Source organism: Rana temporaria, chromosome 2 (genome assembly GCF_905171775.1).
Source record: "Rana temporaria chromosome 2, aRanTem1.1, whole genome shotgun sequence".
In the NCBI taxonomy this organism is placed as follows: domain Eukaryota; kingdom Metazoa; phylum Chordata; class Amphibia; order Anura; family Ranidae; genus Rana; species Rana temporaria.
The window spans coordinates 114,936,254-115,512,969 of record NC_053490.1 but is presented as its reverse complement, the minus strand read 5'-3'; the positions used below and the strand labels follow the sequence as shown (position 1 = coordinate 115,512,969).

Genomic DNA, 576,716 nt, shown 5'->3' with positions numbered 1-576,716 from the left:
AGCTACAACTAATCAGACGTTATCTGATCCATGTGACTAGACTTATGGAGGACGATTTTGGCAAATTGTGCCATAGGCTACAGCGATATTAAAAGGACCCATTCACACTATTTTGCCAAGTTAACAGATACTTTTTTTTCCCCTCAATATTTTTATTGAGGTTTTATGTCTATAAAGAAATATCACAAAACGATATTTATACATCATCATAAATACAGTGAATGAGCAATTCACGTTGATGAGTAATAATTCAAACAATGATATTTTAGATAAGGATTTAAGGTAACAATACATAGATCAATACGTAAATCAATACAAAATATGCCATTATGGAGGATGATAATATCGAGTGCGAGTCAAGGTGCCATCTCTTCAATAGTCGTGATGCTGAGAGTAGATCATAGATCGAACTCTACTTGGACACCCCTCAGGGATCACACTTTGTCCAAGAGAGAGTCCGGTCCTACCATTGCGAATTGGAGAATGGGCTCACATACTCAAGGTAACGTAAACTTTTCTACATTTGAGTGACATCCATGGTGACCAGTGGTCAAGTGATTTCTGGAGACGTCCCAATGAGGACGCCAACATACATTCATACGTGCAATGTAGGTTAGTTAGGTCAATCACTTCAGCGATTGTAGGCGGGGTAGTGTCTTTCCATTTTCTGGTTATTACAAGCCCGATTGCCAGAAGGAGATTAGTGGTTGAACGTTGCAGGTTAGCTGGAAATTGGTCTATCCCCAAGGATAGAAGCGCCAGTGCTGGGTTCGGTAGTACTTGTGATTGGGATATGTCTGTTAAAATGTTAAACACCTTTGATCAGTATAAACAGAAGTTTAGGACAGCTCCATAGCGTATGGAGGTAATCTCCCCGAGATCCACATAGTCTCCAACAAGCGCCAGAGATTTGGGGGTTGAATCTTGATATTGATGCGGGAGTGTAGTACCACCGCAGGGTTATTTTAACCGATAGTTCCCACAAAGTGGAGCAATTGGATGCTTTCTGAGTAATTTTACATGCCCTATGCCACTGGAGTGGTGTATAGGTCTGTCGTAGGTCTTTTTCCCAGTGTATGTGAGAGGGAGATTTAACAAAGGTTTGTTTTTGTTGGAATAAGTTGTAAAATAATGTGATTCTCTTTTTTTGTGGATTGTGCGCTGTCAGGAATGACCATGCTGGCACATGGATAGTATGCAAGCATGCATGAGAATTATGTAGACAATGTTTGATTTGTAGATATTGGTAGAAGCTTGCAGATACTTCATTCTGAGTGGCACTCCAATGCATGTTTGTAGCAGCACAACACATGACAATGCAACAGTCTAAATGGGCCATCAAAGTTTAATTTACAGGAAAGATAAAAATGCTCAGTTGCAGTGAAGCAACCCTGGCACTGCAAGATGAAATCTACTATTAGTGCACAACAAGTTTTCCCTAACTATACGGGCTCATGTCCCATCATGAGCATGTGTTGCCGTTGCTGAGGCTCTGAAGACGTAGAAAATTGCGTGAGAGGACCCGAGTTCGTCGCTACTGGACTATTCCATTTATTCCAACAACATGTGTGAAATTTGTATATGTTAAAAAAAATATCAGAAATCTTTTCCACTTTAACACGCAAACGTGCAGTTTATCGCAGTTACACAAGCATTTGGCGTTTAAAATGCCAGAAAAACCACAGTCCTGAATGCGATTTTTCTGCTTTAAAAAAAAAAAGGCCTTTAACCACAACTGCCTCTAAACTTCCAAAAACCACTTAATGTACAGAAAAGATAACAGAGGAGAGTTCAGGGGCTGCTGATAAAACGCCCAACTGCTCCTAAACTTCAGTTTAGCAGCTGTAATGTACATGAGGCCTAAGAACTCGCCATAAATATCAGTGCGAGAACGTGCTCACGCTCCAGCATGTCAGGAGCTTTGTAACATCACGTACCCAACCTTGCTACGAACTGACTTTCCCATGTGTAGTTCAGGATTGAATTCCTTTAGATTTCAGGCAGTGTCAATGTGCGAGTAAATGCCACAAGCAAATCTGTCACTGGGCGATCCACTGGAAATCTCTAGAGACATTGCTGCTGCCTGAGATAAAAGGATATGAGTGACATTTATCCAAATTTCCAGGTATATGCTATGACAATAAACACAGATTTCACAAAGGATGCTTATTTAGTAAAATAAAAAAACTGCACGAGGCCTAAGGCTAAGTTCATACTACAGTAAAACCTTGGTTTGAGTGTAACTTGGTTTGAGAGCGTTTTGCAAGACAAGCAAAATGTTTTAATACATTTTGCCTTGATATACAAGCGATGTCTTGATATAAGAGTAGCGTCACGTCACAACTGAGTAAAAAAAAAAAAAAAGAAGAGGAGCCTCTAAGCCCTCATTCACACCTAGGCGACAAAACGCCTGAAGCGCGACGCCCGTGCCGCTGGAGGGGAGAATTTCCATTGATGTCTATGAGATGGTTCACATCTCAGACGCCGTACGCCTGCCGCCTGAAAACAAGTCCCGGACCCTTTTTTTTTAGGCGGCATTGCCGTTCGGCCATAGACATCAATGTAAATTCTTTGTGAAAAAAAAAAAAAGTTAACTAATCGAGGCAAAATACGCCGCGTACGCGGCGTTACAATGTGAATGGAGCCTAAGTGTAGCAATATGGTTACATTTAATGAAGGTACAACATTTAGAAACTTATTGCTAAACTTACAGTTGCCTCTCTTCTCTTTTATACCCTGTAAAAAAAATGCTTTGATATAAGTGCTTTGGATTACAAGCATGTTTCTGGAACGAATTATGCTCGCAATCCAAGGTTTTACTGTATACACACAAAAATTCTAAAATGTTTTTGTTTTTTTACAATCTCTATAAAAATGTGGTTGTTAAAAGTAAAAACTGGGTGGGATTTGATCGTTTTTCCCACACTGAATAAACTCCAGTCATGGAGTGGGAACAAACGCACAAATTGTCTTTTATGTGCCCCATTCACACCATAACATGCTGCAGCCGCCGATAAGTGTTATCCGATAGCGGAGAGAGAATAAATGTTTTTTCTTTATTTGCTTAAAGCGGTTGTATATACTGTTTTTTTTTTTTTTTTACACCTGTAATGGAAAAGCCATAATAAGCAAGTATGCACTGCATAATACTTACCTTAAAACAAGGTGAAGAGAACTTACCTGGTCCACGCCGATGTCATCTTGCTCCAGCGTGTCTTTCGGGTATAGCCGCTCCAGCGCTGTGATTGGCTGGAGCGGCGATGACGTCACTCCCGCGCATGCGCGCGGGACACTTCAAACCGGCAAGGGCTGGCGGCTGCCGGCCCTTTAACCGAGGATCCCCACTGCGCATCTCCAGCGGCGCATTGCGGGGGGAATATCTCCTAAACCGTACAGGTTTAGGAGATATTCTTTATACCTACAGGTAAGCCTTATTATAGGCTTATCTGTAGGTAAAAAAGTGGGGTATACAACCACTTTAACTATTTTGCTGTAACAAATATCCACCATTTTAGTGACTATTGATAAGCAATCTGATGTACTAAACATACATTTTTTGCCTAAATATATATACAGTACATGCACACTTGCTGTTGGCAGTAATATATCATGATTTCCAGTATACCTTAATTCCAAGACTCTTCGAAGATCTATATGGAATATTCAGGCAAAACTGAACATTTTGCTACATCAATCCAATACATGGCCACACTGTTTCACTATTGCATTCAAAACATTATGATGCTAAACTCCATGTATAAGGCCGCGTACACACGATCGGTCAAAAACGATGAAAACGGACTGAAGGTCAGTTTCATCGGTCCAAACCGATCGTGTGTGGGCCCCATCGGTCAGTTAACCTTCGGTCAAAAAAAAGAGAACTTGCTTTAAAATTGAACCGATGGACGCCTGACCGATGGGTCAAAACCGATCGTTAGTATGCAAAGGCATCGGTCAAAAGGCCACGCATGCTCAGAATCAAGTCGACGCATGCTTGGAAGCATTGAACCTCATTTTTTTCAGCACGTCGTGTGTTTTACGTCACCGTGTTCTGACACGATAGTTTTTTTAACCGATGGTGTGTAGGCACATCAGACCATCAGTCGGCTTCGTCGGTTAACCGTTCGGACCGTTCTCGTCGGATGGACTGATCGTGTGTACGCGGCCTCAGGCTGCTTGTAAAAGGTCAAAAGGAATGGAAGACAAGAGTCTAGCAGCCCATCGTCACCAAGGTTACTGCATTGATGAACCTGCTGTGTCATATTAACCCTAGTCTGGAAACAGTAAGCATTGACGTGCTGTACAAGGATTGCCTCTCTATGGAGAAAAAAAAACTATTCCTAACCAGCCACAGGGTTTTCCAAAATGCTGAGTCTGCAACTTCCAGCCCTCACACAGGCTTGCTTTCTCTGACAAATTGGCTGCCAGATTATCACAAGTGATGCTGGAATAAGTCATATACGGTAATTTCCAAAATCTTGAAGCCGTACAGTAGACCAGATAGTGGGCCATGCGTGAAGGGAAATGGAACACGAACTGCAGGGCTCATTTTATGGGCCAATAAATATTAAATCCACTTTACCATCCCTGTTTAGAGGTCACCACGCCTTGCAAGCATTTCTCCAATGTCAGTCTTATGAGACAGAATCAAGTGGTGTCTGCCGACGCTCAGCATCCCATGCGGATGAAAGGCAGGTCGGTCAAATATATCAACTTCAAACAGCAACTTAACCTCAGAGAACATATGTGCACATATTATAAAATACTCATAAAGTCATGGACCAAGAACCAGTCCCAGATGAGCCAGACCCCACTGTGTGCATGTATTAGCACTTACGCAAGCCAACAAAGCATCACATTCCATACTAGACAGTCATCGGAAGGCTGGTTCAGAACTTGTCAGTCTCAAGGGGTTGTCTTAATGACATCATAGGATTCCACCAGATACTGTATGCTCATCATAAATGACATGCAACATTCAGCCTGGAAGTGGTCTCTAGAGACTAAACAAAATACTCATCACCCCCCCCCCCCTCCCTCCCTCCAGCTTCTCCGAGGAAAATGCCCATCATTCACTACTTGGCCTGAGGAATAATGGGAATTATAATTCCACCACAACTGAGAGGTTTAGGTTGTACATTAAAAGGGCAAAATCCTATATGGAAATGCACAATGTTATATTCACCACCTACCTTCACAACAGTAAGGATAGATAGATAGATAGATAGATAGATAGATAGATAGATAGATAGATAGATAGATAGATAGATAGATAGATAGATAGATAGATAGATACACACACACACACACACACACGTAAACATTCCTTTTGGATCAGAATTTAAAGCAATTGTAAAGGTTCTTTTTTTTATTTTTTTAAATAACATAACGTCATACTTACTTTCTCTGTGTAAGGGTTTTGCACAGAGCAGCCCCGATCCTCCTTTTCTGGGGTGCCCTGGTGAATCTCCTGGCTCCTCCTGCTCATCAGATGCCCCCACGATGAGCCACTTTCCTTGGGGGCACCCGTGCTGGCATTCTCACGAGTCCCGCTGCTGTGTCCTTTGACACAGACGTCAAGACTCGGCCCCACCCAGGCTCCCATGTCACTGGATTTGATTGACAAGAGCCATCGATCTATCCAATGAGGACACGAGACAGTGGTTGGAGCCGCTGGGATTGTGGACATCGCTGGAACAATCGAGCTCAGGTAACAAAACAAAAAATGGGAATGCATTAAGGTGAAAAATCAGGAGACTTTACAATCCCATTAAGCTTATTTTGCCGATTCAGATCAGCTCAACTATTACATGCTGTGGAGTGACCACAAACAAGTACTTCATTTGGATGTACCAACTATGCTGTGACCCATAAGCAAAGCCTATGCACACCTTTGTTTGTGTGTGCTACTGAAAGTATTTTCATGCATTGGCAGCTTATTCATTTTCAATGGGTTGTCCTGCACTATTTTGTTAAATGCAGCTCTATGCTTTATGATAAAAAATAAAATAAAAATTGTGTGTAGCAGCCGGTCACCAGAAACCCCTAATAAATACTTACCTGAGCCCCATCTCTATCCAGCAATGTACACAATTCCCTCAGCCATCCGGGACTCTCCTCCTGAATGGCTGGGGCAAAACCGATACGCTATTGGCTCCAGTGGCTGTCAATCAACGTTAGTTAGCCAATCAGGGGAGAGAGGGAGTGTGGTCAGGGCGGGATCCGTGTCAGAATGGATACACGGAGCTCTGACTTGGCTCGGGTGCCCCCATAGCAAGCTGCTGGTCTTTCAGGGCACTCATCAGGAGGGAGGGGCCAGGAGCAGCAAAGAGGGACCCGAGAAGAGGAGGATCCTGGCTTCTTTGTGCAAAACCACTGCAACAGAGGAGGCGAGTATAACATGATTGTTCTTTTTTTTTTTATTTTTTTTTTTAAGTGAGCCTTTACAATTACTTTAATATATTCTCCCATCACAGCTTTGTCATTTTCCATGCGCTGTTGAAGTGTGGCACAGGTGTTTAGATATCCCATAGATGTATCAGTAGGCAGTCGTGACACCTAGAGAAATAATTACAGGTTTACACAAAGGGAGAGTCAGCCTTCAGGATAAAGCAGGGGGACACTGACAACATCAGGGCCTGGTTATATGGGAAAAGAAAATCTTTTTCAGCTAAGCATTGTTTTTTATTGTTTTTTACTGTTTGAAGTATTTTTTTATCTGGACTTTCAACAAGACTAGAAAGAAGCAACTCTGTCTGGATGTTTTCAATTGATAAACGATTTTGGCATTTCTTAGAAACACACTTAAAGGGGTTTTCCAGCCATTTTTTAAGTTTATTAAAAGTCAGCAGCTACAAAAAGTGTAGCTGCTGGCTTTTAATAAACAGACACTTACCTGCTCCACAGCTCCAGCGACGCGCCGGCCAGGGCTCCGCTCCTCGCCCCCCCTCGCCGGCCGGCGTCTTCATTCCTAGTGTGGGCACCAGGCAGTGACAGCTTTCGGCTTCACGGCCAGGCACCCACTGCGTATGCGCGATGGGCGCGGCGCCGTCCGATTGGACAGGCGCTCGCCTACAGGGAGGGGCTGTGAAAAGGCGATTAAGCTAATCGCCTTTCCCGCCCCTCGGCGGAAGGAGGAAGTGGGACAGGAAGTCCCCTTCTCCTGAAGCCCCCACTCCCCCCCCAAAAAAATGACATGCCAAATGTGGCATGTAAGGGGGCGAGGAGTGGGTTAAGCGGAAGTTCCATTTTTAGGTGGAACTCCCGCTTTAAGGCTGGATTCACACCTATGCATTTTTGGTGCTTTTTGCATTTTGCCGATTTGCACTACAGAACGTGCTCCATAGGAAACCATGTTCAATTGACTGTAGTGCAAATCTGCAAAATGCACGAAAAATGCATAGGTGTGAATCAGGCCTAATACATAACACTGATATCATAATTCATAAAAAAAACAAATAATCCAAAAGAGGAAAATATAGAATTTCCATCTGCTGTGCTGTCCAGGGTTTTACGATGAATAACAAAGAACACCTTACAAAGCAGCAAATCTTCCAATAACAAGATTAGGGCAGATGAAAGCCTGTGCAGGTCTCTGCTAATAAACCAGATCCAAGGACCAGTTCCAACATGCCTATGCCTTGGGAGAAATGGAGAATGATCTGTCTGTCAGGTTGGATGACTCCCTTCCTCCCTCTCTGCCTTTCACTTCACATTGCCGGTTGTTTTACCTGACAGGACCGTTGGCCAAAATTATTATTCATGAGACCCGAGTGGTTAGCCGACGCTCGTGGGAGGACTTTCAGTGTTTTGCCAGCAACAGAAAACATACCGACAACACATTCCCCTCTGGTTGATCCATGTACATTTCAAGGATATTATCAAACTTTGTTGCAGATTCCTACCATTTGTTATTCTGAAGAAATAGCCGTTTGTGCGCACATGGAAAATTGAGAGTGATTTTAACAAGATCAGTCAGATGCTGCACCTGCAGGGTTCTAATGAGGAAAGTGGTAGAGTCAGCATCCCTTTAGGTATGATTTCCCTTTAAAAGTATCACACCAAAAATTTAATTTTTGTTGCAAAGGATGCCCAAAATCTTATTGCAAACTTCTGGGAAAATCAGTAAGTCAATCACTCAAGCAGGAATTTATGCTTCGGGGGGGGGGGGGGCATTCTGTGTACAGAACACCTCCATGTAAATATATTGCATTTTACAGAAAATGACAGAGCTGCAGATTGAAAAGGAAGGGTCCAAATATAATACAACTTGTGGTGCAATTGTATATGCTATATTTTTTTATTCAATATTTAAATCCCATGAAAGTGGAGTTATTCTTTAAAGTATAACTAAAAAGGAAAAACTTTTTTTTTTTTTTTACGTTTTGGATGCAGTGGAGAGAGATTAGAATACCTGTCAGTTTTTATTTCCGTCTGTGCCTCAGTTAAGGAGATTCAACCTATTTGTCCCGTTTACCATTATCATTGAATGATAAAGAAAATGCCACATTTTGGGTTGTCCCCAGAAAAGAAAGAGGGGAAAACACTAGTTCTGGGGGTCTCCATGTTATTCCCTTAATTTGCAGGGATTTCCTCACTTGCTGTTTGGCTATGGTAAATCTCTGCAAAAGGACACGGATTAATTGCTCATTTATAGCTTGGTAAAAAAAGAAGAGGAAATATACTTATCCGACTCTACACTCCTCCCCACAGCTATACTAATGCCTGCATCGTCTGCACCCTCACGCTATTAACCACTTAAGGAACGCCCGCTATCGTTATACGGTTGGTAATTTGATGCTAAATACCTAGCTAGCTGCCATAACCCCGGTATTTTTTTCAAACGGCCAGCGGTCCTCTTTCAGATAAAAGTGGTCTCAGCGACAGATTTGCCGCGGGATCACTTTTATAGGTGGCGGGAGAAGGGCCTCCCCTTATTCCCGTTACGCTCTGGTCGTCTCGGCCGATTACCGGAGCCATCAGTAGCAGCAGAGACGATCAGGATGGCTCACCTCACTGCCTGGATGCCGAGCGAGGGAAAGATGGCCCCCACCCGACTCAGTAGCATTGAAGGGCAGAAGCGACGTCAAACGTCACTTCCACCCAATGCTATTAAAGGGGACCAATACATTTAGATTGCTGATCCTATCAGGGGACTGTGCATTTAAATCTATATTTTCCACTATATAGGTATTTTATTGTTGATTTTCATTTAAGATTGGACCGATATATATTTTTTGCACTTAACCATTTATTTCATTTTAGCACTTTTTTGGACTTTATTTCAATGTGCTGTCCATTTATAACATTATAAATTCACATTTCATTGCTGGTCATTTACTTTTGGTATATTACTTATCTGTCAGTTGCCACCCCACCACAGTCCAGGAGATGCACCTTTTTTATATATTGTATATGTCCGGCTCTCTGGGGCATTCATTGTACCCAAAGCCCAGCTGTCATCACACAGAAGAAATGGCCGGAGCTGTGAGAGTGTGTGTGTGTAATAGCTTGGAGAAATCCAATCATCACATGTGTGGAATCAAAAGATCAGATTCTGCCTGTGCGCTTTGCTGATCAACGGATAATGCCTCAGACAATCTGCTCATGCGCAGTGTTAAGGTCACGCCAGCTGGTCGGGAGATCAGGTGGAGTGACGGCACGACAGCACATGCGCAGATTGTCAGAGGGCGGGACCGAGACATACACTCTTTGTCTATGGACGCAGAGTGTATGAGACGAGAGCGTGCCCACAAGGTAACCCCCTGAGGAGAGAGCTTCCAGATGGGGTTAGCTATTGCAGGGAGGAGCCAAGAGAGCCGCTGTGGGACCCCAGAAGAGGACGATCGGGGCCACTCTGTGCAAAACGAACTGCACAGTGGAGGTAAGTATGACATGTTTGTTTTAATGATATATATATATATATATATCATGTCTTCTGAGTGAGAGCTAATCACAACAGACACATGATGGAGAAGCAGCACTACATCCTGGCATTAAAGCCCACATACAGGGCCACCAGGAGACAAGAGTGAAGGGGTTAAGCACAGTGGATCATAAACAAAAATAAAATGCTAGATGTTGGATGGAGAGGTTTAGGCAAAGTGTACTGTATATGCTACTGCTGTCGTGTCATACTGTTTCTTTTCTATGTATGTTTTATGAGCAATAAAAACTTCTTTGATTTAAAAAACAAAAATAAAATGCTGTTTTCCCCATTTTCCATCCACTAATGCCCCATGCACACGAGACGCTGCTAAACTCGAGTTCAGAGGCATTTGGGCATTTTTTTCAACTGCCCCTGAACACATTTAATGTTATCCTATGTGTCCATGCACACAATCACGTTTTTTGGCGTTTTAAAGCAGTTGGGTTTATGTCCGTTTTTTCAGACGCAAAATTTTGGGTTCAGAAGCGTTTTTTTTGCGTTTTAAACTTTGGGAGGGTCTACAATGTCTTTGAAATAAGCGCTGACAGCCGCAAACGCGGTAAAATGCCGCTAATCGCGGCAAAAACGGGCGTTTTAAACGCTGTTTTTTGCCTTTGAAAACGTGAGTTTAGAGGTGTTTGTAATTGCTTCTTGTGTGCATGGGGCCTAACTGTTTTTATGCATGCACTCCAACAACAGCTGCATGGCAATTCTCAGGAAAGGTTTGCTGATGGTGACAACGGTGGACCATGCCTGTGCAATTTATGTTGAAATGGCCATTTGTAGTCATGATAGTTTCTCATACCGTGCATGCATTCGCACCCTAAAAAAAAAAAAAAAAAGTGTGAATTCAGCCTTTAGAGTTCTTCCCTACACTAGTACATCAACACCAGCCAATATAATAGCAATCTTTCACTTGGGTATTATATCCTAATAGCCCTTTTAAAAAGTGGCTATAAAATGGGTAGTAAACAGCCTAAATGTAAAAACAAGTAATTGGAAAAAAGTAATTATAATTTTTTTTTTCCCTGTCCATCAACACAACTCATTTGTGGCGAGGAATGGCAGTGTGCGCCCCAGGTGTGATTATTTAAGAGGTATGGAAACATTTCATCATGCAATGCTAATAGCAGGCAAACAACAGGAGCGCATGGGAAAACACCCAGAGATTAGAGTCCTGATTCACACACACAGGAAAGTCCATGTCTCCTAACCCGGAATTACACAAACACCATATGCTAACATAGGACCTGTCCCGACACCCAACAGTGTTAATAAAACACCACTGATAGCATTTGCTTTCAATCCTCCTGATCTTCCTAGACACATCACACGTCACATCAGCATTCCAGCCATCCGGCTTATTACAATATAATGCACACCCAAGGGACCGGCCTGATAATATGCCTCTGTAAATCATGCTGTCAGCACACACAATGAGCTCACACTTCTCATTTGTTACAGCCAATGCAACACATCTAGAAAAACTGCAACTGAACGAATGAAAGCATACTGCATATAGAACTTCAATAAGCAACGTTTGTAGGCAACTAGCCACACAATCTGGCCTTATGCTGGTAGATTTTTGAACAAACCTTCGTATGAAAAATCTTGTCAGTACATTCGATAATGTCTCCAGACTTGAGAAATGTCATTAGAAAGCACCTCAAAATTTCCTGTTTTCCTAAAGTGTTACTAACCCCGGACCCTGCATTCGCTATATCTGGTCTCCCACAGAACATGGAAATGCAATTCCATTAGTAATTATAAACTGATAAAAACCTTTTCTCATCAGCAGTATATAGCAGTCTTGTTGCTTCTATCAGTGTCTGGTTAAAGCTTGCAGGAGGAGTTTTCCCAAGATTGTCCAATGAGAAAGCAGGACCCCTGACCCTCTTTTTGGACAGTGATTGGCCCTGTGCTGATCACATGCACTGTCCCAAGTAAAAAAACTCTCTAGCAATACACATCAAACTGAGCATGTGCAGCTTGTCCCCAGGCTCTGTAAATATCAGGTCATTTTTTGGAGAAGGTGGAAGAAAAAGATGATCAGAGAAGCATCTTTCATGCTGCTTTCTTGCAGCTCCTAGTCCCTGGGGTTCTTTTCTCCAGGGGACTCCGCTAAGCGCCTCGTTACCCTTCTAGGTAAGACCGTGCTATATCAAGATACCTCTCAACTCAACTCAAGACAGGATCGAACAGCCTTTTTACCTAATGCAGGGGATTAACCCTTTAGGTTCCACAGTGAGTACAAGCATGCTTTACTGCATATAAAGACCGTTTTTACTGTTGTGGGTTTAGTAACACGTTAATATTCAATTTTGGAATGAACAGAATTTCCCAAATAAAAACCACATTCACTGTTCAACAAAATTTTACACGTGGTCCTTAAATTTTCTCATCACTATGGTCAAACACGAGCGCTAATTTGACCCCACTAACCATTACAAAAATCAAACGATTGTTGTAATAGAACATTTTCAACCAAAATTCTACTAGGTGTGGCCAGCTTTAACAATTTAATAGATAACCACAGTCCAATCCTTGAGGAAAGAAATAGCCCAGGTAGGCCTCAGTTACCCAGGTCCCTTATGCCATTTAAAAAAGAATGAAAAGACAAAAACTCTGATGCAGGCAACGACCATTCCTTGCCATGGAGAGGCAAGAATCTTACAGTGTCTAGGGTCTTTGTGCTGTTGGATACAGTGAAACCTTGAATTGCGAGTAACGCGATTAATGAGCATTTTGCAATATGAGCACTTTTTTTTCTGACTCGGTTTGCCAGTGTTGTCTCGCAAAACGAGCAGGATTAAAGCCACAGCGGTGTGCAGCACCGCACCTGGCCTGAGGTGCGGGGGCGCTAGAGCCGATCACAGCAGTTCGGAAACACCCCATTACCGAGCCCTTCCGAGGTCCTCCGAGTCCAGCCGAGGCTCTCCAGCACCCCCCCACCGCCGGCCACATGCGACACTGCATGCCACAGAAGTCAATGCGGAAAAAATGTTGGTTTCCATTGACCTCCATGGGGAAACACGTTTTGATATGCGAGTGCTTTGGATTACGAGCATTCTCCTGGAACGGATTATGCTTGCAATCCAAGGTTCCACTGTATTTGCAAAAAATTGCCAAGCATTGAATGGCCTCATTCACACAGGCGTAATCGACCCATTCTTTTAAGTGATGAGCCATCTTCAGCTGCCCAGAATACATAGGTGTTTCTATTCAAATCGATGACAAGTGCCTAGCTGCACAGACCTGAATGATCTCCGGGCCGGTTCACGCCACAAAAACGCACTCTAGATCTGTTCCGGATGTGTTTCTGCATGTGTGTTTTTTTTAACACTATTATTAAACATTTCCAGATGATTTGTTTCTTATTTTTTGTTTCTTTTTTTTTTTACCATACTGAGGTCCAGTTAGTTTTTGATGCATTTCAGTGCATTTTTGATGTGCTTTACTGCATTCGAGTACAGTTCTGAGCAAGAAAAATGCAGCATGTTCTACTTTTTTTCTCTTGAACTGGAACGCACTGGAACTGCAAGCACTGGTGTGAAAACCATGTAACCTACTTTCTTTGCATTTTGAATGCAGAAAAAAAAAAAAGCACTGGAACAGATGTGGTGTGAGCAAGCCCTCCATGAACATCTTGGGGTGCATACCCTGGTGTGTACGATGTCTTACATTGTTACACGCCAGGCACTGTTTACCTTTCGCTTTCATTTAATTCATTCCTATGAACCACAGCTGTACAAAGACATCAGCTGTGCTCTGGTGCAGTGCAGAAAAATGCGACATGTCTGCATTTTTACACAACACACTACAACTCACCTCAAGGCAGAATTGTAGCAAGAATCGGGCACATAGAAAACAATTGGTTTCTGTTTGCCCTTGAAAGGACATGCGTTGATCAGGTGCAGAAAAACGCAGCTCACCGCACAGGCTTTTTTTAACCATTTAAAATTACTTACTGGTTCACTTGAAAAAAAAAAAACAAATACATACACACTATATATATATATATATATATATATATATATATATATATATATATATATACATATACATACACACACACACACACACATATACACACACACACACAAACACTATAATATATATATATATATATCCTGCTTTTTCTAATACAGCTCTTGCTGCTGTTCTATTTCTTTGGCTTTTTTCTGCACTGCATCTCGAATTGATAAAGTGTTATACATTTAACACAGGAAATGCATTTAGAATGCGATGTGGGAAAACTCAGAGCCAACACTGGGACTTCTTTATATTTGCTTGATCATGGAGCAGACTTGTCATTCACTGTAAAAGTGACATCCCTAAAATAAAAGGTGATCATTAGAACAGCTGAATTTTGGAGAAGAATTGCTCCACATACAACAAAGTAACGTACTTGTCACAATACATAAATGCTCCTTTTCATCCTCTCCTGGAAATATGCTTTGCCATCATAAAGCGGAGTTCCTGACGAAAAATAAATAAAAACATTTTATAGTCAGCAGCTACAAAAAGTGTAGCTGCTGACTTTTAATAATCGGACACTCACCTGTCCCACAGTCCAGTGGTGCGTGTGTACGAAGCCCCAGCCTCTCTCCCGCTCCGGCATTCTAACTGTGGGCAGCCGGGCACGCACAGCACATGCGCGAGCCGCACTGTGAATGGCCGGGCAATCTTCTGGAACCTGCGATGTGTCCTAGAAGATTGCAGGGAGGGGGAGAGGTGAACTTCTTTCCAGCGCAGCAGTGCCCCGGCAGGAAGTGGGAGCTGGATGCCTATAAAAAGAGGGCAGCCGCTCCCCCCCTCAAAAAAATTACATGACAAATGTGGCATGTCAGGGGGTCACCTGCACTTAAAGCAGAAGTTACATTTTTGGGTGGAACTCCGCTTTAAATGTAGACATCTGTGGCCAGCTTCTTCGGAATTTTCTGTGATGGTCCAGCAATAACATTGGCACCAGATTTGGTGCATGTGCTATAAGAGATCTGGTGCGGTTTGTTATTGTTTACACATTGTCATGGCAACTCGACACTTAGGCCTCATGCCCACTGGACGTTAAAACAGCAGTAGCTTTGCAGTGAGTTTTTTCAACACTGTTGCAATAGCATTTTCTAGCGTTAGCGTTTTTTTGCCGTTTGATGTTAGGGCAATTTTACAGCTGGAAAAACTCTCAGAACCCACTAGCTTTGGGGGATTTTTTAAAGCAAAAAAACTGCCTATATGTGCATGTACTCATAGGATAACATGCTGGAGAGCTTATCGACTGTAGAAAAAAAATGTCTGAAGCCAAAAACAGCTGCTGTAAAAACACAAAAGAACAGCAGGGGGGGGGGTCGCTGAACTAACATCAGATTGTTAGTACAGAGGCTCCAACCAGAGCTGTAAGCTGTTTAATTCAACTAGTAGTATGTACAAGGTTTTACACTACGCAAATGGCAATATATAAACACATGTAATCTCCAGGAAAAAAAGCCCTTTCAACCCAGAGGTCTCGGTTTACACATTGGATATTTCTGGAAAACACTGGTGACGAAGCCTTCCCAGAAGGCAGCTGAAAGGCACTGGCTACCTCACCAGTGTCCAAAAAATAACAAAACAGGAAGAAAATTTAAAGTGGAGTTCCACCTGTTTTTTTTCACTAAAAGCCTTAAAATAATTTTTTTTTTTTTTTAAATCACCTGAAAGGGCGGTTGCTATGCGGAAGTGGCTCTTCTGCCTCTTCTTCCACCGCGGTGGATCTTCTGGCTCGCCCTACGTTGCTGTGTCTTCTTGTGAATGAGCCGCGCTGCCTTCTGGGAACTGTGTGTATCCCAGGAGTCAACCGCCCATTCAAAGCGCCGTGCGAGTCGCGCATGCGCAGTAGGAAACGGGCAATGAAGGCTTCACTACCTGTTTCCCTTAGTAAGGATGGGATCGCCAGTGATCGCTGTCGGGGGACCGACAAATTCGGGGGCAACTAGGACAGGTAAGTGTCCCTGTTAAAAGTCAGCAGCTACACTGTTAGTAGCTGCAGAATTAAAATAAAAAAATTGCGGGTGGAATCCCACTTTAAATGAAAAAAAGTTTCATTAAAATATGTTTTTATTTGGATTTGAATGGAATGTTTTTTATAGTGTATGCAGGTCCAACAAAGTACCCAACATTACATTTTACACTTTGCCCTTAAACATAGGCTTGTGGCACAGCACAATTGTATTTTTCTTGGTATATGCATGCTAGAAAGGAAGTAGATGAAAATATCTGTATGACCGTGTTTAACAACATGTCTATACTATTTTTATAAAAAAAATTTCCAGCACATGAGCCTCCTCCTTGGTTTCAGCCAACAATACTAATAAGACCGGTCGGTCTATTAACTTACATAGATGAGATTCCACAAGATAACACAGCTTAGAATGTGGCCCGGAGGGTATCGAAGTACAACTTCTGCTACAATTTTGTAACAAGACTGCTCAGGCCCAATACTGAGACCAATTTCCTATAGACCAACAGTTCACAAAACAATAGCAGCATAAGGTTCAAAGTCAAATAGAGACTAAAAAAAACTCAAGCAAACAGCTAAATAAAGAGTTAGAATACATATATGGAACTGTTCCAACTGCTATAGAATTTGTAATTCTGCTCAGACTTTGTCTGATAAGCTTGCCAAATAGTGGTGAATCTGACAAAAATTTGGCGAGCCATGGGGCTCGCCTTGTTGGCACCCTTAGCGCATCAAAATAAGAGGATTGTGCCAGGTGGAAAATGATCAGCCGAACAGTGGCTGCATCCTCTTATGCTCCGTACACACGATCGGAAGTTCCGACAGCAAAAGTCAGATGTGAGCTTTTGAATGGAAACTCCGACCGTGTGTATGCTCCATTCGACTTTTGCTGTCGGAATTTCCATCAAAAGATTGAGAGCTGGTTCTCAAATTTTCAGACGGAAAAAATTCCTATCGGAAAATGCGATCGTCTGTAACAATGCGACGCATGCTGGGAGGCATTGAACTTCATTTTCTCGGCTCATCGTAGTGTTGTAAATCACTGCGTTCTTGACGGTCGAAAGTTCAAAGAACTTTTGTGTGACCGTGTGTATGTAAGCCAAGCTTGAGTGGAATTACGTCGGAAAAACCATTCAAGGTTTTTCCGATCACGTTTACGCAGCATTAGACCGAGACCTATTTCGGTTCCTTGTGGGCTGAACAAATTTTGAGCAGTCTATGCCTAGTTTACATCCCAGCTACTCATGGGAAGACAGGGCACACCTTTTTTTTTTTTTTACTGGTACCAAATTTTTCATTTTCCGTATCAATTAAACACACAGCTCACATTTCAACGTTAGGCAGTGCAGCGTATTGTGTTTCCCTACAAAACAAGAAAAATATTTATAATACAAAAAAAAGGGATGTTGCGCTGAATTGTGCGGCGCACTGCCCCCTAGCCAACCGGCAACGTACAGGGGCCAGAGTGTTGAATCTCTCCAGCTGCTCTGCGAACGTGTGAATTCTCCCTTAAGGAGAAATTTATCCTCTTGTATGCAATCAAACCGTACAGTAAGTTTAAGGGGGCAACTAAACACACATTGCTGAGCTGACTTACTGGCAAAAATCTATATTTTTGCTAATCCAAAACTGGTTAAGGCTGCTTTCACACATGGGCATTTTGAATTGTGGGCAAAATTGCCACAATTCTGCCTACGATTTCAAAATGTTCAGGTTTTAATGATGAATCGAAACCTTTCAAATACCATTCATTTAAATGCCACCTAAAAACGCAGTGTGGTTCTGCTGCGATGGTCCTGAGATAAATCGCGACAAACAACATCACGTAAAGCTTGTCACCCAAAAAAAGTTAGAGGGTTCTTCTGGGCAACATGCTTGATGCGATGCGTTAATTGCACAACGCACATTTCAGATGCCATTCATTTGAATGGCATCTAAAATCGTGTGGCGGTTCTGCCGCGATTGTAGCATTGCAATCGTGGCAGAACCGTCATGGGTTTTTAGGTGCTATTCAAATGAATGTCATCTGAAATGTGCAATGTGCGATTTTGTCATTCACGCCCGGACGTTTTGAAATCGCAGGCAGAATCGCAGCAATTCTGCTCGCGATTCAGAATGCCCATTTGTGAATGAAGCTTTAGGAGGCACTCACGGGTATTGCAGAGGAGGAATTGTAGAAAGAAATGTTTGGACAGCCGCACTCTGGAAAAACCTTCTCGGTTGCGTTTTATTGGTAAAAGTATTCAAACACCACACATCACAGCAAAGACAGGGGCATACAGCTGACGTTTCGCACTCATAGCTCCGAGTAAGCACTGATTGTAGTGGGAAACGTCAGCTGTATGCCCGTCTTTGCTGTGATGTGTGGTGTTTGAATACTTTTACCAATAAAAGGCAACCGAGATGTTTTTTCCAGAGTACGGCTGTCCAAACATTTCTTTCTACAATTGCTTTGTGCATTGCCGGCACCTGGGTTTCTCTGAGAGGATACGGATTCATCCACATACCTAATTGGAGCGGTGACTATCATCTCTCTATTGCAGAGGAGGAAGATAAGAAACAGCAGAGATTTTCTTGTCAATGTTTCAATGAAGCTCAGTCCTTCTTTATCAAGACACTTGCGTCTGCTGTTTTTGATCTCCCCCCCTCTGCGAGACCAGCGAGGTGCATCTAAACCAGTTCTGGTTTTATATGGATTTCTTTGTGGGTGCGCACCTGGGTATTTAGGGACCATGTATCTGTAGTTAGTTTTGTAATCCAGGCATTTGCTTTATTCCATTGAAAAGCTACACAGTTGGTCTGTCATTGGACAGAGAAGGAATAGCAAATCACTGATGAGCTCATCTCTGTCCTCTCTCCTCCAGTCAGCATAGTCCATTTGTACTGTGCAATGCAGTAAAACCAGATTGGCTTACAGTGCTGCCAACTTCTCACTCAGCCCTAAAACTGCTGGCAGGTCATTGCTACAGGCTAGTACAAATGCATATTAAAGTGATATTAAATTATTACATAAAGTGCTCTGTAAAGAATGTGTGGCAGTATTAATTGGAGGCAAGTACCTAGATTTATATTCAACAGGATATCCACTGCTGTTCTCATATACAGTACATCTCACCAACCTTCCTCTCTCATCTGCACTCATGCTAAACACCAGATGCCCCAACCCTCACCAACCTCAATCAATGGGCCCCCATTTGCCATGGCATATCAGCCTGCAAGGAAAGGGGTATCCATGTGTACCTATAGAAAAAGAGTACAGCAAAGTCTGTAGAGTACATAAGTGAAGACGACAGTACTTGGAAGAGGTTGTAGCTGAGGGTATGAAAACCATAGAGGAGGAGGAGGTGCAGGGAGTTAGAAGTTATGCCATTAGAAGTTATTTTAACTTCACAAAACTGAAGCCCATAGGACCCATTCACAGTTATGCCTAGCAGTGTCATGCTGGCATTGCATACAACAGCAAAAACAAAAACTAGAAGAAAGCTGTGTCTGGGGCTATAACTGAATCCTATTTAATGATACTGGCTGCCGCTCAGGGCCAACATTTTATTATCAATCTGTAGCCAACGATGCCACCTCTGCCAATCACACACTATTGAGGTTTACACCTCGGCTCTGAGTGAGTCATGCATGTGGTTGTGATACATTTGCAGAGTTACCTCGCCCTTCAATCGTTCACATTAAGCCAAGATCGTTCTGTGCATGTGCCGCCACTGCATTCATGAATCGTTCACGTCCAATGTGTAAACATCAACAGTGTGTAATCAGCAGCAGCGGCACTACTGGTTACATGTTGCTCGCGGGCAGCAATGGTGGCCCAGAGGGTCCGTTTATGCTGCATGTAAACATAAGCACGATCTTACATATGTACACAGGATACAGATGCGTTTCTACACAGGTTTTTGCTGCCAGCAATCAATACTGGGGTGTAAATGCAGTCTTCTAGAATATAAGTTTTTTGTCCCAGTACATATAGGCCTAAAACAAAAAACTAAGACAACCGCCACTCCTCCCTCCCGTGTCACGATAGATCTCGATTATGAACGATACCATGAGAATGGAGGAGATGCTTCGATACATACAAGGTAATGGGGTCCATTTGGCTCCACTTCTCCGCCTCTGATACTGTCACCAACATGCTGTCAACCCCGGCACGATCACCCCAACATACAAACCTGAAAGTGTGATGGGCAGGGCATGTACCTACGGGTGTCCCCCCCTCGCTGTCCTTTGGTAACTCCTTTCTACGAAAGTCTCCACAGCAGCTCTTAAGCTCTCCTTTGACTATCTTTCTTTCATTCCTCTTCCTTTCCCCCCCCCCTTTCTTTTCAACTCATGCCCATGTTTGGGTCGCTCCCGACTTCTTTCTTCCCTTTTTATTTTTAATTTCTCAAATTTTTTGTATACGATTTTATTATGAACAACGGGGCTCTCCTAGCCGGAATCGCTTTTTACTCCAAGTGACAGACGTCAATGTTAATTATATACTGTATGCTGATAGGAGTTAAGCTATGGGCGATAGCCATTGGGAGAACACGTGTTTTGCTTGCGATTGTCACTAGTTTGTAACTGGACTAAGGATGAGCTACCGGTGTGTTCGCACAGTTAACGTGCAGAGCCCGCCAGGAAGTCGGCACCGTGCTGCGCTAATCACAGGCTCCGCTGCACAGATCGGGAAATGTCTCCCTGCCTGCGATTTGTACAGCGTGGTGCCGACTTCCTGGCGGGCTTTGCACGTGGACTGCGAACGCGCCGGAGCTCATCCTTACTCTGGACATTGTTCCTTGTATTGTCTGTTAAACTACCAATAAATATATTTTCAACCCCAAAACAAAAAAAACGAATCCCAACAGATAACCTATGAACATAAACCCTAACAAAGCATGACCCCGGTAGTATTTGCACCATAGTGTACGAGGTGTGTCTAAAAGGTTAGGTAAATGGTCCAATATATCAATGGCAACATGGGTATCCAAAGACGCATAGATAAGTGTCACCTAGCGTGGCGTACACATGACCATCGGGGTAAGCCCACTGCGGGCAGTAGAACATAGTCAGTGCGAGAGGTAGGGTCGCAGTGCAATGGAGCAACAAGAGAACATCAAGTTCTGCTACGAATTGGGAAAAATGGCAGACGGAAGCCCCAAGCAGAAAATGTGTACTAACAACTGGTTCAAACAATTTTGTGTCAGGAAGGAAACGACTGAGGATGAGCCACGTTTAGGTCGGCCTTCGACAAGCAGAAACCCAGACACGATTGAGTGGCAAATGCTGGCACAAGATTGGTGACTGACTCGGATGGCAGAGAAATAGGGCATTAGAAAGGACTCGGGGCACACCATCGTCCGCAAAAAATTGGGTAAGCAGAAGATCTGTTCCTGGTTTGTGCTGCACAAGCTGACAGACAAACAGAAAGCAAAATGGATGGAAACCTCTGGAGACTTCATTACCATGTGTGACCGCGATCCGTGCGCGTCAATTCTTGGCTCAGTGCGGCGTACCTGTTCTTGATCATCCAGCGTACTCCCCTGATCTGGTGCCTGAGGAAATTCTTTTTGTTTCCCTGCCTGAAGAGCCTCATGAAAGGCGCACATTTTGCGGATGTGGTGGCAATCCAAGAACGTGCGCCATCGGTTCTACGATCGATTCCTAAAGAGGCCTTTGCTGACAGTTTCCAGAAGCTTTATGAGCTTTGCCAAAAGTGTGTTGTGAAGGATGCTGATTATTTTGAAGGCCAATAAAGGTAATTTCTATCTTCTGTTTTCTGATACCATTCACTGAACTTTTAAGACACACCTCGTATTCCTCGGTCACAGGTCAGCCCTCAGAACCCATGGTCTACCAGCCTGACCTGCACTAGGTGTATACAGCAGGTGGAAGCTGAATGGTTGCCAAGGATGACAAATACTTTTCTTCTGAACGAAGGCGGCGCACCGTCCATTGCTCCAGGTACTACAACCAGCAAATTTTATATGTCTACATGACTTCATTGTATTATTTTCATACTGGCTCCATGACGCTAGACACTCCTCCAATGATTTACCTGATCACACCAAGGCCTCTTACACACGGGATGCCTAAAAATTGCATTTTAGGCATTTTTCTTTACCGATCTGAATGCAGCCCATCGTTTTTATTGGGTCTACTCTATACACACAGGAATATAAACTTGCACTGTGTATTGGCAGACAGTATTTTACCTGTGTATGACACATCCCAAGGAAAGCCAGTGTTATTTTGACAAATGTCTCCACAAAAACATGCATTTACTATAAAGCCCATCCTCGCGTTTTTATGCTGGAAGGTATTGTCTGGAATCTGCCATTCATGTATGCTCATGGTATACCAGGAACCCAAAGTCCTGAATCCGGCCTACTGCAATTTATGAATTCTGGATAACTTCTCACTACTCAAGTCACTTACCCCATGACCGGAAAATCAAAGGACGGTAAACTGACAGACCATAAAACTGCAAAGAATATTATGACACCCACAGATCTGGTTACAATCAGAAGCAATCTACCGTGCGTCACCCAACCGCTGAAGAACTACAGGTGCCAGCGTGCCCTGTGAAGGCACCATGCGGCCTCCTATGTGGAAGTACACTGGTTGCTCAACCTGATCTGGCTACGGTACCGGTGCACAGATCTGGTCACAGCTTTAAAAAGGAACAATCTACTGTGTCTCTCCCATCCACTGAAGAACTACAGGTGCAAGTGTGCCCTGTGAAGGCACCCTGCGGCCTCCTATGTGGAAGGACACTGGTTGCTCAACCTGATCTGGTTACGGTACCGGTGCACAGATCTGGTTACAGCTTTAAAAAGAAACAATCTACTATGTCTCTCCCATCCACTGAAGAACTACAGGTGCCAGCGTGCCCTGTGAAGGCACCATGCAGCCTCCCCTGTGGAAGGATCCCACCAGTCGCTCAACCTGATCTGGTTACGGCTTTAATCAGAAACAATCTACTGTGCGTCTCCCATCCGCTGAAGAACTACAGGTGCCAGCGTGCCCTGTGAAGGCACCATGCAGTCTCCTATGTGTAAGGATCCCATCGGGCGCTCTACATGAGACATGCCTGCAATCTGCAGAGCCACATTCTCATGGACCCTCTTTGTTCCCCGGCAGATGGAAGAAGGCTCAGCCACCCTCTATTAATTAGCACTTATTGATAAGATGCCAGCACATTCCTCCACCCAGGAAGAGGCAGCAGACAATGGCAGACATCACAGGGGGCTCATCATACATGTTATCACTCAGCATGGACAATGGTGCCAATCATAGATGGGCTGGGAATGACAGCTGATCACCTAGGGTGACATATTAGGACAGGGTGGCAATGTCATTGCTGGGGGCTCTCCTGATCCATGGGGGTCCCCTGTGATAGGTCTGGATGTGATAAGCAGTAGCACCTCATCCTCCCCCCTCTCCTCTCCTCCAGTGTCAGGGCAGGCAGGCACACATACACCACACTCACCTTCTGACAGCTCGAGCTCCAGCTCGGCCAGCTGTTCTCTCACCTCCTTCGGGAGGGCTGACAGCTCGAAGCCTCCTCTCTCCGCCATATAGCCGGCCGGGTAGCCTCGTATGAAGCCTAGAGGTTTGAATTACCGGGAGCTCAGTGCATAACCCTCACTACGGCCGCCATGCCAGGCCCAGCCTCGCGTCACATGACCACACAGCCGCACATAGACATCCTACGGCTGACAGCGTGCACACTGACACCGCACGGGCTGTGCCGGTACTGCAGGACAAGAGCTCACTGAGGAACTTCACAGCTCACATGCGCTGTGGAACTGGGACGTGACTGCCACCTAGTGTACAATCCTGAAACGTCACCTTCCAATAATAACCCCCTTCATGACGAGGGTAAAACAAACTTTAAAGGGGTGTTCCAGGCTTTTTTTATGTTTATTAAAAGTCAGCAGCTACAAAAAGTGTAGCTGCTGGCTTTTATTAAACATACACTTACCCATACCTCCCAACTGTCCCTGATTTCGAGGGACTGTCCCTGATTTGGAGCAATTTTCCTCTGTCCCTCATTCTCCTCATTTGTCCCTCATTTTGGTCTGATTGCTATAGATGTATATAAAATGCACTTTCTATCTATCAAAAAGTGTTTCCCAGCACTAAACTTTCATCCAATTTCTAAATTGCTGCATTTGTAAATTACAAAAGCCAATATAAAGAAACAGTAGTGGTAAAAAAAAGCACTTGTGGGTTTAACCAATCTTATTTTTTTGTACAATTCTCCTTTAAGGGGGCGTGGCAAGGGGTGTGTCCTATGCCTGCATACTTTTGCTGATAGGTGTCCCTCATTCCCATCTCAGAAAGTTGGGAGGTATGACTTACCTGTTCCCCGGTCCAGCGACGTGCCGCTGGGAGCTTCGTTCCGGTCCCCCTCCACTGCAATTGTGGGCACCCGCTTGTGACAGCTTTCGGCTTCACGGCCGGGCACCCACTGCGCATGCGTGAGCGGCACTGCGCCATTTGATTGGACAGGCGATCGCCTGGGACCTGTCACGTGTCCCAGGCGATCGCCTACAGGGAGGGGCTGCCAAAAGGCGATTAGAGTATTCGCCTTTGCAGCCCCTCGGCGGAAGGAGGAAGTGGGACAGGAAGACCCACTCCTCCTGAAGCCCCCACTCCCCCCCAAAAAAAATTACATGCCAAATGTGGCATGTAAGGGGGCGAGGAGTGGATTAAGCGGAAGTTCCACTTTTGGGTGGAACTCCGCTTTAAGGCCGGATTCACACTTGTGCGGTGCGAATTTCAGCTCTGTTATCTCTGCAGAGAGATAAGAGAACTGTTCAGATCAGCTCCGTTTTAGATGCAAATTTGGAGACCTGGGAGAGGGGAGGGGGAGGGGGGAAGTGTATTGAGCTGAAATCCTGAAGAGAAATGAACACATGTGCGAATCAGATGCGTGCCCATAGAAGATAATGGTCCTGAATTCGCACCTGAGCCACACCGCAATGCCTAGAAAACGCACACGTTTTTTCGCCAATGCGCAGTGCGAATGCATCGCACATATGTGAACCAGCCTCATTGAAATCAATGTATTTTATAATGTTATGCGAATCGGATGAGGTTTAAGCCGAAACCAATTCGCATAGGTGTTTTCATCCCGGCCTTAAACGGAGGTCCACCCTAAAATAAAAAAATATTCACTAGCCGCGAGCTGAGAACGGGGGGGGGGGGGGGGTGGGCTGCTGCCGAGTCATCTATCTCACCTCTTCTCTCTCTAGCCGAGTGCCGCCGAGTTGGGGGGGGGGTGCTGCAGAGTCATCTATCTTGCCTCTCCTCTCTCTCTCAAACGGGGGGCATCCGAGACCCTGGACAGGGCTGGTGCAAGGATTTTTGCCACCCTAGGCGAAAACTCATTTTGCTGCACCCCCCCCTTTGGCTCCACCCTCTTTGCCCTGCCCATGTATACCCCACCTTTTTAATGAAGCGCCCATCAAATGCAGCCCACCAGCACCCATCAAATGCAGCCTCACTAGTGTCCATAAATGCAGCCTCACCAGTGCCCATTAATGCAGCCTCACCAGCGCCCATCAATGCAGCCTACTAGTGCCCATCAATGAATGTTTTCTTTCTTCCATTTATTCGGGAGTTGGGACACAGACACAGTCCTCCACCTCTGACACTATGTATGAATGGAGCAGCGGCTGCCTACTGATGCTGAGACTTAGTTGCTTGTTGCAGCGAGAACAGAGTAAGAGCACCAGTGGCCAGGCGCCCCTAGGCAGCAGGGAGCCCTAGGCGGCTACCTAGTTTGCCTAGTGGTAGCACTGGCCCTGCCCTTGGGGACATTCGGGCCCCTTACAGGTGTAATGCCTGTACCCCCCTGATGGGGCATGCTGTCTTCTGGGACCTGTGTGTTTGTAGCTGCTGACTTAAAAAGAAAATTGTCTGGAACACCACTTTAACCACCTCAATACAGGGCACTTACACCCCCTTCCTGCCCAAGCCATCTTTTAGTGCTGTCGCACTTTGAATGACAATTGTGCGGTCATGCTACACTGTAATTTATAAACAAGTGATCTTGAGCACAGTAATAACTTATCACAAAGAATATAAATGTGAAAGGAATTGTGTATTAAATAAAGTGCCAGGAAACATCTAATCTATGTGGTTCTTCATGTTAGCGCTGTCTCTAATATATTTTAATTTTATGCCTTCACACAACTGCTATGTGCTCACAGAACTCTCACCGCATTAGGGACCCGACGTGAAGCCATAATGCTACACTGCCAGGTTCCCTTACCCGCAATGGCGGCGGCAGCACCCAGGAAGCATCAGCTGTGGTGCAGACATCGCTGGACTCCAGGACAGGTAAGTGTCCATTATTAAAGCAGAGCTCCGCTGAAAAAAAAATATTAAAAGCCAGCAGCTACAAATACTGCAGCTGCTGACTTTTAATATTAGGACACTTACCTGTCCTGGAGTCCAGCCCCGTCCGCAGCAGAGGACGAGCGATCGCTCGTCACTCTGCTGCCCCCCCCCGCCATCCTCGGTGAGGGAACCAGGAAGTTAAGCGCTCCGGCTTCACTGCCTGGTTCCCTACGGCGCATGCGCGAGTCGCGCTGCGCCTGCTGACTAGCTCCCGCTGTGCTCTGGGAGCCGAGTGTTCCCAGAACACAACCTGGGGGGGGGGGGGGCGTTAGGTGACTGTGGCCAGAAGTGGGTGCAAATACCTAGACAGGTATCTGCACCCCCCTCCCCCCTGAAAGGTGTCAAATGTGACACCGGAGGGGGGGAGGGTTCCGATCAGCGGGAGTTCCACTTTAGGGTGGAGCTCCGCTTTAAGTCAGCGGCTGCAGTATGTGTAGCTGCTGGATTTGAATTTTTGCAGGGGTGGCCAGACCTCCGCTTTAACATAATTTTTAGTAAAGTAATTGTGCTGCAGGCAAAACCTGGAAGTATTGAGGATAAAGTTGGCCTGTCTGGAGTTGAGTAGGGGATCACCTGCTAAAAAATGTTGTACTGCCAGGATGCCCACATTGTGTTGTATAGACGTTGTAGCAGAGCGTCCCAGAGAGAGCCTGGAAAAGTCCTGTTCGGGGTTTACACCTCTCCCAGGCTCCTCTCTTATACATTCAGGGATCTCTGAGCTCGGATCCAGTACGGGTGTTGGCCCTCTCCCCCAGGCCAATTTAAAGTGGAGGTTCACCCTATAAAAAATTTCTAACAGTACATCCAGCACCGTGCTGCATATAAAATGTCACTGACCTTTATTTATTTTTTCCCGTAGATACCGTTTAGCCGCAGGCGCCGAATAGAGCCAAGCTCCCTTCGGGAAGTCGTGACGCGCTGTGTGCGCCGTCGTTTAGCATGCCAATTGATTGGCATGTCAATAGGAACACCCACTCCCGCGGGATTCCCTACCCGGAAGCCGCGGTGAATTCCGCGGCTAAAGGATATCTACGGGAAAAAAAAATAAAGGTCAGTGACATTTTATATGCAGCACGGTGCTGGATGTACTGTTAGAAATTTTTTATAGGGTGAACCTCCACTTTAACCACTTAAGCCCCGGACCATTTTGTTGCTAAATGCCCAGGCCAGGTTTTGCGATTCGGCACTGCGTCGCTTTAACAGACAATTGCGCGGTCGTGCAACGTGGCTCCCAAACAAAATTGGCGACCTTTTTTCCCCACAAATAGAGCTTTCTTTTGGTGGTATTTGATCACCTCTGCGGTTTTTATTTTTTGCGCTATAAACATAAATAGAGCGACAATTTTGAAAAAAATGCAATATTTTTTACTTTTTGTTATAATAAATATCCACCAAAAACATATATAAAAAAAAAATTTCCTCAGTTTAGGCCGATACGTATTCTTCTACCTATTTTTGGTAAAAAAAAATCGCAATAAGTGTTTATCGATTGGTTTGCGCAAAATTTATAGCGTTTACAAAATACTATTACTATTACTATTGGCGGCGATCAGCGATTTTTTTCGTGACTGCGACATTATGGCGGACACTTCGGACAATTTTGACACATTTTTGGGACCATTGTCATTTTCACAGCAAAAAATGCATTTAAATTGCATTGTTTATTGTGAAAATGACAGTTGCAGTTTGGGAGTTAACCACAGGGGGCGCTGTAGAAGTTAGGGTTCACCTAGTGTGTGTTTACAACTGTAGGGGGGTGTGGCTGTAGGACTGACGTCATCGATCGAGTCTCCCTATAAAAGGGATCACACGATCGATGCAGCCGCCACAGTGAAGCACGGGGAAGCCGTGTTTACATACGGCTCTCCCCGTTCTTCAGCTCCGGGGAGCGATGGCGACGGGGCGGCTATAAACGAATAGCTGCGCCGTCGTCCCGGATCGCTCCCCGCGGGAATCCGCCCGCTGCACGCAACGGAGGGGGTCCCGATTGGACCCCCGACCCGCTAGAAATCAGGGACGTATATATACGCCCATCTGCCTGTACGTGCCATTCTGTGGACGTAAATAGGCGTGCGGCGGGCGTTAAGTGGTTAAGCTCACCTTTGCAGACAGTCTTTGCTCTGCCCTGGGAAACACAGACAGTGTTGGTCTGTGAGAGCAAAGAGGTTGGTAAACAAAACTGTTAAGCAATCTATGTGGAAGCTGACAAGCTGTAGGTTTGTTCAGCCTGGTAGTGAGGGCGTGCATATTGTATAGTTAGAGCCGGGACATGGCTAGGCTTTTTGTTTAATTACTTTTGTTTTGCTTTTCTGCCCACTGTACAGCACCTGTAAAAAGACTTTGTATATAGCACCAATAAACACCCCACTGTTTGTCACTTATATTATGGACTTGGTATCTGTGCCTGCTCATCCCAGGGAGCTTTTGTACCTGCTACCTATCCCCCAGACTACATATGGTGGAGGCTACGACCAGCAGTAGTAAGTTACTATTTAAAAGGCCAGTACCTAAAGTGACAACATGGAGGAAATTCTCAAACAAATGGTGTTATCCAATGCTGCACAACAGCAAACTAACGCTGCACTGCAGCAAGCCAACGCTGCACAACAGCAAGCCAATGCTATTGCACAGGAGCAAACCAAGGCACTGTACCAACAGATTGATGCTGCACAAGAGCAATCGCAGCAGCAGATTGGTGCTGTACAGGAGCAATCGCAGAGGCTGTTTGAAAAGCTTGCCACTGCTGCAGAAGCGGATAGGAAAACCCTGACTAAGGTTGCAGAAACGCTAGCACAGTGGGCACCTGCGGAAATCAAGGATATTGGAAGCAAGCCTTCAGCCATCCATGTGGCTCGCTTTCTGTCCAAGATGACTACGGATGATGATCCAGAGGCCTTCCTGTTAATATTTGAATGGACCGCTGAGAGGGAAGGTTGGCCTAAAACCAAGTGGGCAAGACTGATTGCCCCCTTACTGTCTGGTGAATCGCAGAAGGCCTACTATGATCTGGAGTCGGCAGAAGTGGGAGACTATGAGAAGGTCAAGCGGGAAATTCTGGCGCGACTCGGTGTCACCTTGGCTGTTCGAGCACAACGGGTCCACAGCTGGTTCTTCCAAGTTGAGAGGCCTCCAAGATCGCAGATGTTCGATCTAATCCACCTGGTGCGAAAATGGCTACAGCCGGAGTCCCTGTCTGCGCCACAAATAGTGGAGCGTGTGGTCATGCACCAATTCCTGAGGTCACTGCCAATCCCCCTGCAGAAGTGGGTTAGTCAAGGAGACCCCAAGTCGGCAGATAACCTGGTGGAACTCTTTGAGAGGTACTTTGCTGCTGAGAACCTGGTCACCACCCCAACAGCCGCACGGACTTTCCACCCAAAGCCACGGTCTCCCCAGGCAACCGGTAAGACTGTTCCAGGGGAAGTTGGTGGTAAGCATGGCAAGGAAGTAGGAGGGAGGATTTTTGGTGCCAGGACTGAAGTTTGGCGTCCCAAACAAGGGAAACCACTGCCTGTCAGCAAACCGAACTGGGGAAACATCAGGTGTTTTCGTTGCCAAGAACTGGGACATGTTGCAGCAAACTGTCCATTGACTGATGAACCAATTCAGTGTGATCTGTCTATTAGAAGGCAGTCTATGTTTGCTGCTGTTTCATGCGCTGCAGCGCCAAATGTGGGGAAACACATGTGTCAAATGACTGTTAATAATAAGCCTATTACGGCCTTGCTGGACTCTGGAAGTCTGGTTACTTTGGTTACAGCTGAGATGGTTGAAACTATGAATTTTCATGCTAAAAAAGTTGCTGTGATCTGTGTACATGGGGATACCCGGGAGTATCCTTTAGCCACAGTTCAGTTTAAAACTGGCTTAGGTACGGTGTCCCATGCGGTCGGACTTGTGCCCCACTTGGTGCACGAGGCCATCATTGGTAGGGACTTCCCTAAGTTTTGGGAACTGTGGGATCGTGCTGACCCGGTCGCAGTACCTGGCTCAGTCGCAGAGCCAGTGCTCCTGGCTACTTCTGATATTGTGGGTTCAGGGGACTCATCTCAGGGCTCTCCGAGCTTTCCTTTCTCAGTTATGGCAGGAGAGCTGGAGGAGCCAGAGGAAGTCCCCACAACCAGTAGAGCCGGACAGCCGTCTTCTGACTCTGAGCCTACAATGGAGTTTGCTGACCTTAATGTGCACAAGGAAAATTTTGGTACTGATCAGAGAAAAGACCCTACCCTTGCCAGGGCCTGGGAAAATGTAATGGTGATTAATGATGTACCTGTGGAACCAGGGGATAGGACCTGTTTTCCTTATTTCTGCAGCAATGAGGATTTACTGTATCGTGTATGTAAAATGAATGATGAAGTGGTTGAGCAGTTGGTGGTCCCTAAGCCATACAGGCGGGTGGTGTTGGAACTTGCTCATGGGCACTTGCTAGGAGGCCATTTAGGGGTTGAGAAAACCACTGAAAGAGTGTTGCGCAGGTTTTACTGGCCTGGGATACAGAAAAATATTGAGAATTATTGTCAGTCCTGTCCTGTGTGTCAGATGTCAGCCCCACAGCCTCACTTCCGAAGTCCTTTAGTGCCCTTGCCCATTATTGAAGTGCCCTTTGAAAGGATTGCCATGGACCTTGTGGGTCCGCTCCCCAAATCTGCCCGTGGTCATCAGCATATCCTCGTGATCATGGATTACGCTGCCCGTTACTCTGAGGCCGTTCCCTTACTCGCCGCATCTGCTAAAAACATTGCCAAAGAGCTGTTTATGGTGTTCAGTCGGGTTGGCATCCCTAAAGAAATCCTTACAGACCAGGGTACCCCATTTATATCACGGATAACTAGGGAGCTGTGCAAGTTATTTAAGGTGACGCAGTTGCGAACCTCGGTGTATCATCCTCAAACGGATGGCTTGGTGGAACGCTTCAATAAGACATTAAAGAGTATGTTAAAGAAGGTTGTGGACAAGGATGGGAGAAACTGGGACTTCCTGATACCGTACTTGATGTTCGCCATCAGGGAGGTTCAGAGGGCTATGGACAGGACCCTAAGGCCTCACCGACAGTATGCAGCAGCCTATCTAGATGACATAGTGGTACATAGCACTGACTGGGAGTCTCACTTGCCCTGTGTCCAGGCTGTCCTTGACTCCCTCTTCAAAGAAGGATTTACGGCAAATCCCAAAAAAATGTGGCATCGGTCTAGAGGAAGCCAAGTATTTGGGCTACACTATTGGCCGTGGTGTCATAAAGCCCCAGGTGAATAAAATAGAAGCCATCCAGGAGTGGCAAATAAAAAGCAGGTCAGGGCTTTTCTTGGCATTGCGGGGTATTATAGAAGGTTTATCCCAAATTTTGCAACTATAGCTGCCCCACTGACAGACCTTACGAAAGGGAAAGACTCCGTAATGGTGAAATGGTCCCCAGTAGCGGAAGAATCTTTCCAAGTCCTGAAAAAAGCTCTTTGTGCACAGCCAGTGCTATACTCCCCCGATTTCGCCAAAGACTTTTTGGTTCAAACGGATGCCTCTGATGTGGGTATAGGGGCAGTACTATCACAGGTACACAATGGGGGAAGAACACCCTGTGGTGTACCTAAGCAGAAAGATTAATGACCATGAGAAAAAATATGCAGTCATTGAAAAGGAGTGTTTAGCCATAAAGTGGGCCGTGGATGCACTCAGGTACTACTTGTTGGGGCGCCAGTTTGAGTTGATAACTGACCATGCTCCCCTGAAATGGATGGCCCAAAAGAAGGAGACGAATAGACGGGTGAACCGGTGGTTTTTGGCCCTACAGGATTACTCCTTCATGGGAAAACACAGGCCAGGTGTTGCAATGGGGAATGTAGATGCCCTGTCCTGTGTTCACTCCTGTTGGGCTACAGGTGTTCCAACCCTGGGGTTGAAATAAGGGGGGAGGATGTGTAGCAGAGCGTCCCAGAGAGAGCCTGGAAAAGTCCTGTTCGGGGTTTACACCTCTCCCTGGCTCCTCTCTTATACATTCAGGGATCTCTGAGCTCGGATCCAGTACGGGTGTTGGCCCTCTCCCCCAGGCCAATTAAAGCTCACCTGAGCAGACAGTCTTTGCTCTGCCCTGGGAAACACAGACAGTGTTGGTCTGTGAGAGCAAAGAGGTTGGTAAACAAAACTGTTAAGCAATCTATGTGGAAGCTGACAAGCTGTAGGTTTGTTCAGCCTGGTAGTGAGGGCGTGCATATTGTATAGTTAGAGCCGGGACACGGCTAGGCTTTTTGTTTAATTACTTTTGTTTTGCTTTTCTGCCCACTGTACAGCACCTGTAAAAAGACTTTCTATATAACACCAATAAACACCCCACTGTTTGTCACTTATATTATGGACTTGGTATCTGTGCCTGCTCATCCCAGGGAGCTTTTGTACCTGCTACCTATCCCCCAGACTACAACGTATATAATTAATTAATGTCCAGGAAGACCCACAAACTTTACTAAATGTTTTTTTTAAATAGGTAGGCCATACATGTACACATTTTTGATAGCGACAGTGTCATGAATATGCAACAAGTCTGTCTGCTTACCTGATCTCCATGTGTTCATTAGAGGCTGACCCTGCTCTGGTTCCCCTTTTTATCACTTCCTCTTCCTATATGGCTCCACCCTAGTCCATCCCAGGAAGCCTATATTAACCGTTGCTCTACAGGTCTGCAGTGCTGTTCAACAGTGTTCCTATGCTTAGTTCCTGTCTGCAGTATAGTTGCTAGTTCCTGTTTGCAGAGTGCTTCGTTCATCTTCCGTGTACCGTTTTGGCTTGTTCCCGACTTCCTTGTCTGCCTGTGCCCCTGACTATTTGCATGTCCCACGGTTATCCTTGTCTGCCTGTTGCCCTGACCTCGGCTTGCCCATCACCACTGTTTGTCCTGCTGACTGCTTCCCCTTTCACCCTGCGGAGTGTGACTTGAGGAATCTCGGGGATGCGACCTGGACCCAGTTGCGGCCAAGACCATCCTTACCATCAAAGGCTCTGGTGAATACAAAACTGGGTCTTAGACTCCGCGCCCTGGGTGATCTTAGGTTCACGCTTCGTCTCTGCTAGCAGTAGTCGGCCATAGGATTCACCACCCTGTGGTGCATCCCTGACCCCAACGGGGTGCACTTGTCACCTGGCTACGGGTGACCTGACAGTTTGAACAGCCATGAATCCGGCCGACATGCCACTCCCCGCAGATGATCCATTACAGTGCATTGTTCGCAGACTCGAGACGCATGAAGCTAATCAGGATCAGGTGATGCGTTTCCTTCAGGATCTGGCTTCCCGCTTTGATCAGCTTCAGACCTCGCTGGGAACCCCGAATCCGCAACCCCAAGTACAACCAGCAGCTGCACCTGTTGCACCAGTCGCAGAGTCGCATTCACTGAAGTTATCGCCTCCGATCCGTTTTTCTGGAGACTCCAAAGCCTGCAGGGGATTCCTTAGCCAATGCACTATTCATTTTGAGCTCCTGCCCCAGTACTTCTTGTCTGATCGGGCCAAGATAGCCTATATCATTTCTCTCCTCTCCGGGGAAGCCTTAGCCTGGGCTGCCCCTCTGTGGAAATTGAATGATCCAGTGGTTTCTAGCCTGCCTGTTTTCCTGAAACTTTTTCGGAATATCTTTGAAGAACCGGCTCGTGTCTCTTCAGCAGCCAGCGCCCTTTTACGCCTCCGCCAAGAATCCCGTTCAGTGGGACAATATGCTCTTCAGTTCCGTATCCACTCAGCTGAACTGAGCTGGAACAATGAGGCCTTAGTCGCAACCTTTTTGCATGGCCTATCTGATAGAGTGAAGGATGAACTAGCAGGAAGAACCATCCCCACTGATCTGGATGGAGTGATCTCCTTGTGTAATCAGATCGATATTCGCTTTCAGGAAAGGACCCTAGAAAAGCGACGCCAACATCCCTTGGCCCTTAGTCAGCCTGAGCTCCCCTCTCTTCGACCCGTGGAGCATCCCTTGCCAACTGAGGAACCCATGCAGCTGGGTCGGACCAGGCTATCCCCTGAGGAACGTGCCAGGCGCAGAACTCTAGGCCTGTGTCTATACTGTGGGGGCAAAAGTCATTTTCGTGACACTTGCCCTCTTCGCCCCGAGAAACGCTCGGGTTCAATACATCTGGAAGGTGGAGTATTGGATCCAGAAATATCTCCTTCACCTTCTCGTCTTTTTCTTCCTGTGTCCCTTCATTTTGGTGCTTCTTCTCATTCGGTCTCGGCATATCTGGATTCCGGAGCCGCTGGCAATTTCATGGACTGGGAAATCGCATCGTCCATGAGACTTACCCTTTTGCCCCTCACCACACCATTGGTGGTCTCGGCGATTGATGGCACGGTTCTCCCGGGGGGTCCTATTTGCTTCCAGACAGTCCCTGTTAAGATGTTGATAGGCACACTTCACCAGGAGTGGATATCCTTCCTTGTTCTACCTAAGGCCTCAGCTCCTATCGTTTTGGGTCTTCCTTGGTTAAGACTCCATTCTCCTCACATTGACTGGACTGCCGGACAGATCCTGGCTTGGGGTCCCTCCTGTTCCATGTCTTGCCTACCCAAGGTTGCCACCATTCCAGTATCTTTTGCTCGTCCTAACACATGTAGTGGTGTCCGGAATGTGTCCTGCAATAGTCAGGCCGATGCACTTTCTAGCCAATGTAGCACTCTGGATGAGGAGCCTGTCTGTGAACCTGAGCCGATCATTCACTCCAGTTTACCGTTGTCTGTCCCTAAAACGCACAGCCAGGCTAACTTGTCTGCGAGTTCTGCAGTCACTACGCCTTGTGATGCGATTCGGGTAATCACTACACCTGACTATGCTATTTCGGCCTCTGCATCAGCTATGCCAGGTCAGCCCATGCCCAGTGAGCCTCCTACCTTTTCTTGTTCAGGCCCTCCTGCAACCTGTCTAAGGGGCTCAATCCATCCTTTGGATAGATTGCCTCATTCGGCCAAATTGGGTTTTCTACCTTGTTTTCAGGGCTCTCTGCATTCTGCTGGTTTCCCTGCTATCCAGCTTGACTCCTGTGCCCTGTCACCTTCTAACCAACCTGACTTCAGGGTTCCTCTGACCTCTGCCCAGTCTGATGGTCCTGTGCTTAATTCCCAGTTCATCTTTAAGGGTCTGCTTGATCCTCCTCAGATTCCTGTTGACCCTCTCATGCCCTTACTTATTCCTAAAAGGCCTTTGGTCCTCAATAAATCCTCTCCTCCTGTCCCTACTTCGGTTCTGGTCAATGAGGATACTCAATTCTGGATTCTCGTCTCTGCAGAGGCATTCTTCACTACCTTGTGCTTTGGAGAGGATTTGGTCCTGAGGAGGCGTCTTGGATCTCTGCATCTGAGATCTTTGCGCCCCATTTGTTGAGGAGGTTTCTTCTGGGATTCCCCTTTAGCCCTGGCTCCAGGCTGGGGAGGGGGAGGGGCCTTAAGAGGGAGGGTACTGTCATGAATATGCAACAAGTCTGTCTGCTTACCTGATCTCCATGTGTTCATTAGAGGCTGACCCTGCTCTGGTTCCCCTTTTTATCACTTCCTCTTCCTATATGGCTCCACCCTAGTCCATCCCAGGAAGCCTATATTAACCGTTGCTCTACAGGTCTGCAGTGCTGTTCAACAGTGTTCCTATGCTTAGTTCCTGTCTGCAGTATAGTTGCTAGTTCCTGTTTGCAGAGTGCTTCGTTCATCTTCCGTGTACCGTTTTGGCTTGTTCCCGACTTCCTTGTCTGCCTGTGCCCCTGACTATTTGCATGTCCCACGGTTATCCTTGTCTGCCTGTTGCCCTGACCTCGGCTTGCCCATCACCACTGTTTGTCCTGCTGACTGCTTCCCCTTTCACCCTGCGGAGTGTGACTTGAGGAATCTCGGGGATGCGACCTGGACCCAGTTGCGGCCAAGACCATCCTTACCATCAAAGGCTCTGATGAATACAAAACTGGGTCTTAGACTCCGCGCCCTGGGTGATCTTAGGTTCACGCTTCGTCTCTGCTAGCAGTAGTTGGCCATAGGATTCACCACCCTGTGGTGCATCCCTGACCCCAACGGGGTGCACTTGTCACCTGGCTACGGGTGACCTGACAGACAGTACATAAAAATATTGAAACCTATCAGTGATATACAAGTCATTCTGAGCTTTCCAACAAAATTCCCTGGTTTGTCCCACCACCAATTCGATGCACTAATCGGAGCGTATGGCTTCACAAATTATAGGCAGAAAACTGGGCTCAATGACACCATCCAAAACCGAGAGTGTGACCCTGGAGATGGTCCCTTTAAGAAGATGATCCTGTGGAGATGGCAATGGCCCTTGTCAGTAACTGGTGTGATCAGAAATGTGTGGACTGCCACAGACAATACCAAGTAGAGTGTAAAATAATGTAATTTATTTAAAAGATAACCTTTAAAATACCAAACTGTGTAAAAAAAAAAAAAAAAAAAACAAGAGAACCAAACAAACAAACACTAACACACAATGAACAACTGCCTAAATCAAATATATACAAGTGTGGAATGCAAAGCATAATTATACCGAGCCAGGGTCATCCACGGGAGATCAAGCAGAGGGAGCTGGGAGCAAGACAGAACAGGGAGAGGGTAAAATGAGACAGAGAGAGCATGTGAGAAGGAATCAAAACAAAACACATTTTTTCTTCATGCACGTGTCTTCTGGTGACAGCTGGACTATTTTACCATTGAAAACACCATGCTGCAGTAATGACGTCAGCACTCTTTCTCCTTCCAACGTTCCCTAAAGATGCATTAGAGTGTGAAATGCGTTGGGCGAGAGTGCTAGTATCATCACTGCCACATGGATTGCATGCGGCTGCCATATTTGTAAGTCCAGGATACTGTTTGTTTTTAAGCCTTACCTGTTTACTCACACTTTCAATAAAAAAAAACACTGTATATTTTTAATTTGGCTCCGTCTTTGGCGAGCACTAGTTCCATACAGTCCTGCCAATCTACCTGGGTGTTGCCACATGATACATACCTGGTTGATGCTAGATTGAGAGGACCATTTCCTTAAAGGCACCATCTATAAAGTGTGACTTGCTGGAACCTGGTGATTTCTACTGTGCCTATTTGCTGTTCACATTTTGTGCAGCCATCTGATCTGGTGAGTGCATTGGCATGGTGGTGGTGCACATTGTGAAGACTCTACACTACATTTACACCAGGGCTCGACAAAATCTGGCGCCCGGGGAAGCTTAGGCCTGCAGAAGGCCGCAAAGCCGCAGCCTCAATTTCCGGCCGGCGCGGGGCCGCCGCGATCGCATGGTGGGGGAGGTGGGGGGCGCACGGAGACACCCCACCTCCCCCGCAAACGCAATCGCGGCGGGCCCGCACCCACCGGTAATTGAGGCTACGGCTTTGCGGCCTTCACAGAAGGAAGCTTAGGCCTGCAGAAGGCCGCAAAGCCGCTGCCTCAATTACCGGCTGGTGCGGGCCCGCCGCGATCGCGTGGCGGGGTAGGTGGTGGCACATGGAGACACAGCACCAGGTGAGAATTGCGCTACAATTTTTTTTACCTTCATGCAGAAAATTGATTAATATTTAGTGTAAAAAGTCTCCATTTCATCACAAGTCAGTCCCCCACCATCAGGAGAGAGACAACCTGACCAATACAATCATTGCTAAATAAGGGGGGGGGTAGTGGGGTGTATGCTATATAGGGGGGTATATTGGGGTGTATGGTATATAGAGGGGGAGATAGTGGGGTGTATGGTATATACGGGGGGAGATAGTGAGGTGTATAATAAATAGGGGGGAGATAGTGAGGTGTATAATATATAGTGGGAGGAGATAGTGGGGTGTATGGTACAGCAGGGCTCGACAAAATCCGGGCGCCCGGTCGCAATTGCGTCAAGAAATTGTGACCTGGCGCCCGGGGAAGCTTAGGCCTGCAGAAGGCTGCAAAGCTGCGGCCTCAATTACTGGCCGGTTCGGCGGGGAGGTGGGGGCGCACAGAGACACAGGATCCTGTGTCTCCTAGCGCCCCCACCTCCCCTGCTGCGCCCGCCAGTAATTGAGGCTGAGGTTTTGCGGCCTTCACAGAAGGAAGCTTAGGCCTTGCAAAGGCCGCAAAACCGCGGCCTCAATTACCGGCCGGCGCGGGCCTGCTGCGATCGCGCATCGGGGGAGGTGGGGGCGCACGAAGACACAGGATCCTGTGTCTCCGTGCGCCCCCACCTCCCCCGCCGCACTATTGCGGGGGCCTGCGCCGGCCGGTAATTGAGGCCGCAGCCTTCTGCAGGACTAAGCTTCCTTCTGTGATCTGGCACCATCTTGTGGTGGCCGTTGGCATTACAAGTAAAACAGCAGTTCTAATGTGTTTTTCACGGTTTTCACTGCCATCTCCTTCCCTCCAATTAGAACCCCCAAACATTATATATATTTTTTATTCTAACACCCTAGAGAATAAAATGGCGGTTGTTGCAATACTTTATGTCACACCGTATTTGCGCAGCGGTCTTACAAGCGCACTTTTTTTTGGGAAAAAATACACTTTTTTTAATTAAAAAATAAGACAACAGTAAAGTTAGCCCAATTTTTTTTATATTGTAAAAGATAATGTTACGCGGAGTAAATTGATACCCAACATGTCACGCTTCAAAATTGCGTCCGCTCGTGGAATGGCAACAAACTTTTACCCTTTAAAATCCTCCATAGGCGACGTTTAAAAAATTCTACAGGTTGCATGTTTTGAGTTACAGAGGAGGTCTAGGGCTAGAATTATTGCTCTCGCTCTACCAATCGCGGCGATACCTCACATGTGTGGTTTGAATACCGTTTACATATGAGGGCGCTACTCACGTATGTGTTCGCTTCTGCGCGCGAGCTTGGCGGGACAGGGCGCGTTTTCTGGCTCCTAACTTTTTTAGCTGGCTCCTAGATTCCAAGCAAATTTGATTTACACTATATTTTTTTAATAAGATCACAATTATTTTTATTTGTTCTCTTTATTCTTTAAGTACACTAAATACTCTTTTTGACTCTATTTTCTGGAGCATCTGTTCCACAGTTCGCCCGGCCATCCATCTGTTGTTTTCAGTGGTGAAATAGTCTGGCAATTACCATCTCCAGAGGGTCATCTTCTTAACCACTTCAGTCCTGGAAGGTTTTACCCCCTTAATGACCATGCCATTCTTTGCGATAGGGCACTATGTTATTTTAACTGACATTTACATGGTCGTGCAATGCTGTACCCAAACAAAATTGACGTCTTTTTTTCCCACAAACCACTTTTTTTCATTGAAGCTCGCTTCATAACTAGCTTCTGGGCATGCGCGGGTGTAAAAACGTAGTTTTTTGCTACACACGGTCAATTTCTGTGAAGTAAAAAACGATGTTTTGAAAAACGACACATAAAATTGAAGCATGCTTCAATTTTTTTTTGTCGTTTTTCACAAGACATAAAACAACGTTTTCCCCCACACACGGTCATTTAAAGTGACGTTTTTAAAAACGTCGTTTTTTTTCATCACATAAAGTGATGGTGTGTACGCGGCATTACATATGAGCTAACATTGGAAACATCAGCAGCAACACAGGGGGACGAGAAACTGCCAGAGTTCCGCACAGGGGCAGACACAGTGAATGTTTTACACCCCAAGAGGGGGTGAAGGATCTGGTGAGTGCGGGCCACATAAGAGCAGAGCTGGAGGGATCACTGTGTGGAATACGCTAACAGAGCTGCACAAAGCACTTTCTAAATATTCAACATTCAGCATTTTAATATTGAGTCTCTTGGCACGTTAACAAGAGATCACAGTCACACATGGATTTTTATATATAGCACCTTTCACATGCACATTGGAATTGTATTTAACCACTTAAGGACCGGACCAATATGCTGCTAAATGACCCAAGGGGTTTTTACAATTCGGCACTGCATCGCTTTAACAGACAATTGCGCGGTCGTGCGACGTGGCTCCCAAACAAAATTTGCGTCCTTTTCTTCACACAAATAGAGCTTTCTTTTGATGGTATTTTATCGCCTCTGCGATTTTTATTTTTTGCGCTATATACGAAAATAGAGCAACATTTTTTAAAAAAAAGAAATAATATTTTTTACTTTTTGTTATAAGAAAAATCAAATAAACTAAATTTTAGTCAAACATTTAGGCCAAAATGTATTCAGCCACATGTCTTTAGTAAAAAAAAATCGCAATAAAAAAAAAATAGCTACCTAGCGGGAACAGCGACACTAATACAGCGATCAGAAAAATGATCGCTTAGTGACACTGGCAATAGGGAGTGAAAGGGTTAACTAGGGCGGTGATCAAGGGGTTACAACTTTATTAGGGGGGGTACGCTGGCTACCCTGAACCTAACACTAAGGCTGCATTCACACCTAAGCGACAGCCGCGTTCGCGTGTAGCGGCAGATTTGCCGCGAGTACAAATGTTTCAATTTTTTTTTTTTTTTTCTAAAAAGTATTCCCATTGCTGTCTATGGGAAAAGGCGCCTGTCGCGTGAAAAAAAGGGTCCGGGACTTTTTTTCAGGCGACAGGCGTTGCGCGTCTATGAGATGTGAACCATCTCCATAGACGGCAATGGGAATTCTCCCCTCTAGCGGCAGAAGCGTCCCGCGTCGGGCGTTTTGTCGCTTAGGTGTGAATGCAGTCTTACTGCCTGTCACACTGACACTAAATGCAGTGATCAGTACATATATGATCACTGCATTCAGTGACACTGTGACAGGGGGGTTGGGGTGGTCGCAAGGGGTTAATGTGCCTGCGTGTACTGGTGTCAGTGTAGTGTTGTGCAGACTCACTGTGTGATGTGATCTCTCCTCAGCGGCAGTTGAAAAAAACGCCGAGAGGAGAGATCACATCACTTCCCTCTTCCTGTGTTTACACAGGCAGAGGAAGTGACACACGGGGGAGCGCGCGGATTGGCTGAGAGCGATCCGGAGGGGGCGGACAAAAACAAACAGCCGCCCCCTCATCCCGGATCGCTCGGACAGCCACGGGAACTGCCGCATGTACCGGGGGGAGGTCCCGATCGGACCCCCGACCCACGTCTAGGCAGGGACGTACAGGTACACCAATGTGCCTGTACGTGCCATTCTGCTGACGTAAATGTACATGCGGCGGTCCGGAAGTGGTTAATCTTTACTATCTATTTGCTATTATTTATTTTCATATTATCAATGATCATTTTAGAACACGCATTTGATTAGTTATTTACATTGTGGAAAAATGGGAAAGCAGCCGCGCTAATATATTAAGTGATAAAAAGTAACTACTACTGGGTGACAATCAAATGTGATAAAGTGAAGCTGCACCTTACTGGATATATACAAACAGTGAAAACATATGGAAAAAAACAAGATGCGCTACACATAATAAAATGTAAACATGTGTCCAAAAACAAATGAAATAAATCATCCGTGAATAATATGTGGAATATAAATGAACAGCAAATACTCGGAAAAAAATCCTTAATGGAAACAAAAAAAATAAAAAAAAAAAAGTCCTTTCACCAGTGATTATGAAAAGAAAAGTCCATATTGGTAAGTGACAATCCAAAAAGAAGAGACCTCCACCAAACGAGTATTGAATCTGCTTACCAGATTACCGGTGGTCTCTTAATTAAAAGAAGACCCCAGGTAGCATGAAGATTTTAAACTCTGCAGAGTCAAAGCTTGAAGGACAATCAGGACAACGATCTCGGTTGCACTCCAGTGTTAGGGGATACGGTGACCATACCACATAGAAAACATAGGAGGCCACAATAGTGTAAATCCGTAAAGAATTACTTTATTTAAAAGTTAGTAACAAAAACACACTTACAATTTAGCAGTGTTTGACAGGCTTATCAAGTTAAAGCTCCGGCCGGAAGCAGACCAAACAGCCCATCAAATGGTGTGGAAAATATGCAGACAACGGGGGGTGATACCGATGTGAAAGCACGTGCTTTATTTCATTTGTTTTTGGACACATGTTTACATTTTATTATGTGTAGCGCATCTTGTTTTTTTCCATATGTTTTCACAGTTATTTACATTTACATTCACCATTTTATATATTTTTTAAAACACTTAAGAATTTGTGGGGGGGTGGATGGAGCCAGGATGGGATCGGGGGGGTTAATGGAGAGGGATGTGATCGGGGGGGTGCTTTGGGAGGGGTGAGAAACCCAAAACAAAGCACCCCCTGGACCTATCCTCTAACCCCCCGCCCAAAATCACTTCTGGCAGCATAATTATTACCTGCCAATGTCCCCCCAATCACCATGCCCTCCCCTCCTCTGCAGTACTCCTTTTACATACCTCAGGGCAGGTGGCTTGGATGGTGTCCCTCCTCCTAGGCTCTTCCTCCCAGCCTGTTTACACGTCAGAGCCGAGGAGAAAGCAGCAGTGAGTGCATCCGGCAGAAACAGAGATGTGATTGCGGCCGTGGCGTATGTGAAAGGGTCAGACCCCGGGCATCTCTTTCTCTGCCTCACTCCCTCCTCCACTCTGCTTGCAAATCATGTGGAGCTGAGATTTCTGAAGAGACCTGCTGTGCACGTCTCAATGCGGCGCCGGTTTGAGCCTTGTGTCACCTTCTGGAAGGTGTCACCCGGATGCAGAACGCACCCCCATAGCAACGCCGCTGCGCTCAGAATGCAGGGTTTAGTAGTGTGTTATGCTCAGAATGCAGGGATCGGGAGTACAATGCACTCAAAATGCAAGGTTTAGCGGTGCATTGCGTTCAGAATGCAGGGTTTAGAAGTGTGTTGTGCTCAGAATGCAGGGTTCAGGAGGGCATTGCGCTCAGAATGCAGGGTTCAGGAGGGTGTTGCACTCAGAATGCAGGGATCAGGAGTGCATTGCGCTAATGCAGGGTTTAGGGGTGCGTTGCATTCAGAATGCAGGGTTTAGGGGTGCGTTGCACTCAGAATGCAGGGATCAGGAGTGCGTTGCACTCAGAATGCAGGGATCAGGAGTGCATTGCGCTAAGAATGCAGGGATCAGGAGTGCATTGCACTCAGAATGCAGGGTTTAAGGGTGCGTTGCACTCAGAATGCAGGGATCAGGAGTGCGTTGCAATCAGAATGCAGGGATCAGGAGTGCATTGCGCTAAGAATGCAGGGATCAGGAGTGCATTGTGTTAAGAATGAAGGGGATCAGTAGTGCAGATCCTGCGCGCCAGCAGATCCTGCACAGCCCTAAACAGGGCATCCAGACGAGTCGGAGGAAGCTGAAGGTTGGAGGGAAAAAATCTGTTCGGAGGGCAAGAGAAACTCTTGTACCCTGAGGAAACTACTTTGCAAACCCACCGGACGGAGAGCAGTGAAATCCACCGTGCCGCAAATTTGCGAAGACGGCCCCCCCACCCAAGTGTCGGGCGGAGGCAGACCTTCATACAGTCGCAAATTTGTTCGCAGGCTTGTCCGGCTTGCGAAACCAAGGACGCTTTTGTCCCTCAGCAAGCACCTGATCGGCCTGGGAGCGCTTACCTGCAGCTCCGGGTAGACGAAAAAGCCAATGAGCGGAGAAGGAGGCCCCAACCTTCTTGAATTGCAGTACTCTTACCTCCCATGGCATCCTTGATAATGTCATCTAGCGAGGCACCAAAAAGCCTCTCACCCTTAAAAGGTAAATCCAGCAAGGCCTTCTTAGAAGTTTGGTCCGCGGACCAACATTTTAGCCAGATCAGGCGGCGTAGCACCACCGCAGAGACTGAGGCCCTGGACAGCAAGGGAATCGTGTCCAAAGCCGACTCGCAGACAAAACTTAAGGCCCTGCACCAACTAGTCATCCAGTTCCACACAGGCCGGGGAAGCCTGATGCTCTTTCAGCTCATGGTGCAACATTTTTGCTTGTTCAGTAAGTCTGCGACACCAAAGCCCTGGCCACAGTAGGATGGACTAGTGACCACACCACTGTGAACAGGGAGCAGGCCACTGCCCTCCTGTCTGCAGGGTCCTTGAAAGCAGGAGCCCCCTCCACCGGAAGCGTGGACACCTTGTTTAACCTGGACATAGGCGGGTCCACTGTCGGGGCAGAAGTCCATTTTTTCAGGAAATTCCTCTCAAAAGGGTATCGAATCGCTATATATTTGGGGACCGAAAAGACCCTCTGCGGTCGTTCCCATTCCTTGTATAAAAGTTTATCAAGATAAGGTACACAAAGAAACACCTTCAGTGCGGGTCGGCTTACGGAACCCGAAGGGGACCAACATCTCTGTAGATGTGTCCGCCTTATCCTCCAATTTAAGACTATCCCGCACAGCCGTAGTAAGTGCTCCAACAAGCGCCCTATCATGCGCTGACCCGGACACAGAGTCATCCTCACTGACGGAACAGTCATAGTCCGCATCCTCGGACACATCAGGAACCGGGAGCCGCAGCTGGGCCCGAATCAGAGTCAGAGTTGTCCCCGGAAGTTGGTGGGGGAGGGTGCGTTTTTCCCCTCCTTTTGCCCACACACCGCCTCCACCCTGGCAACAAAAGCCTCCAGTACTGCCAACATGGCATCCACCGATAAAGCAGGTACAGGGGCACCAGTTGCTAACAGGTATGAGGCCAAAACCCCACAAGAAAATGGCCGCCCTGTAAAGAGTGCGCGGGCTACAAGAAAATGGGCGCCGAGTGAGCTTCCGACACTGCCAATATGGCGACCGGACACGAGAGAAAAAACATGAGGCTAACAAAATACAGGCAGCGAACACCTGGGGCCCCCCTCCACACGGCAGCCGGATATCACCCCAAGGAGAGCGGACCCACAGCGCAGCCCCCCCAGAGAATAGAGGGCCCCCCCAGGCAGACCCCCGGTCATACACAGCCAGCCCAACTCAGAGCATAGGGAGGAGAGAAGGAAGGGAGAGAAGAAAGGAATGGTGTAAACCCCCTAGTCAACCTCCCCGGGAATGTCTAGCCATTCCATCCTGCCAAAGCAGGGGGAACTGCTACTTACCCGTCCTGCACGGACTGCTGGAAGCATTCCTAACAGACCATCCCGAGCGGTACGGCATGGCTGTCGGCCCTGGCACACTGACACGGACAGTAATAGCCCGGTCATGTTTGTGCCCCGGGGCAAGTAGCTCACAGGCCACCCCTGGAGCGACGGGGCATGTCGTGGCCAACTCAGCACATAGCTAAAGGTCTGCACACGCTCGATGGCCGAGCTGGGGAGACTACAAGGCTCTAGGACATCCAGCCTGTCACCCAGTTGGCAGTTGATAGAAGATCACAGGATCAAAGTAGAGAGCGAAAAAAAAAATGGAAAAAAACAGAAAAACTCCAGGACCAATGGGCCCACAGGGAGCCAGGTCCTTCTATGCTAGGCAGAAAAAAAAACTGGGCTGCCAGATGCAGGAAGAGGGGTTGTACCCAGATGGACTGCCCCCTGGGCGGTACTGTACAGTTTAATGTTTTGAATGAATGAAAAACTTGTAAAGAGCTGCACATGCGAACTGAATCTCCTCAATGCGCTTGGTATACATTTCTTTCTAATTTGGCCTTCAGAATAGGTGGGTCTTGAGTTTTTTCCTGAAGGCCTGGTGATTCATTTCCGTTCGGATATTGGTTGGTAATGCGTTCCACAGTCGGGGTCCTTGGACTGCAAATCTCTTCGTTCTCCTTTTGTCTTGTAACGGGCCTTGGGGATTTGAAGTAGATTTTAGTTAGTTGAACTGAGAACGCGATTGGGATTGTGGCATTTTATTTTCTCACAAATATTGGGGAGCGATTCCGTGTACACATTTGTGCGTCAGGCAGAGGGCCTTAAAGGAGTTGTAAAGGAAAAGTTTTTTTTTTGCTGAAATGACTGTTTACAGGGTATAGAGACATAGGTTAACTGATTCCTTTTAAAAATGATTAAAAATAGATAAAAAGCAATCATATAATGTACCTACAGTTTCATTTTTGCATGCAGTTTCCTGCTTCTGTGATGTACAGAGACACAGAGCCAATACAGGGCAGTGATGGTTTGTAAAACGAACCGATTGGTGTTGAGGGGTTTTAGACACACAGTGATCACACCTCCTTGATTAGTGACCAGAGAGAGAAAGCTCCCATTACTTTTCATCAGGAAACAGACAACCAGGAAGTGTTCAGAGCAGAGGATTACAGCAGAGCAAAAATGAACAATGAGGACATGAAACCAGGACTGCAGTAAGGTAAAGGAAGCCATTTAGCAAAAAAAAAGTCGTGCCGCTGTATTCTAGACGACTTGTAGACGTGCAACCTGGTATTTTGGAAGACCAAGGTATAGGGCATTTGCATAGTCGAGCCTGGAATTGATTATTGTTCCCACAACTACTGCTGTGTCTTCTTTTGGGATGAAGTGAACGAGTCTACGTAGCAGGCGCAGCAAATGGTGGGATCCGCTGACTACTGAGCCTATTTGTGCATCCATTGTCATGTCGGAGTCAAATGTGACTGAGGATTTGGACTTTGGTGCTGATTTGTCCCAAAATGGGCGGGTGCGTCCATGTCGTCGTTGCTAGTCTTTCGATTTGCGTGGAGCAGAAGAAGTTTTGTTTTTGATCCATTCAGTTTAAGGTAACTCTCCGTCATCCAGTTCTCGATCAAAGCGAGGCATTTTTCTAGCCTGAGAGAATGATCTTTTACTGCTGATGGGAAAATAAATCTGGGTGTCGTCGGCGTAGAAGTGGTAGAGTAACTCCTGGTTACTGATAATTTTAAGGAGAGGGCGGAGATAAATATTGAATAATACGGGCGACAAGAGTGACCCTTGGGGGACTCCGCATGACACGGTACGTTGTTCTGAAGTGAAAGGATCTAGTTTCACGGTCTGGGATCGATTTTCCAGGAAGGAGGAGAACCAAGGAAGATCCGAGTCTGCAACTCTAGCTACTTCTGCTAGGTGCGACAGCAATATTTTGTGATCTACTGTATCAAAGGCAGCACTCAGGCTTAGCAGTATCAGAAAACGTGATTCTCCTTCGTCTGCTGCTTCGAGAGCATCATCCCATATTTTGAGCAGTGCCGTTTCCGTCCCGTGACCAGGACGAAAACCTGATTGTAGTGGGTCCAATAGTTTGTGGGTGTCTAAATGGTGTTGTAGCTATTGCACTACTACTTTCTCCATTATCTTGGAGAAGACGTTTAGGCCTGTTATGGGTGGACGATGGTTTGAGTCTTTGGGGTCGAGGTTGTTTTTTTTAGAATGTTTGATTATGCCATGTTTTAGGGAGGTCGTTACAGTACCTTCCTTAAACGATAAATTTATAAGGTACGTAATCGCCGGTGCCAAAATATCGGCACATTTCAGCAGTTTTGTGGGAGTGATGTCATTAGGCGATGTACTGTCTTGCAGAGTTCTGATGATATTTTTTGTGGTGTTGATGGAAATTGACTTTAGTGTGAACTTTGTTGATTGAGGCGTACTTGCATTGAAATTAACTTTTTGATTTAAAGGGGTGGGGCTGGTAGTTTTTTTTTGCTGAAAGGTTTTATGGATTTTTTTCAATTTTGTTAATGAAGTAATCTGATAATTCATTGCAAAAATCTTGTGTTTCATAATTCAGAGCCTCTAGGCAGGCTGGATTCATAGTGAAGGATATTTGAAAAACGATTTTTTGTTTTAAAGATTTTTGTGATATTTTTTAGTGATTAGTTTGTAGATTGTGTGGTTTTCCTTTGTCGAGTTTTTTCTCCAGGCGGCGTCTGCTCTTCTGCGTTCTTGCTTCAATAATGTGAGCGCATCATTGAACCAGCCAGAGTTGGTTTTCTGGATGAGCGTTATGCGTTTCGAAGCGATTATGTCTGCGGTCTGTAGTAGTGCTTTGTTGATGGAGTTAAATGTTTCTACTGCTGTTTGATTTTGTTCTATTGATTGTATTTTGTTTAATAGTGTAGTTCTGAAGAGTTCCAAATGGAGCTTCTTCTGGGATCTTTTCCAGTGTGTTAACAGTTTTTTTTTTAAGACGATGTTAGTAGTTATTTTGAATTTGATTGCGTGATGATCTGTCCAAGGTAAGGGCCTATTCTCCCTTATGTTGATATCCTGTTTGAAGATGAGATCGAGGGTGTAACCTGAAGCATGCATGGGCGTGCATATCAGTTGCTGCAGACCTAGTCCTTCCAATTGGTCAATGCAGGCGTCGGCAACGGAATCCTGTGTACAGTTGGCCCATAGGTTGAAATCCCCAAGTAACAGGAGGTGTTGGGCATTTAAGGTGTAGGTCGAGAAATTCTGTCAGCGATGTACAGAGATGCATCTTTGGGCCTGGCAGTCTATAACTACTTAAAGACCCGCGTATTGTAAATGTACGTCCTTGTTCTCAGGGGGGGAAACGTGTTTAGTCTCCCATTTTGATCATCCAGGGGTCTCTTATATTTTTTTATTTTTTAATTTCTATGTTATATATATTATCCGTTGGCATGCATTCATAGGTCTTATTTAAAGGGGTGTGTTTGTTTTTCCGCTGGGGCCCTCCGGCAGCCGGGGCGGGACCCCCCGCTTTCCTTTTGAGGGTGGCGGGTACCCGAATTGGCTGTTGGGGGCTTTTCACTTTCTTACAGGTGATGATTTGCTGGTTGCGCACCGTTCATTTAATTTTAAGTTCTACATTAACTTTATGGGCGCCTGGTCTAGGCCTGGTACCAATGCGCCTCCTTCCAACCTTCGGACGCCTAAATGGTCTCCGGGGGATGGACAGCTTCCCCCTTTTTAGGGGAGGTTGAATACGGTTTCATTTACGTGAGCGTCTGGGGTTCCTCCCTCCGGGCGCTCCTTTTTCCTTTTCTAGGAGAGCTTTCTGGTTCTATTCTTTCCTGTCTACCCTTCCCCAAACCACTGTCCCCTATGCATCTATGTGCTAGCCTAACGTTTGATATGCCTTTAGGTTCCTCGTTCAATCGACTCATCTCGAGGGGGCCATCCCTCCTGGAGGGGGCTGCACTCGGACCCAGATCCTTCCGTGACCCAGAACTACAATGGGTGAGTGGGGGTTGTTTATGCGGCAGTGCGGACTCTGAATTCAATGGCTAGCTCAGTGGATCTCAATCTCCGCATTGCCTCTCATAATGTCCAAGGCTTAAACTCCCCGATCAAACGAAGAAAGGTGATGGACCACTATAGATCCCTTCATTTTGATATCATTATGCTACAGGAGACTCACTTTCCTGTCCGGTACAGCCCCACATTTCTCCACCAGTATTTTCCGCAATTCTATCTAGCCAGTGCCGAAAACAAAACAAAGGGGGTGGCTATTCTGTTTTTCAAAAAATGCGCATTTGTAAAAACTTCTGACATTGCTGACCCGGAGGGGATGTTTTTACTAGTGAAAGGCAAGATAGGGGATCAATTATTCTCTCTTGTATCTTATTACACCCCTAACAGGGGGCAAGCCAAATTTTTCAAAGCAATGTTGGAAACCCTTTCTCCTAACTTAGAGGGCACTGTAGTCTTCGGGGGAGACTCCAATATGGCCCTAGATCAAGGATTGGACAAAACAAAACCACCTGGGTCCAGACTGATACGTCCATCGAGAGAAAGCCTCAAAATCGCCAAGCTTCTGCATGGCTTTGGCCTTGCTGATGCGTGGAGAGAACTCAATCCCTCTAAAAGAGACTATACTCACTTCTCTCACCCACACCTTACATATGCTCGCATTGACCACATCCTGACGCCTGCTACAACTCTACCGGCAGTTTTGTCTGCTTCCATTAGGGACTCAGCAATGTCAGATCACTCCATAGTTTTCATCTCACTCAAATTGGGTGTCAGAGAGGGCTCGCGCACGTTCTGGAGACTGAATGAGTCATTACTCTCTGAACCATCCAGAGTCCAGGAGATAGGCTTGGCACTAATGGATTACTTTAAACTTAATGACACTGGGGACGTTTCTGATGAAACACTCTGGGCTGCTCACAAAGCCTTCATCAGAGGAAAGCTCATCCAGATCTCCTCGCGTCTTAAAAAAGAAAGGATAGCTGACATAGACAAATTGGATAAAGAATACATCTCCCTTAAGGAAATGCACAAAAAAAACCCATCAGGAGTCCCCACTACCATGCTTGACAATGCCAGGTTGGCCCTGAACCTGGCTCTTACAACCAGAGCAGAAAAGTCAATCAGATGGAGTAAACACAAATTTTTTACTCAAGCTGATAGAATTGGTCCTCTGCTTGCAACCAAACTATCCCCCAAATCCAAACTGCTTTCCATGCCCACAACTAAAATAGGGGGGGACCCTCCCACGACCAATCCTGCCAAGACTCTAGAAGCTTTCCATAGCTTCTATTCACGCCTTTACGACTCTCACACATTGCCTACCACTGACCTTCCTTCGCACTTTTATGAAGGTCTCCCTATCCCTTCCCTTTCAACGGCTCACAAGGACATAATGGAAGCCCCAATCACAGAAGAAGAGGTGAGGGAAGTAATCAGAGGTCTACGCACGGGGTCAGCCCCAGGACCTGATGGCCTTTCCATCCCTTACTACAAATCCTTTATGGATATACTCACACCTCATATGGTCAGATTCTTTAACTCCAAAGCCAAGGACGAACAATTTGATTCCCAAATTAATACGGCATTTATCAATGTTATCCCCAAACCTGACAAAAATCCTGAAGATGTCCAAAATTATCGTCCGATTTCCCTTATTAACAATGACCTCAAGGTCCTCACTAAAATTCTAGCCAACAGATTAGCTGGGTTTATTGGACAATATATCCATGGGAACCAAGTGGGTTTTATACCGGGCAGACAAGGCCCAGACCAAATTAGGCGAGCAATAGATTTAGTTTCAATCCTACAAACCAATTGGACGGGCGGGATCCCCCAGAAAGGGTTCTTACTGTCTCTGGACCTTCAGAAGGCCTTTGACTCCGTCTCTTGGGCATATATTTTCAATATCCTCGAACGTTGGGGATTTGGGTCCAGGTTTCCAGGCCTTATTGGAGCCCTGTATGCAAACCCTAGAGCACTGGTTAGGATCAACGGTCACTACTCCAAACCCATAGAAATCAGAAGAGGCACACGACAAGGATGCCCCTTGTCTCCTCTTTTGTTTGCTATCGCAATTGAGACCCTGGCTATTGCCATAAGACAGAATCCCAATATATTAGGGGTACGATGTGGGGAACAAACCCACAAATGTGCCCTATTTGCGGACGACATCCTGTTATTCTTGACCTCTCCCATCACCTCCCTCCCCAACTTATGTCGTACCCTGGATGATTTCTCTAAAATATCGGGCCTCTCTGTCAACTATTCCAAGTCTCAAGCACTCAACATATCCCTTACCCCCCAAATGGTTTTAGATCTTAAACAATCCTTTGAATTCTGTTGGAGTGAGTCCTCTATACGATATCTAGGCATAGCCTTGACCGCCAAGACAGAGGCTCTCTACAACCTTAACTACCCCCCTATCTACAAAAAACTGGAAGCAGATCTTCTTGCTTGGTCTAAATTTAATCTCTCTTGGATAGGTAGGATTAACTCAATCAAAATGACCCTGTTCCCTAGACTTCTATACTTCTTTCGCTCCCTTCCTATCCCTATTAGGAGGAACCATCTACAATCCTTTCAGAGTAAACTGCTTAAATTTATATGGGGCAAGTCAGGATATCGTGTACCACAGGACACACTTTTTCGACACAGAAGAAAGGGGGGACTTGGATTCCCAGACCTTCACAAATATTTCCTATCCGCCAGATTGGCTCAATTCTCCTCCTTATACGCCAGACACAATATACCAGACTGGGTCTGCATAGAGGAGCAGGCTGTTCCCACTGCTCCTTTAGACTACCTTCTTTGGTCCCCTATCAAATCTCGTCCATCTATTTTATCCCCAGTGCTGTCACAATCGTTTGCCCTATGGGATCGACTCAGACACAACACCTGTCTAACTTCATATACCCGTCCTTTAGCCCATATTTTTAACAACCCTGATTTCCCTCCCGGATTACAATCTTCGGAGTTTAAGTGGTGGATGGACAAGGGGCTGTACCGGATAGGACAGTACTTCACTTCTAGTGGACCGATCTCCCTAGCTTACTGCACTCATACCCTGAAACTCCCTGAATCGGAGAGGGCCCACTTCCAACAGATTACACAATTCCTCCATACCGTCTGGAAGTCTAAGCCCTTACCCCCTGACTTTACCCCATATGAGATCTGGTGCAATCAGGCCGTGGAGCGGAGAGGAGGTATCTCGGCGATCTATTCGGCCCTCACTCACCCAACAACCAAAACGTCTTATATGGAGGCCTGGGAAGCAGACCTCCAGATAAGCATTAGCCAGGAATCTTGGCATAAAGCATTCTTTAGTTCATTTCGGGGGATTCAGGGAACATCCTTGATAGAGGCTAGTGTAAAAGTCATCACCAGATGGTATCTCACACCCTCCAGATTGGCTGCCATGTATCCCGGTGGGGACCCCCAGTGCTTTAGGGGATGTCAGCTACGGGGCACTATGGCTCATATATGGTGGGAATGTCCTAGGATCCGCTCCTTCTGGAGAATTATTTTTAATATGCTACACAAGGTGACAGGTAGCCGGATTCCTAGGACCCCCGAAGTGGCCCTCCTGAATGCCCAACCCCCACGCCTAGCCAAATCAACACAAAAACTGGTACACTTTATTCTACTGGGTACAAAAATTACCATTGCCAAATCCTGGAAACAACCTAGACCACTAGTCTCGGCTGTCAAGCAGAAAATTTCCTGGATCATGACCCAAGAAAAACTATCTAGCATACTGGCTAATACTTCAGAGATGTTTCTTGAAACATGGACTCCATGGGCGGAATATATTGGTGTCCCTCTGGTCCCCGCAGGTAACTGAGTCTAGCTGCTTTTTTGATTAAACTAAGGCTTCACACTCATCCTTCCTTCCCTGCCCTCTCCTTCTCCTCTTTCTTTTCTTTCCTACCTAATTACCTTTATATCGCTATCCCTTTGGTTCGGAATACTCTTGTCTTATTACCTGAGCGATCATTATGGGGTTATGGTTTACAGTAATATTATACTTAAAGTATGTTTTGTTGCTTGTTTTTTTTTTTTTTATGTGCAATTTTACTTTAGTATTATAAAGGGGGGATATTCTTTTGGCCTCTCCCAGCTCTTAGTGAGCCTCTTTCCCTCATTAGTGAGAGGGTGGGGGGGGGAGGTGGGATGTAGGAGTTGGGAGCCTTCCCCTTGACACAGCGGGTTCCCTTTTGGGGTGTCGAGGGTTTGAGCTCCGGATTGCCTTCGAATCTGAGTGCCTATACACATGGCTATGTCTCCACAGGCCTCGATAATTTTTCATGTGCCTGCATTGTATGGCCTACCGAGCAGAACTACTAATCTCTGACTTACCCCCCCCCCCCCGGATTTAACTTTTACTGTTTTAACTGTAATGACATGTTCCATTTGCAAATTGTTGTGATCGTCCCCTAGGGGCTTTATGTACCAAGGAAATGCTTATAACTTGACTGTAATCCTATTTCAAATGTCAATAAAAATTTATTGAAAGTAAATGTACGTCCTCTTTTTAAACATGGATATCTCAGTAACGGCAGCAGCTGCTGCCACAACTGAGATATCCATGTTTTCAGCGGGCGGCCGTGTAAATGATAACGGCGGTCTCCGCGGCGGATTTGCCGCGAGATCGCCGTTATCGGTGGCGGGAGAGGGGCCCCCCCCCTCCCGCCGCTTTTCCGCGCCTTCCGCCGCTTACCGGAGCCGTCGGTAGCGGCGGAGGAGATCTGATGCTGCCGCCTGGAGAGCGAGGACTTGAGTGAGGGCAAGATGGCCCCCACCTGTCCTCATAGCTCTGCTGGGCGGAAGTGACGTCAAAACGTCAGTCCCGCCCAGCCTCTTAAAGAGACAATTTTTTTTTTGTCATTTTTTTAAATCACAAATTTTCCTTTTTTTTTTTTTTTTTTTTTTTTTGCATTTAAGCCTAAATATGAGATCTGAGGTCTTTTTGACCCCAGATCTCATATTTAAGAGGACCTGTCATGCTTTTTTCTATTACAAGGGATGTTTACATTCCTTGTAATAGGAATAAAAGTGATCATTTTTTTTTTTTTTTTTATATTTTAGTGTAAAAAATAATAAAAAATCAATAAAATTTAATAAGAAAACAAAACAATTTTTTTTTTAAAGCGCCCCGTCCTGACGAGCTCGCGCGCAGAAGCGAGCGCATACGCGAGTAGCGCCCGCATATGAAAACGGTGTTCAAATCACACAAGTGAGGTATCGCCGCGATCGTTAGAGCGAGAGCAATAATTATAGCCCTAGAGCTACTCTGTAGCTCAAAAAATGCAACTTATAGAATTTTTTAAACGTCGCCTATCTAGATTTTTAAGGGTAAAAGTTTGACGCCATGCCACGAGCGGGCGCAATTTTAAAGCGTGACATGTTGGGTATCATTTTACTCGGCGTAACATTATCTTTCACAATATATAAAAAAATTGGGCCAAATTTATTGTTGTCTTATTTTTTAATTCAAAAAAGTGAATTTTTTCCAAAAAAAGTGCGCTTGTAAGACTGCTGCGCAAATACGGTGTGACAAAAAGTATGACCGCCATTTTATTCTCTAGGGTGTTAGAAAAAAAAAATATATAATGTTTGGGGGTTTTAAGTAATTTTCTAGCAGAAAAAACTGTTTTAGTCTTGCAAACACCAAATCTGAAAAACACCTAAGGTCTTTAAGTGGATAACATAGTAGTGTGTGGATGGTGTCCTATGGGTGTTTGGAGTTGCAGAGTGAGCGTTTCCATGAATGGCAACACTAACATGTTTCTGCCTAGTCCTCTCCTAATAGAAAGCGAATACCCTACTGTCAAGAACATGCTGCTGTGTCCGTCCGTGAACACAAGAGAAAAGTGGTTATAAAAACATCCAATAAAATAAAAAAAATTCAAAATGACGGCCAAGCATATTCCACTACGTCTTTGGTAAAAAAAATTCCACTATGTTAATTGTGTTAAAATTAGTGTTTATCTCTATCCATATTAAAAAAAAAAAAGCACGATTAATCTTGATGTACTGATGGCAGATAATTTCTTATGTACCTTAACATGCCAGGACCCCCAAAACGGACTTCTTTTTGGAAAGTAGACCAAGGTATTTAGTAAGAGGCATGGCGAGTTTTTTTAATTTGCAATTTGTCACAATGTTCTGAAAAATACTGTAGACGCAAGTGCTTAAACGCCTTTGTGCATGGACAAATAGGCCAACGTGCATTTAGAAGGGGTGGCAGGGAATACACCAAATGTTCCTAGAAGCAGCAGGAGGAAAAAAAAAATTGTGTGCATAAGGCCTTATTGTAAAACTAGTGCACATGGGGGGCGTGGCCTGGCTGGCATGGTGTGAGGAGTGTTTCGTGGGAACTCCGCTCGTCCAGCATCCGAAACGAACTATCCTGGGGCTTATACTGCCTGCTAAACTGCTTGATTTAGGGTACATTACACCCTTCATTTGTGAGGAACATGTCGCCACCGAAAAAATCCTCACATGCGATTGCTAAGCTCGCTAAATTCCGACTGCCGGACAAGGAGGCCGTGGAGGAAGATGGCGCCGGCCCCTCTGCTCACGCAGACTCGGCGGCTGACAACACAGCATGAGTCCTGGAGGCTCTCTGACTGTAAGAGCTCCCTGACTTGTAGAATCGAGGACGTAAAGGTGGATGTCTCTCTCATGAGACAAGACCTACAGAAACTCTTTTTGGATAGAGCTCCGCACCGAGTCCCCCCATTCCTCTTACAATTGGAGGCTTAATCCCTTTTGGTAGTCGGTCGTCCCTGATTTAGAGGAGGCCGGCGCCGAATTGGATCTTTTTTTTCAGGCCAACAGAGGCACTGCACCCTTTGAAGTTGTCAGGCAGAGAGGTCCTTGGCCGAGGCGGAGAGGATGTTTATTTCCGCTCCCTCCCCGGCTGATGTGTTAAAATTACAATCCCGGGTGGTGAGTGGCCTTCTTTTTGAGAAGGCGGAAAGGAAGATATTCTATAGCAAACAGAGGGCTTACAAGTGTGGAGAACGTGCGGGACGACTCTTGGCCTATTTGGCCCATCTGGATCACAGACCCCCTACGGTGTTTTCCCTCCGCAGTGCTGATGGAGTGCTACTCACTGATCTGGATGAGGTGGTTGGGGAGTTCCGCTCCTTCTTTGCATCGTTGTACTCGTCTGGCACTGCAGTTACTGGGGGGGGAGTCAGCTGCGCTGTTGGCTAACATAGAGCTGCCCGTGCTTTCGAGCTCCCATGTAGAGACCCTGGAGGCCCCCATTACACGGACGAAATAGCGCGGGAGATCTCCCTGCTTAGTTCCTCCAAGGCGCCGGGCTTGGACGGTCTCCCCCTTGAATTCTTTGCGACGTATAGTGAATCTCTAGTGCCTAGGCTCCACGAACTGTTCTCGCATATCTTTACATCAGGCTCCCTACCCGCCTCTATGACTGAGGCTTATATAGTACTAATTCCCAAACCCGGCAAAAATCTAGAACTCCCTGAATCCTACCATCCCATATGCCTTCTCCAGCTGGACATCAAAATCCTGGCACTACGTCCAAATGAAGTGATCCTTACGCTAATTCACCCTGACCAGGTTGGTTTTATGCCTGCTAAAAACACGGCGTACAACCTGCGTAGACTCCATATGAATTTGCAAGCTGAACATGACCAAACGGGTTCTAGAGTTGTGGTGACGCATCTTCCCCTCTGAAGAGTTTGTTCCCTGCAATATCTTGGGATCCAGATCTCCTGAGGACTTTGTTCGCCTGAACATAGAGCCCCTGATGGCGATCCTAAAGCCCAAGACACAAGTATGGGCCAGGTTGCCCCTGGGTGTGATTGGCCGAGTGAACTTAATCAAGATGGTTCTCCTCCCCAAATTCCTGTACGTGCTGTGGCATTCCCCTGTCTATCTCCCTCTTAAGATTTTTAAGGCCATTGACTCAATCCTTAATTCGTTCGTGTGGGGCCCCTCTAGACATAAGCTTTCCTGGCAGGTGTTGAAAAACCCCACTGAACTAACTGGGTGGAGCTGCGTTGCCCGACTTTAATTTTTATTATTTGGCGGCACAGCTATCCCATTTCTTTTATTTCGACAAGCACGATCGGGATCGCTACCTCGCACTGCTGTGCTCCCGGGCTCACTCACCCTTTCCAGGTCCTCTTCAGGCACCTGGGGGGTGCTTGGACGCTGGGTAGCCGCAAGAGCCTGCTTTACCTTCACAAAGATCTGGGAGGTGGTGGGTCGAAAATTTAAGGCACCGGCCACTCACTCTTATACCCCCTTATGGGACAACCCGGGTTTGAGCGAATTGCTTTCCATTCCAGACCGGGCTCTCTGGCTTGACCGGGGAGTGAGGTACCTATCCGACGTATATCACGGCTCTATTTTAAAATCATTCCAACAGCTTAAAGATGACTTTAGTTTACCCAATTCCATGCATTTCCGCTACCTCCAGCTCCGGCATGCCCAGTTTAGGGACACACCCCCCAGGTGTTGAACAACTTGAAGTGCTTCGCACCATATTAGGACGGGACTCGCGCAAACTAATCTCGATCCTTTCCAACTCCCTTCTTCGGCCCTACGCCGTTGTTTTGGCCTATAAACTTAAAGACCACTGGTCCGGAGATGTAGGCGAGCTGGAGGATGCTTTGGATGCCACTAAGAAGGTCTCACCTAAATTGTCGGATCATCTTACCCACCTTTATATTTTACATAGGTCGTACTTAACCCCTGCCCGCCTGGCCAAATACAAGCCGGGATACAACCCATTGTGCCCCAGATGTGACAGCACCTCTTTTCACCTTATGTGGTCTTGCCCGGTCATACAGGGCTACTGTCACAGATTGTGAAATTTAATCATGACGAGATAGGGTGTCCCTTGACGCTGTGCCCCAAGCAATGTTTACTGGGGGTGTTCCCAGACTCGGACAAATACCACAAAATATTCCTCCAGGCGTCGTTATTTACAGCATGATTATTGATAGCTCGAAAATGGCTTTGAGCCTCACCCCCGTCTATCCAGGAGTGGATAGTTGCGGTTAATTTTGTGTTACCTAATAAGAAGGAGATCTATGCTCAGAAGGTACCCGGCCAAATTTAACAAGGTGTGGGATGACTGGGTGGAGAATGCTGCTACCTGCAATGCCCTGCCCGATTGAGCTTGCTGACCCTCCCCCCTGGCCCAAATGTGAACCATGACTGTGTATCTGACTGGTTCCCTTGCTCTCCTCTGTCTGTGTTCTCATGACTGCCTGGCGATTTTGGGATGTTAACTGCACTGTACTTACAATGTACACTGTATGCATTGACTCCTGTATTTTCCTTATCTCACCTGCACAAGATGTACTTTTATGCATTCTGTATGTCATTTATTCATTCAAATAAAACACCAAGTTGTTTGTATAAAAAAAAAAAACCTGGTGCACATAAACTGGAGTAGTAGAAATGTATGAATTAAAGCACGTTCATATTACATTTTTAGTCTCTGCAGACCAGTTTTAATGAACCCTTTGTATAATGCTTGATAGATCTCAAAATATTTTTCTTCTGCACCCTAGCTCCTTTTAGCTTAAGCCCTACTATGTTCTGGTAAAAGATAACCAAAACAAAATTTTAACCGGACTTGACATTAAAACCATGAGCTGATCGAATAAACATCCTTCTGCATGGTGGTCATGTATATAGTCAATCTCTGTACATCTGACTATACAAAATCTTTAATGTCCACATAAGGGATCGAGAACATTAATGAATAAAGTAACCCTCCCATGTACTTTCTAGAAATCGATTATGGTAGACCAAACACTATAGGAGACCATCAACTAGACAGAATAAAAGGCACTACATTGAATGTACGGCCTATAAGAGCACATGCCTGTAAAAAAAAATTCACAAGAGAATGCCTGTAAATTTCTGAAATAGACAGTGTGCATGAATCTAATGGCCAACATGGAGGGGAGTTTCCAGTCAGAAAAATAGGATTTTTGTACTCACCGTAAAATCCATTTCTCTGAGTTCATAGACGGGCACAGCCTTCTTTGACATTATGGTAATGCTTCTTCCTACCAGGAGAGTTTAGGCAGAATTTAACAGCACTTAAAGTGTTAAAACCTTTCCTTCATGCCACTCCCCCAGGCATAACCCACACCCTGCTCTAGGAGCCTCAGTCCATAACAAGCAGTACAAACCAAGGAGGGGTGGGTGCTATGTCCATCTATGAACTCAGAAATGGATTTTACGGCGAGTACAAAAAATCCTATTTTCTCTTCCATTCATAGACGGACACAGCCTTCTTTGACATTAGGGACATCCCCAAGCAGTGTCAAAAAAAATTTGAGGGGTGGAAAAACACAGCAAACCAGGTTACACCCCCCCAAAGAAAAACCGGAATTGCTCAACGGAGAAACTCCAATCAAACTGCCGCCCGCAATACCTGCGGCTGAAGGAGGCATCAAAAGATTCACACATCCACCTCGTAAAACTTTGAAAAAGCGTGGATTGACGACCAGGATGCATCCTAACACCGCTGTAACACAGAGACATGATGCCGGAAAGCCCAAGAGGCCCTGGTCGAATACGCGCCATAACCCAAAAGGGGGGCGCACGCCCCTTTAGGGCATAGGCCTGAAGCACCATCCGTCGGAACCACCTAGGAACGGTGGCCGACAAGACTGCCAGGCCCTTTTGTAGGGCCAGCCACCGACACGAACAGTGAGTCCGACTTCCGGAACAGAACCGTAACATACAAGTACACTCGTAGGGCCCAAACCACATCCAGAGGATGCAAAGTGGCCTCCTCCTTGCATTTCGGCCGAGGACATAAGGATGGAAGAACAATGTCCCCATCAATGCGAAAAGCCGAAACGACCTTAGGGAGAAAAACGGCTGCAGCACCACCTCATCCTTACGGATGATTAAGTAGGGAGCCTTGCAAGACAAGGCCGCCAGATCAGACAGACACCCGTCTGATCGAGGTAATCGCTACCAGAAATAAAATCACCATTTGTGACAATAAACAAAAAGCCTCCCAAATGTCCTCAAAGGGAGCATCCCGAAGCACCGAAAGGACTAGAATCAAGTCCCATGGGGGTAATGGAGGGCGCACCGGAGGGGCCACCTGCCCGACCCAACGTACACACCCAGGAGTGCTACGCCAAGGGTCGCTGCAAGTAAAAACAGCCAGAGCAGAAATCTGGCTCCTAACCGTACTTAAGGCGAGAGCCCGAACCACTCCCTGCTGTAAAGACAGCAGAATCCTGCACACTACGTATGTACGAGGGTGCCATTTCATCTCCTCACACGCAGAGATGTAGGCCTTCCATGTATGATGGTAAATCCAACGTGAGGTAGACTTCCGTGCAGGCAGCATGGTAGAGACCACCGAGCCCAATAGGCCTCGGTCCTTCAGCCCCTGGCTCTCAACAGCCACACCGCTAAAGCCGTTGGCTGTGAAACAGGGTGGAAGATTGGACCCTGTAACAGAAGATCAACTCCCAGGGGAAGACGCTAGGGGGCGTCTGCCACCAGACGCACCAGGTCCGCTTACCAGGAGCGACGCGGCCAATCAGGATTGATAGAATCCCTACAGCTTCCACTCTGCGCAGCAGGCGAGGGAAGGTATAAAGTAGACGATAGTGAACCCAAGGAGCCGCCTGACGCGTCCGCCCACGGGTCCTTAAACCTGGCCACGAACCGTGGCACCTACCTATAGAGACGGGACGCTAGAAGGTCCACGTCCAGAGTGCCCCACTTTTTGGCACAGACCCCGAAACACCTGCGTGTGGAGAGACCACTCTCCTTGGCCCAGTGTAGTGCGACGGAGGTCGGATAGCCAATTCCGTACTCCCGGAATGTACCCGGCCGATAGAGCCGGAACGGACCCTTCGGCCCACCAAAAGGATGTGCGCGAACCCCGTCGCTGCAACAGAAGCACCGGAAAACACCAGCCACCACACCAGGGGAGACATGAGCAGATGACTCAATTAAATCTGGTAATCCAGAGACGACTGAAGCTTGTCCCAACGTGACAGCACTTCCCACCGTAGTACCCTGGTGTGGAATTGGACATACGGAACCGCCTTGAAAGAGGCCACCAACGGACCCAGAACCTTCCTGCAGAATTGCAGAGATGACCGCTTCTGGGTCAGCAACTGCTGCACAGTAGATAGCAGAGTCTGAAGTTTTTCCGTTAGGCGAAAAACACACCCGCCCCGGCGGAATCCAGGACTAGTCCCAGGTATTCCAGTCCCTGAGACGGAATCAACCCTGATTTCAGGACAATCCACAAACCAGCCGAACACTTGGAGAGCCTGACACGTGATCGACACGGCTCCACCAATGCAGAGCTCGAAGAAGCTCGTAGGAGAATGTCATCCAGACATCCCATAACAAACCCCCGCTGTCACAGCCGGGCCAGTATCGGGACGAGCACCTTGGCGAAAACCCGCAGAATGGGAAGGACACCAATTGAAAATGGTCCCCCCCGACCGCAAAGCACAGAATCTCCGGTGCTTTGAGGATATGCGAACATGCAGGTACGCGTTCATGACATCCAAGGATGCCAGAAAATCCCCCTGATGGAGTGCCGCTATTACCAAGCGAATCGACACCACCTAAAAGTTTGCACCTTGACAAAACAAACGAGGGACTTGAGGCCCAGGATTGACCAGGCCCCATCCTCCATGGGGACACAAACAGAATGAAGTAAAAACCCCGAGACCGTTCCAACGAGGGAACTGGCACAATCACTCCTCTGACCAGAAGATCATGGACAGCCCCTGACAGAGCCAACCGGCGAACCGGAGGAGGCCAGAGGCCGGAGGGAAAAAAACCTGTTTGGCAGACGAGAGAAACTCAATCTTATACCCCAAGGAAAACACTTCGCAATGCGAAGCCAGTCTCCCACCCGGGAACGGGCGGGGGCAGACCTTCAGGCGGAAGCAGGTATGTCCGCAGACTTGTTAGGCATGCGGTATCAGGTGCGCCTGCTACCCCGCAGCGGGGATTCAAGCACCGTGTAGCCCCACCCCCACCGCACAGGGCGGGCGAAAAAACGCTCGGAGGTAGGCAAGGAGGGTCCTTGCACAGGGCGAGGTCCCTAGCCCTTCCCAGACTGTGGGAACAGCATGCGCTTACCACCGTGGCATCCTCAATGATGCCATTCAGGGAAGTCCCAAAAGGACCGTTCACCATTAAAGGCCATCACCAAGGCCTCCTTAGAGGACTAGTCCGCAGACCAGCTCTTCAGCCACACAAGGCGGCGCAGAACCACTGCATAGACGGAAGCCCCGGATCGTATCCATGGCCGCCTTGCAGAGAAAATTCTGACCCTGAACCAATTGTTCAGCCAGGTCCCTAGAGGATTCGGAAGCGTCCCCTTCTTCCAGCTCCTGCAGCAGGAGCTTCGCCCTTTTAGTCGGGGCCTGACCAGGGCCCCGGCCAGAGCCGGCCTCACCGCCGAACCCACCACCATGAATAGGGAGCAGGCCACAGCCTCCACTCTCATATCAGCGGGATCCTGAAATGCAGGAGCCCCTTCCACAGGCAACCTGGTGGCCTTGCGCAGTCTGGACACAGGGGGGTCCACTGGCGGAGGAGAGACCTACTTTTTTTTTTTTAAAAGCCCCCCTCAAGGGGGTAACGGGTTGCAAAGCTTTTTGCCAAACTTTTTCCGGTGCATCCCATTCCTTGTATAACATATTGTCCAAATAAGGAACACAAGGAAACACTTCAGCTGTGGGTGGCGGTCTGCGGAACCCCAAAAAGGTACTGACACAGAGGTGTCTCTGCCACATCCTCAATTTTTAGAGTCACGCACCGCAGAAACAAGAGCTCCAACAAATTCTTGCCAGCAACTGACTGCAGCAGAGTCATCCTCACTATCCATAAGGGTTAAGCCCGCAGCCTCTGACATAACAGAACCAGATAAAACAGCTTTTTACCCCCCATCCGGGCACTAGCTGCTTCAAACCTGGCAAGAAACCCAGGACAGCCAACATAACAGATGTGGAAGGGGCGTTAAGGGTTAACTCAGGCATAGCTGGAGAGGGAGACCTGGCTCAGGTTCCATAGTGTCAGCGCTGAGTCACCCACCCTGCAAGGCAGGACAAAAAAACCCCACTGGTCACCTCCTTGCTGCTATTGCAGAGTATGGGGGCCCCTGGTACTCACCACCCCACCCAGCTGCAGAGAGCTGAAAACCTGAGGTGTGCTCTGATGTGCTGGCTGTGCCGGTCACCTCAGGGAAGAATTTCCAAGATGGCCGCCGTCTGAGGTAAAAATCACCTCCTAGAACACAGCAGCACACAACACAGCAGCACCCCCCAGAGTAACAGTCCCCCCAACAACACACGGGGCCCGGTGGTAAAGAAAACCCAGGAGGCCCCCCTTCACAGCCACTACCCAGTCAGGGGAAGGAGGGAGAGGGGAAAGCAGGGCGGACCCTCAGTCGACCTCCCCAGGGAAAACACCAGCCAGACCACTCACCTGAGTAAGGGGCCACTACTTAGCCGTCCTGCGACTACCCGGCTGGAGGTATCCCAGACAGAACCAACGTCCGTAAACGGCATGGCTGTTGGCCAGACACACTGACAAAGCCAGAGAGACCGGTCATATGTGTGCCCTAGAACCGAAGTTCCCCGGCCGCCCCTGGAGCAACGGGGCCTGTGGTGGACGTCCCAAAGCTGAGCTAAGGGCCGGCACACGCTCGATGGCTGAACATGGGGGGACTACAAGGGTCGAGGACCCAGCCTGTCACCCAGTCGGCTGTTGATAGAAGAATCACCGGATTCAAAAAATGCAGGAACAAAATAATAAAAGCGAGAAAAATCGCCAGAGAAAGTACAAAAAAACTTGAAAGTACAGGGACTCCAGAAGTGCCCGACTCCTCTCCTGTCGTTAGGCAGAAAAAGACTGAGGCTCCTAGAGCAGGGTGTGGGTTATGCCTAGGGGAGCCACGCCCCCTGGGAGGAGCGGCACAAAGGAAAGGTTTTAACACTTTAAGTGCTGTTAAATTCTGCCTAAACTCTCCTGGTAGGAAGAAGCATAACCCTAATGTCAAAGAAGGCTGTGTCTGTCTATGAACGCAGAGAAATGGATTTTACGGTGAAGAGAAAAAGGAAAGCTCAAAAGCCTGTAGGAGAAGCTTCGAGATGCAGTGTGCATGAGCCCCTAAACCCAGTTTGTTTTTAAAAGACAATTGTGCTTTGACAGTAAAAACTTAGGAGGAAAAAAAAAAAAAAAAAAAAAAAAAACAATATTCTACACAGAAAAAAAAAAAAAAAAAAAACACAACAGACTTTTGTACCCTTTAAATCAGCTTTATTCTTCTAAATCTGTTATTAAATATTTCATAGCACCTTGGCAATGTCCAGAATAGAATACAAATACATGTATACATTTAAAGCATGAACCCTACTTCACAATTTTAAATTAAAATAAGCTGAAAAAAAAAAGAAAAAAAAAAAAAAAAAAAAAATGCATGTTCATTTTGACTAAAAAGCCCCATATATAACTGACAAGATGCCAAGGCAAGTTAGAATTACCGGGTAAAAAGTTGTTACAATTTTTCAGTTCGGCCAAAGTTTTGCAAAGATGAATTTTGAGTATAGTTCAGATTTAAACATGAGCAGCTCTTTAAGTGCCAAAAAGTCCATTTTTATTTTTAAGTGTTTCTCAGGTAAACGAAGTTCAAAATCATGTTCCAGATTGAGGATACAAATATTGTCATGAATTCCTTGATTATCCACATTTAAATTATACAAGTCGACAATTGAATGGTACCATAGTATAGAAAGCCCTGACACAATATACAAAACAAAGCCAGATTAATGAAATCACACACGGTTACCAGAATAAAACTAAAAAGGGATAATTAGGGCAAGGTGAAGAAAAAAAAAAAAAAAAAAAGAAGCATTGCAAATAAAATACATAAAAACAAAAGCAATCACCTAGTGCATATGCAACAAATGATGCACTATACAACATTACTGGGGGTAAAACTAACCTTCTTAAAATGCTGAAGTGTGTGATTTGTGTTTTAGCAGATCATAATCCAACAATAAATTTGAGCAAACAGGAATGTTACACCACACCATTTTAGATGCATAATATACTTGTATGCCTAGAACTTTGCAATGCAAAATTTATTAGTGGTAGTAGTACAAAGAATAAAGTTAATGAAAAAAGCGAACACAAAAAACCCTGGAGAAAAAAGAAAATCAGCTCCTGAAACATGCAAGTCAAAAAATCTATCAAATAGATTATGATTGCTATGAACAAAGCTGTAGGGTTAGGCAAGTATTGCAAGGTTTGGTTAAAAGGAGATGCTTTAAGTTACAAGATTGCCTACAACAGAACTGACAACAGTATAGTCTGATATCTGAAATTTGCCTGAGAATATACATATTATGTGGAGAATATGACAGAATGCAGCCAGCCAAATGAAGGCTGTGTGCTTGTCATGCAACATACTGCATTTGTAGTTCATATACAAATCTAAATATTTCACAGCCTTAGTTATACTTTTATAGCCCCAGTCCACACACGAGGAGAGAAAAGAAAATACCTACAAGGGCACCAAAACATCTTGCACAGGAAATTTAAATACTTTTTTTTTTTTATGGAAAAGTCCTAACGTAGCGTTTATACTGAAAAAGCAAAAACGCTTCCACACATTTTAATTATTTCTGTACATGAACTATAAGTCTGAAAAACAAAAAAAATGCTATACACACAAAGCATCCTCTCAAATTCACATATCAACTTACATTATAGGATTTCTGCAAGTCACAATCAATGATAATTTATTTTACATCTAAAAAAAAAAAAAAAATTAAACATACAATACATACTCAAGTCCCATTTCAAAATCATATGGTCAAAAGCACTGCATCAATATGTTCGGATTTCCACTAGAACAAGATACAGAGACCAAGATATGTTAAATGATAACTGTACCAAGATCAGAGTAGGCCCAGCATGTCTTCATGTAAAGATGAATGACAACTAGTACACTTAGACATGCATTTGCTATGACAAATGCAAATGGTCAGCAAAGTTAAAATGAGTAATCTAGATGGATTAGGGCAGGGATGGCGAACCTTGGAACCTTTGATGTTTTGGACTACATTGCCCATGATTCTCATGCACTCTGCAGTGTAGTTGAGCATAATGGGAAATGTAGTTCCAAAACATCTGGGGTGCCAAGGATCACCCTCATTGAATTAGGGAATAGAAGATACTCATACCAGCTACACTATACAGCTAAATTGTTAGGATACCGCTTTAAACGTGAAGGTGGATATTCTACACACCATTAACTGCATCAGTATTGTTACTGTATACAGCCACTAATCGCTTTGCTAAACTGGTGTTTTTCCAGTTTCAATACTGCACACCCCAACAGCCATCACTACTAACCTACAAATCATAGGATTTCAAGTGATATTTAGGCCTACTTACAAGGTTTTACAAACACAGCAGCATATGGTCATATGCCATTAACAGTCACAATTGTTACAAAACATACAGTCTCCGATGTTATCCAGGTGTGCAAGATCGTCAAGAAGCTGCCCGCATAGCAAAATCTTTAAACACTCACATACTGCACATGGTATATACTATGAAGCACGTGTTCACTCCAAGCTGCGTAGCTGACTTTTTCATTACTAAAACCACCCGTGGTTAATAGAGTTGGTGAAAAACCTAATGGAGAAAATGTCAAATGCCACCCAATAGTACACAACTGATCAAATGATTAAACACTTGTGTGCACTTTATCGCAGTTTCTTGCTACGGGAGAGAGCCATTTCTCCCCATCAGCAATCTTTAGTGACGGGTCACAAGCAATTTTAGCAACACAGCTGCTAAACCCGTGCAGCCCAGGCCCCAGTTGTCAGTAAATAAGCAGCATTATACGTTCAGGCATTAATTTAGTGTATACATAATGTAGAACACAAAACAAGATCCAGGTCAGAAAGACCGCTACAGTCTTTGTGGCAAATTTGCTGCATTAGAACTGTAAGGTTGTGGTGTATACATGTGCAGATCCTAAAATTGTGGCAAATTCTAGCTTCTTTTATAATACAGCTGAAAAATTCCTGCAATAGCAGAGTTAATATATTAAAGGAGAAGTATGGTTCTGTACTCTTGTGACCTGTTTTCAGAGGATAGCGGACTAAAGTCTGTTGTCATTACTCATTACTTTGCAATCCGCTGAGAGCCTGAGCCAGCCCAGTGCTCCAGTGAGCCGGTGACTGAAATTCACAGCTCTCTGCTCAGAGCCAAGGGGGAGAACTGAGCGATCAGCATAGTTTGATCGCCGAATTCTCACAGGAGAGCCAGAGGGGGGGCAGATGCAGCAATGGATCAATGCTGCACCCACCTAGGCGAGTATAAATATATTTAATATATTTTGAAACTTGATACTTTTAACCTCTCTAGTAGTTTGTTTCCTACCTACCCTCCATCAGGCTCTTTTGCCATTGAACACTGTTGGATGTGTCAGATGCCTGTGCCCATCATTGCAGACTGTGGTGCTGTCCTCCAAGGTCAACAGTTATACCATTACTGAGTCCTGAAAGTCACATAGGTATCAGGCAGATGGATCCAAAGAGGAAGACACATACCAGTTTTATAGAGGCTGCAATGCTAAAATACAAAAGGTATGAAGCACAGCCTGCTACAGAGAAGAGTACATCATCTCTTTCTACGGCAAGGAAACATCAGCTGGGTGTTTTTTTTTTAAAGCGACTGCCACTTTCAATGCTACACTGAAAACCTTGAATCTTTTAAACCTATAAAGTTTTTAGTTTTCCAGGCTTTTCTAAAAGTAATTGACTTTAGGCAAATGGACCCTTGAAAATCACCTGCTCCAAAATTAGTTAACAGCAAATTAAGTAAAATTGACATTACAAAAGGAAGTTCATCAAAATGAAAAAAAAAAAAAAACACTTATGAACTCCTAGCATTAAATTTGCTGAGAAGATGAAAACATGTAGGGCAAGCTTTAAAATGTAACTATTTCAGTGTAATTATGTCTACCAAAAAGCGTAAGCTTTTACAGCGCTAAACTCATTTAGGTAAACAAATCAGACTACTACTTTATAATCTTGTACTAGGGTAGGAAAAAAAAAAAAAAGTACATTTATCAATGATAAACAATTATATCAGTCACGCCAATGAGAACCATATGAATTCATAGGTCAGTTATGCATAGCCCTTTCTGAAACAAGACATACACATAGTTTGGATTGATAGATTTACAGTTGTGGCTGAATCATGCACAAGATGGGAAAAAAATTAAATTAAGAAAAAAAAAAAAAATTACTGATGCACATGCCTTTGCTTTAACTAAGCATTTTTGCCATCTTTCAAAGCTTTTTTCCCCCTAAAGATAGTGAAAATGCTTAGAGAAATTTTAGTAAGGTCAAAAGACAAACTAATATTTCAAGCTAACTGACATTACATATAATCTGTACATTCAGGTTTATAATTTGTGACGAAAACAGTATCTGGCCACAGTTACACACTGACCAGACTCCGCATCCATGATTTTAACTTCAAGGCCAAAATGGCATACACATACTACCAGCAAAGCCTTAAATAGATTAAAAAAGTAATTTTAAATTTCTATATTTTTTATATTTTTTTTTTTAACATCTATTTTTCAAAAATATTTTCTTTAACCCTCTTTAGAAGGGTCTTCTAGGTTTATGTCACAACCCTGAAACTGACATATGGCAGGTAATTTCTGCAACGTAAAATATTAAAGATGAAAAAAAAAAAAAAAAAACAGAAAAAAAAAAAAAAGACATACTGATATATGCTTTTTTTTTCAAATCGCATCTGGAACTCACTATCACCTCAAATCCATTATGTCCGAGATGAATTTTGGATTCCATTATGTCCATATTGTGTTACACATTTAATGACCATTTCCAATTTCAGTCTTTGCTGTCATCAGTCCAGTTAGAAATTTTAAATTAAAGACAAGAAGTTTTTACTTTGGTGATCTGGGTGGCACATATTGCTCCTTGCCATTACGCCGTGTTGCTCCCTGAGGTGAAGACCTGCGCACAAACGGTCGTCTCTGTTCCCTGATTTTCCCTGCACCTCCTCTCTGGGTTCCATTGTTGCGATATCCAGGGGAATCTTTGACTTTTCCTTCAAGCTTCTCATGGGGCTTTTCAGTGTTTTTCTCTGGAGTAGTGCTTTCTTCATTTTTGGCAGGTGGTGCTATGTTGGAGCGAAGCTCACGAAGTGGCTGAACTGGAGCAAGCTCCTTAGGAGGTCTCTGACAAACTTCAGCATAACTTAATTTACGTGGTTCCTTAAAAAAAAAAAGGGGGGGGGGGGCAGTGGTTAATAAATTCTGTAATTCAACATTGAGACTATTATCCAATACGATTCTTTAAGACTGTGGGCTCAAGTCATTTAAAAATATCACATGAGATAAGTGAATAACTTGACAATTTTCCCCAATTATCATGCGATGCTGAAAATGTCAACCATCACCTTCTTAAATCTCAAAAAGCTTGGTAAATAACTCCTAAAACTATTCGTCAGTTCTCATAAAAAAAAAAAAAAAAAAAATTCCAGCCCAGGCAAATGCTGCCATTTCTGACCTACATGTAAAAATGTTTTGCTAGCGACACTAGAGAATAAAATTGCAATCATTGCAATTTGTTCTGTCCCAGTATTTGCGCAGCAATTTTTCAAATGCAATTTTTCGGGGAAAATACACAAATGCAAAAAATTATTTAACCAATTTTTTTGGGTAGAACAAAGAGGTTACGACAAGTAGATAAACATGTCAGGTTTTAAAGTTGCACACTCATAGAATGGCGCCAAACTTTGGTACTTAAACTCCATAGGCTACGCTTTTACCTTTTGTACAGGTTACCAGTTTAGAGTCAGAGGTGGTCTAGTGCTAGCATTATTGCCCTCTAATGTTCGCAGTGATACCTCATACGTGGTGCTCATTTCATTTAAATATGCAGGGGCAACCTACGTATGCGTTAGTTTCTGCGTGCAAGTACAAGGACACTTTAAAAAATTGTTTTAATTTTTACACTTTCACTTTTATTCCCATTACAAGAAACATAGCCAGAAGTGAAGCAAGGGTCATAAAAATAGCTGGGGAAAATTAGGACCTGTGCCGCCCGCTAGCAGTGTATGTACTGTTAGTGGGTGGCAAATGGTTAAACTGAGAATAAGGAACACGCCTAAAAGCATTACACCCATGCCAGATACAAGAGTAGTCTGAGCTACAGGGGTGACCCGAGAGGCCAAAAGACCCATCTGGATGTGTAAACAGCCCCTCCACTTGTAGAAATAGGAGAGCACCTTTAACAGCAGATGTAAAAGTAGAGGATGGGGCAGGGTGGGACTCCTACAAACACCTCATACCTCCTTTGAAGCAGTGCACTCCAGCCACCCGAGACATTGTTAATCACATGGTCAAGAGCAGATCTGAAAAGGATTATCCTCAAGGAGTTACTGGATCAAAATGATACTGCTGTCTCATCAGCATCTTAAAGTGGAGGTTCCATCAAAAAAACAATTTTGCTTTAAACTGTAGCTTACGACTAAAAAAGAAAAAAAAATATATAAATATTTTTTTTTTTACTCATCTGGAAATGCCTGTTGCTATGCGGTCCCACAAAATCTGCCTTTGAAACCACCTAGGATTCTGACATCTTCCTCTAATGCTCCTGGGAAATGTGTGTCATTTCCCAGGATGCAGTGCGCTGTCCAATTATCACTCCCCATCCAAGACTTCGAGGAAGTAAATGCCTGTAGGCTTCACAATGCCCACAAGCAAAAGGACAACGGTGTAGATAGTTTTATAAACTATCTTTTTTGAATATCTATGCGGATCGGCGGCGGATTGTAAAATAGTAAGTGACCAGATTTATATTATAAAAACGCAGGATGAAAGGACATACATTTAAAAAATGCTAATTGTGGTTGGAACTCCGCTTTAATTACAGAGTCGGCGTACCCTGTGAATTTTTAGGGGCATCAGACCAAGACAAGTTTATATGCTTATAACAAGCCATCACAACTAGAGTGCAAGGATCCAGGCACCTGCACCGATTCGGAAAATGAGGCTCTACCATTGTGCTGGAAAAGTTTAAAGGAATCTCAACCATTCCAATGTGGTTTGGCAGAATCATTTCACAAACACAGGATAGAAAGCCATACCAGTTCATTCAAATCTCAGTCCGTGAAAGCCCTAAAAGGTGAGCATGCCAACTGCCCACTTGTCTGCCTGCTCAGGTTGATCACTGATGCATCTATGGTGGCAGAAGACCACCAATTCCATAAACTATCAAAAAGCGCCGACACTCGGGTCTGGGCCAGGACCATGTGTTAGGAAGGTCTGCAGGAGCTCTAAACAAACACAAGGTTTCAGACCGCAAGCTTATGCTCCAGGTTCAGGAGAGTCTCCAGTACATCTGCAAGGTTTGAAACAACACTGTGTAAATCTGAGTCGGTTGTAGGCAACTGGTTACTGGAGATAGACTGCTGAAACTCAATCTTATTTTGCACTAAGCCAGTCCAGCTTAGTGCGTTCAGACAGAATTTGCACAAAGGAGGTCCATGGCTGTGGGCCTTAACTGAGCTAAGAGATTGACGAGAAAGATCCTATAACAGAGATCCCAGATTGTGGGCATCTGCTCCTCCTGGCGATGCCCAGAAAAATTACAGAACCATTATGGGTTGAGGTCTGTCCTCTGAAAACATGTCTTGACTGCAGTCATAATGCAAGACCAATGCAGGACAAGGTCTAAATTACCAAAACTCAGGCAGTTGGTAGCCAATAACTGTAGGCAGGTAGTGGCAACAGAGTGAAGATCAGATCTTTATGCTTCTTCAAGGAACACTAGTGGCAGAGGGATTATTTGTTCGTAAGACTGAATGAAAAGTGTGAAACACCAATGGATGACCTTGCTCAATCCATCAGCCCTAACCCTCAGCGTGGTGAACCAGCGGTAGTGAAAAATGGGAAAAGGCACCCAATGGTTCAATAGTGAGGCAGCTCCTGATGCTTCAGACTGGAGTTACACACCAAGTGATTCTTCAGAGGCAGGGTCTCGTCAGAGGCTGTGCTACAGTTCCAGACTCGAAACACTCCATGACCAATTCTGTACACAAAGGTCTGGAAAGCCCCTTCGTACAGAACCCAAAGACCACAAGTTACATGCCAGCCTAGCCATTAGGGGGTGTTGAAAATAAGCGGTGCATCGCTATGTAGCCTTAAACGATTCTGCAACTATGCAGAGAACGGATGCATCATGACAACATCATCCAGGGACATATTGGGTCCCTTGGCTCATCCTCTGATCCAGGGACACTAGGCTGTCAGGGCCCCTTACCTCTTGGGGCACGGACCGGCCATCCTCATGCTGAATGCACACCCTGCCAGGAGCAGATGCAATCTCAAAATAGCACAGCCAACTGACTGGGCCCCTGAGTGCTCTCATTCCCCCGGGGATGGCCTGGCCCTGCCAGGGGAGCAGCAGGAGAATGGCAGAGAGGAGGAAGGCCAGAATGACACCAGTTCATCAGGCCTGACCTCCATGACCTCAAGAGCCTGCAGAACAGCCCCCCCCCCCCACACAGGACCATGGCCCGCCACCCCATATGGACTGCTTAAGGAGGCCCTGGCCCCTGCAACATGCATATCATATGCTACAAGTCTGAGCTAGCTCCAAACTCCTGACATCATGAGGCTCATCACCCGGAGTCAGGACCTGTCCGAGCCTTACTTCATCCACAACTGGCTGCAGCTCTGCTTCCTGGTTAGTCAGGGCACAACGGGTCCCAGCATCCCCCCCGCTGTAATCGGGGGGGGGGGGGACGACGACGACAACTACAAGGCCCAGCATTCTTTGTCCTTACCAGGGCCTACTACACTTCAACTGGGGGAGTACAGGGTCCAGTATTTCCTCTGTGCCAACCATGGCTTGCTACACTGCAACTGGAGCTACTACTAGGACCCACAGGTCTCCCAGTAATCCTCCACTAATCGTGGCCTAGTACACCGCAACTGGGGGGGTTACAAGGCTCAGCCTTTCCATCTGTGTCCTGACCAGGGCCTGCTAATGCTATACTACAACTGGGGAGACCACAAGGCCCAGCATTTCTCCTCTTCTGGCCAAGGCCTAACACACGGCAACTGTGGGGACAAGGTCCTGCATTCTTTGTCCTAACCAGGGCCTGCTACACCACAGCTGAGGAATTTTATGAAAACCATGTTCAGTAATCGTGATATCGAATTGTTGACAGGATAGTTGTAATCGAATCGCGAGACCAGTGAAGATGCGCATCTCTCTACTAGACATGAACATTCTGTCCAGCAGGGTCTAGAAACAGCCTTTAAGGCTAGTGCTGAGAAGCTGCTGATCCAGGAAGCCATGTAAATAAACAGCTCAAGCAGTGATGTATCAAGGAAACTTCAAGTCATTGAGGAAAACACCCGCAACCTAGCAAAAATCTTGATTAAAGTCACCAAAAGGAAAAAATACTATAGAGCTAGAAGGCTAGCAAAAATCAAGACGCCAGTAGCACTGAAGAAAACATCCAACCTGCCAGGACTGTAGCAAAAAACTAACCCATGCTGGGGAAGAGGGGATCAACAGAGGTTGGTTCAGACTATTGGCCAGTGTCCCAAACTTCTGTAATCGGCATAACAAATGTTTCTGAATTCTTGTGTCCCTCTTTGGACGATTGAGAGATTGGAACTCTAAGGCCTTGTACACACGATAGGATAGCCAGAGAACAACAGTCTGAAGGACTGTTTTCATTAGTCCAAACCGATCGCGAGTAGGCCCCATAGGTTAGTTAACCTTGGGTTAAAAAAATGAGAACTTGCTTTAAAATGTAACTAATGGACAGGTCAAAACCGATCGTTGGTATGCAAAAGCATCGGTTAAAAACCCACGCATGCTCAGAATCAAATCGACACATGCTTGGAAGCATTGAACTTCGTTTTTTTCAGCACGTCGTGTTTTACGTCACCGCGTTCTGACAGGATTGTTTTTTAACTGATGGTGTGTACTAGGGGTGTCAAATTTAATCGCTGCATCGGTGTCCCCGATGTGGCAACAATCCATGCGACCGTAATAATCAATGTTTAGCCCCAGCCCCTCCCGGGAGAGTGCTCCGTTCAGATGGTACCATTTTTCACAGCGCTCATGTGACTGCCCGGCCCGCCTCTCTCCTCATACGACTCACGTCTCTCCTGGCGTCAGCCCCGCCCACTAACTATCAGATCAGTAGAAAGGTGGGAGGGGCCGACGCCAGGAGAGACGCAAGAGCAGAGTGGACAATTCAGCTGCGAAGAGTTTGAAGAAAACCAGCAGTGAGCTCAGAGTCACCTTAGTAGAAGCGTACTCCGGAAACTCTGCCCCTATGAAACAGAGCTTGGCCAATCACATGGGAGGAAAATTAGCAAGTCACATGTTCCTCCATAGCTAGAAGCTACAGATTCTTCAGTGTCAGTGGCTGATCTGAATTATAGGGGTGTGAATCAAATGCAAGTATGTGCTGCTGGAGAGAAGGGCAAAAATGACAACCTTTTGAGTCACTCTACATGGGCAAAGCACAGGTAAGCTTGAAGATGCACACACAAAACAGTTGCAAACATTACCATTTGTTTTTTTGTGCTTTTAAAATGTGACATTACTGCCCAAGCAGCTGAAGCTTTCTGTACTGTTGCTAGTGGCCTTGTTTTTAAAGGATTTTGCACAGAAAATAACACTTTGCTGAATGGCATAATTGTTGCCATAGTGGATTTGTAATTTACCACGATCTGCATGCAAAAGCAAACATGACCTCTCCCAAAGTGCTTTGTATCTTGTCCTGAAAACAGAATATTTTTGGTGGCATTATAGCCAGCCTGAAACGCCATTGACAGCAGATGCCTTCAGCACTTAGTGTTTGTCTGTGCACAAACCACTCAGCCTGTTAGTTAAATAAATCATAGCTTCACGCATTGAGTGCTGAAGTTCCCACCAGCCTTGTCTTGTGGCTGACACAGCAAGAGTATGGGAGGTCCTTCAGACCGTTGTCCTCTGGCTATCCTATCGTGTGTACAACGCCTTAGTTTTTATTGCTGCATGTGTCCATGTGTTAACGGTTATCGAAACTAAAAGAACCAAATTTTGGGTTGACACAAGAATAGGAATAGAAGGTAACATTTCCAATGAGGACACTGGTTCTGGTGACACCAAGATTCCCATCACTGGAAGGATTCCCTCACTTCCTGTTTGGTCTATGGAACAGGAAGTGAGGAACTATCCCTAAAGAGACAGGAGGCAAAAAACCTGACAAAGGTTAAATCCCTCTCTTGCTCATCTAAAATTAAAGGCTTGTCTTTTGTAAAACTTTTAAATAGTGCTTTTATGAATGGATAGCTTTGTTCTGCACATATTTTCAGTTATGAGGGACTTAAAATAAATACATTATGAGGGACTAAATACATAAGCTTTATGTCTTCCACAGCCCATTACTGCATTAACCACTTGACCGCCCACTGTATATGTAAGTCGTTTTTTTAAAGATGGATATCTCGGTAACGGCAGCAGCTGCTACAAAACCGAGATATCCATCTCTTCAGTGAGTGGTCCTGTAAACGATAACGGCAGATTTGCCATTATCGGTGGCGGGAGAGGCCCCCCCCCCCGCCGGTAGCGGCAGAGGCGATCGGGTCCTGCTGCCTGCTGTGTGGGGATGCGAGCGAGGGCAAGATGGCCCCCACCCATAGCATTGCTGGGCGGAAGTGACGTCAAAACGTCAGTCCCGCCAATGCGTTTGAGACATTTTTTTTGTTGTAATTTAAAAAAAGACAAAATTTCAATTTTTTTTTTTTTTGCATTAATATGAGATCTGAGGTCTTTTTGACACCAGATCTCATATTTAAGAGGACCTGTCATGCTTTTTTCCATTACAAGGGATGTTTACATTGCTTGTAATAGGAATAAAAGTGAAACATTTTTTATTTTAGTGTAATAAATTATAATATAAAAATAAATGAGAACAAAAAATTTTTTTTTTTAAAGCGCCCTGTCAGATGAGCTCGCGCGCAGAAGCGAATGCATACGCGAGTAGCGCCCGTATATGAAAACGGTGTTCAAACCACACAAGTGAGGTATCGCCACGATCGTTCGAGCGAGAGCAATAATTCTAGCCCTAGACCTCCTTTGTAGCTCAAAAAATGCAACCTATAGAATTTATTAAATGTCGCCTATCGAGATTTTTACGGGTAAAAGTTTGACGCCATGCCACGAGCGGGCGCAATTTTTAAGCATGACATGTTGGATATCATTTTACTCGGCGTAACATCTTTCACAATATGTAAAAAAATCGGGCCAAATTTATTGTTGTCTTTTTTTAATTCAAAAAGGTTTTTTTCCCCAAAAAAGTGCGCTTGCAAGACCGCTGCGCAAATACGGTGTGACAAAAAGTATTGCAATGACCGCCATTTTATTCTCTAGGGTGTTAGGAAAATAAAATCTATATTGTTTGGGGGTTTTAAGTAATTTTCTAGCCAAAAAAACGGTTTTAGTCTTGTAAACACCAAATCTAAAAAGCATCTTGCGTCCTTAAGTGGTTAATAAAGGCTGCCAGAAAAATAAAAAGGATTCCCAGAGTAATGGATGTCGAGAAATTACAAAAGAAAAATCAGTATGGTAAGTGACAAATTAAAACAGAGGCCCTTACCTGCATGCACTGAACAGGAGACACACTTGCTATAGGTGCAGTTGTGGTAAGTTTGGGTGGTTTTGCAGAAGTAGCATTGCACACTGGTAATACTGCCGATGTCTGGCTGGCAACATCTTTGTGACAAGAAATTTCTGTAGCCTTCTTCTCATTGGGATTACTAAATAAAAAAAACAGTAAAGAAAAACAAAATTAAATTGCATGTCTATAGCCATCTCCGAAAAGTAACCATCCCAAAACTCTTGCTACCATGCAATGATAAAGGAAACTTCAATAAAAAGGAGTATAAAGCCCTCAGATCTCATAATCTTGCAATCATTGGAGGGAACACTAGTCATATTCTGAGCAAAGCAAGAAAAAGGGGGGAGGGGGAGGGGAGTGATTAAGATGGGGCAAGAGAAAGAGGAGAATGGGGATAAGATAAGACAAACTCAGATTGTGACTGCATGTCCCTTTTTCCTCTAAGCGCGATACTTAATCATCACAGGGCTAAACATCCACACCCAAACTTAATTCCTGCAAAATTTTATGTGGCCTCAATTAACTAATTCACACCGTGCCAGTCAAAAGAAAAACATTTCAAGAAATCGAACCCCCAGTGCTCAAGGCAGGTCTACGTCAGAGAACTGGTTACCCAAAGTCGACTTGGACATTGAGACTTTCCGGAGTCTATGGTCAATGCAGGAAAATATAGCACAGAGTCAGCAGGAAGAATCAATGTGAGCTGTTGGGAGAGCACAGATTGATGCTTATGGAAATGTAGATTTCACACATGACTCCAGGGGATCAGTTCTCTGCAATGGAGCAGAGCAGGCAGTGCAGATATTCATCAGTTTAGGTTTCCCAGCAGACAAGTTCTCTGCAATGGAACAGTGTTGAGTGGCATAGGCAGCAGAAGCTAAGTATTCAGTCTCTTCTTCACAGGTATGTGTTTTGCGGAAAGGAATTTATAATGTGAAGGTGCAGGACATAATGGTTGACGGTTTTACCATTTCCAACCCTACCCCCCTTGGGTCAGGAAATTATGCGCCTAGAACGCCTAAAGGTGCTACTTGGATATTGGGTGATCAGTATGTGGTCAGACTGTAAAAGTCTTACATGTGATATCACCAAACTCAAGAGTCGCAGAATGCATGTTTGGGTGTAATTTTTGTTATGTACATGCCATGTGTTAGAAATATCCAATAAAAATGGACAACATTGTGTAAAAAATTAATTCCACGTTTTTCAAAAACTTGTGAAAAAAAAAAAGGATTTTTGTACTCACCGTAAAATCCATTTCTCTGAGTTCATAGACGGACACAGTCTTCATTGACCTTAGGGTTATGCTTCTTCCTACCAGGAGATTTAGGCAGAATTCTACAGCACTTAAGGTGTTAAAAACCTTTCCTTCATGCCGCTCCTCCCAGGGGGCGTGGCTCCCCCAGGCATAACCCACACCCTGCTCTAGCAGCCTCAGTTCGTAACAAGCAGTACAAACAAAGGAGGGGTGGGTACTGTGTCAGTCTATGAACTCAGAGAAATGGATTTTACGGTGAGTACAAAAATCCTTTCTCTTTCGTTCATAGACGGACACAGTCTTCATTGACCTTAGGGACGTCCCCAAGCAGTGTCAAAAAATTCGAGGGGTGGGAAAAATAACACAGCTAAAACAGGTTACACCCCAAACAAAAACCGGAGTTACTCAACGGAGGAACTCCAACCTTAAACTGCCGCCTGTAACACCCTGCGGCCGAAGGAGGCATCAGAAGATGCACTCACATCCACCTTATAAAACTTTGAAAAAGTGTGGACCGACGACCAGGTCGCAGCCTTACACACCTGTAACACAGAGGCTTGGTGTCGGAAAGCCCAAGAGGCAACGATCGCCCTGGTCGAATGCGCCGTGACCCGAAAGGGGGGCGCCCGCCCCTTCAGGGCATAGGCCTGAAGCACAATCCATCGGAACCACCTAGGAACGGTGGCCGACAAGACTGCCAGGCCCTCTTGTAGGGCCAGCCACCGACACGAACAGTGAGCCCGACTTCCGGAACGGAACCGTAACATCTAAGTACACTCGTAGGGCCCGAACCACATCCAGAGGATGCAAAGTGGCCTCCTCTTGGCATTTCGGCCGAGGACATAAGGATGGAAGAACAATGTCGACATCCAAGTGAAAAGCCGAAACGACCTTAGGGAGAAAAAACGGCTGCGGCCGCAGCACCACCCCATCCTTACGGATGACCAAGTAGGGAGCCTTGCAAGACCAGGCCGCCAGAACAGACAGACACCCGTCTGATTGAGGTAATTGCTACCAGAAATAAAATCTCCTTTTGTGACAACAAACAAAAAACCTCCCGAATGTCCTCAAAGGGAGCATCCCGAAGCACTGAAAGGACTAAATTCAAGTCCCATGGGGGTAATGGAGGGCGCACCGGAGGGGCCACCTGCCAGACCCCCTGACCCAACGTACGCACCCAGGAGTGCGATGCCAAGGGTCGCTGCAAGTAAAAACAGCCAGAGCAGAAATCTGGCTCCTAACCGTACGCAAGGCGAGAGCCTGAACCACTCCCTGCAGCAGAATCCTGTACACAAGTGCCAGTTCATCTCCCCACACACAGAGAAGAAGGCCTTCCATGTATGAGGAAAAAACCTACGTGAGGTAGACTTCCGTGCAGGCAGCACGGTAGAGACCACCGAGCCCAATAGGCCTCGGTCCTTAAGCCCCTGGTTCTCAACAGCCACGCCGCTAAGGCCAGTGGCTGTGAAACAGGGTGGAAGATCGGAACCTGGAACAGAAAATCAATTCCCAGGGGAAGACGCTAGGGGGCGTCTGCGACCAGACGCACCTGGTCCGCGTACCAGAAGCGACGCAGCCAATCTGGGGCAATCAGGACCGATAGAATCCCTACAGCTTCCACTCTGCGCAGCAGGCGAGGAAGAAGCTTCCGAGGAGGGAAGGTGTAAAGTAGGCGACAGTGACCCCAAGGAGCCACCAACGAGCCTGACGCGTCCACCCACGGGTCCTTAAACTTGGCCACGAACCGTGGCACCTACCGATAAAGACGGGACGCTAGAAGGTCCACGCCCGGAGTGCCCCACTTTCGGCACAGACCCCAAAACACCTGTGGGTGGAGAGACCACTCTCCTTGGCCCAGTGCAGTGCGAGTAGTCGGCTAGCCAATTCCGTATTCCCGGAATGTACCAGGCCGATAGAGCCGGAACGGACCCTTCGGCTCACCGAAAGGATGTGCGCGACCCCCGTTGCTGCAACAGAACGGAGCATTGCTCAGAGCTCCAGAACGTTGATCAGTAGGCAGGACTCCACCTGAGTCCAGTGCCCCTGGGCTGACTGGGTGCCCCAAGCGCCCCTCCCCAACCGGAGAGGCTGGCATCCGTCGTGACCACTGTCCAGTGGCCTGCAGAAAAAGGACTTTCCGGCCCGAAGCACCGGAAACGCCAGCCACCACACCAGGGGAGACATGATCAGATGACTCAATTGAATCTGGTAATCCAGAGATGACGGAAGCTAGTCCCATCGTGACAGCAGTTCCCTCCGTAGTACCCTGGCGTGGAATTGGGCATACGGAACCGCCTCGAAAGAGGCTACCAACTGACCCAGAACCTTCCTGCAGAATCGCAGAGATGACCGCTTCTGGGTCGGCAACTGCTGCACAGCAGATAGCAGAGTCTGACGTTTTTCCGTTCGGAGAAAAACACTCCCGGCCCGGAGGAATCCAGGACTAGTCCCAGGTATTGCAGTCCCTGAGACGGAATCAACCCTGATTACAGGACAATCCAGAAACCAGCCGAACACTCGGAGAGCCTGACACGTGATAGACACGTCTCCACCAATGCAGAGCTCGAAGAAGCTCGTAGGAGAATGTCGGCCAGAAATCCCATAACAAACCCCCGCTGTCACAGCCAGGCCAGTATCGGGACGAGCACCTTGGCGAAAACCCGCCGAATAGGAAGGACACCAATTGAAAATGGTCCCCCCCCCCGACCGCAAAGCACAGATTGTCCGGTGGTTTGAGGATATGCAGGTACACGTTCATGACATCCAAGGATGCCAGAAAATCCCCCTGATGGAGTGCTACTATTACCAAGCAAATCAACACCACCTAAAAAGTTTGCACCTTGACAAAACAAACAAGGGACTTGAGGCCCAGGATTGACCGGGCCCCATCCTCCGTGGGGACACAAACAGAATGGAGTAAAAACCCAGAGACCGTTCCAATGAGGGAACTGGCACAATCACTCCCCTGACCAGAAGATCCTGGACAGCCCCTGTCAGAGTCAACCGGCGAACCGGAGGAGGCCAGAAGCCGGAGGGAAAAAACCTGTTTGGCAGACGAGAGAAACTCAATCTTGTACCCCAAGGAAAACACTTCGCAACGCGAAGCCAGTCTCCCACCCGAGACATGGGCGGGAGCAGACCTTCAGGCGGAAGCAGGTATGTTCGAAGACTTGTTAGGCATGCGGTATCAGGTGCAATGCTGCCCCGCAGCAGGGATTCAAGCACCATGTAGACCTACCCCCACCGCACAGGGTGAGCGAAAAAACGCTCGGAGGTAGGCAAGGAGGGTCCTTGCACAGGGCGAGGTCCCTAGCCCTTCACAGACTGTGGGAACAGCATGCGCTTACCACCCGTGGCATCCTCAATGATGCCATTCAGGGAAGTCCCAAAAGGACCGTTCACCCTTAACGGCCATCACCATGGCCACCTTAGAGGTCCTTCTTCCAGCTCCTGCAGCAGGAGCTTCGCCCTTTTAGTCGGGGCCTGACCAGGGCCCCGGCCAGAGCCAGCCTCACCGCCGAACCCACCGTGAATAGGGAGCGGGCCACGGCCTACACTCTCCTATCAGTGGGATCCTGAAATGCAGGATCTCCTTCCACAGGCAACGTGGTGGCCTTGCGCAGTCTGGACACAGGGGGGTCCACTGGCGGAGGAGAGACCTACTTTTTTTTTTTTAAAGCCCCCCCCAAGGGGGTAACGGGTTGCAAAGTTTGACAAACTTTTTGCGGTGCATCCCATTACTTGTATAACATATTGTCCAAATAAGGAACACAAGGAAACACTTCAGCGGTGCATGGTAGTCTGCTGGTACTGACACGGAAGTGTCTCCGCCACGTCATCAATTTTTAGAGTCTCACGCACCGCAGAAACAAGAGCTCCAACAAATTCTTGCCAGCAACTGACTGCAGCAGAGTCATCCTCACTAACCATAAGGGTTAAACCCGCAGCCTCTGACATAACAGAACCAGAAAAAAACAGCGATTCTGTCATCCCCAGAAGCAGGCTCAGGGAGGGGGCGCTTTGTTACCCCCCATCCGGGCACTAGCTGCTTCAAACCTGGCAAGAAACCCAGGACAGCCAACATAACAGATGTGGCAGGGGAAGGGGCGTTAAGGGTTAACTCAGGCATAGCTTGAGAGGGAGACCTGGCTCAGGTTCCATAATGTCAGCGCTGAGTCACCCACCCTGCAAGGCAGGACAAAAGAAAAAACCCACTGGTCACCTCCTTGCTGCTATTGCAGAGCATGGGGGCCCCTGGTATTCACCACCCCACCCAGCTGCAGAGGGAGCTGAAAAAACCTGAGGTGTGCTCTGATGTGCTGGCTGTGATGTGTGTCACCTCAAGGAAGATTCACAGCGTTTCACAGCACTAAAACTGTTACAGCACTAAAACTGGTAGAAGAGACCAGAGGCCTAAAAAACTGTTACAGCACTAAAACTGTACAAGATACCAGAGGCTGTGCTGTGTCCGTCAGCGTTACCAAGGAGATTTCCAAGATGGCCGCTGTCTGGGGTAAAAATTACCTCATAGAACACAGCAGCACTGGCTGTGCTTTGTCAACTCAGGGAAGAATCACAGCGTTACCAAGGAGATTTCCAAGATGGCCGCCGTCTGAGGTAAAAATCAACTCATAGAACACAGCAGCACCCCCCATAGTAACAACACAGTCCAACAACACACAGGCCCCAGTGGTAATAAAGAAAACCCAGGAGGCCCCCCTTCACAGCCACTACCCAGTCAGGGGAAGGAGGGAGAGGAAGGGGAGAGAGGAAAGCAGGGCAGACCCTCAGTCAACCTCCCCAGGGAAAACACCAGCCAGACCACTTACCTGAGTAAGGGGCCACTACTTACCCGTCCTGCGACTACCCGGCTGGAGGTATCCCAGACAGAACCAACGTCCGTAAACGGCATGGCTGTCGGCCAGACACACTGTGACAAAGCCATAGAGACCGGTCATATGTGTGCCCTAGAACCGAAGTTCCCCGGCCGCCCCTGGAGCAACGGGGCCTGTCGTGGACGTCCCAAAGCTGAGCTGAGGGCCGGCACACGCTCGAAGGCCGAACATGGGGGGACTACAAGGGTCGAGGACCAAGCCTGTCACCCAGTCGGCTGTTGATGGAAGAATCGCAGGATTCAAAAATGCAGGAACAAAATAAAAAAGCGAGAAAAATCGCAAGAAAAAAACTCCAGAGTCCAGGAACTCCAGAGAGAGCCTGACCTCCTGTCGTTAGGCAGAAAACAAACTGAGGCTGCTAGAGCAGGGTGTGGGTTATGCCTGGGTGAGCCACGCCCCCTGGGAGGAGCGGCATGAAGGAAAGGTTAACACCTTAAGTGCTGTAGAATTCTGCCTAAATCTCCTGGTAGGAAGAAGCATAACCCTAAGGTCAATGAAGACTGTGTCCGTCTATGAACGAAAGAGAAAAAACTGTTAAACATGTGACTCAATGCTTAAGAATATACGTTGGGCGTTTACTTTCCAAAATGGGGTAATTTTATGGGAGTTTCCATTGTCCTGGTGCCCCTGGGCCTTTAAAAGTGTGACAAGTAGTCAGGAATTAGATGTGTAATTTATGCTCCTAGAATGCCTGGAGGTGCTACTTGGATGTTGAGCCTCTGTGTGGCTAGGCTGTGTAAAAATCTCACATGTGGCATCGCCATACTTAGGACGAGTAGCAATTTGTGTTTTTGGGTGCAATTGCATGTATGCCCATGCTGTGTGTGAGAAACCATGACAATTTTATATAAAATTAAAATATTTTCTTAATTTTCCCCCAATAAATTGTGGGAAAGAATTTACGACTTCAAAAAACTCACGATGTGTCGTACTAAATACCTTTGTCTAGTTTCTAAGGGGTCGTTTGGGGAGTATTTGTACTGTCCTGACATTTCAGGGCCTCAAGAAAATGATAGGCAGTCAGTACATCCGGTGTGATCACTTTTCAATGATTTGGTACCAGGGCTTGTAGACCAACTTTCACTCAAATATCCACTAATTTAGGAACAAAGATGTGAAGCAGTATAAATGTGTTAAAATTTGTGAAGAAAAGTTTTCAAAATGTTATACCAAAAAAGGTTTCTTTAAAATGTTTGCTTCAATAGCAAAAAACCCAGTGGTGATTAAATACCACCAGAAGAAAGCTATGTGAAAAAAGGACACAGATTTAATATGGGCACAATGCTACATGCCTGTGCGATTGTCATTCACAGTGAGCACTGAAAGCTTAAAAATTGGTCTGGGCAGGAAGGGGGTGATGGTGCCCTGTATTGAAGTGGTTAACACTTGATCTAAACTAAAAAAAATGTATTCAAAGAATACACAGAGGCAGTGGTTTTTAAAAGCATGGACAAGGCCAAAACCTGTCCTTTCAGAGTGCTTAAAGCGGGAGTTCACCCAATTCCTTTTTTTTTTTTTTCCCCTTAGATTCCTGCTCGTTTTGTCTAGGGGAATCGGCTATTTGTTTTAAAATATGATCCGTATTTACCCGTTTTCGAGATGCATCTTCTTCCGTCGCTTCCGGGTATGGGTCTTCGGGAGCGGGCGTTCCTTCTTGATTGACAGTCTTCCGAGAGGACAGTCTTCCGAGAGGCTTCCGACGGTCGCATCCATCGCGTCACTCGTAGCCGAACGTCGGTGCGGCTCTATACTGCGCCTGCGCACAGACGTTCGGCTCCTTTCGGAAAATCGTGACGCGATGGATGCGACCGTCGGAAGCCTCTCGGAAGACTGTCAATCAAGGAGGAACGCCCAGTCCCGCAGCCCATACCCGGAAGCGGCGGAGAAGATGCATCTCGTAAACGGGTAAGTACGGATCATATTTTAAAACAAATAGCCGATTCCCCTAGACAAAATGAGCATGAAGCGAAGGGGAAAATGTGTAAGGTATGGGTGAACCTCCGCTTTAAGGCCAAGTTCTGGTGAAGTTTTGAGTGCAGAAGTCCAGAATGAAAGGCACAGAATAATGTCTAGGATTAAAGCCCCTGTGTTCACACCATAGGATTTCCCACTAAGTTTGTTCTGAAGGTTGACCTGTCCCCACGTACAGACGTATTGGACGCAGGTTGTCTGTTTCCTCCATGACAATATGGGTTCCCCTGTGGTGCTGGACCCTAAGCTATGTATTTTGGGGCTACTGCCAGATGTGGAGGTGGACAAATACAAACACAATATTTATCTTTGAAACATTATTCTTGGCACGTAAGGTGATGGCTCGGGGATGAATGCAGAACCCCCCCACACCCACACTTCGGCACTGGAAAAAAGGCAGTTAATGACACCTTGCCCTTTAAGAAGCTGATCTACACACACACAGGGGGTGCACCCAAAAATATTCCAAGATCTGGGACAGATGAATGGAGGATAGGGAAACATGTGTTTAAGTGTTCTGTGCCTGGTGCATGATTCCTATGTATCTGGGGCATACCTTGTTAATATAATATACTTGTGTATGTATTTTGGTTGTCCAACCATACGGAAAACAGACTAAATGTAACTGAATGACTTGTAAACTGTGCTTTACATCAATAAAATAGTCCCCCCCCCCCCCCCCCCAGTAAAAAAAAGATTGTTCTGGAGTGGGCTTTCAGCAAGGTAGGGGAAAAAAAGTAGAGGCCACTCTGGTAGCTTGTTGAATCTGTAGGCCAGGACATCCACATCCAGGGTGCCCCACCTAGCATATCAAGTGCTGAAGGTGTCATTCCCTTTGGTCCGGGCAGTGACAGATAGCTTTCGAACCATGAACAGGTTTGTATAGAATCCTTTGAACCTGTCCTGTAGGGGTACTGGCACAAAAAATGATTCAGGGCATTCTGCAAATCAATATCATTGGGCAGATTTTGGTTGATTTGAAAAAAGGGATGAGGTGGTAGCATTTGTGAACCAATTTTGTACCCCACTGAAATGGACATCCCACTGGGATGTCTGACCCAGAGGGAAGAAAACAGACATACCTCGCTCTTAGAATTGAGGGGGCCCCTTTGAGAGGAGGGCTTTGGGGAACACTTGGTGGGCTTTGTAGGTTTTGTCGAAAATTTGACAGCATTGATGAGTTTTAAGTTTTGAAAAAAGGTAGGGGTGTTTGGAATTTTCAGCTGTGAAAGAAAAACACTTGCATCTGAGACATCTTTATGACTTTTTCAAGTGTCTTACCAAAGATGTCCTTCAAAAAGGCATGTGTGTGGTGTTTTACAGTCAGCCTTTGACCCACAAGATTTTGAACGTTTAAATGGAGATTAGGGCAGAAGTCACCTGCACAGTCATAGCACCTTGAAAACAAGGTGTCGACTGATAATTGCCCTAGCCATTAAATGCAATTTGACAGAAATTGCAGTAATAGTTGGATGCAGAGCTGGGCCTGTTAATGTAGAGAGTCTTTAAGAGAGTGTCTTAAACTTAATTCAAAAGATTCTGCAGTTAGGAACATCTTTAATTAGTACAGTAAGATGTTTAAGACTAAGGAGGCGGGACATACTACCGGAAAATACTTTTTAAAAACTTTCCACTGAATAGTGTTAGGCAATGTTTTTCCGGAGGGTTGAAAATCTGTTACTATTTGTCATAGGTGGTGTTTTTATTTGTTCAAGAAAAGGGAAATGTCAGGTGTATAGGTGTCTCGGAGTTAGAAATCTTCTTGCAGCCTCCTCCAATGCTTCCTCTGGGTCGTCTTCACTGCCTTTTAGGTCTGCTTTGTCTAGGCTGGGAATATCAGGATCTCTGGTAGACAGGGTGGAGTTGGAGGAGTCTTTGCAGCACTGAATAGCAAGAGCTGTATTAAAGAGATTTGTTGTCCAAGGAATTGACCTTGGGCAGGAAGCTTATTACATGGTGTTAAAAAATCAGGTCCTGCTCTGTTGCACAGTCAACTCCAAATTTGAGTGTTGTGTGGGACTTCAGCAGAGCAATGCAAGACCAAGGAGTACAGCCCATCTTGTTGTGAAGTACTCGTGATGAAAGAGCTGAAGGAAGCACCTTGTTGAAATGTGCAACCTGCGGTAAGATGCAACTCTTACGGTTAAGAGCAATTGCTCCATAAGGAGGGTCTATGAATAATCACCCGTGCCCCGTACTACACAATTGTAAAACACTATTGTATGCAAAAGCTGGGCCAGAAGTCAAAAGAAATTGACTATACTGGAGTGCTAGCACCGGTGCCTGTTAAATCAGCCCATTGTTGACAAGAAAGTTGGGATTTCACAAGTCTCAATATAACAATTACCCATAGATTCATCCAACTACCCTCCAAGCAGTGACACACTTGACTTACCTTGGAGGAGCTGGAAGTGGGGTAACATCCTCTGCAGTACTGTGCACAGAGCATGTAACTGGCTGCTGAAGAGTGATTTTTGAAGGTTCATCCTGAGTATGAGAAGACCTATTTGGAGGCAATTCTTTATTCTCCTATAAGAACATAAATAAAGCAATTACTGGATAGCATAAAATTCATACTAGTCACCACAACCTTTAAAAAATTGTCAGTCACCTATAATTTATTTTAGTAACAGACAAACAAGGCTGAACAAACTGTATGTCTGTCTTTATCCATGGTCTTGAGGTGCATCTTAAAGTGCCACAGCAATTATGAGGATTCTCCCCACTTTTTTAAACGTTTCAGTCCCCATCCACACATGCCTTGGCAGATGTATGCCATCGAATAATACCATTATTTTCTGAGAAAGCCCTTTTACCCCTGTGCATTCTCTGAAAACAAAAAGGTGCAGACAAAAACAAAAAAAAACAAAAAAAACACAAACTTGTTCTTCACTACTCAAAAAGATAAAAATACATTTTGACACAATTATTTATACCCAAGTCATAATGAGCAACTATAGGTAACAGTCTGCAAAGCAGTGGAGAGGTATTCAGGCAAACAGAACATCCCGTAAGACCATACTAACTTTTTCTTTGCAAATTCCTTTCACAACATCAGACATCCTGCTTTCAAGTACCAGCTCTCCAGGTGTGCTTGCTATACTTCCAGGCAGGGGAGGAAAATTGGATGCTAGCAAGTCAAACTTTGGTGTCGGTGCTATCTCTTCCATTGTAGTCAAAGGGTGCTGAAATTAATAATAAATGTTTATCAGACCAAAATTATTCAGTACAAATTACACAGTAAAGAATTACAGCCCTCAGATCTCATAATCTTGCGATCATTGAGAAGACTGAACAAGCATGATCTGAGTGAAAGGTAAGTGATGAGAAAGTAAAAGATAGAAGAAATGAGTGAAGGAAAAGGATAAGCTCAGACTTCTGAATGTTCAGCCCTATTCCCTCTAAGCGCGATACTTGATCATCACTGGGCCATAAAATAAAAAGAATGTACCTACTTCTGTAGTACAGCAAAAGCCATTCAATGCTATATGAACATTTGTATAGAGGGTATAAGATCTTATATCAAGGAAGGGGGAAAAAAAAAATTGCACATTAAAAAAAAAAAGGGGGAATCCTGTTTTGGTAACCAGCCCCAAGAGAATATGGATTTTTACACCATCTCTTTAGGCCAGGGGTCTTCAAACTACGGCCCTCCAGTTCAGGAACTACAATTCCCACCATGCCTAGTTATGTCTGAATGTCAGTTTTACAATGCCTCGCGGTGTGTGTAGTTCCACAACAGCTGGAGGGCCGTAAATTGGGGATCCCTGCTTTAAGCGCTGCAGTACCCGCTTCAGTACACTGTGCAGACCAATTTTCAGATTTGAGCGCCGTCACATTTTGAATGCCAATTAATGTTTTATCCTTTTGAGACAGCTTTCATTTGGTGGTATATCAACTGTGAAACTTCCGCTCATAAGATTACCCCCCCCCCCCTCCAGTCTCACAACTGGCACCCTTTCGGTGGGGAGACCGGTATCCTTTCCCACTTCCAGGTGTCCGGGCCGTGGCTCCCTCCCCCGGGGCCACTAGGAGAAACACTGCTTTAAAGAGAAAAAAAAAAGGTTGAAGAAAAAAAACGTGCTGGGTGGAGGGTTATTCTGGAGCTGGGCTACACATTTTTGTTAGCCAGTGTGCAAGGCTAATGTAGATAGAAGTACAAGACAAAAGTGTCTGAATCACTGTCCCCTTAATGGATGCCAAAGAAATGCATTTGTTTTAGCAGTGCAAGTCATTCTGGACACAGTGGGTCACTATATTCCCCACTAAAACCAATGATGGGGCATAGTTTATGCCCACTGACACCAAGGCATTTTTTAATCCCAATGGCTACAGTCTGGCCCCCCAAAGCCTGAAGGACAATAAACTATTTTTCATGAGAAAGTTTGGAGACCCCTGTTGTAAACCGTGTATTCAATGTTGAAACCTATCATACATTCTTCACTTAAAATGGGCAAAGGTATGAATCAAAGTCAGACACCAACAAAAAAACATGTTAAACTATAACTTACGGTGGTGCGGTCATCATCTCTTCGTCTTCTGCCTCTGAAGGCACTTCTTCTGTAAAACGAAAATAAAACATGTTCCAAAAATATGAGATTCTTTGTAAAATTTACACAAACAAAATACTAAGACTTGCAAATCTCAAACCAATATTTTATTCACAATAGAAGAGAGAAACTATATCAAATATTTAAACTGAGAAAATGTACCATCTTAAGAATAGAATAAGCTAATCGACTGACAGCAGTACCAACTCGGTACTGGGCAACAAAAAGCTGGTAACAAAGTGGCACTAACAAGGAAGAGCAGAAGAACATTTTGCAACCAATTTAAGAAGTCCAGCCAAAGCTTGTTTTGCTCACAGGAGTGCAATTTGTTTTTCACCCGTAACCAGTTTTCAGAAAGCAGGCTGAGAGCCTGAGACGGCTGCTCCCCGCCCCTCCACAGCCCAGTGCTCCAGTGAGCGAGGAGGGGGCTGCTGGCTGAAAGGCAGCAGCTCGCTTCTCAGGGAGCTGTGGGAACCAAAACTATCGGCGATGTCAGATCGCTCGGTTCTCAGTACATCCACCTAGGTAAGGATTGGGGGAGCCAAAAAAAACATACTTTTAAGGTCACTGGCAACAGGTCAGTAACATTACTGGGTATAAAAAGGCCAAAGCGTCTCAGAAGTAAACTGGGCAGAGGTTCACCAATCTGAAAATCTTCATCTAAACTGTTGCACAATTTCAGAATCACATTCCTAAACGCAAAATTGCAAAGACTTTAAACATATCTACAGTACATATCAAAAGATTGAGAGCCATATATACAAACATTATCATGTATAAGAACGTCAAACAACCTATACGGTACTGTCCAATGTAAGGCAGTTTTAGACGAATCAATATGAGCCAATGGTCCAAATTGACATTTAACAGAGCAAGACATGCTTCTACACCTAGAATTATTCAGACAGATGAAATAAAGATGAAATCGGCCTAAAAGAAAAAAAGAGATTTTTAATACAGCTTACCTGTAAAATCTTTTTCTTGGAGTACATCACGGGACACAGAGCGGCATTCATTACTATATGGGTTATATGGAGTACCTTCAGGTGTAGACACTGGCAATCTCAAACAGGAAATGCCCCTCCCTATATAACCCCCTCCCATAGGAGGAGTACCTCAGTTTTGTAGCAAGCAGTATGCCTCCCAAAATGGTCCTCAAAAAAGAGGGGTGGGAGCTCTGTGTCCCGTGATGTACTCCAAGAAAAAGATTTTACAGGTAAGCTGTATTAAAAATCTCTTTTTCTTTATCGTACATCACGGGACACAGAGCGGCATTCATTACTATATGGGATGTCCCAAAGCAATGCTTACAATGAGGGGAGGGAGAACATCTCCAAGACAAAAGGATTTAATTTAGAGATATACTCAAATCATAATAAATCCAACTTAGTTGAGAAAAATAATTTTAAATTTTAAATTTAACTCAAAAAAGAGGAGCCCCCGGAATCCGAGGGTCTCAAACTGCAGCCTGCAGCACTGCCTGCCCGAAGGCAGTATCAGTATTCCTTCTTACGTCCAACTTGTAGAATTTTGTAAACGTGTGGACAGAAGACCAGGTTGCCGCCTTGCAAACTTGAGCCATAGAGATCTGGTGGTGTGCTGCCCAGGAGGCGCCCATGGCTCTAGTAGAATGAGCCTTTAATGATACTGGAGGAGGCAACCCTTTCAAGCCGTAGGCCTGAGTGATTAATTGCTTAATCCACCTAGAAATGGTAGACTTTGCAGCTGCCTGCCCCTTCTTGGGCCCATCCGGTAGAATGAACAGCACATCTGTTTTCCGGATCTTCTTTGTAGCTTTAAGATAGGCCTTCATGGCCCTGACAATATCCAAGGTATGCAGCAACCCTTCCTTTCTGGAAGTAGGTTTAGGGAAGAAGGATGGTAATACCAAATCCTGGTTCAAATGAAAACTGGATATGACCTTCGGTAGGAAGGAAGGATGAGGGCGGAGAACGACCCTGTCCTTATGAAAAACAAGATATGGTTCCTTACAGGATAAGGCCGCTAGCTCCGAAACTCTTCTTGCGGAAACTATGGCAACCAAAAATACTAACTTCCTTGTCAGTAGAACCAAAGGAATTTCAGCCAACGGCTCAAACGGTTGTTTCTGTAAACTTGACAGAACAAGATTTAAATCCCACGGACAAAGCGGGGATTTAACTGGAGGTCTAATACGTAAGACCCCTTGAAGGAAGGTCTTAACCAGCGAGTGGGTGGCCAGCGGCCGCTGAAACCACACTGACAGAGCAGAAATCTGTCCTTTGATTGTGCTTAATGCCAATCCTTTATCCACTCCTAGCTGGAGAAAACTTAATACTCTATCGATGGTAAATTTGCGAGAAAGCCATCGCTTGGACTCACACCAGCCTACATAGGCCTTCCAGACCCTGTAATAAATCACCCTAGAGACCGGTTTCCTGGCTCTGATTAGGGTAGAGACTACTTTCTGAGACAGACCTCTACCCCTGAGAATCAGGGATTCAGCTTCCAGGCCGTCAAATTTAGATGCCGTAAGGCAGGGTGGAGGATCGGACCTTGCGATAGCAGGTCTGGCCGTAGAGGAAGAGTCCAAGGGTCTCCCACTACCATCTTTAGGATGAGTGAGTACCATGCCCTTCTGGGCCATGCTGGAGCTACCAGGATGACTGGTATGTGTTCCACCCGGATCCTGCGCAGCAGGCGGGGTAGTAACTGGAGCGGGGGAAACGCATAAAGAAGTTTGAACTGATGCCAAGGGCAAACCAACGCATCGGTTCCGCAGGCCATCGGATCCCTTGAGCGGGATATGAACCTGTCTAGTTTCTTGTTGAGTCTCGATGCCATGATATCCACGTCCGGCACTCCCCATCTTTGGCAGAGTGCTTGAAAGACTTGTGGATGCAGAGACCCTTCCCCCGGCCATATAGTCTGGCGGCTTAATTAGTCCGCCTGAAAGTTGTCCACTCCTGGAATGAATATTGCCGATATGCAGGGCACATGCGCCTCTGCCCATAGGAGAATCAAGCTCACCTCTCTCTGAGCGGCTTGACTCCTGGTTCCCCCTTGGTGATTTATGTATGCCACGGCCGTGGCATTGTCTGATTGAATTCTCACCGGGAACCCCTGCAATTTTGACGTCCAAGCCCTGAGGGCTAGTCGAGCAGCTCTGAGCTCCAAGATGTTGATGGGCAACTGCTTCTCTGGCTTTGCCCAAGTACCTTGGCGAGTGCAACCATCCAAAATTGCTCCCCAGCCCGTCAGGCTGGCGTCTGTGGTCACTATCTTCCAAGCCACTGGGCTGAAAGACTTCCCCTTCAGTAGATTCTGAGGGTCTAACCACCAACACAGACTTTGTCGGACTCTTGATAAGAGCGGCAACGGGATATCCAAGGCCTGTGGCCTTCTGCTCCATGCTGACAGGATGGCTGCCTGTAGGATGCGAGTGTGGCTCTGGGCGTATGGTACCGCCTCGAACGTGGCCACCATCTTGCCTAGTAACCTCATACATAGGCGAATAGTCGGTTCTTTCTTGCTTAGAACCAGTAGGATTAATTCCTTGATGGCTTTTACCTTCCTCAGAGGTAGGAACACTCCTTGTTGTTCTGTGTCTAATCTCATGCCGAGATATTCCAACTGCCTTGTGGGCTGGAAAGCTGACTTTTCTCGATTTAGGACCCAGCCGAACCTCTCGAGGTATTGGACCGTGAGGGCCACTGCTCGCTCCAAGCCGGGAGACGAGTGGTCTATGACTAGGAGGTCGTCCAGGTATGCTAGGATCGTGACCCCTTGGATCCTTAGCTTGGCTAGGATCGGAGCTAGGACCTTCGTGAACACCCGGGGGGCCGTAGCCAACCCGAAGGGAAGCGCCACGAATTGGAAGTGACGCGAAGCCACCATGAAGCGTAGATATCTTTGATGTGGCTGATAAATTGGAACATGAAGGTAGGCATCCTTTATGTCTATGGACGCCATGAAGTCGTCCTTCTGGAGTGTGGCAGCTGCTGACCGCACGGATTCCATCCGAAATGAGCGGATCTTTAGATATGCATTTACCATCTTTAGGTCCAAAATTGGCCTGACATCTCCATTGGATTTTGGATGATGAATAGGTTGGAGTAGAAACCCAGCCCCTGTTCCAGGACTGGCCGGAATCCGAGGCGGATCGTTTGGAATCCTCGACTCCTGGAAATGAGGAGGAGGAAACCTTAGGAAATCTAATTTGTAGCCTGTGGCCACGGAAGACCGTACCCACTCGTCGGGAATGCTGGCTTCCCAAATCTCTGAAAAGAGTCGCAGCCTTCCCCCCACCTTCGTGGGTGGGGGCGCCCCTTCATAAGGTTGGCTTGGGGGCTGGTTTTGCTGGTTTGCGAAACCACTGCCTTTTGCCTCTAACAGCCTGTCCTTGTGATCTGCTGTTGAAGCCGAAGTTTGCTTTTGCAGGAGGCCGTCGATACTGCTTGGCATTAGAGGGCCCCTGCCCAGGGGAATACTGTCGTTTAAACGCAGGCCCCTGAACCTTCTTCTTAGTTGGCAAGAGAGTACTCTTGCCGTTTGAAATGGTCTGAATGTATTTATCTAGGTCTTCTCCGAAGAGTCGTCCTCCATGGAAGGGGAACCCTACCAGGAGCTTCTTGCATGGGGGCTCAGCCTCCCAGCTTTTTAACCATAAGAGTCTTCTCATATGGATAAGGGATAACGATAAACGTGACGCTTGCTGGATAGAATCCTTGATTGCGTCTACCGTAAAACATATGGCCTTAGGGACATCCGAAAATTCTTCTGCCTGCTGGGCAGGAATAAGTTTAAGCATCTGCTTAAATTGATCCGATAATGCTTGAGCGACCCCAATCGCAGCCACAGCTGGCTGTACTACTGCCCCTGCAGTAGTGAAGGAGTTCTTAAGTAGTGCTTCCAAGCGCTTATCAACTGGATCCTTGAACACCTGTATGTTTTCTACAGGGCATGTTAACGATTTGTTAACACATGAGATGGCTGCGTCCACTGCAGGAGTAGCCCATCTTTTGGAAAAATTTTCTTCCATAGGATATAGGACAGAGAACTTCTTAGGTGGTAAGAAGATCTTATCTGGCTTGTTCCAATCTTGGAACAAAACTCCCTCTAATAGAGGATGGATCGGAAACACAGCATTGCTTTGAGGCGCCCTCAGTGAGCCCAAAGCTGAAACCGTCGATACCTGGAGATCTGGTACTGGCAAGTTGAATGCCCTATGGACCAAGTCCGACAATCCTTGAATCCACCAGCTCTCCCTCAGGGAGACTGCCCCAGACTCCTCTGTATCCGGATCTTCGATCCCTGAACCTACTTGGTCCTTGTCCAAGAGGTCGTCCAATTCCCCTGAGGAAAGGACCTCCTCTTCTGAGGGTCCGCGCTCGGGCGACGGAGATCTATTCCGCTTACTGCCCCGCATAGCTGCGGCTATCATTTTACCCATGCTTTTCTGCATCTCTTTTAAAGAGGTGAGTAATACCTCCTCCGTGACCATCTTAGGGTTGGACTGACCCGCGTCAGCTCCAGCCCCAGATCCCGATGGCCCCAAGGCTCCCTGTGGGGAAAGCAGCGGCATAGCTTTGTCCGAGACCTCAGACTCTCTGGGGGAATCCCCACCTCTTGTACCCTTGTTTTTTGATGCCATGGTACAATACCGAGGTACACCTGCTACTTATTGGTACCTGGGACTTATAAATAGTTAAATGCCCAAACACCTGTTTGGGGGATAAAAAATGCTTCCTCTCCCCTAGATGACACTTTCTTTATTTTTTTTTTTCAAATCTAGGAAAGAAAAAACATTCTGTCCCCCTGAGTAGTATTGCAAGAAAAACTATGAGATGGAAAAGAAACAGCCTATTCCTAGGCTTGAAAACAGTCTTCTGAAGACTGCAATATTCTTTCTGGCCACTGTGTGTCCTCGGCGCCCCGTGCTTGCCGTTCTGGTCTTTCCTCCTCAGTTCCAAAGTATTGAATGAGCTATATGGAACAAACAAGGAAGGGCCGCCCCTTCCTTAAGCCACTGACCCGCCCTTCCCCCCCAGCAATCTCAAACAGGAAATGCCCCTCCCGACAGGGGGGGGGTGGGGTTGGGAGGAAGGGACCTCTCTGCTCCAGCAAACTGCAGCCTGCAGCCTGGAACCATGAGGAGGTCAGCGTTTTGCCTGCTTTGCAGGCCGTGAGGAGGAAGACTGAATGGAGCATCGCCTGGAGGCTTGCAGGTAAGCACAGCTCTCTGACACACACATATAATTTTATATCACACAGGCCCCACTCAATGCTTTTCCAACACTACAAGGGAGGTCACATCTTATGGGGAATAATACATATAGAGCCATCCTATCTTTATGATATGTGACTAGTTTGCCAGATGCAGTGCATAACTTTAGGCATGTCCCCTGTGACCCCCCAGAAAAAACCTGCTAAGAACCAAGTTCCGCAAGTTTTCCCCTCACTTACCTGCTCCATGCCGCAGGACTTTGCCAAGCAAGAGGCCCAATCTTCCCCCATCTCGGTGGGGATGTCTAGACCTTCAGGCCCTGGGTTCCTATGAAGGATCCACTGTCCTGGGCCCATATAGCACTCTGGCAACAGAAACATTAGGCACCCAAAGGTTTCTAAGTTCTGGGCCCAGGGTCCAGCTCTCTAAAAAGAAAAGCATTATGGGCTATACCCCAAGGGTTTGGGGTCCGGTTACTGACCACTTTAGCGCTGAGGCTTTTTTGGACAGAACCGGTTAGCTCACCTAATCCCAAGGATGCGGAGGCAAGCTAAACCATGACTAACACCTAAGACACTGGCGGAAAAACTGAGGTACTCCTCCTATGGGAGGGGGTTATATAGGGAGGGGCATTTCCTGTTTGAGATTGCCAGTGTCTACACCTGAAGGTACTCCATATAACCCATATAGTAATGAATGCCGCTCTGTGTCCCGTGATGTACGATAAAGAAAAGCAGTGCTTTTTAAAGCAGGCCATACATTATGCAATTTTCTACTCTTCACCCACGGGTAGAAGAAAATGGTTCGATTCTCCCATCAACACAGTCAGTGCTAATGGGGGAATCCCAGGAATTAACAGTTTTCACAATGCAATGATTTAGGCAACAAGAATTAAACGGAAAAAAAAAAAAAATTCAACATGCCAATTGTACTGAAGTTGACCGTTGGATCAACTTGAGTACAACCAGCCTGTCCCATAGATGGATCAAAATTTGTCCGATTCCTACTGAACTGCCCTGAATTTACATCTGTCTACGGCAAGCTTAAAGTGGTTGTAAAGGCACAGGGTTTTTTATCTTCATGCATTCAATGTATGAAGATAAAAAAACTGGTGCAGCCCTCCTATACCTACCTTTGACCCCTTCTCAATCCAGCGATGTCCATGAGAGCCTTGTCTCTAGGGGCACACTCCTGATTGGCTTTTTGAGTCATTAGCTCCCGCTGCTGTCAATCTGAGCCAATCAGAACGCAGTAGCGGCGCCAAGCTGCGGCTCGGGAGAACATCCGATTGGGTGCCTCCACCACAAGCTGCTTGCAGTGGGGGACACCTGGCAGGTGGGAGGAGCCAGGAGCACATGCATGGGACCCAAGTAGAGATGAATCCGGGCTGCTCTGTGCAAAACAATTGTACAGAGCAGGCATACAAGTATGTTTGTTATTTAAAAAAAGAGAAAAGAAATGGTGGGGGTTGCATATTTTTAGGTCACACAAAATTTGCACAGCGGTTTTATAAAGGCAAATATTTTTGGAAATCACAAAATGGAATATATAATAGTGGAGTTTCACTAGTTTTTCTGTTAAATGTCAGCAGCTACACTTTTTGTAGCTGCTGACTTAACAGAAAAACTAGTGAAACTCCATTATATATTCAATTTTGTGATTTCCAAAAACATTTGCCTTTATAAAACCGCTGTGCAAATATTAACACTCACCTGTCCCACGCCCGAAGCCTCGCTTCTCTCCCTCTACTCTGCGGCGCTGGCATTGCAAGGGTTTTGGCACCGGGCTTTGACAAGCTTGCGGCCTTGGGTGCGCACTGCGCGTCCTGAATGGCTCAGCAAGCTTCTGGGACATGTGACGTTTCCAAGAAAATTGCAGGGAGGAAGGGGGGTTGCCGCCTAGGTGACGCTAGCTGGGAACCCCCTCCCAAATTACATGACAAATGGGGCACGTCGGGGGGGGGGGGGGGGGGGGGGGGGGGGGGGGGGTGAACTCTGCTTCAATTTTAATGGACAAAAACACAATAAACAATTTTTTTTGGAAGAGAAACACTTATACCAAGTAAATGGATAAAAACATGTCACTCTTTAAAATTGCGTACACCCATGGAAAGACACTTGGTTAATGGAATATTAATTAGGTCTTGAACACTAGACCCAGAAGATGCCACAACTGGCATCTTAGGACTGAAGATCTGATACACCAAAAGCACATTTAATCTCCAATTCGAGATGATCTGGTAAGAGGCCCTTTTTATTTGAGAAGAACTTTTCTAAAATTGTTTACGAGCACTTTATTCACACATGAATTGTGGACTATTGAACTACAAATCCGTATAGTGATTATTGTGGTTAATTGTATCTGCATTTTGATGTTGCGTCACAAAAGTTAATGTTTGATTAAGGAATTATATAAGATTTTAACAGCGCACTTTTGCACAACACACAAATGACAATTATAATATTTTTAAAGATGTCACATGTAACAAATAGATTGTACAACGTTGTGTATATTGCCTTGATAAAAAGTTAATTGTAAATCATGAAGACTTCAATAGCGATAGGCACACATTTCCTACTTGTACTATAAATACAGCTTTATTACCATCAAGGATATGGTTAATATATATATATATATATATATATATATATATATATATATATATATATATATATAGTAAAAAATTAAAATTGTTTTTGTGCACGCAAATGCAGCAAGGCATACCTTCCTCGGAACCCTCCATCTGTACCATTCTGTTCTGGATGTAGAGATAGCGTGTCTTTTGAATAAATATCCTGGTGCCCGGTTAAAGAAGAGTTGTGCCTTTCTGAGGCAAAGGAGCGTGCTCTATTTACATTTATGTCTAATGATACAGGAACTGTAGTGCCACTGTCAGTCCTTTCTGAAGAGTTTGTGGATGATCGAAATTGAGTCTTCACACTAAAAAATAAAAAAATACCATCTTCAATAAATTATGCATGGACATTAATCACAACTACTCAAAACTCCAATTCCAAGCTAGAACTCAAGATTGAGAGATTTTCCTGCAACTCAGTATCACTTAGTGGGAACGCAGGGATATAAAAAATATGATTAAGTGTTTCTGTGTGTTGCGCGCATAGGGCCTATTGACTATTTAGAAGTGACAGCGCTCCTATACGGCTGCTGCACTGAACCCCGGAAGCAGCTGGGGTGCTAATGCTGGCCACATATTGATTCTCCGCAACCTCCCACAGCATCGCTCGTCGCCTGTCACACTTCAGACGGGGAGGAGAAGCTTTTTCTAGGCAGTTCCTCCTCTACCAACGTTTATGACAAGTCAGGAGGAGCATCTGACTCGCTACATTGAGCCGCGCTGTATTTGAGGTCTGGGTTCAGAGGGGAGATTTTAAAATGTGCCAATTGTACTGGAAGAGGGATGGGTGTGGAACTCTGCACTCTGTAGCACCCTCCTGGTATTTAATAACTTTGAAGGACAAACCCAAGTTGCTTTGGCACGCTTAACCACCCACCCCCCTACTTCGGGGGGAAAGGTGTGAGGCTCAATTGCGTTCCTGCATTTTTTTTCTCCGAGAAAAATGCCCTGGGTGACACTATCAAGTAGCACTGTGGCAGGCTGGGGTATCTGCTCTTAGACAAATTTAACTTTGTTTCAAATGCCTGGCAGTTGTCACATTAACCTCTCCACTGAGCGTACACATATGTGGCCCCACAGAACTGGGTCTTCATCCATGGAGAAAGCGCAGGAACACGCAAAAGGCTCAGCTGGAATTATCTGCACTACCCATGCAAGCAGAAATAAACAGACAATGGAAATTAGCTCAAAGTGTCCCCTACATGCCCTGGTTCTTACATTTTAACTCTGCCTGTGACCTTACAGGACTCAAACTTACCCAGTCATTAATGAGAAGCTAGCTGATCCATTCCAGAAAGCTTTCAGACAATTTTAAACACAATACAATGACTTGCTAAAACTATTCTTTTGTTTGCAGAGCTAAATGTCAATCCTCTTTGCGGATGTTTACCATGCCTTTTCCAGCAAAGCAGAGTAAACGGGAATGAGCACTTACTGCATATAACAGCATTACATTTTAACCAAGGACCAGGCCTATTTTTTAAACTTGACGTTAACATGTAGTTAAATTCGTTTTTTTTTTTTACTAGAAAATTACTTTGAACCCACAATTTTTTCCCTTAGACACCCTAGAGAATAAAATGGCAGTCGTTGCAATACTTTGTCACACTGTATTTGCGCAGCGGTCTGAAAACGCATATTTGGAAAAATAAGTTAGCCCAATTTTATTTTTTTTAAATGTGAAAGATAACGTTATGCCGAGTAAAATAGACAGCCAACATGTCATGCTTCAAAATTGTGCCCATTCGTAGAATAGCGACAAACTTTGATCCTTAAAAATATTCATAGGCAACGTTTAAAAAGTGTCTGCAGGTTAACAGTTTTGAGTTAGAGGTCTTTTGCTAGATTACTTACACTTTAACGATCACAACGATACCTAACATGTGGTGTGAACACCGTTGACATATGCGGGCGCAACTTACATATGTGGTCACGTCTGCGCACAAGGATGGAGGGACAGGGGGTTTAATTTTTTTTTTATCTTTACACTTTGGATCACTTATTTTTACTACATGGAATGTAAATATCCTTTGTAATAGAAAAACATTTACACTTAAATGCGATAAAAAGGCCATTGAGCGGAAGAGACGTTGACGTCGCTTATGTCATTGAGTCGAGTGGGTACCATCATTCACTCAGAAGGGGAAATGATCTGACCGTCCCCGCCACTACGAACAGCTCTGGTAAGCAGACGAGTAGACCGGAACATGGCGGGGAGGGGGTTGGGCATTTCTCCATCTGCCGATAAGTGATCTTGCGGCGAAACTCCAGCAGAGACCACTTTTATCTCAAAGCGGACCGACCGCCGTTTAATACTGGGGTTAGGGCAGCCATAACAACGGTATTCAACGTGAAAGAACCTACATGTAGTGACAGTAGGTGGTCCAAGGGTGGCTAAATGGAGTTGAAAAAGGCCACCACACACTGCGTTAATAGTAAATAGTGTTGATATAATGGTTAACAGTTATTACATTACATTGTATAACTAGACATATTTACACACACATACCGACTTCTATGGAAAGGTCTTCCTATACTTATTGAGGCAGCACTTGATTTATAAGAGCCTGAAGAATTAAAACCATTCACAAATCCACCATTAGGAAATGGAGCCTGTGGACAAAAAAACATATTAGATGCTGAATTCTTACAGTAGATTTATTCATGTATTTAGCAGTCAATTTCTGTCTCCTGGTTACCATTTCAAACACTGTTACCTTCAGGTACAGCATCACACCAAAATCAACCCTGTGTGACACTCTTAAGAGTAACAGACCTAAATACGATTCCTTCCAATGCTGTGACGTAAATATTTGACTGCTGTCACCTGAGCAAAACAGAATTTTGTGAAGCCTATTGTGGCAAAGTCTTTAAAGTGGTTGTAAACCCTTTACAACCACTTTTACCTACAGGTAAGCCTAAATTAAGGCTCATCTGTAGGTGCTTGAAATAACTCCTAAACCTCGGTTTAGGAGATATTTACAAGTGTCGTGACTGGAATCCCCACCTGCATGCGCGGGAGTGACGGCATTGCGGCTCCGGCCAATCACAGCGCCGGAGCCGTGATACCCTGGAAGTAACCCTGGGAGAGATATCGGCCGCCCAAGCAGTGTACGAGGATAGCTGCGGGGGCTTTGATCTGAGGAGTTACATAATGAGCTAGTATGCAATGCTATATTAATTTTGTTTAAAAAATGGCGGTTTACATTTTTATTAACATAACAAGGAATGATCATCCCTTGTGATAGCATTGGTCAGAATAGGTCCTCCTATGGAGCGATCTGGGGGTCTTATTAGGGGGTGGAACCCCCTTTCACCACCTGTAAAAGTAAGTTGGGCGGCTGTAGAGCTGCCCTTCGGCGACTCTACAAATGACCAGGATGGCAGCAGCCATTAACCCAATATCACTGCTCCCTTCTGAGGACATAGGCACTACGGTGGATGGGAAGTGGTTAAGCAGCATCACCACAACTTAAAATTGTATTTAAACTTTAAGGGATCAAGCACTTGGCAATGTGATCATGTGGTTGTTGGCTTGAAAGCACATAGAATAATTCAATGGCACAAACAGCCCTCAGATCTCATAATCTTGCAATCACAGGGAAGGTTCAACATTCATAGACTGAGCAAAAGGGTGCCGTCAGGGGCCAGTAATGATTGTCATCCAGGCCTCTGAGAGCTGTACACATTTTTTAATTTAATTTAAGAGGCATCTTGTGTATGAATGTTAACCTTTCTTCCCTCCAGGCGCAAGTTGTCATCACTGGGCCACAGGCTACCAGAGAAAAAAAATGGCACTGTATTCTGTTCCAACAGAGCAGTGTTTTATTCCAAGCTGAAGTAACACATCTTTATATTGTGAGCAGCTGCTTACCAGCGGTGTTTCAAAGTAAGGTGCTGGGCTTGGAGACCATGTTTGAGGCACAAGGTTATAAAGTGAATACTGTTGAGGACTATATACAGGCTGCATAAATAAAGGAGAGGCAAACTGTGCTTGAGTCTGGACAGGCTGAGTGTACACACTGGAGTCCACTGCTCGATATCCATTCTTTGCAAAGAATGTGTTGATGGCTTTTATCCTAGCCTGTTGGAAAACAAACAGAACCGTTAAAGTGCATAGATACAAATAAGCCAAGTTTCAACCCTTTGAGAACACAACCTATTTAAGTGTTTGTGTATAGATATCTGATCGTAACAAGAATAGAAAGCTTTAAAGTGGAGCTCCACCCTCAAATCAAACTATACATCATAAGCTGTAAAAAAATGTCATTAACCAAGTAAAAAAAAAAAAAAATGTTTTACATGCCTTAAAGCGGTGTTGCTAGGCAGAATTCCTAATCTGCCTTTATCCTGCACTGCGGTCCTTCTTTCTAGCCTACGCCGCACAGACTCCTGGGAATGTAGCATCATAATTTCCCAGGAGTCTGTGCGCTTTTTTGTGCCGAAAAAGCACAGGATTTCAGTACAGGCAATGACCCACCTTAACCAAGCGCTGCAAAGAGTGCTTGGAAGGCGAGTCATTAGTTTAAACAACGGGGTGGGACGTTCCAAACAGCATCGCTTTAATGCACATGTGCAATTTCGAGAGGTGCTTTAGAGTTAAAAAAAAAATTACTGAGCTTCAGATGCCCACACTTAGAAAGGAAACAGCCAGATTGTTCACAGCTGCAAACCAGGCAAGTTGAAATTTAATTTAACGATCGATTGGTGGTATTTAAGTCTGAGTAATGTGATGTTTAATACTATGTTATTTAAATGACCCCAAAAAAAAAAAAATTTTGTGACCGGAGCTCTGCTTTAAGTGTAAGTAGGCCTTTTATTTTACATTGGCTAGAAACCTCTTGTTACAACTTGTATTACTCCCGGGTTAAAAGGCAACAAGGATTGTAAAATTTGACAGTTTCTGGGCGCTTGGTTCCTATCAAAGCAAGCTTACCACCAAGAACCCCCTTACCTACATAAAGTGTATGAACAAGCTCATGGGAATCTAGGCATCGCCACTTTGCCAAGGTAAAAAAAAAAAAATGTTAGCACGCTGGATTTTTGTTTAATTACAGGGTGTTTTTCAAGAATTGCACAATTGTACACCAAAGTGCATTCCCACTGTCAGTGAAATTTGAAAAACCCCACTATACAATTGTGGGAGGCATTTATTTAAGGAGGAGCACTTCACATAATCCAGGGGACATAACACTTGATGGTAATTAACCACTTGTCGACCTGCTCGCGCAGATCTAGTGCGGCAGGTTGGCTCACCTGCACAAACGGGCGTGCCTGTACGTCAGTCCGCAAAAGTAGAATAGCGGTTTCGGGAGCGTGCCTATGGCAGGAGAGGCAGAACGGCTACCTCTTTAAATGGGACCGGTGATCTTTCATATTTCAGTAAGCCTGCCCCAACAGTGAGAACACACTGCGGAAGCAAATTTAACCCCTTGATCCCCCGGTGTTAACCCCTTCCCTGCCAGTGTAATTTTTACATTGAACAGCGCATTTTTATAGCACTGCTCAATGCAAGAATGTCACTGGTCCCCAAAAAGTAATTTAGGGTCAGATTTGTCCACCACAATGTCGCAGTCACACTAAAAATAGCAGCGCGCAGCTATTACCAGTAAAAAAAAACTAGATCTTTCCCATAGTTTGTAGAGGAGATAACTTCTGCGCAAACCAATCAATAGATGCCTATTAAGATTTTTGTTTTACCAAAAATAGGTGGAATATATATCTGTTTAAAATGATGAATTTGTTTATATATTGGTTTTGGATATGCATTATAGCAAAAAGTTAAAAAAATTATCTTCAGAATTGTCAGTGTTTATAGCACAAAAAATTAAAAACCGCAAAGGTGGTCAAATACCACCAAAAGAAAGCTCTATTTTTGTGTGTGCGTGTGTGTGTGTGGGGGGGGCACAATTTTGTTTGGGTACAGCATTGCACGACCATGCAATTGTCAGTTAAAGCGACGCTTACAGTGTTCGGCTTTTATGTAAAACCTTTGTCACAAAAAAGGAAAAAAAAAGTTGCTCTACTTGCTTGTAAAGCGTTTGCTAGAGCTTGGCTTCAATTTTAATTTAAATCTGCTAGCACATCCAACACCCCCCACACAATGCTGCTACTGCGCATAAGTGTGGTGTGGGCCCTTTAATACGGGTGATAAGATAATGGCCAGACCAAATCTAAATGATAGGTAAGCTGCATTACATTTTTATTTTGGGTTTAAAAATTGCTTTAGGGTCTTTAACCCCAATTCCCTAGACATATACAAGTTTACACTGGGCACACAAAATTCTATATCTTGAACAAATGAAAGTACCAAGAAAAACTGCCTGAGAAAAAAAAGTCAATTTTAAAAGCAGAAATCCTGAAGTCATCTGCCTAAAAAAAAAATCACAATTTTGTACTGAACAAAAACCCTCTCAGAATCCATTGAGGGACACGGCTTAAAGGGGTTGTAAAGGCAGAAGGGTTCATCTTAATGCATGAAGATAAAAAGCATTGTGTGCAGCAGCCCCCCTCACCTCCTCTAATACTTATTAGAGCCCCATTCTCTGTCCACTAGTCCTTCGGCCACCCAGGACTGGATGGTATAACCCTAATGACAACATGCATAGGATTCATTAAGGTGAAAAAACACGCCTTTACATCCTTTTTATGCAACAGCATATTACTCAACAGACCATAGAGAAAAATAATGTATGCCTATCAATTGGTATTACATTGTAGCATGTCAGATGGCTTAACAGAATCTGCATAATTAGCTTTCATCTGATCTGAATTTTAGTCCCTATAATGTAAACATTTAAATGTTAACTTTACAAGCGAATGTATACAATAGCAGTTACTAGTAGACCTAACTTAAGGTTATTTAAAAGTGGAAGTTAAGTCAAATAAAAATCATCTCACTTGAAGGTCAAGTCATAATGTGCATATGCGTGGCATACAAACACATAATGAAAGACAACTTAAAACAAAGCCCTCCAACGGCATGCTGTTACGGCAGACTGGGCTTCAATCTTCACCCCGTCTTTCTTCCAGGTTCATGGGCTCTAGCCACTTGATTGGCTGAGTTAGGATGACTTCACTCTTACACATGCACGAGAGCATCTCGGCAGCGGTACAAAGCGGCCTTCAGAGCGCATGCACTGGTGATGTCACTGGCTGCAGGCACACTGAATATCACCTTAACGATGCAGTTAGGAGATATTCCATATTATTACAGATAAGCTTTAGGTACCTGTAGGTACAAGTGTTCAATACTATGTTAAAGAAGAGTAACTCCACTTTTGTTGGAGGGGGACGACGACATTGCCCTCTGGGTGATCTGTGTGCATTACAAAGATTTTAACAAACTGTTGCAGACTGCTATCGTTTGTTATTCTGAGGAAATCAGTGTTTGTCTGGGTCCATATGGGAAAGGGAATCTAATGGGAGTGGTTTCATAATTAGCTGCTGCACCAGCAGGACACTGAGGAAAGCTGCTGGGCCTGCATGCCTATAGCCGTGATTTCCAATTGGGAGTAACTTACCAAAAATGAAATTTTTGCTGCAGGGAATGCAGACTTCTGGGGAAGTCAGTGAGCCAATCACACAACAGGAAATTATGTTTCTGGAGGGCGTACTGTGCACAGAACACCTGCAGGTAGCGATATTGCATTTTACAGAAAATTACAGCGCTGCAGATTAAAAAGGTCATTTTTTTTAATAACATCCGATAAGAAACATATTTTGGCAACCTCTCAGGCCAATAACAGATGAACTCTGCCGATATTCTGTATATTAAAAAAACTAAATTTTTTATTGCCGTTATTGCTGTCAAAAGGAACGTAAACATCCCTTGTGACAATAATAGGCAGTGACAGGTACTCTTTATGGAGGGATCGCAAATCTATAAAAGACACCCAAACCCCTCCTCTGCACTTGAAAGGATTCAAAAAGTCAAGATTAATGTTTTTGAATACTTTATATTTTAAAATTGGTGCCTTTAAGATGTCAGTAATCCAGGAAGTGATATCATGACATCACTTCGGGGTTACTAGATCCGAGTCCCGAATGAAGCATCAGCTTTGTTCGGGTTTTCAGCCAGCTTGTGTATGTCCTGGCTGGTTGCTCGACTGGGGCAGGCAGTGTAAAGGTCCATGTTCTGACTGAATGCACATATGGACACTGTTCTAGGATTTTAAGTCATTACATGACCAGCATGATTGTAGAATACATTTTTGTTTAAAGTAACTTACCATTATTGGCTTGTCCTGAAATGTTTTAACTTCTTCCCTTAGATATTTAAATGCCTAGACAAAAGAAAAAAGGTTAAATATTAAGTTGAAAGTGAAAACTGAGGGGACAATTTAATTTCTGCAAAATTGTGGGACCTTCATCTAGCTACTTCATCTATGACTAAATTCAAAGTAATCCAGTACAATCAGCATAAATACAAATGTAAACCCGGCAGCCTTTTAGGCAGCAAAGTCCATGCAGCAATTTTTCAATTTGTATGTGAGACTCGCGACTAATCTTGGGTAGTAAGTAGGCAGACTTTTACAGGTCTGACAGATTTTTACTTAATTCAGGTCCATGGTTAAAGTGGTTTTAAGGCCTTAAGATTTACCTTAACGCATTTTTTAACCTTATAAACGGCAGGAATTTTCCATGTTAAAATGGCGTCAGTCCAACTAGTTTTATTAATGACCAAGTTTATTATCCCTTTATGCCGTCAGTAACAAAGGTCCACTGCATACTTAAGATTGTAAATGTTGGTTAAATCTGTCAAACAGAGCACACAATTGGCACTAAACATTTTAGATGCCGCTAAAGTGTAGTAAAGGCACTGCACATAAATCTCTTGCTTCAAAACCAGCACTCATAAGTTTAAGGCCACAGCATTCAGAGGAGATGGGTTTCCTTTTAGCTTTGTGAAGTTCATTTCTCAAATACAGTAAAACCTTGGTTTGGGAGTGTTTTGCAAGACAAACAAAAAGTTTAAAAACATTTTGACTTGATATACAAGCAATGTCTTGATACAAGAGTGTCATGTCACAACTGAGTATGAAAGAGAAGAGAGGGGACCCGGGCCAATGTGGGAGCTACCGCCCGATCTCGTTTCTAAACACCGACCTAAAATTATACACCAAAATTATCGCCACCAGAATACATTACTTGCCAGACCTGATCCATTTAGACCAGGTGGGGTTTGTGCCGAGGAGAGGCCAGGGACACCACCACCAAGGTCCTCAACCTACTGCACGTGGTCAATACTACTAAGACGCCATGTGTCTCAGTGGGAACAGATGCCAAGAAGACGTTTGACCGGGTGAGCTGGCGATTTATGTTCTCTACTTTGACACATATAGGCTTGGGCGAAAAGATGATTAACTGGATCTCGGCGGTATACTCGAACCCTACGGCGAGAGTCAGGGCTCTCGGAGTGCTCTCGGACCCATTTACTATTACCAACAGGACTAGGCAGGGCTGCCCCCCATCGCCCCTACTGTTTGCACTTTCACTTGAACCCTTACTAAATCATGTCCGACTGAATCCGAACATCTCTGGCGTAGAACTTCATGGAGCACAATATAAGGTGACGCCCTACGCCGATAATCTGTTTTCGTTGACAAAACAGACGGTGTCCCTACCCGCACTAATGACAGAATTTGACAGTTACAGGAAACTATCAAACTTAAAAATCAACTTTAGCAAGTCAGTAGCGATGGACATAGGGCTACCACCGCAACAAATCTCCCACTTGTCGTCTAGCTTCCATCTGAAGTGGACTGACACGGCACTGACATATTTGGGGACGCGCATCCCACCAAAACTTTCCCAACTGTACAAACTTATTTTCCACCCCTCCTCAGGTCCAAGACGCTGACGAGTTGGTCGACAGGCCTGCATTCGTGGTTTGGGCGCTGCAACATACTAAATATGACGATCTTGCCCAAATTCCGGTATTTACTACAGGCCCTACCAATACACATTCCAGCGGAATACTTTAGGCAGGTTGGTTCGGCGTTTAGAGCATTCCTATGGGCAGGGAAGCGCCCTAGGACACACAGGACGGTAATCTCTCTACCTAAACGATACGGGCATTGCGATGCCGGACATCAGCGTCTACTACCAGGCGACACATCTGGGCCGACTGATTGACTGGTGTCGCCAGAGAGGCACCAAGCTATGGCCGGGATTGGAACAGGCTCAGAGTGATACTCCCCTTCAGCGAGCCCCCCTGGTGTCACGCAGTTATACAGCAGGATGTCAAAAGTCATCTGCTAATAGGGAACACCATTAAAATATGCGCGGGGTTGCTGACATGGGCGGCTTTGAGCTCCCGCACTTCGCCGATACGCCCCATCCTGGGCAACCCACTATTTGAACCAGGTATGCGTGATGGGAGGTGCTGTGCTTTGAGAATCAGGCCTCTTCCAGGCATCCCATTTCGGCAGGGAGGTGGAAGACGCATGCGGAACTTACGGCCCCCGGAAGGCAGCTACTGCCTAGATTTGAGAGCTGAGCAGCCATTTCCTTGTCACCATGCCATGCCGCCCCCTCCGGTGGCAACTCAACCTTTGACGGATCTGGAACAGGCGTATTGCCACACGCATTGTCCCTCGCACATGACCTACTAATAGCCCCAAGTGAAGATTATCAGCCCCCCAGTATTTCTAGATGGGAACGGGTACTGAACTGCACATTTACCACCCGGAAAAAGCAACAGATTCTAACACTCACAAATCATCCATATGTACCAAAATACAGGAAACCAATTATAAAATCCTCACTGGGTGGTACAGAACCCCAGCTCTACTTCATAAGCTCTTCCTGGCGACGTCGGACCAATGTTGGCGTTGCCAAAAAGAGAGGCACACTGCTACACATTTTTTGGACATGCCCTCGCATCCAGAATTTCTGGGGCGAGATCAGGCAGATTATGCAGAAGTTTACAGATAGAGAGATCTCTGATGAACCGGCGTACTTCCTCCTCCATGTCACTGACACCCCCCTGCGCATTTACAGACGATCGGTCATTTGTCACTTGTTGGATGCAGCGAAGGCCTGCATTCCACTTCGCTGGAAATCGCTACACCCGCCGACCATTGCCATGTGGTTGCAGAAAGTAGACGAAAACAAAATGGAAGACCTCATCCCAACAAACCAAAATAGGCAGGAGGCGTTTGCCAAAACCTGGCGACTTTGGAATATGTTTTCCTACTCCGATGAGGGTCTAGCAGCTCTTAGAGGCAGTGACGCCCCAATCTGAACCAATAGATTTTCTCTGCCAAAAACTTCCAGACCGGGCAATGGCGGCGGGTTGGTGCGATGAGTGGCCCCCTTGTCCGAGCAGTGGACGTGGAACCCATGTTCGGTCCACCCCCACCCTTCTTTTGTTCCTTTCCTAGGCTATCCCCCTCTTTCCCCCTCTGCTTTTCTCCTCTGTATCTGCCTATACTTTTTCTAGACTCTAGAGCCTTAGAGTCGGTTCACACTAGGGCGACACAACTTCCAGAGGCGACTCCGACACGACTTGAGCATGAACCACAGGGCGATCTGGGGCGATTTACAACACTACTTGAAGTCGTCTCCAGGACAGGAGACTTTCCAGTGGCCAATTAAACAACAATCAGCTCTAGGGGAGGGAGGGGAGAGAGGTTTGCCTGAGAAATGTATGTTATCTTCCTGGAAAGTCGCTTCAGTTAAGACAGGGATCAGACTTGGAGGTGACTTCCATTGAAATCAATGGGTACAAATCGCCTACAATTCAGATTGAAGTAGTACAGGAACTTCTTTTGAAGTCGGAGCGACTCGAGTAGTGTGTATTAACACCGCTCCCATTCACTTGCATTGATTTTCTCGACAGCGCGACTTGGGACGACTTGAGGCGAATTCAAGTCAGATCCCAAGTCGCCCCAGTGTGAACCGGCTCTAACTGTTCTATAACTCTAGCTACCTTCTTTGCTGCTGTTTAGTACGTTAGTTAAAAAAAATTCAGAGGACTGGTCCCGCAGAGCCATAGCGGCCAGACCTGAATCAAGTGTACTGTGTGGGATACACGTATGGGAAAGGGAGAATAGTCACAGATGTATTGACAATTTGATGTTCACAGTTGTGTCCCAGTTGAGGATGACCCAACGTGCCGTGCCCATTGGTGCACGTGCACATAGACACGCAGGCAGGGCTGTGGAGTCGGAGGAAATTTTGGGTACCTGGAGTCGGAGTCGGCAAACAATGCACCGACTCCTACTAAATTTAGATTGGAATAAAAAAATAAAAAAAAGCAAGTTTAAATGTCCCAATTCACAAAAAGTTATAATTCATGACTTCTCTACTGTAAGAATAAAGACCAATGCATGAATAAAATAAAGTCTGACTTAAGAGCCTCTATGAAAGAGGATCTGGCAGAGGCAATTCTCTTCCTTAGAACTCTACATTGAATTGATTTGCATTTGCTAAGCCTATAACTACATTTCAAGATTAAAGTGGAGTTCCACCCATAAATATAACATTACATCAGTAGTTTAAAAAATATATCATTAGTCCTTTAAGAATTTTTTTTTTTTTTAGATGCCTTCAAAGTGTTGTTGCTAGGCAGAATAGTTAATCTTCCCACTTCCTGCACCTAGGTGCTTAAGCTTCCTAGCCTACACCGCACAGACTCCTGGGAATGTAGTGGGTGTAACTTTCCAGGAGTCTGTGCACTCCCCAGTCTCAAAGAATCATGTGACTTGGACAGCACAGGTGCTGAAACCTGATCTGCAAGGCTGAAATCCAGGAAGTCATACAGTCTGGCTTCATGATGCCCAGTCAATTTCTATTTTATAAAGTGTCTAAATGCTGTAACAACCTAACAAAACGGACCTTAGTTTACAGACTAACTTTACTAGAATACATTAAGCTTGTGTATTACAGGGGTATTTATATATAAAAAGTGAAATTGTGGCCGGAACTTTGCTTTAATATAAACCATTTCTAGGTTTTACAGATTTTGTTTTTGGTTCATTATAGATAAGCTTTGTTTTTGTTCTAAAACAACCAAATAATGTGGTTTGTATTTTTGAACTGGTAAAGATCCTGTTCCTGATGTTTATGCCTGCTGCTACTATCCAGCCACTTGATTGTTTTCATTGTGTTTGTCTTTTGCTTAAACTGTGCAATACAGTAGACTGTTGGCTTCCCAGCCAGTAGTCCTGTGGTAGGTTGCGTTTCTTTCCCTCAAGGAATGTATAAAATACATTCGCATATTAATACAGAGGAGTCGGAGTCGGGGAGTCGGAGGTACATAAAACTGAGGAGTCGGAACATTTATCTACCGACTCCACAGCCCTGCACGCAAGGCAATGTTTTTTTTTATCTTTATGAGTTGGACTGTATGCTAGTTGCTTTGAATCCCTTTTATGTATATCACAATGTTTTCATGACTATGACTGTATTGTCGCGTTGGTCCGTGTGGACTAATTTCCCTGTTTATAAATAAAGAAATTAAAAAAAAAAAATGAAATGAGAAAGAGCCTCTGAGTGTAGCAATATGGTTACATTTAATGAAGGTACAACATTTAGAACTCACATGGTTGATTATTAACCACTTCATTACTGGGCACTTAAACCCCCTTCGCGCCCAGACCAATTTTCAGCTTTCAGTGCTGAGGCATTTTGAATGACAATTGAGCGGTTATACAACACTGTACCCAAATTATATTTTTATAATTTTTTTCCCACAAATAGAGCTTTCTTTTGGTGGTATTTGATCACCTCTGCGATTTTTATTTTTTGCGCTATAAACATAAAAGAGAACATTTTGAAATAAAACACAATAAGCGAATATTGATTGGTTTGCGCAAAAGCTATAGCGCCTACAAAATAGGGGATAGATTTATGATTTATTTATTTATTTTTACTAGTAATGGCTGCGTTTTTTTTGTCAGGCCTGCGATATTGCAGCGGACGTATCGGACACTTGACACAATTTTGGGACCATTCACATTTATACAGCGATCAGTGCTATAAAAATGCACTAACTACTGTACAAATGTGACTGGCAGTGAAGAGGTTAACACTAGGGGGTGAGGAAGGGGTTAAATGTATTCCCTCGTGTTCTTACTGTGTGGGGGGAGGGGACTGACTGGGGGAGGTGACCGATGCTGTGTCCTTATGTAAAGGGACACAGATAGGTCTCCTCTCTCCCCGACAGCAAGTGGAGCTCTGTGTTTACACACAGAGCTCCACGTCCCTGCTGTCACAGACGATTTCGGGTGTCTGGCGGACATCACGGCCGCCAGGCACTCGCATCAGCTCCCGAGCGATGCGCCGGGCACGTTGTTTCCCCGCTGCATGCCCCTAGCGGCGCACACAGGGAATGACAATAGGACTTCTAAAGAGGTCCACTCGGCACTTGAGAGCCGCGTTGTGGACGTCTTTCGTCCATAGCGCGGATCCCAAGCGGTTAAAAGGCACATCCAGGTATGCAGGCATCTGGGGTAAAGCTGCATAGACCATCCTCTTTACCACCATTGATGTTGTCCCTTCCACAAGTGGTTCAAAGCCTTGCTTTCACATTGCTCTACTACTGCAGGGTAGTCTTCCTGGTCACAATTGCAGACTGAAAGCGGTGAGGACAGTCTATGTGGATCGCTTTACCCCGGATGCCTGCATACTTAAATGTGCCTCTTAACCACTTCCATACAGGGCACTTATAAATTTTCCCGCCCAGACCAATTTTTAGCTTTCAGCGCTGTTGCACTTTAAATGACAATTGCACGGTCGTGCTGCACTGTACCCAAACTAAATTTTGGTCATGTTGTACCCACAAATAGAGCTTTCTTTTGGTGGTATTTGATTACCTCTGGGATTTTTATTTTCTGCAAAAAAAATGACCGAAAATTTAGAAAAAAAAAAAAAGTTTTGTTTCTGTTATAAAACATTGTAAATAAGTACATTTTCTCCTTCGCTGATGGGCACTGATAAGGCGGCACGGACAGGCGGCACCAACGTATGTGTTGTACTAATGGATGCCAATCAGTGCCAAACAATGCCCGCCAATTAGTGATGTCCATTGTGGGCACTGATTGGCATCTATTTGTGTATCCCTGGTGGTCCAGTGGGCATCCTCGGGGGGGGGGGGGGGGGGGGGGGGATGTGCTAATGATCAGCACAAACCCCCCCTGTCAGAGGAGCAGCCGATCGACTCGACTCTACTCGCGTCTGACAGACTCGAGTGAGGAAAAGGCGTTTACCGGCTTTTCCTGTTTACATCGTGATCAGCCGTTGATTGACACTGCTGATCACGTGGTAAAGAGTCTCCATGAGAGACTCTTTACCTAGATCGATGTTGCGGGTTGTCAGATTGACACCCTGCAACAACGAGGGGCGCGCAGCGGCTCAATGTCCTGAGGACGTCATATGATGTCCACTCAGGATATTGAAACCACTTTGCCGACGTCAATCTGTCATTGGCGGGCGGCAAGTGGTTAATCAACCATGTGAGCTGCTATGAATAAATGGTTGCTGAACGAATAATCCAAGTTTCCATCATTTCCTATGGGAAAATTGGCTTTGATATACAAGTGCTTTGGATTACAAGCATGCTTCTGGAACAAATTATGCTCACAATCCAAGGTTTTACTGTATGACAATTTGACACCAACTTTACCACTATCACAAGGGGGAACCCCAACAAGCCCTTTATGAAGTCTAGGGACATCAAGGGTCAACAAGACAAATGACTCTGCTGTAACTTTGTATCTGATAAAGTGAAGACTGTGCTTGATTTGCTGTGCACCCAGCTTTTTAGACTTGTTTTAGACAGCTCTGAACCGAGCACTTAGTGTGAACCTAGATCAGGGAATGGCACACAAGTCTTATAAAAGTCAGTGGGCGGCTCTACATCCTCCGACCACTTACAATAACGCAAGGAGGCAGCCATGAGCTTATTTATTGTAACCTTTCCAGACTTGACATACTAGACACCTACAAAGTGTTGGAGGTTATGAACATTTACACATTAAAATCCTAGGGTGAATTTACCCTTCATGCAAACCTATTCTTAGAAACACAGGGGTTGCCATTCCAGACCACTCCTGAAAATGCTAGCTGACTGGCAATGCCAATTTAATGGTTTTAATACTCCTGAAGCATAGACCAGAAAAAATAAAAAAATAGAAAGAGCTCTGACTTCACCGATTTTCTGACTTGTATGCTTGCTCCCATGAGACAAATTATTTAGCCAAAGATGGCTAAAGCAGCTTTGGGGGGGAAAAAAACGGCAGGCCGTATATTCCTCTTACAGGTATCTAAATAGAAAGATTCTTAGAAAAAGTTAAGGACTATAAAGATGGAGCATAACAGTATATTCACTTGTGGCCATAAATATGCTAAAATTCACACTGAAAAACAACATTTTTAGCATGGTCTTGACCCCTTTAAAACCTTAAGTAATCCCAAAAAAAAGGGGGGGACTTACCTGCTGTGCATCAGTATCAGACTGGAATGTAACATACCAGTTGTTATTGTGAGCAAACTCACAACTTATTAATTTGGGGCAATTTTCATTATCAAATAATGCTTTCACTTCCTGCAAGACAAGGAGAAAAATTTAAGCTACAATTCTCAAAAGGATAGTCTTTAGGCAACTCCTAAACTGCTTCTTTTATAGGTGAACTGAAACATTCCTGGCTTCCCCATATTGACCAATTCCCAGACCAAAGACCTAGTATATAGCAATTAAGAGATTCATGAACTATACTAACTGCAGAAAACAAAAGTGCTGGAGCTCACAATGTTTTTTTATAAAAATCAGGCACAGATTTCAACATGCGTCAGCCATCATACCTCTACAGGAGTGGTTTCTGGGATTTCACGTAGAATGATAATACATCGCTTGTGATTTGGTCTCACTTTTTCTCCTTTCTCATCAACTTGCACCACAGGAGTAGCTGAAAGCAGGAGGTTTAGGATGAGTTTATTTTTTACAGTATAAAGCCTCAATCTTTTCTACACATTCACAAGTACAATAAGTTAATAGACACTGCAATATATGTGCAAGGTCCACTTTAAACTGAAAAAATAAATAAAACCGTATTTCAAGTCATCACACACTTTTACAGATGCATTAGCTCATTTTGTGACCCGGTTCTTGTAAACAATCGATGCACATTAAATCAATGGCTTAACATTTTACTTACAACGGAGAACGTCAACAATGAGGTCCATATCAGCAGTCAACTTCTTAATTCCTTCCATGTTTGCAATAGTCCATATTGGTACAAACTGGTCACTGTCCATTTGTGACATTAGATATAAATCTTTCGAGAGATTCTCTCTGAGAAAGAAAACACACAAATTCACTATAACACCACAAACATTTTGTAAATGACAATTAAAAGGAACTGTATCAAAAGAAATTTGATAACCACCATTGCCAACAACTCCTTGTGAAAATGCTAGCTGCCTTGGCGTTTTAGGCTTGCATTGGAAGCTTTTTGGCTTACATTTGCCTTTTGTTTTATGTGTCTGACTCAAGTTTTGACAATAGAAACGATCAGTCGCAAAAAAAAAAAAAAAAAAAAAGGCATCCTCATGCAGGTGTAAGTTCAAAATCCTGAACGAACATCAGCAGAGGCTGACTTTCTAGCTTTTATTTGCTATATGCTTATTATGGAACAGACACTAAAACACTGAAGCCATATCCAGGACTAACATTTTTAACAGTGGTGGGCACTAGCCACACCCATTTTTTGATGTCTATATTAAAAGGAGCAACTCCAGGCAACAAATAAAACCTGTCGGGTACCCAGAAGACTACTGTGCCAATAACATTTCTTAATCAGAAACCCTTTCTCGGAAGCAAAAAATAATAATTTTTTGGATAATGACTGAAGAAAAGTTAGCTAGCATTTTGAATGATACTGTTTTGATATTTGAAACGATCTGGGAACCTTGGGCCAGATATATAGGTATTTCTCTTACTCAGGATGCCTATTCGATTTCCGCAAACACTGTAAATTAGGTATATAGCTTGTCTTATCCCCTTTCCTCCCCCTCTTCTTTGTCCCTTTTTTTTTTTCTCCGACTTTTTCCTGCTTTCTTTTTATTTTTCTCCCCTTCTTTAGGGGAGCCTAGTGATGTTTTGTAAGGGAATTTATTTAGCAACCTAGGCTTTGGTTCAGAGTGTAATTCAGTATGTCGAAAGGATTTCGCTCCAGGTGCAGTTTGAACCCGATAGGGGCACCAGGAGATTATAAGTATCCTTATTTATATTGAGTTAGCTTACATAAGGAGTCCTCTCTTTCTTACATCAATATATAATTTTTTTTTAATTGTTTAACTTTTAATACTCACATTTTATTACAATGTATAATCTTTCATTTTTAATTTTATTTGTTTTCTCTCCTTCTCAAATCTGAAGGGGGGAGGTTTTCTGAAGGGGGAGCTTTTCTATCTCCCTCTCTGTAAGTCTTTAGTTCATGCTGACATTTACTAGGTTATGTCCATATTGATAAGCATTGTGATTTATTGTAATTTATTTTATTTCTGAAAAAAAATATATAAAAAAATTCTTGATCAGTATAATCCCCTGCATCTAGCCACTAGGTAATATCTTACAGGTTGAGTGTAATTTCTGACACTCTCCCCGTTTTCTGTAGCATGCATGAAGGTAAAAAAATAAAAAAATAGGACTTTAACATTAACAATATTCGTATTAAGAGTTGAGAGGATGGTACAAAAAACAAACAAAGGCCTACCTTGAAAAGCAGAATTCAAGTTGTTTTTTTAAACATTCTCTAAGGTCCTCAGCAGAAACAGCTTGTGGAACGGTTGAAGTGCCATCACCTTTATAGAGAAAGTAAAAGGAAACTAAATATATTTTATATGGTTAGATTTTATATTTGCATAAACATTGACACTGGCAGGCTCCTGACCATGCTTTCTCCTGTAACCCTTTTACTGCCACAAGTGTTAACTTACAGCAGGGCAGCAAAAACAGACAATATAAAAAATTAAAGTCTCATGCTAGTGGCTGCTGAGTCAACATATTTCATGCTCTGCCTCTCAAAACTCCTGCAGTGCCAATAGTCTGGTGGTTAACATGAGTCACTGGACCTTTTGCAGGCATTTTTTAAATTGCCAAACAGGTCCATCCAATCCACCCCCCCCCCCCCCCCCATTGAACGTTCAACTACAGCTTTCAATGAAAAGCATTCTATAAATAGAATACAACATTTCATTCATTTACCCATGCTCCATTCATTTTAAAGCATATGTTCACCTTTGTGTAAAAATGCATATAGTTTTGCAGATAAAAATGCATATAAGTTTAACAGGCGAATCCTTGAAAACATTGATCTTTGATCAGTACCAGATGCAAGATCCGGCAGACACGTACGTCACCTTTCAGCTCATACCTTAGTATGGGCTGTTTATAAGCCAGACGACATATCAAAGTTCTGCGGTGCAGAAATTGCTCAACTCCAGGACAGGTAAATGTCCTAAAGATAAAAAAAGTCAGCAGTTACAGCATGTGTAGCTGTGTACTTAATTTTTAAAGGGGCGGGTGGAACTCCAAACTATTGAATGCTCACAAGGATATTTAGATATCCAAGATACTTAAAAGGGGTTGTAAAGGTAGTAGTTTTATCTTAATGCATTCTATGCATCAAGATAAAACATTGTGTGCAGCAGACCCCCCCAATCTTTAGCCGAGCCCCATCTTGATCAAGCGATGTCCAGGAGTCCGCGGCCACCCAGGACTCTTCCACCTGATTTGAGACAATGGCGCCATTGGCTGACATCAGCGGGAGCCCATCAGGGGAGACAAGGGGTGGGGACGAATCACAGTTGTGTCTGAATGGGGACACGGAGCTGCCACTCGACTTGGATGCCCTCATAGCAAGCGACTTGCTGTGGGGGCACTGGACAGGAGGGAGGGGCCATGAGCAGCGAAGAGGTACCCGAGAATCTAGGCCGCCCTGTGCAAAACCACTGCACAGAGCAGGCAAGTATAACAGGTTTGATATTTTAATTACTTCAACACAGGGCACTTTCACAACCTTCTTGCCCAGGACAATTTTCAGCTTTCAGGGCTGTCGCATTTTGAATGACAATTGCATGGTCATGCAACACTGTATCCAAACAAAATATATTTTTCCATACAAATAGCCTTTGGTATTTGATCACTTTTTTGCTAAAAAAAAAAGTTGTTAAAATATTTTGTAAATACGTTTCCTCCTTCAATGATAGGCACCGATAGATGGCACGTGTTGGAATCCTAGGTAGGCTTGCACGAATAATCAATGCGCTGATCATATGGTTAAGAGCCTGTGTCAAAGGCTCTATTTAGATTGGAGATGAGGTGTCAGTGACACACTGCACTACTGAAGGAGAGAAGAGACAAGGGTCAATTCTGCGAGTGGGACCCAGAACTGCAGGACTCTGAAAAGGCAACAGTAGAGAATGATGCAGTCCCAAAGCTGGCGTGAAGGACATCACAGCAGGAATAAAAGTCTTTAAGACATTTAACCCACTAATGTGGATCCCTCCATCAGCAGAGCAAGGATATGCAGTGTTTCATAAACAAAAAAAAGAACATTAGCAACAGACACCGATCATGGGGACCCATGAGTGTTTAAATTGCATTATATATATTTTTTTAAAAATTTAGGTGTGGATTTAAAATCAAAAAATAATTTTATCTGGATATTTGTGTGTAATTCCTCGGTACATCAAAAGAACACATAACGTTCCTATGATAATTTGGATGTGGCACCTAAATTTCCACTTCTCGCCTACCACTACCAACAATGTTATCATATCAGCAACGGTCACTAAAGTTCGTGCCAACTGAAGTAGAGTGTCAAAATCCTTGAAGGTGAGAACATCATCCAGTTTGGTGGTAAGCTTGTAAAAGTATGATTACAATGTTGACAATGGGCATAAACCACTTAAAATTCTTTAAAAAGGAAAAAAGCAGATTCACATTGTAAGGAGGGACCCATTACTTTTAAAGGCTGTCTTTAGGCCTCAGAGCAATGTTTTATTACCAAGTGTATTATAGGAAGGTCTTTGATACTGTAAAAAAATTAAACCTAAGCATAGAACGGCAGGGTTATCCTCCAAAAGCATTGTAGAAAGTAAAGCAATGCATTAGTCAGGTTAGAAACACCTTGTAAACCCAAGTTCAATGGAATTAAGTGTAGATTAACCCTTTCATGTTTAAGCCCATTTCTGACATTTGGTGTTAAAATCCGTATTTTTTGTTAGAAAATTACTTAAAACCCCCAAACATACATATACACACACACATATATATATATATATATATATATATATATATATATATATATATATATATATATATATATATATATATATATATATATATATATATATATATATATATATATATATATATATATTAGCAGAGAATCTAGAGAATAAAATGGCGATTGTTGCAATATTTTATGTCACACGGTATTTGTGCGACAGTGTTTTTAAAAAAATGAAAAAGTAAAGTTAGCCCAATTTTTTGCATAATGTGAAAGATGTTACGCCGAGTAAATAGATACCAAGCATGCAATTTTATAATTGCATGCACTCGTGGAATGGCGACAAACTACGGTACCTAAAAATCTCCATAGGCGACGCTGTAAACTTTTTACGGTTACCAGGTTAGAGTTACAGAGGTCTAGTGCTAGAATTATTGCTCTCGCTCGGACGATTGCGGCGATACCTCACATGTGTGATTTGAACACCGTTTTTATATGTGGGCACGACTTCCGTATGCGTTTTCTTTGTTGCGCAAGCACGCGGGGAGGGGGGCACTTTAAAAAAAAATGCTTATTTTATTTATTTTTAGAATATTTAATTGTGTTTATTTTTACATTTTGATTACTTTTATTGCTGTCACAAGGAATGTAAACATCCCTTGTGACAGCAATAGGTGAGACAGGTACTCTTTATGGAGGGATCGGGGGTCTAAAAGTCCCCCGATCCCTCCTTTGCACTTCAAAGTATTTAGATCGCCGAACGGCGATTTTGAATACTGTGTACTTTTTTAAATCCGGTGCCATTGGCGCTGAGAAAGCCAAAAGTGACGTCTTGACGTCGCTTCCGTGTTTACATTGCGGAGACTGAATCAAAGCCGTTTAGGGCTTTGTTTCAGTCTGCGCCTGGACACTGGAGGCGCAGGATCGAGGATCGGGTCTCCCGGAGGGACAGGAGTCCCGGTCAGAGCGGCGAGAGGCGGGGGGATGTCCCCTCCCACTACTCTAGCATAACAACCGAGCGGCTTTTAGCCGCATCTGTTTTGTCTGGATAGCCAATCGCCGGCTCTAAACAACGGTACGGGGATAATGCCTGCAGCTGCAGGCATCATCCCGGTATAACCCCCGAAAGTCGAGGACGGCTCGTACGCTCGGCGCGAAAGGGTTAAGCGTATACAGTGAGGTCTTTTCACTTTTCTGTTTCCCTTGCGGGCGAAGAGATCTATCTCCGGCCTGCCGAACTGCTGACACACCAGGTTTAACACCTCTGGGTTCAACTCCCATTCTCCTTGGAGAATTGGTTGGAGACTCAAGTAGTCTGCTTCTAAATTGTGAATTCCCCTTATGTGGACTGTCATGAAAGGAGATCCGCAGTTCTGCCCAGCTCAGGATCTCTAGAGACAAGGTCAGAAGGGCGCAAGATCTGGTGCCTCCCTGATGATTCCGGAAAACTACCGTGGTCGAGTTGTGGGACAGAATTTGGACCTCCTGGCCCCGAATTCTCTCCTTGAACGCCCTTAGGGCTTCTCCGACCACCAATAATTCTCGGAAGTTTGAAGAAGCGCCCCTCTGAAGCTGGTTCCAGGAACCCTGGGCTTGAAGCTTGTCTAAGTGAGCCTCCCACCCCCAGGCACTTGCGTCTGTAGTTATCCTGATGGGGTCAGTTTGACTCCACAAAAGACCCTCCTGTAACTTCTGAGGAAGAAGCCACCACCTCAGAGAGTCCCTTACTACATCTGGGATGGAGACCCTGTCTAGTGTCTCTCCATTTCCGTTCCAAGAGGCAAGGAGGAAATGTTGGAGGTGCCTGGAGTGGAGCCCACGGTACCGCTGGTATACAAGAGGTCATTAGACCCAGTAGCCTCATGATGTCCCTGAAAGAGGATTCCTCTTTCTCCAACGCAGATCTGACAGCTGTCATGAGACCCTGGACCTTGTCCAGGGGTAAAATAATTTCCCTCTCTAAGGAATCCACCAGGAATCCTAAGTCAACCTTCCTTTGTTCCGGCATTAGCGAGGACTTTTCCCCGTCGATAATCCACCCCAGGGATTCCAAGGTACTTATGACCTTGGCAAGGTCTGCGAGAAGAAGATCTCGACTCCAGTTGTAAAGCAGCAGATCGTCGAGATACAGGACTAATGCTATCCCCTGTAGGTGCAGGAAAGCGACCACCTCCGCCAGGATCTTTGTGAAAACCCTTGGACTGGAAGCCAGTCCAAAGGGGAGGGCAGTAAACTGCCAATGTTGAATTCCTTGGGCAGAGGCGATCACAAACCTGAGAAATTTCTGGTGCCCTGGGAAGATCGGGACGTGTAGATAGGCGTCCCTTAAGTCGATCGTTATCATAAACACTTCCCTCAGAAGGAGCTTCCTGAGGGTGTATACCATCTTCATACGAAACTTCTTGTGGTGGAGAAAAGTATTCAGGGACTTCAGGTTGATTATAAGCCGGAATTTCCCTGACGGCTTTGGAACCACAAAGATATGGGAGAAAACTCCCAGACCCTGTTGCTCCGCAGGCACTGGAACTATGACACCCTGCTGTGCAAGCTCTGACATTCCGTAGAAGACCTGTCGCTTTGAGGGGTTCTCTGGGCAAATGTGTCAGAAGGAACTTTGGGGGAGGAAAATTTAGGAACTCCAGCTTGTAGCCCTCCCTTGTAATCCAGAGGATATGGGGGGCTTGGAGTTATACTTTCCCACCTGGAGAGAAAATGGGAAAGTCTTCCCCTAACTCTGTCACTTAAGAGTCTTTATCGTTGGATTTTTGGTTGGAGAAGAGGATATTCCCTTTCTTGTTGGTCTTTCCCAACTCCTATTACCGGCCGGCTTTTTCTCTGAAAAGTGGTTTCTACCCTGGGCGCCTCGAAAAAATGTTTTATCCCGTTTAGGTTTGGTGGGATTTTTTTTTACCCTTTTCAGTAGATCTAGTCAGGGCCTGATCGAGGCCCGTGCCAAAAAAGGAGGGAGCCCTCGAGTTCACGAGAGCTCCTGTCTTTGCGGTGGTTTGCATGGTATCTACCGCAGCGTCTGCTAGATAAGCCACTGTGCTACCTATGACCTGTAGCGAGTCTAGTATCTCCTTGGACTTAGAAACACGGTCCATCAACCTGGAAATCCAAGCATCCGCATTTCTAGCTATGCATGCTGAAGCCAACGCAGGGCTCATTGCTGCTGCATTGGCCTCCCAAGCCCTACGCAAGGTAGTCTCGGCACGCCGATCCATCAAATCCTTTAGGTTACCGTATCCTCAAGAGAGGTCAGACAGTTTGGACACCTGTGCCTAGGAGGCAACCAATCTAGGTATCGTAAAGAATTTATTCTCGTCCTCCTCTATAAAGGGGCACCGACTCTTCCAAGTTTTATACCTTAGAAGCTTCCTCTCGGGTTCCCTCCATTCCCAAAGGATGATATCCTTGAGTGACTGGTGTACTGGAATGGCTCTGGATTGGGGCCTCACCAAGCCTTGGTACATTCTATCCTGTGCAGACACCTGTTCCGCCAGCTGCCAAATCTCAGAGGCGCAAACCGCGCCGAGGAGGGCCTCCATGTCGTCGGCTGAAAAGATGTGCTTTCCTCTTTCTTTCAGAGGGCAATTTTCCATTACAAGAGGAAAGACTGGCCCCTGGAGTTCTAGGGTAACCTAACCTAGGGTCCTCCAATGCTCAGGGGGGTTTCTTTGGACGTCCCCCCTGGGTGTGCATATGGACAACCCTCAGGAAGAACCACCTTGTCCTGCTGAGCCCAGAGGCTTCCTCAGCTTACGACTCTGCTCCCAGGGGGAGACCTCCAGCCCCAGGCCTTCAGGTCTAAAGTAAAAAAATAAAAATAAAAAAGATTTCGCTGTGGGGAAACAATCAAAAAACTGAGGAGCACGGGGAGGGGCTGGGTTTTTAACCTCTCGTTGGATTGTGTTTCCTGTCAGGTGGAGAGAGTCATCTCATTGTGCCGTCCTGGAAGACTACTTGAGAAAGGAAGCTATTTAGGGAAAAAAATACAACCTTAATTAAATGGAGTCCAACTTATTCCTGGGCTTTTCATCCCTCTGCCTTTGTACAGGTTTGCAAGGCAGCTACTTGATTGCCAGTTCATAAACATGATATAGGTGCGTTTGACGACCCCAAACACCTCCACGACAACCATTGCCTTGCTAAAGAAGCTGAGGGTAAAGATGGACTGGCCACACATGTCTCCAGACCTAAACCCTATTGAGCATTTGTGGAGCACCCTGAAACGGTAGGTGGAGGAGCACAAGGTCTTTAACATCCACCAGCTCCTTGATATCATGGAGTAGAAGAGGACTCCAGTGGCAACCTGTGAAGCTCTGGTGAACTTCATGTTTAAGAGTATTAAGGCAGTGCTGGAAAATAATGGTGGCCACGCAAAACTGATACTTTGGGCCCCATTTGGACATATTCACTTTGGGGTGTACTCACTTTTGTTGCCAGTGGCTTAGACATTAATGGCTGTTGAGTTATTTTGAGGGGGCAGCAATTTTACACCGTTATTCAAGCTGTACACTCACTACTTTACATTGTAGCAAAGTGTCATTTCGTCAGTGTTGCAAAAAAATATATAATAAAATATTTACAAAAAATGTGAGGGTGTACTCACTTTTGGGAGATAGTGTAGATGCTGCTTTCTGGGGAAGTTAAAATTCTCAGGTTCGACATTAGCCTTAGAAAAAAAGCCACCAACTCACCCGATACATCAAACATTTGGTATCCAAGTTCGTCCTGTACTAACAAGTCCATTCCATTTGTAGCCGTTTCCTCTAAATGAAGACCATTTCTGTTCACTTCACAAGAGGCAGAATACATTACTTCAAATGGCTTACAAGCCTCGTTCCGAATTTCTAAATTGCCTACATAGAAAATTGAGAAAAAACAAAATTTAATTTTTTATACTTTAATTCTCCTTTTCTATAACTTTCAAACTGCAACGGTTAGGTTTCATGTACACCGACATGTAGAGGCTTAAAAATATGCCTAGCATAAAATTGTCTTATCTGTGCCCAGGGAGCCGCAGGGACTTACACATGTACTCCAAAATACAATGATGTTTTTGTGCATCGGCTTAAATATATGCATGAATAATGCATTACCTGAATGCAGAAGTCCTCTATTCAGGCAATACATCCCGCACATGCAAGTGTTTACACTGTTGCCTGAAAGCATTGGTACATATGGCCTCACGCACATGGGCATTTAGACTCTTAAATACACCCAGTTTAAAATTCCAGCCTTGTTACACAACTGGGAGAATAGCTGTACACACATGTACTCATACAAAAATGCTTTCGTGCATTGGCTTAAACATTCACGAGCGTATGATCTATTCCTAAAACGCAGAAGTTATGAACTCAGAACACGTCATACAAGTGTTAATGCTGATGCACAAAAGCATTGGTGTGCATGTCTCATAATTAAGGCCCATATAGGGCAGAAAAGCACGGGATTATATTGTAATTTATCCTGGATTAAAATAAAATATAGCATTCGCTCCGGAAGTGGGTGCCGGCTATACTCATACTCCATGTGCATGCTTTCATGTAGCAGAACGTTTAGGCTTTTAATTAGCTGAATACATCTTATGCGCATACATAAAAGCATTGGCTCTAAAGCAGACAGAGGCTCTTATGTCCAGCATAAGAGAATGGGTAGCAATTACAACTGGCCACAGAAGTATAAGGTTTTATGTGCTTGGAAATGGGGTACCTTTTTCTTGCATATTATGGGATGTTGGCCTACTCTTTCGCTGACATAACCAATATTCACTTGATATGTGCTTGGAAATGCAAAGTTTTCCTGCATTGGTTCAAACATGTGCATATGACATTGGACTTTGAAGTAGGGTGTCCTTGTGAGGTCCAGAGAACAGTACAAAAAAGGAAAAAATAGTACTAAAGCGCTACTTAAATAGTTAAAATATAGGACACCACAAAAATAACTAATTTGCTGCATATAATAAAGGTGAATCAAACCTAAAAAGTGAATATATATATGAATAATCTGCGCTAAAAATTAACTTTAGTGAAACCGTGTACAGCAAGGAGTGCAATACTAGTCCACATAGGACATTACACATATATGTGAAGCACAAACAAAAACCATCCAATTAAATTGTCCCAGTGAATGCTGTGGCTTTAAGGTGCAGCACACCCTGTATGGAGAGGAAAAAACAATTGCTGGTAAAGACTTGAGGTTGCTCTGTGGAATTAACCTTCTGTGATTCAGGTAACTTTCACATGCACAGATGTCAGATCCTCTATGCAGCACAGCTCATAATAGACAGAGAAAACAAACAAAGACTCATGGTGCAATACTGCTGGACCAGGAATACAACAGACTACAGCTGGTAACAATTGCAAACTCACGAATCCCCAGGAAAAAAAGGACACCAATATCACTCCTAAAAGCCGCTCAGGTTGATGGTCTCATACGGACATAGGATCCATCAATCGGCTTCACCCCCACGCGCAACGTCACTAGACACGTGACTTAGTCCTGGGGATTCGTGAGTTTGCAATTGTTACAAGCTGTAGTCTGTTGTATTCTTGGTCCAGCAGTATTGCACCATGAGTCATTTTTTCTCTGTCTATTATGAGCTGTGCTGCAAAGAGGATCTGACATCTGTGCATGTGAAAGTTACCAGAAACACAGAAGGGTAATTCCACAGAGCAACCTCAAGTCTACCAGCAATTGTTTTTTCCTCTCCATAGAGGGTGTGCTGCACGTTATAGCCACAGCATTCACTGGGACAATTGAATGGTTTTTGTTTGTGCTTCACATATATGTGTAATGTCCTATCTGGACTAGTATCACACTCCTTGGTGTACACGGTTTCACTACTTAAGTTAATTTTTAGCACAGTACAAAAAGGAAATCGGTTTGATTCAGTAGCCTGGACGTATAAGCTAATGGTTCAGACAACATCTATACAATGCAGAGAGATTTCTTCAGGTGCCAGGGACACGAAGAACTGGCCCGGGTCAAGAGAGAGCTGGGTAAGACATTTTTTTAAGGCAAAAGTTCTGGTTAAGACCTGAATGCGAGGGACAGAGTAATCTGAGACTTAAGTCCTTGTGTATACCAGGCAAAATATTATATCTTTCAGCAAGGCAACAGACTCAAATTCCTTTTTAACACCTCGGTTTCAACAGGCATGCTGTTAAAGCCAGAGATTGAGAAGCAGGATGGAATGGAGGTCCATGTATAGAAGCCAGGGGTAAATTGATAGAGTATAGTCTGTGTACCAGGTTTTTCTGGGCCAGATTCCTGCATTTAGAATCAACATTTTCCTCCCTTGCTCTATTTTCTTGAGCAGATGAAGGGTTTGCTCTCAAGGAAAGGTGTAAATTAGCTTGAACTGAGACCAAGGGATTATCAATGCATCCAAGTTAAAAGCTAGAGGGTCCATGGTTCTGAAAACACAGCATGCTGAATCTGGAGGCTAGGATCAGAACATCATAAATTACCCATTTCTGGGTGTATCAGATTTAAGACATCTGGAAGGTCCCATTTCCCCTTTATCCAGGCAATGGCAGCTCAGAGAAACCAATAGTAGTTGTGCAGGCCTTTTAACAGAGCACATATTCCAGCTTTGAGAAAGATTACTTTGTAAAGTGAACATATTCCAAACATAGCCTCATTTTACACAGTAGCAGTCAGATACCCTGACTTACTTGTCTACAAAGCTGCACCGTCTACAAAGCTGCACCGTCTACAAAGCTGCACCGTCTACAAAGCTGCACCGTCTACAAAGCTGCACCGTCTACAAAGCTGCACCGTCTACAAAGCTGCACCGTCTACAAAGCTGCACCGTCTACAAAGCTGCACCGTCTACAAAGCTGCACCGTCTACAAAGCTGCACCGTCTACAAAGCTGCACCGTCTACAAAGCTGCACCGTCTACAAAGCTGCACCGTCTACAAAGCTGCACCGTCTACAAAGCTGCACCGTCTACAAAGCAAGTCCAGACTGTCTGCCAGTGGGAATAGCCATGAAAATCTTTGGACTAAAACCCCTGACTGGTAAAAGATCCTGTGGCCAACTTAATGTGTTACACCAGGTGCCAAGGTGAGTGCCCTAAAACAGTGTTTCCCAACTCCAGTCCTCAAGGCACACCAGCAGCTCATGTTTTCAGGATTTCCCTCAGATGAAACGGCTGTGGTAATTACTAAGGCAGTGAAACTGATCAAATCACCTGTGCAAAATAATGGAAAGCCTGAAAACATAACCTGTTGGTGTGCCTTGAGGACTGGAGTTGGGAAACACTGCCCTAGAAGATCCAGTGCCAGAAGCAAAATTACAAGCAGCCCTTAAAGTGTGGGGTCCAGGTAGGGCTACCAAGATTTGCCCAGATCCAGATTTATGACCGATGCAGGACAGGGTTGATTAAAGAATCCGAAGAAAGAAAATGATAAAACTTGGGAAGGAGAAGTCCATCTTTAGACTCTAGAAGGAACGGAGGATTCAGGGTATAGGAGGGTAGGGCTACATGTCCTTAAGTTTGCCAGTAAGCAATCACATGAAGGTATAAGCCTGCAACCCACAGCGTATGAATTGCCTGTTGTGTACAGAATTAGGATGGTTACCTTTTAGTATGCTAAATATTTAAACTGCAGGGCCAGCAGCTACAAATGCCATGGCCTGCTGGGCTGCATACAAACAATAGGCTTTCCTGCAGACTCATTTTGTTGTACTGCCAAGTAGAACAGTACAGCCAAAGCAAAGGCCCTTTAGCTTAAATGGAGACAAGTCATGTCTACACCTAAACCTCACATAGTAATTTCACAATGTCTACTGGCCTAGAGGTCTGCCTGAAAGCTAAGAAAATTATGAAGCCTTTCAGTGACAATGTATACGTATGTTATCTAAGTGGATAAAGGATGTAGAAGGTCACTGACTTGGGAAATGGGATTGACTGAAGCATTAGGAAAAGAACTGACATTTAAGAAAAGATAGCCCAAATCTCCTGCATTACTATAAATCCTTTTAAAGGCCTTAAGATGTATTTAAAGGGAACCTGCCACAGAAATATAGTAACTGCTCTTTCAAAGGTTTCTTTCAAGGGCAGGCATCTTGGTTCTCCTTCATGTGCTCCACTACTTGGCAAATAATCTACCCAGAAAAAGTATGCAAGTTAATAGCCTTATCTTCAATGGCTTAACAATTGTTTCAAGTCAGTGATGTGGCATTTGGAAAAACTTAAATTTCATGTTCAATATAAAATGATCAGCCACCCAATATTGAGCAAGCCCACTTTTGATGCCAAATTAGCCCTGAACTGTTGACAAACGCCACAAAAACTGAAGGTATGCTGTGGCATGCTGGACAAGCAGTCAGTAGGAGTCTTAACCAGTACCCGCCCAATAGCAGATTGAGGGCAAGGTGCTTGCCCATCCTGACTTGACGTCCTGGCTGATCACATGGCCAAAGAGTGATCTGTCACTGGCTATGTCCACGGGACACAGCCGATAACCGATCAGAGTACCGGCTAGCTGCCAGGACCATGTGACCACCGTGACGATTCACAGGTCACATGACAGTTGTACACAATGAATAGCTTCCTTTCAAGCCATTTAAGGTGTACAAATGTGTTGCTAGCTGTGATTGGTCATTTTGATCACAGGGTACAGACAGTGCCAATAACAGCCCATCTGTATCATGTGACTAGATTTCACCAAACGCATAAAATAAATGCTTGCTTATAGCAATGTTGTACAGTGCTACAAGCAATGTGTAAAAAAATTATGCAAAAAAAAAAAATGTTTCCACGTTTATTAATTTGGAATAAAATTTAGTTTGGGTACAGTGTTGCATTATCATGCAATTGTCATTCAAAGTGCTAAAAAGGTGAAAGGCGGGGGGGGGGGGGGGTTATAAGTGCCCTGTATTTGAAGTCCTGTAAGTTATGAGGTGGGGCCTCCATGGATTAGCTGACTATTTTCTATTTAGCGCCTGATTTTTCAATGGAATGTCAGGCCAAAAGTAGGCAACCACTTAAAAGTGGTGTGACCCCCCCCCCTCCTCCAATAATATAAAGTCAGCAGATACACATACTGTAGCTGCTGACTTACAAGGACACTTTCCTGTCCTGGAATCCAGCGATGTTGGCACCCCAGGCAATGTTTATCGGCTGTCAGGTGCTGCCACTAAGCTGGGTCCCTACTGCGCATGTGCACTGCGCTCTTACAGGCCCAGAAGCAGGGGAAAGGAGGAAGCAAAACTACAGAATTGCCGGTACGACGCAAGTGGGGACAGGGTACCCGCTCCCCCAAAAAGGTGCCAAATTGTAGCACTGGGGGGGAGGGGGTCTGAATCAGATAAGCAGAAGTTAAACTTTTGGGTGGTACTCTGCTTTAAAGCAGGAGTTCACCCCCAAATCAACTTTCTGACATTAGTTCCAGCATACTGCCAACCTCTGCAGTATGCTGGGGGGGGGGGTTTTCCCGCTACTTATCGTTTTATGAGCCCTTGTTATCCAGCTCCGAGCGGGGAATCCTGCGGGGTGTAGGCGTTCCTAAGCGAAGAGGAGTTGACGGGCTGCTAAAGCGCATCACGGCTTCCGAAAATACCCGAAATGACACTCGGGTGTTTACGGCGCCTGCCGTGTAGAGCTGACTGCGCAGGCGCCGTAAACACCCGAGTGTCACTCTCGGGTATTTTCGGAAGCCGTGACGCGCTTTCGCCGACCGTCAATCAACTCCTCTTTGCTTAGGAACGCCTATACCCGGAAGTGATCCCCGCTCGGAGCCGGATAACAAGGGCTCATAAAATAAGTAGCAAAAAAAAAGGGCATACTGCAGATGTTAGCAGTATGCTGGAACCAATGTCAGAAAGTTGATTTGGGGGTGAACTCCCGCTTTAATGAATTTCTGCCGGTTACTCTGGAACCTGTCAAACCTTCCCATGTATCACCTGTTTTATCCCGATACCTTTGTAAAATAAGTTTACATTTTACATTGTTAAACAGTTAACACCTGCCAGAATGTGCACTTTTAATCAAAAACGTCATGCAGCTATAGCTTTTTTTTACAAAACGTGTGCTATGGCCATGAACTATATGCATTAAATAGCCCATACATCCGAGAATGAAAAAATAAATTTCAAGCATGTTGAAAGTGAATTTATACTATTGATTTTAATTGAAATTTGTCATTCTTTAAAAAAAAAAAAAGTGTGATATTAAATGGACAGCTTGCGATGAAGACAAAAGTGAAATTACTAGAGCAAAGTGAAACAGACATGCCAAAACACAAATCAAGCACTGACTGAGCAAGACTACTCTAAAACAGACCTTCTGTTTGCGATTCTGTTGCGGCTCCTGCCTCATCCCAAGAATCTTCAGTGCCATTGACAGTTTGTGGAACTTCAGTGCTTCCTTGGGGAATTTCCTGCCATACCTTTGCATTTGGATTCAATGCAGCACCTTTTGACGCCACCTAAAAATAAAACAACAAAATGAAAGGGTCAGCACAAGTACACATTTTAGGGAAATTTATTATTTTCAGTAAGGTATTACAAGTACATCCCAGAAGTGTTTAAGAGTACAATTTGCTTTGAAAAGCTTTCTTGCATTATTCTATACTTTACAAAGTCTAATGGAGTTAGATGCAAGAAGCCAACTTTGTGACCTCAACTTTGCCAATACAGGCAAATATAGCAAGCTGCTGGGAGCTAGCGAAATGCAGCCAATCAATTAACAGTAAGGCCTTTATGTGCACCTTACAGCCCATGTGCATGAGATCCCAGCGTTTTTGTGGGTGAAAGCAAACCGAGGGACAAATGTCCAGAATACCTTTCATGGTCCAGCCACAGCAGCTTTCAGCTTCACAGTCCTTCTGCAGCAGGGCACCTGTGCCTTCCACAAAATCACTGGAACTGAAGTACAGGGCCTAAACTCCCACTGTACACAAGGCCTTACATTTATAAGCCTCAACACGATGAGAATGCGTTATAGTTGGGGCAAAGAAGAAAGGCGTTTGCCATCAGCTGTGGCAGCTCGCACTGAACGAAGAGACTGAAAAGTGTCATGGTTCACATGTACACAGACACCAAAAGACTTGCAAGCAATGACGGGCAGATTTAGCCTGTGCACTGCTGAACAAAAAGTGAAGACCAGGTGGGCTGCATACATTAAAGGACAACTTCTACCAAAGACACAACTGTTATTTAATATTTGCCAAGTCTAATTATGGAACAGCAGAATAAATGAAAGGGGGGTAACGGAGTCAATTTGATGCAACAATTTTTACTATATTCTATTGTTCACATATGCAGATTTGGAGATGCCATCAGCAGCCTTCATCTGTAGTCTGGCAACCTGCATGAGGTCACAGCCTCAGCTGAAACAGCTTAGAAGCTGGGTAAGGAAGATAGTAAATTAATAACGCAATGCCCCTATCTTCCACTGTTAGAGAACCACCCTTGTTTGGGACTGCTTTGATGTAGCAATTTACCAAACTAAAACTATACTTATCCCATTATAAGGGGCCATTTACAACTATTTAAAGTAAAGACAATTACAGAAATCAGCCTCTGCAAAGTAGTAATACAGAAGACTAAAGATTTTTAATCAGTGTCTACCAACGTAGGTTTATAAATTGTGCCATATACAAGGGGTTAAGGAGGGGCTCGACAAACCCCAGGCAACCATGTCAACAAGGAGCTTCGTCCTGGCGCCTGGGCTGCTGCCTAAATGCTCCCTACACCCTATGTATCCCAGGCTTCGCTTGCAAACCCGCAGGTCCGGGACCAGCGTAGCGGATGCTGTCGGGAGAGGGGAAAGCATAACACAAGTTCACTTTCTTCCCCTTCTCGTTGTTGAACCGGAAGGGACGTCACTTCCGGGTCCCTGTTGACAGTTTCCCTGGCCAACAAGGCTGGCAAAGGACCCTAACTGATAAATGAGGGCATCTGAACACAGAGGCACAACATAATGTGGCCTGTGCTCTAGTATGCATCAGTAAATACAAGATTGCCACCTTTATCTGTATAGTGAAAGAAGGTGTTTGTGCGCACACTAAGCTAGCTTTGCAAACTAATTTTGCAAAACAGCACAGGTGCAACCCTAGGTTTAGTTTCATGAATCATAATGAAAGCCTTATATTATGAAGCAGAGTTAAAAAGCTAAGCCATGTCAATTTTATAACAAGCTTTATATACTGTCCCACAATTAAACTAAGTTACATTAAAAAGGATGTAAACCCTGATGGGTTTTACTTCCTCTTTTGCTGTCTGCAAAGCATGGAAATGAAAAGCATAATGGGCTAATATGCATCGCATACTAGCCCATTATGTGACACTTGCCTGCAAAACAATCCAGCGATCCCTGTGTAGGCAGCGTCCCATCTTCTGGCCCCTCTTCCTTCCGGGCTCTGATTCGCTGGAGCCGCGGAACGTCACTCCCGTGCATGCGTACTGGAGCCGCCATTAACGGCACAGGCTAGGGAAGAAACAGCACTTAGTTTTGTTTCTTCCCCGCGCATGTGGTGTTTGCATTTTTGGCGGACAAGTGAAATATCTCCTGAATTGCACATGTTTAGGAGATATTTCCACTACCTATAGGTAAGCCTTAATCTAGGCTTACCTATAGTCCATACAAAGGGTTTACAACCACTTTAAAGAGGAAGTAAACCCTAATGGGTTTTACTTGTTCTTTATTCACCAGCAAAGTAAAAGCATAATGAGCTAGAATTAGAGCTGCACGACTCTGGCTAAAATGAGAAAATTATATATACATACATATACACATATACACATATACACATATACACATACACACCCAGGTAGTTTTCTAGCAAAAAATATTGATTTCAACTTTGTAAGAAACAAGTGACTTTAACCACTTAAGACCCGGACCAAAATGCAGGTAAAGGACCTGGCCAGTTTTTGCGATTCGGCACTGCGTCGCTTTGACAATTGCACGGTCGTGCGACGTGGCTCCCAAACAAAATTGGCGTCTTTTTCCCCACAAAGAGCTTTCTTTTGTTGTTTGATCACCTCTGCGGTTTTTATTTTTTACGCTAACAAAGCTAGAGCAATATTTTTTCCCTTTTGCCATAATAAATATCCCCCAAAAATATATAAAAAAAACTTTTGTTTTCCTCAGTTTAGGACTATACGTGTTATACCTATTTTTGGTATAAAATAATCAATCGTTTAGCGATTGGTTTGTGCAAAATTTATAGTGTTCACAAAATAAGGGATAGTTTTATTGCATTTTTATTAAAAAAAATGTTTTACTTTTAATAGCGGTGATCGGTGATTTTTTTTCGTGACCGCGACATTATGGCGGACACAATCAGACAATTGACACATTTTTGGGACAATTGTCATTTTCACAGCAAAAAAATGCTATAAAAATGCATTGTTTACTGTGAAAATAGAATTGCAGTTTGGTTGTTAACCACTAGAGGGCACTGAGGGGGTTAAGTGTGAACTCATATGTGTTTCTAACTGTAGGGGGGCGGGGCTGGACGTGTGGCATCATTGATCGTGTTTCCCTACATCAGGGAACACACGATCAATGACAGCGCCACAGCGAAGAACGGGAAGCTGTGTTTACACACAGCTCTCCTCGTTCTTCAGCTCCGGGGACTGATCGCGGGACTCCAGCGGCGATCGGGTCCGTGGGTCCTACGGTCACGGAGCTTCGGACCAGGTCACGGGCCCGCAATCGGGCACTTAAAGGACGTTCAGGTACGTGCTTGTGCCCAGCCGTGCCATTCTGCCAACGTATATGTGCAGGAGGCGGTCCTTAAGTGGTTAATGTTTAACTTCCAGATTCCTCTGATCCAAGAACCAATAGTTACAATGTTTCTAGTTAATTACTAGCACTGACAATGTTGTGAAAAACTTGGCAGCTGCCAGGTTTTTTTCTTTTGATATTTGAGTGAGCAGAGGACTCTACACTTTTTACATGAATGAATCAGGAAATTTTGCATAGAGATCGTGAGGGGGGAAAGGGGTTGAGCAGAGATCAATTTTTTTTAACGATCGTGCAGCTCTGGCTAGTATGCATTGCATACTAGCCCATTATGTGGCTGGGACCTGCAAACAAAGCCGCAATGTCCCTGCTGGTGGAAGCATCCATCTTCGCCCCTCTTCATTCCGGGGCCGCAGACTTAAGGACTCCCGACAGGCCGGCACCACGTGACTTTACTCCTGCGCATGTGTGGGAGCCACCAGTCAAGCCTTATTATAGGCTTACCTATAAGCCAGCAACTACAAATACTGCAGCTGCTGACTTAAAAATGGACACTTATCTATCACGCGATGTCGGCAGACAAGGCTGAGCAATCGCTCGGTCCTCAGATGCTGCCACCGCCATGCTCTGAGGGAATCAGGAAGTGAATCAGCTTGACTGCCCGGTTCCCTACTGCGCATGTGCGAGTAGCGCGGCGCACTATCACTGGTCCCCTCTCTCCTGGGAACAGTATTTCCCAGGAGACAGCGGGGGGGGGGGGGGACAGGAAGTGGCGTAGACTCCCACAGGAGTCTATGCCCAGAAGTGGGTGCAAATACCTGTCTGACAGGTTTTCGCATCCTCTCCCCCTGAAAGGTGCCAAATGCGTCACTGGAGGGGGGAGAATTCCAAAAAGTGGAAGTTCCACTTTTGGGTGGAACTCCACTTTAAGCATGAAAAGCCTTACTCATCTATGACCTACCAAAAACTGGGTAATATATTGCATTTGCATGGCCTAAAGCAGGGGTGTCACAATTTCATTGTGGGCCACAGCATTATGATTGCCCTCAAAAGGGCCGGTTGAATCTAAGATTAGACGCCAGCGCATCCTCTCCTTTACATTAGCTGTCAAGAGCCACTCCACCATCAGAAATTGTTCCCCACTCTCCCTTACATCACAGTGCACCCCCCTTTCCTTATGCTGCTGCTGGGAAGAAGCTGGATGCATTGCTTGAAAGCAGAAAGTAAGGGTCTGAAGTGGGACCAGAGGAGGGCCGGAGCTCTCCTGCAACTGCAGGAGAGGTGCGAGGGCCACATGAAATGGCCTGGGGGGCCGGATTCGGCCCATGGGCCTTGTGTTTGACACCAGTGGCCTTAACGAACTAAAGTGGTTGTAAAGGCAGAATGCATTCTAGATAAAGCCTTGTGTGCAGCAGTACCCCCTCAGCCCATCTCAGTCCGGCGATGTTGTAAAAGACTTGGCTGTCCGGGACTCTCCCTCTTTATTGGCTGAGACAGCAGTGAAGCACCTTTGGCTCCCATGGCCGTTAATCAAAATCAGTGAGCCAACGAGAAAAGGGCCATGGCTCTGTCTGAATAAACATACAGAGCTTCTTGCTGTCGGGACGCTCAACAGGGAAGGCCCAAGAGCACCAAAGTGGGACCTGAGAAGAGGATCAGGGATGCTCTGTACAAAACCACTGCACGGGGCAGGCAAGTATAACTTTTTGGCATAAAAATAACGAACACAAGACTTTGGTATAACCAAGTATCATTTGCTGAAAACTTGCACATAAGTTACATCAAGTACCCTGGAAATGTTATTCTTCAGGGTCTTTCAGAAAATATTTGCACATTTTAACTAATCTTAAAGGAACACTAAAGGTTCGTTTTTTATGAGATCAATTGATTGCTGTAAGCTAGAGCATTTAGATATCACTTACCTCGTTTTTCCTTTTGACCTCCAAAATACAGTAATCCAGGTTTGAAAATGCCATTTCCTGTCTCTCCTCTTCTTGCTTTCCACCAGCATCTGAGCCGTTTTGCATGGTGGAAAGCAGAATGTGCTCACCCCCTCCCTATGACTACAGCCCTGCGTGAAGATGCTCTCTTATTCCTCACAGGCATGGAGGCTAAGCCTAATGGGAACTGTAGTTCCCATTAGGCCGTGATGTAGCAAGTATGAATGTGCACCGCAAACCAGGAAGTCAGTGAGAATAATGATTCAGGAGTGCTGGAGGTGCATAAAACCAGGGCTGTGGAGTCGGAGTCGGGGGAAATTTTGGGTACCTGGAGTCGGCAAACAATGCACCGACTCCTACTAAATTTAGATTGGAATTAAAAAAAAAAAGCAAGTTTAAATGTCCCAATTCACAAAAAGTTATAATTAATGACTTCTCTACTGTAAGAATAAAGACCAATGCATGCAGTGCCTCACGTAACCGCAAAACGAACACGTTAAGTGACCGTGAAGAAGCATGCTTTTCATGTGCTTCACTATATGGCACGCAACGCACAATTAGGAGCTACAATACTTATACTTTCCATAGTGTTGTGTTCTGCTTTTACAGGGAACGCATGTTAGAGAACAAGTAAGTGTCCAAATAAAAAAATTCCAACAGGAGTTTTATAAAGCACTAAAAGAAGTTGAAAAGTATGATCGCTCATCAAAACTTACTGTTGAAGAAGCCATCCTTGTTTATCCAGAGATCGTTAGTGATGTGGCCAGAATAGTTACTGCAATGCCACCCACCCAAGTCAGTGTCGAAAGATTATTTTCAGCCCTAAAAATAATAAAGTCTGACTTAAGAGCCTCTATGAAAGAGGATCTGGCAGAGGAAATTCTCTTCCTTAGAACTCTACATTGAATTGATTTGCATTTGCTAAGCCTAGAACTACATTTCAAGATTAATATAAACCATTTCTAGGTTTTACAGATTTTGTTTTTGGTTCATTATAGATAAGCTTTGTTTTTGTTCTAAAACAACCAAATAATGTGGTTTGTATTTTTGAACTGGTAAAGATCCTGTTCCTGATGTTTATGCCTGCTGCTACTATCCAGCCACTTGATTGTTTTCATTGTGTTTGTCTTTTGCTTAAACTGTGCAATACAGTAGACTGTTGGCTTCCCAGCCAGTAGTCCTGTGGTAGGTTGCGTTTCTTTCCCTCAAGGAATGTATAAAATACATTCGCATATTAATACAGAGGAGTCGGAGTCGGGGAGTCGGAAGTACATAAAACTGAGGAGTCGGAACATTTATCTACCGACTCCACAGCCCTGCATAAAACAGCTCGATTTCAACAGGTATCAAACTAGTTATAATGCAAAACATTACTTTTTACTTTATCAGCTACTGTCAGACAATAATTTAAGAGGAAAATATTTTTGTCTTTACAACCCCTTTAAGGCCAGGATTTTTTTAAATGTCTGTAAAATGGCAAAACTGGATCTGGCAGTGAAAGGGTTAGAATCTCACTAAACATGAAAGAAAAAACGGCTCAGGAATTTTTGCCAATTGCCATTGGCCCAGCTTTGCAGGATGCAATCTTTGTGCTATATCTGAAGAGTTGCTGGGGATACTGAAAACCACTGTAGTAGACTGCACTACATAGCGATAGCCATGATCTGCTGAAGCAGCTTCTCCTCTGCATACTGAACACAGGTCGCATACAGGTCACACACGCAACACTGCCGTACAGAGAACGTTCTAAAGTGTCAGTAAAGTCTTAAAGGAGAAGTACAGCCAAAGCATGGCAGAGCAGACAAAGACTGATAGTCGACAGCTCAAGTATCTGAGGAAAGAGCAATCGCAGGCTTAGATCGCTCGGCTCAGTCTTGGAGCCGACAGGGCACAGATGCAGTATCTGACCGATGCTGCACCCACTTAGTCAAAGTATTTTTTTTAAATTACAAGAAAATCATGCTTCTTTCAAAGGATAAGCTCACATTTAGCAATATGTTACACCTTAAATATGAGTAAAATTTAGTAAGGCACCTGCCCGACCAAAATCCCTTCAGGTTTTAAAAAGTTGTTTAATACCACTTTAAGCCTAGGTTCACACTGGGCTGCGGGAATGAAGCCGCGCGATTTCACTCCCACTTGTCAGTCCCGATCTCAGAGACATCAGTGCAGTCAATGTAAATCATGTCCGAAAAAGCAAAAATTAGTACAGAAACTTTTTGAAATCAGTGCAGCGCCGCACCGATTAGGACAGTGCCAATGCCGGCAAATGCCGCCGATTTGACATGTCAAAACGCACCAGTGTGAACCAGGGATCAGGGGTATTTGTCAGATTCTGTCTGCTCCAGTTTTCTATATTCGGCTTGTTCACTTAATCTTTGAAAATTCAAAGCTGATTGATTGCCATGCACAGCTGCTCCAGTTTTGAGATTCCCTTCCTTGTACTCTTTCAAGGAATACAAGGCGTTCTCTCATTGGACGAGGAAAAATTTGCAGTCATATGCTCCTCTCCAATCTGATTAAAGAACGCTTTAAATTAATTGAAAAAAATAAGTAAGTTTTCAGCTTTTGGAAAACACTAAAAAAAAATTGGACAAGACAAAAACTGAATATTTGTTAGAGGTAAAAGAAAAAATCAGCAGGAAAATATCTAAGCAGCAAAGTTAGTTTTTAGGGTATACCAATGGTTTATAAAAGGGTTAAATAAGACCACCATTTTTTTTACATCCTTTGGCCAACATTGTATGCAGATCAAAGCTCATACCTTTGACAAGCAGATGAATGGAATAGTAAATACAAAATTGTTACATTGTAGCAATCTCTCACCTGAACAATGTACGCAAGAAAGTCCGAGCAGCAGCTACAGTATCTGCTGTATTTACAACTTGGCTGTCATGTAAAGTGGTTATCAATCCTTAGTCTGCTTCCACACTGAAAATGCCACTCGTTTTAGCACCAACGGGGTGCTTAAAACTCTCCCATTTTGTGTTTCTTTCAAAGTGCTGCCCATTCATTCCAATGGGCAGGGCGTTTTGGGAGCGCTAAATACAGTGCTCACAACCCACCCCAAAGATGTTGCTTGCAGGACTTTTCAGAACGTCCCACAAACGCTCTGCCCGTGTGTGAAAAGTCACACTGGAATTAACGGTTTTCAGGCGCTTAGAGGCCATTTTCAGCGCTACAGCACCTGAAAAAAAAAATTTGTCCCAGTGTGAAAGGGGTCTAGGTCCAACGTATACCTGGTAAAGTGACTGGCTTAAGGTTTTTCACAGGTGACACAAATCAGCACACAAGTTGTACCCATCTGCAGTCTTCTCTACCGCTGTTCAAAGTCCTTAATTTATAAAGCTTGTTCAGAGAAGGCAAAAAAAAAAAGGCAAGAGTGGAAGTCGCACTCAGAGCTCAGTGAAGAGAGTTCTGAGAGCCAATTGGAGGGAAGAGACACCAACATAGTGGGGGCTGGCAACCAGCTGGAGGTCCCTCTCCTGTCACCTTTTTCTCTTGGTGTCAGGAACACTTGTCATAAGTGACTCATGCTTGAGGAATGAAGCAGACAGAAATTACACTCATTGCTCTGGATTAAGACAAGTACACACTGAATGTTTTGTTCATATTTCATGTCTGAGGTTAAATCCACTTTAACAGCTGGGAATTGCCAGTATGCAGTGGGAGAAGTGGCCGTGTGGCAGAAGGCCAGGGGGTACTATACACACGCCATGTACTTATCGGCCTGTGTAGCATGCTCAATATCCACAAATGATTTAATGAATGGCCCAGTGTTATTTGCTAAAATGCTCAGTGGTTCCCCTCAATGACCCCAGGTCACTATTGTGTCATTTAGTAATGGAGGATCCAATGCACGCTGGAGGAGACCAGACATATAATACTCCAGAAGAACTTCCAAATTGTTGGATGGTTTCACCTCATTAGGCAACTTCTTTTGGCATTTTAAAAACATTGCGTTACCACAGTATATTTGTAAACTTCTCTCTATTACAACAGATACAAATTATATGTCTAGACACACCAGCTTTCTTTTGGAAAGGGTTAAAAGCCCCCCCCAAAAAAAACACACACACAAAACGAACACTTAACACATTTAAAACGCAAGGTTACACTATTTAAAAAGATGTGGTAACCAATGAAAGGTTATACCATACCTGTGCACCGTCTATTTGTAATACACAGGTTTAATGTTTACAGCACCTTTAAATTTTAAATCTAAAGTGAACATGCCAGAATAACACATCCAAATTCATGATTTCACATTGCTTTAACAGATAAGGATGTACATCTAATGAATACTTTGAAGGCCAGAAGAAAATGGAAGACAGTGATCTCAATCTGCAACAGAAGCAGCAGGAAGTGCGGTAACAACTAGCGCTGGACGACATGTTACTCATCACATGGGACAAACTCCCTTAACTAGCGTGATACACATACAGGAAAAGCAAACTTTCACAATGAGACACCTCAGGAGGACACCAAAAGCATTAAAAACCAATTAAATGGGAACTCAAAAGCCACACACCAGACATTTCTAGAGACCAGGATGAGGGCTAGTAAAGTCTACATGTGATCTCACCACTGTATGAAATACAAGATAAAGAGCTGCCATTATAAACATACCCATCTAATCACACCAGCTTCTGGGGGACTTTAAGATGCACAGTACCCACCAGACATGGAAACCACCTTTGCATTTTTTTTCCCCACCAGATACAAACTCCATGGCTGTCAATGATCTGAAACCCGTAGCCCATAAACTTTGTAAATCTTCAACTCAAGTCCTGTATACATTAAATATGTGGCCAACTGGGCAGTGAAGGCAGGATCATGAGGGAACCCTCCGATTGTACGGGGGGGCAGTGCCAGCAGCTTCTATAGTACATAACACAAGTCCACCAACTCTTGGATTTGTTCCCCTTGCCCTGTGTGTGGTATACCAGAGACCCCCCATTCATAATGACACACTGACCACAAAGTCAGGAGACAAAAAGGGTAATGCACTAGGCTGGTGCACCCCTCAATATGCCAGTCACAGTATAAAACACAAGTAGATATACTGACAGAGCTGAATGAAAAGGAAACATATGGCTAAAGGCAGAAACCAGCTTCAAAATCCACCTTCAACAATACTCAAAACAGGCATAGGTGACATCACAAAACCTAATGTGTTTTGAGGGTTATACCCTCTTCCTCAGAACGTTAATCCTTAAAGCGGGAGTTCACCCGAAAAAAAAAAAAAATTTAACATTAGATTGAGGCTCATTTTGTGAAGGGGAATCAGGTGTTTTTTTTTTTAAATCGAAGCAGTACTTACCGTTTTAGAGATTATCTTCTCCACCGCTTCCAGGTATGGGCTGCGGGACTGGGCGTTCCTATTTGATTGACAGCCTTCCGACGGTCGCATACATCGCGTCACGAGTAGCCGAAAGAAGCCGAACGTCGGTGTGGCTCTATACGGCGCCTGCGCACCGACGTTCGGCTACTTTTGGAAAATCGTGACGCGATGTATGCGACCGTCGGAAGCCTGTCAATCAAATAGAAATGCCCAGTCTCGCAGCCTATACCCGGAAGCGGCGAAGAAGATCTATCTCTAAAACGGTAAGTACTGCTTCGATTTAAAAAAAAAAACACCCGATTCCCCTTGACAAAACGAGCCTCAATCTAATGTTAGAAATTACGTTTTTGGGTGAACTCCCGCTTTAACACACATTAGCCTACGCTTGCTATGATGTCATTTATATCTGCCTTGAATACCTTATCAAGGTACAGTAGTTTGTTTCTGCCAATGCAACAGAAACATTTCAAGTGTTCTACCCACTTCCAAAGATGTTTGACCCTTAAAACACATCTCCTGCTATGATGTCATCTACGTCCACCTTGAGTACTGTTCAAGTTAGTTCTTAAAGCTGGTCTCTGTTATCGTGTCCACTCAGGTAATACAGCAGCTAGTGGAGTGAGGTCACCCCCCCAAATATGAGGTCGCACCCTCCCCCTCATAATATATATATATATCTCTCTATAACCCATACCCCCTATTTGAGGTCACATGCCACCCATCCCCCATAATATTGGGTCACTCCTCTCGTACATTAGGTCAGACCACTCTCCCCCCACATGAGCTCACCACCCCATAACATACATTGTAACTGCTTTCTCCAATATGAGGTCACTCCCATGTATGAGGCATCTCGCTACCACTGTATATGAGGTCACACACTCTGCCCCTCCCATGGTATTTGAGGTCACATTCTCTTCCCCCTCCCCCGTATACGAGGGCACACAAACCCACTTCCTTCCCAATATATGCAGTCACTCTCGCCCCCAGTATTTGCGGTTACTCTCCCCTCCCCCCCGGCATATATGTCACACTCTCCCCTCCCCGCGACATCTATGAGGTCATTCTCTGTATATACGAGATCACACTCTCCCCTCCGCCCGCGATATATGAGGTCACACTCTTCCCTCCCCCCGCGATATATGAGGTCCCACTCTCCCCTCCGCCCGCGATATATGAGGTCCCACTCTCCCCTCCGCCCGCGATATATGAGGTCCCACTCTCCCCTCCGCCCGCGATATATGAGGTCACACTCTCCCCTCCCGGTAGGCCTGTGTCCACACTGAGGCCGATCACGCACTCTCCGGTTACTGGTGCCGAGCTCCCCTTGTGTATGAGGTCACACTCTCCCCTTCCCTCCGGCATATATGAGGTCAATATATAAGATCACTCTGCCCCTCCCACCAGTGTTCTGCCAATATCTCCAACCTATCAGAAACACCAACCACGTCACTTCCTGTTTATTTCAAACCTTTGTAATTAGAGATTTTGACAAATTGGTGGTTGGACACAACACCGACAACTGAATAGTTTGGTACAGGAAGCCTAAGCTGTTTTTAAGGCACACTGGCTAACAAGGACAAAGTTGTCGTCGCATAGGAGGCGGCCATTTTGTTGGCTAGTATCAGAACGGAAGAAGAATCTCCGCTCATAATATTCTGCACTGACTGTATTCGGTTGCCAGTGTTGTGTCCAACCAATTCGTCAAAAACTCAATTACTGCCAGTTTAAATAAACCCAGAAGTTAAGCGGTTGGAGAACTTGACAGAACACCGGCATATGAGGTCATCCTCCCCCCTCCCACGGCATATATGAGGTCACTTCGGATATATTATGTCACACTCTGACCCCTTTCACACTGAGGAGTTTTTCAGGCAGTTTAGCGCTAAAAACAGCGTCTAAATAACGCTTGAAAAACTCCTGCCCTGCAGTCTCAGTGTGAAAGCCTGAGGGCTTTCACACTGAGGTGGTGCGCTAGCGGGACCGCTCCAAAGGTCCTGCCAGCAGCATCTTTGGAGCGGTGTGCTTACCACTCCTTCCCATTGAAAACAATGGGGCACCGCAGTAATACCACCGGCAATGCGCCTCTTAACACTTTGTTGGCCACTAGCGGGGGTTAAAAACATTAGCAGCCAAATACCGCCGCAAATCCAACAGTATATAGCATCACTAAACCGCCAGCGCACCTCCCACCCCAGTGTGAAAGGGGCCTCTACATATGATGTCACAATCTCCCCACCCCCCATTACATGAGATATAGATATATGAATATGATTACACCGCCCTCCCATATATGAGATTGCACTTGCCCTCCCCCATATATGAGATTGCACTTGCCCTCCCTGTATATATGAGGTCACACATCTATATGTAGTCAAACTCCACCCCATACACGAGATCACACTTCACCCCCCGTATATATGAGGTCACACTGCATATACGAGATCACTCTCCCCTCCCCCTATATGAGGTAACACTCCGCATGAGATCTCATTATTTACCGGGGGGAATAGAGTGCGATCACACGCTCCCACCCGGTAAATGAGCTCACACACTCGGTACATACCCCCCCTCCCGGTAGGCCGGTCATGCGCTCTCCGGTGCCGAGCTCCCCATATGTCCGGCCTTCCCCTCCCCCCTCGGTATAACCTTGAGTCGTCCAGCAGCAGCTTTACGAAAAGGTCAGTGCGGGGTCTTTCAGGCCTCCCCTCCCCCTCCGGGAGAGCACTGTATCCGGCCGCCCTCCTCACCCCACACGAGGCCGGCAGATTTCCCCGCCCCCTCCCCGGAGCTCGGAGTTGCTGTGTCAGGCCGGCCTCAGTCACATGGCGGCCTCCTGTTCCCCTCTCACCTCTACGAACAAGAGCATCCTCCGGCACGGAGCGGGTCCCGGGGTGACGATGATGACACAGAGGGGAAAGAAGGGAGGGGGAGTAGGGGGGGGGAAGACAGGCAAGGATTAGTGCGGGATGGAAAGAAGGAAAGACGAGTGAGTGACAGCGGCGGGCCCGCACTGCTTGTCACACACAGGCCAAGCCCCCCACACCCTCCCCGAGCTGCTGCGGCGACACAGCCCGGCCTCTTCCGCCCGCTTCTCCTCCCCCGGGTCGCTTCTGCGCACGCTCCTTCCGACTTCGCTTCCGGCAGTTAGAGGTCAGCGGCTAGCGCCATCACACAGCACGTGCCACACAGCAGCGTCCCAGGCGGGAGCCGCCATCTTACCGCAGGGCAACGGGGGGGACAGGGGAGGAGACATGGGGCGGAGCCAACCAAGGAGAAGGGGGCTGGAGAAAGCGCTGCCTATCGGAGCGCATGACCTACCCGGTGTTAAGTGTTCGCTTCCTCATGTTCGCTCCAGGAGGCGTCAGTGCAAGGAGCTACAGCTCCCAGCATGCCCCGGTGTGTGAGGCGCGGGGCTGGTGGGCTACGCTTTACCCGCTAATATGCCATTTCTATGGCAAACCACGCGAAAATGCAAAAGACTTATATGGGTTAGTAGGCGGAGTCAGGCCCGGCACGGCATAGTCCTGTAGCTGTTAGTGGGAGGAGCAAGGTCCATCAGTCTGCCCAGTCCTGTAGTTAGTGGGCGGAGTCTCTAGGCTCCTTGCTGTAGCACTTAGTGGGAGGAGTCGGGCAGACAGTCTGCTTATTCGTGTTTTTTCAGTGGGCGGAGTCCAGCGCACCACTCAGCATATTTCTGCAGCAGACCTCGTGTTTGTGTCATGTGTGTGTGGCTGATCAAGGACAGGAAATACCGGTCAGCACTGCTCTGGCTCTGCCCCGGATCTGTTTGGTGTTCAGTGATTGGAGAATGTTTGTTCTTGGAACTTTCACATGCTGTAGTGACACAATGAAAGTTAGCGCATGTATGGCTGAGCACAGGCCTGTGCTGTGTGTCTCTGTGTATCCTCTTTTGTCATTAATGGGATCTCTCGAATCCACACATTGTAACCATTTGCCCACTGGGCACTTTTACCCCCCTCCTGCCCAGGCCAGCTTTCAGCGCTGTCACACATTGAATGACAATTGCACGGTCATGCTACGCTGTACCCAAATTAAATTTTTATATATTTTTTTACCACACAAATAGAGCTTTCTTGTGGTATTTAACCACTTGTGGACTGCCCACCGTAGATTTACTGCGGCAGGGCGCCTGCTCCACGCCAAATCACATACCTAGTACGTGATCTGGCACTTCCGGGTCTGGAATGCGACCTGCTCCCACTGTGATTGGACACAATGTCCACCGGGACCCGCTGATCATTCAGGAGAAAGGCAGACTGCCATTCTGTGAGAGGGGAATGTGCCGATCTTGTGTTCCTGCTAATCTTTACCTCCCCCACACTTAGCAATCGCTCCCAGGGAACACAGTTAACCCCTCGATCGCCCCTGATGTTAACCCTTTCCCTGCCAGTGTTATTAGTGACGGTGCATATTTTTCTAACACTGATCACTGTATTCGAGTGCTTTCACACTGAGCCGCCCTGCGCGTCAGCGGGACAACGCCGCCATTTTTAGCAGTGCTTTACCGTCCTTTTTGCGGTGCTATTTGGCCGCTAGCGGGGCACTTTTAACAAAAGGGTTAAAAGCGGCAGTTCGGCGGCGCTGCTCATTGATTTCACCACTTCTAATGCGCTGCAATGAAGGTGCTGGCAGGACTTTTTACGACGCCCTGCCAGCGCACCGCTCCAGTGCGGCTTTCACACTGGAGTGACTGGAGCGGCTCTTTCAGGGCGCTTTGAAGGCGCTATTTATAGCGTCTGCAAAGCGCCTCAGAGTGTGAAATGGGTCTTATTGTCACTGGTCCTCAAAAAGTGTCTGGTGTCAGATTTGACCGTTGCAATATAGCAGTCCCTCTATACGTTGCTTATCGCTGCCATTACTAGTAAAAAAAATTTAATAAAAAATATCCCATAGTTTGTATCCACTATAAATTTTGCGCAAACCAATCAATATACACATATTGGGATTTGTTTTACAAAAAACATGTAGCAGAGAACACCTATTGGCCCAAATTGAAGAAGAAATTAGATTTTTTACACTTTTTATTTGGAATGGTTTATAGCAGAATGTAAAAATATTGGTGTTTTTTTTTTTCAAAATTTTCAGTGTTTTTTGTTGTTGTTTATATCGCAAATAATAAAAACCACAGAGGAGATCAAATACCACCAAATGAATGCTCTATTTGTGGGGAAAAAAGGACACAATTTTTATCTGTGTACAGCGTTGCACGACCGCGCAACTGTCATTTGAAGTAACGCAGTGCCATATCGCAAAAAATGGCCTGGTCATGAAAGGAGGTAAATCTTCCAGAGCTGAAGTGGTTAATCACCACTTGGTTTTTCAATTTTTTTTTCTAAACAAAGGAAAAAGTCAGAAAATTTTGAAAAAAAAATGTTTTTCTTTGTTTCTGTCATAAAATGTTTCTGTCATAAAATGTTGTAAATAAGTAATTTTTTTTCAACATGCTTTTCTATGAGACGCGCTCACATCTATGTGTTTTTGGGAAGGGTCAGGGACTTTTTTCCCCCACAGCAGATTGCATTTTGTGTGTAATAGACTTCAATGGACCCGCAGCAAAAACACTAGTGTTGCGTATTTGCACACATTTTGTGTTTTTTTTTGTCCTTAAACTCTGAGTTGTTAAGGAGAGGGTGGCCACTGCATCCTTAACAACCGATGAGTTATCAGTGGGGTTCCCGGAGTGTAAAAAAAAAGCGGCATTGGGGTCCCTTCCCAATTCATACCAGGCGCTTTGGGTTTTTGAGGCGTGGACCCCCCCAAAATTCATACCTGATCTTTATCCAAGCATGAAGCCCGGCATGCCAGGAAGGGGGGGGGGGGCATTCTAGTGCCCCCCCAAACCATAGCAGGCCACATGCTCTCAACATTGGGGGCGTGCTTTGGGGCAGGGAGGGCTCTGTATGTTGATGGGGACAAGAGCCTTTTCCCCACAACCCTGGTCAGTGGTTGTGGGGGTCTGCAGGCGAGGGGGCTTATCAGAATAATGAAGCCCCCCTTTAACAAGAGGGCCCCCAGATCCTACCCCCACCTGTGAATGAGTATGGGGTACATTGTACCCCTACTCATTCACCAGAAAGTGTAAGAAAAAGAAATAAAAACAGAGACAGTTTGTGACATTTCCTTTATTTAAAAAAATAAATAAAACAGTGTCCCCCGAAGTAAATCTAGCATCAATCACGATGAACGCTGCTGCTGACCTGAAAAAAAAGCCACATCAAAGCGCGTATTCAAAAATTCACCTGGAAAATGCATCAACCACAAAGATGTGAACCTAGCCTTATAGTACCTCACGATTCCTTTTGCCATTACCTTGGCAAACTGATGACACCAAAAACCTCAATATTATTATACACGATTTATATAGCGTTACACTGTAGAGGGAGACAGCACAATTACAGTACAGTTCAATACAGAAGGTATAGGAGGGCCCTGCTCCTAGAGCTCACATTCTAAAGGGAGGGGATGGTGGTACAAAAAGTAATAGCTGCAGAGAATGATTTGATGGGGGTGGCTTGGGGACAGTTGTTAGGTGGGTGTGGGATAGGCTTCCTTGAATAAATGAGTTTTCAGGGATCTCCTAAAGGTGGAGAGTTTAGAGGCTGATTGGACATACCGGGGCAGGGAGTTCCAGAGGATGGGAGAGGCTCTTGAGAAGTCCTGAAGGCGAGCATGGGAGGAGGTAACAAGGGAGCTAGAGAGTAGGAAGGCCTGGGAGGAGCGGAGGGGACGATTTGGGCGATATCTGCAGATGAGGTTGGTGATGTAGATGGGAGCGATGTTGTGAATGGCCTTGTATGTTGTGGTTAGCATTTTGAATTTTACACGGTTGGGTAGGGGAAGCCAGTGAAGGGATTACCAGAAAGGAGCAGCAGTCACGGATCAGTTAGTGAGGTGTATTAGTCTAGCAGCAGAATTCATAATAGACTGAAGGGGGGATAGCCTGCGTAAGGGTAGGCCATTAAGGAGAGCATTGCAGTAGTCAAGGCGGGAAATAATCAAGGAGTGAATAAGTTGCCTTGTGGTATCATTAGTCAGGAAGGCTCGAATTCTGGAGATGTTGCGGAGGTCAAGGAGGCAGGATTTAGCCAGTGATTGGATGTGGGGGCTGAAGGAGAGGTCAGAGTCAAGGATTACACCCAGCACCCTGGCATGTGTGGAGGGACCAATGGTTGTGTTGTTGATCTTAAAGGTAAAATTATGGGGGGGAGGGAAGGGAAATATAACAAGCTCAGTTTTAGAAAGATTGAATTTGAGGAAGTCGTATGACATCCATACCGATATGTCATTCAGTAAGTTTGAGATTCGTGAGGAGATCGAGGGGGGGGGGGTTGAGGAGTGGAGAGATACATCTGGGTGTCATAGGCATAGAGGTGGTATTAGAAGCCATGGGAGGTTATCAACTGGCCCAGGGAAGAGGTATAGAGCGAGAATTGGAGTGGCCAAAGGACGGAGCCTTGGGGTACCCCAACAGAAAGAGGAAGAGGAGTGGAGGAGATGGAGTTATAAGTGACACTGAAAGTGCGCTGAGATAGGTAGTAGGAAAACCAGGATAAAGTAGAATCACAGAGGCCAAGGCAGTGGAGTTTGCTGAGGAGGAGCAGGTGGTCAACTGTGTTGAAGGAAGCATAGAGGTCTTTGTGCTCTTGAGTGACGGCGTCATAAAACTTAAAGCGGAAGTAAACCCATCCATTTAACCATTTAAAAAAAGTTACATTTCCGGCACATGCCAGGAATGTTACACAACCATTGGTTTTGCTCTCAACCAAACTGTCAAACCATCCAATGGCTGGTGTCCTAGCTGATCACATGTGCAGCATCACGGCAGTTGTAGATCAAACAGAAGCCAAGATGGCAGCTTCCTTGGCTAAAAACGATGGGATGCTTTACTTCCACTTTAAGTCCCGCAAGACTTCTCCTTATACAAATCTGTACTGGCACCTCCCCCCCTCTAAAACGTGCGCTGATCACTCCCATGCTTAAAAAGCCCTCACTGGACTCTACAAACCTGAACAACCTAGGACCTATATCCTTGCTCCTATTTACTTGTAAACTTTTAGAAGGCTTATTCTACAACTGTGTGCGCTCCTACCTCACTGACAACAACCTTCTTAAAGCGGGAGTTCACCCGAAAAACTATTTTTAACATTAGATTGAGGCTCATTTTGTGAAGGTGAATCGGGTGTTTTTTTTTAAATCGAAGCAGTATTTACCGTTTTAGAGATAGATCTTCTCCGCCGCTTCCGGGTATGGTCTTCGGGACTGGGCGTTCCTATTTGATTGACAGGCTTCCGACGGGCGCATACATCGCGTCACGAGAAGCCGAACGTCGGTGCGGCTCTATACAGCACCTGCGCACCGACGTTCGGCTACTTTCGGAAAATCGTGACGCGCTGTATGTGACCGTCGGAAGCCTGTCAATCAAATAGGAATGCCCAGTCCCGCAGCCCATACCCAGAAGCGGCGGAGAAGATCTATCTCTAAAACGGTAAGTACTGCTTCAATTTAAAAAAAAACACCCGATTCTGCTGCCCAAAATGAGCCTCAATTTAATGTTAAATCGTTGAGTTTTTGGGTGAACCTCCACTTTAACCTCTTACAGTCTCACTTTCACTCGCAGCACTCCACAGAAACTGTGCTACTAAAATTCACTAATAATTTACCAACTGCTAAACATCCACTACCCCATTCTCTAACTACTAGACCTTTCCACAGCCTTTAATACCATTGACCACCTGCTGCTCATCAATAAACTCCACTCCCTTGGCTTCCCAAGATTCTGCTCTGATGACAGTATGTAAAAAATAAATAAATAATTTTTTATTACATTTTTTAAACATTTTTTATTTCTTTTTCTTAAAGTGGAGGTTTACCCAAAAATAAATTTTTAACATTAGATTGAGGCTATTTAAGGGGAGCAGAAACAGGTATTTTTTTTAAAATCAATGCTGTACTTACCATTTTCGAGATAGATGTTCTCCCGCCACTTCTGGGTATTGGCTGCGGGACTGGGCATTCCTATTTGATTGACAGCCTTCCGACCGTCGCATACAGCGCGTCACGAGTTTCCGAAAGTAGCCGAACGTCGGCTTTAAAACTGATAATTGTGACATGTACCAATATAAAGTGCTAAAGCAACAATAAAAACTTGGTGACTAATCCACCTGTGAATAATAAACTAAAGGTACAAGCACCGACGTTCGGCTTCTTTCGGCAACTGGTGACGCGCTGTATGCGACCGTCGGAATTTTTTTAGGGTGAACTCCCGCTTTAACATTACATCCTATCATCACAATCGTTCATTGTCACCATAGTAACACTAAACTACTTGTTTTCCTTTTCACTGTTATTGCTTATACAGTGACGATCACTGTATAAGCAAAAATTTTAGCTCTCATGAATGGGTTAAAATCGCATGCTGCTTATGGTTGCAATCTCTGATTGGCTACAGCTAATCACATGGTACTGGTACCAGGTGATTGCTGTGGGTCAATCACAGCTCACAAATATAACCAAGCTGTTCATGAATGGAAATCCATTCATAACAGTTTGTTTACATTGTTATTATGTGATCGCTATGACCAGTCATAGTGATCACATTATACTCAGTAATTGGAATCCACTGTGTCACAGGAGCGATGCACAACACACCCCTTACAGGCTGTATGACGTCAATGTATGTGATCCAGTCTGTCCATGCCAACCACTTGCAGTAAATTTGCTGTAGGAAGGTCCGGTAGTAGTTAATCACTTCCAGGCTGGGCCAATTTTGGCATTCCTCACATACATGGAAAGAAATTTTTTTCATTGCTAGAAAATGACTTGGAATCCCCAAACAATTTTTTGGCAGAGGCCCTAGAGAATAAAATGGTGACTGTTGCATATTTTTATGTCGACATAAATAAGTAAAGGGGTCGTATTGATCCAGTTCCATGATGTTGCGCTACCTGGATCCTTATGTGAGCACATTGTTTCTGTGCTTTTATTCGTCAGCATTGATGTAAGTGTTTTACTTTTTATTAATAAATCAATGCAAAACGGTTTTACACTATGTGAAGGCCTTTTCTTTCATGAATGGTGGAGCCCATGATTGGTTTTGGCGACAAAACATTGTGGTACACTGTGTAATCAATCTCCAGTGACGATTCTTCAGAGCAACAACCTACTGTTCCATCCTAATGCTTGTCTCTTTGCCTTTGGTCTATATTCTATGGTAAGAGTATTTACTCTCCCCCCTGGGTGGTGGATGCACAGTCTTGGGTGACTCTTTTAGTTGATGATGGTCAATCTTTACCCTCAGTAAACCGATTTCCATCTTCTGCATTTTGTATTTTTGAACTGTTTAAAGTGGACTATTTCCTGACAGACTCCATGGCAGCCTACGAGTGGGTTAATCCCGCCTCTCATACCTCATAGGACCCTACTCCCATAAATCTTTGCTTCTAGTTATTAGCAGGGTGGATTCGGGCGGCATTCTACGGTGCCACGAAGAGCTTACAGTCCTGACCATTGGCAGGCAAGCGGCAGTTTGGCCAAACGTCCTAGCTACTAGCAGGAGGCCCTTCCCTGTTTGAAATGCGCCCAGACTGTGCAGCGATGGCTCAAGATTCCAGGCTGGATCAAGTCCTTACTGTTGGTATCGTATGAAATATTTATTCCTCTAATGGCAGCAGTGTTTATTTTTGTCTGTCTGTACTTGTCTGTCCTCTATGGCGGCTGGAGCGCATTGCGTCTCAGCCTGCCGCGTCTTCCGGGTGTCTGCACAGCTGCGTGCCTCGTCCGAGAACGAGGCTTGGTTTCGCGCAGTCCCGGACACAGCGGCGCTCGCGCATGCGCGCGGGCTCCGCTGGGCGACGTCGGCTACGCCGTACGTACGCCAGGGGGGCGCGGTGACGTCATCAGCGGCGCCAAGCTTTAAATAGCTGTCAGATTCAGCTAAAGCTTGGGATGCCCTGCAGGATTGACAAGCAGCCTCCCGGTGCCTGCGATCGTGTCTGCTAAGGTAGGAAGCTATGCTGCCTTTTCCTCCTCTGATGACTATCTGTATTCCCTATAGGTGAACTTTGTATTTGGTTTTTTTACAGCTACCAAGCCTTAGGTTATGGATGTCTCACCGCCCCCCTGTGGCCAACCCTTGCGCTGCAGGTAGGATTATTTTCCTTCTGCTTGGTATTGGGTGCCCTTTTTCTCTTTCAGCTTGGTTGATGTGTTTTCCTTCTATTTCTTTTTTTCCACAGTCCTTCTAGGTCTGAATCTAGGCATTCAGCACGTGAAGATAATACTAATGTTAAATCAAAACATCATTCCTCTTCAAGTTCTAGACGGCCAAGATCTGCCTCTAGACATCATAGTAGAGAGTCCAGGTCTGGGCACCACTCTCACGGCCATACCAGCCACTCTAGAAGCAGAGTCTGCTGGGGGTGTAAAACCCAGATTCCAGAAGGAAAATCTCTCTGTGAACCATGCTATGCCCGGGCCATAAGAGAGAATGGGGATGAAAGTCTTCAAGTAGAGGCTATGGTCAGAAAGGTGGTCCAAGAGTCCTTAAACATATCTGAACCCATTGCTCCAGTTGCTCCTCCAACTGACCCAGCACCAGTTCCCATGCAAACGGATGCTGAAGCTCCGGGTCCCTCCAGACTTTACCGCTCCGCTAGTGAATCCTCTCTGTGCGAGGTAGAAGATTCTAACGCTACATCTGGTTTTGATTTTGCCTTAATACCAAATCTAGTTAAGGCAGTGAAAGATGCCTTAAAGTGGGAAGAACCTGTTGAGGCTCCTTCTAAACAAAGGAAATATTTTAAACAACTTAAGAAGGAGCGCCCCAGTTTTCCTTTTCTAGAAGAACTCGGGGGTATTTTTTCAGACGAATGGACTGGAGTTGAAAGGAAAAATTCTCTACTTTCAAAGGTGGCAAAGATGTATCCATTCAAGAGCGAAGATGTGAAACATCTGGAATCTGCCCCTCTGGTCGATGCAGCTCTAATGAGATTAGTGAAACATGTCACACTCCCTTTGGAAGATACCGTTTCTTTCAAAGACGGATTAGAGAGGAAGATAGATACTGACCTCAAGCGTATATATATCACAGCGGGCATGACTTGCAAGCCAGCTCTAGCCCTTGCAGCTTTATCCAAAGCAATGGAGACCTGGTCAGACGAGATTGATTCTTCCGTGTCAAGCATTTCTGAAGATTTAGCCGGGAGCATGCCGCTTCATGAACTGAAAATGGCATCAGTCTTCTTGGGGGAAGCTTCCCTTGACATTATTCGCCTGGTGGCTCGTGTCATGCTCTCCTCTGTGACGGCCAAGCGGGCCTTGTGGCTTCGCCCTTGGCTAGCTGATCCTGCCTCTAAACAGGCATGGTGCCGAATTCCCTTTCAGGGTTCTTCTCTGTTCGGGAATAAGCTTGACAATGCCATTACCCGTGCCACGGGCGGTAAGTCAGGGTTCCTTCCCCAAGATCGTCGCCTTCTGAGTCAGAAGAGATTTCAACCCAGACATAATCAGGATCGGGCAAGAGAGGCTCGTAGCTATAGGCCTGGTCATGATTTTAGACGAAACTGGAGAAGAAACCAGCCATCAGGGCAGAAACCCTCCAAAGCAGCTCCTTCCGGGGGTCGTGAAGCCCCTAAATCCTTTTGATATAGGGTCGGCTCAGACGGTTCAAGTCGGGGCCAGGTTACTCGGGTTCCGACATGTCTGGGCAGCCTCAATAAAGGATTACTGGACAGTCAAAACGATCTCTTCAGGTCACTCCTGGACGTTTATCAAACCACCAATACTTCAGTTTGTACCCACAGTCCTACCCTGCTCGGTGGAGAAAAGACAGATTCTTCTTTCTTACACAGATTCCCTAATAAACCAGGGCGCTGCCATACAAGTTCCAACACTCGAAAGGTTCCAAGGGATATACTCACCTTTGTTCATGGTTCAAAAGAAGTCCGGCTCTTGGAGACCAGTTATAGATCTCACGCACCTAAATACATTCATAAAAAAGGAGAGGTTCAAAATGGAGTCATTACTCACAATAAGTCAGACAGTCCAACCAGGCGATTGGCTAGTCTCCATAGACCTGAAAGATGCGTACTTTCATGTTCCAATTGCAGTAGAGTTCCAGAAATATCTCCGGTTTGCGGTAGACAACATTCATCTCCAATTCATATGTCTCCCGTTCGGGCTTACAACATCGCCTCGGGTATTTTCAAAGCTCTTACTGGCTATTGTGGCCTTGATCAGGACCAAGGGAATCCGTTTACACCATTATCTGGACGATCTGCTGTTACTTTCCCAGTCCAGGGAGCAGCTGTTATTACATCGGTCTCTAGTTATCTCCACCCTGACGGAGTTCGGGTGGCTCCTGAATCTAGAGAAAAGTCATCTCGAGCCCACTCAATCCCTGATCTTTCTTGGAGCTCAATTCAATACAGTAGAGAGCACAATCTCCCTACCACTGGAGAAAATCCCAGTAATCCGAGACAGGATTCACCTTGCATTGTCTTCTCCTCTCCTCAGAGCCTCGCAGTGCCTCAAAATAATAGGCACCATGGTATCTACAGCGCCCATGGTGAAATGGGCTCAGTGGAAGATGCGGCCCTTTCAGAAAGGGTTTCTCCAGCAATGGGATCCGAAGTCCCGAGATCATTTCGTTCGGATAACTCCATCCATGCGGGAAAGTCTCCCTTGGTGGCTTCTGCGGAAGAACCTTCTCAACTGTCATTCGATAGCCCCCATTTCATGGATCACGATTACCACGGACGCCAGCAACAGAGGCTGGGGAGCACTCTGTCTGAAGGAGGTAGCTCAAGGGAAGTGGGTCTTTCCATCCCAAAGGATAGTGTCCAATGTCCTGGAACTCCGAGCAGCCTTCAACGCTCTACAAGCATTCGTTCACTTGGTAAAGGGGTCCTCAGTCCTCCTGAGACTCGACAACACATCAGCAGTGTCTTATATCAAGAGACAAGGGGGCACTCGCAGTCTTTCCCTACTGAAGGAAGTAGATCCGATCATGTCTTGGGCTCAAGCACACCTAATGAACTTGACAGCTGTATATCTTCCCGGGGTTCAGAACTCTCAGGCGGATTTCCTTTCAAGAAAGACGCTCGACAACAACGAGTGGTCTCTCCACAGCGAAGTCTTCAATTGGGTTCTATCTCTAGGGATTTCGCCAGAGGTAGATCTATTTGCATCCCCGTGCAACTTCAAACTAAAGAGGTACTACACAAGATGTCGTTGCCCTCAAGCCTTCGTGTGGACGCCCTGACGGACCAGTGGAGGTTCCAGAAAGCATATGCCTTTCCCCCAACGCCTGTCATTCTTCGTTTTCTGGCGAGACTCAGATGGGAGAGAGTCGAGATAGTAGCAATAATTCCATACTGGCCCAACAGTCCATGGTTCCCATTACTAGTGCAACTAAGCTTCCGGAATCCAATTCAGCTTCCAACCAGGCCAGATCTTCTACTACAAGGATCAACTCCTCACCCTTGTCCAACACACCTCCATCTGATGGCTTGGTTTTTGAAAGGGCAAGGCTGGAAGCGCTAGGGTGCCCAAGTAAAGTTGTTCCAACTTTGTTAAATGCCAGAAGATCAAGCACCAATAAAGTTTATCAGAAAATTTGGTCTAAATTTTCAGATTTCATTTCTTCCGTGAATGGTTCTCTCGATGATCCCCAAATCCAAGATGTTCTAGGATTCCTCCAGACAGGTCTTGACTTACCATTATCTGTCAGTTCTTTGAGAGTACAGATTTCAGCAATTTCCGCCTTCACAGGCATATCCTGGGCAAGACACACCCTTGTCAGGCAATTCTTTAAGGGTGCTGTGAGACTTAGACCTCAAAGAAAACCAAGGTTCTCTAAGTGGGATCTTCCTATGGTTCTGGATTTTTTCTCAGAAAGTCATGTGAATCTTTTGTCAATCAAGGATCTCTCCCTCAAGGTGGCCTTCCTTATTGCCATCACATCAGCTAAAAGAATGTCTGAAATTGGTTCTCTAGGTTCCAAAGAACCGTTTCTCACCTTCTTCCCGGATCGGGTCGTGTTAATTCCTATGTTGGGTTCTAACCCAAAAGTAACATATGTCTTTCACGAGAATCAAGAGATCGTCCTTCCAACCTTTCGTTCATCTGAGGACTCTAGTGTTCATCCTCTGGATGTTGGAGAAGTTCTGAAACAATACCTTGAAGCTACTACTTCTTTCCGGCAATCAGATCATCTACTTGTCACCTTTCAAGGGAAAAATAAAGGAATGCGTGCTTCCTCCAGGACTATTGCAAGGTGGATCGTCCAAGCCATCCAAATGGCCTACAGAGCAAAGGGGTTGGCTCCTCCAGAAGTGGTGACTGCACACTCCACTCGAAGCATCTCCACATCATGGGCGGCTGCCCGTCACGTCTCCCCGGAAGTGATTTGTAAAGCGGCTGCATGGTCGTCCTTAAATACATTCATGACGCATTATTGCGTAGAACCGGCCTCCTTATCGTCGGTTAATTTTGGTTTACATGTTTTATCTGTTTGACAATGTCAATTAAATCTTTTTTTTCTTTAACCAGCAACTGCCCACCCGGGTGTGTATGGCTAGTCATTTCCCACACGTAGGCTGCCATGGAGTCTGTCAGGAAAAGGGAAAATTTATATCAAATACTTACCGTAATTTTCCTTTCCTGATGGACTCCATGGCAGCAGGAGTTCCCTCCCTTGCTGGAGTAGGCTATATTACGGAACACGGTCTCTGGCTAGAAGCAAAGATTTATGGGAGTAGGGTCCTATGAGGTATGAGAGGCGGGATTAACCCACACGTAGGCTGCCATGGAGTCCATCAGGAAAGGAAAATTACGGTAAGTATTTGATATAAATTTTCCCTTTTTTCACCCATATTGAATAGACCCAGAATTTCTTCCCATTTCATTTGAACTGTTTAATATACAGTGGTTGCTTGTACCTTTAGTTTATTATTCACAGGTGGATTAGTCACCAAGTTTTTATTGTTGCTTTAGCACTTTATATTGGTACATGTCATAATTATCAGTTTTAAAGCTTACATTATTTAACATCCCCTTTTTTTTGCACTTTTATATGTTTAATATTTAGAATTGCATTTATGCACAATTATTTGTCTTTTGCTGGTATTGCACTAGCAACACTGGGCTGGATTCAAGAAGCAAATTGCGCCTGTGTAACCATAGTTACACAGCGCAATTGCTTACTTTCCCCGGCGTAACGAATGCTCCTGATTCAGGAACCTCGTTACGACGACTGCAGCCTAAGATATGCGCGGCATAAGGCTCTTATGCCCGCATATCTTAGGCTGCATTCTTGCGATGGCCGCTAGGTGGCGTTCCCGTTGTGCTCAGCGTATAGCATGCAAATTGCATACTAACGCCGATTCACAACGTTACGCGAGCCCTGCGTACGCAGTTTATGTCGTTTCCGTACGGCGGTTTTTGCGTAAGGCGTAAGGGGCAGTCAATGTTATGTATACCCGTCGTTCCCGCGTCGCGAAATGTCAAATTTACGTAGTTTGCGTAAGTGATTTGTGAATGGCGCTGGACGCCATTCACGTTAACTTTGAAGCAAATGACATCCTTGCGACGTCATTTGCCGCAATGCACGTTGGGAAAGTTTCCCGACGGAGCATGCGCTCTACGTTCGGCGCGGGAACGCGCCTAATTTAAATGATTCCCGCCCCCTACGGGATCATTTAAATTGCACGCACTTACGCCGGATTTTACGGAGCTACTGCTCCGTGAATCAAGGGCAGCGCAGTAAATTTGCGGGGGCGCAGGGGAAAAAACGTTGCCCTGTGCCTCCGTAAAAAAAAACGCGCATGCTCAAAATGACTTTGACGCATGAGCGGTAGCTTCCACAGCATAGGTAGGGTGAAGCAAGATGGCGGCGACGGCATCGAATGTGACGAGCGCATGCTTGTCGTATGCGATGACGTCACCACGTTCTTGCCTTTCAAGAGAACCGCGGTTCTTTTGAAAAGGTCAGTGTGTACATTCGGGCGGCAAGAGATTCTTGCCAAGAATCTCGTCAGGGAAAACAACGTTTTTTCCTGACGAGATTCTTGCCCGTGTGTACAGGGTCACACAGGAGGTCCGGTGCTAAAATAATTGCTCTTGCTCTGCCATTCACAGCGATATCTTACATGTGTGGTACGATTGCCGTTCACATATGTGTGCGGGACCTACGTGCGTGAACGGGGGTGCTTTTAAAAAAAAATATTTAATTTTATTATTTTTCAATTTACATTTTTTTTTTAACACTGTACCTTTTAACTTTTTTTTTTTATATATCAACTTTATTGCTATTACAAGGGATGAATAACATTCCTTGTAATAGCATGGACCATGACAGGTACTCTTTATGGAGAGATCTGGGGTCTATTAGAAACCAGATCTCTCCTCTGGCCTCCAATGCAGCCAATCATCCACAGATTGGTCTGATCAGCTTCTTTGCTGGCCATTAATGAACAGATATAGGAAGTGACAAAATCCTCAGCGCTTCCTGTTTCTGATATCACACAGTGGGAGAAACAACATGCGTTACTCTCATTGTGTGCCCAGAGCTGGTGTTCTATCGAGAACTCCCCGGCTATAGAATAGTGCCCAGGTGGAATTGATGATCAGATATTGTCTCGCGTTGCCGAGGCACATTCACATACCTCCCAACTAGAGCTGCATGATTAATCGTCAAGAATTTTTTCCCTGTTGCGATCTTGACAAAGTATTTCCCGATCTTTTAGATGCAGAGAATTCTCTCTGCTCTCAGCAGTCAAAAGTCCAGGCAGTCTGTCAAGTTTCACAACATTCTTTATCAGTGGAATGTTAAGTCAAAACATTGTATCAAGTTGTCGTTTACATCAAAGGAATAGACTCCTGTATGTAAATTAGGAAAATTTAAACACTAAGGCCCCTTTCAGACTGAGGCAGGAGCTGCGGTGGCGGTATAACGCCGCTAAAAATAGCGGCGCTATACCGCCTGGATTGCCGTGGGATTCGGCCGCTAGCGGTGCGGTATTAACCCCCGCTAGCGGCCGATAAAGGGTTAATACCGCCCGCAATGCGCCTCTATAGAGGCGCATTGCGGGCGGTATTGCCGCGGTTTCCCATTGTTTTCAATGGGAAGGAGCGGTGAAGGAGCGGTATACATGCCGCTCCTCTCACCGCTCCAAAGATGCTGCTGACAGGAGATTTTTTAGTCTCCCGCCAGCGCATCGCCTCAGTGTGAAAGCCCTCGGGCTTTCACATTGAGTCTGCAGTGAAGGAGTTTTTCAGGCGGGATAGCAGCGCCTAAGGGGCAGATCCACAAAAGGATTACGTCGGCGTATCTATTGATTTCCCGCGTCGTATCTTTGTTTTGTATCCATAAAACAAGATACGACGGCATCTGGGATCGATCCGACAGGCGTACGTCTTAGTACGTCGCTAGGTGGCGTTTCCGTCGAAATCCGCCGAAATCCGCATCGAGTATCCAAATTAGCTATTTACGGCGATCCACGAATGTACGTCCGGCCGGCGCATTTTTTTACGTCATTTTCGTTTGGCTTTTTCCGGCATATAGTTAAAGGTGCTGTTAAGAGGCGTACTCAATGTTAAGTATGGCCGTCGTTCCCGCGTACAATTTTGAAATTTTTACGTCGTTTGCATAAGTCGTTCGCGAATAGGGATTTGCGTAGAATGACGTCACCGTCGGAAGCATTGGCTTTTTCCGGGTTAATTTCGAGCATGCGCACTGGGATACCCCCACGGACGGCGCATGCGCAGTTAAAAAAAACGTTGTTTACGTTGGGTCACGACGTATTAACATAAAACACACCCCCATTGCATCCATTTGAATTCCGCGCCCTTACGCCGTCAGAGATACACTACGCCGCCGTAACTTATGGCGCAAATTCTTTGTGGATTAAAAAAAAAAAAAATTGCGGTGGCGTAGTGTATCTTAGATACGCTGCGCCCAGCATATTAATGCGCCCAGGTACGTGGATCTACCCATTAACCTTTTTCTGACATTTGTTGTTTTCAAGTTAAAATATTTTTTTTTAATGGAAAATTACTTAGAACCCCTAAACATTATGGGGCAGATCCACAGAGATCTGCACCCGTGCAGCGTATCAGAGATACGCTACGCCGCCATATCTTACCTGGCTTTAGTTCGAATTCTGGAAGAATTTGCGCCGTAAGTTACTTTTTTTACCACTACTATTCCTTTATATTGGCTTTTTTCATTTACAAATGCAGCAATTTAGAAATCAGATGAAAGGTTTAGGGCTGGAAAACACTTTTTGATAGATAAAAAGTGCATTTTATATACATCTCTATAGATAAGACCGGAATGAGGGACACAGGGACATTGCTTCAAATCAGAGACAGTTGGGAGCTATGCGTTCATGTAGGTGAGGGGCGGATAGTTACATGAAGGGGGCGGAATTATAAATGATGGGCAGTAGTGGGGGCGGAATTTTTATCGATGGCCAAACAAAGCTACAAAATTCATTTTTATCTAATATAGAAAAAGCCGCCCTTCAATTAACTAAACACGCCCGCAAACGTCCAGAAAGAATAGCAGATAAAGATTTATTTTGCAGATTTGTTTGGCCATCGATAAAAATTCCGCCCCCACCACTGCCCATCATTTAAAAATTCCGCCCCCTTCATGTAATTATCTGCCCCTCATCTACATGAATGTGCCTCAGCAACGTGAGACAACAGCTGATCGATAACTCTGCTGTTCTACGGCTCCGTAATGCACATGCGCGGCGCATGCAGAGTTTCACCAGGGCGTTTCTCGATAAGGGGCACGTCTCGACTGGACACCGCATGCCTCTTTTCACATGGGAGGGCCCAGTAAAGTCAGTGGTGGGACTCATTTCCGCCACCTGTAAACGTAATCCAGCAGCTTATTAGCCGCTTGGATTACTTGTATTTTGTGCAGAGTCGCTCGCCCTAAAGAATGATATCTCGATCATAGCTGCAGCGATGACCACGATATAACCCCAACTGAGGATGTTTATAAATGTACGGCAGACAGGAAACCAAACACCTCTGAGTGCATGTGTTTGTTTTTTGAGGACAACCCAGTGGACAAGGTAGTGTTGGCCATACATTATACAATTTTTTCTTCTATAGATTTCCTTTAGATTTGCCAAAACCATATAATATGAGGTCAAATCTAAGCACTTGCAATTTGTGTGTAATCAGGCAGGCCCTTGTACTACACAGTTGAAGGTAAATATAAAGGAAATTCAATAAGAAAATTGTATGGTGTATGGCCAGCTTAAAAGCCCTTTCACACTGGGGCGGTGGGGTCATCAGCGGTAAAGCGGCACTATTTTTACCGTACATTTTGCAGCACTATTCGGCCGCTAGCGGGGAAGTCCCCCGAAAAAGGGTTAAAACGGCTTTGCTGGTGGTTCGGCGGCGCTGTCCATTGATTTCAATGGGCAGGGGTGCTTTACACCGCTCCTACAGCGCCTCAAAGATGCGGCTAGCAGGACTTTTTTGTATGGTCCTGCCAGCGCTCACCGAGTGAATGGAGCCGCCCTTTCAGGGCGTTTTGTATGCGCTATTTTTAGCGTTATAGTGCCTGCAAGAGAAAAGGGGTCTGATGCCGCGTACACACGATCATTTTTCGCCATGAAAAAAACGTTTTTCAAAAAATGTCATTTAAAATGATCGTGTGTGGGCTTCACATCATTTTTCAGGTTCTGAAAAACGACAAAAAAAAAAATCGTGCATGCTGCATTTTTTAACGTCGTTTTAAACTATGCCGTTTTTCGGGTTGTAAAAAATGATCGTGTGTGGGCTAAAACGACGTTAAAAACCCACGCATGCTCAGAAGCGAGTTATGAGACGGGAGCATTCGTTCTGGTAAAACTACCGTTCATAATGGAGTAAGCACATTCATCCCGCTGTAACAGACAAAAAAGCGCAAATCGTCTTTTACTAACACGAAATCAGCTAAAGCAGCCCAAACGTGAATGGAACTTCCCCTTTATAGTGCCGTCGTACGTGTTGTACGTCACCGCGCTTTGCTAGAGCATTTTTTAAAAACGATGGTGTGTGGGCAACATCGTTTTAATGATGAAGTTGGGAAAACGTCGTTTTTTTCGACATGCTGAAAAACAACGTTTTTTTTTTCATGCTGAAAAATGATAGGGGGGGGGGGGGGGGGGAATGATGTCCCTTATAACAGACATTGGTTCCTCTCCTCAATGATCTATGCGGCTAACAGACTTGCAGTTTCAATGAATTGCAAGTGCACTCATAGTCCATTCACACTTCCTACTGATCTGAAACTGACAGCGTACAGAGCTGTAGGTAGTGTCCGCAGAAGCCTGACACTGTAACCGCGATCCACTGAGTGGGTGCAATGCTCTGCAGACTGCTGTAAAAAGATTATAAAATTCAGATTTTTGCCAGCAAAAACGTGCATTTATTTATTTTTACAAAGGTGAACTTTGCCTTTAAAGTATGAATCTGGCTGGCACTTGACTCACATGTGTTGTTTAGAAAGTGATTATGTAGCTTTGCTGTACAAACTTTTGCTTGTGAAAGGAGCAGAAAAATGACAGTTTGTAGTTGTCCTAATTAGGGCTCTTGCACATGGTTGTGCATTATGGCTTACAGCTGTACAGGGTAAAATCCACCTGTTGTTTTGGCAATCAGGGGTCACAGCTGCAGCGTAATTTAGCCTATTGACATGTATTGCAGAATACGCCGTGCATACCAGCACGTTTTTCAAGACGCAAACTTTTATGTTTTGAGAAATAGGACCATCTGTGTGTGAATGCTGCAAACTACATTCGTATTGACACAAACGTCATATCCTACAATACATGTTAATGGACTGTTTTACACTGCAGATTTGGCTTCCGTGTTGCACATAAACAGGCAGATTTTATATGGCCATGTGCCCTTTAGGCTCCATTCACACTAATGTGTTTTTTTTATGGCAGAAACGCATGGAACACTTTTACATCAATGCATTTTTGTGCCTCTGCCATTTTAGGCCTAGTTCACAACATTGGGCTAGATTCACGTACCTCGGCGCCTAGTTTTGCCAGCGTAGCGTATCGAATATACACGGCGCGCAGAGAGCCCAGAGCAGTATTCACAAAGCACTCGCCCACGAACGTTGCGGCGGCGTAGCCTAATATGGTCGGCGTAAGCCCGCCTAATTTAAAGTAGGCAGGTAGTGGGCGTGCTACATTTAAATTAACCGTGACCCCATGTAAATGAAGGGCCGATCGAACGGTGCATGCGCGCGCATGCTCAGAATCACGTCGCATATACTCCATAAGATACGACGGCTCAATGCGAACGACGTGAACGTCACCTACGCACAGCCCCATTCACGTACGACTTACGTAAACAACGTAAAATTAGACGGCTGTTCCGACGTCCATACCTTTGCATGGGTAGCGCCACCTATAACTTTACGACGGACGTACACCTTAAGTAAACGGCGTAGATTACAGCGACGGGCGCAAGTACGTTTGTGAATAGGCGTATCTAGGTCATTTACATATTCGGCGCGTAAATCAATGGAAGCGCCCCTTGCGGCCAGCGTAAATATGCGCCCAAGACCAGACGGTGTAGGAGACTTACGTCGGTCGGATGGAGGCCAAATTCAGGCGTATCTAGTTAAGAGAATAGGGCGCATAGATACAACGGCGCATTTGTTCACTTACGCTGCGTATCTGTAGATACGCCAGCGTAAGTGTTCTGTGAATCTAGCCCTATGTGTTTTTTTGTGCTTTTTGCAGAAACACACTATAGTCCATTTAATATGGTTTCCTAAGAGACATATTTACATCTATATGCTTTTTTCAGCTGCAGTATTTTTGAAAAGGGTCAGGGACTTTTTTTAAATGCAAAACTATGCGTTTGGAGTGTCGTACTTGCCCCCTCCCTTGGACTACAGGAGAATCAGGACGCTCTCTACGTTGCAGATAGAGAAAGGAGCTGCGTGTTAGTGGGGCATCCTGTTTCTCCTGTAGTCCAAGGGAGGGGGCGAGCACGACACTCCACACCAGGGAGAAAGCCTTGCATTACTGTGTGGAGTTACACACAGAAGAACAGGAAGTGAGGATTTCTCAGAAGAAAAAAGGACATTTAAAAGCAAAATCGAAGGATGAGGTAAGTGAAGGAGGACTGCACTAAGGTAAAGGAAGCTATTTAGGGAAAAAAATTGTACTTTTACAACCCCTTTATTAAATGCTTGTTTAGGTCTGGGGGGCTGCAAAAGCAGTTTTACTTGACCCTCCGCTCCTGCAAGGTCCCTCCAGACCAGTGGAGCCCCTTAGGGGTCAAATGAGAATTTGCCAGGGGTCACCGAATCCTAGGCTGTTCCTGAAGCCTGCACTGCTCTCCCAGCCTTTTCGCGGTTGCCCAGTGGGGCTGTTCCTGGAGCCACCCATTCAGTTCACAGCATGGCTGGGGGACAGAGTCTAGAGGTCAGCTGACTGGTGAGGAATGTGAAGTGGGAGGGGCTGGAGGAGACCCTATATCCCAATTTTGGCATAGGAGACACAGTCAAGCTGGAGACAGTGAGTAACAATACCTGTGATTATAGTTGCCATTAAAAGTCCCCACTACAGTTCTCAGATCAGCAGATGACCTTGATCATGAGCACCTAAGTTGGCTGATCTGAATCCCCGCCCCCCAGCATTGCCCCTCATCCCAACTCCCCGCCAGTACTGCCATTGATCCCATCCCCCCCACCAAGGAGTAAGAGAAGGAAGAAAGACGAAAAGAGGGGGAGGAACAAAGAAAAAGGGGGAGAAAGAATAAGAGAAAGAACAAGACAGCTAGAGAGAGAAATGGGGAAATAAAACAAGATATTAGCATAGAAAGAGATAAAAGGGAAAGAAAGGAGAACTAAGAGAAAGAGTGGTACATCCTAAAATGTACCATAAGGGGTTTTAATACTGTATGAGTGGAAGGGACTCAGGGAGCGCTAAATGTCCGTGGGTTAGGGGCACAAATTACTTGTCCTGCCTTGGGTGCTGACAACCCACTCTACGAAAATAATTTTACTGTTAGGGGTCCCCACGACTTGGGAAATTTTATCAGGTGGTCACGGCACTAAAAAGGTTAAGAACCACTGCTCCAGACAGTAAGACCAGTTCTCGCAGCCTCTTCTTCCCTTTGCTCAAGTGGTCACAGGTTCTCTGCACTGTATTTGAGGATGCTAAGGGGCAGTCTGCTGTCGGAGCCCATTTGCCCTTTACTGACACGATGCCTGTGTAATTAATTTGGACTGATGAGGCATATTCCCGTGAGTACTGGAAATCGAGCCAATAAAACCATGTGTTATGAAATTGCTCAGCTTTATGTTTAATAGCGGCCATCAGGTATTCCATGACATTTATTTAGTTTTACCACTGTGAGCCACAGGGGCAAGAGTAGGCGGGTCAGTACTTCTCCACTTTTTTGGGATGCAAACCTTGGTTGCACTGAGCAAGTGAATCAGAAAGGATCTGCTCCTAGAGAGTGGAGTGATATGTAGTAAGAATGTGAGTTTATGGATTCCCTCCCAGACGAGGCGTATCTTAGGACACAACCAAGAAATGTGTAAATGAGAACCAGTATCCTGTTGAGAGGTGAAACTGCGGGGAAGATTTTGTGTTGGAGGGTGGGTGACCTGTGCCAGTGTGTCAGTAATTTGTAGCTGGCCTCTTGGTATCTACTGGATATAGAGGAACCGTGAGCAAAAAAAAAAAGCACACGGTCCATCTGTTTATTTGTAGAGATCCTGTTCAAGTCCTACTCCCATTTCTGCAGGAAAAAGGGGAAGCATAAACAGGTATTCAACCCTTATGCCGCGTACACACGATCAGTCCATCCGATGAGAACGGACTGATTGACCGTTTTCATCGGTTAACCGATGAAGCTGACTGATGGTCTGTCGCGCCTACACACCATTGGTTAAAAGAACGATCGTGTCAGAACACGGTGACGTAAAACACAACGACGTGCTGAAAAAAATGAAGTTCAATGCTTCCAAGCATTCGTCGACTTGATCCTGAGCATGCATGGATTTTTAAACGATGGTTGTGCCTACTAACGATCGTTTTTTTCCCATCGGTTAGGAATCCATCGGTTAAATTTAAAGCAAGTTGGCTTTTTTTTAACCGATGGTTAAATAACCTATGGGGCCCACACACGATCGGTTTTGACCGATGAAAACGGTCCATCAGACCGTTGTCCTCTGTTTAACCCAGTGTTTCCCAACTCCAGTCCTCAAGGCACACCAACAGGTCACGTTTTCAGGCTTTCCATTATTTTGCACAGGTGATTTGATCAGTTTAACTGCCTTAGTAATTACCACAGCCGTTTCATCTGAGGGAAATCCTGAAAACATGACCTGTTGGTGTGCCTTGAGGACTGGAGTTGGGAAACACTGGTTTAACCTATCGTGTGTACGAGGCCTTACAATGCAGGGCAGCCCCACTGCACAGGGCCATTATTCTTTTGCACAGAGATGGGTTTTCATAGAATGTTAAGGGAAAAAAGTGGTACATTGAATATTATTTCTAAGTTAGATTTAGCTTCTCTTTATATTTAAATTAAAGTTATTTTTTAGTCATCTTTATTAAGAAGCACCAATCTGCTAGAACCTTCAATAAAAAACAAGACCCAGAATTTTCTTTAAGGCCTCTCTTAAGTTTGAAATACTCTTCAGAGGGCATTTGACAGACGGTGAGGACGTGTTATATTGCCTTCTCAACACCTGTTTTACCCCTTTTAAACCCTACACCCCACACATTGCATGCAATAGCAAGGTGAAGCTATTCAGTTGAATGGGTTGTGTTTGACGGGTGATACTGCCTGCCAGACATACTGTGCACTACAAGTGTACTTGCTCCAGGGCTTAGTAAACAAGATAAAACTTCACTTTGCAAAGAATGCTCCATCACATTCAAGGAAAATAACAAACAGCATTTTTTTTGGATGATTGGATGGTAGAAAACCGTAGAGCTTACCCTCAGATCTAGAGAAAATGCACTTAAACTGCAAAGTATATTTGCCTTTAGTAAACCTATAAGTTTTTGCCATTGGCATCCCATTTATGAGATTTCCCTTCACTTCCTTTCCCATAGACACAACAGGAAATGTAAGTTTAACCCCTCTATAGCAAGGTACACACAATAAGATTATGACGGACGAATGATCGTTCATTCTTTGTTGTATGCTAATCTTCGTATCGAAAATGAAAAGGTTACTAAAGTATGAAAATTCTCATACGACAGAATAAAAATTTGGAAGTGATGTAATGTATTGTATGTCTATTGTATTTTCGGACAAAAGCTGTACTGATTAAACGAAAATCGTATGATCTGGTATTGTACGAGAACATTTTCATGTTTGTCCATTCGGATCATTTTGGATGAAAGCTGTGGACTATCAATCAGATTTTCGTACGATCAATTCTAAAGTGGTATTTTTTTTACGATTTTTTTTATTGTGTGTATGGACCTTTAGACATTTATCTTTGGTATAGACGCCCTCATTAGAAGATTTTGCCCCTATTCTTGCTGGAGACTACTCAGAATTTTTTTCATGATTATTCTGGCATTGCCAGGGATGCTTTGCTGATAAACCCCGTAACAAGATAACATGGAGCAATATTGCAGAATCGTTTCCAGGGGCATTGTGCTAGAAGGTCTCCTGAGAGTCAAGGAAGCACGGTGTATACATTCTGCCCATTATCAGTATGAGATCTATATCATATTATATTATAAACCAGTGGCGGCTGGTGCTCAAAATTTTTGGGGGGCGCAAACGTAAAAAAGTAAAAAATTGCAGCCTCACTGTGCCCATCAAACGCAGCCACTGTGCCATCAATTGTCACCACTGTGCCATGCCATCAAACGCAGCCACTGTGCCATCAATTCGCACCACTGTGCCATGCCATCAAATGCAGTCACTGTGCCATGCCATCAAACGCAGCCACTGTGCCATCAATTATCACCACTGTGCCATGCCATCAAATGCAGTCACTATGCCATCAATTCGCACCACTGTGCCATGCCATCAAACGCAGTCACTGTGCCATGCCATCAAACACAGCCGCGGTGCCATGCCACCAAACACAGTCACTGTGTCCTGCCATCAAACGCAGTCGCTGTGCCATGCCATCAAACGCAGTCACTGCCATGCCATCAAACACAGTCACTGTGCCATGCCATCAAACACAGCCACTGTGCTATCAATTGTCACCACTGTGCCATGCATCAAACGCAGCCACTGTGCCCCTCAATTGTCGCCACTGTGCCAATTGTCACCACTATGCCCCTCAATTGTCGCCACTGTGCCAATTGTCGCCACTGTGCACTTTAATTGTCGCCACTGTGCCCATTGTCACTACTGTGCCCATTGATACCACTGTGCCCATTGTCACTACTGTGCCCATTGTTGTCACTGTGCCCTTTAATTGTTGCTACTGTGCCCCTTGTCACTACTGTGCCCATTGATGCCACTGTGCCCTTTGTCGCCTCTGTGCCCATTGTCGCCGATGTGCCCTGTAAAATGCATTTACCTTAATCCTTCGACGTCCCTCGATGTCTTCTTCTCCCGCCTTGGTGACGCTTCAGCCAATCAGGTTACCGATAACCAGAATCTGCGAACCTGAGAACCTGATAAGCTGAGACGGCCGTCAGTCTTATCCAAGGAACATACCCTGTTTGCCTCCTAGATAAGACATCCGGGAGGTCGAGGGCTGTACACGGAAAGCCTATCAGAGCCGCTGGCTCTGATAGGCACTTCTGCACAGCCAACCAGCTGCCGTTGTTCAGGTGGTCGGCGCTCAATGTCCGGCCATCTTGAATAGACCAGCGGCAGCTGGCAATAATAACATACATTCATGCAATGCATGAATGTATGTTATTTTCAGTGGCGGTGCGGAGCCAGAGAGGGCGGCGCTCCAGCGCCCTCTATGGACGGACCGCCGCTGTAATATAAACGGTATATGTTGCTGGAGGAAACAGACCAATATGAATTATAAATGTACTCTAATAGTTTCCAGGGCATGCTGGGACTTGTAGTCCTTTGTAGGGTCTCCCTAGCTATACCTGAGATCCTATCTGTGTACACTGAATGGTATTTAAAACATCCAGGGCCACAGTAATCACCACCTGTGTTAGGTGTGTCTGTCAATGCCAACCAACACCGAGACAAGTATTGATCATACTGAAAACAGAATCTGCAGGAGCAATACATCCAGCTCTCATCAAGTACAGACAGCCACATCCTCATTAGTGAAGTACAAATCTGTGTGCTGGAGGCTTTTGCTCACTGCAAATGTAAATGGAACTTGTGCTGTGACCTTTGAATATTTGTTGCTGATGTGTGTGAGGTCAAAAAGACACCATGCTATGTTTAGCCACCAAATACAAAGAGGATACAGGGCTAGGTTGGATTACAAATTTAGCTCAGTAAATCTATACTCATAAAGTGCACTTGTCCTGGGATTCTGGGAAGTCCACAAGCATCTTTTACTAGACAGTGGTATATCAAATATGTGCAGACCTGTCAAGTCATCTGCGAAAATTGGGAGTCGGCGAGTCGCACAATATTTTGGGAGTGGCGATCCGAGAGCTTGATGGGATCTCAGGATCTACTGAAGTTTCAAATTATAATTGGTGGAATGTAACTAGCACTGCAATTATGCTGGCATGGTGTTGGGCTGGGTGATCCTCTGTCCGACAACCAATGCAAAGTTGTGCAGGACTGGGCTTCTTTTTGTTCCCACTGGCAACTGACACCTACGATAGTGTTTATTTGATCCCAATAACAGGTTCGATTGGGGCTTTTATTCCACTGACACAGATAATGGGACATATTTTCTCTAACCAAATAAGGATCATAAGGACCACAATAAATATACTCATAACTCTACCACTCAATCACTGTGCTATTTAACCAAAAAATTGTGCACTTCCACTCAATTTAAAAAAACGAAGGCAATAAAACTATCAGTGATGAATGAAATTGATACAATAGTCTTTCTGTAGCTCACATTTCTCCCTGGGATTTTGTGTTAATTTTGCGTTTCGTGTTAATTTTTACATCAAATTTTTATTTAGTTTTAGTTATAATCTGTTGACTAAAATGCCATTTTAGTTTTTGTCGTATTTTAGTCTACTTAAATCTCCAGTACATTTTAGTTGACTAACCGATGGTTAATTTTAAAACAAGTTTAAAAAAATTTAATCCCGATGGATAAATAACCGATGGGGCCCACACACGATCGGTTTGGTCTGATGAAAACGGTCCATCAGACCGTTCTCATCGGATTGACCGATCATGTGTACGTGGCATTAGCAAATGGGAAAGACCTCAACAGGACCTTCACAGATGCCCAGCGTCATAATATCATCCACCTCTCCCTGAAATCATCCATCTGTACAAGCACACAGGAATCCAACTATACATTTCTAACACGTTGGTACCTCACCCCATTGGTTTTAAGTAAATTCTATCCAAAGGCCTCTGATCGATGCTGGAGATGTGGAGATGAGAGGGAAACTCTTCTTTATATCTTCTGGTCTTGTCCAAAGATCCAACAGTTTTGGTCAGAAGTACAGAAATTTCCTAACAATTTACAGATTTTCCTATCTCACAGGTTCCTCCTTTTTTTTTTTCCCATCTTCACTGCTCACAAATACCACCCCGGGCATACAAAAAATCTGTCACTCGTCACTTGATTAATGCCGCCAATTTGGCTTAATAGGGTTTGGAGTATTAATAACCTAGAAGACTTAGTACTCATCCCCCAAAACAAAAGAGAAAGATATACATAAACATTGGCATATTGGAACATGTTTGTATATTCAGACGAAGAGAAGTTTCTCCTGGAGGGCTGTTCTGGAGATTGAGACCCTCCTGTCTTTCGTAATGTCGTGTTAGCGCATCCTACCTCCATGGATTCCTCCCCCTCTTCTTTTTTTCTCCCCCTCTCCTCCTTCCTTTCTTCTCTTCCTCCTAAAATTTAACTAAACTGATTTTTTTTTAGTCAACTACAATGTACTGGAGATTTAAGTAGACTAAAATACGACAAAAACTAAAATGGCATTTTAGTCAACAGACTATAACTAAAACTAAATAAAAATTTGATGTAAAAATTAACACGAAACGCAAAATTAACACAAAATCCCAGGGAGAAATGTGAGGTCAAAGTGGGGGATTGGCATGCACAACTCCCTACAATAGTCTTGACAAGAGAGTCCCAAGCCAAAGCTTTCTGGAATAGAATAGATAATGCAGAAACCTGTTATTTTAGGGCAGGGTCTCCAAACTGCAGCCTGCAGGCCAGATGAGGCAGTTTGCTTGCCTTTATCTGGCCCTTGGGGCACTATTCATGCCAGTGTCGCCAGCAGTAGGGCATAATTTCTCCCACTAAAACCAATGATGGGGCACTATTCTTCCTTCTACCAGTGCTATGTAATTTTTTAATTTCATGACCAGAAAGCTTGAGACATTGTTTACACCAACTTTAAGCATTTTCTACTCTGTGTTCACACTCCAACCCCTCCAATGTCTGATGTTAAACATTTGGAGACCCCTGCTTTAGAGTACTAAGAGACAGATTCTGGTCCAGGCCAGACTGGTGGATGTCTATGATGCTAGAGATAATATATAATTGGGGGGTTGAGATGCCATGTTTTGCACCAGCCAATGGTCCGATGGTAAATCTGATGAGAGGTAGATTTTCTCACCTCGAGTATGGTGGGTATAATGTCCCTATATTTTATGACTTGGGTTTCAACAGCCATGCCATTAAAGCCAGTGACTAATGCCACGTACACACGATCATTTTTCAACATGAAAAAAAACGAAGTTTTTCCAACTTCATCATTAAAACGACGTTGCCCACACACTATCGTTTTTAAAAAATGCTCTAGCAAAGCGCAGTGACGTACAACACGTACAACGGCACTATAAAGGGGAAGTTCCATGCAGATGACGCCACCCTTGGGGCTGCTTTAGCTGATTCCGTGTTAGTAAAAGACGATTCACGCTTTTCTGTCTGTTACAGCGTGATGAATGTGCTTACTCCATTCAGAACGGTAGTTTTACCAGAACGAGCGCTCCCGTCTCATAACTTGCTTCTGAGCATGCGCAGATTTTTTACGTCATTTAAGCCCACACACGATAATTTTTTACAACCCGAAAAACAACATTGTTTAAAACGACGTTAAAAAATGCAGCATGTTCGGCAAAAAAAATTGTCGTTTTTCATAACCTGAACACACGATCATTTTAAATGAAGTTTTTTTTAAAAACGTTTTTTTCATGCTGAAAAATGATCGTGTGTACGCGGCATTAGAAGCAGAATGGAACAAAGGTCGTCCCCTGGGCCAGTTTGCGGCAACGAGGATCACTGGAATCAATTTTTCCTCTATTTTGCAGAGTAGGCAAAGAAAAATCCTCACTGGAGGGAAAGCACACCCCAGTCTTAATGTGAATAAAGCAATTACCAGGGCATTGAACGTGAAACCCAGGTGATCCCTTAACCTGGCCACAAATATATCTATTTTTTTTTTTACTGAAATTGAACGCCATGATCGTCATATCTGGTGTTCAGATGTTGGCGAGTCAATAAATCAGCTCGCCATTTTCCCAGTATGAAGAAAGTAAAGGGAGTTAGAATGTGTTTTTTTCACCCAGGATCGATTCAGGCTTGTTTTCTTCAGGAAAGTCCAACTTCTGTTACCTCCTACATGGTTGCTGTAAGCCACTTCCGTGATGTTGTCAGACTGCGACCTGACCAAGTGACCGTGTAGGTGAGGGGTACAGGGTAGGTTAATTATTCTTATGGCTCTCAGTTGCAGAATGTTGATTGGGAAGCACTGTCTCCTATGGGGACCAGGTTCCCATGCACATTCAGGGAACTGTAGACCTCAGCTCCAGCCCTGTTCAGTTTTGGAACTGGAAATAGGTTTGAGAAAAACCCTTTGAAACTTTCCACCACAGGAACTGGGATTACCACTCCATGTGCCTGAAGTTGACTCAGGGCTGTCCACAAATCTGTTTGTCTATGGGGCAAAGCTGGCTGACTGGAGGTTAGGAATTAAGGAGGAAGCGGAAATAGAATTCACTTTTGTAGCCATTGGAAACAACAGATTGGCCCCAAAGGTCCAGGATGTCTCTGATCAATACGAACACATATGCAAAAAGACTTGACTACTCTGGAGAGTGGGGGCACTCCTTCATTGTGAGTAGGGCTTCTGGGTAGCCCTGGATGGTTTTGGAGTCCAAGGCTTGTGACGAAAGCATGGACCCACTTTCTACTTAAAGGAGGATTTGCCTGGGTGGGACAAAAGGCCCCCTTTCGGTTGAAAGAGGTAGCGGCATAGTAGCAGTAGGCTTAAGCTCTGTGGGTAGAATTACCCTCTACTCATAATTTCCTTGGTAAATTTAGCAAAGGATTCCCCCCCAAATAGGGAGACACCTTTAAAAGGCATGTGTAAAAGATTTTTGCAAGCAGGTTCAGCTGACCAAGCCTTTAACCACAAAAATCATGCAAAGCACAGATAACTTGCGTGTGCAAGTTTTTTGCAAGGAAAAATAGGATTTTTTGTACTCACCGTAAAATCCTTTCCTCTGAGTCCATTGATGGACACAGCTCCTTAAATCTTGACAAGTGGGTTATGTTCCCTGTTTACAGGAGAGGACTAGGCAGAAACATGTTAAATAGTTAAATACATTAACAGAGTTGAACAGCCCTGCCCAGGGGGGCGGTCCCTCCAGACATAAAGCTCCTCACTGCAGCATGACGCCTCAGTTCGTAACAAGCAGTACAAACCTAAAAAGGAGGGGTGGGTGCTGTGTCTGTCCATGGACTCAGAGAAAAGGATTTTACGGTGAGTGCAAAAAATCCTATTTTCTCTTATTGTCCATGGACGGACACAGCTTCTTAAATCTTGACAAGTGGGACGCCCCCAAGCAGTTTTAAAAATGAGGGGTGCGAAATACATCAGTAAAACCAATTTTAATTTCACCCCAAAACAAGCAGAGCTCCTCAACGGAGGAGGTGTAACTTTAAACAGCCGCCTGCAAAAACTAGTGGCTGAAAGAAGCATCAGAAGATGCACTCACAGCAACCATGTAAATTCTGGAAAAAACGTGAACGGACGACCAAGTCGCCTGTGAGACCGACGCATAATGTCGGAAAAAAATCCAGGAAGCACCAATTTCCCTGGTCGAAAGTGCCGTGACCGGAAAGGGGGCCTGCCCCTTAAGAGCATAGGCCTGTATGACAGCCTACCTGAGCCTGAGGCTCACCTGCAAGGGAGCCCAGCACAAAGACCAGACACCCTGGTCCAGCATCTGGCGACTCTAGTAGCCCGCCTGCTGGTTTACCTGAAGGTAGACCGAAGTCACTGTCGTGGCGTTGTCCGGCTGAAACCAGATCGGACGACCTTGCAACCTCCTCGACCACGAGGAGAAACATAGCCTGATCGCTTAAATAGGACAAAGACCGGGCCTGGGTAGTGCCACCCAGGCACTAGCCAGGCCTGACCCTGGGTAACTACCGGGCACATACAGGGAGGTGTGGCCGCAGGTCCAGCAGCTCCGAGCCGACGGGACCCCCCAGGCCCACAACCCTTGAGGCTGGCATCTGTCATAAATACCGACCACTGGAAGGAAGAAACAACTTCCCGGACCGAAGAGTCGGGGATCTCTGTCACCAACTCAGAAAGACTGACTAGGTGTCAGGAATGCTGGTAGATCAGACTGTGTGACCGCACAGAGGAACCAAACAAGGTGAGTAGTGGAATAAAAGGTGTTTATTTACAAATGTGTGAACCACCAGTGCACAATAAAACGACAAACAGTATGTACAAATAAAGGGGAATACCGTATTCATAAACGAGCCAAGCCAAGGTCATACACATGGGAGGTCAGTAGATGGGTAAGGATGGGGACAGGAATCAGGACACAGGGAGGACAAGTCCAGGCAGGGATCAAGGATCAGGATCAGGTCCAGAAATCAGGGTCAAATACAAGCTCAGGTCCAGGAGGTATGACGATACCAGGGCGAGGAGTGATTACACACGCCGGGTATTTATAGAGGCGTGCTGATTGCATTCAGGTCACACCTGAACGCAGGAAGGGCTGTATGCTCCATACTGCCAAGAACGCCCCGCTGGTGGACGCCAGTACTGCAGCCCAAGGATAACATAGCAGTAACACCAGCAGGGGGAACCTTCCCTGACACTAGGTGGCGCACCGGAATCTGATGATTTCAGAGACAAGCTATTTTTAACACCTGGACAGTATTTCCCCCGGAAAACCCGAGTGTGGAACTGAGCATACAGTACCGCCTCGAAGGAGGCTACCCACAGGCCCCGGACCAGCAGGTGCCCCGGAGAGAAGATCGATTGTGTGATGCCAATACCTTCACCGCAGACTGAAGAGTCTGCAATTTCTCCAGGGGAAGAAGGACCTTCGCTACTGAGGAGTCCGGATCAACCCTAGCTACTCCAACGCTGAGTCGGAACCTAGCATGCCCAGGATTTGAACCCTGGGTTGCACACATGGATGGCAGGCTTGCTGCCACTGAGCTACACCTTCTGGCCTAAATGTTTAACACCCACCCGAATCTTCGGAGAGTCTGAATGAGAATAACACATCTACTAGGTCTGATACAGAAGCTGCTCTCAGAAGAAAGTCGTCCAAGTAGTCAATGAGGCAAAGCCTCGCTGTCCCAACAAAGTTAGGATAAGTGCAAGCTCCTAGCTGAAAACCCATGGTGCTGACGCCAGATCAAAAGGGAGGGCCACAGGCTGACAAAGACCCTCTCTCATCACGAAGCACAGAAAAAACACTGTGACATGCGCAAAACGGGACATGCATGTATGTGTTCCTGATGTCCGAGGACGCCAGGACGTCCTCCGGATGGAGCGCAGCTACCACCGAACAAATGGATTCCATGCGGAACTACCCGACATTCACAAAGGTATTCAGGGCCTGAGGCCCATAGAAACCCCAAACCTCTCGTCCTGCAGGAAAGGTAAAATTACCCCTCAGCTTAGCAAGTCCCACACTGCCCAAGGCAGACCGACGGGCCGGGAGAGGAAGACACAAGGAAAGAACTTTGATCTGTGGATAGGAGGAAACCCTATCTAGTACTCCGAAGAGACCACCTTGCAGACCCACTGGTCGGAGAGCAGGAGGGTTTCACCGAATTGTGAACCTGCAAGCTGCTCCTCCCATCTAGAGACAGGGAGGGAAGGCTACATACAATGGCAGGATTTGTGTGCCAGCGTGATCGGCTTACGCACCCGGAGACGGATTAGTCCCCCAGCTGGGCCTTTGACAGCCTGGTAGGGTTGCCCCTAAATAATACACACACATAGTGTGTCTGTATATTATGTAGGTGTATGCACACATGCCTTTGGAGGAAACCGGAGTACCCGGAGGAAACCCACGCAGACACAGGGAGCGACAATGCAAGCTCCAGGCAGATTGGTGTCAGTGTCCGGAATCGAACCAATGACTCTCTTGCTGCCAAGTAATGGAGTTAACCACTACACCACCGTGTGCATAAAACCATTCTGAAACAGAAGCCCTGGAAAACAAGGGCGCATTCAGTGAAGCATCACAGACCTATGAGGCCCTGGACCAGCTGGTTCGGGAGAGAGTCGGTGCTCCTCCACTGTCTGGTGCAAAATTCTCACTCCGTGAGTGACTGAGACCCCAGAGTAGTGGCCACAATAGGCTGCAAGTCAGACCCCAGCATCATGGTAAACATGGAACGGGTCAGTACTTTGGATCTTCTATCAGTCAGATCCATACAAGCAGGGGTTTCCACAATTGGGAGAGTGGTCACCTATACATGACACTCGGAGGGTCCACCACCGGAGAAGAAGCCCACCTCTTCAAAGGGGCACTGAAATGCCCGGCAGTGAGGGACTTCAAAAGCCCTCAGCGGCTTTTTTCATTCCGCCTCTTAGAAATTATCAAAGAAGGGCACAGAAGGAAAAAACCTACACAGAGCGGTCTGATTTGTGTGATCCAAAAACAGAGCATTACCCAGAGGATAACGGGGGAAGGGGGCACTCTTTTAACGTCCGCAGTCCGCCCACCCTGGCACAAAAGTGTCCAGGACCAGCAATAAAGCCTCTGTGGGAGTCCCAGGTGCTAACACCTGCTGCCATCACCAGCATGTTGGGGAAGGATCCAGATACTGACTCCATAGACAGATACTGACCACCATTATGAGGAAAAAACTCCCAGGGCCCAGGTCAGACCTGAACAAAAAACCCACCACTCCTGCTGTGCTGACGGGGACGGGGGGGTTACCCAGGGGACTCACCACACCTGAGGAGACTGCTCAGCTCCGCTGCTCATTTCCAGCACACAGCTGTGTGTAAGGAGAAAGCCGTGAGGTAGCTGTGAGGTATCTGTGGTGGTGCTGTGTAAGACGAACGGCGATGCGCACCGTAGGAATCAGCACTAGAGGCTGAGGACTCAGGCAAGATGGCCGCCGAGCGCAGCATATGGAGCCTGACGCGGCCACAAGAAAATGTCCGACCGCAATAATATGCTGCATCACAGCGCGGCTACAACAAAATGGCCGCCAATGGGATTTTCAATAGGAATTGAAAATCACCCAAAAAATGGCGCCAGACCCGCCAGAATGGTGGCAAAATGCCGCAATTTAAACGGCGAAAGCCTAAAAAGGCTGCACAGCACCACAAAACCTCAAGAAAAAAGGACCCCAGCATTAAAAAAAAAAAAAAAAAACACATAGGCCAGCGCACAGTCCCTGAGCAAGGTGCCCCTCCCCCACCCCGACAGCAATGAAACAGCAGAGGGAAAAAGGGAGCAGGGAAGGAAGGATATCCAAACCCCAGGAATGCTTAGCCATACCACCCTACCTAAGAGGGAGGGACTGTACTTACCTGTCCAGGCAACGACTTTGCTGACGCATTCCAGACAGGCGTACAACCGCAATGGAGGTAGCTGTCGGCCCGGTCCACTGTGAGTGAAGCAACACCACAGCCCAGTCATGTGCGGACCTCGGAGCAAAGCTCAATGGCCACCCCAGGAGTCATGGGGCATGTCGTGGCAGACCCAGCCTCTTTGCAAAGGTGTGCTCACGCTCGCTGGCCGGACTGAGAAGACTACAAGGATCTACAATATCCAGCCTGTCTCTCAGCCTACAGAAGTCAAAAGACAAAAATAAAATATAATAAAAACTTTTCCTCAGGGCGCTGGGCCCAAAGGGAGCCATACGTCCTTCTCCTTTGCTAGGCAGAACGAAACTGAGGCTGTATGCTGCAGTGAGGAGGGTTATGTCTGGAGGGACCGCGCCCTGGGTGGGGCTGTTCAACTCTGTTAATGTAACATGTATTTAACTATTTAACATGTTTCTGCCTAGTCCTCTCCTGTAAACAGGGAACATAACCCACTTGTCAAGATTTAAGGAGCTGTGTCCGTCCATTGACGATAAGAGAAAAGTATTTTTGTGCCCATACGAGCTAACTGTAGATTGAGATAATTCCTGTGGAGGTAGGCAATGGCAAGTACACACTACATTAATAAGTGAGTTCACTAGAAAGTATGCGGTTTGAAGCCTTAGCTTGTGTCTCATAACGTGCATGAAGTAAAATTTCCTCTGCAGTATCCACAACTCCTTCTTCAGTCTGTTCTTCAAAGAGGTTAGAAGGGTCAGGCTCATACTGCTGAATAGATTCAGGGGGTAGAGAGGCAGAAGAGCACATTTGATCAAATTGAGAGTGGAGACCAAAGGCTGTAACAGAGCAGACAATTTTCCATAGAAATCAAACAGTTACAGTGTCTTAGTCAGATAAGCTGTCTGTTGTGGGCCAGAGAGGGAGCTGGAAAGGTAGGTAGTTTGGAGATCAGTCAACATGTTCCTTCTTTTTTTTGCAGAAATGGCATGCAGAAGTGCATTAGCTAGAAGGCATATTGCAATTATACCACACACCCAAGCAACTGAATGGGAAACCTGACAAATTTAAAAATGTATAAAAACATTATCTGCGTCCTATATAGACATTTCCTGGAGGGGGGTTAACACACTCAGTGAATAACATCACCCATATAAAAACAGGACCCAGTCATAATATAGGGAAACCCTGTTACCTTATGCATGCTGCAGGTTCCCAGTGGAAACAAATCTCACCAATCAGGGTGGGTATATCTCCTAAGGGGGTCTTCAGGTTCAGGCTACCATAGGAATAGCCCATGGCCCACTTGCTGCATCATGTGACAAGTTAAGCACCAAACATAGGATGTGGTACCGAAAGCAAGCATTTCAAGTTAGCCCCATTGCATCTGGGTCCAGGTATGGTTCCCAAGATGTACATCGAGGGTAACTGATCTGGAAACTGCTAGTGAGCCCTAAGGCAATAAGCATTTGGATCGTGAAAGAAGTGTCAAAGTAGTGAAAAAAAATATATGCCAGAAAAAAGAACAGAAACTTGGAACAAGAGGTCCATTATCATGAAACTTGCAAAAAAAAGTGAGTGGGAGGGGTTATATGGAGGTGCAACTAGAATCGCTGTATGCCTGTCTGCATGGCGGAGCGGACACGGACCTGGCATCCACCTGTTCAGTGGGGAGATCCTCTGCTGAGCAGGCGGATGCAGACTAAGAAAATGCCTTTGTGAAACCAGTTTAAATTGTCAGCACTATTTAAATCACTGTAAATATTTAATAAAACTGACATTTATCAATACATGTAATCAATGCAACAATTTGTGACATGGGCCTGGTTTTAAACTGTAAAACAATAAGGAGTCCATTTATCACTATATTTAAATAAGATTTACATTTTTTTATCCAGGATTCACACATTTTTTTACCTAAACTTCCATTTTAAAAAAGTGTGACTCTTGGGTGAAAACATGGATAAATAGACCCCTCAATGATCAAGTATGGTGGTGAGAATATTCATGAGCAGGTGTATGCTAGCCATTTTAGTTAAATAGAAAAGGGAATAGTTCTGTGGAAGTAACTGTACATGGCAGGAATATCAGATAGCAGTTGAATTAAGTATGTGCCTGAAGGAGATTGCCAACTTAGATCTATGCTGCATTCAAGTCTATTAGTTCATTACATCTGACTAGAAAAGACCCTATTCATCTAAGCCTGTTAGACCCCTTGCACGCTGAAGTGCCTGTCATTTTTGCAACGCTTTTCAGGCGCTAGTGGGGCGTGTTTTTTTTAAGGTCACGTAACAACGTGACCTTAAAAAAAAAAAAGGGGAAAAAAAAAGACCCATTTTGTGGTGCTTTGGAAGTGCTGCCCATTCATTTCAATGGGCAAGGGTGGGAGCGCTAACCGCCCTAAAGATGCTGCTTTTTCTAACATCCCGCAAGTGCACTGCCCGAGTGTGGAAAGCACACATTGCAATGAATGGGAGGCAGTTTTCAGGTGCTTTTCAGAGGCTATTTCTAGCACTAAAACACCTAAAAACTGCCTCAGTGGGAAAGGGGTCCTAACTATTTAGAGCAATTTGCAAGACCAAACCAATTTTTGGGCGTTGGCACAGTGTGAAGTAAAGGCTGGAAACTCTGTCAATTTATTACTCTTGTGTCACCATTGGGAAGATCAAGGCCAAATTCATGTTTTTGATGTTGTAATTCATGTTAATATGCAAAAAGCATCCAAGAGCACTTAAAAAAAAAGACATTTTAAAGTGTCATCCCACCCTCAACAGTGCACCATCTGGCTGTTTCTAACTAGTGGACAGCAAGTAATCAAAGAGAACATTAACAGCATTTAGCAACTTTTTATCTGCCACCAGGCCACTCAAATGATCTATGTAAGTTTTTATTTGCTGAGCATGATGTAGATCCCCCAAGTGTCAGAGCCCAGGTTTGCAAGTTGGCCACAAATTGACTGAGTACCGCCTTGTGGGACAGCAGAGGTAGTGTCGCATGTTCTGGAAGTACTGCGAATTCTCCAAGCCCTGGTGGTGGATCATTGAAACAGGGGAGCGAGTGAGGATTAAGTATACACTTGTAAAGAAAATGTGTTGGGGTTTTTATTAATTTGTTATTATAACTAGTATTAATATTGGAAGTATTGCATATACCTGTATATGATAAAAGTGAACAAATATATATATATATGTATATTTATCACTCTCAAGACCATGTAAAATGTAAATATTGTGGATGGACCCAGATAGAATGGCTTTGCACTAATGTCTGGAATTAAAACAAGTGACATATAATATATAAACAGACAGACACGCGCGCGCGCGTGCACACACACACACACACACACACACACACACACACACACACACACAGATAAACATTTATATTCCTCTGCTTCTAAGAGGACCTTCAGGATGGAATAAACAATTATGTAAAAGCCATAGGTGACCATGTCCCTGTGGCCTGGATAATGGTGGTATATAGGGTTCTCAGATAATCTCTAACCGCATAGTGTTTGTATTGCGATCTGGTGCCCACAAATACACTGTTTGTGATCTGCATTTGAGGTGTCATTATTAACCACTTCATTACTGGGCACTTAAACCCCCTTCGTGCCCAGACCAATTTTCAGCTTTTAGCGCTGACGCATTTTGAATGACAATTGCGCGGTCATACAACACTGTACCCAAATTATATTTTTATCATTTTTTCCCCATAAATAGAGCTTGTTTTGGTGGTATTTGATCACCTCTGCGATTTTTTTTTTTTTGCGCTATAAGCAAAAAAAGACAGAAAATTTATAAAAAAAACACAATATTTTTTACTTTTTGTTATAATAATATCCTATTTTTTTTTAAAAAAAATAAAAATTTCTCTCGGTTTAGGCCGATACGTATTCTTCTACATATTTTTGTTAAAAAAAAAATCGCAATAAGCGTATATTGATTGGTTTGCGCAAAAGTTATAGCGCCTACAAAATAGGGGATAGATTTATGATTTTTTTTTTTTTTTTACTAGTAATGGCGGCGATTTGCGATTTTTTTTGTCAGGCCTGCGATATTGCGGCGGACGTATGGAACACTTTTGACACAATTTTGGGACCATTCACATTTATACAGCGATCAGTGCTATAAAAATGCACTAATTACTGTATAAATGTGACTGGCAGTGAAGGGGTTAACACTAGGGGGTGAGGAAGGGGTTAAATGTATTCCCTGGGTGTGTTCTTACTGTGTGGGGGGAGGGGACTGACTGGGGGAGGTGACCGATGCTGTGTCCCTATGTAAAGGGACACAGATCGGTCTCCTCTCTCCCTGACATCATGTGGAGCTCTGTGTTTACACACAGAGCTCCACGTCCTGCTGTGTCACCGACATCGCGCCCGCCAGGCACTCGCATCGGCTCCCGAGCGATGCGCCGGGCACGTTGTTTCCCCGCTGCGCTCCCCCAGCGGCACGCACGGGGAACAACAACAACAGGACGTCCACCCGGCACTTGAGAGCCGCGCTGTGGACGTCTTTTGTCCATAGCGCGGATCCCAAGTGGTTAATGTTAACAATCAAAGGCAGTGCATTTTGAACACGGTGTGAGAAAAGCACACAAAACAAAACAGACTACAGCGCACACATGCAAAAATGAAATGTATCCTGCATGGCTAGTTAAAAACACCTGAACATTCAGTATTCCTACAAAGAGGAGTTTGTCTCCCATGGTTGAGACGCAGGTTCTTTCATTCTATTACTAGGGTAGGACCCACTAATTTGGGGTACTTTGTCGCAGTAAGTGGGCTTAGGACTATATGACCATATAGTGTGACCAAACCCCCGTATTTTTGAATAGGTGTTTTTAACTAGCCTTGCAGGATAAATGTCATTTTTGCATGTGTGCGCTGTAATCTGTTTTGTACTGTTTTTGGTCTTATAGCAGCACCATCTTTAGACCCCTTTCACACTGAGGAGTTTTTCAGGTGGTTTAGCGCTAAAAATAGGGCCTAAATACCGCCTGAAAAACTCCTGTCCTGCAGTCTCATTGTGAAAGCCTGAGTGCTTTCACACTGAGGCGATGCGTTGGCAGGACCGCTCCAAAAGTCCTGCCAGCAGCATCTTTGGAGTGGTGAGAGGAGCGGTGTGTTTACCGCTCCTCCACATTGAAAACAATGGGACACCGCGGCTATACGCCTCTGCAGAGGTGCATTGCGGGCGGTATTAACCCTTTTTCGGCCTCTAGCGGGGGTTAAAACCGCACCGCTAGCGGCCAAATACCGCTGCAATTCCGACGGTATAGCGGCGCTATACCGCCACCGCACCTCCCGCCCCGGTGTGAAAGGGACCTAAATGTAAAGCATTTTAAGGTGTGCCCCTCAAGTATGTTTTTGTATATTGTATATAGACCCTGACCAGGTTTCTTGGGCTGGAGCACCCCCCCTCCTAATTGCCTCTTATTAGTGGCCACCAGCGCATAGGAGGAATCCCTTCAGTTCTCCCACAGAGGAGTTTGTTCCCCATGGTTGAGACACAGGTACTTTAATTCTATTACTAGGGTAGGACCCACTAATTCGGGTTCCTTGTCGCAGTAAGTGGACTTAGCACTATATGACCATATAGTGTGACCAAACCCCCGTATTTTAGAATACGTTCAGGTGTTTTTAACTAGCCTTGCAGTGTGCACTGTAATCTGTTTTATACTGTTTTTGGTCTTCTGGCAGCACCATCTTGAATGTAAAGCATTTTAGGTTGTGACCCCCCAAGTATGTTTTTGTAAAAAGCACCAGAGAACACGCACCTCATTCTGGTGTGAACCGGCCCTCAGATAAGAATATTTCTGTAATCAATTCAGGGGGCTTCTGTAGATAACACAATATGTAAAAAGGAAATCAAGGGCGCTAAAATTCAAAACTAACAAAAAAGGTCAAGTCTGAGCATATAGGTCCTTTACAAAATAATCTAGAGTGGGTGACTGGGGACAAAGGCAAATTTATTAAATACCTTCTTCTTCTCTGTGTATACAAAGGAGCATGGGGGAGTTCATGTCTATAATGAGGGGGTGGTAGTGACACAGCCCCAAATGATCCACAATGGCTCAAAAGTGATATGGTCCAGAAATATTTAGACAGAATAAAGGTGGATAAAGCACCTGGACCAGATGGCATACACCCACGGATCCTAAAATAATTGCGCTCTGTCATTTGAAGGCCATTGTTTCATTTGAACAAATGTTGACAAATTGTTGTCATTTGAAGGCCATTTAGGGACTCATTAATGACTGGAATGGTACCACTGGATTGGCCCAAGGACAATGAGGTGCCCATATTTAAAAAGGGATCAAAGTCTTTGCCAAGTAACTATAGAACTGTTAGTTTAACTTCTATAGTCAGGAAGATATTGGAGAGTTTAATAAAATACCACATAGATGAGTTTTTGCTGCAAAAAATATTTTAGGGCAACAGACAGCATGGATTAATGAAAGACAGAAGTTGTCAAACAAACCTGATTTCTTTTTATGAGGAGGTAAGTAAAACCTTGGACAGCGGGGTGGCTGTAGATGTGGTATACTTGGATTTTGCAAAAGCGTTTGACACAGTTCCCCACACATGGCTCATGTGCAAGGTAAAGTCTACAGGCTTGAAAAGATCAATTTGTAGATAGATAGAAAACTGGCTAAAAGACAGAATTCAGAGAGTAGTGGTTAATGATCATTACTCTGAATCGTCTAAGGCAGTGGTCTCAAAGTACCGGCCCGCGGACCAGTTATAAATGGCCCTCAGGCAGGGTGGAAGTGAGGGGAGCAAAAAAAAAAAAAAAAAAAAAAAAAAAAAAAATTTTTTTTTTTTTGAGCTGGTGCCATCTGGTGGTGAGCCGTTGGTATTACAAGTTATTACCACCAGATGTGAGCTGGCGCCATCTGGTGGTGGCCGTTGGTATTACAAGTTAAGCATTACAAGTTAAACAGCAATTCTAATGTCATTTTACACTATTTTCACTGCCATATTCTTCCCTCTAATTAGAACCCTCAAACATTATATATATTTTTTATCCTAACACCCTAGAGAATAAAATAGCGATCGTTGCAATACTTTCTGTTACGCCGTATTTGGCAGCGGTCTTACAAGCACACTTTTTTGGGAAAAAATTACACTTTTTTAAATTAAAAAATAAGACAACAGTAAAGTTATCCCCATTTTTTTTAATATTATGAAAGATAATGTTACGCCGAGTAAATTCATACCCAACATGTCACGCTTCAAAATTGTGTCCGCTTGTGGAATGCCGACAAACTTTTTTACCCTTTAAAATCTTCATAGGCAACGTTTAAAAAAATCTACAGGTTGCATGTTTTAAGTTACAGAGGAGCTAGAATTATTGCTCTCGCTCTACCAATCGCGGCGATACCTCACATGTGTGGTTTGAACACCGTTTACATATGCGGGCGCTGCTCACGTATGTGTTCGCTTCTGCGCGCAAGCTCGTCGGGAAGGGGTGCGTTTTCTGGCTCCTAACTTTTTTAGCTGGCTCCTAGATTCCAAGCAAATTTGTCAAACCCTGACTTACACCAGTGCTGGTGGTAATAATGCGCTCGCTGACACCAGTGCTGGGGGTTAATAATGTGTTCGCTGACACCAGTACTGTTGTTTTTGAAGTTTGAAAGTTTGCATGCGGCCCCCCATGGCATATGAAAACTTGTCTTGTGGCCCTCAGGTAATTTGAGTTTGAGACCCCTGGTCTAAGGTTATCGGTGGTGTACCTCAAGATTCAGTGTTGGGACCCTTACTTTTTAATATCTTTATAAATGATATTGGGTCTGGGATTAAAAATAAAATTTCTGTCTTTGCAGATGACATTAAGCTATGCAGTGGAATAACGTCATTACAGGATGTCTCAAATTTACAAGCCGACCTCAATGTACTCTCTAATTGGGCAACTAAGTGGCAAATGAGGTTTAATGTTGATAAATGTAAAGTTATGCACTTGGGGTCTAAGAATATGCATGCATCATACATACTATGGGGGAGTACAATTGGGGAAATCAATGGTGGAGAAGGATCTGGGGGCTTTAGTAGATCATAAGCTCAATAATGGCATGCAATGCCAAGCTGCGGTTTCTAAAGCAAGCAAAGTTATTTCTTGTATCAAGAGAGGTATGGACTCCAGAGACAGAGATATCATTTTGCCCCTGTACATATCATTAGTAAAACCTCATCTGGAATATGCAGTTCAGTTTTGGGCAACAGTTCTCAAAAAGGATATCGGGGAACTGGAGAAAGTGCAGAGAAGGATAACCAAACTGATAAGAGGCACGGAGGAGCTCAGTTATAAGGAAAGATAAGAGGAACCGAATCTATTCCCCCTTGAGAAGAGGAGATTAAGGGGGATGTGATCAACATGTACAAATACATAAGTGGTCCATATAGTGAACTTGGTGTTGAGTTATTCACTTTAAAGGTCAACACAGTGGACAAGGGGGTACTCTCTACGTCTAGAGGAAAAAAGATTTCATCTCCAAATACGGAAAGGTTTCTTCACAGTAAGAGCTGAAATTATGGAATAGACTCCCTCCAGAAGTGGTTCTGGCCAGCTCAGTAGATTGCTTTAAAAAAGTCCTGAAATATTTCCTAAATGTACATAATATATTATATATTATATTATATTTATTATATAACGGAGTACTGACATTTATAGGTAAAGTTGATCTAGGGAAAATCCAATTACCTCTCAGGGATCAGGAAATAATTTTTTCCACTGATATAGCAAATTGGATTGTGCTTTGCTGGGGTTTTTCACCTTCCTCTGGGATCAACTGTGTGCATATGGGATTGTATTTTTTTTTTTTTCTTTTGGTTGAACTGGATGGACTTGTGTCTTTTTTCAACCTGACTAACTATGTTATGTAACTATGTGTGTTGAGAGGAGACATTAAATTGTTAAATAATGAAACACAACAAAGCTTTCAAGTTTATTTCAATAGATGGGTTATCCTCTTGAAACAGTACTACTATAATGAAAAATAGTAAAACTATCTAATTAGGAGCTATCGTAGATAGAGAAATGAAATCAATCATGTTGCCATAACAACCAATTATATGTTAGGAGTTGTTCTTCTAGTACAGGGGTCTGCAAACTTTTCAAACAAAAGGGCCAGTTTATTGTCCTTCAGGCTTTAGGAGGGCCGGATTGTGGCTAGCGGGGGTTGAAATGTCCGGGGCTCTGCATCAGTAAGAATACATATGTACTCAGGGTTGGTGGTCAATAGGAGGAGTAGTGTCCCTCTTAGTAGGAGGCATAGTATCCAATCATTGGTATCAGTGGAAGAAATAGGGCCCCATTGTTGGTGTCAGTGGGAGGAATAGTGCCCAAGGGCCGGATAAACGCTAGCAAAGGGCCACATCCGGCCCTCGGGCCACAGTTTGGAGACCCCTGTTCTAGTGCATACTAGAAAAAGATAGCAAATATCTAATTGATTTCTGTGGTCAACACTTCTTTTCTCCTTCCCTGCAGATTTTACATACTACAAGTCTGGATTTCAGATGTGATGAAACACTCTCAGTTCCATTTCTCATTTCAGGAACACATTACAACATGCTGTGACTGGCACCTTTACTAATCGTCATTGCAGGGAACGTGCTCTGATGTTACACTTAAAAATGCAACGCTTGCCACTTTATTGTTTTATTTTTTTTAAACTATAATTCAACACAAACCAAGACCTTTTACTCAGAGAAAAAAAAATATGATATTAAGGTTGCTTTAAATACCCAGGGCCTGAAATAAAAGTGCATCCATTGCCTGCACATATTGGAGTTAGCCATGCTGTAGTCTGAACACGATATCATAACTGTGAAAAAAAAGATGAAAATTGAAACTAAAGGCAACATTTACCTCCAGTTTCCTTTAGATCTCCAATTCCAACATTTTGGAAGTTTTCTAGTTACTACTGTTTCAGCATGCAAAATAGCTGCCTCCATTACATGCAAGAAATTAGTTTATTCTATTTCCCAAAAATAACAAAGAAAAGCCATTTGAGGTTAAAAGTACATGGCAATCATTTTCCAGACTTAGGACTCTACAGATCTCTTCCTGGTAATGTGCTCGATGTGTGCTGTCTCTGATGTGTCCAGGTTGATGTTGTATTTAGCCAAAATCTTGAGGATGGGGCGAAGTTTCAACCACCACTGCTCCTTGGGCAGGCGATGTCTAGAACACATGGAAAATTGCATCATCATCCGTACACGTACAGTACACATACAAATGACACATCGTTCTTTTAGATCTTATATCCAGCGGTCAAATTATAGCAGCTCTAGTCTGACATGAGCACCTGCCTAAGGGACGTCACACATGTATCACTATGATTAAACAATCAATTGTTCAATGCAACTATACTTATCAATGTAAATAAAAAATTCAAACGAAAGATCCTCCATTTGATCAATTTAGTGAAAGGAATTAATTTCAACTCTGCCATGACAATTGTCTGTGGCAGGACTGTGTCAATCACAGATCTGTACTGCTGGGGTTAGGAGGATGTAATATTTGGTTATACACTGGCCTGTGTTACCCACTCCTAAAAAGTGTGCGATTCGCACCTTTAAACACTGTCTAACATGCACTCCTGAGTCCTGTGCGATATGCCCTCCAGAGACCTATACTTTGCGTGTTACTCATTCCTGAACCCTGCGCAATACACAGTTCCTAGCATTGGCCACACCCACTATTTGGTGCAGCGAGCCAAGTGCACCTCTACTTATTTCCCCAGAAACATGAGATAGGGGGGCTGGGAGGTTGAGTACCTGCACCTATTCTCTCAAAAAAAAAAAGGCTTGGCAATAAGTATAAAGCAGAAATTAAGCAGGTTTTGTTACTGCATGTACCGCATATTTACAGAGAAATACAAAATATTCACTCTCCACCTTTGCTTGTTACAGAGGGCATATTGCCAGCCATAGAATAAAATAAATCTTCTAATTAAAGTGCTAGTGCACCTTTTCAGAAGAATGAAAAGATGGACACCGTACACCCTCCTCCCTGATCTCCACTGTACTTACCTCTGTGGGTGCTGAGCTGCCAGTACCCATGCAGCTAATCCAGCGATCCAGAGATTTGAAACCCCTGCTCTTTTTCTTTGTGCAGCACTTTCAGGATAAACTAAAGTCATTCTGATTGGTCAGTACCTGCACAATGAATCGCTTCCACCCTAGAAGCACGGCAAAGAGAAGCAGGCAGAAGAGCGGAGATTTAAAATTCCCACACTGCTGGACCAGCTGCATGGGCACTGACAGCTCAGCACTAACAGAGGTATGTACAGAGGGAGCTGGGGAGCGTATAGAGTGTTAATTCATCTTTTCAATTTTTTCTGAAAACGTGAATACTTTAAAGTATTTGTAGAGCCTTAAAGTATTTGTAGAGCCTAAAAGTGACAAAGTATTTAATGCCACATCAAAATCCATGGCCCTATACATTATTTTGCTTGTTTAGTGCCACAAAGCAAAATAATTAGGGGTGTAACGGATCAAAAAACTCACGGATCGGATCGATCCTCGGATCAGGAGTCACGGATCGGATCATTTTCGGATCAGCGCAAAAAAAAAAAAATGTGTGTGTGTGTAATATATATATATATATATATATATATATATATATATATATATATACATACATACATACATATATATATATATATATACATACATATACACACACATACACACACACATACATTTCACGGGTGGATTAAAGAGGAAGCAGGTGAGGCTGTTTGGGACTTGTTAAAAGTACAATCTTGATGTTTTTACAGCTAGCTATATATATATATATATATATATATATATATATATATATATATATATATATATATATATATATATATACACATACATACATATACATATATATATATATATACATATAATTATATATAGCTGTAAAAACATCAAGATTGTACTTTTAACAAGTCCCAAACAGCCTCACCTGCTTCCTCTTTAATCCACCCCCCCCCCTCCTCCTCTCACACTAGTGCTTCTCTGCTACTATTCCCTCTCCATGTCGGCTTGCCAGAGCCCAGTGCACAGCGTGACACGCCTCCCCGGGGAGGCGGGGAGGCGTGTCACGCAGGGCTCTGGCAAGCAGACTGGGTGGAGCAAGATCGCTCCGGAGCTAGGCCGAAGCCGGGGACTTTCCTAGGCCTAGGCTCCGGAACGCTCCGCGGATCGCGGGGTGTGCCGATCCGAACGGGGTGGCCCGTTCGGATCACGGATCGGTGACGATCCGTTACACCCCTAAAAATAATGCTGCAAATGATTAACAGGAACACTGCCTTTATAATGCCTACTCACCTCCACGAACCAATGCTGGAGCCCCTAAAAGATCATATACAGATATTGGGCGAGATCCACATAACAATTACGCCGGCGTATCTATTGATACGCCACGTAATTTTAAAATTCCCGCGTCGTATCTTTGTTTTGCATCTACAAAACAAGATACAACGGCATCTCGGGTCGATCCGACAGGCGTACGTCTTAGTACGCCGTCGGATCTTAAGGGGAATTTTTCCCTCCGGCCGCTAGGTGGCGTTTCCGTCGAATTCCGCGTTGAGTATGCAAATTAGCTAGTTACGGCGATCCATGAACGCAAGTCCGGCCGGCGCATTTTTTTACGTCATTTGCGTTCGGCTTTTTCCGGCGTATTGTTAAACCTGCTATATGGTGGCATACTCAATGTTAAGTATGGCCGTCGTTCCCGCGTCCAATTTTGAATTGTTTACGTTGTTTGCGTAAGTCGTTCGCGAATAGGAATTTGCGTAGAATGACGTCACTGTCGTAAGCATTGGCTGGTTCCGGTTTGATTTCGAGCATGCGCACTGGGATACCCCCACGGACGGCGCATGCGCAGTTAAAGAAAAACGTTGTTTACGTCGGGTCACGACATATTTACATAAAACACGCCCCCATCACAGAGATTTGAATGGCGCGCCATTACGCCGCCAAAGATACACTACGCCACTGTAACTTACGGCGCGAATTCTTTGAGGATTCTAAAAAAAAAAAATAGGTTACGGCGGCGTAGTGCATCTTAGATACGCTGCGCCCGGCGGATTATTGCACGAAGGTACGTGAATCTACCCCATTGACTTTTAGCCACTGAGCACTTCTAAACACGGCTTTTAGGAGCATTTTTTGTTTTTGTTAATGCCGTGGAACATAGCTTTATCAACGGTCCATGCACATTGGGGGTTATATTTACTAAAGACAAATCCACTTTGTACTACAAGTGCAAAGTACACTTGAAATTGCACTGCAAGTACACTTGGAAGTACAGTCGCTGTAGATCCGAGGGGGACATGTAAGGGAAATAAAAAACAGCATTTTAGCTTGCATATGATTGGATGATAAAATCAGCAGAGCTTCCCCTCATTTCAGATCTACCCCTCAGATTTACAGCGACTGCACTTCCAAGTGCACTTTCAATGCAATTTCAAGTGCACTTTGCATTTGTAGTTAGCACTTGTAGTGCAAAGTGGATTTGCCTTTCGTAAATAACCCCCATTGTATTTTAGCAAATAAAAGGCATACATTTTTTTCCCCAAACCTGCGTTCAGGGAAAAATGTGCTGAGACAATTTACGCATATATGTGCATAAATGCATGTTATTTCATTTCTAGTGGCAAGAACAAATTATTATTCTAGCCACAAGAATGAAGTTACACATATACGCTTATAAACACCATGAGTGCATAAAGCGCATGAACGCACAAATACAGTGGATATAAAAAGTCTACACACCCCTATTAAAATGTCAGGTTTCTGTGATGTAAAAAAATGAGACAAAGATAAATAATTTCAGAACTTTTTCCACCTTTAATGTGACCTGTACAACTCAATTAACTCATTTGGAAGTCAAACTGAAATCTTTTGGGGGGGGGGGGGGTGTGGCGGGAGGGAGTAAAAATAAAATAATGTGGTTGCATAAGTGTGCACACCATCTTATAACTGGGATGTAGCTGTGTTCAGAATTAGGCAGTCACATTCAAATGTTAATAAGGAGTCAGTACACAGCTACCATCATTTAAAGTGCCTCTGATTAACTCCCTATAAAGTTCAACTGTTCTAGTAGGTCTTTCCTGACATTTTTTAGTTGCTTCCTACAGCAAAAGCCATGGTCCACAGAGAGCTTCCAAAGCATCAGAGGGATCTCATTGTTAAAGGGTATCAGTCAGGAGAAGGGTACAAAAGAATTTCCAAGGCATTAGATATACCATGGAACACAGTGAGGACAGTCATCATCAAGTGGAGAAATTATGGCACAACAGTGACATTACCAAGAACTGAACTTCTCTCCAAAATGTATGAAAAGACAAGAAGAAAACTGGTCAGGGAGGCTGCCAAGAGGCCTACATCAACATTAAATGAGCTGCAGGAATATATGGCAAGTACTGGCTGTGTGTTACATGTGACAACAATCTCCCGAATTCTTCATAGGTCTGGGCTATGGGGTAGAGTGGCAAGATGGAAGCCTTTTCTTATGAAGAAAAACATCCAAGCCCGGCTAAATTTTGCAAAAACACATCTGAAGTCTCCCAAAAGCATGTGGGAAAATGAGTTCTGGTCTGATGAAACCAAGGTTGAACTTTTTGGCCATAATTTCAAAAGATATGTTTGACGCAAAAACTGCACATCACCAAAAGAACACCATACCCACCGTGAAGCATGGTGGTGGCAGCATCATGCTATTGGGGCTATTTTTCTTCAGGGGAACAGGGGCATTAGTCAAGGTAGAGGAAATTATGAACAGTTCCAAATACCAGTCAATATTGGTACAAAACATTCAGGCTTCTGCTAGAAAGTTGAACATGAAGAGGAACTTCATCTTTCAGCATGACAACAACCCAAAGCATACATCTAAATCAACAAAGGAATGGCTTCACCAGAAGAAGATTAAAGTTTTGGAAAGGCCCAGCCAGAGCCCAGACCTGAATCCAATTGAAAATGTGTGGGGTGATCTGAAGAGGGCTGTGCACAGGAGACGTCCTCGCAATCTGACAGTGTTTTTACAAAGAAGAGTGGGCAAATATTGGCAAGTCAAGATGTGCAATGCTAATAGACTCATACCCAAAATGCTGTAATAAAATCAAAAGGTGCTTCAACAAAGTATTAGTTTAACCACTTCAATACTGGGCACTTTCACCCCCTTCCTGCCCAGGCCAATTTTCAGATTTCAGCACTGTCACATTTTGAATGACAATTGCGTGGTCATGCAACACTGTACACAAATGAATTGTATTTTTATAATTTTTTTCCAACACAAATAGAGCTTTCTTTTGGTGGTATTTGATCACCACTGGGTTTTTAATTTTTTTGTGCTACAAATAAAAAAAAAGCCCGAAAAATTTGGAAAAAACGTTTTTCTTTGTTTCTGTAATAAAACTTTGTAAATAAGTACGTTTTCTTCATCACCGATGAGGCGGCACCGATGATGAGGCACTTATATTCAGAACTGATAAGCAGCACTGATAGGTGGAATGGATATGCAGAACTGATGGGCACTGATTAGGAGGCACTGACAGGCATCACTGATGAGCACTGATTGGCATCCCTGGTGGGATCTAGTGGACATCCCTGGTGGGCTCTAGTTAGCACCCTCAATGGGTCTGCAATGATAATCAATGCGCCGATTATCAGCTCTTCTCTACTTGTCAGCAAGAGTAGAGGAAAAAGCCAATAAACAGCACTTCCTGGTTACCATGTGATCAGCTGTGAATGGACAAAGCTGATCACATGGTAAAGAGCCTACGTCAGAGGCTCTTTACCAGGATCGGAGATGCAGTGTTTCAGACTGACAAACCACACAACTGACCACTGCACTGTGCGTCCCCACGGCTTATTCAGCTGGACGTCATGGGACACCCAGTCAGGATAATACAACCACTTTCCTGCTGTCATTCTGCTATTTTGGGGGCGGGAAGTGGTCAAGGGTGTGCAAACTTATGCAATCATATTATTTTATTTTTTATTCCATTCACCTACAAGATTTCAGTTTGTTGTTTAACTGAGTTGTACAGTTTATAGGTCACATTAAAAGGTGGAAAAAGTTCTGAAATTATTTAGCTTCGTATAATTTTTTTTTTACATCACATCAAACTGCCATTTTAATAGGGGTGTGTAGACTTTTTATATCCACTGTATATGTATATTTTTTTTATGCTGGATTTTTCTGTAAGCTTCTGGCAGAAAGATCCAGTATACACAGGATCATGTTACCATGCCCATGTAGCCTTATGCCGCGTACACATGATTGGATTTTCCGTCGGAAAAACCTTGGATAGTTTTTCCGACGAAATTCCGCTCAAGCTTGGCTTGCATACACATGGTCACACAAAAGTTCTCTGAACTTTCGACCGTCAAGAACGCGGTGACATACAACACTACGACGAGCCGAGAAAATTAAGTTCAATGCTTCCGAGCATGCGTCTGAATTGCTACAGACAATCTGATTTTTCCATAGGATTTTTTTCCGTCGGAAAATTTGAGAACCAGCTCTCAATCTTTTGTTGGTGGAAATTCCGACAGCAAAAGTTCGATGGAGCATACACACGGTCGGAATTTCCGTTCAAAAGCTCACATCGAACTTTCGCTGTTGAAATTTCCGATCGTGTATACGGGGCATTAGAGAAGGAAACTTACACATTGCTTAATACCCTGAAGGGCTCAAGTGGTACAACAGGTAATGCAGGCACTGTAAGGTGCCCTCTGGCTGTCTCCTGCATTTCTATAGAAACAAACTCCTTTGCATTTAAATCCCATGTACGTTTTGAAAACATAGACTGTCATTTAACAAATCCCATCAGTCTGCAATGTAAAAGCTGTAAAAAGAAACATACTCAAAATCAGTCTCTTCTTTGAGTTCTGACAAGGGCTGGAAAACTAGGCTTCTCTTGCGCATTCCCAATAAGCAGGCTGAATCTGCTGTGTTTGCAAATATGCGACCTAAAATAAAGTAACAGTTCAGAAGATAAATCATTCTGTAGAACATAAGGCGTTATACAGAAAGCAAGTCATTCTACATCAAACTATTTAAGGGGGTTTTACCATGTCTAGAACACTCCTTCACTTTTCCGGTCATCCATAGCACAGCTTTTGCACCCATTTTTGTACCAAAATTCCTGTCAAATGGAGTGGGTGTTCCTCCCTGGAAAAAAAGCAATAGTGAAGGAAGTGGTACAAATGTATCTTTTCCATGCCATTAATACTGTTTAGACCAGGGGTGCCCAACCAGTGGCCCGCAACCTCCTGCTCTGGGATGTAATAGAATACTGTTATTCAAGGTCAGATTATTACTAAAATCACAGTGTATATATCAGCATACAGTATCTGTTCTGCAGTGGTTACTGGGCTGCTTTTAAACTAATCTGCAGATGCAGAGCAGTGCACATGTGGGTTACCTGCACTGAGCCACAGACTTCTGTTATTACCTGCAAGTTTGATGAGCTTTCTGAAAGTGCACCAAATCTGCAGAATATAATAGAAGTCTATTGCAAAGTGCAGAAAAGCCAAAATCCTGTCCCTCGGACTTATCCGGTCGTCTGTACAGACTCACCAGATAAGTCCGTCCGATCCCCATCCCTCGCATGCGTCGGAATGATTTGACGCATGCGTGGAAGAATTGACCTTCCAGCGTCGCGCACGTCGCCGCGTCATCGTCGCGGCGATGGCGCGGACACGTCGCGACACGTGATCGTGGATGTTTTCCGCGCGGATTTTGATCTGATGGTGTGTACAAGCCATCAGATCAATAACCGGAGGAGGAATGTCTGCTGGAAACGGTCCGGCGGACCGTTCCCAGCGGAAATCCTCTCGTCTGTACGAGGCCTAAGGAGCGGCAGATGTAAACCGACTTGTGTCCTACCTCCAATCTGATCCGGCTGTGTCCGTGTCTGCGAATGCAGAGTGGATATGGACCTGCCATCCGCCCGCTCCGCTGATTGTGGCCCGCGACCAGTTACCAAGTTGCTTAAGTGGCCCTCGCGCTTCAAAAGGTTGGGCACCCCTGGTTTAGACCAAGGTTAGCTTTTAGTAAAAGCTTGTGATGTTTCCTAAATTTAAGTGCGCCAGCTATCAACTTAAAAAAAAAAAATTGTGGAGTCTTGAAATGAATAAATTGCATTAAATCTATTGTCCAAAACAAAACACTCAGACAGTAAATATTGCTTTGTCAAGTACCACAATAGTTGAAAGCAGTTGATACATTTTCATGCTTGCCTTTTTAATTTAATGTAATACTATTAATATTATTTTTATATACTTCTATTTATCGTAACCCTGCTTTTCATCTTACCAGTGCATTGCGGCTGCATTTTCTCTGGTATAGTAAATAAATAGAAACAGTCAAATCATGTAGGCAATGAAAAGATCTCCCTATCCTCAAAGGAAGTGCTGAGCAAGGAAGCCTCAACATTTACAAACAGGGGCATGACAAAGCTGCCAGCAGTTATCAGACAGCTGTTGCCCAACCGGTTTGATTTCCATCATATTTAGTGTAAATGATTACATCCATTACTACTTGCAGGTAAAATTAGACAGTCCCAACTTGTCAGGTTAGGTAAAAGGCCAGTCTGAATATTCTTTTCTGACCACCACTGTACCCCCATGATAAGTCAGACATTGTTGCCATCTTCTTGGCATACCTGCATTCAGGCAGTGACAGTGTGCATATTAACGCACATACGTGTTAATTATTTAGTGGTTAGTGGGTGGTCATAGTTCCTGTACAAATGGAGGATGGCTGGCAAGAATTTAATACAACGTATGAACAGTCACTAATCTCCTCAAGAGGCATGGTCATTCAAAAAATGATTTAATCAAATCTACTATAACCCAGTTAAAATGAAATATCTGGGATTAGCCACTTCTGACCTATGTTACAAGAGATGTGGTGAGAGTGTGAATATTTTCCAGGTGGTAGGACAATGCAAGTATTTTAGAATTTTGCTGGCAAGTGATGATTTTTAATGTGGAATCCCTTGTATCCCCAGTTTCATTAGCCCAAAATTGTACTTACTCCACCTTTGAGATAACTTGCCACAAAGGCCATCCATACACTGTTCAAATCTAGGCCATTTCCGCAGGAACCGGCTGAGATTCCAACCTTAAATAGGCAACCTTAATATACCAAGTTGATCGATCAACTTGAGTACAACCAGCCTGCAGAATTTGCTTCTAATTATCGCAAGCGAGTGATAATCACTGTCTTCTCCCGGTGGGGGTGGCTTCCCCTCCACTCCCCCCTGCCAGGTGAAGACAATGGCCTGGTGGGAGGGCCATATTTGGTAAACACTGACAATTTCCAAATTTTTGGGGTGAGTATTATGTGCTTGAGTTTCTGGGTCTGCACACCTGCTGTTGCCTATAATAAGGCACCCACTTACCCTGTTGGAATTTTGTTATGGAGAACCTACTAAGTTGCACAGATAGCTAAAATATATATTTTCATTGAACCTGACCACAGAAATCAAAAAGTAAAGATTTGCTATGATAGGCTGCAGGGCAAATTGTCAGGCATTTTTTTTACAAGCAGTTTACAGCCTCAGGTGTTTTTGTTTAACCAATAGAAAGCACCAGGGGGAGTAGAGGTGGATTTGGGGCTGCTGTTTGAGCAGAAAATGCATGACGCTCATAAAAAGCTCATGTTGTGCATTTTCAGGTGTTTTAATTGAAGTCTATGGGGCTCAGTCAGTCCCCAATCTGCCAAAAAGTAGCTCATGTACTTTTTTGAGTGACCTTTTACTACAGGTAACAGAACGCTCAGATGTGAACATTGAAATGAATGGGATGTGCCTTTTTTGACAGTTTTAGAGCTTCAAGTAGAAAATCGCTCAGGTGTGAATGAGGCCTTGTATATAATAATGTATATTTTGCCTTGAATTTCTTCTTAAAAATAACAGTGCAATTCGTAATATGCGAGTGTGTTTATACTCTAACAGGTGTATATCTGCAGTCTGCGAGGCACTGCTGGCTGTGACTGCTCTCCTGCTGCATCCTAAACATTTATCCAACAGTTAAGCAATTAACAGCCATCAAGGCAGCATCTCTCTTAGGTCGGCCATACACGGAACAAATTTCTTTCCTTTCTAACCATGGGTTGCAGGAAACACAACACAGACAGTGTTGATGCTGGAATCCCTTCTGCTGAGCCATCATCTTCTCCCAGCGAGGGGGCGGGGACGGCCGTCCCTGCCGGGAGAAGATGGTGATTATCACTAGCAGCTATAGCAGCCGCTAGCTATAATCGCAAGACAATCCAGCAGGCTGGTTGTACCCAAGTTGATCAATCGATCAACTTGGTACATTTAGCCTGCCATTAACGGTCTGAATCTTGGCCGGGTTCCTGCTGAACAGTGTACGGCTAGCCTTAAGGAGGCAAAGCCCTATTACCGCTACCAAGATAACCCCACCCAAAAACACATTGAAAAACAAGATATGGTAGGTCAGTAAAGGGGAACAGACCATCTGCAGGTAGCCTATAAGCAATACAGATGGCAAGTAAATTGCTTTCTGCTTGTCAGTGTCCGGGTCCTCATTAAGAGCAGACACAACAAGCTGGGTTGCATGTGCCAGATTATTACCAAAGATTCACCTACGCAGCCCTGGATCCCCTGAATCTGAGCCTCCACCATGCCTTAACTTGAAATGTTTTCACTGTCCCCACTATCACTTGTGGACAATGGGTCACTTTTGTATGCAACAGAGGCACGCTACTGTATACTAGGGAGCTGGGGCCACACTAAAGCTATGATTTAACCACTTCCCACCTTGCGGCCGACTATATACGGCCGCAAGGTGGCTCTCATCTGCCGGGAGGCCGTCTATATACGGCCACAGGCCGAGCGCCGCCGTCAAGGCACGCGTGCGCCGCGTCACATAGGCGCCGATGTCCGCCAGGCACCCGCGATCGGCAGTCACAGAGCCAGGGACGTGGAGCTCTGTGTGTAAACACAGAGCTCCACATCCTGTCAGGGAGAGGAGACCAATGGTGTGTCCCTTGTACATAGGGACAACCATCGGTCACCTCCCCCATCAGTCCCCCTCCCCCACAGTTAGAATCACTCCCAGGGTACATATTTAAACCCTTGATGCCCCCTAGTGTTAACCCCTTCCCTGCCAGTCACATTTATACAGTAACCAGTGCATTTTTATAGCACTGTTCGCTGTATAAATGTGAATGGTCCCAAAAATGTGTCAAAAGTGTCCCATGTGTCCGCCGTAATATCGCAGTCATGACAAAAATCGCAGATCACCGCCATTACTAGTAAAAAAATAAAAATAAAAAAAAAGTAATAATTCTATCCCCTATTTTGTAGGCGTTATAACGTTTGCGCAAACCAATCACTATAAGCTTATTGTGATTTTTTTTTTTTACCAAAAATATGTAGAAGAATACGTATCGGACTAAACTGAAAAAAATATATATATATATTTTTTTAAAATGGGATATTTATTATAGCAAAAACTAAAAAATATTGTGTTTTTTTTCAAAATTGTCGCTCTATATTTGTTTATAATGCAAAAAATAAAAACCGCACAGGTGATCAAATACCACCAAAAGAAAGTTCTATTTGTGGGGGAAAAAAGGGCGTTAATTTTGTTTGGGAGCCACGTTGCACGACTGTGCAATTGTCCTTCAAAGCGTGACAGTGCCGAAAGCTGAAATTTCGCCTGGGCAGGAAGGGGGTATATGTGCCCAGTAAGCAAGTGGTTAAAGTGAAGTCTAGAATGGCCGTAGTTGGGTTGGGAGACCCATGCCAGTATAGTCCAAGTAGGTGCAAGCACCTTGTAGTGCCCAATCTTTAAGGAAAACTATTATAAAAGAAATGCAGGGGTAGCCATTGCTGAGTGCCTACTAACTACTTAGATGTCACGCTGGCTCTTTGGATTCAAAAGTGTCATCTACAGAAACAACAGTGGAGATCAGAACTGACTTAATTTCCCATGCTTTACTGAATTCAGACCTGCTGCATGCTTGTTCAAGGTCAGTGACTCAAAGAAGTGATGACAAAGGTAGACTATACTAGCATCTTAATAAGGAGTTCAGCAATGGCAGCTTATATATTTCTCTTATGACAAGTGTCCTTTAAAGCTGAACTCCAGGTGCCAGACTATTATCTGGAAAAAAATAAAAATGACAGCAGCAATTCCGTTTGTTATGGGCAATACCTCTATTTATAAACTGTATATGATGCCAAATATATTATAATGAAGTACATTATAGCTAAATACGCATAAAGCATTCTTACCTGCTGCATGTGACCAAGGACATTTTTTCTGCTGTCAAAGATGCCTTTTCCTTCCTCTGAATACAAATTAAATATAAAATCGGTGGAGTAGTTTTCATTGCATTTTTCATTCCTTTAAAACCAGAAAAATAAATGATTTTAGCTATTTAACTGCGCTATGAGTTTGAAAAAATAAACAAGCAATTCGGTTTAATTTCTATTGTAAATTTAGATACAATATTGCACAAATTAAACAGATCGAGTTGATATCTCAAATTAAAACCCGACAGAGCCCTAATATTAGGCCATAAGGTAAACTAGGAAAAAGCTTCTAGAAAATGATTTTCATTCCCACACTTGGGCACTACTTTTTAAATGCATTTTTGCATAGATAACACCCCTATGGACTTTATGTTAAAAGTTCCCCACAAAATATCCTGCAGTTTTTATGTCACGATCCATAAATATATGTAATTGTGAACCAAAAATCTTATGGTGCTGGTTTTGATCTTACTTTATTTCTATTCATTTTAGAGACACTTACACTGGCATTTACACGTGTGCGTAACATTTGAGTCAGGTATCGGTGCATTAGTATACTCGAATTTTCAGTAGGCTCTGTGTAATCAAATACAGTTAAAAAAGTGCCAAGAGCTGATGACACATTATCTAAGTCAATGATCTTTGTTTTGTTGCCAACCCCTGTGAAAAAATACAAAACCTCATCCATCAGGTGCAGAAACAACAGAGTTAACTACCCAAAGTACAACAGCTGGTTCGCAAAGACCAAATTCAATGGCATTTATCAATACTACAGACAACACAAAACAAGGACACTTCATAGTGCAGCATTGATATTAAAGATGCTTCTATGTTACTCTCTGACGTGGGCACCCACGTCAGATGATTTTAAAATGTGAGTGAGTGAAGAAAAATCTGTTGTGCCACTTAAACTGTATAATCTGATTTGCTGGATTACTGGTGCAATGGAGGAACCAACACTGGCCCATTATGTTGATATTCCTGATGATTTGAACCTATCGGTTCTATTTAACAAGAAATTGTGTATCTAAGGGCAGGAGAAGGACACCTAAATCATTGTGTCTTGGTCTAACTGTTCGTCGTTTAACAGGTTCATCACAAATTGTGTCACTTCTAAATGTAATGGAGGTTTTACAAACTGTTAGTGAAGTTGAAGATCTGATCTGACATGTGATCATGAGGAATGTGACACCAGGGTATTTTTATGCAAAACATGCTGTACAGAAGCATCAAACTGTAGTCATCAAGAACCCCAATACTGATGTAGCAGTGATTGCGTTAAAGCGTAGTTCCATTCAAAAATGGAACTTCGGCTTATCCGTCTCCTCTCCCCCCTCCGATGCCACATTTGGCACCTTTCAGGGTGGGAAGGGGGAATGGGTACCTGTTTTTGACAGGTACTGTTCCCAACTTCCAGAGATGGTACTGCGGCAACGTATCTCTGAAGTTCAGCCCCCCTCCTCCTCCCTCCACCACCAGGACAATTAAAAAGCACAGCGCGCTTCATGCATGGGCAGTAGGGAACCGCCTGTGAAGCCGAAAGGCTTCACCGCCAGTGTCCCTTACCAGAAATGGCTGCGGCAGCACCCAACAGCCGATCCGAAAATCTTCTGGGGTACGGACATCCTGAAAACCCTGGACAGATAAGTGTCCCAATATTAAAAAAAAGTCAGCAACTGCAGTATTTGTAGCATTTTACGGGAGGATGGTGCCTATCATTTGAACCTGTGTCTTGATCACTCTAAACTCCTGTATGCAGTAGCTCCTCTAATGGCGCGTACACACGATCGGAATTTCAGATGGAATAAAATCGAATAAAGTGAAATAAAATAGAATTTTCCGCCGGAATTCCGATGAAGCCGACTTCCATCAGTCTTGCATACACACTGTCAGACTAAATTCCGACCGTCCAAAACGTGGTGATGTAAAACACTACGACCACCTGAGAAAAAGTTCAGTGCTTCCGAGCATGTGTCGACTTGATTCTGAGCATGCGTGGGTTTTTTCTCCATCGGAGTTGCACAAACACTGATGGAAAAAAGTCTGATGGGGCCCACACACAATCAGAATTTCCGATGAAAAAAGTCCATCTGACTTTTTTCATCGGAAATTCCGATTGTATGTACGCGGCATAAGTCTTCAGCAAGATCCATACCTTCTCAGGTTGTGACTCTACAAGTACCTTTTATGGCAAAGACAAAAGAAAGGCATTTTCTGTTGCTTGCGAGAATGAGAAATACCTGACTGCATTTACAAATCTGGGTATCAGTTTTAACCTGGGCCAGTCTACCTTTGAACTACTTTACAAATATGTGTGCCACCTCTATGGCCAGTCATCTGCAAAATATGTGAATGATGCAAGATACAAAGCATTCTGCAGCTTTGCCAGAACTATCCATGCCTCCGACAAGTGACCAAACTGTAAAAGGGCAAACTACCAAACAGCCATAATGAGACATTCTCTGAAAGGTATAATGTGTGCCTCATCACCCATTGGTAAAGGATGGCACCTCGAGGATGGGAAGTTAACAGTAACTTGGATGACTAGAAATCCTGACACGGAATGTATGTTGCAGGTAGTTCCCTGTAGTTGCAAGCAACGCAAATGTGAGATTGGAAGATGTTCCTGTATGTCTGCAAGACTGTGCAAATGTTTCCCAAGAAAAAGAACAAAGCGCTACAGTACATTGGACGATAGCTCTGATGACAGTGATAGGGAGTGAAGACACTGTTTCGTATTTTAGGGTGATTTTTGAGCTGTATTGAATCTATTGCAGAAATGTAAATTTTTGCCATTATTTAGCATTGAGAAGGATGGGGTTGCATTTTGAGTAATTTCAGCCAACTTGTGGCAAAGTGTGCTACTTTTTTAACTTTCTTTGATTACACAGTGCCAAAAAAAAATTCTGGTGAATACAACATCTCAGATTTAATACATTTACAGTGTGTAGGTTTAATTTAGCTTGGTGCCGTCCTGTGAAGTTGAACCATATTTTCTACAACTTTGCCATATTTCATGGTCTACATTCACTCGAGTATACTAATGCACCGATACCTTTCTCAAATGTAATGCACATGTGTAAATGTCAGTTTAAGAGATATTTTGTGTTGCTAAAATGAATAGAAATGAAGTTGCACGCAAAACCAGCACCATAAGATTTTTTGGTTCACAATAACATACTGTATATTTATGGATCAAGACAAAAAAACGGCAGGATATTTTGTGGAGAACTTTTAACAAAGTCCATAGGGGTGTTGTCTATGCAAAAATGCATTTAATAAGTAGCGCCCAAGTGTGGAAACAATTTCCCCCCCCCCCTTGTTCATACCCTCTCCCGTGCCTCATTATTGGTCAGGAGACTGCCCATCACAAGGAAGGGCAGCTAGTGAACCTTGAGAAGTGGGAGGTGACACCAAGCACAACTTGTGAAACTGAAGTCACAATGTAGGTGACATAATAGGGCTTACCAGGCTAGGAATAATGGAACTGTAACTGTCCATACAACGGGGAACTTCTTTTGTTTATGCTAGGGAAAATAATAGCAATCATTCACAAATATTGTTTTTCTTGGAAGGATGTGAGTGCAATATTTGGAGATTTTATGTGTGCCGTTTTAATAAATGGTTTTACAGTACTTCACTATTGCAAGCACTTATTTATTCTTACATGTGGAGAACACTGGTTTACTGAACACTGTTGGAATTGCCTAGGAGACCTTTAAGGGTTTTACCAAGCTTTAATGCCGAGCATGGGAATGCAAGGCACATTCTTGTGATGAGTGCAAATCCTTAAGGTGGCAGAGTCACAAACACAAGTGGTGTGGTGGAAGCATTATATCAAGTTGTTTTGAGAAGATTGCATGTTTGTTTAAGTTTGAAACACTTAGAGCCGGTTCACACTAGGGCGACACGACTTCCAGCACGACTTTCAGAGGCGACTCCGACACGACTTGAACATGAACCACAGGGCGATCTGGGGCGATTTACAACACAACTTGAAGTCGTCTCCAGGACAGGAGACTTTCCAGTGGCCAATAAAACAACAATCAGCTCTGGGAGAGGGAGGGGGAGGGAGGGGGCAGGAGAGATTTGCCTGAGAAATGTATGTTATCTTCCTGGAAAGTAGCTTCAGATAAGACAGTGATCCGACTTCTGAGGCGACTTCCATTGAAATCAATGGGTACAAATCGCCTACAAGTCGGATTGAAGTAGTACAGGAACCTTTTCTGAAGTCGGATCGCCTTGAGTCGTGTGTATTAACACAGCTCCCATTCACTTCCATTGTTTTTCTCTACAGCGTGACTTGGGACGACTTGAGGCGACATGAAGTCGGATCGCAAGTCGCCCCAGTGTGAACCGGCTCTTACTACCAGCGGAGATTTACAAACAATATGGCGAGGTGCTGCTTCCGGAATTATTAAAAGTGCTGAACTGGGCGATAGAGGGAGGAAGGTTACCCCCCTCAATGTTAGAAGCAACTATTATAGTACTTCAGAAAGAAGGAAAGGATCAGCTAGATACATCATCCTATAGACCGATATCACTGCTATGCTCAGATGTCAAAATTCTGGCCAAGGTGTTGGCAACGAGAATAAATAAATATATTCAGAAACGTATACACCCAGACCAATACGGATTTATTCCAAATAGATCCACGAGTATTAACATTAGAAGGTTGTATTTAAATTTACAGATACCAACAGAGAATATAGGAGATAGATCTATCCTATCATTGGATGCCACCAAAGCCTTTGATAGCCTAGAGTGGGATTATCTCTGGTATGCTTTGGAGAAATTTGGGTTTGGCCCTTTATTAAATGGATAAAGTTATTTATAACTCCCCAAGTGCAAAAATAAAAATCAATAATGAATACTCACAGTCGTTTGGACTGGAAAGGGGGACTAGACAGGGATGTCCCCTGTCTCCCCTCTTATTTGCCCTGGCAATTGAGCCATTGGCAATTGGAATTAGATCCAGACAGGACATACAGGGGTTTCAGAGAGGGGCAGAGGAGGAAAAAGTCGCGTTTTATGCGGACGACATCCTCCTTTTTCTGGGAGATTCTACAACCTCCCTCAAAACTGCAGTGCAAACAGTAGAAGCGTTTGGACGATTCTCGGGCCTGGTAATAAACTGGGAAAAATCTACACTTTTGCCAGTGGACTCAGTAAGCAATATGGATGGAGTAGGAATCCCTCAATTAAAAATAAGGGAGAAGATGGAGTACTTGGGAATCGTGGTAACACGAAACCCAGAACAATTTATAAATAACAACTTAGAGCCACTCTTGGGCAAATTTAAACGAAAAGCGGATATCTGGGGACGTCTTCCACTTTCGGTAGCCGGACGGAGTAATTTGATTAAGATGGTTTGGATGCCACAATTGCTCTATGTGCTTCATAATTCCCCAGTATGGATTGATAATCTATGGTTCAAAAAGATAGAGACCCTTTTTAGGACCCTAATCTGGAAGAAGGGAAAGGTGAGGATTAGCCTCCAAACGTTACAATTACCAACAAACAAAGGAGGGCTGGCGGTCCCACACCCTTATAGTTATTTTTTGGCGGCACAGCTACAGCATTTGGGGGGGGGGGTGTATTATAGAAGGAGGAGGAAGTGCAAGCGGGAGAATTATGTTAATAGGGTCCCCGCATAAATCTGTAATAGAGACCCTAGAGGCCAATTATTAAAAGTCCAACACTAAAGATGATTGAAAGAATATGGCAAGCAGGAAAATTAGCTTTGGGCTATATGAGACCTACAGAATATTCCCCACTGTGGGAAAATAAGTATCTGAAAGAAATCTTGGCCATGGGGAAGTTAAAAGAATGGGATAAACTTGGGATAACTAGACTGGCACCATAGGCGTGCGCGGGGGGGGGGGGGGTGCCGGGTGTGCCTGGGCACACCCTAATCCCCTGACATACTTGTCTACACCTGGATGAGAGGGGCAGCGGGCGGCATATAGAACAGCCGATGCTCTGCATTTTCCACCCTACAGCCATTGAATGCCTTTGGGAGGCAGAGGAGCAGAATCGAGCATTCAGGGGCTGCATGGAGGAAAATGCAGAGCATCGGTTGCTCTATATGCCGCCCCTCTCATCCAGCCTGGTGTTATGTGTTGTTTTCCATCAGCTACTAGAACTGCTGGCTCTGCCTCCCAGCTCCCCCTGACTCATTCGTTCTAAGTAACTTAACTCCTGCAGGACCGCTCACCCAGCTTCTCCACAGCTCTGCCCATTGAATTTACAGCAGCAGGCAGATGAGGGCATGGCGTCCGGGGGACTGGAAGAGCCAGCTGATTCAGTAGGAAGAGCGGAGGAGGTCTCCACTGTGTGATAAGACATGTGAAAACTGGAGGGAGCTGGAGACACAGCGAGCATGGAGTTTACACTGAGAGCAAGTGAGTGCCACCGATCCCATCCATCCCCCCACCACACTGCTGCCACTGATGCCATGCCCCCCAGCACTACCACTCATCCTATCTCCCCCACTCAGCACTGCCACTAATCCCACCCCCCACCACTGCTGCCACTGATCCCATGCCCCCCAGCAATGCCATTCATCCTATCTCCCCCCCCACCAAGCACTGTCACTGTTCCCACCCCTCCACCACTGATCTCATGCCCCTCAACACTGTCACTCATCCTATTTCCCCCCCAGCCTTGCTACTGATCCCCCCTTCCACTGTCACTCCCCCCCCTAGGTACTGTCACAAATCCCACCCACCACCGATCCCATCAACACCTAGCACTGCCAATGATCCCCCCCCAACCTCGCCACTCATCCCATTCCACCCAGTACTGCCACTCATCCCATTACCCCCTCCCCCCACCACAACCACAATCACCACCACTGATCCCATCAACTTTCCAACACTGCCACTCATCCCCCCCCAGCACTGCCACTGATCCCATCAATCCCCTAGCACTGCCACTGATCCCCACCCCCCCACCACTGCCACTCATCCCACCCTAGTACTGCCACTCATCCCATTACCCCCCCCCCACCACAACTGCCACTGGTCCCATCAACCCCCAGCACTGCCAATGATCCCCCCCAACCTCGCCACTCATCCCATTCCCCCAAGTACTGCCACTCGTTCCATTACTCCCCCCCCCACACAACCACCACTGATCCCATCAACTTTCCAACACTGCCACTGATCCCATCCTTCCCCTAGCACTGCCACTCATCCTACCCCAGTGCTGCCACTGATCCCATTACCCCCCCACCACAACTGCCACTGATCCCATCAACACCCTAGCACTGCCACTGATCACCCCCCCTCCAGCACTGCCACTGATCACCTGCCCAGCACTGCCACTGACCACCCCCCGCCCTCCAGCACTGCCACTGATCACCTTCCCCAGCACTGCCACGGATCACCCCCCCCTTCAGCACTGCCACTGATCCCATGCCCTCCAGCACTTCCATCCCCCCAGCACTGCCATTGATCCCATCCCCGTCCACCACTGCCAACTGATCCCATCTCCCCCTCTCACCCCCACTTTCTCCCTCTGACCAGCTCTGCCATAAGATGTAAAATGTATCGAAATATTAAAAATAGTTTTAACACATTTCAAAATGTTTGTTTACATTTATTTAAAAGAGTGTGCGTCTGTATACATGTATATATATCCATACACGTGTGTTTGAGTTTTAGGGTGCACACCCTAATCAAATAGGCTGCGCACGCCTATGACTGGCACAATTGTACACAGGCCGCACATTAAAATCCTTCTCAGAACTAAGCAGTGAATATGCTATTCCAAATTCCATGTTTTATACCTATTTGCAGACTAGACATGCACTACAAGTCCAATTTAAGTCACAGCCGGTAAGATGGCAAAAGCTCTTACATCTTCAAAGATTAATTAAGTTAGGGGTCTTGAAAGGTCTCATCTCAGAATTATATGAGCGGATCAGTGATCGGCTTATAGGAAAAGGGAATTTGAGTAGGAACAAACAGAGATGGGAGGAGGATGTTGGCCTTATAACAAATGATCAATGGGATAGGATATTGGAATTAGGGACAGTGGTCTCATTAGCTCCATCACAAAGGGTCTCCCATTTATTCTTGGTCCATAGGGTCTATTATACCCCTAAGAGATTACATAGCTTTGGAAGGAAGCCAGACGATAAATGCCCCAGGTGTCAAAGTACAGGCGACCTTATACACATGATGTGGAAATGCCCAAAATTGCATAGATATTGGGTTAAGATCTTAGACATTATAAATGCAACCTTTGGGACCACTCTGGAACTTGAGGCCAGGGTGTGCCTATTGGGTTGCATTGAGGAGAGATTGGGGTAGAGGGACACATTAGAAGCAGTTATAAGGTGCCTGTTCCAGGCGAGGAAATTGATAGCATTAAACTGGCAAGCACAAAATGCACCTACAGTAACATAATGGGTCAATGTTAGTGCTTATTCAGCCATGAATAAGCACTAAGTCAGTGCGAAACGTCGGTTATCCTCCTGTTTCTGTTGCTGTGATCTGGTATGTTTTGCTGTTCGTTTAAATAAAGACAACCTGTTTGGTTTGGAGTGCGGCCATCCATCCTTCATTTTACGCCCATGCTTGCCTAGTGCACTGCCAGCACCCTTGGAATCCTACACCTGTGTATGACCCTATAGCAGACCCACCTTGAGCGGTGATTTTCCTTCTTCTAATAAATAGGACAATATGGAAGGAGAGGGGAACCTGGATTAGACGTGGAAATCTCAAAAAAATGTAAAGCAATATGGGATCACTGGTTGAGTAAAATAGGGTTCTCACTTTAAAAAGGAGAAGGGGAGATGGAGGGGGAAGGAGGAGAGTAATAAGATAGATGAGAAGGATAGAGTAATGGGTGACCGGATCTTATAAAGGAAATGGACAAAGAACAAAAAAAAAAAACCTGGAAAGGATAAGCCAAGAATGAAGGACGGATAAAACTGGTGTGCACTTTAGTAGTAAGATTGGAGGGAGGATGGGAGGGGAAGGTAGGGAATGGGATTAATGGATATTTTTAGTCTATGTAATTAATTTTTGTATGTGCACAAAAGTGTATGGATTGTAAAATATGGATATGTATCTTTTGTATTTGGAAGAAAATAATAAAAAAAAGTATTGAAGTAAAAAACAAAAAAGTTTGAAACACTTGGGAAAAACACTACAATTTATGGACTTGATTTTTTTGATTCTTTCCACACTTTAGGTGTGGGTTTTGGATGATAAACACTTGTTTAGAGATAATATATAATCTGCAGTATATATTTTCTACATTTTCTTTTTATTCTCATGTTTAATAATTTTTTGACACTTTTTCATGTGGTGATTTAGTTTATATTATTTACATGTTTTGGATATGTTTATATGATTTATGAACACAGCGCTACAAATTTTTCATAATTTTTTTTGCAAATATGTCATTGGTGCAATTTGACATATCAAATCGCATGTCAAATCAGCGGCTATTACCGGCAATGGCACTGTCTTAATGCATTTGCGTTGTCACACCGATTTCAAAAAGTAGTTTCTGTACTACTTTTTGCAATTTTAGGGTGCGATTTCCATTGACATCTGTGCAGAAACCTGCACAGATGTCTCTGAAATCGCTGGCGAAATTGGGACAGACATGCTGGAGTGAAATCGTGCGAGTTCAGCTGAACTCGCACGGCTTCATTCCCGCAGCTCAGTGTGAACCTGGGCTGAATGATAATGCATAATGGGAGCTGAGGCTTCTTGCCTCATTCATCTAAATTAAGCAGAAAAGGCTTGACTAAATATAGCTCCTGATTTGTGTTTAACATTTACACCTATGACTGTTAGGTAACCCATAAGTAACTTTTCTAAAACATATTTGTGGATCACCCATAAGGAGTAAGTAACTTGTAAGGCCCCGTACACACGACAGAGTTTCTCGGCAGAATTCACCGAGAAACACGGTCAAAACCCGGATTCTGCCGAGAAACTCTGTCGTCTGTACAGTTTTGGCTCGATGGAGCCGCCGAGGAGCTCGACGAGAAAATAGAGAACATGTTCTCTATTTTCTCGTTGTTCTATGGGAGAAGGCGGCCCGCCGAGCTCCTCGGCGGCTTCATCCCAGAACTCGACGAGGAACTCGACGTGCTTGGCACGTCGAGTTCCTCGGCCGTGTGTACGGGGCCTGAGAAGCATAATTGTGCCTCTGCTGTGTGATCAGTTTAGTATTTAGGGGAGTTAAGAAAAAATGAAGTTCTGTAACTTAGAGATTTGTCTCCTATGAAGCTGTCAGTGTATTCGCACCAACATGATCAAGATGAGACAAGCTCACTCGGTATGATATAGAATTACCCTGGAGAATCACTGGCTGCAGGTGCAGGTAACTAAGGATCTCCCAGAGGCTAACACAACCTACATTCAGCTATGGCAGCTGGAGATGGGAAGAAAAAAATACTGTGATTTCAGTTCAATCTAATAATCAACCTCTCAAAGTTACAACCTATACGAAAAGGATTTACATTCAGTTAGAATATATTTTTAAATGTGACGTACCTTAAAATTAAACCTCTCTTCACAGTCGTTTTCATTTTTTCTATAAGATGGTCCACATTAACCTGACAAACACAAGGACACTCATTGTTTTCCTCATTGGGTATATGATCTCTCACTGTTAATTTAACATGTTCATTTAGGAAAGGCTCACAGTGGTTCTAAAGTCGCTATGCATTAAAGTAAAAAAAAACGTCTCTACTGCAAGATCTCTCCAGACCCCGCCTTATTCTTACCTGAGCCCGATCGGATCCAGCACCGTGCACGAGAGCAACGGCTCTCGCTGCTGTCTCCCTCCTCATTGGACAGATTGATAGCAGTGGAAGCTATTGGCTCCTGCTGCTGTCAATCAGATGCTGTGACGAGGGAGACAATAGGTTAAAGGGTAACTCCACTTTTGTGGGGAAAATAAAAAAGCAAATAAATAATATAGTGTATTGCGACACCAGTTATATTGTAAGTGAATGGTATTAAAAATTACCTTTCCTTTTCAATCTGCAGCTCTGTAATTTTCTGTAAAATGCAATATGGCAGCCTGGAGGTGTTCTGTACACAGAATGTGAATAGAACGCCCCCCAGAAACATACATTTCCTGCTTGTGTGATTGGCTCACTGATTTTAGCAGAAGTCTACACTAATGTACAAATCAAATGTTTGCATCCCCCTGCAGCAAAAATATATATTTTTTGGTGAGGTACTCCAAATAGGAAATCATGTCTAAGGCCGGATTCACACTTGTCTGACAAACGCTCCGACATTGGGAGCTCATGTCGCATGACGTGTGAAAATCAATGTTTCCCTATGAGAGCCATCTTAACTGGTCCGACACAAGTCGGTCCGACTTTGAAAACGTTCCCTGTACTACTTTGGTCCGACATTGATCCTACTTCAGCCCATTGAATATCATTGAAGTCGGACCAAAGTAGGAGCCTTGTCCTTACCAGACATCCACATGTGATTACAGCAACAGTAAAGGAAGTTATCTCACTCTGGGATTGTTTTGATTGGTCAAAGAACAAGTCAGACTATCCCAAAGTCGTTTCAAAGTAGTATCCTGTTCATGAAAGTCGGATGGATGTAGGACCAATGTAGGACCAATGTAGGACAGATGTCGCAGAGCAAAGTAGGATGAAAGTCGTACTGCTGTCGTGTAGTATAGTGTGAACACAGCCTTAAGGGATGCAGACACTGCCATTTTTCTCATTAGGGCCTTGTGGGTGCAGCAGCTGATTGATAAATTATGAAACCACTCCCAATAGATTTTTCACATGGACACAAACACACAGGGATTTCTTCAGAACAACAAAAGGTAGGAATCTGCAACAGAGTTTGTTAAAATCCTTGTAATTTGCACAGATGATCCAGAGGGGAGTGTTTTTTTTCTCAACAAAAGTGGAGTTACTTTTTAAATCAGCACCAGGGACAGTATTTACATTTAAAGCGGAAGTAAACCCAATGATTTAATAGTTTCCAAAGACAGTTACATTCCCGGCATGCCGGAAATGCTAACTGTCTCATTGGCTGTGCTTTCAACCAAACTGTAACACCATCCAATGGCTGGTGTCATAACTGATCACATGTGCAGCATCAGGGCAGTTGAAGATTAAACAGAGGCCAGGATGGCAGCTTCCTTGGCTGAAAATGATAGGTGGGTTTACTTCCACTTTAATAAGCTGTCCTAATTTAAATCTTTAGCACTTTTGCATGAGCGTCCTGTAATAAAAAACAGCCACTGCTCCTCCCGCGCTCTGCTTGTGCGAGGTGACTGGTCTTGTATCGGCCCTCTCCTATAGTTTTCTGTAGGCAGTTTATTGTGAGTGGGTTTGCTGGATTCCTCCTACAGCCCTGCTCTCAACAAAGGCTGTGTGCAACACAGTGATTGTGTCACACCTACTTTTTCAAGGTAATGACTGGGTTTGCAAAGGTATTTCCTGCACAGATAGTGGATTTATATCCTTTGTGGTTATTGAGGAATATGTTTGAAAGACAATTCTTGTGCTCATAGTTTAGTTTTTAAGCGCATGCTCACTCACAATTAGAGTGGGGAAGAGCTATGTTAGTTCTTTAGTTCCATCTGGGGGTTCCGCCTTACTTCCTGTCCTGTTAATGACTGTTCCACCAGAAAGGAAAAGAGTAGGGATGAGTAATGAGTAGACATTTTCCGATCTCTGCAGCCGAGCATCGGGACAATGTCTCCCTGGCTGTGATTAGTGCAGCGCCGTGCTAACTTACTTTGATTGACTGCAGTGAAAGCCAATGGTGCCACTGCTGTGTCTCAGCCAATCAGGAGGGAGAGTCCTGGATGGCCGAGACACCCATGGACAGAGATGGTGCATGGGTAAGTGGGGGGGGGGGGGGGGGGGGGCCGAACACAAAAGCTTTTTATCTTAATGTATAGAATGCATTAAGATAAAAAAAAACTTCTGAATTTAAAACCACTTTAATAAAGTGAATGTTTATTGGGGCCTATTATGGATGCTGTGAGAACTTTTCTGCCCGCATGTGAACACATGCACTTCGTAGACAGCTGGAGACCCAGAAGAATAGCGATTCATTCAATATACAGATGTTGATCTTCTAAAACGACACTTTTGCACACCACCAAGGATTCAGAATTCCTAGATACAGGGCACTGGTCAAATTAACTTCCATAGCAAAACTCTTTGTAATATACATCTCTAGTGGAAATGTTTTTTTGAAAAAAGCAACAATCTAGGCTAGAATACACTGGCAACATGCTAGCTCTCTTTGGTATATGACAGAAATATATTTCCCACCCATTCCTTACCAATTTCAGGTGTAACTGTATAAAAAGAAAATTTATATTTTCTTGCCAAGCTTAGCAATGTCCTGGGGAAGCAGACATTGCATGTTTAACCACTTAAGGACCCCTTCACGCCGATATACGTCGGCAGAATGGCACGGCTGGGCACAATCACGTACCTGTACGTGTCTCTTTAAGCCCAGCCGTGGGGTCGTGAGCGCGCCGGCGTTCTCGCGACCCGGTCCTAAGCTCCGTGACTGCGGGATCCGCGGACCCGATCTCCGCCGGTGTCCCGCGATCGGTCACCGGAGCTGAAGAACGGGGAGAGGGGTGTGTGTAAACACACCTTCCCTGTTCTTCACTGTGGCAGTGTCATTGATCGTTTGTCTGTCGCAGTCACAAAAGAAAATGGCTGATCGCCACCATTAGTAGTAAAAAAAAAAAATATTAATAAAAATGCAACAAAACTATCCCCTATTTTGTAAACACTATAAATTTTGCGCAAGCAAATCGATAAACGCTTATTGCGATTTTTTTACCAAAAATATGTAGAAGAATATGTATCGGCCTAAACTGAGGGAAAAAAAAGTGTTTCTATACATTTTTGGGGGATATTTATTATAGCAAAATGTAAAAAATATTGTTTTTTTTTCAAAATTGTCGCTCTATTTTTGTTTATAGCGCAAAAAAAAAAAAAAAAAACGCAGAGGTGATCAAAGACCACCAAAAGAAAGCTCTATGTGTGAGAAAAAAAGGACGCCAATTTTGTTTGGGAGCCATGTCGCACGATCGCGCAATTGTCAGTTAAAGCGACGCAGTGCCGAATCGCAAAAAGGGGCAAGGTCCTTAACCTGCATAATGGTCCGGGTCTTAAGTGGTTAAGTGTATATTTTATTATATTTTCACACCAATACAAACTGCGTTGAAGGAGAGATCTTAGGGTATGTGTGCTTTTTTTTATTTTGTTTCGGGCAGCTTTATAGCTAGAACAACAATTTGTAGACATTCAGTTTTATATTCTCTTATCTTTTATTCTTAAATACAACTTCTAGATTTATGACGTAGGAAGAAATCTGTTCAGTTATTGCAGTTTAACATGATTAAAGTAACTAAAAGGCAAAACTTTTTAGTTTTTTTGTTTTAGATAAAGTGGAGAGGGATTAGAACCCCTGTCAGTTTTCATTGCAGTCTATGCCCCTGTTGAGTAGAATTCCCCCTCTCTTTTTGTCCCATTTACCATTATCATTTAAAGTAGAAGGTGAAAGTAAAAAAAAATCCCAATATTGGGTTGTCCCCAGAAAAATAATACAGAGGAAATCTTCCTATGGGGACACTAGTTCTGGTGGACTGGGGTGTGGGGGGGGGGGGGGGTAAGGAATTCCCATAATTTGCAGGGATTTCTTCTCACTTCCTTTTCGGCTATGGGACAGGAAGTGAAGGAAAATCTCCGCAATGAGACACAGCTGGCAAAAATGTTTTTAACAAGAGGTTGTAACCCTCCCTTAGGGCTCTTTCACATAAGCAGACGACCATTCAGGTCCGCCTGACAGTTTTTTAGGCAGACCTGAACGGGCGCTCCGTGCTCCTCTATGGAGCCACGGATGTCAGCAGTAACATGCCCGCTGACATCCGACCTGCTCCGATCCGCCAAAGTCTGATGGAGAAAAACCCTATTTTCCATCCGTCTGGCAGATCGGATGACAACAGACTCTACGGTCCGTCATCATCCGATCCCCCATAGGGGAGAGCGGCGCTCTGACAGGTCTGACCCTGCACAGTGTGTAGAGACTGACCTGTCATCTGCCGGCTCAGCGGGGATCAAGGTAGCGATCCCCGCTGAGAAAAGCGGAGCCCGAAAACGGTCTGCCCCAAAATGAAATACATAAAGTTTTGCCTATAGTTTTACTTGAAGTTGCCACTTTAGTCAGTAACAACAGAGTATTCGTACTAAAACATGCTGCTGTGTGTAATTGGAGAAAATCTATTTCTAAATAAATTATGAACAAGGAAACGGGAAGCTGTATTTCAGTTTAACTGTAGCGCACTGAAAAACAACAACCTGTCACTTTATATTTACCTGCAAATCATGTATAGAAAAGGGATCTTCATAAATATAGGCTGCATCTGCTCCAGCAGCTAGCCCTGCCATAGTAGCCAAGTATCCACAGTAACCTCCCATGGTTTCAATGATGAACACTCTCCTCTTTGTTCCAGCAGCAGATTGCTTGATTCGGTCACAGGTCTAAGCAGAGAGAACACAGACAGTTAGGCAACTAAGAATACTGTTTCTACACTGAATATTTCCTCTAAAATTGTTTTGTTGCTTTAAATTTATAATGGTATTTGTCATTTTAAATCAAAATTACACTTTAATTTTAATTTGATAAACACCAGGTGCATCAAAAGAAAAGGTGTGCAAATTCTTACAGTTTTGTTTTCTTTAACCACTTACCCCGGATCATTTGTCTGATTAAAGACCGGCCACTTTTTGCGATTCGGCACTGCGTCGCTTTAACTGACAATTGCGCGGTCGTGCGACGTGACTCCCAAACAAAATTGACGTCCCTTTTTCCCACAAATAGAGCTTTTCTTTGGTGGTATTTGATCACCTCTGAGTTTTTTTTTTTGCGCGATTAACAAAAATAGAGCAACAAATTTTGATTTTTTTTTTTATATTTTTTTCTTTTTGCTATAATAAATATCCCCCCCCCCAAAAAAAAAAAATCGCTAACATTTTTTTTCCCCCCTCAGTTTAGGCTGGTACGTATTCTTCTACATATTTTTGGTAAAAAATATATATATATATCGCAATAAGCGTTTATTGATCGGTTTGCGCAAAATTTATAGCGTCTACACAATTGGGGATAGTTTTATGGCATTTTTATTAATATTTTTTTTTACTAGTAATGACGGCAATCAGCGATTTTTTATCGTGACTGTGACATTATGGCGGACACATCGGACACTTTTGACACATTTTTGGGACCATTTTTACAGCGATCAGTGCTATAAAAATGCACCAATTACTGTGAAAATTACACTGGCAGTGAAGGGGTTAACCACTAGGTGGCACTGTAGGGGTTAAGTGTGCCCTATGGAGTGCTTCTTACTGTAGGGGGATGGGCTGTGTGTGACAAGACAGTCATCACCGTTTCAGATTACAGGAAGCTGTGATCACTGTCATTGTCACTAGGCAGAGCGGGGAGATGCTTGTTTACATCAGCATCTCACCGTGAGACGATCGCGGGTATCTCCGCGACAATCGAGTCCGCGGGACCCACGGTCAGGCTCAGGAGTGCCATACTTTTGACGTATATGTGCATGCGGCGGTCGGCAAGCAGTTAAAAGCTACCACTGACCCTAGCTGAGGGCTGGATAAGCATGCTGTGCAGAGGGACCATTGCTCTCTGTGTGGAAGAAGTGGTGTCTCTTTAAGGCTGGATTCACACCTATGCATTTTTAGTGCTTTTTGCAGATTTGCACTACAGAACATTTAACATGGTTTCCTATGGAACACGTTCTGTAGTACAAATCTGCAAAATGCACTAAAAATGCATAGGTGTGAATCCAGCCTAAAGAGATCAGAACTTATAGCTCTGTAATCAGCAAAGATCATGGCATGGATGTTGGAGGCGAAGGCCTGGCTTGCAGTCTCTGCTCCAATTCATTCTATCAGGTTGAGGTTAGGACTCTGTGCAGGACAGTCAAGTTCCTGCAAGAAACTGCAAGCCATGCCTTCTCATCCAACATCAGTGCCTGACCTCACAAATGCGCTTCTGGAAGAGTGGTCAAACATTCCCATAGACACACAGACTAATGCCGCGTACACACGGTCGTTTTTTGTGATGAAAAAAAAACGACATTTTTAAAAACGTCATTTAAAATGACCGCGTGTGGGGAAAACGTTGTTTTATGTCTTCTGAAAAACGACAAAAAAAAAAATTCGAGCATGCTTCAATTTTTTTTGTCGTTTTTCAAAACGTTGTCTTTTTGTGTCATAAAAAATGATCGTGTGTGGGCTAGAACGACGTTTAAAACGTTTTTAAACCCGCGCATGCTCAGAAGCAAGTTATGACGCGAGCTTGAATGGAACAGAGTGCCGCCGTACGTGCTGAACGTAACCGTGCTTTGCTAGAGCATTTTGAAAAAACGTTGGTGTGTAGGCAACGTCGTTTTTTAAAATGAAGTTTGAAAAACGTCGTTTTTTTTACAAGACAAAAAACGACCGTGTGTACGCGGCATTAGACTGGGATACCATTAAAGTTCATGTGCATGTAAAGGCAGGCGTACCAATACTTTTGGTAATATAGTGTATGTTTAGCATTGTGTGCTCTGCTGCTAAGCAGGGGAGGGAATCAGAAAGTAATCATGATAAGTACTTTCTCCTCACTATTTATTCACAATTAAGTGGTGACCAATGGCGATAATTTTTACATGTCATATATTACTATGCATTTAGAGCATAGGTTGCAAAAATATTCAGATTTTATGTTAAAGGGGTTGTAAAGGTTTGTTTTTTATTTTCTAAATAGGTTCCTTTAAGCTAGTGCATTGTTGGTTCACTTACCCTTTCCTTCCATTTCCCTTCTAAATGTTTTTTTTCTTTGTTTTCTTTGTCTGAATTTCTCACTTCCTGTTCCTCCTCAGTAAGCTGTTCTGGCTGACTTTCTACCGCTCAGATGATGGTGGAAAGCTTACTGAGGAGAAACAGGAAGTGAGAAATTCAGACCAAGAAAAAAACATTTAGAAGGGAAATCGAAGGAAAAGGTAAGTGAACCAACAATGTACTAGCTTAAAGGAACCTATTTGGAAAATAAAAAAACAAACCTTTACACATTTTGCCAACTCTCATAGACTCCTCTCCACCTGGCACCAGCGTTTTGGCAGAAAAAAAATGTTTGATGCTTGCACCTGTGTGCAACATGTTTAGGTACATTAGGGGCGTCAAGTGCTTGAGCGGGAATTGGCCAGAACAATAACTTATTCTGGCCATTGAAATGAATGCTCAAGCGCTAAAGGTGCCTAGTGTTGACACGTGGTTAGATACAGTATCTCACAAAAGTGAGTACACTCCTCACATTTTTGTAAATATTTGCTACAATGTAAAGTAGTGAGTGTACAGCTTGTATAACAGTGTACATTTGCTGTCCCCTCAAAACTCAACACACAGCCATAAACGTCTAAACCCCTGGCAACAAAAGTGAAAATGTCCAAATTGGGCTCCATTAGTCATTTTCCCTCCCCGATGTCATGTGACTCGTTAGTGTTATAAGGTCTCAGGTGTGAATTGGGAGCAGGTGTGTTAAATTTAATGTTATCACTCTGACTCTTATACTGGTCACTGGAAGTTCAACATGGCATCTCATGGCAAAGAACTCTGAGGATCTGAAATAAAGAACTGTTGCTCTACATGAAGAAGGCCTAGGCTATAAGAAGATTGCCAAAACCCTGAAACTGAGCTGCAGCACGGTGGCCAAGACCATACATCGGTTTAAAAGGACAGGTTCCACTCAGAACAGGCCTTGCCATGGTTCACCAAAGAAGTTGAGTGCACGTGCTCAGCGTCAAATCCAGAGGTTGTCTTTGGAAAATAGACATATGAGTGCTGCCAGTATTACAGCAGAGGTTAAAGGGGTGGGGGTCAGCCTATCAGTGCTAAGACCTTACGCGACACACGGCATGAAATTGGTCTGCATGGCTGTCGTCCCAGAATGAAGCCTCTTCTAAAGATGATGAACAAGAAAGCCCGCAAACAGTTTGCTGAAGACAAGCGAACTAAGGACATGGATTACTGGACCCATGTCCTGTGGTCTGATGAGACCAAGATAAACTTATTTGGTTCAGATGGTGTCAAGCGTGTGTGGCGGCAACCAGGTGAGGAGTACAAAGACAAGTGTGTCTTACCTACAGTCAAGCACAGTGGTGGGAGTGTCATGGTCTGGGGGCTGCATTCGTGCTCCTGGCATTGGGGAGCTACAGTTCATTGAGGGAACCATAAATGCCAACATGTACTGTGACTAGGGATGAGCTCCGGTGTGTTCACACACTCCATGTGCAGAGCCCACCAGGAAGTCAGCACTGCGCTGTGCTAATCACAGGCAGTGAGACATTGTCCCGATGCACGACTGCAGAGATCGGGAAATGTCTCACTGCCTGTGATTAGCACAGCGCAGTGCTGACTTCCTGGCGGGCTCTGCAAGTGGAGTGTGCGAACACGCCGGAGCTCATCCCTAACTGTGACATACTGAAGCAGAGCATGATCCCCTCCCTTTGGAGACTGGGCCGCAGGGCAGTATTGCAACACGATAACAAACCCCAAACACACCTCCAAGATGACCAATGTCCTGCTAAAGTAGCTGAGGGTAAAGGTGATGGACTGGCCAAGCATGTCTCCAGACCTAAACCCTATTGAGCATCTGTGGGGCATCCTCAAACAGGAGGTGGAGGAGCGCAAGGTCTCTAACATCCACCAGCTCCATGATGTCATCATGGAGGAGTGGAAGAGGACTCCAGTAGCAACCTGTGAAGCTCTGGTGAACTCCATGCCCAAGAGGGTTAAGGCAGTGCTGGAAAATAATGGTTGTCATACAAAATATTGACACTTTGGGCCCAATTTGGGCATTTTCACTTAGGGGTGTACTCACTTTTGTTGCCAGCGGTTTAGACATTAATGGCTGTGTGTTGAGTTATTTTGAGGGGACAGCACATTTACACTGTGAGGCCCCATACACACGAGAGGATTTATCTGCAGATACGGTCCAGCGGACCGTATCCGCGGATAAATCCTCTCGAGGATTTCAGAAGATTTCAATGCGATGGCGTGTACACACCATCGCATTGAAATCCGCGCTGAAATCCTCTGCCGATGACGTGTCGCGCCGTCGCCGCTATTATGACGCGGCGACGGGCGCGACGCTGTCATATAAGGAATTCCACGCATGCGTCAAATCATTACGACGCGTGCGGGGAATCCCTTTGGACGGATGGATCCGGTAAGTCTGTACAGACGAGCGGATCCATCCGTTGGAATGGATTCCAGCAGATAGATATTCTGTGCATGTCGACAAATATTTATCTGCTGGAAATCCATCCCAGGGGAGATTTATCTGCGGATAAATATCCGTTGGCGTGTACACACCATAGGATCTATCCGCAGAAACCCATTTGATGGGATTTATCTGCGGATAGATTCTATGGTGTGTATGGGGCCTTATACAAGCTGTACACTCACTACTTTACATTGTAGCAAAGTGTCATTTCTTCAGTTTTGTCACATTAAAAGATATAATAAAATATTTACAAAAATGTGAGGGGTGTACTCACTTTTGTGGGATACTGTGCATTTAGGCCCCTTTCACACGGGGCGGATCAGGAATGATCCACCTCTGTATGCTGCGTATGCTCAGCGGGGATCGCTTTCGTTGATCCCCGCTGAGCCGGCGGACGACAGGGCAGTCCCCGCACACTGTGTATGTCCGTGTTCATCCGATCCGCAGACGGAAGGAAAAATAGGGTTTTCTTCAGTCTGCAGAATCGGATCATTGCGGTTGAGATGGAGTGTCAGCGGATGTTCATCTGCTGACACCCGCAATCTCATAGGGACCAATGTATGTCCCTTTTTCATCCGTAAACGGATAGATGAAAAAGCGGACATACGGTCCGCAGGTGTGAAAGGGGCCTTAGGCACGTCATGAGTTTATTCTGCCAAAATGCTGTTGCTCCTGGATGCACTGGATGTGGGTTTTTTTCTGCCTTTACACGCCACTGCCTCTGAATGCCTATGTGTGCATGGACACATAGGCTAACATGCACGGGCGTTTAGAGGCAGGGAAGAAAAATGCCAAATGCCCCCAAAAGCAGCAGAAAAAAAATGCCCAGTGTGCATGAGGCCCAAGTGTGTAGGTGCTTGTTTTTGTTTTTCACACAGCAATCACCATCTGCTTTCCTGTCAGGCTGTTCTGTACGGGGGTTGTTAAAAAATTATCAGACAATCAAAAGTAAAGCATCCAACCCAACAAAATGGTAAGAGGGTGAAAAAGGCAGGCTGTGAGTAAAATAACACATTTGCTATTTCACAAATAAAAAAAGCACTTTCCAATCACATCAGGATTTTGGACAAACGCATCTAGGTGGTACATAAGTAGCACTGTCATTTACAAATCCGTGATTGAAGTAGAGTAGTTAATGCCCCTTTTTTCCATCATTAACAAAACTGCCATGAATGTTACAAACAGCAGGGAGAGGACTAATATACTTGCAGTGGTTATGGTGTTGAGAGCTGTATCGGCACCAATACTAAAGTCAGATCCGGGGACATTGTTTGAGACGGTGGCTGGAACAACAACAATAGGTATACATAGCTCCTCATACTTAGAACGTCCTTCCACCAGTTCCAGACTGCCTGTAAATGCCTGCAAGATAAACAACATTTACTACTAGGATACAAGACAACAGGTAGAAATGTTGTAGAAAACAAAGTCAGAGAATAGAAATGGCAACACAGATGTAACTATAATCAAAGGAGCCCATGTGATTATTCTGTTTCCGGCAACAGAGTGCTCTATAAGCCAGTAAAATAATTGCTCTAACTCGAGTACTCTTTGGCTGTATAATAGTCTATATACAATAAAGACAAAATGATTTAGATGTAAAACAAACATAAAGAATAGCCTCTATAGGTGATGCTGTATTCCTCTGTGGCTATTGTTTGAACTATGCCGTGCAGTGCCTTGAAGTGTATGTTCGACAATGTTTTTTTTGTTATCTGTTGCAATCCTCTAAATAAAAGATGAAATAAAAAAAATAAAAAATTCAATCTTTAAAGGGGTTGTCAATCCTCATGGTGAAAACCCTTCTGTAGTGCTGTAGCCCCCCCCCCCCCCCCGGTTATACTTACCTGAACACTGTCATCCTCCGGCCGGGAATGAGCACACCAGCTCTGGCTGGTGCAGGGCCATCTTTAAGGCAGGGCAAAAGGGACAGCTGCCCTGGGCCCCGTCATTGTTGTGGAGCCCAAAGCAGCTGTCTCATATCCTAGTTTAAATTCCCTTGCCCCTTGAAGTTTTAGTCCTGTGCTGTGTCCTGATATCTCAGTGTGAAGTGTTGCTACTAATGCTGCCCAGCTCTGCCCTATTGTTGTGTACAGATGACTCACCTGCAGACCCTGTGTTTACATGCAAATAACCCGGAGCATTCATATGTAAATAGTGGCTGCAAGCAGCATTCATATGTAAATAGTGGCAGCATTCATATGTATATCATGCCCCTCTGCAGTGAGGAGATGATGTGCTGTAACCTCTAGCAACCAATTAGTGATTAGTTTTACTGTACAGTAACCTTTAGCAACTAATCAGTGAGCCATAATGTGTGCTGTAACCAGGGCCGGCCTTAGGTGTTCAGGCGCCCTGTGCAAGCTAATCCTGTGGCGCCCCCCATCTTCACCCCTCGCCCCCTGATCACCTTAACTGACTCACCTTTCGGTGGACGGTGCGGCTCTGCATTTAAAAATGGCGCCGCCCGGCGCTTAGACGCCACTGCGCATGCGCCGTCTGCCCGAGAATAGCCAAGCGTTTTCTGACTTTCCCGTGCAGCAGTGGCGCATGCGCAGTGTGCCTGTCGGGGCCGGCAGCAGACATTTTTTTCAGGTGCCGCAACCGATGCGTTGCTCTTCACCCAGTCCCAGGGCAGGGGGACCTGGCAACGCGCTGGGAGACCTGGCAGCGCCTGCTGCTGTGACTCATAGGAGTCGGACTCCTGTGATGATCATGTGAGTAAGTGACTGCGACTCACATTCTGCAAGCTGTGATGGCCGCACGGCGCCCCTGTTGCCCATGGCGCCCTGTGCAGCCGCACAGCTCGCACACCCCAAAGGCCGGCCCTGGCTGTAACTTCTAGAAACCAGTCAGTAAGTGGTAATGAAATGCTGTAACCTCTGGCAACCAATCGCTGCCTGAACTGATACAGTAAACTGATTTTAAGTCTAGCTGATATTTATTTTATGTTTAGAGCAGGTGGAGAGCAAAATTGACCAAGAAAATTTTTGCCCAGGGTCCAATCAACATTAAAGACGGCCCTGAGCTGGTGTCTCGTGTCCCGATTGGATAGATTGATAGCAGTGCAGTCATTGGCTCCCCCCAATTGGCTCCTGTCAATCAAATCCAATGAGCCTTCTCCAACATGGACACTTGATGCAGGGAGGAGCCACCAGCGCTGCTGAAGCACCCCAGAAATAGATTAGATATGCCAGACCCCATTTCCTTCCTGGAGTTTTTGTCACACAAATCTGGTCATCTATTACTTGCATACAGAATCAAACTCATGTTCACAATGCAAAAGTTTACGAAAAAACTTACCTCAAAACCGCCAATAATGATCAGGCCATGTATGTTAAAGTTGCTTATATTTGCACTGATTTCCTCAAAGTATTTCTTTGGCAGCACCCTGTGCAGGTGAATGAACATAACATTTATACAAACACACACACACAAAACCTAAATTATATTAGAGAATATAGAAATTAATGACAATACTTTAGTGTATTCAATATCTTGAGAGGTAAACTTGGAAGTATAATACTAGCAAAGAATATTGCACTAAAGCTGGGCACACATGTCACAATCAGGCCTGCCTAAGCAGTCTGGTCTTTATCCAGTCTAGTAGGTGCTTAAACTATACTGTATGGTTGTTCCTAAATGAGTTTGTACAATCAGATGGTAACATGTTTTGCCAGCTTTACTCTACGACTATGCAGCATATGACATAAATTCTATTTCTGTGTTATGACATTAATACGAACAAATTGCAAAAAAAAAAAAGCAAAGCACAAACGTTTCAAAGTGATTCTGTAGGGATAGAAAATTGTGATTTCATTTCTCCCTTATCTCTGGAATATAGTGCCAGAAAAAGTTACCTTTTAGTTCCAAGTCTAGATCCTCCTTGTCCAGTCCATCCTCCAACACCACCCCATCCAATTTCTTCTATCTATTAATGACAAATAAGAAAATACTTAAAAGAGATTCATGTGTGCATACTTAATTTTGCTCTTTCACTCAAATGAAAAAAGCACAATAACAATATCTAAACTTAAATGTAGTTCCTAAAACTACACCAAATAAAGTGGGAACTTTAAAATAAAATAAATAAAATCAGGTGGCCCGATGAGTATTCTAATAAATATGCCTTCTATATGATGTATTGCTGCCACCTAGTGCCTATTCTATAGTAGTGCAAGAAAAAGAATGTAGCAATTAGTTGCACACATATTAAATTTGATATTACTGAAAAATAAAAAAAGTACAGATTTTTAATTTATACATTACAAAAGGTTAAATTGCTGTTCTATCCCAAAATAATAAAACAGAATACCTGAGCTAAATCCTTACCAGTGTTAACCATACTTCATGAGTTGATTATATTTTGGCACAAAATACGTTACGTATACGAAGAGACCAATGTGGAAAAGGATTAGAGAACGTGTTCAAAACATATGAAATGGTTATAAGAAACATAGTATCTCAAGACATTTTGCACAATATCACGATAGGAGCCCAACAATGCTACAGTTCTAAGCCATAGAAAAATATAAACCACAATGGAGAGGGAGCAATAACATCATAGACTTAAGTAGGAGAGAATCAAAATTGATTTTTATGTTAGATATTCTTCAGCTGAAAGGACACAATATAGAATTTGATTTAAATTGTTTTATCTCCATTTATTGATTTTCAGGCAATACCTTTGTTTTACCTCTAGATGGAGTTTTATTGTTTTCCATGCTCCTTTTTTGCCATTTTATTTACCAATGTCAATCACTGAGTTAGATACATTAAACGACGCTATTTTATTGTTTTTTTATGTAATGATCTGATTAGGTTATTAATATTACAATTTAGAATGATTTTAACTAGTATAGTGACTACAGTTTACATTTGGTTACCTGGTATTTTTAATAGTGGTTTTATTGGAGTGTGGATATTTAGCCTATTTAATATTAGCAAGGGGTCTGTGTAATGATTACTGCTTAGTTTTTTGTGCAGGCAGTGGCGCTTGTAATAATTCTCTGTGAAGGCTGTTAGGCTGTATAACAGTGCAAGGTTTGCGAACGTCACCATGGTTACCTGTAAACATCCACAGCTATACGTGATTCTTTTGGAGGATATGTTTGCTGCACTTGGTACACAGCGTACTTCATACTATGTGTTATAAGGGAAAATCTTGCACGCTACTATGTTCTAATTTTCAAGTAAATATAAACCATCAACGACCAGTGAATATAGTGAAAATAAACTCAGAAAAAAAAATATAGTACATGTATAGTGACCGTGAATTAGCTGCAACCACTTAGTAGTGTACTCAAAAGACACTGCATAATAAATGTAAAAGAAAAAGATGGGAATGGTGCGCTTTCTCAATAAGGTGCCATAAAGTAATATACTCAAAGAAAACATATGATGAGTATCCAAACATACAAATAAATAAATAAATAAATGTGAATAAAGTCCAACTAAAGCCCAATGGTAGGAGTTAGTTCATATAAAGGCAAAAAAGGGGATTTTATAAACAGCTTACCTGTAAAATGCTTTTCTTGGAGTACATTACGGGACACAGAGCAGCATAGTAATCACTATGTGGGTTATAGAGTCTACCTTCAGGTGATGGACACTGGCACTCTCAGACAGGAAGTTCCCTCCCTATATAACCCCTTCCCATACTGGGAGTACCTCAGTTTTGTAGCAAGCAATACAAATCCCAAAATTCCCCATAAGAGGGGCGGGAGCTCTGTGTCCCATGATGTACTCCTTCCCCTTCAGGCCATAAGCTTGAGAGACTACCTGCCGAATCCACCTAGAAATAGTGGATTTCAACGCTGCCTGACCCTTCTTGGGCCCGTCTGGCAGAATGAACAAGGTATCAGTCTTCCTAATCTGGGCAGTAGCCCCAAGATAGATCTTAACCGCCCTTACTACATCTAAGGAATGTAGCAACTTTTCTTTCACAGAACTCGGATTTGGAAAAAAAGAAGGAAGAACCACGTCCTGGTTCAAGTGAAAGCTCGACACCACCTTAGGAAGAAAGGCTGGATGAGGCCGCAAAACGACCCTATCTTTATGAATGACCAAGTATGGCTATTTACAAGAAAGAGCTGCCAACTCTGAAACCCTTCTGGCGGAAGACATGGCCACCAGAAACACCAGCTTCCTAGAGAGTAAAATTAAAGGAATCTGATCCAAGGGTTCAAAGGGCTGCTTCTGTAGAGCCAATAGGACCAAGTTCAGGTCCCAGGGACACAATGGAATCCTGACCAGAGGATTAATCCGTAAGACTTCCTGCAAGAAAGACTTGACCAGAGAGTGGGTGGCTAATGGTCTCTGAAACAGAATAGATAAAGCCGACACCTGCCCTTTGATTGTGCTCACAGCTATTTTCATGTCTACACCCTGCTGAACAAATTCCAGAATCCTACCAATGACATATTTACGGGGGTGCCACCCCTTGGCCTCACACCAGGCAACATATGCCTTCCATACTCTGTAATAGACCTGCCTAGAAACTGGCTTCCTGGCATTAATTAGAGTGGAGACCACAGGGTTCGAGAGCCCTCTTTTCCTTAAGATATGGGATTCAGTCGCCAAGCCGTCAAATTTAGCAACTGTAAGAAAGGATGGAATATCGGACCTTGGGAGAGCAGGTCTGGACGGAGCGGGAGGGTCCAGGGGTCCCCTACCGACATCCTTACAATCAGCGTGTACCATGAGCTTCGGGGCCAAGCTGGAGCCACCAGAATTACTGGTTTGCCCTCTACCCAGATCCTGCGAAGGAGTCGGGGTAACAGCTGCAAAGGAGGAAAGGCGTACATCAGAGAAAATTTATTCCACGGGCACACCAGAGCATCCGTTTCGCAAGCCAACGGGTCCCTTGTCCGGGACACAAACCTGTGCAGCTTTGTGTTTAACCTGGATGCCATAAGGTCCACATCTAGCGATCCCCACCCAAATGTCCTGGAAGACCTCGGGATGGAGAGACCATTCCCCTGGAGACAGCTGCTGGCGACTGAGATAGTCTGCCTGCCAATTTTCTATCCTGGAAATAAATATTGCCGATATGCACGGGACATGAGCTTCCGCCCAGACAAATACCTGATCCACCTCTTTCTGGGCTGTCCAGCTTCTGGTGCCTCCCTGGTGGTTTATATATGCCACGGCCGTGGCATTGTCGGACTGTATTCTGACTGGAGATCCTCGCAACTCGGCCGTCCATGCTTTCAGGGCCAACCGAACTGCCCGGATCTCCAGCAGATTGATGGGTAGAAATCTTTCCGAAATCGACCATCTTCCCTGCTGGGACAATTCCCCCAGGACTGCACCCCAGCCAGTCAAGCTGGCGTCCGTAGTTACTATCCTCCAAACAGTGGACTGAAGGATTTTCCTTTCCGCAGATTCTGGGGTATCAACCACCAACAGAGACTCCGTCGGACTGACGGAGACAGAATCATGGGGAAGTCTAATGCCTGAACCTTCTTGTTCCAGGCTGACAGGATGGCACTTTGCAATTTCCTTGAATGGAATTGGGCATAAGGCACTGCCTTGAATGCTGCCACTAGCTTTCCCAATAATCGCATGCAGAGGCGAATGGTTGGTCTTTCTCTGCCCAGAATCAACTCTTATGGAGTCAATCTTTGCTTGCGGCAAGAAGATCCTTTGGTGGTCTGTATCGAGGAGCATTTCAAGGTATTCCAGCCTTCTTGTTGGTTGCAAGGCTGACTTGACCTCGAATCGCTAGGGTGGATCATAATCCACCCTAGCGATTCGAGATACCGAACCCTGACGAGAACTGCTCGATTCAGGCTGAGGGCTGAGTGATCTATTAACAAAAGATCGTCCAAATATGCCATGACTGAGATTCCCTTGGCTCTTAAATTGGCCAGCAGGGGCGCCAAGACTTTTGTAAAAACCCGGGGAGCCATGGCCAATCCGAAGGGAATGGCCACGAACTGAAAATGGCGCTGGCCTACTGCAAACCGTAGGAACTTGTGATGACTTGGAAAAATAGGGACGTAGAGATACGCGTCTTTTATGTTTATTGACGCTAGAAAATCTTCCCCTTGCAAAGTGGCGGCTACTGAACGAATAGACTACATCCGAAAGGACCGAATGTTCAGATACTGGTTTAGGCCTTTTAGATCCAATATTGGCCTGACGTCGCCATTTGGCTTCGGGATTATGAAGAGATTCGAATAGAACCCCAGGCCCTGCTCTTGAACCAGCACCTCCACAATTACCCCTTGAAACAAGAGGCGATCTAAGGACTCCAGGAGAGATTCCCTCTTTTCCGGGTCGCTTGGCACATTTGACATAAGGAAACGAGGAGGGGGAAATCCCGAGACTCCAGCCGGTAACCTAGAGTGACTGTGGAGGGGACCCACTTGTCGGGGACTCTCTCCTCCCAGACTCCTGAGAAAAACTGGAGCCCCCCCCCCACCCAAGAGGGTGGGGGCGCCCCTTCACAAAGCCGACTTTGGGGCGGGTTTGCCTGCCTTACGGATCCAGGGTTTTTTGTTACCCGGAACCTGTCCTTGCATCTTATTTCCATTGCCTGGTCGACCTGGCGGCCTTCCATACTGCCTAGAGGTCGAGGGCCCCGGCGCCGGGGAGGCTGGACGTTTAAAAGTGGGGCCTCTAAACTTATTTTTAACAGGCAAAAGAGTACTCTTCCCACTTGAGATCTTTTGTATATATTTATCTAGATCATCTCCGAACAACCTTTCGCCATAAAAGGGAAACCCTGCCAGGAGTTTCTTGCAAGGAGTTTCGGCCGACCAATTCTTCAACCACAAGAGTCCCCCACATATGAACTAAAAATAGCGAAATACGGGAAGCCTGCTGGATAGAGTCTTTGATTGCATCCTCCGCAAAGCACAGGGCTCTTGGTAGGTCTGCCAACTCCCGAGCCTGCTGAGCAGGAATATCCTTTAGGACCTGCTTAGTTTGGTCCTTTAATGCCTGGCAAATGCCTATGGCTGCTATATCCGGCTGTACTACCGCCCCTGCTGTGGCAAAAGAAGATTTCAGTAAGGTCTCTAACCGTTTGTCGACAGGGTCTTTAAACATTTGAACATTGTCGACAGGGCAAGTCAGGGTTTTGTTAACGCATGAGATAGCCGCATCCACTGCCGGGACAGACCACTTTTTTGAGAATTTTTCTTCCATAGGGTAAAGAACCGAGAAGGTAACAAAGATTCTATCCGGACATGTCCAATCATGATAAATCAGGTCCTCTAACAGAGGGTGGACAGGGAAGAAAGAGCTAGTCTCTGGGGCCTTCAAAGAACCCAAAGAGGATACCGCGCTAACCGGCGGTTCCGGCAGAGGCAACCTAAAAGCTTTGGCCGGGGATGCTGAGAAGGGCTCCTCTATGGTTGATTCCTCAATATCTGACCCTTCCAAGTCCTCGCCTGCTTGGTTCCCTGAAAATTCTATCTCCTCTGGGGAGAAACTTTCTGTGATTGGGGACTGTAACCTAGGAGAGGGGGACCTAGCCCGCTTCCTCTCAGGAAATTAAGTGGCAATCAATGCTGCTAACCTCTGTTCCAACCCCCCTAGGGTGGAAGCCAACACCTCCTCTGTTACAAAGACAGGAGCTGGTTGGCTAGGGCCAGCTGCAGCACCCAGTGACTCCAATGGCTCGCCCTGGGCGCCAAACCCTGGTCTTTCAGGGGAGGATGGCACTGCCGAAGCCTGGCCCAGATCCTCAGAGCCCGATGGGGAACCTTTTTGCCTTTTAGCATTTTTGGCAGTCCCTGCCCCCTTGGGAGCCATAATACAACTCCGAGGTACTCCGCTGATAAGACAACTGATTGTCACAGCTGAAAAAAAAAATCAAGCTAGGGTCTGGTTACCCTAAGCTATCAAGGCTGAGCTAATGCCAAGCATGCTGGGCAGATGCTGAGCCAACCTAAGAGCCAATATCTAATGCTGCTAGGGCTGCCGCTGAGCTAGAGCTGAACTTAAGGCTAATCTGCTGCAGCGACACTGGTTCAAGTGTTAAGTCTGCTAGAAAAAGGCTGTAAAGTAATTGCTGCCGAGCAGCATGTTCAGTATTGAGCTGAGGGCTCCTGAACTGGTGTATTCCTAGAGTGCTTGAGTCACCAAACCTGTCACCCACGCAGATCTCTTTAGCCCGACAGGGGAAGCAGTTTATACTGCACAGCGCTCTGTGTCCCGCTTGCTGCCTGTACTCACCGGCCCTTATACAACCATTCCGCCGTTTTAGAAGAGGTGGAGAGCGCTGGCATGCCACACCGCCCCCCCCCCCCCCCGCCGACAGCTACTTACAGGATTTTGCGCGCGCATTCACGCCATGGCCGTCAGCGGGAACAGCAGAGGGGGAACTTGCATGCAGAGGAGAGGGGGACAGAGCGCTGAAGGAGACCAAAACTGCACACAGGCCATAGCTGGAGCGAGCCTTCCGGATGGTAATGTCTCTTTTTTCTTTTTGCAAGATATTCACCCAAAAACTTTTAGCCTTCAGCAGAGGACAAGAACCAGCCAGGGGAGATGTATGGGTGCCAGAGCCATCCTGTCTCAACAGACATAGTGGTGAAGTTGCCCATGCATAGAAGCATAAAACAGGCGAGACCCATAGTCCCCTAATTAGAAGACCTACTGTCGAACCAAGTCCCGTAGGTACTTCCACTTACCTTTCCACACCGCCGGGTATTGCCAAGCAAGAGGCCCAACCTTCACCCTTCACCATGGGTATTGTCTCAGACCTTCAGGGACCGGGATCCATGGACAGGAACACCACTCCCCTGGACCTATATAGCACCCTGGCAGCAGCAAACATTTGGTCTTTGGTATCGACCAAAGTACTGGAACCCAGGGTCCAGCTCTTAGAGGAGAAGCATTAAAGGCAACACTTCGTTCTCCATACCGAGGCCGGGGCACCGACCACTTTGGCTATGAAGCACCTTGGACGGATCCGGTTTAATAGCTTGCCTAAGCCCCAAAGGACCTAGAGCACAGCTTCTTCAAACGTGACCAACACCTAAGACACTGGCGAAAAAACTGAGGTACTCCCTGTATGGGAGGGGGTTATATAGGGAGGGAACTTCCTGTCTGAGAGTGCCAGTGTCCATCACCTGAAGGTAGACTCTATAACCCACATAGTGATTACTATGCTGCTCTGTGTCCCGTGATGTACGATAAAGAAATCTCATAGAGATAACTTGATAGAAGAAAAAACAGATAAAACATCAATCCAAACATAGACTGTTAAATGTATGAATTGGCCGCTCACCTCCAACAATGACCCAAGGCTCAAACAAGGCTCATCAGATAGTCAGATAAGGAATTCTGCTGATGGATCTGTAAAGGCATCCAGGTTCCAGACGAAGAACTACGTCCAAAACTTGGCATCAAAACATCTTGGGTAATTCCACATATAGAGGAAGCAGTTAGCTTAAAGGAATGGCACTTCTTGTATAAATGGCGCTCAAAGGAAACAAAGAACAGCCATAGTGCAATATTGCCAAATGAAAAGTAAATGTATTTAGTAAAAAAACTGCTTACATCAAGTAAGGATAAAAACCACAGAAAAAAGCAATGGGAGTAGTGACACACAGGCCTCCTCACTGTACTTCTGTTAAAACACCACTGGAACTGACATCACAAGGCGCCTCCCTGAGGAAGTCACGTGACCAGTGACACAACGCGTCAAGTGGAGCCTTGTAAAGTCAGTTCCGGTGGTGTTTTAACAGAAGTATGGTGAGGAGGCCTGTGTGTTAGTACTCCCATTGCTTTTTACTGTGGTTTTTATCCTTACTTGATATAAGCATTTTTTTTACTAAATTAATTTTGTTTCCTTTGAGCGCCACTTATACAAGTGCCATTCCTTTGAGCGTTCCATCTATATTATTATTTTACAGGATTTATATAGCGCCAACAGTTTGCGCAGCGCTTTACATCAGGGAAGACAGTACAGTTACAATACAGGAAGGATCAGAGGGCCCTGCTCGTAAGAGCTTACAGTCTAGAAGGGAGGGTTAAGTGGAACAAAGGGTAGTATCTGTGGGGGGATGATCAGATGGACAACATTAAAATACAGTTGTTAGGTGTGGGTAGGATAGGCTTCTCTGAAGAGGAGGGTTTTCAGGGATCCTCTAAAAGCTAATAGAGATGGAGATAGACGGACGGATTGGGGTAAGGAGTTCCATAGGCTTGGAGAGGCTCTGGAAAAGTCCTGGAGACGAGCATGGGAGGAGGTGATGAGAGATATAGAGAGCAGGAGGTCTTGAGAAGAACGAAGAGAACGATTAGGTTGGTATTTAGAGACTAGGTCAGTGATGTAGCTGGGGGCAGAGTTGTGATTATTCTGTTTCCGGCAACACAGAGTGCTCTTTAAGCCAGTAAAATAATTAATTGCTCAAAGTCAAATATTCTTTGGCTGTACAATAGTCTATATACAATAAAGACAAAATGATTTAGATGTAGAACAAATATATAAAGAATAGCCTCTACAGGTGATGCTGTATTCCTCTGTGGCTATTGTTTTGATATGTTTGAACATACATACTATATGTAGAATTACCCAAGATGTTTTGATGCCAAGTTTTGGACATAGTTCTTCATCTGGAACCTGGTTGCCTTTACAGATCCATCAGCAGGATTCCTTATCTGACTATCTAATGAGCGTTGTTTGACCCTTGGGTCATTGTCGGGAGGTGAGCGGCCAATTCATAAATTTAACAGTCAATGTTTGGATAGATGATTTATCTGTTTTTTCTTCTATCAAGTTATCTCTATGAGATTTTTGCCTTTATATGAACTAACTCCTACCATTGGGCTTTAGTTCGACTTTATTCACATTTATTTATTAATTTGTATGTTTGGATACTCATCATATTTTTTCTTTGAGTATATTACTTTATGGCACATTATTGAATAAGAGCACCATTCCCATCTTTTTCTTGTACTTCATACTATATTCAAGTGTTACATTGTAAGTGTATAAAATATATATTTTAATAAAGAAAACGCACATTGATCTATACATGAGCGAATCTTTTTTATTTTGAGCTAAATCGGGGGAAAGGAGTCATCCCCTTAAAAAGGTATAATTACGAGTGGAGGAGGACCAAAGAAACGTAGAGTGAAGTCATTTTTCTTCTTATCCAAACCACGTATATGGACCTTTTGGTCATAATATTGAGGTGAGCTTGCACTTCACCCAGAGGTGATAAGGTGGTTATAAGTATGTTTTGGGAAATGCACACAGTTTTTTCTCGCATTCGGAAGTGTTGGACTGTTATTTTTTTCAGCACCAGTTTTGGAGTATGGACCTTTATGTGTAGTATTCTTTACACTTCTATATTTTATTTTTTACACAATTGAGTGGCACATTTTGAATTGTTTACTAATTAACCTATCTTTTGCTTTAAGGAAGTAATTTTGGAGGGGGCGTGTCCGGATGTGAGCAAGGGAAGACGTGTGCTGTGAGAGCTCCACAGTGATCCGCTCTAACCATCCGTTTATTGGAGCTTTGCTGCCCGATTTTTCACCACAGCTGCCCGGATACTGGTGGGGGAACCTCCGGACATGCGAAAGGGGGCGGCGAAATCCGGAATCCAGACCCCAAAGTGCCAGCGCCAGACCCGCTCTGCACGAGGCTCAGACGCGGGCCTGCACGCCGCCGCCATCTTGCCTAATCCTCCCTCCTCGAGGAGTGCACGGAGGCTAGCTAAGGAGATGGCACACGTTGAGGGGAACGCACAGGACATCAGTGCAGGTGAAACACAGCCAGTCCCTCCGGCTCAGGATGCAGCCCAAGAGGCAATCACGCGCCCGATCCTGGAGGCCATAACTGCCAGCAAGGCCGCGGTCATGGTAAGCATAGACCACCTCACTACAGAAATTACCCTGATAAGGCATGATCTGGACAAGATTAGGGGGAGGATGACTGAGGCAGAGGAGAGGATCTCCAGTGTGGAGGATGAGACTCATATACAGGGCAACCAATTGTCTGAATTGCAAGAGGTGGTGAGACTGTTACAAGACCGCGCTAATGATGCTGAAGACAGACAAAGGAGGAATAATGTCCGCGTGGTGGGGCTACCGGAGGGGGCAGAGGGCTCACAGGCCACCACTTTTGCTGAGGACTTCTTTATTAAGCTGCTTGCTTTGGGGGAGAGACCCCCGACATATGTGGTGGAACGGGCCCACAGAGTACCCATGGGCAGGAGGCCTCCAGGTGAATATCCGCGTCCCTTCCTAGTAAAATTCCTGAACTACAGGGATAGGGACATGATATTGTCGGCATCCAGGAGGGCCCAAGAGCTGAAGTATGAGAATGCCAAAATAATGCTCTTTCCAGACTTCTCGGCGGAAACACAGAGAAGAAGAAGATCTTTCAATGATGTCAAGAGGAGGCTGCGTGACAAGAATGTACAGTACAGCATGCTTTACCCCAGCAAATTGCGAGTTCAACATCAAGGCAATGTAAAAATTTTTGACAACCCAAGAGATGCCTGCGACTGGTTGGATAGGAATCCCTGAATTGCCTTCACCGCAAGCTGAGTATTGAGTTTTGATGTCCTATAGTTTTTTTTTTTCTCTTTCTCCTCCTTTGTTTTATTATTATTGAGTGGAACTCCGCTTTTTGCCATTTTATTTGATTTTCAATCTACTGACGTTGTAGGCAACGGTGCTTTTAGGAAGCACCTTGACTAATGAGGTGAAGGCAATAGATCTGTGTATTTTGCCTTCCTTTAAAAGTATCTTACATGAGGTTTTTTCTTCTTTTTTCCAGTTGCCTATCAATATAGGCCCCATGGTCATATCTTTTTTATTTTGAATTTTGCGCTGTACTTTACCTATTGCCCCAGCTTTGAGACAGGCTGTCAGGGCGTCTCATCATTTTGTTTTATTAAGCTGTGCTCTCTCATACACTATTCAAAGCTGCATATTCATTCTGGTCATACTAGTTATGAAACCACTAGATGGCGGTGGTGCGCTGTCCTTCTTATATTTTTCTTCAGGCCATCTCTGTACAGCTCCAATTTGAAACCTGTTGAAGTGGAGCTCTCTGGAACTCAGGAAGACTTTTAGTACACGGTTGGACAGGAGATCTTTCGGAGCAACTTCCAGAATCATCTAATTTTTGGGTGTTAAAAGGTTTTTGGGTTTTGAAGCCGCATACCAGACAATGGGTGTTTTTGAAGCCTTTTTGCTTCAAGGTTCTAATTTTTTTTTCTCTTTTTTATTTTTTTGTTTCTGGTATAATGGCAGGGGGGGTGGGTTGTTGGGAGGAAAGGGAGGGGGGATGGGTTTCTTTGTACATACCTACTACTCAGTTCCCGGTCCTCGGTTAGCGGGGGCTTCATGTCAGATATTATTGCTGTGTCCTGATTTAGACTTTCGGGTCTGTATGAGATGCACCTGGGAGTTATTTTGTGCTGGGGAATATGGCTAATGTGATTAAGTTTGTGTCTTGGAATGTTCGGGGCTTGAATAGCAAATTTAAAAGGGCCTCAATGTTCCAATACTTAAAAGTAGTTCGGCCGCATGTGGTCCTCTTGCAGGAGACTCACCTGGATGGAAATAGAATTTTGGCCCTACGAAAGCACTGGATTCAAAAGGCTTTCCACGCCACCTACTCCACATTTGCACGGGGCGTGTCTATACTTGTAAGCAAGGCACTCCCTTGTAAGATCCACCAGGTGATAACTGATCCGGGGGGGCGGTATGCGGCAGTAGTAATGGATATAGCCAATCGAAAAATCTTATTGGTAAATGTATATGTGCCACCTCCGTTTAATGTACAAATGTTATATGACTTATATGTGAAACTGACCCCGCATGCTCATTTACCGCTTCTATTGATGGGGGATTTTAATGCTACACTTAGCGATCTGGACTCGTCCAACCCAGGGAGGGGAGGTTCGCAGGACTTGTTGTCATGGGTTTCTATGGCTGGTTTATCTGAAATATGGAGAGCTAAGCATCCCACCACCACGTGCTATTCCCATCTTTCACAGACGCATCGCTCATCGGCTAGAATAGACCTAGCATTTGCCAACCAGGCTATGTTACCTTATGTAGGGGGAGCGGACTACTTGGCAGGAGGGCTCTCAGATCATAACCCACTCTCTATCTCGTTGCTCTTCCCGGCGGGTGGGGGGGGCAGGAGTTGGAGACTGTCACCGGGATGGTTACAGGAGGAGCAGGTTTCCAATCACCTACTGGAAGCAGTTGACAACTACTGGACACAGAACGTGGACTCGGCTGATCCACTAGTAGTATGGGATGCGTTTAAGGCTGTGATACGGGGGGAATCAATAACTGCCATTAAGAGGGTCAGAGTAGATCAGAATGCGACCATTCAAGAACTTCAGGACAGGGAAAGGGAATGCGCGTCTGTACACGCTACGGACCGGACGGATGTTTCTTATTCTGCCCTGTTGGAGGCGAGACGTAGACTTTCAATGCACTGTAATGATCTTGCACATACGGAGGCTGCACACAGAGCTAATTCACTGTTTTCTGAAGGGGACAAGAATGGGAAGCTTTTGGCTAGGTTGGTGGCGGAGCAAAACCACATAGAACACATATCGGTAGTGAGGGGACGTGATGGAGAACTGGTCGGGGACCCGACGGAAGTTCTAGCGGAGTTCCAGGCATTCTTTTCAACCCTGTATGCTCCGATACCACCGTATGACAAAGAGGCTCTGAATAATTTGCTAGGGGGCCTATCCCTTCCCAAGTTGTCGGAGGACGATAGTATAGCATTAGATGCTAAAATTACGAACAAAGAAGTAGTATCGGCGATATTTGCATTCCCACCTAATAAAGCGCCGGGTCCGGATGGCTTCCCGGCTGACTTTTACAAGGCGTATGTTGACCAATTGGCCCCTAGGTTATCGACGTTATTTGAATGCTGTCTGAAGGAAAAAGTGCTCCCAGCCTCCATGCTTGATGCATACATTATCCTTTTACTTAAACCAGGTAAAGATTCCCTAGAATGCTCATCGTATAGACCCATAGCGCTGCTTAACATGGACCTTAAGATTCTGACGAAAGTTTTAGCAAAGAGGCTGGCGCTGGTCATTTCATCCCTGGTGGATGTAGACCAGACAGGTTTTATGCCAGGAAAATCCACTGATACTAACTTGAGAAGGCTTTTTACACATTTACAGCTCCCTAATGTAGATTCGGCAGACAGGGTAATAGTCTCTATTGATATAGAGAAGGCCTTTGACTCGGTGGACTGGAACTTTATGCATACAGTTCTTGAGTACATGGGGTTTGGTCAATCTTTCAGACAGTGGATTGCACTTTTGTATAGTACGCCTAGGACAGCCATTCGCATGGGGGGATCCACTTCTGAGTATTTTTCGATTGGGAGGGGTACTAGGCAGGGGTGCCCCTTGTCACCATTCTTATTTGCCCTTATGATGGAGCCCCTTGCAGTGGCGCTGAGGGCGTCGGAGGGTGTAAAAGCAATTCGGGTGGGTAGTATAAATGAAGGGCTGGCGTTATACGCAGACGACCTTCTGTTGTTTCTCAGAGATCCGGGGGAGTCGTTGGTCACTGCTCTGGGTATCATGAACACCTTTACTACGTACTCAGGGTTGAAAGTGAACTGGGGCAAATCGTCCATTTTACCCTTAGATAAGGGGGCTAGTGAAAAAGCGGATCCCAACTTACCACTAAAGTGGGTTACACAGATAACTTACCTGGGTGTGAAGGTAACAGCGAATGCGTTGGATTACATGTCTCTTAACCTGCTCCCCCTTTTGACATTCTTTAAGCAGAAAGCATTGACTTGGCAAAAACTCCCTCTATCTCTGATTGGCAAGGTTAATCTTCTAAAGATGAAGATTCTCCCAGTCATTCTATATTTTCTGAGGAATGCTCCGGTATGGATACCGAAGTCCTTCTTCAAGAAATTGGACAGCATCACGACCACATTTCTCTGGGCACCAAAATCACCTAGGCTGGGTTTGAAGGTTCTACAGGAACCATGGGGACAGGGAGGGCTGGCAGTGCCTGATTGGCGCAAATACTATTTGGCGGGGCAACTAGTTTTCATACATAGATGGTTAAGTTCAGATGCGGGAGATTCAGCTACTATACTGGAGGCAGCCCATTTAGGCTCTTATGAGACCCTTCGGTTAGCAATACACCGAGGTACAGGAAAGGACCTCCCGCTGACAGAATCTATGAAGGCCACAGTTAGGGCATGGGTGGAGGTGGAAAAATTGGCCTGTCCCAGCTACACAGGGGTCTCACCTTCGACTCCCCTGTGGATGAACCCGAAGCTCCAACAATTCTATAAATTTGACGATGCTGTAGGTTGGGCGAGCAAGGGGATCAAACTACTTTAGGACATTACGCGCGATGGGGTACTTTTAACGTTTGACCAGTTAAAGGTCAAACATGACCTTCCTAACACACAATTCTTCCGGTATTTGAGACTGAGACACGCATTCCAGACACAGTTTGAAACACAGACGGTTGCATCCTTTCCTTCAAGATTAGAAGACCTCCTAATGACTGAAGATTTGCCCAAAACTCTATCAGTGACATACAAAGAATTGTTTAAAATTAGTCCTAAGGCCTTGGTAAAATGCAGAGAGCGATGGGCAAATGAGGTCCCTGGTATACAAGGGGAGGAGTGGGATGACATGTGGGATCGTCCGTTCAAATATCTGGTGGCGGCTCGAGACAGACTCATTCAGTTCAAATTTCTGCACAGAAGCTACTACACTCCAGCCAGGCTGGCAGTGATTTATCCGTCGGTGCCACCTGAATGTTGGAGGTGCACTTTTTCGCCAGCAGACACACACCACGTGTTTTGGGATTGCCCACAGATTCGGCAGTTCTGGACAGGGGTCACGTCCTGCATAGAGGGAGTGCTGGGGGTACCCATACCTAGAGAAATCAGTGTTTGTCTGTTGGGCTTGGTGGAGGAGGTGGTCCCATCTAGGGCGCATAGAACGTTACTTAGCATACTCCTATTTTACGGGAAAAAAGCTATTTTGCTCAAATGGAAGAGTCCGGGGGCACCAGAGATAGCATTTTGGAAAGGGCTGGTGAATGCTATGCTCCCATATTACAAGGCAACATACCTGTCTCGGGGCTGTGTGGGTAAATTTGAAAAGGTATGGAGGGCCTGGTACGAATCTGATCAGACGGTTGGATAGTGTGAATAGGTAAATAAAGTCTGAATTCTGCATACATTTCTATACCTGCAATTGACTGACTTCCGGTGCATCGGGAATATGAATGGGGATGAACTCTCAGCAAGGTGTGCATCTCTTTTTCTTGCAGAGGAGCCCTGCGCTGATGTGTCGCAGGGGGAGGGAACTGAGTAGTAGGGGGGAGGGAGGGAGGGAGTTTCAATTGGGTTTTGCCATCTGTGATGGCCTTGTAGTATGCACATGGTCATGTTGACCAACGGTTTACTTGGTGTTTTACCAAGAAATGTATGTTTTGTTATGTCAACAAAAACTTTCAATAAAAAGAAATTTTCAAAAAAAAAAAAAGGAAGTAATTTTGACCACAGAAGATTTGGATATTTGATTTTTGCACATGATATGCACTTATTGAATTTAAACAACGCATTTGAACAATGCATCACTGCTTAATTCATTTGTATAAATTTAAATTGATGTAGTGCACTTGATTGGTGGATATATACATGGGCGTCCGCAGAACTTTTTCCAGGGGGGGGCATAATTTTACGGTCACCTATGCTCCGCTTCTTTGACAATGTCATGAAGGGGAGGAGCTTAGTCATTATCCCATAAAGCGCAGGCATGTGCCCATGATATGCAGCCTAACTGTGCTGATTAAATGTACAATACAGAGGGCGTACCGTATGTGTATATAGAAGGGGTGGATGGTATTGGTACAGTATATAGAGGAAGAAAGGTGGGTATATACAGCTCTATATACAGGACAGATGATGTATATCTGCAGTCAGTGATGATGGAGGAATACAGGAAGGAAGATGGGTGTGTATAGCTGTATACAGAACAGGACAGATGATATGATCTTTCCTATATCTGGCACCCCCCTTCACTGATCATACCTGTATGCACTCAGCTGCCCCCCTCATCTGTATATATGTCAGCACTCCCCTGTACACAAACAGCCTCCTCCCTTCACCTGTACTCACAGCCCCCAATGTAAGGTCACAGTGGTCTTCCTTCTCCCAAGTCCTTTTTCCACATGTTCCTTTGAAAATACATTACAGGCAGCAAAGCAAACACAAGGGTGCACATACAGGAAGTGGCCAGAGGTGGCAGTAAAGAGCTCTGTAAGCTCTGTGACACTGATCTTGCAACAGCTGTGGAGCCTACTGCACAAACACAGAGAGAGTCAGCACAGCTACAGATGCGAGCATGGCAGACCCTTGCCGATTCCAGGGGGTGTCACTCGCCCCCCCTTAACCCTATGAGTGGACGCCCATGGATATATATACACTTTATATTATTTATACATTTATTTATATACTGTGGGCCAGATTCACGTACAGTGGCGTATCTTTAGTCGGGCGTAGTGCATCTCATATGCGCTATGCCGATGTAACTTAGTGAGGCAAGTACTGTATTCACAAAGCACTTGCTCCCTAAGTTACGGCGGCGTAGCGTAAATGGGCCGGCGTAAGCCCGTGTAATTCAAAGTAGGCTGGTAGTGGGCGTGTTGTATGGAAATGAATCGTGACCCCCATGTAAATGAAGTGCCGAACGAACGGCGCATGCTCAGTATCACGTCGAATCTACGCCCTAAGATACGCCGGCTCAATGCCTGTGACATGAACGTAACCTACGAACAGCCCCATTCACGTACAACTTACGTAAACGACGTAAAAATCTACGCTTGTTCCGACATCCATACTTTGCATTACCTGCGCCTCATATAGCAGGGGTAACTTTACGCCGGACATAAGCCTTACGTAAACGGCGTAGCGGGCGCAAGTACGTTCGTGAATCGGCGTATCTAGGTAATTTGCATATTCAACGTGTAAATCTACGGAAGCGCCCCTTGCGGCCAGCGTAAATATGCACCCAAGATATGACGGCATACGGCAACTTACGTCGGTCGGCTGAAGCCATATTTCAGGCGTATCTAGTTTTGTGAATAAGGGGCATAGATACGACGGTGCATCTTTGAACTTACGCCGCGTATCAATAGATACGTCGGCGTAAGTCGTCTCTGAATTCGGGCCTGTGGTCCCCCCGAAAATAAGCCCGGGTCTTATAATAATTTTGTCAACAAAAGACAAAGCAGGACTTATTTTCGGGGTAGGTCTTATGCATTGTGCTGTCCTTTCTGCCCCTCTCCCTCCCTGCCTGTCAGGAATCTCCAGTGTGAACCGAGTTAAAGTGGTTGTAAAAATCCTATAATACACTCTATTACAGTATTATAAAATGTACAATGTGTGCGTTTCTGTAATATAATTGTGCCAAAAACCTTCATTACAGTGCCGCTCGGCGCTTCTGTGACCCGCCGGAGCTCTCTTCCCTGCTCTGAGCACTGCAAATGGAGGGGCCGGGATCCCCCCGCTGACAACTGAGAGAAGAGCATGAGAGCAGTGGGAGGTCAGCTGAGTGCCAAGCGGCGCTGTCCTGAAGGTATTTATCACAATTCTATTAGAGAAACACACACACGTTGTACATTATATAATACAGCAATAGAAAGGATTTTACAACCACTTAAAAATAGGGCTTATTTTCAAGGTAGGGCTTTTATTGCAGCCCTCCTGGAAAATCACAGTAGGTCTTATTTTCAGGGTAGGTCTAATTTTCAGGGAAACACGGTAGTATACACAGCAGCGCATGAGTTTATTTTGCATTATCTTTTGTGTCGTTTATTATAAAAACCTGGCCTGTATGCAGTCACTGAAAATCCCAATTAACAACCTTGTGGTACTTGATATAATTTATTAATGTTTGTGGCATTGCAAAGTAATGGATGATATTTTTAGTAGCAGCATCCATCAGACCTCGACGAGCACATTTTGGTTCAAACTTTCACGTAGTAGTGTACTTTTGTAAGAAATAAAATAAGTACCTGTCCTTTGGCAAGGCCCTCAAATCCATCATGCACAGCAAACATCCTGTGGCCTTGGATAATGCCAATTCTGACAGTGGATCTTACTGCAGCGTTCATGCCAGCAGCAGGGGCACCAATATTCAAAACAGCCAAGTTATAACCACTCTGCAAGTAAAAAGATAAGTCACTGCAGCAGAACAACTGACATTAGTACTCTCATCTTAATATGCACACAAATGTTTTCACATTACAATAAAAAAGAAATACACCTGAAAAAAATGTTAAAGGCTCAGTCCAGAATTCAATGTTTTTATTATTATTATTACTTCCTAATTTTATAACTCTTGGTGTCCCTGTTAATGTTGGATATTTTGATTACATAGATACATTTTGGGTGGACTGGTCACAAACACAAAATACCCTTAAAGAGATTAATGAGTCTCAATGGTTCTCAATCCTTAAACAATATTACAGTTTTAAACATCTGTCATAGTTGCACTCCAGAAGAACATCCAAAGAGATCCCCAAATTGTGTGCAATTACTGTATACCACGAAGGAAGGAGAAGGAGAAGGAGATTTTCGTTAGCTCGGTACACTCCCTAACTCAGTATGCTCCTATTTTCTTTTCAGTGTTAAGTTCTACTATATTATATGCACAGTTGAAAAGGCCACATTGTTCCTATTTACTATGCCAGGTTAATATCATTGTAAACACTAAAAAAAAACCTAAGCAACCGTGCTAAAGAATCACCGCCTATCTCGAGCACGGGGGGGGGGGGGGGGGGGGGTATGTAGTGTGAGTGAATTGAATGATCGAGAGCCGCCAGCTCCCACTGCTAAGGAACGTTCTTGATATACCACTATCAGTTAATGAAAGCCATTTCATCACGCGTTCAAATCGAGTCCTGTCTGAAGCAAAGACCTCAAAAGCAAAGAGCATACATTGTTCTGTAAAAGTAAGTCTGTAACCAACAGCGGCTATGCACATTTCTTACTTTGGAACCACTTGCTGACTGCCCTATAGCACTTTTACTGCTACAGGGCGGAAGCTGTGGGCAGAATCACATATATATGTGATTTTGCATTTCTGCCTGCAGGGGCCTGTTCTGTGGGTCCCACAGACTCAATAACCTTAGGCACTCGCTTATTATTAGTAAAACCCAGAGAACTGAGATATGCCTATATAAACAAGGCTTATCTCCGTTCTGACAGGGGGGAAGGGACGATCTTTTGTCTCACAAGCAGCACACTGTGTACCCAAAAACATTGGCTAGGCACACAGTTAACCCTTTAATCACCCTAGATGTTTAACCCCTTCCCAGCCAGTGTCACTAGTATAGTGAAAGTGCATATTTTTCATACTGATTACTGTGTTAGTGTCACTGGTTCCCGCAAAGTGTCAAAAGTGTCAGTTGGTGTCCGATAGTTTGCCACAAGGTCACTGTCCCGCTATAAGTCACCGATTGCCACCATTACTAGTATAACAAAATAAAAATGAATACAAATTCCATAAATATATCAAAGTTTGTAGACGCTATAGCGTTCAGGGGTCTCCAAACATTCTAAACAAAGGGCCGGTTTATTGTCCTTCAGACTCTTGGAGGGCCGGACTTTGGCCAGCGGGAGTATACATTTTCCTGGCATCATTGTTAGTGAACATCTGGTATTAGGTGGAGGAATAGTGCCCCATTGCTGGTATCATAGGGAGTAATAGTGCTCTATTAGTTGTGTCAGTGGAAGAAATGGTGCTCCATTGTCGGTGTCAGATGGCAGAATAGTGTCTCGTTTCAGTGAGAGGGATAGTGCACCAAGGGCCGGATAAAGGCAAGCAAAGGGCCGCAGTTTGGAGACCACTGAGATAAACCAATGAATATACGCCTATTGGGATTTTTATTAAGAAAAACACGTAGCAGAATATATATTGGCCTAAATTTATGAAGAAACTAGATTTTTTTTAATTTATTTTTTTATTAGATTATGTTTAATAGCAGAAAGTAAAAAATATTGTTATTTTTTTTTCAAAATTGTTGGTCTTTTTTTGTTTATAGCGCAAAAAATAAAAACCCAGTGGTGATCAAACATCAACAAACGGAAGTTCTATTTGTGGTAAAAATTTAGATTTTTATTTGGGTAGAGCGTCGCAGTTAAAGTAACGCAGTGCCGTATCGCAAAAAATGGCCTGGTCATGAAGGGGGTAAATTTCCCGGAGGTCAAGTGGTTATACAACTGAATTTACAAATATATGTATATTTCTCACCTTTGTGGAAGGGGGCCTTATGTGAGCCAGCGTCCTGTAGACACTCCAGTTGTTTTCAAAACTCCTGTAAAAAAAGTTTGTATAATAGGTGGGTCCTTGTCCCTTATAAACACAAGGTTTAATGTACATGAGGATTGCGTCTACATTGTTTCTGAATCTCATGTGCATTTCTCTTTTAAAGAAGATCTATGGTCACAGCATACATGCCATTTTTTTTTTAACATCAGCATTCTAATAACAATACAAACAGTAATGATATTTGACAATCCAATATAAAAACTTACATGAAAAACCTCCTTTCAGGTTAAGAGTGCTGCCTGTCTGCTAGCTATCACTTTCCACGACTTCCTGGATTCCTTGCATGCTTGGCAGCTTCTCCTCTACTGTTTAGTTTTAATTTGTAAGGACTATATATCCCATGGTACCTTACTGCCTGCAAACCTGTACTAACTCTGCCTCCTGAAACTCCTCATCTCAGCACCTCTGTAGTTCAGAAGGCAGGATCTGTGAAATGTGTGACACAGCAGTGCTTACTCACAGGGCATAGTGACTACGTGCCAGAGAATTCAAAGAAGTAAATATGTGGGGATCATCACAAAGTAAGTTCACAAAGTAAGTTTACAAACTTCAAGAATGTTCAGATAAATAGAAGTAGGATATAAATAATTTAAATACAATGAAGACCTAAATATGTGATTTTACTTTTTTACCATTAAAATGCTTTAATGCGGTTCTAAACCTAAAATGCTTTTAATGGAAAAGAGTACCGCTCCAAGCCCTGCGACCTATGCTGTGCTCCTGCCCTGTAGTACTGACAGGTGCAGACTCTGCACTGATCCGTGGAAAAAAGAAATGTTCCTGGACTGCCGCACTCCGATAGGCGATTTATTGGAAAAAAATGAACAAAGGATAAAATCCAAAAATTCATGAAACACTGCAATCAATGGTAGAAAGTGGACATAGGGACAAAAAAGCTAACATGTTTCACATCATGGATAGATGCTTAGTCATACTAAGCATCTATCCATGATGTGAAACATGTTAGCTTTTTTGTCCCCTATGTCCACTTCCTACCATTGATTGCAGTGTTGCATGAATTTTTGGATGTTGTACAGCTTTGGATTTATCCTTTGTTGATTTTGTTTCAATAAATCGCCTATCAGAGTGCGGTAGTCCAGGAACATTTCTTTTTTCCACGTTCAGCTGAATTCGCACGATTTCACTCCCGCTGGCAGTCCCAATTTCGGCCGCGATTATAGAGACATCTGTGCAGGTTTCTGCACAGATGTCAATGTAAATCTCGGGCCGAAATCCCAAAAAGTAGTACAGAAACTACTTTTTGAATTCGGTGCAGCGCCACAGACGGTGCAATTGCTGGCAATTTGCGGTAAATACCGCCGTTTTGACATGCGATTTGACATGCCAAAACGCATGTTAAAACTTACCATTGTGAACCAGGCCTTAGTCTGTCATGAATGCTACTGCTAGACTCATTTACCTGGCTACTACTCTTCTCTTCAAATTCCTCGACTGGCTTCTGGTAGCCCAACAAATAAATTGAAAATATTACCAAACAAATACAAAGCTAACCACAACTCTGCCCCAAACTACATCACCAACCTCGTCTCAAAACATCAACCAAACTGTTCTCTTCACTCCTCCCAAGCTCCCTCATCACTACCTCCAATACTCACATTCAGGACTTTTCCAGAGCCTCTCCCATCCTCTGGAACTCCCTAATTTAATCTGTCTGGTTATCGCCTACTCTTAGGTGATCCCTGAATATGTACCCCTTCAGGAAAGCCTATTCAGTCTCCACCTAAAAACTGTACTACTACTACTTTCTCCATCAGCGTATCCCTCACAGTTATCATATTTTAGGCTACTTTCACACTGGGGCCTCGTGGGCGTTGGTGGCAAAGGGCCGCTATTTTTAGCGGCCCTTTACGGTAGTTTTTGCGGAGCTTTTTGGCCGCTAGTGGGGCACATTTAACCCCCGCTAGCAGCCGAAAAAATAGGATTTTTATAACAGCTTACCTGGAAAATCCTTTTCTTGGAGTACATCACGGGACACAGAGTGACATAGTAATAACTATGTGGGTTATAGGCCTACGTTCAGGTGATGGACAATGGCACGCCCAAGACAGGATGTCCCCTCCCCTATATAACCCCTCCCACTCTGGGAGCACCTGAGTTTTGTAGCAAAGCAATAAGCATCCCAAAAAGAGGGGCGAGAGCTCTGTGTCCCGTGATGTACTCCAAGAAAAGGATTTTACAGGTAAGCTGTTATAAAAATCCTATTTTCTTTATCGTACATCACGAGACACAGAGTGACATAGTAATAACTATGTGGGATGTCCCAAAGCAATACCCCAAATGAGGGGAGGGAGACACCAAATAAAAATGGAAGGGTGCCATCAGACGTGAGGACCTATACTGCAGTCTGCAGCACACTGCGCCCAAAAGCGATATCCTCATGTCTTCTTACATCCAACTGATAAAAAAATTGTGAATGTATGGACCGCAGACCAAGTTGCGGCCAGGCCCAGACTGACCATAGGGCAAACCAGCCAGCTCTGACATTTCTCCCCTTCCCCTGCTGCCCGCACGACCAGTTAGAGGAGCTGTTTCTATTCCTCCCCCTCCTCTCCTCTCCTCTCCTCCTGTTTCTACCCCGCCCACTCTCCCTGACAGACACTGTTCTGGGATGTGGGATGTGGGCGGGAAGATTCAAGCTAAAGTCAAACAGAAAGGAAAGATGGAGTCTGATATCCATCCATCCAGTCAGTCCCTCCTGCCTCTGAGTTAGTCCTGTACACTGATGTAGGTGTACTCTTCATTCCCCTCTCTCTCTCTCTCTCTCTCTTCACCTTTCTTTCTCTCTACCTAGTATCTATCTATCTATCTATCTATCTATCTATCTATCTATCTATATCTTTCTTTATCTATCTTTATATCTTTCTTTATCTATCTTTATCTATCTATCTTTATCTATCTATCTTTATCTATCTTTATCTATCTATCTTTCTATCTATCTATATCTATCTATCTTCCTTCCCTTCTTTCTTTCTATCTATCTTTATCCATCTTCCTATCTATCTATCTATCTATCTATCTACCTTCCTTTCTTTATCTTTCTATCTATATCTATCTTTCTTTGTATCTTTTTTCTTTCTTTCTCTCTCTCTCTGTCTATCTATCTATATTTCTTTATATCACCCCACATCCCATCATTAACCCCGCCGGGCCTATTTTTTGTTACAGTCCGGGCCTGGTTGTGGCCTTACAGATCTGAGCCATGGAAGCTTGGTGATGCACTGCCCAAGAATCACTGACCGCTCTGGTAGAATGTGCTTTAATTTTAGAACGGAGGAACCTTCCCCTTCAACCCATACGCTTGAACAATGATTTGTCTAATCCACTTTGCAATAGTAGATTTTGATGCTGAGAAGGGTTCCTCTATCGTAGGCTCTTCAGAGGCAGACTCCTCAGAGTGCTCCTCTAGGTTCCTTAAGGGTAGGTTAACCTCTTTTGGATATAAATGCTCTGCTGCCGGAGAGCCTGGGGGAGGGGGATCTGCCACGTTTCCTTTCAGAGAGGGAAGATGCGATTAAAGCAGTCAATCTCTCTTCCAACCCCCCAAGGCTGAAGCAAAGGTTTCCTCTGTAATATACACAGGAGCAGGCAGGCTGAGGGCCGCTGCAGCACCAAACAGTCCTAATGGCTCACCCTGGGCACCTACCTCTGACTTATCAGGAGAGGATACGGCAGCAGAAGCATGACCGAGATCCTCCGAGCCCGATGGTGAAACCCTTGGCTTCCTAAGGGTCTTAGTCCCAGAGCCCTTGGAAGGCATAATCCTAAGTACAACGCAGAGGTACTCACGGTTTACACTTGCATCTACTGCTGAGCTTAGTCCAGCGATAATGCTGTTATGAATGGTCAGCCTGATGCAGAGCCCAACAATTGTGTTTGGAGATGCCTGTAATACAGCCAGCCACCTGTATGCACGAGCCTGTTATGCCACCACAGTCCGCTCTGTGTTCACCGTCAGCCATACTGTTACCAGACGGTCGATTTATAGGGAAAGCTCGTTCTGCGCCTGCGCAGAGCCCCACGGCAAGGACACCAACACGAAGCGCAGTCGCGCTAGGCCCCGCCCCTGAACCTTTCACTTCTTTATGCAATGCTCTATTTAGAAGCATTCCCACACGCGCGTGCATGTGTTAGCGCCGCCGCGGGTTCCGGAAGGAGGGGAGGAGGGAGAGAGCCTGAGGCTCGCTGGAAGCCGAGGAACACAACGATGAAGGATTTAAATATCCAGAATTCCTTATACAACTACCGTTTATTTGGTTGGCAGCACAGGTACCCTGAAAACATATTGAAAACAGCTTAGATTAAGGTAGAGCAGAAGCTCTTCATCAGCAAAATTCCCCATACAGAGAAAACAGACTTGTGGATCAGATACATTCTAGCATTCTCTAGTGGCAACTACAGGGATAACAATGGCTCAGAAAGAAGGTTTCCTGAATGAACCTACAGGGACCTCCACTTACCTTCCCTGACGCAGGACTCTGGTAAACACAGACAGCCCAATCTTCACCCATCACGGCGGGCATGTCACTCAGACCTTCAGGGACCAGGTTCCTTAAGGATTTCCACTTCCCTGGGCCTGTACCGCATCCTGCCAGTTAAACATTTGGTATGTGCCATAGCCAAAGTACTGGAGACCAGGATCCAGCCCTCCAAGGAGAGGCATTACAGGCAAAACCCTGTTCTTCTTAACCGAGGCCCGGTTAAGCCATCTTTGGCTTTGAAGCACTTTGGATGGATCCGGTATATAACTTGCTTGACCCCGAAGGCCCTTTAGTGAAGCTTCTTGTAAGACATCTTAACCGTGACCAACACCTTAGACACTGTCAAAAAAACTGAGGTACTCCCAGAGTGCGAGGGGTTATATAGGGGAGGGGACTTCCTGTCCTGGGCATGCCAGTGTCCATCACCTGAAGGTAGGCCTATAACCCACATAATTATTACTATGTCACTCTGTGTCCTGTAATGTACGATAAAGAAAGGGTTAAAAACGATGCAGCGCCGCTTTGCCGGTGGTTCGGAGGCGCTGCCCATAGTATTCACCGCTTCTACAGCGCCTCAAAGATGCGGCTGGCAGGACTTTTTTGAGCGTCCTGCCAGCGCACCGCTCCAGTGTGAAAGCCCTCTGGAAAAGAGTGGCCCTTTCAGGGCACTTTGCAGGTGTTATTTTTAGCGCTATAGCGCCTGCAAAGCACCTCAGTGTGAAAGTAGCATTATAGTCATTGCCCTCCCTTTTAAATTGCAAGCAGGGCCCTCCTAAGCCACTTGTATTAAAACCGTACGGTCTCTCTTTACATTGTAAAATACTGAATAAACTGTGACACTATAAAAATCATGAATAATAATAATTATAATGAGCAGTAGTCCCTTGCGTGACTTTGTTTCACATTGTCTGGCCTTTCAAAACTTTGAGAACCATTGACCTAGTAGAAAAAATCACAGCTGAAGTCTTAGTGGAATAAGTACTATAAGCCACTGTGCCTGGTTATATCTATTTATTGTCTCTTGGTTCCCATGATAATTTGAGAGGAAAAGTGATGCATTTACCTTCCTCTTAATTTAAGAGCTTCAGCAAATTTTTTATTAGTCATGGCTGCGGTCACATCTTTGGTCTGTAAAAAAAAAATGAATAATTGATTGTTACAATAAGTCATGCCTACATGCTGTAAATAAAGGGTACTTATATGCAGGCTTGGTTAGACCTACTCTAGTAAGCTCCCCTCCCACTAACGAGGGCCAAATAATCTTTGTTTTGGTAGAAACCCTTCAGTAATGTAACTTCTGTATAACTAATTTTATTATGTCCAGTGCCATCTAAATATTAGCATGATTAAAGTGACACTAAACTCTTATTTAAATGGAAAAAAAAAATCTATTCATGTATGCGATTTTGTAGGATTAGAGTCAGGTGTATGATTAACCAGGTGCCAATGATCAACAATTTCATGTTCATGAAATTTTCATGTAAGGCGAGGTTGTGGAAAACGGTGTCATGTTAACAGGTCATATACCATGGCAAGACTGAGTTAAGCAACAAGACACAAGGTAGCTATACGGCATCAGAAAGGTCTCCCCCAGGCAAAGATTTAAAAGCAGACTGAGGCTTCAAGATGTGCCATTCAAGCTCTTTGAAGAAGCACAAAGAAACGGGCAACTTTGAGGATTGTAGACGTACAGTAGTGGTCGACCAAGGAAACCTAATATAGCAGAAAGACACATGCTTACTTCCCCTCAACATCGGAAGATGTCCAGCAGTGCCATCAGCACAGAAGTGGCTGAAATCAGTGGGGCCCTGGTACACCCATCTACTGTCCGGAGAAGTCTGGATGGAAGAGGTCCTTGTGGAAGAATGGCAGCCAAAAGGCCATACCTCTGATGTGGAAACAAGGCTAAGTGACTCAACTATGCACAAAACTGTAGGTACTGGGGTGTAGAAAAATGGCAGCAAGTGCTCTAGACTGAGGAGGCAAAAGTTTAAATATTTGCCTGTAGCAGGAGGCAGTTTGCTGAAGGGCTGGAGAGTGTCTGCAGGCAACAGTGAAGCATGGTAAAGGTTCCTTGCAAGTTTTGAGCTGCTTTTATGCAAATGAAGTTAGCGATTTGGTTAGAATCATTGTTGTCCTCAATGCGGTGAAATACAGACAGATACTTATCCATCATGTCATACCATCAAGGAGGCGTGTGGTTTGCCCTAAGTATTTTTTTTTAACTGCACAACGACCCAAAACATACAGCAAATGACATTAAAGTGGAGGTTCACCCAAAAAATAAATTTTTAACATTACATTCAGCCGAGTTGTCCTAATGACAATCGGCTGTTTTTTTTTTTCCGTACATACCTTATTTTCACCGCCGCTTCCGGGTATGTCTTCTGCGGGACTGGGCATTCTATCTGATTGACAGGCTTCCGACCGTCGCATACTACGCGTCACGAGTTGCCGAAAGAAGCCGAACGTCGGTGCGCAGGCGCCGTATAGAGCCGCACCGACGTTCAGCTTCTTTCGGCAACTCGTGATCCGCTGTATGCGACGGTCGGAAGCCTGTCAATCAGATAGGAATGCCCAGTCCCGGAGAAGACATACCCGGAAGCGGCGGTGAAATAAGGTATGTACAGGGGAAAAAAACAGCCGATTGTCATTAGGACAACTCGGCTGAATGTAATGTTAAAAATTTATTTTTGGGTGAACCCCCGCTTTAATAACTATCTGCAGCATAAGGAAGAGTCCTAGAATTATTGGTTTGCCCCCCCCCCCCGATCTCAACATCATGGAGTCTGTCTGGAATTACAGAAAGAGACAGAAGGATTTGAGGCTAAAGATCTGTGGTTAGTTCTCCAAGATTTTTAGAACAACCTACCTGTCGAGTTCCTTCAGGAACAGTGTGCAAGTGTACCCCATAAGAATTTATGCTGTTTTGAAGGCAAAGGGTGGTCACATCAAATATTGATTTGATTTGGATTTCTTTTCTGTTCATTTACTTTCCATTTTGTTAATGAATACAAATAAACTATTAACACTTTTATTTCTGAAAGTATTCTAAATTTACTGCATTTTTTCACACCTGCCTAAAAACTTTTCACAGTATTGAATCTCTAATTTAAGCTATATCAACATATAATAGCAGTTATATTTCATGTACTGGTGTCTGCAGTACTGTGCAGATCTTGTTCATATGACATCTGCATTTGGTGGAAAGAGTGATTCTAGAACGATAAAGGACCCCTCTAAATCTAGATATGCTAATTTGTATTCAATGTCAGATATCACACTCCTGCAAAAAAAAAAAAAAAAATGCCTGCTCCCTGGCAAGTGTTAAAGTTGAAGGCATAGATGGCAGATCAATAGACAGCTCTAGCTGCCACTGGAATAAGTAAAACAGGCAAAAAGTGGGAACTTATTAAAGTGGAACTTTAGTCAGAAAATTAATTCCTGCTAGATCTCTTCAGGCTGGCCCCTTTTGCAGGTATAGCTATGTATAACATAAAAAATAAGTGACTATACTGTTTAAAATCCACCATTACACTGTCTTACCCTGCCCTGCACATGCTCAGTTGCGCTCCATTTTTAGGCACTGATGAATTTGTAGAGGCTGACCTGCTGACAGCTTTAAACCCTTCTATACTTTACACAGCCAAGAATGCTGCTACTGTTTGATCTGAAACTGCCATTTTGCTGTACATGTGATCATTTTTGACAATGGCAGCCTCTAGCATGAAAAAACAGGAGCAATGCTGGAGGAAATTTACAGCACATACTCATTTTGGTAGCATAATTATTCATGTGGAATGTATGTTCCTTGCTAAAGAACATTATTTTTTATCAAGTTGTTATGGGTAAAGTTCCACTTTAACCACTAGCCACCCGGCGGCCGACTATTTACGGCCGCAAGGTGGCTCTAATCTGTCAGGAGGCCATCTATATACGGCCTCTGGCCGCGCGCCACTGGGGGCCGCACAAGCGGCGGCGCGCGTGCGGGCCCGCCGCGTCACACAGGTGCTGATGCGCGTGCCTGTCGGCCGTGATGTCCGCCAAACAAGATTGTGTGAAAAAAATAATGAGGAAATATATCTGTTTTTAAACTGTTCAGACATGTTTAGTGTATTCATCGACAATGAGTACCAACATTACAGAGACCTTTACAGAAGACACTGAACCATTCGCATCTATTTCTGTACCCAGGGATGGACTGGCCATCGGGGCTACCGGGAGATTCCCGGTGGGCCGATGGCTCAGTGGGCCGGTCGGAGGTCCGTGGTGATCTACCCGTCAATCACTGACAGCTGGCGCCTGACAGGTAGATCGAGATTTAGCCAGCATGCAGAGTAGCGCAGGAAGCGTGTGTAATAAGTTCTCTCTCATGTCACGCTGCGGCTGCTCCCTGCTCCCCGGCGGCCCCTCCTCTCTTCTTGTCTATCCCCATTTGCTTGTGACATCATCTGGGATGGACGAGAAGAGAGGAGGGGCAGCCAAGGGGCGGGGAGCAGCCGCAGCGTGACATGAGAGAGAACTTATTACACACGCTTCCTGCGCTACTCTGCATGCTGGCTAAATCTCGATCTACCCGTCAGGCTCCAGCTGGTAAACAATGTGTCCTGATGTGTCATGTGCCCTGATGTACTATGTGCCCTGATGTGCTATGTTCCCCGTGTTCTGATGTGCCCTGTGCCTCGTGTCCTGATGTGCTGTGCCTCAATGTGGTGTGCCCTGATGTGCTGTGCCCTGTACCCTGATGTGCTGTGCCCTGTACCCTGAGCTTTGTACCGTGTCCTGATGTGCACTGTACCCTGATGTGTTGTGCCCTGGGCCGGTCTGGATGAAGTTCAGGGCCACATTTTTGTCCCAGTCCAGCCCTGTCTGTACCAATGCAGCTTACCAAGAGGATTGCAGAAATCACCCTGTAATGTAGAAACCTTTCAACCACCTCAGCTTTTACAGCTGTTTACTCCTTATGGATCACAGTGATTTTCACATTTCAGCTACAGACTTATTGATTGGCAAAGCACCATTATGCAATGCCAACATGGATATTTTTTGGTGGTGTTGTATATCAGGTTCTATAGCCCCAGTAGAAAAATGCCTCTAGCCCAGGCCACTATAAAATGGAAATCAAAAAAGCAGACTTGTACTTGAACTTCTCCCTCACTTTCCTTATCCGTGTTACACTTCTACTTACATGGATGTATAAATACATAAAACATATGGCAGGCATTACATATTCAGAACTGAGCACAACTAACTTACCACTTGAACACACTCCATTAATGGCAGTCTGACTGCTTGATTTCCAGACAGGCTGACCACACAAGCAGGCGTGTCTGGTGTACCTTCCAGCAAAGCCATGACAGCTTCAACGCCCATTCGACTTCCCTAGAAAATGCAACAATCACCTCAGTGGGACACCATGACATACTTCCCCACAAAAAAAAGTTAGAAACAATAACTCCAGATTTCTGAGAAGTAGTAAACATGCAAGTATTATTTACTACTTGTTTTAATCCTTGGCATGAAAATTTGAAACTTCTTATACGATCAACAAGGGGTGTTAGTGCTGTGAGGAAACAATGCACAAAGCGGTCTAAGCTTTGCTATTTAACTGCAGACACACAGCGGTTGTTTTTCTTTTTACCTGGAAAGTGCAAAATGCAGCCCTGCGCAGAAACCAATCAGCTTCCATTTTTTTTTTGTCAAAGCTTCATTGAACAAGCTGAAGTTAGAAGTGGATTGGCTACCATGCATAGCTGCACCAGATTTTGCACCCTCCAGTTTTAACAAATCAACCCTAGAATGCTCTGAAGGCAACACATCACAGCACATCAAATTTAGATTTTAAATTTTTTTTGGCTGAAGTAGAGTGCACAGAGACATTAGATTGGTGTTCAGTAACAGACTTGAAAAAAGCCCACTCTTACCAGAATTCTGTCAAAAGCTGAAGGAGTCCCACCACGCTGAACATGTCCAAGAACGGTGACTCTTGTGTCATAGCCAAGGCGCTTTACAACTAGCTGTTAAACAGTTGACAATAATGGTTAGATTTGATTCATTTATATTTTGCAATATGCCATTAGTATTGAATCTTCCTGCTGATCATATGTCATTTATATACAATGAATATTCAGTACTGTAGATCTAAGATATCCAGTCATTTTCCTCAATCAAAAAATTATTAATGCATTTTTGTGCAGTACGTACATTTTTTATGTCTTCTGATGTAATAGCTTTACCATCCACGTCAATAGCTCCTTCAGCAACGATTATGATGTTTAATCTTGATCCACGACATCTAGTCTGAATAAAGGCAATGCTGTTAGCGTTTTTACCAGGAGAGGACACTGCAAAAACATTCTATGTAAATAATGTATTTACAAATATTTGTTGGAAGTGCACATACAAATCATACTGTCCTATTTCACTACAGTTATTTAAAAAAAAAAAAAGTAGTAAAACACTTTATAAAAAATCTCCTCCTAAAACAAATGCTTACCCACCTAATGTTGCTCTAAAGGCTTTTCAAGCTCAACTACGAGCAGATGTTTTTCTCCTAAATTCTTTCGACAGTGAGAAACTACTTTGTCAGGTTTCTAATGCTGTGTCCCCATTAAGGAGATCTGCCCTCATGCCCTTACTGCCTGTTATCTGAATAGCAAATTAACAGAAGTAAATCCCCTTAGGTAAGTGAAGTAGTTGAATTATTTGTCCAATAGAAGTGAGGGGCGCTAAAATTAATATAATGGATAATGTGTCACAATACTATTCAAGTGATCTATAGCAGACCATATATTCAAATATAATCAGACTGTGTACTCAAATATAAGTGAATACAATACAGATGATGGTAATATATCTTTAAATGCAATAGTGCCCAGATGATGTGAAATAAAAAGTCAAAAAAAAAAAAAAAAAACGCACGATGAGTGCAACGTTCCAAGATTGGATCAAGTCCAAGATTAGAGGTGGTAGTGTAATGGTCTGCTAGCGTGCGTTCCACCGCTAGCTGTCCATCAACCAGTGAGACCGGAAGTGCGTGGCTGTGCGTGCGTGCCCGGATACCGCCTCGACGTCATGTTTCAGTTAAACCGTCATCAGGAAGCGTATGACCAGGACGCTGCCACCTCTAATCTTCGTCTAATATCCCATACAAAACCCACAGCCTCAGTGCTGGGACAAGGGCACCAGCAACAGTAAGAGGCCATTTGGCACTTGTATTTTATTTTCATTTATTAAATGGTTTTACGCTATGGTGGCATCTCCTCTCATTTTTTTTTTGGTACACCATCTGCTGCAATTGCTGAAACTGGAACCCATGAGAGCCTGCTGATTTATATTACTACTAAGCCTTATTGACCACATTTTAATTAATCTGGTCAACATCATGTGGTAAGGAGCCATCCATTATTACTTTGGTGACCTATAGATGAAGGCGGACCACTCCCTTCTCGCACTTTGTTTGAAGATCTACAAGCACTTTGCATTTGCACTTTATCTCTGCAATCTGGGATTGCACTATTTGTATTTGTATTTGCACTTGGACTTGATCCAATCTTGGAACGTTGCACTGATCGTGCGTTTTTTTTTTTTTTTTTACTTTTTATTTCACATCATCTGGGCACTATTGCATTTAAAGATATATTACCATCATCTGTATTTTATTCACCTATATTTGAGTACACGGTCTGATTATATTTGAATATATGGTCTGATATAGATCACTTGAATAGTATTGTGACACATTATCCATTATATTAATTTTAGCGCCCCTCACTTCTATTGCACAATTACATAAGTCAGTCATCTGATTTCTTTTGGGAGCAGCTTCACTCAGTTAGTCACTTGGTATATCAAGTTTACAATTAGTGTATATTAATTTGGCGCGAGTTTTCTATTTCTTTCATAGTTGAATTATTTAAATGTTTTTTCTGCCTGTGACCCTGTTGGGCAGATTTCTGCTTCCCTGCACCCTTTCCGTGTACACAGGGCCGGATTAACAATGGGGCTGATGGAGCTGCAGCTCCAGGCCCCTTTCTCAAGATAGGCCCATTTGCCCCAAAGAAAAAAAAAAAAAAAAAAATTTTTTTTTTTTTTTTTTTAAGAATTTTTTTTTTCTAAGATCGAATTTGGGGGGTTGTAGCTCGATGACCAGAGGTCACAGAAACCCTACATTTTGGGGTAGGCATGGGAAGAGCTACCCCACAACTGGTTAAAATATGGGACGGCTATCATTTATGGTTCCGGAGATACGGGCCTGCTTGCACAGCCTGTCAGAAGCTACATTCAGAGCGGCCAATATAAATACAAGCTGACACACTACAGCAGACTGATAGGATCACAGTGCTTATAATAATTATTTGTATATTACTCATGGTAATTAACCCCTTGCCACCCAGGCCAATTCTGACACTTCTCTACTACATGTAAAAATCATCATTTGTTTTTTGCTAGAAAATTACTCTATGGTGGTCTTTGCACTTTTTATGTTGCACGGTATAGAGCTGCACGATTCTGGCTAAAATGACAATTGCAATTTTTTTGCTTAGAAGATAGATCACGATTCTCTCACGATTGTTGCGGCGTAACATCATCTTTCACATAAAAAAAAAAAAAATAAACAAAATGGGCTAACTTCACTGTTTTGTTTTTATGGTTTTTATTATTCATTGAAGTGGGAAAATGCAGTGTGACATAAAATATTGCAGCAATAGCCATTTTATTCCCCGGAGTCTCTGCTAAAATATATATAATGTTTGGCAGTTCCAAGTAATTTTCTAGCAAATAATATTGCTTTCTAATTTAAGAAACAAGTGTTGGACTTTAAGTGGTTAAATTTAGTTACAATGTTAGTTAGTTACAATGTTTCATTTTGTTTACAAACTTTGCAGACTGCCCAGATTTGTTCTTTACACACAGAAGTGTATCCCTTTGATCTAAGAAGGAAGTGTCAGTTACAATGTTTCCTGTTAAAAACTTGGCAGACTGCCCAGATATTTTCTTTTGACAGCTGAAAGTCTCTCCACTCACGATTTTTTTAACGATTAATTGTGCAGCTCTAGCACGGTATTTGCGCAGCAATTTTTCAAACATGTTTTTTTGGAAAAAAATGTTTCATTCATTAAAAAAACAGTTAGTTAGTTAAGTTAGCACAATTTTTTTTTGGTATCCTAAGCGATGCTTTACATTTTTTTTAGGTTACATGTTTAGAGTTACAGAGGAGGTCTAGTGCTAGAATTATTGTTCTCGCTCTAACGATCATGGCGTATGTAACCTGTGTGTATCTGGCTCTGATACTACCAGGGCCTACCCAGCCACTGACTAGTATCTCTCCCCAGCCTGTCCCCACACACCCTCTCACCTGCTGACCTGTGGATGGGGGAATCACTCCTGCAGTGTTATTGTGTTCTGCCAGTGCGTACAATGATCAGTGTTGCTAACTTTAGCTGGCAGCACTCATTGTTTTAAGAAAAAAAAAAAACAGGCTGGTTGTACTGAAGTTGATTAATAGATTGACTTGTGTAAAACCAGCTAGCCCATACATAGATTGACTATGGCTGGTCTCTGCATAATTGGCGTAATTTCAATCCATGTTTCCCCCGCTTAACCACTACTCAGTCCCTAAATATCCTTCCACTCCTGTACATAGTGCTCACTGTCATACCCTACACACTCCTCTCCTATACATAGTGCCCACTGTCATACCCTCCACACTCCTCTCCTGTACATAGTACCCACTGTCATACCCTACACACTCCTCTCCTGTACATAGTGCCCCCTGTCATACCCTCCACACTCCTCTCCTATACATAGCGCCCACTGTCATACCCTTCACACTCCTCTCCTGTACATAGTACCCACTGTCATACCCTACACACTCCTCTCCTGTACATAGTGCTCACTGTCATACTCTCCACACTCCTCTCCTGTACATAGTGCCCACTGTCATACTCTCCACACTTCTCTCCTATACATAGTACCCACTGTCATACCCTACACACTCCTCTCCTGTACATAGTGCCCACTGTCATACCCTCCACACTCCTCTCCTATACATAGCGCCCACTGTCATACCCTTCACACTCCTCTCCTGTACATAGTGCCTGCTGTCATACACTTCTCTCCTGTACTTAGTGCCCACTGTCGCACCCTAAGGGCAGTGCCTAAGTGCAGAGTTTCCAACATTATACATAGTGCCCACTGTCATACCCTCCACACTCCTCTCCTATACATAGTGTTCACTATCATACCCTCCACACTCCTCTCCTATACATAGAGCCCACTATCATACCGTCTACATTCCTCTCCTGTACATACTGCCCACTGTCATACCATCCACACTCCTCTCCTGTACATACTGCCCCATCATACCCTCCACACTTCTCTCTGGTACGTACTACCCTCTGTCATACCCCCTCACTCTTCCTGTACATACTGCCCATTGTCATACCCTTCACACTCCTCTCCTGTACATAGTGCTTTTTTCCGTACCCTTTGTACTCCTCTCCTGTACATAGTGCCCACTGTTAGACCCTCCACATTCCTCTCCCTCACCTGCACATACTTCCCACTTATATACCGTCCATACTTATATACCGTCCATACTCCTCCCCTATGTCGCTTACCCACAAAAACAGTTCTTTAAAATTATACTGAATATCCTCAATGTTACCAGCTCTAGAATGGACACACTTTTGTTAGTTCAACTAAAGGAAATATCAGTTCTCATATTTGTTCTGCCCCATTATTAGTACTCATTTAATTTTGTGATTACTACTATGATGTATAGAGGAACATCGGGGATCTCAGCTACTCTAAATATAGCACTTATATAAAAAAGTGGCCCTGAAAATATTTTTTAAATGTTGGAAACTCTGCACTTAGGCACTGCCCAAGGGCCACCGTCCACCGGGTCAGTAGGGGGCCCCATGAGAGGCTCCTGGGATCCTGTGATAATAAAGTGGTAGTAAACTTTCCTGACATTACTACTTTTTAGAGGCCCTGGGGTAGGTTATGCCACAACGTACAAGTATGCACAGCATATTAGCACATTAGTGTACACTTCAATTTTCAGACTGAGCCCTCCAGTGCTGCGATGAATCAGGCGGGGCCGGGACACTTCCATCTTCACCCGGTCTTCCTTCTGGGTTCTGTGCCTTTGGTCACTTGCCTTGGCTGGGCTGCGTTCATGTCATTCCCACGCATTTATTTATTATTTATGACACCCCATTCACACCTCCGCGACAAAATGCCCAACGCCGGCTGCTCGTGCCGCTGGAGGGGAGAATTCCCATTGCTGTCTATGAGATGGTTCATCTCATAGACGCCGTACACCTGCGGCATGAAAAAAAGTCCCGGACCCTTTTTTTCAGGCGGCATTGGCGTTCGGCCATACAAAGCAATATGAAGGATTTGTAAAAAAAAAGTTACAATATTTGCGGCAAAATACGCCGCGTACGCGGCATTACTTGTCGCGGAGGTGTGAATGCAGCCTAAAAGGCCCCACCAAAATCCTCAGCACCAGGCCCATGATGTTCTTAATCTGGCCCTGCGTGTACAGTGAGGGAAAAAAGTATTACCTGATTTTGTACATTTGCCCACTGACAAAGAAATAATCAGTCTATAATTTTTTTTGCCAATAACAGTTTTATGCAGAAAATTTTCAATACACGTATACATGTAGGATCAATCTCGATAACAATATCTAGAGGAATGGTCATTAACATACTGGATAATGTCTAATAGTCTACTCAACCAGTTATGTGTCCACTCATGTAGTAGCGAACTTTTCGTACCGAGTCAGTCTATAATTTTAATGGCAAGTTTATTTTAACAGTAAAAGACAGAATAACAACAAAGATATCCAGAAAAACACATTTAAAAAAATGTATAAATTGATTTGCATTTTAATGAGTGAAATAAGTATTTGATCCCCTATCAGCAAGATTTCTGGCTCCCAGGTATCTTCTATACAGGTAACGAGCTGAGATTAGGAGCACTCAGCTTGTTACCTGTATAAAAGACATATGTCCACAGAAGAAATCAGTCAATCAGATTCCGATCTCTCCACCATGGCCAAGACCAAAGAGCTATCCAAGAATGTCAGGGACAAGATTGTAGACCTACATAAGGCTGGAATGGGCTACAAGACCATCGCCAAGCAGCTTGGAGAGAGAGTGACAAAAGTTGGTGCGATTATTCGCAAATGGATGAAACACAAAATAACTATCAATTTCCCTCGGTCTGGGGCTCCGTGCAAGATCTCATCTCGTGGAGTTTCAATGATCATGAGGACGGTGAAGAATCAGCCCAGAACTACACGGGAGAATATTGTCAATGATCTCAAGGCAGCTGGGACCATAGTTACCAAGAAAACAATTGGTAACACACTACACCGTGAAGGACTGCAATCCTGCAGCACCTGCAAGGTCCCCCTGCTCAATAAAGCACATGTATGCCACTCCTCCCGACGTATGTTTCGTCACAAACCCACGTCGTCCAGGGGCCCCAGAAATTAAAGAAAAATGCAATCTTTATGAGTGAGAGACTTGTAAAGCGCAACACATGCGAACTGAATCGCCTCTGTTTTTTTTTTTACGGATTTACACTATGGTGAGCTTCTTTCATTTCTGGGTATACACGTCTGATTTATGCTTATAAGCATTGGAGGCATCAAGGTACTGTATACTGGTTCCTGGTGTATATCCTATTTCATCATTCAAGATTCCCCCCTGTGAGATGATCTCCCCATATCCCTAGGATAAAGGCCCTGGCTGGGTTGATAGTCGCAAGCATGATTTGCTTGCCTGCCAAGAAGCACGCACTATGTGTGGCGGAGGTGCACGCGTCTGTTGGGGTGTTTTTCTGAGATTTTTTTCCACACCAAAAAGTTAATCCCCTGTCACCGGGATGCCACACAGCTTGACTTTGGAGGTGATATCCCCCTGCCAAGTCTTAAGCCACGAGGCCTTTCTGGCTGAATCGGCCAGGGCCGAAGATCTGGCAGACATACAGACAGACTCTGCCGATGTGTCCGCTATATAGGCCACCCCTCTTAAGCAGTATGGGGAAAAAAAGAAGATAATACTGTCTCCCTAGAGGTCCCTGCCTCTATGTGCGCCTGTATCTAGGTAAGTCAGTATTCTAGGTTACAGGCCACCACCGGGAAAGCCATAGCTGGCTTCAAATTCCCTACAGATGACTTTTTTTTAACAAGTCCATCCTCTTATCCATTGCATCTGATAAGGCACCCATGTCAGCAAAGGCAAGATCAGTGTGCCTGGACGCCTGGGAAAAGGCTGTGTCCAACTTTGGGTTCTTGTTCCACATGGACACAGGATCTTCAGAGGATGGAAACCTGCTCTTCAGTGCCTCAGAGAACAATGGTTTCCTTTCAGGATCCAGTCACTCTTTTTTGACCGCATCCACCAGAATGTTATGGACAGAAAAAACCCTTCTCTGGTGTTCGCCCATGCACTGATGCGTCTGGTTGTGGAGCGTCAAAGGCTTTTTGTCCGCCTGAATCCCTAGAGTGGCGTGCATTGCTCCTAAGAGGTCTTCCACCTTCTCTAGGGAGAGCCTATAGCTTGAAGGCCTACTGGACTACCCATTGAGCCCTTCCCCCTCGGACTCTGCTTGGGAGCCAGAAGCTGCACTGTTTGGTTGCTCCCTGTTTTCTCTCTGGAGACTCTAGGGGTCCCTTCATCTCTGGCAGGGATGACCGGCAGCGTTGGTGCTGAACTCTGCTGAAATGGGACAGGTAAAGGGTCCGTTGAAGGCTGAAATCCTTCAAAAAGCATCCTAAAATGACTGGAATGTGGATGAAAGCTCCTTCACTGAGGCTTCTAAATCACTCTCCTGCTCTGAAGCCTATTCCCTAACAAGAGCGTCTATGCATTTTTTGCATAAAACTTTGGACCAACTGTCATCTAATGTGGTCCTGCAGAAGGGGCATTTTCGCTTAGAGCTATGGTAGTACTTTGACTTCTCTGTGGCTTTAGCCTGAAATACACAAGAACATTGGGGCTGTGTTAGCAGCTGTTGTGACCCTGATCCCCCTCTGCCAGCCTAGAAAACACACCCAAGGACACTCCAGGCTCTCCTCTCAGGGCCTAAGCCTCCCACTCCTCTGACCACCCAGAGGGAGCCCCCCCCCACCCTAGGAGCTATCTGGTGGGGAGAAGTAAAGATAAGGGGGAATCCCTACCAGGTAGAAGTAAAACTGGAGTTGCTGTGGCCAGTGGCTCTGCCTCTGACATCCTGCGATGTGCTGCCTTGAGCCAGTCGTTGCCTGTACAGGGTGGTGGCTCCCTCCAGCATTGGCCTGGCCCGTTTTCAGCATCCGTGTCCGGAAACGAAAGCCATGGATCCAGGGGAAGTGTCCGCCCCCACCGGAAATTATGTCACCTGCCACTTGGCCCGCTTGAGAACAATCGCGGCAGCACCATGTGCGAGGGGTCACTTCCCCCTGCACCACCACTGTGGATCTGAAAGTGGGCCCCCGGGTCGTCCGCCAGCACTCGGGAGACGTTGGGGTGGCGTACGAAAAACTGCGGTCAGGTATACACCCGCTGCTGATCACCGGATTCTCCAGCCTCCTTAACTGGTTCCAATCTGCCCCAGCCTACCTGGCTATCCAGCCTCGGTTCCCTGCAGTGTCTCCCGCGGGAGGAAAGACTGATAACTGAAGGGCCAGCAGGGGAAGCTGGAATTTAAAGGTGGCTGATGCAGCGTTTCCTGTGGAAGGGAGGAGCCAGTGACCTCTGTGATTGCCAACAAGAATTTTGCCACCAAGTACTAAGTCATGTTTTGCGAAGGGGTCAAATACTTATATATATTATTTCACTCATTAAAATGCAAATCAATTTATAACTTTTTTGAAATGCGTTGTTCTATATTTTTTTGCTATTCTATCTCTCAGTGTTAAAATAAACCTACCATTAAAATGATAGACTGATCATTTCTTTGTCAGTGGGCAAACAAACAAAATCAGCAGGGGATCAAATACCTTTTCCCCTCACTGTAACAAGGTATTACTGAAGCATGAATTGAAGCAAAATCTTGCTAGGAGGCTAACAGATAGCATAAAGAGGTTCAAATCTCTCCTTGTTTAATACTACATAAAAAAAGGTTTGTCTGATAACACAATTTACTTTACATAAATATTTGATCTGATTGCATCTTAATTTAAAAATTCTTATAACGAACCCTTACAAATTTCCCCACCCCATCCTCAGGCATACTTCCCTGATCACATACTTTGGACAATCAGCTGCATTAGCCTGCACATAGCTTGTGATTTATTCTATGCAAAAGTCTGAGAAGAATGTCAATTTCCACTTATGTCACCCAGTATAATTAGAGTACAGAAAAAGAAAAATACCTCACTTAGTCTTCTGCAGAGATGTTCTTCCCAGTTTTCTTCTGGTGGAGACTCTGGAATAAAAATCCAATCTGCTCCACAAGCCAGACCTGTTACTAGAGCCAAGTATCTATAATTTGAAGAAAGTGATACACCGCAAGAATATAGGTAAATATACAGTACATAGTGTGTGTCAGTCTATATACAGTATACACATACCAGTATAATTCACATTCAACTTCCTTTATTTAAACTATATAGCCATTTATAGTTTTTCTGAGTAGAAGAACTTACCCACAGTGGCGACCCATCACTTCAAGAACAAAGGTCCTTTGGTGACTGAAAAGGAACATTTTGTATGAATTATTTCTTTGTGATTTAAATGCAAACTGTTTTTATTAGGCATTGTTACTTAAAAGGTGTAGCCAAATCGGTAGGGCAATTTGTCAAGTAAAGGGTGGCTGAAATGACTAGAGGTTATGCCCCTGGATTAAGTGAACTCAAAAAGCACCCAAATCAGTACAATTTACAGGTAATACATTTTAATGACCTAGATTACAGAATCACAATTTTTTTGCTTAGAATAAAGATAACAATTCTCTCACGATTCTCACAGCGTAACATCATCTTTCACATGATACAAAAAAAATGGGCTTACTTTACTGTTTTGTTTTTTTATTAACAACTTGTCCACCGCACGCCGTCAAATGACGGCGGGTGGAAGACTGCATTATTCTGACTGGATGTCATATGACGTCCTGTCATTTAACTAGGGAAAGCACGCGATCGCGTGCGCGCATCCCTGTACTGTCGGAGGCGGCGTGTCACTGAGACACCGTTCGTCACCAACAGGGGTGAACAGCGGCTCGGATGCGCCGTTAACCATGTGATCGGCCGTGATGAAGTCATGGCTGATCACGAATGGTAACACCCCATTGAGCACAACGCATGCGCGTGAGCGCGCTGCGTGTGCCCGTCGGTGGCAGCTTGTTCCCGGGAACACTGCTCGTCACCGACAATGGTACACAGCCATTGGTCAGGGCTTTGTACCACGTGATCGGCTGTGATCCATTTACAGCCTGATCACAAATAGGGCCAGATTCTCAAAAGAGATACGACGGTGTATCTCAAGATACACCGTCGTATCTCTGTTTTTGGCCCCCGGGTATCTATGCGTCTGATTCCTAGAATCATTTACGCATAGATACGGCGTAGATCTGACTGGTGTAAGTCACTTACACCATCAGATCTTAGATGTAATTCTATGCTGGCCGCTAGGTGGCGTTTATGTTGATTTCTCATTTGACTATGCAAATGAGCCTGATACGCCGAACAGTTTTGCGCCGCTTCGTCGTCGTTTACGTCATTTCCGTAAACGTAAACATACCCCTGCTATATGAGGGGTAAGTTTACGAAGGTCCGTCGTATGCCATGTTAAGTATGGCGTCGGGACAGCGTCGTCTTTTTCCGTCGTTTACATCGTTTTACTAAGTCGTTCACGAATAGGGCTTTACGTTAATGACGCTCACGTCGGCTTCAATGACGTTTTCCGTCATGAGCTAGAGCATGCGCACTGGGCTATTTTTACGGCCGGCGCATGCGCAGTGCGATCGTCGCGGGGGCGCGCTTAATTTAAATACAAGCCGCCCCCTTTGAATTACGCGGCCTAACGCTGGGCCATTTACACTACGCCGCCGCAAACTATGGAGCAAGTGCTTTGCGAATACGGCACTTGCTCCAGTAAGTTGCGGTGGCGTGGTGTAAATGGCTTACGCTACGCCGCCGCGGATTCTACGAGAATCTGGCCCATAGTAAACAAAGAGCTGTAACTAACTGTTACCAGCTCTTCTCTCCTCACACATCGTTTCCAGTGTGAGGAGAGAAGAGCTAGAAGCAGTGAGTTACAGATCTGTGTTGCTGTAGTGTCTGCTCAAATCAAAACACCTGTCTCATCGCCCCCCCCCCAATTGTCACCTGTCACCCAACAGTCACCCATAAAGTGGACCTGTCACATAAAGAGACTGCCATCAGTGACCATCAGCGGTGTGACCGTACCCTGTCACCGTCACCCGTCAGTGACCTGCCCTGTCACCCATCAGTGACTGTGCCCTGTCACCCGTCACCCATCAGTGACCGTACCCTGTCACCCATAAGAGACTGCCATCAGTGAACATCAGCAGTGCAACGGTCACCCATCAGTGACCGTGCCCTGTTACCCATCACCCATCAGTGACTGTGCCCTGTCACCCATCAGTGACCATCAGCGGTGCACCCATCACCCATCAGTGACCATGCCCTGTCACCCATCACCCATCAGTGACCATCAGCAGTGCACCCATCAGTGACCATGCCCTGTCACCCATCACCTGTCACCCATCAGTGACCATCAGCAGTGCACCCATCATCCATCAGTGACCGTGGCCTGTCACCCAACTGTGACCATCACCCGTCACCGTCCGTGGCCTGTCACCCATCAGTGACCATTGCCTGTCGCCCATCAGTGACCATCTCCCATCACACCATCATCACCTATCAGTGAACGTCACCTGCCACCCATCGCACAACCCATCAGTGACCGTCACCTGCCACCCATCTGTCACCCATCGTACACAGCTACCCGCCACACAGCCATGTCCAAAAGATTATATACCAGTGAGGAGGCATTCCAGATCCTCTCAATGACCGATGAGAGCACCGGGGAGTTCTCATCAGATTCCAATTCTGATTCCGAATCAAATTCGGAATTTGAACCGTTTGAATATAGTAACGATTCGGATGAAGAACAGGTTCCTCCTAAAAGGGCACGGCACTCTGGAAACCAGGCAGCCGCCAGCAACCAGGATTTATTCCCAGGCCCAGTACCAGCGCTGCCACCAGCAATAGGCCCTGGGAACAAAGGCCCAGTAGCAGCGCTGCCGTCAGCAAAAGGCCCCGCGAACAAATGCCCAGGCCCAGTACCAGTGCTGCCACATCACACTTGAGTACCAGCACAAGAAATTCAACTCCCCCAACTACTGGAGTGTCACGTCCCCCAGGAGCCAGGGCCACTACATACATGCCAGATGTTCTTACCAACCCAACATGGCTGCCTTCCGATTTGGGATCACCAATTATTCCCCCTTTCATACCACAGCCAGGTGTGCAGGCCAACACCCAAAATTTCTCAGAAGTTGATTACCTTCATCTCTTTTTGCCCGACACTTTTCTGCAATTCATTGTCGACCAGACAAATTTGTATGCCCAGCAGAATATTGCCAACAACCCCCAATCATCTTATGCCCATCCATTTGAGTGGAGTAATCTAAATATGGAGGAGTTTAAATTGTTTATTGGCCACACCATAAACATGGGGCTTAACAAAAAAAATCAAGGACGTGCCTATAGGTCCACCAAACCCATCTACCACATGCCCATTTATTCTGCCACAATGTCCAGGTCACGATATGAGATGATAATGAGATTCTTTCATTTTAATGACAACACCCAGTGCCCTCCCCGTAATCATCCAGATTCCGATAAGCTGTACAAGATTTGCTCACTGATAAATTTCCTTTAAAAACGATTTGCAGAACTCTATGTCCCCGAGAAGCATATATGTGTGGATGAGTCCCTGGTACCCTTTTCTAGGAATAAAACAATATATTCCTAGTAAAAAGGCCAAATATGGAGTAAAATTTTACAAGCTCTGTGAGAGAGTCACAGGATATCTTTATGCGTTTTCACATATATGAAGGAAGAGATTCCCAGCTCCAGCCCCCTGAGTGCCCGGTCTACATGGGCACAGCTGGAAAAATTGTATGGGACCTGGCTTACCCACTCCTGAAAAAAGGATATCATCTATACCTTGATAACTTTTATACCAGCCTGCCCCTTTTCTGACACTTATATATCGAAAAAACCTTGGCCTGCGGAACCTCCATAAAAAATAGGAAGGGCTTCCCACAATCTATAGTCCACAAAAAGCTGCGAAGGGGGGGAAAGAGCAACACTGAGGTGCAACAAAGTGCTGGCTTTGAGGTGGAAGGATAACAGACATGCACATGATGTCCACTATTCACAACGACACTGCAGTTGTAGTTCAGCGAAGACGATGTCCCATTGAAAAGCCGACATGTGTCCAAGATTACAATCTGTACATGGGGGGTGGATTTCAATGACCAAATGATTCAGCCCTATTTGTCAATAAGGAGGTCCCGATTCTGGTATAAGAAGGTAGCAATTTATCTCATCCATTTGGCCATTTATAATTCCTACGTAGTCTACTCCAAATCCAGAGAAAACCCCGCCCCCTTCCTACAATTCACAGAAGAAATAGTCACGTCCCTCATCTATCCACAAATACCCCCCCCCCCCCCAGAAAACCTTTGCTCTGATGCCGTTAGCCGACTTCATGAACGCCACTACCCATACAACCCCCACCATCCGAAGGAGGCCGAAGATGGCAAAAAAAATGTCGCATGTGCGGCAAAGGAGGATGTAGAAAAGATACCAGCTACCATTGTCCCCGGTGTTCCTCCCAACCTGGACTTTGCATTGGTGAATGCTTCGAATTTTATCATACTTCCCTAAAATATTAGCCCATATTTATAACCATTTCCCCCATCTGACCATTTTCTGACCAATTTCATGCTACTGCCTTCCACGTGAACTGACCCTGGCCTGCTTTTTCACTATGCCTCTGCCTACTGTTTGGACTGCTTCCACGTAAACTGACCCTGGCCTATTTTTTGACTTTGCCTCTGCCCACCGTTTGGACTGTTTCCACGTGAACTGACCCTGGCCTGTTTTATGGACTATGCTTTTGCCTACCGCTTGGACTGATCTGTTGCCCTGCTATTGTAGTACACAGCGATCTCACATATGTGAGGGGCTCCAGAATAGTTTTTCCAGATGGAGAAATAATTTTTTTTTGTTTTCTCCGGGTTTCGGAATTTCCGGAGGCTTCATAGAGAGTCCGGAGGTTTCACAGAGATTTGGGTGGGTCGAAGCCTCTACCCCTGTGCCCAGGTCTTACCCAATTGCGGCCCTCGGCCTGCTGCTGACTTACTGCCATCATGCCTGCCATCATCTTTGCCTGCCGCATGAACGGGTCACACCACTGCCTGCTACCTGGACTATGCAAATAATTAGCTGTAGCAAGAGGCAGTATTTTTTTTGAAGGGCTGGACAGCGGGAAAATAATCAGTGTCTGCAGGTAACAGTGTACCAGGACCAATATTATGGCTGTGCTGGCTGTCTCTGCCTGGACAATTTCTATGGACAAATGCCTTGGCTGTGCTGACAATATCCTTGTGCTGACCATAGGCAATATTCCTGCCTTCTGCCTTACTATTGCTGTTGCTAAGCACATCCCTGACTGCTGCCTGGACCAGTGCTCTCTTCTGTGGACACTACTAAAAGCACAGGTAATACTTTTTTTTTACCCTTTCCGCAATGGAATTTATTTTGGATTGTAATTCTTGGTATGTACATGCTATGTGTTAGAAATATGAAGGGCCTTCAAAAATGATAGGTTGCCAGAAAATTATATGTGTAATGTATGCTCCTAGAGCGCCTGATAGTGCAACTTGGATGTTGGGCCTCTGTATGTGGCCAAGCTGTGTAAAAGCCTCACACATGTGGTATCCCCCATACTCAGGAGGAGTAGCAGAATGTATTTTGGGGTGACATTTTTGCTATGTATTTGCTATGTGTTGGAAATATCTTATAAATAGACACCTTTGTGTAAATAAAATTCATTTTTTTCCACATTTTCCAAAAACGTCTGGAAAAAAAATAACCGCTCAAAAGATTCACTATGCCTCATAGATTATACGTTGGGGTGTTTGCTTTCCAAAATGGGGTCATTTTGTGGGCAATTCCATTGTCCTGGTGCTCCAGGGCCTTCAAAAGTGTAATAGGTGGTTGAGAAATGAGATGTGCAATTTATGCTTGTAGATCGCCTTTGTATGTGGCCAGGCTGTGTAAAAGTCCCACACATTTCTTATCCCCATACTCAGGAGGAGTAGCAGAATGTATTTTGGGGTGTAATTTGTTGCATGCATATGCTCTGTGAGCGAAATAACCAGTTAATATGATAATTTTGTAAAAAAAAAAAATCTTCATTTTGCAAAGAAGTGTGGGAAAAATTACAACTTAAAAAAACTCGCCATGCTACTTGGAATGTCTACTTTCTAAAAAGGGGTCATTTGGGGGGTATTTGTACTTTTCTGACTTCAAGTGTGATCAGATTGATACATTTTCAGGGATTGGCACCATAGTTTGTAGACTCTATTAGCCAGATTCAGGTAGATGTGCCTAACTTTAGGCGCGCGTAGCGCATCTCATATACGCTACGCCGCCGTAAGTTAGAGGCAAGTACAGTATTCACAAAGAACTTGCGTCCTAAGTTAGGGCGGCGTAGTGTAAATGGGCCGGCGTAAGCGCGCGTAATTCAAAGTAGGCTGTAGTGGGCGTGTTGTATGGTAATGAATCATGACCCCACGTAAATGACGCACCCAATGAACGTATCCCAGTACGCATGCTCAAAATCATGTCGCAAATAGTCAATGCTTTCGACGTGAACATAACCTACGCCCAGCCCCATTCTGAATCGGCTTACGCAAACGACGTAAACTACGTGAAATTCGACGGCTGTTCCGACGTCCATACTTAACATTGGCTACGCCATCTTTATGGTGGTTTATCTTTACGCCTGCAAAACGCCTTACGTAAATGGCGTAGCTTACTGCGATGGGCGTACGTACGTTCGTGAATAGGCGTATCTTGCTTAAATATGCGTAAATATGCAGCTAAGATACGACGGCGTAGGAGACTTACGCCGGTCGTTTCTTAGCAACAGAGAAGCGTATCTCAATTTGAGCATATGCTTAAAGATACGACGGCGCGGATTTGGACTTACGACGGCGTATCTATTGATACGCCGTCGTAAGTCTTTGTGAATCTGCCTATATAACTTTCACAAAGAACACCAATTTGGGTTATTTTTACCAAAGATATGTAGCAGTATAAATTTTGGCCAAAATTTATGAAGAAAAATTACTAATTTGCTAAATTTTATGGCAGAAACAAAGACAAAAGCCAATTTTTCACAAAATTGGCATCCTTTTTTCCCCACAAATAGAGCTTTCTTTTGGTGGTATTTGATCACCTCTGCGGTTTTTATTTTTTGCGCTATAAACAAAAATCGAGCGTCAATTTTGAAAAAAAATTCAATATTTTTTACTTTTTGCTATAATAAATATCCCCAAAAAAGAGATTATATATATATATATATATATATATATATATATATATATATATATATATATATAAAAATCCTCAGTTTAGGCCGATATGTATTCTTCTACCTATTTTTGGTATAAAAAAAAATAAGCGTTTATCGATTGGTTTGCACAAAATTTATAGCGTTTACAAAATAGGGGATAGTTTTATGGCATTTTTACCACTAATGGCGGCGATCAGCGATTTTTTTCGTGACTGCGTCTTTATGGCGGACACATCGGACACTCTTGACACATTTTTGGGACCAAAAGTGAAAAGTGCTATTAAAATGCACTGATTACTGTGAAAATTACAATGGCAGTGAAGGGGTTAACCACTAGGGGGCGCTGTAGGGGTCAAGTGTGACCTAATGTGTGTTTCTTACTATAGGGGGGCGGGGCTGGACTTGTGACATCAGTGATAGTCGTTCCCTATATCAGGGAACAGACGATCACTGACACTGCCACAGAGAAGAACGGGTAAGGTTTGTTTACACTCACCTCTCCCCGAACGGGTCCGCGGGTCCCGCGAGCGTGGTCACAGAGCTTTGGAATGGGTCACGAGCGCGCTGCCGGCGCACTCGCGACCCACGGCTGGGCTCTTAAAGAGGACGTATATATATATGTCCATGTGCCCAGCCGTGCCATTCTGTCGACGTATATAGTCGTGCGGCAGTCCTTAAGTGGTTAAACTGACCTAATTTACAGACAGAAGTTAATTCCTTTGATGTAAAATAATTAGGTGTTACAATGTTTCTCTTCATCCCTGCCTAGGCGATGTTGTGAACAAGCACAAGTTATCCGTGTGAAACCGGTCTACCAATGTTCCTGTAACGTCCTGTTTTGCCTTTGGCACCTTGACAATAAAGTTACTATTCTACAGAAGTTCTTCCTTCCATGGTGTGCGACCAATCTTCTTTTTCCTCAAACTTGGCAGGCTGCCTGTGTTTTTTTGGTTTTGTTTTTTTACAGTCGTCAGCAGCGAGCAGAGAACTCTCTGCACGGAATCGGGAAAATGCTTATGGAAACTGAACACTCTTCCTTCACTGAAAATCTACACATTCAGGGCAATATATCCAAATTTCCATAAAGTCTGAGAACCGTTGGTTCCAAATTTTTCTCTGCATAACTTTGACCACTGGGTACTGGAGTGATGGCCATATTCTCTACAACACACACCTACCCCTCAGCTTGGTGCCCCTTTCCTGGTTGCCCCCCTTCCTTCTTTAACCCCTTCCCCTACAAACCCCACTTTTTCTTTCCTATTTCTCTCTTACGCTACTCATTGGATATATCCAACTATGTATGCAGTCTATGTAAAGCCCCCACTGAACCATACACCATTCTCACTATGCTCATTGATCAATCTTCAATATCATTCTTGTCTAAACAATTTATTACCCTATGCAAAGTATGATTACAATATACAGTATGCGGCTTGCAACATCATATGTCACGTGCAAGTAAGAGTTCACTTGCTGTTTGTAAAACTTTTCTTAAACTCAATAAAAATTATCGAGCAAGAAGAAAAATGTACATATTAAGTTTACTCAAAGCAAATCTGCAGTGAAATTAAGTGGAACACTACTTGCATATAATAGCAGGGCCCTACAAATAGTTTCACCTTTTTTCTAGAGATTCCTGGTTACCTGAAAGCTATTACTATGCAATTACTGGCTTCAACTAGGAAGCTGGCACTTTAGCCCAAGTGTGTCACTTTTAGTCATGGAGATTGCCCATCATAGCGGTAGGCCTATAACAGAAGATGGTGCGCCAAAGTGCTGTCCTCCTAGCTGAAGTCCATATCTGTATAATAGAGAATACCAGGTTTGCCTGTTCTCAAAGTGCTCTAGAAAAAAACAAAAAAACAATGTACTTACAACTAAAGGTTCTTTTACACTTTGAAGTGAAACTCGGCCTATGAACACAGTTTCAAATTTACATTCAGTAAATACACTAAGGCCGCGTACACACGAACGGTTAAACCGATGAGAATGGTCTGATGGACCGGTTTCATCGGTCCAAACCGATCGTGTGTGGGCGCCATCGGTTATTTAACCATCGGTTAAAAAAAATACTCAACTCGGCCCCTGCTGCACTGCCTGACACAGCACCAGCTGGCGACACATCATCATGGAGTTACTTCCGGGTATTGTGTCTCTGGCGATGTGATTGGCCGGAGCCGCCAGTCACGGCATGACATTCTTTAGAAAGTGTGCCTGCGCCGTTGTCTACTTTAGTGGTTTGACAGTTCGATTGAGAGCCTAAGCAACTTTGACAGTTATCACTCATGACATATCTTAAATGTAACTGTATTGGGAAAGAGTTAAAATGGAACTAAAAGGCAGCAATACTCACCAATTTTCCAATGTCCGCGAGATCCCTTGCCAGTATCTTCTCCCTGGCTTCTTCTGGGTGTCAGTCTTGAGCCATTTTTATTGGCCAGATGAAGTCACTCCCATGCATGTGGGGGAAGTAAATTATCCCTGCACACTGGCACTATGCAGAAAACGTAAAACAGAGCTGCTTCATGTTCATTCTGCAGAGGACCGAAAACAGGGAGGTACCGTATTTGCCGGTGCATATAAGATGACCCCCTAATTTTACATTTTTTTACGTTTTTTTGCCTGTAAACACCGTATAAAACGACCCCCCTTGCAAGGCTTCTGACGGCTTCATATTTCTTCCTTCTGGAGCCATATTCTTGTTCCTTCTTGCTGGAGTTGGAGCCAATCACAGCGAGCGATGTATTCTATTAATGAATACAAAGCCTGCTTGGATTGGCAGAGGCTGTAACATCATCAGCCCACGCCTCTCTGACTCTCAAAGCCAATCTGAGCAGGCTACTGTATGTAGCCTGCTCAGAATGGCAGAGGTTGTTACTCCAATCCGAGCAGGCTCTGTATTCATTTGAATACATCGCTCACCGGGATTGGCTAAGCGGTATATACTGAATGTAGCCGAAGCTACATACAGTATTACCGCACATCCAGCAGGCATCCGAGCAGCTGACCCGGCGTATAAGACGACCCCTGCTTTTTGGCCAGTTTTTTTAAGTGTAAAAGGTAGTCTTATACGCCAGCAAATACAGTAATAGTATTTTATTGCAGCAGAGACATTGCATGTCTGCTGCAATAAAGGCCTTGCATGTTGTATTTTTTAGCATTTAGTTCCACTTTCAGTTAATGGATTTACTTCAGCATTAAATAAGCCCAGTATCCCTAACTGACTACTCTGATTTACTGTGGAATGTCTGCTTTTTCAGAGCCAACATAAATTATCACGTGCAAAACAGTGATTCAGCAGTACAAATAGAAATAGTGATTGGGGGAAAAAGGGGTTTTCAACCCTTTCTAAAACAAGGAAAATGCCTTTATCACATGTGCCTACATTATGTGTACTGTATTATTGTATTTTTCCCCCTTTCCATTCCATATTCCTCGTCTCTACTTCTTAGCTGGCTAATTTTCTCACTTTTATTTTGTTCAGAAATTGCCGTCTATGCAGATGTGTCTTAACTTTCTGCTAAACCATTGTGTATCAGTAGCGCTTGAACCAAGAAGAAAGTGGTAGACCTTAATAAGCTTGGTCGTAAAAAAAGAACGGTTTATTCCAAATAAAAAAAAATTTAATGGAGAGTACTCTACTGGTCACTCTTACCAAGAATATACGTACTTTGGAGTTTTCTATGGCATAAAACACTAAACTGATGCTACGGTTTCCTTATGCAAAACCAATTTTCCTTTTCACTGGGAAGAAGATTCATTGACGTATCTAGGTATAAAATTGACTCCGAATATAAAGGACCTTTATAGCAAGAATTTTTTACCTTTACTCAAGAACATTAAATATGATTTGTTATCTTGGGATAAGGGATTTTCTTCCTGGTTCGGAAGAGCGGATATCATTAAAATGAATATCCTTCCCAGAATTCTCTATCTACTACAGACTATACCCATTAAAATTCCTTCTACCTTTTTTAAAGATTTTAGATGTATACGTACAAAATTCATTTGGAATCTAAAACAGCCACGTATCAAATGGGACAAACTCATTGTCCCCAAACTTCTGGGTGGTATAGGACTACCGGACGTACAAAAGTATTACTGGGCTTGCCACATGACTTGCATACTTGATTGGCATTTACATGCCCGTACTAAAGCTTGGGTTGAGTTGGAGGGAGTATCCTCCTCTCCTGTTCTGCCACTGATCCACTTACCTTGGATTACTGCACGCAAAATCCCACCTGTCACTTGTTCTCACCCTCTTATAGGTGCCACCTTACACATTTTTAGAACTCTTTGTAAGAACTTTCAATTTTCCTCTATATATGGTCCCCTGACTCCTATAAATTTTAATCCAGAAATTTCTCCAAAATATTCTGTTATTAATACGTCTGATTCTACATGCTTCAATTCAATTAGAGCTGAATCCTTTTTTGAAAAAGGTAACCTTCTTACACTCGATTCATTTCAGCTTACCCACCCTGGTGTTGTTATACCTCCTACTGAATATGGAATGATAAAACGATTTTTTTGTAAAACTGGCTCGGATTCCATATGGCATAGACGCAAAACTCCTTTTGAGATCTTATGTCTCTAAAATTCGCCTCAGAAACATTTAATCTCCACGATTTATACCTCTTTTTTCACGGATTACGACCTCAAGGGAGACATAGTAAATCTCAAATGGGAAAACGATCTTAACATTTCCCTCTCCCATGATGAATGGGAACATGTCTTTCAGCATATCCATAAGGGCTCCTTAAATGTATTGACCCAAGAAAACAACTATAAATTATACTCTAGATGGTATAGGACTCCTGTCATCATTCACAAATATAATACAAACATTTCACCTTTATGTTGGCGATGTAACTCTGCTCAAGGTACACTCTTACACATATGGTGGGAATGTGATCTGATAAAGTCCTTCTGGAAAGATGTCCATCGCTTGATTTCCCACATTACAACATTTACCCCTGATTTCACTGCTGCCCAATATCTGCTACACCATTCCTCATTCCCTCATTACATTTATAAGAAATCATTATTGCTTCACCTTATCAATGCTGCTAAGCTTTGTATACCTATTAGATGGACACAATCTTCACCTCCTACCATCTCAGACTGGTTTAATAAAATTGAACACATAGCCGAAATGGAAGAATTAATTTCTCAATCCAGAGATTCGCCCAAATCCTTTTATGACAAGTGGGCTTGTTGGTTACACTTTAAAAATTCCACTAAGTTTCATTCGTTTAAAAATGCCTCACCGTGAAATTATTATATTTCACTCTCTCCCAACACTCCTTCTTATGTAATCTTGATAAGGTTATTATCCGTTGATTATATATATATATATATATATATATATATATATATATATATATATATATATATATATATATATATATATATATATATATATATATATATATATATATATTCCCTCTCATCTTTTTTCTCTTTCCCTTCCTTTTCCTTTTCCTCCCCTTTCCCTCTTCCTCTGTTTGTCTTTGTCCTCTTTGGACATGGTATGCATCTATACAACATTCGAATTCTCCTTTTGAGAGGTATTTTGTGTAATCTACATATTATATGAATTATATGATTTATGTATATTTATTGTTATGTATTTAATTCTTAAAATTTCAATAAAATATTTGAAAAAAAAAAACCCACTAAACTATTTTTTTTTAATTAATACATGAGAAAACAGCAATTGTCAAATTACTTAAAACCTTTCCAATAAAATGATACTTACAGGGACCTACATTGCCAGAAAAAGACAGTGAAAAATACATGCAAGACTCAAGCTACCTTTGTGCTGTTGTAGTAATTGCATCCACAATCTCCATAATTCTGTGAAGAGCGGAATCAGTTCCAATAGTCATATCTGTGCCACAGAAGTCATTATCAATGGAACCCACCATACCGACGATATTTAGGTGGCTAGATTTGTTGGCCTCATCAGATGATATTCTCCCTAAAAAAAAAAAAAAAAAAAAAAAAAAAAAAAAATATAATAATAATAATAATAATATAAATTATATATATATATATATATATATATATATATATATATATACACACACATATCTATATATACACACATACATACTTTTAATATGTAGTCAATACATACAACTCTACTGCTTGACACATGTGCAATGCTTTATAGTTAACTCACAGGCATCTCATGGGTCAGCAGGGCTCATAAAAGACAATAGAAGATTATCAAAAGAGAACATTTTTTAAGATGACCTAACAGGAGGTAGTATTCTTCACCATTAATCTGACGTCCTATTCATAATTCAAAACCTAATATTTTGAGCCTTTGTTTGCTCATTTGCCTGCAACAGCAGATTATATACAGCAATCAGCAGTGCTACAAATGTATATAAATATCAGATTTAATTTTCTGTATCGGTCCTGGGTTCTTTCATTTACATAGGTGTCAATACGTATATTTTATGTGGTATAGTGGTATTATATCTGTGTGGGGTTGACACTACATATACAATTCCTCTGTTTTTACAGATACTAATGGGGTTACACTGCCTAGTTCTTTAAAATTTCAGACAATTATCTTTGCACTCTTTGTATTTGAAGCCGACAAGTGACTCAGCACAACATGACTCTTTGGGTAAAGGTTATATAAAATAAGGCCTAGTACACACTGGCCGAATGTCGATGGTGCATTACTGAAAAAGGTCTGCCAATCAGCTCCCGATTAGGGCAATTAGCCGATGGCTGAGAGTGCTGACCAGAGTGTTCTGGTGGGGAAGGAGGGGGTGGGTTTTCTTGAGCTGTCAGTTTTTTTTTCTTTCAGCCCTGATATGTTGAATGAAAAAAAAAAAACTACTAAAGCTTAACTTAAGCATTGGTTGCAGAACAAAACCTTGAAACCAGATTTGTAGTGCAGTAGAGAAGCTGTAAAGAAAGCAGCCTGGAATTAGTTCAGTAGTAGACTTAGTGGCACAAATTGGACATAGTGTCGCAGCATTACCTGCTTTCAATAGGTCAGCTAGCAGTCCACTCCATTCTGCTCTGAAAGTATCCGCTCCTGTCAGACTGCCATCTCCTCCAATGACACATAGGTTAGTAATTCCTTTCTTCACAAGGTTACATGCTGCTTTAAGACGACCATCTCGATTTCGGAAATCCTGGCATCGTGCACTTCCTATTACAGTGCCACCCTACAGAGATCAAATAGATTGATATTACAGCATTAGACGTCAAAATAAGCATGTAATTTAAAATACATTTCCAAGCCTGACAAACAACTGTCTCAGTCTATTTTACCTCTATTAACACTACAAATATAAATTTAAAGCACTTTTATGACCCACCGAAGATGCCTACCAAATATTTTAGGTCATTTTGGTTGTATGGGAAGGAGAAAGCATGGAAGCATAATGTTCCTAACTCTTAAAAGGTTTTAAGACAACTCAGCCATTGTCACAATTGCTAAGCTGCTGGCCTACACTCTAAAGAATACCAGATATGTTAAAATTAAATTGTGAATATGTATGTAGCGAAAGGTTATGACTGGATGCATAGGTATTCATATAACACAGTTTTGGTATGTTCAGATCATAAATGTATGGTGTACCCAAGTGTATAATCTGGATCCAAAATCTTGTTTTACTAAACTGGGATATCCAATAGAGAACAGTTTTGATCCCTACATTTTTATTTAATGTGCTGATCACACTTTACTGTAAAGAGCTTTCCAGGAAAAAGTGAAGTATCCTGGGATATGGGGTAGCCAGGGTGTTCTGGAAATAATCTGAAGCTGTGTGCTGACACAGAAGAGAAGAAGTCTGGGGAAAGGTTAACATCTGAACAAATTATCATCCTAAATCAACTACTGTAATTAGGATTTTAAGTGAATATCAACGCAAGAAGAAAAGAGATGCCATAACAAACATACATTGGGCATTAGTGCATTAACTAGTAACTCTTAGGGCTAGTTTACAATTGCTTCAAAACATGGCTTCAGACACGCTTTGTTAAAGCTCTCTGAATGCCAGTCAAAGCTCCTGTCACAAAATAAAATGGTTAGCTTACAGTACTGTTTACACCTTGCTTCGATGTGGCTTTGTTGGGACTTTGATGAGGCTTCGGTGGGGCTTCAAGCAAGCTTTGCTATAGACTTCTATGGAGGCTTTAAAGCACCACTAAAGCTACATGGGGTATAATTTTTGAATCAAAGCAAAGCAAAAGCAAGGTGTAAACAGGACTGTAAGTTAACCATTTTATTCAGTGACAGAGAGCTTTAACAAAGCCTGTCCGAAGCCTTGTTTTTAAGCAAGTGTAAACTAGCCGCTAATGTGTGTTGAAGCAGAAGCAAGTGTAAATGAGCCCTTAATCCTTCCATGAACAGCTGGCACAGAGACAAACAATAACATATTTGTCTATTTTACATCCTACACTCGTGAGGTTACACAGTTGATCTTGGAGAGGTGAAGAACACTGACAAATTACATCTAAATTGCATGGTTTTTCAACTGACAAAAAAACTGCTGCCTCCTGCTTGACAAGAACTAAACAGCAGCCCTATAAAGTATAAAAGTATAAAGCCAACCTTTGTGGCCAAACTGTCATTTCTAAAAAGTAATGGTGAAACAAATATAGACTGTGCATATACTGTAGATTGATGCTGAGCAACCCAGGTGAGAAAACACTCGGTGTGTGCCACTATGCCAAATATATTTAGGGGTGACTTTGTAAATAAGGACTAACATTAATAGTTAATACATTTGTAAAAAAAAAAAAAGGCCCATGTCCATCAAGGTCAACTTCTCACAACGGTTGCAGCTGCTGTTCAGAGGAATGAAACTGTGCAACTGTTACCAAATTTGTTTTACAAGAGGAAAAATCTCTCTTTCTTAACCCTTTAGCCATTTTAATGCTCTATTTATAATTTAAAGTAGTTTTCGTAGTAGTATATTATAAGTTTATTAGTTGTATCCTGTAGTATTAGTAGTACTAATCAGTCCTTAAATGTAATTGTTGTCTTGGTTATTACTATATCATTTGATAAAACATGTTACAATTTAACCACTCTTACTGTATTAATTGCTTTCTCTAAACTGATAGAAAAGTATTCTTTCTTCCATTGCAACCGATATCCCCCCAAAATGTGTATAGTCCTTTTCATGACACTGTCCCATCAGCAATCTTAAATATGAACAGCTGGCTGTCTTGCAGGGGTTGGTGTGAAACAGATGTAGGTGCACACAGTGCCCTTTTATTTTAGAACATTTACCTGATGTGTCTTTATTGCATCTCAAAAACTGGCCAAACTCTTTATATTACATACAGCATATTTTACCCCTTGATGGTTACATTGATATGGTTGTAGATCGAATCTGGTGCTATATGTGGGCAAACTCAAAGGAAACTTGATGCACATGCTCTGAAGGTGTCCAAATTACTTTTGGTACCGGTCTGCTGCTGTAGAGATTATCATTTTTCCCTATCATTAGAGCTGCGCCCTGGCACTTAAACGTTATCCTGGGATTGTTGGAGGATAAAGTGTTACCTCCTGAGGTTCTGATACCATTTCTCAGATTGCTTAAACTAATATCACAGAAATGAACTGCTTCATTTCTCCCTGACCAAACACAATGGGTATCCACAGTTAATGATATTCTACTTCTAGAATGTTGGATCTGAAAGAGAGGAGGATGCCTCTACAAGTTTGAAAAATTGTGGAACTGCTTGGCTGAGAACTGTGGGCCTGGCACTTATGCCTCCTAAGAATATAGCTCGTTAGGCTACTGCTTTTCCCTGCCCCGTTTAAGATTTGTCTGCAATTTCCCTCTAGCGTCCATCTCTGATTCAATGACCCTGTATGATTTGGCCGATGGGATGTGGGTTGGGTGTTCATCATCGGTTGGTTCCCTTTCGTCTCTCCGTTCTATTAGAATGCACTTATGTCTATTTAAGATATGTTTATGGTTAAACCCCATTTTACAACCTTCTTGCATAGGGAGGCTGTTTTACAATGTAGCTGCAGGTATTGCAGTGCTGCCAACAGTAATGTCTATTGTTTTGTATTCATGTGGACATGATGACATGATATATAACAGGCAAATGCATTAGAGATTGTTGTTGATTGTATCAAATTTTATTGTTGTAATTGGGACTGGCTAGGGAAGGGGAAGGATACAGGGTAAGGCATTATTGTACTTGCATTGTTTAATGTAAAATGATCAATAAATAAAAAAAGACATGTTCTATTTAAACATAAAATATGGGAACAACTTTGTGGACATTTTATATATATATATATATATATATATATATATATATATATATATATATATATATATATATATATATATATATATATATTTTGGGGGGGGGGGGGGGGTCACAAAAAAATCATGGAGTTATGGTTGATAAAACATACCTTCTGATTATAGTAATTTTTACTATGTGCGGGGAAGAAAATATTCTTTATGAAAGACAGAAAGAAAAGAGGCCCAAATACATTTTCTGTCTAGCACACAGACAAGACTAAATCGTGAAGTATGATTATTAAAAAAAAAACTGTTCAATTACATAGTGCTAATTGCAAAGGTCAAAGGTATCATCTATTTATGTGTGGCATTTGAAACTGGACTCCACTCAGAACTTTGACCTCATCTGGCACCAAAATGGCAGGTTATTTTTGTCTTTGACATTGAGTGTAACTCTCTGACTATAGAAGATTCTCAGACTTAAGTATCAGTAGCTTGGCAAAGGACGAACCAGAAGAAATGTCAAGATGTCACAATGCCTATCTTTAATAGGACATTCATCTGACCAGCAACCTTTAAAATGTGAACGTTATTTAAAGATTTCAGGGGAAGCAGCCATATGAACTACTAAATGGATGAGATATATTAAAAGGAAATGTAGCATTACAGCTATAGACTGTATAACAAAGTGTTAATTACTATATATTTTTCCCCCAGACAAAAATTATTATTACCAAGATTCATCTTCCAAGGTGTTGGACAATTATTTGCCAAATTCACCTATTTAGACCAATACAGCCATTACTGTATCCACTTTACCCAGCCAGTTGAGGACTTTCAGGTTCAGGAGACATAACTTTCTATTGTTTAATAAAGGATGTTTTAGATTTTGTTGGTCTTTAAAGACAAAGAAAAAAATACATTTTACAGTAGACCTTCATGGAAACCTGATTGCCTAATAAATAAATAATAACAATAATAAAATAAAAATGATGTACAGTATAGCTAAAATGTTTTGGTTCTTGTTTTTTGGAGAGAGTAAAGGGTGAAAAAGTTAGCTTTATTTCTGCTGTCTGCATCCCACTGGGGAGATCTTTCTTTACTTCCTGTATGGTTAACAGTAAGAAAGGGGAAATGTCCTTTGAGACAGCTGTCACTGAAACAAGTGTCCCCATTGAAAGATTTTCTCACACCCCTTGTTCGGTTTATAACAGCTACATTTTAGGTTTCCCATGCCATTAGTTTCCAAAGACAAAGGTCTCCAAGACAAATAGAGGTGGTAAATTTACTCAGATACAGACAGCAAAAAACCCAATCAGGGGTTGTAACCCCTCATCACTTTAATTAGAGGCTGCCTTCAATGTCTTTTCGCACCCATTCCTGCTTGTGTTGCAGCACATATGCAAATGCATACATGTAGGTGTGAATGCGCCCTTATTGTTTACTTTTAAAAACATACTACTCTGTAGCACATACAGAAGATGTAAACCAGACAAATAAAATAGAATTGACTTTCTACTTAAAAAACATCCATGGTGCCATTTACATTTTTACAATATGCACAAATATTTTTACAATATTACCAATAATCACATATTTACAATAATGTACAGTGGTTTTATTGTTGTCATTGAATGTTTGGTATAAGTGTTTAAGTAATATACTTAATTAACTCAAGAAGACGACTTTGTAATTTATCTTTCTTGGCATAATCGGAAGTTCATCTCTATATAACCCCTCCCACATGGGGAGTACCTCAGTTTTTTCACCAGTGTCTAAGGTGTTGGTCACGGTTAACATTATGCTCCCCAGGGAGCTATACAATCAGATCCATTCAAAAAGCCAAAACAAAGGCAAAAGTGGATGGTACCCGAGCCTCGATACGGAAGAACAAGGTTATGCCTGCAACACTTCTCTTTGGAGGGCTGGGCCCTGGGATACAGTGCCTTGGTCACATTGCTATACCACAGGTTGCTCTGGCGGGGCACTATACAGGTCCAAGGCAGTGGACCCCAATTAAAGGGGACCCTGTCCTTGAAGGTCTGGCATGACTCGAAGCCCACTGTGATGGGTGAAGATTGGGTCACTGTGATAATTCCAGTAGTTCCCTGCGGCGGGAATGGCAAGTTAAGAAGATCCTTTGTGGGCTTCTTTTTATGAATAGTTGATGTCTTGCCTGTATTTTCTCTCCTACCATTAGAGGATGTGAAGTAACATACCTGGTGTCAGCATCCCATGCATGCCTGGTTAAAAGTTCTGTCAGCAGCTGTCATGAAGATCCTGCCAGAAACAGGCAACTCAGACTTTGCGGTTCCCGATCGCGGCTGCAACCGATTATGCTCTGTTGGAGCCAGGCAGGTTATTTAAGTCGGCCTCTCACACACCATCCCCGCTGTCTGCTCTACAGCGTTGTGTATCTGAAACCTGATCTGAGACTTAACCTGTGAAAGACCCCAGCTTACCTGTGACTATTTCAGCCATTTGCCTGCACCTGATCCTTGGCCTGTTCTGACTACCCTCCTGTCTGCACCTCTGTACTTCACCGTCCGCCCGATAACCGACCCGGCCTGTCTCACCATCCAGTCTGCTCCAGTCTGCTGAACGGTTCCAGTCTGTTTCTAGTTCCGGTCCAGCTGAACGGTTCCAGTCTGTTCCTAGTTCCGGTCCAGCTGAATGGTTCCAGTCTGTTCCTAGTTCCCATCCAGTCTGCTGAGCTGATCCAGTTCCGTCATCCCAGTTCCTGCAAGGAAGTTTCTGCTGGACTGATCCACTTCCTCTTCTTGTTGATCCTGCCAGGCACCCGTGCCACTCCTTACTCCTGTGCCTACTGTTACCCTATCAGGGGGCCACGAGTGGGAGCCATAAGGGAGGCCGTCCTCTGCAATTCGGGCTCACAACCATCAGGTACGTGACAGCAGTGCTTGTGGAGGAGTTCAGCCTCTCCCTCTCAGTTCGTCAGCCACCTGAGGGGGGGAGGGGATTTGGGGTTTTCACCAACAGTGAGACTTACTCCCCCCCTGGGATCCCTGAGTGGATCGCCGCTTGTGCGTGGAGAACCCTCTTCTTACGTGAAAAGGACATCACAGGGAGCGGTGAGCGACGCCCTACGGCGCAGGCGTGAACCGTCAATTGTTATCAACTCAAGCCGTGTGAGTACAGGTGCGTGGACAGAGAGACCCAGACACTTTTTCACAAGGCATGTAAGCGCTGGGGTCAGGAATTTTTCAAGACTCATCTTTTCAGCAACTGAGCTGTGGCATTTGATAGTGGCATATTAAGATTGCTAAGACTTAGCTCAGCAATAGATGCTTAGTAATTAGTACACCTACTTTGTGCCTAGCACTATGTATTCCCGAAGGAGAGGGGCAAAAACAGCGAGAAAGGGTGCAAAAGCGCATTGGTCAGGTCCTGGGAACCCTAGTCGTGCCTCCACGGCACCTGCTTCCCCTGTAAGACCTGAAATGGTTGACCAAGCTAAACCCTTGTCAGGCATTGTAGCTACCTCCAACACCCCAGCCTCTGCATATGTCACTAAAAATGACTTGGCTACGGCTCTGGCTGGTTTGGAGGGCAAGTTGGCTAGTTTGATCGCGTCCACCTCCCAGTCTGGGAAAAAACGTGACAGGTCCCCTTCGCCTGGGCCGTTGGTTGCGGATCAGGAGTGGGTAGAGGATTCGGATGTGCCTTTAGAGGACCCATTGGAAGGGCATGAGGATGGTTTCTCATTAGAGGGCTCAGCCCCAGAGGAAGCCTTCACAACCTCACAGTCTCAAAGGTTGTTAATTCAATCACTCACTGAGACAGTGCGTATTGGTTATAAGTTGCCCCTAACAGAGTTGGCTGATGTCTCCTTTTCCTCTCTGGGTTCTCTAAGGCCTCCTCAAGGAGGTAAAATTAAAGCGGGGGTTCACCCTAAAAACAAATTTCTAACATTACATCCAGGATACTAACAACATTTACAGTATGCAGGTCTTTTTTTTTTATCGCTGTACATACCGTTATATCGTGATTTTCTCCCCGACTTCCGGGTTCTGATTCCTGCGGGACTGGCCGTTCCTATCGCTGGGTTAGATGATTGACGTCTGGTGAAACAGTTCCCATGTCGCACAAGGCGCATCACCAGATTTTCGTAAATAGCCGAGCTGCGAGATACTGTGCCTGCGCCCGCCGTGTAAAGCTGACTGCGCAGGCGCCGTATAGCGCCGACAAAAAATGATTGCAGTTTTTCTGACGGGAAAACTGTCCAAAAAACGCTGGACAAAAAAAAAAGAGAACCTGCTCTCTTTTTTTCCCGCTGGGATTCCAGGCTGACTTTTCCCCAGCAGTTTTCCTATGGGAAAAACTACGATGGAGCATACACACGGTCGGGATTCCCGACCAAAGCTCTCATCTGAGTTTTCTAAAAGTTACCGAGCAGGTTCTCGGTTTCCCCCCCGGGATTTCCGACGGATCTTTTCCTGTCGGGAATCCCCGTCATTTGTACGAGGCATGCCAGCGGTAGACGCTGCTGTTTCTTCCCTAAATAAAAGTCTTACTTGTCCAGTCGATAATGTTCAGGTGTTTAACCACTTGCCGTCGCTGCACCGCCGAAATACGTCCACAAGGTGGCTCTCCTAGGCGAGACCACGTAAATGGACGTCCTGCCTATTAGCCGCCACTAGGGGCGCACGCGCGCCGCCGGAGGCGCGCGCGCCCCCCGCTCGCCCCCGACTCCCGTGCGTGTGCCCGGCGGGCGCGATCGCCGCCGGGCACACGCGATCGCTCGGTACAGAGCGGGGAACGGGAGCTGTGTGTGTAAACACACAGCTCTCGTTCCTGTCAGCAGGGGAAATGCTGATTTTCTGTTCATACAATGTATGAACAGAAAATCAGTGTTTCCCCTAGTGAGGCAACCTCCCCCCCCACAGTAAGAACACACCCAGGCATACTTAACCCCTTCCCCGCCCCCTAGTGTTAACCCCTTCACTGCCAGTGGCATTTTTATAGTAATCTAATGCATTTTTATAGCACTGATCGCTATAAAAATGCCAATGGTCCCAAAAATGTGTCAAAAATGTCCGAAGTGTCCGCCATAATGTCGCAATACCGAAAAAAAAATCGCTGATCGCCGCCATTACTAGTAAAAAAAATATTAATAAAAATGCCATAAAAATACCCCCTATTTTGTAAACGCTATAACTTTTGCGCAAACCAATCAATAAACGCTTATTGCGATTTTTTTTTACGAAAAATATGTAGAAGAATACGTATCGGCCTAAACTGAGGAAAAAAAATGTTTTTCTATATATTTTTGGGGGATATTTATTACAGCAAAAAGTAAAAAATATTCATTTTTTTCAAAATTGTCGTTCTATTTTTGTTTATAGCGCAAAAAATAAAAAACGCAGAGGTGATCAAATATCACCAAAAGAAAGCTCTATTTGTGGGAAAAAAAGGACGCCAATTTTGTTTGGGAGCCACGTCGCACGACCGCGCAATTGTCTGTTAAAGCGACGCAGTCCCGAATCGCAAAAAGTACTCTGGTCTTTGGGCAGCAATATGGTCCGGGGGGTAAGTGGTTAAAGATCCAGCGGATAAAAGGCTGGCGTCTTTGCTTAAAGCCTCATTTGCTATGACCGGTGCGGTTGCACAGCCTGCAAAAGCAGCTATTGGCGTCTGTCAATTCCTTAAGGATAAGGTGAAACAGGCTGTCAGAGGGGAAGAGGTCCCGGACCTTCTGGAACTACCTAAGGCCCTTTGTTTTGCAGTTGACGCCATTAAAGATTTCATCTATCAGAAGTCACGTCTCACTTTTCTGTTGGTACACATGCAAAGAGTTGTAAAGGAATTTTTTTTTTTTTTTTTTGCTGAAATGACTGTTTACAGGGTATAAAGACATAATAGTTAACTGATTCCTTTTAAAAATGATTAAAAATTGATAAAAAATCAATCATATAATGTACCTGCAGTTTCTAGTTTCGTTTTTGCATGTTGTTTCCTGCTTCTGTGATGTACAGAGCCACAGAGCCAATACAGGGCAGTGATGGTTTGGAAAACGAAACTGATTGGTGCTGTGGGGTTTTAGACACATAGTAATCACACCTCCTTGATTAGTGACCACAGAGAGAAAGCTCCCAGTACTGTGGTCATCAGGAAACAGATAACCAGGAAGTGTGGAGATCAGAGAAGAATTACAGCAACTTGAGAGCAAAAACGAACAATGAGGACATGAAAACAGCACTGCATTAAGGTAAAGGAAGCTATTAAGATAAAAAAAAATCCTTTACAAACCCTTTAAGCATTGGTCAGCAGAGTTGCCTTGTAAGAAACTGTTGACTGGGTTTCCCTTTCACGTTTATTTGGGGATGTCTTGGATAAGTACATCCAGAAGATCTCGGGTGTAAAGAGAAGTAGCAAGCGTCCTTCATTTAAACGTTCTGCCTCTCCGTCGCTTGGAGCATCAGCCTCCAGGCAGTCGCGACGGCCTCCACCGTCAGCCCCTAGAGGAAGGCCCCAAAGCCAGGCTCAGGGCCAAAAGTCCCAAGGCCTCCCATTTTAGATCTCAAGGGTCTGAACCAATTTCTAAACATCCACTCCTTTTGCATGGAATCAATTCGGTCAGTGGTATCCTCCATTCAGGGAGGAGAGTTCCTAGCGTCAAAAGACATCAAGATATCTCCATGTTCAAATTTTTCATGCTCATCAGAAATTCCTGCGATTCACGGTAGAGCAGCGACATTTTCAGTTTGTGGCCTTGCCCTTCGGGTTGGCCACCGCACCACGAGTATTTACAAAGGTCCTGGCTCCGTTTTTAGCAAGACTTAGGCCCCATACTCACGAGCAAACATGTCTGCTGAAACTGGCCCGCAGGCCAGTTTCAGCAGACATGTTTGGTCGTGTGTGGGCGCGAGCGGGCCGAATTCCAGCAAACATTTGCCCGCCGGGCCTTTTCCCAGCGGGCAAATATTCCTGGACTTGTTTTAAAACAGCCCGCTGGAATTCAGCCCGCTCGGACATGTACGGTCGTCAGTACAGACCTACCGTACATGTCCAGGCGCCCGCCGTCCCTCGCATGCGTCGAATGACTTCGACGCATGCGTGGAAGCATTTTAAAGGCGGGCCGCCCACGTCGCCGCGTCATTGTCGCGGCGACACCGCGTCATCGACGCGGCGACACCGCGGACACGCCCCGCGTATTGTTTACGCGCGGACTTCTGTACGATGGTGTGTACAACCATCGTACAGAAGCCCTCTGGCAGACATGTATGGTGAAAACGGACCGACGGACCGCTTTCACCATACATGTTTGTCCGTGTGTACCCGGCCTAAGAGCCCAGGGTATAGTGTTAAGGGCATACCTAGAAGACCTATTACTGATAGTTCAGTCCATAAAAGGACTGTATCTGAGTGTAGCCTGTATGGTCAGGTATCTGGAGCATCTGGGTTGGATTACCAACCTAGAAAAATCATCCTTGCGGCCAGTAAAAAAGCTGCAATACTTGGATCTGGTGGTAGACACAGCCCACAAGAAGGTGTTTTTACCCCAGGCAAAGGTCTGCACAATAAGAAATCTGGTTCACATGATCAGGACAAGGAAAGAGTCTCCCGTCTGTCTCTGTATGAGATTGTTAGAGAATATGGTAGCTTAATTTGAAGCAATTCCCTATGCTCAGTTCCATTCAAGACTGTTGCAAAACAGTATCCTGTCTGCCTGGAGCAGGAGAAGCCAGGATTTGCATTGTCCAATGCGTATGACTCCAAGTGTACGCCAATGTCTCAATTGGTGGTTGCTAACTGAAAATTAGCAATAGCGGCAGGTCGGACTCATAGTAGGATTACAGTGCTGTTTTTTTTTGGATTTTTTATTAAACGACTTGTCCCAAGCTGTGTGTGTGTGTTTTTTTCCTCACTTTTTTTGTGAAATGGTAGGGGTACAATGTACCCCTTACCAATTCCCATGGGGGGGTGGGATCTGGAGGCCCCCTTTTTTAAAGGGGGCTTTCAGATTCCGATAAGCCACCTGCCCCGCAGACCCCAGCAACCACCGGGCAAGGGTTGTGGTGGCCTTCAACATGGGGACATCCTACCCATGTTGAGGGCATGTGGCCTGGTATGGTTCAGGAGGGGGGCACTCTCTCCTACCCCCTCTTTTCCTGCGGCCTGCCAGGATGCATGCTCGGATAAGGGTCTGGTATGGATTTTTGTGGGAAACCTCACATGCATTTTTTTTAATCTTGGCTCGGGGCTCCCCTTAATATTCATATCACACCCAAAGGGCCTTGTAATGGACTAAGGGGGGGAACACATGCGTTTTTTTTCAATGACTTTTATCTGTATTGCCAGGACCTGACAATTCATTATAGCTGCGAGTAGTTTTAAATTACTTTTTTCCTTTAGAAATGTCATTTTTTGCAGAGACTGTTATAAACACGAGAAACATAAGCTACTTTACAGGCATACTATAGACACCCCCCCCCCCTAGGTACGAAATATAAAGGAATATTTCACTTTTATTGTTTCACTTTAAGCATTAAAATCACTGCTCCCGAAAAAACTTCCGTTTTTAAAACAATTTTTTTGCATTGATGCATGTCCCCTGGGGCAGGACCCAGGTCCCCAAACACTTTTTTTGACAATAATTTGCATATAAACCTTTAAAATGATCACTTTTGATTTCTCCCATAGACTTTTAAATGCGGTCTGCGGTTTTCGAATTTGCCGCGAACACCCCAAATTGTTCACTATTCGGCGAATGGGCGAACGGCCAATGTTCGAGTCGAACTCATGTTCGTCCCTAACATAAAGCTCATCCCTAATGGTAATAAGAAGATTGTTTTATTATTCTCACAGGTTTTAAAAACTACATATACAAATCATTTTTTTTCACACTCATTTTCCAAGTGACACTGTCTGCAAATAAGTACGATTCAGCACATCTTTGGGCTCAAAAAGTGTTGGTCTTTGGAGCAGAGGTTCTAGGCATAGGAGAAGTAAGTATGCAAACATGGTGATGGTCTAAAAACTGAGCGTTCTTTGCTAAAGACTACAAGCAAGGCCGATCCGCCCTATAGGCTCACTATGCAAGCCGCTTAGGGCCCCCCAAATTACTAGAGGCCCTGCCTGGTGAGAAGTAATTCCTGGCCCCTCACCCCGCTTCTCAACTCGCTGGCTGCATGGGAAAAGAGGTAAGAAGTCAGCACCCCCCGCTTCTCACTTTAATGTAAGATGTAACGCCCCCTCCACCCTGCTTCTCAACTTTAATCTTCAATGTGACATGTCACTGTCGACAGCGCCAACCCCCCCCCGCCGCTTCTCAACTTTAATGTGACATGTCATTTTCCAGGGAGGTCAGAATCGGCACTGACTACAAGCACAGGGTCCTTATATATTATGTTGCTTGGATTAATTATGCAGCCGGACCGTTCTGGGCACCATTTGCTGTTGAGTCTCTTATGCCGCGTACACACTGTCGGAAATTCCAACAAGAAAACCGTGGATTTTTTCTGAGGGAATGTTGGCTCAAACTTGTGTTGCATACACACGGTCACACACGGAAATTCCATGAACCCGGTGACGTACAAGACGAGCCGAGATCAATGAAGTTTAATAGGCAGTTTGGCTCTTCTGCTTGATTCTGAGCATGCGTGTTTTTTTTGCGTGTCAGAATTGTATACAGACGAGCGTTTTTTCCGATAGGAACTTTTTCCATCTGAAAAATAGAGAACCTGCTCTCAATCTTGTTGGCGGAAATTCCGACAGCAAAAGTCAGATGGAGCATACACACGGTTGGAATTTCCGACCAAAAGCTGACATCAGACTTTTCTTGTCGGAATTTCCAATCATGTGTACGTGGCATAAGTCATATGGTCTGCTATAGCTATACTTCTGCATTGATTGCTGTCACTGGTTTAACCTTCAATGTCATGAATGTCAAGAGATAACACAAAAAAACATAATGTAGAAAGAAAATTTTGTAATACATAGGGGGTTATTTACGAAAGGCAAATCCACTTTGCACTACAAGTGCAAACTACAAGTGCAAAGTGCACTTAAAATTGCACCGAAAATGCACTTGGAAGTGCAGTCGCTGTAAATCTGAGGGGTAGATGTGAAATGAGGGGAAGCTCTGCTGATTTTATTATCCAATTATAAGGAAGCTAAAATGCTGTTTTTTATTTCCTTGCATGTCCCCTTTGGATCTACAGCGACTGCACTTCCAAGTGCACTTTCAGTGCAATTTCAATGCACTTTGCTCTTGTAGTGAAAAGTGGATATGCCTTTCATAAATAACCCCTATAGCCGGAACTCCGAGTGGAGAAGAGAAACTAATTATGCATTTCACTTTACCACTACTTTGTTTCATTACCTACCAGTGGCGGCAGCTAACGCTCCATTTTTTTTTTAAGGGGGTGGCCCGCCCACTCAGAAGCCCCCGCACGTACCCCATCCAGGTCCAGGGCAGCTTCCATGACTTCTCCTCCCGGCCAATCCGGTTGCTTCTTCTTCCAGACAATCTGGTCTCATGACCCACTTCCTGTTCTGATTGGCTGGGAGGAGAAGCAGGAAGACAATAGCGAATGTTGATTTGCTATTGTCACAAGTGGGTGGGCTCAGGGAGCAGTGCTCTGCGCCCTGAGCTCACCCTTTATGAAGCCAATTAGAGGCTCAAGCTCTTATCACATGCTTCACAACCCCCCCCCCCCAATAGAACTCAGTGCGTACGACACCCTGCATGAAGGAGATCAGGGGCCGGGCGCTGTCAACTACTGTACTACAACCCTTCAAATTTTACTTTTCAATAAAAAAAAAAAAATACTAGATTTGATGCTAGAAGGCGAGAATCCAACTTTTTTTCTTGTTTACATAAATCAGGATCACTGTACCAGTTAAAAAGATGCGAACAGCTAAACGGAAGTCACACTGAATGACATACAGTTGTATTGCTATCTCCATAGCCCCATATCTACATAACTGCTTTAAATATTCGTTTTTATTTCGATATAAAAAATTCTTAATAGCCTGCCTGTCATTTCATTGCAGAAATTTCAAGTATTCACTAACTTACCAACTGCAGCATCATTGACACACTTTCCCAGGTGGCTTCCCGAATGTTGTCACCTCCATCGACCAGTCCTTGATAACCCTGAAAAAAATTTGAACAACTGTACTTTGAAGCTTCCAGTGTACAAACATTATTAAAAAAACTATACACACTGTTCCCACGACACTAGCATACACACCTCATGTACAAAGTACACTTTGGCACCAGTGTAGATGCCCACTCTCACCACTGCTCGTACAGCTGCATTCATTCCTGGTGATAAATATAATAAGAATTAATTCTATTATTTCCAGAATGATTAAAGTGCATGTTTATATTATTTAATTTAATTTAATTTATATTATATAATCAATATTACATTTTGGTAATCAATAAGATTGGTCTTTCATGCATATACCATTATCTGCTCCAAATTAATATTTTTACATGCGTTATATATAGCTTCAACAGGTTCAGTAGCGCTTTACAAAATAAAAGGGAGGCATTGGTTACAATACAATTCAATACAAGAGGGGCAAATGGGCCCTGCTTGTGAGAGCTTACTTTCTAAAAGAAAGGAGCAAGTGATATAAAAGGGAATAACTGTGAGAGATGCTGATGGAGAAAGTAAAAGTACAGTTTTTAGGGGATGGTGGGAAAGACTTCCCTAATAAGATGAGATTTCAGAGATCGCCTAAAAGAAGAGATAGAGAGGAAACTGGATAGGGAGCTCCAGAGGATAAGAAATTCTCTAGAGAAATCCTGGAGCCAAGTATATGACGAGGAGCTACAAAGCAGGTGGTCTTGGGATAAGTGACAAGGACAGTTTGGATGATATTTTGATGGGGTTGTAGCCTGAGGCAGAGTTGTGGATGTCTTTTTGGTTGCAAGTAAATTTTATTTATTTGTTGGGCGAGAGGAAACCAGTGAAGGGATTGTCAGAGATAGGTGGAAGACATTGACTTGTGAGGTGGAGAAGTATGGCAGCAGCATTCATGATATAGTGAAGGGAGGATAACCCGTGCAATGGCAGGTCAAACAGGAGAGTGTTGCAATCGTCAAAGCAAGAGATAACGAGGCAGGGAGTTAGTAGCTTGGTGGCGTCATTGAAAGGAGCATATTTGGAAATGTTTACAAAAGGTTACAGCGGTACAGATTGGACTGTGATAGGTCAGAGTCTAGGATTATATCTAGCACCTTGACATGAGGGGACTTTATAGAAAAGTCTGGATGGAAACTGGAGGAGGAAATATTAGGAGTTCAGTTTTTGAAAGACTATATTTGACAAAGCGGTTACATTTACATTAATATGTCAATCGGTTAGTGTTAGTTGTGCAAAGAAGACTGAAAAGGTGAGCTGAGGAGTAGAGATAGATTTGGGTGTTGTCAACATATAGATGGCGGTGGAAGCCATCAACAGACCAAGGGAGGAGGTGTAGATATCAACAGAGTCTTGGGGGAATTGCATTGAAGGAGCAAGAGGAGAGAAAGAGATAGAGTTGTAGGTGGCACTTAATAAGCACCTAGATAAGTAGGGGGGGGAACTAGCTAAGAGTCTATGAGAGCATGGGAGTAGGATTTATTATTATTATTTTTTTCTCAAAGAGTGGGTAGTTAACAGTGTCAAAGGCAGCAGAAAGCTCTAATAGTGCAAGTATGGAATAGTAGCCATTGGTTTTAGCAGTTAGCAAGTCGTTAGTAAGTTATAGGAGGGCAGTTTCTGTGGGGTTTCACAAATGAAAGACAGATTAAAGGGGACGAGAAGGTTGTTTTCAGTGGGGTAGCAGCTAAGACAATTGTAGACTAGGCATTCTAGACATTTGGAGGTAACCGGGATCAATGAAATTACAGAGTGTAAAATACAGCAGATATGAGTGAAGTAGTTGTCGGGGAATGGGGTCCAGGCCGTAGGTGGGTGTCAGAAAAAAGCTTAACAGCTTCCTCTGTGACAGTAGGGTCAAAAGTGGAAATTATTGAATGTGGTGTTAGGCTTGGTATTTTGGTGGGGAAAATATCTGTCCAATGAAAAGCTTCTTCAGAAAAAGAAGAGATTTATTTTTTCTATTTGTATCAAACATAGAATCTGTGTCTGTAGCAGTGGGTCCCATGGACTGGCTTACAATACATGTGTCTTTAAGCTAGTGTACAAATAGCTTTATTAAATTACTAACAAATGCAAGAAACCAAACAAAAGGTTTTGAACAGTTTATCACTTGTCTAAAAAGTTCAGATTAATAATAAATCTTTTATGGAGCACTTGTCATTTTATCTGGCTGAACATGGCTTACTGCATCATATTATATGGGAACATGGTTCCCAAATCTCTAAGCATATCAAAAGGCCCCAGAACATTCATGTAGCAGAAACAAACAAAATGCACCACAGGCATTAGAACACACAAGACTGCTAGGGCACCAAACACCTTTTTTCTAAAATTTGCTCATAATATTTATGCTTTTAAAAATACCCACAACCCACTTTTGATCAAACCCACAATGAAAATGGTCTTTTGTGTACGTTGGGGTCTAAATAAGGCTCAGAAGGGAAGATATCTGTGCGGCTTGATGCACAGATGTCTATGCAAGTCACACCTGAAATCACCAAAAGTAGTGCAGGAACTACTTTTTAAAAATCGATACAGCACTGCAAAGTTGGCGATGCATTTGAGCAGTGCGATTGCCGGTAATAAGATGCAACTTGTCATGCGATTTGATAAGTAGCATGACAAGTTGCTACAATGTAAACGAGGGATAAAAAAAAAAAAAAAGGATGGGAAATTTTCCAATGGTGACACTAGTTCTGGTAACTTTGGGGTCCCCAAAGGATTCCCTTAATTTGCAAAAAGTTCCTCTGACTTACCGCTTGGCTATATGACAGGAAGTGAAGGAAAATCTCCAAAATGGGTTATCCAAAATGAAAAAAAAAAAAATTATGCCTATAGTTCCAATTTAAGCAAAAGATACTGTATATAACTAGTGAACTACACAATTAAATCTGTGCTTTATCTATCATAACATTTGGTAGACGTGCAGTTAAGATTTAGCGGGTTCTGGTGAAATGCAATAGGAAACACTAACTCAAAAGAAAGAAGAAAAAAATTGTATGCATCCCATCCCAACCTCTTTAAAATTGCACACACCCATGCAATGGCGATAAATGGCATAAAGTTTACTATCCAAAGGTAACACTTTAAAAAGCTTTACAGGTTACCACTTTAGATTTACAGGTGAGGTCTAGTGCTAGAATTACTGCCCATAATCTGACATTTGCAGTGATACCTCACATGTGTGGGACAATTGCTGTTCACGTTTGTGCGGGGCGGACACATGCGAGCACAGGAGAATGGGGGCATTAATTAATGTTTTATTTTTACACAGTTGCTTTAATTTTTTTTAATCACTTTTATTGCTGTCACAAGGAATGTAAACATCCTTGTGACAGTAATAGGCAGTGACAGGTACTCTTTATAGAGAGATCTGGGGTCTGGGCTCTGCACTTAAAAGCATTCAAAACATCAAGATCAGTGTTTTTTAAAGTGGAGGTCCACCTAATTTCTTTTTTAAAAGCCAGCAGCTACAAATACTTTACTTTTAAAAAATGGACACTAACCTGTCCAGCGCGCCCGCGATGTTGGCAGCCCAGGGTGAGCAATCGCTCATCTCTCGTCTGCCCCGCCGCCATCCTCTGTGAGGGAATCAGGAAGTGAATCGCTGCCGCTTCACTGCCTGGTTCCCTACTGCGCATGCGCGCCCTCACTGGTCCCCGCTGTCTCCTGGGACCAGTGTGTGGGGTGCCGCGAAGGGGCATGACTCCCCTTGAGTATATTCCTGGATGTGGGTGCAAATACCTGTATTATACAGGTATCTACACCCCCTCCCCCCTGAAAGGTGGCAAATGTGACAACGGAGGGGGGGAGGGTTCCATAAAGCGGTGGTTCACTTTTTGTGTGGACCTCCGCTTTAATGCTTTAGATTTTTTAAAACTGACGCAGATGGTTCCGGAGTAAATTGGACATATGTCATCATTTTCGGTTTACTTTTACAAACAGCTGAGCAAAGCTGATCCCGGCTGGTCGCTCAGGTCTCCCGGGGTGGCAGGGGAGCTGTGGAAGGTGGCAGGAAGGGGGAATGTCTCCTCCCACTGCTTGTAATAACAATCGAGCGGCTAGCAAGACACTCCAATTGCTATTACAATCTAGCCGACTGCCAGCTTCAATAAACGATATCACCCTGGCACACCCCGGTACAGACGCCGGCCCCCTAAAAAATGCCGCTCCAGGAAAACGCCTTATTTGCCTCAAGGCAAATATGCCCCTTATTGTGGTGCTATCCAGCAACTCACTTCAGCACACTACATGTGGGTGAGCCTGTAAGGAGTGCAATGGATACAATACATCTGCTAAAGTAGATGTTGGCCTTTTGAGTTTTTGAGTCACTTTAAGCTTGAGCCACTGCAAACCACTAGACTACACCAACTTTAAGAAAATTGAAATTCTAAAAAAAGTACATGCAAAAAGAAAAAGGAAGATATGTAACTCGCAATGTATGATGAATGTTTATAAACAAACCTAGTTTTCCATTTTATTTCCACTTTAAAATATTAGTCATTGCCCTTTTTTCTGACTTTGGGTGAAACAAAGACAGACTAGAAAAACAGAACACTAACTAATGAAGATATACACATATATACGCACTGTAACAATGCAGGGTGATTAAGCTCTAGTGGTGTATGCGTTTTAAAGGAAAACCGGTCAGTCCAGACTGTATTTTTAAGAGTGTAGCAGCCCAATTTTATTTAAATTAAACTTCACGGAAAAATCTTTCCTCGCAGGGGGTTTCACCATCATTGTATAAAAGACATTTTCAGCCTCCTGGCTCACTCACTGTTAGTCAAACTCCCTCCTTGAGGTTACTTGCTCAGCGTCATGCTGCTTAGTCGCTCAGACTGTTACCTGCAGCCTTAGACTCCCAGAGACCGCCTGTCTCTCTCTCTCGTGGAGCCGTCTCCACCTGAAAGCCCTCCCGGCTCCTACACCAGGCCACCCGCCTGTAGGGTGGAGCTGTCCCAAGTGTGAGGCCTGAACTGTCTTCCTGAGTGCAATATAAACCCAGCCCACAGGTGTGAAATCAGTATTCCTGCCAAAATCAGGTATACATTGCTCACATGCACCTGTGACACAGGGTCACATCTCCACAGTACATGTAGACATTTAGCTACCAATTTAAACAAATTACTCCCCCTTTAGCAAACCTCCTGCCCCAGAAGTGACAAAAGAATCTGAATCACTACAAGATGACCTGCTTAAATTTTTCATCTATTTTATTCATATACTTACATAAAAACTAAAATATATATTTCTATTTTATGCACATTTAGTGATAGTGAAAATGTGTAGGTCACTTTCTTATTCTAGTACTAGCCTGCAGGGAAACATTATCTGTTCAAGGACAGGGCACTGGTGATCCCAGATAACAGCTGCCATGAAGTACAGCACTAGACAAAACAACGTCTTGAACCTTCCTATCGGTTTGGAAAGCAAGAACTTAACATGATTCCCTGCCCAGAAATCATCATGGTGCATGTTCTATATATTGAGAAATTAAGGCACTCGGCATAAATGCCATAGATATGGGATTATCCAATGCAATCTGTCACTATACTGCCTACTTCTAGAATGCATCCATTGGTAATTGATCAAGGTCACTCATTCTGGTGATGTGCCCCTGTATAGGTCTCTTAATAACCCCCTTTGATTTAATCCATCTTCCGGAGAGCTGTATAAAAATTGGAAGGAGGAGCTGTAAGAGCCCATTTAGGGATAAAATACGCTCATCAGTTATACTTAGAAGGGGAGTTTCATTTTGGGAGTCCTAGAACCTGGCTTTTTAAATATATACAGCTACACCACGCTGCAATAGCTCAGTTGGGGGGGGGGGGGCTGTACAGCTAAAAAAACTCAAAACTGGAAGCTGCTTTGTTGGATCCAGATCATGTTAAAATGGTCTCTAAGTATTATATGGTATTGGATCCTGGTAATTCTGATCTGGTTGAGAAGGCTAGGGCTTCTTGATCTGCCATTGCACTGTAGCGATCAGATGAACATTGGAGTAAGGTGCTTTCCATGTATCCACAGTTATTGCCTCAACTGATAGGATGATTCAATTGAGATACATACATCAGACCTGCACGTCTTTTCCATTAGGCATAAGAGGCACACTGTGTCATGAATGTCAATTGGGTGAGGAAACCTTTCACATGGTGTGGAAATGTTTTATAGTGCGGCGTCTCTGGTCCTAAATTACAGAGTTTATAGTCAATACTTTTAGCTTTCCAAATATATGTAACCCCCTTTTAGGCCTATTGGGAGCTATTGAGAATGAGGATTTGAATGTGGCTACAAAATAATTTCTTTGATTTCTCTTTTTCTATGCTCGTAAACTTATTGCTAGAAGATGCATTTTATGGAGAAACCTCAACTAAAATAAAATGGTTATTGCACTTTACAGAATGGCATGAGGCCCGTGGGTCTCCAAAAAATGTAGGAAGGTGTGGTTCCGCTGGATAGATTCTACAGAAACTCTGGAGGATGAATCTGAGGTTTACAGTAGGTGAACAAGGGATGTAGTCATGGAGGGAATATGGATTATTGGTTGGGCAATTGGACTGGGGGATCTTGTACACTCTGAGGGACTGATGTGTTTTTTTCCTCTACAAAACAGTTTTTTATGTGCGATTTCTGTTAAATAAGTTGTATTATTCTTCTGGGTTTCAGCATACATCTAAACTTTCTTTTATTTGAAAAAAAAATTATTACTGGATTAGGTGGGAATCAGATGGTCCGTGCATGTCATTTTGAATCTGGCTGTTGTTACTTACCGTTTTGCATATTGTGTACCCATTTTTGGATAACTTGTGGTCCATTTGTACACATTTTTATGGACCAAATCTGAGATGTTTGTTTCTGTCATGATTTATACTATCTAATATCTAGTAACAATTAAAAAATGTTTGGGAAAAAAAAAAGAAAAAAGGAAGAGGGGTTCGTCACTTATTGTTCAAAAAAAGCCATCTGTCTCCTAAAATGGAACTAAACCTATCGATTTAACAGTTTCATAAAACAGTTATCGTATATACTCGAGTATAAGCCGACCCGAATATAAGCCGAGGCACCCAATTTTACCACTAAAAAACTGGGAAAACATATTGACTCGAGTATAAGCCTAGGGTGTCCATCTGCATGCCTCACTGTGTCCATGTGCAAGCCTCACTGTGTCCATGCCTTACTGTGCCCATGCCTCACTGTGCCAATGACTAGACTGACGTTTAACATGGTAGTCTATGGAAGGGGTGCCCGGCTTTGAAAAAAAAAAAACGTAGGTCCCCCAGACAACAAGGTGTGGTATGTGGATTGCGCTCCCCTGGTGGCTCATCTATCGCCACCTACTTCTAGGCAATGATTTTATTTATTAGCCCCCAATACATATCACCTCCATTTGATAATAGACCAAATAACTATAAATGTGTATATATATGTGCCCAGTGCTTATATACAAATGCTCTTCTCAGAAAAATTGTAAAAACACAGGAAAACACAAAACCACAAGAAAAACTTGCATATATCCGCTTATAAAATAGTGCTCATATAGAATATAAGTGCCCCTATGTCAAATACAAAGGATCACTGCCTCAAAAAACAAACAAGTATTATAATAGAGATCTATATGTATAAAAAAAAAAAGAATATAGTGGAAAAAATATATATATGTGACAATTAGATAGAGGATTCCTAAATTGGTCCTCTGCTCATTAAAGTCCCAAAATAATAATCTGGTGCTTGTATAAATGCTTCTCCCATGAGGTGTTATAACACAACGAAATGTCACCACTTCTGTGATATTCCCGTCACCGCTTAAAATGGCCACTCACCAGATCTCATTCAATAAATGCCTTTGGTTCATTCCCAGGATAAACACTCCTCTTACACATCTTTTCACCAATTACCAGATACCTTGGATGTACTAGTGTGGTCTCTTTCCCTCCTATAATAGCTCATAAAAAAAGAGGAGTGCCCCTCATGGTGTAGTACGTAAAATAAATGTATTGGTTGCTTAAAAACAAATAGGTATTACACTCACATTTGGTTGTGCCCGTATGCCGGCACCAAGCTTCTCCAGCCAGTGTATGCAAAACAATTGAAAGGTAAGAGCCATTCCTCTCGAGTTCCCCCTGCGTCTATCTCACGATCAGCGCGTGGTTCCGTAGGTATCAGCAGCCTCTACGCGTTTCGCAAAGTATATTGCGTCCTCAGGAACAAACTTTGCACACTTGTGGGGCTACATGTGTGCCAAGTTTGGGGTTCAGGGGACTTACGGCTGGCCGGTACCGGGTCCCCAAATCCGGGATATCAGGCGCAAAAAGGTGACTCGAGTATAAGCTGAGGGGGGCATTTTCAGCACAAAAAAATGTGCTGCAAAACTCAGCTTATACTCGAGTATATACAGTACATTTGCTTGGGCTCATAACCAAACTGTCAAACTATCAAATGGGTGGTGCCATAACTGATCACAAATGCAGCACCATGGCAGTTGCAGATCAAACAGAGGCCAAGATGGCAGCTTCCTTTGATGAGAAGAATAGGAAGCTTTAGTTCCGTTTGAACTTCCACTCAAACTGGCTTTAGTGTGTGTAGGTTTGTGTCACTGTGTAATGGCCCATAAACACGATCTGAATATCGTACGTAAAATGTCGTCCGAGGAAAAATCGTACGATAATCGGATCGTTAGTACAGAGCTTTCGAGGGCTGATCATGACGACAGTTCATTCGATATTATTTTATCGGACCATACGATTTTTGTTTAGTCAGTACAGTGGTCATCCGAAAATACAATACAAATACATTACAACACATGACATCACTTTTTCGTGACTTTAATAATCTAATTTCTACTTGCGACTATTAAGCGAAAAAAGTTGTACGATATTCGGATCATGTGTACGGGGCATTAGTGTATGTGATATATGTTACAATATTGAGATCAGATAAACAACTTCTAATAATATCCCTGTCAAGGCATCTAGGCAAATGACAATTGTCTCCAGATATTGAGATTTTCATAGAGCAAAGATCACAAGCAGGTCTCAAGCTCTTCATAAAATACAACTTTATTAGAATGTACGTGGCAAGTAATGACTATATGGCCATGGCTGTTCATGTATTCCTCTTGTGATTTTCCTATGTCTGAAAAGCAGTTAATCTGTGTAACAATGTATGAGACATGTATTTCTACAACAGCAGATGATCCACTGGTTGTCCAACAAGGGTCAATTATTTTGGAAAACGAACAAAATCCGATTGGCTTAAACTTGGCCATTCAGGAGTAGAAATTTGTTCAAAAATGTTTGTTTTTAGAATGTTTGTTCAATGTTCTAAATAATTGACATTTGTTTTCAACTGATGTGGTGAGAAAATTCGAAGGATAGGGATGGGAAATTTTTCTCAAAGGAATTTGTATATTTTAATATTTTTTATTGAAAAAGATCAGATAATGTGGATGGATGTATTTTAGCCACCCAGTACCTAAGTACTAGGGTAGACATGTCTTATAATTAGCTTCAATTAGGATTGTATTCATGGAAACTTTAGATAAAGCATAAGAAATGTCTTGCCACTCAGTAAAATCAAAGGGTAAGATTCATATCCCCTTCCCAGTGATTCATATAAGGAAGCTTTGAATTTGAAACAGTGAGGGAGGCATACACCGCAGATACCCATCCCTTCAAAAGGCCCCTTGCTTGGCAAGATAGTTAAAAATATGTGAGTGTAAGGGGCCCAACTACGATATTAAGTTTAGATCTGACAAAAGATGCAATTTGGTTATATCTAAAAATTTCACTAGGTGGCATCTGTAGCGTATCTGTAAAGTACTTTAAGGAATATACGGTAATTGGTCCCCATTAAAGCGGATGTCCGCTGAAAAAAAAATATTAAAAGTCAGAAGCTACAAATACTGCAGCTGCTTTTAATATCGGCACACTTATCTGTCCTGGAGTCCAGCACCGTCCGCAGCAGAGGACAAACTATTGCTCGTCACTCTGCTGCCCCCCCCCCCCCGCCATCCTCGGTGAGGGAACCAGGAAGTGAAGCGCTCCGGCTTCACTGCTCGGTTCCCTATGGCGCATGCGCGAGTCGCGCTGCGCCTGCTGATTGGCTCCCGCTGTGCTCTGAATGAATGAATGAATGAAAAACTTATATAGCGCGGCACATGCGAACTGAATCGCCTCTGGGCGCTTGTTGTTAGTGTCTCATGCCTTTCAGAAAAGCAGGGTTTTGATCTGCCTTCTGAAAGACAGGTGGTTTTGCTCCAACCGAATGCTGGTTGGTAAAGCATTCCAAAGCCTGGGGCCCTGGAAAGCAAACCTTCTTTCTCCTTTGGACTTGTATTTGGTTATAGGAACCTTGACCAGATTTTGGTCGGTGGAACGCAGAATGCGGCTGCAATTGTGCGGTTTGATCTTGTCGCATAGATATCTAGGAGCCTTCCCATGGATGCACTTATGTGTCAGGCAGAGTGCTTTGAATGCAATTCTGTCTTTCACTGGCAGCCAGTGAAGGGATCTCAGTGAAGGTGAGATTGATTCCCAAGATTTTTTCCCAGTCACCAGTCTAGCGGCCGTATTCTGTACGACTTGGAGACGAGCGATTTGGTACTTGGGTAGCCCGAGGTAAAGGGCATTTGCATAGTCCAGTCTGGAATTCACGATAGATCCCACCACGACTGCTAAGTCTTCTTTGGGAATAAATGGAATCAGTCTGCGTAGTAGGCGCATCAAATGGTGCGCCCCGCTGACTACTGACCCTATTTGTGCGTCCATTGTCATGAAGGTGTCAAACGTGACTCCCAGACTTTTGACTTTGGAGCTAGGGGCGATGATTTGTCCCAGAATGGGAGATGGTGTCCAGTTTGTTGTCGGTGATTTCTTCCGACTGGCATCGAAGATAAAGAGTTCTGTTTTAGCACTATTGAGTTTGAGATAACTCTTAGTCATCCAGTTTTCTATTGAAGAGAGACAATTCTCTAAACTTAGATGATGATCCTTTTTGTGGCAGATGCGAAAATACAACTGCGTGTCGTCTGCATAAGAGTGATAAAGTAGTTCATGGCTACTGATAATATCAAAGAGAGGACGAAGATAGATATTAAACAGCACTGGTGATAAGGGGGATCCTTGGGGGACCCCACATGACACCGTGCGTTTTTCTGACGTGAAGGATCCCAGTTTCACTGTTTGTGATCGGTTTCCTAGAAAAGAGGAGAACCATGGTAAGGCATCTTCTGAGACTCCGGCGACTTCTGTTAGTCGTCTCAGTAGCAATCCATGGTCTACTGTGTCAAAAGCAGCGCTTAGGTCCAGCAGAACCAGGTGTTCCCAGAACACAACGGGGGGGGGGGGGATGGGAGGTGACGTCCTGCCCACAGTCTGTGGCCGGAAGTGGGTGCAAATACCTGTCTTTAGACAGGTATCTGCACCCCCTCCCCCCTGAAAGGTTCAAATGTGACACGGGAGGGGGGAGGGATCCGATCAGCGGGAGTTCCACTTTAGGGTGGAGCTCCGCTTTAAGATAATCACCAATCCTTTGCAACCCTTTGTTGAGCTACCACTGGAACGATTCAGGTGCCAGCCCAGGTGGAAACTCTAGGTTGTATAAAAGAGGGGCTAATGGTGTATGCAGGGGTGATAGAGATTTGCAGTGACACACTCTGTTTATGATGGCTAATGAGTGTGATAAGGTGGGACCTAATATAGGAGGGCATAAAATGGCTAGGAAGTCACAGTAGCGATCCTATGGCAAAGGGACAACAGAAGAATGCCTCAATGGAGACCTAAAGAGGTGTAGATCCTTTAGCAGTAGTAGTAGAGGCGATTCAGTTTGCATGTGCCGCGCTATATACGTTTTTCATTCATTCATTCAGTATAAGCGAGTTGGGCAATTTGAGCAGCTTGAAAATAGGCTTGTAGATTGGGAAGACCAAGCTTACCTCATTGTTTTGATGCATATAATGTCAGTTTATTCATTCAAGGTTTTCTGTTACCCCATATAAAATAGAAAACCTCAGCTTGCAGATACTGAAGGCTCCTCTCGAGACTGCTATTGGTTATGTTCTATAGTAGTAAAGTATCCTGGGTAAAAACATAATTTTTTATTATCTTGGTTTGGCAGAATCAATTCTAAGAATAATTTGCGCAATTAATAAGGTCTTCTCAACGTCTTTTGAAAAGCGGGGGATAATTGGCCCTATAAAGAGTTTCAATAGAGGATGTTAACTGAATCCCTAAATATGGAAGGGAGTGTTGCACCCACTGAAAATTATAAGTAAAAATGATAAGCAGCTGTTATCTGAGAGTTCAGGGAAAGGCCAGAAAGTTACGAAAATTAATCCAGTAGAGATAGTAAATTAGGCAAAGTGACTTGAGGATTAGTAATATACATAAGGACATCATCGGCAAAAAATATGCATTTATATGTTCTTGTTCAGCACCGCAGACACCATGAATGTTGGGGTGGGAGTAAATCTCCATAGCTAGGGGCTCAAATGGTAATGCAAAAAGTAAAAGAGAGAGGGGCCAGACCTGTCTCATACTGCGTCGAATAGGAAATTATGATGATTTATATTTATGAGTGCTTGAGCCAAGGGAGTGCTATATAAAGTTTTTATTAAAGAGAGAAACGTAGAGCTGAACGCAAAGGTCTCTAAGGTGGTAAATAGGTAATACCAATTTAAGCCATCAAAAGCCTTATGGAGATCTAACGAGAGAAGCATAGGTTCCCGAGTAAGAGGAGCATTCCAATTTGCACGTACCACGGAGATCAGTGTTATGGACCTACAAATCTGATCTAATGTTTGGCATCCAGTAAAAAATTCTGACTGATCTTTATGGATATACTGTGCCAAAAAAGTATTAAGACTTAAGGCCAAAAGTTTTGTAAGAGTTTTTAAATCACAGTTAATTAACAAAATTGGTTGGCAATTTAGAATGCAATTTAGAATGCAATTATTTAGAATGTCAGTAGAATCTTTATTAGGTTTGAGAATAACACTTATATAGGTCTTATTTTTGTCCAGAGGAACCACTCCACCATCCCAGTTAAATAAAAGAGCCATATATGAGATCAGCTGTTCAGAAAACGTTTTAGAATAATTATTAGGAAGACCATTAAGGCCTGGTGACTTATGCAACGATAGCATCTTAATGGTATGATTAATCGGTAAAAGGCTGGTCCATGAGCTCCCTTTGAGCTTCCTAAATAGATAGGAGAGGAAGGTTCCCCAAGAAATTTTTAATAGACGAAGGGGCAGAATCTAGGTGTTGACCATATAGATCAGCATAAAAATTGTGACATTTTTGAAGATTTTTTGGGGGATCCTGAGATATATGGCCCCCCGAAAGTCTAATTTTGGGGAGAGACAAATAAGAGTGTCTAGGGGTGAGTTGATGTGTCAATAGAGATCCCACGCCAAGTAAAAAATTTATAATTTGTCCACTGTAATTGCTTTTCTGTTTTTGTAGCAAGATAAATGTTAAGTTCCAAGTGTGCTTGTTCAAGTTTGGTTAACAAATCGGAGGACGGGGAGTTTGTATATTTGGTGGCTAGAGCTTCTTATTAACTTATTTATAGCAAATGTCAATTAATCACAGGATTTTTTAAGTCTGGAGGACAACTGGATAAAAAACCCTCTAACAGAGGCCTTGTGCAAAACCCAATTCATTGCAGGAAGAAGAGATTATTTTAGCAAAGCGCAATTTAGGTAAGAGTCCTGAGAGAAGAAATACAAAGTCAATTTGAGAATAAATGTTATGAGCTCTAAAAAAATGCGAGCAATCTCTCAAGGTGGGATTAGCACTCCACTAAGCATCAAAAAAGTTCCTAGTAATATAGCAATTAAGCAAATTTACGACTTTGTTTAGTGGGGGATCGAAGCGCAACAGCATGTGATTTATCAAATACGTGGTATAAGGCTATGTTAGAAACACCTGTTAATATGACATCCCCCTCAAATTTAGGTGCTAAGGACTGAAGCAAAGAGCAAAAAAAGGCTATTGGTTTGCATTAGGAGCATAGTAAACCAAGAAAGTCACCAAGTTCTCTCCCAGATGTCCCTTCACAAAAAGATAGCGCCCCTTCTTATCTATAAGAACTTTAGTTTCAATAAACGAAAGTCATCTAGATAGACAAAGTGCTACTCCCTTTTTTTTCTGAGGCATTTGGAAAAAGTAGGAAAATCTTTGTGTATATATCGGGAGTTCAAACAAATGAATTTGTAACAGTGAGTGTGGTTTTTATTCAGTAAAATCTGTTCACTCCAAAATCAAGGGTTAAAAGCAAATGTTTTTTGAAGCATCTTCAAATGACATTCCTCATGCAATCAAATGTATTCATGAGAATAATAATTTGAATGTTCATTTGAATAGTCAACTAGTGTATGGCCAACTTTGTACTGTATGGCACCTACACATGACTGCACTGCGCCCTCCTCATTTGCTCTTTACGTCCTTAAGGGTGAAATCATAGTACAAAATGTTACTTTCATTTATATGCTGTTTTTTTTATCTTTTTAATTTAAAATGTTTTTAACATACTAAAAGGTTTTATTGCATGGATCAGCTAAAATTCACTGTATGCAAGTTAAACTGTCACTATAGCCAGTGTTTTGTATGTAAATGTCAATTATTGAACTGTTTATTTTCTCTTCTTAAAAATGTCCTTGCTTGTGACTGACAGATTTTATGATGGATCATTCAGTCTTTTCAGGTAGGAATAAGATATCAGTTTACAATAAGTAAAGGCTTGGAGTTGTTGCAAAATGATTTTTTTTTCTGTTGAAAAGCCTGTGGCGTGCAAAACACAACCCAAAAACTCCACCCGGTGCAGGGAAAAATGTGCACACACATAAAGAGTGACATCACAAAAAACTGCGACGGGTGCAAACGTCAGTGGTCCTCCGAAAAGGACCCGTCTCTGATCCCCCGGGGCGTTAGGCTCCTGGCAGGGAAAAGAGTAAACTGTGGTCCAAGCAGCCGAAGCCACAAGGACCCATCTTGGTTCAAGCAGCCGAAGCCACAAGGACCCAACATCCTCAGAGGGACTGCCGAAACAGAACCCTCCTCGGTGAGGCTCCCCCGAAGGGAGACCCCATGAGAGCCGGTGAACCTAACCAGAAGGCCGAGTCCACCAACTCCCAAGACTTTCAGAGACCGGCCCGAGGACCAGCACCCTACTCGCCACACATAAAGTGCAAGCACCACACAAAAAGTGACAAACAAAACAACACACGGGGAAAAATAATAAAAGAAAGTGGGGAAAAGGAAGATGGGAAGGTGAGGAAAGTGACCAATGTGAAATACATTGGCCGGCCCTCCGGCCAGGATAAAAATTCCACTGGTCCTAGCCAAAAGGCCCGGCCCAAGCGGCAGGTGTGAAAAGTGTGTTGTGGAGATCAGTGACCGAAAGGTGCCACACGATGAGTGCCCCTCAAACACTCGTGCAATGTATGGCACCCCTGGACTGCCACTCCAGGGGCACAATCTCCACGGGCTTTTCAACGGTCCCTAGCCCCCGGTCCGGACAGGCAGCACCCTTCCCAGCCAGGAAGGTGGGAGAAGAGGTTGGGGAGAGCCTACTGACGCAGACTCTACCCACAACCCCTATCTCTCCCACCTAATCACATTCTGGAAGTACTACCCGCTCCATCCCGGTTAAAGGAGAAGCAAGGGTTCCCTCCAGAACAACTGACTGGGCAGTTACCACCAAATCCAGGCCAACGGCCAGGGACCCGGCCTCTTGGCTTCGACCTCATGCCTCTCTGTCCAAATCAGAAGGCTTCCACCTCCACACCAACAGGCTTAGCGTCCGCCGACTGCCATCCCTTTCCCCCTGCCACAGGGTACCGGGGACAGTCAGCTTAGCACCACCTATTGGCAACTGATAAGAACAGATACTACACTTGATCTTAGCCAAAAGGCCGAGAAGTTGTTGCAAAATGATGCCCAAAAAAAAAAAGAAGAAGATACAACACATTTGAGCAAGCAAGTTAGATAATATCTGCAACCAGCAAGGAGGACATCATTATACTTCTGGCGAGATCCCCCAAACAGCCCAAATATTTTTAGAGGGGTCTACTGCATTGTGCTGGATCGTCATTTCACAAGATTTGTGCTACTCAGCATTCCTCATGATCTCATTGTAGGGTGGTGCCATCATTCCCTACAGTACGAAAGGCAAGTATATTAGCCAACTTTTTTTATCCACAGGGTTTGTTTTTTCTTTTAAGTTTACTGCAGTGATTTCTAATGTGGGAGGGGCCTTAGGTGAATCAGCAGACTTTACTTGTTTTGTTAGTCCCAATTGAAAGTATTGTATACCTGATGTTAAAAACCCAGTTTTATTTAATTATTGTTGCTGTTTGTGTCCTTTTGGGGAGATTTCTCATCTTCAATTCCTGAGGAGTGAGAAAATATCTCCAAAGTTAAGGGAAATCCCTCTCTGAGGCATTAAACATAGGGGAATTTTTCCCCTCTGTTCCTGTCATGGTGACAACTGTAAAATGTTGTATCTCCCATCAATTTCTAAACTTCTCCGCTCTATCTGAAACTGGAAAAAGGTGGTTTTAGAGACACTTTAAATAGCTAATGTGAAAAAAATTATTGTAGGCATCAAAACATTTATGAATGTTAACTGAGTATCCTTTTATCTGTAATAAAATGACAAACATTACATAACTCAACAGAACTGGTATGTCATTAAAGAATCTTTTGGTAGGTTGCATAGTTAGTCTGACACTGGGGCTGAAAAAAATTAAAGACAGCATGACCAAAGATGGCCAGCAGTGACGAGTGATAGAGAAAAGCATCAGAAATCCAGAATCCAAAATAGCTGAATAGATTCTAAGGACTGACAGCTAGCATACTCATTTCTTCCTAGGCAAGTTGTCGTTTTTAGTGTCTTTTTTCTCTTTCGGTGTCTAAAATGTCTAGTCAATTTTTATTTATTATTAATAGTTTGGTAGACAATAGACATCTAAAAGCTATACTTGAGATTAAAAAAAACTGGATTACCTTGTGCATCTCCTCCTGATGTAAGAACTGCAATAGCTTTACCGATTCCCAGAGTTTGGGCTTCATGGTGCTTATCTTTCCCCAGCATTTCGTTTTCTGTAAGTCAAGACAAAATATTGCATGAAACCAGCTAGGGACACACTGTGTGCCTCTGAGAAGCTCGTGGAGTGAGGTAGAGAGAAGAGCCTGCAGTGTTTTGTAAGTCACACTATCCCCAGCATTACAGGCTTCCCAGAATGACAAGTCAAAATGTCACTACAGGTTACTTTCTATGCCGTGTCAGCCAAACATAATCCTTTATTCACGTGCAGTCCAGTCAACGTCTGCTTAAAACAGGCAATTAAACAAACACAAATATTGGTGCATGCGATATTCATTTCTAATGCTTGGAGGCGAGAGAGGTTATGGTGAATCACATCAACTCAATAACATAACAAACTGGTAGAAATAAAAAATCATCCGAAAAAAACAATAATTTGTCAGTGTCTCTTTAATAAATAAAACATTGACTAAGCTAGTACCCTGCTATGTTATCTAAAGTCAGTCTGAGACATTAATAATATTGTAGCAAGAGGGTCTTGCACCAATCTCAATCAGTAAATCCTGGGTTTATACCACTGTCTGAATTTGTAAGTGAGATTGCATTTTGGTATTTTATTAGGTCAGAACATCTCATCACTGTTCTCCAAACTGGCATGAAATTGAGCCAAAATAGTCCACAAGCTGAACGAGAGAATACTGTTAATGTATACATCCACAGTAACCAGTGAGGATAGAGGAATCTCCACTACCGGCTAATGAATTAAGGCAGCTACAGCATTCACGGCTGCCTGAATACCTGAATGGCGATTACATTTAATAGTATTTTCTGCCTGGTTCAGTGGATTTTTAAATCAACTTTTGCTGAACTGAGTGGTGCTGACAGGGCCACCCACAGTTAGAATTTTGTCTGATTCCTGCTAAATCAGTCAAAATCCCAGTTATCAATGGCCAGCTTAAAGAGGAACTTCAGGCCCCTTTCAATAGTCCGATGCATGTGCCGAAAGTCTCTGCCCGGCCATCGGAACTTGGCAGAGACCCGCGATGCATCTATGCTGAGTTGTGCTCATGCATGCACAGGAAAAGAGGTCCTGGACATCCTTCACTATGGCGTGTTTGCACATGGAAAACCGCAAATTCACAGATGTTCCCAAAGGTCAGCACATCTGCACAGGTGTTTGTAACGTCATTCTAGCCTAGGTGAAAAAAAATAATAAAAACCCCTAAAAAAAAAAATACAGTTGTGGTAGAGGGAGAAGGCTGGAGCCAGGTATACTGTCTTTTGGTCCACTTTAAGTTCATCTTTTGTTTTTGAAGGTAAAACAATTAGAATTTTTTTTCTTAGGAGCCTGCAAAGCATTGCACCATTAATCAGCAGCCGAAGGGGCTGGAGTATGTTACACGTCACGCCCTAAAAATGGATGTAACATGCTCCAAAAGGCAAACTTCACCTTTAAATGAGGTCTCCATTACTAAACACAGTACCCAGTTAAGTTGTTATTCATATGACAAGAATGAAGATTAAAATCGCTTTAACAAAGACAAAGCAGCAATAAAATGAAATAAAGTATTTGCAGGGAGGGGTGTGACGGGACCATCTAGCACCCCACTTGGGTGCTTCCATCAAGACATAGCTTCATCCAGTCTGGAGCCAGGAGTCAGGTATTATAGCAGCATATTATACCCAAGATACTAGGTGGCACTAGCTCCAGCACAAACTGGGCCCCACATCATCCACTCCGGCTAACTGTTGGGGAGGGAGGCCGGCATCCACCACTCCCAGACTGTGGGCACCTAATCGGGGTGCCAAACAGTTTCGTTGCAAGGGGGAAGGCTAAAAACAAACAAATGGATAGGTATCTAAAGCTGGCCATACATGGTTCGATTCTGAGTCAGCCAAACTTTGAGCCATTAGTGGACCTGCTAACACCACCTGGCTCAACAAACTTTGGCTAAGAAATCAAAAGGAGCTGAAAAAAAAAAAAAGTCTAAAACAGTGACAAAGTGACAACCAATCAGCTGTAGTCATTGTTCAAGTATTCTAAGAGCCACAAATCCTTGCTGTCAGAATACAATAGCCAGAAGGGGAGATTTATCCATTCACACTGTTTTATTTCATTTATCAGTTACAGGTACTTATATAATGCTGTCAATTTAGCTATACTGTAGATTTCTCTCGTTCAGCAAATCTTGCTAAGATTTGTCAAAAGATACTTTTACCTCTGCCTCTTAGGCTGCATTCACATTGTAACGCCGCGTATGCGGCGTATTTTGCCGCGATTTGTTTAACTTTTTTTTTTTACAAATTATTTCCATTGCCGTCTATGCCCGAACGCCAATGCCGCCTGAAAAAAAGGGTTCCGGGACTTGTTTTCAGGTGTTCGGAGTTTCGGCGTGAGATGTGAACCATCTCTCATAGCCTAAGGCTGCATTCACACCTAGGCGACAAAACGCCTGAAGCGCGACGCTCGATACGCTGGAGGGGCGAATTTCCATTGCTGTCTATGAGATGGTTCACATCTCACGCCGAAACGCCGTACGCCTGCCGCCTGAAAACAAGTCCCGGACCCTTTTTTTCAGGCGGCATTGGCATTCGGGCATAGACAGCAATGGAAATAATTTGTGAAAAAAAAAAAAAAGTCAAACAAATCGCGGGAAAAATACGCTGCATACGCGGCGTTACAATGTGAATGCAGCCCTATGCTTATCTCAAATTGGCATCAGCAATTATTATTTATTACATACTCTATACAAACATGCACCTGCTGGTGTGAGTGGTGTAGGTGCAATCCGGTGTGTTTTAGCAACGCATCACACTCTACCTTTTTTTTCTAACTTTAATGAAATGACACAAAATGACATTACATTCAAGCGGTTGTAAACTTTTATTTTTTTCAAATAAAAAAAGATGATTTACTTAACTGTTCTGTGCAATGGTTTTGTACAGAGCAGACCCTTAACTTCTGTTCTGAGGAGCCCCCATAGCAAGCTGGCTACTGTGGAGGCACTTCTGCAAGCGCACTTACAAGCCGTGCCGTTTGCGTGCTTAGACACACACAGTGCGGCTCGGTCCTGTCCCCTGCTCCCTCCATCAGAGCCTCCTGTGAATACAGGAAGAAGGGGGAAGAGCTGCTGCAGATGGGACAGCGCTGGATTGAGAGAAGACTAAGTTTAAGGGGGAGCTGGCATTGAAAGCATTGAAAAGACAATATGTCCTACCTTTTTCAGCACACACCCACTCAGTGCATTGGTGTGAACTGAACGAACATAAGGCAAAATGTCCGTCTATGCCCTATGCGTATGGTGCAAATGGGTCTTCAGATGTTAACTTTTTGAAAACATTGACAAAACATGAACACATATTGCTTCTAACAACCATAAGCAAGCAATCATAAAAGCTAATTACCAATAAACAAATATTTTTTGTATAACGAGATACAACAACCATGCGTTTACAGTTTTGATGAGTTTTAAATCAAACAATAAGTATAATAAAAAAAATAAGTCACCTTTCTGTAAGTCACTGAAGCTGGCAACAGCAAAGTCCTGCTCTTCCAGGCTATCTGTTAGCAAAAACAAAAATTCTTAGTTAACATGCAATGGAAGGGTTACATAGCAACATTGAATATTCATCTAGGTTAACCGTCATGGTATCACATATAATTAATATTCTGTACTTCTTAAAATGCTCTGTGGGTTAAATATGGGCTGAAACGCAGAGAACACAGAAAATTATCGATAATTCACAAATCTTGGTTGGTTTGAAAAAAAAAAAACAATTCTTGACAGCAAATAGCACTTAGTAAGCTGGTCATGTACAGCAGAAGTTACAGCCAAACATTTTAAACCCTTGACAAATCACTCTGAGCACACTGAATTGTGATGCTTAATAATGAACCTGTTGCTATGTCAATGGTAGCTACAGATATGCCAAGTTCGTACTTCCTTCACTCAGATCCTGAAAGATTTCACCTAAATACATAACTAAATAAAATCCCTAACTTACAGTACGTATTACTATTAGTTCAATATACACATAATACATGATGATATTTTTACAACATGTTGTATCCATTCTAGTCACTGTAAGCTTTATTTGTAATCAAAACTGACAGCTTAAATTAAATAAAAATAAAGTAGAACTCCACTTTAAATTTGTTTCATAGATTTTTAAGAAACTTAAAAACGTATAAATATATAAGTAGAAAAAAATATATAATTTCACTACAGAATCATTTGGACCCATATTAGGTTTTTACCACGATAGATCCACGCTATTCTAGTTCAGCTGTTTAAGTTGGGCCTAGTTACATTTATGTGGTGCGTTAATGTGCATTATGTTGCACATCAACATGTGTGTATTGAGACAGCCCACTGAATTCAATAGGCTGGCAAAACACCAAAAAAAAGGGGCACATCTAAATTTGAAATGCAACACACTATGGTGTGTTGTGGCATGGTGCAACGCATGTGCGTTACCTTGATGTGTTGGGGTGTCATTCAAAATGAATGACACTACAATGCAAGTAATGTGTGTTAGCTCACTGTGGAGATGCTATTGGGCCATAAGCTCCTGGTTCCTCCTTGTGTGTTTTCTGTATGTTTCATGAAAGGGTTTGCTAATGAGATGCCGACACCGGCATTATAATGTCACTGATCTCCTTCAAGATTCTTCTTAGCAATATAAAGAGAACATGTTAGAAAAGCAGAAATATCAGCTTATAGCAGAGCCTTAATGGTCACAGCAGGACTAGCACATGAAGAGGTCCCTTCACAGATATCAGGCAGGAGGTAAAAAATTTATCTAATCTAAAATGAAAACAAAATGTTTTTTTCTGCACATTCTCTTTGCAAACTCATTTGGAGATGTTGTTTACAATATTATTTGACATCATAACTAAACCTAGTTATTAATGACCAGCACTTTCCTGCAAAGAGAATCTAAATTGTATCATATTACTCACAATTTAAGGATTCTCAAGCATGTTTTTACATTTTACAGAGAGAGAAAGAACTTTCAATAAAAGGCATGCATTGTTTTCTTCACGTATGTTATATGTAGTTCTGCTGCTTAAAAAAAAGAGCTCTGGCCAAACGCATGGATTTCAACAGGTTGTCCTCCCGGCCAATCAGGAAGCAGGTCCCGAGACCCAATTCCCAACTGGCAGAAAGGAGAAGTGATCCTATTGGCCTAAGAGGAGACACACGGCCGCCGTGATGCTGAAGAGAAGACGCAGGGTAAAACCAACCGGCCGACCGACCCACCAGCCGCCAGGAGGAGCAGGGCGGTAAGCGCTCTATAAACTTATCTGCTTCCAGCCGGAGATTAGTACAGATCTGGGAAGCATCCTCCATCCAGAGATAGCAGCACAGGGTAACAGAGACGGGGACCTGGGGGAGGGGGTGTCTGGAGTGCGGTGGTGGGCTGGCTTGAGGGGGGGGGGTCGTGGTCAGGTCTATCTGCCACCCCCCACACCTAATGGAGCACCAACTGCCACTGCTCTAGACAAAAATGCAAGGATAGCAGTGCTATTGAGTAGTAGTGTTGACTGTAATGAGGGGAAGGGAGGCTACAGCTCCAGCTGGATCAGTGGAAACAAATCTCTTCAGGTTCAGGCTATGCATATAGCAATCAGGTAAGGGAAAATTCTGATGCGTTTCACACTTTCAACAGTGCTTAAATCATAGTTATGATTAAGCACCGCTGAAAGTGTGAAACACATTAGTACTCCTGTCCTATATTTTGCTGTTGCATGTATTTTTGATATCTGTTTACAAGAAAGGCTAATTTTTGGAGTGCGGCTGTCCAGAATTTTCCCTTATCTGTTATCTGTAATGACATGGAAACAAGCATGCAGTTTCTCCATCTTTTAACTGCAATACAAATGCAGATGAATGAACAGGGACTTAAAAACCTTTCCATGCAAGGCAAAGCAATGAGTTCACTTTAACTGCTGCCCCTGCAAGGTTCTATACTTACCTGTCACTCCATTCACCAGTGAGAGTGATAAGTCCTCTTACTCCAAATAGCAACTGAGAATTATTTTAATAATCCCTCTTTGACAGCGATGGGTGCCCAAGCAGCCAATAGTCATTCATTGTCACTTGGGTAGAAGGGTATTTGGTCAAATGCTCAGCCATACTGGAAATGTCACATTTCAGGGTAAACAGAGTACCAGGGAAGCATAGGGATGGTAAGCATTAGCACCCATGGGACCAGCATTTAAGTCAACTGATCGCTTTGTCCTGCATGTGCCACTCACAAATCTTGGACAGGGCTTGACAAATTTGCTTGGAATCTAGGAGCCAGCTAAAACATTTAGGAGCCAGGAACGCGCCCCATCCCGCCAAGCTCGCACGCAGAAGCGAACGCATACGTAAATAGCACCCGCATATGAAAGCGATGTTGAAACCACACATGTGAGGTATCGCCATGATTGGTAGGGCGAGAGCAATAAATCTAGCCCTAGACCTCCTCCAACTCAAAACATGCAACCTGTAGAATTTTTTTAAACCTCGCCTATGGAGATTTTAAAGGGTAAAAGTTTGTCGCCATTCCATGAGCAGACGCAATTTTGAAGCGTGACAGGTTGGGTATCAATTTACTCAGTGTAACATTATTTTTCACAATATTAAAAAAAAATTAGGCTAATGTTACTGGTGTCTTGTTTTTTTAATTAAAAAAAACGTATTTTTTCCCAAAAAAGTGCGCTTGTAAGATCGCTGCACAAATACGGTGTGACAGAAAGTATTGCAACGACCGCCATTTTATTCTCTAGGGTGTTAGAATAAAAAAATTATTATATATATATATATATATATATATATATATATATATATATATATATATATATATATAATATGTTTGGGGGTTCTATTTAGAGGGAAGGAGATGGCAGTGAAAACAGACAGGGGAAGCTCCATTAGCATTGCTGGTTGTCTTGTCATACCAACGGCCACCACAAGATGGCGCTAGATCACAGAAGGAACCATAGGCCTGCAGAAGGCCGCTGCTCTGGGGTAGCGATCTTGCGGCGGGCGGGGGATGTGAGGGCGCACGGAGACACATGATACACCAGCTGTGCCGCCCCAGGCACCAGGTCGCTAATTCTTGTCACAATTGCAACCTGGCACCCGGGTTTTGTCGAACCCTGGTCTTGGAGATGTATGCAGTATCTATAAACACACACTGAGGCATGTTTTGGGATCCCATACAACCGACTTGAGATGCAAATTACAGGTTGAGCGAGAAACTTGTATAACGCAACACATGCGAACTGAATCGCCTCAGGGCGCTTGGTATCCATTTCCTACCGTATTTTGCCTTCAGAATAGATGGGTTTTGATTTTTTTCCTGAAGGCCAGGTGATTCACTTCCATTTGGATACTGGTTGGTAAAGCGTTCCATAGTCTAGGTCCTTGGACTGCAAATCTTTGTTCTCCTTTGGACTTGTATCGGGCCTTGGGTATTTGGAGTAGATTTTGGTTAGTGGATCGGAGAACGCGATTGGGGTTGTGACATTTTAATTTTTCACATAGATATTGGGACACATTTGTGTGTCAGGCATAGTGCCTTAAACGTAATTCTGTCTTTAAGGGCAGCCAGTCGAGGGCCCTGAGGGAGGGAGAGATTGATTCCCAGGGTTTTTTTCCTGTTACAAGTCGTGCCGCCGTATTCTGGACGACTTGTAGACAAGCAATTTGGTACTTTGGGAGTCCGAGGTAAAGGACTTTTGCATAGTCAAGTCTGGAGTTAATTATTGTTCCCACCACGACTGCTATGTCTTCTTTTGGGATGAAGGGAATGAGTCTATGTAGCAGGCGCAGCAGATGGTGGGATCCGCTGACTACTGAACTTATTTGTGCATCCATTGTCATGTCGGAGTCAAAGGTGACTTCGAGACTTTTGACTTTGGTGCTAGGGGCAATGGTTTGTCCCAAGATGGGCGGGGGTGTCCATGTTGTCGCCGCCAGTCTCTTCCGGTTGGCGTGGAGCAGAAAAAGTTCTGTTTTTGAGCCATTGAGTTTAAGGTAACGCTCCGTCATCTAATTTTCTATCAGAGTAAGGCATTTCTCTAGTCCGAGATAATGATCCTTTTTATTGCTGATACGAAAGTAGAGTTGGGTGTCATCCGCATAGGAATGGTAGAGTAAATTCTGGTTACTGATGATTTCGAGGAGAGGGGAGAGATACAGTACAGACCAAAAGTTTGGACACACCTTCTCATTCAGAGCCCTGGTTCACACTGGGTACGATTTGGAACGATTTGAGATGCGATTTGACATGTCAAATCGCATCTCAAATCGGCGGCAATTGTCGGCAATGGCACTGTCCTAATCAGTGCGACGCCGCATCTGCAATTTCAAAAAGTAGTTCCTGTACTACTTTTTGCGATTTCAAATCGCGGCAAAATCGTGGCCGCGAAATCGCATTTTACCGCGATTTTGAATTCGCAGCAGTGTGAACCTAGGCAAAGAGTTTTCTTTATTTTCATGACTATGAAAATTGTAGATTCACACTGAAGGCATCAAAACTATGAATTAACACATGGGGAATTATACATAACAAAAAATTCTGAAACAACTGAAAATATATTTCATATTCTAGGTTCTTCAAAGTAGCCACCTTTTGCTTTGATTACTGCTTTGCACACTCTTGGCATTCTCTTGATGAGCTTCAAGAGGTAGTCACCTGGCGCAGCACCCCATCACTCTCCTTCTTGGTCAAATTGCCCTTACACAGCCTGGAGGTGTGTTTGGGGTCATTGTCCTGATGGATGAAATAGCATGCCGCTGCAAGGTGCTGTGGTAGCCATGCTGGTTCAGTATGCCTTCAATTTTGAATAAATCCCCAACAGTGTCACCAGCAAAGCACCATCACACCTCCTCCTCCATGCTTCCGAGTGGAGGTTTTTCTGGGATCTTGTCCAGTGTGTTGTCAACGGGTTTGTCGTTATTTTTAAGAGAGCGTTTATAGTGATTTTGATTGCATGGTGATCTGTCCATGGTAGGGGCTCATTTCCCAGTATGTTAATATCCAAATTTTGTTTGAAGATAAGGTCGAGCGTGTGGCCTGAAACGTGTGTGGGCCAGCATACCAGTTGCTGTAGACCTAATCCTTCCAAGTGGTCAATGCAGGTGTCGGCGACCTGTGAGGAGTTGGCCCAGAGGTTGAAGTCCCCAAGTAGCAGGAGATGTTTGATGTTTAAGGTATAACCTTCTCATTCAAAGAGTTTTCTTTATTTTCATGACTATGAAAATTGTAGATTCACACTGAAGGCATCAAAACTATGAATTAACACATGTGGAATTATACATAACAAAAAAGTGTGAAACAACTTAGGTATAGGTAGAGAGGAATTCTGTCAAAGATGTGATGAGCTGCGTTTTTGGTCCAGGTGGTCTAAAGTAGAGTAGTATGTGAACGGTTAATGCATAAAAGTAGTACTCAGGACTTTTTAAGAAAGTACCACAATGTGCATTCCTGGAAACATTTTTTTTCATGGAATGTATGTACCTGCATTGGAAAATGCAGACGTATGTCTGACTTTGGTACTAAGGCAAATTCAAACCAGGACAAGGTTTGCTCTGTTTATATTTTTTCAAAGTCTGCAATATTTTTAAAGAAATGTTGGTATTTTTCTGTAGCACATATCGGTTATAAGACAGATTTGCTGCTTGTCATTATTTTGTGGTTAAGCAAAATAAACAAATTAAATTTAAAAATGTAAATAATAACCCACACATAGAAACTTAGTGTTCAGTCTAATCTAATTCATATACTGCAAGTATCCCATAGTCCATGTGTAGTATATTGGATATTACTGTTGTTAATTGGACAATCAAATTTAAAACCTTAGGTAATATGCATGGCCACATTTGGTCAGTATTTATTCACCCCAAATCTTTAGGCAAAATGTATTTAAAAAAAGTATGTTCTGTCATTTAACTCCTTCAAGAAGAGCATATGCAAAGTTGCGCTGGGCTTTTTTTACGTGGAGCCTGCATATTTGTGTATCTCCCTTTGTGGTGGGAGTGCTCCCAGCACAGAGAACGGGGTCTCACCGAGATCGCCGGGCCCCATATTAACAATTGGGACCCAGAACTCCAGATTCCGGGGTCACCTGATTGCTGTGATTGCCTCTAAATGGCTGCGTACACACGACAGGTTAAACCGATGATGGACCATTTTCATCGGTCCAAACCGATCGTGTGTGGGCGCCATAGGTTATTTAACTTTCGGTTTCTTTAAAATGTAACTGATGGATTGCTAACCGATAGGTCAAAACCGATCGTTAGTATGCAAAAGCATCGGTTAAAAACCCGCGCATGCTCAGAATCAAGTCGACGCTTGCTTGGAAGCATTGAACTTCATTTTTTTCAGCACGTCGTTGTGTTTTACGTCACCGCGTTCTGACACGATCGTTTTTTTAACTGATGGTGTGTACGCACGACGGACCATCAGTCAGCTTAATTGGTAAACCTAGGACAACTGTCCTTCAGACCGTTTTCATCGGATGGACTGATCGTGTGTACGAGGCTTTAGTGATCAGTAACTGTGAAACCCTCCCACATGTTTTCTCTCTCTGTGAATGGAGGAGAGAAATACAGTACATTGTATCTCTCTCTCTCCTGGCAGAGAGGGGGAAAAAAATACCACTATTAAAATAAAGTAAAAAATACCTAGTTCAAGCCTTAATCTGGGTTAGGGTTAGTGTTTGGGCCAAGGTCAAGGACAGTTTTACTATTTTGGGACAGTTTTCCTTTGATAATAAAATAAATAAAAAATAAAAAGGAGATATCCATTACCTTTTACCACCAAATGAAAGCCCAATTTGTCATGAAAAAATGCAGTATTATCCACCTAGATGCACCAAGTGGTTGTGATGATATGCACCATTTTACTAACACGTCAAGTTGCAAAATTGTGCTTAGGCATGAAGATTTGTTTTACCCTTAGACGTGAAGGGGTTAATCATTTCCTGACCAGGCCAAAACCTAAAATTCTTTAGTCAGTTTCAGCCAACTCTGCAAAGCATTTTGCTACAAAAAAAGAAAGGTATACTAGGATAAATACAGGCCCCGTCATTGCTGAGCTCTTCTTGAAAATGCATGTTTCTGGCTTTCTATAATTTCTGTACTAAGACACTGACCAAGAACAAGCACACGGAAAGTCAAAACTGATCTGCATATTTGTTTTGGATCAGTGACTTAGACATAATTGAAGCCATTGAATTAGCCTAACAATCCAGAAACTAGTATTTTTGAAAGTAAAAACAAGCAACGGTATATATTATATATATATATACACACACACACACACATACATATATATATATATATATATATATATATATATATATATATATATATATATAGCATGTATTTTTACAAGCAGTTTACTACAATAATTAGGCAGTAAAAGCTTGTGCCACTTTTTTTTTTTGATTTCTCTTACTGCTGAATGTCATAAAGCTAAAATGTTAAAGTCACAATTAATTCAAAACATACTAACCAGCAATTTCTGTCTTTCTTTTCCTGAGTCGAAAAAAACTGAAGAAAAGTAAAACTCCAACGGAGAGTGACACTGAGATTAGAAGTTTGATGAAAACCCGATCAAGTTCAATGGCTGAACACATAGCCTGTGTTGGCAGTCATTGGTTCATTGATATTTATAGACAGACGTCTCAAATCTACAAGCAGCTGCTAGCAAGCCCCTCCTACTGGTGACATGTGGCATAGCAGGGATACTGGGGACATGACATGAATAGCTCGCTCTAGACAAAATAACTACAGAGCAGCCATCTAAATGATACTGCACTTTTCATCATTACAGTAAAGCACAATTTGGAACATACAGGTCATTGTAATATAAACAACGCTGACAAAATAGGAAGGGACTGCAAGCTGAACCTACAATTAATGAGCTAAATTGCATACAAAAATTATTGTTATTCCGTTTATTTTAATTCTTTATTTATATAAACTAGGGTTGTCCCGACACCACTTTTTTAGGACCAACTACAAGTACCGATACTTTTTTCAAGTACTTTTTTTAATGTCATGTGACAGTGGCAAGTGTCAGTATTTTATTTTTTTACATTTTTTTTATGCTTTCTTCTCTTTTTTTTTTTAGGGGGGGGGGAGTGGATGGTGTGAGTGTGTTTTTTATTTTTATTTACAATTCATTTTTTTTTTATATTTATTGCAATTTTTTTTTTTAGCACTGTGGGGGGCTTGGGTGAAATGTCAGGGGTCTTAACAGACCCCTGACATCTCACCTTTGAGACAGAGAAAGGGACTAAGGACACAGATTCCTTAGTCCCTTTCTCTGCAGCCTCAGCTAAAATGAATGGAGAGGAGAGGCTCCTCTCCATTCATAAACTGAAGCATCGTAAACACAGGTTACGATGCTCAGTTATGTGAATGGACAGAGTCAGTGATGACTCATTCTGTTCATTCAGAACATGTAGGAGCCGGGTTTAGTGGCTCCTACCTCCGCTCTCCATCCTGACAAGGACAGAGGGAGTGGAGGAGGACATGGAGGGGAAACAGAGCACAGGGGGGGGACAGCAGCAGGAGGGGGACACGGGACACGCATCATGGAGGGGGAGAGCAGCATCACGGAGGGGGACACATAGCATGGAGGACAGCAGAAAAAACAGAGGGGGACGCGGAGCACCGACAACAGAATCACTCGGGGGGAGAGCAGCATCACGGAAGGGCACACGGGACACAGAGCATGGAGGAGGACAGCAGGAGCAAGGAGGGGGACACGGAGCGCGGACAGCAGCATTACTCGGGGGGAGAGCAGCATCATGGAAGGAAACACAGGACACGGAACAGAGCATGGAGGAGGACGCGGCTTGCGGGGGGGAGCAGCATACACCCACCCTCGTAGCTCACAAACTCCACCCGCCATATCCGCTCGCAAACTCTGCCTGCCCTCTCTGCTCAAAACCTCCGCCCGCTGACCAAGTATCGGGTTAGGCATCGGGAGCATTTGTGCGCGTACAAGTACTAGCGCAAATGCTCTGTATCGGTCCCGATACCGATACTAGTATCGGGACAACCCTAATATAAACCAATAACACGGTAAACAATTCAACATAAAAAGTACACAACAATTTTTTGAAACATAAGAGACTCAACCAGAGTGAGATTGTTTAGCAGGAATAGAATAAAACATTGGATTTATACAAATACCCATGGAATAATATATACAGTCGGTGATACTACAGGGAGTGGTGGCTTCCCTGTTAAGGTCTCCATTCCGATTTGATAAAAATGTAAAACAGAGATTTCACTCCCGCGTTCCTTTGTAAGTGGTAATCCAATCTCACTATGCATTCCACCAATTCACAAAAGGAGAAAATACTCAGTTTTGCCCAGAAGTCCTCTATTGCCACTAAGGTCTAGGAGACCAGCTAAAAGATTTTAACTAGGTGGTATAGGATACCTCCTTCCCACAGCCAGGGCATTGAAAATCGTAGATGGGCATTTCAGCATGACAATGACCCAAAACACACAACCAATGCAGCAAAAGGAGTGGCTCAAGAAGAAGCACATTAAGGTCATGGAGTGGCCAAGCCAGTCTCCAGACCTTAATCCCATATAAAATATGTGGAGAGAGCTGAAGGTTTGAGTTATCAAACGTCAGCCTAGAAACCTTAATGACTTGGAGAGGATCTGCAAAGATGAGTGGGACAAAATACCTCTGTGTGCAAATCTGGTGGCCAACTACAAGACCTCTGATTGGCAACAAGGGTTTTGCCACCAAGTACTAAGTCATATTTTGCGCAGGAGTCAAATACTTATTTTACTCATTAAAGGGGTTGTAAAGGCAGAGTTTTTTTTATCTTGATGCATTAAGATAAAAAAAAAAAAAACTTGTGTGTAGCAGCCCCTCCATCACCCCTCTAATTACTTACCTGAGCCCCTTCCCTCTCCAGTGATGTCCACGAATGTCTCATGCGGGACATGCCTCCTGATTGGCTGAGACACACCAGTGGAGCCATTGGCTCCCACGGCTGTCAAAGTCAGTCAGCCAATCAGGAGAGAGAGGGGGTGGGGCCGGGTCACAGCTCCATGTCTGAATGGATACACGGAGGTGTAGATTGTAACCATGAGGGACCCCACATTGTGACATCCTTTGGCCATAGTACAAGGTATATATGGTATTATTTTGATGGAGTATACCTGTTATTGGGTTACCCAAATGATATATAAATTTCAGACATTTTCACGTTATGATTACATAGGAGCTTGGCTCTCCCAAATATTGTGTGTGGACTATCCCATCTGCTCAGAAAGTGGTAGCGGCTGACTGTATGAAGACTATATGTATATGCGACTCTTGATTTGATTGATACGTTCTTGCATAAACTTTAAGGTATGTGGTAACAGATTATTGAACCACTATACTGAGTGACAAAATGTGACTGTAACAGATATATATTGTTTGACTGTGTGATGCTTTCCTGAAGAAGCGGCCTATGTCCCGTGAAATGCAATCCACATCGAAGCCACAGAGAGTCTCACATCCCGACTGCAGTGGGGTTGGTGAGAATCATCATCTTTGTGCTTTCTTTTATGTCTTGTTTGTAGTACATTTTTTTCCATGCTTGTCCAACAAATTTACTCTGTATAATAAAAACATTTTTGATACTTTTTACACATTGGTACTGTTACAGTCCTTCAAGTTTTGTCCACTAGATTTTAGGTAAAGGTATCAGAGTAAAGGGGGCGGAATACAAATGCACGCCACACTTTTCAGATATACAGTATCTTTATGTGACAACACTGAAGAAATGACACTTTGCTACAATGTAAAGTAGTGAGTATACAGCTTGTATAACAGTGTAAATTTGCTGTCCCCTCAAAATAACTCAACACACAGCCAATAATGTCTAAACTGCTGGCAAAAAAAGTGAGTACACCCCTAAGTGAAAAATGTCCGAATTGGGCCCAAAGTGTCAATATTTTGTGTAGCTACCATTTATTTTCCAGCACTGCCTTAACCCTCTTGGGCATGGAGTTCACCAGAGCTTCACAGGTTGCTACTGGAGTCCTCTTCCACTCCTCCATGAAGACATCATGGAGCTGGTGGATGCTAGAGATCTTGCGCTTCTCCACCTTCCATTTGAGGATGCCCCACAGATGCTCAATTGGATTTAGGTCTGGAGACATGCTTGGCCAGTCAATAACCTTTACCCTCAGCTTCTTTAGCAAGACAATGGTCATCTTGGAGGTGTGTTTGGGGTTATAATGTTGGAATACGGCCCTATACAAAAAAGTACCCTATAATAGTAAAACAAAATCCTCTATATGATTATCTTTTGGTAACAAGTTCTCTTTAAAGTGGAGGTCTCAAGGTCACACAACGTAAAGGGTATTTTGCTGATTTATTCTCTCTTACAAAATAAGTGTGTATTCCAGAAGAATGGGAAACGATTTCAACAAGGTGTATCAAGAGGAACAGTGGCAAACGGCACTCAGGGTCACGTATTCATCTACTAGGAGTGCCAACCTATGGGAGTTGTTTCAAAAGCTCCTACCACGTTGGTACCTCACTCCTTACCGTATATCGAGGTTTGCACCTAGGGGATCTCCCCTTTGTTGGAGACTTTGCGGGAACACTGGCACTTTGTACCACTTGTTATGGGCGTGTCCTAAAATTACCCAATACTGGAATCTTTTATTCAAACTGATACACCAGGTACTCAACATCACTTTGTCCCCAGGACCAGGGATGGCCCTGCTTTCCCTGGAAATGGACTCAGTGCCACATCATCTAAGATCCTTGCTGTCCCATGTGCTATTGGCAGCTAGATTGGCTTTGGTCAGGAATTGGAGGAATCCATTGCCTCCGGTCCTGGCCGAGACAATACAAATTATCCATACACATGGTACCTATGAACAAATGTTTGCATCTGGTACCGGGGGAAAATCTGGTATAGATAAACACTGGGAACCCTGGAATAGCTGGTATCACTCTTGGGAGCCTACACAGGTTCTCCATTGCTACAGACTAAAACTGGTTATATCCAACTGCACTTTCTGTTTTATCAGGTCAGATATGGCTCCGTTTTCCTTTTTCTCTTGTCTCTTCTTTTCATTTTATTAAGCTTCTAATTGTTCTTTTAGTCGCTGTTGTTTACTGTTTTACCGCATTTTTATGAGAAGTGTCTTTATTTCTCACCAGCATCGCAACAATTAGGTATCTAGGTATGCATATTCTTCTGTTGGAATTTCTACTCTATTATCGTGTACTTGAATTATATGTACTGCATTGTGATACCGGACAGTCACCGCACTGTTGTCGCGTGGTATATGTGTATTATCCCTTTAACGCCCGCCGCACAACTATTTACATCCACAGAATGGCACGTACAGGCAGAAGGACGTATATAAGTCCTTGCCTTCTAGCGGGTGGGGGGTCCAATCGGGACCCCCTCCGCTGCGTGCGGCGGGCGGATTCCCTCGGGGAGCGATCCGGGACGACGGCGCGGCTATTCGGAGCTGAAGAACGGGGAGAGCCGTATGTAAACACGGCTTCCCCGTGCTTCACTGTGGTGGCGTATCGATCGAGTGATCCTTTTTATAAGGGAGACCCGATCGATGACGTCAGTCCTACAGCCACACCCCCCTACAGTTGTAAACACACACTAGGTGAACCCTAACTCCTACAGCGCCCCCTGTGGTTAACTCCCAAACTGCAACTGGCATTTTCACAATAAACAATGCAATTTAAATGCATTTTTTGCTGTGAAAATGACAATGGTCCCAAAAATGTGTCAAAATAGTCCGAAGTGTCCGCCATAATGTCTCGGTCACGAAAAAAATCGCTGATCGCCGCCAATAGTAGTAGTAAAAAAAAAAAAATTAATAAAAATGCAATAAAACTATCCCCTATTTTGTAAACGCTATAAAGTTTGCGCAAACCAATCGATAAACGCTTATTGCGATTTGTTTTACCAAAAATAGGTAGAAGAATACGTATCGACCTAAACTGAGGAAAAAAAATTATTTTATATATGTTTTTGGGGGATATTTATTATAGCAAAAAGTAAAAAATTACACCAAAATGCTACAAAAAAAAATTGAAAAAAAAAATGTAATATTTTTTTTCTACCTACTAGAAATTGCGGTTGCTAGGCGGATCTTCCAAATTTGCCTCTTCCTAGTCCACGGCTGGTCTTCATCCACGCGTTGTCTTCTGGGGAATGGGGCGCGCTGCCTTCTGGGAACTGTGTGTATCCCAGAGAGCAGCCGCCCATTCATACAGCGCCGCGAGACTTGCGCAGTAGGAAACGGGCAGTAAAGCCTCAAGGCTCCACTGCCCGTTTCCCTTAGTGAGGATGGTGGCGCCGGGACCTGCCACGATCGAGGGAATCGGCCTCGGGGGGGTCGACATTGTGGGCGCCTAGGACAGGTAAGTGTCCTTATTAAAAGAAAAGTCAGCAGCTACAGTGTTTGTAGCTGCTGACTTTAAAAAAAAAAAATGAATCGCGGGTGGAACCCGGCTTTAACTGCTTGCTGACCAGCCGCTGTCATTATACGCGGCAGATTGGCTCTCCTGGGAATCGCCGTAGATCTGCTTGCGCAGGCGCAGTTGCGGGCGCCTGGTGCACACTGCAGGAGGCTGCCCGTGGGTCGAGTGTAATCGATGTCCAACGCCTAGTACAGAGGCAGAACAGGGATCTATCTTTGTAAACAAGGCAAATCCCCATTCTGACAGGGGACGTCAGCGATCTCTGTCATGTCCCTGGCAGCCCCCCCCCCACAGTTAGAACACACTGAGGGAACACTTTTAACCCCTTTATAGCCCCCTAGTGTTAACCCCTTTCTTGCCAGTGTAATTTGTATAGCACTGATCGATGTAATAATGTCTCTAATCCCCAAAAAGTGTCATTTGTCTGCCGTAATGTCGCAGTCCAGCTAAAAATCGCAGATCGCCACTATTACTAGTATAAACAATAAAAAAAAGTTCCCTAAATCTATCCCATATTTTAGACGCGATAACTTTTGCGCAAACCAATCAATATATGCCTATTGGTATTTTATTTACCAAACATTTGTAGAAGAATATATATATCAGCCTAAACTGATGAATATTTTTTTTTTCTTTTAAATGTATTATAGCAAAAAGTTAAATCACAATTGTCACTTTTTGTTTGTTTATAGTGCAAAAAATAAAAACCACAGAGGTGATCAAATACCACCAAAAGAAAGCTCTATTTATGGAAATAAAAAGGACATACATTTTGTATGGGTACAGCGTTGCACGACTGCACAATTGTTAGTTAAAGCGATACAGTGCCGTATTGCTGCATTCACACCTAGGCGATTTGAATTGTGGGCGGAATCTATTCAGATTCAAATCGCCTAGGTGTGAATAGAGCCTAAATATGGGTGTAACATGAAACATAGAAAGGTGGACTAAGCCTTTCACTAAAATCCCAATTATTCAGCACCATTTCTATGCAATTGACATGGACCAAAAAAGGTAGCCTGCATTTCAATAGAATACTCCTAATGATAAACAATCTGAATAGATAGCAGTTTGTCAAACAGGGACACCACCATAGATTATGTTTATACACTTATCAATAGAAGAATTTCCCTTGGGAAATAAAAAGCCTGTAATTAATGACTTCCCATTCTGCAATTACATGTTGCCTGACTGTCATGCTAATCCTCTGGATTCAATCGTTTAAAACGGTATTAACCTTGTTATTTTTTTTTATAAGCCGCCTGCAGGTTTATGCCATAATCTGCTAGTATGCATTGCATACTAGCACATTATGACAGACTGACCTTTCAAAGGAAGACCTCCAGGGCTGGGCTGTTAGTGTTTGGGTATTTCCATCTTCACCCAGTCTACCTTTCTGTTTCACTCTGTTCAGCAGCTTGACTGCCATGGGCCACAATGACATCACTCACATGCCCCAGGGAGTCACATCACCACAGCAGGTGTTGTAATGTACTCTGAGCTGCGCAGCTGCATTGCGATACATGTTTCCACGCACTGGAAAACACACTGCATTTTCCAGAACATAGAGTGCTTCTAAAGGCAGGACTTTTATTTACCTTAGGGACAGTTCACACCAGACGCAGTTCCGTACAGTTTTGTGTGCATTTTTCTGCACAAAAATTGTATGCAGAGTGTTTTCCATGTATTCCAATGGCTCTAGTTGGCTCTAGTTCACACCATGCAGTCAGTTTCCGGTAGAGCCATTAGAATACATGGAAAACACTGTGCATGCATTTTGTGCAGAAAAAAAGCACACAGAACTGCGTCTGGTGTGAATTGGCCCTTAAAGTAGAACTTTAGTCAGAAAATTAAGTCCTGATAGATGACTTCAGGTTGGCCCCTTTTGCAGGTAAAGCGATGTAAAACATTAACAATAAGTATATTGTTTAACACCACTTGTCGACCAAGCCTTTTCTGGTACTTTTTGTTTACAAGTTTAAATCATTTTTTGCTAGAAAGTTACTTGAAACCGCCTAAGCATTATATATATATATATAGCAGAGACCCTAGGGAATAAAATGGCGATCATCACAATTTTTTATTGTACACTGTATTTGTTCAGCAGTTATTCAAGCACAATTTGTTGGTAAAAAATACAGTTTAATTAATTTTAATGAAAAAAAACCCCCACAAATGTATAAACTAGGGCCAAAACAACGAATCGATTATGAAATTAATCAATTACAATTTTCATAATCGATTAATCGGCCAGTAACATAATGGGGTTAAAAAAATAAAATTGGCCCTTTAGGCTTCATTTCCACTGGCGTTTTTACAGCCACTGTTAGGCTTTTTTACAGCTTAAAAACGCCTGTCCATGTTTATTTTGTAAAAAAAAAAAAAAAAAAAAAAATTGTTTTTTTTTGTGAGCTGCAGCTTTAAAAATGCAGAGGTCGTGTTTTTGAGTGTTTTTGCGCATTTTTTAACGTCTGGCGTTTTTACAGCTCTACTCTGGAGCTTCAGAACGCCCTGGTCCTGCGGTTTTTTTACAGCTCAAAAACGCCTATGCCATTTGCAGCTCAAAAACGTCTATGTGGGCAGGATGCCATAGAATAACATGGACAGGCGTTTTTAAGCTGTGAAAAACGCTCAGAAAAGTGGCTGTAAAAACCCCAGTGGAAATGAAGCCTTATAGTACAAAAAAGCAAGTCGCTACTGTAAATATTACTTTCACTGTCCCACAGTAAAAAAATTAACCCCTTACAGTAGCGATTATTTGCTCTTTTTGTACTTATTTTAGTTTTTTTAACCCCATTATGTTACTAAACATCTCATGCCTGGGGTCACACCTCTGTTTTTTGGTGCTTTTTGCAGAAACACACGACAGTTCATTTAAATGTTTTCCTATGGGACACGTTCACAGCCATGATTTTTTTTTCAGCTGCTGCGTATTTGGATAGGGCAAAGACTTTTTAACGCAAAACGGTGCTATTATGTTCAATATACTTCAATGGAGAAGCTGCAGAAAAGCATGTACCGTATTTTCCGGCGTATAAGACGACTTTTTACACCGGAATTACACAGCCAAAATCCGGGGGTCGTCTTATACACCGGGTATAGCAGCTGCTCGATCGATATCGGCTGCCGGGTGCTCTGTACGGCTGCATGTATTCTGTATATGCGCCGCTTAGCCAATCCCGATGCACGGTGTTGATGACAGAGCATGCTAAGCCTGCTCGGATTGGAGTAATAACCTCTGCCAATCCGAGCAGGCTACATTTATGTAGCCTGCTCGGATTGGCAGAGGTTGTTATCCAATCCGAGCAGGCTTAGCATGCTCTGTCATCAACACAGTGCATCGGGATTGGCTGAGTGGCGCATATACAAACTACATACAGCCGTACAGAGCACCCGGCGGGCTGCGGCTTCTTCATTTAATTAAAACCCATTACTTCCACACAAGGGGGTCGTCTAATACGGTGAGTAGACCACAAAACCACCGTTTTTAGCAGCATATTAGGGGGTCGTCTTATATGCCGAGTCGTCTTATACGCCGGCAAATACGGTAATGTGTTTTTGCGGCAGTTTGTGTTTTGTAATCTGCCCAACAACAAATTGGCCCAAAATTTTTTAAAAATGCTATTCTTTTATTTTTTTTTTATTTTTTTAAGGCTATCCGATTAATCAAAACAATAATCGGCCAACTAATCGATTATGAAAATAATCGTTAGTTGCAGCCCTAGTATAAACCATTTTTTGGTACTATATACAAGATGATGTTACGCCGAGTAAAAAAAATACCTAACATGTCATGCTTTAAAATTGCACGCTCTTGTGGAATGGCGAAAAACTACAATACTTAAAGGGGTTGTAAACATAGGTTTATTTTCTAAATAGGTTCCTTTAAGTTAGTGCATTGTTGGTTTACTAACCTTTTCCTTCGATTTCCCTTCTAAATGTTTTTTTTCTTTGCAACGTCATTTGGAGCAATGGACGCTGGGAAAATTTGCGGACGGCGCATGCGCTGTTGGATCGGCACGGGGACGCGCCTGATTTAAATTGTAGATGCCGGGGGATTTACGATACGCCGCCGCAAGTTTTGAGGTAAGTGCTTTCTGAATTATGCACTTGCCTCAAAAACTTGCGCCGGCGGATCGTAAATCTTTAGATCCGCGTAACCCATCTGAATCCGGCCCAGTAAGTCCAAGAAACACCGGCGAGAGGCAGGGTTCGACCCCTCCCACTTTCTTCTGAAAGCGAACCAGCGGCTAATTCGCTGCTCGGACTACTTTAATGAGAAAGCCAATCGCCGCCTGAATATAAAATAACAAGGCTATGGATGATAGCAGTAATGCACTCTCTTCAGTCAGGGAGACACTAAAGACAAGGATGTTGTCTTATCTTCCTGATTATCTCTCTCCTTTCTCCTTCATTGGCAGCCCGTGAACTTCTGCACTGTATGTTTTTGTCAACCTTCCTCTCTAGCCAAGGCAGGCCATAGATTATGTGATTTTCAGGAAAGAAAAATACTTTGAATCCCTCCTGCGGAGCTATTGTGCTCTCCCAGTGGGGGCACAGGAAACATCCCTGCTGGGAGAACACAATAAATGATTACAAGCAAGTATAGCCTCTGGCAATAATTGCATGCTAGAAATTCGACCTACTAGTTGTACCCAAGTTGACTGATGGATCAACTTGGGTACAATCAGCCTGCCCATAAATGGATCAAATCTCAGCTGGTCCCTGCTGAAGCAGCCGAGATTTGAATCGTCTATGGCCAGCTTATGCCAAGACATACAATCTAGGCTGGAAATGTACATATTTTAATTACAGAAAGTGACAGTTTTTGAGACTAATGCACACGGTCGTTTTTCGGCATGAAAAAAAAAAAAAAATTTTCAGCATGTCCAAAAAACGAAGTTTTTCCAACTTCATGATTAAAAACGATGTTGCCCACACACCATTGTTTTAAAAAAATTATGAACTAAGCGCGGTGACGTACAACATGTACGACGGCACTCTGAAGGGGAAGTTCTATTTGCCTTTGGGCTGCTTTAGCTGATTCCGTGTTAGTAAAAGACGATTCGCGCTTTTTTGTCTGTTACAGCGTGATGAATGTGCTTACTCCATTATGAATGGTAGTTTTACCTGAACGAGCGCTCCCGTCTCATAACTCACTTCTGGGCATGCGCTGGTATTTTACGTCATTTTAGCCCACACACGATCAGGCAACATCGTTTTAATGATGAAGTTGGGAAAACTTTGTTTTTTAGACATGCTGAAAAACAATGTTTTCTTTCATGCTGAAAAATGATCGTGTGCACGTGGCATAAGGAGAGAAAGAGAGTTCTCAGTAAGGAAGTGACTGCTCTGGGCTTCAGCAAAATGGCGGCCTCCAGCAAGAAGAAAAAGGAGCAACGCTGGTGTTCAATAAGGTTTGGCAACCTGTCAGAATTGGTAACGGAAGTGATGTTTCGTCTCCGCCATCTTGCTACACCCCTCCATAGTAACGATACACCAAGAAGGGGCAAAATGGACATCTTGTTACAACCACCAGAGTTTTGCATTTCACCATTATTTTTAAGAGGAAACGGAGCTTATAAAGGTGAATAGAGGTCGGCCGATATATTGGCCGATATATTGGCAGTTTTGGAAAAATCGGCATTAGCCGATTTTTTTCAAAATTAGGCCGATATTTAACATGGTCGCTAGCGGTGCCATGGCTCTGGAGCTAGGCCGAAGCCGCGGCCTTTCCTGATGCTGTGACCGCGGCGGCAATCCACGGTCACAGCATCAGGAAAGGCCGCGGCTTCGGCCTAGCTCCGGAGCCGCGGCCATCTTGGTACACCCAGCGCGGCAGCCAACCAGCGAGCCTGTAACAGCCAATCGGCGGCGGCCGTGCCGACGTCCTCCACTGTAAAAAAACGTCCCCTGACGTGCTGCGCGCCCTGCCTCTGCCTCCAAATCCCAGAATGCAGTGCGGGCCGGTAACTGCCGGCAGTGGAGGATGTCGGCAGCGGCCGCCGCCGATTGGCTGTTACAGGCCCGCTCTGCATTCTGGGGATTGTAGGCAGAGGTGGGGCAGCACGTCAGGGCCAGGGACAATGGAGCTTTCTTGTGCTAGGAGATGGAACGGAGCCTGGTGCGCTCTGCTTATAAGAAGAGCTGCCTTTTTTTTTTTTTAGCAGGTAACTGGCAGCGAGGAAGGAGACAGCTCGGGGAGAAAATGGCTCTGTGCTTCTTTTTTAATAAAAGGACTTGTCAAGAACCGGCTCTTGTTTTTTGTTTTTTACCCATTCACATGGGGAGGCGGGATCTGGGCTGCAGACCCGACAACCATAGTCCAGGGTTGTCAGGGAGAGGCCCTTATCCCCATTAACAGAGCAGGGAACCCCACTGACACCCGATGACTCATTGGTTGTTAACCACTTCCATACCAGGCACTTACGCACCTTCCCGCCCAAGCCAATTTTCAGCACTGTCGCACTTTGAATGGCAATTGCGCGGTCATGCTACACTGTACCCAAACAAAATTGGCGTCCTTTTTTCCCCACAAATAGAGCTTTCTTTTGGTGGTATTTGATCACCTCTGCGATTTTTTTTTTTTGCGCAACAACTAAAAAAAATTAAGTTTTTATTTTTTTCTGTTAATTTTTTTGTAAATACGTTTTTCTCTTTCAATTACGGGCACTGATATGGCGGCACTGATGGGCACCGATGAGATGGCACTGATGGACATCGATGAGGTAGTACCAACGGGCACAGATGAGGTGGCACTGATTGGCGGCGCTGGTATGCGGCACTGATGGGCACTCATAGGCGGCACTGATGGGCACACATAGGCAGAACTGATGGGCACACATAGGCGGCACTGATGGGCACACATAGGCGGCACTGATGGGCACACATAGGCGGCACTGATGGGCACACATGGGCGGCACTGATGGGCACTCATGGGCGGCACTTATGGGTGACACTGATGGATACTTATGGGTGGCACAGATGGGCACTGGGCATGGATGGGCACTGTGGGGTGGCACTGATGGACACTGGGGTGGCACTGATGGACACTGTGGGGCAGCACTGATTTTCCCAGGTTGCCAGTCAGTGCCCATTTGTGGGCACTGATTGGCATCTTTTTTATTTTTTTGAATGCTTTTTTTTTTTTTCAGACTTTTTTTTTTTTTTGCCCACCCTGGTGGTCCAGGGTGGGCATCCCTGGTGGTCCAGTGTGGCGATCCGAGGGGGGGCTGCGCTGATAAACAATCAGCGCGAACCCCCCCTGTCAGGAGAGCCGCCGATCGGCTCTCCTCTACTCGCGTCTGTCAGACGCGAGTGAGGAAGAGCCATCAACGACTCTTCCTGTTTACATCGTGATCATCCGTCATTGGACACGGCTGATCACGTGGTAAAGAGTCTCCGGCGGAGGCTCTTTACCGAGATCGGAGATGCAGGGTGTCAGACTGACACCCCGCATCACCGAGCGCCCCCACGGGCGCGCGCGGCATGAAATCCTGCAGGACGTTCTGGAACGTCCTGTCAGGATTTCAGAACCACTTCCCGGACGTAAATCGGCTATAGGCCGGGCGGGAAGTGGTTAAGGATGCTGCTTCTCGGCCCCCTCCTTAGCAACCAGCTGTGTTTTAAACCAAAAAATAAAAATCACAAAACACATCAAAAATCGCATCACAAACGTTTCTGGTGCGATTCCATACCATAGAAATTTATTACACGCAAAACATGGGAAAAAAGCCCCTGACCTTTTCCAAAAACGTACCTGCTGAAAAACGCATAGATGTGAACGTATACTAAGGATGAGCTCCAGCGTGTTCGCATGGTACACGTGCAGAGCCCGCCAGTGCGCTAATCACAGCCAGGGAGACATTTCCCGATCTCTGCAGCCGAGCATCGGGACAATGTCTTCCTGGCTGTGATTAGCGCAGCGCCGTGCAGACTTCCTGGCGGGCTCTGCACGTGTACCATGCAAACACGCTGGAGCTCATCCTTAACGTATACCACAGGAAACCATGTTAAATGAACTGTAGTGCGTTTCTGAAAGCTTCAAAATGCACTAAAAAATGCATAGGTGTGAATCTAGTGTTATTGTGATCTGTGTCCCATTAGTGCACGCTCTCTATTGGGGGAATCTACTACAACTGGAGCAGACAGAATCTGGAGCAGCTGTGCGCAGTAACCAATCAGCTTTTATCTTCAGATTGTCTAGTTAAAGTTTGAAAATGAAGGATAGAACCTGATTGGCTGCCATACACAGCTGTCTCTGTTGATTTGTCCTGGTGAACTCTGTCACTGAGACCAGAGAAAATGTACAAACATGTTGGCTTTGTCAGAACAGGAATAGAGTGAAAAGTTCATTTGCGGACGCTTGTTCTGGTGACAACTGTGCAAGAGAGCATTTGCCCTTTTTAAGAGAGACTTCCCATAACTTCCTGTGGCGTGTGCAGGACAGGAAGTGATAGGCAATCTCTCTCATGGGGCAATCTCTCTCATGGGACACAGACAAAGCTTTTGATTGCATTTATACTTTAATTCAGGCGATTACAAACATGAATTCATCACTATACATCTTCTATAAAATTAGTAGACAGGATTACTATAAGATAAATTGAATCAAAATACATTTATTCAATAAATACATTTGTCTTGTACTCTTTCCATCTACAGATGAAAGAAAAAAAATGCTTTTTTTTCCCATTCAAGATGTGCTTCGAAGTTCCAAAAAAAAAACTTTTCAGCATCAACTTTTTTTAAAAGCAAGGAGTGACAAAATGAACGTATTGGTTAGTAAATGAGAGAACTACATCTACAAGCAGGCCATGCAGCCACAAGATGATAAACCTTCATTCACCTTCCAGGTCTAGTTCTGTAGACATGACTTCTTTTGTCTGAGATGCACAGCCAGCTTCTGCAAAACTTTCTCCCTCAGCAGCAGCACACCGCATGAGATCGTGCTCAGGGTACCTTAGGCGCCCCCTGCCGACAGGAAAGAAAATGACTTCGTAGGCAGCCATCTTAACTAAGGGCATTTTAAATCCATGTGACCGACTGTCAAAAAAAAACAAGCAGAAACACAACGCGTTGCATCAAAGGACAGCTGCAGCAAAAATAACGTTTAGGTAAACAACTTTTCTGACAAACTATCATTTTTTCCCCCCTTGTATTAAATGTTCTAGCACTCTCTTGACCGTGTCAAAAATGTCTGCAGAGGGCGAATCACGTGACCAGATTCAGCGCTCTCTGTGGGCACTCTTCCGCGGAGACAAAGAACACTCCCAGCGGAGGCATTTCCCCTTTTCAACAATTGTAACTTTATTAACAAACGGGTGAACAAACGCACAAAGGAAATTTTCGAGACTTCCTTATCAGAGCGGTTTACTCAAATAAGCAGCCCTCCTGTGTCGCCGTGCGTGGCGGCTCCCTCCGGTGGACAGGCCTTGACAGCAGTTCGCGCCTACCGTCTCCCCCCACGGACTACGGGGGGGGGTTCTTCACTCACGGCTGTCGCAACGGCAGTCTTCAGGGCTGGCGGCAAGCGAGAGAGAGGTGAGTCTGCGCGCCAAGAAGTCGGCGTGCTACGAGGAGAGAGAGAGCGGGGATATAATGGAAGGGCTAGTTGGGATGAGAAGTAATGTTGTGCTAAGTACTCAGTCTCCTCCTCAGGACCTGTCCCCACCGGCCGTCCTCACACTCTCACCACAACTCTTCATGACATGGCCGGGGACACTTACCTCCCATAGTCCCGGGATAAGTGCACTGTGTTTACAGGGGCAGTTTGCGATTACCGACAGAAAACTGCCTACGTAGATGAAGACATACTGTGCAGCTCTGACTAAAGTTAATTAGGTGTAGGCCGTTTACATACTTCCTGAAGTCTGACTGGAAAACTCCCAGGATGTTGCTATGAGAGGTCTAGATGTTACTGTTCACTATCACAGGTGCACCTTCTCAATTCCTACTGCCTCGGGAGAGAAAAGGGGGATTGAATGAAAGAGGGTGAATAACTGCATCCTATGAAATATCCAGTCAGGCTTGGGGGGGGGGGGCCCACACTTGTAACAAGGGTGTTTCATCAGATTTGGCGACCCGTCAGAATTTGTGACGTTCTGTCACCCCCATCCTGCTACACCCCACACTCCTCCCACAGTAAGTATAGCCTGAGAAGGGGGCAAGCGCACGTCTTGTTACACCCACCAGAGTTTCACATTTCACACTTATTTTTAACAGTAAGCGGAGCTTATAAGGTCAAATACAGGATTTAGAAATCCGACGGACTGTTTACATGTTCAATTTTAGAAGCAGCGGTGTTCTGTCAGATTAGCAAACCTGTGAGATCAGCAGGTTTGCCACTGCTTTTAGACCCCTTTCATACTGGGTCGTTTTTCAGGTGCTTTTGGGCAAAAAGATCGCACCTGAGAAATGGCTCCCCTGAGTGTTTTCACACTGAGGCGATGCGCTGGCAGGGCATTAATTAAATTGAAGTGTTGCTTTGCGTGTGGCTTTAAAGCAGAGGTCCACCATAAAAAAATAGCCAAGAAGGCTTATATATATTACCAGACATGGCTGTTACTAGGCAGATCTTTCTAATCTGCGCCCCTTCCTTGTCCGCAGTGCTCCTTGGTCTTGTTTTCCTCGCGTTGTCTTCTGGGAAATGGGGCGTGCAGACTTCTGGGAACTGTGTGTCTCCCAGAAGTCAGCCGCCCATTCACAAAGTGCCATGCGACTCGCGCATGCACAGTAGGAAACACAGTGAAGCCACAAGGCTCCACTGCCTGTTTTCCTTAGTGAGGATGGTGGCGCTGGGACCTGCCATGATAAATCGGCCAACATCGTGGGCAACCTGGACAGGTAGGTGTGCTTATTAAAAGTCAACAGCTACAATGTTTGTAGCTGCTGACTTTAAAACATTTTTAATTTTTTTTTAAAACTGGACCTCCGCTTTAACCCTTTTGCAGCCGAAAACCTCAGAAAAAATGACAGTAAAGCGCCGCTAAAAATAGCAGCACTTTGCTGACGCACCAGTGTAAAAGCAGACTTGAAATTGAACATCTAAACAGTCCGTTGGGTTTCTAAATACTGTATTTGACCATCTAAGCTCTGTTTACTGTTAAAGATAACTGAAATGCAAAACTCCGGTGGGTGTAACAAGATGTCCGCTTGCCCCGTTCTCAGTTTATCCTTCCTGTGGAGGAGTGCGGGGTGTAGCAAGATGGCGGAGATGGAGCGTCACTTCCTTACAAATTCAAATGCATCGCATACTAGCCCATTATGTGCCACCTGCCTGCAAACGAAGCCCGCAATGTCCCAGTTGGTGGCCGCATGCATCTTCACTCCCCCCCCCCCCTTTTTTTTTTTTTCTGGGGCCGCGGACGCCGACTGGCCGGAGTCACGCGGGAGCCGTTAGTTACACCACTTGCTAGTGAAGAAACTGCATGGAGGGCATTATCCATGGAGGGCACGTTTAGGAGATATTTACAGTACCTATTAGGGTTGTCCAGATACCGATACCAGTATCGGTATCGGGACCGATACCGAGTATTTGCGGGAGTACTCGTACTCGCGCAAATACCCCCGATACCTAAATAGAATACTTCCCCCCCCCTTCCCCCCCCCCCCCCCGCCGCTCCTGCCGCCGCATCGAGGGACATGGCTGGAGGGACATGGCTGCATATGTGAGGGACATGGATGCATATGTGAGGGACATGGATGCATATGTGAGGGACATGGCTGCATATGTGAGGGACATGGCTGCATATGTGAGGGACATGGCTGCATATGTGAGGGACATGGCTGCATATGTGAGGGACATGGCTGCATATGTGAGGGACATGGCTGCATATGTGAGGGACATGGCTGCATATGTGAGGGACATGGCTAGAGGGACATTGCTGCATATGTGAGGGACATGGCTGCATATGTGAGGGACATGGCTGCATATGTGAGGGACATAGCTAGAGGGACATTGCTGCATATGTGAGGGACATGGCTAGAGGGACATGGCTGCATATGTGAGGGACATGGCTAGAGGGACATGGCTGCATATGTGGGGGGGAGTGGGACATGGCTGCATATGTGGGGGGGACATGGCTGCATATGGGGGGGGACATGGCTGCATTTGGGGACACATTTAAAAAAAGTATCGGTATTCGGTATCGGCGACTACTTGAAAAAAAGCAAATTGGTTGCAAGTTTCCCCGCATCCAACTTGCATGACAGGAGATTGTGACTGGCTCTCTAAAGAGAGAATTGCCACAAAGTAACCAGGAGAGTCACTCGCTTGGCACAAGCATCTTTCACACAACGCCATGTATCTTTCTCAATTTATGCAGGACATTCTCTGGGCTAGGTGGAGATCATGATGACGACAGCACCCCGCCTCTCAACCTCGTCCAATTGGAGAGTATCTTGCTTTCATTAGGAAAAATGTTAGGTGACATACCGGTCAGGTGATCTCTGTGGTTACAGTGTAGTGGGGCATCCACTTAGAGTTGGCACGGGACCTGGAAGATGGTCGTGATTAGTGTAGTAGTGATAACTACTAAAGTGACTGTCACCTTCCATGGGGATCAGCCAGGTACGGCACATATATATTCTTAGGAGAGCCATCTGTACTGTCAGGGAAAGGGCTCCTTTTTGGGAGTCTGCTTTGCGCCATGTTACACGCTGAATATGCGTTTTAGCGTGGTGATGGCCTTCAAAGCTGCATTACAGATTTACTATTCCTTTAACCATTTTCTACACTAACGTGTGCCCGCTGGGCTCACTGTAGCCTTGGCTACATACCGTATACGGTCTTGTGGTCTGTCATTGAGAAAAGTTTCCTGTTTTACACCTTGAACAAAATAAAAAAAAATGGAAGTGCACAGGGGAAAGCCACACAGTTTACAGAGCTCTTCAACTGAGCCCATGAGCGGATGAAATGCGTTAGTGGGGCATGGCTTTTCGCATGAGGAAAAGTCAAAGCTATTTTGATAATCTGTAAACCAGGCAGCTTCCTAATGTGTGCCTCCCATTATTTTATTCTTTTTTTTTTTTACCTACTTTAAAGTCGGCTGTTGGGCAGGATTGGCCCTTGGGAAGCTGGCACCCCCAACAGGGTTATAATCACTGGGTGACGTGAAAAGGTATGGAGTTGCACCCTAAAAAAAAAAAAAAAATGACACCATAATGCTAAAAAAAAAAATAGAACAAAAAAAAACATTTTTTTTTTTACTTACCAGACATCGCAGGCACCTAGGACAGGTAAGTGTCCTTATTAAGTCAGCAGCTACAGTGTTTGTAGCTGCTGACTTTAAAAAAAAAAGAGAAAAATTGCGGGTGGAATCCCACTTTAAGTAAAACTAGGGTTTTGGTACAGTGAAGGAGAAGCAGAACGCGGTAGAGGTCGAGTGATATGGGGTTTTTCTCTGGCCGATATTTAGAAATTGTGGTGGCCGATATATGATGCAGATATCCCCCCCCCCTTCATCTCATAAAATCTAACAGTTGGAATCCCTTTCACACTGGGGTGTTTTTCAGGCGCTTTTGGGCTAAAAATAGCACCCGTAAAGTGCCTGCAAAACGGCTCCCCTGCAGTCTCAGTGTGAACGCCCGAGTGCTTTCACACTGAGGCGGTGCGCTGGCAGGACGTTAAAAAAAGTCATGCAAGCAGCATCTTTGGAGCGGTGTACACCGCTCCTGCCCTATGAAATGAATGGGCACTGCTGCCGAAGTGCCTGCAAAGCGATTCTGCAGCGGTGCTACACGGGCACATTTAACCTCTTCATCGGCCGCTAGCTGGGTTATATGCGCCCCACTAGCAGCCGAATAGCGGTGCTAAAATTATGGTAAAGCGCCGCTAAAAGTAGTGACATTTTACCGTCAACGCCTGCCCGCTCCGGTGTGAAGGCAGCGGAGTTCCGCCGAAAAAATAAATAAGTCAGCAGCTACAAATACTGCAGTTGCTGACTTTTACTATATAGACACTTACCTGTCGTGGGCGCCCGCAATGTCGGCACCCGAAGCCGATCTCTCCCTTGGCTCTTGGGTGCTGCCCCCGCCATCTTCGGTAAGGGAATCGGGAAGCAGGCAAAAACTTTTGGACCAAAAAAAAAAAAAGGCTAACTTTACTGTTTTATTTTTTTATTTAATTTTTTTATTAAAGTGTATTTTTATTTTTTTTCCCAAAAATTGCGTTTGAAAGACCGCTATGCAAATACCGTGTGACATAAAATATTGCAACAACCGCTATTTTATTTTCTAGGGTCTCTGCTAAAAAAAAAAAATATATAATGTTTGGGTGTTCTAAGTAATTTTCTAGCAGAAAATACAGGATTTTTACTTGTAAGCAACAAGTGTCAGAAAAGATTTAGTCTTTAAATGGTTAAACTGAGAACTTCTACACAAGTTCAGTTCATTGATAAGTAGAAACATTGTATCTTTTCTCACACTTGGCAGGCTGCCCAGAGACATGGGAAGAAATTACTTCTATGATATAGAAGCTATTTGGAAGGGGAGCTGAAGTTTTACATCAGCTTTTTTTTTTTTTTTTTTTAGCACAATCGACCGATGCCGATTAATTAAAAAGTGCTAAAAAATCGGCTGATATATCGGTCGTCCTCTAGAACAGTGGTCCCCAACCTTTTTGGCACCGGGGACCGGCTGCATGGAAAAAAAATTGTGCCAAGGCCCAGCGAGGTGTGTGTGTGGGGGGGATGTACGCACATGCGGGGGGTAAGCGATTTTTCGCGGGCAATTTATCGGGGCAATAGCTGGTGTTCTGCTGTAGGCGCTTCAATCATCAAAGCACCATGGTTGGTATGGTGTCAGAATGATTGAAGCGCATTATTTCTTATAGTGCATTGTAATATAAATGAAATAGTTCAACTCACCATAATGCAGAATCAGTGGGAGCCATGAGCGTGTCACTTGCCATGTTGCCTGCCACCAGATGCAGCTTGTCACTTTACACGTCGCCTGCCACCAGATGAGAAATGTTACTTGCCACGTCACCTGCCAGTGCCACCAGATGAGGAATGCCACGTCACCTGCCTGTGCCACCAGATGAGGAATGCCACTTGCCACGTCCACTGACTATGCCACCAGATGAGGAATGTCACCTGCCTGTGCCACCAGATGAGGAATGTCACGTCACCTGCCTGTGCCACCAGATGAGGAATGCCACATTACCTTTCAAGGCCACCAGATGAGAAATGCCACTTGCCACATTACCTTTCAAGGCCACCAGATGAGAAATGCTACATCACCTGCCAGTGCCACCAGATAAGGAATGCCACTTGCCACATCACCTGCCAGTGCCACCAGGTGTGGATTGTCACTGCATTTATGGCACTGGTTCAGTGGTCTTTGAGTGAGGGCGGGAGAGCGGAGATGCATGGTGGGGGGTGAGAGATGTAACCCCTCTGCTCCTCACCGCCGACATTCAACATGCTGTGAGTGAGGGCGGAAGAGCGCTGATGCTAGGCGGGCGGAGAGAGATGATGTCATCTCTCTGCTCCCCGCCGTACCTACGACATTCCGCATGCTGTAGAGGAAGAGCAGTGATGTTAGGTGGGGGCGGAGAGAGATGTCATGTCTGCTCGCATCGCGCTTCTCTCATCCGCCTGTCGGATCCACCGGGCTCTCACCTGCCGCCTTAAAATGTCATGCGGCCCGGCTGTTGAGGCGCCGCGGCCCGGGGGTTGACAACCCCTGCTCTAGAACACGGATGAGGTTATTTTTCTGTCGCTTGGCTCTCTCCTCGTATGAACATGGCAATGCAGTGCACCCGCTCTGCTTTTTGTGCTGCCTCTCCCTTTAAATTCTTTGTATGTATTCACACTGGTCCATTGTGCTTCTGTTGTGGTGTTAAAAATCTTGTTTGCTGGATTTTTGGTTTGTTAAAAAAAACGCAACAAAAACGCACCTCTCCCTTCAAATGCATTGAAAACTGCAAGAGTGCATCAATAACGCACGTGTTACAATTTTGATGCAGTTTTTGTTGCATGACCTATGAAAAACACACCATAAGCACAGTAACATTGCATCAAAATCATGTGTGGTTTTTAGTGTCATTATCGGCAAAATGCCGACAACCGTTTTTTTTTTTTTTTTTTGCTAATATGTTGGTGCATCTCTATTATTCAGGCATGTTCCCACTTCAATGGTCCATTGCAGTGCCGTCTTCATGAATGGGCCTAATGTGTATTAGTGGGCATATTATCTGCTTGTTACGGATGTGGTTAAATGTTCGTAATCAGGGCAAAGGTGCATTTTAGGTAAACCTGTCATGAGGAAAATATGGAGGCTGGCATTTTCTTGGCTCCAAAAAAAAAAATACATTCTAGAGCTGCACGATTCTGGCCAAAATGAGAATCACGATTTTTTTGCTTAGAATGAAGATCACGATTCTCACGGCGTAAAATCTTTTACATTTTATACAAAAAAAAAAATGGGCTAACTTTACTGGCTAGTTTTTTTTTTTTAATTCATTAAAGTAATTTTTTCCAAAAAAAATTGCATTTAAAAAGACTGCTGCGCAAATTCAGTGCAACATAAAATATTGCAACAACCACCATTTTATTCTCTAGGGTCTCTACTAAAAAATATATATAATGTTTGGGGGTTCTAAGTAATTTTCTAGCAAAAAAAAATAAATTTAACTTGAAAAGAGCTGTCAGAAAAAGGTTTGGTGTTTAAGTGGTTAAACGTTCCCTAATTTACATACAGAAGTTTATTCCTTTGAAGTGATACAATGTTTACACTTAACTTTCCACTGATAAAGAATGTTTTTAAAACTTGGCAGGCTGCTCAGACTTGGCAGATTGCCCAGACTGACTTTTGTCAGAGCAGAGAGGAAATTCTTTTCTTCATGTCAAAGATCGCATAATCCTGTGTCAAGATCGCAATGGGAAAAAGATCGCGATAACGATTCTTGACGATTAATCGTGCAGCTCTAGTACATTCCATAAAACACTTCTGAGATCATTGAAGCACACCACAATTCTTCATGATGAATTAATTTGTTGCCAACTGCTGGACCCCAGGTGCAGCAAAAACTAAAAATACACCAAAGAGGCAGCCCTCTGGAGGTGTCTAAACTGAGCAGGTGCTGTGTCCTTCAGTGAACTCAGAGTTGAGGATTTAGTGGCGAGTACAAAAATTCCTTTTTTCTCTTTGAAAGACACAGCATTTATTAATTACAGGGGGATGTTCTAAAGAAGTGCTAGCAAAACAGTGGGTCCATAAACATTAGAAACCAAGAGTAACTACACCCTGGCAGAACTCTCATTACCACCTGCAAAATGTTCTGACCAAAACTGGCATCTGCTGAGGCAGCCATGTCAACTTGGCTCTAGTATGAGCAGACTACCAAGGACAGTATGTGTGCAGTACTGAATTTGGTCTGAGGGGGGGGTGGGAGCACCGGAGCCGTCCGCGCTGTCGCCGAGTATTTCCGAGGCTCTCTGGCGCCCTCCACCTCTGGCCACATGCGGTATTGCATGCCATAGAAGTCAATAAAAAACAAATTATTTTCATTTCTATTGACTTCTATGGGGAAACTCACTTTGATATGCGAGTGCTTTGGATTACGAGCATTTTCCTGCAACGGATTATGCTCGCAATCTAAGGTTCCACTCTATCTGCCTTGAAAATATGAAAAACAGAAAATGGGGAAACCAATTTTGTAGATCCTCGGTCCTGAGAGGCTAGGGTTTTGTTTCAGAGTGGGGTTTTGGCCACCTTCTGAGGGCCACCCCTTGGAAGTACTTTTAGTTGCCCATAGTGGTCCTCTACTGCAGGTGGCGATATAAACCCATCTGTCATGAAGATTTGCTTTGTCCTTTAATGAATGGAAGAGAAATGTTATTTTCTATATGTCTCTGACCATAAGCATTCCATATCACGTTTTCTATGTCTACTTGAAATATAACATTGAAATGCTGTGTGGATAGCTACTGTACATGCTTTCTTCTGGGAGGAGGAAAGGCTTGGTGTCGTGTTGCACCCCAAGTATGGGTGTACCTGTAATATGGTAAGAATGGTGTAGTTCATTTTTAAGTTCCAGGGCATCCTGTTGTAGAAGCCACAGACTTGATGCAGCATGCTATTAATTATTTACTAGTAGTCCCAGATTTTTCTGTCAGTAATTCACCCAGTTTAACTCAACCTAGATTGTAGAGCTGGACAATTAGGCCCCATGCACACGAGACGCTGTTAAACGCGTGTTCAGAGGCAGTTTTTTTCAACTGCCCCTGAACACATTCAACGTTATCCTATGTGTCCATGCACACAGTCTCGTTTATTGCCGTTTTTGGCAGTTGCGTTTAACCTCGTTTTTCCAGAAGCAAAAACATGGGTTCAGACGCAAACGTTTTCCACGTTTCAGACACTAAATGCGGTACCAGCGTTTTGCCGCGGTTTTGTTTATAAGCGTTTTTAAAGATGATCTATTTTTTTTTTATATTAGAAATCTCAAAAATGATGACAAACCATTAAAAAAAACTGTAATTGCTTGCATTGCGTTGTGGACCATCCACAACACGTGGCAAGTGGACAATCCGCAGCTTGTGGCATGTGACACACTAAATACAAGTACACTGCTGCTCTCTCAGCTGCTACTCACTCTGGTCTCACAAAATGTCTGAAATGGTTAAATAATACTGTTTTTTGAGCTTGGGGAGGGTCTTATGTTTCTTAACTAAATGCTTATAAACGCAGCGAAAATCGCGGCAAAATGGGCATTTCTAAACGCTGATTTTAGCCTTTAAAAACGTGTGTTTAACCACTTGACAACCGCCCTATAGACAAAGTATGTCTACAGGGCCGTTGCTTAACTCCGGGAGGCCGTTAATTAACGTCCTCCCAGAGTCGCGCACACGGGCTGATAGCGGCGGTTTACCACGTGATCGCTCCGTCCAATGATGGAGCGCTCACTTGTAAACAAACCAGCGTCATGTGATGACGCTGATTCCTCCCTCCCCTCTCTGTACCGAACAGTACAGCGCGAGAGGAGAGGGGAGAGCGCGAATGCAGCAGCAGTGTTGTGGGCTGGATCTGTGACAAATGTAGTCACAGATCCAGCCATTCAGCCATCCCTGCCCCATACTCTGCAATACCCCCCCCCCCCTCCTGCTTCTACCGACTCAACGTTGCGATCGAAGCCAGGATTGATTTTTTTTTTTTTTTCTTTTAGGCTTCCCAGCCTAGAGGTGAGATATGGGGTCTTATTGACCCCATATCTCACTGTAAAGAGGACCGGTCATGCCATATTCCTATTACAAGGGATGTTTACATTCCTTATAATAGGAATAATTAACTGTCCCCGTGTGCTCGCATGCAGAAGCGAACGCACACGTAAGTCCCGCCCACATATGAAAACGGTGTTCAAGCCACAAAATGTGAGGTATCGCTGCGAACGTTGGAGCAAGAGCAATAATTTTGGCCCTAGACCGCCTCTGTAACTAAAAACATATAACCAGTAAAAATATTTAAAGTGTCGCCTATGGGGATTTTTAAGTAGCGAAGTTTGTCGCCATTCCACAAGCGTGTGCAATTTTGAAGGGTGACATGTTGGGTATCTATTTACTTGGCGTAACTTCATCTTCCACATTATGCAAAAACATTGGGCTTTACTGATTTTTTTTTTTTTTTTTAAGCACAAAACAGTTTTTTTTTTTTTTTTAAACACGTTAGAAAAATTGCTGCGCAAATAAAGTGCGAGATAAAAAGTTGTAACGACCGCCATTGTATTCTCTAAGGTCTTTGTTAAAAAAAACATATAATGTTTTGGGGTTCTATGTAATTTTCTAGCAAATAAATGATTTTTAAATGTAGGAGAGAAATGTCAGAATTGGCCTGGGTGCTCCAGAAAGCCTGAAGGTGCTCCCTGCAGGTTGGGCCTCTGTATGTGGCCAGACTGTGAAAAAGTCTCACACATGTGGTATCGCCATACTCTGGAGTAATAGCATAATGTGTTTTGGGATGTAATTTGTGGTATGCATATGCTGTGTGTGAGAAATAACCTGCTAATATGAACATTTTGTGGGAAAAAAAATCTTGGTTTTGCAAAGAATTGTGGGAAAAAATGACAACTTAAAAAAACTCACAATGCCTGTTTCTAAATACCTTGGAATGTCTTCTTTCCAAAAAGGGGTCATTTGTGGGGTTCTGGCATGTTAGGGTCTCAAGAAATGAGATAGGCCGTCAGTACTTCAGGCGTGATAAATTTTCAGGTATTGGCACCATAGCTTGTGGACTCTATAACTTTCACAAAGACCAAATGATATGCACCAATTTGTACTTAATTTTACCAAAGATATGTAGCAGTATACATTTTGGCCAAAATTTATGAAGAAAAATTACGAATTTTATAACCGAAACAAAGAAAATTGAATTTTTTTATTTTTTTACAGAATTTTCAGTCTTTTTTTCTCTTATAGCGCAAAAAATAAAAAACGCAACAGTGATTAAATACCACCAAAAGAAAGCTCTATTTGTGTGAAAAAAAGGCCGAAAATTTCATTTGGGTACAGTGTTGTATGTCATTCAAATTGTGAGAGCACCGAAAGCTGAAAATTGGTCTGGTTATTAAGGGTGTTTAAGTGCCCAGTGGTTAACGGAGTTTGCACCGGCGTCCCGTGTGCATGGGGCCTTAATTGTTAAAAAATTGTGATCTCGATCTGATGATCTCCAATGCAGAGTTTGCCGATTCTTTCATATAACTAGTGAAGAGACTTTATCTGCTCATTCAGCTGTCAAAAGTGTGTGTGTGTGTAAATAAAAAATTCAAGTCTGCCAAGTTTTTAACATGAAACATTGTAACTAACTTCCTTCTTAGCTCAAACTTCTGTGTGTAAATGCAGGAAGTTTAACCATTTAAAGTCCAAATCTTTTTCTGACACTTGTTTCTTAAGTTAAAATCCAATATTTTTTCTAGAAAATTACTTGGAACCCCCAAACATTATATATTTTAGCAGAGACCCTAGGGAATAAAATGGCAATTGCTACAATATTTTATGTCACACTGTATTTGCCCAGTGGTCTTTCAAATGCATTTTTGGGGGAAAAAATGTACTTCAACTAATAAAATAATAATAAAAACGAAACGGTAAAGTTAGCCCAATTTCTTTTTTGTTTTAATGTGAAAGATGTTACACCACGAGAATCGAGATCTATCTTCTAAGCAAAAATAAATAAATTGTGATTCTCATTTTAGCCAGAATCGTGCAGCTCTACTAGATTGTGGCTAAAATAAGAATCACTATTTTAGCCATAAAAAAAAATCACGATTCTCTCACTTCGTAACCACATCTATCACATTGTACAAAAAATTGTACCAACTTTACTGTTTTTTTCCAAAAAATTGTTTGAAAGACTGCTGCGCAAATACAGTGTGACATAAAATGGTGTTATTTGCAATATTTTATTTTCTAAGGTGCAAGTTAAAAAAATATATTTATGTTTCTAAGTAATTTTTCTAGCGAAAAATACTGATTTTATGGTTGAATATGTTTTTTATTTAATTTTTTTTTTCTTTTCAATTAAGCAACAGTGGGTACAGAAAGAAAAGGCGGAGGGTAGTGGTAAACAAATACCATGATGCGGATAGGACATTGCATTCAGTACATATATTGTCCATATGCAAGAAACGGTTCTCAAAAACATACTTTTATGTCCATATCACATGGGAGTACAATGTACAAAACAATCAATTGGGGAGGGGAGAAGGGGGATACTGATTTTTAACTTGTAAGCAACAAGTGATCAGAAAACGGTTTGGACCCCTTTAACACTAAGGCACTTTTCATGTGCTATTGCGTTGAAAATAGTACCTGAAAACTGCTTCCTAATCTTTTGAATGGATGCTTTCACACTGGGGTGGTGAAAAGTCCTGCAAGCAGCATCTTTGGGGAAGGTTTGGATCACTTATTTAAAAAAAAAAAAAGCAGCACCTTAACCACTTGCCGACCGCGCACCGTCGAAAAACGTCCACAAGGTGGCTCTGCTGGGCGAGAGCACGTAATATGACGTCCTCTCTCCCAGCCGCCACTAGGGGCGGGCGCGCGTGCCCCCCGCTCGCCCCCGACTCCCGTGCGTGTGCCTGGCGGGCGCGATCGCCGCCGGGCACACGCGATCGCTCGGTACAGAGCGGGGACCGGGAGCTGTGTGTAAACACACAGCTCCCGGTCCTGTCAGCAGGGGAAATGCTGATCTTCGGTTCATACACTGTATGAACCGAAGATCAGTGTTTCCCCTAGTGAGGCCACCCCCCCCACAGTAAGAACACACCCAGGCATACTTAACCCCTTCCCCGCCCCCTAGTGTTAACCCCTTCACTGCCAGTGGCATTTTTATAGTAATCCAATGCATTTTTATAGCACTGATCGCTATAAAAATGCCAATGGTCCCAAAAATGTGTCAAAAGTGTCCGCCATAATGTCGCAGTACCGGAAAAAAAAATCGCTGATCGCCGCCATTACTAGTAAAAAAAAATATAATAAAAATGACATAAAACTACCCCCTATTTTGTAAACGCTATAACTTTTGCGCAAACCAATCAATAAACGCTTATTGCGATTTTTTTTTTTTTTACGAAAAATATGTAGAAGAAAACGTATCGGCCTAAACTGAGGGAAAAAAATGTTTTTTTATATATTTTTGGGGGATATTTATTATAGCAAAATGTAAAAAATATTTTTTTTCAAAATTGTCGCTCTATTTTTGTTTATATCGCAAAAACTAAAAACCGCAGAGGTGATCAAATACCACCAAAAGAAAGCTCTATTTGTGGGAAAAAAAGGACGCCAATTTTGTTTGGGAGCCACGTCGCACGACCGCGCAATTGTCTGTTAAAGCGACAGAGTCCCGAATCGCAAAAAGTACTCTGGTCTTTGGGCAGCAATATGGTCCGGGGGGGTAAGTGGTTAAAGTGGTTGTAAATCCACTGTTCCAACTTGCACCTACAGGTAAGAAATATCTCCTTAACCTAAATGGTTAAGGAGTTATTTTCACAAAAAACGGGCACCGCTGTCTACGGCGCACTGAGCGGTGCAGTTTTTGTCCCCGCTCTGTACCGAGCGATCGCGTGTGCCCGGCGGCGATCGCGCCCGCCAGGCACACGCACGGGAGTCGGGGGCGAGCGGGGGGCGCGCGCCCGCCCCTAGTGGCGGCTGGGAGAGAGGACGTCATATTACGTGCTCTCGCCCAGCAGAGCCACCTTGTGGACGTTTTTCGACGGTGCGCGGTCGGCAAGTGGTTAAGGTGCTGCTTTTTTTTTTTTTTAAATAAGTGATCCAAACCGTGTTTTCGCGCCGACGTATGATGCTGCACGTCCGCGCCGCCTCTCCTCGCCTCTGACGTCAGCGCTTCACTGAACTTCTCAGCCCCGCCCGCTGCTGCCTCGAGGGAACAGAGACGAGTAGCAGCCGTGCGGAGAGCCGAGCTGTGAAAGGTAGAAAACAAGTACCAGTACCGTAACGGTACCATACATTTTTATGACAATTCCCCATCTTCCTAACTCCCATCGTTGGTGTTCCGGTGGGTGGAATAGTAGTGCCCCATCGTTGGTTTTCCTGGGAGGGGGGGGGGAATAGTGCCCCATTGGTGTTCCTGCGAGGGGGAATCTGCTGTTTTTCATTATTACTGTTAAATAAACGAAAAAATTCCACATTTAGTTTTTTTAATGGTTTTATCCGATTAATCGACAAAATAATCGGCCGATTAACCACTTAAGCCCCGGAACATTTTGTTGCTAAATGTCAAGGCCAGGTTTTGCGATTCGGCACTGCATCGCTTTAACAGACAATTGCGCGGTCGTGCGACGTGGCTCCCAAACAAAATTGACGTCCTTTTTTCCCCACAAATAGAGCTTTCTTTTGGTGGTATTTGATCACCTCTGCGGTTTTTATTTTTTGCACTATAAACAAAAAAAGAGCGACAATTTTGAAAAAAATGCAATATGTTTTACTTTTTGCTGTAATAAATATCCCCCAAAAACATATATACATTTTTTTTTTTTTTTTTTCCTCCAGTTTAGGCTGATACGTATTCTTCTACATATTTTTGGTAAAAAAGCGTTATCGATTGGTTTGCCCAAAATTTATAGCGTTTACAAAATAGGGGATAGTTTTATTGCATTTTTATTCATTTCTTTTTTTTTTTTTACTACTAATGGCGGCGATCAGCTTTTTTTTTTTTTTTTCTCTCCTCGTGACTGTGACATTATGGCGGACCCTTCGGACAATTTTTACACATTTTTGGGACCATTGTCATTTTCACAGCAAAAAATGCATTTAAATTGCATTGTTTATTGTGAAAATGGCAGTTACAGTTTTGGAGTTAACCACAGGGGGCGCTGTAGGAGTTAGGTTTCACCTAGTGTGTGTTTACAACTGTAGGGGGGTGTGGCTGTAGGACTGACGTCATCGATCAAGTCTCCCTATAAAAGGGATCACTCGATCGATGCAGCCACCACAGTGAAGCACGGGGAAGCTGTGTTTACATACGGCTCTCCCCGTTCTTCAGCTCCGGGGAGCGGCTATAAACGAATAGCCGCGATGTCGTCCCGGATCGCTCCCCGCGGGAATCCGACCGCCGCATGTCGTGGGGGGGGGGAGGTCCCAATCGGATCCCCGACCCGTGGAAAGGCAGGGACGTACCTGTACGCCCATCCGCCTGTACGTGCCATTCTGCGGTCGTTGAGCGGTTAATCGATTATAAAAATAATCGTTAGTTGCAGCCCTAGTTTACTTCCTATTTAACCACTTCATATCCCGCCCATAGTCATATGACATCTGCAGGAGGGATCTCCTTGTGATGTACATGGCCGCCGCGTCACTTGGGAGCCCATGTGTGTACCTGGCGTCTGCCATGTCTGCCGGGCACCCGCGATTGCCCAACTATAGAGCAGGACTGTGGATCTGTGTGTGTAAACATACAGTTCCACGTCCTGTCAAGTGAGAGGAGACCGATGTTGTGTTCCCAGTACAGAGGAACACGATCGGTCTCCTCCCCTGACCTCACTCCCTAGTTAACACATTTAACCCCTTGATCTCCCCTAGTGTTAACCCCTTCCTTGCTAGTCACATTTACACAGTAATCAGTGCATTTTTATAGCACTGATTGCTGTATAAATGTGAATGGTCCCAAATAAACGCTATAACTTTTGCACAAACCAAACGCTTATTGCGTTTTTTTTTTGTTTGTTTTTTAACCACCATTAATATGTAGAATACGTATCGAATATCGAAATATTATTATTTATTTATTTTCAAAATTGTCGCTCTGTTTTTGTTTATAGGGCAGAAAATAAAAACCGCAGAGGTGATCAAATACCACCAAGAGAAAGCTCCATTTGTGGGAAAAAAAGGCTCCCAGTACTGTGGTTATCAGGAAACGGACAACTAGGAAGTTTGGAGATCAGAGAAGAATTACAGCAACAACAATGAGGACATTAAAACAGCACTGCATTAAAGGGTTTGTAAAGGAATATCTTTTTTTATCTGAGTAGCTTCCTTTACCTTAATGCAGTGCTGTTTTCATGTCCTCATTGTTTGTTTTTGCTCTCAAGTTGCTGTAATTCTTCTCTGATCTCCACACTTCCTGGTTGTCTGTTTCCTGATAACTACAGTACTGGGAGCTTTCTCTCTGTGGTCACTAATCAAGGAGGTGTGATTACTGTGTGTCTAAAACCCCTCAGCACCAATCGGTTAAGTTTTCCATACCATCACTGCCCTGTATTGGCTCTGTACAGCAGAGAGGCAGGAAACAACATGCAAAAACTAAACTAGAAACTACAGGTACATTATATGATTGATTTTGATCTATTTTTAAAAGGAATCGGTTAACTATTATGTCTATATACCCTGTAAACAGTCATTTCAGCAAAAATACTTTTTTTATTAATGAATGAATGAAAACTTATATAGCGCAGCACATGCGAACTTAATCGCCTCTGGGCGCTTAGATTTACAACTCCTTTAAGGTAAAGGAAGCTATTAAGATAAAAAAAAATCCTTTACAAACCCTTTAAGATCGTGAGGAGGGAACCGAGATGGCAATTTTTTTATTTCTTATGATTCATCGTACAGCTCTAATAGACACCTCTTGCCATGTTGCATCCCAATCAAGCATTGCATTTACAGGTCAGTTTTGTAAGACAAACTGGGTTGATTTACTAAAACTGTAGAGTGCAAAATCTGGTACAGCTCTGCATAGAAACCAATCGGCTTCCAGGTTTTTTTTTTTTTTTTTTTTTTTTATGCTTAATTGAAAAGCTGAAGTTAGAAACTGGCTACCATGCACAGCTGCACCAGATTTTGCACTCTCCAGAATAGTAAATTAACCCCATTGTATTCTATATACAGTATAAGCCTCTGTAGGCTAGGTTCACATGGAGCATACATTTTTTTTATCTCAAAATGTTTTGTTCCCAAGGCTAGAGGCAAACCGTGGTGTGGTAGTTGGAATGAAAGTGACACTAAACTTTGGTTAAACAATATGTATAGTTAGAAATTGGCTAGGTTTGTTCCCCAGGGTCCCACTGTATGTAGCAACATCGCCACCCTCTCGTGCACGTTACTGAGTGGAACTATGGACATAGATCGGTCCACATGACTCCAACAACACATGCACTGCTTGTTCCAAACAAATGGAAGTAAGAGGGAAAAAAGGTGAGGTTTGGGAGGATATTGCAAGGAGACAGTTAAATATTAAGAGGATTTCATGAAAAGAAGATTACAGGGGGCATTAACTAGTGGATGATCATAACTTTTATATTTGAAGTATAAGGGTATAATTTAGTGTCATTTAAATTTTTCACTTGGTAAACCCTTTTTTTTTGTTTGTATTGTATTTATTTTCCCAGTTTGATTTTTTTTTTTTTCTTTATTTGTTGCAGACAATAGAAACTAGCACTGATCCCAGGGATGACATAAAACTTAAAATGGGTAAGCAATATTTATTATTTTACACTCCTGTAAATAGGCTGTCTTAAAGTGTTACTAAAGTCATATAATTTTTTTTATTTAAATTACAAACATGTTCTACTTGCCTGCTCTGTGCAGTGGTATTGCCCCGATCGTCTCCCTTGGGTCCCTGGTGGTGATCTTGGCAGCTTCTTCTTTCTTCACAATCCTAGCCAGCCGCTTGCTATGTGGCGAGCATAGTCTGCACTCAATAGACTTATGCTGGCCGTACACGCACAGAATTTAAGCCGTATGAAGACTGAATGATTATTCATTGATAAAAGCGAATTAGCCACTAACTGACGGAATAAACGAATTTACATGATCGTTTCCATGATTTTGTTTTGATTACAACATGCATTATAGTTAAAAACGGTAAAGGTTTTAGTTTCGGATCCACTGAGATTTGCTGGGCCCACAATCAAAATCGTCTGTAAAGTTGGGTCCACTAATGGCACAATTGTCGAAAAATCTTTCCCAAAACTACCAGTTCTGGCTGATATTCTGTGCGTGTATGACCAGCTTTACACAGCAGGACTTAGTCCCGCCCCCACTTCCTCTTTACTGAATTTGACAGCAGCAAGAGCCAATGGTTCCTGCTGCTTCTTGAATGCTTTGTACAGAGAAAGTAAGGGGAGAATTGATGCAGCCATGCACATCGCTGATCTATTCTCTCGTCTCCTCCACACAGGGAAAAAGGGGGTGGGGGTGGGGGTGCAGACACAAATTGAAAACCTTTTTGCCTTAATCCAAACAATGCATTAAGGTACAAAATAAGTTTTTAAGTTTTAGTAACACTTTAACCACTTGCAGCCCAAGGCCGTCCCTATGACGTCCTTGACTTTCAGTGGCAATGTCTTTTTCAGCTGGCGATTCTTCGCACCATAAGAACGATCATAGCGGCAGTTCTGCTGCTTGATCGTTCTTGCAGGCGACGGGAGGGGACACGTACGGGCCGTGATTGTAAACAAAGCCGCGATCGCTGCTGGTAAGCATGGCACCGTGTTGTTGTGTTTTTTTTTTTTTGATCTCATGCGAGCCAGCCTGAAGGAGAGATGTGCAGTCTTATTGACCCGGCATCTCTCATTAAAGAGGATCTGTCACAAATAGGGTTGTCCCGATACCGATACCAGTATCGGTATCGGGACCGATACCGAGTATTTGCGGGAGTACTCGTACTCGCGCAAATACCCCCGATACCTAAATAGAATACTTCCCCCCCCCCCCCGCCGCTGCCGCCGCATCGCACCGCCGCATCGAAAGCCGCCGCATGGGTTAAACGGCGTGCAGGAACATCACAGCTTTCATTTGAATAGCTGTAGTGTTCCCGCGCGTATAGACACTCCCCCTTGCTCGGGATTGGATGGGTGATCGTGATCTGTCCAATTCCGAGCAAGGGGGAGTGTCTACGCGCGGGCAAAACAGCTATTCAAATTAATGCTGTGATTTTCTCCATGTGGCGGCTTTCGGCGGCAAAGGTATGGGGGACATGGCTAGAGGGACATGGCTGCATATGTGAGGGACATGGCTAGAGGGACATGGCTGCATTTGGGGACACATTTAAAAAAAGTATCGGTATTTGGTATCGGCGACTACTTGAAAAAAAGTATCGGTACTTGTACTCGGTCCTAAAGTGGTATCGGGACAACCCTAGTCACAAACTATTCCTATCACAAGGGATGTTTATGTTCTTTGTAATGGGAATAAACTCCCCGGTAGCTCGCGCTCAGAAGCGAATGCATATGTAAGTCCTGCCCGCATACGTAAATGGCGTGCAAACCACTCGTGAGGTATCGCTGCATGTGTTAGAGCGCGATCAGCAATTATAGCACTAGGCCTCCTCCTGTAACTCTAAACTGGTAACCTGTAAAAAAAAATAAAAAAATGTAAAGCTTCGCCTATGGAGATTTTTAAGTACCGACATGTTGGGTATCTGTTATATTATTATATTACATTATTTTCCACGTTTAAAAAAACATTGGGCTAACTTTACCGTTTTATTTTTTAATTCTTTGAAAAATTGTTGCACAAGTACCGTGCGAGATGAAAAGTTGCAACAACTGCCATTTTATTCCCTAGGGTGTCTGCTAAAAAAGAAGTGTGTGTATATGTATATGTATGTGTGTATGTGTATGTGTATGTGTGTGTATATATATGTATATGTGTGTGTATATATATATATATATATATATATATATATATATATATATATATATATATATATATATATATATATATATATATATATAGTTTGGGGGGTTCGGAGTAATTTTATGTAGGAGAGGCGTATGGAAGTGGTTAAAGCATTGCATGGCAATGCTCAAGAGCACGTTAACCCAACACCTGAGAATGGACAAAAAATGCTAAGGCATGTGCACATTGCACGCACATAGCACTGCAAGTGAAATGTGCGACTCCCCACAATGTTGTTGTGGCCTATCTTGTCACTGCACTGTCCTAAAGCAAAGTGAGAAGACTCGGTCTATCCCTAAGCCCACTTCTGAAAGTGCTATTTGCATAGTTTATTTTCATGGGCTTCGTTACTTTCAGCACTGACCTTCTATGTGTATACAGATCAGGAGCTTTTGACTTCACTCTATCTTTTTATCCTGCTTGTTTGTTTCAGGCCAGTGATTTTAAGTAATCCAAAAACAGGCAACGTGTATTCCTAGGTCAGCCATGACAGCCCTTGTATGTCTTTGGCAGGCAGTATTTTTAAAGCTGGAACTTCTGTTATAAATTACTTCTGGTTTTAAATGTTTTAGGTTCCAGGAGGATGCTGCCAGGTCTGTCAGGCTTTGGTACAGGAACCATAGGCTGTCAGCTGGTGTCCAGTTGGTAACCAAGTTACTGAATTTACTTTGTTTTGTAGCTTAATGTTCAGTTTGTTGGGTTAGCTAGTGCACATTGATCATATCAATTATTCTATTCTGGTGTAGAGGATAGAACGTCTGTCTGCCCCCCCATCCTTTTTTTTTTTTTCCTGTATCACTGCTAAGGGGGATTGACTCGTTATTTTTTCTATCTATTTAAAAAAAAATTGCAGACAAAATATAATTATTTATAATGTTTTATATATTTATTTTGACAAAGTACTCTGTGGTGTTGATTCCCTAAAACTGGAGAGTGCAAAATCTGGTGCAGCTGTGCATGTTAACCAGTGAGCTTTAAATATCAGCTTGTTCAGTTAAGCTTTGACAAAAGAACCTGGAAGCTGATTGGTTTATATACAGAGTTAGACCAGATTTTGCACTCTCCAGTCTTAGTAACTCAACCCCTTTGTCTTCCGTTATTAATGCTTCTCCTTGGCCGTCGGTATGTTTTTTTTGTTTTTTTTTTTCCCTGAGCATATCTGAGCTGCTTCCCCCTTTTTTTTTTTTTTTTTTTTTCTCCCTCTTCCATTTTGGATGAAGTAGGGGATGGTCGTAACCCCTGTCGGATTATTTTTTGCCATCTGTGTCCCCTTGGGGAGATCTCCCTTCTCTTCCTGTCCCATAGACAAAACAGGAAGTGAGACTAAATGCCTTCAGAAGAAGAAAAATCCCTTGGGAATCCCCAGATGACCAGAACCAGTGCAGAAGATTTCCCGTATTACTTTTCTGGGGATTTATTTTGACTTTTTTTGATAATGGTAAACTGGACAAAGAGAGAGGGTGAATCTCCATAACAGGGGCACAGACCGCATAAGTGGGGAATACTTGTGGAAAAGTATGTCATACATCATAAGGTAACATAATCAATTTCGATTGGGGGGGGTTCATCTTTCTGCAGTACAAGTGAAAGCATCTTCTAGCCATCTGTTCCAGATTTTGTGATATTTGTTCGAGAAGCCCCTGAACGTATGCAATACTCCTATTATTAAAAAATATATACATTTTTGGCTTGTGTAAAATATATATATTTTTTCTGATTCCTTGTAGATGAAGATATGAAAGAAATGATCTGGGAGAGTGAACATAACTCGACGTGTAAAGCACATTTCAAAGACTCAGCACTTGATTCTTTCTCTACATACAATTATGAGGTTTGAATGCTTCAGTTTCTTTCTAATATGTATATAGGACAAACATGGTACTTGACAGTATATTTAAATTCATTGACATAAATTCCTCTCCCCAAAAGGTTCTCCCCATCTAGCGTCCCTACTATTGGTTGGATTTAAACTTCAGAGCCAAAGCTGCAAGAAACAAGGGCTACCATCTTGGCAGCTATGGCCAGATTTACACACATGCGTTTACTTTGCAAGCAATAAAAGTGCATGCCAAGGAGTCTAATGCAATATGTCAAAGCAAAAGATGCATTAAAACACAGTATTATGTGCATTGACCTAAAGTGTGTAATTCTTTGCATTGGCATGTATTTAACGTGTTTCAATAAACTTTTAGTGGAAAAGCATGTGCCTGAAAATGGACAATTATGAGGGCAGCTTAAAGCGGAGGTCCACACAAGTGGAACTTCCGCTGTCCGGATTCAGGTATACTACAGGTATTTGCACCCACATCCGTGCATAGATAGCCACAGAATCTGGTCTGTGCAAAAGTGATAGCATCTACAAACTATGGAATATTCTCCTTTTTTTTTTTTTTTCCTCTAGTAATGGTTGTGATCAGCAACAAATTGACACCTAACTGACACTTTTTGGGGACCACTGACACCAATACAGTGATCAGTGCTAAAAACATGTACTGTCATTCTACTAATGACACTGGCAGGGAACGGGTTAACGATAGGGTTGATTAAAGGGTTAAATGTGTTCCATGGGAGTGCTTTCTAATTATGGGTGAGGTGCTTTGGGGGAGTGTAAATATCTGTGTTCCTGCTTGGCATATTCCCCTCTCACAGAACAGCGGTCGGCCTATCTCTTTAATAATCGGCACGTCTCGGCAGACATGGTGTTTACCATACCCACTGATTGACTCCCACTGTGTCCAATCACAGCGGTTGCCAGTGGCGTGCGTGTGCCCCTCAGAACCGGAAGTGTCAGAACGGGTACTAGGTAAGTGATCTGGCACAGAGCGGCTGCCCTGCCGCAGTATATGTGCGTGGGGCTGGCGCTAAACGGTGAAAATTTATACCTAACCAAAGACTATATTGGGAAATATTTGCCTCTTTTTATTGTTCTTTTTTATAAAAGGCCAACATTAAAACACTTCTTAAAGACTACTTTTCTTTTTCAGTACACTCCTGGGCATCCTAGGCGATTTGAAAGATCTATGGCCACGTCTATTCATAAACCCATCTTCTACTCTGGTAAAATATTTTTCTTTTTATTTCATGTTGTGGTCGTGCTATGATGGTGTTTATTTTTAGACCTGCTTTATCTAAGCAGTTTATCATATTTTAAAAATTGTTACCTTGTATTATATTAATCCTGATCTGGAGGCAAGTCAGGACTTGATACAGCCTATAATTACCTCCACAATATTGTTACATTTTTAGATATCTTTTTAAGGCTGGGTTCACACTGGTCCGACAAACACTCCGACATTAGGAGCTCATGTCGCATGACGTGTAAAAATCAATGTTTCCCTATGAGAGCCGTCTTAACTGGTCCGAAACAAGTCGGTCCGACTTTTAAAATGCTCCCTGTACTACTTTGGTTCGACTTTGATCCTACTTCAGCCCATTGAATATCATTGAAGTCGGAGCAAAGTAGGATCCTTGTCCTTGCCATCCGACTTTTGACATCCGACATGATGAATACAACAGCAGTAAAAGGAAGTTATCTCACACTGGGATTGTTTTGATTGGTCAAAGCACAAGTCAGACTATCACAAAGTCGGATCTGTAGGATCGATGTAGGACTGATGTCGCAGAGCAAAGAAGGATGAAAGTTGTATGACTGTCGTGTAGTATCAGTGTGAACCCAGCCCAAGTCAGGCTCACTTTAAGTTCACATGTGCTATACATTGTAATTTGTAGGCAATCATCCTTAACAGGTAATCCAGTTTTTATAAACGCATATAGGATTCTTGCCAATATAATCTAAACCTATTTATTTTATGCACCTTAGAAACTTTAAAAGGAGACAAGAAGGTAATGTCTGTTCACAACAATACGACATTGGCCTCATCGGTTGATTTTCTTAGGGCTAAACAAAATGGAAATGGACATTCTTCTATATTCCCAGCACAGCTTGTGTTCTCTCAGAAGCAAAAACCAGCAAAGAATCCCCATGTAGAAACAGGAACATTAAGGTATGTGTTTTTCAACACTTTATTTGTAGTAAAAAAAAATTCTCCCTGTTTTTATGCTAAGGACGTTTTTTCCATCCATGCCTAGGTGCAAACTATTCATTAAAATGTTCATAAACCTGTCAGAGTAATACTGGGGCCACCACTACTGACCTTGTTCTGAAGATACTAGTTGCTCTGTTATCCTTTACTCTCTGGGGTCTATTTATGAACAATTACCTATGCAAATGCCCCAACTGTTTTAGGTTTGACCTAATAATATAGAGTTTTTGTAAATCTAAAGAAAATAGTATAGTGTGTATCCAACTATAGGACGATAAGCATATTAGACACAACTAGCCAATTATTCATGATATCTGTGTAAATGCTTCAGACATTCACACAGCAGGTATGCAGATCAGAAAAGGCCTGCAGTGAGTGTTTGGTGAATATCAGATTCACGGTTTACAAATATGCTCTAATGTATGAGTTATTTACAGCCAACTAGGGTGTATGTATATACAAATTGTAAAACCTTTTTTTTTTTTAAATTTAATTTTTTCGTGCAGTGGAGCTACAAATTCAGTTGCTGCAAAGCCAAATCACACTTTTGGTTCGGCTTTTGAGAAGTCCTTTCCTATTAAGAATGCTACGTGTTCAACCCCGTGGAGTGCAGCTAGTCGGCGGAGCCCAAAGAAGATGCAAAGACGACCATTTAGTACAGTAGAAGAAGTAAGTGTGTGTGTGTGTGTGTGACCGACAGCCTGTTTTGTGTAATCCTGTCTTTGCCTGTGTCATTTTATTGCGTGTGTGTGTGTTTGTTTTGTTTGTTTGTTTCTTTTCTTGTATCATGGGACACGATTTGAGTGAATATTCATTACCTACTGGGTTATACGCCATCTTTAGATGAGTGGATGTTGGTAGACAAAGTCTTAGAACGGAACCAGTAGAAGATTAGACTGTTCAGTAAAAGGTAACACAGAAGAATTCTCATCTGAGGAATTTATTCACTAAGAAGCCCAGGATCAGGCCTTATCTCCATTCTAAAAGGCATGAGATTTCTCATGGAATTTGTCTGGGCTAATATGAAGTTACCATTTCCCTGGTCTTCTACTCCAAACATTACAGGATTTGGATAGTGGCAGCTGTCACAACATTCCCAGTCCTTTTCTGCACATCCTTATTTAAAGGATGCTTGTATGTGGACTGGGCTCATCCTGAGGTAGTGTTCATTCCACCAAAGAGGATTTGCTCAGCAATACCACATGGAGAGTGAGCTTGTGGAGTGTGGTTTTGGTGGATTTCAGTTTCTCATCTCCATAAGACCCTCTGGTGTCCCGATATTTCCAGATGCCTTTTTGACTTTTATGTCTGTAGGGCTTGTTTAAACCCTCATTGTGGCTGTAAGCTTGTGCCAAAGCCTTAAGGTCTGGGATTAAGAAAGAGGGATCCTACTAAACTCAGAGGATTTCCTGTGTGCCTTTTTAACTTCAGTGGATCCCTTGGACTCCATACAGCAGTTTTCTTGTCCAGTGGTCTTGTCTGTACACATGCACAGGATCTTATGGCTGAATTGTTGGTCAATGGACACACCCTAAAAGAAACATGGGGAAAATTTACTCCTTCCTTTTTGCCTTGCATCCAGAAAGTAAATGTGGTTAAGAGTACCCTATAAAAAGGCCAAGCTTGGGGTGCAAAACCTGCCACTTTTTCGGCTTCAAAAAAAGCATTCCTTCTGCCATTCTCAAGCCAAAGTCTCGGCTCTATAAGAAAACATAAATTCCAAAGCGAACTAAACCCAGGTAACAGGCCTTCTTGACAATGAAGGGGTGCCTCCACTCATCTGTATGGCACGTTTCCAGACCTTCATGAAGGTTTGGTAGGGGACGATTGTGGATGAGTGGGTCTGCAATATAGTGGATTGAGACTGCAAGCTGGAATTTTGGAGCTTTGCCCCTTCTTTATGCTTTCAAACATTTCTTTGAAGCCATAAAAAACGATTTGCTGTTCTGTAAGCTCTCGATCATCTTCTATCTTAAGGAATCATTACGGTTCCAGAGAATGAAAGATTTCAGTTTCTACTTCAAACCTTTTCAAAGTTTCGAAAACTCGGCTTTGTTCATATTTAGACTTGACCCTGGATACCATCCAGGCAAAATCCTATCTCTGAGCAAACATCTTGCTTTGAGGTCCCCAGGTGGTCTTGCTTAAGATGTTGACAAATCCCTTGAATTTGTCTTTGCATGAGGATTCTGGGAAGAATGGTAACCGCTTTCAAGATGATGCCCTTTTCCCATTTTTATTCCAGACAGGCCTCCAGTGGCATGGTTTAATGACATGGAACCAGAGTTTGCAGTCATCCTCTTTTGATGTAGTTTTAAAGTGGTTCTAAAGTCAGATTTTTTTTAAAAATCTTAATGCATTAAGAAAAAAACCTTAAGCGTGCATGAGCCCATCTCGATCCAGCAATGCTTCACTAGAGTTTTGGCTGCCTGGGATTCCCCCTCCTTATTGGCTGAGACAATAGCATGGTGCCATTGGCTCCTGCTGCTTTCAGTGAGCCAATGAAGAGATAGAGGAGCTGGGGCCGAACCACAGCTCTGTGTCTAAATAGACACACAGAGCAGCTGCTTGGCTGCTCCCATAGCGAGCGGTTTGCTGTGGGGGCACTCGGCAGGAGGGAGCGGTCAGAAGCGCCAACGAGGGACCTGAGAAGTGGTGGATCTGGGCTGCTCTGTGCAAAACCACTGCACAGAGCAGCTAAGTATAACATGTTTGTTATTTTTTTGAGGGGGGGGGGGTAAGACGTTGGTATTATGGATTTTAGAGATGGTCCTAACAGATGCCAGCCTGATAAGTTGAAGTAAAGTACTGGACATTTTCTTGATCCAGGGAACTTGGCATTGCAAAAGAGGTTATTGATTATCGCCATCCTGGAATTGAGGGTGAGTTCGCTTTGCCCTACTGCATTGTTTGGTGTAGCTGAAGGGCCTTCCTGTAAGTGTTCAGTCAACAATGCCACAGCAGTGATGTACATAAATCAAGGAGGCACCAGACGTTGGGCTGCTCAGGAGAAATTGGATCTCTTCCTGTCTTAGGTGGTACTCCCTGTACACCGTTCACATTCCATGCATGGAAACTGTCTCTAGGAGAGTGGGCTGTTCACTCAGAGGTGTATGGGCAATTCTGATGACTGGGGAACTTCTAGATGTGGATCTTCTGGTGCCCAGTTTCAATAAAGAGCTGGACAGGTTTGTGTCCGGGACCAGGGGTCTACGAGCACTTGTGGTAGATGCTGTGGTGATACCATGGGACCAGTTCTCCCTAATTTATGCCTTCACTGCTTCTGCCTCGCATGATTTGAGTGAAGGAATCCCAGTGATCCTGACCACCATGGTTTGGCCCAGGAAAACCTGGTACTCTGACATGTGTAAACATGTTGGCGAAACAGTCCTTGTGGATCAACCCAACCTTTTGTAGCAAGGTTCAAGTGTCCATCCTTCTTTAAAGTCCCTTTTGTTTAATAGCATGACTGTTGAAGCCAGGGAATGTCTGATTTTTAGTCATTCGTATTACCAATTATCTTTAGAACTTTGAAATCGTGTTTTTCTTGGCATGATTCTAATAGATTTCATCCTTGCAATTATGTAGTGGGTCGTATCCTGGCTTTTCTCTAATCTGGAGGTGGTCCAGGTTTAGTCTTGAGTAAGATTGAAGCCCCTTTCACAGGACGGAGCACAGTTAGGTCCACCTGTCAGTTTTTCAGGTAGATCTAATTGGATGGTCCATTTACTCCTATGAACCGGTGGGTGTAAATGGCCTTGTGTCCATTTTATGTGCACCTACTTCAGGGTCTGATCAGGTCTGCTAAAAAATAAATAAATATTGTTCCTCTGATCAGGACAACATTGACTTTGTTGGGACCTCAACTTGTTACTTTCTCTTTTAAAAGAAATCTCCTTTTTGAGCTGTTGTAAGGCACCATGACAAGGTGGCCCTACGGCCTCTGCGTTATTTTTACCTAAGGTAGTTACTTGTTTTATCTGATCCAGGACGTTGTGGCGTTATCCTTTCTGTTCTGAGCCTCAGATTCCGGGGGGGGGGGAGGCTCTTCTCACTTTGGGTGTGGTTTGCACTTCTCAATGGATTCAGTTTTTTTCTTTTGCAAGCTTACAGTCTTAAAAGGCAAAGTTCCACAGTTTTCAGTGATGGCTCATTCTACCAGGAGTGCTGATGTTTCCTGGGCTATCTGACATCAGGCTTTAAAGCTGCTGTCTGGTCTTTGGCTCATACTTTAACAAAGTTGGAACCTCTGAGGACTCTACCTTTTGGTTGGTGTATTTTGCAGGCTGCTGCATTTATATTTTTTGTGCCAGTTGGTTTACCATGTCGTTGCTCCTCATATTTAGCGACTTGGGACATCTGTTTTGTAATTGATGCAAAGATGCCCTGTGATGTACGTTAAAGAAAATTGGCATTTTTATTTTACCTGTAGAAGTCAAATTCTTGGAGTTCATCAGGTGGACACACAGCCCACACCTCTTAATTTGAGGTTCATGGCTTGCTACAAGAACTGAAGCCTTGACTAGTTAGGAGTTTTGCCTAGGAAGGGATTTGCTCAGTTTTTTGCCATTGTCCAATTACCTGAAGGTGGCACGATAACTATCGTCATGTATATGAAGCTGTGCTGTGTCACGTTTTTTATGTACTCCAAGAAAATAATTTTGCAGGTAAATCAAATATCCCATTATTATAAGATACTATTTCATTTGTGAATTTTAATCGTATAAGTACCTAAATTATAAAAAAAAAGTTTGCTTATCATAGCAACCAGTTTCCCTTTTCATTTTCAGTGGGGAATAGAAAAATTGTGGTGGATCATTTGATGTGTTGGACAACTCTAACCATTCATGCTAGGATTTTTGCCTTGTTTTTTTACCTATCATCTACTTTGCCTATCCTATGCACAGCACTTACACAATCTTTTTACCATCGATTTTTATAAGCACACTATATGGACAACAATTGCACAGTGTGTTTTTAGTACTGACCGCTTTAATTGTATTACTATAGCAGCTCACAAGGTTTCACATATTTACACAGATCATCAGTGTCCTAATTCTCAGTGCAGCCCCAACAGTGTCCCTAAGTGCTACCAATCAGTGCAGCTTCACCTGTGTCCATATATTGTACTCTTCACATCTATATACAGTACATCTATACTCATGCCGCCCTTAGTTTCAATACTATGTACAGTGTTTGTTTTTTCTCACTGCTACCTGGCACTCCCTTGTAGAAATGTATTCTCCCTTCTGCTGACATTTAGCAAGGTGGGAAAGAAGCAAAGCAGAAAGAATGGTTGTTTTTCCACCAGATTAGGGTTTAAGATTTTGTATTTGTTTGTGTCTGTACTGCAGATTTTCACTCACTTCCTGTCTGAGAAAATCATTCCTCTGATCCTTCCACACTCTATCAAAAACTTAAACGTTTTTGACTCAATTGGTTCACACTGTGCAGTTTCTCACACTGCATAGCGATCGCACTGTGTCCATGCGATCTACTGCGGGTGGCAATTAAAAGTTGACGCCTCAAAAGCAGGTCACAAAACACAGTGCGAACAAAAAGGGGAAAAAAAAGCTGCCCTTTTATGTGAATGGTGCGATTTGAGCCTTTCTAAATGAATGGGCTTAAATCTAATCACGCAGAATTGCATAGGATTGTAGTGCAATTCCTATGCGTATCACATGCGGTGTGCAGTGTAAACCAGGGTGAATACAATGCTACTCTGGACTCATTGAGGAAATGGGAAGTAGGTATACCACAATGTTGCATTTCTCTGCTGCCTCCTGGATTTAATTATGTTCAATAGTGTGGCTCTGCTCCCGGCATTGGATGCTTTAGTGGAAACACTGCTTTTTAAATTCCACCCTCCTTTATAGGCCTAATATTTGGTTTGTGGCACTGCTTGTTTTAGGTGAACGGATTTAAATTGTATTTGTGTTGCTAGGCCACCTTGCTCCTTATGAAAGTAAATTTTATCTTTACAAAGTGTGCGTCTCATTATCCTTTCTCTTAAACTCCTTCACAGACTGTACGGGAAGATGAAAAAGAACTCTATAGACAGTTACTGCAAGCAGTGACAGGAAGAAGTTTTTTCCGTACAACGCCAGTGTCTTTTCGTTCTCCCCAAGTGTAAGTAACTGTGCTTTGCTTAAATCGCTCAGTTGAAGTGACTGTGTTTCTATAGAAATGGTACTGAAGGGTATGTTTGTCTGCTATTACAGATCCCAGTATTTAAGTTCTAGCAGCGTTTCTGCTCCTCCTGTCCTTTCTAGTCTGAGCTCATTGGAGCCTTCTGCTTTGGACGTGGAACCCTTATGCCAGCCATCCTTCAGTTCAACTTCATCAGATCAGTCATGCACATCCCTGTTAAATGATGCCACAAATTTTAAGCCTTCCTGTGAAAACAGAAACTTGAGTAGGCATCACCTACACAGTGAGCAGATTCATCCCAGCCAAGAGCAGCGTCAAGGTCAGAAAAATACTTTATTAACGGATCAATTTTTTATTTTTGTTAAACTGGTGCAGTTGGCATAGAGATGCTTCTCCCCTAGCATAAAATTGACACCAAAGATAACTTTTTTAGAAATTGCAATGTACAAACACATACAAATTGCAGGTTTTTTTTTTTTTGCCTACTTTATTCACCTCACATTTTCCTTACGGTTGCCATTATTACTAAAAACGGCTTAGTCCATTTCCTTTACTTTCTGGAACGCTGCTTCTCAGAACATGTGATATGAACTCTCGAGATGCAGCTCTGAGGGCAGGGTTACACCACTAACTGCTTCACTCAACCAGAAAGTGGATATGTAGTACTTTTACGTATAGACAAAAATGTTTACCTTAAAGGATAAGTTCACCTTTGGGAACATGTTACGCGTTCCTCCCATCTTTACGGTGGAACATGTAATATGTTCCCAATGCTGCAGCCGCTACGTGTGTGTGTGTGTGTGCGTGATATTTATTTTTGTACCTGCAATATATATGTACCTGAGAGATATTTTATATAGGTATATACACATGCATATATACATACATACACCACACCACACCACACCACATATACATACACCACACCACATATACATACACCACACCACATATACATACACCACACCACACCACATATACATACACCACATATACATACACCACACCACACCACATATACATACACCACCTCTCTCCCTCAAAATAAGAAAGAGAATTTGCCAGGCACACTAAAAGGGGTGAGGCTAACGGCAAAAGAGGACCAATGTTTTTGAAAAGTTGCCTAATAAAACGTGCAGATTTATAAAGATGTATAGTTGGTAGCTTGTACTTTATGGTTTCATGTGATGTTTTTTGTTTTTAAAGCGGAGTTCCGGCCACAATTTCACTTTTTAAATATAAATACCCCTGTAATACACAAGCTTAATGTATTCTAGTAAAGTTAGTCTGTAAACTAAGGTCCGTTTTGTTAGGTTGTTACAGCATTTAGACACTTTATAAAATAGAAATTGACTGGGGCCATCTTAAGTGTGGGCATCATGAAGCCAGACTGTATGACTTCCTGGATTTCAGCCTTGCAGATCTCGCACATGCTCAGTGCTGCACAAGCAGTGTAATAGTTTTCAGATCAGGTTTCAGCACCTGTACTGTCCAAGTCACATGATTCTTCGAGACTGGGGAGTGCACAGACTCCTGGAAAGTTACACCCACTACATTCCCAGGAGTCTGTGCGGTGAAGCTTAAGCACCTAGGTGCAGGAAGAGGGAAGATTAACTATTCTGCCTAGCAACAACACTTTGAAGGCATTTAAAAAAAATATTTTTTTTCTTAAAGGACTAATGGCATTTTTTTAAAACTACTGATGTAATGTTATAGTTATGGGTGGAACTCCAGTTTAATGATTTGGCCACAGTGTTGGAGGATAGCTTGAACTTATGAATGCCCATCTACTAAACTGTTTCAGTCTCACTTTTGATTTGTCTGAAATTTTATTGGGGAAAAATAAAATAAAACATTCAGTTATAATTGGTAATATGTGGCGTTTATTTTTTAATTTTAATTTTTTTCCATTTCTCTTTTTAGACCCAAATACAGATTCAGTCATTGTAGTTGATTCAGTTTCCAAACGTGATGATCATCGCAGGTAACTCTGTCTAAATGATATCTGTAAGGGGGTTAGCCCGGCAGCGGGTGTGTGTGTGTGTGACCCCTTGGATGGGTTCAGCACACAAAAACAATTAGGCACAGCAGACAGTGGTAGGAGGAAAACAAAAAGGTGCAGTTTTTATTTGAACTATATACTAAAATAAATGTGACAGAAACAAAAGAAACACAAAAATAAACCCTGGTCACTTGACCGCTCACTAAACACATCGGTGTCCCTAACGAATACCTGGGTACATCCTAGTGCTGCCCCAGTCCCTAACTCCCTGCTGTTTAAAGTTGTGGTAGTAGTAGCCACACAGGCTTTGTCTCACCGCACAGAGAACACTCCCCAGACTATTCACACAGGTCTGGTTCCAGGTTGGAGCATATCTCTCTGCATGCTGGGAGTTTTTGTAGAGGACCTATCCAGTCCTCCCAGCACTCCCCCCTAGAGGTATAAACTGGCATAAAGCCTGAACCTAGGTGATGTATACATTGCATCCTGGATGCAACCAGGGAATTTAACCTGCCTGCTGCCACATATCCGAGAGCATAAAAATACATAATTGATCTAGGAGTACACTTCTGTTATAATCGCACTTGATATTGTTCCTTTGTTAAACCTGTAGATGTTATCCTGAGTAGTGGAGAAAAAAAAATGTCTCCTAATTTTTAATTTACAAAGATCCCCCCCCCCCCCCCCTGTTTGCAAATCTGGGATTTTTCCATATTTTGTCATATAGCTGCTACAGGACACAAATGGCAATGGGCAACATAGGTTTTTACCCTTCACCACGCTACCCATAAAATATAAGTTGTTTGAAGTTTTTTTTTTAAGGTTTAAACGCTGTACTTCCCTACAGACGAAGGCATTTACTCACCCCTGCTACAACCCGTTTCTACTGTGTCTTGCATTCCGATAAGGAGTTCTGCATACTAAAGTCACACTTGTTGCAGATCAGTAACTTGGAAAGCACAGAAACCAGCGGGTTGGCATTTTCAGGAGGTCGTCTACAGTGGCAGCCTCTTTTTTTTTTTTTTTTTTTTGGTAAATGAAAAACCTGTGATAGGAAAACTATAGGCGTTTCCATTGCGTACATATGAAAAATTGTTTGTTTGGCTGCTGCTTTAGTCACTATTTTGAGTCATGGGCACACAGAACCAGCATATATCAAGCTAATTCGCAACTCTGGATCTCAATACTTGTTCCAGGTTAGTGACTCGATGTATTAAAGCCTGGAGTAGAGGGTAGCAGTTTTTTTCCCTGTATCGTGTTCCCTTTTTCTTTCTTTAAAGATAAAAACATTAAAGGATTTTTCCTTTTGTCCTGCGCTTCAGCTTATGCCCACTTAAAAAAAAAAAAAAATGCTGCCAGAGAAGGTAAAGATGGCGATCGATATCTATGCAGTCATGCCAGGTTAGTGGTGTTGTCGGTTGTCAATCAAGGACAGTTGCTACATCTGTTTTGCCGGAGTTGCCTGAGAATTAATGCTCTTTTGTAATCTACACTACCCAAGAGTCGCTAATTTTTAAAGGACTACTACATAAGTGTGTGTGTTTGTTTGTTTTGTTTTGTTTGTTTTTTTAAAACCAAACTGGCAAACTAAAAATTTTCCTTCTTTCCTTCCTTCCTTCTCTCAGAAATGGTCACTGTAATAGCCAATAAGAGGCTATCACAGCAGTCATGTGATTGGGTACCAGGCTTACCCATCATTGGTTTGGGACCCGGGGCTTTTAGTGAGAGCACGGTCCCTGTGCTGAGAGTGCTCTCCTATCACAAAGATATGTAGCCTCACAGAAGACCCACTTCAGCGAGGCCTCATGTGTGTGTACACGTGGCAAGAAGGCGTTAAACTCCCTAGCGGTAATATTTCAGATTTTAGATGCTAAAAGCGTTACCATTATTTGCAAGGAAATTTGGCGTTTTACATTGTAGGCCTGTAATTTTTAGGAATAACTCACTTAAATCTGACCAAACAAGAGTCTAGTAGGCATCCCGGGTATGACATTTTTTTTAAAAACAAAATTATAAATTATAATAGAATAAATAATTATAACAAATATAATTATAATAAAAATTATTCAATAATGTAATCAACTCAAAATCACTGAAATTTGCTCAGTTGCAGAATTGTCGCTGTCATTACTTTTATTTTTTTATGACGAATTTCCCCACAAATCGCTATCGCACAATTCTGCAAGTGATTATAATTTATTATCGCTGTTTTCTAGCTGGTCTAAAACCATTTTTGACATAAAGGGACTCTTTTGGTTGCTATGGACAATCTACAGTTTGCAGGCAGAACCGTTTTTATTATATAAAAGTACATGTAGGGCACTGGGCAGACCACTAGGGACAAGGGGGTGTGTATTTTTTACATACAGTACTGTAATCTATAAGATTACAGTATACAGTATGTAAGGTGTTTGTTTACCTTTTTGAATTTGGTGCCATTCTCCGCCCCCGTGCGTCGTAACGTCGCAGGGAACGGAGATCGGCGGCACACAGAGGCACTGTGTGACTCGAGCGAGCACCCGATCTGCCAATTAAATTTGTATCCAGTAGCCCTAGAGTAAACTTATTGACTTATAATTATTAATATTTTTTTAAGCTTTGTGTGGTAAGGTGAGATAAAGGCACATTCCCTGGAATTCATAAAGACTGGTGCAGACAGATTTTATGTAAGTGTCTCTCATGCATTCTAAAAGTGGTGCGGCTTGCCCCAAATTCATGTACCTGTCTAGAACTCCATTTGCACATGCTGTGCCACTTTTTACAATGCATCTAAGACACTTTTGCTAAATCCGTCTGCACCTGTGTCACTCTGTACACCAAAAAATGAGTTGGTCTTACTTGGCTCCACTTTTGTAAGATACGAACTGACGTTTATTTTGAATTTTGCACAATCAGAGCACCACAATTTAAGTAGTTCAATTTAGAACTACATGAAAACTTGCTGTTGGAACATAAGGTGTCTCGGATGCTTCATGAATTTGCTGCAATGCATTAATAAAAAAGATGTCCTCCAGAAAAGGGGCACAGCAGCTTTATAGAATCTCTCCCTCCCCCCCATTATTTTAAATTGCATTTTTTTTGTCAGGAGATGAGATGGGCAAGATGTTTATGTGCTTCAATTGGGTTTAAATCTTATATATATATTTTTTTTTATGTTATTAGCACACCTTTCTTCAAGGCAGAGCTCTGGATTAAAGAACTGTGAGTATCTCTCCCTCTGATTTATGATTTCCATTCGGACCGCCATGGTACCGCCATTTAGCAGCCTTTCCTTCTCCCTGCTGTCGCTCTGTAATCCCCTCAGAGCCGACAGGGCAGTTTTCGATGAAGGGCGACCCTGCCGAGGTTAACAGGCAGGTGACTGGCTGCTGGGATGAATGGCGGTCCTAGCAACCAATCGCCATCTTGCTACACCCCCTCCATCCAGACATCCTGTGCCTCACTGAGGACTGTAATGTGTATGTGGGGGGTGTCTCAGGTCTTTAAATGGGATGGGGGCTGAAAAATGTAACTTGGGGGTTATAAGGAAATTAATGTGGGGTGTGTGTGGGGGGGGGGGGTTGGGGAGTGATGACAGTAATGTGTGTGGGGGGATAATGTATATAGGGGCCAAGAACAGTACTGTTGGGGGGGGGGGGGTGTTATGTCAAAGCATGTGAACTGGGTGGTTGGGGTGATGTAAAGGGGGGGACCTTGATGTGCAGTGGGGACTGAGGACCCTGATTTAAGAATGGGTTCTGTGCGCGTGCATTAGGTGCACACATCTTGGGTAGGTCAGCCCATTTTAATGGGCTGCATTACCCACAAGTAACATGGAGAAAAGTCCTTGACCTTCTTTTTCTTTTTCTTCTTCTTCTTTTTCTTCTTTTTCTTCTTCTTTTTCTTCTTCTTTTTCTTCTTCTTTTTCTTCTTCTTTTTCTTCTTCTTTTTCTTCTTCTTTTTCTTCTTCTTTTTCTTCTTCTTTTTCTTTTTCTTCTTCTTTTTCTTCTTCTTTTTCTTCTTCTTTTTCCTCTTCTTTTTCCTCTTCTTTTTCCTCTTCTTTTTCCTCTTTCTCTTCCTCTTCCTCTTCCCCCTGCAGCAACATGTGGTTTAGCACATGCAAAAAGGTGTCGCGGGTACAGACATGATGTTCGAACCTTTGCTGGAAGAAAGTTTTACTGACTTCTTTTTTTTTTTTTTGCAGCACCAGCCTATATGATTCAAGGGCAAGAGAACGAAGGCGACTAATAGACGAGCAAAAAGCAATTGCATTAAAACTTCAAAACCAGGTGACAGTACTAGTATTCTGGCAAAATCCTTGTATCTATAAGTATGAAATGTTTATGTATACCACATATATTTAGAATGGTTCCAACCCCAGATGCAGAAAATGCAGCTTTTGTTACAGTACATATATTTTTCCTGACCCCTGCAGAAAGTCTTCTAACCTGCCACACTCCAGATTAAGATTCCCAGCCTCACTTAACCTGGGTGTCTGTGTTTAGGCAGTCATGCCTGTCAACATATCAACCATGTCTGCCAGAGCTGATGTTGCATACACGTCACAGCTTTGCTTTTTCTTTTTTTTTTTTTGGTTTAATTTTTTATTTTTGGCACTGCTCTACCTTCCCACAGGATAGAACCATGTGGAGGTTAAAGATTATTATTTTGAGATTTGGGACAAGTAGAGGGCATTTAAAAAATGACTACATCCATGTGAAGGGGAAGCAGTTTAAGTTGGAATTGACCATCTATACACATTTATACACCTGGATGATTTGCTACACAAATTTGTTATGTCAAAATTCTGGGGTTTTCCCACATTGGCGCGGAGCTTACAGTCGGCAAAAGATGTGAATGGCTGTACGTGTCTATACTCGCACACATGTGATGTATTCATTTAATCATCTAATGTCAGGTGCTTTTCTGCATGCACGTTGTTTATGCATTCCAGTGCGTTTTTGATTCTTTATACAGCATGATATCTGCGTGCGCGTGTGTGTGTGTGTATGTGTGTGTATATAGTAATATTGGGGGTGTTTTAGCTCAAGTGGGATATGCGATTTTAAGTGATTCACGCCAGTCCGGAACTATGTTTAAGGGCTTGTTGGTCCACTTTTATTGAAAAGGCAAAAATAAACAAAATCCAAACATAGGTTTCCCACGCAGGGGGTTTTCAATGTCCACACAGAACGGTACCTTCAGCCTCCTGGCTTATACGTGCCAAAGAAAATACCGAGCCACCTGGCTCTTGTCAGCAGTAGCACAACTGCTCAGGCTCCAGCATGGAGCTCTCCTGACTCCTGTCAGCAACCTTAGACTCAGGTCTCTGGGGTTTCACAGTGCACACCTGCACTCTCCAGCTCTCTAGCTACTTCCCAGTGCACACCTGCACTCTCTGCGTTCTCCCTTGCAAGCCTGGACTCCTCGGGAGGGTGGAGCCCAGAATGCTGGTCCTGAGTCTCCTATCAGGCCCACACACACCTGCACAATCAGTGTGCTGATTAGCTCTCAAGCCTGAACCCAGGACTGGGGATTTTATTAACAATTGAGGAAACTGGAATGCCAGTTTCCTCTGTAAACTGCAAGCTCTCTGGAGCCCCTCAACCAGTCCAATTGAAAACCCTAGGTCACCACACCCCTGGGGTACCACACTACTACAATCAATATATATATATATATATATATATATATATATATATATATATATATATATATATATATATATATATATATATATATATATATATATATATATATATATATATCTTTAAGCACTGGTGTGAACTATGCCTTTAAAAACCATATGATCTACTTTCCATGCATTTTTGATGCAGGTAAAAAACACTGGACTGCATGTGATGTGTACTGGCCCTAAGACATTTTTCACAAGGGTATTCTGTTTGTTTCATCAGGTCAGTCACGTTTTCAAAGAAAAAAAGAAAAATTTACATCAATTTTTCACATCCACTTAACCACCTGGCCTGGAGCTTTTTTTCCATTTAAAATTTTTCGTTTAAAAATGTTTGTCCCAAAGATTGATTTTATATATACAGTTGTATGCAAAAGTTTAGGAACCCCTGACAATTTCCATGATTGTCATTTATAAATATTTTGGTGTTTGGATCAGCAATTTTATTTTGTTCTATCAAATAACTGAACTTGCACAGTAATATTTCAGTAGTGAAATGAGGTTTATTGGATTAACAGAAAATGCGCAATATGCATCAAAATGAAATTGGACAGATGTATAAATTTGGGCACCCCAACAGAAAAATCACGTCAATATTTAGTAGAGCCTCCTTTAGCAGAAATAACAGCCTCTAGACCAGTGGTTCTCAACCTTCTAGTGCCGTGACCCCTTGATAAAATTTTCCAAGTTGTGGGGACCCCTAACAGTAAAATTATTTTGAAAAAAGTGCGCTTATCTGTTACAGTCAAAAAAAACAGCTGCAAACTCAAGATGTTTATACAAACAAAGAATAATATGCAAAAAGGAGTGGAGTTGCGCTAAAAAATATATGTGACTTATCAATTTATAAATAGTGAGCACTATAAAGTCCCAAGGAAGAGAAGAAAATTCTTCTTGGACAAAAATAAACGGTGTAAAAGTTCTGTGAATAATTAAATTCCATATAGAATCACAACGTGAAGAGAGATCTGGATCACTGCTCCCTGAAAATGCTGACCCTTACCGGATATTCAGATCCAAATGGATCAAGCCGAGCAAGTAGCCAAACACCTGGGCTGCACAGGAGATCCGAATCTTGATATGGTCTTCCCAGCAGTCCGTCAGTGGAACATCCAGAAAGCAAACAAAATAAAACTAGATAGTGTGATATTGTCTGGTATTCACACACAAATTCTCCCCCTGTGACTGGCAGACGGACAGTGTGACATGCAAACCACCACCAAAGTGCACACTGACCCTTACCAGAGCCCTGGATCTAGATAGATCAAAAACCGCAAGGGGGATATAGGCAGCCAATGGAAAGGATCTTCTCTCAAAACAGTCCTCGGATTCACCAGGCAATCTCCTGATCTCAGACACAGCTTCTCTCTCCTGATCTCAGACACAGCTTCTCTCTCCTGATCTCAGACACAGCTTCTCTCTCCTGATCTCAGACACAGCTCCTCTCTCCTGATCTCAGACACAGCTTCTCTCTCCTGATCTCAGACACAGCTTCTCTCTCCTGATCTCAGACACAGCTTCTCTCTCCTGATCTCAGACACAGCTTCTCTCTCCTGATCTCAGACACAGCTTCTCTCTGCAGCAGATCCCTGATATAGGGGAGTTGTGTTCCTGTTAGGCCCCCGGTCCCTGAAGGTCTAGTACAATACCCACGGAGATGGGGGAAGATTGGACCTCTTGCTCTGCAATACCCTGCGACGTGGACAGGCAAGAGGGGAACCTGCGGGACTTGGTTCGACGGTATGTTTCTCCAGGGGGATCTTTGGTTTAGCCTATAGTATGCTCTGCATCGGCGATCCCATACCACTATGTCTTTAAGACAGGATGGCGATTACCCATACAGCTCCCCCTGGCTGGTTTCCTAGTATACTGCTGCTACCGCAAAGGTGAGGATGGTAGGTCTGCTAATCCCCTATATTCCTGGCAGGAAGTAAGGAGGAGCTGCTCCATCCAATTTCAGACACAATATCCTAGAAGGGCTATGTCTGTTAGTACCTGTGTGCGGGCGCCGCTTCCAGCTTTGCTCCACGTGTCTCTCACTGTCTCCTGCAGGGAGGATAGGAACGCCGCGCCGCCCCCCCTCCTGTAGGCACAAAATATATATATATATATATATATATATATATATATATATACACTTTTTTTTTTTTCAGTGACCCCTTTAAGAAACTTGGAAAAAAAAAAAATTTCCTTTACTTAAAAAATGTTTGAGCGCCGCCCACCATTGCCCTATGACCGTGTCAATGCAATCTTTAGATTGCATACATGGTGCTTCATATGCAGGCTTTTCAATCCCCGCCTATCGAGTGCATTGCAAAGCGCTGATGAGCTTCCCGTCCCCCTGACAGTGCTTGTATGGGCGCTGGGAGGCGGGAGCATTGTTACTTCCGGCCATTCGTCTTTTAGACGAAAAGCGGAAGTGACGTCACGCGGGAGCGCACATCATTTCATACAGCCCGAGCGGAACGGTCGGCTAGGTAAGCCGATGGATGCCTGCCTGGGTTGTTGTGTCACGGCTGATGACTTTGGGGGCGATCAAGCCAATCCTGCACTGCTTGATCCCCATCCCGATTGGAGCCTGTTATTGTAGTTAGACTGCTGGGACTTGTAGTTCTCCATCTTCTCATGGAGATTGGAGAACTACAAGTCCCAGCAGATTATACATACAATAAGGCTCTGAGGTGGATGGGTGTGTGGATTACATGCACCTATCAATCCCCCGGGGGGGGGGGGGGCAGGATCAGATAACACTGTTATCCGGGATTGATGGGTGCATGCAATCCACACCCATCCACCTCAGAGCCATATTGTATGTATAATTTGCAGGGACTTGTAGTTCTCCAATCTCCATCTTCTCCATGAGAAGATGAACTACAAGTTCCAGCAGGTTATAATATAAAGCTCCGAGGTGGATGGATGTCTGGACAGTGACAATTGGTGGGCACAGTGGTGACAATTGGTGGGCACAGTGGTGACAATTGGTGGGCACAGTGGTGACAATTGGTGGGCACAGTGGTGACAATTGGTGGGCACAGTGGTGACAATTGATGGCATGGCACAGTGGTGACAATTGATGGCATAGTGGCTGTGTTTGATGGCATGGCACAGTGACTGTATTTTATGGCACAGTGGTTGCGTTTTGATGGCACAGTGGTTGCGTTTTGATGGCATGGCACAGTGACTGCATTTTATGGCACAGTGGTTGCGTTTGATGGCATGGCACAGTGGTTATAATTGATGGGCCCAGTGAGGCTGCAATTGTTTTTTTTTTTTTTTTTTTTTTTCGTTTGCGCCCAAAAAATTTGAGCACCAGCCGCCACTGCTCCCCCATACTCCTGTAAGTCTGCAGCATGCCACGCACGCGCGCGGTAATATACAGCCTCACGGCGGTGTGCAGGGAGGGCGGGACAGCGTCCGGGGCGTTCCCCTCCCGTCTGACGTCACAGGGGAGGCACGTATTTAATGCCTACTAGCAGAACAGACAGCTGGAGGGACACAGAGTGGCAGTCTCCCTGCCAGAGAGCGGATGTATCCTTGAAATAGGCTCTAGCTGAAGACAGTGGCACCCGGTGGCGGTTTAGAGAACTGCGTGGGTCTAGCGCTAATGCTCATACACTGACCTTTTTTTTCTATGTTACTCAGCCAGAGTTCTCTTGCAGCAAGCCTGAGCTTTATTGGTACTCAGTCTGATTTTTTTCACAAGTACCCTGAGTGCTCAGTACTAGTCCAGCAAGTTGAGGGGGCATTAATTACCTTGGAATATTCCTCTAATAGTTGCTTCCCTTATTTTGGGCAGGGAAGCTTGGAATTCCTAGCAATACCCTAGCCTTATTTTTTTTGTGTGACTTCTTGCTGTAACAGTTAGTTGTTGCAGTGGAGTACCTCAAGGTTGTGTCATGGCTCCCAAGGGCTCGGGGACAGCTAAAAATGTTAAACAAAAGGGTTCCCTTTCGGGCTCGGAGGATCTTGGCCAGGCTTCGGCGGTCCCATCCTCACCGGAAAGACCAGAGGTCATCGCCCTAGGTGAGCCATCAGAGTTGCTAGGTGCTGCGGCTGGCCCTATCCAACCAGCTCCTGTCTATGTCAGAGTAGATGCTGGCTTCCATTCTGGGGGGATTGGAACAAAGGTTGACAACATTGATTGCAACCTCATTGTCGGTAAGGAAACGGGCTAGGTCCCCGTCCCCTAATATGTGTCCTCAGATGCAGAGGTCCTTTCCCCTGAGGAATTGGATTTTGCAGAAGACCAAACTGATAACCTAAAGTGGTCTGATTCTGAGGAATCTACCATAGAGGAATCTTTTTCAGCCTCTCAGGCGGAGAGTTTGTGGATCCAGTCCTTAACGGATATGGTCCGGACTGCATTTAAGTTGCCTCTTCCTGAACCACAGGTACCTGCGGTATCCTCCTTGGGCTCTTTGAAAGCACCACTGAGCAATGCAGTGTTTCCAGTCCATCCGCTCTTAGAGGGCCTGATCTTTCAGGACTGGGTGCGACCTGATAGAATCTTTATTCCTCCTAAGAGGTTCTCGGTACTTTTACCCTATGGAGGAAAGATTTTCTAAAAAATGGGCGGTCCCCTCTGTGGACGCAGCAATTTCCTGCGTCAATAAGACCTTAAAGAGGAGTTCCACCTTAAAATTGAACTTCCTCTTATCCCACTCCTCGCCCCCTTACATGCCACATTTGGCATGTAATTTTTTTGGGGGGGGAGTGGGGGCTTCAGGAGAAGGGGACTTCCTGTCCCACTTGCTCCTTCCGCCGAGGGGCTGCAAAGGCGATTAAGCTTAATCGCCTTTTGGCAGCCCCTCCCTGTAGGCGAACGCCTAGGACACGTGACGGGTCCTAGACGATCGCCTGTCCAATCAAACAGCGCAGCTCTCGCGCATGCGCAGTGGGTGCCCGGCCGTGAAGCCGAAAGCTGTCACGGCCAGGTGCCCAAAGTTACAATGAAGACGCCGGCCGGGAAGAGGAGCGGAGCCCCGGCCGGCGCATCGCTGGAGCAGGTAAGTGTCAGTTTATTAAAAGCCAGCAGCTAGAGGGAGCTGCGGTGGCTCAACGCGATTGGCACTGTGCTGACAAGCCATTCACCTCTGCAGCTAGAGGTTCGGATCCCGGTCTCGGCTTCATGTGAATTGAGTTTGGTGGTCTCAGCCCGGCTCCCGGTGGGTGTGCTATGCAAGGTAAGCCTGTGCTTAGTACGCCCACCCCCCTCCCACAAAAACCACCACACCTACACACGCACTCTAAATTGGGTTAACACACGCACTTTGACCACGCGGTCTCTAAAAGAGAGGCGAAGGACTAATGGGGCTGGTTGAGCTGGCTAATCCTCTCACTCCCTTATAGGGAGTCCCTCTGCCCCGTTGGGCTTCAAAGCGGAGCAGGTAGGGCGGGCTGTGTGGGAGGACCCCCTCACACACCCGCCATTGCCACCTGGGGCATGGAGAAAGATGGCAGATTGCCTCTGGGGGAGGCCTGCCTACTCCCAACTCCTGCAGTCCGGCTCCTCTCTCGAGTACACGCACAAAAATACACTTTAAAAAAAAAAAAAAAAAAAAAAAAAGCCAGCAGCTACACTTTTTGTAGCTGCTGACTTAATAAACTTAAACTTAAAAAACGTAAAAAATGGGTGGAAAACCCCTTTAACTTGTCCGGTGGAGAACATTCAAATGTTCAAGGATCCGGTAGATAAAAGATTAGAGACTCTGCTAAAAGCCTCCTTTGCCACGGCAGGGGCAGTGGTTCAGCCGGCTGTGGCTGCTATTGGTATTTGCCAGGCATTAAAGTACCAGACAAAGCAAGTATTAAAGGACGTTCCGGCTCAACAGGCCCGAGAACTAGCCGATCTCCCAAGAGCCCTGTGTTTTGCGGTGGATGCCATGAAAGACTCCATCCAGCAGGCTTCCTGCCCATCTCTCTTTTTAGTACACATGCAGAGACTCTTGTGTTTAAAGAACTGGTCGGCCGACACCCCCTGCATGAAACTCTTGGCAGGTTTTCCTTTCAACGTAGAAAGATTATTTGGAGAGGATCTAGATAAATATATACAAAAGATATCTAGTGGAAAGAGCACCCTCTTACCTGTTAAGAGGAGATCTCGTGGTCCCACGTTTAAGCGACCAGCCTCACCAGCCCCAGCCCCCAGGCAGTATCGACGCCTGCCGGGCGACCAGGTATGGGAAATAAGTCACAGGGACAAGCCTCCGGTAACAAGAGACCCTGGTCTCGTAAACCAGCAAAGGCAGCCCCCAAATCAACTTTATGAAGGGGCGCCCCCACTCACTCGGGTGGAGGGAAGGCTTCGGTTTTTCTCAAATATTTGGGAAGCCAGAGTCACCGACAGGTGGGTCCTGTCTTCGGTGACCTCAGGCTACAAACTGGAGTTTCGGGAATTCCCCCCTCATTTTCAAGGGTCGAGCCTGCCTGGCGATCCCGGAAAGAGGGTGGCTCTTCTAGCGACCTTGGACCGCCTCTTGTACCAGGGGGTAATTGTGGAGGTACCAGCCCCAGAACGCGGGCTAGGATTCTACTCAAATCTCTTCATCATACCGAAGCCCAATGGCAATATCAGGCCAATATTAGACCTAAAGGGTTTAAGCTACTTCCTAAAGATCCGATCTTTTCGGATGGAGTCCATCCGCTCGGTGGCCGCCGCCTTACAGCAGGGGGATTTTCTAGCGTCAATAGAGATAAAGGACGCTTACCTCCACGTGCCGATATTCCTGGAACATCACAGATTCCTTCGGTTCGCAGTGGATCACCGCCACTACCAATTTGTGGCCCTCCCGTTCGGGCTAGCAACAGCCCCCCGGGTATTTACAAAGATTCTGGCTCCTGTCTTAGCCAATCTAAGAACCCAGGGAATCTGAATTATGGCATATTTAGACGATCTCCTAGTCATAGATCGCTCAGCTTCCAGTCTAGATCAAGCAGTGGGCCTCACGGTACATTACCTCGAGTCTCTGGGCTGGGTCCTAAACCGGGACAAGTCAGCCTTACAGCCCACAAGGCGGCTATAGTATCTTGGCATGTTGTTGGATACAGATTGCCAGAGTTTTTATTTTTTTTTGCCTCAAGCAAAAGCCGAATCCATAAGGGAAGTAATCCACTTAGTCCTCAGCAAAGAGAAACCAACCATTTGCCTGTGTATGCGACACTTGGGCAAACTAGTGGCCACTTTCGAGGCAGTGCCATACGCTCAGTTCCATACTCGGAGCTTGCAAGCAGCCATTCTATCAGCCTGGAACAGAAGGGCCCAGGCATTAGATCTGCCCTTAACCCTGTCATCACTTGTGCGGCAAAGTCTATGCTGGTGGTTGATCCCTCAGAACCTGCAAAAGGGAAGGTCCTTCAGCCCCATCTCCTGGAAGGTAGTAACCACGGATGCCAGCCTCTCGGGCTGGGGGGCGATCCTTCAGCAGGGAGTGTGGTCGCGGTCGGAAAGACTCCTGCCCATCAATGTGTTGGAAATCACGGCTGCACGCTTGGCCCTGGAGGCTTGGACACCCAGATTACAGGGGTCGCCAGTAAGAGTACAGTCCGACAATGCCACGGCCGTGGCATACATAAACCACCAAGAGGGCACCAAGAGTCAGGCTGCCTAGAGAGAGGGGAACCTGATATTTTCATGGGCGGAATCTCATGTCCCTTGCATCTCGGCAGTGTTTATTCCTGGAGTGGACAATTTACAAGCGGACTTCCTAAGTCGCCAACAGTTGTTCCCCGGAGAATGGTCTCTCCATCCCCAGGTCTTCCAGGATATTTGCCAGAGATTGGGGTCTCCGGATGTAGACATCATGGCATCAAGGTTCAACAAGGTGGACAGGTTCATGTCCCGGACAAAGGACCCGTTGGCCTGCGGAACCGATGCGCTGGTGTGCCCTTGGCATCAGTTTGCGCTACTGTATGCTTTTCCTACGTTACAGATGCTACCCTGCCTCCTGCACAGAATCTGGGTGGAACAAAGACCAGTAATCCTGGTGGCTCCGGCCTGGCCCCGAAGGTCTTGGTACTCCCTAATTGTGAGGATGTCGGTAGGAGAGCCCTGGACTCTCCCGCTCCCTCCAGACCTGCTTTCACAGGGACCAATACTCCACCCTGCCTTACGGCAACTAAATTTGACGGCCTGGCGGCTGAATCCCTAATTCTCAGGGGTAGAGGCCTGTCTAGCCAGGTTATCTCCACTCTAATTAAGGCTAGAAAGCCAGTTTCCAGGACAGTTTCCAGGACAATCTATTAAAATGTGGAAGGCATACATAATCTGGTGTGAGTCAAGGGGCTGGCATACCCGCAAATATACCATTGACAGGATTTTACAGTTCCTTCAGCTCGGGGTAGATAAGAACCTTGCAGTGAGTACTATCAAGGGGCAGGTTTCGGCCTTGTCAATTTGGTTTCAGAGACCATTGGCTACCCACTCCCTTGTTAAAACCTTCTTAAAGGGAGTTTTACGGATCAATCCTCCGATCAGGGCCCCACTTTGTCCCTGGAACCTAAACCTTGTCCTGTCGGCTCTACAGAAGCAACCTTTTGAGCCTTGAGCCGAGATTCCGTTGCTATTACTAACTAGAAAGTTTGTATTTTTGGTTGCTATGGCTTCTGCTAGAAAGGGTGTCAGAGCTGGCAGCCCTGTCTTGTAGAGAACCATACCTTGTTCTGCATAAGGACAGAGTGGTTCTACGTCCACATCCGCTGTTTCTTCCGAAGGTGATATCAAGCTTTCACTTGAACCAGGATTTGATCCTGCCGTCCTTCTTTCCGAAACCCGCCTCGGGAAAAGAAAGATTGCTGCATGCCTTGGATGTGGTCCGGGCCATTAAGTGCTATCTTAAGGCCACAGAGAAGATTCGGAAGACCGACCGTATTATTCATTTTACCAGATGGGCCCAAGAAGGGTCAGGCGGCAGCAACATCCACTATCGCTAGATGGATTAAACAAGTGATTACTCAGGCCTACAGTTTGAAGGGGGTTCCCCCTCTGTCAGTGAAGGCCCATTCTACTAGGGCCATAGGTGCATCTTGGACAGCACATAACCAGATCTCCATGGTTCAAGTTTGCAGGGCGGCGACCTGGTCGTTGGTCCACACGTTTACAAAATTGTATCAATTGGACGTTAGGAGGAGCGCCGACGCAGCCTTTGGGCAGGCGGTACTGCGGGCTACAGTATAAGATCCTCACGTCCGGGGCACCCTTAATTTAACTTAATTTATTTTAATTATTATTTATCTGGAATGTCTCCCTCCCCTCCATTAAGCATTGCTTTGGGACATCCCACATAGTAATGTCTATGCTGCTCTGTGTCCCGTGATGTACGATAAAGAAAAGTGGATTTTTATGTACAGCTTACCTGTAAAATCCTTTTCTTGGAGTATATCACGGGACAGAGCTCCCACCCCTCTTGTGGGGAATACTTTGGGATGCATACTGCTTGCTACAAAACTGAGGTACTCCTGTTATGGGCGGGGATTATATAGGGAGGGGACTTCCTGTTTGGGAGTGCCAGTGTCCATCACCTGAAGGTAGACTATATAACCCACATAGTAATGGCTATACTTCTCTGTGTCCCGTGATGTACTCCAAGAAAAGGATTTTACAGGTAAGCTGTATATAAAAATCCACTTTTTTGCATGTCGGCGGCCATTTTTGGAAGGGTTTTTGCCTCTAGTGACCAAAATAACGGCGCAAACGGGTCCAGCACACTTCCTGTGGGACGGCACAGCGCTCTGGGCAGTTGGCAGCAGCAGTACAGCCTGGTCGGGTGGGGGGTCCCCTGTCCTCTGCTGCGGCCGGGAGGGTGGCCTGTGGGTCTTGCCTTCCAAGGCCGGCAATTGGGTGGGTCAGCATGACGTCCGAACCGGAGGCTTCCCCCCCTAGACATGCCGGGGTTAACCCTTAGTGCCCCTGTTCCTGCGGCCTCTGTGGATGCTATGACGGTAGTCCTTGAGACATTTGTTGCCAGAATCGAAGCGGCGAGTGGCCAGAGGGGGGGGGTAAAAAGCGCCCCCGCCTTCTGGGGGTGTCTCTGACACGGAATCCGGCCCTACTACTGCGTCCGGCCCTGGTTCCGTAATGTCAGAGGATGCAGGCCTAGTCCACACGGACAAGTGAGGATGACGCTGCTTCAGGGTCAGCGCATGATGGGGCGCTTGTTGGAGCTCTTATCACTGCGGTGCGGGATACTCAAAAACTTAAGGATTCGGCGGAGGCATCAGAGATGCCGGTTCCTTTTGGGTTCCGCAAGCTGGCCCGCACTGCAAAAGTGTTTCCTTGTGTTCTTTATCTGGAAAAAAAATTGTACAAGGAATGGGATTGGCCGCAGAACGTTTTTTCTGTTCCAAAATACTTTGCGGTCCGTTATCCTTTTCAGGAGGACTTCCTAAAAAAGTGGACCGCCTTGTGTCCAGACTGAACAAAAAGTTCAGGATGGAGTCGGTTCGCTCTGTAGTGGCAGCACTCCATCAAGGGGATTTTCTGGCGTCCTTGAATATCAAGGACGCGTACCTGCATATCCCCATATGCGCAAACCACCAGTGATTTCTGCGCTTTGCGGTCGGAGAGGACCACTTTCAATTTGTGGCCCTCCCTTTAGGCCTGGCCTCGGCACCAAGGGTTTTCACCAAGGTGCTCGCTCCGATTCTGGCCCTGCTGATGCAGCACGGGATCGCTATCTTAGGATACCTGGACGACCTTCTCCTGAGAGCTTCTTCAAGCTCAGAGTTAGAGGTGGATGTGTCTATCACCTGCCAGACCCTCCGGGAATTCAGTTGGCTGCTGAATGTCCAAAAGTCGGTGTTGGTACTGTCTCAGCGTCTGGAATACCTGGGGTTGGTCCTGGATTCCTCGGAGGCGGAGAGTTTTCCTGCCAACGAAGAAACTACAGACACTGGTCGTCGCTTCGCTTTTGCATGCGGGTTCTGGGTCTGATGGTGGCCTCGTTCGAGGCGGTTCCGTATGCTCAATTCCACACTCGAGTGTTACAGAGAGAAATTCTGTCGCTTTTGGGACAAGCTCCCTTCGTCTCTGGATTACCAGATCCGGTTGAGTCGCTTGGTCAGGTCCTCCCTAGTGTGGTGGCTGACGTCTCCGGTACTTTGGGCCGGGAAATCATTTCTGCCGTGCCATTGGACGGTGGTCACGACGGACGCCAGTCTCTCCGGCTGGGGGGGGGGGGTGTCCAGTCAGCCTAGGGGAGCTGGACTCGGAAGGAGTCCCGTCTGCCAATCAATGTCCTGGAACTCCGGGTGACCAGGCTGTGCCTCTCTCCAAGTGGTCGCTGGGTCTGCAGGGTCGACCGGTCAGGATCCAGTCCGACAACGCCACGGCGGTGGCGTATGTCAATCATCAAGGGGGCACACGGAGCTCGGCTGCAGCAGAGGAAGTCACGTACATCCTCCGGTGGGCCGAAAGGTACGTTCCGGCTCTGTCGGCCATGTACATTCCGGGGGTTCAGAACTGGCAGGCTGAGTACTTTAGACGCCAAACGCTAGACCAAGGAGAATGGTCGCTACACTCGGATGTGTTTCAGAATCTGTGTCTGAAATGGGGCACTCCAGACGTGGATCTTCTGGCGTCCCGTCTCAAACGGAAGGTATCGAGGTTCGTGGCCAGGTCAAGAGACCCGTGGGCGGAAGCGTTGGTGGCGCCGTGGAGTCACTATCGCCTAATCTACGCCTTCCCTCCTCTGAAGCTTCTTCCTCGTCTGCTGCGCAGAGTGGAAGCCGAGGGGATACCAACAATCCTGATCGCTCCGAATTGACCTCTCCGCCCATGGTACGCAGATCTGGTGCGCCTGGTGGCAGAGGTTCCTTGGCGCCTGCCTCTGCGAGAGGATCTCCTGTCGCAGGGCCCCATCTTTCATCCTGCTTTACAGTCGTTGGCTTTAACGGCGTGGCTGTTGAGAGCCAGGTGCTGAAGGATCGAGGCCTGTCGGACTCGGTGATCTCTACCATGCTGCGGGCGCGGAAGTCTATTTCCCGGAAGATTTACCATCGTATGTGGAAGGCTTACATCTCTGTGTGAGGAGATGAATTGGCACCCTCGTACATACGTGTTGTCCCGGATTCTGCTGTTCTTACAGCATGGAGTGGATCAGGCTCTCGCCTTAAGTACGTTTTAAGGGTCAGATTTCGCCCTTGGCTGTTTACTTTCAGCGACCCTTGGCGGCGCACTCTCTGGTGTGTACGTTTGTGCAGGGGGTTCGACATGTGGCCCCTCCTGTGCGGCCTCCACTGCCTCCATGGGACTTGAATTTAGTTCTCTCGGTGCTTCAGAAGTCTCAGTTTGAGGACATTCGGAAAATCCCTTTGTTGACTCTTTCCCAGAAGGTTGTCTTTCTGTTGGCGATTACTTTGGTCAGACGGGTTTCTGAATTGGTGGCCTTGTCTTGCAAGGCCCCTTACTTGGTCATTCACAAGGATAAGGTGGTGCTGCGGCCGCAGCCGTCATTCCTTCCTAAGGTTGTTTCGGCCTTTCGCATTAATGACATTGTTCTTCCATCCTTATGTCCTCGGCCGATGAACCCAAAGGAGGCCACGTTGCATTCCTTGGATGTGGTTCGAGCCCTACGGGTGTACCTGTCTGCTACGGCTTCGTTTCGGAGGTCGGATTCACTGTTCGTGTCGGTGACTGGTCCTAAGAAGGGTCTGGCGGTCTCGTCGGCCACCATTTCTAGGTGGATCAAACAGGTCGTGCTTCAGGCCTATGCCCTAAATGGGCGGGCACCCCCCTTCCCGGTTACGGCGCATTCGACCAGGGCGATTGGTGCCTCTTGGGCTTTCCGCCATCAAGCGTCTGTTTTACAGGTGTGTAAGGCAGCGACCTGGTCGTCAATCCACACCTTCTCAAAATTTTACAAGGTGGATGTGAGTGCATCTTCGGATGCCTCCTTCGGCCGCAAGGTGTTACAGGGGACAGTTTATGGTTGAAGTTCCTCCGTTGAGGAACTCTGGTTTGTTTGGGGTGAAGTTTGGTTTGCTGTGTTTTTCCCCCCCTCGATTTTTGACACTGCTTGGGGACGTCCCTAAGGTCAATTGCTGCTGTGTCCGTCCATGAACGGAAGAGAAAATAGGATTTTTGTACTCGCCGTAAAATCCATTTCTCTAGTTCATGGACGGACACAGCACCCACCCCTCCTTTGTTTCTACTGCTTGTTTACGAACTGAGGCTGCATGATGCAGAGAGGGATGTACCCGGGGGATCCGCCCCCTGGGAGGTACTGTACTGTGTGGAGTGTTTTAACACTTTAACATGCTGTTTTTCTGCCTAGTCAATCTCCTAAAATGGAGGATAATACCCCAAGGTCAATTGCTGCTGTGTCCGTCCATGAACTCTGAGAAATGGATTTTACGGTGAGTACAAAAATCCTATTTTTCAGGTCATTTGAGAGTTGTTTTGAGGCCCCTATGTTGCCACTCTTCAGAGGAGAGTGAAAGAACAACTTGCAATTGGCCACCTTAAATACCCTTTCTCATGATTGCATGCACCTGTCTATGAAGTTCAAGGCTTAATGAGCTCACCAAACCAATTGTGTGTTCCAATTAATCAGTGCTAAATAGTTACAGGTACTCGAATCATCAACAAAATGACAAGGGTTCCAGACACCCTAGAGAATAAATTTGGGGTAGTTCAATTTTTTTAGGGCACATATTAGCACAGTGGTTTATATGCAAAGTTTTTCAGTAATTTTTTCCATACGTATTGCTTTTAAAAACCTCTTCTTTACATAGGCACCCCAACGATGGCATTTTTGTATGTATGCCTGCGAATGTGGAGTCTCAAAAATAAAGCCGTAAATTACATTTAAAGCTGGCAATAACAGTAAGCCTGACTGTACAGACTGCCCCCTCACTGTATATACTGCTCTTCTAGTGTCCTGCCTTTCTCCACCCCCATATGAGATGAGTCGCTGGTTGTTGGGATGTTACGGTGTTGGCTCCTAACAGCCAATGCAACAAAGGACAGGTTGTCCACTTGCATTTGTTTAACCAAAAAAAAAATCGGGTTTTGATCTGTTTGGAAAAATTTTAATGTTGGCGGATGTAAAAGAATAATAATCATCTATTTTTCATCTGTTTTTCCATAACGCTGCATTGATGTCCGTTTTTTTTTTTTTTTTCATTCGTCGATGGATGGAAAACGGACAAACGATCCGCATGTGTTAAAGGGGCTAAAGGCAGTGACATCACAGTGGACAGGGTGCTCTCTCCAGGAACCTAATCCTGGTAAATGGTTCTTCAGTCAGTTTACCAATTCACTTAGAAGTGGCTTCAGTTAACAAAGTGTCTTGCTGCTGTGCCACATATCCTAGGTCAGATTGAGTTGTAACTTACGCAGATTGATCTTCCCTAATTGCTTTTGTAATTTCTCTGCACAAGCTTATGAAGGTATGCTTTCACTTCTAACAAAACCCCACAGTAGCATGGAGGCAAAATCCTTCAAAGCCTCACTCGACATCTGTTTAACTAAAAACCGTATGTAGCCTCAGCTACATACAGTTCTAAAGCTCTGGCAGTGGGATGTGAACTTTGAGTCTCATGCCCGAGACAAAGTCAGTCTAAGCAGTGAGTGAGAAACTTTTATATAGCGCAACACATGAGAACTGAATCGCCTCTGGGCGCTTGGTATCCATTCCCTGGGCCCTCAGAAGAGATGGGTCTTGATCTTTCTCCTGAAGGCCAGGTGGTTTACCTCCAATCGGATGGTGGTTGGTAGAGCGCTCCATAGTCTGGGTCCTTGGACCGCAAATCTTCGTTCTCCTTTGGACTTGTATCTGGCTTTGGGTATCTGGAGTAGATTTTGGTTGGTGGATCGCAGAATGCGATTGGTGTTGTGAGCTTTTAGTTTCTCGCATAGATATTGGGGGGCATTTCCCAGAATACACTTATGCTGCTCAGCCATTCAGGGGAGCTTTGTATTCTATGAGTGAATACTAAACCTCCTGTGACTGTCTGAGCAGAGCACAGCCCGACAATTTTGTTGCCGGAGTAGGACTGGAAATTTGTGTCCCACTACTGGCAAAACAGCTCTGCACACTGTACGTAGCTAAGTCTACATACAATTAATACAGTGCGCCCAGCAAGCACACCTGTTGGTGCAGTAAATGGTTTGTGTGGGCCACAAAACGAAATAAAACTATTTAAAGGTACATTAATTTTGAAGTTGGGCTGTAAAGTATAACTAAAAACACAAAACTTTTTGATAAATTAAGGCAAGGGTATAACCCCTGTCGGTAGTGTTTTGTGTGGGTTTTTTTTTTTTTTTTTTACCATTTGTTTCGTTGGTAAGATTTCCTTTCACTTCCTGTCACATGGTCAAAACAAAGTGAGAATCCCCCCCAAGTGAGGGCATTCCTAATTGTCCCTAGAACTAGTTGGAAGATGTACCCTGCTATTTTTATTCAAGTGAGAACCCAAAATGTGAGATTTTTCTCTCATTTTCACTCTAAAATTGTATATTTAGAAATACAAGTAAAGTTCACGGTCTGCCTGATTCCACCTCTGATGGCCACTTCTCCTCCATAAGTCATTCTGTAGTATCTTCCGTTCTTTTAATGTGTTTTTTTCTTTGTATAATTTTTTTTTATTTGCATCTTTTTAAAATGCTTAGAGGCTGCAGGAACGTGGTGTGAAAGACAATATCAATTTGAAGCTGCGCGTACCACTTGAAAAAGAAATCCCTGTTACATTACTTCCAAAACCAGTTGAAGAATCTGCCCAGGAGGGGCCAGAATTTCCAGAGCTTACACAGGTAGCTTCCTTTTTTTTTTTTTTTTTTTTATTTAACTGCATTATAAACTCGCACTGACCACAGTTCAACTTTTAACATCCTTCAGTCAGGTAAGTGAACAATGAATTCCTGAGTATTTTGTACCAGCTTGCCAACATAATCATTTAGTCAGCTGACAACATTATGTGGGTTTATATGGGTTTTTGCATGCTGCACGTTGTTAGGTTTTAAATCAAAGAAGTCAACTGGAATACATTTCTGTTGAGTCACCAAAATGTACCTAAACCCTCTGTTTAACTGACTGGATCTCTAGGGTGCCGTGGAACTCCCTTAAAACCTGGAGGGCTGTGCTTGGTATGTGCATATTATGTATTGATATGTGTTGCAGTAGAACATCATCACAAGCCAATGCTATACCGATTTGTGATGCTGTGTAAAATGGCCCAAGGTTGTAAAAAAATTGTCAAATTTCAATTTGACCACAGAATAGTTTTCCACTTTGCATCGAACCATTTCCCAGGGAAGATTGTGGTGTTTTTGGATCATGTTCAGATACAGCTTCTTTGGATGGTGGAGCTTTTCCTAGAATTTTTGGATGGCACAGCAACCTGTTCACACAGTGATTTTTGTATTCGAGAGCCCCTGCAGCATCATGCCTGTCTTTTTAATGCAATGCTGCTATCTGAGGACCAGAAGATCACAGGCATCCAGTATTGCATTTTAGCCTTGTCCCTTGCACACAGATTTATTTTGGATTCTTGGAATCTTTTGATGTTGTGTACTGTAGATAATCTATTTCAAGTCTTTGCAATTTTACGTTTAGAAACATTATTTTGAAAATGTTCAAATTTTATATGCAGATTTTTGGTGAACCTCTGCCCATCTTTACTTCGACACTCAGACTCTTTAAGATGCTCTTTTAATATCTAATCATGTTACTGACCTGTTGTCAATGAACCCATTTAGTTGCAAAATGTTTTTCCAGCTTTTTGTTGGTACCACTTGCTTTACAAACTTTGTTGCCCTGTCCCAACTTTTTTGAGACGCGTCCCTACCTTCAGTTTCAAAAATTACTTTTTTTTTTTTTTTTCCTTCTTAAAATTATAAATTTTCGCGTGAGTGGCCTGGACGGCATGGTGTGGGAGTGTTATACGACAGCTCCGCTCGCCACAGATCCGTTACTGACTATCCTGGGCCTAATTCGCTTGCTTAAACACCTCAAACCGGGTACATTTACTCCTCCACCTGTGGGAAACATGTTGCCACCGAAAAAATCGTCTGATACGATCGCGAAGCTCGCCAAATATCGGCTGACAGACAAGGAGATGGCGCCCCTTGCCCATGCAAATACAGCAGCTGAAAACACGGCGAGAGTGCTGGAGGCGATCTCTGACTGTAAAAGCTCCCTAACGTGTAAGATCGAGGAGGTGAAGGTGGATGTCTCGCTTATCCGCCAGGACCTGCAAAAACTTTAGGGAGCGGGTTACCTGAGACAGAGACACGCATCAGCCACGTGGAGGAGGTGCCGCCATTGCAGGTGGAGAGGGCCCACAGGCTGGCTGCTAAACCTCCCCCGCAGGGCGCGCCGCCTAGGACATTTATAGCTAAGCTGCTTAACTTTTGTGTTCGGGATGCTGTGCTCCGCCTTACCAGATTGAAGGGCAACATTCTCTTTCAGAACGTCGAGATCAAGGTGTTCTCGGTGGACGTACAGAAGAAGAGGGCCCTGTTCACTGAAGCCAAGCGCCAGCTGAGGGTCCACCATTACTCCTACACCATGCTCTTCCCGGCCAGGTTGCGGGTCGTGGGGGAGGACAGGGCGCACTTTTTTGATACGCCGGAGGCTGTCTTTTCCTGGCTCGAACGCGGCACTGCCAGCCCGTGTAGGATCTCCGGTCAAGACACAAACTGTACGCGCCGGGCCCCCCCTTCCTGGGCCTTGGAACTACCATATCTCCACCAGGTACTGTGCCTACTGCTCCCTGCTTAAGTCCCCCTCTTCACCATTTGCCCTTGGCTGGGGCTCCTCTGCCCCAAACCGGCCCGGTGTGCTCCTTCTCCTTCCCCTTCCCACCCTTTACCCCTCACATCAAATTTGCTGTTCCACTTCGCTTCTTTTGACATGTTTCCCCCCCTGCTCATCCTCTATCTCACGTGGAGGACAACGGCTCTTGGCCCTAAACTCTAGCTTTCATGTGGCGGGTTGCTGCCCGTCATGGTACCCTGGACGTGGACTCACATTTCCATATCCTCATGAGTCCTTTTGGACTCCGCTACTGTTACCTTTACCTGTAACGTTCGATATGTTGCACAAGTTTGGTTTCCCTGGTCTGGCCGGGCTCGGAGGGCTGTCTCTGCTTTGTGCTCGGCATGCTGCCCGCCCGGACACCCCAGTGTTTTAGTTAATTACTGTATTTATGTGCTCAGTTATTGGGTTATTCTGTTTTTAAGTGGTGTATTGAGAACTGTGGTGCATGATTTGGCGGGTGCTGACGTGGGTGGTGTGCGGTGCAATGGGTGGTATTATGCAACCTTAATGTTCAGGCTTCCTGGCCTGACGTGTGGTGTCCTGGCTCTAGCGGCCCGGGCTGTGTGGGTGGTGCTGGGGGCCCCTTTGTGTTTGGGGGGGTCCTCGGTAATTGTGTGCTGGCCCGGGCCGCCGGGAGCATCGATACCTGTCCATAATTGTGATGCCTGATGTAAAGTTTTTATGACATGGAATGTGCGAGGCCTTAGGGCGAGACCGAAACAAAATGCTGTTCTCTCTTAAAAGCTCAGCGGGCAGATGTTATGGTTCTGGTGGAGACTCATTTGACAGGCCAGCTTATGATGACACTTAAACCGTGGGTAGGCTGGGTATACCAGGCTCCGCACACTGCAAACTCATGGGGGGTTGCTGTACTGGTTGCTAAGTCGGCGCAGTTTGTGCTACTGTCGCTCCAATCTGATCCCCTTGGTAGGTTTATATTTTTACATGCCAAGATACATGGGCTGGAGGTACTGTTGCTAGCTATATACATACCCCCCCCCCCCCCCCTTTCAATTTACGGTCCTTACTGAAGGCTTAGCATTTATGGCCCCATTCCCTAGCGTGCCTGCAATATGGCTGGGAGATTTTAATAATGTTGCTCATAGGCACCTCGACAGGCTGACAATGACGCCCCCTGATGACCAAGTGTATGCGCAGACCCATTTTGGTAAACTCCTTACCGATCTAGACCTTGTGGACACATGAAGACATCGCTACCCGTCGGATAGGATCTGTTCATGCTTCTCGACGACACAACTCAATGTCACATATTGATCTTATACTGACGTCTCGGACCCTCCTCCCTATTTTGGGGACTGTAGGATTTAACCCACGGGTTCTCTCCGACCACGCTTCATATTGGATCGTGCTCCGAGTTGACTCTCCCCCCACAACTTACACTTGGAAACTTAATCCCTTTTGGCTGACGGTTGTCCCTGATTTGGGGGAGGCTGGGGCCAAGTGGAATTTCTTTTTTTTCAGGTCAATCGCGGTACCGCACCATTCGAGGCTGTCTAGGATTCTTTTAAGTCCCACGCTCGCATGACCCTATCCCAGCGCATTTCCCGGTATCGAAGGACTTCGAGCCAGGTGGTCAGACATCCGGAACAGTCTCTCTTGCGGAGGCGGTGAGGGCATTTGTTGCTCGACCCTCCTCAGAAATGGCGGATACACTGAAAATGCGGACACGGTTGGTAAATAGTCTCCTCTTTGAGAAGGCGGACAGGCAGATTTTTCTATAGCAAGCAGAGAACATATGAGTGCGGAGAACGCGCAGGGAGGCTTCTGGCCTACTTGGCTCATCTGGATCAGACCTCCCACAGTGGTCTACTTCTGTGATGCCAGTGGCACTGTGGTTGCGGATCCTGACGGGGTGGCCGAGGTATTCCGCTCCTTCTTTGCCTCGTTGTACTCTTCTGTTCCTAACAACCTTGGGGGTGAGATAGCTGACATGCTGGCCGCTATAGTGCTGCCCACGTTGTCAGAGTCTCAGGTGGAGGCCCTTGAGGCTCCCATATCTATAGATGAAATCACACGGGCACTTTCCACGTTGAATCCCTCCAAAGCGCCCGGGTCGGACGGTCTTCCCTTAGAATTCTATACCACTTACAGCGAATCCATGGTCCCTAGGCTCCAGGAGCTTTTTTCTCATATCTTTTAATCCGGCTCCCCGCCCCCCTCCATGAGAGAGGCCTATAATAGTGCTCATCCCCAAACCTGACAAAAATTTTAAACTTCCCGATATCCCTCCTCCAACTGGACATTAAGATCCTGGCGTTAAGTTTGAATGATGTGATCCTTACTCTAATCTATCCCGATTAGACTGGGTTCATGCCTGCTAAAAACACGGCACACAATTTGCTTAGATTACACATGAATTTACAGGCTAAACATGACCAGGTGGGCTCCAGGGTCGTGGTGTCCCTTGACGCCGTAAAGGGCAAATGGGACTACCTTTGGGAATGTTTGGCTCGATTCGGGCCCAAGTTTATAAAGTGGATCAGTCTCCTCTACCAGGATCCGTGCGCCAGGATCTTGGTCAATGGTCAGGTCTCGGCCCCTTTTTCCCTATCGAGGGGAACCAGACAGGGCTGCCCCCTATCCCCGTTGCTGTACGCTCTGGCCATGGAGCCCCTGGCATCTTCCCTCAGAGCACACACTCGTGTTCGAGGTCTTCGATGCGGGGGGGCGGTGGAGACGGTTAGTCTATTCCCCCAACGATATGCTCCTCTACTTGGCTGATGCCGGTCACTCCTTAGAGGCCACCCTGGAGGTCATCGTTGCCTTTGGACACTACTCTGGACTTCTGATTAATTGGGATAAGTCCCAAATCCTCCCTATAGATGTGAGCGTGCCGACAGATGTTCAGGCTTCCTCCCCTCTCCTCAGGTTTACCTCCCTGAAATACCTTGGGATCCGGGTATCTAGATCCCCGAAAGATTATGTTACTCTTAACATTGAACCGCTGATACAGTTTCTAAAAAAACAAAACGCAGACGCACACACGGCTCATGTGTAAGGTAAGGTCTACAGGATTGGATATATCAGTTTGTAAATGGATAGAAAACTGGCTGAAAGACAGAATTCAGAGAGTCGTGGTTAATGATTCTTACTCTGAATGGTCCAAGGTTATCAGTGGTGTACCCCAAGGTTCAGTGCTGGGACCCTTACTTTTCAATATATTTATAAATGATATTGGGTCTGAGATCAAAAGTAACATTTCTGTCTTTGCAGATGACACCAAGCTATGCAGTGGAATATCGTCCTTGCAGGATGTCTCCAATGTACAAGCCGACCTCAATGCTCTGTCTAATTGGGCGACTAAGTGGCAGATGAGGTTTAATGTAGATAAATGTAAAGTTATGCACTTGGGGGCTAAGAATATGCATGCATCATACATACATACTAGGGGGAGTACAACTGGGGGGGATCTGTAGTGGAGAAGGATCTTGGGGTTTTAGTTGATCATAAGCTCAATAATGGCATGCAATGCCAAGCTGCGGTTTCCAAAGCGAGCAAAGTCCTTTCTTGTATTAAGAGAGGTATGGACTCCAGAGACAGAGATATAATTTTGCCCCTGTAAAAATCATTAGTAAGACCTCATCTGGAATATGCAGTTCAGTTTTGGGCACCAGTTCTCAAAAAGGACATCGGAGAACTGGACAAAGTGCAGAGAAGGGCAACCAAACTGATAAGAGGCATGGAGGAGCTCAGCTTTGAGGAAAGATTAGAAGAACTAAATGTATTCACTCTTGAGAAGAGGAGAATAAGGGGGGATATGATCAACATGTACAAATATATGAGGTCCATACAGTGAACTTGGTGTTGAGTTATTCACTTTACGGTCAACACTGAGGACAAGGGGGCACTCTTTACGTCTAGAGGAAAAGAGATTTCACCTCCAAATACGGAAAGGTTTTTTCACAGTAAGAGCTGTGAAAATGTGGAACAGACTCCCTCCAGAGGTGGTTCTGGCCAGCTCAGTAGATTGCTTTAAGAAAGGCCTGGATTCTTTCCTAAATGTACAGAATATAACTGAGTACTAAGATTTGTAGGTAAGTTGATCCAGGGTAAATCCGATTGCCTCTCGGGGGATCAGGAAGAAATTTTTTCCCCTGCTGTAGCAAATTGGATCATGCTCTGCTGGGGTTTTTTGCCTTCCTCTGGATCAACTGTGGGTATGGAGTTGGGTGTATAGGATTTTACTGTTTTTTTTTTTTTTTTTTTTTTTTTGTGGTTGAACTGGATGGACTTGTGTCTTTTTTCAACCTGACTAACTATGTAACTATGACCTGGGCCAAGTTACCATTGGGGGTAATGGGGCGAGTGAATCTAATTAAAATGATTTTCCTTCCCAAATTCTTGTATGTGCTTTGGCATGCCCCTGGCTATCTCCCCCTCAGGCTTTTCAAAACCATTGAGGCTATTCTTTGTTTGTGTGGGGTACGTCCCGACACAAGTTGTCCTGGCAGGCTCTGAAGAATCCGGTTGAGTTAGGGGGTGCAGCATTACCTGACTTTAAATTTATACTACCTGGCAGCACAGCTATGTCACTTCTTCTATCTCTAGACAAACATGACAAATACCGCTACCTTGCATTGGTCTGCTCCCCCTGTGTCTCGGATTACTCACCCCTTTCAGGTTCTCTTTAGGACCTTGGAAGGCACCTGGACATTGGGGAGTCGTCGGGGCCTGCTCTACCACCACTGCAAAATTTGGAAGGTAGTGGGTCGTAGGCTGAAGGTCTCGCCCACTCACTCCCACACACCATTATGGGACAACCCCAGCCTTGCTGAGTTGCTTACTGTTCCGGATCAGATCCTATGGCTCAATCAGGGGGTGAGATATGTGTCTGATGTTTATGCTGGCAATGTTTTGATGTCTTTAACAGCTCCAAGATAGATTCGACCTCCCCAACTCCATGCACTTCTGCTACCTCCAGCTCCGCCATGCTCTTCGGACCCAATTTGGCGATGTATCGCTTAACACTGAACGAATTGATGTTCTCTAATCTATTATGGGTCTAGACTCCCGAAACCTTATTTCGGTGTTTTATTCTTCTCTCCTACGTCCTTCACCGGCTTTTTTGGCCTATAAACTTTAAGATCGCTGGTCTGGAGATGAGGGGGGGGCTGGAGGATGATGAGTGGGAGGATGCCCTGGAAAACAGTAGGAAGGTCTCGACCAAGTTGTCAGACCGTCTTACGCACCGCTACATCCTACACAGAACATACCTGACTCCTGCCCGTATAGCTAAATACAAGCCCGACCACAATCCACTGTGCCCCAGATGTGGTAGCCCTTCTTTCACCTTTTTATTTACGTGCCCGGCAATACAGGATTATTGGCTGCACATAGTAAAATTCATACATGATGAAATGGGATCTCCCCTGACACTATGCCCCAAGCAGTGCCTGTTGGGGGTGTTTCCAGACCCAGATTCGGATAAATACCATAAGATATTTCATCAAGAAACGCTCTTTACAGCCAGATTACTTATAGCACGAAAGTGGCTTCAGGCTACGCCGCCTTCAGGAATGGATCGCGGTGGTTAATTGCACACTGCCATATTAAAAGGAAATCTATGCCCACAGAGGCTGCCCGGCCAAATATGGTAAAATCTGGGCTGCCTGGCTGGCTACGGCTGCCACGTGCGCCAACCCGAGTCTGTCTGTGGGTCATCTACCCTTCCCGTCTCTTTATGTTCGGTTATGCACTCTGAATGTCTGCTGAAGGGCCCCTAAGGTGTCTCGCTCCCCATGTGCTTGTTTTTTGCTTGTTTTGTCCTTTTTGCTTTTTCGTTGCCTTTGTATCTGATTGGATCAGTCATCTTGGAACCAGTCGATTTTATACTGCTTATGTTAAATGTTTGTATACACCCGTGTGCTGTACTTGTTGCATCCACATTTATTGTATTACTGCATACTGTATGTCCTTACTTGCATTTCATACAATAAAACACCACGCTGTTTGTAAAAAAAAAAAAAAACAATTCTACATTTTCCTCTTTTCAAATATTTGGTATGTTTTCAATTTTCTAATGTGAAATAAAATATGGGTGTATGCGATCTGTAACTCATTTCATAATGTTTTTATGTAGATTTTGTACAATGTTCAGTTTCAGAATTGTGGTTCAATATACCAGTCTTTTACATACTATGTAAAAATGTATCCAAGAAGGCGATTCAGATTTATTTTTTTGCCCTTGCTTTACTCTGTTTTGAATAACCTCTATAAACCCATTTTTACCTCCTCCTTTTTTCAAGGAAATGGGAAAGGAAATTAAGAGTGCTCTATTTGGTGGAAATAATGATCAAGTCCTTAGTGAAGGTTTTCGCTTGACAATTACACGTAAAGATATCATGACTCTTCATAGCTTAAACTGGCTAAATGATGAGGTAAGTTCTTGACCGGCTTTTTCTAAAATCAAGGTTAACCACTTGTTTACTAGGGCAATTTCTTTTTCTAACACGTGTGTATATATATATATATATATATATATATATATATATATATATATATATATATATATATATTTTTTATTATTGTTAAGAAATTTACTTTTTACAAACGGTATATATTTTCTAAAACCAGAAATACTGGATAATCGTGCCATTTGCAGTTTATCTTGTACAATATTTATGTAGCCGTTTATCAATGCACATTTTCAAGAAAACATATACTAAAATGAAAGCCGTATTAAAATCAAAAATGTATTGTAATGCAGCTTACCAATCATTAAATGTGGCTGTATCGTCTAATTTTCTTTTGGCTTTTTCCCCCCTCTGTTTTCACCTAGTGATCTGACTAAACGCATTACTTGTATTAATGGAACATAACTCTGTAGGAATGAGCATATAAAGCACAGCAGACATCAGCTTTGTGAGTCTGGGGTTGATGGTGCATCTAAAACTGCCTATACGTTTAACACTAACACATTGAAGCCAAAGTCTAGCTCACCCTTTATAATTCGTTACAGCTGTTTTTTTTTCCTTTCGAGATAAAGGGTTTGCATGAATAAATAATAGCTAATCATTTCACACACTTGTGTTAACTGTTTTAACTGTTTTTTTTTTTGTCTTCATGTAAACTGATGCATTCTGCTGGAGAGCTTGAGCTTGTGAAAAATGGCACTTACTGGCCAGATCACCAGATGGAAGCTTAAAATAGGAAACTAATACAGCCCTCACGTCTTGGAATTGATAAGCTGTAATATATTAAATATTTGCTTTTGGGCTTAATACTGCTTTAATTTTAGTACAAACAGACACATTATACCCACTTTTCTGTAAAATATAAAAGGGGTGGTTGTGTCAAGTAAATAAGATTATGTATTATTAAATCAGGTTAGGGAGTCTCCCAAGTAAGACATTCAGATGAATATGAAAGTGTAGAGCTTATTTTTGTGAAAGTCAGTTAACAACTCATATCAAATGTTGCAAACATTAAATTAAATATAAAAATATATATATATTCTCTTATTTCAGTGACACCAAGTGAGAACAATGAAAAAAAAAAAATGTGTGTGATTTTATATATATATATATATATATATATATATATATATATATGTGTGTGTGTGTGTGTGTGTGTGTGTGTGTGTGTAACGAAGCAGTCCTCTATTGTGACCACACACAAATAACAGTCCAAAAGTGTAGAAAAAAACTCCAAGGTTGAAATTAAAGTTCCACATGGATATGACCCTCTCTGTGAAAGGATAGAGACACCACCACTGATGTAAGGAGGAGGCTTACCAGATGGTGTTGACTTGGTGAGGTGTATACCACCCAAGTCAAAACAGGCTTATATAATCGGTCAGTAAGATGTATCAGCTGGTCCTGAATCCGCATATCAGTCGGCACAGCAAATTCCAGTAAACACCAGGAAGTGTAAATACATATAGTCTTGTTGGAGCCAGAGATACAGTAACCACATAACATGCGTAATGGGGGGAAAAAAACTCAGTGTGATACCGTACAAGGTAGTATTTATTAAAGATAAAAACACTCACATTTGGAAGAACATCATAGGCATATCACAAAGTGCAAGAGCGATGTGTGTGTGAATGGATCCACCTGACACGTTTCAACTAAACAGTCATCATCTGGGGGGTCCCCAGATGACTGTTTAGTTGAGCCCTTTGAATTATTTTGCCAATCGTGGAAATACCTCCAAATATTTAAATTCTCTTTTTTAAATCATCTCGAGCCACTGAAAAGGGTGAAATCACAATGCAGTATTTTTTTATTTTAAAACCATATTGGGCTGGAAAGCTATAATCCTTTCCCCCTAAGATTCTACATTATGAAGCGGAGTCATATTTTATACAAGTATTGAGAAAATGGTATCAAGCTTGGCATTTAAACAAAAATTTCCCCAAACTATATATTGTAAAAAATTAAATCCACTCTGATAAGGTGGTTCTTTCTTCTTCCAACATTCAGTCCTGCAAATGTGCATGTTTTGGAATCCTGTTAATGCTCAAAATCTACCAAATTCATACAAACTGAAAGGATACATTTTGTGTATTGGTAATTAAATTACAAAATTGCTTGTATGTAAATTGTAGGTACTATCCCCCTTAGGGTATCTTTTTAAAGAAGTGAATGTGGCATTCACCAAATATTCACTACTGGTGCATGTATTGGTGTTCGTTCACATGGGCGTGCCAATCCGTGCACTCATGCAGAGGTTCATATTCGCTCACATTGAATGCACAAGTGTTAAGACAGCCTGTTCAAATCAATGCCTGGCTGCATGGAGGAACTCTAAAGTGCTTCCCCAACTGTACATCCATGCGGTTCCAGGGCACAGACCAGAGAGCGGTATGTGATGCCTGTCATTGGTTTGGATAGACTGCCTGCATGGAAGACCTGTGCATCCTGCCAGGTGTATAGATTGCCCATGTGAACGAGGCCTTAAATTGAGGGGAATGATTGCCTATCTGTGAATGTCACATTCACTGCTTAACAACTTCAGCCCCGGAAGATTTTTTACCCCCTTCCTGACCAGAGCACTTTTTACAATTTGGCACTGTCGCTTTAACTGACAATTGCACGATCATGCAATGCTGTACTCAAACAAAATTTCCCACAAATAAAGCTTTCTTTTGGTGGTATTTGATCACCTCTGCGGTTTTTATTTTTTGCACTATAAACAAAAAAAATAATTGTTTGAAAAAAATATTTCTCTTTTTGTCCATGGACGGACACCGCTTCCTTATACTATTGACTGTAGGGTTATGTTCCGTCTATCAGGAAAGGACTAGGTAGACATGTTAATGGTTAAAACATGTAATCTTTAGCAAAGCTGAACGCCCCCAGAGAAGGACCTGGCTCCTTTGGGCCCATGGTCCTGAAGAACTTTTATTTTTATTTTTTGATCCTGGGATTTTCTATCAACTGCTGGCTGGGTGACAGGCTGGATAATATAGATCCTTGAAGTCTCCCCAGCCCGGCAATCGAGCGCGAGCAGGCCTTGGCTACGCTCTGGGTCGGCCACGACTTACCCCGTTTGCTCCAGGGGTGGCCGGTGAGCTAATGCTCCGGGGCTCACATATGACAGGGCTACTGCTGTCTGAGTCACAGTGAGCTGTGGCCGACAGCTACTCCGTACTACTCGAGGTGGGTCTGTCAGGAACGCGCCAGCCGTCCTCGCAGGGACAGGTAAGTAATTTTTCCTCACGTCTTGGCAGGATGGAACAGCTGGGCTTTCCTGGCTGGGGGGGGTGCGCAGCGATTAGGGGGTCTCTTGTCCTCCCTTTCCTCTCCCCCCATCCCTTTCCTCCTTCCCATGCATGGGCCTGCTGTAACTCTGTACCTGTGTAGTTTTTTTTCTATGTCCTGGCTAGGGGCTGCGCGGGTGTCCGGGTCCGCTCTGTGTGGGTTGTCTGCCATCGGGGGCCACTTCGTTTTCGGCTTTCTCGTCCACCTCGGTGTCACTTGGCACCATTTTATTGTAGCCGCGTTGCTATTGTATTACAGCTGGCGGCCATTTTCTTGAAGCTTGCACTCCTTTTTGCTGGGCCGACCGGCGGCCATCTTTGTGTGGTTCTTTTATAGGTTTTGGCCTCTAGTGCTGAAATGGCTTTTACCACAGACACCCAGTTACACACTGTGTTGAGAGAGAGAGAGGGACGTGGCGATGAGCAGTTCTTGTCAGGACGGGGAGTCCCTTGGTCAGTAGCAGCAAGGCGGGTGGGCCCCCTTTTTTTAAGTATACCTTGTGCTTGACTGTAGTCCCTGAGGCTGTCAAGTGAGCGGGTCAGCATAGCGTCAGAAGCTGGCGTTTCTTTCCCAGACATTCCGGTGGTAGCAACCAGTGCACCTGCGGTTCCTGTGGACGCTTTGTCGGCGGTCCTGGAGTCCTTTTGTTGCCAGGGTGGAAGCAGTGTGTGGGGGCGCAAAGGGGGTAAAAAAAACCTCTCCACCTTTTTCTGGGGATAGCTCTGACTCAGCCCTGGCTGTGACGCAGGGCCCTTGTTCTGAGTTATCGGAGGATGCGGACCAGGACCATTCTGACAGTGAGGGTGACTCCATGTCTGGGTCAGCACAGGACAAGGCACTTGTTGGAGCACTTATGACCGCAGTGCGGGACACTCTTAAGCTGGAGAATATGGCTGGGGCATCTGCTGAGCTGTCTGTCCCTTTTGGGTCCCACAAGCCGACCTGCACTGCTAAGGTGTTTCCTTATGTGACTTATTTTGATAAGTTCATGGACAAGAAATGGAAGCGATTGCAGATAACCTTTTTGGTCCCTAAACACATGGCGGTGTGTTGCCTATTTTTTCAGCAGGCTCTCCTCAAAAAGGGTATCTCCCCCGGTGTCTAGGTTAAACAAAGTAACCACGTTTCCGATAGAGGGGACCTATGCATTTAAGGACCCTGCAGATAGGAGGTCCGAGGCAGTGGGTTGGTCCATGTTCACCATGCTGGGATCAGCGTTGCGAGCTTACATTAGCCACGGCACTAGTGTCAGACGTTGACTGAGTGGGCAAAAATATTGCAGTGGGAGTTGGAGGAGCATCATGCTCCCCTGGGCTGCGTGGAACTAGCTGACCAGTTAGTGCATGGCCTCCAAATATGTTTGCAATGCAGCCCTGGAAGCAGCACCTTTTGATCTCCAGAGCCTCAGTATCCGTGGTTGTTTTGCGGCACCTGATCTGGTTAAAATTCTGGTCCACGGACCAGACTTCCAAGAAGGCCCTGGCGGATTTTCCCTTCCGGATAGGTAGGCTATTTGGAGCCTCACTGGATGAGATCATTAAGGATGTCACGGGGGGGTAAGAGAATGCTCCTCCCTCAATCCAGGAAAGGTATGGAGCCACACCGTAGGCCGGGACCCTCCTTTTCCGCGCAGAAGCGGTATTTTCGTCAGTTGGAGCCCGCAGGTAGGCATTCCCAGGCAGACAAGAGGCCAGCAGAGGGACAAAAGCGTCCCTGGGTTCGCAAGCTAAACAAGCCTGCAAACAAATCTCGACCCTCGGGTGGGGGGACTTCTTTGCGAGTTTTAAGCTCGGCGGACTTTCCTGCTTTCCGACCAGTGGGTTTGCGACGTGGTTTCATCAGGGCACGATCTGTTTCTTGCCCACCAAACAGATTTTTTCCCTCAAATCTTCCTCTTCTTCCGGCTCGTCGGGATGCCCTAAGAGGGGCAGTACAGGACTTGCTGAAGTGCGGGGTAATCATACCTGTGCTGCTGCAGGAAAGTTTTCGGGGTTTCTACTCTAATCTGTTTGTGGTCCCAAAAAAGGACGGAGTCCGTTCAATACTGGACCTCAAGGCTCTCAGTGCCTTTGTAAAGGTTCGAAAGTTCAAGATGGAATCAGTTCGCTCTGTGGTCGCTGTACTCCATCCAGTGGATTTTCTGGCGTCCTTGGACATCAAGGACGCAAACTTGCATGTCCCCGTTTTTGTCAGGCATCAGAGGTTCCTGCGCTTTTGCAGTGAGGGAAGACCACTATCATTTTGTGACTCTCCCCTTTGGCATGGTGTCGGCGCCAATGGTTTTCACCAAGGTGCTTGCCCCGAATTCTGGCCTTGCTGAGTCAGCCAGGAATCGCCATCGTGGGCTACTTGGACGATCTGCTCCTGAGAGCTGCTTCAAGCTCAGAATTGGAGGAGGATGTGGCAATTGCCAGTCAGACCCTCCGAGAATTTGGCTGGGTGCTGAACTTCCAGAAGTCGGTGTTGTTACCGACTCAGCGCCTAGAATATCTGGGTTTGATTCTAGACTCCTCCAAAGGCCAGAGTTTTTCTCCCTTTGGAAAAGTTTCAAACTCTTCGGACTGCGGTGAAGCTGTTGGCATCCCGCAAATGGTTGTCGCTCCGCTTTTGCATGCGAGTCTTGGGTCTAATGGTAGCCTCTTTTGAGGCGATATCGTATGCTCAATTCCACACTCGAGCTTTGCAGAAGGAGATTCTGTACAAATGGGACAGATCCCCGTTGTCCCTGGATTGTCAAATCTGGGTGAGCCAACAGGTCAGGACTTCCCTGGTCTGGTGGTTGAGCTCTCCGGCTCCTCAGTCTGGGAAGTTGTTCGCGACGGACGCCAGCCTGTCCGGTTGGGGGGGAGTTTGGGATGTTTAGTCGACACAAGGTCGCTGGACACAGGAAGAATCTCGCCTGCCGATCAATGTACTGTAGCTCCTGGCGATCAGGCAGTGCCTCTCCACATGGTCACTGAGACTGCAGGGGCGTCCGATCAGGATCCATTCGGACAACGCCACTGCGGTGGCATGTGTCAACCATCAAGAAGGAACAAGAAGCACGGCTGCAGCTTCAGGGGTCGCACACATCTTGCGATGGGCAGAAGGGAGCGTACCGGCTCTATCAGCCGTATACATTCCGGGTGTAGACAATTGGCAAGCCAAACTACCTCAGTCGTCAGATGCTGGACCAAGGAGAATAGTCATTGACCCCGGATGTATTTCACCTCCTTTGCCTGAGATGGGGCGAGCCAGACGTAGCTCTCCTGCCTTCTCGACTCAATCGAAAGGTCTTAAGGTTCGTGGCCAGGTCAAAAGATCCTTGGGTGGATGCGACAGATGCGTTGGTAGCCCAGTGGGGACAGTGTCGGCTGATTTATGCCTTTCCCCCACTGAAACTACTTCCTCGTCAGCTTCACACAGCGGAGTCCGAGGGGATCCTGATGATCCTAATTGCCCCAGATTGGCCTCGGCATCCATGGTACGCCGACCTGGTAAAACTAGTGGTGGCTGCTCCTTGGCGACTGCCGTTGCAAGGACCTTCTGTCACAAGGTCCCATTCTTCATCCTGCTTTAGTCGCTGGCTTTACCGGCATGGCTGTTTAAAGCCAGGTGCTGAAGGACTGAGGCCTATCGGGATTCAGTGATTTTCACCATGCTGAGGGCACGGAAGTCTTCTCGGAAGATTTACCATCGCACGTGGAAGGCTTACATCTCTGTGCGAAGAGATGGGGTGGCAGCCACGTACATATTTAGCTTCTAGGATCCTGCTGTTTTTGTGGCGTGGATCAGAAACTTGTCTTGGGCACCAATAAGGGGCAGATTTCAGCCAATTTTTTTTAAACGACCCTTGGCCACTCATTCACTGGTTAGTACTTTTGTTCAAGGGGTTCGACATGTGGCTCCTCCGGTTTGACCACCACTACCTCTGTGGGATTTGAGTCTGGTGCTCTCGGCACTTCAGAAACCCCCCTTTGAGAACATCAGAGATTTTTTTCTCCTGACACTCTCCCAGAAAGTTGCCTTTCTAGTGGCCATTACATCTGTCAGACGGGTTTCTGAGTTGGCGGCCTTGTCTTACAAGCCCTCCATAGGGATAAAGTGGTGCTACGCCCGCAGCCTTAGTTTCTTCCGAAGGTGGTTTCGGCTTTTCATCAAAATGAGGACATTGTACTTCCATCCTTGTGTCCCTGGCCGTCGCATCCCAAGGAGGCTGCGTTGCATTCCCTAGACACGTGGTATGTGCTCTGCAGGTGTATCGGTCTGTCTGCTACGGCTCAGTTTCGGAGGTCAGACTTACTGTTTGTATCGGTGTCTGGTCCAAAGAAAGGCCTGGCGGTCTTGTCGCCACCATTTCACAGTGGATCAGACAGATCGTGATTCAGGCTTACGCCCTGAAAGGGCGGTCGCCTCCCTTTCCTGTCACGGCGCATTCGACCAGGGCAATTGGTGCTTCCTGGGCTTTCCGACATCAATCGTCTGTCTCACAGGCGTGCAAGGCGGCGACCTGGTCGTCAGTTTACACCTTTAAAGATTGCTAAAGATTACATGTTTTAACCATTAACATGTCTGCCTAGTCCTCTCCTGATAGACGGAACATAACCCTACAAGGAAGCTGTGTCCGTCCATGGACAAAAGAGAAAAGGATTTTACGGTGAGTACAAAAATCCCTTTTTTTTTTTAACACATTTCTTCATCGGTTTAGGCCAATAAATATTCTTCTACATATTTTTGGCAAAAAAAAAATGCGATGAGCACATATTGATTGGCTTGCTCAAAAGTTATAGGGCCAGATTAACAGAAGAAATTTCTAATTTGCCGCGTCGTATCTTTAGTTTGAATCCTCAAACCAAGATACGACGGCTTTTGACTTTGATCCGACAGGCGTACGGCTTCGTACGCCTTCGGATCGTAGGTGTAATACTTCGGCGCCCGCCGGGTGGAGTTTGCGTTGTTTTCCGCGTCGGGTATGCTAATTAGCTGTTTACGGCGATTCACGAAGGTCCGCGCGTCCGTCGCATTCTCTTACGTCGTCGCTAGTCGGCTTTTCCCGGCGTATAGTTAAAGCTGCTATTTCTTGGTCTATCTTTAGACTTGCCATGTTAAAGTATGGCCGTCGTTCCCGCGTTGAATCTTAATTTTTTATTTTTTTTTTGCGCAAGTCGTCCGTGAATAGGAAAGGACGTAACTCACGTCGACGTTCAAAAAAATGACGGTGCGACGTCATTTCGCGCAAAGCACGGCGGGAAATTTCAAAACTGAGCATGCGCAGTACGTTCGGCGCGGGAACGCGCCGAATTTAAATGATCCACGCCCCATTTGAATTAGGTGGGCTTGCGCCGGAAGGATTTACGCTTCGCCGCCGCAAGTTTACAGGCAAATGCTTTGTGAATCAAGCACTTGCCCGTAAAACTTGCGGCGGTGTAACGTAAATGCAATACGTTACGCTGCCGGAATTCTACCTGAATCTGGCCCATAGCGTCTACAAACTGGAAAAGATTTATGGCATTTTTATTTTTTACTAGTGATGGCGGTGATCTGCGATTTTTTTTCAGTATTGCGACACGACAGACAGATCTGACACGTTTGACACATTATGGGACCATTAACATTGATACAGCGATCGGTGCTATAATTATGCACAGAGTAAAAAATTTTTTTTTCCTTCATGCTTTTATGCATGAAGGTAAAAATAAACCTGCGTGCAGCTCCCCCATCAATTTTACCTGAGTCCCTTCTTGATCCAGCTAATGAGCTTGGGAGATTCGGCTGTCCCAGGACTCCCCTTTCTCATTGGCTGAAACAGCAGTGGGAGCCATTGGCACCCACTGTTGATCAGTCCATGAGCCAATGAGGAGAGAGCCCTGGGCCCCGCAGCAGCTATGTGTCTTATAGACGCATAGAGCAGGACTCTGAAGTGAGCAGGGCACTGGTCACGGGGGAGGAGCCAGGATTGCTGGCGGGTGACCCAAGAAGAAGAGGATCATTACTGCTCTGTGCAAAATCATTGCACAGAAGGTAAGTATGATATGAGCAACCTTTTTCTTACACCATGGGTTATTTGCTCGTACTGTGAGGTGATTGGACATTGGTAAGCTTTTGAGGGCATGTCCCCCTGGGGTGCCTCCTCTCTGACTCTACCTTGCCCCTCAGTTTTTTGCTAGTGTCCGAAGGTGATGAACACTTTTTTATTTTTTTATTTTTTTTATCGAATCTTCTGATTTCTCAAGTTAACTCTCCGTCTTCTGCTGTCTACAGAGGTGTATGTACAAATTGGTACAGCCTTGGTAAAACTTTGGGAACCTTACGCAGACATCGCACTATGGGGACAGCATGTAATGTTGATTCAGGTACTGGATCCAGTGTGTGGATCCACATCTGTTAAACTGTCAGCCCCTTTCCTCATACTTCACAACAACATTGTTGTATTATGCCTAAGACCATTCTTTCTTCCAAACGGGGTTTCAGCAATCTTTCTCCAGATTCCCTCTTTGTTCTTGCATAGGAAGTACCTTTTTTTTAAAGTTTTGCCAGGAGGATGTCCAATCTTTTTCGGATACAGATTTGGCCACAGGCTTATTACAGTGGCACTATGCGCTTGAGTAGTTGACCCCTGTTGTTTTTTTGGGCCTGTTGGAGCAGTTCCCTTTTTTCCTAGTTAACCACTCCTATAGGTTCATTGCTTGGGCATGTCCTATGATTAAGGGCCCTTTCACACCAGCGGATGAACGGTCCGCTTTTCATAAGTCCGTTTACGGACTTACAATGGTTCCCTATGGGATCACGGCCATTAGCGGATGGAGCATCCGCTAACGTCCGTAATCAACCGCCTCCGTCAGGATCCGGTTTTTCAGACTGAAGAAACCCCTATTTTTCTTCTGTCTATCGGATCGGATGAATACAGACAGACTGTCCGTATTCATCCGATTCCCCATAGGGAGCCGACAGCTCAGCGGGGATTAACGGAGGAATCCCCGCTGAGCCAAACGGGCTAACGGAGCGGATCAATACGGATCCGCTCCGTGTGAAAGAGCCCTAAGTTGCCTTTTTGTCTTGACTGTGATTTTGATCCAAGGAATTTCAACTTGCCTGTAAATTCCATTTTGAAGTGCAGTACAGAAAACAGGTCATCCTCCATAAACACTCCGCGTTGTACTACATTGCTTGCTACAAAACTTAAGGAGTTTATTAGGGTTGTGGGGGCATGTACTTGAAAGTTTGCCACTGTCCAATCACCTGAAGGTACGGGCCTAAAACCTATGGTTTATGAATGAATAAGTTGCCTGTCTTGTCCTTTGATGTACTCCAAGATGTGGAATTTGCAGGTAGGTTGAAATTCCTCCTTAACAAAAATCCTGTAAAAAAAATTATTTCGTGACCTTCTTCTTTTATTTTTTTTTAATGCAGATAATAAATTTCTATATGAACCTTTTGATGGAAAGAAGTAAACGAAAAGGTTTGCCCAAAGTCCATGCTTTCAACACGTTCTTTTTTCCAAAATTAAAATCGGCTGGGTTTCAAGCTGTGAAGAGGTGGACAAAAAAGGTGGATGTATTCGCTGCAGATATTTTATTGGTTCCGGTTCATCTTGGAGTTCATTGGTGCTTAGCTGTAAGTAAAATGTTTTTTACTGCTGTTTTTTTTGTCTTCTTTTTTTTTTTTTTCATATGTCATCCCCTTACTAAAAGATAACAAATATAATATTGTTCGTTCGTGTGTGTGTGTGTGTATACATGTATATACAGAGCCTTGAAAAGGTATTCATACCCCTAGAAATTTTCGACATTTTGTCATGTTACAACTAAAAACTTAAAAGCATTTTATTGGGATTTTATGTGATCGAACAACACAAACTGGCACATATTTTTTTTTTACAAATATCTGTTTGTGTGGCGTTTATTTCTATTTAGCCCCCTTTACTCTGATATCCCTAAGTAAAATCTAGTGAAACCAATTGCCTTCAGAAGTCACCTAATTTGTGGAGTTCACCTGTGTGTAATTTAATCTCCGTATTAATACAGCTGTTCTGTGAAGCCCTCAGTGTTTTTTTTAGAGAACCTTGGTGAGTGAGTGAAAAACGTATATAGCGCAACACATGCAAACTGAATCGCCTCTGGGCGCTGTAGCCATTCCCTGGGTAAAACCCTTTGCCCTCAGAAGAGATGGGTTTTAATCTTTCTCCTGAAGGCCAAGTGGTCCAACTCCAATCGGATGGTGGTTGGTAAACAAACCTTATCATGAAGGCCAAGAAACACACCAGACAGGTCAGAGATAAAGTTGTAGAAAAGTTTAAAACAGGGTTAGATTATATAAAAAAAATCAGCTTTGAACACTGAGCACTGTTTAATCCGTCATCTGAAAATGGAGAGAGTATGGCACAACTGAAAACCTAAGCTGACAGGCCAGGAGAGCATTCATCAGAGAAGCATCCATGGTAACTATGATGGAATTGCAGAGATCCACACCTCAGGTGTGAGAATCTGTCCACAGGACAACTATTAACCGTGCACTCCACAAATCTGGCCTTTATGAAAGAGTGGCAAGAAGGAAGCCATTGTTGAAAGTCATGTTTGCGAAAAGCTATGCGGGGGGGGACAGAGCAAATATGTGGAAGAAGGTTCTTTATTCAGATGAGACCAAAATTGTACTTTTTGGCCTAATAGCAAAATGCTATGTGGCAGAAAACGAACACTGCACATCACCCTGAACACACCATACCCCACTGTGAAACATGGTGGTGACGGCATCATGTTGTGGGGATGATTTTCTTCAGCAGGGACAATGAAATTGGTCAGAGTTGATGGAAAGATGGATGTCAAATACAGGGCCATCTTAGAAGAAGACCTGTTGGTCTGCAAAAGACTTGAGACAGGACAATGATCTTAAACCTACAGCCAGCACTACAATGGAATGGTATAGAATAGATTATTTTTTGTGTTTAATTTTATGTATTAATATTGATTATGAGATTAGCATATTTGTAGATTCAGTAATAGAGGTCGGCCAATATTTGGCCTTTTTTAAGAAATCTGAAGATTTTTATTATGCAAATTTGGCCAATTACTAACCGCACTGTGCTTGTCGACCCACAAGTGTTCCTCCTCCCTTTCCCACACTCCATTAGCAGAGCAGCATTTGGGGCTTGCCAGAGCTGCTAATTGTGTGAAACTGATGTATGTAACTGAATGCAGAGAAAGAGAGAGGAGCTGTCAGAATTCAGCGTTGATGTCGGGGGTGGGCGGGACCCAGCAGCTATCAAACACCAGCCAATGGTATCTGTGCACGCTGCTACGTGTATGTGGCCCCGCCCTCTTAAATCTTGACAGCTCCTCTATCTCTCTGCATTTGGTTACATACGTCGGTTTCACATAGTTATACTACATTTGCTGAGTGTAAAACCTGCCAGTGCCACCTGCCTGTGCCAACCAGTGGCACCTGCCCAAATAAAAAAACTGCATCAAATATCGGCCGCCCCGATGCCTAAATATCGGCATCGGCCAGAGAAAAACCCATCTCAGTAGACCTCTATTCATTAATTGTGAATATTGGATTTGTAAGGCTGCTTTCACACTGGAGCAGGTGGGTGTTGACAGTAAAACGCTGCTAGTTTTAGTGGTGCTTTACCGTCATATTGGCAGCGATTTTTAACCCCTGCTAGTGGCCAATGAAGGGTTAAATGCGTCCGTGTAACGCCAAAGCGCTTTGCAGGTGTTTCGGCAGCGGTGCCCTGTCATTTAAAGTGTAACACCGCTTCTTCACTGCTCCAAAGATGCTGCTTGCAGGACTTTTTTTGTTCTGCCAGAGCATCGCCTCAGTGTGAAAGCACTCTGGCTCTTGCACTGAGACTGCAGGGGAGCCGTTTTTTAGGTGCATTACAGGCGCTATTTTTTAGCACAAAAGCGCCTGAAAAATGCCCCAGTGTGAAAGGGGTCTAACAGGATGGCAGGGGGTGCAAATAATTTTGAGGCTGTACTCCAGGGATCTTCAAACTAAGGCCCTCCAGCTGTTGCAGAACTACAAGTCCCATGAGGCATTGTAAAACTCTGACATTCACAGACATGACTAGGCACGATGGGAATTTAAGTTCCTGAACAACTGGAGGGCCATAGTTAGAGAGGACCCCTGCTGTACACAGTCCTCCATTTTTTAGATTTCATTTATTTGATTAAATGGGGGCAATTTTTTTATATATATATATATATATAATTTTGGAGGTCGGCCGATATTTGGCAGATTTAGAGAAATCGTCATCGGCTGATAGAGATATATATATATATATATATATATATATATATCTCTATATATATATATATCTCTATATATATATATCTCTATATATATATATATCTCTATATATATATATATATCTCTATATATATATATATATCTATATATATATATATATATATATCTCTATATATATATATATATATATCTCTATATATATATATATATATCTCTATATATATATATATATATCTCTATATATATATATATATATCTCTATATATATATATATATATCTCTATATATATATATATCTCTATATATATATATATATATATATATATATATCTCTATATATATATATATCTCTATATATATATATATATATATATCTCTATATATATATATATATCTCTATATATATATATATATATATATATCTCTATATATATATATATATCTCTATATATATATATATATATATATCTCTATATATATATATATATATCTCTATATATATATTTTTTATCCAAATTAGGCCGATATTTAACATGGCCGCAGCTCCGGAGCTAGGCCGAAGTCGCGTCCTTTCCTGATGCTGTGACCGCGGTGGCAATTCTCGGATTGCCGCCGCGGTCACAGCATCAGGAAAGGCCGCGGCTTCGGCCTAGCTCCGGAGCCGGGGCCATCTTGGTACACCTAGCGCGGCGGCCCTCCTCTCTGTTTACACCCACAGAGGAGGAGGGGCCAGCGCTCGTGGGACACACACCGCTCTCTGATGTCTGTACTGAGGAGGGGGGGCCTGGGGGGTGTCTATACTGGAGGGAGAGGGAGTCTGTACTGAGGTGGGTGACACTATTTTTTTTGCGCCAGTGCCATCTGCCATCCAGTGCATCTGCCAATGCCATCTGCCAGTGCCACCATCCAGTGCCAATTAGTGCCACCTTCCATCCAGTGCCATCTGCCAATGCCACCTGCCAGTGCCAATACCCGTGCCACCTTCCATTCAGTGCCACCTACCAGTGCCAACTAAAGCCATCAGTGCCACCTGCCAATGCCAACTATTGCCATCCAGTGCCACTTGCCAATCAGTGCCACCTGCCAGTGTCTATTAGTGCCACCTGCCAATCAATGCCATCTGCTAGTACCATCTTTTAGTGCCATCCAGTGCAACCTGCCAGTGCCAATAAGTGCCACCTGCCAATCAGTGCCTTCTGCTAGTGCCAATTAGTGCCACGAGCCAGTGCCACCAAAAAAAATAAAAAAATCGGCAGCAAAAATCGGCCGATTTCTACACCAAAGTTTGGGCACACCTCATTCAAAGAGTTTTTTCTTTATTTTCATGGCTATGAAAATTGTAGATTCACACTGAAGGCATCAAAACTATGAATTAACACATGTGGAATTATACATAACAAAAAAGTGTGCAACAACTGAAAATATATTTAATATTCTAGGTTCTTCAAAGTAGCCACATTTTGCTTTGATTACTGCTTGGCATTCTCTTGATGAGCTTCAAGAGGTAGTCACCTGGCGCAGCACCCCATCACTCTCCTTCTTGGTCAAATAGCCCTTACACAGCCTGGAGGTGTGTTTGGGGTCATTGTCCTGATGGATGGAATAGCATGCCGCTGCAAGATGCTGTGGTAGCCATGCTGGTTCAGTATGCCTTAAATTTTGAATAATCCCCCAACAGTGTCACCAGCAAAGCACCCCCACACCATCACACCTCCTCCTCCATGCTTCACAGTGGGAACCAGGCATGTAGAGTCCATTCGTTCACCTTTTCTGCGTCGCACAAAGACACGGGGGTTGCAACCCAAGATCTCAAGTTTGGACTCATCAGACCAAAGCACAGATTTCCACAGGTCTAATGCCCATTCCTTGTGTTCTTTAGCCCAAACAAGTCTCTTCTGCTTGTTGCCTGATTCACACAGTCTCCTCTTAACAGTTCTAGAGATGTGTCTGCTGCAAAAGGTGGCTACTTTGAAGAATCTAGAATATGAAATATATTTTCAGTTGTTTTTACACTTTTTTACTATGTATAATTCCACATGTGTTAATTCATAGTTTTGATGCCTTCAGTGTGAATCTACAATTTTCATAGTCATGAAAATAAAGAAAACTCTTTGAATGAGAAGGTGTGTGTGTGTATGTATATATGTATGTGTATATATATATATATATGTATGTGTATATATATATATATATATATATATACATATATATATATATATATATATATATATATATATATATATATATATATATATATATATATATATTACACACACACACACACACACACACACACACACACACACACACACACACTTGTGTGTGTATGTATGTATATATATTTCAGTCTGCCCCTTGGGAGGATAATTGTGTCAATATATTGCTACACGATTCCTAATTGGAGTGTCCTATTGAATTCTATATCCGATGCTTGTAGCGCCGACATGGTGGTGGTTTTTCATTCTCTCGCTGGATCAGTTTCGGCATTGGACGTTTCTATGGCAACGATTGTATTTAAGAGAGGCAGAGTGAAGCTGTACCCCCACCCCGCTAAGTTCTTGTGAACGTAATGCATACGGGGGGGAGGAGCTACTTGTGACTTCACCCTCTGCCATCCTGATCGTTCTGGTGTTGCATTACATGCTCATTTTTATCTTGCTCCATGTGAGTTGTTTTTTTGTATAAATAAACCGCTGATTCTTATCAAACGGAGAGCGCTTAGAATTTTGTTTATTCTTTGTTGGTGGGCATATCTTCTGTGGATCCAAGAGTTCCAGTTTTTGAGACTGCACTAGTTCCTGGTATCGTTGTTATACCCGCTTGGTGGGATAGGTGCATTTGACTACCCATTAGTTCAGGAGTCCATATATTGAGGTGAGCAAAGCGATTGCATTGGAGGTGGAGGGATTGTCACTTGAAGCTGTTGCTCCTGTTGTTTTCATTACGTGGAACATCCTTCCTACCGTTTCCTTTGCTCTTTTGGATTCACCTTTTATCTTATATTTCAATGTTTTTATTCGTTTTTACAAACGAGTAGACCGGAATACAAATCTAAGATGACATTGACACCTTCTGTTACAGGGACTGACAGAAATCGGACCATTATATAGAAATTAATGACATATAGGTTAAAAGGTGAAATGTGGCCCCAAACCATTATTATTTTATCTTGTATGAACTATATGCTCATTTTGTTATTTCATTTGTATATAATTTTTGCGCTGCACTATTTCACAGTTTTTTGCTAGTGTCTTAAAGGAGTTGTAAAGGAAATTTTTTTTTTTGCCTAAAATGAATGTCTGCAAGGTAGACACAGAATAGTGTAATGATTCTGTTAAAAAACAAGTAAATACCTATTAAATTCCTTCATCTATATGACCTTCGGCATTCTAGTTTCTGTTCTCTCATTCACTTGCTGGTTTGCTTCGCTCGTTCATGTAAGAACTACATTTCCCAGTATGAATTGCGGCACGCCCAGTAATTCACACCTCCTTGAAGTCTCTAACACGTAGAGAGCATCCTGCCACACAGATGTAGTTCCCAGGAGGGGGTGAGCACGTTACTGACCACCGCAGTAAAGCCTCCCTTCACGGTGGTCAGTAAAATCAGACAAGCAGGAAGTGAACAGAACAGAGAAGAAATAGAGCAACTTCTGGGCAAAAACGAACAATGAGGAAGTGAAAATAGGAATGTCTGCAGGTAAAGGATGCTTTATTATGAAAAACATTTTTTCCTTTACAACCCCTTTAAGGTGATGAACTTAATTTCCTTCCAGCTTAAAGCGGTGGTTCACCCTTATTGACAACTTTCCATCATTAAATTAGGCATAGTAGCGCGAGCTACAGTATGCCTGTATTTATTTTTTTAGTCCGGTACTCACTGTGCAATCCTAGCGAGACGATTCAGACTCCCCGCGGGGAATGGGCGTTCCTATCCAGAGGGAGCATCACGCTCCCCGAAGATAGCCGGAGTAGGTCTCGGCTCTTCACGACGCCTGCGCACAGACTATGCGCAGGCGCCGTGAAGCGCCAAGTCCTATTTCGGCTATTTCCGGAGAAGCGTGACGCGCCGTAGCGCCACTGGATAGGAACGCCCAGGAGTCGGAATCGTCTCGCTAGGATTGCACAGTGAGTACCGGACTAAAAAAATAAATACAGGCATATACTGTAGCTCGAGCTACTATGCCTCATTTTATGCTAGAGGAAAAAAAAATTTTTTTTTATTAATGGGGTGAACCCCCGCTTTAACCACTTCAATACTGGACACTTTCACCCCCTTCCTGCCAAGGCCAATTTTCACCTTTCAGTGCTGTCTCACTTTGACAATTGTACAAATTAAATTGTACAACACTGTATATTATATATTTTTTTTATAATATAGCATTTTTTTTTATTTAGCGCTGCAATTTCTGTTGTCTACCTTCGCAATGTTTTCTTATCTCAAATCAACCAAATCTGCCCATGGATGGTCAGCTTAGAATGGAAAGTCATGAACAGCCTTTTGTCCCAGAGAAAAAGTTGGGCCAATACCTATACAATACCTTCAGCGGATTCTAAGTACATTGGTGCAATTTGGCCCTTCCTGGATTCTAATTCCACATGGAAATGCATACGATCCGTAGACATTCAAGATGCGTATCCGCATGTTCCCATTATTCACGTTAAACTTAAAATTCTTTAAACTTTAAATCTAGGGATGCACCGAAATTTCGGCCACCAAAACATATCGACCGAAAGATAAATGTTGCCGATAATGGCTCTGAAAAGTGGCTGCACAGCAATTCCGATCCAGCCCTGACGCACAGCATGGCATTGCATTACCAGGCACTGGTAGGCTGTACCTCATTGTGTACTGGCGGGTTGCTACATATGGGACACAGACACTGGTGAGACTGCATAAAGGGCACAGGCAGGCTGCTGCATCTGACTGGTAGGCTGCATTTGATGGACACTGGTGAGGCTGCACTGATCTCCTGTACCACGTCTGCAGTCTCTCACCAGCTCCTGCATCATATCTGCTTAAGGTGCACAGCAAGGAAATTTTGCTAATACTATTGGCAATGTGTTATATAAAAATGTAGATGGTTTATTTAAAATATAAACATTTTATTTAAAATGTATACGGTCATTTTCGGTATCGGTTTTCAGCCTAGTGTATTGTTCATTTTCGGTATCGGTTTCGGCACCAAAAATCTAATTTTGGTGCACTCCTATTTAAAACCTTTTTAAAATTCTAAATTCTACATGGAAATACATACTGCCCGTAGACATCAAAGATACGTGTTCACATTTCTCATTTTAAACTACACTTTCTTGGTTCTGCAGTAGCAGACAAGGTTGCCTAACTGTCTGAGGGGACTACCTGTTTTTGTAGGTTCCCATGGTTCTACCAGGTGAATATCCAATCTTCTGCATATGCAGATTTCTGCCACAAGGCTCTTGCAGCTCGACTCTTCTGAAGTTGAGTCTGGCCTTTTTGTTTTGCCTTTTGGCACAGTTCTGTTTGTCTAGTTAACTACCTTTCTCATTCATTGATTGAGGGACATACCAGGGTCTATGTATTCTTTGCCTGTATACTGTACAATTAAGATTAGAGTAACTTTCCTATAAACTACATATGAAGTACAGGTCACCCTCCCTTTCATTCCCTAATTCATCTGCATTGATTGCTACAAAACTGAGGACTTGGAGTGGGGTAGGGTTACAAGGGAGCTTTTGGTACTGTCAAGTCACCAGAAGTTATTGTAAGCCTTTGTCCAGAGTATTTGAATACTTCACCCGTGTTCTGTATTGTACGCCAAGATGTGGAATTTACAGGTAAGGTGCAGTTTGTTTTTTGTTGTTTTTTTCACCTGTGTGCACTACAATGTAATGTAAGAACTCATCTAAATTTAAACAGAAAAGTCAGTTTGAGCTTTCAGCATTTTGCTGTTGGGAAAATTAGGGAAAACATTTAAACAAAAATGAATTTGTCTCCATTTCAACGAGACTGATTTGGGAAATATATATCCAAATCTTCTATGAAATAAAAGCCCCATCTGTCCCGAAGAAGAAGAGGTGTAGAACACTAAAGTTGTAACGTGAACAGAGACCTCTCCCAAGTGAACAATGTGCTTTGGCACATAACAGTAAAAAGGGTGAAAGGCTGTGGGACTGAAGTGGTTAATTCAGATGCATATTGAAAGGGGCTTAGATTTTTTTTTTTTTTTTTTTGATCCTGGTCGTCATCTTTAAAGTGGAGTTCCACCCCGTTTTTTTTTTTTTTTTTTTTTTTCTAAAATCCCCCCCAAAAAAATGGAAAACAAAATGTATACTCCCCAGAAAGGGCTGTTGCTATGCGGAAATAGCTCTTCTGCCTCTTCATTCACAGTAGGAAATGCGCAGTAGGCATTTGTGTGTGAAATACTAAACAGACGGTGGGAAAGCTGCTAATGATCAAAAGTAAATAAACCAAAGGTGTGTGCCCTCTAACAGTGGGTCTATGTCGGGTGACCTGAAGTAGGGCTAAGTCCAATGATAAGTGGACACCCTGTGAATACACACTGAAAAAACCGGGGTGTGTGTAGGTTACCCTGTTGCTAGAAAGAGATGTGGATATGGGCCAAAAAGATGGCTAAACCAGGACCACCAGCCTCCGCTGGTATCCAGGTACTATGTGCAATGAAAGGAGTGATGAAAGTAAATTGAAAAAAAAAGGAGAAAATGTGTAGTCCGGATCCTGTGCAGGCCAGCAGAAACTGGATATGTCTGTGGCCGTAGTGTAACAAACACCCTATTGTGGCTGAAAGATTTAAAACTTCTATTGCCTCCCAGATGCCAAAGGCATAATCGGTTTGTGAGTGTAGTGAGAAAACACACAAAAAAATGTGTATGTGAAACAAATAAAAACATTTTTTTCAAGTGTGGCTGGACCTAAAACACCAGCCTACGTGGGTCTCAAGGTACCTTGTGCAGAGTGAATTAAATAAAATTGTATTTCAATAAGAAATAGATACTACAAGAATTACTAAGTGTAGGGTCAGGATACTGTGCAGACTAACGGGTAGCTGGATATGATTGCCACTATATGAAATAAATCCTGCGTGCCAGACAACCTGATCTAGTTATGGTGATTCCCAGTGTCTCACAAGTATCAACAGAGTGTATTCCAACACTATAATGATGCAAACAACCACAAACAATTAGTTGGTAAAACAAAAAAATATAAAATGTGTGTGAAATACGCCTTAGTTACAAAATCAACATCTTTTTCAACATAGATTTCGTTTGTGTAATCTTGCTCCAGTTTATTCTTTTTGTATGTTTCACAGGTGATCGATTTTAGGAAAAAGACAATAACGTACTATGACTCAATGGGAGGCCACAACAATGAAGCCTGCAAGTTATTACTGTAAGTACCTCAAAAACATGTAACCAACTTATATTAAAGGAGTTGTAAAGGAAAAACATTTTTTGCCTAAAATTAATGTCTGCAAGGTAGACAGACAGTGTAATGATTCTGTTAAAAAACGAGTAAATACCTATTAAATTCCTTCATCTATATCACCTCCGGCATTCTAGTTTCTGTTCTCTCATTCACATCCTGGTTTGCATTGCTCGTTCATGTAAGAACTACATTTCCCAGTATGAATTGCGGCACGCCCAGTAATTCACACCTCCTTGAAGTCTCTAACACGTAGAGAGCGTCTTGCCGCACAGATGTAGTTCCCAGGAGGGGGTGAGCACGTTACTGACCACCACAGTAAACCCTCCCTTCACGGTGGTCAGTAAAATCAGACAAGCAGGAAGTGAACAGAGAACAAAACGAGCAACCTCTGAGCAAAAACAAACTATAAGAAGGGAAAAGAGGAATGTCTGCAGGCAAAGGATGCTTTTTATGAAAAAAAATGTTTTCCTTTACAACCCCTTTAAGTTTGTTATATTAAGTTTACAATTAAAGGACCGCTGTACCCCCACCTCACAAGTACAGGCTGCTTGGTATAATACATTTCGTACTCATTCCAGCTGTCTTTACTGTGTGGCCCTGCCTATAGCTGTACAGACTTTGCAGCTAAAACAATTCTGCTAGGTCTACTCTTGCAGTGCATGTGGGCCACAACCCCATTCATCCCTGTAGGTTAGCTGTACTCATGGTGATGTCCAGCTTGGATCAGGTGCAGAAAGTCTGAGATCTTCTATCTTCTTAACCACAACCAATTTCTGGTAAATTTGGGTGATGGGTGAGTGCACATTGCCACATGATGAATTATGCATTACAGTACAGATAGAGTACACTAATGCCAGGAGTCTGTCTGGGAGCACTGGAGTTGCTGATGTACAAGGAGGATTTTGATTTTATGGGAATTTCAGAGACTTGGTTTAACAGCTCTCGTGATTGGCAACCATCGAGGAATATTTCCTAGATCGCAGAGATGGGTAAAAAAGGGGTAGGGGTATGCCTGTATATCAAGAATGATGTGCACATTATTGTGAGGGACGACATTACCAATGGAGCAAGGGAGGAGGTGAAGTCCTTATGGGTGGAGCTTCAAAGGGAGGAAACTAAGGGGCAAAGTAATTCTGGTTGTATGCTGTAGGCCCCCCAAACCAGGAGGGTAGGTGGACCTCCTATTGTCTGGAATGGCGACAAGGATGGGAAGTGTCATTTTATAATGGGGGATTTTAACTATCCAGATATAGACTGGGCGGAAGGTACCGCACATTCGTCTAAGGCTCGTCATTTCCTGAATGTCTTGCAGGACAATTTCATGAGTCAGATGGTAAATACACCAACAAGAAACTATGCCTTACTAGACCTACTAATGACTAACAATACAGACCTGATCGCGGATGTGGAAATAGAGGACAACTTAGGAAACGACAACCACAGGTCAATTCGTTTCGGTATAAATCACAAAAATAAGAAGCACAAGGGTAATACAAAGACACAGAATTTTAAAAGCGCCAACTTCCCTAAACTACGCTCTTTGCTAGAAGATATTAGATGGGATAAAATCCTAGGAACAAAGAACATGGAGGAAAATGGGAGTGCTTTAAAGGATCACTAAAGGAAATATTTTTTTTAGCTAAATAGCTTCCTTTACCTTACTGCAGTACTGGTTTCATGTCCTCATTGCTCGTTTTTGCTTTGATGTTGCTGTAAAACTGCTCTGATCTCCACACTTCCTGGTTGTCTGGCTCCTTATAACCATCATACTGGGAGCTTTTCACGATGATCTAAGCCAGGGGTCTCAAAGTACCGGCCCGCGGGCCATTTGCGGCCCGCGGACCGGTTTTAAATGGCCCGCGGGTGCCACGGAAGTGTAGATCGAGGTGCATGAAGAGTAGCGCAGGAAGCGTCTGTCATAAGTTCACTTGTCTCTCATGTCACACTGCTACTCCCCGGCGGCCCCTCCTCTCTTCTCGTCCATCCCCATTTGCTTGTGACATCATCTGAGATGGACGAGAAGAGAGGGAGGGGGGCTGCCGGGGAGTAGCAGCGTGACATGAGAGACAAGTGAACTTATGACAGACGCTTCCTGCGCTACTCTGCCTTTGAAGAAAACAACAAGTAAATGCTGACCTGTGCCCTGGTGTGCTCTCATGTGCCCTGATTGTGCCCTAATGTGCTCTCATGTGCCCTGATTGTGCCCTCATGTGCCCTGATTGTGCCCTCATGTGCCCTGATTGTGCCCTGATTGTGCCCTCATGTGCTCTCATGTGCCCCAATGTGCCCCATGTACCCTGATGTGCCCCATGTACCCTGATGTGCTGGGCTCTGTACATCAGGGTACCCTGATGTGCCATGTGCCCTGTCCTGATGTGCTGTGCCCCATGTACCCTGATGTGCTCTCATGTGCCCAATGTTCCCTGATTGTGCCCTGGTGTGCTCGTATGTGCCCTGATATGCCCCATGTGCTCTGATTGTGCCCTGATGTGGCCCATGTACCCTGATGTGCCATGGGGCACATGAGAGCACATCAGGGAACATGGGGCACACCAGGGAACATGGGGCACATGAGAGCACATCAGGGCACATGGGGCACAGCACATCAGGACAGGGCACATGGCACATCAGGGTACAGGACATGGCACATAAGGACAGGGCACAGGCCACATGAAACAGCACATCAGGGTACAAAGCCCAGCACATCAGGGCACATGGGGTACCCTGATGTGCTGGGCTTTGTACCCTGATGTGCTGTTTCATGTGCCCTGTACCCTGATGTGCCCTGTCCTGATGTGCCGTGCCCTGATGTGCCATGTGCCCTGTCCTGATGTGCTGTGCCCTGATGTGCTCTCATGTGCCCCATGTTCCCTGGTGTGCCCCATGTTCCCTGATTGTGCCCTGATATGCTCTCATGTGCCCCATGTGCCCTGGTGTGCTCGTATGTGCCCCATGTGCCCTGATATGCCCCATGTGCCCTGATGTGCTCTGATTGTGCCCCATGTACCCTGATGTGCCATGTGCCCCATGTACCCTGATGTGCCCCATGTACCCTGATGTGCTGGGCTTTGTACCCTGATGTGCTGTTTCATGTGCCCTGTCCTGATGTGCCATGTCCTGCACTGTGCCATGTGCCCTGTCCTAATATGCCCTGCCCTAATGTGCCGTGCACCCTGATGTGGCCTGTTGTGTTGTACCCCTATGTGTTGTGCTCTGATGTGCCCTGTACCCTGATGTGTTGGGCTTTGTACCCTGATGTGCTGGGCCCTGTGCCCTGATGTGCTGTACCCTGATGGTGAGTGGTCAGTGTGTAGTGTAGTGGTCAGTGTGTAGTGTAGTGGTCAGTGTGTAGTGTAGTGGTCAGTGTGTAGTGTAGTGGTCAGTGTGTAGTGGTCAGTGTGCAGTGTAGTGGTCAGGGTTAATAATGCGCTGACACCTGTTTTTGAAGTTTGAAAGTTTGCATGCGGCCCCCCATGGGATATGGAAACTTGTCTTGTGGCCCTCAGGTAATTTGCATTTGAGACCCCTGATCTAAGCTGTCATTACTGTGTGTCTAAAACTTAACAGAACCAATCAGATTCATTTTAAAAACACTGCCCTGGATTTGTTTGTTTTTGTTCTGTGGGTCTCTTTACTTCACATAAACATGAAACCAGTTTAAAAACGAAAGTGAAACTACAGGTACATTATATGATTGAATTTAATCTATTTTTAATCATTTTTAAAAGGAATCGGTTAACTTTTATGTCTCTATACCCTGTAAACAGTCATTTCAGCAAAACATTTTTTTCCTTTAGTGATCCTTTAAGAGCATACTAAAAAAAAAAAAGCATTGGTCAGTGCATTCCATGGGGAAATAAATTTAAAAGAGCTAATAAAAATCCTGGGTGGCTCAACTCCAACGTAAAAATGCATTTAAAAACAAAGGAAAAAGGCCTTCAAACAATAAAAAGCCGGGTCACTGTCATTCCAACTTTACAAAGCATGTAATAAAAAATGTAAGGGTGCAATCCGGGCGGCTAAGATGGAACACGAAATGCACATAGCAGAGGAGAGTAAAAAAAAATCCCAAGAAATTCTTTAAGTATATTAATGGTAAGAAAGGGAGGTCAGAACACATTGGCCCCATAAAGAATGTTGAAGGGAATTTGGTTACAAAAGACAGATGGCCAAGTCCCCTCCTGCTCTTTAGGATAACAGCCGAGCGGCTTTTTAGCCGAATAGGTTATCACTCAAAGAAGCCAACCACTGGCTCTAAAATAACTGCTGCAGGCATTACCCCGGTATAATCGATTCAAGCCGAGAACGTAAATTTGCGTACAGACGGCGTGAAGGGGTTAAAATAAGTTTGTTTTTATTCCTTTGCAATCCTGTGGCAAATTAAAGTGAAACCAAATTGTATATGTGCACCACAAACTAATCATCACTATTTTAACCACTTAAGGACCTTGCCTGTTTTTCAGATGTGGTGTTTACAAGATTAAAACTTTTTTTTTTCTAGAAAATGACTTAAAACCCCCAAACATTTTATTTATATATATATATATATATATATATATATATATATATATATATATATATATATATATATATATATATTATAATATATATTTTTTTTTATATATATATATATATATATATATATTTATATATATATATATATATATATATATATATATATATATATATATAATTTTTTTTTCTAACACCCTAGAGAATAAAATGGCGCTCATTGCAATACTTTTTGTCACACCGTATTTGGGCAGCGGTCTTGCAAGCGCACTTTTTTTGGAAAAAATTCTCTTTTTTTTAATTAAAAAATAAGACAACAGTAAAGTTAGCCTAATTTTTTTTTTTATATTGTGAAAGATAATGTTATGCCAAGTAAAATGATACCCAACATGTCACGCTTCAAAATTGCGCCCGCTCGTGGAATGGCGTCAAACTTTTACCCTTAAAAATCTCCATCGGCGACATTAAAAAAATTCTATAGGTTGCATCTTTTGAGTTAGAGGAGGTCTAGGGCTAGAATTATTGCTCTCGCTCGAACGATTGCGGTGATACCTCACTTGTGTGGTTTGAACACAGTTTTCATATGCGGGCGCTACTCACGTATGCGTTCGCTTCTGTGCGCAAACTCGTCGGGACGGGGCGCTTTAAAACATTTTTTTGTTTGTTTTCTTTATTTTTATTTATTTTATCATTTAAAAAAAAAGTCACTTTTATTCCTATTAAATGTCAACGTCCCTTGTAATAGAAAAAAGCATGACAGGTTCTCTTAAAGCGGAGGTTCACCCATACCTTACACATTTTCCCCTTCGCTTTATGCTTGTTTTGTCTAGGGGAATCGGCTATTTGTTTTAAAATATGATCCGTACTTACCCGTTTACGAGATGCATCTTCTCCTCCACTTCCCGGTATTGGCTGCGAGAATGGGCGTTCCTTCTTGATTGACAGTCTTCCGAGAGGCTTCCGACGGTCGCATCCATCGCGTCACGATTTTCCGAAAGAAGCCGAACGTCTGTGCGCAGTATAGAGCCGCACCGACGTTCGGCTTCTTTCGGCTACGAGTGACGCGATGGATGCGACCGTCGGAAGCCTCTCGGAAGACTGTCAATCAAGAAGGAACGCCCACTCCCGAAGACCCATACCCGGAAGCGACGGAAGAAGATGCATCTCGAAAACGGGTAAGTACGGATCATATTTTAAAACAAATAGCCAATTCCCCTAGACAAAACGAGCAGGAAGCTAAGGGAAAAAAAAAAAAAAAAGGAATTGGTTGAACTCCCACTTTAATTATGAGATCTGGGGTCAAAAAGACCTCCGATCTCATATTTAGACTAAAATGCAAAAAAAAAAAAAAAATTGTCATTTGAAAAAATTACAACAAGAAAATATGCCTTTAAGAAGCATGGGCGGAAGTGACTTTTTGACGTTGCTTCCGCCCTGCTATGCTATGGAGACGGGTGGGGGCCATCTTGCCCTCACTCGTATCCCAGCCGAGCAGGAGGAAAGACCCGATCGCCGCCGTTGCCGGCGGCTCCGGTAAGTGGTAGGAGGCCCTCTCCCGGTGCCGATAACGTTGATCTCGCGGCGAATCCGCCGCGGAGACCACCATTATCGTTTAAAGGACCGCTCACTGAAAAGATGGTTATCTCGGTTGTGGCAGCGGATGCTGCCGTTACCGAGATATCCATCTTTAAAAAAATGACATATATACAGTGAGCGGTCCTTAAGTGGTTCTAAAGGGAAAATGTTTATCTTCATGTATTCTATGCATTAAGATGAAAAAATCTTGTGTGCAGCAGCCCCCCAAATACTTACCTGAGCCCCATCTTGATCCAGCAATTTTGCACGAGAGCCTCGGCTGTCCATGGCTCTCCCTCATTGGCTGAGACTGCAACGGGCGCCATAGGTGCCAGCTGCTGTCAGTCAGTGAGCCAAAGAGGAGAGAGAGGGGACAGGGCCAATCTGTTCATGTCTGAATGGAAACACAGCGCAGCGGCTCTGCTCAGATGCCCCCCATTGCAAGCTGCTTGCTGTATGGGGCACTCGACAAGAGAAAGGGTTGCTCTGTGCAAAACCACTACAAGTAAGTTATAACATGTTTGGTATTTTTAAGCAAAAAATAAAAACAAGCCTTTTTTTATCACTTTAATTCATTTTTGATTTTCAAAGCAAACTCAGCCATCCATCCATGTGTCTTTGTTGATAAATCACTTTGAAAAACGCCCCCCCTAGCATTTCTAGCCACAGCCATCTTAAGTAAGGGCAGATGATTCATATAGCATTTACTTCCTGGAATCCATCTTCCTTTAGCTCATGCATGCAGGAGGGTGTGCTTGGCTGGGAAAGGTCCTCCGGCCCTCCTCGAGGATATTAAAGGGGGGGGGGGGAATATGCATGACATCATTTTGGACTCGGTCAGAAAGCAACTGAAGGAAAAACTGAAAGAAAAAAAAAAACGTTGCAAGTCTGTTTCTTCCTATCTTTGTATTAATGTTGGCATAATAAGGATTAGAAATAGTTATGCTGATTTGAGGGAGTTTAGTTCTGCTTTAAATTACTATGTGAAAGCTTAGATAAGATTTTAACGATTTGGATTTACATGTTGATCTACTTCACTGAAGCTTGTATATCTGCTTTTGGTTTAGAAGGGAGAGCCACATGTCATGGCTGTCATTTTTTATTTTACTATACTAGATTACTTTTGAACAATGCAACACAAGCACTCTAATAAATACTAGGCTATTGTTTACTTGTGTTAAGCCTGGAAAATTGGTTTTGACCTGTTTCTGCAGCTCCACAATTCCCAAGTAGCTTGGTTCTTTGCATTAAGCTGTATCTAAAAAAAAAAATTAACCCATGTTTTTTTGCAGGCAATATCTGAAGCTAGAAAGCCAAGACAAGAAAGGTGTCAGTTTCGACTGTAATGGATGGTCTCTGAACAGTAAGAGAAGTCGGGTATGTTTTTAATGCATCTAATTGAAAGGGCATATACAAGATTTTAGAATAAACTGGAGTTTGCCCACCCACCACTATTGTTTTTGTTCTGTAACAAAAAACTGCTTTTCACAAAAAAATTATAGTAAAAAATGCTGGCAACTGTATACTCTACTAAAACGTTATTTGCTACATGTAAATACAGTGTACAAAATGCTCTTTGAGTTTTGTACACTATACAGTATGTAGCAAATGTTCTAATAGAGAAGTATACAGAGTTGCCTGCATTTTTCACTGTGGACTGACCGCATTGGGGATGGAACATCCCAGTCTGTGCACCGATCTCCAGCACAGATTCTTGGATTGAACAGTAGAGCTGGGGTATAATATGTTTTCAATTAGAAAAAATAATTTGTAAAAAACATGAGGGAAAGTGGTTACTCTTTATGGACAGAAAGGAGCTTAAAGGAGTTGTAAAGGAAAACCATTTTTTTTGCTGAAATTACTGTTTACAGGGTATAGAGACATAATAGTTAACTGATTCATTTTAAAAATAGATAAAAATCAATCATATAATGTACCTGCAGTTTCTAGTTTCGTTTTTGCATGTTTCCTGCTTCTGTGATGTACAGGGCAGTGATGGTTTGGAAAACGAAACTGATTGGTGCTGTGGGGTTTTAGACACACAGTAATCACACCTCCTTGATTAGTGACCACAGAGAGAAAGCTCCCAGCACTGTGGTTATCAGGAAACAGACCAGCAGGAAGTGTTGAGATCAGAGAAGAATTACAGCAACTTGAGAGCAAAAACTAACAATGAGGACATGAAAACAGCACTGCATTAAGGTAAAGGAAGCTATTAAGATAAAAAAAAATTCCTTTACAAACCCTTTAACTTGCAGGGAGAGTCTCTAGATTAAATATATATTTTTGACATATAATTTTTCAATAAAATGTAACAGGACCTTCATTCTCAAATAATATAAAAACACACACACACACACACACACACACACACACACACACACACACACACACACACACACACACACACACACACACACACACACACACACACACACACACACACACACACACTCTGTAAACTACAGAAACAGAAGTTGGTCAGAAAACGGCAAGGCCAACAAGGTGGCAGTAATAAATTCATACATATAAATGTTTTCTCTAGCCAATTATGGTCTGTAAAAGAAAAAAAATAGCATGAATGCAAAAACATATCACAGAAAATTGATGGCAATGGCAACAGCAGTGCATAAATTGGCACGCAGTAAGAAATGTATTTTTATTTTTTTATTTTTTTCCTAATGCATTGAAATTGGTAGTTTTTTTGTTTTTGTAGGTTTTTACATAATTCAATGTCACAGCTGTATTATTCTTTTAGGAAATTCCCCAGCAAATGAATGGAAGTGACTGTGGAATGTTTACTTGCAAATATGCAGATTACATTACCAAAGATAAGACCATCACCTTCACACAGGTAACTGTTCCCTCTCTGCACATAGTGGGCACATACATTGTGAATTGTGGATTCCATGATTTAGCCTAGGTTCACACTGACTGCGGGAATGAAATCGTGTAAGTTCCGCCGAACTCTCACAATTTCATTCCCGCATGTCAGTCCTGACTTTGGGGGGTGATTTCAGATGTCAATGGAAATTGCACCCCGAAATAGCCAAATGTAGTACAGAAACTACTTTTGGGAATCAGTGCGGTGCCGCAAGTGTGACCTGGCACCGATTCGGACACTACCATTGCCACCAATTTGGCTTGCGATTTGACGTGACAATGTGAACCAGGGCTTAAAGGGGTTGTAAAGACAAAAATATTTTCCTCTTAAATTAAAGTCTTGACAGTAGCTGATAAAGTAAAAAGTAATGTTTTGCATTATAACTAGTTTGATACCTGTTGAAATCGAGCTGTTTTATTCACCTCCGTCCTGAATCATTACTCTCACTGACTTCCTGGTTTGCGTTGCGCATTCATTCTTGCTACATCACGGCCTAATGGGTACTACAGTTCCCATTAGGCTTAGCCTCCATGCCTGTGAGGGATAAGAGAGCATCTTCACACAGGTCTGTAGTCATAGGGAGGGGGTGAGCACATTCTGCTTTCCACCATGCAAAACGGCTCAGATGCTGGTGGAAAGCAAGAAGAGGAGAGACCGGAAATGGCATTTTCATACCTGGATTACTGTATTTTGGAGGTCAAAAGGAAAAACGAGGTAAGTGATATTTAAATGCTCTAACTTACAGCAATCAATTCATCTAATAAAAAACGAACCTTCAGTGTTCCTTTAAACTGATTACTGACATGATGGTTTTTATTTTTGCTTTTCTCTCTGATGGGAAGTTGAGGACAGTTTCTATGTTGGGTTTTTCGCACGGAGAGCCTGGCATTGGTAGTTTGGTACTAAAAGAAAATAGGTCAGAAAAGAAAACATATACCATGATTACAAAGCTGAACAGACCGTAGGCATGCTTTACCATGTGTACTGTCCTTTATTTTGTGCTTGTGTGCTAGACTTTTTTATTTTTCTTTTCTTACAGCTATTAATTTTTGTTCCTTTTTTATCTTTTGTTCCAGCATCACATGCCATATTTTAGGAAACGAATGGTTTGGGAAATACTTCACCAAAAACTACTTTGATGTAATGTTGTATTGCCAGTTACTTTGTTGAGGATTTCTCTCCTCTTCATGAAGTTTAAATATGGACCAACAAATATAAAGTATATTTTTCCACTTGTTTACAGAATAAATATATCGCATTGTTATTTATGACAGCTGTCTGTCAAATGCCAATTGATGTGGATTTTTTTTTTTTTTACAAAAGATTCTATAGTTGTATGTATTAAAACTGGTTTAAAACTTTATATTTTGAAGGCAGAAAACCACTTTCAGATGAATTCCTGTACAGGATCTTCATTGTCTACACAGGCATTGGTTGCCATTTTATATTCTAAAAACTAGTAGTGGGGATAGCATTTTCAGCACGACTCAGAATTTACTTTTGTACATTGAAACAAAACACACCTTTTTCTATAATCAAAGCTGTTGGCTGTTTTATACCAATATGTACTTAGATGCAACATTGCAAATGGTATCCTGTTTTCAAATTTTTGTATATCTTAAAAACACAGTGGAATTTACTGAGACATAATGGAATGTGTGTTATGTTTATACTTTACTATGTTAGTCATATTTGTATTGGTGTCTTTCAGTTTCCAGCCTACCTCAGTTGTTATTGGCTCGTCAAAGCTGGACATGGGCAAGAACTGAGTAAAATGACCAGCAGAGCAGATATATTGTGTTTTGAAGACTAACACACATTTTGGCATAACTGCTATATATAAATATATCCCCCCTCCCCCTAATTTTGAAGGGTTATTGTTTTTGATGGTCTAGCTGGCTGCAAAAAAGTTTTTGTATACAAATGTTAAAACTGCTCAAGTCATCTGATTTTTTGTATTGGCCATCGGCTATTTACTTGACTTTTTATTTAAATAAACCTTATGACTTTTTTTTTTTGTAAATTGTGTACTTTTAATTTGTTTGAAGCATATTGTAGCATATTGTAGCCAACTGTATAGTGCCTTAAAGTATTCATACCCCTTGAAATCTTCCACATTTTGTCATGTTGCAACCAAAAACCTAAATGTATTTTATTGGGATTGACCAACACAAAGTGGCACATAATTGTGAAGTGGAAGGAAAATGATTAAATGGTTTTCAAAGTTTTTTTTTTTTTTTTTTTTTTTTTCAAATGTCTGAAAAGTGTGGTGTGCATTTGTCTTCGGCCCTCCTGAGTCAAGACTTTGTAGAACTACCTTTCTCTGTAATTACAGCTGCAAGTCTTTTTGGGGATGTCTCTACCAGCTTTGCACATCTAAAGTGAAATTTTTGCCCATTCTTTGTAAAATAGCTCAAGCTCTGTCAGATTGGATGGAGAGTGTCTGAACAGCAATTTTCAAGTCTTGCCACAGATTCTAAATTGGATTCAGGTCTGAACTTTGACCGGGCCATTCTAACACATGAATATGCTTTGAATTAAACCATTTAATTGTAGCTCTGGCTATATGTTTAGTGTCGTTGTCCTGCTGGAAGGTGAACCTCCACCACTGTCAAGTCTTTTGCAGACTCGAACAGGTTTTCTTCTAAGATTGCCCTGTATTTATCTCCATCCATCTTCCCATCAAATCTGACCAGCTTCAATGTCCCTGCTGGAGAAAAGCATCCCCACAACATGAGGCTGCCACCACACTTCATGGTGGAGATGATGTGCAGTGTGTTTAGGATGATGTGCAGTGTTTAGTTTTCCACCACACATAGCGTTTTGATTTTAGGCCAAAAAGTTCAATTTTTGTCTCCTCTAACCAGAGCACCTTCTTCCACGTGTTTGTATTCCCCCACACATGACTTCTTATGGCTTTCTTTCAACACTGGCTTTGCTCTTTCTTTTTTTTTTATAAGGGCCAGATTTGTGAAGTGCACGACTAATAATTGTCCTGTGGACAGATACTCCCACCTGAGTTGTGGATCTCTACAGCTCCTCCAGAACTACTATGGGCCTTTTGGCTGCTTCTCTGATTCATGTTACCTGGCCTTTTAGGTGGATGGCTGTGTCTTGGTAGGTTTGCAGATGTGCCATACACTTTCTGTGTTCAGATGATGGCTTGAACAGTGCTCCATTGACTGTTCAAAGCTAGGGATATTTTTTTTTGTTATAACTTAAACCTGATTTCAACTTTTCTACAACTTTATCCCTGACCTGTCTGTTGTGTTACTTGGCCTTCATGATGCGGTTTGTTCACTAAGGTTCTCTAACAAACCTCTGAGTGCTTCGCAGAACAGCTGTCTGTATTCTGAGATTAAATTACACACAGGTGGACTCTATACTAATTAGAGGACTTCTAAAGGCAATTGGTTCCAGTAGATTTTAGTTAGGGGTATCGGCATAAAGGGACTAAATACAAATGCACGCCGCACTTTTCAGATATTTTATTTGTAAAAAAATTGAAAACCATTTATAATTTTCCTTTCACTTCACAATTTATGTGCCACTTTGTGTTGGTCTATCACATAAACTCCCACTAAAATACATTTACGTTTTGTATTGTAGCATGACAAAATGTCAAGGGGGTATGAATACTTTTTCAAGTCACTGTAGGTTTAATTGCAGAATTCTGCCACCAAGATGTAGAAACTGTAGATGGAATAGTTGGTGATATTGGTTTCTTCCCACATTTTAAAGACCTGCTGGTAGGTTAATCGGATGCTGTCTAAATTTGCCCTAGTATGTATGAATATGTAGAGAAAAGGAATGAAGTTGCGCTGTGGAACAATAATAAAGCTAAACTAACACGGTGACATTTCAGGGACCATATGTGGATAAAGTAGCCCTTACCACAAAGGCTAATATGAATAGTGTCCAAAGTATGTGAAGCAAAATTCAAATATGAAACCAATTGCGAAACAAAGTTCGATTATGAAGCAAAGTTCAAATGGCAAAAAACAAGCCAAAAACCACTTGAAGTTAATTATGCAAAACCAAATCTTGTGGTAAATGATGAAAACAGTCCTGATAGGAGGTCCTAAATATATTATAGACTGAATGCCACCACCAAAAATACACCTTAAGAAGATGGAGGCTTACCAGACTGCAAGCATGACTCTTGCGGCTGTAAACCCCAGCCAGGGCCTTTGTGTAGTCAACACCAATTGCAGATGGATAGGGGAACCCTCCAGCAGGATCAGCGGCAAGTTGAGTGTATCCAGGGAATAAAATTCATATAGTGAAGTATGACAAAGCAGGCAGCACGTGCAAAAAAGTTGATTGTGACTGAATTAAACACCATCACCAGATCACCTCATAAAATGAAGGCTTACCAGAGGACAAATTTTGATCAGCTAATGGCTAAAAACCCTAGCCAGGGCTTTGATAGACTCAGCTGCTTACTTGGGTGTCCTTACATTCTGGCTTCTGATCACAGCTTCTAGACGGAAGACACTGGCCTTTCGACAAGATCCTGGGATGGGTCTTGATGCTCCAACACTTTTGTTGCTCTAAAGGAGTAATTGTTTGCTGTCTGAGATGGTGATGGTGTTTAATTCCGTCACAATCAACTTTTTTGCACGTGCTGCTTTGTCATACTTCACTATATGAATTTTATTCCCTGGATACACTCAACTTGCCGCTGATCCTCCTGGAGGGTTCCCCTATCCATCTGCAATTGGTGTTGACTACACAAAGGCCCTGGCTGGGGTTTACAGCCGCAAGCGAGTCATGCTTGCCGTCTGGTAAGCCTCCATCTTCTTAAGGTGTATTTTTGGTGGTGGCATTCAGTCTATAATATATTTAGGACCTCCTATCATCAGGACTGTTTTCATCATTTACCACGAGATTTGGTTTTGCATAATTCACTTCAAGTGGTTTTTGGCTTGTTTTTTGCCATTTGAACTTTGCTTCATAATCGAACTTTGTTTCACAATTTGTTTCATATTTGAATTTTGCTTCACATACTTTGGACACTATTCATATTAGCCTTTGTGGTAAGGGCTACTTTATCCACATATGGTCCCTGAAATTTCACTGTGTTAGTTTAGCTTTATTATTGTTCCACAGCGCAACTTCATTCCTTTTCTCTACTATTTTTGTGTGTATAACACTTAGTTGTTGCAGCTTATATTATTTAAGTTTTTTCTAGCGCGGTATTTCTGTTCCTTTTTCTATGTATGAATATGTGTTGGGGACCTTGGGTTGTAAGCTCCTTGAGGGAATCGACTGATGTGAATGTACAATATATATGTAAAGCGCTGCGTAAACCTGCAAGACAAAGGCATAATGAGCTAGTATGCAGTAAGGCTAGTAAAGCATCCCGAGTTACTTCCGGGTATCGCAGGCTCCAGCACTGTGGCCAGAACCGCGATGACACCCCACTAGCTGAAGCAACAGCACGTGCCATTGCTTCAGTCTGCATGTGCCAATGATGTCAGTTCTAGGAGATATCCGGGGTAGCTACAGGGATGCCTTATAGGCTTACCTGTGGTCTGTAAGGGTTTATAGCCACTTTAAGCCCTCTATTTTAGACACTTTCAGCAGTTAATTTAATTGCGTACAGAGTATGCAGCTGGTTCCATGACCACTAGGTTCTCCCCATTTCCTCCTCCAGGAATATATTCTGTGCACAAACGCACAAGACAAACACCTAACATTTTTATGTAAAAAAAAAAAACAGTACCGTTTGCAAGAGGCCTAATGCAAGAGCTTTTGGAAAAAATATTCTATCCAACAAAACAAGATACATGTAATTGTACAACTAGATATGGCCAACCCTATCTGCATATAACCTGAAGCCATGTTTTTACGAATTATAGTCATTTTTGTATTTATACTTAGCACGATGGAAGCCATAAATGTGTGTAAAACTCAGAAGAAAAGGACCAAGAGGGGAAGAAAAGGTTGAAGTCGAATGTAGTAGGAGATGGGAGGGAAAAATGTTGTTCAGGTTAAAAAAAAAATGTCTTTCAGTAAAAAAATTAAACTTTAGTCTTTGCACCACAGCATGTTGAACATCCTGTGCAGTGAAATGCACCGCCTGAAAATGCAGCATGTCTGGATTTTTATGCAACGGACAGCACCTGTGCAGATCAACAGTTCAACAGGACAATACACCCTACAACCTGTTTTTTTATTTAGATATATATATATACACATATTATTTATATATATATATATATATATATATATATATATGCGTTTCGTGATTGGCTGACTTTGTCTGAGCGTGACCACCATCACACGACCAGATGCACTGTAACCTCTCCAGGATCAGTAACGGGAAAAGCCAGCTAAAGCACCTTTTGCTGTGATGACGATTGGAGACAGGACACAGGCACAGTAACTTTTACATGCTTAATATTGTTTACCTTTTGGCAATCATGATGGTGTTCAAAACAATTTAATCGGTGGAGAGTGCAATCCCAGGACAGATGCAGTTGTGTATTCAAGGCTTATTTTACTCCTAGGTTCGGTGAGTGCATCCCCAAAAGGGGAGAATATCCCCCCACGTGGTGAAACGCACCCCTTGGTGATAAGGAGCACTTGTTAATGAAGACACTGATTAACCACTCTCTGTCCATCTGCACTTTCATTGAACTTTTTATTACGTTTTTTCAAACTGGGGTTTGGAAATAGCGCTGCTGCAGTAATATACTGGACTCTGTGACTTTTATTCGTTTTTTTTTTCCCTTTATTTACTGTTGTTTTGAGATCTAGATAAAAAATGTAAGCATTTCTTGAATTACGGTAAAGAAATCTTGATGCAACCGTATTCCCCCTCCACCCCCCTCCCTTTTTTTTTTTTTTTTTTTTAACTTTTCTTTACTTGAGCCCTCATTTGATCCAGGGCTATGTACGTCTGCAGCTTTTCTCTCTCTCTCTCCTCACTTCCTGGTCTCACTGGCTTTGCTGAGGCAGTGGGAGCCATTGGCTCCTACTGCTTTCAATCAAACCCAGTGAGAAAGGCACAGCGGAGTCCCACTGTCTGTGTTTATAGACACAGTAAGGCTTGGCAGCCAGCCTGCCTGCCTGAGTACTCTCATAGTAAGCGGCTTTCTAATTGGGGCACTGTGGAGAGGAGGAGCCAGGAGGTTCGGGGCCGCTCTGAGCAATTGCATTGCAAAGGGCATTTTAAGTATAAACTGGTCTGTTGTTTTTTAAGGGGGGAAAACAACATTTACATTCACTTTAATGCCTTAAAACATGGGTCTTCAAACTACGGCCCTCCAGTTGTTCAGGAACTACAATTCCCATCATACCTAGTCATGTCTGTGAATGTCAGTGTGTTACAATGCCTCATGGGATGTGTAGTTCCGCAACAGCTGGAGGGCCGTAGTTTGAGGATCCTTGCCTTAAAAGGTAATGGATGCAAAAGCAAGCATTTTATTTATTTTCTTCCACCTTACCAATTCTTTGTGATGGCTGCATTCGTTTTCTTTTAGGCTTTCTCCTATTGTCTGGTGATCCAGCCAGGAAGACTTATTTTTTTTCAAACGCTCTCTTCCATATGTATTGTTTTACAGGGGTGAGACACACCATTGACAGTGGTGCTTACAATGATCTTATTTTATTTATTAATGTAAAATCTTTATCCCAGAAGGAAAAAAAAAAATGCTTGCTTACTGGGCACTTAAACCCCCTTCCTCCCCAGACCAATTTTCAGTGTTGATGCACTTTGAATGACAATTGCATGGTCATACAACACTACATTTAAAAAAAAGAAAATTGTTTTGTATTTTGTTAAATCTTTTGCAAACGGGTAATTTTTTTCCCGCAGATTGGTCAAAAAGAAAAAAAAAATAGCAAGTCGTCCGTGAACACCGCAATTTTTGGAGATCGGGTGGCATCCAAACTCAGGCCCGAGATATTTGGGTTATCCCTGATGAATTGCAGAAATTGTTCCAGGGTCAGGATGAATATCGGAGGTGACAAGGGGCACCCCTGCTTCATCCCACTTTCTATTTGAAACAATGATGAAATGTGGCTGTTGACCTTGACCTGAGCCGATGGACAAGAAAAGATAGCTTGCACCCAATTCATAATTGCGTTCCCTCAGGCCTATGCATTGAAGAGTCTCAAACAAGAATGGCCAGCTCACCCTGTTGAACGCCTTCTCGGCATCGGTCAAAAGGAGCAGCAGTGGGGTCTTCTGTGCCCGCGCTGCTTGGTTCAGATTAATTGCCTTCATTATATTGTCGCATGCCTCCCTCGTAGGGACAAACCCGAATTGGTCGGAATGGAATCGGGTCCATCAGGCACAGGGAAAGGATTTTTGTGAATATTTTAAGTTCTACGTTTTAAAAGGAAGATCGGACGGTAGTTTTGGCAATGTAGCGGATCCTTACCCTCCTTTGGAATTACTGCAATGTATGCTCGCAATGCGTCTCCCGGAAGTGACATCCCCTTTCCCATTGTGTTATAAGCAGAGAGAACGTGTGGAATCAAGTGGTCCCCAAAGTTCATATAGTAGAGAAGGGAGTCGCCATCCAGGGCCTCGCCCAGGGCCGTCTTTAATATGGTTTGGGCCCAGGGCAAACATTTTTTTTGGGCCCCCCTCCAGCTTATTTTGGGCCTGGCTGGTTCACATGTATGTTTTGGCGGCCCTCATTTGTGCAGGTACAGGAGCCCATTGATTTGAATGGGCTGCCATGCCTTTGTTTCCTGCAGAAAAAAGGTGCATTCAGCAATTTAAAAATACAGTTGCCTTGAAATCCATTCTGCTTTTGCACCATGCTACTTACCTGCAGTTCTTGCACACACAAACGCACTGTTTTTAAAAGCGTGACCTAAACGTCTAAAAATGCAGCAAGTTTGACAGTGCGGGAACTGCAGATAAGTCACAGCAGAATGGACAGACAGTGCTGTATTTCAGTGCTTGATGGGCATAGGCGTGCCGTGTGCACAGCCTATTGCATTGAGGCATGCACTTTTCTTTGCAGGAAACGCAGGCATGGCGGCCCATTCAAATGAATGGACTGCTGTGCCTGCGCAAATGTGGGCCGCCAAAACACATACATGTGAACCAGCCAGGCCCAAAATAAGCCCATCAAGCAGTTAAATACAGACAGTAATGTGCTCTGAGGCTTTACTCAGCCTGGACTGCAGGTCTGGTCTGTGATTTAAAGAGTTCCTCTATTTTACACATGGCATGGCATGGGGTCCCATGGTGCTAAAGCAGAATGGACAGACGGTGCTGTGACCCCATGCCATGCCATGTGTAAAATAGAGGAACTTTTTAAAACACTGACCAGACCTGCAGTGAATCATCAAATATTATAAAGACTTTGTGCACACTCTACAGAAAACTTCTATTTACAATATAGATTAGCAAACAGTGACATACCTTGAGGAGCAGGACATGAAGAAGTCAGCCTCGGGGAAGAGCAAACTGGGGATGTTCTAAAATCACATTCTAATTCACTTTTATATACAAGCAGCACCCAGTGGCAGGAAGGGAGAAGTGCACGTCTAAAGGGAAGCCAGGGGTGCTGTACATTTTAAAACACTGGGAAGGGAAGCAGTACTGTCACTGGCTGCGTGCCGCTGATGATTTTCAGCCTGATTTGTGGGCAGCACAGGGGCTTAACGGGAGGCAGGGCCGCCATCAGGAATTATGGGGCCACTTACACAGCTTCTGGCATGGGGCCCCCTGGAGCAGAGAATCGGGGCGGGGGGGGGTGCTGCTGCCTGAAATTGAGAAGCAGGGGGGGGGGGCTGCCGCGAATTTAGAAGTGGGGGGCCCTTTACAAAAAAGAAATAAAGAAAAATATATATAAAAAAAGGGGTGTAGCTATCCGGGGCCCTGGGGACCTCTGGGCCCTTTAATAAAAAGAAATAAAAAATATATATAAAAAATATATTTTAAAAAGGGGGTTGCCATCTGGGGACCTCTGGGCCCTTTAATATTTTTTTTTAATAAAAATAAATTACAAAAAAAAGGGGGTTGCCATCCGGGACCTCTGGGCCCTTTAATAAAAAATATATATATAAAAAAAGAAACATTTATAAAAAAGAAGGGGGGGTTGCCATCCAGGGCCCTGGGGACCTCTGGGCCCTTTAATAAAAAATAAATAAAAAAAATATATAAACAAAAATAAAAAAATAAACATTTATAAAAAAAATAAAGGGTGTTTGCCACATGGGGCCCTGGGGACCTCTGAGCCCTTTAATAATATATATATATTAAAAAGAAATAAAATATATAAAAAAAATGTTTTTTATAAAAAAAGGGGGTTGCCATCCAGGGCCCTGGGGACCTCTGGGTCCTTTAATAATAATAATAATAATAATAACATTTATATTATATAATATATATATATATATATATATATAAAAATAAAAGAAATATATAAAAGATTTTTTTTATAAAAAAAGGGGGGTTGTCATCCGGGGCCCTGGGCAACTACGGGCCCCTGGAAACCCCCAGACCTCTAAAAAAAAAAAAAAAAATTGGCCCTTTAATAAAAAATAAAATAAAAATATATTAAAAAATGTAAAAAAAGGGGGGTTGCCATCTTGGGCTCTGGGCCACTGGGGACCCCTAAAAAAAAATTGTCCCTTTTAATAAAAATATATAATTTTTTTTTATTTTATTTAAAAATAAATAAAAAAAAGGGGGGTTGCCATCTGGGGGCCTCCGGACCCCTAAAAAAAAGGGGGTTGCTTTGGGCCCCCAACAGTGACAGGGCCCAGGGCACCTGCCCCATTTGCCCTGCGGTAAAGACGGCCCTGGCCTCGCCTAGTTGCATTTGTGCCAAGGCCACTTCAGAGGTTGGTCAATTCCTCTTCTGAAAGATGGGGAAGACCAGACTTATGCAAGTAGTCCTGAATATTATTCCGTTCGGTGGATTTCTCCCCCTCAGACGCCGGGTGTGGGAGATTGTACAAAGAGGTATAATACTCCCGAAACAGGTTGGCAATATCCTCTGTAGCGTGACCTTTATGATGGGTTTCGTTTTGAAGTTCAGTGATTAACTTACAAGCTTGCTGGGCTCTCAGAGCCTGTGCCAGCAGCTTACCGCTTTTTTTGCCGTGCTTTTATAACGTTTGTCTACATTTAAGAATCAATGCCTTGGCCCTGAACAGGGCTAAAGATTGGAGTTGGTTCTGCAAGGCTGTCAGGTCTGTAGGAATCTGGGCAGCTAATGATTGTTTATGGATGGCTTCTCTGGATCTGATTTTCTCTTTCGTTCATAGACGGGACACAGCCTTCATTGACCTTAGGGTTATGCTTCTTCCTACCAGGAGATTTAGGCAGAATTCTACAGCACTTAAGGTGTTAAAAACTTTCCTTCATGCCGCTCCTCCCAGGGGGCGTGGCTCCCCCAGGCATAACCCACACCCTGCTCTAGCAGCTTCAGCTTCAGTTTGTTTCTGCCTAACCGACAGGAGAGTCAGGCTCTCTCTGGAGTCCTGGACTCTGGAGTTTTTCTTGCAATTTTTCTTGCGACTTTTCTCGCTTTTTATTATTTTGTTCCTGCGTTTTTTGAATCCTGCGATTCTTCTATCAACAGCCGACTAGGTGACAGGCTGGGTCATCGGCCCTTGTAGTCCCCCCAGGTTCGGCCTTCGAGCGTGTGCCGGCCCTTAGCTCAGCTTTGGGACGTCCACGACAGGCCCCGTTGCTCCAGGGGCGGCCGGGGAACTTCGGTTCTAGGGCACACATATGACCGGTCTTTTATGGCCTTGTCACAGTGTGTCTGGCTGTCAGCCATGCCGTTTAGCGGACGTTGGTTCTGTCTGGGATACCTCCAGCCGGTAGACACAGGACAGGTAAGTAGTGACCCCTAACTCAGGTAAGTGGTCTGGCTGGAATTTTCCCAGGGGAGGTCGACTGAGGGTTTGCCCTGCTTTCCTCTCTCCCTTATTCCTCTCCTTCCTTCCCTTTTGGGTTGCGGCTGTGAGGGTTTTTTTTTTCTGGGGTCTCTTTATGATCACCGGGGCCTGTGTGTTAGCTGGGGCTGTGTGTGTTCACTGCAGGGGGCTGTAGTGTTCTCTGCGGGGCTTGTGTGCTGTTTTGCTGTGGCTGCTGGCTGTGTCTGTTCTTTAAAAAAAAAAAAAATTAAAAGTGCGTCACGGCCGCCATTTTGCCGTAGTCGCGCCTTGTATATCTCGGCGGCCATTTTCTTGTGGTCCTTGGCAGTTTTTTTGCATTACGGCGGCCATCTTTCATTTTCGTTTGTCCTCGTGTGGCCGTTTTAGCGCTCGGAGAGACCGCAAATCTCTCCGTGGGGACTGTCAGCAGCGCAGCCGGCTTCTCAGCACATCATCCGGCTCCTCTCAGCGCGATGCACCAGGCGGGGTGGTGAGTTCCCTGGGGGCCCTCATGCTCAGAATAGAGCTGGAACAGCCGGGAGGTGACCGTGGGTGGTTCTCTGCTTTGCAGTTTTGGGTAACTCGGTGGTGGGATGCCCTGGAGCCTGTACTAGGTACTATCCTCCCCACTAAGGCCTGAGTTAACCCTTGATGCCCCTGCCACTTCTGTTGAGGGAGTGTTGTTTCTGAAGCAGCTAGTGCCTGGTTGGGGGGTTAAAAGGCGCCCCCTCCCTGAGCCTGCTTTGGGGGATGCCACTGACATTAGTCCAAGCCCAGCTATTGCGTCTGGCTCTGGTTCTGTGGTCAGTGGCTGCGGGCTAAAGACCCACGCGAACAAGGAATTTATTGGAGCTCTTATTTTCTGCGGTTAGAGCTTATAGCTCAGTAACTAGACGGTTTGTGGTTTTGGCGGAGGTACCAGATGTACCGGTCCCTTTTGGGTTCCGCAAACCGCAGCGCACTGCAACTGTGTTCCTTATTTGGACTTTTTATGTTACACCGCAGTATATATATATATATATATATATATATATATATATATATATATATATACTTTTTTTTTTTTTTTTTTACCTGAATGCTTTGCGACCCCTTTGTAAGTAGGTGGGTCTCTCCTCCTGTGGACCCTCCAGTGTCCGGATGGAGCAAAGCCGCCACTACAGCCCCCTGCAGTGAACACACACAGCCCCAGCTAACACACAGGCCCCGGTGATAATAAAGAGACCCCAGAAAAACCCCCCCTCACAGCCGCAACCCAAAAGGGAAGGAAGGAGAGGAATAAGGGAGAGAGGAAAGCAGGGTGAACCCCCAGTTGACCTCCCCTGGGAAAATTCCAGCCAGACCACTTACCTGGGTAAGGGGTCACTACTTACCTGTCCTGCGACTACCGGCTGGAGGTATCCCAGACAGAACCAACGTCCGCTAAACGGCATGGCTGACAGCCAGACACACTGTGACAAGGCCATAAAAGACCGGTCATATGTGTGCCCTAGAACCGAAGTTCCCCGGCCGCCCCTGGAGCAACGGGGCCTGTCGTGGACGTCCCAAAGCTGAGCTAAGGGCCGGCACACGCTCGAAGGCCGAACCTGGGGGGACTACAAGGGCAGAGGACCCAGCCTGTCACCCAGTCGGCTGTTGAAAGAAGAATCGCAGGATTCAAAAAATGCAGGAACAAAATAATAAAAAGCGAGAAAAGTCGCAAGAAAAATTTCAGAGTCCAGGACTCCAGAGAGAGCCTGACTCTCCTGTCGGTTAGGCAGAAACAAACTGAAGCTGAAGCTGCTAGAGCAGGGTGTGGGTTATGCCTGGGGGAGCCACGCCCCCTGGGAGGAGCGGCATGAAGGAAAGTTTTTAACACCTTAAGTGCTGTAGAATTCTGCCTAAATCTCCTGGTAGGAAGAAGCATAACCCTAAGGTCAATGAAGGCTGTGTCCGTCTACGAACGAAAGAGAAATGGATTTTACGGTGAGTACAAAAATCCTTTTTTTCCCAAAAGATCAACAATTTGTTGTGATCTCGCTTTCTTGATATGGGACCCTATCTTGTTCGAAGAACCCCTGATGTAGCCTTTATGCGCCTCCCAAACCATCATTGGGGCAAACTCTGGATCTATGTTTGGAAAAATATTGTCTCTGTTTTCTTGACACCTCCTCAGTGACCTCTGGCATCTGTATCAGAGAGTCCTTAAGCTTCCATATCCACTGTTTTGAAGTGGGCTGCAGCAGATCAATGTCTACAAAAACTGGGGCGTGATCTTAGAAGTTGATGGAGCAAATCGAGGGGTGAAAAGAGAAGCAGAAAGTAGAAGAAAGGGTAGAGAAGAGGTGTTGTATAGACAGAGAAGAAGTAGAGAGAAAAAGTGGTCAAAGACAACTAGTACTCCGTAGGCATAGGAGAGACCTAGTCTCAATGCACCTCAGTAACCCCCAAGAAGTCACTGAGCGGGTGTGATATTGTGTGGGGTAGGTGGTTGAACACAACAGGGGTCGGAAGCTTCCTAACCCAACCCACACTTTATATACACTGCTCAAAAAAAATTAACGAAAGAGAAATGGATTTTACGGTGAGTACAAAAATCCTTTTTTTCCCAAAAGATCAACAATTTGTTGTGATCTCGCTTTGAAAACATATCAGATCTCAACGGGCAAAAATCTCATGCTGGATATCTATACTGATATGGACTGGGTACTGTGGATAGAACATCTTTTTATGGAAATGAAAAATATCCACCTACAGAGGGCTGAATTGAAAGACACCCCGAAAATCAAAGTGAAAAAATTATGCAGCAAGCTAGTCCATTTTGCTGAAATTTCATTGCAACAACTCAAAATGGTCCTCTAGATAGAGAAAAATCTTGGACTGCCGCACTCCTTGAAACAATGTCTTTATTCAGCCAAAAAAATTCAAAAACACAAAACAACCAAAAACCGTGTAGTCAAAAAGGAGAGGTGGACAAAAGGAAAAGGGTGGCTGACATGTTTCACATCTTTCGATGCTTAGTCGTAGCTAGTGAGCAGTGACAAAAAACTGTTTAAATAGAGAAGGGGAAGAAGGTGAGTGGGGCGTTTCACCAATCAACCCGCAGGTGATCATTAATCAAAAGTCAAGAACACTTCAAAACCCCTTGATGTGTCACACATGGGGTACTATCGTATGTGAAATAGGAAAAATATATATATAAGACAGAAAGGAACCCCATGTGTGAAAACACATATGTGTCATAACCAATATAGTGAAAATTTTTAAAGGGTGTTTATTTCACAACATTCTATGTCACAGTATATAAACATAAATAAAAAATTGGTGCAATCGACTCGTGTTAATAGTCTAAATGATCATTAGTAGATATCAAGTATAGAGCTTATTAAAATTGCAACATTTAATATATGTAAGTAAAACACAAAATAGAAAGTATAAAAATATGGTGTTTGATTAAAAATAGTATATACGTGATTATGATACTATGTCATTATGATACTATGTGCTATACCCTGTCATTCTGGTTCGAGTGCCATTTTAATGCATTTATATATCTCATAGTACTTTACAGAAAAGGTTATTGATATTGTATTTGTTCCAAGAGACTTTTTGAGATATGATCAACAAACCAGAAATAACATGTGGTATGCATCAAGGGCAGAACTCTTTTTCGGCTCCACTGTCGTCTATCTTCCATTAATTATTTATATTGGGTTATGAAAACGGCACAAAAACATGTGCAAAAAAAAACAACAAATGGGAAGACAAAGAATTGCTTCGGCATTCCCAAAGTTTCAAAAAGTCTCAAAGTGTCACACTATTGGAATAGTAATTCTGACCTATAATGGAGACTATATATGAGAAGAACCTGTAGCCTAAAAAATTCCTGCATGGCCAATCTCTGTGTGGAAAAATGCACTACCCATATTGTAATGATATATTCCGGATGACCGGAGGGAAATATAACCAGGGAAATCCAGACAAAAGGTGTATTGAATTGTGTGGAAATGCTACATTCATCTAATAAAAGTGGGACACGTCCGACTTAAAATTTAGCCCCAAAGGGCATCTGGAATTGAGAATAAAAATCCATCTAACTAATTGTCTGCACAGTATATTGAATTTGTCCCCGCCCCTGGCTGGTTTTATGATTCTTTCTAATCCCTGGATAACTAGACTGGAGGTGTCTTTTTGGTGAAAGTTGTTCCAGTGTCGTGCGACATTGGTGGCATGATCCTTATCAATGTCGTACAAGTGATCATAGAGGCGATCTCCAAGTCTTCTGGTTGTCCTACCCACTAGGGATGAGCCGAACATACCCGGGTTCGGTTCGCATCAGAACGTTCGAACAGACCGCGGGTTCGCGCGAACATTTAGAACCCCATTGAAGTCTATGGGACTCGAACGTTCGAATTCAAAAACGATCATTTTAAAGACCAATATTCAATTTAATGTTGGTAAACGTCTTTCAGAACCCGGGTCTTGCCCCAGGGAACATGTATCAATCGAAAAAAATATTTTAAAAACGGACGTTTTTGCGGAGCAGCGATTTTAATGATGTTTAAAGTGAAAAAAAAAAAATGAAAAATTCCTTCAAATATCACACCTGCTGTGTGTCTCTAGTAGTGGCACATGTTTAGAAATGTCCCTGCACAACATTAAATTATTATAAGAACAAAGTAATTTAATACTGGTTGCGCACGTGCTGTGTGGGAACAATATCTCGATTATTTTAGGGGTGGTGGGGGGGTGGCATTATCTTTTTGGGAAAGCAAAATTGTAGAAAAAAGGGCACCCCTCAAACATACTGTAATTGTAGCGCAACAAAGAGCCACGTGCAAAGTATTGCATCAAAAATTGTTATTAGGCGCCCTTGTTACACAGGGGCATAAAAATGTGTCCGTAGGCGCAACATAACACTGCAACCCCTCCCAATATCTGTAATTGGAGCGCAACAAGGAGCCACGTGCAAAGTATTGCATCAACAATTGTTATTAGGCGCCCTTGTTACACAGGGGCATAAAAATGTGTCCGTAGGCGCAACATTACACTGCAACCCCTCCCAATATCTGTAATTGGAGCGCAACAAGGAGCCACGTGCAAAGTATTGCATCAAAAATTGTTATTAGGCGCCCCTGTTATACAGGGGCACAAAAATTAGGCCTTAGGCCACGTGCAAAGTATTGCATCCAAAATTGTTATTAGACGCCCCTGTTACACAGGGGCACAAAAATTAGGCCTTAGGCCACGTGCAAAGTATTGCATCAAAAATTGTTATTAGATGCCCCTGTTACACAGGGGCACAAAAATTAGGCCTTAGGCCACGTGCAAAGTATTGCATCAAAAATTGTTATTAGACGCCCCTGTTACACAGGGGCACAAAAATTAGGCCTTAGGCCACGTGCAAAGTATTGCATCCAAAATTGTTATTAGACGCCCCTGTTACACAGGGGCACAAAAATTAGGCCTTAGGCCACATGCAAAGTATTGCATCAAAAATTGTTATTAGACGCCCCTGTTACACAGGGGCACAAAAATTAGGCCTTAGGCCACGTGCAAAGTATTGCATCCAAAATTGTTATTAGACGCCCCTGTTACACAGGGGCACAAAAATTAGGCCTTAGGCCACGTGCAAAGTATTGCATCCAAAATTGTTATTAGACGCCCCTGTTACACAGGGGCACAAAAATTAGGCCTTAGGCCACGTGCAAAGTATTGCATCAAAAATTGTTATTAGACGCCCCTGTTAGACAGGGGCACAAAAATTAGGCCTTAGGCCACGTGCAAAGTATTGCATCAAAAATTGTTATTAGACGCCGCTGTTACACAGGGGCACAAAAATTAGGCCTTAGGCCACGTGCAAAGTATTGCATCCAAAATTGTTATTAGGCGCCCCTGTTAAACAGGGGCAGAAAAATTAGGCCTTAGGCACAGAAAAACAAAATTTCTTACTAGCTAACAGCATGAAAAGTGAGGAGGAGAAGGATATTCCATCAGCAGCACAACAGGACAGTCACTCAGCATCAGCAGTCTCAAAGGGATCTGATATTTCAACACAAAATTCTTATTCAGTAACATCAGCATCAGGTGCTTGGTAGCCGGTGTTGATCCAAGCCTGATTCATTTTGATGAAGGTCAGTCGATCAACAGAGTCGGTGGAGAGGCGTACCCTGTGATCGGTCACAAAGCCTCCAGCAGCACTGAATGTACGTTCTGAAAGAACACTGGATGCAGGGCAAGCCAGTAGCTCAATTGCGTACTGTGCAAGCTCTGGCCAGTGATCCATCCTCAAGACCCAGTAAGCCAGAGGATTTTCCGTGGGGAAGGTGTCCAAGTCGGATCTTGCCGCTAGGTATTCCCGGACCATGTAAACCAGACGCTGGCGATGGTTGCTGGAACCGGTCAGACCTTGGGGCTGCGGACTAAAAAATTGTCTGAACGCATCGGTCAGACGGCCACCTTCTCCACCGCTCCTTCTCTGACTCACCGAAGCCTCAGCAAGACGTTGTCCAGGGCCAGGTTTTGGTAATCCCCCCGGTTCTGGGAACGCATTGCACAGACCCTTCTGCAAGGCCTCCCGCAGTAGTTTCATCTTCTGCTCCCTCTGCGATGGCAACATAAGATCCGTTACCTTACTCTTGTAACGTGGATCAAGGAGAGTTGCCAGCCAGTAATGATCCCTCTCCTTGATAGCACGTACACGAGGATCCTTACGCAGGCTTTGCAGAATCAGGGAGGCCATGCAGCGTAGGTTTGCAGAGGCATTCGGGGCACAGTCCTCTGGGTCACTGAGGACGACAGGATCCTCAGCCACCTCATCCCAGCCACGTAAAAGTCCACGTGTTCCTTGGGACTGTAAATGATCCCTTGAAGACTGCTGCTGTTGATGCTGAGTGCTAGGCTCCACCTCCATGCTGCTGATACAATCCTCCTCCTCCTCCTCTTCCTCATCCTCCTCCTCCTCTTCCTGTGTTCCAGGTGGGCAAGCAGGAACAGTGTCTGGATAAAGGGGGCCTTGAGAGGTAAGGAAGTCCTCCTCTTCCTCCCTCTGTTCTGCCTCAAGGGCCCTGTCCATTATTCCACGTAGGGTGTGCTCCAACATGTGAATAAGCGGGACAGTCTCACTGATGCATGCACTGTCACTGCTCACCATCCTCGTGGCCTCCTCAAATGGTGACAGGACAGTGCATGCATCCCTGATCAAGGCCCACTGGCGTGGTGAAAAAAAAACCAAGCTCCCCTGAGCCAGTTCTGCTGCCATATTGGCACAGGTACTCATTGATGGCCCTCTGCTGCGTGTGCAGCCGCTGCAGCATGGCCAACGTAGAGTTCCATCTGGTGGGCATGTCACAGATTAGGCGGTTCTTGGGCAGGTTGTATTCCCTCTGGAGGTCTGTCAGCCGAGCAGTGGCATTATATGACCTCCGGAAATGCACACAGACTTTCCTGGCCTGCCTCAGGACATCCTGTAAGCCAGGGTACCTGCCCAAGAACCGCTGCACCACCAAATTGAGAACATGCGCAAAACAGGGCACATGGGTGAGTTTTCCACGTCGCAGGGCAGAGAGGAGGTTGGTGCCATTATCGCTGACCACCATTCCAGGCTTCAGCTGGCGTGGCATCAACCACCTCTGAGCCTGCCCCTGCAGAGCTGAAAGAACCTCTTCCCCAGTGTGGCTCCTGTCTCCCAAGCACACCAGCTCTAGGACCGCATGGCATCTCTTGGCCTGCATTCCTGCGTAGCCCGTCGTACGCCTACGGAGCACGGCTGGTTCTGAGCCAACATCACCACAGGAAGAGGCCACAGAGGAAGAAGAAGAGGAGGGGGTGGAGGAGAGAGGTGTGTCACAAGCAGTTGTAGTGTTTTGGAGGCGTGGTGGTGGAACAACCTCCAAAACTACTGTGCCTTGACCTGCGTCCTTCCCAGCTGCCAGCAGAGTCACCCAATGGGCCGTAAAAGACAGGTAACGTCCCTGTCCATGCCTGCTGGACCATGAGTCAGCGGTAAGATGCACCTTACCACTGACCGCCCTGTCCAGCGAGGTATGGACATTGCCTTCCACATGCCGGTAGAGAGCCGGAATCGCCTTCCGTGAAAAAAAGTGGCGTTTGGGTACTTGCCACTGAGGTACTGCACATTCCACAAACTCACGGAAGGGGGCAGAATCTACCAACTGAAAAGGTAGCAGTTGAAGTGCTAGCAATTTTGCTAAGCTAGCATTCAACCGCTGGGCATGTGGATGGCTGGGAGCGTACTTCTTTCGGCGCTGCAGCAGCTGGGGCAGGGAAATTTGTCTGGTAATATCAGTAGATTGGCCGGATGTACTACCACTACTACGTTGTGACACACCTATTTCTACACCTTCGGTGCAGGCTGCAGAGAGGACTAGGGGTCTAGTGGGGTTTGAGGTCACAGAAGGGCAAGGGGAGGACCGCTTTGGTCTTTGGTGTGGGTCTTTCTGGTATGCCTGCCAACGAGCTGCATGGCAGGTCGACATATGTCTGGACAAGCATGTGGTGCCCAAGCGGGTGATGTTTTGGCCACGCGAGATACGCTTGAGACATATGTTGCAAACAGCAAAGGTAGCATCTGATGGACAGGTTTCAAAAAAGGCCCACACCAAAGAACTTTTGCTGTACCGTTGAGACACAGCAGCGCCACGTAATGCAGTTGGTGTACTGCCCTTAAGCTGACCCCTGGAGGGCTTCCTGCCTCTTTGAAGATGTGCCTGTGCCTCGTCCTCTTCCTCCTCCTCCTCTCTCCTACCAGGCACCCAGGTAGAGTCAATGACCTCATCATCCCCTCCCTCCTCATCATCACTGGCGACAACCTGGCAGTATGCTCCAGCTGGGGGAACATCACTCACAGATTGTTGTCCCTCTCGGCCACCCCCTCTCCCTGGGCTCACATCAATGCCTTCCTCTATCAGTGTTCCGTCATCGGAGTCTTCAAAACGCTGTGCATTTTCAGCTAGCATGTACCCAACACTGTGTTGAAACAGTTCGGGGGACTCCTCAGGAGGACACGGTGGGACTAGGGAAGGATTGTGTGATCCCATTGTGCAGAGGGTAGAGGACACCTTGGCAGCTGCTTTGCCAGACAAACTATAATCAGTCTGTGTGAGAGAGGATGAGGAGGATGAGGACGGCTTGGTCATCCACTCAACTAATTTCTCAGCATGTTGAGGCTCAACACGGCCAGCTCCCGAAAAGAAGGACGAGCGGCCACGGCCACGTGCTGAAGAGGATGCACCACATCCATCACCAGCGTTACCTCTAGATGCAGAGCCTGCTTGCCCTCGTGACTCTCTGCCTCTCTTTGTCCTTCCAGCCATAGTTATGCGTTCAGGTGTTATGTAACAAAATAGTCGCTGTCACACCGACTGCGTTCAGATGGTATTAAACAGCAACCACACAGTAAGAGCGACTTGGCTCAAGTGTAAAGTAACAAAATAGTCGCTGTCACACCCACTGCGTTCAGATGGTATTAAACAGCAACCACACAGTAAGAGCGACTTGGCTCAAGTGTAAAGTAACAAAGTAGTCGCTGTCACACCGACTGCGTTCAGATGGTATTAAACAGCAATCACACAGTAAGAGCGACTTGGTTCAAGTGTAAAGTAACAAAATAGTCGCTGTCACACCAACTGCGTTCAGATGGTATTAAACAGCAACCACACAGTAAGAGCGACTTGGCTCAAGTGTAAAGTAACAAAATAGTCGCTGTCACACCGACTGCGTTCAGATGGTATTAAACAGCAACCACACAGTAAGAGCGACTTGGCTCAAGTGTAAAGTAACAAAATAGTCGCTGTCACACCAACTGCGTTCAGATGGTATTAAACAGCAACCACACAGTAAGAGCGACTTGGCTCAAGTGTAAAGTAACAAAATAGTCGCTGTCACACCAACTGCGTTCAGATGGTATTAAACAGCAACCACACAGTAAGAGCGAATTGGCTCAAGTGTAAAGTAACAAAATAGTCGCTGTCACACCCACTGCGTTCAGATGGTATTAAACAGCAACCACACAGTAAGAGCGACTTGGCTCAAGTGTAAAGTAACAAAGTAGTCGCTGTCACACCGACTGCGTTCAGATGGTATTAAACAGCAATCACACAGTAAGAGCGACTTGGTTCAAGTGTAAAGTAACAAAATAGTCGCTGTCACACCAACTGCGTTCAGATGGTATTAAACAGCAACCACACAGTAAGAGCGACTTGGCTCAAGTGTAAAGTAACAAAGTAGTCGCTGTCACACCGACTGCGTTCAGATGGTATTAAACAGCAATCACACAGTAAGAGCGACTTGGTTCAAGTGTAAAGTAACAAAATAGTCGCTGTCACACCAACTGCGTTCAGATGGTATTAAACAGCAACCACACAGTAAGAGCGACTTGGCTCAAGTGTAAAGTAACAAAATAGTCGCTGTCACACCGACTGCGTTCAGATGGTATTAAACAGCAACCACACAGTAAGAGCGACTTGGCTCAAGTGTAAAGTAACAAAATAGTCGCTGTCACACCAACTGCGTTCAGATGGTATTAAACAGCAACCACACAGTAAGAGCGACTTGGCTCAAGTGTAAAGTAACAAAATAGTCGCTGTCACACCAACTGCGTTCAGATGGTATTAAACAGCAACCACACAGTAAGAGCGACTTGGCTCAAGTGTAAAGTAACAAAATAGTCGCTGTCACACCCACTGCGTTCAGATGGTATTAAACAGCAACCACACAGTAAGAGCGACTTGGCTCAAGTGTAAAGTAACAAAGTAGTCGCTGTCACACCGACTGCGTTCAGATGGTATTAAACAGCAATCACACAGTAAGAGCGACTTGGTTCAAGTGTAAAGTAACAAAATAGTCGCTGTCACACCAACTGCGTTCAGATGGTATTAAACAGCAACCACACAGTAAGAGCGACTTGGCTCAAGTGTAAAGTAACAAAGTAGTCGCTGTCACACCGACTGCGTTCAGATGGTATTAAACAGCAATCACACAGTAAGAGCGACTTGGTTCAAGTGTAAAGTAACAAAATAGTCGCTGTCACACCAACTGCGTTCAGATGGTATTAAACAGCAACCACACAGTAAGAGCGACTTGGCTCAAGTGTAAAGTAACAAAATAGTCGCTGTCACACCGACTGCGTTCAGATGGTATTAAACAGCAACCATACAGTAAGAGCGACTTGGCTCAAGTGTAAAGTAACAAAATAGTCGCTGTCACACCAACTGCGTTCAGATGGTATTAAACAGCAACCACACAGTAAGAGCGACTTGGCTCAAGTGTAAAGTAACAAAATAGTCGCTGTCACACCGACTGCGTTCAGATGGTATTAAACAGCAATCACACAGTAAGAGCGACTTGGTTCAAGTGTAAAGTAACAAATTAGTCGCTGTCACACCAACTGCTTTCAGATGGTATTAAACAGCAACCACACAGTAAGAGCGACTTGGCTCAAGTGCAAAGTAACAAAATAGCCGCAGTGACACCAACTGCCTTTAGTTGCTATTAAACAGCACGCACGCAGTTATAGCGACTGCGGTCAAATGCGATTTAACAGCACGCACGCAGTGACACCAACTGCCTTTAGTTGCTATTAAACAGCACGCACGCAGTAATAGCGACTGCGGTCAAATGCGATTTAACAGCACGCACGCAGTGACACCAACTGCCTTTAGTTGCTATTAAACAGCACGCACGCAGTAATAGCGACTGCGGTCAAATGCGATTTAACAGCACGCACGCAGTGACACCAACTGCCTTTAGTTGCTATTAAACAGCACGCACGCAGTAATAGCGACTGCGGTCAAATGCGATTTAACAGCACGCACGCAGTGACACCAACTGCCTTTAGTTGCTATTAAACAGCACGCACGCAGTAATAGCGACTGCGGTCAAATGCGATTTAACAGCACGCACGCAGTGACACCAACTGCCTTTAGTTGCTATTAAACAGCACGCACGCAGTAATAGCGACTGCGGTCAAATGCGATTTAACAGCACGCACGCAGTGACACCAACTGCCTTTAGTTGCTATTAAACAGCACGCACGCAGTAATAGCGACTGCGGTCAAATGCGATTTAACAGCACGCACGCAGTGACACCAACTGCCTTTAGTTGCTATTAAACAGCACGCACGCAGTAATAGCGACTGCGGTCAAATGCGATTTAACAGCACGCACGCAGTGACACCAACTGCCTTTAGTTGCTATTAAACAGCACGCACGCAGTAATAGCGACTGCGGTCAAATGCGATTTAACAGCACGCACGCAGTGACACCAACTGCCTTTAGTTGCTATTAAACAGCACGCACGCAGTAATAGCGACTGCGTTTCTGTGCAATTCAATAGCCCAGTTGCATTAACAGCGACTGCGCTTCTGTGCAAATAAATTGCACACGTGCAGTAACAGGTAATGCGTCTGTGTGTGCAATTAACTAGCACACGTTAAATAACACAGAATAATTATATTTAAAGTAAATCCCTAATGCAGGCAATACAACACGTTAGAGCGCTGCATGTAGAACAATCTCCTGCCTGATAGATAAACTAGCTGAGCTGTACAGTTTATAAATATATTGACAACGCCTAAGGATGTGAATATATTCTCTACAAACTGTACTTTTAACTATACTGACTACACTTCCTACTCTATCTATCTTTCTATCTATCTATCTATCTATCTATCTATCTGGTTAAGACACTGTGGCCCAGATTCACGAAGCAGATACGACGGTGTATCTCAGATACACCATCGTATCTCGGATTTTTTCTGGTCCTATCTATGCGCCTGATTCATAGAATCAGATACGCATAGATAGGGCTGAGATCCGACAGTGTCACACTGTGTTACACTGTCGGATCTTTTTTTTGAATTAAAAATGGCGCCGGGGGCGTTCCCGCTGATTTACACTGAATAATATGTAAATCAGCGAGATACGCGAAATTCACGACCGTACGCGGACCCGACGCGGTGTTCTTACGTCGTTTCCGTAGCGCGGTACCCGTCGTATACTTACCCCTGCTAAAAGCAGGGGTAAGTATTGTTAAGTATGGCCGTCGTTCCCGCGTCGATTTTGAAATTTCCTACGTCGTTTGCGTACGCCGATTCACGAACACGCGCGTCGCAAGTCTAGATCACGTCGCAACCACTGACGTCCTATTGACGTCAGTGGGAGCAATGCACGCCGGGAAATTCCCCGGACGACGCATGCGTATTTAAATCGGCGCGGGAGCGCGCCTGATTTAAATATGACACTCCCCTAGCCGCGGAATTTGAATTCCGCTGGGGGATTTAGGATCCGCCGTCGCAAGTTTGGAGGTAAGTGGTTTGTGAATTAGCCACTTGCCTCCTAAACTTGCGGGAGCGGATCTTAATTCACGTAGAACGAGCGGATCTATAGATCCGCTGATCTACGTGAATCTGGCCCTGTGTCTCTATCTCTCTATCTCTCTCTGTCTGACTGACTGATCTTCTCTAGAACCGCCAACACACTACACTAGGCAGCCGTGCAGGCTGCCTTTTATAGTGGGGGGCGTGTACTAATCCCCCTGAGCCATAATTGGCCAAAGCCACCCTGGCTTTGGCCAATTATGGCTCTTCGTTTTTTGAGCGCTGTGATTGGCCAAGCATGCGGGACATACAGCATGCTTGGCCAATCATCAGCGCTCAACGCCCCAGTGAATTATGGGACGTTTTGCGTCACTCGAATTTGGCGCGAACGACCCGTTTTGTTCGAGTTTCGACGAACGATCGAACGACCGATGTTCGAGTCGAACATACGTTCGAATCGAACGCGGAGCTCATCCCTACTACCCACATACTGTATAGAGCAAAGTTTGCATGTGATCACGTATACAACATATCGTGAATTGCAATTAATGAAAGAATGTAGCTTGTGCGATTTCCCTGTAGACGTGGAGATGACAGTATCCCCTTTCTGAATAAAAGAACAGTATGTGCAGCCATGACTTCCACATCTAAACGTTCCATTGAAGGATAACCAATTAGTGGAAGTTGACCTGCTACTGAAGAGAATTGGAGATAATAAACTACTAAGGGATGGAGCCTTTCTAGATACAGTGCGGACACCTCCCTTGAGGATTTCACAATAGATGGGATCGTTGGACAGGATTGGAACATATTTGGTGATTAGCTTTTTTACTTTATGGAACTCACTGCTGTACAGAGTGGAAAAAGTAGGAATGAAATTAGAACTATGATCTTTGGAATTTTTTGTGCGACCCTGTCTGTTGGGAGCGATGGGTTTATCTGAGAACAATTTTTTCCTGGGCACTTCTTTAGCTATTGATAGGCCTCTATTTATTATGGCTCTCGAGTAACCTCTCTCCTTAAATCTGTTAGACATGTGAATGGCTTCCTATTCAAAATCTGATTCTTTGCTACAGAGCCTCTTCAATCTTGGGTATTGACCAACCGTTCACATTTAAATTGAGCTGATTATCGTTCATATAGCTTAACCACTCTTTTAGATCTGTGTGTGGGTTGGAAACAAACATTTTTTTTTATGTTCGACGGGGATTACCATCTCCAAAAATGCGGAGCCTCCATGGGCGCTAAGTTTTCGCCGTCCTTGGCCAACCTCTACATGGGGTGGTGGGAAAGGCTCCGTATTTTTGGACCTGGTAGTCCCCGCCGTATCGATACGGTTTTCTATTGCAGGTACATAGATGACCTCCTTGTTTATTGTTTCCAACCCACACACAGATCTAAAAGAGTGGTTAAGCTATATGAACGATAATCTGCTCAATTTAAATTTCACTGGTATCTTACATGAAAAATCCATAGAGTTTTTGGATGTCACTTTGATGGGCGATAATAATGCAGTGATTTCCAACCTCTATAGGAAACCCAGTGCTGGGAACACCCTCCTACGGGCAGATTACAGCCATACGGGACACACCATTAACAGCATCCCGGTTGATCAATTCCTAAGATTGAAGAGGCTCTGTAGCAAAGAATCAGATTTTGATCAGGAAGCCATTCACATGTCTAACAGATTTAAGGAGAGAGGTTATTTGAGAGCCATAATAAATAGAGGCCTATCAATAGCCAAAAAAGCCAGGAAAAAATTGCTCTCAGATAAACCCATCGCTCCCAACAGACAGGGTCGCACAAAAAAATCCAAAGATCATAGTTCTAATTTCATTCCTACTTTTTCCACTCTGTACAGCAGTGAGTTCCATAAAGTAAAAAAGCTAATCACCAAATCTCTTCCAATCCTGTCCAACGATCCCATCTATTGTGAAATCCTCAAGGGAGGTGTCCGCACTGTATCTAGAAAGGCTCCATCCCTTAGTAGTTTATTATCTCCAAGTCTCTTCAGTAGCAAGTCAACTTCCACTAATTGGTTATCCTTCAATGGAACGTTTAGATGTGGAAGTCATGGCTGCACATACTGTTCTTTTATTCAGAAAGGGGATACTGTCATCTCCACGTCTACAGGGAAATCGCACAAGCTACATTCTTTCATTAATTGCAATACACGATATGTTGTATACGTGATCACATGCAAACTTTGCTCTATACAGTATGTGGGTAGGACAACCAGAAGACTTGGAGATCGCCTCTATGATCACTTGTACGACATTGGAACAACTTTCACCAAAAAGACACCTCCAGTCTAGTTATCCAGGGATTAGAAAGTATCATAAAACCAGCCAGGGGCGGGGACAAATTCAATATACTGTGCAGGCAAGAAGTTAGATGGATTTTTATTCTCAATTCCAGACGCCCTTTGGGGCTAAATTTTGAGTGGAACGTGTCCCACTTTTATTAGATGAATTTAGCATTTCCACGCAATTCAATTCACCTTTTGTCTGGATTTCCCTGGTAATATTTCCCTCCGGTCATCCGGAATATATCATTACAATATGGGTAGTGTAAAAAGGGCGCGAGTGGGGGCGAAGGACTAGTGGCTGAAGTTGGACCTAGAGCTGCCCATTCAATGGTTTGGGGGGGGACTATCTCGGTACTGACGAAAATACATAAAACATAATAATATAAAAAAGTTTATTGATGTATAAAAATTGCAAAACAAATAATTGTACAATTCAATGATTGGTCAACGTCGACTAGTTTCGCGGACGTGCCGCTTCGTCAGGACAGCCAATCTATAGAATAATGCAATAAGACATGTAATAAATACCAGTGATACAATGTACAAATGGTAAACCGGACGGCCCAGGGGGTTCTCCCCCCCCCACGACGGGCAAGGGGATGGTTGATAGTGAAAAGATCTAGGTGTTAATGATATACAAAATATATATAGGTATGTATGTATGTATGTATGTATGTGTGTGTGTGTGTGTGTGTGTGTGTGTATATTACATATACAATCTCCTTCCCTCCCTCCCTCCCTCCCTTTGCCAAGCCCACTTACTCCATGGGGTCAAATAGTTTTATATATATATATATATATATATATATATATATATATATATATACACACACACACACCTATATATATTTTTTATATCATTTACACCTAGATCTTTTCGCGATCAACCATCTCCTTGCCCGCCGTGGGGGGAGAACCCCCTGGGCCATCCGGTTTCCACGTATTATCAATTGACTCATTCAATGAGCATTTATCAATGTTTTTTTTTTACCATTTGTACATTGTATCGCTGGTATTTATTACATGTCTTATTGCATTATTCTATAGATTGGCTGTCCTGATGAAGCGGCAAGTCCGCGAAACTAGTTGACCAATCATTGAATTGTACAATTATTTGTTTTGCAATTTTTATACATCAATAAACTTTTTTATATTATTATGTTTTATGTATTTTCATCAGTACCCCCCCCCCCCCAAACCATTGAATGGGCAGCTCTAGGTCTAACTTCAGCCACTAGTCTCTTGCCCCCTTTTTACTATAACCGGGATGAAAAGGTACTATTTTAATTCATTTAGTTTTCCATACATGAGGCCATACTCCCCTTTTCGTTAATATGGGTAGTGTATTTTTCCACACAGGGATTGGCCATGCAGGAGATTTTTAGGCTACAGGTTCTTCTCATATATAGTCTCCATTATAGGTCAGAATTACTATTCCAATAGTGTGACACTTTTTGAAACTTTGGGAATGCCGAAGCAATTCTTTGTCTTCCCATTTGTTATTGTTGTTATTTTTTGCACATGTTTTTGTGCCATTTTCATAACCTAATATAAATAATTAATGGAAGATAGACAGTGGAGCCGAAAAAGAGTTCTGCCCCTGATGCATACCACGTGTTATTTCTGGTTTGTTGATCATATCTCAAAAAGTCTCTTGGAACAAATACAATATCAATAACCTTTTCTGTAAAGTACTAGGAGATATAGAAATGCCTTAAAATGGCACTCGAACCAGAATGACAGGGTATAGCACATAGTATCATAATCACATATATACTATTTTTAATCGAACACCATATTTTTATACTTTCTATTTTGTGTTTTACTTACATATATTAAATGTTGCAATTTTAATAAGCTCTATACTTAAAGCGGGGGTTCACCCGTACATAACACTTTTTCCCTTTAGATGTATGCTCGTTTTGTCTAGGGGAATCGGCTAGTTGTTTTAAAATATGAGCTGTACTTACCGTTTACGAGATGCATCTTCTCCGCCGCTTCCGGGTATGGGCTGCGGGACTGGGCGTTCCTATTTTGATTGACAGTCTTCCGAGAGGCTTCCGACGGTCGCATCCATCGCGTCACAATTTTCCGAAAGAAGCCGAACGTCGGTGCGCAGGCGCAGTATAGAGCCGCACCGACGTTCGGCTACTAGTGACGCGATGGATGCGACCGTCGGAAGCCTCTCGGAAGACTGTCAATCAAGAAGGAACGCCCGCTCCCGAAGACCCATACCCGGAAGCGACGGAGAAGATGCATCTCGAAAACGGTAAGTGCGGCTCATATTTTAAAACAACTAGCCGATTCCCCTAGACAAAACGAGCATCCATCTATGGGGAAAAGAGGAAAAAAAACATTGGGTGAACTCCCGCTTTAATCGTCTAAATGATCATTAGTAGATATCAACACGAGTCGATTGCACCAATTTTTAATTTTTTATATATGTTTATTTCACAACATTCTATGTCACAGTATATAAACACCCTTTAAAAATGTTTATTTTCATTATATTGGTTATGACACATATGTGTTTTCACACATGGGGTTCCTTTCTGTCTTAGAAAATATATATATATATATATATATATATATATATATATATATATATATATATATTTTCTATTTCACATACGATAGTACCCCATGTCTGACACATCAAGGGGTTTTGAAGTGTTCTTTTGACTTTTCATTAATGATCACCTGCGGGTTGATTGGTGAAACGCCCCACTCACCTTCTTCCCCTCCTCTATTTAAACACAGTTTTTTGTCACTGCTTACTAGCTACGACTATGCATCGAAAGATGTGAAACATGTCAACCACCCTTTTCCTTTTGAGAAGAGAACGGATCACTGCTCCAGGTGGGTCACTATGTAGAGATGGACTGACTCAGGATGCCGTGGGTGCTGGCGATGCACTGACCATGCATAAGATACGAAGAAAGAGAATGGATAGCTGCACTCCAATGACCAAACGGTTGTCTTTTATTCAAAAAAAAACACAGCAAGTACATCACTTCACAAGGTGCAAGCCATGATTAAGCACTAGCTCAGTGCGAAACACGTCGGCTATCTACCTGTTCCTTTGTTGCACCTTGTGAAGTGATGTACTTGCTGTGTTTTTTTGAATAAAAGACAACCGTTTGGTCATTGGAGTGCGGCTATCCATCCTCTTTCTTTGTATCTTACACCCTTTTCTTTTGTCCACCTCTCCTTTTTGACTGCACTGTTTTTGGTTGTTTTTTTGCTGAATAAAGACATCGTTTCAAGGAGTGCGGCAGTCCAGGAATTTTCTCTATCTAATGCACCTGTGCACAGCCAGCACCCTTTTTGGTTCAGTGGGACGGAAGCATAGCAGAGGGATCAGCAGTTATTAGAGCGGTATTTTCTTTTACTTTTTCAAAATGGTCCTCGGTAGTTTGTATGGCCCCCAAATGCTTGTATGCATGCCTGACAACATCAGGGAATGCTCCTAATGAAATGTCAGATGGTGTCCTGGGGTATTTCCTCCCAGATCTGGACCAGAGCATCGCTGAGCTCCTGAACAGACTGAGGTGCAATCTGGCGGCACCGGATGGACCGAAACATAATGTCCCAGAGGTGGATTTAAGTCAGGTGAGCGTGGGGGCCATTTAATGGTATTATTTTCTTCATCCTCCAGGAACTGGCTGCATGCTCTCGCCACATGAGACCGGGCATTGTCGTCAACCAGGAGGAACCCAGGACCCACTGCACCAGGGTGGGGGTCTGACAATGGGTCCAAGGATATCATCCCGATACCTAATGGCAGTCAGGGTGCAATTGTGTAGCCTGTAGAGGTCTGTGCGTCCCTCCATGGATATGCCTCCCCAGACCCTCACTGACCCACCACCAAACTGGTCATGCTGAATGATGTTACAGGCAGCATAAAGTTCTCTGCGGCTTCTCCAGACCCTTTCACGTCTGTCACATATGCTTAGGGTGAACCTGCTCTCATCTGTGAAAAGCATGGGGCACCAGTGGCAGACCTGCCAATTCTGGTGTTCAATGGAAAATGGCAATCGAGCTCCACAGTGTCCGGCAGTGAGCCCAGAGCACACTATAGGACGTCGGGCCCTCAGGCCACCCCCCATGAAGTCTGTTTCTGATTGTTTGGTCAGAGACATTCACACCAGTGGCCTGCTGGAGGTCATTTTGTAAGGCTCTGGCAATGCTCATGCTATTCCTCCTTGCACAAAGGAGCAGATACCGGTCCTGCTGATGGGTTAAGGACCTTCTACGGCTCTGTCCAGCTCTCCTAGAGTAACTGCCTGTCTCCTGGAATCTCCTCCATGCTCTTGAGACTGTGCTGGGGGACACGACAAACCTTCTGGCAATGACACGTATTGATGTGCCATCCTGGAAGAGTTGGACTGCCCTTTATAGGGTCCAAGTATCGCCTCGTGCTACCAGTAGTTCCTGTTTTGAAGGTCATCTCATTCTTGCCCATCTAGTGCACCTGTTGTTAATCAGTTTCAGCTGCTTTGCTGTTAATTGAAATTAACAACCCCCTCTGTATACAACCCTCCCCCTCTGCTAGAGCAGTGTAGAAGAGAGCCAAAAGAGCAGTTAAAAAAGGCCTTACAAGAGTGTCCGAGAAGCCAGGCGATGCCGGCCCGGTATCCACCTCAAGATATCCAGGTACATAGCCTGGCCCCTCCCCCGAGCCCAATCCTGATTAGCATAGAATGGCAACAGCATATTGTTTCACATGGCTCTTACACATAAGAATAACTAGTAAACATGGTCTATAAGGGAAGAGGTCCCATAAAATGTAGTATGAAGGACATATTCAGGTCTCCCAAGTAATCAGATCGCAATATTTTGGAAGGGGAGGCAAGGGAGAAGGGCAGGGAAGGAGGGGGGGAGTGAAGGAAGCAAAATGGTGGGGGAATGGAGGAAGAGAGGGGGGAGAGGAGTATGGTCCAGGAGAACCCGGCGGGAAAGGACCCAGACAGACACAACACATTGAGAGCTGTCGCATTGTAAACGGTTTCAACTCGGCAGCCCCCCCCCCCCACAGACCTATACATGGAGCGACTTGTGTCAAAAATACCCCCTAATCTGGCACAGCCCCCATCAGATACAGTACCAACCCCACAGATCTTCAAAACAAACCCCCCTCCCCCCAAGTGCATGGGGGCTCAGGGAGCCTAGCAGGTGCCCAAGCACTACAGGAGTCAGCTTTCGTTGGTAGTGCGCGTAGCAGGGCCCTGATATCCGCATCGGCCTGTAGTGACCATTCAGAGGCTTCCGAGCTGCTCTGACTGCTGCGCGAGTGATCCAAGAGTGAAGGTAGCTTCTCCAACGAGTTTGGTACAGGACGTTGTGAGACGGCCATGGAAGTGGAAGGTCTTCTCCCGCCACTTGTCTCTACAGGGGAGGCCGCTGTGTGAGCTGGAAATACTGACTGATCGAGGCCTCTGGAGTAGCTTTGGTTGAACCCCTAGCCTTCCTGCATCTATGGTAGGTCATTGCAAGCCAAAGGGAGTGTTAAGTGGGCATTTCAGCTGTTTTAGGCAGGTCGGGTGTCGGAGCTCTAGCAGTGAGCTTCTTCACTCCGCCAAGCCATGCCCCCTCGATCCATCGCATTTTGAGAGACCCGAACCTGGAACCGTTACCGCTACAAATAAAAGTGTAGAAAAAGTTGCAAAAATAAATATATAAAATAAAAAAGACAAAAAAGTTGTTGTTTTATTGTTCTCTCTCTATTGTTCTCTCTGGTGTTCTGCTCTGTTTTACTGCATTTTTTAAACTGCAATGTTTTATTGGTACTATGTTTTATCATTTTTGCTTTTCAGATATGTAATTCTTTTATATTTTACTATTGACTGTTTTATTGTTAACCATTATTTTATTTTCAGGTATGCCATTCAGCTGCAGCACTGATTTATTTATCTTGACAGCAACAGCGTTTGCTCTCACGATACGTAAATCAGCAGCTCCAGCGCTGTAGGAGGTGATTTCACCCCCCCAAAAAGGAGCATACCGTAAATACTCGAGTATAAACCGACCCGAATATAAGCCGAGGCACCTAATTTTACCACAAAAAAATGGAAAAATTATTGACTCGAGTATAAGCCTAGGGTGTCCATCTGCATGCCTCATTGTGTCCATGCCTCGCTGTGCCCATGCCTCACTGTGTCCATGACTAGACTAATGTTTAACATGGGAGTCTATGGAAGAGGTGCATGGCTTTGAAAAATCGGTGCTCCCCAGCCGTTGGTCCCCCAGACAACAAACCTTGCACACTTTTAGAGGAAGAGTGGGGCTACACGTGTGTCAAGTTTGGCCAGTACTGGGTCCCCAAAGTTACCGGAGAAATTACTGTTTAACATGGGAGTCTATGGAAGGGGTGCCCGGCTTTAAAAAAAAAATCAGTGCTCCCCGGCCGTAGGTCCCCCGGACAACAAACTTTGCACACTTGTAGAGGAAGAGTGGGGCTACACGTGTGCCAAGTTTGGCCGGTACCATCTCCCCAATATCCGGGAGATCAGGCACAAAAAGGTGACTCAAGTATAAGCCGAGGGGGGCATTTTCAGCACAAAAAAATGCTGAAAAACTCGGCTTATACTCGAGTATATACGGTATATGCCCAAGCAGGGGTGATTTTCCTGTAAGCGTAGGGGTGGATTGCCCCCATGCGTCAGCATATATTTTTTACTCTTACACTTTTTTGGCACAGATTGTTGTTTTATCAAGTTAATGTTTTATTGTTACCATATTTTCTTTTCAGGTCCACCATTCAGCTACAGCACTGATTTCTTTATCTTGACAGCAACAGCTTTTGCTCACATGATACGTAAATCATACGACTCCAGAGCTGTAGGAGGTGATTTCACCACCACAGTTAAAAAAAAACTGCATTGAAATGAATGGGAGCCGCTTTTAAATCGCTTTGAAAGCAGCACTAAGCGGGTGCTTTAACCTTTTTAACCTCTTCTGGGGGGTTAAAAGTTCCCCGCTATACCATCGGTAAAGCGCCGCTAACTCCCCAGTGTGAAAGGGGTCTAGTAAATGATCTACTGTCAAGATCAATAGGTAATAAAGGTTAGAATTTAGAAAATGACATTATGTAATGCTTTGTTTCAATTTAATTATTTTCTTGAAATACCAAATAGACTAGTCTTTGCAAGCATTATCCTACTAAATGACAAAAAAAATATCATAGCCTATCAAGGAACACACTCTAGGGTATTGATCCTCATAGTAAACAATATCTGAAAATGGACTAACAGACACGTGATTTACCCTTGTGAAAATGTCCCTTTAGGTCTGATATGAGCTATAAATCAACTTGAACATGGCACATTAAAGATAAAAAAAAAAAAAAATTGTTGCTGGAATGCTTAAAGAGTTGCATATTTTTCCTTTATAAATTACTTGATTATCATATGTATATGCTTTAAAATCTTTACATTAATGGAACACAGGTAAAAATGTAATACAGCTTTGCAATTTTTAAAAGCACTTACATTATACATTAAGATCCTTCATTAAGACAAGTTCAAGACATAATCAGACAGGTGATACAAACTAAAAAATGAAATCAGACACTCTACATAATATACATATTCCATTTAAAATGTAACCGTTTCAAATAAGCACAAAATAGTCATAAATATTACAGATCATTGTAAGCACCCCTGTTAGTGTTAAATTGTTTTTCTCATCTCTGTAACTAATACATTCAGCTGGAGAGCTTTCTCTTTTTCTTTTCAAAAACAAAAGACTTACCGGCAGGATCACCAGATGAAAATGGAAAAAATTAAATCTAAAAAATAAAATGAATTCAGCCATCATATGTAAGAACTAGTAAGCTGATGTGTATGTATGTATATATATATATATTTATTATTATTTTTTTTTTCAAGCTGCATGTAAAATACAAAGGGCCAGATCCACATAGCGGATCGTAATTTTAGTCCGGCGTAGCGTATCGTATTAACGCTACGCCGCCGCAACTTTGAGAGGCAAGTGCTGTATTCACAAAGCACTTGCCTCTAAAGTTACGTTTTTTCTGTACGGCGCATGCGCCGTCCGTGGGGATATCCCAGTGCGCATGCTCAAAATTAACCTGCAACAAGCCAATGCTTACGACGTGAACGTCATTCTACGCAAAGCCCTATTCGCGAACGACTTACGCAAACGACGTAAAATTTTCAAAATTCGGCGCGGGAACAACGGCCATACTTAACATAGGATACGCCTCATATAGCATGGGTACACCGAAAAAAGCCTTACGGAAACTACGTAAAAAAATGCGTCGGCCGGACGTACGTTCGTGGCCACCTAGCGGCCAGCGTAAATATGGACCTTAGATCCGACGGCGTACTAAGACGTACGCTAGTTGGATCTAGCCCAGCTTCAGGCGTATCTTGTTTTGTGGATACAAAACAAAGATACGCCAGAGCAAACTAGCAGTTACGTGGCGTATCAATAGATACGCCAGCGTAACTGCTTCGTGGATCTGGCCCTAAATCTTTTACCCACATTTATAGCTCCATACACATACAGAGCATCAGAGTTCACACAGGTGTATCCCTTCACCAATCTGCTTGCTAGCCCTTCAATTAACCCATTCCATTCCTAGAGTTAATACTAATAATAATAAGTGAACAGCACCCAGAGCAACATTTCCTATCTCTCTATCAAGTCAAAACACATACTAAGATGTGGAAACGACTAAACAAAAATTGTCATTGCTCTTTTTTAGAGAGAAGAGATGAAATCTTTTGTAGTATTGTGCGGTGTATGTTGAACAGGAAAAAAAAAAGAGAATAGTCTCCACAGTTTTCTATTGCTATATTTCTAATGGGTTTACCCTTTTCGGTTTTGTAAAGCAGAATTTCTGTTAAGTTGTTTCCACGTCTTAGTATGTGGATCAACGTGATAGAGAGACAGGAAATGTTTAAACTGTTTATTTGGGTGCTCTGGGTGCTGTTCACTTAATAATAATAATAATAATAATAATAATAATAATATTATTATTAGTATTAACTCCAGGAATGGAATGGTTTAATTAAAGGGCTAACAAGCAGATTGTTGAAGGGATACACCTGTGTGAACTCCGAGGCTCTGTATGTGTATAGTGGAGCTATAAATGTCAGTAAAAGATTTAGTATTATACATTAAGGACGTGTTCGGACAGCCTGTGTGCAGAGCCCGCTAGAAAATCGGCACTGCTCTGCGCTAATCACAGCCAGTCAGACATTTCCTGATCTCTGCAGCCACGCATCGGGACAATGTCTCACTGCCTGTGATTAGCGCAGTGCCAACTTCCTGGCGGGCTCTGCATGTGGGCTGTGCAAACACGCCGGAGCTCATTCTTATTATACATGCAGCTTGATGGACATGTGCTGTCTGAAACTGTGCAGTTGCTTGTAACTTTTATATGCATGAAGATTGAAGTAAAGGTATTCAACTTAAACTGAGATTGCATCTCCAATTTTTTATATATATATATATATATATATATATATATATATATATATATATATATATATATATATATATATACATACACACACACAATACTGTGTATCGTGCTTTCAAAACAGCATCAATTCTTCTAGGTATGCTTGCACACACTTGTTCTTCTTTATGCCATTGATAGTTTTATATGACATTGGTTGTATGCTTGGGGGCATACAACCAATGCTGAATAAGTTTGGGGCCATTCACACGCCTCCCAGATGGTATGGCATGATGGATAAATATCTGCCTGTATTTCTAAGCATTGAAGACACCATTGATCCTCACCAGATCTCCAAGTCCATATGCAGAAATGCAGCCCTAAACTTGCAAGGAACCTCCAACATGCTTCACTGTTGCATGCAGACACAAGCAAACTGTATTTCAGTTTTTGATCTATCAGTCCAGAGCACCTGCTGCCATTTTTCTGCACCACAGTTCCTATGTTTTCATGCATAGTTGAGTTGCTTAGCTTGTTTTCCGTTGAAGGTTTGGCCTTTTGGGCACTTCCATCAAGACCACTTCTGACCAGAATTCTTTGGACAGTAGATGGCTGTACCTGGGTCCCCCTGGTTTCTGCCAGTTTTGTGCTGATGGTACTGCTGGACTTCTAAAGATGAAGGGAATTAAGTATGATGTGTCTTTCATCTGCTGGATTCAATTTCCTTGGCTGACCACTGTGTCTGCAGCCCTCAACATTATGGAAAATTGGAAAGATAAGGGCGGAGCGGCGTGCTGTCATCACCGAAGAGCTCCAAACATTCCCCCAGTGGACGGGTGTCTGGGAATTTGTGTACCGGCCGGCACATCAGATTCGAGGCATTTTTTTACTGCATGTTTGTAAGTGCAACTTAACTTTTAATAAATCTTTTTTACTCATTTAATGCGCTATGTGGAGCTATTATTGTTTTTTACATGGTGGGCATTGATGTTGGTGAAGTTTAATCACTTGTGGATGAGACCCAATGTTAAGGATCGTATCTGTCTGAACTGCAAGACTGGGAGTGACTACCTAATATATGCTGTTCATGATCCCATGTCATAAGGGATCATGGCGTTCTGGTAAGGAGTAGTGTTGAGCGGAATACGCCATATTCGATTTTGCGATATATCACAAATATATAGACGAATATTCGTGAAATATTCGCTAAAATCGAATATTCGTGATATTTTATCAAAAAAATGTTTTCGCGAAATTTCGCTAATGCGAAATTGATTGCGAAATTTTGAAACATTCAATTTCACCTGCCCTTTGGAAAAAGTGTGGTTTTACGTAATGGACCCTGCAACTAACAACAAGTTATTAATAAAATAAATACATTATTATATAGATTTGAGGGTTTACTTTGACCAATTTGTATATTGATTAGTTTAATAAATATTGAATAACCATAGATTTGGAAAATACAGATCTCTCCTCTAGACTGACCTGTATTGAGTTAGGTAAAGATCAACTGCACACTGGGGCCCCTGATTCTGTTGAGTTAAAAAAAAGCCAAGTAAACCGTTTACGTTGACATCTCTTAAATGTCTTTATGTTAAACAGTTATTATTCTCATTAAAGAGGTGAAATGCAAATGATGACACGGGACAAAAGATGGAAAATTCTTTGAAGATGTGATACACTGGAAAAACACACAGAAACACTCCACTCTCTCCTATGACAACTGTGGTAGGAGAACTCTGATTGGCTCTGATGCAAAAGAAGGGCGGAGAAAGTATTCGCGAATATTCGTAATACGAATATTCACGATTGCGAATATTCGGCAACATAAAAGGATCGCCTCAGCTTAGCTACTCGGCCCAGGGTCTCTAATCATACCAGCAATGCTTTTAGACGTCGATGGAGATCACTAGGATGTGATCTGTTTTAAAAATACATTTGAAAAAATACGAATATTCGGAATAGCGAATTTTGGCCACGAAATTCGAGTTATTCGTGAATATTCGAATATGCCATATTCGTAACGAATATTCGCAATGCAAATATTCATGAGCAACACTAGTAAGTAGCCAATCTATAGTTTGGTGAAGGATACGTCACTTTTATTTGGATACGTATTCAACTGATTTTGGAACTTGGCACAGAGCACGGGTGTCTGGCATTTCACGTGTTAAACATTTATGGACTTTATTGCCACAATTTTTACTTTATTCATATATTTATATATTCTTTATTTGGTTAATATTTATTGATTTAACCACTTCCCGCCCGGCCTATGGCCGATTTACGTCCGGGAAGTGGTTCTGAAATCCTGACAGGACGTCCGTGGGGGCGCGCAGCGCGGCGATCAGTGATGCGGGGTGTCAGTCTGACACCCTGCATCTCCGATCTCAGGAAAGAGCCTCCGGCGGAGACTCTTTACCACGTGATCAGCCGTGTCCAATCACGGCTGATCACGATGTAATAAGGAAGAGCCGTTGATGGCTCTTCCTCACTCGCATCTGACAGACGCGAGTAAAGGAGAGCCGATCGGCGGCTCTCCTGACAGGGGGGGTTCGCGCTGATTGTTTATCAGCGCAGCCCCCCCTCGGATCGCCACATGGACCACCAGGGAAGCCCACCCTGGACCACCAGGGTGGGCCAAACAAAAAAAAAAGCATGAAACAAAAAAGTCTAAAAAAAAAGATGCCAATCAGTGCCCACAAATGGGCACTGACTGGCAACATGGGTAGATCAGTGCTGCCCCACAATGTCCATCAGTGCCACCCCAAGTGTCCATCAGTGCCACCCCACAGTGCCCATCCATGCCCAGTGCCCACCTATCAGTGCCCATCTGTGCCACCCATAAGTATTCATCAGTGCCACCCATAAGTGCCGCCCATGAGTGCCCATCTGTGCCGCCTATGAGTGCCCAGTGCCGCCCATGAGTGCCCATCAGTGCCACCCATGAGTGCCCATCAGTGCCGCCTATGTGTGCCCATCAGTGCCGCCTATGTGTGCCCATCAGTGCCGCCTATGTGTGCCCATCAGTGCCGCATACCAGCGCCGCCAATCAGTGCCACCTCATCTGTGCCCGTCAGTACTACCTCATCGATGTCCATTAGTGCCATCTCATCGGTGCCCATCAGTACCGCCATATCAGTGCCCGTAATTGAAGAGAGAAAACTTACTTATTTACAAAAAAATTAACAGAAAAAAATAAAAACGTATTTTTTTTTTCAAAATTTTCAGTCTTTTTTTAGTTGTTGCGCAAAAAAAAAAAATCGCAGAGGTGATCAAATACCACCAAAAGAAAATGTAAATTTTGTTTGGGAGCCACGTCGCAGGACCACGCAATTGTCATTCAAAGTGCGACAGTGCTGAAAGCTGAAAATTGGCTTGGGCGGGAAGGTGCGTAAGTGCCTGGTATGGAAGTGGTTAATGATATGATTTAAAGCGGTGGTTCACCCTAAAAACGACTTTCCACTATTACACTGCCCCCCCGCATTACAATACGATTATGCCTTTATTTATTTTTTTGCTGCTGTACATACCTGGGTACAGCTATTCACCCGTGTCCTCCGGGTTGCGAGTCCCGCGGGAGTGGGCGTTCCTAACATGGCGGTGATTGACGTTTTGACTAAAAAACGAGCTCCCCCCGTCGCGTAAGCAGCGTCACGATTGGCGGAAGGAGCCGAACGGCGAGTCGGCGCTATACTGCGCCTGCGCATCGCCGTTCGGCTCCTTTCGCCAGTCGTGACGCGGCTTACGCGACATATTCTACGCCGACCGCAATGGAAGCGCCACCTAGCGGCCATCCAAAATATTGCAATCTAAGATAGGACGGCACAAGCCGTCGTATCTTAGATATGTTTAAGCGTATCTCTGTTTGAGCATACGCTTAAACTTAGGTCGGCGTAGATTCTGAGTTAGGTCGGCTTATCTACTGATAAGCCGGCCTAACTCTACCTGAATCTACCTATATAACTTTTGCGCATACCAATCAATATACGCTTATTGCGATTTTTTACCAAAAATATGTAGAAGAATACGTATCGGCCTAAACTGAGGAAAAATGTTTTTAATTTTTTATTTTTTTTAAATTGGATATTTATTAAATCAAAAAGTAAAAAATATTGTGTGTTTTTTTCAAAATTGTCGCTCTTCTTTTGTTTACAGAGCAAAAAATAAAAACCGCAGAGGTGATCAAATCTCACCAAACTAAAGCTCTATTTGTGGCAATAAAACCCATAAAGATTTCATTTGGGTACAGTTTTGCATGACCGCGCAATTGTCATTCAAATTGAGACATCGCTGAAAACGAAAAGTTGGTCTGGGCAGGAAGGGGGTGAAAATGCCCTGCATTGAAGTGGTTAAATAAATGATCACATGATCACATAATCTCAGTTTTCAGCTGAATAATGGTCTTGGAGAAGTGAGCGTTAAGAAACAGCAATATGCTGATCTTCACAGTGAATGCAGAAGAGGCATGTCAGCACACAAGTCTGCTTCTGAACTGCCTAATAAGGCACTACAGCCAGCCCTCCTGTACTGGGCCCAGGCACCTACTGAGCAGGAGGGCCAGCTGTACTACCTTACTGCAGACACTGATTCTCTTCTGCCTTCCCCTGCAGGGCTAGTACAAGGGTGGGGAAGGGGCAGATGCCCTGGGCAGTACAATCTTCTGGAGGAAGGAGGGGGGCACAGATGAAGTGCCAGCAGTGTGCTTCACAAATGTGCCTGTGTGTGACTGTCACTGTACACACTAGTGGTCACTAATAGCTGTATTGTAACAATGTGCCAGCACAAGCCCTTCACTTCCCTTCCCTGTCAGGGCTTCACACCCACTACGAAGGCGCTTCATAATCCCGGCCCGGCGGTGTCACATCACTCACAGCCAGAGGTGGGATGGGAGGACTCAGAGAAGCGTTGAGAGCTGAGGTGCTGCAGGAGCTGCGACCTAGAAGAGCGGAGGAGGTACCATCAAAGCAGTGTGTAATACAGAGCACAAGTAAGCAGATAATAATGATTGCCAACTGTCTGGATTTGGGGAGCAGAGGTAATTTACCAATGCTATTTAATTTCTGTAATATGCAGCATGGGGGGGGGGGGGGGGGTTAATTTACTGCCATTGGTCACTATTGTATTAGTGACTGGCCAGTCACAGTTAATTAACACTAACACTGGTGCCACTAATGCAAAACAAAGGGGTTAATTAACTGCCACTGGTCAATCACTAATGCATTAGTGACCAGTGGCAGCACATTAACTCCCCATGCTGCATATTACATTGGTAATTAACCACTTGAAAAGACAACCCATCACAGTACATATACTGTTACGGGGGTGGCAGCTACGGGCTTATGACGCTGCCTGTTTCAGGGTTTCAGGCTCATGCTCTCACCAGGGCTGGACTGGGACAAAAATTTGGCCCTGGACTTCATCCAGACCGGCCCACTTTAATCCAATAAAATGCTGCCCCCCACCCCCCGAAAAATCACGCCCACCAAAAGGCCCCTACATCCATTATTGTATATAATGAGAGGGTGAGAGAGAGGGAGGGTTGAGGGAAAGGGGGTGAGAGAGGGGGGTGAGTGTAAGAAAAAGAGAGTGAGTGTAAAAGAGAGGGGGTTAGTGTAGGACCCCTTTTTACGCTGAGGCGTTTTTTAGGCGCTTTTGGGCTAAAAATAGCGCCTGTAAAGCGACTGAAAAACGCTTCCGCTGCAGTCCCAGTGTGAAAGCCTGAGTGCTTTCACACTGGGGCGCTGCCAGGGCGTTAAAAAAAGTCCTCCAAGCAGCTTCTCTTTTTAAAAAACGGCCCACTGAGCCATCGGCCCACCGGGAAACTCCCTGTAGTCCCTATGGCCAGTCCATCCCTGGCTCTCACCCACCTACTCCCCTGTGATTTGACACAGCAGGAGACTATCAGCAGATGCCATTCAGTGATTCACGGCCGGGACCTGCTGATAGGATGTGTCAAATCACAGCCCAGAGCTCTGTATTGATTATCAACACAGGGCTCTTTACAGAGCAGGAAAAATAACAAATCTATCTGCATTAAAAAAACAGCACACACAGGAATAAAAGTCGATTTCCCACTATAAGTTGCTTGCCATTACTAGTATATAAAAAAAATCTGAATATATCCCATTGTTTGTATGCATTTTAGCTTCCACACAAACCCATTAATATACACTTATTTTTTTTTACCAAAGACAGCACAATACATTTTGGGGTAAACCTATTTTATTTATTTTTTATTTGACATTTTATAGCAGAAAGTAAAAAAAATATATATATATATATATATATATATATATATATATATATATATATATATATATATATATATATATATATAAAAAAAATGTCATTCATATAATAAAAGCTAACAAACACCAGTGTTGTGCAAATACCACCAATTTGCCAAAAGAACTTTAGAATGTATACACGGGCCCTGACAGAAAAGTTAGGATACTTTCACATTGAAGTGCTGTGCAGGTGCTATAGCACTAAAAATAGTGCCTGCAAAGCGCCCTGAAGCAAAGCTCCCTGAATGAGCCTCTTCTCTCACTCCAGTGTAAAAGCCCGAAGGCTTTCACACTGGAGCGGTGGGCTGACAGGATGCTCAAAAAAGTCCTGCAGGGTGTATACACCGCTCCTAAAGCGCCCCTGCCCAGCGGCACTTTGCAGGTGGTTTTAACCCTTTTCCGGACGCTAGCAGGGGTTAAAAGCGCCCAAATAGCACTGCAAAAACGACTATTTTTAGCTGCGCCGATGCTGCAACTCCCCAGTTTGGAGGTAGCCTTACAGGCCTTTCTACAAGCGCATTTGCTGCTTTTATTATTTCAAAGCACTTTAAGTGCCTCTAATAAAAATACATAAAAACCTAATTTAATTTGTATTGTTTTTTTCTTCAAAGTATTTTCTTGTTTTGAAATTACACTGACTTTTTCTTTAAACGCTTTTTGCCATCTTCATCCTGGGCACTGAAGGACCTTGTCCCTACACTGCTGCAGAGGGATCAGTTCTAACATTCACGCCCCCATCCCTCTGCTTTCTGGGCCACCCTGTGCACCCCTTTTCCCCACAGCTTGGCTGTTTTAGGATTTTTTTGGTATTAGGTATTAGGGTATTAGCTTAAAGACCACTGTTGTGGAAAATATTATAATATATATACTTTGTATATATTGTGTGTATATATAATCACTGGTTGAATGAATCTTATACAGTATACACTATATTATCAAAAGTATTGGGACACCTGCCTTTGCACACCCATGAAATTTAATGGCATCCCAGTCTTAGTTCATAGCATTCAATATTGAGTTGGCCCACTTTTTGCAGCTATAACAGCTACAACCATTCTGGGAAGGCTGTCCACAAGGTTTAGGAGCGTGTCTATGGAAATGTTTCACCATTCTTCCAGAAGCACATTTGTGAGATCAAGCACTGATGTGGACGAGAAGACCTGGCTTGCATCTCTCCACTCTAATTCATCTCAAAGATGTTCTATCGGGTTGAGGTCAGGGCCAGTCAAGTTCCTCCACCCCAAACTCTCTCATCCATGTCTTTATGGACCTTGCTTTGTGCTCTGGTCCAAATCATTAAGTGGAGGGCGGATTATGACGCAGGGTTGTTTTTCAGGGGTTGGGCTTGGCGTGGCCCCTTTCTATTCCAAAATTACTGCGCACCAGTGTACAAACAAGGTCCATTAAGACATGGATGAGAGAGTTTGGGGGTGGAGGAACTTGACTGGTCCTGACCTCAACCCTATAGAACATCTTTGGGATGAATTCGAGTGGAGAAATGCGAGTGAGATGATGAGCGAGTTTGGGGTCGAGGAACTTGACTGGCCTGCACAGAGTCCTGACCTTAACCCGATAGAACACCTTTGGGATGAATTAGAGAGTAGACTTCGAGCCAGGCCTTCTTGTCCACATCAGTGCCTGACTTCACAAATGCGCTTCTGGAAGGATGGCCAAACATTCCCATAGATACACTCCTAAACCTTGTGGACAGCCTTCCCAGAAGAGTTGAAGCTGGTATAGCTGCAAAGGGTGGGCCAACTCAATATTGAACCCTACAGACTAGGACTGGGATGCCATTATGTGTGTGTAAAGGCAGGTGTCCCAATACTTTTGGTAATATAGTGTTGTCACATACAGTACTAGTTGAGCATAAACCAGTTAAATATTTTCTGTAGAGTTCCAATTGTCAAATATTGCCATTCATCTTTGTCTATTCCTTCACAGGTTTGGTTAAAACCATACAGCCCATGTCTCCCATTAATCAGTCCAAAGTCAGTGAGTTTATACTCATGGGTATTACTAGAGATCCAACACTGCAACATTACCTATCCATTTTGTTCTTGCTCATATATCTTTTTACTGTGTTTGGCAACAGCACAATCATTTTCATCATTGTAATCATAAATGGTCTGCACACCCCTATGTATTTCTTACTCGGCAATTTGTCCTTTTCCGATCTTTGTTATTCTACCGTAGTTATGCCAAAAACATTGTATGCTTTGTTTTCCAAACATCGGGAAATATTTATCTCATATACTGGCTGTGTGCTTCAGCTGTATTTTTTTGCGGTGTTTGCCAGCACTGAATGTTATATTTTGTCTGCAATGGCCTATGACCGTTATGTGGCAATATGTCATCCTCTGTTGTATGCTCTTATAATGAACAAGAGAAGATGTATAATTGTAGTGCTTATTATTTACATTGGTGGTTTATGCACAGGAGGGGTTCACACATCTTCCACATTTGTTTTGAATTTTTGTGGACCTAACATCATCAACCATTTTTACTGTGACATTCCACCACTGATGGAACTTTCTTGTTCTGATACTTATACCAGTAAGACAGTTATATTCGGTGTAGTCTCCTGCCTTGGGCTCCTTTCAGTTATGGTCATTTTATTATCATACTTCTACATTTTTTTTACTATAATGAATATCCGCACATCAGAAGGGAAGCACAAAGCTTTTTCTACATGTTCTTCCCATCTTCTGTGTGTTGCCCTGTTTTACGGAACTGTTTTCTTCATGTATCTCCGTCCAGCTAACAACTATTCTGCCAGTCAAAATAAAGTGGTGTCTGTATTCTACACAATGGTCATTCCAATGATGAACCCGATCATTTACACTTTAAGAAACAAAGAAGTTATAGACACTGTGATCTATTTCCTTAAAAGGCTATTGTAGCAGGGTCATCCTGTCAGAGTTTAACGACAGGCCTGAATTCCCGCTGGAACTTGATTCACGTTTGTACATATGTAAGATGCCTTTAAGAAGTTGTGCATTGGGGGACTGCAAGTAGCGGGAGATATGGACTCCATTGACTCTTAGAAGAAAAACAGACTACATTTCCCACAATGCCCTGCACTCTTGGAACATGTGACACCTCCGTACAGACTTATGGGGTAGGCTACTTAAGGAAAGGGAGGGGCTGATCTCTCTCTCTCGGGACCTGCATCTTCTCCTCTGCGGAGCTGTGGAGGAGAGCACAGCCGCGCTTCTAGGCCTGAAGCCTGGGCCTACATCCTCCGAGAGACCAGCCATCCGGAAGGAAGCAAGACCCCAGCATCCAGCCCGTGTTCCCGGAGATTGGAGAGGCCACCCAGCTGACAACTGAAACAGTGGACAGCCTGATGCCGGGACCCTTATGCTGTGGAGCAGTAATCTACTAGCGCGCCTTTTGAGAAGAACTGATCGGGCCTGTCGGGTGAGAGAGCACATGCTCAATTTCCAACTCTCCCTTTAGACAGTACACCTAGTGCCACCCTACAAGCCGGAGACACATGTTTGGCCTCTAGCGAAACTTAGAGGCCCTCTAACTTGATAGTTGTCATACAGAAGTGACTGATGCTGACGAGCGATCAGTTCACCAACGTTACTGTGCGGGATACTTTGATTAACCTCTTCTTATGGTTTATCACTTGCAGATTACAAACCTAACGTGCACCAATCGGCCGCAATGTGGACTTTAGTCTCGAGATGTTCTTTAGCTGTTCCGCAGGACTGCCTGCTAGAGGGAGCTTGCAAGCATTAGACTGCCTACATTAGCTTAACTGAATGGTACCATTCCTTAGTTTAGATCTTTTCATTATTACTATTCACTACTGATTCCCGCAAGGGCCCATCATATGCAGAATCATATTGGGGCTGATTTAACAAGCCTTTGCTCCATGACTCATGGAGCAAAGGCAGGCGTAGCAGCCGTTTTGACATTTACTAAAGAAATACGCTGCTAGTGCAGTGTATTTCCTTAGTTACTAAAATGCCTAGTACGCCCAGGAGAGGGCGCATGGTGCGCCTGTATAGACCTGGCGTACGGCATTAAGAAATGTAAATAGACGGGGTTTGGGCCAGAGTTTATTAGGGGGGAATGTGAGGTGAAGTGGGGAGATGTAGTGACATGTGTTTGTTTTAAGTTTCCCGGGCCGAATGTACCCCATACTCATTCACATAGGGTGGGGGGCCGGCATCTGGGGGCCCCCTTATTAAAGGGGGCTCCCAGATTCCGATAAGCCCCCGCCCGCATACCCTGACAACCAACGGCTAGGGTTGTCGGGAAGAGGCTCTTGTCCCTATTGACGTGGGGACAAGAGTGCTTTGGGGTGGGGGGGGAAGTGCCCCCCTCCCCCAAAGCACACACTCCCCCATGTTGAGGGCATGCGGTCTGGCACGGCTTAGGAGGGGGGGGCGCTCGCTCGTCAGTCCCCATGTCAGTCCCACCCCCCTTCAGTTAGAACACACCCAGGGAACATATTTAACCCCTCCTTCACCCCTAGTGTTAACCCCTTCCCTGCCAGTGGCATTTTTATAGTAAGCAATGCATTTTTATAGCACTGATCACTATAAAAATGCCAATGGTCCCAAAAAAGTGTCCGATGTGTCCGCCATAATGTCGCAGTACCGATAAAAATCGCTGATCGCCGCAATAACTAGTAAAAAAAAAAAATAACAAAAATGCCATAAAAATAACCTCTATTTTGTAGACACTATAACTTTTGCCCAAACCAATCAATAAACGCTATTTGCGATTTTTTGGAACCAAAAAGATGTAGAATACGTATCGGCCTAAACTGAGGGATTTTTTTTTATAATATATATTTTTGGGGATATTTATTATAGCAAAAAGTCAAAATTATTCTTTATTTTTTTAAATTGTCGCTCTATTTTTATTTTTGGTTATAGCTCTAAAAAATAAAAAAACGCAGAGGTGATCAAATACCACCAAAATAAAGCTCTCTTTGTGGGAAAAAAAAGGTTGCAAATTTTGTTTGGGAGCCACGTCGCACGACCGCGCAATTGTCAGTTAAAGCGACGCCGTGCCGAATCACAAAAACTGGCCCGGTCATTGACCAGCAATATGGTCCGGGGCTCAAGTGGTTAAAAAATAACAAAACACTAAAGTTAGACCAATTTTTGGTGATAATGTGAAAGATGATGTTACACCGAGTAAATAGATACCTTACATGTCACGCTTTACTACTGCAAACACTCATGGAATGGCGCCAAACTTCAGTACTTTAAAATCCCCATAGGCAAGCTTTTTTTTTTTTCAGGTTACCAGTTTATAGCTACAGAGAAGGTCTAGTGCTAAAAGTATTACTCTCGCTCTAACGCACGCGTCAATACCTCACATGTGTGGTTTGAACGGTGTTTACATATGTGGGCGGGACTTACGCAAGTCCCGCCCACATATGTAAACATCGTTCAAACCACACATGTGAGGTATTGACGCGTGCGTTAGAGCGAGAGCAATACTTTTAGCACTAAACTTTCTCTGTAACTCTAAACTGTTAACCTGAAGAGAAAAAAATGTGCGTGTTCGCTTCTGACTGGGAGGACAGGGGCATTTTAATTATTATTATTTATTTTTGTTACGTAATAATTCACTAAGACCTCCCCTTCAGGCTGGAAAGCATGAGTTCAGGGGGGGGGGGAAAGCTCTCATGCTTTCAGCAGCCATTGCAGCTTTGTTCCTGCATGTGAGATGAACTGAGCCTGCTCAGACACTTAGAAATTTTTCCTTTCTTTTTAAAAGGTGAAAATCACTTGGATGCTCATATAGAGTGGGCGGGTTAGTAATTTAAGGACATCCTTACCAGGTGTAAGCACTTACAAGCTCACCCAAACTAGAGACTGACATTAATTAATTAGCACACATGTTATAAAAAGTGTGGATCGAGCAGTCCTCAGCTGCCCTCAGAGGGGCAAGCTGGCAGGAATGTTGTTGCTAAACAGAAATGTGGTTTGGAGCATGTTTATTTTGCCAATGTTTTTTGTTTATTTTTTAATGATGTTCACTTTGATGTATTTGTCTCTGCTGCCTTATTTTGAAAAAAAAATTCTGAAGATGTTGGGACGGTTAACCTATGTTTATTTTGATTTTTGAAATGTATTTTTGTTTGTGTGTGTGTTTGTCTTTTTTGCTTTCCTTGTTTTGTTGACCAATAAAAATTACTTTCAAATTTTGAAGTTTGTTTTTTGTTACTTTTTTCATGCTACATATTTTGACAGCTGCAGCTGAAATAGGTTTGGGCCTAACAAATTAGGTGTGATTTTTGTTTAAGCTTCTTTCCTGGTGTGTAATCATGAAATGTTGCCATGTTTATTCACCAGGAAATTAAAAAGACAAAGTGGTGAGTATTTTCTTTTTACTGCAGTGGTCCTCAGCCCTCAAGTACCCCCAACAGGACATGTTTTGTGGATTTCTCTTATCAAGAATTGCTGTCCAGACTGTCTTTTAAAGCACATGTGCAAGATGAAGGAAAACCTGCAAACATGGCCTGTTGGGGGGGGGGGGGGGGGTATTGGTGGACAGGCTTGAAGTGCTGATTTACAGCACTGTGCTTAAATCTAGCGCAAGGCAATCCTATTCAAATTGAGGGTGTTTGAGGGAAGCCAAGTGAGTGTTAGAACCCCTGCTTGTGTTTTTTTTGGGTTGAGATTTGTGTCCCTTTTCTTAAAATTGGCTTCACTTCCTGTCACACAGCTGAACAGAAAGTGAGGTTAAAACCCTACCAGTGTCTTTTCTTGGGGACACAGGTCAATCTAACTAGTGTCCCCATTAAGCAAATTGCACTCCAGCACTGCTGTGTACACCCCAAATCATGGGTCTTCAAACTATGGCCCTCCAGTTGTTCAGGAACTACAATTCCCATCATGCCTAGTCATGTCTGTGAATGTCAGTGCATTACAAGGCCTCATGGGATGTGTAGTTCTACAACAGCTGGAGGGCCGTAGTTTGAGGATCCCTGCCCCAAATGATTATTTAGTTTGGGGTTTAGTAAAGGCAAAGCCACTCTGCAGTACAAGCATAGTTGCTGAAAATCAGAGAGGAAGCACTGATGGTTTGAACATCCAATCCTGAAGAAGCAAAGTTGTTTTGTTTTCTTCCTTGCTTGTCCACTTGTAGTGCAAAGTGGATTTGCCTTTAGTAAATGGACCCCAAAGTCCAAGATCCCTAATAATTTGGGGTGTACACAGCAAAATGCTAGAGTGCAATTTACATAATGGGAAACTATTTAGATTGATCCAAGAAAATATATTAGTAAGGTTTTACCCTCACTTCCTGTTTGGCTATGTGACAGGAAGTGAATGAATTTGAATTAGAAAGGGTGAAGACACCTCACAAATGTTGTCACTATCAGGGGTGCAGACATCCCCAAAAAATGAGCAGATAATACTTATTTGCAAATGAATAATTTTTTAGTTAACATTGGGTGGTGTTTGTGGGTGGCCCTAACACACATTCATACATATTAGCAACGCTGTATCCTGGCCTATTGGCATGGTTATATTTTCTTAGGCCTCTCAATAAAACTCTCTGAAATTTGTACTTCAACTAGAACTATAATCAACACTTTTTATTTTCTTTAATTTTGGATAGAGTGAGGGAGGGTTATAGGCCCTGTCAGTTTATTTTGTATTATCTGTGTCCAATTGGGGAGATTTGCCTTCACTTCCTGCCCCATAGCCAAACAGGAAGTGAGAGAAAAACTATGCAAATTAAGGGAATCCAGTGCCCCCCCTCCCCCCCAGAACTAGTGTGTGTGTGTCCCCTGAAAATTCCTGGGCGGGTCATACAAAAACAGGGTGTGGCCTTGACAGGAAGGGGTGGGTCATTTTTCTATTAGGAGGTGCAGAAATGTAGTCAGGCCTAGGGCAGCACAAAACCTAAATATACTACTGCATATTAGGGCTTATTTATACCGGATCCGATTTACAGCATGTTTTTATATTGTGGGAGGAAACCCACGCAGGCACAGGGAGAACATGCAAACTCCAGGCAGATGGTGTCACGGGCGGGATTCGAACCAGCGACCCTTTTGCTGTTAGGTCAAAGTGCTATACACTACACCACTGTGCTGAACGAACATGATTGCAGCTGAAAGCATTAGATCTTTTTTTTTTTTGTTTTTTTTGCCAATACCATGCTTTCCAGCCTTATTGACCCCGCCTCTCTCCATAAAGAGGACCTGTCACACACTAGTCCTATTACAAGGGATGTTTACATTCCTTGTAATAGGAAGAAAAGTGATCCAAAATAAAAAAAAAGGCACAGAAAAGTGCAAAAAGAAAAAATATTAGGTAAAAAAAAAAAAACGCCCCTGTCCCTAGTAGCAATAATTCTAGCCCTAGACCTCCTCTGGAACTCTGAACTGGTAACCTGTAAAAAAAAAATCAAGCATCGCCTATGGATATTTTTATGTCCCGAAGTTTGGCGCCATTCAATGAGTGTGTGCAATATTAAAGCATGACATGTTAGGTATCTATTTACTCTGTGTAACATCATCTTTCACATTATCCATAAAAATTGGGCTAACTTTACTGTTTTGTTATTTTTTAATTCATGAACCGTTTTTTTTTTTGGGCCCAAAAAAAAAGGCGTTAGAAAAATTATTGCGCAAATACCGTTGGAAATCAAATAAAAAATGACCGCCACTTTATTCCCTAGGGTGTCTGCTAAAAAATTATATATATAATGTTTGGGGGTCCTGAGTAATTTCCCAGGAAATAAATATAATTTTTACATGGAGGAGAGAAGTGCCAGAATAGGCGCAGTATGGAAGTGGTTAAAGTGAAACAATAAAAGTGAAATATTCCTTTAAATTTCATACGGGGGGGGGGTATAACATGCCTGTGAAGCGCATGTTTCCCGTGCTTAGAACTGTCCATGTACAAGATGTCATTTCTGAAGTGAAAAAAAAAAGTAATTTTAAAGTACTCATGGCTATAAAGAATACAGTCATTGCTCATTAAAAAAAAAAAAAAATGTATGGGGGTCCCCCCAAATTAAATTACCAGGCCCTTCAGGTCTGGAATGGATATTAAGGGCTATCCCGCCTTAACAAAAAAAATGGCGTGGGGTCCCCCCAAGTATCCATACCAGGCCCTTCAGGTCTGGTGTGGATTTTAAGGGGAACTCCACCCCAAATAAAAAAAAAATGGCGTGGAGTCCCCCTAAAAATCCACACCAGACCCTTATCCGAGCACGTTAACCTGGCCGGCCGCAGAAAAGAGGGGGGGACAGAGTGCGGCCCCCCTCTCCTGAACCGCACCAGGCCACATGCCCTCAACATGGGGAGGATGTCCCCATGTTGATGGGGACAAGGGCCTCATCCCCACAACCGTTGCCCGGTGGTTGTGGGGGTCTGCGGGCGGGGGGCTTATCAGAATCTGGAAGACCCCTTTAACAAAGGGGACCCCCAGATCCTGCCCCCCCCCCTATTGTACCTCTACCATTTCACCCCCAAAAAATGTCAAAAGTGTTAAAAATGACAGTAGGCGGTTTTTGACAAATCTTTTATTCTCTTCTTTCCTCGGTTTTTCTTCTTCTTTCATTCAGGTTTCTTCCTCTGCTTCTTTCTTGGGTCTTCTCGTCCACATCTTGCCCGACGTCTTCTCCTATCTTCCTCTCCTTCCGTCGGCCTTCTCGTCCAACATCTTCTTGTTCTTCTGGGCGATGCGCTTGAAATTGAAGATCCCGCCGTGTTCTGCTCCTGGGACCCGCCCCCTCTGACGCCACAGGTTAACTCATATGAAAGTCCGCGTGTGGCATATGTGCGTCAGAGGGGGGTGGGGTCACATGAGCGTCACACGGCGGGAACTTCAATTGGAAGATCGTCCGCATAGTGCGGCGGCTTCTTCTTCTCCGGACGGCGTGCTTGAAATTGAATTCCCCCGCCGTGTGACGCTCTGTGACCCCGCCCCCCTCTGACGCACATGACTTTCAAATGAGTTTACTTGTGGCGTCAGAGGGGGGCGGGTCCCAGGAGCGGTCCCATGAGCGGCTAATTCAATTTCAAGCGCTGCGTCCGGGGAAGAAAAAGATGTGGACGAGAAGGCTGGCGGACAGAGAAGAAGACAGGAGAAGACACCGGGCAAGATGCGGGACCAGAAGGCCGACGGAAGGAGAAGAAGATAGGAGAAGACACCGGGCAAGATGTGGACGAGAAGACCCAAGAAAGAAGCAGAGGAAGAAACCCGAATGAAAGAAGAAAAGAAGAACCGCGGAAAGAAGAGAATAAAAGATTTGTCAAAAACCGGCTACTGTCATTTTTAACACTTTTGAATTTTTTTTGGGGTGAAATGGTAGAGGTTCAGTGTACCCCATTACCATTTCACATAGGGGGGGGCAGGATCTGGGGGTCCCCTTTGTTAAAGGGGTCTTCCAGATTCCGATAAGCCCCCCGCCCGCAGACCCCCAACAACCACCGGGCAAGGGTTGTGGGGATGAGGCCCCTGTCCCCATCAACATGGGGACATCCTCCCCATGTTGAGGGCATGTGGCCTGGTGCGGTTCAGGAGAGGGGGGGGCCGCACTCTGTCCCCCCCCTTTTCTGCGGCCGGCCAGGTTAACGTGCTCGGATAAGGGTCTGGTGTGGATTTTTACGGGGACTCCACGCCATTTTTTTTTATTTGGGGTGGAGTTCTCCTTAAAATCCACACCAGACCTGAAGGGCCTGGTATGGATATTTTGTGGGGAACCGCACGTCTTTTTTTTTTTGTTTTTACGGCGGGGTTCCCCTTAATATCCATTCCAGACCTGAAGGGCCTGGTAATTTAATTTGGGGGACCCCCATACATTTTTTGTTTGTTTTGTGAATGAATCCTCTCTGAATTGTCAGAGCCGACAATTCATTATTGCCGCGTGTGAATTTTAAATGACTTTTTTCCTTCAGAATGTCATTTTGTGCAGGGACAGTTCTAAGTGCGGGAAAAATGCGCTATTTCACATGCTGACTTTACACCCCCCCTAGGTACGAAATTTAAAGGAATATTTCACTTTTATTGTTTCACTTTAAGCATTATTAATTTCACTGCTCCCGAAAAAACGGCCGTTTAAAAAAATAAAAAAAGCATTGATACATGTCCCCTGGGGCAGGACTGAGGTCCCCAAACACTTTTTAGGACAAAACTTGCATATTAGCCTTTAAAATGAACACTTTTGATTTCTCCCATAGACTTCTATAGGGAGTTTGGCGCGGCTTTACATATTACTTGCAATGCGCCGGCTGCTACGCTGGTTCATGCGCCTAATTAAGGCTTCACCCGGAGTACTAATTAAGGCATGAACCAGCGCAGCGCACAGAGAATAGTAAATCAGCCCCACTGTGTCTCACATTGTGAACACTACAAACATGGCTCCGATCACGGCCATTTGCAAATTCCCACCACTACCATTGATGCAAGCCCTACTCTGCCATGGCTCAGTGAGCCATAATTTTGTATGGTTATACTATTGTTCCCAGATTTGTTTGCTAGGAGCGTTATTGCAGTCGACATGAGGTGGCCAGTCTCTTGGTGAGGCATAAATGAACATCCCTTAAAGGGCGAACAGATCTGCTGTGTCCACGGGAAGGTTTCCGCAACCAATGGTCCTCCACCAATGTCTGTATGTGTGAATACGCTTGCATGAGTGTATTGCAATAAAACTGACAATGGGGAACATCTTACAACATACATTAATAAAAATGTCGGCAACAGTTTTTACTCCTTCCTTGTAATGTACCAAATCCTTGCAGGGCAGCTGCTGAAAGAAGGGATCAGCAGGGTGTACTGGGTAAGTTCTTTTAGCTACACAAAATAATTGGAAAGTTCATGGAAACAAAGACAGAAGCATTGCTTAGCAGGGAAATAAATCAATGTATACGCATGGAGAGACAAATTAGAAGCGAGGAAAGGTTGAGCTCTGTGGTCCAACAGACAGGGCTGGAAATACTTCTTGGGTTTTCAGAGCACCATAGGTACCGTGTTGTCAGCTTAAACAGAAAGTTAGGAGCAATTTGGATTTCTGATGGATCAGAAGTTATTTTTCTGTACTTGCATAATTTTTAAAGGAATAACACACAGGAAAATGAAAATGTATGCAGAGATGTATTGAAGATTGTTTTTTATTTTTTTTACCTGCCATATGTTTTAAGAAAATATAGAAACGCTTTCTTTAGATTGCAGCTACTGTATTTTATAAAATATTTGGCATGTTTTTTCTACATGGCTTTTTTTTTTTTACAAATCTGTAAAACCCTAAAGGCACATGCTGAAGATAATTGGTAGGTAAATTGCAGCATATGCATCTGTTTTCATTAAATGAATGCAAATATACACCAGAGAGATGGTTATACATGGTTGATTATAGATATGCTGTACATATATAAAGAGAGTGAGGAAAGGAGAGAGAGAGAGAACATGTATAAGATCATTGTTGAGAGAGTAGATAAGACAGAATACTATGTAATCATCCACCTTTCCTGTAAGTTATGTTTCTAATAATCTTCAAAGATTTCCTATACTAGTCAACTGAAAATAGGTGACTGGTGGCTGAAATTATAGAACGATGGTGACATTTCAAGGAAAAATCCTATACCCACCTATTTGTGTCTATATGCTGGAGAAAAAAAAACATCCATTGTTACTCCACATTAGAAGCTGTGAATAACGGAGCTTGTCAGTTGTCTGTGGTTGGGGTCAGGGGCGGACTGACCATTCCGGCACTGCCCGAGGGCCCCATGCCACTAGGGGGCCCCATCAGGGTTGCCAGCCTCAGTAAAACCAGGGACAGTATGCACAAATCTGTGTTTCTTTTTTACATCTGTCCCTGAAATGTCCCTTACCGACATCCCTTTGATCTAAAAATCCCAAGATTATAGCTGCCCGGCCTCTCCAGTACCTTCTCAGTGTGTGTATGTATATTCTGTTTGTATGTATACTGTGTGTGTATATTGTGTATGCATACTGTATGTGTGTGTGTATGTATACTGTGTGGCCCCATAATCTATTGCCTGGGGGCCCCATAATCTCCTTTTGCCTGGGGGCCCCATAATCTCCTATTGCCCGGGGGCCCCATGAGTTGTCAGTCTTCCCCTGGTTGGGGGTGAATATTTTTGCTTTTTAAAGACTGTCAATACTTAACATACTTAACACTTATTCCTTAATATGTTAATACTTAAAGGGGTTGTAAAAGTAAAAAATGTTTTCCCTAAATAGCTTCCTTTACCTTAGTGCAGTCCTCCTTCACTAACCTCATCCTTCGATTTTGCTTTTAAATGTCCTTATTTCTTCTGAGAAATACTCACTTCCTGTTCTTCTGTCTGTAACTACACACCGTAATGCGAGGCTTTCTCCCTGGTGTGGAGAAAGCTTCTTGAGGGGGAGGGGGCGAGCAGTAGTGTCAGGACACTCTCTACTTTGCAGATAGAGAAAGGAGCTATGTGTTAGTGGGCGTCCTGACACTCCTGCTTGCCCCCTCCCCCCTGAAGAGGCTTTCTCCACACCAGGAAGAAAGCCTTGCATTACGGTGTGTAGTTACAAACAGAAGAACAGGAAGTGAATATTTCTCAGAAGAAATAAGGACATTTAAAAACAAAATCGAAGGATGAGGTAAGTGAAGGAGGACTGCACTAAGGTAAAGGAAGCTATTTAGGGATTTTTTACCTTTACAACCCCTTTAACATGAAGTTAATGCAAGCTCCGGGAGGCAGTGGAAGACAGAAAAACCTGGCGCGCTATGGTCAATGAGGTCACAAAGAGTCAAACACAACTTAGAGTCGGTTCACACTGCAGCGGCACAACTTCGGGGGCGACTCTGCAAGTCGTCCTGAGGATGACTTTAGAGGAGATTTGCAAAACAACTTCTGTATAGAAGTCAATGCAGGTCGCCCCGAGCCGCCCCCGAAGTCGTACAGGAACCTTTTTCTAAGTCGGAGCGACTTGCGTCGCTCCTTTTTGAACGGTTCCATTGCATTCAATGGGACGCGACGTGTCGCCCCAGTGTGAACCGGTTTTAAAGGACTGAATAACAACATACTTAAAATATAGGATATGTTTACCAATAGGTTTGGATAGAAATTTGATGCTAAATGTACCTACAGATGGTAGGATTCTGTAGAGTTGTCACTATCATTCTGCAAAATGCCCATGCAAGCGTGCATGTTTGTACCTTTTTTCATGTGTGTGCAGTCATGCTTCTTCCCTCTCCATAAACACAATTAACAATGAACAACCATCAGATTGAGCACTTCATCCTGTGGTCGGGCTTAGCAAGGATACATCTAGGAAGGCTTGTAGAAATCTATATATTTTCTCTATTTCAGGGATTCTGCCATTTTTTGTAAACCAAGGCTGCTTTAGGATTCCACTTAAAAGAAAAAAAAAAAAAAAAAAATATATATATATATATATATATATATATATATATATATATATATATATATATATATATATATATATATATACACACACACACAGTGCCTTAAAAAATTATTCATACCCCTTGAAATTTTCCACATTTTGTCATGTTACAACCAAAAATGTAAATGTATTTTATTGGGATTTTATGTGATAGACCAACACAAAATGGCAAATAATTGTGAAGTGGAAGGAAAATGTAATTAGTTTTCAATTGTTTTTAAAAACAAATATCTGAAAAGTGTGGCATGCATTTGTATTTAGCAATACTTTGTAGAACCACCTTTTGCTGCAATTACAGCTACAAGTCTTTCTGGGTATGTCTCTACCAGCTTTGCACATCTAGAGAGTGAAATGTTTGCCCATTCTTCCTTGCAAAATAGCTCAAGCTCTGTCGGATTGGATGGAGAGTGTCTGTGAACAGCAATTTTCAAGTCTTGCCACAGATTTTCAATTGGATTTAAGTCTGGTTTATAACTGGGCCATTCTAATAACAAATATGCTTTGATCTAGGTCATTCCATTGTAGCTCCGGCTGTATGTTCAGGGTTGTTGTCCTGCTGGAAGGTGATTCTCTGCCCCAGTCTCAAGTCTTTTGCAAACTCTAATGCCACATTAATACGATCGGTTCGTCTGATGAAAACGGTCCGATGGACCGCTTTCATCAGACGAACCGATCGTGTGTGGGCCCCATAGTTTTTTTTTCCATCGGTGAAAAAAATTAGAACCTGTTTTAAAATTATCTGATGGTTAAAAAACAGATAGAAAAAAACAATCGTCTGTGGGGAAATCCATCGGTTAAAAATCCACGCATGCTCAGAATCAAGTCGACACATGCTCGGAAGCATTGAACTTCATTTTTCTCAGCACGTCGTTGTGTTTTACGTCACCGCGTTGGACACGATCGGATTTTTAACCGATGGTGTGTAGGCAAGACTGATGAAAGTCAGCTTCATCGGATATCTGATGAAAAAATCCATCGGTCCGTTTTCATCGGATGAACCGATCGTGTGTACAGGGCATAACAGGTTTTCTTCTAAAATTGCCCTGTATTTGGCTCCATCCATCTTCCCGTCAACTCTGATAAGCTTCCCTGTCCCTGCTGAAGAAAAGCAACCCCACAACGTGATGCTGCCACCATAATGTTTCGGTGGTGGTGTGTTCAGGGTGAAATGCGGTGTTAGTTTTCTGTCACATATAGCGTTTTGCTTTTAGGCAAAAAAGTTCAATTTTGGTCTCATTTGACCAGAGCATCTTCTTCCACGTGTTTTTTTTTGTGTCCCCCACATGGCTTCTCACAAACTGCAAACGTGACTTCTTATGACTTTCTTTCAACAATAATAATGCATAAGTGAAATAATGAAAAACATATAAAACATAAAAAATCATAGTGTTGAACATAATTAGTCCAATAAGCAGTATAAAATATGAATGGATAGTTGAAATGAGTGAAAAAAAAATCTCGAATGACACCTTTACAAACGTGTGCACCTCCACCACACAGAGTGCATGCTTACCAGAAGACAAGCATTATGCGCTTGCGGCTATCAATCCAGCCAGGGCCTTTATCCTGTTAGGCCCCATACACACGGGAGGATTTATCCGCGGATACGGTCCAGCGTACCGTTTTCACGGATAAATCCTCTCGAGGATTTCAGCAGATTTGAATGCGATGGTGTGTACTCACCATCGTATTGAAATCCGCGCCAAAATCCTCTGGCGATGACGTGTCGCGCCGTCGCCGCGATTATGACGCGGCGACGTGCGCGACGCTGTCATATAAGGAATTCCACGCATGCGTCGAATCATTACGACGCATGCCGGGGATCCCTTCGGACGGATGGATCCGGTGAGTCTATACAGACCAGCGGATCCATCCGTTGGGATGGATTCCAGCAGATGGATTTGTTTGGCATGTCAGCAAATATTCGATCTGCTGGAATCCATCCCAGGGGATAAATCTCTGCGGAAACAGATCCGCTGGAGTGTACACACCATAGGATCTATCCGCTGAAACCCATTTGCTGGGATTTTTCAGCGGATGGATTCTATGGTGTGTACGGGGCCTAAGTGTGGAAATGTCAGCTCACAGGGGTACTTGAATGTTGCAAACAGGATATACACCAGGAACCAGTATACCTCGATCTTTCCAATGCTCATGAGAATGCATCAACCACATACACCCGGAAATAAAAAAGACTCTCCATAGTGTAAATCAGGTAAAATGCCAGTAATTTTAATAAAGAATTACACTTACATAGAAAGCTTTAAACAAAATAATTTTATAAAAAAGCCGGCCGGCTCACGAACACCCGTCCTCTCAGCACCGCTACCCGATGATGTCAGCACGTGGTGGTGTCATTACGAGATTTTTTTCACTCTTTTCAACTATCAAGTCATATTTTATACTGCTTACTGGACTGATTATGTTCAACACTATGATTTTTTTGTGTTATGTTTTTTAAGTTAGTTTCATTATTTCACTTATGCATTATTATTAATGCAGCTCCTTTTTTAAATGTGTTATTCTACTTAGAGCTTGCAACTTTTTTGGCACTATTGAGTAGCACTTTTTTTTGTTATATATAGTTTCTTTCAACGATGGCTTTCTTCTTGCCACAGATTTGTGAAGTGCACGACTGATAGTTTCGCCTGTGGACAGATTCTCCCACCTCAGCTGTGGTTCTCTGCAGCTTCTCCAGAGTTGCCATGGGCCTCTTGTCTGCGTCTCTGATTAATGCTCTCCTAGCCCGGCCTGTCAGTTTAGGTGGACAGCCATGTTTTGGTAGGTTTGCAGTTGTGCCATACTCTTTCCATTTTCCGATGATGGATTGAACAGAGCTCCGTGAGATGTCCAACGGTTGGGATATTTTTTTTATACCCTAACTCTGCTTTAAACTACTCCACAACTTTATCCCTGACCTGTCTGGTGTGGTCCTTGGCCTTCATGATGCTGTTTGTTCACTAAGGTTCTCTAACAAACCTCTGAGGGATTCACAGAACAACTGTATTTATACTGACATAAAAACGATGTATTATTAAAAAAATATTAACAAAACATTAACAGCGCTAAAAAGAGCCTAAAAATGGCTTATGAGTCCAATACTCATGTACTGCAATGGTAAATTGAGAAAAAGATTTATGAGACTATATATATATCACATAAAAAATATTATGTAACATGTATTCCCACTCTTTGTGAGTCAATTAATAATAGTCCGTGCAATTCCTCAGATGTACAGTTCTTTGTTAGGAGTGATCTCACAGTATAGCTGTTTGTCTGCTCAAATGCTGATAGGGACTCTCTGTGATTTCCCCCTAAGGTTTTGTACTCACCAGAATGTAGTACTTTAAAGGCATTGGATACATCCACTTGTACGCATCGGTTCTCCTCCTCTGGTGTATGGTGATGATCCGTGTGCTCTTCAATCAGTGTAGCTTGGCAGTCATGCAGGGAAGCAAGAGAGACTTTGCATAGTGTAAATCCTTTTATTTAAACAGTAAAACCCCTGCTACCCGCTCATGCTTACACAAAGTTAAGATAAAAAAGCGCTTGTCATGAAGGCTGCTGCCTCTGCTCACTCAGGAATATGGCTCCAAATTGCTCAGGCTCAAATTTTCCCTTCGTAAGTCCCGGGTAGAAGCTAGGCTGCCTTGCAAGCTGAATCGTCGTGTAGTCACGCCCTGACGCGTTTCGTGATAGGTCCACGTCTTCAGAGGGCGTGGCTACACGTCTTAGTCTATTTAATTTATAGTGGGGACTCTGCTTTGGGTACCTCCCCTCTATGGACCCTATTGGGCAGCATTTGACAGGGCTGTAAGGAACCTCCCCATCAGCTGTGCACCATTGCTCTGGGTTCGTTCTCCGTGACGTCTACCGCTCACCTCTGATTGGTGCGCGGCGGTCACGTGGTCCGAGGGATCGGGATACAGAGTTCCCACCCCTCTGCTTTGCTGATTGGACACACGTCAGCAGCCTTGGTGGAAGTCCTCCCACTTTGCTGACCGTGCGTTCCAGTCACTAGAACCAGCCCTCGTTTTAACCATCGCTTGTATTAGCTGATGTGTCTAATCGGCTGATGAATACTCGCACTCCAGCCATTCTTATGTGATAGTGGAGACGTGTATCCTTCCTTATTAACCCCTCTGGTTCAGTTATTCCTCTCGGATTGTCGCTGATCCTAGTGAGGGAAGTAAGGGGATCATTTAGAATAACTCTTTAAACAGATTTATATTTCATATTTGTTTAAACTGATTATTTAAAAGAATTTTGTTTAGAAAGCTTTCTTTTAAAAAAACATATTATTATAATAATTAAAATTTTATAGCAGTTTTATGCAAACTATAAATAAGTATATGCTTATCTTGGTGACAATATGTATGTGCGGCTGTCACCCTATTACTGTGTGAGCAGACACTTCTGACAGCCGAAAAACATTGAAACCATTATGCATATCTAATAGCATTATATATAGAGAAATATATAGCAGTATCCATCATTGATATAGCTGGAGTGCAATCTCTGATATTTATCCACAACAATTGTACATAGCTAATTTTACATAAAGCAATGATAAGAATCCTCTCACTGAAATCATTGTTATTATCTGATAGATGGATCTGAGTCATTCCAATGCTGTTCTATAAATAGATATAAATATAACACCTAGACTGTAACATTACATTCCAAATATTTGAAAATATTATTATGTTGCTTTGTTAAAAAATATTATATTAAAAGTGTTAAAAATATTAAAATGTTAAAAATATTAAACATGTTATGTTAGATAGAGGACCTGAAATTTTGTGACAATAAGGCAAGCTTGGCTTGATCTTATTCTGATTTCTGTCTTTCTAATGGTTGCTAATAAAACAATTGAGGTCCACATCTATATTCAAGCCATTTGGACTGAGAGTGTTGGTCATGTACAGCCATTGTGTTTCGCGTTTTGAGATTTCTCGGACCATGTTGGCACCCCGCCAGTTGGGGCCAACATGGTCAATCCCCCAAAATTTCAGTCCTATGGGGTTCTTATCATGTTTCTTCAAAAAATGTAGCGAAACACTATGCTCTTCATATCCAATAGTAATATTGTATATGTGTTCAGACACCCTTTTGGATAATTTTCTTTTTGTCCGTCCTATGTACATTAAGCCACAGGGGCATTCTAAAGCGTAGACCACATGTGTTGTAGCACACGTAATTGATTCTTTAATTTCAAAAGTTTTGCCATTGGCTGTGGATGTAAAGCTACTTATGCCCCTCAGATGGGTGGATACCTGGCGACAAGATTTACACTTTCTACAGGCTGTAAAACCTGGTTTGTTCCAAAACATTTGGAGTTTTTTTGGGGGGTCTAAGACTTTATGAACTACTTGGTCCCCAAAAGTTGCTGTTTTTCTGTAGATGAACACAGGAGATTCAGGTAACATTGGTTTTAGTGTTTTATCCATAGCTAGTATGTTCCAATGCTTTTTGAAAATCATTTCCACTTCACGGTACTGGTCATGATAGTTTGATATAAAGCCCCATTCATGTGTTTGTTCACGTGGGCGTTCCTTAGGTTGTAGAAGGGCTACCTGTGAGCTCTCTCCCACCTGGAGTCTTATCTTATCTAGCAATTCTTCTTTATATCCCTTTTCCACAAAGCGCTGTTGAATCAGTGAAGATTGTGTTCTGTAATCATCATCTTCCATGCAATTTCGCCTGATTCGCATGAACTGGCCTTTAGGTATATTTCGAAGCCAGCGTGGATGGTGTCCACTCTGAATTGGGATGAAGCTGTTTCTATCAGTTGCTTTAAAGTAGGCTTTAGTTGTTAGGTGATCTACTCCTTTAATGACCGTAACGTCTAGGTAATGTATTTCCTGTTTACTCCAAGAGAATTCCAATTTGATGTTATTCTTATTACCATTAAGCCACTCTGAGTATGCAATGAGTGATTCCTCCGTTCCTTGCCAAATGATGAAGAGATCATCGATATATCTCTGGTAAAAAATCAACTCTTGCTTCCTATTGTGGTATATCCATCTGTCTTCCCATTCACTCATGAATAGGTTGGCTAGGCTGGGTGCAAACTTTGCACCCATAGCCACACCTATCTTCTGAGTATAGAACTGCCCCCCATACCAGAAATAATTATGGGTAAGGCAGTAATCTAGTGCCATTTTCAGGAATTTCTTTTGAACAAAAGGCAAATCTTCTCTTTTACTCATAGCCCAATTAAGGGCTAGGAGGGCATCATCGTGTTGAATGTTGGTATAAAGAGCAGCAACATCCGCTGTTACTAGGAACACTTCTGAATCTTTAGGAAATCTCACTTCTTTTATCTTCTGTATAAAGTTGGTGGTATCCTTTAAAAATGCCTTGGTAGTGATAACACTGCCTTGCATGAAGTGATCTAGATATTGTCCAATCCTAGCTGTGACGGACTCTATACCATTTACGATAGGTCTCGCTGGTGGTAGTGTTGGGTGTTTGTGTATTTTGGGGACAGTGTATATCGTTGGAGTCCTGTTGAAACTTGGGCATAAATATAACGTTTCTTTCTTTGTTATCACCTTCATATAATACCCATAATCTATCAGATTATGCAGATCAACTCTGTATTGTTTCATTGGGTCCTTCTTTAAAAGTTGGTACGTGTTTTGGTCATCCAACATTTCTTTTAATTGTGTGTGGTAATACGTTTTGTCCATCACGACAACTCCTCCCCCTTTGTCAGCCGGTCGGACGATGATGTCCTTACGTTGTTCAAGAGCTTTTATGCCTTCCTCTATATATCTGGGATTTAGGATTTTCTTAGCTGGTAAAATTTCAAGATCTTTTAAAACTAACTGTTTAAAAACCTCTACTTGATGGTTATTCGTTTGTTGTGGGTTAAAGAGTGACTTATTCTTAAGACCACTGTCTATCCCAACCATCTCAGAGTACTTGTTGCTTTTCACACCAAAACTATTTGATAAAAAATATCTTTTGATGTTTATTTTTCTAATGTATTTCTGTATGTCAATGTATACATTGAACTTATTTATTGATTTTGTGGTGGTACATTTTAACCCCGCATTTAGTATATTGGATTCCTTCTGTGTCAAGGTTGCTGTTGATAAGTTGTATATTCCACTTAATCGCCCTGTCTTGGCCTTTTTTTGTTGGATACGTTGCCCTGCTCGACATCCTCTCCTGTTGCTGTTCTGTTGTTCCTGGCCGGGCTGTGATGGTTCTCCCGTTGTGGTGGGTTCCACCACTCTCTCGTGAAATTGGGGTTGTGGGATGGTTGCCCTCGTCCTCTCCATGGTCGATTGCCCCTCCCTCGTCCCCGAGAGTTGCCCCTCGTGCCTCTCCCTAAAAAAGGGACTGGTCTAGGTGATGGTGCATAATAGGTATTCTCCCTAGTGTCCTGTAGAGGATCATATCTGTTATGTGTGCTGATTTCATAGTGGTCATCATATCCTTGATTAGATGTACTCTGTCCGTATTGTGGGGGTCCATATCCACCCCTCGTGTATCCTTTATTAGATCCCCTTGTAGTCTGTTGATTGCCTCTGCCTCTTTGGTTCTTGGGAGCAGGTGCAATTCTTACTTCTCTCTGGGAAGTCAGTGGCCCTCTATTTGTGATGGGAGCGGTGTTCTGAATCAAAGGTGTAGTGATCCCCTGTTGATTCTGTGCACCTGTTTGATCTCCCATTTGCCACAAATACACAGTGCCTTTCTTAAAGTCATTGACATCCCTTCTGTATTTTTTTGCTTTTTTCTTCTGGGTGTCTTTATCGGTTTTTTCCAATTTCTTTTTAATTTCAGCATCAAAATTGGTTAACAGTTGTGTACCCTTAATTGGGTCAAGTTTAGTTTGTAGTTCAGCAATACTCTTCTCAAGCAAAGCCATCTTTTTCTTCTTGCGTTTCAACACAAGTTGCTGCAGTTTAAGGCCGACTGCATTAAAGAAGTCCAGCCATTCGGTGGTCGATTCTGGGTCGTCTAGGCCATCTTGTGGGGCTACCTCCCACCTTAAACTGCGCATAATGATTTTCTCCTTTGAGTAGTGTTCAAATGTGGTTATGTCCCACCATGTACGCACTTGTTTTTCCAATGCGTTTGCTAATGCGTTTAAAGTCGCATTATGATCGTCATTAGTTTCCCATTCCCCATCATTAGAAAACACTGACTCTAAGTTCAACTCGCGTTTACTTAAATAGTTAATAGAATCCATGCTCGCTATAGGTAAAGGTAGAAGTATTGAAAAAAATGTATCAGAAAAAACCTATGGATTATTCTGATCCCAGCGCTCGATGGAAAGAAAGTTAAATGTATAATTGTTTTATGCAGTAGAAAAGCAGCTATTATAATAAAATAGTGACATAAAAACGATGTATTATTAAAAAAATATTAACAAAACATTAACAGCGCTAAAAAGAGCCTAAAAATGGCTTATGAGTCCAATACTCATGTACTGCAATGGTAAATTGAGAAAAAGATTTATGAGACTATATATATATCACATAAAAAATATTATGTAACATGTATTCCCACTCTTTGTGAGTCAATTAATAATAGTCCATGCAATTCCTCAGATGTACAGTTCTTTGTTAGGAGTGATCTCACAGTATAGCTGTTTGTCTGCTCAAATGCTGATAGGGACTCTCTGTGATTTCCCCCTAAGGTTTTGTACTCACCAGAATGTAGTACTTTAAAGGCATTGGATACATCCACTTGTACGCATCGGTTCTCCTCCTCTGGTGTATGGTGATGATCCGTGTGCTCTTCAATGTAGCTTGGCAGTCATGCAGGGAAGCAAGAGAGACTTTGCATAGTGTAAATCCTTTTATTTAAACAGTAAAACCCCTGCTACCCGCTCATGCTTACACAAAGTTAAGATAAAAAAGCGCTTGTCATGAAGGCTGCTGCCTCTGCTCACTCAGGAATATGGCTCCAAATTGCTCAGGCTCAAATTTTCCCTTCGTAAGTCCCGGGTAGAAGCTAGGCTGCCTTGCAAGCTGAATCGTCGTGTAGTCACGCCCTGACGCGTTTCGTGATAGGTCCACGTCTTCAGAGGGCGTGGCTACACGTCTTAGTCTATTTAATTTATAGTGGGGACTCTGCTTTGGGTACCTCCCCTCTATGGACCCTATTGGGCAGCATTTGACAGGGCTGTAAGGAACCTCCCCATCAGCTGTGCACCATTGCTCTGGGTTCGTTCTCCGTGACGTCTACCGCTCACCTCTGATTGGTGCGCGGCGGTCACGTGGTCCGAGGGATCGGGATACAGAGTTCCCACCCCTCTGCTTTGCTGATTGGACACACGTCAGCAGCCTTGGTGGAAGTCCTCCCACTTTGCTGACCGTGCGTTCCAGTCACTAGAACCAGCCCTCGTTTTAACCATCGCTTGTATTAGCTGATGTGTCTAATCGGCTGATGAATACTCGCACTCCAGCCATTCTTATGTGATAGTGGAGACGTGTATCCTTCCTTATTAACCCCTCTGGTTCAGTTATTCCTCTCGGATTGTCGCTGATCCTAGTGAGGGAAGTAAGGGGATCATTTAGAATAACTCTTTAAACAGATTTATATTTCATATTTGTTTAAACTGATTATTTAAAAGAATTTTGTTTAGAAAGCTTTATACTGAGTCTAAATCACACATAGGTGGACTCTATTTACTAATTAGGTGACTTCTGAAGGCAATTGGTTGCCCTAGATTTCAGTTAGGGGTATCAGATTAAATAGGGCTGAATACAAATGTACGCCACATTTTTCAGATATTTATTTGTAAAAGATTTTAAAAAACATTTATCATTTCCTTTCCACTTCACATTATGTGCCACTTTGTGTTGGTCTATGACATAAAATTCCAATAAAATACATTTACGTTTTTGGTTGTAGCATGACAAAATGTGGAAAATTTGAAAGGGTATGAATCATTTTTCAAGGCACTGTATGTATATGTATATATGTATATATCTATATATATATATATATCTATATATATATATATATATATATATTTCAAGGCACTGTATATACTCTCCTTTCCAGCAGTCCTTGTCTTCTACCTTTCCTCTGTCCCAGCTGGGCTTAACAGAGATGTGAGGGATGGTGGATGAAACCAATGTGGTGTATGGTGGACAACACAGACAGACAATCGCGGAAGTGTTGAATGCCAAAAGTCATATGGAGCTTGCAACACTAGAAGGAAGGGAAGGTAAAAAACACAGGTCACCGGAGAAGTGAGCATAACAGCTCTTCTACTGCAGATTTTTAATGTGAAATTTTTGAAAACATGACAGGGCTGCTTTAACACATGCATTTCTTAAAGCAGCATATTTATTTCTCTCTGCGCATGTGCATTTCCCTTTAGTAAATCAGGCCCAATGCCTGCAACTTGTACTATATATTAAAGGACCCTGAATTAAACAAAGTTAATGCATTCAGCTTCAAATGCTTATTTTCTTATTCTTCATAAGAAAAACAACTGTTAGAAATAACTATTAGTATATTATAATGTAAAATCATCAGTAAATAGTAAAGTAAAAACATTAGTAAGTAATTTTATTTTTCTTATGCCCAATATATAGCATAATAACAGACAATCCTGCTTCATGTAAAAATCATAAACCTAAGAACCAATCCACTTTCTCACAGTATTTAATGTGTTTAGAAAAGTATTTAATTTCCAGGCACATTTTCCGTTGTCATTGTGAGGCCCCGTACACACGGTCGGACCGAACCCGATGAGAATGAACCGAAGTTCAGTTTCATCGGACCAAACCGACCGTGTGTATAGGCCATCGGTCTGTTTTCCTTCAGTTCAAAATTTTAAAACATGCTTCAAAACCGAACCGATGGACTGCTGCCCGATCGGACCAAACCGATGGTTAGTACAGAAAAGCATCGGTTCAAAACCCGCGCATGCTCAGAATCAAGTCGACGCATGCTTGAAAGCATTGAACTTCGTTTTTTTCAGCACGTCGTGTGTTTTACGTCACCGCGTTCTGACCAGATCGGATTTTGAACTGATGGTGTGTACACACATCAGACCATCAGGCCACTTCTGCGGTGAACCGATGAAAACGGTCCGTCGGACCATTCTCATCGGTTCGGTCCGACCGTGTGTACGGGGCCTGACTGTTTCTTGTGAATGTCTGTTATTAAGCATCAGGTATGATGCCTATTCTATGTATTTGCCCATACTTTGGACAAAACTTGGATGTTTAAGCTTTGTAATAATTGTGATTCCAATTTTGTGTATGATAGTTTTTCTGCTGTCATTTTATGTACCATCATAATTTTATGATGATGGAAAACTGTTTGATAGGTTAAAGCAGGGGTCTCCAAACTGCGGCCCGAGGGGCAGATGTGGACCTATGCTAGCCTTTATCCAGGCCCTTGGGGCACAATTCCTTCCACTGACATGAGGCACTATTCCTCCTATTGACACCAACAATGGGGCACTATATTATCCACTGATACCAATGATGGGATACTATTCCTCCTACTAATAGGGGAAATACTGAGGCCATATTTGTTCTCACTGATGCCGGGCCCGTGACATTTTCTTCCCTTGCTGGCCCAAATCCGGCCCTCCTAAAGTCTGAAGGGCAATAAAGTGGCCCTTTGTTTGAAAAGCTTGGAGACCCATGGGTTAAAGCGAAGGTCCACACAAAAATGGAACCTCCGCTGTCCGGATTCCTCCCCCCCTCCGGTGTCACATTTGGCACATTTGTCTAAGACAGGTAATCGCACCCACTTCTGGGCATAGACCCCCGCATTATCTGCCACAGTCTACGCTACGTCTGCCCCCCCCCCGCTGTCTTCTGGGAGACACACGGATCCCAGAAGACAGCAGGGACCAGTGGCATTGTGCAGTGCGAGTCGCGCATGCGCAGTAGGGAAACCAGGAAGAGAAGCCGCAAGGCTTCACTTCTTGATTTCCTTACCGAAGATGGCGGCGGCAGCACCCGAGGACCGAGTGACGTGTCGGGCCTCGGGTGCCGACATTGACAGGTAAGTGTCCTTATTTTAAAAGTCAGCAGTATTTAAAAAATTCAGTGCATCTCCGCTTTAAGTAAAGTAATTATGAAATATTGCATATAAATATACAAATACCACTGCAGATAGCAGTTGATAAATTCCAAACAGAACAGTTTTTAGTGGGTTACAATGCAAAACTATTAAAAGACGAGGTGAAATTGCAGAACATATTTGATTTTCCAGACTAACGAATGAATGTCTTAATTACTCATTTACCCAGGCTACTAACGTGCTTGCAAATGGTCATAGCTGTGTCATGGATGCAACCTGTGTTAAATATTTGTAAAATAAATGATGTATTTATTATTATCATTTATTACAGATAATGACATGTAAAAATTGTTATGTAAAACAGTACACCTAAACAAAAAATAACATGAGCCTTAAAGCGGGAGTTCACCCATTTATTTATTTTTTTCTCTTTTCCCCTTAGATTCCTACTCGTTTTGTCTAGGGGAATCGGCTAGTTGTTTTAAAATATGATCCGTACTTACCCGTTTTCGAGATGCATCTTCTCCGTCGCTTCCGGGTATGGGTCTTCGGGAGCGGGCGTTCCTTCTTGATTGACAGTCTTCCGAGAGGCTTCCGACGGTCGCATCCATCGCGTCACTAGTAGCCGAAAGAAGCCGAACGTCGGTGCGGCTCTATACTGCGCCTGCGCACCGACGTTCGGCTTCTTTCGGAAAATCGTGACGCGATGGATGCGACCGTCGGAAGCCTCTCGGAAGACTGTCAATCAAAATAGGAACGCCCAGTCCCGCAGCCCATACCCGGAAGCGACGGAGAGGATGCATCTCGTAAACCGTAAGTACTGCTCATATTTTAAAACAAATAGCCGATTCCCCTAGACAAAACGAGCATTCATCTAAGGGGAAAAAGTATATTGTAGGGGTGAACCTCCGCTTTAATAAAACAATATCTCTCCTCGATAAAATTACCATCTAAATATCTCTCAGACTATTTTATATGCATATACATTTTCATTGTAATTTTTATAAGATTATAATGCTTTCATTTTATAATCTTCTCATTATTTTTCTTATACAGTTTTTCTCTATACATAGTATGGCCCCGGGTAACCTGTCCAGTGTAACTGAATTCATATTCATGGGTATCACCAGTGATCAAACGTTGCCACATTTTCTTTTCCTTCTGTTCTTGCTCATATATCTTATTACTGTTTTTGGAAACACTGCCATCATATTAATTATAATAATGATTAATGACTTGCACAACCCAATGTATTTCTTTCTTAGCAATTTGTCCTTCTCAGACCTATGTTTCTGTTCTGCTGTGACTCCTAAAATGCTGTATGATTTGCTTTCTGAGAAGAAGCTCATCACTTTTGTTGGCTGTTTGCTACAACTATTTTTCTTTGCTTTCTTTGCAACCACAGAAGGCTATTTATTATCTACCATGGCTTATGACCGCTTTGTTGCAATTTGTCATCCTCTTCTCTATGTGGTTATCATGAATAGGAGAACAAGGTTGGTCCTGATAACCGTTGTGTATTTTGGTGGACTTGTCACAGCTGGGATACACACAAGTAGCACATTTAGTTTGAGTTTTTGTGGATCAAATGTAATAAACCACTACTACTGTGACATAAACCCCCTGATGTCACTCTCCTGTTCTGATACGTATATAAACAAAACAGTCGTATTTAGTATAGTTGCCACTCTAGGTCTGTTTTCGGCCGCAGTTACCTTAACCTCCTATGTCTACATATTTTTCACCATAATGAACATCCGCTCAATAGAGGGAAGACACAAAGCATTTTCTACATGTAGCTCCCATCTGTCCTGTGTTGCCTTGTTTTATGGAACTGTTTTTTTCATGTATCTACGTCCAGCTTCCAGCTATTCTGTTACCCAAGAAAAAGTGGTGTCAATCTTTTACACTATGGTTATCCCAATGATGAACCCCATCATCTATAGCTTGCGAAACAGAGAAGTGAAAGATGCTGTGACTCATTATATTAAAAAACTATTATAAATACATGTATTGTATTTAGTTACTTTATTAGCATCCTGGTAGCAAAGTGTACTAATCAGGGATAACTGCATATTAAGAAAATACACAGTTATACTTTTCGCCTATCCCCTGACCCAAAGTAGCTTATCTTCTCCACCCCAGATGCATGCTTTCCTATGGCCTATGGCTGAATTCTTTCCTTTGCTGCATCTGCACAGTTATACAGAATAGTATAGAATAGTAAACTGATACAGTTCAATACCACAACAAAAAATATACATAGGAGTGGGACAGGACTGTGTCCCCCATTGTTAAAGCTTTATTAAACCCAAAACCAAAAATGTATTATATTGCAACTCGGCCCGGGGGGAAATTGCCCTTCAGGCCGCTCTGTTGCCCTGTAAAAAGGCTGCTGCAGATGTCCGCACAACACATCGGGGAGAGGCATCATTTGTTTGACACAGTGATGCTGAAGAGTGGGGTGCTGCCCAGGACAGATTGTGGACGAATCTTATCCCCCTGCAGCTTCAGGATCTCTCATTGAGGACTCCAAATATTTGAGCATCCCTGAGGATGCCATCCATTGATTTGTCCTGCCTTTTTTTTTCTTCTTTGATTAGACTTCCTTTTAGAGGGTGGTTACCAGGTGCTTATAAACTAACTTAAAGTAGAATTCTGATGTAATCTAACACCTATATTAACTACCCTGTGGAGGAAAGCTGTGTATGCAATATACTTAACTGTTTTTAGGCCACTCCAGTCCAGTCATGTGCTACAGTTCCCTGTCTTAACCAGCAATGCTTCAGGGGAGACGAGCGAGCACCAACAATAGATGGGACATGGGAGCCTTTGGCTTACATCATCACTCGGTGGCATTCCCAGCCATTATGGGAGCATTCTCTCCAGGGGCGTTGCTAGGTCTGCAAAAGATCTGGGGCTAGAGCCCATAGCAGCGGTCACCAACCTTTTTTCAGGCCCGCGGGGGGGGGGGGGTGTGGTCACACTGGGGGTAAGCAGGCAATGGCTGGTGTTGATTCTTCAATCATTATGGCACCATGGATTATATGGTGTCAGGGTGATTAAAGCGCATTGTTTCTATTGTTACAGTCTAATATATAATGAAGTGGTTTGACTCACCATAATGCAGAATCAGTGGAAGCCCTGTCACCAGATGCAGCGTGTCACTTGCTACCGTCGCCTGTCATCAGATGCAGCGTGTCACTTGCCACATCACCTGCCACCATTTTCAGATTGCCACGTCACCTGCCACCATTTGCAGATTGTCACTTGCCATGTCTCCTGCCACCATTTGCAGATTGTCACTTGCCACATCTCCTGCCACCATTTGAAGATTGTCACTTGCCACGTCTCCTGCCACCATTTGCAGATTGTCACTTGCCACATCTCCTGCCACCATTTGCAGATTGTCACTTGCCACATCTTCTGCCACCATTTGCAGATTGTCACTTGCCACGTCTCCTGCCACCATTTGCAGATTGTCACTTTCAGATCTCCTGCCACCATTTGCAGATTGTCACTTGCCACGTAACTGCCCACAGATGTGGATTGTCACTTGCCAACTGATCTGGATTGTCACTTGCCATGCCAGCCAGTGCCACCAAATGTGCATTGAGGCTGCATTGGTAGCAGGCTGGCAGCACTGGCCCATTTAGTGAGGGCAGGAGAGTGGTAATGCGGGGAGGGCAGAGAGAGATTAGGTCATCTCGCTGCTCCCTACCGCACCTCCGACATTGAAGCAAGGGGGTCTGGCTACAATGTGGATTTCCACCGATGACCAGAAGCACGTGACCTCCAATCCACCGCGCTGTGACGGTGGAAGAGCGCTGATGTGTGGCGGGCAGAGAGAGATGATGTAATCTCTGGTTGTCTGACCTGCTCACCTCTCTCCTCCACCTCTCTCATGCAGCCAGCTTGCGGCAGCAGCCGCTACCCGCTGGTTATGCAGGGACCCTACGGCAAGAGACTCGGGACTATGGTCCCCAGATTCGGGACTATAGCCCCCAATAGCCACCCCCTAGCGATGCCCCTAATTCTCTCCTATCCCCTGCAGCCAAGTAAGTATATAAATCTTTCTTCCACAGGGTAGTTTGTATAGATGTTAGGAGGGTGTGGGTGCAGTTTTAAGATTAGTTAGTGATAGCCCAAAATTCTACTTTAACCACTTAAAGACCATTCCATTTTCCCCCTTAACGACCAGGCCATATTTTTAACTGACAATTGCGCAGTCATACGACATTGTACCCAAACAAAACTGACATCCTTTTTTCCCCCAAAAATAGAGCTTTCTTTTGTTGGTATTTGATCCCTCAGAAATTCCTCATAAGCACAGTGAGCGTTACTCTGTTAAAAGAAAAAATTTCCTCACCTAGGTAAAGGCATCATCGGTCCAATGCTGCGTCTGTCCCCTGCCAGCTCTAAGGCTGAGAACTGAGTGATCAAACACTGCTAATTGCTCAGTTACTAGTCTTCAGTGAGCAGAGAGCCAGGGACTGTCAATCACCAGCCCTCTGTTCTGCCTCTCCAGTGCTCACTGCAGTACTGGGCTGTGGAGGGGGTGGAAGCGGCTGGCTCAGCCTCTCAGCGCCTCACTGAGAGGCTGAGCCAGCTGCTGGTCCAGGCATCCGGGTGGATTCCGACCGTCTCTGTGTCATCAGCTGACAGCGGGCTTCAGCTGAAAATGGGTGACAGGAGTGCAGAATGAACTACACTCCTATGATCCATAGGAGAAGGATACTTCTCCTTTAACCACTTCAGCCCCGGAAGGATTTGCCCCCTTCCTGACCAGGCCATTTTTTGCGATGCGTCACTTTAACTGACAATTGCACAGTCGTGCAACATGGTACCCAAATAAAATGTACATCCTTTTTTCCCCACAATAGAGCTTTCTTTTGGTGGTATTTGATCACCTCTGCGGTTTTTATTTTTTGCACTATAAAAATAAGAGCATTAATTTAGAAATAAAAACAATATTTTTCCGTTTTTGCTATAATAAATAACCCCAAATATCCCAAAATTCTTCATCAGTTTAGGCCAATATATATATTATTCTACATATTTTTGGTAAAAAACCTTGCAATAAGCGTATATCGATTGGTTTGCGCAAAAGTTATAGCGTCTACAAAATAGGGGATAGATTTATGCCATTTTTATTATTATTATTTTTTACTAGTAATGGCGGCGATCAGCGATTTTTATCGGGACAGATCGGAGACTTTTTTGGAACCATTGACATTTATACAGCGATCACAGCTGAAAATAGCCACTGATTACTGTATAAATGTCACTGGCAGGGAAGGGGTTAACACTAGGGGGCGATTAAGGGGTTAAATGTGTTCCCTCAGTGTTTGTTTTGATGGGAGTGACTAGAGGACGAGACTTATCGCTGTTCCTAATTAATAGGAACACATGATCTGTCTCTCCTCTTCTGACAGAACGGGGATTTGTGTTACCGCCAGCCACGCATATCGGGTCCCCTATCATGCAGTGGCGCGCATGCCTGCTAAGGCTCTTAAAGGAGCCGATGTACCTGTATGTTGTTTTGCGCAGGGCTGCCAACCTGCCTACTTATATGTACGTGAGTCGGTCGGGAAGTGGTTAAATTAGTGACCAAATGATCACTTCATGTAGATGTCTTTGATGTAGATGCAGAAGCAAACAGATGCTGCTTTTGACCAGGGTATTGGACCAATGGTGTGATCAGGGCCTGGACCTGAACTGGTATTGGAGCTCAGCAGCCTATAGAAACTGGAGCTCTGCAGAAAGAAGTTTCTGAGTGGTCTCCAGCTTGTTTCTGTTTACCTGTGACCTGATCTGCAGATTCTGGGCCAGATTCTCGTAGAATCCGCGGCGGCATAGCGTAAGCCATTTACACCACGCCACCGCAACTTACTGGAGCAAGTTCCATATTCTCAAAGCACTTGCTCCGTAGTTTGTGGCGGCATAGTGTAAATGGCCCGGCGTTAGGCCGCGTAATTCAAAGGGGGCGGCTTGTATTTAAATTAAGCGCGCCCCCGCGACGATCGCACTGCGCATGCGCCGGCCGTAAAAATAGCCCAGTGTGCATGCTCCAGCTCATGACGGAAAACGTCATTGAGGCCGACGTGAGCGTCATTAACGTAAAGCCCTATTCGCGAACGACTTAGTAAAACGACGTAAACAACGGAAAAAGACAACGCTGTCCCGATGCCATACTTAACATGGCATACGACGGACCTTCGTAAACTTACCCCTCATATAGCAGGGGTAAGTTTACGCTTACGGAAACGACGTAAACGACGACGAGGCGGCGCAAAAACGTTCGGGAATCGGCGTATCAGGATCATTTGCATAGTCAAATGAGAAATCAACGTAAACGCCACCTAGCGGCCAGCGTAGAATTACATCTAAGTTCCGACAGTGTAAGTGACTTACACCAGTCGGAATCTACGCCGTATCTATGCGTAAATGATTCTAGGAATCAGACGCATAGATACCGGGGCCAAAAACAGAGATACGAGGGTGTATCTTGAGATACACCGTCGTATCTCTTTTGAGAATCTGGCCATCTGGCTGCCTTTCCGTGCCTCTGGCTTGCTTCCTGACCTGCCTCTGGACTTTTCCCTCTTCATTGTGACCTCTGCCTGCTTTCTGTACTCTGCTTACTGTCTTTTTCTTCTTCCTTTTTATTGAGCAATTTATCATTAAAACAGCCCTTTAGGCCCCTTTCACACTGTGGAATTTTTCAGGTGCTTTTGGGCTAAAAATAGCACCTGTAAAGCGCCTGAAAAATGCCTCCCCTGCAGCCCCAGTGTGAGAGCCTGAGTACTTTCACACTGGAGCAGTGTGCTTGTAGGACGTTAGAAAAAGTTCTGAAAGCAGCATCTATTGGGCGATGGAATTAACGTAAGCCGTTTACGTTACACCGCCGCAAGTTTTCAATTTTAGTGCCCGATCCACAAAGCACTTACCTGGAAACTTGCGGCGGTGTATCATAAATACGTCCGGCGCAAGGCGGGCCAAATCGAATGGGCGGGTAACATTTAAATTAGGCGCGCTCCCGCGCCGGACCTACTGCGCATGCTCCGTTTCGGAATTCCCGCCGTGCTTTGCGCGCAGTGACGTCATTTTTTCGAACGGCGACGCGCGTAGTGTAATTCCGTATTCCCGGACGGCTTACGCAAACGACGTTAATTTTTTAATTTCAACGCGGGAACGACGGCCATACTTTATACAGCAATACGATTGCTGTGTAAAGTTAGGGCAGGTCAAATAACGACTAAAATTGCGACTGGGGAAACTTGACTACGGACGACGTAGCGAACGCGAAAATCCGTTGTGGATCCGCCGTAACTGCTAATTTGAATACCCGATGCTGGTTTACGACGCAAACTCCCCCCAGCGGCGGCCACGGTACTGCATCCTAAGATCCGACAGTGTAAAACAATTACACCTGTCGGATCTTAGGGATATCTATGCGTAACTGATTCTATGAATCAGTCGCATAGATACTCTGAGAGATACGACGGCGTATCTGAGATACTCCGTCGTATCTCCGCTGTGAATCTGGCCCTATATGTTTGTTAAAAGTCAGCTTCTACAGTACTACAGAACATTTTTATTTATTTTTTCGGGAAAAACTAGTCTTTCTTTTGCCAATATTTTCGTGCAAAAATAATTTTATTTTCTATGTAATCTATTTAAATATTAATGGTAAAAAAGCAGAAAAAAAATGCATAAATATAATATCTAAGGGGAGATGAAGAGGAAAAGTTACTTAGGGACTTATTATGGTTAAAGAATACATTACCAACATTTCATATTCCTGATATGAGCCTGCAGTATCATGTCCTTGTATGAAAAGTATCCTGTTCTCTCTGTATTGCTTCCTTTATGTGAAATCTGTCATGTACTTTGTGGCAGAGCCTGACCTGTAGATGGAGGCCTCTCATAAAGCCCCGGCTCTGAGACCACTGATGCTGCCACAGTGGCCGCGAGAGTGCGGCGAGGTATGAGTGCCTGTAAGTTGTTCCATCAGTCACGATAATAGGTAGCAGGTGTGTCGCCAGAGACAGGTCGGATCGCTAAAACAGCAGATGATAGCAGAGACAGCAGACCCAGGACTAGGCAGACAGCAGGTGGCAGGTGCTTGACAGGCAGCTGCCACATAGCAGGTGCGGAAGGACTGGTAGCACTCAGCAGATTCAAAACCAGCAGGGACCAGGTGGTATGCCAAGTAAAACAGGTGGATAACTTGATGCAAGCTCTGATGAGCCAGGTCAGCAACAGACAGTCACACACAAGCATGGATGGTAGGCAGAGAATGGTCAGGATACATGCAAAGATCAGCAGCGTATTGTCAGGCAAATAAACAGGAGGCAGAGCAAATCCAGAGACAGGCCAAGGTCAGGGCAGGGAACATTCAAGCAAGGTCAGGGCAGGGAACATTCAAGCAAGGTCAGGGCAAGCCGAGTCAATAAAAGACGTCAACACAGGAACAGATACAGGAACACAGGTAATAGCTGTAGACCTGTAGACAGCATTGGCTAATAGAACTGCTGCAGTTTAAATTGTCGCATTAACACCAACATTAGCGTTCGGTGCGTGAGCACAACAGCAAATGTGCATGCATGCACGCAACTGTGCACGGTTATTCACAGAAAGAGTGGCACCCGCACATCTGCTCCCTGCGCACCTGTGTACATCTAGAGGCTTCAGCCTCACTATGGCTAGTGCCTTCCTGGCAAAGTTCCTGGTGTTCCTGCCAGTCCCTCTTCTTCCTATTAAAAACTGACAACACTAGGTATGAGAGCACAGTGTGATCAGTTTTCTGGCTGTGCTGGGAACTCCTCATATGATTAGACAGCCATTCACTGGGAAGACCAGGAGTAAATAAGTCCCCCCCCCCCCCGGCTATCCCCCCTTCCCCCTCTCTTTTCTTACTTTCTTCTACTTTACAAACTATCTACCTAAACTGCGTAAGATCAATAAGCTGCTCCCATTCTTGGTCTTCTGGAGCTCTTAGGTGTGATTACTCCTTAAGCATGATATATATATATATATATATATATATACACACACACACACACATGGAATCAGTTACGCATAGATAGGCAGATTCAGTACCGCGGCCGCCGCTGGGGGGATTTTGCGTCGTAAACCAGCGTCGGGTATGCAAATTAGCAGTTACTGCGATCCACAAAATTTTTTCCCGTCGTTAGGTCGCCGCAAGTGTTAGTTTGAACAGAAAAATTACCTAGGGGCGAGTCATGGACAAGTGTTAGTTTGCCGTCGCAAAGATAGGGCACCTTTTACAAAGTGTAAAATTAGTACACCATGTAAAAGTATACCCGTCTTTCCCGCGTCGCTTTTGAATTTTTTTTAAATTTTTTTTTTTCCCGGAGCAATTCTTTTTTTCACGTCGCGATTCACAAAACGTCGGCGCGTCGTAATTTCGCGCAAAGCACGTCGGGAAATTTGCGTCGGGAGCATGCGCAGTACGTCCGGCGGATTTAGGATACACCGCCGCAAATTTCCAGATAAGTGCTTTGTGGATCGGGCACTTAGCCAGAAAATTTGCGGCGGTGTAACCTAAATCGGTTACGTTACGCTGCGCCGCCTGGCTGTGAATCTGGCCCATTGTGTGCTAGAATGTTTTTACTGAAATTATTTTAATACATATCTCCTACTCCAATGTAGTGAAAACTCAGTGTATCAATAGCTATAGCAGCCCACACAGCCACTATGGGGCACGGGGGTGGAAAGGGCACCATTAGGAGGATTGCTGAGGCAATGTGAACATAGAAAAACTGTGTGCATGTAAGGATAGAACATATCCATCACTGTATTGTCAAAGTGATACTTAGCACACACTGTTTAATTTCAAACAATCTTTTATTCTGACTGAGAAGCCAAAAACGAGTATTTATAAATAAATTCACTAGTTGTACTTCTAATCCTCTGTGCACTTTATCCTTTTTTCCAACACCCCCCCTCCCCCCACAGATGCATACTTACCTTGATCCAACAGGTTTGGATCATTGAGGTAAAAAAGCATCTGTGGAGGGAGGTCGTGGGTTAGATTATATCAGGGGAAGAGAGACACTTGCTGGTTTCTGCCTGGCTTACCAGTGCCCATCAATGCTGACCAATAAAAACTGACCTACCTGACACACACTGACCATTACACTGACCTACCTGACACACACTGACCATTACACTGACCTACACTGACCTACCAGGCACACACACTGACCTACCTGACACACACTGACCTACCTGACCCACACTGACCTACCTGACACACACTGACCTACCTGACCCACACTGACCATTACACTGACCTACCTGACACACACTGACCATTACACGGATCTACACTGACCTACCTGACCCACACTGACCTACCTGACCAACACTTACCATTGCACTGACCTACCTGACCCACACCGACCTACCTGACACTGACCTACCAGACCCACACTGACCATTACACTGACCTACCTGACACACACTAAAATGCACTGACCTACCTGACCATTACACGTCAGACTTCAGGTGACCTCCTCCTGCAGCTTAGCCATAGTGTGCGGCACACCCATCCCAGTAGACAGCAGGCAGCCAGAGTCAGGACAGAAGAGGAGAGCCACCCGCCCAAGCACTGAGTGGGGATTTCAAAGTGCTCTATGCGTCCAGATTGTAATTCCCACCTTCTGGAGCCTGCAGCTCCTATGATGGACGTCACACATCCCGCAGTTCTGGCATTGGACCAGTGGGACGTCCATCATAGGCGTTGCAGGCTCCAGAAGGCTGGACTATGTCACTGGGACACGCTCTGAGTCAGATCAGTCCCTGCTCAGGCTCGGGGCTGATAATAGAATTGTGAATGCCCGAGACCCAGGGCTTTTTGGGGGCCCACTCGGGGCTCCAGCCACCCTGGTGAGCTGATTGTATGGAAGGGATACACTGCCCTTTACACAGCACACAGGACCTGCGGCTGTCAAACCCAGGTTGTGTGCTGGAGCTCCCTCCTCATCTTTTTGGCTCCTGGTGTCAGGGAAAATTTTTAAAACGGACTAGTGCAGATAGCAGTGGAACAAGGCAGCAAAGAGAAATGACACTTAAAGCTCTGGATTTAGGCAAGTACACACTATAAAGGGATATACTTTGTTGATAAAGGTTTATAATCACTTTAAGTCATTTGCCCCCAGTCAGAAATGTTGGCTTCATGGACTACATACATAGAGAGAAACCAGAGACAGGCAAGCAACCATCAATGAACCCCTGAAAATGTTGCATGCAATAATAATAAGAGTCAACTCATTAAAGTACACTATTGAATTTGCAGTAAAAGTGTTTGTGTTTATTTACATCCACTTTTTGAATCCAACGTACCGGGTGGGGATGAGTCTTAGTTGTTAAAGGGTTAGTAAAGGAAAAAAAAATGTTATACATATTATACTTACCTCCACTGTGCAGTTTGATTTGCACAGAGTGGCCCCGATCCACGTCTTCTGGGGTCCATCTGCGGCTGTCTCTTGTCCTCCCCGCAAGTACTGACCACAGTCATGCGAGAGAGCTTGCATGGTGGTGAGTAATTGCGGGCATGCTCCCGTAATACAACGAACGGCCATAGTCGCTCACTGTATCACTCGGCCCCGCCCCTCAGCGCGCCACGTCACTGGATGTGATTGACAGCAGCGCCAGCCAATGGCTGCGCAGCTCTCAATCCATCCGCTATAGCCAATCAGCGACCAGGCTGAGCGGCGAAGAGGATCTCGGGACCGAGCGTGAGACTTTCGAGGGGTCAGGTAAGTATAACGGGGGCTCGGGGGGGGGGGGGGGGGGGGGCGGCAGCATCAGATGTTTTTTCACCCTAATGCATAATGCACAGTGTACAGTGTACATGGGCTCCTGACACTCTTATGCCTCGTACACATGACCGACAATCTCGTCGTAAAAGAACCGTTGTTTTCCTCGACGAGAATCTTGTCAAGCTTTCCTTGCATACACACTGTCAAGACAAAATCTCGCTGTTCTCAAACGCGGTGACGTACAACGGCACTATAAAGGGGAAATTCGATTCCACTGGCGCCACCCTTGGGGCTGCTTTTGCTAATCTCATGTTACTGTGTGTTAAGTAAAAGTTTGGTGAGAGACGATCTCCGCTTTTCAGTCTGCTACAGCGTGACGAATGTGCTATCTGCATTACGAACGCTACTTTTACCGAAGGTGTGCTCCCGTCTCATACTATATTCTGAGCATGTGTGGGTTTCTAAACATACACACGAACGTGTTTCTCGTCGTAAACCAACCCGGCGAGGAAATTGAGACTCCCGACAAGAAAAAAGAGAGCATGTTCTCTTTTTTTCTCGTCGAGATCCACGACAGTTTTCTCGACGAAAAACATACACACGACCGTTTTTCTCTGCAAAAATGCTCTGCCAGCATTTTTCTTGATGGATTTTGCCGAGGAAAACGGTCGTGTGTATGAGGCCTTCAGAAGTGTTGAGTTCTGCTGGTGGAGAATGCCCTACTGAACAAAATATAAGGTACCGGGAAAACTAGTATACTACCTTATTTTGCAAGGTATTTTCAGCTGTCCTTTTTTTAGAACCTGACTTCTGCAAAGCTTCTGTTTCCTATCTGCTGCAAAGCTTCTCTTTCCTATCAGCATGCCTGTGCTGCTTTTTCCTCCCCCAGCCTCTACTACTTAGGGACCTCAAGAGGCCTACACCAAAGTAAAATAAATGTACCTAAACTTTTAGTAACTCTATATTCGTGATTTTGTGTGATTCCATGCAACGGAAGGTACAAGGAGAAAAATATAAAAAAAAAAGTGAAAAATCTTAATTGGAAACAACTGCTGCCCCTACAAAATACTGCCACCTAGGTGGAGTACAGGTGAATGGAGAAAAGGGGATGTAGATGTGGCACTCTTCTGACGACTGTCAGTGCTGTAAACCACTGGGCAAATATGTTTTTTTTTTTAATAATAATTCCCTTGAGCTGATGTTGTGGGTAATATTTCTAAATATTTTTAGCTTAGGTTAAATTGTGTGTTGCACCCTCAGTGGTGCTTTTATGGTGAGGAGGGTTTGACCCTCTACAAAAGGAGATGAAATGTGCATATGTCCTATGTGGTGAATAGTGTACTAATAATCCAAACTATTTAAAAGTGACAATTAGTATAAAATCCTTAATACAATTAAATACAATATATAAACACCAAAAACTGTGTGAAAAATCTGAAAGTAATTAATAAACTGAATAACAATATTAACAATAATAAATAAAGTGACTTGTGATCAAAAGAAAGTGTCCAGTGCAATTGCAGAAATTGAATTGAGTGAAAAATTATCCTTGGTGCTCTTTCAGTGAATGCACTCACTGGATATACTTCCCCACCAGGGGCGCTGCGCGATCACAGTGTATGCCATTGTCTAGCGTTCTGGCAAAAAGATCAGTCCACAGGGTGTAATTGGCGTTCCCTCAATATTTAATATGCAAAAGAGGAAAAGATGCCCATAGTGTAATCCAGCTTTGAAATTGCTTTATTATTAAAAGGTGAAAAGGTACTCACATTTTATAACAGTAAACAGACATGTAATGCAAAACGATAGGTGCCGTGCAGGAAAGTATATTTTTGGCGTTAATCGGAAGTGACGCAATATGTCCTCGACTCCGCCCTACGCATTTCGTCACACTAGACGTCATCTATGCATGTGCTGCTTTTCCCTCCCCCAGCTTCTACTACTTAGGGACCTCAAGAGGCATATACCAAATCACAGAAAATGTACAGAAAATGTACTATACTCCGAGATAGGAATATTTTTTTTAGCAACAACATGGCAAACAGACCTGCCAACAGGCCTACAAAAAAAAGTAAGAGTAAAAACCCAGAAAAAAATCAGATGACAGTTTGATGCACTTTGCAGCCTGAAGAGCCACCTGGTTAAACCTGGAGAACGTGTAAACAGAGGACAAGGTGGTGAGCTTGTAAATCTGAGATAGAGATGCTTGATGCTGGAAGACCCAAGAGACACCAACAGATCTGGTGAAAAGAGTGCTGATAGGGAAATGAGGGACTCTGTTGCCAAGGCTGTAAGCCCTGGACAAAAACTGTCTGATCCACCTTGTACACCCTGACAACATCTAAAAAAATATTTGGTGTGTTGCAGAGTGGAAATAAAGACATCGTTTTGGGGAGAAAAAAAAGGTCTTAGGCCTCGTACACACGACCGTTTTCCTCGACAGAATCCATCAAGAAACTTGGTGGCAGAGCTTTTTTGCCGAGGAAAACGATCGTGTGTATGTTTTTCATCGAGAAAACTGTTGAGAAACTCGATGAGAAAAAAAAAGAACAAGTTCTCTTTTTCCTCGTCGGGAGTCTCAATTTCCTCGTCGTGTTCCTCGTCGGGCTGGTTTTCGACGAGAAACACATTCGTGTGTATGCTTAGAAACCCGCGCATGCTCAGAATAAACTATGAGATGGGAGCGCACCTTCGGTAAAAGTAGCGTTTGTAATGGAGATAGCACATTTGTCACGCTATAACAGACTGAAAAGAATGGATAAGGCAATTCAATAACAATTAACTGTTGAAAAAAAGTAGTAGGAAAGATGAAAATTTCTCCTAAACAAAGGAGAATTACCTCAAGGGACAAGTCATACTAAATGTAAGCTATGTCCTATGTGCTGATTGTATGTTTCTAATTTAGGCTAAGATATTAATGCAAGCAGTGTGCCAATGGGCAAGATAAAAATTCAATGCTGAATATCATGCAGGCAGTCAACAGCCTTTTTTTGTGTCCCCACTTTAACATAATAGTATTACTTATTCTATCTGACAGTAGAAGCTTCAGTTGGGCTTTAAAGTCCATTTAAAACTACAATCCCATCTAAGACTATGAGGTTGGTTTACTAAAGGCAGACTGTGCACTTTGGGAAAAGTGCAGCTGCATTTTGAAAGAGCAGTGGCTCCAGAGCTTACTATATAAGCATAAGCTCTGCTGACTTCCATCGTCCAATCATGTACAAGCAAAAAGCTTTTTTCCTTTTTTTTTCTTGCTTGTAATTGGGTATTCTTTGCAAAGTGAAGATTTACTCCATTTACTAAGCTCTGCAGCAACTGACTTTGCAAAGTGCAGCCTATTTGCCTTTAGTAAATCAAACCCTATCTGTCTACAGAATGACAAAGCTGCTGTACAATTGCACCACGGAATCAATAGAGTTGTAATTTTGTTGCAGTCAGTGGAAAAGTAAAGGATCTACTGTCATGCTTGACACATAATAAAGGTTAGAATTTTGATAATTACATTGTATAATACTTTATTTTCCATTTCAAGAAAATATTTAAATTTAAATTGTTTTTTTTGTAAGTAATATTGTTCCTAGTATATGACAAACAATGTAATCATAGCCTCCAAAGAAGAAAAAAACCCTAGGGTATTGATCTTCATAGTAAACAATATCTGCAAATGATATACAGATATACCCTTGTGAAAATGTCCCTGTAGGTCTGATACGAGTTATTAATCAACATGGGGAATTGAAGATAACAATTTGTTGATGGAATACTTGAAGAGTTGCAGTTTTAATTTTAAAAGTCACTTGAATTTCACATACTATTTACATACTAAAACATTGTTATCTTTTAATTAAACACAGGTAAAAAAGTATAACGCTGTGTTTTTATTTATTTTTTACTTTTTTTTTTTTACTTTGTTTTTTTAATAATAATAAGCAACACCCACATTATGCACTAAAGCCTCATACACACGATTGGACATCCATTGGACAAATCCGTGGATTTTTGTCCGAAGGGCATTGGCCGTGAACTTGTTTTGCATACAGACGGCAACACTTTTTCAGCCTACATACACAAAACGTTGTTTTTCAGCTCTTTAGCGCCACCCTTCGGTCAACTTCTGCTACTGTTGTCTGCTTGTTAGCATTGGTTCTGAGCATGCGTGTTTGTACTTTGGATTTTAGTCCACTGGACTTGTGTATAGACGATCGCATAATCCGACGGAACACATTTGTTGTCGGACAATTTGAGAGCATGGCTAACCAACATTTGTTGTTGGAAATTCCAACAACAATTGTCCGATGGAGCCTACAGAAGGTTGGATTATGTGACAAAACACGTCTATCACACCAATGTTGTCGGAATATCCGATCGTGTGTACAGGCCTTTAAATTCATTCAGGACTTTGCAAGTTACACAGACAAAATTCACATACTCCAAATTTTCAATTTAAAAGATAACATTCAAATAATCACAAACTTGTTATTCTAAAAGTCTGACCAATAGCATGAAATGGGGTGAGTTAAAGAAATAAAATGGGAAGAGGTAAGTACAACAGTATAGAATATGAAGGACAACAGGTGCAGACAAACACAAGACATTTTGGTGTTTGGAATGTAGGAATGATCAGTCAGTTATAAAGATAATATTGAGGTTCCTTTCCTCTATTTAATTTCCTATGCCTTATTCTACATTTTTCACATTTACATGCAGACAAGCTATAACTCTGCTAGTGGTTCTTGAACAGCAGCAACTGAAAATGTACCATTGTTCTTTCTTGTTCATTATCAAGAAAATGTTTGTGTGTGGTAATGCCAAAAAATGACTTGTCACTGAGCCTGAGCCTGAGCCAGAGCCTGGTGGGGAACCATGAGACTAGTTCCCAATATGGTCCGCTTTATGTTTAACAGCCAGCACATGGCAGTCGGTGGATTTGAAAGCTGCTAATTGGACTGAATAGCGGCTATGTATCTGCCCACTGCCATGCACTGTCAATCAAAAGTAAAGTGTGCCTGATGAGGAACCAGTCTCTCTGTTGCCCATCAGGCTTTGCCTACCTGAGTGCAAAACTCCTTGGCCATGTGACAAGCACATTGGCATGGAAGGGAGAGCAGGAGTGAGTGCACTGAGGAAGGAGTGTCCAATGTGGAGCAGACATAAACATATTAATATCCCTGTGTGTGACAGGTACATGAATTGGATGCGAGCACTGTCACTTTTGATGCCATAGCCTAATGGAATTCTAAAGGGTGACACCCTTAATAAATTCCCCTAATTCTCTTTTACAGGGTCACAGTGAAGTGAGAAATTTGTCAGAGTCCATCTTTAAAAATGCGTCAGTTCCATGAAAAAACTCATCAGCTACAATGATTATATCATATAAAATGATGTCTGCACCAATTAGCACTTTTTAGGCTGCTTGTCCATATATGTGAATCCCTTATGACATAAATCAGGGGTACTGAATTAAAATTCACTGGGGTCCGGTCAGTAAAATTTTCTTCCAGCGGAGGTCCGAGTGTCATATTGGGGATGACTCAGATCCTTCACATCACAGCCTCCTGTGCACGTCACAATTGTTTTCTATTGCCCTTGTAGATACCTATGTTTTTCTAGGGTCGAAAAACATAGATCTCTGCACAAGTGTGAACAAGCCCTTACATCAGTGCCCTCAGTCCCCCCTTCACAGCACATCCCTCCCTTTTACATCACAGTCCCCCATCAGAGACCCACCCATCAGAGACCCCCCCAACCCATTACAGACCGTCCCATAACAGTGTGTCTCTTTAAAGACCCCCTCCATCACGACCTTTCCAACCCCCATCACAGACCCCCCTCTAAAGACCCAAATCCCCCCTTCATCACAGATCCCCCAATCACAGATCCTCTCCACCAGGGACCCCCCTTCACCACAGGCCCCCCTTCAGCACAGACCCATCACAGACCCCCCCCCCCTCCATCACAGATCCCTCTATCATGGATCCCCACTCACATATCTCCCCAACACAGACCCCACTCCATCACAGATCCCCCCAATACAGACCCCTCATTACATACCCCACTCCATCACATACCCCCCCATTACAGACCCCACTCCATCACAGACCCCACTACAGACCCCACCTTATCAAAGACCCCCCATTACAGACCCCACTACATTACAGACCCCCCATTACCGACCCCCATTACAGACCCCACTCCATCACAGACCCCCCATTACAGACCCCACTTCATCACAGACCCCCCATTACAGATACCCCTCCATCACAGACCCCCCATTACAGACTCCCTCTATCACAGTCCTCCCTCGATATTGATTGTTAGTGATGCATCGATACACGCCTCCCATGTAATCAAGGATGTTAGCTGCAGTGGCGGGCAGGCGAGTCATCAGAGGGGAGAGAACACTCAGGCAACTATCTGGCGAGGCTGAGGGTCGGATAGGTCTGCTACTGTGTCCAGATTTGCAGTGCCACCATACAAAACTAAATATTTTACATGAAGGGGTTCAATCAAAACATATATAGTATTGAGAAAAAAATCCTGAGCTTCTCAGAAACAACACTGAATGTTACAATATTCAGAACAAATATTATAAAAATCCTGTGTTCCAAATGAAACATCAAGTGTTACCATTTATAACTTATATGGTGATGCTAAAAGTTCACTGCAGGTGAATCAACCCCAGAATTTACATATACCAAATGAAGTGACTAACCTCAAGTGTTACATAGATCATAGATCATGGGCCACACTGCGATCTGTCACCCACTGTATCCAGTGGACACAGCGGATGACAGATCAGTGTACTCACCCACTGTCGGTACCATGTGAACACTGTGACCAATCACAGCAGACCACATGGCAATTGTACACAATGAATGGATTCCATTCATACAATTCATTGTGTACTATTGTGTTGATCTTTTTGATTGATCACAGTGATCATATGATACAGACAGGGTCAGTCACAGTCCATCTGTACCATGTAATTAGCTGCAGTTGCTTATAGCAGTGATGCTTATAACAGTGATTATCACTTACATAAAAATGGTGTGCTGTCCAATTGCAAAAACAAAATAGTAAATAAACAAATAACCAATGATTATTTATACTTATACAAAATGCTGTGCTATAACACACATTTCTATTTGCTAACCAAAGTGTTATTATATTGTACCACATCAAAAACAATAAATAATAATAAATGATTGTGTTATCTTCTTAAAGTGGAGTTCCAGCCGTTTAATGTTTATTAAAAGTCAGCAGCTACAAAAAGTATAGCTGCTGACTTTTAATAAACAGACACTTACCTGTTCCACGGTGCAGCGATGCTGCTGCTCTCCCCGCTCCTCTCCTCAGCGCATCCATTCAAACTCTGGGCACCCGGCCGTGACAGCTTTCATCTTCACGGCCGGGCACGCACTGCGCATGCGCGAGTCGCGCTGCGCTCCCAGAATGGACATGCGATCTTCTGGGATCTGTCACGTGTACCAGGAGATCGCCTAGAGGGAGGGGCCATCTAGGGGCAGAGGAGGAATCACCTAGGCGGTCCCTAGGTGGAAGTAGGAAGTGGGACAGGAAGTCCCACTCCTACCGAAGTCCCCACCCCCCCCCAAAAAAAAATTACATGGCATGTAAGGGGGCGAGGAGTGCTTAAAGCGGAAGTTCCACTTTTGGGTGGAACTCCGCTTTAAAGTAAAGTGCAATATGTGCTATGAAAAAATTCAACAAAGTATCTCGTGCAGTAAACTTTACAATAAAGTGTATAAAATTCGAATTTGTTATAATTAGGGTTGTCCCGATACCGATACTAGTATCAGTATCGGGGCCGATACCAAGCATTTCCCTGAGTACTTGTACTCGGGGAAAATGCTCCGATACTTCACCCGATACCTGACTGTCCCTGTATCCTCCTCCAGTTCCCCCATCCATGCTGCTCTCCCCCTCCGCACTTTGTGTCCCCCTCCGTGCCGCTGCTCTCCCCCTCCATGTTCCGTGTCCCTTCTCCGTGGCGCTGCTGTCCTCCTCCGTTCTGCTCTCCCCCTCCATGCTCCGAGCCCCCCCCCATGCCGCTGCTGTCCTCCTCTGTTCTGCTCTCCCCCTCCGTGCCGCTGCTGTCCTCCTTCGTTCTGCTCTCCCCCTCCATGCTCCGTGTCTCCGTCCTCCCCCATGCCGCTGCTGTCCTCCTCTGTTCTGCTCTCCCCCTCCATGCCGCTGCTGTCGTCCTCTGTTCTGCTCTCCCCCTCCATGCTCCGTGTCCCTGCTCCGTGCTGCTGCTTTCCCCCTTCGTGCTTGGTGTCACCCACCCTCCATGTCCCCCTCTGCTCCGTGTCACCCTCCATGTCCTCCTCCGCCCCCTCTGTCAGGATGGAGAGCAGCGGTAGGAGCCGCTAAACACGGCTTTTACCTTTTCTGAATGAACAGAGTCAGTGATCACTGACTCTGTTCATTCATATAACTGAAACATCGTAACCTGTGTTTATGATGCTTCAGTTTATGAATGGAGAGGAGCCTCTGTCTCCTGTCCATTCATTTTCAGTGCAGCTGAGAAAGTGACTGGGGAATCTGTGTCCTTAGTCCCTTTCTCTGTCTCCAAGGGGAGATGTCTGTAAAGACCCCCGATATCTCACCAAAGCCCCCCAACAGGGCTAAGAAAAAAAAATATTGCAACAAATAATAAAAATAACAAAAATAATTAATTGTAAGAAATACAAATTAAAATAAAAAACACACTAAGAAAGCATTGTAAAAAAACAAAAAAAATTGTGAAAAATTCAAATTGTAAAATAAAATAAAAATACTGACACATGACATAAAAAAAAAAGTATCGGTAATCGGTATCGGCGAGTACTTGAAAAAAAGTATCGGTACTTGTACTCGGTCTTAAAAAAGTGGTATCGGGACAACCCTAGTTATAATAATTGTCAATACAATTCATAAAAAATCCAAATATATAAGTCCATCTGATGTTCAACCACCGATGTTGAATGAGTTGCCACCACTCAGGAGTGTCAGACCACCACTATAGAAGAGGGGGGGGGGGTCTGCTTACCAGAAAGTTGAACTCCAAATTATAAGGGGTTAGACAAACAGAAATGATCAAATTCTTCCAGGCTCAACCTTGGCATTGAGAAGAACACCACCGGATAGTGCCACAGACACCGTCCTCCTTAGCTGCAGCTTCTAAAAGAAAAAAATGCATACCATGGCCCAATATCTTTCAAAACTATTGTTTGTTATATTAAAATAAAACTCACAAGCATAGATGTTTAAAAACACACAAACGATGACACCCACTGATCAGTGGTGTCACTACACATGCCTAGGGTTGCCACCTTATCCCTTTAAACCCAAACACATATGAAACACACAGGTTCTGAGGTCAATTTAATGCAGATAAAGCACCAAGTGAGTTTAATTTCCACCTTAATCAGTCACAGAACCTGTGTAAAAGTGTTTGGGTGTAAAGGGGTGAGGTGGCAACCCTACACATGCTGCTGATTGGCGGATATCATAGTTTGGGCATTTTTAAACATCTATGCTTGTGAGTATTATTTTAATATAATACATTTATGGTATTAAGTTTTAAACAAATTACTCACTCTAGATGGTCTGAGGGGGCCTGTAATGCACAGTGAGTGCTCTGGACGGTCTGAGGAGGCCTGTAATGCACACAGTGCTCTGGATGGTGGTTTGAGGAGGCCTGTAATGCACAGTGCTCTGGACTGTCTGAGAAGGCCTGTAATGCACACAATGCTCTGGACGGTCTGAGGAGGAGTCCTGTAATGCATTGCACACAGTGCTCTGGAAGGTCTCAGGAGGCCTGTAATGCACACAGTGCTCTGGGCGGTCTGAGGAGGAGCTGAAAGTTTTATATTGAATGACCTACGGTAACATTTGGTCATTGGTTTTCTGTTATAAGTTCCTACTTTGCCCTTATCGCCGAGATAGTGAAAGTAGGCCTGGATCTTCACTATATTAGTTTTGGTCTGAGGAGGAGACCTGTAATGCACTGCACACAGTGCTCTGGATGGTCTGAGGAGGTTTGTAATAAATACAGTGCTCTGGATGGTCTGAAAGTCTGTAAATGCTGCACAGTTCTCTGGATGGTCATCTGTCTGAGAAGACCTGTAATGTGCACAGTGCTCTGGATGGTCGTCTGAGGAAGCCTGTAAATGCTGCACAGTGCTAAGCAATCCACACCACTAAGCACCCTATGGTCACTACCTTGCTTGCTGAGAGTGGAAACACTCACAGGCAGAGCTCCGAGGAAACCAGAAGTTCATATGGGTAAACGTCCCTCCCTCACACTTGCATTGCGTTTTTGTTCGTTGACTAAATTGGAATTCATTTTTGCCATAGTTGACAAAAATATGGGTTAATTTTAGTTTTCGTCACTGGAAATACCAGGGCCGATCCTAGGGTCACAGACGCCTGGGTGCAGAAATATTTCTGGCGCCCCCGCATGGACGTGGTCATCTTACTAACTCCTCCCCTTTACAAATGTTTCTCTGGCTACGACTCAAACACAGAGATGCTCCCCTAAGAAGTCTTCATTAGTGTCCCCCATCAGAGTCCCCCCCAGCAGGTGTCCCCCATCAGAGCCCCCCCACAGCAGGTGTCCCCCATCAGAGCCCCCCACAGCAGGTATCCCCCATCAGAGCCTCCCACAGCAGATGTCCCCCATCATAGCCCCCCAGCAGGTGTCCCCCATCAGAGCCCCCCCACAGCAGGTGTCCCCCCCATCAGAGCCCCCCCACAGCAGGTGTCCCCCCATCAGTGCCCCCCACAGCAGGTGTCCCCCATCAGATCCCCCCACAGCAGGTGTTCTCATCAGAGCCCCCCCACATCAGGTGTCCCCATAGATCAGTACTTGTCCAATAGATCCATGTAGCTCGGGTGCGCTGGGAGCAGAAGCACATTACAGGGGAGCAGGGCATACATGGCATCTTTGGTTACTTGGAGGGTGGCACTCGGAGAGCATTTCTGGGAGCATTTCTGGTAGTGCACCGGATGATTGCCTCAGAAGCCTCTCATCACACCACGGGCAGACAGGAGACTGCTCCATGCACACCGGGCAGAATTAATTAGTGGAGCCTAGTACCGAAACGTGTTTCAGTACTGGGCTCCGCTGTGGTACCCACCCCGGATTCCGGGGACGGCGGGAGGTATGCACTCTTGTCAGTTGCCAGCGGAGAGAGCAAGCAGGATGGGGAACCGCAGCACCCGCTACATGTGCTCCGCCTCTGAATGAATGAATGAATGAAAACTTATAGCACATGCGAATTTAATCGCCTCTGGGCGCTTGTTGTTCCTGTCTCCTTTGGTATCAAAATAGATGAGTCTTGATCTTTCTCCTGAACGTCAAGTGGTTCTCCTCCAACCGAATGCTGGTTGGTAAAGCGTTCCATAGTCTAGGCCCTTGGACCGCGAATCTCCTTTCTCCTTTGGACTTGTATCTGGCTTTGGGTATCTGGAGGAGATTTTGATTGGTGGATCGCAGAACGCGATTGGTATTATGAGCTTTTATTTTTTCGCATAGATAATGGGGAGCATTCCCATAGATACATCTATGCGTTAGACAGAGTGCTTTAAAAGTGATTCTGTCTTTTACTGGTAACCAGTGAAGGGTTCTCAGTGAAGGTGAGATTGATTCCTCTGGACACAGACAAGGAGGAGGGAGTACTTTGGAGCTTCGGCGCCCCACCTATGAGGCGCCTGGGTGCAGAGCACCCTGTGCACCCTGCCTAGGATCGGCCCAGGGAAATACACCACTGACGAAAATTATGACAAAAAAATTTTGGGCGACAAAATTAACACTGTTAGTGTGTTTACTGTGAGGTGCTTTTAATAAGGGATGTGTCGGTTTTTATTCCCTGTTTTGCAGGGAAACAAGAACTGCTATATTCCCACTGACAGGACAGAGCTCTGTTATGTTTACATTGATAGATTGATAGAGCTCTGTCCTGTCTTCCTCCTTGCCGATTAGCAGGTGCTGCAGTCAATCATTGGCCAGCACCTGCTGATTGGCTTGTGCTGTGACTAATCAGAGCACAGCCAGCACGCCCACTAACTGGAAGTGCTGAATCACATACAGTCATGGCTGAAATTGTTGGCACCCCAGAATTTTTTTCAGAAAATTAAGTATTTCTCACAGAAAAGTATTGCAGTAACACATGTTTTGCTATACACATGTTTATTCCCTTTGTGTGTATTGGAAAAAAACAAAAAAAGAAAATTGGACATAATGTCACACAAAACTCAAAAAATGGGCTGGTCAAAATTCTTGGCACCCTTTCAAAATTGTGGATAAATAAGATTGTTTCAAGCATGTGGTGCTCCATTAAACTCACCTGGGTCAAGAAGCAGGTGTGGGCAATATAAAAATCACAACTGAAAGCAGATAAAAAGGAGAGAAGTTCCTTAAGGCCCCTTTCACATTGAGGAGTTTTTCAGGCGGTACAGCGCTAAAAATAGCGCTGCTATCCCGCCTGAAAAACTCCTGCACTGCAGACTCAATGTGAAAGCCCGAGGGCTTTCACACTGAGGCGATGCGCTGGCGGGAGACAAAAAAATCTCCTGTCAGCAGCATCTTTGGAGCGGTGAGAGGAGCGGCATGTATACCGCTCCTTCACCGCTCCTTCCCATTGAAAACAATGGGAACCGCGGCAATACCGCCCGCAATGCGCCTCTATAGAGGCGCATTGCGGGCGGTATTAACTCTTTATCGGCCGCTAGCGGGGGTTAATACCGCACCGCTAGCGGCTGATACCCGCGGCAATTCCAGCGGGATAGCGCCGCTATTTTTAGCGGCGTTATACCGCCACCGCAGCTCCCGCCCCAGTCTAAAAGGGGCCTAAGTCTTTGCATTGTGTGTCTGTGTGTGCCACACTTAGCATGGACAACAGAAAGAGGGGAAGAGAAGTTTGCAAACCATGGCACTGTAGCTAATCTCTCTGGGAGTGGACGGAAGAGGAAAATTTATAAAAGGTTGCAACGCAGGATAGTCCGGATGGTGGATAAGCAGCCCCAAACAAGTTCCAAAGAAATTCAAGCTGTCTTGCAAGCTCAGGGACCATTAGTGTCAGCGCAAACTATCCGTCGACATTTAAATGAAATGAAACGCTATGGCAGGAGATTCAGGAGGACCCCACTGCTGACACAGACATAAAAAAGCAAGACTACAGTTTGGCAAAATGTACTTGAGTAAGCCAAAATCCTTCTGGGAAAATGTCTTGTGGACAGATGAGACCAAGATAGAGCTGTTTGGTAAAGCACATCATTCTATTGTTTACCGAAAACGGAATGAGGCCTACAAAGAAAAAAACACAGTACCTACAGTGAAATATCGTAGAGGTTCAATGATGCTTTGGGGTTGTTTTGCAGCCTCTGGCACTGGGTACCTTGAATGTGTGCAAGGCATCATGAAATCTGAGGATTATCAAAGGATTTTGGGTCGCACTGTAGAGCCCAGTGTCAGAAAGCTGGGTTTGCGGCCAAGATCTTGGGTCTTCCAGCAGGACAATGACCCCAAACATATGTCAAAAAGCACCCAGAAATGGATGGCAACAAAGCTCTGGAGAGTTCTAAAGTGGCCAGCAATGAGTCCAGATCTAAATCCCATTGAACACCTGTGGAGAGATCTTAAAATTTCTGTTGGGAAAAGGCACCCTTCCAATAAGAGAGACCTGGAGCAGTTTGCAAAGGTAGAGTGGTCCAAAAGTCTGGGTGAAAGGTCTAAGAAGCTTATTGATGGTTATAGAAAGCAACTGATTTTAGTTATTTTTTCCAAAGGGTGTGCAACCAAATATTAAGTTAAGGGTGCCAAGAATTTTGACCAGACCATTTTTGGAGTTTTGTGTGACATTATGTCCAATTTGCTTTTTTTCCCTCCCTTTTTTTGTTTTGTTCCAATACACACAAAGGCAATAAACATGTGTTACTGCAATACTTTTCTGTGAGAAATACTTGATTTTCTGGAAAAAGATCTGGGGTGCCAAGAATTTCGGTCATGACTGTATTAGATACGTGATCTAGCCCAGGAGAGCTGCTCTGCCACCGTACTCATACATGAGGTGGTCTGCAAGTGGTTAGATAAAAAAACTTGAGCCTTTAACCTGCCTTTCAGTGCTAATATCGGTAACCCCAAGCCACACTCAGGATTGCCTCGCTGGATCCTGGAAGAGGTTACTTAACTTGTCCCCGGGATCCAGCAATTTATTTCCGCAGAGCATGGCGGCCGGATCTTCCGCCCAATGCACTGAGTCTTCCCCTGATTTCCTTCCCTGCGAGCGTCGCGACGCAGGGGGGCGAAACAGTGGCAAATTCAAACAGTATAAAGTGAAAACACTGATACAATGTAATCCTATTGGATTACAATAAAAAATAAAATAAAGTGACCTTAGATTGCCCCCCAGTGCTTTCTTCAGTGCCCTTGTCTGCAGTTTTACTGTACTTTGTGACTGTAAACTGCACAGCGACCATGGCATGAAAAAAGCGCGCCTCCACCTCAAAATCGCTATATGACCTGCTGGAAAACCGCGACAGCGATACAGAATCACTTGTAGAAGAGTTGAGTGACAGCGACTCGTGGGGAAGTTCATCAGACGCAGAAAGCGATTCCTGCGACTGTGCCCAGCGATGTGCAGACTTGGTGCTCGATTGATTGCGGTACGGAGCACGTAGCGCCCCCAAGATTTCCATTTACAGGAGCACCTGGGATCAAAGTGGATGTTGAGGATGACAACCCCTTGGCATACCTCAAGCTCTTTTTGACTGATGAAGTTATCGCCAAAATTGTTTTGGAGACGAATCGCTACCAGGAGCAACAAGCTGCTACCCATCAGCGATTTTCAAGGAGCAGAAAATGGGAACCAGTAACCAGAGAGGACATCTGGAAGTTTCTTGGCCTTATAATTTTACAGGGAGTGGTGGGGAAACTGCAGTACTGGACAACCAACAAATTACTGGCCACTCCTTTTTTTGGCACCATTATGTCGGAATATAAATTTTCGCTCATAATTAAATATTTGCACTTTGCAAATGATGAAGACTTTGATGAGAGTTCTCATCCAGCTCCAAAACTGAAAAAAAATTGTGAGATTTATCAACTTATTTTGAATAATTTTCAGCAGACCTATGTTCCAGAGAGAGACATAGCTATTGACGAAAGTCTTATGGCCTACAAAGGTAGACTTAGCTGGATATAGTTTATTGCATCAAAGTGCGCTCGATTTGCCATAAAGTCATTTATGCTATGTGAATCCAGCTCTGGGTACATCTGGAATTCAGTCTTGTACACCGGGAAATGGACCAAATTCTGCCATCGATTCAGCAGTTTTGGAATGGCGACCGCTTTGGTTCTTTCTTTGATTGAGCCATTGCCGAACCAGGGCTACTGTGTCACCGTAGACAATTTTTATACGTCCCCAGAACTCTATGAGTTCCTTCTTTTGAACAAGACGGACGCATATGGAACCGTAAGGCCTAACCGGTGTGACATGCCGCCAACCTTTGCCAATAAAAAGCTTGGGGCAGGAGAAATAATTGTCTGGCAGAAAGGAAAAATTATGGTACTGAGGTGGCGGGACAAAAAAGATGTGTGCCTTATGAGTACCATTCATAACACCTTGACCGTAATGGTACACACCAAAGGTGGAAAGGATGTGATGAAGCCACAGGTTGTGTTGGACTACAACAACACCATGGGAGGTGTGGACATAGCTGACCAGGCCATGACCTTTTATCCAGCCATGAGGAAGTGACAAATAAAAATATTATAAAAAATCTTCAGGCATCTTCTGGAACAGTGCCTGTGGAATGCCTTCATTCTTCTGAAAAAAATAAAGTGACAGGCCCATGGTCCATGCAGACTTTGTGTGGAAGGTTGCAGAACTCATCTTTCCAACGGCTGTAAACCGATCTGGACGTCGGACTGCTGGTGTTGTGAACCCTAAACGACTGACTGGTCGTCACTTTATGGACCACATTTCACCCACTGAAAAGAAGACAGCACCCACAAGGATGTGTGTGGTTTGCTGCTCCAAGCGTGACGACACTGGAAGAAAAATCCGAAAAGAAACCCATTTCTATTGTCCCAACTATGACGTTTGACTTTGTGCTGTAACTTGTTTTAAAATTTTCCATACCCGAGATGTTTACTGAAGCAATATGACTACTAATATTGCACCCTTGTTTGACCAAAAAAAATTCAGTGTTTTTGATTATATTATTTACTAAAATGTATTGAATAAAAAAGTATTGTTATTATTAAATTATTGTTTGTTATTATTTATTATATTATAATTTATGATTTTGTGCTTTAAACTTTATCATACCCGAGATGTCTACTAGACTCTGGTTTGGACAGATTTAGGTGAATTATTCCTAAGAATTACAGGCCTGCAATGTAAAACGCCAAATTTCCATGCAAAATAATGGGACCGCTTTCAGCACCTAAAATCTGAAAGAATCATACTGCTTGAGACCACTTTAATCATATTGAGATACTGTTGAATGTAAGCCAGGGTCAATGTAACATTTTTTAAATCAGTTACAAATACCAAATATGTGATGCCAGAAATTATTAAAATCTCACTGTTCTGTAACACCTCATACAGCTTGAAGGCAATTACCAAGGATGCAATTTGAACGATTGGTGTTTTTTTGCCCATAAATTCACAATAAAATAATCCTCTCCTGGTTGTACAGTATTGGTTAAATGACCCCTATGGCAGCACTCAACTTCCCATACCCTTTTTGACAATATCTTGCCCATTAGCCTTAAAAATGGCAGTAGTCTTCAGTACGATTCCCTGCCAGTTTTTTTTTTTTTTTTTACAAATTTCAAACAGGATTCCACAAACTCCCCCCATTTAATTCAATCTTCCAGGAGTCACTCATTCCTACATGCAGGAAGACTTTAGATTAAAAATTCATATTTAAAAATTCTACTTAAACCGTTGAAACTTTTTTTTACAGCTTTAAGAGGACAGGTGCACAAAACATGTTTGATTACATGAATTAATATGGCGGCTATTATTGTTTTAAAAGAGCAAAAGATCTGTTTTGTTAAAAAATAAAGTAAAAATCTGTAAAGCTTTGATAGCTACCTTTTATATTCTATAATATTTTTGCTATATGTTTTTCTCTAATTTTCCTCAATGATCCTGCTACCTCCTTGTTTCTTAAGCTATAGATCAGTGGGTTTAGCATAGGAATGATCATGGTGTAAAATACTGAAGCCACTCTATCCTGGCTCATAAAGTAACTAGAGGATGGTCGCATGTACATGAAGACGATGGTGCTATAGAACAAACCAACTGTCATTAGGTGAGATGCACAAGTGGAAAATGCTTTCTTCCTGCCCTGCTGGGATTGGATATTCATTATAGTGGAAATAATATAACTATAGGATACCACAATAGTTATGAGTGAACTAAATTCAGCAAGACCTCCAAAGATAAACATCACAAGTTCATTCATAGTAGTATCAACACACGACAGCTTTAAAAGAGGGGGGACATCACAATAAAAGTGGTCTATTATGTTACTTCGGCAGAATGGCAGTTGAAACGTACAGGAGGTATGAATTGTTGCGTTGAGATACCCTCCAAGGTAGGCAAATCCTATAAGCTGTCTAGTGAACATCTTGTTCATAACTATTATGTACAATAGAGGGTTACAAATAGCAATATAGCGATCATAGGCCATTATCCCTAGCAAAAAACACTCAAGACTAACAGAAGCACCAAACAAATACATCTGCATGACACACTCAAAAAAAGTAATGGACTTGGTAACTGACAATAATGTTTCTAAGGTCTTTGGTGTTATTATAGTGGAATAACAAAGATCTAGGAAAGAAAGGTTATTTATGAAAAAGTACATGGGTGTATGGAGTCGAGAATCTGCTTTGATGGTTGCCATGATGCCAATATTAGCCAGAAGAGTCATGATATAGAAGAGTAAAAATAAAGCAAACAAGAAGATCTGAAGGGTAGAGTCATTAGTTAGTCCTAACAAGATAAAGTAAGAAGGTTTTGTGTTATTCCACATGTTCATCTGGTGCTTCCTTTTTCTTGAGAAAAATGTATTTCTCTCTTCTTTCTGTGGAAAATATGTAAACAATCATTCCGTTATGTACAAGGTTGCCTATTGTTTTAAACCCATAATTTAATATATTTTTTTGCAGGTATCTATCTATCTATCTCTATATATCTTTATTCTACATAGTTTGCCTTATTCCATAAATAATCCTATTTATTCAGTGCTAAATTTTAAGTGCTGTAACCTCTTAGATCAGTTCAGATCAGATAATATTAGAAAGGGGTATACATAGGAAATTCCGTTTCCAGGGTGACAATGCTTAGTCAGTTCAGTTGCAGCATTGTCACCCTGTCATGCACACTCCGTAGTTGCACAACAAGCAGCTGTGCCAATGTATAATGCACAATGCACATCCTGCTATAGTCACTGCAGCAAAACGGTGACATTCAGCTGCTGCTAAAGTTTGCACACAATCACACGATGTTCTTGTAAGATGTCTACAGGATGTGCAGGGAGATAAAACATGTACAAATTGGGGAAAAACTGAACTTTTAAAACAAACTTTACTATATTCTACAAAGTTCTACATTATAATTCACTTCTTAACAAAAACAAATGTTTATTGAATATTGCAATAGGTGTATTCTTTTCTTTTTACTGTATAGACACCATTTACAGAAGTTTACTACTTTCATCTGCCTTTTATTCACCAAAAGTAATAGAAAAGTTAAATAGCATTATGCACCAGTTCATGCTGCTCTACAACACTATGGTTTAGATTTACATCTGGAAGGGTTGCTTTCTTTGCATTCTTTCATAGTGCACACATACATAATAACACATGCAATACCTGAATAATGATTACTCACCTACATAACGATCCCTCATCATATTTAAAGGAATAATATGACTGTGATCCTTATATGTTATGTAGCAGTTCCCATAGGATATCGATATCCTGCAGTGATTACCTTGTATGTCTGTATGATATAATTACAATCCCTACAGAATAATCTTTGCAAATGACGGCCAGGGATATGTACTTATTAAAATATGTGCAAGTGATTATGCAGATACTCAAAAAATAAAAGTATTGTGAGCTATGGCTATAATACATCACTATGAAACCCAGTCCCCGAAGACCCATTTGGAGCTATGTCTACTATGATGGATGAAAGCTGGGCCTTATAAACAGTCCAGCATTGTGAATAGGTAAGAGAATGTCACCCTGTATCTCTAACCGTTATGATAAAATAAGTGTCAAAATGCTAAAATTAAGCCACTCAGAGCCCAGTTTCAGGTGGATGACCAGATGTTACATCACACCACTGATCGCATACTTTAATTCCACTTCCACTTAGAGCCCAGATAAGGTACTCAGGTGCATTCTCTTACCCTTTCGCCAAAAAGATTTGTTTTAGGACGGTCTAAACCTGGATTATCGTGTTCTCCTTCTGGACAAGCTTACCCTCCCACGCATTACTCTTTGAGTACCACATATGGGAATAACGTCACTTGTAGTTATAGCACAGACCAGGAGAAAGGCAATTCAAAATCCCAGGTGAACATTCGCTCTGTCGAAGACCCACACTAAAATTCAGAGTAACTTCTTGCCACTTGCATCGAAGCAGGACCGGTTTTAACACCAGTCTCAGCATGCAATTCTAGCTCTATTTTGTGCACACAATATGCAGTCTATTTGACTAAAGCAGAATTTTCTGCATCTATGTCACATTTCCTCAAACAGGTAATGGCCTTAATACAGGAATCTTTGTCCAGGGCTTAGAAACGTTCTGCCTCTTTTCCGACTAAAACGTAACGAGATCCTGATATACCAGTCCCATACCGCCCAGCTTTCTGAGATGTCAAAAAGCTCATTGCCTCTGTTCGCAAAAGCCTTGACATTGTACAGCTTGACTCTCCTCCATCTTGCCATGCCCCTTTGGGCACAAAGAGAACTGCAAAAACCTACAAAACATTCCCGATCATGAACAAATAGAATGTGCAGTCCGTAATGATGGGGGTCACTCCTAAAAGGATTTTCATTCCCTCCAAAATCTTGGTGAACTCTATCCAGTGAAAAAAGAGTTTGCAAAGAAGTGGGCTATTCCTGTGGCATCCTGTTGATGCTTCCATCTCTCTCCTAAAACACACATCTTGCTGTACCGACTGTACAACTGTTCCTTCTTTCAAGGATTCTGCAGATATAAAATGTTATATGCTCCAAAATGTTCTCTTTAATCTTGTAGGCCCAACCCTGCAAACAGCTCTCACTGCAATATCCGTATGTCAAACGGCAACTAACTGGACTAGAACAACGAACAACTAGCATGAACTTGTATTTTTAAAATCATGCTGTTATAGAGAAATTACAACAACTGCCTTCTGCTCTGCTGTTTTGTGTGGATGCCCCAGAACATGCGATGAGCCAAATTTCCAGGAGGGCTCCACTTTCCATTCATATTCACAGAATCCTATGGCTAAAATCTTGGAAAGCTGAAGTTGCCCGCAAAAGGTGCCTCATATGTATGCTTGCCAAGGAAATTGTCTGTTTGGTGAGGGATTTGATCAATTAATTAAAGATTACAAGTAAAAAGAAAATAGTCACTGCTCAGCAAAATGAACCTTCACCTATTTATCTATAAGTCAGCCAACACAAAATTGTGTTCCACCAACACAGATGACTTAAATACAAATGAAATAAAAATTATGAAGCCCCCTCCCCTGGCAATGCAATGCATAAGTTACCCTTGTGACACCATCACGCTAAGGTGGAGTTAGTCTGTGTATGATAGAATACTAGCCACAATAGGACATGAGCGACAATGGATTAGCTGTCACACTGCTTGTGGTATTAAATGCGTATGTGCTGCATTTCCTGTCTGTTTTGTGAGTATATTTGTGAGTCTGTATTTGTGAGTCTTAATTTTAAGAATAATTGGAGAGCATTAGGTGTCTTCTTAATTTTTATTGAAGAACTTTCTGGGCTTTCTGGAATATTTGAGTGCAACCCTAAACAAATCCCAAGTAAAACTCTTTCTTTCATATAAGAAAATTCTTTCTCCAAGAGCTCATGCTTGAGATTCAGGAGAAATCCTACAGTGAGAATCCTCATGAGAGTTTTAGGCCTAATGGTCACTTCCTTCCAGGCAGTATCTTTTCCCTAATTCTAGAACTCTCCAACAATTTCTTTTATTGGCCTGAAAAAAGTAGGCTTTTTCCCTTATGCTCCTTGGTTGATTAGATTCAACAAGAAGCTACCACTGTTTGTTGCCAGAACTAGGAATTATTATCCAGCCCTAGCCCTAGCTTCGGAAAAAAGTCCGGGTTTCGGGGACCCGAACTTGACCCCGAACCCCATTGAAGTCAATGGGGACCCAAACTTTTCAGTACTAAAATGTCTCTAAAAAATTAATGGAAAGGGCTAGAGGGCTGCAAATGGCAGAAAAATGTTGGTAAGAGCATGGAAAGTACTCTGCAAACAAATGTGGATAGGGAAATAACTTAAAATAACATAAAATACATAAAAATAAAAAATAAATAATCTTGACCTAGGAGGACGAGGTCCATATGGAGTAGGAGGTTGAGATGGCGTGGATGTGGCGGTGTTGGTGGAAGCGGCGGTGGAGGAGGACGAGGTAGCCAACACAGGTTTTTGTTTTTAATGTATTTATTGGAGGAATATGGAGGATATGGAGGAAACACTGCAAACACTGGAGGAAACACTGCAAAATATATTTTTTTGCCCGAAATGGGTGTTTTTTGAATAGCACAATAGGAAAACACTAGCTAAAGTGTTTATCTCACACGTACAGATATGGAGGAAACACTGCAAACACTTGAGGAAACACTGCAAAATATATATATTTTTTGTGCACTTCTATAAAAAATAATACCGGAATGTTATCAGGCCCTACAGATTTTCAGTGCAGTTAAGGGTCACTAAAGGGATTTTTTTTTTGCTGAAATTACTGTTTACAGGGTATAGAGACATAATAGTTAACTGATTCCTTTTAAAAACGATTAAAAATAGATAAAAATCAATCATATAATGTACCTGTAGTTTTTTAGTTTTGTTTTTGCATTTAGTTTCGTTTTAGCATTTAATGCTGTATCTGTGCTGGACAGAGCCATAGAGCAGTATTGGTTTGAAAACGAAAACTAAAATCTCCCAGTACTGTGGTGATCAGGAAACAGACAACCAGGAAGTGTCCAAAACAGAGGAGAATTACAGCAACATCAGAGCAAAAACGAACAATGAGGACATGAAACCAGGACTGCAGTAAGGTAAAGGAAGCTATTTAGCTAAAAAAAAAAATGTCCTTTAGTGACCCTTTAAGGTAAATCTACCCAACAGGACACATACAGTACAACATAAGATAAACTCACAGAGGTTTTAATCATTCTATACGAAACTAAAAACAATGTTTTGGCAAGACATTCACTTTAAAGCCCATCTCTGGGCTTTGGGCTCCGGACCCCATGCCTCCCTCTTCCCCACTGGAGCCCCCTCGCTATATTTTTTTAATAATGACCTTTTCTATAAAATTTCAGATCTGTGGCATGTTAAGTGGAGTGGAGGCCTCTTTGTAACTTCTTGGGTGCTTGAAGATGTAGAGAGGGGTGCTGACCTGATGACCTCCACGCTGCTCTCTGCATTATTGTTCTGTAAGTGCAGGGTGTGTGGTGATGCCCCCTCAAGGAGCAGGTCCATGATGTCCCGCACTAACAGTATGTTCTCATTCTTCCAGGTTGAATGATGCTATGCTGGGCAAAAAGGAGTTACTGTGGGGGATAACAAATAAGAAGGTGAGCCAGTGCTGATTTTTTTCATTCTGCTTTAAGGCACTTTTAAAAGTATTGGTATAGGTAAACACCGATTTTATTTGCAGAAATATACCCTTACATTCTAACAATTGATATTATGGCTGTACCCAGTTTTGATAAACCAAGGCTAGTTTTTCACTGTGCCATTTGCTCTGTAGGCATACATTGATTTGTAAAATATGTCCAGTTTAATATTTAATGTCTTCCACAGACATAAGACACTATTTCTAATTGCATCAACACAGAACTCAACTGACATGTTCTGTCCTTTAATTGTTTTGCAGCTGCAATTTTCAAACAGTTCTACTTAAAACCAATGCTATATTTATTTTGAGAGTGTTCCACTTGCTATTTTCCCACAGGGACTTTTTCTTTAAACCCAGAGATCAAGTAGCTAAGTTTTCCATGTTATAGCATGCCAAATCAATTTGTTTCCTCAGAAAAGCAACTAGAAATGTTGTTTGCAAATATGGAATATTAAATATTTCACCAAAATTTTTCTCATAGCAAGTTTTACTTCTGTGTTTCTTAAAACTGTAAATCATAGGATTTAGCATCGGAATCACTACTGCATAAAACCCAGAGGTTATTTTACCATTGTTTAGTGAATGGTCTGATGTAGGCCTCAGGTATGTGAACATCACAGTTCCATAAAAGATAGAGACGCATCAGGTGAGATGCACAGGTAGAGGAAGCTTTACTTTTGCAGACTAAGGCCTAGATTAACGTACGGCCGATCTACGTTGTGCGGGCGTTGCGTACCATATTTACGCTACGCCGCCGCAACTTAGAGAGGCAAGTGCTGTATTCACAAAGCACTTGCCTCCTAAGTTACGGTGGCGTAGCGTAAATGGGCCGGCATAAGCGTGCGTAATTCAAAGTAGGCTGTAGGGGGCGTGTTGTATTTAAATGAGGCTTGACCCCATGTAGATGCATGGCCGAATGAACGGCGCATGCGCGCGCATGCTCAGTATCACGTCGTATTTACGCCCAAAGATACGTCGGCTCAATGCCTGTGACATGAACGTAATTTCCGCACAGCCCTATTCGCGTACGACTTACACAAACAACGTAAAAAGATACGCTTGTTCCGACGTCCATACTTTGCATGGGCTGCGCCACCTAGAGACCAGCTTTATCTTTACGCCGGCGTATGTCTTACGTAACTGGCTTAACTAATTGCGACGGGCGTACGTACGTTTGTGAATCGGCGTATCTTGCTCATTTACATATTTGACGCGGAAATCAAGGAAGCGCCACCTAGCGGCCAGCGTAATTATTGCAACCCAAGATACGACGGCGTAGGAGACTTACGCCGCTCGTATCTTGGCCTAATCTATGCGTAACTGATTCTATAAATCAGGCGCATAGATATGACGGCGGCCATTCGGACTTACGACGGCGTATCTGGAGATACGCCGTCGTAAGTCTTTGTGAATCTGGGCCTAAATTCCAAGTATATTGACAGAGGAGTACAAAATGGTTGGTAGGCAGATGACAGAAGCAATCCCAGCGCAGATGAATATCACCACCCGATTGATAAATATATCAGATCATGACAATTTAATGTGTGGTGGGGTATTACAGTAGAAATTATCAATAATGTTGGATGCGCAATAAGACATCCTGAAAGTAAGCCATTAATGCCAACAGATAACTCTCTGTTGTAGCGCAAATGTTATAGATTTGATTCTTCTGTTAAAATTGGTCAAGGTGTTTGGGATTACAACAGAAGTATAAATCAGATCAATAAATTGATAAATGACTGACATAAAAATACATTGGAGTGTGGAGGCCATGGTCCAGGAGGATAGCTACAAAAATCCCTTCCTTTCCCAAAACAGACAAAATGTAGATCACTAGCAATAACAGGAACAAAGGAATTCTCAGGTTTGAATTAGCAGGCCTGTAAGAGCAAACCCAGATATGGCTGTGGGGACACTGAAATTAAACATTTTTTCTTCTAGTCTAAAAAGAAACGAATGCTGCGTACACACGATTGGATATTCCGACAACAAAACCGTGGATTTTTTCAGACGGAATGTTGGCTCAAACTTGTGTTGCATACACACGGTCACACAAATGTTGTCAAAAAATTCTAAACGTCAAGAACGCGGTGATGTACATCACTACGACGAGCCGAGAAAAATTAAGTTCAATGACTCTGAGCATGCGTAGGATTTTTGTGCGTCAGAATTGCATACAGACGATCGGAAATTCCGACAAGAACTTTTGTTGTCGGAAAAATTGAGAACCAGCTCTGAAATATTTGCTGTTGTAAATTCCGACAGCAAATGTCCGATGGAGCATACACATGGTCGGAATATCCGACCTAAAGCTCACATCGAACATTTGTTGTCGGAAATTCCGTACGCGGCATAAGTTTAGAAAATATTTATTTATGGCAATACTGTTTATTAAAGTAAACACATATGAACCATATATTCTATGTAAAATGTTTAATGTAACTGGATTGCACAAAAATAATTTGAAAGTGTAATGCAAATAATAATATATTTAAGACAAATTTATGTTGACTGTATGTATAACTGATGTAAAGCTCCAATCTGGTGAGCTCAAAAATTTGGTTATTCAGTATACAAGAGAGATGCTCTGTTGGCCACATTCTTATCTCTTCAATATCTTTTCCACAGCGTGGCAGGAGTCCAAGTGTAGAGAGATTGCAGGCATTGGAGTTTGTTAAAAGTTAGAAATTGATCAGCCATTTAGCCTAGAGCCCTTTATTATGCAAATTTCAGCCAAACCCTTTGGCCAGGAGCTGAAAACAGTAAAAAAAATGCTGTTGCCAGGAGAGTGCCTCCTTAGTTCTGACCATTTAGAACCCTCATTGGTTCCTCCTTGTTGGGCATCTTGAGAGTCATACTACCAGCGATCATATACAGTAACTCAGGGAGGAAAAGTGACAAGGTTATAAAAGAACGCAAGGCATCCATTTCAGGCAAACAGGTGAAAGATAAACCAGCCACTAGTATTTGAGGAGCAAGACAGATCTCTGTAGCTTTTCTGATCTATTGATATCAGTTTTCCAGTTAAAATGCTGCTTAAAGGTAAGAATCAAATTATCTACCTTTCCAACGCTATTTCCAATAATATCTGTTCGGATGCTCAGTGGCTGATTTCTGAAAAGTGGAAATAGAAAGGAAAAATATTAAGACTGTTGGGTCATTCACCAATTACTGCAAGAGTTAAACTAAGAAACTGAGTTGCAACAGCCCAATTTTTATTTTTGCATCAGTGCTAAACATACTAAATCTTACTGTATATCTGTTAAAATGTTTAATCAAATATATATACAGTCTCTCACTATATATATATATATATATATATATATATATATATATATATATATATATATATATATATATATATATATATATATATATATATATATATATATATATTGTTGTAGCACCCTGGTGTTTAGGCAGGGTTGCTAATACATTTAGTTTGTCAGCTATTAATCGCCCTGGCTGATTCATAGAAGATCCGCTGATTCCTCTATAACTCTGGATTGGTGCACCTTTTCTCATTCTGTCACTAGGTGGCGCTTGCTGGTGGCATTAGATTAACAAGGGTGTAGCAAGGTCAGACTATGGATGGATGGGGTGTCTCAGCCAATTGGCAGGGGTTTCTTTGTTCCGCTGGGAGAGCCTATTTATTTGTGTGGAGTCAGTTGATCGGGGTTCTGTGCCACCTGGACGGCTGTCTGGGTGGACATGTGTTATGTTTTCCCGGGCTTTTAGGCTAGAAGCCTGAGGCCTATCCAGGGGACACCTGGCTGCTAGGAGCAAGAGAAGCAGTGCAGGGTTGGGACTGCAGGATTGGAGTTCAACCGAGTTGTGAAGGTTCAGCCAGGCGGGAAACCAGTTGTGATTGGAGGTAGAGGGGAAGCTGTCGCCACTAAGAGACCATCAACCTTGTTACCGGAGACTATGGTGAGTAAGTTAAAGTCAGTACCAGAGCAGTCTTCTCACCAGCCGGGGACAGTGAAGAAGGGGGAAAGCTTGAACAGGTGCCAAGCCAGGGACTCAACAGGATTGCAGGGGTGACGCTTGAGGAGTATACAGCATCAGTGGCGATTGGATCTGTTGGTCTAGTGAGAGACTGGGAGCTCAGTGAGTAAAAACCTACAGTGAGAGACTGTAAGAGAAGAACTATTCTGTGTTACCAGTAGTTAGTGACTGTTACAAGATTTGTTGCCATAGGAGACAGCGGTCCTACCTATACAAAAGTTGTATCTGGCTGGAGGCCTTGCCCTGTATAGCTGTCTACTTATAGAAGTCTCGGAGTCTGCCAATTATCATTGCATCTACTTAAGGGTGTCCTGGCCCTAACCCTCTCTCCCACAGTTTTGTTAAGAGACAATGAATCTTTTTTGCATTCAAAAGTGTCTGGCACTCATCACTCCATCTTGCATCACATCCACCATGCCTTGTAACCTACTCTACAAAGACGGATGTCAGCTATCCCTGACTCTGGAGAACACCATTAGGCCTTTGGAGGTCCGGGACCTTGCTACACTGTAAATATATATCAATAATAATATATTATTTAAATATACTACCTACCTACCTACTTACAGACAGCTCACAGTAAGCCATTTCACGATAGGAAATGTGGGGACAGATATTGTCGAACTTTCTCTAAATATGCTACTTGCCTAGCTGTAATATCCTGGGTAGGCTATCCCCCAACCCTCTGGATTAAAACATTTCTTACAGATTTAGAACAAAAATGCAGTTCAAGTAATTCAAAAAATGTCAGAAGTTTTTATCTGCATAATTGTTCTTGATCAAGCATTCAGGGTGGGATTTTTTGTTTAAAAAAAATTAATTTTTCACTAGCAAACCTGTGATCTAAAAATGTTATAGAAGGTGTTTTGTAATGTGCATTAAACAAGATTACAAGGCAAAGATGAAAATTGGTGCTACAATGGCGAGGAGGTGTCCTTTGTATACTTTGACCAGTAAGGAGGAATTCATGGCTTCAAGTGCCTTCTGACCTTTTTACACAAGAGCCCAAATGCGCTCTGGTGAGTGAGCTTTGTATTGGCGGCACATGGTGAAGACTAAAAAGTGTGAAGCACATGGGTGCACAGGAATTGTAGTATAGTATATGAACTGATTTTTCACAATTATTATGCACAATTACATGGAGAGAGTATTGCAACATATAATGTTAAGGTTTATTAGCTGGGGAGTTTTTGATTGTTTTATTGTACATTACACTTGCCCGTTGGAGGATTTACCCCTCTCCTTATGACCAGGTCATGTTTTGCTTTTTGGCACTTTAACTGACTATTGTGCAGTCATACAAAGCTGTACACAAATTAAATTTATATTTTTGTTTTCACACATATAGAGCTTTCTTTTGGTGGTTTTTGATCACCACTAGGTTTTTTATTTTTTGCTATAAATTATTTGCATTTTTTTTGCTGTAAATGGAAAAAAAAATGTACTTTCTGCTGTAGAACATCCAATAAAAATGTAAAAAAATCTGATATCTTCTTTTGTATTATATACTATTAATGGCGGCTATCAGTGACTGATAGCAGGACTGCTATAGTAACGAGGGCAGTCTGACACGAACCAGTGACACTAATACAACTATAAGTGCTAATGACACTGGCTGGGAAGGGGTTAACATCTAGGGTGATCAGATGGTTAAATGTGTGCCTAACAATGTTGTGAACAAGCAAGCTATCGTCTACCATTGCCTGTATTTGTCTGACCCTTTTGACAATAAAGACGACATCAAGATAAGTTGGAGTTTCAGTGTTTGACCAATTTCTTGTTTTATTTGTGTGCCTAACAATGCTTAGTGTGTCTACTGTCGGGTGCTTTTCCTAACGGATGTGCTGAATTTAATTTTCTGCTTTGCAGGGAAACAAAAACCATCACATCCCTACTGACAGGACAGACCTCTGTATTGTTTACACTACCAGAGCTCTGTCCTGTCTCCCTTCTCGCTGATCAGTGGTTGTCAGCAGTCATCTATTGACCGGAACATGCTGATTGACTTGTGCTGCGTCTATTTACAGCACAGTAGGCATGCCTGCCCTTACCCAGAAGTGCTGGATCGCGTACTAGGTACTAGATGCACATCACTAAAAACGTGAGGCCCCATACACACGTCCGAGAAACTCAACGAGCAAAACACATTGTTTTGCTCGTCGAGTTCCTTGTGAAGCCGCCGAGGATCTCGGCCAGCCAAGTTTCCTCATTGACTAACGAGGAAATAGAGAACATGTTCTCTATTTGGCCCGACGAGATCCTCGTCGGCTTCCTTGGCCAAAAGTGTACACACGACCGGGTTTCTCGGCAGAATACGGCTCCGACCGAGTTTCTGGCTGAATTCTGCCGAGAAACTCGGTCGTGTGTACGGGCCTAAATTCAGGGTGGGATTCAGGGATTCAGGGTGGGATTTTTTGTTTAAAAAAAATTAATTTTTCACTAGCAAACCTGTGATCTAAAAATGTTATAGAAGGTGTTTTGTAATGTGCATTAAACAAGATTACAAGGCAAAGATGAAAATTGGTGCTACAATGGCGAGGAGGTGTCCTTTGTATACTTTGACCAGTAAGGAGGAATTCATGGCTTCAAGTGCCTTCTGACCTTTTTACACAAGAGCCCAAATGCGCTCTGGTGAGTGAGCTTTGTATTGGCGGCACATGGTGAAGACTAAAAAGTGTGAAGCACATGGGTGCACAGGAATTGTAGTATAGTATATGAACTGATTTTTCACAATTATTATGCACAATTACATGGAGAGAGTATTGCAACATATAATGTTAAGGTTTATTAGCTGGGGAGTTTTTGATTGTTTTATTGTACATTACACTTGCCCGTTGGAGGATTTACCCCTCTCCTTATGACCAGGTCATGTTTTGCTTTTTGGCACTTTAACTGACTATTGTGCAGTCATACAAAGCTGTACACAAATTAAATTTATATTTTTGTTTTCACACATATAGAGCTTTCTTTTGGTGGTTTTTGATCACCACTAGGTTTTTTATTTTTTGCTATAAATTATTTGCATTTTTTTTGCTGTAAATGGAAAAAAAATGTACTTTCTGCTGTAGAACATCCAATAAAAATGTAAAAAAATCTGATATCTTCTTTTGTATTATATACTATTAATGGCGGCTATCAGTGACTGATAGCAGGACTGCTATAGTAACGAGGGCAGTCTGACACGAACCAGTGACACTAATACAACTATAAGTGCTAATGACACTGGCTGGGAAGGGGTTAACATCTAGGGTGATCAGATGGTTAAATGTGTGCCTAACAATGTTGTGAACAAGCAAGCTATCGTCTACCATTGCCTGTATTTGTCTGACCCTTTTGACAATAAAGACGACATCAAGATAAGTTGGAGTTTCAGTGTTTGACCAATTTCTTGTTTTATTTGTGTGCCTAACAATGCTTAGTGTGTCTACTGTCGGGTGCTTTTCCTAACGGATGTGCTGAATTTAATTTTCTGCTTTGCAGGGAAACAAAAACCATCACATCCCTACTGACAGGACAGACCTCTGTATTGTTTACACTACCAGAGCTCTGTCCTGTCTCCCTTCTCGCTGATCAGTGGTTGTCAGCAGTCATCTATTGACCGGAACATGCTGATTGACTTGTGCTGCGTCTATTTACAGCACAGTAGGCATGCCTGCCCTTACCCAGAAGTGCTGGATCGCGTACTAGGTACTAGATGCACATCACTAAAAACGTGAGGCCCCATACACACGTCCGAGAAACTCAACGAGCAAAACACATTGTTTTGCTCGTCGAGTTCCTTGTGAAGCCGCCGAGGATCTCGGCCAGCCAAGTTTCCTCATTGACTAACGAGGAAATAGAGAACATGTTCTCTATTTGGCCCGACGAGATCCTCGTCGGCTTCCTTGGCCAAAAGTGTACACACGACCGGGTTTCTCGGCAGAATACGGCTCCGACCGAGTTTCTGGCTGAATTCTGCCGAGAAACTCGGTCGTGTGTACGGGCCTAAATGTATTAATTTGGGATTTTATGTGATAGACCAACGAAGTGACACATAATTGTGAAGTGGAAGGAAAATTATAAATGGTTTTCAATATTTTTTACATATAAATATGTGAAAAGTGTGGCGTGCATTTGTATTCACCCCCCTTTACTCAGATGCCCCTAACTAAAGTCTACTGGAACTAATTGCCTTTAGAAGTCACCTAATTAGTACATAGACTCTACCTGTGTGTAATTTAATCTCAGTATAAATACAGCTGCTCTGTGAAGCCCTCAGGGTTTTGTTAGAGAACTTTAGTGAACAAACAGCATTATGAAGGCCAAGGAACATACCAGACCAGTCAGGGATAAAGTTGTGGAGAAGCTTAAAACAGGGTTTGGTTATAAAAATATATCCCAAGCTTTGAACATCTCACAAAGCACTGTTCCATAGAAATTTTTGTCCTAATTTCAGGTATTTTCGTTATCGTTTTAACAAACTAACGTGAAGAATCTGATATCCGAAAGATCCAACATAAAAAAATGCTTTATTTTTGTTTTCGTTGCTACAACAGTTCGATATAGATAGGAGATTTGACAATAACAATCTGTGTCTATTGAATCTGCGGTCGAATATGCCTAACCTTAACTCTATTAGTCCAAGATTATTCTACATAGAGAGGAAATATTCGACATAGAGAGAAAGGATTCAACATTATAGAGACAGTGTTGGGGTAGACCATTCGACATGAACGATGAAGATTCGATGAAGCAGCGAAAAAACATACAAACGTTGAATCTGTCATTGAAGGCTTATGGTGTCTGTCGAAAGTTCTAAGAAGATTCGACAAGCAGCTAAACTGTACGACGCCGCAATCGTACATTTCCGGTAAAATGCTCGGCCCATAGGCTATAGAAGAATTCGAATGTTGGTTGACTAGTAATAATGATTTATAAATATAATTATTAATAGTGTCATACAACATTAGAATTCTTCTATAGCTTGTAGGCGGAACATTCGACCGGAAATGTACGATTGCGGCGTCGTACAGTTAGCTGCTCGTTCGAATCTTCTTAGAACATTCGACAGACACCATAAGCCTTATTTGGATTTTCAGGCAAATGCATTTTTCAACTAAACTAAATAAATAAAAACGAATTTCGGGAGTAACTACATAAATGTATTTTTCGGCCGAAAATGAAATTCCGAAACAAAATATTTCAGTGTACACATGTCTACTGTTCAATCCATCATCCGAAAATGGAAAGAGTATGGCACAACTGCAAACCTACCAAGATATGGCCATCCACCTAAACTGACAGGCCGGGCAAGGAGAGCTCTCCCCGTTCTTCAGCTCCGGGGACCGATCGCCGCACTCGAGTGGCGATCGGGTCCGCGGGACCCGCGCTCCCGGTCCCGGAGCTTCGGACCATGTCGCGGGAGCGCGGGCGCGCGCCCGCGACCCACGGCTGGGTACAAGTACAGGACGTATATATACGTGCTTGTGCCCAGCCGTGCCATTCTGCCGACGTATATGTGCAGGAGGCGGTCCGAAAGTGGTTAAGGCAAAAACATATTTTTTATTTTATTTTTGATATAGTAAATAAGTAGTTTAGGGACAGGAATCGAGAGGGAAAGACATTAGAATGGCTGAACACACTGTAACAGGTACTTGGATGGTATCGGGCAAGCATCACAGCCATATTTTTTACTGGCAACCTTTTTCTTTCACTGGCATTTACTGGCAGGAGAAAAGTGGCCATTTTTTACTGGCTGCCAGTAAAAATACTGGGGGTTGGCAACACTGCTCTAGATGTGCAAAGCTGGTAGAGACTTACAGCTGCAATTGCAGCGAAAGGTGATTCTACAAAGTATTGACTCGGGGGGGGTGAATACAAATGCATGCCACACTTTTCACATATTTATTTGTAAAAAATTTGGAAAACCATTTATCATTTTACTTTCACTTCACAATTATGTGCTACTTTGTATTGGTCTATCACTCACAATTCCAATAAAATGCATTTACGTTTTTGGTTGTAACATGACGAAACGTGGCACATTTAAGGGGGTATGAATCCTTTTTCAAGGCACTTACTGACAATACTGAGCTGGCAGAAAAGGTGCATTGGAAAAAAAACATTGGTACTCAACAACTGCGTATTAATTCAGAATCAAGTGTTTTCAATTTAGCTAACTGTATATGGATAGTCAAACAATCCAAACTTGCTCAAAACCTGAAATTATTACAAACTCTACCTTCAGTAGGGATGAGGATCAGATTTGCAGTGACCTTGGAAAAACTGTCCAGCAGCAATCAACATGTTGTGCATCAGTGAGAACAAGTACAGCCTCATGGAACTGCTGGCCAATTTCTATTCACTAGTCAAAGAGGCCCTATTACTGCTTGATGAAAAAACATAGGTTGCTGCTAAAATAACCTGAAAAAAAGCTTTTAACCTGCACTGGAGACAACTGCAAAATGCTGTAGACCAGTGACTGACATGCCCCAAGATGGGGGCTGGAGCAGCAATAGGAGGAGAGGGAAGCGCCAAGCCAGTCCTTTAAACAGCTTAGGAATTTTTTCAGTATATAAGTATAAAACAACACTAAAAAATTGCGTGAAAAATGTTGGAGCACTTGCAGAGTGCTAGAGCGGGTGGGAATTTCCACATACAGTGTCACAGGAGCACATGAGTGCCGCCGGAAAGTCTCTATTGAGGGATCCACGAGCACCATGGGCCTGATTTACTATGCTATGTGCGCTGCACTGGTTCATGCGTTAATTAGTACTCCGGGTGGAGGCTTAATTGGGCGCATGAACCAGCGTAGCAGCCGGCGCATTGAAACTAATATGTAAAGCCGCGCCGAACTCCCTATAGAAGTCTATGGGAGAAATCAAAAGTGTTCATTTTAAAGGCTAATCTGCAAGTTTTGTCCTAAAAAGTGTTTGGGGACCTCAGTCCTGTCCCAGGGAACATGTATCAATGCTTTTTTTATTTTTTAAAACGGCCGTTTTTTCGGGAGCAGTGAAATTAATAATTCTTAAAGTGAAACAATAAAAGTGAAATATTCCTTTAAATTTCGTACCTAGGGGGGGTGTAATGTCAGCATGTGAAATAGCGCATTTTTCCCGCACTTAGAACTCCCCCTGCACAAAGTGACATTCAGAAGGAAAAAAGTCATTTAAAAATTCACACGCGGCTATAATGAATTGTCGGCTCTGACAATTCTAAAGGGATTCATTCATAAAACAAACAAAAAAATGTGTAGGGGTTCCCCCAAATTAAATTACCAGGCCCTTCAGGTCTGGAATGGATATTAAGGGGAACCCCGCCGTAAAAACCCCCAAAAGAAAGACGTGCGGTTCCCGGCAAATATCCATTCCAGGCCCTTCAGGTCTGGTGTGGATTTTAAGGGGAACTCCACCCCAAATTGAAAAAAAAAATGGTGTGGAGTCCCCCTAAAAATCCACACCAGACCCTTATCCGAGCACGTTGACCTGGCCGGCCGCAGAAAAGAGGGGGGGACAGAGTGCGGCCCCCCCTCTCTCCTGAACCGCACCAGGCCACATGCCCTCAACATGGGGAGGATGTCCCCATGTTGATGGGGACAAGGGCCTCATCCCCACAACCCTTGCCCGGTGGTTGTGGGGGTATGCGGGCGGGAGGTTTATCAGAATCTGGAAGACCCCTTTAACAAAGGGGACCCCCAGATCCTGACCCCCCCCTGTGTGAAATGGTAATGGGGTACATTGTACCTCTACCATTTCACCCCAAAAAAAATGTCAAAGTGTTAAAAATGACAGTAGCCGGTTTTTGACAAATCTTTTAATAAAATCTTCTTTTCTTCTTTCCTTCGGGTTTCTTCCGCTGCTTCTTTCTTCTCGTCCACATCTTGCCCGACGTGTTCTTCTATCTTCTCCGTCCGTCCTTCAGCCTTCTGGTCCCGCATCTTGCCCGTTGTCTTGTCCTGTCTTCTTCTCCGTCCGTCCGCCTCCTCGTCCGCATCTTGGGTCTTCTGCGGTCTTCTTCTCGGTCCGCCAGCCTTCTCGTCCGCATCTTGTGTCTTCTCCGGACCCAGCGTTTGAATTGTAATTGGCCGCCGTGTTCCCGCTCCTGGGACCCGCCCCCCTCTGACGCCACAAGTAAACTCCTTAGAAGGTCATGTGCGTCAGAGGGGGGCGGGGTCACATGAGTGTGACACGGCGGGAACTTCTTCTCCGGGCGGCGCGATTGAAATTGAATTCCCCCGTTGTGTGACGCTCTGTGACCCCGCCCCCCTCTGACGCACATGACCTTCTAAGGAGTTTACTTGTGGCGTCAGAGGGGGGCGGGTCCCAGGAGCGGGAACACGGCGGCCCAATTCAAATTCAAACGCTGGGTCCGGGGACGAGAAGGCTGGCGGACCGAGAAGAAGACCGGAGAAGACACAAGATGCGAGGAGGCTGGCGGAAGGACGGAGAAGAAGACAGGACAAGACAACGGGCAAGATGCGTGACCAGAAGGCTGAAGGACGGACGGAGAAGATAGAAGAACACGTCGGGCAAGATGTGGACGAGAAGACCCGAGAAAGAAGCAGCGGAAGAAACCCGAAGGAAAGAAGAAAAGAAGATTTTATTAAAAGATTTGTCAAAAACCGGCTACTGTAATTTTTAACACTTTGACATTTTTTTGGGGGTGAAATGGTAGAGGTACAATGTACCCCATTACCATTTCACACAGGGGGGGGGCCAGGATCTGGGGGTCCCCTTTGTTAAAGGGGTCTTCCAGATTCTGATAAGCCCCCCGCCCGCATACCCCCACAACCACCGGGCAAGGGTTGTGGGGATGAGGCCCTTGTCCCCATCAACATGGGGACATCCTCCCCATGTTGAGGGCATGTGGCCTGGTGCGGTTCAGGAGAGGGGGGGGGCCGCACTCTGTCCCCCCCTCTTTTCTGCGGCCGGCCAGGTCAACGTGCTCGGATAAGGGTCTGGTGTGGATTTTTAGGGGGACTCCACGCCATTTTTTTTTTCAATTTGGGGTGGAGTTCCCCTTAAAATCCACACCAGACCTGAAGGGTCTGGTATGGATATTTGGGGGGACCCCACGCCATTTTTTGGGTTTTTTTTACGGCGGGGTTCCCCTTAATATCCATTCCAGACCTGAAGGGCCTGGTAATTTAATTTGGAGGGACCCCCTTTTTTTTTATTTTTTTTATTTTTTTAATGAGCAATGACTCTATTCTTTATAGCCATGAGTACTTTAACCACTTGCTCACCGGGTTAATTCTGGCACTTCTCTCCTTCATGTGAAAATCAAAATTTTTTTGCTAGAAAATTAATCAGAACCCCCAAACATTATATATATTTTTTTTAGCAGACATCCTAGGGAATAAAATGGCAGTCATTGCAATACTTTTTGTCACACCGTATTTGCGCAGCGGTCTTACAAGCGCACTTTTTTTGGATAAAAATCACTTTTTTGAATTAAAAAATAAGACAACAATACATTTTGCCCAATTTTTTTATATATTGTGAAAGATAATGTTACGCCGAGTAAAATGATACCCAACATGTCACGCTTAAAAATTGCGCCCGCTCGTGGCATGGCGTCAAACTTTTACCCTTTAAAAATCTCGATAGGCGACGTTTAAAAAATTCTACAGGTTGCATTTTTTGAGTTGCAGAGTAGGTCTAGGGCTAGAATTATTGCTCTCACTCTAACGATCGCGGCGATACCTCACTTGTGTGGTTTGAATACCGTTTTCATATGCGGGCGCTACTCGCGTATGCGTTTGCTTCTGTGCGCGAGCTCGTCGGGACGGGGCGCTTTAAAATTTTTTTTGGGGGTTTTCTTATTTATTTTTATTTAGTTTTAGAATTTTTTACACTGAAATAAATAAAAAAAAAAAAATGATCAGTTTTCTTCCTATTACAAGGAATGTAAACATCCCTTGTAATAGGACTAGTGTGTGACAGGTCCTCTTTATGGAGAGAGGCGGGGTCAATAAGGCTGGAAAGCATGGTATTGAAAAAAAAAATAAAAGATCTCATGCTTTCAGCTGCAATCATGTTCGTTCACCACAGTGGTGTAGTGTATAGCACTTTGACCTAGCAGCAAAAGAGTCGTTGGTTCGAATCCCGCCCATGACAGCATCTGCATGGAGTTTGCATGTTCTCCCTGTGCCTGCGTGGGTTTCCTCCCACAATATAAAAACACGCTGTAAATCGGTTCCGGTCTAAATAAGCCCTAATATGCAGTAGTATATTTAGGTTTGGTTCTGCCCTAGGCCTGACTACATATCTGCACCTCCTAATAGAAAAATGACCCACCCCTTCCTGTCAAGGTCACACCCTGTTTTTGTATAACCCCGCCCAGTAATTTTCAGGGGACCCACACACTAGTTCTGGGGGGGGCACTGGATTCCCTTAACCACTTCCATACCAGGCACTTACGCACCTTCCCGCCCAAGCCAATTTTCAGCTTTCAACACTGTCGCACTTTGAATGGCAATTGCGCGGTCATACAACGCTGTACCCAAACAAAATTGGCGTCCTTTTTTCCCCCACAAATAGAGCTTTCTTTTGTTGTTATTTGATCACCTCTGCGTTTTTTTTTTTGCGCAACAACTAAAAAAAGACTGCAAATTTTGAAACAAAAAAACGTTTTTATTTTTTTAGGTTAATTTTTTTGTAAATAAGTTTTTCTCTTTCAATTACGGGCACTGATATGGCGGCACTGATGGGCACCGATGAGATGGCACTGATGGACATCGATGAGGTAGTACTGACGGGCACAGATGAGGTGGCATTGATTGGCGGCGCTGCTATGCGGCACTGATGGGCACTCATAGGCGGCACTGATGGGCACTCATGGGCGGCACAGATGGGCGGCACTTATGGGTGGCACTGATGGATACTTATGGGTGGCACAGGTGGGCACTGATAGGTGGGCACTGTGCATGGATGGGCACTGTGGGGTGGCACTGATGGACACTGTGGGGTGGCACTGATTTTCCCAGTCAGTGCCCATTTGTGGGCACTGATTGGCATCTTTTTTCTTATTTTTTATTGCTTTTTGTTTTTTTGTTCTATATTTTTTTTGTTTTTGCACACCCTGGTGGTCCAGGGTGGGCATCCCTGGTGGTCCAGTGTGGTGATCCGAGGGGGGGCTGCGCTGATAAACAATCAGCGCGAACGCCCCCTGTCAGGAGAGCCGCCGATCGGCTCTCCTATACTCGCGTCTGTCAGACGCGAGTGAGGAAGAGCCATCGATGGCTCTTCCTGTTTACATCGTGATCAGCCGTGATTGGACACGGCTGATCACGTGGTAAAGAGTCTCCGTCTCCGTGAGAGACTCTTTACCGAGATCGGAGATGCAGGGTGTCAGACTGACACCCCGCATCACCGATCGCCGCGCTGCGTGCCCCCACAGGCGCGTGCGGCATGAAATCCTGCAGGACGTCCTGTCAGGATTGTGTAACCACTTCCCGGACGTAAATCGGCCATAGGCTGGGCGGGAAGTGGTTAATTTGCATAGTTTTTCTCTCACTTCCTGTTTGGCTATGGGGCAGGAAGTGAAGGCAAATCTCCCCAATTGGACACAGATAATACAAAATAAACTGACAGGGCCTATAACCCTCCCTCACTCTATCCAAAATTAAAGAAAATAAAACTTGTTGATTATAGTTCTTGTCAGGGGCGGACTGACCATTGAGTCACTCGGGCACTGCCCGAGGGCCCCATGCCACTAGGGGGCCCCATCCGGGTTGCCAGGCTCAGTAAAACCATGGACAGTATGTAAAAATCTGTGTTTTTTTTAGATCTGTCCCTGATATGTCCGAAAATGACATGCTTTTAATGTGAATATCCCAAGATTTTAGCTGCCCGCCTCTGCACTACCTCCTGGCGTGGTGGTCATCTGTAAGCCAGAGGGGCCCCATAATCTTCTATTGCCCAGGGGCCCCATGAGTTGTCAGTCCGCCCCTGGTTCTAGTTTAAGCACAAATTTCATAGAGTTTTATTGAGAGCCCTAAGAAAATATAACCATGCCAATAGGCCAGGATAGAGCGTTGCTAATATGTAGGAATGTGTGTGTTAGAGCACCCCACCCAATGTTAACTAAAAAATTATTAATTTGCAAATAAGTATTATCTGCTCATTTTTTTGGGGATGTCTGCACCCCTGATAGTGACAACATTTGTGAGGTGTCTTCACCCTTTCTAATTCATTCACTTCCTGTCACATAGCCAAACAGGAAGTGAGGGTAAAACCTTACTAATATCTTTTCTTGGGGACACAGAGATCAATCTAAATAGTTTCCCATTATGTAAATTGCACTCTAGCATTTTGCTGTGTACACCCCAAATTATTAGGGATCTTGGACTTTGGGGTCCATTGACTAAAGGCAAATCCACTTTGCACTACAAGTGCAAAGCAAGGAAGAAAGAAAACAAAACAACTTTGCTTCTACAGGATTGGATGTTAAAACCATCAGTGCTTCCTCTCTGATTTTCAGCAACTATGCTTGTACTGCAGAGTGGCTTTGCCTTTACTAAACCCCAAACTAAATAATCATTTGGGGCAGGGATCCTCAAACTACGGCCCTCCAGCTGTTTTAGAACTACACATCCCATGAGGCCTTGTAATGCACTGACATTCACAGACATGACTAGGCATGATGGGAATTGTAGTTCATGAACAACTGGAGGGCCGTAGTTTGAAGACCCATGATTTGGGGTGTACACAGCAGTGCTGGAGTGCAATTTGCTTAATGGGGACACTAGTTAGATTGACCTGTGTCCCCAAGAAATGACACTGGTAGGGTTTTAACCTCACTTCCTGTTCAGCTGTGTGACAGGAAGTGAAGCCAATTTTAAGAAAAGGGACACAAAGCTCAACACAAAAATAAAAAAACACAAAGCAGGGGTTCTAACACTCACTTGGCTTCCCTCAAACACCCACAATTTGAATAGGATTGCCTTGCGCTAGATTTAAGCACAGTGCTGTAAATCAGCACGTCAAGCCTGTCCACCAATAGCAAACCCCCCCCCCACACAGGCCATGTTTGCAGGTTTTCCTTCATCTTGCACATGTGCTTTAAAATACAGTCTGGACAGCAATTCTTGATAAGAGAAATCCCCAAAACATGTCCTGTCGGGGGTACTTGAGGGCTGAGGACCACTGCAGAATAAATAAAATACTTACCAGTTTTTGTCTTTAAAGTCATGGAGAATAAACATGGCAAACATTTCATGATTACACACCAGGAAAGAAGCTTAGACAAAAATCACACATAATTTGTTAGGCCCAAACCTAGTTCAGCTGCAGCTGTCAACATATGTAGCATGAAAAAGTAACAAAAGACAAACTTAACAATTTTAAAGTAATTTTTATTGGTCAACAAAACAAGGAAAGCAAAAAAAGACAAACAAACAAAAATACATTTCAAAATTCTAAATAACCATAGCTTCACACATTTTTCATAAAATAAGGCCACATAGACAAATACATCAAAGTGAACATCATTTAAAAATAAACCAAAACCATTGGCAAAATAAAACAAAACCCATGCAACAAACCACATTTGTGTTTAGCAACAGCATTTCTGCCAGCCTGCCCCTTCTGAGGGCAGCTGAGGACTGATCGATCCAAGCTTTTTATAACAGTGCTAGTAATGAAGCAATTGAAATCACATGAACAAATTGCAGTCTCTAGTTTGGGTGAGCTTGTAATTGGGCACACCTGCAATTAATCCAAACCACGCTCTATGAGCATCCAAGGAGTGTTTTTCACCTTTTAAAAAGAAAGGATATTTTTTTTCTAAGTGTTTGAGCATGCTCAGTTCATCACACATGTAGGAACCAAGCTGCAATGGAATGAGAGCTTTTTTTTTTTGTTTCCCCTGATCTGATGCTTTCCAGCCTGAAGGGGAGGTGTTAAAGACAGAAGTAAACACGCACATTTAATAATCTATTTGTGTGAAAAAAAAGGTTGCCAATTTTGTTTGGGAGCCACGTCGCACGACTGCGCAATTGTCAGTTAAAGCGACGCCGCGCCGAATCACAAAAACTTGCCCGGTCATTGACCAGAAATATGGTCCGGGCTCAAGTGGTTAAAAATTAACAAAACACAAAAGTGAGCCCAATTTTTGGGGATAATGTGAAAGATGATGTTACACTGAGTAAATAGATACCTTACATGTCACGTTTTACTATTGGAAACACTCCTGCAATGGGGCCAAAATGAATTCCGTGAATATCCCCATAGGCGACCTTTTTCTTTTTTTTCCAGGTTACCAGTTTATAGTTACAAAGAAGGTCTAGTGGTAAAAGTATTGCTCTCGCTCTAACGCACGCGTCAATACCTCACATGTGTGGTTTGAACGATGTTTATATATGTGGGCGGGACTTGCGTAAGTCCCGCCCACATATGTAAAAATTATTTTTACTTTTTGCTATAATAAATATCCCCAAAAATATATATTCAAAAAACTAAAAAAAACCTCAGTTTAGGCCGATACGTATTCTACATCTTTTTGGTTCCAAAAAATCGCAAATAGCGTTTAGTGTTTGGTTTTTGCAAAAGTTATAGCGTCTACAAATATTTTTTTTTTGTTGTTTTAACTAGTTATTGGGGCGATCAGCGATTTTTATCGGTACTGCGACATTATGGCGGACACATCGAACACTTTTTTGGAACCATTGGCATTTTTCTAGCGATCAGTGCTGTAAAAAATGCATTGCTTACTCAAAAAATGCCACTGGCAGGGAAGGGGTTAACACTAGGTGCGAGGGAGGGGTTAAATATGTTCCCTGGGTGTGTTCTAACTGTAGGGGGGGGGGGACTGACATGTGTAAATGACAGATCGCTGTTCATGAAGGGGAACTCCAGACCCCCCAAAAAAAAAATAAGGTGGGTTCCCTCCAGGTGCATACCAGGCTCTTAGGCTTGGTCTGGAACATAAGGGGTTAAACCCGCGCAAAAAAAAATAGCGTGGGGTCCCCCCCAAGATCCAAACCAAGCCCTTATCCCAGGCACGCAGTCTGGTCAGACAGGAATGGGGGTGGGGACGAGCGAGCGCCCCCCTCCCTCCTGAGCCATACCAGACCACATGCCCTCAACATGGGGGAGTGTGTGCTGTGGGGGAGGGGGGCACTGCCCCCCCACCCCAAAGCACTCTTGCCCCCATGTCGATAGGGACAAGAGCCTCTTCCCGACAACCCTGGCCGTTGGTTGTCGGGGTATGCGGGCGGAGAGCTTATCAGAATCTGAGAGACCCCTTTAATAAAGGGGTCCCCAGATTCCGGCCCCCCACCCTATGTGAATGAGTATGGGGTACATCGTACCTCTACCCATTCACATGGGGGAAATGTAAAGTAAAAAAAACACACCACACAGAATAAAATATTTTATTAATCTGCTCCGGAGCCCCCCTTTCTTCTTTAGCTCTCTTAGAAGGGGGGGTTTCTTCTCTCCCGATCTTCCGCCGGGACCCTGGGCTTCGGTGATTTCTGCCGGGGGAGGGCGCCATCCCTCGGTCCTCTTCGGAGCCTTCCGCCGGATGCCCCCACCCCATTTAAGCTCTTTTTCATTAGGGAGGGGCATCCGGACTTCGGGGTCTTCTGCCGGGGGATGGCGCCTATCCCCCGGTCTTTCCGGTGCCTTCCGCCAGGGTTCCGGTCTTCCTGGTCTTCTGCCGGGGGTGCGCCAACTCCCCGGTCTTTTCTCTTCTGTCTTCTCTGCTCCCTCTTCTGCCTGGCTCCCCCGCGGAGCCAGGGCTTTCTTCCGTCTTCTTTCTTCTCTCTTCCTTCTTCTGCCTGTCTCCTCCGCGGAGCACAGGGCTTGTCTCCGCTGTCTTCTTCCTTCTCTTCCATTCGATGTTGACACGACGAGGTTCCGCGCTGACATGCCGTGTCAGCGGCGGGCATGGACTTATATAGGGTAATGCCACCATGTGACCTCAACCCATGTGACATCACATTCCCTGGGCATGATGGGAATGTGATGTCACATGGGTTGAGGTCAGTGCCCCCCTCCCCCACAGCACACACTCCCCCATGTTGAGGGCATGTGGTCTGGTACGGCTCAGGAGGGGGGGGGCGCTCGCTCGTCCCCTCCCCCATTCCTGTCCGGGCCAGACTGCATGCTTGGGATGAGGGCTTGGTTTGGATCTGGGGGGGACCCCCGCGCCGAATCGGCGTGGGTTTAACCCCTCACGTTCCGGACCAAGCCTAAGAGCCCAATGTAGCCCTGAAGGGGGACCCGCGCCGATTTCAAGTTTGAAATTTGGCGCCGAGTTCCCCTTCAGGGCTGAAAACAGCTCGGAGATTCCCGTGCGCCGCGTCACGCAGCGCAATCACGGGTACGCCGCTTGGTATTTACCAAGATTTTCACGGCGTACTGACAAGGCGCACGGGAATCCCTGACTTTTCTCTCTGCGCATGCCCAGTATGCAAATGAACCTCCCGAGGTTCAGGCGCACTGTGCAAGCGTACGGGGATCTGTTTTCAAAAAACACTTTCACTTTCAATTCGGCCCGCCAAACACTTTCAAACACATGTCACTTCACTTCCCCTGCATCCCCCCACCTCCCCCCCTAATAAACTCCCGCCCAAACCCCCGCAATTTACAGTTTAATGTGCCGTGCGCCAGGTCTGTACTGGTGCACAATGCACCCTCTCCTGGGCGCACGGAGCACATTAGTAACTAGGGAAATACACTGCACTAGCAGCGTATTTCTTTAGTAAATGGCCAAACGGCTGCTACTCCTGCTTTTACTCCATGAGTCATGGAGTAAAGGCTTGGTAAATCAGGCCCCATGTGTTAGCCGCAGCTGGAGCCTCGATAAGCCTTATGGAGATGTCAGCTGTGTGTCTCTGGGTGGGGGTGGTCCAGGGCTGCAAACTGGGGAGCTGCCCACACGCCAATCAGAACGCATTTTGAAGGCACGGTCTCGCCTGCTTCATCAGCAATGTATCCTCATAGTTCCCACTGTCCTTCCAATACAGGGACACAGTTTCAGCACTCAAGGACCTTGTTTGTATAGTGAATACATTTAAAGTGTCTGCACTGTATCACCATCTATTGGAATATGCCACCACATATGACTGACTACATACATTGCAGATACTGAATTTTGCCTGATATAATAACTTTACATATTTACACACACATATACTGTATATATTTACTCGCATGACATAGTTTGGGGGAAAAACCTGCTAGGCCAAGGGTACGTCCAGGTTTATAAAACACAACACTAAGATCATGCATGCAGCTTCTTTTTCAGTCTTTAATCTAGCAAGCTGCTGGCACCTAGGCTAATCACGTTATAGAAAAAAAAATTGATAATTACTGTGACAGGAGTCACTTTGGGTGGGGGGGGGTTTGTGTGGCTCAGCTTTCCCTGGAGAGCTCTGGAGGCTCCTTGTCCAGCTTCCCCAACCCCTCTTATGTATAAATCACCCTGTGTCTCTAATAGGGGCACAAGGTGAATGAGAACCCCACTATCATCTGTGCTAGTCAGACTCAATGTTGTATATATGTATATATTGTGTGTTGTCTCATGCTGTTGTGTACTATTTGCTGTGATGGTTTGGGGTGTGACTGTATTCTATTGTCTATTATGGCTGTCTGTCTCAACTATTATGGGATGTGTAAGTGTCTTGCTGTGAGGAAAGAGGGAGGGGGGATTCCTCCAGCAGCCCTCCTGCTGATAAGACTGTTTACCCAAAAATTGGGTACAATATTGTGTTTGTGTGCACTAAAATTCAGTAAAGTGTATTTATCCCTGAAAATTTGCGTTTGATAAACAGCGGCACAAATATTGTGTCAAAGAAATTACAACTGCCATTTTATTCTGCAGGGCATTTTTTTTTCATAAAATATATAGTGCTTGGGGGTTCTAAGTAATTTTCTAGCAAAGAGAAATGTCAGAATTGGCCCAGTAGGTAAGTGGTCAGGAGTGTGCAAGGTTCAGGAGTATGTGAAGTACAGAGTGCAGTGCTCAGGGGTGTTTAACACACAGAGTGTGGGATCATGGATTACAAAAAATGTTTTATTTATTTTTTATTTATTATTACTTTTAATTGTTGGTGACAGCTTGGTTTCAGTGCTGGGATCATGCTATAGAATGTGCTTCCAGCACAAATGCCGGTGTGCATATTTGCAAAGGAAGAAGGCCCAATTCTGTGATGCCACATAGTCCCATAATACCAGCATTAATTAGTTAAAGGTGGTGGATCCATTTCCAGGGATATTCTTTGTGTGAAGAATAAAACACTTCTATGTAGCAGTACTCCTATGAGGGCTGCTGATAGACTCTATACCCCACTGGCTACTCCGACTCTGCAAAACCCTCTCTTATCTCTGTCACCTTGGGTTCCATTCTGAAATGTTGCTTTAATAATGAGAAACTCACACAGTATCACTGAACCACTCATAAATGTTTACTGAGGTAAAGAATAAACACAATAGAAGGCAGGAATGAACACAATTTATGAATGACAGAAAATATCACTTAATACAGATATACCAAGCATGTACCTTGATGACCTGAATAGGTGTATGCGAACAGGTACACAGAGAAAGACATATCCAACACCTTTAACACATTGGATACCATTCCTCTGAGGCCTCAGCACACAAACCAACATACAGTGCAGCCATACACACAGAAACCTAATGTAAATATAGAAAATATCTCACAAAATGGCTCCCCCTAGGTTGTAATTCAGTGATTAGCCCTAAATGTAAAGCAGTAAAGCATAATCACAGAAGAAGATGGTGAATGTTCTTTCAATTCTGGATATCTTAAGCTAGCCTGTTATTTATACTGCATTTTTGAACTTTTGTAATCCAGGTAGATAAAAGACAAAAGTACTGAACAACAAATGAATACTTAAACTGAAGAAATGTCACCACTTGTAGATTCCTCTTTAAATATGAGTGCAATACAGTACTGACCTTACAGCACAGGGGAGAAAAGAACAAGGCCCCAAGCTCCAGCTGTATGATGCCTGTGAAGGAGTAGATTCACATCCGTGAAACTACAAGTCTCACCAGCCAGTCTGTAGAAAATAACTCACTCAGCAATACTGTAATCTCTATCTGGATGGACAGGTGCACTCTCACTACAATGGACCCCAATAGATGTAGGGCTCCGGCCGGAATCCCTTCTGGTTTCTTCGTCTGGAGAAAATGGCGCTGCCACGCTGCGCTGTGACTCTCGGTGAGCTGGAGTACATGTGGTCCCAGATGCTCTGGTGCGTAGGCCGCTTGCTGGAATGGCAGTGCTGTCCTCCGAGGTCCCTCTGAGGCGGGCGATCCAGCTCTCTGCTGTATAGGCTGCAGTCTCTCTCTCCCTATCACACAGACCTCCTGCTGGCAGGTTCAGAATGGTGTCCAGAGAGGCTGAAAACAGGCTGCGCCTGTCCTTTAATCTCTCCTCCCAACAGGCTGTTCTGTGCGCTTTGCATTGTGTGTCCTGTAGTCCAGAGCTGATCCGGGCAACAGCGTCACTTTCTCATCCAGACTACATGTCCCATAATGCATTGTTCTGTTCATTCTCAAGGAGGAAAGAAAAATCCTGGCAGATTCCAGCAGGCACTAGGGGGAGCCAAACTCATACACAATAAAACAATGAACCATTTAACAATAATAGAAACACAATGTTACCCCCCAGCTCCACTGCCAATATAGAAGTCCACGAACTATGATCCGGTGCTCTAGTCAGGACGTTCAGGCCCCATAAATACAATACTTAAATCAAAAAGGGCTAGCAACTTGGATGCCCTTGAGTAAAAGTCCTTTATTGGTTACATGGGTACACGGGTACAGACTATACGCTGACGCATTTTTGGCTAAGGAGCCTTCATCAAAGCAATCCTGTTACGTGGCAGCTGCTGGTGTCATTTCAGCATACTGGTTTTGGCTGAACTGCACTCTCCCTGTCTGACTGTCCCCCTGAAGGGCGATTGATGTAGACACAGTCCTGCGTGGAGATCAAACTTGTTTTAAGCCTGTCAAGCCCTTGGTGTCATTCTTGTGAAAGTGTTTGCAAGAAGCTCCCTGTTTATCTACCTTGTTCCCGTGCCTTGACCTTTGCCTGATTACTGGCCTGCCTGCTAGGTTTGATTCCCTTGTTAATAACCTTGGATTGTACTTGAACTACTCTCTGAATTCTGCCTGCCCTTTGACAATGGATATGACCCTGACTACTCTCTGAATGTTGCCTGCCTTGAACCTGGACAAAACCACTTTGCCTGTCGGCCAACCGCAAGTACCTATTTTCTGTGCTTAGCTTTCGTCTGTGCAAGTGAGGTAGCCAGGTTCTATAGCATTGTGTATAAGACCTGGGGGCAACCAAGTTCTTGGTACATCTGCTTGCCTTATAGGAAAGGGGTCTGCTATATGTGGAGAACACAGAGAAAGCTATAGTGCTAGGGGTAGGCATGACTCTGAAATAAGGTAACAACATAACAAATGATCTCTATGTATTTTTTTTATTCCCAATGAGCTTAGTGTGAATATTCTAATAAGATTATTTTTTGTATTGGGGTGTAACCTGTGAGATTATTCATTTAATTTGTATGTGCACGACCCAACAAACAATGTCAATTGGGAATAGGGAAATTAATTAAACTTAAAGGGGTTGTATGTTTTTTTTTTTAAATAACAAACGTTATACTTACCTCCACTGTGCAGTTTGATCCTCCTGTTCTGGGGCCCCTCGGTGGCTGTCTCCTCTCCGTAATAGCTAACCCCCTCTGTAAAGCTCTATCCCAAGGGGGTTAGCTTGCAGTCGTGCTCCCTCTCATACATGCTGCGTCCATAGACACAGAGGGGCTGATTTACTATGCTCTGTGCGCTGCGCTGGTTCATGCCTTAATTAGTGCGCCGGGTGGAGGCTTAATTAGGCGCATGAACCAGCGTAGCAGCCGGCGCATTGAAAGTAATATGTAAAGCCGCGCCGAACTCCCTATAGAAGTCTATGGGAGAAATCAAAAGTGTTCATTTTAAAGGCTAATCTGCAAGTTATGTCCTAAAAAGTGTTTGGGGACCTCAGTCCTGCCCCAGGGGACATGTATCAATGTTTTTTTTATTTTTTAAAACGGACGTTTTCTTGGGAGCAGTGAAATGAATAATGCTTAAAGTGAAACAATAAAAGTGAAATATTCCTTTAAATTTCTTTTAATTAATTTACCTAGGGGGGGGTGTAATGTCAGCATGTGAAATAGCGCATTTTTCCCGCACTTAGAACTGCCCGTGCACAAAATGACATTCAGAAGGAAAAAAGTCATTTAAAAATTCACACGCGGCTATAATGAATTGTCGGCTCTGACAATTCTAAAGGGATTCATTCATAAAACAAACAACAAAATGTGTAGGGGTTCCCCCAAATTAAATTACCAGGCCCTTCAGGTCTGGAATGGATATTAAGGGGAACCCCGCCGTAAAAACCCCAAAAAAAAAAGACATGCGGTTCCCGGCAAATATCCATTCCAGGCCCTTCAGGTGTGGTGTGGATTTTAAGGGGAACTCCACCCCAAATTTAAAAAAAAATGGCGTGGAGTCCCCCTAAAAATCCACACCAGACCCTTATCCGAGCACGTTAACCTGGCCGGCCGCAGAAAAGAGGGGGGGACAGAGTGCGCCCCCCCTCTCCTGAACCGCACCAGGCCACATGCCCTCAACATGGGGAGGATGTCCCCATGTTGATGGGGACAAGGGCCTCATCCCCACAACCCTTGCCCGGTGGTTGTGGGGGTCTGCGGGCAGGGGGCTTATCAGAATCTGGAAGACCCCTTTAACAAAGGGGACCCCCAGATCCTGCCCCCCCTATGTGAAATGGTAATGGGGTACATTGTACCTCTACCATTTCACCCCCAAAAAAATGTCAAAAGTGTTAAAAATTACAGTAGCCGGTTTTTGACAAATCTTTTAATAAAATCTTATTTTCTTCTTTCCTTCGGGTTTCTTCCGCTGCTTCTTTCTTGGGTCTTCTCGTCCACATCTTGCCCGACGTGTTCTTCTATCTTCTCCGTCCGTCCTTCAGCCTTCTGGTCCCGCATCTTGCCCGTTGTCTTCTCCTGTCTTCTTCTCCGTCCGTCCGCCAGCCTTCTCGTCCACATCTTTTTCTTCCCCGGACAGCGCGCTTGAATTTGAATTGGCCGCCGTGTTGCGCTCCTGGGACCCGCCCCCCTCTGACGCCACAAGTAAACTCCTAAGAAGGTCATGTGCGTCAGAGGGGGGCGGGGTCACAGAGCGTCACACGGCGGGGGAATTAAATTTCAAGCGCGCCGCCTGGAGAAGAAGATGCCGCCGCTTCCAATTGAAGTTCCCGCCGTGTCACACTCATGTGACCCCGCCCCCCTCTGACGCACATATGCCACACGCGGACTTTCATATGAGTTTACCTGTGGCGTCAGAGGGGGGCGGGTCCCAGGAGCGGGAACACGGCGGCCAAATCAAATTCAAGCGCTGCGTCCGGGGCAGAAAAAAAGGTGGACGAGAAGGCTGGCGGACGGACGGAGAAGAAGACAGGAGAAGACAACGGGCAAGATGCGGGACCAGAAGGCTGAAGGACGGACGGAGAAGATAGAAGAACACGTCGGGCAAGATGTGGACGAGAAGACCCAAGAAAGAAGCAGCGGAATAAACCCGAAGGAAAGAAGAAAAGAAGATTTTATTAAAAGATTTGTCAAAAACCGGCTACTGTCATTTTTAACACTTTTGACATTTTTTTGGGGTGAAATGGTAGAGGTACAATGTACCCCATTACCATTTCACACAGGGGGGGGGCAGGATCTGGGGGTCCCCTTTGTTAAAGGGGTCTTCCAGATTCTGATAAGCCCCCCGCCCGCAGACCCCCACAACCACCGGGCAAGGGTTGTGGGGATGAGGCCCTTGTCCCCATCAACATGGGGACATCCTCCCCATGTTGAGGGCATGTGGCCTGGTGCGGTTCAGGAGAGGGGGGGGCCGCACTCTTTTCTGCGGCCGGCCAGGTCAGCGTGCTCGGATAAGGGTCTGGTGTGGATTTTTAGGGGGACTCCACGCCATTTTTTTTCAATTTGGGGTGGAGTTCCCCTTAAAATCCACACCAGACCTGAAGGGCCTGGTATGGATATTTGGGGGGACCCCACGCCATTTTTTTGGGGGGTTTTTACGGCGGGGTTCCCCTTAATATCCATTCCAGACCTGAAGGGCCTGGTAATTTAATTTGGAGGGACCCCCATTTATTTTTTTATTATTTTTATTATTTTTAATGAGCAATGACTGTATTCTTTATAGCCATGAGTACTTTAAACTTCCTTTTTTTTGTTTCACTTCAGAAATGACATCTTGTACAGGGACAGTTCTAAGCACGGGAAACATGCGTGTAATCCCCCTCCCCCTGTATGAAATTTAAAGGAATATTTCACTTTTATTATTTCACTTTAACCACTTCCATACCGCGCCTATTCTGGCACTTCTCTCCTTCATGTAAAAATTATATTTTGTTCCTGGGAAATTAATCAGGACCCCCAAACATTATATATAATTTTTTAGCAGACACCCTAGGGAATAAAGTGGCGGTCATTTTTTATTTGATTTCCAACGGTATTTGCGCAATAATTTTTCAAACGCCTTTTTTTTTTGGCCCAAAAAAAAACACGGTTCATGAATTAAAAAAAAAAAAACAGTAAAGTTAGCCCAATTTTTATGGATAATAGATACCTAACTTGTCACGCTTTAATATTGCACACACTCATGGAATGGCGCCAAACTTCGGGACATAAAAATATCCATAGGCGATGCTTGTTTTTTTTTTTACAGGTGACCAGTTCAGAGTTACAGAGGAGGTCTAGGGCTAGAATTATTGCTCTCGCTCTAACGCACGCGTCAATACCTCACATGTGTGGTTTGAATGGTGTTTACATATGTGGGCGGGACTTACATGCATATTCGCTTCTGAGTGCGAGCTTCTAGGGACAGGGGCGTTATTTTATTTTTTTGTTTGTTTTTTTTACCTCATATTTTTCTTCTTGCACTTTTTTGTCACTTTTTTGATTTTGGATCACTTTTCTTCCTATTACAAGGAATGTAAACATCCCTTGTAATAGGACTAGTGTGTGACAGGTCCTCTTTATGGAGAGAGGCGGGGTCAATAAGGCTGGAAAGCATGGTATTGAAAAAAAAAAATAAGATCTCATGCTTTCAGCTGCAATCATGTTCGTTCAGCACAGTGGTGTAGTGTATAGCACTTTGACCTAGCAGCAAAAGGGTCGCTGGTTCGAATCCAGCCCGTGACACCATCTGCATGGAGTTTGCATGTTCTCCCTGTGCCTGCGTGGGTTTCCTCCCACAATATAAAAACACGCTGTAAATCGGATCCGGTCTAAATAAGCCCTAATATGCAGGAGTATATTTAGGTTTTGTTCTGCCCTAGGCCTGACTACATATCTGCACCTCCTAATAGAAAAATGACCCACCCCTTCCTGTCAAGGTCACACCCTGTTTTTGTATGACCCGCCCAGGAATTTTCAGGGGACCCACACACTAGTTCTGGGGGGGAGGGGGGCACTGGATTCCCTTAACCACTTCCATACCAGGCACTTACGCACCTTCCCGCCCAAGCCAATTTTCAGCTTTCAGCACTGTCGCACTTTGAATGGCAATTGCGCGGTCATACAACACTGTACCCAAACAAAATTGGCGTCCTTTTTCCCCCACAAATAGAGCTTTCTTTTGTTGGTATTTGATCACCTCTGCGATTTTTTTTTTGTGCAACAACTAAAAAAAGACTGCAAATTTTGAAAAAAAATATGTTTTTATTTTTTTCTGTTAATTTTTTTGTAAATAAGTTTTTCTCTTTCAATTACGGGCACTGATATAGCGGCACTGATGGGCACCGATGAGATGGCACTGATGGACATCGATGAGGTAGTACTGACGGGCACAGATGAGGTGGCATTGATTGGTGGCGCTGGTATGCGGCACTGATGGGCACTCATAGGCGGCACTGATGGGCACTCATGGGCGGCACAGATGGGCACTCATGGGCGGCACTTATGGGTGGCACTGATGGATACTTATGGGTGGCACAGGTGGGCACTGATAGGTGGGCACTGTGCATGGATGGGCACTGTGGGGTGGCACTGATGGACACTGTGGGGTGGCACTGATGGACACTGTGGGGTGGCACTGATTTTCCCAGGTTGCCAGTCAGTGCCCATTTGTGGGCACTGATTGGCATCTTTTTTCTTTTTTTTTAATGCTTTTTGTTTTTTTTTTCCATATTTTTTTTTTTTTTGCCCACCCTGGTGGTCCAGTGTGGTGATCCGAGGGGGGGCTGCGCTGATAAACAATCAGCGCGAACGCCCCCTGTCAGGAGAGCCGCCGATCGGCTCTCCTATACTCGCGTCTGTCAGACGCGAGTGAGGAAGAGCCATCGATGGCTCTTCCTGTTTACATCGTGATCAGCCGTGATTGGACACGGCTGATCACGTAGTAAAGAGTCTCCGTCTCCGTGAGAGACTCTTTACCGAGATCGGAGATGCAGGGTGTCAGACTGACACCCCGCATCACCGATCGCCGCGCTGCGTGCCCCCACAGGCGCGCGCGGCATGAAATCCTGCAGGACGTCCTGTCAGGATTGTGTAACCACTTCCCGGACGTAAATCGACCATAGGCTGGGCGGGAAGTGGTTAATTTGCATAGTTTTTCTCTCACTTACTGTTTGGCTATGGGGCAGGAAGTGAAGGCAAATCTCCCCAATTGGACACAGATAATACAAAATAAACTGACAGGGCCTATAACCCTCCCTCACTCTATCCAAAATTAAAGAAAATAAAAAGTGTTGATTATAGTTCTAGTCAGGGGCGGACTGACCATTGAGTCACTCGGGCACTGCCCGAGGGCCCCATGCCACTAGGGGGCCCCATCCGGGTTGCCAGGCTCAGTAAAACCAGGGACAGTATGTAAAAATCTGTGTTTTTTTTAGATCTGTCCCTGATATGTCCGAAAATGACATGCTTTTAATGTGAATATCCCAAGATTTTAGCTGCCCGCCTCTGCACTACCTCCTGGCGTGGTGACCATCTGTAAGCCAGAGGGGCCCCATACTCTTCTATTGCCCGGGGGCCCCATGAGTTGTCAGTCCGCCCCTGGTTCTAGTTTTAGCACAAATGTCATAGAGTTTTATTGAGAGGCCTAAGAAAATATAACCATGCCAATAGGCCAGGATACAGCGTTGCTAATATGTAGGAATGTGTGTGTTAGAGCACCCCACCCAATGTTAACTAAAAAATTATTAATTTGCAAATAAGTATTATCTGCTAATTTTTTTGGGGATGTCTGCACCCCTGATAGTGAGAACATTTGTGAGGTGTCTTCACCCTTTCTAATTCATTCACTTCCTGTCACATAGCCAAACAGGAAGTGAGGGTAAAACCTTACTAATATCTTTTCTTGGGGACACAGAGATCAATCTAAATAGTTTCCCATTATGTAAATTGCACTCTAGCATTTTGCTGTGTACACCCCAAATTATTAGGGATCTTGGACTTTGGGGTCCATTTACTAAAGGCAAATCCACTTTGCACTACAAGTGCAAAGCAAGGAAGAAAACAAAACAACTTTGCTTCTACAGGATTGGATGTTAAAACCATCAGTGCTTCCTCTCTGATTTTCAGCAACTATGCTTGTACTGCAGAGTGGCTTTGCCTTTACTAAACCCCAAACTAAATAATCATTTGGGGCAGGGATCCTCAAACTACGGCCCTCCAACTGTTGTAGAACTACACATCCCATGAGGCCTTGTAATGCACTGACATTCACAGACATGACTAGGCATGATGGGAATTGTAGTTCCTGAACAACTGGAGGGCCGTAGTTTGAAGACCCATGATTTGGGGTGTACACAGCAGTGCTGGAGTGCAATTTGCTTAATGGGGACACTAGTTAGATTGACCTGTGTCCCCAAGAAAAGACACTGGTAGGGTTTTAACCTCACTTCCTGTTCAGCTGTGTGACAGGAAGTGAAGCCAATTTTAAGAAAAGGGACACAAAGCTCAACCCAAAAAAAAAAACACAAGCAGGGGTTCTAACACTCACTTGGCTTCCCTCAAACACCCACAATTAGAATAGGATTGCCTTGCCCTAGATTTAAGCACAGTGCTGTAAATCAGCACTTCAAGCCTGTCCACCAATAGCAACCCCCCCCCCCCCCCCACAGGCCATGTTTGCAGGTTTTCCTTCATCTTGCACATGTGCTTTAAAAGACAGTCTGGACAGCAATTCTTGATAAGAGAAATCCACAAAACATGTCCTGTCGGGGGTACTTGAGGGCCACTACAGTTAAAAGAAAATACTTACCAGTTTGTCTTTAAAGTCATGTGGAATAAACATGGCAAACATTTCATGATTACACACCAGGAAAGAAGCTTAGACAAAAATCACACCTAATTTGTTAGGCCCAAACCTATTTCAGCTGCAGCTGTCAAAATATGTTGCATGAAAAAGTAACAAAAAACAAACTTCAAAATTTTAAAGTAATTTTTATTGGTCAACAAAACAAGGAAAGCAAAAAAACAAACAAACACACACAAACAAAAATACACTTCAAAACTCAAAATAAACAGATTTAAAGTCGCAACATCTTCACAATTTTTTCATAAAATAAGGCAGCAGAGACAAATACATCAAAGTGAACATCATTTAAAAATAAACAAAAACCATTGGCAAAATAAAAACCCATGCAACAAACCACATTTGTGTTCCGCAACAGCATTTCTGCCTGCCCCTATGAAGGCAGCTGAGGACTGATCGATGCACGGTTTTTATAACATGTGCTAGTAATGAAGCAATTGAAATCACATGAACAAATTGCAGTCTCTAGTGTGGGTGAGCTTACACCTGTTTAATTAACCCAACCCACGCTCTATGACCATCTAAGTGATTTTCACCTATTTAAAAGAAAGGATTTTTTCTAAGTGTTTGAGCAGACTCAGTTCATCACACATGTAGGAACAAAGCTGCAATGGCATGAGAGTTTTTTTTTTTTTACCCCTGATCTCATGCTTTCCAGCCTGGCCCGGTCATTGACCAGCAATATGGTCCGGGGCTCAAGTGGTTAAAAATTAACAAAACACTAAAGTTAGCCCAATTTTTGGGGATAATGTGAAAGATGATGTTACACCGAGTAAATAGATACCTTACATGTCACGCTTTACTATTGGAAACACTCCTGCAATGGGGCCAAAATTCATTCCGTGAATATCCCCATAGGCGACCTTTTTCTTTTTTTTCCAGGTTACCAGTTTATAGTTACAAAGAAGGTCTAGTGCTAAAAGTATTGCTCTCGCTCTAACGCACGCGTCAATACCTCACATGTGTGGTTTGAACGATGTTTATATATGTGGGCGGGACTTGCGTAAGTGCCGCCCACATATGTAAACACCATTCAAACCACACATGACCGGGCCAGTTTTTGTGATTCGGCACGGCGTCGCTTTAACTGACAATTGCGCAGTCGTGCGACGTGGCTCCCAAACAAAATTGACAACCTTTTTTTTTCCCCACAAAGAGAGCTTTATTTTGGTGGTATTTGATCACTTCTGCGTTTTTTTTTTTTTTAGAGCTCTATCCAAAAATAGAGCGACAATTTTAAAAAATAAAGAATTATTTTTACTTTTTGCTATAATAAATATCCCCAAAAATATATATTATAAAAAATAAAAAAACCCTCAGTTTAGGCCGATACGTATTCTACATCTTTTTGGTTCCAAAAAATCGCAAATAGCGTTTAGTGTTTGGTTTTGGCAAAAGTTATAGCGTCTACAAAATATGGCTTTTTTTTGTTTTAACTAGTTATTGCGGCGATCAGTGATTTTTATCGGTACTGCGACATTATGGCGGACACATCGGACACTTTTTTGGAACCATTGGCATTTTTCTAGCGATCAGTGCTGTAAAAATGCATTGCTTACTATAAAAATGCCACTGGCAGGGAAGGGGTTAACACTAGGTGCGAGGGAGGGGTTAAATATGTTCCCTGGGTGTGTTCTAACTGAAGGGCGGGGTTGGACTGACATGGGTAAATGACAGATCGCTGTTCATGAAGGGGAACTCCAGACCCCAAAAAAAAAATAACGTGGGTTCCCTCCAGGTGCATACCAGGCTCTTAGGCTTGGTCTGGAACTTAAGGGGTTAAACCCGCGCAAAAAAAACAGCGTGGGGTCGTCCCCCCCAAGATCCAGACCAAGCTCTTATCCCAGGCACGCAGTCTGGCCAGACAGGAATGGGGGTGGGGACGAGCGAGCGCCCCCCCCTCATGAGCCGCACCAGGCCACATGCCCTCAACATGGGGAGGATGTCCCCATGTTGATGGGGACAAGAGCCTCTTCCCGACAACCCTGGCCGTTGGTTGTCGGGGTATGCGGGCGGAGGGCTTATCAGAATCTGAGAGGCCCCTTTAATAAAGGGGCCCCCAGATTCCGGCCCCCCACCCTATGTGAATGAGTATGGGGTACATTGTACCCCTACCCATTCACCTGGGGGAAAAAAAATGGAAAAAAATAATACACCACACACATTTAAAAATTAATTTATTAGTCAGCCGGGGGTCTTCTGCCGGGGCCCCCCACCACCACCCCATTAGGCCTCGGGCTTCGCCATCTTCTGCCGGAACCCCCTTCACCAGTGAGGCTCCTGCCTTTGGGGGAGGGTCCCGGGCTTCGTCGATTTCTGCGGAGGGGGTGCACTTGCACCCCACCCCCGTCTTCAGCGCCGTAATTCACCGGGACCCCCTTCACCAGTGAGGCTCCTGCCTTTGGGGGAGGGTCCCAGGCTTCGTCGGTTTCTGTGGGGGGGGTGCACTTGCACCCCACCCCCGTCTTCAGCAGCGTAATTCAACCGGGACCTCCTTCTACGGTGTTTTCCGCCGGGGGGTGACACCCGCGCGCTTCTGCGATGCCTTCCGCTTCTGCCTGTCTCCTCCGCGGAGCACAGGGCTTGTCTGCGCTGTCTTCTCCCTTCTCTTCCATTCGATGTTGACACGACGAGGTCCGGCTCTGGAATGCCGTCTGAGCAGCGGGCATGGACTTATATAGGGCAATGCCACCATGTGACCTCAACCCATTTGACATCACATTCCCATCATGCCCAGGGAATGTGATGTCACATGGGTTGAGGTCACATGGTGGCATTGCCCTATATAAGTCCATGCCCGCCGCTGACACGGCATGTCAGCGCGGAACCTCGTCGTAACAACATCCAATGGAAGAGAAGGGAGAGGACAGCGCAGACAAGCCCTGTGCTCCCGGAGGAGACAGGCAGAAGAAGGAAGAGAGACGGAAGAAAGCCCTGGCTCCGCGGGGGAGCCAGGCAGAAGAGGGAGCAGAGAAAAGACCGGGGAGTTGGCGCACCCCTGGCAGAAGACCAGGAAGACCGGAACCCTGGCGGAAGGCACCGGAAAGACCGGGGGATAAGCGCCATCCCCCGGCAGAAGACCCCGAAGTCCGGATGCCCCCCCCTAATGTAAAAGAGCTTAAATGGGGTGGGGGCATCCGGCGGAAGGCTCCGGAGAGGACCAAGGGATGGCGCCCTCCCCCGGCAGAAATCACCGAAGCCCAGGGTCCCGGCAGAAGATCGGGAGAGAAGAAACCCCCCCTTGTAAGAGAGCTAAAGAAGAAAGGGGGGGCTCCGGAGCAGATTAATAAAATATTTTATTGTGTGGTGTTTTATTTTACTTTACACTTTCCCCCATGTGAATGGGTAGAGGTACGATGTACCCCATACTCATTCACATAGGGTGGGGGGCCGGTATCTGGGGGCCCCCTTATTAAAGGGAGCTCGCAGATTCCGATTAGCCCCGCCCGCATACCCCGACAACCAATGGCAAGGGTTGTCGGGAAGAGGCTCTTGTCCCTATTGACATGGGGGCAAGAGTGCTGTGGGGTGGGGGGGCAGTGCCCCCCTCCCCCACAGCACACACTCCCCCATGTTGAGGGCATGCGGTCTGGTACGGCTCAGGAGGGGGGGCGCTCGCTCATCCCCACCCCCATTCCTGTCCGGGCCAGACTGCGTGCTTGGGATGAGGGCTTGGTTTGGATCTGGGGGGGGGTTTAACCCCTCACGTTCCGGACCAAGCCTAAGAGCCTAATGTAGCCCTGAAGGGGGACCTGCGCCGATTTCAAGTTTGAAATTTGGCGCGGAGTTCCCCTTCATGGCTGAAAACAGCTCGGAGATTCCCGTGCGCCGCATCACGCAGCGCATTCACGGGTACGCCGCTTGGTATTTACCAAGATTTTCACGGCGACAAGGCGCACGGGAAGCGCCGAAATTTCTCTCTGCGCATGCCCAGTATGCAAATGAACCTCCCGAGGTTCAGGCGTACTTTGCAAGCGTACAGGGATCTGTTTTCAAAAAACACTTTCCCTTTCAATTCGGCCCGCCAAACACATTCAAACACATATCACTTCACTTCCCCTGCATCCCCCCACCTCCCCCCCTAATAAACTCCCGCCCGAACCCCCGCAATTTACAGTTCAATGTGCCGTGCGCCAGGTCTGTACTGGTGCACAATGCACCCTCTCCTGGGCGCACGGAGCACATTAGTAACTAGGGAAATACACTGCACTAGCAGCGTATTTCTTTAGTAAATGACCAAACGGCTGCTACTCCTGCTTTTACTCCATGAGTCATGGAGTAAAGGCTTGGTAAATCAGCCCCAGAGTGTATGACAGTGGCCACGTCATTGGATGTGATTGACAGCAGCGCGAGCCAGTGGCTGTGCTGCTATCAATCTATCCAATCAACGGCCAGACTCCGTGGAGAAGAGGACGCCGGAGGATGCGGACATCAGGTGAATGGGCTCAGGTAAGTAAACGGGGGGGGGCGGGGCTGGGGGGGGGTCCGTCATTGCCAGGTGTTTTTTCACCTTAATGCATAGGATGCATTAAGGTGAAAAAACACGAACCTTTACAACCCCTTTAATAACATACTGAATGAATATGTATTAATTCGGATTAATTTGGTTTATTCAGATGAGAGTGGTGCAGTAGTCTTTGACTCTTGGATAATCAGCCGATTCTTTTTGCATTAATATTTTTAATTATTATAAAAAATGCCCTACATATGAAATGGAAACATATTGGAATAAATACAGTAAGGTCTAAAAGTAAAATAAGATGATTACCACTTATTGTGTTTGGGTTGAATGGAGGTGGATGCAACAGGATCTTCAAATCATAACATGACGAATGAATCCAAATGCGATATTGTCCAAAGCATTGCAAGAGCCGTGCAAAATGTTACTTCCTTTTCTTCTTTGTCAGTAGTAATTGTTGATGTGCTATTTAATTATTTTTTATTTATTTAAAAAACGATCGTTAGTAGGAACAACCATCGGTTAAAAATCCACGCATGCTCAGAATCAAGTCGACGCATGCTTGGAAGCATTGAACTTCATTTTTTTCAGCATGGCGTTGTATTTTACGTCACTGCGTTCTGACACGATCGTTTTTTTAACCGATGGTGTGTAGGCGCGACGGACCATCAGTCAGCTTCATCGGTTAACTGATGAAAACGGTCCATCGGTCCGTTTTCATCGGATGGACTAATCGTGTGTACGCGGCTTAATGGTTTGTAAGTCAATACTTTTCAGTGCTTTTATGGATGCAGGGCTGTCAGACGAGGCTCCGTCCTCTAAGTAATTTAGTGTGGGTGGGGAAGGAGAGATGTAATAGGCAGGAACCTTATCTGCTTTTGTAGGGAGAAAAAACTGCGCTTGTCAAAAACGTTCTAAATATATATGCGTCAAGGCAGCAGAAGAAATGTGATAAGCATATAAAGTCCAATATAAAAGTAAACTGCGCCAAGTAGGAAACCAGATATCAGACTGGTAAAAAGAAATGATAATAAATAATATAAATAAAAGCACATTCAGTCCAATAAAAGGTTCGTAGCAGCACCACCATGTGTCAGCAAAACTTCAGTGTGAACACACCACCACCAAACTGAAAGCCGTTTACCAGAACCACCCAAACATTAGGCATGTAGACAGATTTTATTCAATGGGCTCCACATCAGATTAGCAACAGACTGGGGAGGGATCCAGGGATCAGATCTCAAATTGCACCACATCGATGATTGAACATATCCTCGGTATATAAATAAAAACGGAGCATAGCGTGATACCGTACGAAATATTTAATAAAAATGCATAAGACATGTACTTACAAACATCTCATGATTAAAAGCGTGTATGTATGCTGGCCGGCAATAGGAGCCCTTCCTCCTTCAGATGGAACGCGGTGACGTCAGTGTGCGCCTTCCCAGACGACGTTTCGTCATTAACAGACGTTCTCAATGGGGATATCCCGATATGGTCCGTTTTTATTTATATACCGAGGATATGTTCAATCATTGATGTGGTGCAATTTTGAGATCTGCTCCCTGGATCCCTCCCCAGTCTGATGCTAATCTGATGTGGAGCCCATTGAATAAAATCTGTCTACATGCCTAATGTTTGGGTGGTTCTGGTAAGCGGCTTTCGGTTTGGTGGTGTTCACACTGAAGTTTTGCTGACACATGGTGGTGCTGCTACGAACCTTTTATTGGACTGAATGTGCTTTTATTCATATTATTTATTATCATTGCTTTTTACCAGCCTAATATCTGGTTTCCTACTTGGCGCAGTTTACTATTATCTGCTTCTGTACTTTCTAGCTAATTTTTAAGCCCTGTACACACGATTGGAATTTCAGATGGAAAAAAAACAGACGGTGTGTATGCCCCATCGGAGAAATTTCATTGGAAATTCCGATGAATTCCATCAGAGTTTAAAAATAGAACATGTTCTATCTTACTCCGATGGAATTCCATCGGAATTTCCGATGTGCTTTTGGCCGGGCAAAAGCCTGATCGTGTGTACGTGGCATTACACTGTCGCAGGACCAGGCTGCCATCCCAACTCTGCAGTCTACACTGGGGAAGTGGCTCTTTTAGTGTAATTGAAGTGGCAGCTGACCCTGCATGAACACACGGTCACACAAATGTTGTCGGGAAATTCCGAACGTCAAGAACGCGGTCATGTACAACACTATGATGAGCTGAGAAAAATTAAGTTCAATGATTCTGAGCATGCGTCGAATTGATTCAGAAAATGCGTAGGTTTTTTGTGCGTCGGAATTGGCTACAGACGATCGGAATTTCCGACAAGAACTTTTGTTGTCGGAAAAATTGAGAGCCAGCTCTCAAACATTTGTTGTCAAACATTCCAACAGAAAATGTCCGATGGAGCAGACACACGGTCGGATTTTCCGACAACAAGCTCACATCGAATATTTGATGTCGGAAATTCCGACCGTGTGTACACGGCATTATAGTGGATCAGAACTGTGTCAGTGTCACAGACAGTGTCAAAGAACCTGCAAATTGAGGAATTTGAGGGGAGCCATCATTTATTGTTACACCCCTATCAGAAAGGAAATCAATGATGCGTCTCTTCCTTAGCAGCCCTACAATGCGAACCAAAAGTAGTAAAAAACAGCAGCATTATTTAGCTAGGTTTCATTTTAGGCATAGTAAAAAACTGTTCAAAACATGTTAGTAGCTCCTTTTACAAATCAAAAAAAATTATCTAATCAAAAAAATAAATATTTGTTGGCAATTTTACTCACGGCTTCTTTTACTTCTGTATTTCTCAAACTGTAAATCATTGGATTTATAGTGGGTATTACTACTGCATAGAATACAGAAATAATTTTATCATTAATGTGCAGATAGTCTGATGGAGTTCTAAGATATGCACAAATCAGAGAACCATAAAATATAAAGACACAAGTCAGATGAGAGGCACATGTTGAGAAAGCTTTACTTCTGCCAGATTGAATGCCCAGAATAGCAATCAGGATGTTGATATAAGAGTACAGGATGGTTGACATGCAGATGGCACCTGTAAATCCTCCGAAAATAAAAATAAATACCCTATTAAGAAATGTATCAGAACATGTTAGTTTAAACAGTGGTGGGATGTCACAGTAGAAATGGTCGATTACATTGCCTTTCCAGTATTTTAATGCAAATGTAAAACTTATGTGGATGGCAGAGTTTAGAAACCCTGCAAAATAGGCTCCGCCCACCAGAAGCTTACACAACCTGCTTGACATAATCGTTACATACAACAAAGGCTGACGTATTGCTACAAATCTGTCGTAAGCCATTTCAGCTAAAAGATAACTCTCTGTGGTCGCTGAACCTCCGAAGAGCAACAATTGTGTAGCACATCCAGCAATATTTACAGATTTTACTTTTCTGGTTAGGTTTACCAGTGTGTTTGGCGTTATAATGGATGTATAGAAAAGATCGAGCATCGCCAGCTGGCTCACAAAGAAGTACATCGGAGTGTGGAGTCCAGATTCCAGCTGAATAGTGGCAATAATACCCAAATTTCCTAGAATGGCAATAACATAAATAATCAGGAACGCTAGGAAGAGTGGAATCTTGAGATCCGGATTGTTAGTCAGTCCTGTGAAGATGAATTCTGTGTCTATGGATTGTATGCTGCAGTTATTCATTGGAACAGCTGTGGGGAAAATAGATAAAAACAAGATCTGGTATAAAAATGTTCCTTAGTAGAGAAAATTCAAAAAAGTTGGTAGTTTTTTTTTTAAACCACCACCAATATAGCTCATCCAAAATTAAATAATGCCCTTGCTATAGGTGTAGGCCATTTATGTTCCTCTTGAAGCCTGACTGGAATACTTCTAGGACATTGGTAAGATAAACCTAGTGTTACTGCTCACCATCACAGGAGTGAGCTTTCAAATGCTGAGCTGAGAGCTACTGCATCATGGGAGAAAAAGTGCGTGTGATTGGGTTTGAATCAGAGAAAAAGCTTGCTCCTGATATGATATATATTTAAAAAAAAATATATATATATATACAGTATATATATATATTTTTTAGACTGGTACATCTGAAATATAGCATAATATAATAAAGTTATGCAGATTTCTATCCAGTCAGAAGATGGAGCTTTAACCAATGCGATACTGCACTGCGTTACTTTAACTGACAAATGTGCGGTTGTGCGATGCTGTACCCAAATTGAATTGATTTTTCTCCCCCCCCCACAAATAGTGCTTTCTTTTTGTGGTATTCGATCACTTCTACAGTTTTTATTTTTTGCACTATAAACAACAAAAAAGCGTAAATTTTGAAAAAAATATATATATTTTTTTATTTTCTGCTATAAAACACATCCAATAATAAATATGTAAAGAAAAAAAAGCAGGACTGCAACATTGCAGTGGACAAGTATGACACTAAGTGCCAGAAATGCACTGTCACTGTACTAATGACACTGGAAGGGAAGGGATTAACATCAGGGGCTATCAAATGTTTAAATGTGTTCCCTGGGAGTGCTTGCTAACTGTGTGGGGGATGCTCTGACTGGGTGAAGACAGAGATACGTGTTTCTGCTTAACAGAAACACATCGATCTCCGTCTTCTCCCCTGTCAGAATGGCGATCTGTCTAGTTTACATAAGCAGATTGCCGCTCTGCCTCGTTTGGGAAGCATTACGGGTGGCCTGCGGACATCGGGTCCGCTGGACCCACTGATTGGCTCCCCCTCTGTATAATCAGTGCGCAATCAGGTCTCCTGCGGCGTGTGCCCCCTAGAGGATATTGCAAGAAATGACGTAAACGTACGTGATTCTGCGCAATAGAGAATAGTGATTTTTGCGGCAGTACAAGTATGTTACATGGTCAGCAAGTGGTTAAAGTAATTGTAAAGGCCCTTTTATTTATTTTTCTTAAATAACAAGCATGTTATACTTACCTGCTCTGTGCAATGGTTTTGCACAAAGTGGCCCCAAAGCTCTGCTTCTCCATGTGCCCCCAGAGCAAGCCGCGTGTAGCCTTCTAATAAAAGAAAGGCAGGCAGCGCAAAGCTGTCAAGATATCTTCAGTTCTGCATTTATAGTTTTTATTTCACTCTATATGACCTGAGAGGATAAATACGAAGCATAGACCCGCAAAAATTGAAAGCCGTGCCAGTGATACCACGTTTTATGGAATTGTTCCTCTTTAAAGCGGGGCTTCACCCAAAAAAAAATTTTTTAACATTACATTCAGCCGAGTTGTCATAATGACAATCGGCTGTTTTTTTAAATTTTATCCCCGTACATACCGTATTTTCACCACCGCTTCCGAGTATGTCTTCTGCGGGACTGGGCGTTCCTATCTGATTGACAGGCTTCCGACTGTCGCATACAGCGCGTCACGAGTTGCCGAAAGAAGCCGAACGTCGGTGCGGCTATATACGGCGCCTGCGCACCGATGTTCGGCTTCTTTTGGCAACTCGTGACGCGCAGTATGCGACGGTCGGAAGCCTGTCACTCAATTAGGAACGCCCAGTCCCGCAGAAGACATACCCGGAATCGGCGGTAAAAAAACGGTATGTACGGGGATAAAAAAAAAAAAAAAACAGCCGATTGTTATTATGACAACTCGGCTGAATGTAATGTTAAAAATTGATTTTTTGGGTGAACCTCTGCTTTAAGTTTCATAGCCGCTGTTAAATGTTCCATATTATTAATCTCGTTTACCACAGCTAACCATTGACCAATCGATGGAGTGTTGGTGTGTTTCCATTTTTGTGGAATGCAAACCTTGGCAGCATTAATAAGGTGGATTTCTTTTTTTTATATACTGTCACCAAAGCAGTACAGCGTTTAATATGACTGGTGTGGTGATCAGGGACACTGACTGTTGACAGTATGTAAAAAACAGGATGACATTGTACCAAATTTTAGAATATTTTTGAGACAGATAGAGCTTTATTTTGGTGATATTTATTAACCACTGTGTTTTATAATTGTTACTGTATATAGAACACCTAAAGGTGATCAGATTTTTAGCCCCACTTTTTTGGAAATTAACTATACATGCTGGAATTGAAGTAGTTAAAACACGGTGCTTGGTAATGGTGAACTCAGTAAATTAAATATACAGTTCAGACACAGAGGGATCAGGAAGTGAAAGGGTTAATGTACAGGTCACATACAATGGGAGGATGGAGATGAAGGGGTTGATGTTCAGGATAAGGTAGGTGAGGAGTTAACATACAGGTCAGATCAAAGATAGAATTGGCCTGACATATTCAGAAGGAATGAATGACAATAGGGGGTGGATTTTAATATTTTTGGTACTGTACTGGATTGAGCTGGGGGGTATTCAGAAGGCTTTTTTCATCTCGCATGCAGATCAATGTGTGAGACCAGTAAGTGACAAACTGGCTAGCTGAAGCCTTTATTTACATTCTGAGATGCTATAATTTGTCACAGCGATCACTTGGTACAAAGCCACTCCCATTGGCTCTTTACCTTTTGCCTGTGATCCGCTGTGTCCAATCAGTTCAAGATCAGAGGACTGTGCGGGCTGCACTTCCTTGCGGACATACCAGTATGTCCTCTCAGAATGACAGGGGAGTAGACTGGCTGTCAATGTATAGTGCCTGGTCTGCAGAGGGTTAAAAAACTGAATCCAAAGAAAGTGTTAGGCCTCGTACACACGACAGAGTTTCTCGGCAGAATTCGGCGAGAAACTCGGTCAGAGCCGGATTCTGCCGAGAAACTCTGTCGTGTGTACACT

The 576,716-nt window shown here is 44.0% G+C and overlaps 8 protein-coding genes and 1 pseudogene across 10 annotated transcripts in view; 3 read left to right on the top strand and 6 right to left on the bottom strand.

Annotated features, from left to right (window-relative positions):
- Nucleotides 1-23,637, bottom strand: part of DIP2B (disco interacting protein 2 homolog B) — a 323,774-nt gene extending 300,137 nt beyond the window's left edge. The window contains exon 1 of the mRNA XM_040340806.1: nucleotides 23,401-23,637. Within this exon, the coding sequence (XP_040196740.1) occupies nucleotides 23,401-23,488 (88 nt within the window). The 5' untranslated portion in view covers nucleotides 23,489-23,637. The remainder of the gene's footprint in view (nucleotides 1-23,400) is intronic.
- A 40,894-nt stretch (nucleotides 23,638-64,531) lies between these two features.
- LARP4 (La ribonucleoprotein 4) lies at nucleotides 64,532-145,257 on the bottom strand. 2 transcript variants are annotated; one of them, XM_040340805.1, is made up of 16 exons: nucleotides 145,051-145,257; nucleotides 131,035-131,179; nucleotides 124,437-124,598; nucleotides 117,217-117,304; nucleotides 115,657-115,793; nucleotides 115,304-115,407; nucleotides 114,936-115,046; nucleotides 106,726-106,779; nucleotides 102,369-102,578; nucleotides 101,004-101,107; nucleotides 98,584-98,799; nucleotides 89,616-89,664; nucleotides 88,131-88,289; nucleotides 87,500-87,633; nucleotides 76,960-77,119; nucleotides 64,532-69,559 (listed from the first exon to the last, which is right to left on the bottom strand). In XM_040340805.1, exons 3-16 carry the CDS (start codon nucleotides 124,552-124,554, stop codon nucleotides 69,230-69,232), a joined length of 1,974 nt encoding a protein of 657 aa, XP_040196739.1. In that variant the 5' UTR covers nucleotides 124,555-124,598; nucleotides 131,035-131,179; nucleotides 145,051-145,257; the 3' UTR covers nucleotides 64,532-69,229. The 2 variants fall into 2 exon arrangements, with proteins under 2 accessions (XP_040196739.1, XP_040196738.1); XM_040340804.1 differs by lacking the exon at nucleotides 145,051-145,257 and adding an exon at nucleotides 144,581-144,990.
- A 42,360-nt stretch (nucleotides 145,258-187,617) lies between these two features.
- Nucleotides 187,618-337,634, bottom strand: LOC120929398 (ATP-dependent 6-phosphofructokinase, muscle type). 2 transcript variants are annotated; one of them, XM_040340800.1, is made up of 24 exons: nucleotides 337,546-337,634; nucleotides 314,713-314,766; nucleotides 311,165-311,260; nucleotides 294,249-294,322; nucleotides 294,074-294,151; nucleotides 279,786-279,975; nucleotides 278,597-278,762; nucleotides 265,807-265,851; nucleotides 265,534-265,642; nucleotides 256,359-256,454; nucleotides 256,079-256,171; nucleotides 255,411-255,536; nucleotides 251,218-251,282; nucleotides 245,578-245,641; nucleotides 243,338-243,484; nucleotides 225,175-225,245; nucleotides 224,618-224,705; nucleotides 222,524-222,676; nucleotides 216,343-216,507; nucleotides 211,505-211,566; nucleotides 200,961-201,072; nucleotides 195,760-195,859; nucleotides 195,552-195,657; nucleotides 187,618-188,869 (listed from the first exon to the last, which is right to left on the bottom strand). In XM_040340800.1, exons 1-24 carry the CDS (start codon nucleotides 337,568-337,570, stop codon nucleotides 188,731-188,733), a joined length of 2,424 nt encoding a protein of 807 aa, XP_040196734.1. In that variant the 5' UTR covers nucleotides 337,571-337,634; the 3' UTR covers nucleotides 187,618-188,730. The 2 variants fall into 2 exon arrangements, with proteins under 2 accessions (XP_040196734.1, XP_040196735.1); XM_040340801.1 differs by lacking the exon at nucleotides 337,546-337,634 and adding an exon at nucleotides 322,719-322,865.
- Nucleotides 309,953-310,083, bottom strand: LOC120929947 (annotated as a pseudogene).
- Nucleotides 337,635-338,003: 369 nt separating the features above from the next.
- Nucleotides 338,004-431,825, top strand: SENP1 (SUMO specific peptidase 1). Its single transcript, XM_040340802.1, has 18 exons — nucleotides 338,004-338,240; nucleotides 355,573-355,621; nucleotides 359,560-359,663; nucleotides 360,817-360,889; nucleotides 361,653-361,836; nucleotides 362,382-362,544; nucleotides 367,901-368,004; nucleotides 368,097-368,344; nucleotides 369,949-370,009; nucleotides 373,190-373,228; nucleotides 374,211-374,295; nucleotides 391,306-391,446; nucleotides 399,721-399,852; nucleotides 410,569-410,772; nucleotides 420,716-420,795; nucleotides 428,211-428,295; nucleotides 429,677-429,772; nucleotides 430,879-431,825. The coding sequence occupies exons 2-18, from the start codon at nucleotides 355,618-355,620 to the stop codon at nucleotides 430,939-430,941; spliced, it is 1,866 nt and encodes a 621-aa protein (XP_040196736.1). The 5' UTR covers nucleotides 338,004-338,240; nucleotides 355,573-355,617; the 3' UTR covers nucleotides 430,942-431,825.
- A 43,142-nt stretch (nucleotides 431,826-474,967) lies between these two features.
- On the top strand, nucleotides 474,968-476,231 carry LOC120928549 (olfactory receptor 1019-like). Its single transcript, XM_040339626.1, has one exon. It carries the CDS (start codon nucleotides 474,979-474,981, stop codon nucleotides 475,912-475,914), a length of 936 nt encoding a protein of 311 aa, XP_040195560.1. The 5' UTR covers nucleotides 474,968-474,978; the 3' UTR covers nucleotides 475,915-476,231.
- A 16,144-nt stretch (nucleotides 476,232-492,375) lies between these two features.
- On the top strand, nucleotides 492,376-501,432 carry LOC120929396 (olfactory receptor 1019-like). Its single transcript, XM_040340799.1, has 2 exons — nucleotides 492,376-492,392; nucleotides 500,502-501,432. Exons 1-2 carry the CDS (start codon nucleotides 492,376-492,378, stop codon nucleotides 501,430-501,432), a joined length of 948 nt encoding a protein of 315 aa, XP_040196733.1.
- A 26,700-nt stretch (nucleotides 501,433-528,132) lies between these two features.
- LOC120928548 (olfactory receptor 1020-like) lies at nucleotides 528,133-529,567 on the bottom strand. The gene has a single exon (XM_040339624.1). It carries the CDS (start codon nucleotides 529,278-529,280, stop codon nucleotides 528,339-528,341), a length of 942 nt encoding a protein of 313 aa, XP_040195558.1. The 5' UTR covers nucleotides 529,281-529,567; the 3' UTR covers nucleotides 528,133-528,338.
- Nucleotides 529,568-572,702: 43,135 nt separating this feature from the next.
- Nucleotides 572,703-573,635, bottom strand: LOC120928234 (olfactory receptor 1020-like). The gene has a single exon (XM_040339342.1). It carries the CDS (start codon nucleotides 573,633-573,635, stop codon nucleotides 572,703-572,705), a length of 933 nt encoding a protein of 310 aa, XP_040195276.1.
- Nucleotides 573,636-576,716: the final 3,081 nt, after the last annotated feature.

Bases quoted from the DNA above. Each gene is read 5' to 3' on its own strand.
- LARP4 (XM_040340804.1), bottom strand. The intron at 115,047-115,303 runs GTATGATGGCTG...CTTGTCTTGCAG, and splicing joins CAGAAACCACTCCTGTAGAG to GAAGTGAAAGCATTATTTGA. The intron at 101,108-102,368 runs GTAAGCAGCTGC...TTTTGTCCACAG, and splicing joins CTTACTTTGAAACACCGCTG to GCTCCATTTCCTAATGGTGG.
- LOC120929398 (XM_040340801.1), bottom strand. From the start codon at position 322,842: ATGTGTTCAGCCATTGAACTTGATCGGGTTTTCATCAAACTTCTAATC. The intron at 294,152-294,248 runs GTGTGTATGCTA...AATTTTTTTCAG, and splicing joins AAGTGTACTTTGTACATGAG to GGTTATCAAGGACTGGTCGA. The intron at 201,073-211,504 runs GTACGTCACATT...CTGGTTTTAAAG, and splicing joins AAGAGAGGTTTAATTTTAAG to GAATGAAAAATGCAATGAAA.
- SENP1 (XM_040340802.1), top strand. The intron at 391,447-399,720 runs GTAGCTTCCTTT...CCTTTTTTCAAG, and splicing joins AATTTCCAGAGCTTACACAG to GAAATGGGAAAGGAAATTAA. The intron at 399,853-410,568 runs GTAAGTTCTTGA...TTTTTAATGCAG, and splicing joins TAAACTGGCTAAATGATGAG to ATAATAAATTTCTATATGAA.
- LOC120928549 (XM_040339626.1), top strand. From the start codon at position 474,979: ATGTCTCCCATTAATCAGTCCAAAGTCAGTGAGTTTATACTCATGGGT.
- LOC120928548 (XM_040339624.1), bottom strand. From the start codon at position 529,280: ATGAACATGTGGAATAACACAAAACCTTCTTACTTTATCTTGTTAGGA.
- LOC120928234 (XM_040339342.1), bottom strand. From the start codon at position 573,635: ATGAATAACTGCAGCATACAATCCATAGACACAGAATTCATCTTCACA.